This window comes from Saimiri boliviensis, chromosome 6, assembly GCF_048565385.1.
Source record: "Saimiri boliviensis isolate mSaiBol1 chromosome 6, mSaiBol1.pri, whole genome shotgun sequence".
Taxonomy (NCBI): domain Eukaryota; kingdom Metazoa; phylum Chordata; class Mammalia; order Primates; family Cebidae; genus Saimiri; species Saimiri boliviensis.
In genome coordinates this window covers 94,692,722-95,269,437 of record NC_133454.1, presented here as the reverse complement: position 1 = coordinate 95,269,437, position 576,716 = coordinate 94,692,722, and the positions used below count along the sequence as shown (strand labels likewise).

Here is a 576,716-nt window from a genome sequence, read left to right as displayed (position 1 = left end):
TAGCACCAGGAATGACTGTGCTTATACTATAAGAATTCTAGACTGCTTGCATTGAATGATGCATTTGGGGACTCAGTTTATTCAGGGGCTTGGAGTTGATGCAATACAAGGAAACCATTGTAGATAAATAGATAGCTATGGATAATCACATTTATAGGATAGTTTAACATAGGTAATGATGTTAAACAGAGAAAACAGCTAGAATATATTAATAAAAGTTATGTGTGAGATGACATAAATTAAGACTCTAGTAGTGGTGTGGACAGCATGTGGGGTGGGAAGGAAAATGAGAGCTATTTTAAAGAAACAGCTGACATCACTTGTGAATGGATAGATACAGAAAAGCTATTTTTCAACGGGACACTTCAGAGTGCCAAGATTTATGCCTTGGGTGTTAACCACAGAGCATGGGAGAGAGAGAGAGGAAGAAAGAGAGAGAGAGAGCACTGAGCTTACAGAAGTCCCTCACACCCACTTTAATGAGAGCAGCACCACTTATCTGTTTTATCTAATAAATTTATTGGATTTTTATGTAACTCAGATTTTTAAGTTGTCCTGTGTATTAATTTGGTTCTTCTAGTTGAAAAAAAAAAAAAAAAAAACAAAAATAAAAGCAAAAACCTTCAAGTTAATTTCAGCTCCCTCATCCTTCCTCATTCAACCTCTTCAAAAGGAGAAATTAATTGGAGAAATCCTGGGGCATTTCACAGAACTGAAAGAAGACCTGAAGAACTATTTTGAAGAAAAAACAAATTTCAGCAAGTTCAGCAAATTGAAATTCATAAATTTTCTCCTCCTTCAGTTGTTTCACTAAGGTGATTTCATCTAAGGAGTCTCATCTTGGCTCTGCTCTCTTACAACTTTACTGTCCTAGCACAGAGAATCAAGCCCAATTGATCCAGGTTACTATCAGTATACTCTTAGCATGCCTCGGTTTAAGTATACAACCTCTAGGCACTCCTGTCTCAAGGCTTACGAGTAGTGCTGGTGGGTTTCAGTTAAGCAATGAAGCATACAGACCACCAATAGCTTCTCAATTTTGACTCCCAAAACTGGAAAAGAAAAGCAGCCAGGCACAAAAATAAGAAGACAGGAGATGATGTCAACAGTGACAGTAGAGTAGGGAATTGATTTTAAATGTGTGGTTGGATTTGGGGTATGTGACTATATAGTAAAATATCCAACAGACAAACATGAAGAATATTAACTTCCAGGGAGGCCAGGATTGGACATAAAAATTTGAATCACTGGCACAGGGGCAATAACTAAAACTCTGAGAGTAAAATTCCTTCTGTGAAGGAGAGGGTAACATAGAGAAGAATGAAAGGGAAGCCTGAGATAAATTGCCTCATCACCTATGTGCAGAGAAAGTATCTATGGTCTCCCCTACACATCCAGCCATGAACACAGGCTCTTTTAACTGCAAGGCTATAAATCAGAGATGTGACTGAGTCAAATCGTGTGTTGCTGAAATATCCTAGTCACCCAGATGTTTTGTATCATGAGGACCCAGCGTGTAGCTTCTCCTTCATGCTCTCTCTCTGCATCCGAGCTAGTCCTTCCACATGAAGGCGTGCACTGTGATACTGACTCATGCACTCCTTTAAAGTTTGCCCAGCTACTTCTTTGTAAAGGCTCACTCCAGACAGGAGGTGATATAGGTATTACCATCTGACTTTTGGAAATAAAAAAAAGTTCCATTATTCCATGAAATAATGCTTATAGTTTTCCTCATTTACTACACAAATGTCTTTTCGTTTTTTGCCTCTGAGCCTTTCATGAGTGTCATGGGGAGTAGAAGATGAGAGAACCCTTTCAGTGAGAACTACCGCTGTCGTCAGTAGCTTACAGCAGTTTTACAGAATGCTAGCTCAGCAAAACACACATGCTTCAGAGACCACAGCGCACGACGTAATATTTGCAACCACAGTGAAATTCGCTCAAATAATTTATTTCAAAAAATTCCAGACCAGGGCCAAGATATAGAAAACTAGCTATATAATTTATAAGTCCCCTTTAAATCTTCTCTCTGTAAAATTAATTTCCACTCTTTTTCCTACTTCTTGCAACAGCAGTTTCCTGGCACTGCTGACAAGTATTGCTCTTGAGAGTTCTGCTCCTTAGAGCAACAGAAGGCTGTTTGCAAACTCTGGATTAACCTGCCAACTAACTGAATGTAAAGCCATCACTCAGGAAGATTCTAAACAATCTCCACTCTATTTTCCAAGTGGATTATTCCAAGGGCCACAGCACGACTGGCCTAAGAGAAATCTGCTGTGGTTTGCGAGAAGGAGAGTGAAGCATGGGATTTGGGATGATACAATTCTGAAATCTAATGCAAGCTTTTTACACTGCCTTGGCCTCTTTACATTGCTATCCACTGTGACTGTTCCTTTACCTTGCTGCATTGCTGACAACTTATCATTCTTCTCATCTCAGCTTAACTGTCACATCCCTAGAGAGACTTTCTCTGAACAGTCCAGTGAAAAATTAACCCACTTCCCCTTTTCCCTCTATTTACTATTGTCACAGTCCTGGGGTCATTTATTTCAAAGCATTTTCTCCAACAATACATATTTTGTTTATTTACTTTTTAGCTTCCCCTTTCCTCTAAAAATCAAGCTACTGAGGGAAAAACCATAACCACATTTGTTTTATGTTTGAGAAGCAGAATATCACCGTGATTCTCAAACATTTTTGGTCGTTTCATCCCCTTATGCTCTTAAAAGTTATTAAGGAGCCCAAAGAGCTTTTATCTATGTAATTTTTATCTATTGCCATTTACTATCTTAATAATAAAAAATGAGAAATTTAAAAAATATGTTGATTAAATAATTTTAAAATAAGAATACATTATTACATGTTAAAATAAATAACATTTTTAATGAAAATAACTGTTTTCAAAATAAAAAAACAATTAGTGTGAGCAGTGCCATTGTTTTACTTTTTATAAATCTGTTTAATAGCTGGCTTATTATATATGCTTCTGAATTCAGTTTGTTGCGATAGATTATTTTGGTTGAAGAACAGTAAGAAAAGTCAAAATATTGCATATATTCTTTTTTGATACAGTGCTGAAAATTTAACAAGTGGTAATTTCTTAAAAGTTAGTTGCAAAGTGGACTCTGAAACCATAATTATGAACCTCTTACACTTGCATTATAACCCAAAGGTTTAGCACTTTCAAAGGATCATTTACTTGTGAGCAATTTTGTAATATGCATTGATCATTTAAAGAAACATTGGTTAACTGAATTATCCATATCTTTCAAATGCTGATGCTTTCTATGCTATAATATCAAAAAGTTATATTTGTTAATGCCATCACTGATACTATGAGAAGAGTAAAAAATAAAAACTATTTTTTAGTTTTGTTTTGAGACAGAGTCTTGCTCTGTTGCCTAGGCTGGAGTGCAGTAGCGAAAACTTGGTTCACTGCAACCTCCACCTTCCAGGTTCAAGTGATTCTACTGCCTCAGCCTTCCAAGTAGCTAGGACTATAGACTATAGGTGTGTGCCACCACACTTGGCTAATTTTTGTATTTTTAGTAGAGATAGGGTTTCATTATATTGGCCAGGGTGGCCTCAAACTTCTGACCTCAAGTGATCCACCCACTTCGACCTCCCAAAGTGCTGGGATTACAGGTACAATCCACCATGCCTGGCTGAGAAGAGTCTTTATTAGGAATCTATCAAGTCCACAGTGCTAAATATAAGTTTTCAAAAATTCTAGTTTTCGCTTAAAAGCTCAAATTTTATGAATGGCCATAAATACCATAAATTTGTTTGACTTTGTAGTGACAGGCTCACTTCATTGATTTTTGAGAAATTATCTACAAAATAGTCAAATGTGAGTATACTTAATTTGGCTCTCATTCTTTCTAATAAAAATGGTGTTCCATTAAAAAAAAAAAAAAGGCTGGGCGTGGTGGCTCACGCCTGTAATCCTATTACTGTGGGAGGGCAAGATGGGTAAATTACTTGAGGTCAGGAGTTGGAGACCAGCCTGACTAACATGGTGAAGCTTCGTCTCTACCAAAAAATAAAAAAAATTATCTCGGCATGGTGGTGTGCACATGTAATCCTGATTACTTGGGAGGCTGAGGCAGGAGAATTTTTTGAACCCAGGAGGGTTCAAAACCCAGGAGGTTTCAGTGAGCCATGATCATGACAGTGCACTCCAGCCTGGTAACAAAGTGAGACCTTGTCTCAAAAAAACAAAAAAACAAAACAACAACAACAACAAAATGGCTAGTTCACCTCTAAATTCAAATAAGCACACCAATGTTTTTCCTTCAGGCAACAATAATACTTCACAACCAATATAAATGCCTTATGTATACTTTTTATTTCATCATACACAGAATACTGAAAAGACATATATGCAAGTGTTGAGATGTTAATACGATGAATAATTTTACTGCTTTATCAAGTATAACATTAATGTCCTTGGCATTAAGAGCGTTATTGTTTTCTGAGTATGTGAAGAACACAATGAATACCAGTACAGTTCGATGCCACTGCATTGATCTGTGCAATGGCACCAGCAGTTTACCCACAAATATTTTGCTTCATGAGTGCAAATGTTGCTATGAAAAAGGCAAATCATGCCTTAGTGTTTTTAGGAAAATAATGTTGGCCTCATGGATCTCATAGAAAGATCTCAAGAACACTCAGGAGTCTGCAGATGACACTTTGAAGACCGCTAAAGTAGTGGTTAGTAGAACATGACTATGGCTCCGAATGCTCTGGGTTTATACCTTTGCTCTATTCTTTGCTATTGTATTGACAGGCAGGTTGTTCTTATCTTTGCCTCAGCTTCCTCATCTCTACAAGTTTTAGCATGTTGGGTAAAATACTTCATGAATTGTGAGGATGAAACAAAGTCAAATACGTGGAAAAACTCTTAGATTTAGGTTCTCTAGAAATATTTTTTCCTAATAATAGAATTTTTTACTTATGAGCTTGCAGTCACTTTTTGGTACCTGCTTCAATCTGTCTCTTGCTTTTTCCTACTCTTCATGCAAAATGCTCCATCTTATGTCTCAACTTCATCAGGCATGAATCTGAATAGCTACTCAGATATGTAAATGACAAATTAACAACCAACACACAAGAGTTGGATTATGCCTCATCCAGTAAAATTTGCGGAGGAGAAAATGTGCAGCTTTGAACTAGAAAAGTACTCATAAAGGACAATGCAAACCCAAATATCAGTAAGTTTACTAATCAGTGACATCTCTGGTTTGAGTTATATGAACAGCAGCTGAATTAGGACTGTTGTTTACTAGTGATCAAACTCAGTTAAAACTGTTTAAGGACAAAAATCCTAATTAAGTAGGTAGACATCAGATCACACATCTGAAGACAGATATTCACATTTTATTATCATCAATCATCTGTTTCTCTCCACTCCTCAACTCTGCTCTTTTTGGTATTGATCCATTTCTTAGGTTGGCACCTGTAATCTTTAATGTCGTGTCAACTTGATTGAATTGAAGGTGGCAAAGTATTATTCCTGGATGTGTTTGTGAGGGTGTTGCCAAAGGAGACTGACATTTGAGTCAGTGGACTGGGAGAGGCAGATGCACCCTCAGTCTGGGTAGGCACCATGTAATCAGCTGCCAGCATGGCTAGAATAAAGCGTCAGAAGTTAGAAGGACTAGACTTGATGAGTCTTCTGGACTTCATCTTTCTCTCGTGCTGGATGCTTCCTGCCCTCAAACATCAGACTCCAAGGTCTTCAGTTTTTGGACTCTTGGACCTACACCAATGATCTGCCAGGGACTCCTAGGCCTTCAGCCACAGACTGAAGGCTGCACCGTGTATTGTTTCTAATTCTTTCATTTGAAATGCCTCAACTCTGTTTCATTATGCTGAACCTCCACCCTATTCCAACGTAATTGGTATTTCCAGTTCTAAGTATCCTTAAAGTCTGCTCAATCCCGAGTTTCAACATGTGTTCAGAAACAAAAAAAATCTAAGGCCAAATTTATATGTATAAGCAGAGCAGGTGACCATTTACAAGGCGGGCAGTGACTCGGAGAATAAAAATGAGAGATCCTCTTGTCCTAGGCTTTCCTCCTCACCCGCTTGTTAATTGTAAGAAATTTCCATTTAGAATAACTTTGCCATCAAATCAATAAATCTTCATTATTACATTGATTAGATGCAGATATTCATCTTGATAATGTAATTTATTGCAATTAGCAACCAAGAGCAGCAAGAATTTGTTAATCAGATGAACCTAGGAAGCAGAAGGATTTAAAATAAATAGAAGTGAAAATGGGACTAGAGCCTGTGGTACCACTCTCTAGAGATGGCAGGAGGTGGTAGCAATGGTAGGGTAATCGGGGGCTGAAGTATTTCTTCATTTACCTGTTTAGCCAGCATTCATGAAATACGTGTTTTGTACCTGGGAGAGTTCTAGTTAAAGTACACATTGGTTTAAAATGATAGGCAAATGCAGGGCTCTCATGAAGTTTACAGTATGAGGACTATTGATATTAAGTGAGTAGTTTCAACAAAGTCTGGTACGTTTTATAAGAAGCTTAATCCAGGTACTTTAGGGGAGCATAACTATTATACCTTACCTCCCTCACCCAAAAGATTCAGGTAAAGCTATATGAAAAATGTGCCTTTTAAGCTGAGACCTGCAGAAGGCCAAAATGTGCCCAAAAAAGAAAGGAGGGGAAAATCTTATAGCGAGAGGAAATACACAAGCCTGGAGACTAAAAACAAAAAATGAAAGAATGCATGACATAGCTAAGTAAATAAATAAAATTTTGTATCTTTGAAATATAAAATACATGAAAAAATAACTAGAGATAATACCAGGGAAATAGGCAAGGATCAAAATCCTGTGAAACTGGATGAGGAGTAGGAAAGGGAACATATAAGCCTGGCTGTGGAGCTTGTACTTTATCCTGAATTAATGCAGGGTTATTCCAAGATTTTAAGCAGAACAATGGTATAATTACATTTGCTTTTATCAAGGTCATTCTGGTTGTAGTACATTGGAAGGGAACATGAATGAAAGCAGATAGATGATTAAAGAAATTAATTACTGCAGTATTCCAGTGAGAGGAGATATTTGTAAGAGCTAATACATCAGTGATGATGATAATGATGATGATGGTGGTGATGATCATGATTATGATGATGCCTATACTGACAATGGTAGCAGTGGTAAAACTGGTGCTGTCTTTAGGCACTATCAAGCTTATGTGCCTCCATGTCTCTGTAGTTGCACTGTTGAATCTCGTAGCCAATAGCCAATGTGGCTAGAGCACTTCCAATGTGTATAGTGAAACTGTGTTCAACTTAAACAAATGAAATAAAACTAAACATTTTGTACCTCAGCTACTCTAATCACATTGCAAGTGCTCTTGAGCCACATGGACCTAGTGGCTCTCATATTAGATTGTGCAGGTACGAAACATTTCCATCGATGCAGAAAGTTCCGCCTTGCTCTATTATTTTTCTCTCATCACATCTACACAGCTGCTTAACTTCCAGCTATATTTGTACCCAACCCTAGATTTTAGGATTAGTCTTTTCTTTAGAAGGGGAATTAAAGGGTAATACAATACTTGAAATGCAGTAGGGATATTTTAATGACCTAATAATAGTCAAATTTAATTTACTGATGCTTGCTTTGACTTGCTCTTATGCGACTTCCAGATTTCCTCAAATTGTCTCTCAGTTATTTCAGGGATTCCCTAGGGGACTTTTCACAGGTATACATAAGTATACCATTGATAGTTAGTAAATAATTTATTCTACTTCTTTCCTCTCTTCTAATGTATTCTCTTATCAATTTTCTTGTCCATGTAAGTCCATCAAAGAATCTCACTGGCTTCTCTACCTCTGACCGTTACCACAAAATCCCTGCTATCTATTTGGTCTCCTAGTACTCCTAAAAATACCAACATTGGCTGGGAGCAGTGGCTCATGAGGTCAGGAGTTTGAGACAGTCTGGCCAATGTGGTGAAACCCTGTCTTTCCTAAAAATACAAAAAGCAGCTGGGTGTGGTGGCTTATGCCTGTAATCCCCACTACTTGGGAGGCTGAGGCAGGAGAATTGCTTGAACCTTGAAGGTGGAGGTTGCAGTAAGCCAAGATCACATCTCTGCACTCTAGCCTGGGCAACAGATTGAGACTCTGACTCAGGAAAAAAAAAATTGTCAACATCAAGGCACTAATGAAACACTGTTCCCTCTGTCATCCTCACCAGGTCCAAACTACCCTGTGTTCTGCCCAGAAGAGAGAGAGTGGGTGTACATTTTCTTCATTCAGTACTACATAATTTTATAAGAGCACAGAAGCAGCACTGCTTGGCCCTCATATTTTACAGGGTCAACCATATAAACAGTTCTTCAGGATGTGTGGGTAGAGGAAACTGGAGGGATTCGTTGATGTCTGGTTAAGGAGGGCACCAAGGTTATACAAAACAATGTCAAAGAGAGATTGAGGTTGAGTGGAGTTGGAAATCGCTTGTGACGGATTGTGTGGAATGAGTCAGTGTAAGTGGCTTGGGTTTGAGTCTGTGAAAAGCAAGAGAGCGGAGGGCTTACTTTAGTGAAGTTAAGTTTTTCTGCATTGGCTTCAGGAATACAGTGCTTTCTATTTTTTAATTAATGATGTTTCAGTAGGGTTATAATTCCAAAAATATTGGAACACACATTCATAGAGAACACACTGTACTCTTGGCACATGAAATGAGGAGAGATGTCACATGTAATTTGAAAAAAAATATTGAGTGTTGCTTTGTACTTTTCTCCCATTCATAGCAACACTTTATTAGTGTAGCCTACATGGTCCATTGGCTGGCATATGGTTAAAGCAACTGCATTGCTGAACATTAATGAAATTCAGTCACTAACTACTAGTCAGTTTCCAAAATGGCCTCCATGATATTTGCCTCCTGGTATTTATGTCCATGTATAGTCATCTCCCAAAATGAATGATAGCTGGTCTATGTGACTGTAGGGGACAAGGAAAAGCTTCCTCTTTGCCCTCTGAAGCTTCACTGAAAAATCAAATCACAAAAGGCAGAATAAATTGAGAAAATGCATATAAAATGTATTAATGTGTGCATGAGAGGAATCACAGAGTGATTACTCCATCCCTAATGGGGTGCAGAAGATTATATACCAACTTGAGGTTACAAATAGAATGGTGGCTTAAAGCATGGTCAAAATCAGCTTACGGTGGTAAATCAGGTTTTAGTGGCCAAACAGATTATGAGAGGTAGAGAAGAGGAGGCTTGGCTAGCAAAGGTGGTCTTGTTATGTAGATTAAACCTCACAAGTAGCAAACCTTAGAGAGAATAGATGATAAACCTCTCTTTCAGATGTATAAAAGTATCGGATTCACAGTGAATTTTTTTTTAGGTCTGGACAAGGGGAGGCTGCACCAATGCAGATTCTCATCAGATGCAAATCTCTTCAACAAAAAACAGCTTTGCATGTTACTTCTGTTTGCTGCAGTCATCTCAAAATATGTCAAAGAAATATATTTTGGGGTAAGGCATTTTTATTTTCTTTATTACCAATAAAGTATGATGGAGGTGACAATGTATGATTCACAGGACTAGGTCATAAAGGCATTGCAACTTCCTCTGTGCAATCATGGATCTGCTCTGGGAGAAGCCACTGCCATGCCATAAGGATGCTCAAGTAGTCCTGTGGAGAGGCCTTTTGGAAGCTACAGCTTCCCATCAAAATCAATTCTAACTTGAAAGCCCCTGAATGAGTAGCCTTGGAAGTAGATTCTCCAGCCTCAGTCAAGTCTTTAGGTAACTGCATCCCTGGCCAATAGATGATTGCAATTTCATGAGATACCTTATACAAGACTGTGGCAGGCCAGGTCTCTAACGCAGACATCCATACTGTTCCAGTTAATGACTGAGTGGTCAAGTTAAATATTAAAAGCTGAAAAAGCCAGTGCCTTACACAAAGGCTGAAATGTGACAAAAGCCCACCAAGGGTTTTGCCTAGGCCTTCCCTGGGCATTAAAGCATCACAAAATAATGAAGAAATTCTTAACAAGACCCATTTAGGATTAAACAAGTTTTATTGGGGGTCTGAAGAAGCTCCCCAGGCTTCCACAAACAAGTTTATTGGGGGTCTGAAGGAACTTCCCAAACCTCTGTGATTTAGCAGGAGAAAGGATAAGGGTAGTCACCCTTGTTTATATGCTAAACAAGAGATTTATTCATGAGATTTCCAGGAAAGGAGTGAGCAATTCCTGGAACTGACTGTTCCTCCCCCTTTCAGAGCATATAAGGTAACATCCTCACATTGCCATGTCATCCGTAAACTGCCATGACACTGGTGGGAGTGCCTTTTACCATGCTAATGCAAGTGAGTAAGGAGCAGTGAAGCTGACCACAAGTGACTTTCATTGCCATCTTGGTTTGGGTGGGTTTTGGCCTGCTTCTTTACCACATCTTTTTATCAGCAAGGTCTTTGTGACCTGTACCTTTTGCTGACCTCCTGTCCCATCCTGTGACTTAGAATGCCTAACCTCCTGGGAGTGCAGCCCAGTAGGTCTCAGCCTTGTTTTACCCAGCCCTTATTGAAGATGGAGTCACTCTGCTTCGAACAACTCTAACATATTTCCTCCCTCCGTTTTATAAGGGAATACTTAATCTTAAAAATTGTAGAGAGACAAAGATCCATGTCCTGTAAATTCTGACTAAATAGGGATGATGATATTCTTGCCTAACTCTTAGAGCTTCTTCTATTTGGGGTAGAGAGGAGCTCAGTCAGAAAGCACCAGTATGGTAAGGGTTCTTAGTAACTCTGAGTTCTCACAAAAGGTGACATCTGAAAGACTAGTAAGTGGTTCAATTTAAGAAAACATTCAGTAAGCTAATACTGCATTCCCACACAAAGAGTACAACAGCAATATATTCTATAACAGTAAAGCAAAATAAGTAAAACTATCCCAAGTAAACTAAATAAGAAAGCTTTCCATGCACAGGACAATTGCTGGAACCAAGCTGATGTGGGGTTGCTAACTAATTCCAATATGTGCCCAGAATTAGAATATTGATCCCTATTTTTACGTTACCCATCCCTCTTGTATCTTCTGAGCAGAGGTCACTGGTTGGTTCATCAGAAATAAGCAGGGTTAGTTTAAATTGCAGGGAAAAAAAACTAAAAAAGCAACTGAGGAAACTAGAATCTAATGACAGGTATACCACAGTTCTTAAAACATATTGTTTTCTCTTTCCCATCTTCCATTTTTACTAAAGACCAATGATGGTAAGAATGATTTTGCTTTAGTATACTTGGCCTGATCATGTATATGATGTACAGCAAGAATGATTATTTTTCACATAAGCTTTTTAAATTGGCTTTGATGGAACTGTTTCAGAGAAGAAATCTCAGATAATAATTTTTTAACGCTGAGCCCAGTTATGGGTTTTTATCCCCAAATCTCTATGAGTTGGGTAAATTTCTCTCCTATTGAGGTCCTAAGATAACTTGGGGCTCTTGGGCCTGTCAAAAAGTGACATTTTTTACTTACACATATTAGGAAACCTGCACAGGGACTGTGTAAACAAGGTGTGAAGCCCGTTTTCCCAAAAGGCTTTTATTGGCTCTATAAGTCAAGTTTGATTTCTTACAGGAAAGCACATCATTCTAGTCAAAGATTTGGCAAAATAACCAGTTTCTCCAATTGTGTCCTGTTACAAAAAAAACAAAAAAGATTATTCTTGCACTTATGCAAATAACTATATTCCCATAAGTTAAGAATAGTCACAAATAGTTTTTAAATTTTGGAGAAATTGGATAAATAAATACGCTCCAAATTTCATTCATAGGAGTATGCCTTACTCAATTGTTAAAAGCTGTCTATACCTCAAAAGAAAAGTTTTCTTGACTCCAAAAAACAAAAGATCAGCACCATTTTAAGCAAAGCATCAAAAAAGATTACTTCAGTCTTGTACTAGTTCAGTTCAAGCAGTTAACTCCTATTCTGCGTCGTATACATGAACATTTCAGCTCTTCATGAGAGTGCTGACAGTTTCCCCTCTATTCTAACGTCACAATCACCAAAGCTGTCAGTAACTTGCATTCCAGAGCACCTGTTGAAGTCCTATAGATGATTATCAAACACATTTTAAAGAGAATCCAAACAAGACAATTGTCTGTGAATGACAAAATGTCTTAGGGCAGCCACAGTCAAAAACACAATTGACAAGGAAAGTTGACCTCTATGTCATACAGTAATTTTACCTAACAATTATAGCTATTAGTAACATATGCTAAATCATACCAGAATTATACGAGTTTCCCATTAATTTGGAACACCTACCAATAACATATTTATACAAAGACAGTGCAAAGAAAGCCAAACATCATTTCATACTTGATGATGTTTTCTGTATGATTTTTATACCAAATAAGCCAAATTTCACCCTTTGCTTTAGTGTACTGTTAATGTCAACCTCAATTCTTCATAGAAACTTGTAGGCAAATCTACTCAATTTTAATCGTAGGTAAGATTCTTATAAGCCTTTTTATCACCATTATAACTTTTTTTTTTGTTAAAGAGTAGGTTAGTGCTCTAAGAAAAATGTATTGTTCTTTTATTCCAATGCTCAGTTTATGGAAAAACTGAATAATATTCCTTTAACTTTAGCCATTATGTTCACACACAGAATTTATTTTACAAGACAAATTTTTCATAAATCTTCTGCAACTTGTTCAAACCTTCAGCTTTTCCTTATCTAATTTAAAACAATCCTTTAACCCTCTAAACCAGGCCAAAAAATTCACATTTCCATGCCTTCTTAGACTCTTTTACCAAAAACACGTTTCACTATGCTTTACATACCTTGCATGTAAAACTGTTTGAGTTTCCCAAAGATTACTTAAGTCATATAAACTAAAAAGCATTCCCTTTTTTACTTTTCTCACAAAATATTTGAGTTAAGCACTTATTATTTTTAAGCCAATTAAGTGGAGCACTTTTATATATAAACATCACACACACAACGTATGTAAATACACAGACAGGCAGAAGATCCAGTAGTTGTAAGGTTTTTCAGTTGACAGCTTTTAAGGCTCTCTTTAAAGCATGTAGTTTCTATGGCTTAATTAGCAGGCACAACTGGAAGGCACAACAAATCCCCAAAAGTTAACGGTCCCATTTTCACACCAGATTTTAGATCCCCAAAAGAGAAACACTATGGAACAAGAAAGTGCAATGATTTTACTGTGCACTTTATTACAAAGCAACCCAAAGCCAATTAGCCAATTCCCCACAGGAGTCTTACCTCTCAGTGGGGCAGGGGGATGCTGGTGGTGGGGACATCTTCATACTTTGCAGGTGGCCAAGAGCATGCTTCTCTGATCCAAACATGCAAAAAGCCGAGTATCCTCCCATAACTGCCATTAGCTATCTCCAAAACTATATTTTCTACCTAATTATTACACACCAAATCTCTCTTATAATGCAAAGTAATTTCTAATACCTATAAAAGTCAAAACCATCAGATGTTGCAATGCAAAACAGAACAGAATCTTAGATTTTTAGATGGATCTATGCAGTTCCACTTCCTAGGGTTTCATGAGGAAAACAGAGGCTTTCTTCAAAATGGGTCTGTGGCATCTCCTCTGTTTTTCCCCAAAAGTCCCAGACTATTAATATTCACTTTTAACCAGACTCTAGCCAGACTAAACAGTCAATATTTCTGGCTTTTGAACTTTACTAAAGGTAACCTCTCAGGTGCTCAGTGAAAGGAAAGTTCAAGACAGTTCATGGAGGGGAAAGAATTAACAAATAGCAAAGATTATGCAGATATGAAATCAGGAAAGACTCATTCCCTAAGCCAGGAATTGAATTCGAAACCGAGGCCACAAAGTCTTAGCCACTAAGTGATGGCACAGGGCAGTTCCCATTGCTCTTCTCAGAAGGCGCCTAGAGCAGCCAATTTTGACCTTGCAAATGCTTTTAACTGTTCAAGATAATGTTAGAGACAACTATGACAGGAACTCCAAAATTCTTGTCCACTGGATGGTAAAAATCAAGAGAAAGTACTACCCCATGGTTATAAGGTCAAGTTCCCAAGGGCATAAAAGGAGGGAAATTTCATCCAGGTTTTTTGTTTCAGGGACCTGCAGCAAATTTGCAACTGACCAGTTTGCCAGGCTCTCTTGAACAATAGACTTATCAAGTCCTAGACCCACGTTCTATGCTAAGGTACCCCTCTCCATTGTAGAATAACACAGAAAGAGCTCAGGGAGGTCTGGGAAAGACCCGTCCATTGCAGTGATACTGAATCAAAATTTCAGGTGGCTGCTTTTTGGTAAGGAAGAAATCATTTCCCCACAGTCCCATCAGCTCCTGTGTCCCTCTCTTGGAAGGAAAAAGCTCTCCATGTCCCATGATCCTGTATATGCCTAACCCTGTAATTCACAGCCATCAGCAAAGAGTGCAAGGCATATTAGTCCAAAGAGAATAGCTGTGAAGGACTATTAACATCCCTTAGCTGTGAAAGACTTTACTGAGAGGGGCCTGTAATCCTCCTAAGTCTTAGGAAGAAGTCTAACCTTCCAAAGTTGGGCCTTGAATCCAAGTTCAATCAAAAGTCCTTGCGTTTTATTAAGAGGAGCCTTCAACTCTCTCTATTTGGTAACAATTGGACCAAATAGATGTTCTAAATTATTAGAGATCCATTAAGGAGGATATAAAACAAATACCATCAAGGAATGAGTTTGTGTAAAAAAAAATCATTCTTTTAAATTTTACATGAACTGTTTGCCCACATGAGGTCACAAAAAAAGTCTTTAAAAGAAAAAAGATATTCTTTACAAGTAGAAAAATATTTATCAGAGGTTTGATGACAATATTATTCATATTCACTATGTCTATACATACAAAGAAATGGAATTAGTTAAGGAATAAGTTATTTGATGGAAGTCACATAAAATATCTAGATAGTATAGTGAAATAGAAAACAAATAAATATATATATATTATATGTACATATGACAAAAGAATAAAGATTATTTATACACATTGAGGTTCAAATGTTTATCATTTAGGTATTCTTGGATTACAGGCTACAACATGTAGCCTTGGTGGTTCTTAAAAAAAATAACAATATTTTATTGGAAAGATAGGTGACTCCTTTCATAAAGTATGAGAAACTTGGAGAACCTGCCTCAAAAGAGACAGAAACAAGTCCAGTCTAGTAATCTAGATAACCAGAGAGTCTGACACTTCTAAAGGTCTGAAAGACACATTTACCATCTATTCTCTCTGAGGGCTGCTACCTGTGAGGTTTCATTCATACAGCAAGACCACCTTTGCTAGCCAAGCCTCTCCGTCCCTCCCATACCCGTTTTACCATGATCCAAGTCCCTATTCCTTCTGTACCTTCAAGGTGTTATAAAAGCATCATCTATTTTGCTTTTCTTTGAGTTTTTATATTTTATGTGACTCCTGTGCACACATGTACACATAATAAAATATGTATGCCTTTTTCCTGTTATTCTATTATTAATTTGTTTTATACATTCAAATTATCAAACCTTCACAGGAAAAAGTTAAATTTCCCTATACCCTGATTTATTTTAAGATGTAATTTTCCAAATAAAATTTAAGTTACTATTGTTACCAGTAAGAGGGAGAATATATGCTTGGCACTGTAACATAGCAACTATTACCCACCAAAAGCCAGTTGTGTGAGCACAAAATCGCAAATATATAGAGTATATGTGAGAAGAAGATTCAAGATTTTAGATAACATTAGGTACCAAAATGAGAAGAGTTTTATGTATATATATATATATATATATATTATATATATATAACACATATTTATATAGATAAAGAGATGTATATATATGTACACACACACACACACACACACACACACACACACTCCACAAACATTAATTGTATTAATCAGACCACATTAGGAAAATTGGTCTTCGTTTCTTGAAATTAGCATAGACAATTCCAGTATGTTTATAAACACACCTTCACTCATAAACACACACCCCCACACACATACCCATACATACTTCTAATTGATATGGTTCACTTCACCAGCTTGGAGCATATGTAAGTTTATAACATATACTATTTAAATAAATTGCTCAAGCCCTCATTTGTCTAACTTGGCAGCATGTTTTGTTTCTCTGCTTTCTACCTTTTAGTTTCTGAAAACCCTTAGAGCTCACTCAGCTCAAAGGGCCCCATTACATCTGGGTTCCAAACATGAGGCAAAGAGAAATCTAAGAACCAGAGTGATTTCTTGGCTAGTTTTAGAGTGCCATCACTTCCATCATTTCTAATTAAGTTGCTAATAAAAATTGACGTTTAAAGTTGTGGTACATGCTTGCCACTACTGTGGCTACCCTCTTGCTGTTCCAGATCTTTACAGAAGCTACATGTGCTGCTCCCAACCCTGCTGAATACTTACACATAAGTAAAGGGAGTATGGCCAGGACTGGGCAGATATTAAACAATATTTTTTTCTTCCTGGGTACGTATTACATCTACATTTCCTAGCTTTTTGGAGTTAGTTTGAGACTCTCTAAACAGATTCTGACCAATGCAAATGAGAGGAAGTAATGAGTGCAAATTTCAGGCCTGACTATAATATACTGACTAATTGCCTGTGTTATTTTTTTTCCTTTCCATGCAGATGTGGAGGTTATACATTAAAGATGATGACATCACAAGACGAAAGGAGCCTGGATCCCTGAGTGATAAATTGGAGGAGAGCTGCACAGGGGAGCTCTCTAGGAAAGCTGTCCATCAGGCTGGATATGATACATAAGCCTTTATCCTGTTAAGCCACAGAAGTTTGAGGTAATCGTTACTATAGCATAATCTATGACTAAAACAGAAATCTCCTGTGAGGATTACAACTCTCCAAGAATATATTCACACCCTTAGTCATTAATTCCAAAGCATGATCTTTTTAGTATACTGGCTTAGTTAGTCATGGACTATGTAAAAGTCAGTTTGTTTCTCCAGCCATTTAAGAGTCCAGGCCAATAATCCAGATGTCTATTAGTCTCATACTAGTTTTACTTTGCAGCCTTCAGCATGCTTTCCAGTTGTCACACCTCAGTTGGAAGTGTCTCAACTCATCAGGGAGGGTCTAATACATTTACACCTCAAAATGATAATATTTCATGTTTCTATTTCTTTCTTCCCAGGGGGTTCATTGATTGCTATGCAAATTAATCTAAGACATCTCCAGAGATGAGCTCTATATATCAAGGAGTTTTGTGGGGCTGCCTAGGTTAGTAACTGAAAAACTGTATTACCATTTTTAAAAACTTTTTAAGTTTGTAAATGAACAATGAGAAGAAAAAAGTGGAGGTGAAGGAGGAGCAGCAGCAACAAAGACCTCATGTGTCTCCCTAAGACTTAAACCTTTACTTCCTGGCACTTTACAGTAAAAATTTGCTGGCCTCTGCTTTAGAGTAATGGGTGAGAACAAACCTTAAATTGGCATAATTATGAGGATACAGTTAAGTGATAATTTGTAGAAAAAGAAAATTTACTCCAAGGTGATTTTTGGTGCCCATTTGCAGAAATAGGCATACATGGAATTGCTTTTTAAGCTTAGCCTCACTTAACTATCTTGCTCAAATTTAGCAGTGTATGTATGAAAGTGAATAATTTTGGAATGTTATATGCCAAAATATCAAAAGCATCCCTTTTTGCATAGAAATTCTTCATAGATCATTTAAAAATACTTACTGCTGACTGTGGTTTTCTAATTTTTCTCCAAAATACATATTACATGTATTATTTTTCAAAATAGTTTCAAAAAAGACTTGTGTGTAATTCTGGGTGAAATGAGAAATAGGAACATTAACACATGAAATATATGTAGAGGTTAAGTCTTATGAAAAATAATTTAATGAACCAGAGGAATATCTCCTTGAGAAAAGAAAATTCAAAGGAGCTCTGATCACATCTCTGAAATACCAGAAAGAGCCATCAAAGGAAAAAAGAATTTAACTTATTCTATGAGATAAGAAGGAGTAGGAATAGAAGAAATTAGGCAGCTCACAGGGACACCAGTTTTTGTTTACTGTAAGAAAGCTTTTTCCAAAAGTCAGAGCAGGCCAGTATTTGTGATTGTCATGAAAGGTGTTGAGAAGTACATTGGATAAATATTTGGCAGAAAAGTTGTAAAAGAGATTTGATCGCACACAACAGGACTAGATACGGGTCTCTGAATCTATTCATAATTCCGTGTACAAGCACACAACACCGATTCTCTGAAAATGTTGCTGCTATTAGTAACGCATTCTAGATCTACTCAGGTCACATATAGTCTACAGATTGACAATAATGCCTACTCATTATTAATCTTTTTTCTAGTCTTTAATATATAACATTTCTGGAACAAAATTCATAGGTGAAGAATCAAACAATCTGAATGTATTCTATCTTTGTACTGACAAGAAACCTTCAACAAAAACCTGGTACCTGACATGCCTCAGGTCCTACCCAGATAGCAGGAAGAAAGAGAAGCAGACAGTAAAAAAATAGGAAAGAAATCAGAGGAAGGGCACAGGAGGGGGTGTAATATAACCAGGGCTATTTTCCCAGAACTAAGACAAAATTACCAGGCAACTATATTTTCCCTCCAGGAAAATCAACCCTGTATTGCTTCTTTCCATTGTTTCTGGGCTTTGTGTGGGATTTTCTTTTCTTTTTTTTTTTGTTTTTGTCTTTCTGATCTTTTTATTATTTTAAAAATATTTTCCTTGTCCACGGTTATTTAAAAGTGATCTAAAGAAAAAAGCAATGTGTCCAGATGGCAGTGTTAAAGAAACCTGGAGAAATTAGCTAAGCAAGTTGTGTGATCAAAGACAGCTGCTCTTTAGTATAATTAAACACCTTTGGGGGAATAAAATCCCTGCAGACAAGAGTAGAGCTAAAGGTACAGCCATTGGCCTTCTACCGAGAAGTCAGAAGCCAGAACAGCATGTAATCAGCCTCACAGACTAGGGATACAAGAAACCACTGAAGCAAATTTTAAGATTGTTCTTTTTTTTTCTTGGCCTAAAAGCTGCTTAAGATTAAATTATAGGATGTTGATGATACTTATGTGTCCTTGAAAGTCTCTTTCCATCTCTGTGCCTCATTTTCATATGGAATAAGAGTAGAACTACTGTTCCTGGGATACTTAAGGATTTGGAAACATAGGATAATAACAAGAATTGTTAACTTGTTTTTAATTATCTCTAAAAGTTGAATGGAAAACATAAGTCATAAAAGTAATCAAACTATTGAATGTCTGCTTTTGTTTAAAATTTATCAATGCATCTAAATCATATTGGTTTATAAAGGTGATGAATAGTGCTACCTGGCTACTAAGCATTTAATTTATAATTTATAAGTTAATTTATTTATTGTACTTTATTGGATTTGCTGGGATATAAATGGTGAACAATGTTGGTAACCAAACACGGTCACCCTGGTCATGACCTGTGTGAAGCTCTCTATTAAGCGAAAAAAAAAAAAAAAAGAAAGAATTCTGTGCTGATAAAAGACAACTCCAGAGTAGGTAATTTCTAATTGTCCCTCAAGTCCTTATATTACTCAGTTTTAGGTCTTTAATTTTTGTAGTCCTACTTTGTCATGATTATATTCACATTGTTCATTCAAAGTTAGCTTCCTAACATAAACCTGGGGAATCCACTCTCCAGCAAAAGAGAAAATGGGTGACATTCATCATTACAGAAACAGTAAGATTGACAATCAGCCTTCCTTGACTATATTGTAGGTACCATTTAAAGGATAAAACAGCTTTTGAAAATGTAAACTCCAGTCCTTTACTTTGCCAAGGTTTTCCCTTTTTAGGAGGGCCAGACCTATTTCTTTAAGCACAGCAATAAGTATTTCTTTACGCATGTTTTCACAAAGCTCTTTTTAAAATAGAAACGCTTACTTTGGATAGTCCTTGTGAGCAATTACAAGAATGGAGCTGACAACTACATGGAGAATCTCAGTGCCCACCTTCTCAAACTCTAGATGTTTCAGTGGCCCAAGTGTAGTCTCTTTCTTTCCATAATATAGGATTTCAAGTCTTTTACATCTGTCATTGGTATTATTTTAATAATTTTTTTTGGCCTTCAATCTTACTTAGAAGATAACTCATTCTAAGGCATAATTATAAAAATACTTCCACTTAAAATCCTTTAAGGGCTTTTCACAGAATATAGAAAGAAGTGAAATCTTCTTAGCCTGGGATTCAGGGCACTCTATGTTCTGGTCTGGGAATTATTTTTAGACTCTCTTCCCATTACAATCTCCTCTATCTTTAATTCTAGCAAGAATCCTGTACTTATTGTCCTCCATTGTATCATGTGCTTTTCATGCCTCCAAGCCCTTGTTCATGGTGTTCCCGCCAACTAGATTTTTATTTATTTTCAATTTAAATTTTTTTTCGTTAAACCTTATGATATAAGAAATCTCAGCTCTTCTGCCTCTGTACTTCCTTGGTACTTCCAACATATTAGATTTGACCTTGCATTATATGGACTTGCCAGTTACATATATGAGTGGCCAGAGATCAAGAATTTAGTTTTAAATTTTGTATTTCTCCCAGGACTTAACAGAATCTCTAAAATAACTTAGTTGCTCCCAAAGTAGTCAACTGACAAATTATTTTCTGAAAATTATCCTGGAAAAATAGAGTACCCACATACAAAGACGTCTTCTTCCTGTTCCTTAAGTAAAAAAATAAGACTTGGTTAACTATTTTCATGTTTGAGGTAAGTCTCCACAATCTTCATTAAAAACTTCCTTTAGCTACTTTAATGGTACCAAGTTACTAATTGTCATGACCAGTACTCTGGTTGCTTTATTGTATTTTACTGTATCAGATTAGGAGCCTGCTCTCTAATGACTGCTACTGGAAAATCACCTTTACACCAGATACTTGCCAAGGGTCCTGAACACAGAGATTCTTCCTGACATCTGGAAAGAACATGTTCCCAATCAAGAAAAAACACATTTTATTTTACTTCAGAGTAGGGAATATCCTTTGCAGGTATCAAGGATGAGGAGCCTGAGGTTTTGAATAGATCTGACCAGAGCTCCTCAGAGGTATTAGGCACAGAAGAGGATCATAAGGCAGAGCTAGAGTGGCCAGTTACTAAGAAACAGAAAGAAAAAAAAAATGAAAAAACAACACACACACACACACACACACACACACACACACACACGCCAGAAGAGTAAAGAAAGAGTAGAGCTTAACAAATAGGCAGACTTAATGTTAAAGGTAGAGTAACATGAAATCAACCTAAGTGTCCATCAACAGACCAATGGGTTTTAAAAATGTGGCATACATATGCAATGGAATATTATTCACCCCTAAAAAAGAGAGAAATCCTATCATCTGCAACAACATGAATAAACCTGGCAGACATTATGTTAAGTGAAATAAGCCAGGCACAAAAAGACAAATGCCACACTATCTCATTCATAGTGGAATCTACAAACAGTCAAAGTAATGGAAGCAGAGAGTTGAATGGTGGTTATCAGAGGCTGAGGCTATGAAGTTGAGGAGTTGTTAGTCAAATGATATAAAATTTCAGGTATAGAGAAGAATGTGTTCAAAAGATCTATTGTACATTATTGTGACTATAGTTAATAATAATCTATTGCGTACTTGAAAACTGCTGAGATTTTAAATGGTCTCACCACCAAAAAATAATGTCTGAGGTAATGCATATACTAATTAGCCCCATTTAACCATTCTACAATGTATACGTGTATCAAAACATCATGTTTTATACCATAAACGTATAGAATTTTTATTTGTCAACTTAAAAAAAGGCAAGGTAAAGATTCCATTTCATAAGTGATTATTGTTTTCCCATTGTTATTAAAAACATACAAATTTCGCCGGGCGCGGTGGCTCAAGCCTGTAATCCCAGCACTTTGGGAGGCCGAGGCGGGTGGATCACGAGGTCAAGAGATCAAGACCGTCCTGGTCAACATGGCGAAACCCCGTCTCTACTAAAAATACAAAAAAATTAGCTGGGCATGGTGGCACGTGCCTGTAATCCCAGCTACTCAGGAGGCTGAAGCAGGAGAATTGCCTGAACCCAGGAGGCGGAGGTTGCGGTGAGCCGAGATCGCGCCATTGCACTCCATCCTGGGTAACAAGAGCGAAACTCCGTCTCAAAAAACAAAAAACAAAAAACAAAAAACAAACAAACAAAAAAATACAAATTTATATTTCAGAATTTAGCATGAGGTGTGAGCAGAGGTGCTTCCAAACAAGGGAAAACTCAATATTTAGCTAACTTACACAGCCTTACTATCGTAAAATATATGATTTTATTAAGCTTTAAGAAATATTCGTGATGGCTTGCATACCCCTATTATAATTTTTGCTTGCTCCCAGGAGCCAAAATTTAATATTTGAGGGCATCACTACAGTGGATCATTCTGAATTCAATCACATTTGTTTTTGGAACACCTTTATTTGAGGAACAATATTTCCTCTAGCTTTACTTTCTCATCCTACTCTACTTCCAGCAAAGAAGGTCTTCATCGTAAACTTCAGAGAATTTAAAATCCCTCTGAAGTCACTCTTATTTTAATCGTTCAAGTCTGCCAATCTACCCTCTTCCTTCATGAAACCTAATGCTACCATCTGCAACTATTTGAAGATAAGGAGGTCTAGATCCAAGGTTTACAAAGAATTTTCTTCAAGGGAGGCTTAAAATGCATCCTGTGGCAGGAGATTCACATGACACCAGCTGAGGATAAGGCCTTTTGAGGCTGTAGAGAAAGCGCTCAATGGAGTGAGACCAGAGAGGCTGTTCCCGTCAGCCACGATTTACACACTTGGAGGAATCATCCCCCTTCCCTCTGCTCATGAATGATTTGTGCTTAGTTAGCTGACATTTTCTCATTTTATTCATTTATTTTTATTAAAATTCAGTACATTCCTTACTATAAAAATTCTAAATAAAAAATATTGTGTAAAAAGCCAAATTATTCTTTTACCACGCCTTTAGATCCCAATTTTATAGTCAATCCAAAGTCACTATGTAGCCTTACACATCTTGTTGTCTGCATGTGCTAAAAAGTGAATACTCATGCATTTAGTTAACTACATAATATTTTATCACCTTAAATATAATATAGTTGTATTTCATGGACACCATTTCATATAAATTATCACATCCAGGCAGTGTGTTCTTTTCACAAGTTTATGAAGTGAACTAGAAATAGAAACATGTTTTTGTGTCTTTTTCCCTGGAGATTTGATCCTTTGCTTAATTCCAAATCATCAGTTTACATTCCTCTGTTCTGTAGCTGCAACTATAGAACAATTTAATATTAATATCTGCTCTTCGCATTTATTTACCATGTCCTTCAGTGAAAATGTACTATCCTTTCAGAGAAAGTACTACTGTAGAGTGGTTGTCAGCCACTTAGTATTTCAAAGCGCAAAGATAAAGGCTGATCATCTGAAACTTGTAACACAAATAAAAGTCAGTTTTTGCAGGATGGTTTACTGCAGATCATTTCTGGTTTCTTCTTTTCCTCTACCTTTACCCCTTTCTATCTTTCGTGTGTGCTTCACTTTTCCTCTGTTTTGACCTCTCCTTTCCTGGGTGGTTCTCTGCTGCCTGTCTGCATCGTCTCTTCTTTCCTCTCTTTGCTTATGTTTTTCAATTCTATTCCTTTCTAAGTCTCCTGCTTAACTATTGATTTTTTTAAATTATAGTATTTTTTAAAACATTTTTGTGGTAAAGTCCCAATTGAACATAATTATACACAGAGCACTATATAACCATTAAAATTTATGGCATGGAAATATATTTTAATATAGAAAAATGCATATGATACACTCAATTTTTTAAATCTACAAAACAGTATATATAGCAAAATCCTGTTTTGGTGATAATTCTATTTATAGAGACAAGAGATTTTTAGATGACAGTTTATGCGATTTATATTTCCGTGGTGATGAAATTATATTGTTTTACACTATTTGTTTTAACTTTTTATATTTAAAATTTTTTATTATGTAGTATACATGTGAACTAAAATGTGTTTAAAAAGTAACTTTAAACACATTGGCTGCATGTTTAAAGTGTTTTTAAAATGTGTTTAAAATGTTTTTAAAAAGTAACTTTAAACACATTTGTTGAATGAATTCATTTTGTCTTTTCTAAAATTTCAGCAAGAAAAATTATGAAGTTAAAAGTGCATAACAAAGGAAAAAATTACATTAAAATTAGAATTTGAAATAAATAAAAGATTATTTTTCAACCATGTAAAAGCCTAAGAAACAAGTACAAGACAACTTTTCTATATAGGGGTAATCAGGGACTTTTGAGTTGAGGCAGCTGCCATGACCAGAAAGAGGCATATTCTGCTTTTTTTCCAGTTCACATTGCCCCACAAGGCCTGAGGTCTACCAGGCTCAACACAGTCAGCCCAGATGGAATTTAGGGGCAGAGCCCTATAAACACATTTGTGATTTCAGCATCTTTCTGAATACAAAACAAAATAAATAAAAAATAAACTTAAAAAAGAAAATGCATTGCTTTTTAATCTCTCTGTGGCCCTTAACTGAATTCCTACTCCCAATCCTTTTCTCTACCCTGAGGTCCTGGGCCCTAAAACATAAACAAAATCCAGCAGGTCTAGGGGAAGCAACAGGAGTTAAACATGAAGAGGCTGCCATCTGGTGGCTCTTAGTTTATGCTTTCATTGTCAATTTTATGACGCAACACAGCTGGATCATATTAGACTAGTTTGAGACTATATATAGTCCGTAGATTATACATACAAATCCTATTCATGTGTTCGAGAAAAATTGGGTTCTTATACAGTCATTTTTTATAACTTTTTATGAAGAAAGGCTCATTTGAATTAGAGTGTGTGACCCATTTCTGGCAGCTTTGCCATTAACATGACTCTGAATGACTTACTGTCTTCAGTCTTTGGAGACTCTTAGAAATTCGCAGTGCGCCTTACTGTGTGTGTTTGTTGCATACTGAGGACATTTTCCAGACCCGGGTAGAGGCAACCACACAGAAGTTCTCTGTGTAATAAGCCAACAGAGACTATATTATAAAGATGTCTTAGAATTTCATCATGTGCAAAAAAATTGTCTCTGGAGGCTTTATTCAAACACACACATACACACACAATATTCATTTATTCATTGGCTTTTCCAATATTTGATGAAAAGGCATGGTGGGCTTCAAATTGCCTTGTGTCATTTTGTCTGATGGCAGATGGCTCCTTGGTCAAATAATCAATATTGAAATTATTAAAATTACTGAAAAAAACTACAAATCTCTTCCAATATAGGCTCCTGAGACATAGAAAGTACGGTGTGACCATCTGTCAACCAGTTCCTGAGGGCTGCAGTTTTTGGAAACAAAAAATTCAAAGAAGTGAGTTTATCTAACTTCCATTGCATCTCTGTAGCTGACTCATCCTTTCCTCCTTCTAATTCAATTCTGGGAATTTGTGTTCTTATCGACTCATCATACTCAGACATCATACTAAGTTCCCTCTAAATATCTCCTGATATTGTGCCTCTTCAGTCATCTTTCTTTTATATTCATAATTTTCTTCAGCAATTTCTTCCTAGTAGATAAATTAGCAAAAACTCCATTATCCCTAAAATGCAACAAAAGCAAAACAAAATAATAAAACTAGTTTTGCTATATCCAATATTTTTAAAGCCACTATTCCTCCCAGTTTTTCTTCTTCACTTTATACGCATCTCAAAGGTATAATTTCTGTCCTTTCTGTAACTTTGAGGATGTGGCTCAGACATGGAACTCAATTGTATACATAGATTAAGATGTCCTCAATAGTGACAGAATATCTTAAGTAATCGGAATAAAAAAGCCATCCAGAGAATAAGCATAGTTTGACAACAAAAGAGGGCGAGGGGCTAGCAGTTAAGAAACATCTACCTGTGAGAGGCAGACAAAGAAAGCAAAGTCAGCATAGGAGCCCCGCTGGAACTTTGGGACATAGCCCTGTAAATACACTTGTGTTTTTGGCAACTTTCTGAGGACAAAACAAAAGAAAGGATATAAAAAATTAGAAACTAATTGATGAAAAGGGCTGAAAGATGACAGAACAAAGTGGATAGAGCTGAGTACCAACAATGGTGGTAGAAGCAACAGTGGGAACAGCAACAATAATAAATGTGTTGATGGCTCTGTATATTGGTTACGCATTTAATACTAACCCTCTTTAGGGGTTTGTGTATTCTTTTTCATTTAATTCTCATGGCAATCATCAAGGTCAGTGTGATTTTTTTTTTTTTTCTGGTAGAGTTAGTTGAGGAGTCTGAAGCTCTGAGCACTTACATTATTACTTTTAATGGCAAAAACCGCAATTAACTTTGCACCAACTTAGTATTTCCCAGTTTTACAAAACTAAGATGACAGAAGCCGAACTAAAAATTAAGTCACCTTTTCAACATTTCACACATCCCAAAAGACACAATAGGTACACATACATCCACATATATGTGTGTGTGTATGCTTATATGGGTGTATATAGATATAAAATATGTGTATATAAAATATATATAAATGCAATATAATAACATAAATAAAATACATAATATATAAAATAAATATATGTATAATATTATATGTGTATAAATACATACATAAATATAAACTATCTCCTTTTCCCCTGTCCCTCTCTTGACAAATGCAAAAGAACACTCAGGCTAAAGCTTTATTCTCTCTCCCTGTCTCATTTCCTGTTGGTTCTATTTTATTTCTATTATGTGTTGATTTGCAGTCATACTACTCTGAGAATAGTTCTTCACCTTTGTGTTACAAATTAAGTTTCCAAAAATTACAAACCCTTTAGACAATTTTTTACCTCCCCAATTCAACACCCTGCCTTTAGAGCTATGGTTCTTAAAAAAACATTCTACACATACACTGCTTTTTTCAACTTTTAATTTTACAGAAAAAAAGGAGTGTATTATTTTTCTATTGCTGCTGTAAGAACTTCAAGAAACTTAGTGGCTTAGATAATAAATTGATTATCGTACAATTTGGTAGGTCAAAAGTCTGAAATTGGTCTCACTGAGCTAAAATCAACATGTCACAGGTCACATTCCTTCTAGAGGCTCCAGGGAATAATCTATTTCCTTGCCTTTTCCAAATCTACAGCCAATCTGTGTTCCTTCGCTAGTGGGCCCTTTCTCCATCTTTAAAGCCAATGATGTCAGTCTAAGTCCTTCCCACATCATCATCTCTCTTTTTCTCCCTATTCTGCTGACCTCTTCTGCTTATAAGGACTCTCGTGATTCCATAAAGCCCACTCGAATAATCTAGGATAATTTCCCTATCTTGAATTTACCATCTTAATTCCATCAGGAATCTTACTCCTTGCCATGTACCTTAACATAGTCACATAGAATGTGGACATCTTTAGGGGGCTACTATTTTGGTTACCACAATGCGTTAAGGAAGGCTCACAAGAATTATTACGATGAACCTCAAATTGTCTTTAATTATGACATCATGACATTTCTCCCCATATATTTATAGCTACGCATAGAATGCTATAATAATTATTTATGAAATTTTGAAACAAAGGGAAGACATTATGACCCTTCATACTTCAGAATGTAGCTCCTAAGAATAAGAATATTCATTTATAGTCACAGTGCAAGTAGTAAGTTTAGGAAACTAACAATGATACAATACCATCATCTAATATATGTATAGTTGTTCCCAAACTGTCCTTCATTGAAAAAAAAAAAAAAATCCTACCCAGGATCAGTCATTGGGTTTTTTTTTTTTTTCATTCTTTTTCAGTCTCCTTTCTCTGCTACGAAACTGACATTCTTGAAGAATAATTCTGTAGAGACAGTTTCTACAGAATATCCCTCAATATGGGATTTTCTGATTTCTTTTCTTCTTGATTAGATTAGGGTGGTGTTTTTAGCAGAAATACTATGTGAATGATGCTGGGTTATTTCAGTGCACTATACCGTGAAGCATGCATGTGATATCACACCGCCCTGTAGTGAATTGGTAATGTTAGCTTTGATTATGTGGTGTTTTCCAAGTTTTTACACTATATAGTTGTAATGTTTTTCCTTCATAAGTAATTAGTAATCTGTGGTGAGACATTTGGAAACCACAGAAATATTCTAATCCCGAATCCATGAAAATTTCACCCATTTCTTTTAGCATACATTGTTGATTCTTGCCTCAGTTATTAGTAATAGCAATTGCAGAATGGGAATTTAAAAACCCAAAGTCATTCTTTTTGGCAGTGTTTTATGGAGATTCTTTTTCATGAGCACATTGAGTTATAGTTTATAGTAACTGAACAAAGCCCATGAACATCTTCACCTGTATAGCGCGTTGGAGACTCTGATTGTATTACAAATTTGATTCAGTATTATCTTGAAATGCTTGTGTGGAAGTAAGGCCATTGAAGAGTTTCTGGGGTTTCTTAGGTCTTTCATTTTACTTATTCTAAAACACATGGCCTCTGGCTGAGTACTTGATTATGGTGTGAAGTGATTGGGGCTCACTAAGTTTCTACTAATTTTATACTAACTCTCAATGCTGGGCTTACTAATATGGTAGACCCAAGAGATGATGCAATATCATGCCTGTCATCAAGAAACACATAAAGAGAAAACGATTAAAAAAAAAAAAAAAAGAAGTAACACATTTAGTTGGGAACAATCTCTGCAATTCAGAACCCCAATGAAAGAACTGTAGATTAATTGAGTCATAAAAATTGAATAGGATTTTAATTGGAGGAGAAAATTAGGCTGGTGCTCAGGCTAATAGAAACTACACAAACTACATGTGGAAGCAGGAAGGAAGACAGCACTGCTGGAGAAAACATAGGACAGCTACTGAAGAGGAAGGTTCAAGTTGAAAATTAAAGAGAGGAATTATCTGTAGAAGTAAGAAGATTCTAGCTACTGAAAGTTGTTGAAGTTTAGACAGAGATATTTTATCTTGAAATGACAGATAAGGGTTCTTGAGCAAGAAGAAAATAGTATTTTAGGAAAATTACACTGAATAGGTGTTCAGGATGGATTAGAATGGATGGGCACCTGAGGAAGAGACTTTGCTTAATGGGCACTGTAAAATACATCGTAAATTAAAATGCATGCTACAAAGGCTTTAAATGTGAAAGAAAGCCAGAACCACAATGAATGCCTTTGGGTTGCAGAAGGTGGGATGAGTTTAAGAGATTTCAGAGGAAGAATCAAAGTAGGTTAGAAGAACCTCTCAGCCTAACAGCTGAGGTTCCCATCCAGTCTACTTCTGGCCCCTGGCAGACAATAAGCACACACCATAACTTGGTTGTGTCTATTTTTAAAAAGGATGAAATTGGTATATGCGGTATTACTCAGGATTTCAGGATCTTCACATTGACTGTCTATGTATTATATTCCACCTTGTTCCAGAACGAATGTCAGAAAGCTTATTAAGTGACTTGCACAGAACAATAAAATGTCATAAATTAGCCTAGGTTAAATAAGAAACAAAGAAAAACTGTAAAAGAGTGGATCTGAGATAGAAACATAAATAAAGGTAATTCTTCAAACTGTAATGAGCAACACATTTAATATGGGTGTGAGCCATAAATTTGGGTCTAAACTTTCTGGCAGTAATGTCAAAAGTGAACAACCTAGCAATTAGGCCACAGTTATCATGCGATAAAACCAGATGGATTACTAGATGAACTTTTAAGTAATCTTGAATTGCTTAATTGAGAGGATAACTTCTTAATTACATGTGTTTCAGGTGAAAATTATTTTTCTCTGCAACAAGATTCTCTCTTTCTTGACATCCTCCTCCCGCACCCTATTATACACAGATGCACACGCAAAGAGAAATACCAAAGCTAATAGTAATTGAAGAATAGCTAATGTCCACATTTTGCCATATCAGCTAGTTTTGACGGATAATTTAATATTCCTTCCTCCACCAAAAATAATTCCAGAAATATTCCCTTGATATACAAATATACAATTAATTATTTTGCATTTATTTTTATGATGGGCTTGATGAAATTAATAATTTATAGATAGGGTGAGTAGGAGAAAAGAGAGAGACGAAAAATGGAATTTTCCTGTAGATTTTTACTATGAAATGAAAACTTACGAGCCAGTGTTTGACCTTGATTGTAATAGAGCTATACTATGAAGCTTAACTGAATATGTTACAAGAAGTAACCTAAATTTTTCATGCAGATAATATTGTGTATCTAAGGAAATATTAGAAAACTCATGCAAGTTAAATGTGAAGATCAAGTACTAGTGAAATAACATTTAGAAGTAAGAACACAATGTCATTTGCAGTAAAGTATAATGAGCTGCTAAATTAGGTACTGCGGTCTTAAAAGAGCAAAGAATTTTTGAACAAATCCAAGCCAAAGTAAGTTCTCCAAATGAGGAAGGCTCGTTAAAGTAAGATGTTTGGGCTCTATATTTCTGTCAGAATGATAATCAGGTACTCCATAACAAGGCCTTGGTGGATTGCTGCTTTTATAGGCAAAGCCACTACAAAGTCTTGGCATGTTTCATTTTTGTTACATCCCAGCCATCAATCCCAACGGACTATGTACAGCTTGTAAAATAGAAAGAACATTTCATTTAGCAAGAGAGAATTTTTTGGAGCTTATTAAGTAATACTCTTGTGAGCAAACAGAGACAGAAAAAATGACCTTAATTACAGTTTGAAATTGAATGGAGAAGCAAAAACACATATTAGACAACATAAAAACACATTTGTAATATGACAATTGGGAGAAAGTTTGTGTCCAAGAAAAGAATAAGTCCTAGTGGAAAGGTCAAGAGCTTTAGAATTATACAAATCTGGATCTGATTTGTGTTAAGTGTAGGATCTTGGGAAAGTAAAACAACTTTCTCGATCTCAATTTTCTCATCTGTAAAATAGGAATAGTGATACCTATTTTTCAGAGTCGATAGAAGAAATAAGGAGATACACTGATTAACATATCTTGCATATGGCCAAGGCATATAGAGGAGTCAATACATGATGACAACTTTTTGATTTAAGGTATTTTTTTACTTTCTCCATAAAGGTGTAGTCCTTATTTTTAGAAATACAGAGTTTAACAGAAAGATGTGCAACACACAGTGATACATTTTTTATGAAGCTCTAGAGTCTGAGATGAAGATAAAGGGTGAATGAATTTAAATAGTTGTAATAATAACAATAATAGATTCTATTCATTGAGTACTTATTATGTGCCCAGTCACAATGCTAAAAGTTTTAATACATCATTTTATTTTATTCTGTGAGCATCTTGTTTTACATGAGGAACCTCAGAAAAGCTAAATAATTAGATAAGTAGAAAGTAAATTCCATTCCTAAGAGGGAAATTTTATAAGGTCACTTGAGAAGCTTTCAACTTCAAGTAACAGAAAGCTAAACTCAAATTCCGTAGTTTATTGATTCACATAATTGAAATGTCCCAAACTAGGGTAGATCTAGTTGATATTTGGCCCTGAAATAATTTTTTTTATTGCATTTTAGGTTTTGGGGTACATGTGATGAACATGCAAGATTGTTGCATAGGTACACACATGGCAGTGTGCTTTGCTGCCTTCTGTCCCCTCACCTGTATCTGTCATTTCTCCCCATGCTATCTCTTCCCACCTCCCCACCCCCCCCGGCCTCCCCCATTTCCCCCCCAACGGACCCCAGTGTGTAGTGCTCCCCTCCCTGTGTCCATGTGTTCTCATTGTTCAACACCCACCTATGAGTGAGAATATACGGTGTTTAATTTTCTGCTCTTGTGTCAGTTTGCTGAGAATGATGGTTTCCAGGTTCATCCATGTCCCTACAAAGGACGTGAACTCATCATTTTTGATGGCTGCGTAATATTCCATGGTGTATATGTACCACATTTTCTCTATCCAGTCTATCATCGTTGGGCATTTGGGTTGGTTCCAGGTCTTTGCTATTGTAAACGGTGCTGCAATGAACATTCGTGTGCACGTGTCCTTGTAGTAGAATGATTTATAATCCTTTGGATATATACCCAGTAATGGGATTGCTGGGTCAAATGGGATTTCTATTTTTAGGTCCTTGAGGAATCGCCACACTGTCTTCCACAATGGTTGAATTAATTTACATTCCCACCAACAGTGTAAAAGTGTTCCTATTTCTCCACATCCTCTCCAGCATCTGTTGTTTCCCAATTTTTTAATGATCGCCATTCTAATTGGTGTGAGATGGTATCTCAATGTGGTTTTGATTTGCATTTCTCTGATGACCAGGGATGATGAGCATTTTTTCATATGTTTGTTGGCCTCCTGTATGTCTTCTTTTGTAAAGTATCTGTTCATATCCTTCGCCCATTTTTGAATAGGCTTGTTTGTTTTTTTCTTGTAGATCTGCTTTAGTTCTTTGTAAATTCTGGATATCAGCCCCTTGTCAGATGGGTAGGCTGCAAAAATTTTTTCCCATTCTGTTGGTTGCTGATTCACTCTACTGACTGTTTCTTTTGCCGTGCAGAAGGTGTGGAGTTTGATTAGGTAATTCACCACATAAACAGAACCAAAGACAAAAACCACATGATTATCTCAATTGCTGCAGAGAAGGCTTTTGACAAAATTCAACAACACTTTATGCTAAAAACCCTCAATAAACTAGGTATTGACGGAACGTATCTCAAAACAATAAAAGCTATTTACGACAAACCAACAGCCAATATCATACTGAATGGGCAAAAACTGGAAGCATTCCCTTTGAAATCTGGCACTAGACAAGAGTGCCCTCTCTCACCACTCCTATTCAATATAGTACTGGAAGTTCTAGCCAGAGCAATCAGGCAAGAAAAAGAAATAAAGGGTATCCAAATTGGAAAGGAGGAAATCAAATTGTCTCTATTTGCAGATGACATGATTGTATATCTGGAAGACCCCATCATCTCAGCCCAAAATCTCCTGAAACTGATAAACAACTTCAGCAAAGTCTCAGGATACAAAATCAACGTGCAAAAATCACAAGCATTATTATACACCAGTAATAGACTTCAAGAGAGCCAAATCAAGAACGAACTGCCATTCACAATTGCTACAAAGAGAATAAAGTACCTAGGAATACAACTAACAAGGAACGTAAAGGATCTCTTCAAGGAGAACTACAAGCCATTGCTCAACGAAATAAGAGAGGATACAAACAGATGGAGAAACATTCCATGTTCATGGTTAGGAAGAATCAACATCATGAAAATGGCCATACTGCCCAAAGTAATTTACAGATTCAATGCTATTCCCATCAAGCTACCAATGACCTTCTTCACAGAACTGGAAAAAAACACCTTAAACTTCATATGGAACCAAAAGAGAGCCCGCATAGCCAAGTCAATTCTAAGCAAAAAAACAAAGCAGGAGGCATCACACTACCGGACTTCAAACTATACTACAAGGCTACAGTAATCAAAACAGCATGGTACTGGTACCAAAACAGAGATATAGACCAATGGAACAGAACAGAGGTCTCAGAGGAAATACAACATACCCACAACCATCTGATCTTCGACAAACCTGACAAAAACAAGCAATGGGGAAAGGACTCCCTGTTTAATAAATGGTGTTGGGAAAACTGGCTAGCCATGTGCAGAAAGCAGAAACAGGACCCCTTCCTGACACCTTACACCAAAATTAACTCCAGATGGATTAAAGACTTAAACATCAGACCTATTACCATAAAAACCTTAGATGAAAATCTAGGCAAAAGCATTCAGGACATAGGTGTAGGCAAGGATTTCATGACCAAAACGCCAAAAGCAATGGGAACAAAAGCCAAAATAAATTATTTTAAGAATGAGCTATCATTGAGCTCCTGCTGTATCTTCCAAAGATTTGCTGATTGAGCAGTTTAAATTGTGTGCTTATCCATTATCAATTATTTTGGCTTAAGGAATGTGATGTACCAACTCCTGTAAAGCTGACTTAATGTATGCCTTTGTTAACCAGTCACTATAGCCAGAAAGGAGGATGAAATTATGCTTATTGGTGAAGGCCTACAAGGGCCTATTGTTGCGTGGGAGAAGTGGGTATCAGTCCTATTCAAACTGTAGGATTGTAAAAAGTTGAGTTCTTTTGGGAAAGGGAAGGAAGGATAGGAAGAGAAAGAACAATATCCACTCAATAGAGTAAACATGAAAGAGGATCTAAGGTAAAATTCTGGGAAGGCACCACGCTTAGAAAACACACTTAAAAAGTGACCTTGCAAGAGAGTAAGAGTATTTGAATATGTAAGAGGAAAACAAGGATGTTACTCTCATTTGATCATAAAGCCTCACTTTATATTTTGCAATAATATTTCTCTTGAAATATTCTAAAATTCCCTTTTGCTTTTTAAAGAGAAGATATGGAGTATCTTATCTTGGGCATATTGTGTGGTGTTTGTTGCGGAGGGTCCTCTGACTTCCAACACTACTGAACAGGTCTCCGTGATCCCTTTGGACTGGGCATAATCCCCACTGCCACTCCCAAGGGCTTAGAAGGCAGAAATACTCATCCGATAGCTGAACTTCTTATGCAGAAGGTATTGTCTCAAATATTAAAGAGGCAGAATAAGCTCAAACTATATTCTACCAGATGAGATTACTCATCACAACTAAACATACACAGCATTGCTTTATGGAAACAACATAAGTTGAAAGGGTCCTACAGACCTGAATTGGAATCTGACTTCTGATAACAGCTGCATGACCTTGACCAAGTTACCTCATCCTTTTGAAGCTCAGCTTCCTGACAGTAAAATGGGAAAATTAATGCTACCTTGAAAAGTGTTTATAACATTGAATAAAACAATATGTACCTCTTGGTTAGCATGACACATCATAATTGTTCAATAAATGGCATCTGTTATATGTTTTAAAGTTTCACATGTGTGTCATGTATAAATTCCTATTATTACCTCTCCTCCCTTCAAAAAGAAAAGGGAGTATAAATAATAAATACTGTTCACTCACGTAAGAATTGAAGTAAAGTTTCATAGGTATGAATTTCAGTCACGTTTTAATAATTGTGGGTCTTTGGACAATTTATTCTCTCTGTACCCAGTCTCCCCATCTGTAAGCTAAAGATAATAGTACTTTCTCAAAGAGTTGTTAGGAAAATTAAAATACATGATAGATATGAAGTTCTTAGACCTGCCCAGATGCTCACAAAGTGAGCAGTAAACATTAGCTTGAATTTCCATTATATAGGATGATGATGAGAGGACTTACACTTTAATAGAGTATCTCAGAGATGCTCCACTTCTCAGGCCACTTTATAATTAACTGATCTAGTTTCATGATAGTACAGGTCATTTTCTTTTTTATTATCTTTAGGCACATAATCTAGTCAAAGACAGTGAACCCCTGGTGAACCCACACTCACCTTGCCCAGGGATTATTTGTGAAATGCAAATTTCCTTTCTTGCGTTAAGGAACATTAAAGGTCTTTCATCAAGTTATAACCTGTTGGATAATGAAGCAACTAACAACAAACTCCTTTTTGTAAAGTGTTATCAGGGGATGGATTTTCTATACTTCTTTGATGACTAATATCCTCATTCATTCTTAAGCTCCAGCAAAAACACAAGCCTGTTCATAATAGTCACATTTACTGCAAAAAGAGGGGGTCATCTTCTAAATAAATGTGATAGTGGATATAGACATACATATTTACATTCCCCAAATTTCACGGTAAATATTTGAAGTTACATGGAAACAGAAAAAAGAATAGTTCCTTGTGCTTTCTGAGAGAGATCTAGAAAGAAAGAGAGACTCGTAAAAAAATTTGAAAAATCCCTAGTGTAACAATTTATGAGCAGCAGAAATAAAGTAGCAATGATGGCAATTTCCTGGTTCACTCAGTTCTTATAACTCTCTCATACTAAATAATGACATGATAAAAATAACTTGTTTTGAGTCTAAATTATCAGGAAAATTTCACGAGTATTCCACTTCACATTGTATTTTAAGATTATACTAAAGTTCATATGTATATCTATGTCAATATATTTACATATGTTTATATATATACATCCATTTATTTCTTATATAGCATGTCTTGCCTATCTAGTACCTAGGGCAGGAGATGACAACATTTTCTGTAAAGAGACAGACCATAAATATTTTAGGTTTTGTGGGCCAAAGAGTCTCTGTTGCCATTGTAGCAGGAAAGCAACTAGAAACAATAGTATATGATTGGGTATGGCTGTGTTCCAATAAAATCTTATACGAATAGGAAAATCCTATGCGGGTCTTGGTTTGCTGTTTCCTCACATAGAACTATAGCTTCCAAAAAATCTTCACCATCAATAAATCTGAACATAGAAGCTATATGTACATATAATATGCACATATGCATATGTGTGTATAATCATATCTATGGTGATAGAAGTTCTATTCAAGTCTCATTTAATACACTGAAATCCTTCTAAATTATTTCTCATTTTTAAATCAATTCTATCATTTAAATATCATATCAACTTCATGAGACAGAAAATATACTGGCATTATTATTTATTCACTTTCATTTTGTAGAATATAAACCCAAGACACTAGCTCATTAGTGAAACTTGAACCAGTTCTCCCAAACCCCAACTATAGGCTTTTTTCTTTAACTGGGTGATTTTGAAATATACCTATTGTAGCAAATGTTGAATCTTCCTCAAACAAATTTATGCCTATATTTTACAGTGCTATCTTTTAGACAGTGTAGATATTAGGTACCTCTAAATCTGAAATCAGAGTAGTCAATAGTTAAATTTTATATTAGTGTATACATATCCTAAAAAAATGGCGTTCAAAGTTTTGTTTGCAGCAGCATCAATCTGAATTTTATAATATCTGTATCTCAAACACTCTTGCTCCCATACCAAACAAGAACTGGTGCTGTTACAGAATTAACTCAAAGCTTTCTCTACATTTTTTAGTAATCAAGGGAAGTCAAAGGGAGCCACGTAACTGAATTAGGCAGAAACTATACAGAGCTGATTTACCCTAAACACAAAAATGGAAGGATTTTTATTCAATCAAATGGTTGATGTATTTTTCTCCTAAGGAGAAAAAAGCTGGAGAAGAGGAAAGCAAAGAAAGGGGAGAGGATGACTAACCAAAATAGCAAAATATAAACAAACAAATAAATAAATAGGAAGAATGGGGATGGCTAGCCTTTGGTTTTAAATTGTTTGCTTTGCAGTGATGTAAACAGCTCCAATGTAAAGGCCCAAGGGCAATTTCTTATAGGTGTAAATCAGAAAAAGAAGGCAGTGTTGTTGTTGTTGTTTTTTGGCGGGGAGTGGAAGTTTCTGGCTGAAATTCTGTGGACAGGAAAGAAAAATCCACTGTTGGAGTAAATATCCATTTTACTTAGGACAAATCATTAGGCTAAATTGGAAGTGGCCCAAAATAATCAACTTGGCCATCAAGCGCCTTACTAATCTACTTACACTGATACACTGGAGGCCTCCCTGAGTGAGGTGGATTTATAATCGTTATCTGTTTTCATCTTTCGCTTACATACTAAGCTGATCTGTCCTTAAATCAAGTTTTGTCTTGCTTATGCTCAATACAGAATGAAAAATGTTCACCTTATAATGGATTCCTGCTGGAACTACTGCCTAACTGCAAGACTTGGTGGGTCCAACATGACCCAGTTTATAATGGGGAGTTCCAGGCTTATGATCACTTGGTATCAGTGCCCAAGCTTTCATCTCTACCAGAATCCAGAATCCAAAAGTCTACCCATTGAATCTCTCACTAGGGCCTGGCATAAATTCCTCAATGCATCTTTCTTCACCAGTGACATCATCACTGTAGATTTTTCCAGATCCTGTGGCCATAGTAGCAGTCCTGCTTGTACTGTAGCTTAGGTCTGCTGCAGAATGTTTTCTGCCTATGGCCCACCATGGAAGCTGACATTTTTTCATGTTGTCCAATATGTAGATCAGAGAAGTATTCCTAGGTGTGAAATGACTTGCCTCCAGAAAAAAAGAAACTTCCAGGAATTAGACTTCTCTGTGGAAGGGGATAAAACCTGCACAATTTAGCCTTCACTTTAAGAGAATAAACTGACATATCCCTGACTTCTGACCCCTTAAAATGTTTTACTAAAATGGTATATCTCTAAATATTTAGATTCCTAAATATTTACAGGGGTATCTTGCCTCCACAACACTTATGCCTCAGCAAGGGCTTTTGCATGCTAGCTGCTGTAGCTTATTCTGGCCAATCAGTATATATCAGTGATGTACTAGATCAATGCGATATTCTGCAGGATGTCAGCATAGTCCAGATCTCCTCACCATATTATGATAGAGAGATGGAGAGTTGACACAACCTTGGGGTAAAACTGTGAATATAGTGTCAAGTTTTGTAAATGTCAACTGTTTCTGGTCCACTATCCTGGTAGGATAGAAAGTAATACATTCACCAAATTAATGTTCATATACCACGTACCCAAAGCCATATTGTATCAGTCAGCTGGAGAAAAATTATCTTATTTGGCATGATAGTGTGATTGATGCTACTCCTTGAGTAAGCTTGTGACATCTTATATCATTCTCCAGCATCTATCTTGTTTTTAAAGGAATGCAGACAAGCAAATAAAATAGAAGTATGATGGGGACTTTCACTCATGTGCTCTTTAAATCTCTTAATGTTTTAGTCTCTGTATCATCTCCTCTAGGATGTGATTTTTTTATTTACTACCTTGGCCAGAGGAGTGGGAGGCAGTTTCAGAGGTTTCACTTGGATTTCCTCACTGTATTAGCAATTACATAATAAGTGAAGGACTTGCCGAGGGGGCTATTCCAACTGTCAAAAATACCAATCACAAGCATACATTTATTGACTGAGAAAATGATCACCAGTGAGTTCATGTACCCAGTGGATCCACTGTAATTTAGACTTTGAGAATGGTGGTGTTTCTTCGGATCTCCAGGTACCAATCCCCTTAGGGATACTGTGTTCTACTTACCATATCCCCAGTTCTCACTGGTCCAAGCCTCCTTGACAGCCTCCCTGATCTTGGCATTTGTTATGAGAACTGATGTAATTGAAGCATAGTATTTTTTGGTTAGGATTGCTTTGGCTTTTTGGGATCTTTTTTGTTTACAAATGAATTTTAGAATAGGTTTTTCTAATTTTATGAAAAATAAAATTGGTATTTTGATAGGAATAGTGTTGAATCAGTAAATTGCTTTGGGTGATATGGCCATTTTAACTATATTGATTCTTTTAATCCATGATCATGGAATTTTTTTCCATTTATTTGTGTTGTCTCTGATTTCTTTCAGTAGTTCTCTTTGTAGAGGTCTTCCACCTCTTTAGTTAGATGAATTCCTGGGTATTTAATTTTCTTTGTGGCTATCGTAAATGGAATGTGTTCATGATCTGGTTCTCAGTTAGAATGTTAATGTTGTATAAAAATGCTATTGATTTTTGTACATTAATTTTGTATCCTGAAACTTTACTGAATTGGTTTATCAGTTCCAGGAGTGTTTTGGTGGAGTTGCTAGGGTTTTCTATATATAGAATCATATCCTTAACAAGCAGAAATAGTTTGATGCCTTCTTTTTCTATTGCGGTGCCTTTTATTTCTGTCTCTTGAATATTTATTCTGGATAGGACCTCCAATACTACGTTGAATAGGAATGATGAGAGTGGGCAGCCTTATCTTGTTGCGATTCTGAAGGAATGGTTCTAGTTTTGGCCCATTCAGTGTAAGGTTGGCTGTGGGTTTGTCATAGATGCTTCTTATTATTTTGTGGTATGTTCCTTCAATGTCTAATCCATTAAAGGTATTGATCATGAAGTGATGTTGGATTTTATCTAAGGTTTTCTCTGCGTCTATTAAGATGACCATATGATTTTTGTTTTTGATTCTGTTTACCTGGTGAATCACATTTATTTGATTTGCATATGTTGCATCAACCTTGCATCCCAGAAATAAAGGCCACTTGGTCATGGTGAATTAACTTTTTGATGTGCTGCAGGATTCAGTTTGCTGGTATTTTCTTGAGCATTTCTATGTCTATGTTTGTCAGGGATATTGCCCTGAAGTTTTCTTTTCTTTTTTCATTGTGTCTCTGTCAGATTCAGGTATCAGGATTGGATTTTTTTTTTCTTAAGAATTGTGAAAATAGGTCACCAGTTTATTTTGGCTTATAGAATTTCTGCTAACAGGGGTGCTTCTAGCTTGACGGGGTTCCATTTGTAGGTGCTCTGGAGAATATATCATTGTTTTCTAGCAATTAATGCTATTTTTTTTTCTTCACACTCAATGGCTATTCCCTGGAATGAAACTTTGTCATTCATAAACTCATAGAAGTTCAGCTAAATGTATATCTCATGCTTTTGATCTATGATCATTGGTGCAGACTGGTAATGACATCTATAACTAGGTAAAACAATCATTAACAAAAGCCAAAGTCCAAAAATGAATCTTCATCTCAAGGAAAAATGGACTTGCTTTTATGCAAATTGCTACATAAACATTTGAAAATTTAACAAAGTGAGATAAATGGTGTATTTATAAACTTTATATCCTCAGTAGTGAGACCATTTATTGAGTTGTCATTTACTGAATTCCAACTATGCCTGCTACTGTATCAGCTAGATTATAAGCATTATCTTATTTAACCCTTAAAACGACACTACATAGTATGATTCTCATTTTACAGCTGAGTACGTTAGATCAAACGTTTTCATAACTTTGCTCAAACCTGTAGTGTGGAACAGAGCTTGGAAAGGAAACCAGATTTTTCGCAGACTATAGTCTGTCCACCATCACACCTTGTCTTCTTAATACTAAATATTTAGTTCTATCTTACAAAGTCACTTTTTGATTTTTAGCCCCTCTCCCCCATTTGTTGTATTTCATGCAAGATTTACAAATTTAGTTAGTTGCTTGAGGCCTGATACCTTTAATCAAGATATAATACCTCTCTTGGGGAAAATCATATATATGTCTTAATAGTAGATGAACAGACAGAGCCACGCTTCCTAAAAATTATATTATTACTTTTGAGAAGGATCATTATGAGTTGATCCTTACAAAGTAATTCCATGGAAATGCCTAAATTTAACACCACAGGGATAAAATAAAACAAAACTGTTTTTAGTACTATGTATTATTATTAGGTATTATGAGGTCTACTTACTCTTCTTTTTCATTTGTTTTTTGTTGTATTAGTCTGTTTTCACACTGCTAATAAAGACATACCAGAAACTGGGTAATTTATAAAAGAAAGAGGTTTAATTGACTTGCAGCTCCACATAGCTAGGGAGGCCTCATAATCATGGCAGAAGGAAAAGGAAGAGCAAAGTCACATCTTACACGGTGGAAGGCAAAAGAGCTTGTGCAGGGGAACTCCCACTTTTAAAACCATCAGATATCATGAGACTTAATTCCCTACCACAAGACCAGTATGAAGAAAACTACCCCCATGATTCAATTATCTTCATCTGGCTCTGCTCTTGACACATGGGGATTATTATAATTCAATATGAGATTTGGTGGGGACACATCCAAACCATATCATTCTGTTCCTGGCTCCTCCCAAATCTCATGTCTTTACATTTCAAAATGAATCATGCCTTCCCAACAGTTCCCCAAAATCTTAACTCATTTCAGCATTAATTCGAAAGTCCACAGTCTAAAGTCTCATCTGAGATAAGGCAAGTGCATTCCACCCAAGAGCCTGAAAAATCAAAACAAGTTAGTTACTTTCTAGATAAAAAGGAGGTACAGGCATTGGGTAAATATGGCCATTCCAAATGGGAGAAATTGGCCAAAACTGAGGGTCTACAGGCCCCATGCAAGTCCAAAATCCAGTGAGGCAATCAAGTCTTAAAGCTTCGAAATAATCTTCTTTTACTCCATGTCTCACATCTAGGTCATGCTGTTGCAAGAGGTAGGTTCCCATGGTCTTGAGAAGCTCTGCCCCTGTGGCTTTGCAGGGTACAGTCTCCCTCCTGGCTGCTTTCACAGGCTGGCATTGAGTGTCTGTGGCTTTTTCAGGTGCACAGTGCAAGCTGTCATTGGATCTATCATTCTGGTGTCAGAGGATGGTGGCCCTCTTCTCACAGCTCCATTAGGCAGTGCCTCAGTAGGGACTCTGTGTGAAGGCTCCAACCCCACATTTCTTTCCACACTGCCCTAGAAGAGGTTCTCCATGAGGGCCCTGTCCCGCAAAAAATTTTGGCTTGGACATCCATGCATTTCCTTACATCTTCTGAAATCTAGGTGGATTTCCCAAACCTCAGTTTTTGACTTCTCTTTACCTATAAGCTTAACACTCATAGGGGTCAAGGTAAAGCTCAGAAGTCATGGCCTGAGCTGTACCTTGGCCCCTTTTTGCCACAGCTGGGGTGGCTGGGATGCAGGACACAAAGTCCTTAGGCTGCACAGAGTAGGGGTGCCCCGGGCCAGGCCCACAAAACCACTTTTACCTCCTAGGCCTCCAGGTCTGTGATGGGAGGGGCTTCTGTGAAGACCTCGGACATGCCCTGAGACATTTTCCACATTGACTTGGTGATTAACATTTGGCTTCTCATTACTTATGCAAATTTCTGCAACCAACTTGAATTTATCTTCAGAAAATGGGTTTTTCTTTTTTATCACATTGTCAGGCTGTAAGTTTTCCAGACTTTCATGCTCTGCTTCCCTTTTAAACATAAGTTGTAATTCCAAACCATATCATTGTGAAACATAAAATTGAGTGCTTTTAACAGAGCCCAAGTCACCTATTGAATGCTTTGCTGCATAGAAATTTCTTCCACCAGATGCTTTAAATCAACTCTCTCAAGTTCAAATTTCCACAGATTTCTAGGACAGGGCAAAATGCTACCAGTCTCTTTGTTAAAGCATAAGGGTCACCTTTACTCCCATTTCCAAGAAGTTCCTCTTCTCCATCTGAAACCACATTTACCTGAACTTTATTGTTCATATCACTATCAGCATTTTGGTCAAAACCATTCAACAAGTCTCTAAGAAGTTCCAAACTTTCCTGCATTTTTCTGTCTTCCGCTGAGCCCTCCAAACTGTTCCACCTTCTGCCTGTTACCCAGTTCCAAAGTCATATCCACATTTTCAGGTATCTTTACAGCAGCACTCTACCCTACCAGCACCAATGTACTGTATTAGTCTGTTTTAATGCTGCCAACAAACATATACCAGAGACTGGGTAATTTATAAAGGAAAGGGGTTTAATTGAATCACAGTTGCATATGGCCTCACAATCATGATGGAAGGCGAAGGAAGAGCAAAGTCATATCTTACATGACGGTAGGTAAGAGAGCTTGTGCAGGGGAACTCCCAGGTATAAAACCATCAAATCTCATGAGACTTATTCACTACCACAAGAATAGTGTGGGAAAACTGCTCCAGTAGTTCAATTATCTCCACCTTGCCCCACCCTTGACAAGTGGAGATTATTACAATTCAAGGTGAGAGTTGGATGGGAACATAGCCAAACCATATGATTTGGTTGTGTGTGTGTGTGTGTGTGTGTGTGTGTGTGTGTGTGTGTTCTGTGTGTGTATGTGTATGTATGTGTTTGAGGTTGATTTTAATCCCATGGGCATTTGGGGCCTTCCCCTTCTTCGGTGACTAAAAGTAAGTGCGTCAATAAGTCAGGTTTACTGGCAGAAATTCGGGCAACCAAGCATATCAGCAACAGTGTGTGGGTTTTCCTCCACCTGGATGGGAATGCTTGTGTGAGTGGGAGGGTGCTTTTCTACAGGATGTCATAGGATGAGTTCCTTCTTGATCTCAAGCATTTCTCCAGTGGAAACTTTGCCAGAGAGTGGGGGCTGGAGTATCAGAACATTCTGGAAACTTCTATGATAATAAACAAAGTACCAATCACTGGTTTTAAAGTTAGCCCGAGGCAATTGCAGGATGTCAGCCAAATTTATTCTCTGAATTTATTCCAGTGTCTGATACATCTCCCTTTAAGAGAGAGTGACCATATGTCTTGGTTTTTGCTTAGGACAGTCTCAGTTTATGTCTTTGCTCAGTATTATAGCACAATCTTTTTTCACTGTCAGAGTGTCTCCAGTTAGGATGATGAATCATAAAAAATTACATCATACCACCATTTATAGATGACCCTCCTATCATTGCAGCTCCATACTCCTACTAGATTGTAGATATCTTGGGCATATACACTACTTTTCATTTACCTTTGCACATTTCCTCAGCATAGCTTTTAATCTTTTACATAGCTTGCATTCAACAAATGCTTGTTCTATTAAATCAACATCAATATTAATCTGTCCATAGTAAAAAAATAAAAGAAAAGAAATCAACTATTAATAGTAGCATGCATGGAGAAATTGTTGTGTGGTAGACACTATACTGAGCACTGATTTATATTATCTTTGTTGGTACTCATAACTACTGTGCAAGGTAATTCTATTTTATTAAAGATAAAGCTCAGAGAAATTAAGTAATCAGCCTAAATTTTACAGTTAGTAAATAATACAGCAGAAATGAAATTTACTTGCCTTTGATGTCCAAGCCCAAAATTCTATTATTCTTCCTGACTTGCCCTGACTACCTATGCCAAGTATCCTTATAGAATGCATTTACAGTTTATAATCCATCATAGTATGGAAGCCTCAAGACAGCCCCTTAAGGTAAATTGTACCATTTTTATTTTAAGGTAAGGATTGTGATGCTCAAGGGGTTTGTTTATTTGCTTGTTGGTTCTGCTCAAGGTCAAAGGATACTTTTGCTCAAGTTTACAGACTAATAGTAGAACTGGGCTTAAACTCAGTTTCTTTCTCTTCAAATTCCACATGCTTTTGATCTGATATTTTTAAAAAACACTGAAAGTGGGGAAAGACCTCACTCATTGATGTCCTTGGTCTCCTAAGATTGGATATCACCCAGTGATATCCTTGGCCCTCCTCACCCTATCTCAATCCTCCCTTCTCAGGAAAGGTAAGCTCAGAATACACAGCTTTTTAATTTGTATTGAAGCTGAATTCTTAAAAATAAAATAGTGCATGTATTTGGTTCAGAATATGTTTTCTTTAGATTGTTACCAAAAGTAATTATGATTAAAAATATTAGTTTGTCTCTTCTAATAAATAATTTTTGCTACTAAATCATGTTTTTCCCATTAGAAAATCCCAGCTATCCTAAACATCTCACAGACCTCAAGCAAAGTCTGATAATTTGAAAAGATACTTAGCAGAGGTAAGAAGTGGGATTCTGAACATGGAATGTAGTAGATAAACTTAATCTCACCCATATAGGCATTTCTACAAACAGTTGTATTTTAAAACAAGTAGAAAATAACTTCTCCAACCTCTGTTTGTCTCAAAGAGGTACTGGTATTGTACACTTTTCCCATTAATCTTTCTTTCTAATCCTTTAGAATTTTAAAACATACACAATGAGAACATTTGCAAATGTGCTTTCTTTACAGATTCTCCAAGTGCTAGTTTGTGATTTTCCATAACACTGTTGCTCCATAGGTGGACTGCAATAATGCTGACTTGGAAAAGCTTAAAATATTTGCAAAGTGGGCCATACTTTTGTTTCCACCATGTAAAAATAACTTGAAGTTAAACTTAGAATATACGATGGCTGCAAATACCTGCCAAGCTTGTCCAACTCGCCTTATTTTGTTGTTGTTGTTCTGTTTTGTTTTAGGCATTTAGCACACTGAAGCCATGGTTCTTATTTTCTGTCTCTAGTGATAAGTGGAAAAGAGGGATGAGGAAGGGGCTTTACTGGCCCAACCAGAAACAGAAGCTGAGAACCCATGACTGTATTCTCTCCTTTGGGCACCCCTGCATCACAAAACATAGATGAAAAAAGATTTTTTTTCACACTTTTGTAAAAGTATGTATAAGAATATTTCCACTCTAAGGTACAAGGAGCTCATCTAAGAAGATAGAAATAAATGACATAACAATTCACAAAACAAGGGACCCCATCAGAGCAATAAAATAGAGGTGATTTCCATCATCTAGACATTATATAGAATTTCTAGATATAGGGCAGAGCAAATATCAAGGGAAATCCAAATCAGAAATTTGACTTCTGTCCTCCTGGGTCAGGAAGTATTATAGGTGATAATATGGTAGCTTCTGTTTTACTTTCCTAGATTCTGTTCTTCCCAGAATAGTATTGGAAGTTACTGGGGCAAATGTTGAAATGTGATAGGTGTAATAACAATAGCATTTTTGAAATTCCTATGATGTGCTTGCTTATATGATATACTTGATACATATCTTTAATTCTCATAACAACCCAGTTAAAAAGGTCTCAGTTCCATTTTAAAGATGCTAAGTATCAATAAAAATAAATAAATAAAAATAAAAATAAAGACGCTAAGTACCCAAGAAACGAAGTAACTTGTTCAAGGTGATAAAGTTGGCAAATAGCTGAGCAAAACTTTGAGCCTGACTTTATCTTATTCATATGCTTCCTGTCTTTATTCTTAATAAGAGCTTCCACTTAATGAGCACCTAAGTCCATATTAGTCAGTTGACATGTATTATTTTATTTAAGTTTGTAAAACGTATCCTAAAACCATAAGCAGGGCCACCAAGAGTAAGCTTCACTTAAAAATAGAGCTATACATAAAATAAAATAAATCCAAGCCATCCAGAAAGGGAGCTAAAAACTTTACATAGGATTTGTGTAAGTATGCTTATAGCCAAAAAGGTAGACTGGAAATCTGTGCTAACTTATTCTGGCACTGCTCCCCCTACCATGCCTTGTCTATGAATTAGGTATAATCCTGAGTTCCATGAGGAAGAAACTTCAACTCAAAGAGTGTTAAAGCAACTTTTCCCAAAGTTGATAAGTAGCTGAGCTGAAACTTGAATTCAGACTTGTCTGATTTTAACGTGAGAAAAAGCATTTATCGTTAATTGAAGTAATTTCTAAATAGGCACCTGAAAAGCTAAATTCTAATGGTAATTCTGTTTATGAGTAATTTTCCATACATCATGACCCCAAATGAAAATCCTCCAGGGCCTGGCAACTTAGTGAAGAAATCATGCGTTTTCAGAATTTTCAGGTATGTGAACACACACAAATATTACTAAAAGATTCAGCACCTGAAGAAGATGAGTGACTTGTGGATGGACCTTCATTTTTATCACCTTGGTCACTTAGGAAGGAGGACAGCAATGTCTTTGATTTGCCACTAAACACTTGAGAACATAATTACTCATATCATGGTAGTATCAAAAGAAAGTCTTGGGAAAATGTGTTGAATAATAGCAACTATAGCATATAGTTTTTTAGCAGTGACTTAATTGGGTGATCATATAATGAGTGCATCATATAAAAGGGAAACATTTATTTGTGTATTTCCAATGATGACAAACATCATTGGTTTTCAGTTTAGAAAATATGCAAAAGTCATTTATTCAGAGTGCCTAGTGATGGACCAAGGTGGCATAAAGAATGTTGGACTTGCTAAGAAATGGAACTGAAGAGTTCCATTGGTAACTTATAGAATTGCCTCTGAGCTTGTGTGAAGGTTATTTCCAAAGAACGTGAGTAATAAAAATCACTCAATATTAAATCTTATTTGAAATTAATTGAAATTCTATTTGTGTATAAGGTACTTGAGAATTTCTTCCTTTTTTGAGGGCTACTCAAAAGTCCAGTTTAAGTGCCTACAAGCCTGTACCTAATAAAACATCTTTCCCTTCCTGCTTATTTAGCAAAGTTGAGCCCATAGCAGATCACGCTGGTTTTCCCCTTGCCATTGTACAATGGAGAGGTTGCTTGGGATCCATGAAACAGTTAGCCAAGGACCTTGAACCTCATGCTCAGTTGCCCTCCCACCTGACTATTCTGCTTGAATATTCTACTTGTTTACTGTGGAACTGTGCTTGCATTAGACTGTTTAAATATTAAATAATGTTCTCTGCTAAACTTTGTAAGTGGACTCTGAAATTTGCCTCCTAAAAGTTTGAGTCAACATCTCTTTTCACATTTAAGTGTCTGTAGAATGTGTGAATACATGTTTAGCCACAGTAACATTTAGTTACAATGAATTATAAGACTCTGATAGGGTGGAATCATTCAGTTTTTATTTGCATGGAAACATATTGTGAACAGATAAATATTTCAACCTTTAAAAAAAAGCTTGAAAAAAAGTCTTAGTTTTTCTTTTTCCAGCAAAACAGGAATTAAACATAAATTGTAAACATGGAAGAGACTTCTAGAATTCATGTAATTTAGTTTAATTTATTGTCTACTATGGGATAGGAACTTCTGGATACTGAGGGTACCTCAAGGAGTAAAATAGACAAAGTCCTTTAGGGGCTTACATTCTAGTGGAGGGATGCTAACATTTAAAATATATAGTATATCAGTAGAGAATACATTTCAAGGAGAAAAATTACAGCTGTGAAGGGAGATTTTGAGTGTGAGGGTTTGTAATTTAAATAGGTAGGTCAAGGAGGGTGACATTTGAGTAAAGACTTGAAAAGGTGATTTAGTTACTTACATTGATTTAATTAACTTGCTACTAATCTCTTAAACTCTCATTTTTACAAACAGGACCGCTAAGAACCAGAGAAATTAAGTGATATATCCAAAATCACAAGATACCTTAATAAGGGACTGTAAAAAGAAATTTGGTCTTTTGTTGTGGCTAAAGAATGTTTTTCATTTAACACAAATAGGCTTGGAGGGCAAATGCTTTTCTAATAAGGGTATTTAAATGGAAATGGAGTGTCAAATCTTCAACTCAAATTCTTCAACCTTCCAGCATTCTCAGATTACCCTTCTCTTTGAGAGAGAGAAAGAAAGAGAGAGAGAGAGAGAGAGGAAAGAAGAAGAGAAAAAGAAAAAGGAAAGAAAGCTCAACCTTCTGATAGAATTGAATACCAAGTGGTCTTTTTCTCTTCAACCTCAATGACCACAAAGATCTCAGAGGTCTTTCTCCAGTTTCTGTTTCTGCCGTATTCTCTATCTCCTCTGTGGGTTTTACCTCCTCCAACAGTTATCCATCTATACCACCATTTTGAGCCCAAAGCAGAATACAAATTTCTTTCCCTTTAGTTTAATGATAAAATAACAATACAATGTCAGTGATGTAGCAAGTTTTCTCTAAAGTTTGGGAGTAAAGAAGGAATTTATCTCCCAGCACAGCACAACAATGAAAAATATTTAAAATTAATTATTCCCATTATTAAAATCTCATCAGCTCTTCCTTATACTGGGACATTTTTTGAGAAATGTTCATGCCACCAACCAGATTTTTGTGCCACTTCTTTGTCTTCACTCCTACAACAAGTCTCTGATATCATTTCAATGGACTAAATAGAAAAAAAAATTAAAGGTCTGTTTATTTGCAAACAGAGTTCTTCTATCTTCCCCACCTTCTCATCAGATCGACTCTTTCTATATTCATAAAGATAGTAGCCAATCAAGAAGCCTCTGCTGTGGGCCATAGCTTTTATTGGTTACAGGAGGAGCAGAAGCTCTGGATTTGCAGTCTTTTCTCTTTTATGTTAAAATTCTTGGTCATGATTTTTTCCCTATCGATCTCTGTAAGCAGAAGTAAGCATTAGATAGAATTATCTTCTTCAGAATGGGAATTACTCAATTCCTCTTGGAAGACAGTAATGGCTACAATTGCTTTACAGTTAGTTTTTTAAAGCCATAATTTCTGTTAAAAGTATGGTTTGGCTTTACCAATTTGCCTCCTAGGAATTTGTTTGACAGGCATGCTTGTTGAGAGAACGCTCTGTGGAGAGGACTGCTTCCACTATCTCATTTAAGCAGCTTATTCACATTGTGAGGAATTCTTTGAGCCATTCTTGATGATATTCATTGGACTGAAATATGTAAAAATTATTAGAGTAGATTAATTTTTCTGAGACATAGCTTTAATCTTGCTACTTCCTAGTTTAAAATAAAAACAAAACAAAATAATAGCCACTTTATTCTGTTACACCACTCCTGCTCCCACTGGCTTAGAGAACAGATGAAGGAAGGTAGCAATTTAGTGAAAGTCTAGTCTCAAATAGCCAAGGCTTGTTCATGTGTGTTTTCTTTTTTATCCCAGGCCAAATAACCCCAGTGTGCAGAGTTCACTCTTAGCAACATTGCAGCAATGGTATTTTTTGTTTCGTTTTGATGCCCCATTTTTCCAGTTCTTTACCTTTTTCTCTCTTTGGTAGCATTTAATAGCATCAAACTCTTTCTTTCCCATTACAACTTACTCCATGCAAATTGCTGAACTATTTTACATTCCAGAGATTACTATTGTTAACAATTACAAATTTAACTTAGTAAGCATGTGGGTAATTGAATAGCAGGACCTTATTAAGGCCATGTGTATATAACAGATGATGGTACTTATATTCTGATAGGCGCTCAAGCCTTACACTAAATGATTCAAATACAAATGATGGTATGTGATGCACCTGAGAGAGGGTAGAGGCGCTACAGGAATTTCTTTTTCTTTTTCGTTTTTAGACAGAGTCTCGTTCTGTTGCCAGGCTGGAGGGCAGTGTCGCAACCTTGGCTCACTGCAACTTTCACCTCCCGTGTTCAAGTGATTCTCCTGCTTCAGCCTCTTGAGTAGCTGGGACTACAGGCATGTGCCACTATGCCCAGCTAATTTTTGTATTTTTAGTAGAGACGGGGTTTCATCACCTTGGCTAGGATGGTCTCAATCTTCTGACTTTGTGATCTGCCCGCCTTGGCCTCCCAAAGTGCTGGGATTACAGGAAAGAGCCACCATGTCCAGTCAATGATACAAGGATTTATTCAGGTAAAAAAATACATTTTCCCTCCTTCTTCTTCTCATACTAGAATTTATGATTTAGAAATGTGCTTCTAATTGATAAGGTCATTTAATGTACTGTTGTTGTTGTTGTTGTTGTTGTTTTATATACCTGAAAAGTTAAAAATACTTGCTGCTGTGCTTTACAATCAGCATGAACTTTGCATGGAGTGAGTCTTCATGGAATTAAGAGAATTTGAGGACAATGAATGCTACCAAAGGGAGAAAAGGGCAAATATGTAGAAAATATCTGAAAATTAAATTACCGAATTGACGCTGTGCCTTATAATCAACAAAATGTTGAAAGCAAGGAATACTTTCCTAAGAGGCATAAAGATTCCTTCACATCCCAGGTATTAACCACTCTGCTTCCTACTGCTTCAAAATTCAAGACTAATTGGAATCATGTAGGTAATGTTTCTACACAAAGTTTAATTAAAACCAGCGGTACTCATTGATTCTTCAGTTATATGCTTCTAGTATATAACCTTAGAACCTCATTGATGACAATGTTTGGAACCATTATTAACCTGACTTTTACAAGGGGGTTACATGTCTTGTAGATTGAATATTAACGATTAGGTAGTGTAAACATTAAACTATAAAGTAGTCAAGTCTCTGAAAGCAAAATAAAGTTCTGCTTTTCTGCTGAGATCACTGCAACAAAAACCTCACATATAACTGGAAAACCTCATGATATAAATAATTAAAAGCCCAGACTGAAGTAAATATATTAAAGACCAAGCTTTTCATTAACATTTATTATATCAGCTCTCCAAATCTAGCAGAGGAATTGAAACACAGGACACAGGCAGCTCTTGGGAGAGTCTTCATATTTTTAATGGCAACTCAAAGCATATTTTAGCTGTCTAATTAGAACTTTCTGTGGTATAATTCAAATTCAAGAAGCAAAGATTTATTCAGTTATCCAGATGTAAAAAACAAAATTAGAGCATTTTTTTGTTTGATTGTTTAGCTGGAAATATTACTGTCTTTGGGCATTAAGGATAATTTTAGTTTTCTTCTTTTTAAAAATTATTATTTTTTATTTTCTACGATGACTATACTTTGTTAGCTCATGGAGTAGATCTTTGCTTCTCTCTTCAAGGAAATGGTCATTGCAACAGCTGACAGACTCCTATAGCCAGTTACATAGAGATTCCCTAAAATAGGCAAGATGATGGCAGAGTACGAAGTGAGTATTAGGGAGGCTATGCTCTACAGGAGTTGGGGTGGAGAGGCAGCAAAATCTTCACAGAGTAGAGAAAACTCAAATTAGATCTTATAGAATAGACAGGTTTTGTAGAGGTAGGAATGGAGAAGGCCACTGAAGAAGGTGGAGAAGCATGAAGAAAGTTAGAAATTGTGCTGGTACTTTGGAATAATTGACAGAATCTAACGAGAGCAGAAACAGGAATTTATAACTGGATTGTTACCTCCCTTCTCTCATTTGTGCTGGTCCTACTTTTAACTTAGCCAGTGAGTACAGTTATAGTAACCTGGTGAAAATAAGACAAAGACAAGATAAAGTTGAGGGCTATAAACAACTTATTAATAAATGGCAAATCCATTTGTCTGTGTCCTAGAAGAAAGAAAAACTGTGATGTTCAGGAGTGCTCTGCTGTAAGTACAGATAACAGCCAATGAGATAGATATTACCTTTCATTTTACAGATCAGGACAAAGAGTGTCAGAAAGTTTGAGACTAAAAGACCTGGTAAGGTCTTATTATTCCTGTGTTTTAAGTGAAGTTCAGAAATGGTAAATGATTTATGAAAAGTACCACAGCTTTCTTGTGGTTGAGACAGGACTTGAGCAAAGATCTCTGGATTCCTAGTCCTTTGCTCCTTTCCTTTCACATCCACTGCCTCAGACCATTGCAGGCACACAGCCTCCACTCTCCCTTTCTCCAGAGGAAGATACTGCTGAGGGCTGTGTTTGCATTTTACAGATTCCATCTCACTAATTAAAAATGCTGAGGTGGTCAACTTTTATCAATTCTGTGCTTCCCAGTAATGTTTAACCTTAAGTTAAAAAAAAAAAAAAAAACTAGGAGATAAAACACCATGTTATCTGGCCAGTCAATTCCATCCCCAGTGATTATTAATTTCAGAACACATCTGAGTTCCTTCTCTGTGGCTTATGCTTTAGGAGAAGAACAGACAGCTATTAGCCAGGGTCAGATTTCAAATTCTCATCTCTTGGTGCCAGTACCACCACCAGATTCTTCTTCAAAGTCAACTTTTGAGATCTTTGCTAAGTACACCTTGGTGTCTGAAGATTCACACAAGTGCCTCTAGTTATCATATTCTTCAGGGAATCACAGTCTCTTCTCTTGGCAAAGCATCCACTGTACAGAACTTTGCTTTTGGAAACATCTTCCTGAGGCCTGGTTGAAAGAAATTCTTTGGTGCCATACTTTCCAGTATGGAGGTGAAGAACTTTGCAATTTGGGATTATGTCGTATTTGCAGCCCTCTTTTTCATTTCCGCTGGAATTGGGGTGTTCTTTGCCATCAAGGAGAGAAAAAAGGCAACTTCCCGGGAGTTCCTGGTTGGTGGAAGGCAAATGAACTTTGGCCCTGTTGCCTTGTCTCTGACAGCCAGCTTCATGTCAGCTGTCACCGTCCTGGGAACCCCTTCTGAAGTCTACCGCTTTGGGGCATCCTTCATAGTCTTCTTCATTTCTTACCTATTTGTCATTGTCTTAACATCAGAGCTCTTTCTCCCTGTGTTCTACAGATCTGGTATCACCAGCACGTATGAGGTAAGATAATTTCTCTATTCTTTTCTATTTCAGCAGAGTTGCTATGTTTTTCTTAACTTGAACTATTTTTGCTGTTCTTTTTTTTTTTTTTTTTTTTTTCTTCTCATTCTCTTGATGATAGCCCCTGGTAATTGAAGAGCACTCTCTGATTTACAGGACAATTATACATTATGAGAAAGACATTACAATGTTATTGTAAAAAAGCCTAAGCTTTGGAGACAGAGCTATCTATTTTCCCATCTGTAAAAGGAAAATCATGATGACAATCCCACAGGGCTATTTTAATGATTAAATGAGAACTGCTATGTCAGCACTTAATATATAGCCTCATTTGTAGGTTTGCAACAGAGGACTGATATTATTTTTTATTATTATGAGCATCATCATTCTCAAAAGCAAACAGAATATCTATCATGAGTATGGCAATTTTCCAGCTAAGAAAACTGAGATACAGATATATGACTTAGTTAAGATTTTTGAATAATAGACAGACCTGAGAAACTAATTTTTTCTCTATCTCTACTTAGTGGCCTTTCCCTCAGAGAGTAGAGGGCATTTTAACACAAATTATAATGAGACTCTAATTTTTAATGAGAAAAAGGTCATATTTTTGAAAAATACAAAAAGTATTTTAACAGGAAAGAACTGACAAATAATACAAATATGGGAATTATTTAATAAGAGGGAAATGAGGCAGTGGTGTTTTGACTTTCCAATGATTCTCAGTGAAGACACTGTTCAAAATTGAATTTGTATGCTCAATATAGAAGTGTAATCAAAAAGAAGTTTCTACTAATAAGGTGTTTATTTTCATTATACTATATCATTCCTAGTAAGTCACTGCATAAAACTCATAAGAGATCCAATTTTTAAAAAATCTGTAAGCTAAATGAGTATAAAACATTATTCTACCCTTCAAAAGCCACTCATGGAAATTAACACTTTTTAGGAAGTCTTGAAAAGTGTTATGATTCCATAGTTTTATGGAATGTAATTTTTATGACTATTTACTCAGTAAATATTCATTACACATCTACTCTTAAGATACTTAAAAAGGCACTCTTCTTTTTTTCCATTATTTATTTATTTACAAGATAGAGGTTTTCCTATGTTGCCCAGGCTTTTCTCAAACTGCTGGGTTCAAATGATTCTTTTAAATTAGACTCCCAGGTAGCTGGGACTATAGGAGCATGCCACGATGCCCAGCTTGTTTAGGAATTCTCATAGCCCTGGGTATAAAGCATAGCACTAAGTTCCTGCTGTCATGGAGCTTGCTTCATAGCAGAGAAGGGCAGTCAATACATATACAATGTGTAAGAAAAATCATAATACAAATGTATATGGTATTTAACTATGTGCTGAACACTTCTCTAAGTTCCTTATGTGTGTTAGTCATTTGTCCTTAAAGCAATCTTTTTTAGATAGATACTATCATCTCATTTTAACAGACTAGAAAACTGAGGTATATAGCATTAAGTAACTTGCTAAGTGACATACAGCTAGCAAGTAAAAGTTTGTCAAACCAGGTGGTCTAACTTTAGACATCATGTGCTAAGTAACTATGCTGTCCCATCCTACAAAAAAAAAAAATGGAGAAAAAGTAAAATAAATAGGATAAGATAGAGAAGAAAAGCTGGTATGAGTGGGGAATATCCATGTTCATAGAGGGTGATCATATGAAACTTCAAATATAATAGGATATCTAAATGGAGACTGGAAGAAAGCAAATAATTGCACCAGATAAGGGAAGTACATCTCAGGCTGAAGGAGGCACAGAAGCAAAGGCCCTAGAAAAGGAGTGTGACTGGCAAGTTGAAGGACAGCAAAGAAATCAGTGTGCTTGGAGGAGAAAGAGCAAAGGGGACAATGGTGAAAGATGAGATCAAAGAGATGGGTGTGCCCAGTTACATACAGCAGGGGTCTCAGTAGGGCTAGTGCCACACAGGGGGAGCACTTGAGATATTTGTGGAATATTTGTTTGTCAAAATGATTAGGGGCCACTACCAATATTTAGGGAGTTGAGGGCAGAGACACCAGATGTCTTGCAGTGTGTAAAGGCACATATACAATGAGTAATTTCACTCTGCACTGCATGATGTTTAATGCTGTTATGCTCAAAAACTACTGCAAATATTAGTATTACTTTAGCGCATAGTACCTTTACAATAAAAAGTTATACACACACTATAAATTAGTACATTTTCCAGAAATTAAATGAAATAAAAACAGTGTCTTAAAATTATTGAACAATTTACTTAGTTTCAGCAATCTGTCTGTTCCATATATGCTGCTCAAGACATGTGTAGCCATAACTGGTTTTAGTAAAATGGCCCAGTTACTGCAAAAACAACTAAACCAATTGCAATTATATAACTGAGGGGATTTGATTCTCTTTTTAAATTAATAAATTAGTACAAGTATTGAAGATATAAGGACTCGATTGAATTTAATTTACATTGTTTTTTAAAATATTTACTATTTTTGCTCCTAAATATTTTTAAATTTGTAGTGACCTAATAGTAAGTCATCTGAGTATATAAAGTATACATAAGGTTATTTTGGGATTACCTCTTGCTTTATAAAAATTGGCATTATGGCATGCAGGTTAAAAGTATGGACTCTAGGCTGGGCATGGTGGCTCACACCTATAATCTCAGCACTTTGGGAGGCTGAGTTGGACAGATCACCTGAGATCAGGAGTTCTAAACCAACCTGGCCAACGTGGCAAAACCCATCTCTACTAAAAAAAAAATACAAAAAAATTAGCCAGGCATGGTGGCACGCACTTGTAATCCCAGCTACTCAGGAGGCTGAGGCATGAGAATCACTTGAACCCAGGAGGTTGCTGCGAGCCTCCGAGATCCACTGCACTCCAATCTGGGCAACAGAGTGAGACTCTGTCTTTAAAAAAATGTGTGGACTCTGAACTCTGTTGACTTGGCTTTCAGTGTCAGCTCTGCTACTTGCTAGTTTCACGACTTTGGCAGAAACTACTTAACTTTTCACATGTGTAAAATAGGATTTCACATGTGTAAAATAGAGGTAATACAAAAATCTATCTATCTCAAAGGATGTCTGTGTGGAATAAATGATGTATTGTTTACAAATACATTTAACAGAGCCTGGCAAATGGTAAATACTATGTAAGAGTGTTGTATGATTATGATTACTGTTTATGCTGTCTCCAAATTTATACCACTTAGTCTGTCTATAGTATCTTGAGTTTCTTTCTTCAGCCTCCATTCTCCATTACTTATTGAAAGATATCCCTTCCAGGGTCTTTTTAAATACTAAAGAGTTAAAGGGGTAGAATCTCTTTATCCACCTTGTGAACCTTGGCTAGTTTTGTGACTTGCTTTGACCTTTAGAATGTAGCCAAAGTGATCTTCTGTGAGCTTGGAGCCTAGTCCTCATGAGCCTTGCAGCGTCTGCCTTTGTCCTCCTGGTACTGCCTTTGCCCTCCTTTGTCCTGCCCTGATACTGCTATGTAAGAAAGCTGGCATAGCTTCAGGAGCATGCGTGGACACATGGAGAACAGAGACATTCAGCCAACAGCCAACACCAGTTACCAGACCTGTGAGCGAGACAGTCTCAGACCTTTCTCCATTGATCTTCCAGGTTACTAGAGCTACATGAGAGTCCTAATGAAACCAGAGAGATCACCCAGCCTGTCTGTCCTCAGAGTTATGAGAAATAATAAATTTTTGGTTTTTGAGCCAATGAGTTTGGGGGTGGGTGTCACATAACAATAGCCTGCTGATTTAAATGCCTTGATATGTGTGGTAGGATTTCAACACTAAGATACGCCATCTGTGCTACTTTATCACTACCCTGTCGCAAGTCTAAGCATAAGGAATTCTTCTAACCCTCAAGTGATAAATTAGGCTTAGCTCATTTGCAATATCATATATTTTCATTATCTCAATTGCACAGATTATTATCAGTCTCATAATGCTATCTTCACTTTAATTAAAGCTATTTCCTTCCTTCTCTTATCATACACTAATAAATCCAGTTTATTTTTTACCTAACTTAATATTGGCTTATGGCCAATGCCTACCTGTTTTCTCATTTTTCTTGGACTTCATGGCATCTCAATTACTTCTCTTCAATTTCAAATTTTCTTTTTTCTTTTTTCTTTTTTTTTTTTTTTTTTGTTGAGACGGAGTTTCGCTCTTGTTACCCAGGCTGGAGTGCAATGGCACGATCTCGGCTCACCGCAACCTCTGCCTCCTGGGTTCAGGCAATTCTCCTGCCTCAGCCTCCTGAGTAGCTGGGATTACAGGCACGTGCCACCATGCCCAGCTAATTTTTTGTATTTTTCGTAGAGACGAGGTTTCACCATGTTGACCAGGATAGTCTTGCTCTCTTGACCTTGTGATCCACCCGCCTCGGCCTCCCAAAGTGCTGGGATTACAGGCTTGAGCCACCGCGCCCGGCCAATTTCAAATTTTCATTATGATAATGCCCAGGCTACTACTTCACTATGTCTTCTTGCACAGTGGTTTCTGAGCATTTATATGTTACATACATTTTTTTTTCATAAATGCTTTCCACCACTAAAAGGAAAGTGGTGGTATTCTTATTAATTATATTTTTATTTTGAGAAATTCAATATTTATCTATAAGATGTTATTGAATATTATTTCAGCAGAGTAAATGGTGCTATAAAATATTTGTTGTAAAAGAGATATTTAGGGTCTGAACCAAAATTATGAGGCCTTTTAGGTCATCATAGGGATTAGCTTTTACTCTAGAAATGATGGGTCATTACAGTGTTTGGGAAGATAAGTGACATGATGGGATTTGTATGTTAAGAGTAGATTACTCTAGCTATATAGTAAAAATAATTATAGGACTTTTACTGCTGAAGCAGGGAGGTAATTGGGAGTGTTCTTAACATAATTTGGGTAAGAGATGATAGCAATAGGGTCGTAAGAGAGGATGTATGCAGGTAAATATATTTTGAAAGTAGGGGGCAAGCACCCCGATTTCTTTTATGAATTAGATGTGGGGAACGTGGGAAAGAGGAGTAAAGGCTGGTTCTATGTCATTTGGGCTCGAACCTGAGAAGTAGAGTTTGGGCTCGAACCAACCTGAAAAGTAGAGTTGGTATTTCCTGAGATGGAAAACAGTATGGCTGGATCAAGTATGGGGTTCTGAAAACAATCCATCATAATGTTGGTAAATGTCACATCAGATATTTTTACAAGCAGGCATGAAGCATGCAACTTCTCTGTTGCATTTTTACTTTTGACAATAGGAATAGCTTATATATATATACCAAAGGTGACAAACTGAATGAGTAAATACATTGAAAGGAAAAGTGGATGGATTCTTTCAGATATAGAATTATGCAGTTGTAATAGTCTTTCTTCTTTCACATATGAGAATCTGAGGCATAGATCACAGAGTAAGATACCAGCAAATCTCAAACTGGAATTCAAGGATACTGCTTTCTAAATAGGCCTTTGTTCATATAGATTTTCCGCAGTACTGTCTTCGTAATTTTACCGGGTTGACTAAATTGAGTGGCACTTAACTGAGATGTGAAAATCATTGATTTTTTTCAAGTTCTCTATAGCAGCATCCTTGTGACTTTACCATTTTTCAGGATTCATTGCCCCTTAGGTTTTTCAGGCTTCCTTGTGCCACCCAGTACCAAAACTAATGCTATATATTTTTGGTTTTTGTTACATCTCCCCACTTCTAGTACCAATCCTTGTATTCATTGTAATCTATTACCATGTAGCATACTACCACAAGATAAATGTCTCAGAATAACTATTTTATTTTATCACAGTTCTGTAGATTAGTTATTTTGCCTGGCTCAGATGGGCCCCATAAAATTGTGCTGGTCTCATTTGGGGCCATGTATGTAACTTCCATAAGGTAGTAAGTTGGCTACCATCTTGCTGGCCTAGGGGAATGCAAATGAGACAGCTTGTCCTTGTTACCTTTGGTCTCATCCTCCAGTAGGCTATCCTGAGTTCTTTAAGTGATAGAAAAGAGTTCCTATCAGAAAGAGAACATACCTCATTACAGAAGCGTTTTCAAAATCTTTACTATAAATTTCCCTGTCTTAAGTTGCATTCTGCTGGAAGCAGATTCTGAAACAAGGATTTGAATGCAAGTTGATTTGGGGGAAGTGATTCCACTAAGCACTGAGACAAGTGGCAGCAAGAGACATAGAAGAAAAAGATGCCAACAAAAAATGTAATTTTGAGTAGGTTGCACTGTGAGCAATAGGGGTTCAATCCAACTGGGAGTCTCTAGGAGACAATATAAAATGTGTCTCAGGGTTGTCCTCACTGAAAGGCAAAAAGCCAGGATAGTTTGTTTCCAAGTCCATTTAGTCATTGGCTAAGTGCTGATGATAACACCCCCAAGCCTTTCTGATCTGCCCTGTGACCCAGTGCAAAGGCTCATAACAGTCTAAAGCAGATAACCTCAGGCACATTTAGATGCCATCAACATGTACGGGAACAGTGGGTGACCATAAACCATGGGTGTTGCCCCCTCAGTGACCAATGCAGTCATTAATCCCTAGCTCTGTACTTGGCATTGGCATACCTCCCACCGTTTGATCCATACAAGCATTCACTTTCAGAAGAGAAAACCATGGCTTAGTGGCAGAAACTACTCTTCCCAAGGGCATAAGATGTGAACCCAAGTTGTCTTTACCACAAACATTTTGCAGTGTTTTCTATCTAATGATATTTGAGACTGCTGACTCCTCACTGACTTCCCTTCCTCTGTAACAATAGTTAACTTATATATGGTGCCTTCATTCACGTATTCACTGGAATATACATTCTGGCTCACAGAATACATCAGCTGAAGAGAGGGCATAAAAATAAGTTTTTTTGTTTTGTTTTGTTTTTTGTTTTACCTCAGGTTTGGGAGAATCTAACAGGATAAGTTGAGAATGTAACTTAGCGTAAAATGGAGTCAAAGTTCTGCCAAGAGATGCCCTCTGTTTCAAAGAGGGGCCCATAGTAAGCCATGAAACATTTATCTAGTGTTTCTAGGGAAAGGATAAATCACTTATCAATCCTTGATTTAATCAAAATGATTTTTTTTAAAATTTGGAAAAGAAAGAACTACTATGAAGTAGAAACTACTAGCAAGCAAGAAATTTAATCCTCAAGCCATTTGATACTTTAAAAATTAATTTTGTTTATTCAAAACATGTTTATTATGCACTGAAAGACACATACTAATTTCTTCTAGAATATTTACTGAGAAAAACCGTTCCTTACCTCTAAAACAGTAAATCAGATCCTACTATTTAGCAAGTTCACAGCTACTTCTAGCTCTTATAGTACATACCACAATTGCAACTTTACTTTTATCAGTATAAATATTTTTTAATGGTCACTTCTTCTAATCTATAAGATTCTCTATGGTATGGACTCTATTATATTTGCTTACCATTTTGTGTCAGAATGCAATATGTAAAGCAGGCAACAAATATTTGTTGAATGAATGAATACGTAAATGACAAAGATAAAAATGAATAAAATAGAATGGTATTCATATGTATCAGGGATAGTAAATGTGGCAGGCTGAAAGCAACATACCTTCCCCAATTTATATTCAGATGTAATCCCTGAAAGCTGTGAATATTACTTAACACGGTTTTTTAAAAAAGGATTATTGCAAATGTGATTAAAGGATTTTGAGGTGAGAAAATTGTCTTGGATTATCCAGAGGGGCCCTATATAAATACAATCCACATGTATCCTTATATGAGGGAGGTAGTGGGAAATTTGAAAGGCAAAAGGAAAGGCAATGTAACTATAAAGGCAGAGATTGGAGTGATGGAACCAGAAGCTAAGGACTGTCAGCATCCACTAACAACAGGAAGGCAGGAAGCTGACTTTCCCTAGAGCTTCCTGTAGGAGCCTCCTGTTCACATGTTGATTTTGACCCAGTGAAATTGATTTTTAACTTTTGTTTTTCAGAATGGAGAGGTAATAAGTTTCTGTTGTTTTAAGCCAAGAAATTGGTGGCAATTAATTTGCACAGTATTAACAACAAACTAATAGAACGAGAATCAATTTCAACACCGAAATACAACATAGCAACTGAGAACCATGAAAATGTCTTAATATTAGTGCCATATGAGCTCAGAGGAGAAAGTATGAGCAGGGCTAGGAATAGCAATTGGGCTGATGTTTTCATCCAGGATCTAAGCCTTGAGTTTCTCATCTGTGAAAAAAGAAAGACCGTTTCAACTGCATAATTGGATATCTGAAACAATGTATTGACTTTTCCTTCCATCTGTTGACAGATGACTAAGACTTTGTGAAATTTGGGGAGAGTGTCTCTTATATTAAGAATTCTGCCTAAATGAAGGAAAGGTCTGAAAAAGCACACAACATATTAGCTGAATGACAAATAATAATTATATGCAGAGAATAAGTTATGTGAAGATTAGTGATATAAGAAAGGGAGGGTGGAGGTCTGACAATGGAAGATTTGGAATATCAAGCCTGGGATGTGCACTTTGTTTTGTCAACGACAGAGAATCATTGAAGAATTTGAGAAAAAGAGCAACATGATCAGAGCTCTGCTTTAAGGGAATCAATATGGCAGATATGTGGTTGATAGGATGAGTGGGCAAAGATTGGTATTAGGGAGATCAATTGGAGTCCTACAGCAGCAATCCAGAAAAGAGAAAATAAAGGATTGAGCTGAATTTGGAGCAGCAGAGATATAAAAGGAAATAATGGCTTCAGTAGGTCCACTAGGAGGACTCTTGGGGAGAAAGTCAATAGAGTTGAATTTTTATTCAAACAACTCACTTATCTTCTCTGATCATCAGGAGAAGCATGAACAAAAGTTGAGTTTTAATAGATCTTTTACTTTTAACAATCCATGCTTTTTCATTACTGTTGCTTCTAAAGCTACATATCACAAAATCAGATTACAAGTCTAAAGCACAACAGAGGATATGCCAAGATAAAAAGGACTTTCTTATCAGCTCTTATCTAAATCTCACTGACTCTGCATGTCTTTCTGTTTCCTTTAGTACTTACAACTACGATTCAACAAACCAGTTCGCTATGCTGCCACAGTCATCTACATTGTACAGACGGTAAGGGGTCATGGCTGCTGCAGATGTGGAAACTGTGAGGTTACAAGATATAGGTTTGTTTATTTTGGGGGCAATAGACTCAGCTAAAGGACACTTAATACTAAGAAGACACTACTTTCTTCCACAGATATCACTTTTAATCTGTGCTAAAAGTAAGAAACAAATGTATACTGTAAACCACAAAGCGAAAAGAAAAAAGCTTTGTGTGTGTGTGTGTGTGTGTGTGTGTGTGTGTGTGTGTGTGTGCATGTAAGCCACCTACATTTTCTTAACATTTATTTCACTGCTGTTTAACCTGTAAACGTTGCCCTAGATTAGATAGGAAATGATCAGGTAACTAGATTTGTCTGTGTCTTTGTTTTGTTTTTTAACCATTAACTGAGTTGAAGCAGAAATGCCTATTTTGCCGAAAGTCATTTTAAGACAGCATTTCCAGCTAATACTCCTACTTCCCTCCCTCTTATGAACTCTTTTCCCACCCTCCCAGCTTTGGGATGTCTTCATGCTGCTCCAAATTTGCCCATGGCACGGCTTTGGTACACTTCCTTCTACTCACCAAGTACTTTCTGCTAGAAGATAAGCTTCTTCCCTCTTAATAAAAACTCCTACTCACTAGCTGAAGAATTTAGGCAAGAAAATAGAGGAAAACAGTGCTCCTGGATCTGCCTATAGATACTTGCCTTTTAAAACCTTAACATGAATCTCTACATGGTGAAATTCCCAATAGAAACTGGAGAAATTGGACCTATTTTTAGCAGGGTAGTGGTTACAATTCTGGGAATTAGAAGATATATTCATTATGGAGATCACCCACCCATGTTGTTAGTCTTCCCAGCACAGTTCTTTCTCCTTGCAGATTCTTACCATCTCACCTCTAAATTCCATATTTCATCAAACTGCTAAAATATGCTTCTGTCCCATGAAGTCAGTAGAGAGTACATTTTGATGCATATATGAGAAAAATGGGTAGAAGGAAGGTGAATGAAAACTTAAGTCTATTTTTGTGTCCCTTAGAGATATACAAAATATAACCATAATATCTCAAAATTAGTAGCAATTTTGAAAATCCAGCCCTCTTCCACCACCTAATGATTATATCCCCTCTACAAACTACTGAAAGTGGTGAGCAATGTAAAATTTAGAGTGGACGGGAATGCAATGTTTGATGAACAAGTTGAAGAGAATACAACTCTAGTATCAATAAAGAACTTTCTAGGTAGTTTTCCTTTATATGTCACTTTCTCACTGCCCACCTGACTCTTGTTTCTCTACCAGATTCTCTACACAGGAGTGGTGGTGTATGCTCCTGCCCTGGCACTCAATCAAGGTGAGTTATCAACATTCTCTTGGCATATCTTACCATTTTTATGCCTGAATTCTCACCTTGGAGAATTATAAATAAAATACTTTGTTAGGGAGATATTCGTCTGGTAGTTCTGAATTACTATTAGAAGTCATTATGTGAAGCTCTAAACATTGATTGAACATTGAAAATAATACAAACAATTAGTTGGTTTTGATTCACATACTTCTTGATACCAATTTTGATTGCTTTTATTTGTTTGGGATTTGGTTTTTGTTTTTCAATCGCTAGAATTATGGCAGTTTTGGTATTGTATATGTCACTAAGTATGTTCATCTATAATATATGGCCTGTAGTGATATCATGAAGTAGATAATCCAGTGTAAGAGTAAAAGTTGCTTGTAATAGTTACACTAAAATTTATAGTTGATACCTTCAAAGCAATAGAATGCTAGAAACAAAAAGGAAAGAAGTGAAGGTAAACTTCACAATGGCACCTGTCATAATGAAAGTTCTCAGCATTCCATTTAATTGGGCTATGTGCTCATATTGAGAAATATTAACCTCAGAGTCAGTGAGGTTTAGGTAAGAGCTGCTAAGAAAGTCTTTTTTATCTTGATATTCTTCTGAGTTTTGTGCTTTGGACTTGTAATCTGATTTTATAATATGCATTCTTACAAGCTACAGGAATAAAAAGGCATGGATTGTTAAAAGTCAAAGATCACTAATCATTAGACAAATGCAAATCAAAACCTCAATGAGATACTATCTCATGCCAGTTAGAATGGCAGTCATTAAAAAGCCAGGAAACAACAGATACTGGAGAGGATGTGGAGAAACAGGAACACTTTTAGATGGTTGGTGGGAGTATAAATTAGTTCAACCATTGTGAAAAACAATGTGGCAATTCCTCAAGGATCTAGAACCAGAAATACCATTCGACTCAGCATCCCATTACTGGGTATATGCCCAAAGGATTATAATAATTGTACTATAAAAATACATGCACACATATGTTTATTACAGCACTGTTCACAATAGCAAAGACTTGGAAGCATCCCAAATGCCCATCAATGGTACACTGGATCAAGAAAATGTGGCACATATACACCATGGAATACTATGCAGCCATATACAAAGCGGTGGCTCACGCTTGTAATCCCAGCACTTTGGGAGGCCGAGGCGGGTAGATCACGAGGTCAAGAGATCAAGACCATCCTGGTCAACATGGTGAAACCCCGTCTCTACTAAAAATACAAAAAATCAGCTGGGCATGGTGGCGCATGCCTGTAATCCCAGCTACTCAGGAGGCTGAGGCAGGAGAATTGCCTGAACCCAGGAGGAGGCGGAGGTTGCGGTGAGCTGAGATTGCGCCATTGCACTCCAGCCTGGATGACAAGAGCAAAACTCCATCTCAAAAAAAAAAAAAAAAAAGCATGAGTTCATGTCCTTTGCAGGGAAATGGATGAAGCTGGAAACCATCATTGTCAGCAAACTAACATAGGAACAGAAAACAAAACACTACATGTTCTCACTCGTAAGTGGGAGTTGAACAATGAGAACACATGGACACAGGGAGAGGAACATCATACACTGGGGCCTATCTGGGGCTGGGGGACCAAAGGAGGGATAGCATTAGGAGAAATAACTAACATAGACGACAGGTTGATGGGTGCAGCAAACCACCATGGCACATGTATAACTATGTATACTAGGTACATTCAATAAAATGATTGTTTTCCTGGAAAAAAAATGTCAAAGAGGTATTAAAAATCAATTTTTGTTCAAATTTCTCATGATGGTTAGAGAAGAGAAGTGGGTTGTTTGAATAAAAATTCAAATGTACTGACTTTCTGTCCAAAAGTCTTCCCAGTGGACCCTCTAAAGCCACTATTTCCTTTTATATCCCTGCTGCATGAATGATGTTTAGGTGGTTTCAGAGTTCTCAGACAATTTTGTTGAGAAAAACACAAATTCAAAAACAAAGAAAACGTTTTGATTGAAGATTGGAGGCTATAAAATCTTAGGAGGAAAAATTTGACTGAACATTACATAAAATTTATTGACTAGCTAGAAGTATAAAAATATAATAATCTTTCTCAAAAGTGAGAAAATTTAATGAGGTAAAACTCATTTTATTTTTGCCTACAACGAACACTGATGAAAATATTTTTTGTCTTCTTTCCTCATAAAACTTGCTCTTTTAAGTTTTTCAAGGAAACTTCCTTTAATACTGTTTTTCTCCTTTCCTAGTGACTGGGTTTGATCTCTGGGGCTCTGTGTTTGCAACAGGAATTGTTTGCACATTCTACTGTACCTTGGTATGTATCTAGCTGTGAAGAAGTATTTAACACTACCTCCTAATATGGGGTAAGGGCAAATCTCCAGCAGCAGGCATCTAATTATAGCAGACTTTGCTATTCCAAAATTAAGCAGAAGTATGTCAACTTATCTGTCATAGTTTCCTGAGGAAGGTGCTGTTGTTTAACATTCTTTTCATAACCAGCCTTTAAGAAAATTTAATCTCTGTACTCATTCCAGAAAATTGTATCTAATAAGAAAAAATCTAATGAAAAAAAGTCTTATTGATTAGAGAATAGATGACCCTATGCTACTTCTGAGAAAAATAGTTTTTCATTCATAGCCCTCATAAACCATAGGTGGCCTTTATACTTTACACTTTATACTTCACTGTCTACTGGTTGAGAAATAACAAAATGTATATCCAAGTGAGCAATGATGGCTGGCATTTTATAAACTTTAGGGTTTCACAGCTTGTTTTTGTCTTGTATTTCTGGATAAGCCTGGATTACATTTACCATTTGGCTTTACAGATGCTCTGTTTTTAATTAAGCAGCCTGAGTGGTATTGGCAGCATATTTATGTAATTAATACAATTATATATAGTTTAGTTCAGCAGACATTCACTGGGCACCTATTGTTTGCCCACACCCTGCAACTGTAGTCTTTTTTCTTCTGAGTCATTGTACCATGTACAGGCCATAATTAACCAGTTAAGCATATGGCAGTGGTTCCCCAACAGTTGAATTCTCTTTCCTACTCTATAAATAAAAATTTAAAAAAAATTAATATGTTTTCATATAGCAGATGATTCATGTATTTTGGTGTTATGTGCTATCACTTACCCTTTGTAACATCTATTCTGATTATATACAATTTTAAAAGACCCTGATCTCTCTTTTTCATACTTGCAAATCCCATTATTTCTTTGCACTTAGTTTTATCTTCATTTTTAAAAATTGCATTCTTATTATCATATTTCTATTCCAGACACACAACTCTTCCCACCTATTCTAAAAAAATAAAATCTTGATCCTCTTACCTCTGACCTCATATAATAGATTAGTTGTTCTGAGGTACCTGTCCAGAGAAGGGCAACTAGATGCTGGATATCACCATTTTTAATGCATTGTTTGCCTTGAAAAAGATATCATAGCTACCTAAGTAAGTGTTATCCCCCAAAATAAAGTTAAAAAATATAAAATAATTTAAAATATATTAATTATCAGGGCTATTTGGAAGGAGTGTGGTGGGTAGACAGGATGGATGGGGCTGACTCGAAGGCAGGTGCTGATAACAGGATTACTATTAAGATATTGCACCTTGGGTCAGTGAGAATGTAGAGAAGCTAAGTTTGGGGCAGTAACATTAAGCTAGAATCCTTGAGGGGAGCTAACATGGCTTTACTTCAGTGATACACTTCAGCTTTTGCGAGGAAAAAGGTGCAAATCCTCTATGGAGGAATAATCCAACCTAAGAATATAAGATATTTACATCTAGATAAAGATCTAACAATAACTTTAATAAAATACCACTAAAAATACAAAATAGCAATGTACCATGAGTGAGGATCAGAAAAACAACAAACAAAATTTAGCCTTGCAAGAACAGAAAATTTTGGTATTAAAAGATACTGAATAAAAGAACAGATATGCATAAACAAATAAGTAAGGAATGTAATTTCTGGGATGAGTAAACATCAGGAATGACTGACCACACAATATAATTATTATGATAAAGAGCAAACATATCTGGAGAGACAATCAGTATGATGGAAACTTTATCCAAAGAAACAACCTAAAGAATAACAGAGAGACAAGAAGATGAAAAAAGTGAAATAGAAATGGAGACATATGGTGGACAAAATAAGAAGGTCTAATTCACGTCTAGTTGGAGTCTCAGAGGAGAATACAGAGAGAATAGAAGTGAGGCATGTTTCAAAAAATTATGGCTTGCAATTTTTCAGATATGATCAAAGATAGCAATACATAGATTTAGAAAATGTAACCTTAAAGCATAAAGAAGAAAAAATAAGTTTAAATGTAGATACACTAGTGAAACTGTAGAACAGCAGATACAAATGGAGAACCTGAAAAAGAGCCAGAAGGGAGAGAAAGAGATACTTAAAAAGGGACACTTAGCAACAACAATGGAAGCCAGAAAGAGTGGAATAACATATTCAAAGCATTGACTAAAAACAAGTCCAGACGCAGTCATAATTGTGTTTTTGACAAAACTATCTTTCAGGAGTTGAGTGCCAAGAACCGAAAAGAATCAACACTTGCAGAACTTCCCTAAAGAAAAATCTAGAGGTGGTGCTGTGGGAGAAAGGGAAAACATTACAATATGACAGTTTTAAACAGAGGAATTGATGAGAAAATAAAAGAGTAACCATTTAGCAAGTCTAGTTAAACTATTTTTGATACTAAATGATAATCATTATTTTATAATTTATATATTATTAAATGTTTTATATTACTGTACAATATAAAATATATCAATAATTATGATCATAATTATAATTATATATCATTTTGACATTAAAAAAGAATTACCCCGAAATTGTATAACAATAGCATGTAAATCAGGAAGAGCATACTCAGACTTAAATGTTTTATAATCCTTGAACTTTTTGGGATTATGGCATTGCTTAAACACTGACTCTACATTTAAAATGCATGGCAACATTTCAAGAGGACCCATTTAAATAAAATAGTCAAAGTTAAGAAAAATGGTGCTTGAAAAAGCAACCCTCAATTCATCAAAGCAAGAGAAGAAGAGAGGAAAACAAGCATAGCAAAAGTAGGACAAATAGAAACCAAAAAAGTACATCAGAAACACATCCAGATATTTTTTATAATCACAATAAACTAAAATAAACTAAATGTACTACCTTCTAACTGGTTTTGTGTTTCCAGTCTCTTCTTGCTCCCACATCCTATATACCTTTGTCAGATTAATTTTCCTAAAATATTCATTTCTTCATGCCACTTTACTGACCTGATTTGATTCTTACTTCCTATTTTCACAAGATAAATAATAAGCTCCTTAGCCTGCTGTTGGAAATCTTTCATTCTGCTATTCCAATCTACCCATAAAATCTCTGTAGCACACCTCTGTTCTCTCTAGCCAAATAAGAGGCTTCACCTTTGCTCATATTGCAGTTTCTTTACTCTGCTAAGCCTGTGATGTATAAAATATTTAAAATAACCAGTGAAAGAGAAAAGAGAAAGTGATTGTTGTCATCAGAGTTTTGTAGTTTAGTGGGGCAAACATTAAACCCCAAACAACACAGTCTGATTAAATATATAGGTGACATATAAGGTACCATCAGTATTATAAAAGATCTGTGTGTGTGTGTGTGTGTGTGTGTGTGTGTGTGTGTGTATGACAGAGGGAAAAAAGTGAGGAATCTTGCTGTATGAAGGAGTCAGACAAGTCTTCATGATAGCTATAATCTGCCTTTTGATTAATATCTGATGACGTGTTTTTTTCTCTTGCCTTATGCCAAGTTTATGCAGATTTCTGCACAACCAATGCCAAGTATCCTCTGAAAACAGAGGACTTTGTCATTTTGTCTTTAGACCACTAAAATCTGATGTTGAGATTTGGGTTTGGAAGGCTTAACAACTTTAAGAAAATTAAGCTAGTGCTACCTAGGAGGTAGGAGGTAAGAAATTTATTATTCCTCAATCCATGCTGTGAACAAAATATATAAATATGATGCTTTTGGCAGGTACTTTAATGTCTATTTTTACAATTGAATTTCAATTATAATTACAAAAGAAATGATGGGCAACCCTAGTATCTCATGCTAAAGATGAAGCCTGTCATCTTTTCACTGAAGTACTTGACACTCTGGGGGAGTAACCAGAGATGATAATTCTGTTTTTCAGTGTTAAAAATACCACATCATTTCATTTTCATGGGGCTCATTCACTTCCCAAGCACTTTTTGATAAATCACTGCATCTGTTCCTACTTGCTCATCCCACATATATCCTGGTCCTAAGGGCTTCTGTACCTGGAATACTGCAACAGCCTCTCTTTCCTTCCTTCTTCTTGCCCACATGTTCCCAACTGTAATTCTACACTGGAGTCACCTAGGGGGCTTTCAAAAGACACTGAGAACTGAATCCCAAATTCAGACTTTAATTAATTCACAACCCATGAGGATGGGGCTCAAATGTTGTTTATTTATTTATTCATTTTGCTTTTTACGTTCCTCAGGTGTCTCTAAAGGGGAACCAGTTCTAACCACTATTCTAACTTCTTGCCAAATTATTGTATCCTAAATTCTATTATTATATTCATCCTCCTGGAACTCTGTTCTGTTTACCCCATCATTTGACCATTCTGCAGCTCTTAAAACTCCTTTCCCCATTAATGTATGGAATATAATATTCCTACCTAGTTGTTTGTTTCTTGATGCTCTATCATCTCAGTTTCCCAAAATATATTCCCTGTCACTAATTTTGCAAAAAATGTCTCTCATTGTGTAAGCCAGACCTTATTGGTTATTCTTCATCCTCTTTTTCATCACCTGTATTCAATGAATCATAAGTTATGTTGATTTTACTTCCAAAATAACTTTTAGGTCCATCATTTATCTTCATCTCTACCTTCTATCTGCCAGTTATCTTGGGCATGGACTACTGAAATAAACTGAGATGGTCTCTCAATTCCTTTTCTTTTCCTGCAGTTGATTCTCCACACAATCACCAATGAAACTACTATGAAACAAAATCTCTCATCATATAACTCTCGTTAATGTTTTCTTATTGCTTTTGAGAAATCATTACAGTGCCCTCATTAAAGTCTGTATGGTCTGGCCTCTAGCAAATTCAGGCAAAGAGCAAATTCCTCTTTGGGTGTTTCACACCTTTGACCAACATCTTCCAGTTTTCTTGTGTTTCATCAGGAAGCTGTGCCTCCTCACACATGCTGCTTCCCTCTTCTCTTTGTGCTTTGTACTTAAGTAAATTCCTACTCATTCTTCAGAAATTAGCTGGAACATAATTTTCTCAAGACCAGGTCAGGACTGTCTGTTTTATGCTCCCATGATAACCTGTCTTTCTTAATTGCACTTTCCACATTTTCAAGTAAATCACTATTTTGTTGCCTAACATCTGCTTCTCCCACTAGATTATACACTTTATAAAGTTAAGGAAGGTGTCTGTCTCTTTCACTTACCATTTTATTCCCATGTTTATCATAGTACTTGGCACATGAAAGATGCTCAGTGATTGATGCTGACTAGGTGACTGAATGCATGCATGCATTAGCAGAGAGGCTTTGCAGAGCTGGAAGAGTTGCAGGGTTCGTTTTCAAGCACTCAAACATTCTCTCTATTTCAGGGAGGATTAAAAGCAGTGGTGTGGACAGATGCATTTCAGATGGTTGTCATGATTGTGGGCTTCTTAACGGTTCTCATTCAAGGATCAACTCATGCTGGGGGATTCCACAATGTATTAGAGCAATCAGCAAATGGATCCCGACTACATATATTTGAGTATGTCCAATGCAATTTTTTCATACTTTACAAAGATTTAGCCACATGACCTTATCACCTAAAATAATATCTGCATCAGGGAATACCTTTGTTCACTCATTTCTCTCTGTCTCATAGCTTTGATGTAGATCCTCTCAGGCGACACACTTTTTGGACTATCACAGTGGGAGGAACTTTTACATGGCTCGGAATCTATGGGGTCAATCAATCAACTATCCAGCGATGCATCTCTTGCAAAACAGAAAAGCATGCTAAGCTGTAAGTTCTCAATCAAGAAAAACTGTTGTGTTTTATCTTACCTTATGGGTACTTATTATATATTAATACTTCCTCTTGGGTGTGTGTGTGTGTGTGTGTGTGTGTGTGTGTGTAAGAGAGAGGCAGAGAGATTCACTTAACTCTTTCAACTTTTTGAGCCTAGCCTTACTACTCTTATCTCAGCAGGAAGTGGCAGAGCTAGGGTGTAAACTGAAGTCTGTTTGCCTTTTCTCTCAATTATTTGCTGCCTTCATTTATTGAGAAATTACCAGATTAAATTAGGTACTGTGGGTGGCAATGCAGAGATAAATAGCTCATATTTCCTTCTCGCTTGATTTAGCATGTGGTCTCTTCAACTATTATTTTTCTTTTCATGGGTTAAAAGGTAAACTGAGGCACAATTAAATTTTTTTAAAAGAGTTTATTTGAGTGAACAATGATCTATGAATTAGGCACCTACCAAATAGAAGTAGCTCAGGGCTTCCACTGAGGGAAGACAAGGGGAAAAATTATAGGATAAACGTGGAAGTAGAGCAAAGAGAATATTTGACTGGTTACGGCTGTACAGTTGTCTTACTTGGTATATCCTGTTGGAAATTTTTGAGTTACATATCTATAAGTTAGTTTGTGCCTTCTGATTAGTTAGCATTAAGTTTTTTTTTTTTTTCTTTGATAGGCATTTACCAGAATTAGCCCAAGTTAGGCTTCATTTATATTTGCAAAGGTTAAGGTCACTTAACAGATGTTTGTATTCTTAAAGTTTCCAAGGAGAGGTTATAAACTAAGAAAACCTTGGGTAATATGGTGAGCCACAGTGGGACTTCAGCTGCTCTGACTCTTTCCTGGTTTGCTTGCTCTGAAGAGACACAGGCAGGGTCACAAGCATCAAGCATTTTCCAAGCCCTGCAAACTACCTCATGATCCAAAATGGGGACCAAAGTTATACATACACTTTCACAAAACTAGCAGAAATAAGCCAGAACTGCATCCACAATGATTTGTCATCTTCAGTTCTACTTCCCAAGGTTTCAACCTCACCAGCCTAACTTTTCTTAGAGAAACCGTCACTATATTTCCCCAGATAATTTTTAAATAATTTCAATGCACAGTTTTTTTATGTTCACTGAATAAAATATAAAATTGCCTGGAAATGATTCAACTACTTTGTAAGTTGAATTCCAAAAGTAGAACTATCATGTTCTCCTTATATATTTTATAGCTCTCAGAATAAGGAAATAAAAGCATTTTCCGGTATTTCATCAGTTCACTGGTAAACATATTCAAATCTTATTATATAAATAATATTGTAACAAACCCTCAATACATGTGGTTATCTCTTTATCAAATAGCTGTGTTATTGAAAATGTATGTGACTTTGATCTGAAAATTCATTTAAAATTCTGCTCTAGAATAAATTATAGTTGGCTATACCTGTAAAGAGGAGAATTCTTTGGTAAAATAAATAATAATTATTTGTTATATCTAGTTTTTAAAAATCTTATGAGTTTATATTATTTTCTTTTATGAATATGCCTAACTTCTTTATGTTAATACCTGTAGTTAGGCAATATGTCTTTTTAACCATTTTCCCCCAACAAGACCAAGAATAATGCTTTGTGCTTATTAAATGTTTATTGTTTATTAAACAAAGTAATGCCTCAAGAAGGTCATGCTTGTGTGTATGTATATACATAGGGACACACACATGTATGGATAAGTATATATATGTGGATGTGGATGTGTATACACTCATATATACATATCGAAGAAAAAAATGAAACTTAAGGCTAACTATTCAGAAACTGCCAACTAACTTACAGTTATCTAACTAGGAAATTTCCAACAGGGTAGGCCAAGTAAGGCAACTGTATAGCTGTAATTAATCAATATGTGTATACACATACACACACATTTCTGTATATAAATGTTAAAACCCCATTTAGTGAAGTAGTTTAGTTCAAATAAAATAAATATAATCCCATTTCTACGGTTGCCTGGAACTTGGAATTTGTTGTATTAATATTTAGTGAGTATGAAAACAGACAGAAAAAGAGGCATACTCATGAAGAAAGAAATGTACATAATTTCCTAACAAATGTACATAATTTTCTCACCTTCAGGATTGCCATTGCTGATTCTACTCATCCCTACTCCCATGAAGGGATCAGGACTGTGATAGTAATTTTGTGACAATAATGAAAGATGAAACATAAAATTCTCTTTAGAAAAGAGTTCTCTGAGAGAATCTTAGGTTAATAAAATAAGGGTTAATAAAATTCAGGAGAGAGAAATCAGTTCAGATGTTCTATACAGTTGCAGTACACAGAGCTGGAGAGGAGATTGCTGTGGTGGAGAAATGGTGAGGGCTCCCATCTGTCACACGGCAGGAGCTTTGGGCACTCTGGGGACACTCAGAGTCAGCTGCTGACTGACGCTCACCTAGGCTCTGGAGATGCTGATTAGATGTTCTACTTCATTATCTGAGAGCCTAATGTAATTAAAACATTCCATGGGGATTAGAAAAAGTCTCTGGTACTTGAGGAAAGTACATCCTGCAAAATAGGTAGGTAAAAATAGATCCATAAAGTTTACACTGAAGGTGGGTTAGAATCAGGAGTGGCTCATATACATACATTTGGTTTCATGACTAGAAATGTGATTGCTCACCAAAGAAGATTTAATCTTAAGCCAAATCTTTCTGGCATCTAGAAATAGTATCACTTACCGAGACAATTACATGTGCTTCCTGGAAGCTGACTGTTTCTGTTTCTAAACCTTTGTTTATCTTTCAGGTCTACTGGTAGCAAATGGTGCTATGAGGGGAGAAGGAGTTGATACAGGATATCACATCCCGTCTCCCAGTTACAATGAGCACCTCTACATACAGTTGCTTTTCCATTTCCATTTCGTTAGTTTATTTTCCTCATATCTCTATCATATCTAAAATGATCTTATTTATTTATTTTATTTCAGTGTTCATTACCTGCTTCTAATCTCAAAATGTATTCTCCACGAGGTTGGCTTCTGCATTGCTTCCTGCTGTGGCCACAGTACCTAGAACAGGGCCTGCCTGGTACAGAGTTGTCCAATAAATATTTTTGAATGGATCAATGAAAAAGCCTACTTTACAAACAGAAGAATTAGCCCTATATAGAACCAAAGTCCACTTCAAATGAGAAACAATTCAAAATATAATGACTTTAATGTTCTATTGCCACTGGTTTCTCATTTCCCATAATTGATTGATGAAGTTATAAAATTATTTTGGATAATATATGACTGTCCTCTGTGTGGCCATATAACCTCCACATATTTTTACAGAGCGTAATTCATTAAACTCTCACATTCCTATAATAAAAAGTAAGGCAGTTATATTCTTTTTACAGATGATATAACTGACTCAGAGTGTTATATGACTTTTCTAAATGCACACAGTTGTTAAGGATAAAGACTTTTAACTCCAGGTCCAATAGTATTTTTAATTAAATAGTGTAAGAAATGCAATCATATAGTAATGATTTTCTACCATGAATTTCTTCAATCATTTCATTATTTCTTACCAAAAAAATTATATTTGCTATATGCTCGAACTGTTGAGTGCTCTGCAAACACAAGATGATAATACACGAATAAATATAGAATTTCAGATCATTAATACTATAGTGACATAAGTAATTATAGTAGAAACTGACAAGAGAGCAGGAAGTGACTAAGTAACTATTATGAAGAAGAATGAACAAGAAAGCCTCTCTAGCTGGCCAGAGCAAAGCCTTAAATAGAGTTGGCCTGAATGTTGGAGACAGCAAGAGTACAACTAATTCTATTATAGGTATTGCACATTTTATATAGCAATTGTATTCTCAAAGCCCACCAAGAAAAACAAATAAGCACATAAAAATCATAGATAAACATTGGCAAAATGCTTTCAAGGGAGTATCCTTTGAGATAAAACCTTGTTCCAAATTGTGAAGTGAAAACTCCTCTAAAAAAGATAATATCTGGCATTTTTGCCTTATAAATGTGGGTTTGATTTAAGGATCTTCTGAAAGTCAAGTATACCTGTACAGTATAGGTTTTAGGGGACTTTGAAATAAACGTGTGTCCTTCCATTTAAATTTGATTCCCTTCAAACAATTACTAGATCTTAGACAATGTTCCATGTTGCTTTCTTGGCCCCCTGCAGCTCTCTCCACAGTGAGGTTGTTCATTCTCTCAGACCAAGGTAAGTCCAGCCTACTTTCATGTCCTCTCTGGAATTGAGGAAATTAGTAAAATTTCAACTTTCAAAGGATAATAATGAATATAACATAACCATAGGATACTATAAAAGCACCCAGGCTGGAAATAGGTATATCTGTGTTTTAAAACAAAATGAATTGCACCAAATAATATGGGTAAGATGATCCTAAGTTTTTCATATTTTCTGTTGTCTTTTTAAAAAATTAACTTTTATCTGTATTAATCTCCAAAGTGAATATTTCCAACGCTTATCTATTTCCATATTAGCTCATTATCTCTCTGGAAAAAAGAGATTTAAAAATGCAAGTTGACTTTTTGACAGTTTTATGAATTGAGTAGGGGGAAAAATCACTTGAAGTTATATAATATGAGTGATTGGTATGTGAAATTTCATCGAAGAGAATAGATCTCATACCACACATATTGAAGCTTTGCAGAAAACTGATTTCAAAGGAAAATTCACTTAAAATCTTACTTTATTTAAATTTGGTAATGGGTCTAAAAATGTAATGTTTTCAAGCAAAAAAATATTGCAAAAGTACAATGTGTAATGATTCATAAAGGTGATAGAATGTTATTTTACTAGGGAAAAGGCCCAAAACCCTTTACCTTGAGTACTTGGTAATGACCTCATCACACTATGATATGGTATGCAGGCTACCAATAGGCCCATGTGCTCTTTTCTAGTGCCTTGTACTTTAACTTGTTGGGTCTCTGGATCATTCTGGTGTGTGCTGTCTTCTCTGGCCTAATCATGTACTCTCACTTCAAAGACTGTGACCCTTGGACTTCTGGCATCATCTCAGCACCCGACCAGGTATGGATTTTCTTGAGGACAGTGGGCAATGTCTGGAATGGGCATGCTTCTGGCCATTGGTGGGTAATGTTGGTCTTTCTCTTTTTCTGCCTGGACTTCTCCCTATTTCTCAAACCCCAAGAAGTTGGCTTCTTTCTTCTCTTGGGTGATATCAGCACCTACCATGTTCTAATACAGGGAAGTGAGCATGTTAAAAAGAGGGCTCCTCACCTTGTTCCTGAAGACAAGGTCTGGCAGCATAGCAAGGCTGGAGAGAATGGAATGCAGGCTTAAACCATGGCATGGATGTTGCTGTTCTCTTTGGACTTTTCCTACAGGTTTCACAGTTGATTAAGGAACCTCAGATTGAACAAAATGACCCTTATTTCCACAATGCCTGCCTCTTATCATGTCTTCTCAGCATAACTTAAACATCATGCTGATATACTACAGTAAACATGGCTTTACAAACTCCATTTATGGGGATTATGCCCAAGAGAAGCAATCATTTGCCTTCTCTCCATATATATATTTAACTGTCCTGCTCTGTCAAAGAGGGGCTCCTCTGCTGCAAACCTGGGTATAGAGCATCATACATAGATTCCCTGAAGACTTCTTTTATAGATTTGATTTTAGGGCTTAGTTGCTAACATTCAGGATAAACAGGAAAGAAAATGGCCTACACTGAAAAGAAGGAAAATAAACTTTCTATTTCCTTTGGCTAAAAAGCGATTTTCCCACATTTCAAACACTGCTGAGAAGACCACTAATGCTATTTTTTTTTTTGGCTCTCTCTTTTCTTTTCTTTCTTTCTTTCTTCTTTTTATTTTTTGCCTCCTTTTCAGCTGATGCCATACTTTGTCATGAAAATATTTGACACAATGCCAGGACTGCCAGGACTTTTTGTGGCTTGTGCCTTCAGTGGAACTCTGAGGTTAGTATATCAACAATCTGATGATGATGATGATGATGATGATGATGGTGGTGGGAAGGATGACAAGGATGATGGTGTAGTGATCAACAGTATTTAGCAAGCACTTACTGTGTGTAAACTGCCCTGCTGAATGTGTTATTTGTATTTGCTCATTAATTGTCACACAACATATGAGGCTAGAACTTTACTCATCATCAGCGTATAGATAAGGAAACAGATTTAGCAGGATCGAAAAATTACCCATGGTGAGTTAGTAAACTGAAGGGGCTGGATGTAAGCCTTGGTCTGTCCATATTCAAGACTTTTATGCTCATTATTTTACCTTGTCTGACGCTAACTGCCCCCACAATTTCACATCACCTTTATATAAAGCAGCTCACTCTGCTGGCTCTTCTCATTCATTCCGATAGAATATATATAATCATGTGCCACGTGACATTTCAGTCAATGAGGGACTGCATCTATGATGGTGGCCCCATATTTTAATACCGTATTTTTATCATACCTTTCCTATGTTTCAGTACATAAATGCTTTGCCATTGTGTTACAATTGCCTACAGTATTTAGGACAGTAACATTCTATACAGGTTTGTAACCTGGGAGCAATAGGCTATACTATATACCCTAGGTGTACAGCAGGCAATGCCATCTAGGTGTGTGTAAGTACATTAAGATATTTGCACAATGGTGAAATCACCTAACAATGCATTTTTTTCAGAGCATAGCCTGTCATTAAGCTATACATGATTATATATTCCACACATCTAGTCTTTGCATTCCATTCATCTCATCTTTAATAATACACCCAGACAGCTAATAACTTCCATTCCCCAAATAAGGGCATTATTCTAAACACAAAATCGTTCATGCATTTATTGTGACAAATATTTTAGAAGGCTTATATTATACTAGACACAGTTGGTGACATTAAGAATATTACAGTAAACAAGACTGATATAAGCAATAAGCATTGTCCTTATATAGAGTTAGCTTTCTAACAGACATGGCAGATGACCAATATGTAAGTAAAAACGATAAACAAGATTTTGTTTGAAAATAACAAATAGTATAAAGGAAATAGCAGCGTGTATCCTAAAGAGAGGTGAGTGTTCTAATTCTGACAGGGTCTTTAAGGAACTCCTTTCTGAGTATATGATATTTGTATTGAAATCTAAAGAATGCAGAAAAGCCAGCTATGTGAAGAGCACAAGCAGGAACATTTAGAGGCAGGAAGAAAAGCAAATACTAAAGCCCTGGAGAGACAAACTGTCTGCAGTGTTTGAGGAACAGAGGAAGCATTGGCACCGAAGGCCCTGGGAGAAGAGCAGGTAGGGATGAGTTAGAAGTGAGCAAGAATCAGATCATGATGAGCCTGCAATGGTAGAGTTTGCATTTCAAGTGGAATGGGAAATCATTAGAAGGTTTGAAACCAAGGGAGTGAGTGGCATACAAGCTGAAGACTTCGTGTGTCAGAAAGATTTGAGCTCTCCTTTGTATATATAAGAAAAATAGCCAATTGACCTAGGTTAAGGACTTTTTTTTCTTATTTGTTCATTGTCTATTTGCCTTATTAATACCATTTTGAGCACATAAAGATTTTAATTCATGTTAATGTTTCGCACTGTGATTTCAGGTTTAATATCATTCTCAGGGAAGTTTCTCCATTCTATGATTGTAAATAATCATCCAGACACCATTGTAGTATACTTATGGTTTTATTAAATATTAAAGTTATTAAATTATCTAGACTATACATGTGATATAAGAAATTAAATGAAGTTCCTGCTTTATTTTCCTTGTAAACTAGTAACCAAGTTGTCCTATTTATCTTTAATAAGTAGGCCATCTTTTTACCACTGACTTGAAATATTATTTTTATTATATTCTATATTTTTCTATGTATTTGAGACCTCTTCTTAATTTTCTTTTAACTTATTTTGATCTATTGGTCTTTAGCTATGCCAACACCAATAATTTTGATGACTGTGCTTTAAAATATAATTTATCTATTAGGCTGATACCTTCGTTAATTTTATTTTACAGAATTTTTCTGATATCTAGAGGTTTAAAAAATATTTTTAGTTGATACTTTGGGGTTTGATTGTAATCAAATATCTGCAAATACTCTTTACATTTTTCTTTCTTTTTCATAGACACACTTCTATGTTTATTCCCTTATATAACGGTGCTTTGAGAATATTGATAAATAATTAGGGTAATAGCAGAAATCCTTGTTTTATTATGTACTCTAAAGGGAATATTTCTTTGGTTTTACCATTTAATAAGATATTGACTTTTGATTTGAAAGGTATTTTTTATACTTGAGAATATTCACATAAATTACTTAAAAAGTAGAAGAATGAAATGTATATATTTATGCTAATTTTAGAAAATATGTTTTTCTGAGAGGTATTTGTGGTACAATTTTAGCATTTTTGAATGGCCATATATATTTGCTTTTTAAAAACTTTTAGCAGGTTAATGTGTTGACAGATTTCCAAAATAGCGATATCCTTGAATTTATATAATGACTTTACCTTGTGATTTAAATTGAGTGTACTGCTGAATTGTTTTTACTAATGTTGTTTTTAGAATTACGCATCAATAGCAAACAGTGACAGTGTCCTGTGGTATTAGGATCTCAAGGAAACTAAGGATAGAGATAGTTGGCACCAGAGAATCAAACACCAGTAAGGGTTACACTCTGTCTCTTCTTTTGTCCCTCTCTACATGCTTTATTGTTTATCTTACTCTGAGGCCGACTCTATCCAGACTGGAGAAATATGGCTGTTAACAGATTAAATCCCCATAAAAGAAAAGTTGACTCCTTAACTGAAAAGTCCAAAATTTTTAAGGAAGAAACACACTGGACAACATATGTTATAGGGATATTACTACTGCTATAACTACAAGGAGACTGTGGAGATAGAGACAGAAAAAGACAGGAGTGGGAATAGAATGGGGGAGATGGTGGTTGAGAGGCAGGGGAAAAAATAGATTTTTGCTATTTTGTAGCAGCTTTAGAATCTGAGAATTGACATATGGATACACCTGACTGCCAAAGCAAACCTGCAGAGATTCTTCAAACATCCTTCTGGGCCAAATTCAACTTTCTGCTCCCTCCCACTCAATGGATTCAAAGATTAACCTTGATGTTGGAAACTTTCACAAGATGTACATTGAGACAAAGATTTGGGGAGCATAAAAAGTCCTTTTATTTAATACCCTTCCTCCTTATTCAACTTTTATGGAGCTCCAGATAGAAGCGGAGTATGGCAGGGAACACATGTCATGCTTTGATTCTTAGATAATAGGAATAGTGCCCCCAAAGCACTTATTTCAGATATGGGTTTTGGACAGTTTTTACTTCATATATATATATATATATATATATATATATATATATATATATCTCACTTAGAGAAGTCATAGTTATAGCTTATTTTCAGGTGAGCACTAGAGGATAACAGAATAATTTTTTATGAACATCAATGGAAAACTTACAGATTGCTAGCCATGCTTTGTTCATTGGCCTGTTTGTTTTCCAGAATGTTTTTTCATAGTTGTGATTTTGCATCACTTGAATTGAATATATTATCTATTCCAATAGCTAAAATATTCCTGGTCTGTAGGAGGAATTAAAGGAATTCTGCAAAGAAAACCCCAACATTCAGGTGCCCTGTCACCTAAGCAAGTTTTAGGTCCAGTAAGATAGAGCTCTGATTGGAAAGTGAGAGAGGGAATATCAGAGGTTTTATGTAGTTTTGATTTGTGACTACTTCCCAGACTTACCTTTTGCCACTTTCTCTTTTACTATTGTAATATAATTCTAGAAACTCTGGTAGCTTCAGGTTGTTAAATATAACAGCTCCTTTTTGTGTTGAGATACCTATCTGTAATTTTTCCTTCATCCTAGAACATCTTTTTTTTTCCACCATGCAAGGACCCTCCCAGTGCCTGTCACTTCCTAAGGAAAGAATTTCCTATGTATCAGTTTAGGTTTCTGTATGCTCTTATAGCACCTTGATATTGCCCTTCACAAAATTTCACAACTATAAACAGGTATATACCAGTTAGAGTGCAAGATCTACATCTTTCTGGTTCACCATTGTATGACTGATACCCAGAATGAATAAAAGGATGTATAAATAAATGAATGAATAATTAATGAGTGGCAGGCTTCACTGATTCCTGGGTTGGCATAGTCACTACTTTGTGCCTCCACTCCAACCTGAACATACATATAGACACACATGAAAGAACAATAGCACAAAAAACATTTGAAAGATGAGTAAAGAGGCCATAGTTCCCATGGAGTCTCAAAAGATGGAGATATGTCTACATCTGTTTTTCCTAGAGCCCTGCCTTATCTATCTGCCCTGGACGAGAGGGCAGGCTGGTAGCTCTGCCTTATTTAGCTTAGACTGTGTTCTTACTTTTCTTTCCTTATAGCACCGTGGCTGCCAGCATCAATGCCTTGGCAACAGTGACCTTTGAGGATTTTGTCAAGAGCTGTTTTCCCCATCTCTCCGACAAGCTGAGCACCTGGATCAGTAAAGGCTTATGTAGGTACACCTGGTGGACCTCCTATTCCACATCATGAAATGTACATGTGGTACATGTCAAAATCCTGCATGTGCTATTTAGGACACACCTTATAAACACAAATGCACAGTGAGATATGTGAAGAATCCCACTTATAGATTCTTACACTCCTGAAAATCCAGCAGAGTGACCAGCTAGTTTAACTTAACTGACCTTATTTTCAGATCCTCTTCTATACTCACCCTACACTCTAGACCAGGCTTGTCCAACCAACAGTCCATGGGCCACATGCAGCCCAGAACAGCTTTGAATGTGGCCCAACACAAATTTGTAAACTTTCTTAAAACATTATTGATTTTTTTGGGTAATTTTTCAATCTTATTGGCTATCATTAGTGCTAGTGTATTTTATGTGTAGTCCAAGACAATACCTTCTTTCAATGTGGCCCAGGGAGGCCATAAGATCGGATGCTCCTGCAGACTTATTACATCAATATCTCTTGATTATGCTGTGTGATGGTCATATTAGTCTCTCTACATGGCAAGTTGTTCTGCTCACTATGGCCAGTCACTTTGACAAGAAAAATGAAATTCTTTTCTGAAGAATCATTCCTTATTACCAAACTCCCAGTAACCCCCTCAAAGAATAATTGTTCCTTTCATAATCATGCAATTGCATATTATGTTTATAATCACTTAAGCACTTATCAGAGTGAATTGCAGTTTCACACGGTTTACTTTTTAAAGTAAAAGCAAATTGTATGTTTAATTACTAATAGAAAAATGTAGGTAATTTGGGAAATTTTACATACCTTGTTAAATGAAATTATATCTATCTAACTTTGTTCCTAGTTGTTTTTCCCTGACATACTTGTGACATATGCAATAACATATTGTGTTATTTTGTATTTTTTTAAAACTTAGTATTTGAATGACTGAACAAGTATTAAACCTTTGACTATATCTGTATTGTTTTTCCTTAACACAAACTTCTAAAAGAAAATTACCAGGTTAAATAATACAAATTCACTGATATTTCTTGGTACATATTATGAAATCTGGTTCTAGCAGGATTGAATCAATAATGATATATGACAGCAGTGAGTGTTGATAAATTCTTTTTGTGTGCTTAATATTAGTATTTTTTAAAATTGTATTTGGGCTCTGGGGTACATGTGCACATCCTGTATCCTGCAGGATTGTTGTTTAGGTACATATATGCCATGGCGGTTTGCTGTCTTCATCCCCACCCCGGCCCCCCATGCCATCGCCTACATCAGGCATTTCTCCCGGAGTTATTCCCATCCTCCCCATGCCCCCTCTCTGTCCCTCCCCTCCCCTCTACTCCCCCACCTAGCACTGTGAGTGTTGTTCCTGTGCCCAAGTGTTATTGTTCATCACTCACCCGTGAGTGAAAACATGCGGTGTTTGATTTTCTGTTCTTGTGTCAGTTTGCTGAGAATGTGGTTTCTAGATTCATCCATGTCTCTACAAAGGACACGAACTAGTCATTTTTTTTATGGTTGCATACTATTCCATGGTGCATATGTAACACATTTTCCCTGTCCAGTCTATCATCAATGGGCATTGGGTTGGTTCCAGGTCTTTGCTATTGTAAACGGTGTCAAAATGAACATATGTGTGCATGTGTCTTTATAATAGAATGATTTATAATCCTTTTGGTATATACTCAGTAATGGGATTGCTGGACCAAATGGAATTTCTATTTCTAGATCCTTGAGGAATTGCCACACTGTCTTCCATAATGGTTGAACTAATTTACACTCCCACCAACAGTGTAAAAGTGTTCCCTTTTCTCCACATCCTCTCCAGCACCTGTTGTCTCCAGATTTTTTAATGATTGCCATTCTAACTGGCATGAGATGGTTTCTCAATGTGGTTTTGATTTGCATTTCCCTAATGACCAATGAAGATGAGCATTTTTTCATATGTTTGTTGGCTGCATATTTGTCTTCTTTTGAAAAGTGTCTGTTCATATCCTTTGCCCACTTTTGAATGGGTTTGTTTGTTCTTTTCTTGTAAATCTGCTTTAGTTCCTTGTAGATTCTAGATATTAGCCTTTGTCTGATGGGTAGATTGCAAAAATTTTTTTCCATTCTGTTGGTTGCTGGTTTACTCTAATGATTGTTCCTTTTGCTGTGCAGAAACTCTTAAGTTTAATTAGATCCCATTTGTGTATTTTGACTTTTGTTGCCATTGCTTTAGGTGTTTTAGTCATGAAGTCCTTGCCCATGCCTATGTCCTGAATGGTATTGCTTAGGTTTTCTTCTAGGGTTTTTATGGTATTAGTTTTTATGTTTAAATTTTTAATCCATCTGGGTTAATTTTTGTATAAGGTGTAAGGAAGGGGTCTAGTTTCTGCTTTCTCCACATGGCTAGCCAGTTTTCTCAACACCATTTATTAAGCAGGGAATCCTTTCCCCACTGGTTGTTTTTGTCAGGTTTTTCAAAGATTAGATGTTTGTAAATGTGTGGCATTGCCTCTGAGGCCTCTGTTCTGTTCCATTGGTCTATATCTCTGTTTTGGTACCAGTACCATGCTGTTTTGATTACTGTAGACTTGTAGGATAGTTTGAAGTCAGGTAGCATGATTCCTCCAGCTTTTTTCTTTTTGCTTAGGATTGTCTTGGCTATATGGTCTCTCCTTTGGTTCCATATGAAGTTTAAAGTATTTTTTCCAGTTCTGTGAAGAAGGTCTATGATAGCTTGATGGGGATAGCATTGAATCTATAAATTACTTTGGGCACTATGGCCATTTTCACAGTATTGATTCTTCCCAACCATGAGCGTGGAATGTTTTTTCATCTGTTTGTGTCCTCTTATTTCCTTGATCAGTGGTTTGTAGTTCTCCTTGAAGAGATCTTTTATATCCTTTATTAGTTTTATTCCTAGGTATTTTATTCACTTTGTAGCAATTGTAAATGGGAGTTCACTCATGATTTGGTTCTCTGTCTGTTTTGGTGTATAGGAATGTTTTTGATTCCTGCACATTTATTTTGTATCCTGAGTCTTTGCTGAAGTTGCTTATCAGCTTCAGGAGGTTTTGGGCTGAGGCGTGGGGTCTTCTAAATATACAATCCTGTCGTCGGCAAATAGGGACAATTTGACTTCCTCCTTTCCTAATTGAATAACCTTTGTTTTGTTTTCTTGCCTAATTGCTCTGGCCAGAACTTCTAATACTATATTGAATAGGAGTGGTGAGAGAGGGCATCTTTGTCTAGTGCAAATTGTTAACAGGAATGCTTCTAATTTTTGCCCATTCAGTATTATATTGGCTGTGGGTTTGTTGGAAATAGCTTTTATCATCTTGAGATACATTCCATTGATACCCAGTTTATTGACAGTTTTTAGCATAAAGGGCTGTTGAATTGTGTCAAAGGCCTTCTCTGCATTTACTGACATAATCATGTGGTTTTTGTCTTTGGTTCTGTTAATGTGGTGAATTACATTTATAGATTTGTGTATGTTGAACCAGCCTTGCATTCCCAGTATGAAACCTACTTGATTGTGGTGGATAGGCTTTCTGATGTGCTATTGGATTCAGTTTGCCACTATTTTACTGAAGATTTTTGCATCAATGTTGATCATGGATATTGGCCTGTAGTTTTCTTTTTTAGTTGTGTCTCTGCCAGATTTTGGTATCAGGATGCTGTTGCTCTCATAGAAAAAGTTAGGGAGGATTTCCTCTTTTTACATTGTTTGGAATAGTTTCAACAGGAATGGTACCAGCTTCTCTTTGTATGTCTGGTAGAATTTAGCTGTGAACCCATCTGGACCGACCTGGACTGTTTTTGGTTGGTAGGCTATTAATTGCTGCCTTGAATTCAGACCTTGTTATTGGTCTATTCAGGGTTTCAACTTCTTCTTGGCTTAGTCTTGGGAGTGTGCAAGTGTCCAGGAATTTATCAATTTCTTCCAGAGTTACTGGTTTATGTGCATAGAGTTGTTTGTAGTAATCTCTGATGGTAGTTTGTATTTCTGAGGAATCCGTGGTGATCTCCCCTTTATCGTTTTTTATTGCATCTATTTGATTATTCTCTCTTTTCTTTTTTATTAGTCTAACTAGTGGTCTGTCTATTTTGTTGATCTTTTCAAAAAACCAGATCCTGGATTTATTGATTTTTATGAAGTGTTCTTTGTGTCTATCTCCTTCAGTTCTGCTCTGATCTTAGTTATTTCTTGTCTTCTGCTAGGTTTTGAGTTTTTTTGGATCTTGCTCCTCTAGCTCTTTCAGTTTTGGCCAAAGGGTGTCAATTTTAGATCTTTCCTTGTTTCTCATGTTGGCATTTATTGCTGTAAATTTCCCTCTAGAAACTACTTTAAATGTGTCCCATAGTATCTGGTACATTGGGTCTTCATTCTTGTTGGTTTTGAAGAAAATTTTTATTTCTGCCTTCATTTCATTGTTTATCTCCCACTATTATTGTGCGGGAGTCTAACTCTCATTGTAGGTCATTAAAAACTGGTTTTATATATCTGGGTGCTCCTGCATTGGGTGGTTTGAATTTGATCCTGCCATTTTGTTACTGGCTGCTTGTTTTGCCCGTTAGTTGATGTGGCTTCTTCATTGAGTTGTTGTTCTTTACCCTCTGGTATGTTTTTGCAGTGGCTGGTACTGGTTGTTCCATTCCCTGTTTGGTACTTCCTTCAGTAGCTCTTGTAAGGCAGGTCTTGTAGTGATGAAATCTCTCAGCAATTGCTTGTCCATAAAGGATTTTATTTCTCCTTCACTTATGAAGCTTAGTTTGGCCGGATATGAAATTCTGGATTGAAAGTTCTTTTCTTTAAGAATGTTGAATATTGGCCCCCACTCCCTTCTAGCTTGTAGGGTTTCTTCCAAGAGATCTGCTGTGAGTCTGATGGTCTTTCTTTTGTGGGTGACTCGACCTTTCTCTCTGGCTGCCCTAAGGATTTTTTCTTCATTTCAACCCTGCTGAATCTGACAATTATGTGCCTTTGGGTTGCTCTTCTTGATGAATATCTTTGTGGTATTCTCTGTATTTTCTGGATTTGAATGTTGGCCTGCCTTGTTAGGTTGGGAAAGTTCTCTTGGATAATATCTTGAAGAGTGTTTTCCAACTTGGATTCATTCTCCCCGTCACATTCAGGTATGCCAATCAAGCATAGATTAGGTCTTTTCACATAACACCATAGTTCTTGGAGGCTTTGTTCATTTTTTTCACTCTGTTTTCTTTAATCTTGCCTTCTCGTTTTATTTCATTGATCTGATCTTCTATCTCTGACATCCTTTCTTCTGCTTGATTGATTCAGTTGTTGAAATTTGTGTATGCCTCATGAAGTTCTCGTGCTATGTTTTTCAGCTCCATCAAGTTGTTTATGTTCTTCTCTAAGCTGGTTATTCTAGTTAGCATTTTGTTCTAACCTTTTTTCAAGGTTCTTAGTTTCTTTGCATTGGTTTAGAACATGGTCTTTTAATTCAAAAGTTTGTTACCACCCACCTTCTGAAGCCTACTTCTGTCAATTCGTCTAATTCATTTTCTGTCTTTTTTTGTTCCCTTGATGGTGAGGAGTTGTGATCACCAGGAGAAGAGGTGTTCGTTCTTTGATGGTTTCATCCTTTTTGCACTGGCTTTTTCCCATCTTTGTGGATTTATCTCCCTTTGATCTTTAAAGTTGGTGATTTCAGAAGGAGTCTCAGTGGACTTTTTTTGTTGAGGTTGGAGCTATATCTTTTTTGGCCTGTAGAGGGCGTTGCTGGGCTCTCTCCGGTTCAGTCAGGTTATTGGGTGGGTGGGTAGTCCTTCCCCCGAGTTTGTTTGCAGCTCAGATTGGGCCTGCCTTTCCAGTGGCTGTCTCCCAGAGCTCAATCTTCCTGGTTGGGGTCAAACTGGTGTAGTTGCTTCCAAACTCTCTAGCGAGGGCTTCAGTTTGAGTTCTGTGGAGGTGGGGCCTGCTAGGCCTTATGGTTTGTTTCCCTGCTTTCAACTCTGCCTCCCTTTGTGGGATGGTCTGTCCCGCTGGCGTTAGTCCAAACTTCTACCCAGGTTCCTGGGACAGCTTACTGCAGCTGCTGGCGGGGGAGCCACTGCTCAGATCTGCCTTGACAACCCACAGCCCTCCACAGTCTGTCAGGGCTCTCGCGGACGGTGGGTTGTAGGAGGGATGGGGTAAGCACAGGATCCAAATCAGAGCACCGAGGGGATGAAGCCCCTGACCCTCGGAGCTGGCTGCACATTTCAGGTGGGGACGTGCCCCCCTACATCTTGATTTGTCCCCCAGGTGGCTATTGCCCTGCAGCTTCTTCCCTGGGCTATTTTCAGTGCTCTATCGGTCCCAGTGAAATGAACCCGGCACCTCGCGTGGAATCGTGAAGTTGTCTAGCCCTCTGTATCTTGTTCACTGGGAGCTGCATACCAGGGTTGCCTTCTCATGGCCATCTTGGCGCCACCCCCCCCCTTAATATTAGTATTTTTAAAAATTGCCTATGTTAGTGGACAAAATGGCATCACATTTTTGCTTTAATTTACATCTTTTGATATATACAGTATTTGACTATTTTTCAGATAGTAATGATTTATATATTTTTGTAAAAAATTATGCTTTCTGTATATTTGTTGATGGAACATTAGAAATTTTATTGTTTGCAAAATCTCTTTATATAGAGATGAAGTAAGTCCTTTGTCTATTAGTTATTTTGAAACATATTTTTCATGTATAGAAATTTCTAATTTTGTTTGATCAAATATATCATTTTATTATTTTATCATTTATGCTTATAAATTTCTTACATTAAAAACTTACATGTTTACTTATTTTTTCTTTTAGATTCTAAGTACTTTTATATTTTATGTTCAATACATCTAATTTATTTAGTATATGATTTAAGATAAACTATTTTTCTTTATAGTTCACTTTCCCAGCATTCGTTTTTTCAATATTCCTCAGTTTAAAAAATATTTTCTTTAATAAAGACATATAAAGATTTTTCATCTATAAGAGTATGTTTCATGTTATGTACTTTTCCTTAATAACAAGACAAAACCATTTTTTTATATTATAGCTTTGTAGCATTTTATTTAAACATCTGATAGAACAATTTCTCATTTTTCTTTCAGTTTAATGATTTAAAATGTTTCCATTGTAATTCTTACCAAAAAAATTTGGTGATTCATTACTATTTATTCTTTCAAATTAACTTTAAAGTTTATTGCATGGAACCTATCTGAACATCCCACTGCCACTTCCCATCCCATGAGATTACATTAAACCTGAAAATCTATTTGGGAACAACTGACATCTTTGTAAACCTTTTACCTAGCAATAGCATTTATTTTTTTAATATTTAATTCCAATTGTATTATAGTTTTTATTTTACATATTAACTATATTCATGTCTTCCTTTCAACTCTTCTTCCTTCCTCCCCTTGGCTCTCTTCTCTTCTTCCTCCTCTCTTCTCCTTCTCCTTCTTTCCTCCTCCTCCTCCTTCTCCTATCCTTGATATTTTGATTAAGATGCTTTCCCCATAATGTCTTCTAAACTATTTATTATCAGTGTGGAAAAGCTGTAATTTTTTTTTTGTTTTTGTTTCGAAAAGGATATATCTGATCATTTACTCAATTCTCATTGATTCTTAAAATGCAAATTGATTTTATAGACAGTGTGGGGTTGTTGCTTGCAAATATGAATAGTTTTATCATTCTTTTATTCTTAATTGGTTTTCTAATTCAGTTTGCTTTTTGCTTTTCATATCCTTCACTTTTTCTCTTATTTTCATAACTTTGTCCTTTTTCTTTGCATCCTTGAAGTTTTTCTCTATGTTACTTTGAATTCTACTTTTATAAACCTCTTAACAATAGTGATTTCAATTATGCTATTGTGTTATGTTCCTTACATTTTACTATAAAAATTAAATTATATGGCCAAGTTTAAAAACTTTATTGTGAACTCATATGTATACATTGCCTAGATTCTCCATAAATATTTTCCTAAACTTGCTTTTTCACATATCCATCCAGTTATCTATTCGTTCATTAATCCATCGTATTTTTTATACATTTAAAAGTAAATTGTGGACCTCTGCAGACTTCCCCCAAATTATTGTAACATGCACATTGTTAATCATAATTCACTATTTGTTTCAAGGTTTTTTTCAATGTAAAAAAATTCACCTACAATGAAATGGACAAATATTAAATAAACATTTCTTGAGTATTGACAAATGCATACACCTGTGTAACCCAACTACTTATCAAGATATATTACCTCCACCCTGGAAAGTTCTTCTATGTCTTCTCTAGTCATGCTCTTCTCCCAGTCACCCTCTAGAGGCAACTACTATTCTAATTTTTTCTACCATAGATTAGTTTTACCTCTTCTAGAATTTTATATAAATGGGATCACAAAATTGCATTTTTTGGTAACACCCTTCTTACAGCATAAAGTTTTTGAGATTACATGATGCTTTGTGTGTGTTCATAGTTTATTCTTTTGTATTGCTGAATAGTATGCTGTATATGCATATACCACAAACCTTTTATTTTTAACATTGATTTCTATTGATGAGCCCGTACTGTTTCTGTTTGAGGTCATTATGAAAAAAACTGCTATGAGTACTCTTGCATAAGTCTTTTTGTGTACATGTTTCCATTTCTCATTGATAAATAGCTAGATGTGGAATTGCTTAGTCAACTATCCTCATTTTAATTTCCTTATGAATTTTTCTTATCACACCTGGATCCATCTTCATCTAAACTTTTTGGTGTTGCATCCTCTCTTACTGTTCTTTTCATCTTATTTGTTTTCTCTTTACCTGTATGTTCTTGCTTCATTGAGTCTGTGTATTCTTGCAGCATATTAAGATTGTCAAAGTTTTAAATTATTTTTTCTGGTTCCTAAAGTGAATTACTTGCAGAAAGCATACTATTTATTTTTGTTTTTAGGTTAATATATTTGTTCCCTTTTTTTGTCAACATTTTGTCATGTATTCTATAATTATTTTCTTTTTTTACTTGCGCTTGAAGAAGAAAGGAATGTTGACCACATGTTTGCTAACTGGGTTGTTGAATTGCCTTGATTCTGCTCACTCTCAGTGAGTGCTGATAGCAAGTAGATGGGCATTGCTGCTGGTATAATTCCCAATTTCTAGCAGATATCCATGGATATGCTTGATTGAGGTAGATGTTTCACCTATGCCTGTGTTTTTTTTTTCTGATCATCTGACCTGATGCCACACCGGGAAAACCCATAGCGTTTTCTGCAACTGTGGGGCTTTCTCTCCCTCTACTGCTTTGTTTGTGGGAGATATTCCAGGTGTCATGGAATCCCCACAAATTTCCCATAAACTTCCTACCTGGCAGGTTGCTGTTGGTTGCAATCTAGTAGAAGTATGAAGATTTTGTGGGGATGATAGAATCAATTCTCTAGCCAGCACAAAGAAAAGAAGAACCTTTGAATTGAGGGATGGCTGCCTAGAACCTCATTTGAACAGGTAACCAATCAGAGAGCAGTCAGAAGGAGAAAAAAAATGTCTTTTGAACTGTTTTTCAGGCATATAGGACTCTCCTTTTTCATTTAGCAATACAAAGTCAGGGCAAACGTTGTTTTTTTGTAGCCTAATCTACCTACCTAATGTCTAATAGTAGTCTATCTATCTAATTGTAGTCTAATTTATCTATAGTAGATAGTGGGAACACTTTTAGAATTTTAACAAGTGCTTATTGATCAATCTTGACGTTTTCTTATATTTCTGTGTCTTATTGAGAAGCTCGAAAAGACAGCTTCAAAAGTTACTGGCCTGATTTCAAGAGTGAATTCATGATAAGAAATATCATGTACCAAACATCATATAAAATAATAAAAATGATAAATACATAGTACTTGCTGTTTACCAGGCACTGTTCTCGGTCATAGACATATACTTGTTGAATTAATTTGCAAGTTGTTCCTTCCTAGAATGAAAGCTGTTAGAGACAGGAATCAAGTTCTAAATTTATAGCACTGGCATCTGGTGCAATGTCTAATTTATGATCAGTATTCAAAAAGATTGAATTAATAGTCATTTTGGGAACTGTGCTGGATATATAGCTGATGGAATGTTTAAAAAGAATCAACATAATAGTTTTCTTTCCATTTCTGTCACTGTGGCTCTGTCTCTGTCTATCTGCTACTTTTTGTCTATCTTTCTATTGTTTAGTTTATGTGTTATTATTGGATTTCAGGGTACTTTTGAGATAATTTTTAAACATAGATTTATATAAAACAATGACTCTTTAAAAGATGGTTTAAAAGAAGACATTATTCCCAGCCCTTTGGGAAGCCGAGGCAGGAGGATCACAAGGTCAGGAGTTTGAGACCAGCCTGGCCAATATGGTGAAACCCTATCTCTACTAAAAATATCCAGGCATGGTGGTGCATGCCTGCAGTCCCAGCTACTTGGGAGGCTGAGGCAAGATAATCACTTGAACCTAGGAAGTGGGGGTTGTAGTGAGCCAAGATTGCACCACTGCCCTCCAGCCTGGGCCATAGAGGGAGACACTGTCTCAAAAAAAGAGAAGACATTATTTTTAAAAGATGACTAAAATGTATATGGTGATCATTTAGTGAGCTTTTGTGATACCAGAAGAACACCATACTCTGAAGGCCTTTATGGTGATATGGAAACAAATCATTATGTAATATATCTAAGGACCATAGGGATAATACAAATAAAGTACCAAAGGGAAGAATCAGAAAAACTTTCCAGATGCGCAAAACCTGTTAGGTAGAATGTGTACACATTATTTAACCATTGTTAAGATGGAAAACTATTGGAATCCTGGAATTAGTAGCTTGTTTTTCAGCTTCCTGCTGGAGGGTGGTTGCCCTGGAATTAGCTTCCACCAATTTAGTCTAGATTAGTCTGGATCTTTCCCACATTTTCATGTTGTTTCCATATAACAGATTTTTTTCTAGACGCTTAGAAGGAAAACCCTTGAGGCTGGATACAAGTGCATTTCACCTGAACCTGAGGAAGCAGGTCACTGAAACTTCTCCTTGGTAGGGAGACTTCCTAAATGCCACTCTTGGAGCTGATGATGGCTGAATGGGGAAGGCAATCCGTGCTGAGATCCCTTTGCAAAGGGCTGGCATCAGAGACAGTTCTGAGTGGGGACTCAAGGAATCCCTTGAAGTCAGGAATCCCTTAGGAAATTATAGTTGTAATTTTTCTTTCTTTTTTTTCAGGTCTCTTATTTGGCGTGATGTGTACATCTATGGCTGTGGCTGCATCTGTCATGGGAGGTGTTGTGCAGGTAACAAAAGAAGGAAAAGACACTTTTGATTTCTCAGCAACTTCCCCCCACTCTCTTCTAATGTCTCGCCTCTTCCTGCAAGATCCAAAGGCTGACATTTAATAATACCAACTCCAAATAAAAAATACATGTAAAATGTTAACCAAAATCACTTTCAGAAGGGGAAACTATTAAAACTAGTGATGGGATAGTGAAATAAAATTAGAAACTCCTAAAAATTCGCATCTGAGAATTTATTTTCTTGATATAAAAGTGGTGATAATAGTAAAAACAATAATAACAATTAACATTTATCTAACATTTATGTAACACTATGTTCTAGGCAGAGTCCTAAATGTATTATTTCATTTAATCTTTATCACTTCTCGTAAAGGTAGTATCATTAACGTACTAATTTTCCAGAAGAAGAAACTAGATGAAGAAACTAAGAAGTAACTGTCTCAAAGTTACATAATTAAAGAGTGGTAGGACTGGGATATCTACTCACCTCTACCTATCATCCAAGCTGAACTCACAATTCCTTGTTCCATAAAATATCAGTGCTAGAAGGAGCCTTATGGATAATCTGTTTCAACACCTTCATTTTGAAGAAATGTGAAAATAGAAAAAAAGTGAAAATATTCTGTTCAAGTTTTTACAATTAGAGGCAAAGCTAGGTTTATGACCCAAGTCTCTTGAGTCACCGATCCCCATTTCCCATGTTGCTCAGCTCACAAAGCAGCACCAGATAAGCACATCTTCAGATTCTACCCCGATTCTCTCAGTCCCCTTGTGTCTTTGTGGGGTTTTGTTTTTGCATTTTTTTTTTTTTTGAGACACAGTCTTGCTCTATAGTGCAATCTTGGCTCACTGCAACCTCTGCCTCCCAGGTTCAAATGATTCTCCTACCTCAGCCTCTCCAGTAGCTGGGATTACAGGTGCCAGCTGATTTTGTATTTTTAGTAGAGATGGAGTTTTGCCATCTTTGCCAGACTGGTCCTGAACTCCTGACTTCAACTGATCCACTGGCTTCAGCCTCTCAGTGTGCTGGGATTACAGATGTGAGGCACCACATCCAGCCTTGTGTAATCTGAACATCATTTAAGAGTTTCTCATTATGGCATATATTTTCAAAAATGTTTTTCAAGTGAAGATATGAGTTACAGTGAGTGAATAGTGATCATTAATGTTTATAGAATGTCTTCTATTTCCCAGAGCAGTGTAACTTACTTGATCCTTCCAATGACTACTTAGATAACTTTCATTATTTCCATTTTAGGATTTAGGGAACAAATCTGGGATAGTTAAGTGATAGAATAATTCACTTGTCTACATAAAAGAACTTGTGGCACTGGAAACATGGTGACCTTTTTAATAAACTATTAACATACTGTTTTTTCAGAGTTGCTTTGTAAACCCTTCATAATGTTTGAAGCACTCTGATATATACCCATCTATACAGTAGAAGTGGCAAGGTGGTGATGTTTGTCTAGTGATCTCAGGCACTTGTTTTAGGTTTATTTTTCTATTCATGGAACCTATATTTTCAAGTCACCTCTGATGACTTGTGCCCCACAATCAGTATTTACTCTTAAGAAAGTATCATTATGTCCAACTGGTCGTGATTTCAGTCACTAAATTGTTTTCTTCCAGAGATATTTGTATTGTAAGCTTCTCTGCAATTGAAGTATGAGGGGATCCAGATAGGCAAAGACTCCTCCAAAGACTGGTGGAAAATGATTCTTGTAGTGAGGAGAAAGTTGTGAGTGATGCATTCATCCACCTGCCTTAGATGAGTAGGCTGGACCCACCTTCTTGATTGGTTAAAATGTATGCCATGTAGTTTAAGAGATGCTGATAGGCAAGAAACAAACACCGTGACCCCTCGTTTCCTTGGAGAGGTATTTGTCTCTAAGGTGGTCCACTCATTTCTCTGAATACATCTAACTTTGATGAGCAAAAAAAGACAACTATATATAATTCCCTTATTTAATTTTCCAAACAGCCTTACTAAATTGAATTTAATGGCACAACATTCATAGTCAGATTTACATATTGGAAGAAGACAGGAACCCAAGTAAAGGGATGAGGTACAGAGCCAGGTTTAATTTCACTTCGTGTTTCTGAAAACCACCCAGTACCTATCGTATGTGTTTATGGATGGTGCTGGGAGTGAGGGTGAGGCAGCTTAAGTCCCTTAAACAAAGACCTTTTCAATGCTTTAGTTTAAGACTTTAGAAAGTATGTTCTGGAAAGCCTCATCCTGTGACATGCTCCAAGAAAGAAAATTTCCACAGTCAGAAGGTTTTGGAGTACAGGGCACCCTGTATTCCACTCTCCAAAATCCACATGATACAGGGGCATATTGAAGGCTACAAAAAATCCTGTAGTAAGGAAACCTGTTTCACTTGAAACATGTGACCACAGAACCACAATGGGGTGGAGAGTGGAGGGGCTGGAGGGGCTGGGGTCAAATAGCAGCAGGGAAGATCAGTTAATGATTTGCCAAGCTTCCTTTGAGAAAGGTTGTTCTATCCAATATGCTGCTTTCCTAATGATTATCAGCCAATTCTGCTAAGAGCTGTCAATGACTTCTAGGCACATTTTAATCTCAACTTGAGAAAAAACTTTCTAGATACCATAACAGTCTAGCAATCAAATGGCATGCCTCAGGGATCAGAGCTCCCTAATAGAGCAGGTAAGAGAAGTAATAAAAAGATAATTATAGTAGTAGTCAACATTTTGGGGCCTTTATGTGCTCCCTAGTCCTCAGACAATATTCTGTGTTTTTCTTGGATTCCACATTGGCCCCAAATGGGAAGCAAGTATTAGTGTACCCATGTGATATGTGAGGAAGCTAAGGCATAGCAAGGTAAAAGATCTTGCCCAAGCCTCAAAGGCCACCCTAACCCCAATGCACAAAGCTATCGTCCTGTATTTGCATGAGTAGCTTAGAAGGGATTTCAGCATTGATGAGAAGGCTGAATTAGATGTGCTACAAGTCTTCCTCTGATTAAACATGATTAATATTAGCAAAAAGAAAGGTAAAAATTAAAGTTAGTTTGCTTTTGTACACTACAGAAGTATACATAGTTTTAAATCCAGGAACTCTTGAATTCCCTTCCCCACCCCCCTCACTTTTTTTAAAATCATATGAAGGTATTTTTGTTCTGAGGCATGATGGCTAGTGACTGTAAGAGATTGTCAAATATTTTTCCCACAGGGGAAGATAAAATTACCTTTACTAACTTACTGACTCTCCTATGTAATCACTAGTAAATTAGCTTCCAAATTCAGCAACCCTAGAAACTGTGAATTAATGCTAACAGTCAGCAGAGAAAAAGCCAAGAATATTAACTTAAGTATCAATGCTTGGGGAAGAAGGAAGGCTTTACTCTCATCTGCCTCCATTTTGTTAAGAATATATGCGAGGAAACCAATCGTGCATTACAATCCATCTTTCTGGATAAAAGAGCTTGCATTACAGCTGGGGGTGATTTGACGTCCCCTTGGTTCTATGACCTTACTTTTTTTATAGAGAAAGAAGACTCTGAGGTTCAATGATTTTCGGCTTGAACTTGAAACTAAATTCAGGTTGCCTGCTTTTCTACTATGCAAACATAGTAGAAATGTTTGCATACAGACACACACACATACAGACACACACACACGTAAATACCGTGTTTATCATTGAGCCCAGAATTGAGAAATGACTTACAGAAAGCACATAATGAATAAATGGCAGTCAGAACTAGGGCCCAATTGCATTCCAGGTCTAAGAGAAGGATGATGTCAGGAAGTGACAGATATACTTGATTGAGGGGTTCATCTGGTCTGCTTTTGTTCCACAGGCTGCCCTCAGCATTCATGGCATGTGCGGGGGACCAATGCTGGGTTTATTCTCCCTGGGAATCTTGTTCCCTTTTGTGAACTGGAAGGTAAGGATCCCACAGCCTTCTTCACAATTCCCAGCCAAAACTGGGCCCAGCCATTTTCTTTCTTGTCTCACCCCTGTTTGGAAAACTATTTGTCCTTTCCAGGGAAGGAATCCACAGTAGAATTAAACAGAGCTTTTAGCCTACCTATCTCTGACTTCAGTGACGTCTTTCTGGGAATAGAAATGAAAAAAGGAAAGAGATAGTCATGAACTAGGATATATCCTGACATCAAAGCTTACTCTTTAAGGTTAAATTAAGTCTTCTCCAAATTAAGGTGCCACAACATTAACTGTAAAATAGATATGGAATTCAAGAATAGTTTTGTTGAAATGCAATTTTGAAAATTCATATTTATAAATGTGAAATTCATTGTTTTCTGTGTATAGCTACCTAGATTTATAACTAACTTTATTAAATCAATTAATTTATGTAAGGGAGGAGGGACAAACTTGGGTTCTGATGGCTGGATCTTCATTTTGCTGCTCTGGCAAACGACTTATTTGGAGAAACAGTATAACCATACTTTTTAAAATATTTCAAATAGCAGAATTTTCTCAATCTAGCAAAATTGCCATTTTTCACTTACTGCCATGTGCATGCACACTTACATACATGTATTTCAAGAAAGTTTTTAGATTCCAGAAAGCTTAACTTTACACTTATTTATGTATATGCTATAGGGTATTCCATAAAGTCTCTGTCATATAGTATACCTGATTAGGTCTCTGTGGCTACCTGACGCCTATTGACCTCTCTTCTAGATAAATCTTGTGGGGCCAGATGAAGAGATTGACTGACAGCAAACATTCTGGTATTTGCAGCACTTTGCAAGCAGTCTTAATCACTTGTCTGATATTGGGGTTGACAAGAATATTGTTTCTTTGGGGAAATAATGTGAGAAAAGACAATATCCTAGCCACAAAAAGTAGGAGCTAGCTATATAAGATCTTGGCGCACTGTAAACATTAATTTATTATCTATGTTAATAGTTTTTTCTATTTGATCAGGAAAATCACATTGACTTCTCTTATTGAAATCACCTTGTCATTTTTGGGCAATCACTGGGGACTTCGTTTACCCTCCATCAGCCTCTAAGACATATCCTCTGCCTAGATATGTACTAAAGTATAGTAAATATTATAAATTTTTGTTACCTCTCCCCTCATCAATGGTCATGGCTGATCCTACTAAGCAAGCATGGCTCTCCTTGCCACAGAATGTGGCTACAACCTCAGAATCTGTCTTAACATGGCTCTCCAGCTAGCTATTACAGGTCAACCAGGGTTAGCCCTCCAGTTGAAATCCATTTGCCCTTTACTGGTAGGCCAGGGGCAAGCAAAAGATATGCATCAAGCCAAATCTAGCTGCCCGCTTGTGTTTGGTATGGCTTTCAAGCTAAAAGTAGTTTTGACATTTTTAAATGGTTGGAAAAAATGTCAAAAGAATAATATTTCTGGCACATGAATATTATATCAAATACTAATTTCAGTGCCCATAAATAAAGTTTTACTAAAACACAGCCAGGCTCTTCTGTTTGGACATTGTCTATGGTTGCTTACATGCTATAAGATAAGACCCAATAGTTGTGACAGATACCACATGACTCAGAAAACCTAAAATATGTATTGTCTGGCTTTTATATTAGAAATGTGCAGACCACTAGTTTAGACCAAAGCACAAGTATTCAAATCACACACATTGATTTAGTTTCTTCAAACAATAATGGAGAAAGCATTCTGGAACTCTTACCGAGGTCTCTTTTGTTTTTTCTGAACAACTAGAGAAGCCAACAGGTGTGTTTTCTCTGATTGAGAAGGCTCAGCTACCTAGCAGTGACCAGAGCATCAGATGATATTTTCTAGTGGTCCTAATCTCTGCTAGATTGCTCTGCCTCCTCTACAAGAGAAACTGCTCTTTGACTTTTCACCATTTATTAAGAAATATAAACCTTAAATGACAAGACTATTAAATGCACTTGCTAGTATTCAGACTCAAACAAAAAAAAATATCCAAACTAGGGCGTCAGGGTACTCAATCAGAGTTCTTGGGAAGAAAGATAGGAGTAATAATTTCTGTATAAAAGCTGTCAATAACCAAAATGACTGCATCATCTCCAATATCTGAAGTTTTCCTTAACCTCTGAAAGTATTCCAATGAGAAATGAGGTTTCAGCAGCTTTTTAAGTAGTAAGAGAAAGAAACCCTAAGGAGAAAAAAATTATTACTAGAAATCTAATGATCACTATGAAATTATCTAGTGTCTTCAATTAAAGAACAAAATAGTCCTTAATAAACCTGCATTATGGGGGTTGAGGTGAAGGCAGTTTGAGTAGACTGTTTCCAAAACATGTAGCCAAGATTTGAGATGGACAGCCAGGATCTCTAAGGCATAGAACGCTTCATCTCATTATTCTTTTAAAAGACATCTTTGTCAAATTTCCCATTAACTTTTTTCTTTTTCATCCAGGGTGCACTAGGAGGTCTTCTTACTGGAATCACCCTGTCATTTTGGGTGGCCATTGGGGCTTTCATCTACCCTGCACCAGCCTCTAAGACATGGCCTTTGCCTCTATCAACAGACCAATGCATCAAATCAAATGTGACAGCAACAGGGCCTCCAGTACTATCCAGCAGGTATGCTGATTTTTAAGACGGCACTAAGTCCCAGAGAGTGCATCACCCAGTAAGAGGGAGGTGCACTCTTCAGAGATAAGTCTGATGATACATATGTTGCTCTCTTATGAGACTCACTCTGGGAAGTGCCCAGCATTGAAGAGTGCCATGCAGGGCTGCAGCTTTCTGCAGATGTCCATTCCTCTGTATTCAGACATACAAAAACGAATTTGGTGAAAGAGTTCATTGGAGATATGAGTACAAAACACAAAAAACACTGGAGGGTTGAAAGACAGGTGACTGAGTATGAGGAACATAATGTCCTCAAAAGAATAAAACTGAGATGAAGAAGTATTTGAGCAATGAGGATAATGCTTACGGTCTTGCTGAGTTAGGAGCACTGCTGTGAACCTATGGGTTCTAAACCATGCAATATGGACACAGGGTTTAACAAAAGATTTCCCTTTCTACTTCTGAGTGGGGTAGGTGACAAAAATATCAAAATACATCAAATAGTATGGTGTAGAGAGAAGACTGTGGACTTTGAAATCTGAAATACCTGGGTTTGGATTTTGGTTTTACCATTTATTCCCTCTGTATCTTTGGACAAGTTAGTAAGTTGTAACTTCTGAGCCCTTGACTGAAAGAATGAGGGTATTAGCACCTACTATGCTTCATTTTTGAATCAAATGAGATAAGATTACATATATTTAGCAAGTAGCACTATACATGACTTTAATAAATGTTCATTCTCACATTCTAATTGCATGTAAGAGCCAGTCTGGAAATATAGGATTTGTGGTTTTTGTGTATCCAGAGAAGTACCTCATTTTTATTAGTCCCTTTCTGATTATCACCAATACCTCCCTGTACTGGCTCATTCCCTCTGAGTCCAGCCTTCTCAAACTGGCCAGATAAAATGGTGAATTACATTTATGAAAATATCTCTCAGCCCGGCATATCTTCTCCTCTCCATTGTCTTTGTCAATTTTGAGACTAGTCTTGTCTTCACAAAGTCCAGAAAAGTGAAATGATCTTATATGTATTATTTAATTACTCCATTTTTCTATCTTCTCTTCTTTTCTAATACAATCCATTCTATCCAAGCAGTCACTAGATTTATTTTTTCTGAAGCACTTTCCTGAACTCATTACTACCACATGGTGATGACTTCAATGATTCGTGTGCTTGTGGAATAAAATATAGCCTTTTTATCCTGGTGCTAAATATCTGACAAAATTAAAACCTTCCTGTGGTTTTAATGTTTATTAATGTTATTAACTATTCTTTTCCTTCTACTCTGAATTCTGTTCCTTCTCTTCTACCTTATGCCGATCCCACTCTTTCCTACATTTGACTCCTTAATCAAGCTATTCTCTTTATAGGAATGTCCTTGTGTTCATTTCTACTCTCCTAAAATCTGTTTATCTTTCAAGAACCATAGTAGTGTCCCTCATTGTTCTATAAAATTCATTTTGACTTAGATTCCAAATGGGCACTCCGTTATCTTGCTTCCATTTGCCTTTGAGTTTTATTTTCTTTCCATAAATTTTATATCAAATAACTTAAACCTATCTATAGTTCCCCATAAACCATGTTGATTCTTCTCTCTTGCATATATTTACTGTATTCTCTTCTTGGAATGCTAATTACTGGCCCTGAGTACCCTCTTTGCTTGATTAACTAGTAATTATTCTCTCAAAATGAGATATCATCTCACACATTAGTCTGAATTTGATACTTTCTCTGAAGGCTACTAAAATCTTTAATACCTCTTCTACTCAGGCAAACCAATACATTTTGTGGTTGTCTGTTAGCTCCTATATGTAGACTGTAGCTTTCTCATCTTTATGTCACTAATGCTTGTCACAATTCCTGGCACTAAATCTGGGCTTAATAAATGTCTGAAGAGTAAATAATACAAATGGAATGAAAGACACAATCCTCATTGTAATACTATAACTCAGTAAATATATTGTTATATTTGTAATTCAAGGATGAATTGGATAGATTGGAATACAAAACATATCTTCTCTACATATAATTTTTTAAATGACAAAAAGTTATGCTTTAGGCTTTTGAGATGCCAGGCCCTAAAATGAATCCTGAGCAGTCCTCTACATTACTGTGGGTCTTTGGAATGCACGGAATTGGTGACATGTACTGTTCTCCACAGACCTGCAATAGCTGATACCTGGTACTCGATCTCCTACCTTTACTACAGTGCAGTGGGATGCCTAGGATGCATTGCTGCTGGAGTAATCATCAGCCTCATTACAGGTTGGTTATAATTCCTCACTTTGGGACTAAAGAAAACATGGGTTAGTGCATGCACTGTTGGACTGGCTGGCTGTCTTACTGGTTTGAATTCAAGTTTCCCGCAAAAACCCTTCTTCCCAGAGAGATATCTACTCTCTCCAAGTTGACATACAAAAGCAATTCCCTTCATTATTGTATATCTAATTATTAATATATAAAACATATATTCAAATATTTCCCGTATATTATTTTTTAAAAAAGATGTCTTGACACGTGCCCCTCAGAGGCTAGGGTATGAAAAATCCTCTGTAATGTAACAAACATCAAGTAAGTTTAAACATTCCAAGTGGTTCTTTTCCCTTTATCGCAGTAAGAGACAAAGATTTTGTCATCAACATCTTATTATCTCATGGAGTCTGCCTTTGCTAACGTACTGGAAAAGCAAAGGAAAGCCTTACTGTTGTTTTTGCCTATGTTGTCCCAAAGGAGGCTGCTCCTCTAGAGTCATGGAGTTCTCTGCAGTGAGCAGCTTTACTGTAAGCCATTTTTAGCAACTGTGTCTACCATCCATACTTGCCCTTTTAATGGATTAATGTCCTTTTTGTGTCAAAGCTCATGAGGGGTTGGTAGTGGTGGTGAGAGTGTGGGAGGGAATGGGGTGGAATAAGTTCATTGTACTCTTATCCCTCCACCTCCTTGGAGTATATATTCTAGCTAAAAAATTTTAAGGTATTCTACTTTTCCAGAACTATTATATACCAATGAGCAATCACCAACGTTCTTACTCAACACAAAACCTGAATGGCAACATTTTTGATGATTGTATATGAGAAATGTTATATGCAAGCTCCAATGACCTATTGTTCTGGGTATGATGTCACTAGCCATTCACTGAAATTTAAGAAGATCTTGGCTATGATAAAGAATAGACTATAAATCTTGTAAACCCAGTCTTTCACATAGTAACAACTCTCTAAATATCTTTATGTAAGTGGTTTCAGATGAAAGATTGTTTATTAATTTTGTTTAGATTTTGCCTTAGTATCCTGACATCTGTGGCTTCTTGATGCTTAGTGAGATATACCTAGACATTCAGTTTAGTGGTCAGTCACCACTCAGAAGACAGTCAAGGTTTCAGCTACCTGAACATTTCCTTCTAAAGCAGGAAATATGTACACGTGAAATCTGGTAGTTTGCCAGTCTATATTTTCCATGTGTGTACCATAATTAGCATGCTTTTAGGTTAGTGCAGCAGCACTTATATTAAATTTGATTGAAAACTCTTTGACATTTTCAGGATGAACAGTTCTTCTGATATCAATCCCTATGTTTTCTTTTTCTCCAAATTAGCCAGGTCTTAGTGAAATGCCCTCAACACCAGAGGGTACACTCTACCAAAGTCTAATTATACCTTCAAACATTTGGGAGAATTTTTGATGTTCTTGCCTCCTGATGCCAGTCTTCCAAATGAGGCCTTAGTACTAATCTGATACCCTCAGGTGTGCTCACTTAGGGGCTTTAACAAACCTTCTGTAATACCTACTGAATCTTTTGAAGTCTTACAGTGTTTAAATGTAGAATAGGGTCAGTAAGGAAGGACAAGGGCCTTTTGTGGGCCTGTTCTCCTTGTGTCATATTTTATCTTGGTCTCATTTGGTCTTAATAGGTGATGTCTTCAATTATGCTTCTTCCAGATAAAATACGGCACCTCAAAGATATGCTATGTATGTTACTCATACATGCTGACACATATAATTATGTCTATGTGGATTAGCAACTCCAGAAAGTTTACATCATTGATCATTTTTTGCCTCAGCTTCTGAAAGGAGTTCTTGGCCCAAGATAAACTTTAAATTCTTCATTTTTACTGATAAAATTCTGCTTGGTGGCTGAAAGTTATTTTTTTTTAAATTTTTCCTTTTTAGACATGTGGAATGAAAATACTATTTCCTAAATCAAATATACGTTGATTTATCAAATGACCAAAAGATCCCATTAGCAGGACAGTATGTATAGATTATTGCTACTCTGTTTTTCAGTGTATAGTAGTTCATAGTTATCTGAATCTTACTATATTTTTCTCATTTACCATAAAGCTGCATGTCTCAGATATAAAGTCTTTAGTTATCAGTCTATTATTTTATATTTTAGATTTCATACACTAAGGTTAAATCTGGCCTACTACCTGTTTATTTTATTTTATTTTATTTTATTTTGACTTTTCTATAAACAAAGCTTGCCCATTTATTTGCTCTTGACTATGGTTGTTTTCACTCTACAAAGGCAGAGTTGAATAGTGACAACAAAAATCTTTGGCCAGCAACACCTAAAATATTTACTATATATCTCTTAACATAAAAGAAATTTAGTGTTTGAATTAGACCATTCATGTCATCAGAGAAATTTACTGCACTACTTTACAAATTGTAAGGAATTGTGTAGCTCTATGTAATGATGTGATACAGTGCACTTGTATTCTAGCTTTCAGTTTGCTGTGGTGAAATCTGATACCATTCTAATTTCTGATTCTTGGATGTAATCTACCTTATTTCAGTCTCTCTCTCTTCTTTGTAACACATACACATACATACACAGTCATGCCATTCTTTCTGTTGAAACTTTATAGACCGTCTCTTTTTTCCTAGGTTTCTGAAATTTTATGTCCTTTCCATTCCTAATCTGGCTTTCCTGACTTTCAGCTTAAACCTATATCTTATACTCAGGACTTCTGCTGAGAGTTTTGGGGCTTGTGCCCAATAGAGGGACCATGTAGGAAATTGATTTTAGGTCGCACTCTGCTCATGGAGTCAGTACCCTGGCATAGAGTTGCTTCGGCCCAGAGGAAAGAGAACTTTTCTCCAACCCACCACAAGTTACTATATACCTAGTGACATTTCCTTTGCAAGCATGAACTTTCTTTTTCCTTAGGAAAAACCCACTTGTCCACAGGAAATGATCTCATCCCCTTTGACCTTCTCTTTTCTTACATAATATGTTCACAGTGCTGTAGTTTCTTGATGAACTTGGTTTCAACCAATTTTCTCAAAAGCTACTGATGCCCAATCCCCAAGGTCTTGCTATGAAAGAGATGATAAATCCACAATTAAAGGCAAATACAGAGATTCTGATTTGAGAATTTGAGTTTCATTTTCATTTTTAACTTTCCTACCTGTGAGAATTATAGCCCTATACTTTATTTTACCATCTACTATCTCCAAAAGGCAATATTATCTTTTCCTAGAAGGAAACAGATCTAAATCCAAATGAGAGTCCTGTCCTTCTTAGCAAATCTCAGGACCTGCTCTTAAGTGACAATAGATCTACATTATTTGTTGGAGTGTTTGATACAATTTTGGTTCATTCAGAGACAAAACTCTTCTCTGTTTGAAACCTTTGAAATGGCTTTGTCCCAAATTAAATTCTTCTGATTCAGAGTTGCCCTTGGATAGGACTCTGAGGTTTTTCAACTCCTCTGTCACTCACACATACACACGTTAAGGCAAATGGAGGGTTACAGACTCTCAGATCATGTATGTTTAACTAAACATCTGCTTCATCATTTATCAGCTAGCAGAAAAGTTTATCGTTTTCTCATCCATGAAATGAGAATAACAATGCCTACCTATTTATAGGGATTAGTGATAATTTGTGTAAAATGTGCTCAGTATGTATAATACACTCAGTAATTGATAAATATTATTATTGACACTAGTAAAATTCTATGTGGTCAAATGTCTTTTGATGGGGTGACGTAATCCTAGGGAATACATTATTTAAAACTCAAATTCAGAATTTAAAAAATCTGTAGTTTTGACCAGGCACAATGGCTCATGCCTGTAATCCCAGCACCTTGGGAGGTTGAGGCAGGCAGATCACCAGAGGTCAGGAGTTCTAGGCCAACCTGGCCAACACGGTAAAACCCATCTCTACTGAAAATACGAACAATTAGCCAGCTGTGGTAGCACATGCCTGTAGTTCCAGCTACTCCAGAGGCCGAGGCAGCAGAATCACTTGAACCCGGAAGGTGGAAGTTGCAGTGAGCCAAGATCATGCCACTGCATTCCAGCCTGGGCAACAGAGTGAGACTTTGTCTCAACCAACTAACCAACCAAACATCCCCTTTTGTGTGTGTGTGTGTGTCTCAAGAAAACAATTTGAGAAAAAGTTTGTGGATTGGCATAGTATCTGGCACTTAAAAGGAATTTTATCAATGGTATAACCACGAATCCACTCCCCCTCTAGGGATTTTTACACTACACTAACTATGGGACTAATAACTTTAATTGAATAAGATTGGGTATTAGTAAATAGTCTTAATGACTTACAAATTTGCTTAAGTTCTGGGAGAAGCAAAATCATTGGCCTTTACATGTTGGTTTGAATATCAATTAGATTCTTGTTCCACAGCAGGATTTGAAGAAATAGGACGTTGAACAAGTATGCTTCAAGGAAAAGAAACGGAGATGTGAGGCATGAGGAGGTGTGAGGAATGTTTAAAGTAGCTGGGAGGAACATGAGAGTATTGCTTATTCAGGAGGTTAGGGTGAAACAAAAGAAGGAACAATAAAAATACTCTTTCTAATTTTATAAATATGGACTTAGATGATCTTAAATATTAATATGTCTGGTTTGGCCAAAAGTCAAGAGCTTTTTTTAAAGGAAGAAATTGCGTAATTACTGATAACCACTCTGCTGGCCGAAGAAGGGTACTACTAGAGTTTTCCATGACAGATATTTAAAAATAAGTAGGTTGTCTCTGTTTAACGCTACAGTCATGAGCCTATCTGACCTGACAATTTGTTGATGTTTAAAAACAAACTCCTGCCCCTTTCAGCAGCTAACCAATTTCTGTAACTTAACCACTGAGTCCTGTTTTCACCCTTATTTTAAAAAGTAATCTACTTTTCAAGTTGATAATGTTTCGATCTGTAAAGAAAGACTGGTGGCCTGCAACCATCTAATCTATTTGTTCTTTTGTTAATAGGTTACCAAAGAGGTGAGGATATTCAACCACTGTTAATTAGACCAGTTGGTAATTTATTTTGCTTTTGGTCTAAGAAGTACAAAAGACTATGCTGGTGTGGAGTTCAGCATGATAGTGTGATAGAGCAGGTGAGCTGAAGTTTGAGCTTCTGAAAATGTATATGTACTCAGAGGGATTCCTGGTTTTGTCCATTTGAACCAGCTGCAAAGATGCACTGGAAGGGGAAGGCGGTGAATGTTAGAACTTGAAAGAATTTGGTTTTCAACTTCAGAATTACCTCAGCTAATCAGCTTTTAAGTACATAAATAGGTTGATAGGTAAAAATGTCTTGGAGCTGAATTACTGGCATTGCAAGTAGTCAGTTTTCAAAGTTTCTTTTAACCCCTGTGAAGGTAAATTCTAGGAAAGGTAAATTCTAGGAAAATATCAAAGTGAATACAAAAAGAACAAATTGAAGGCACATTCTCCTGTAACAGTTCATAGCATGGACTTAAGACAGTCCTGGGATTAATCCTGGTTCCATGTCCTACATTCCTTGGGTCAATCATTTAAATCCTCAATTTCAGCTTTTTTAAAATCTGTAAACTGGGCAGGTGGTGGGGGGAATTACACAGAGCAACATGGACACAAGCATTTCTAGTTCCATGGGATATAAAGGTAAAGCAAGGTCATGGTGGGAATGTACAAGCAAAGATGTACCTAAGCAAGATGCACCTAACTCTCTAACTCCCCAGCTCTCCTTATTCCAGGAAAAAGAAGTGTGTTTAGGTCAGGCAGAACTAGAGACACTGTCCAAGTACTATTAAGGCTTCATCAGCCAAAGACCACCAGAAAGAGCCTGTAGTTAGACAAAACTGGACTTATAGGGTACTCCAGAGGAAGTGGGGAATGCCACCCTCAACAAGGGGGAGGAAGAATATGTCTTTTATAAGGTTTGGGTTCCCACTGAGGGATTCTAAAAGGGGTCTATGGGAAGTAGAAAATCACTGCAAAGCTATCTGGGGCAGCATTGGTAAGAGTGCGGTGGTCACTCAAGGGGTTGTTTTGGCATTTGGTGACTGCCAGACCCTGGGAGCAGCTGGCCTTATCAGTGTCTGTCTTCCCAGCTTGATTAAGGGCAGGAGTGGTTTGCTGTTATTGTTGTTGTGTTTTTCTTTTTAGTTTAAATTTTTACTCACTTTTAGTCCCAGATATTTTATTCTTTTAGGACTTTAGGAGATGGACTCCTAACCCACATCATGGCAAATATTTCTGAAGTGTCCAGTGTTTCTCCTCTCTAGAAAACCGCAGAATAGCATGTATATCCCCTAAAGCCGAGTTTACTACTTATGGCAGGAGGGTAGGGCACCATGTTGACAGAGAGGCTCAGAATACGAAAATAAGGTGCAGACACTTAAAGGATTCTGAGCCTAAGTGACTGAAGGTAGATCTTTCAATTCAGGGTTCTTATTGGAACTGGGAAAAACTATGATGTGAGAATTTAAAATTGGAAAACATAGTCAGGTGAGGGTCCTAAAGTCAGTTTTGATAATTAAACAGTGGCTTGACAAGCAAGGAGTTTGCTTCATTGAACAATCTATACTTTTGAGAAAAGAGCTCTTTACCCAGATGGGCAATTTATTTTACTGAGAAGGTAGCTGGTTAAGCAGACTCTTTGTATAAATGAATTTTGAGGAAATTGTAGAAGCAATAGATCAAGTTACTCATTGGTTTGCAGGCTCAGGAAGACAGAATTTCCTGGAATAAATAATAAATTAATGCAGGCAGCTTCTGTTCTCAAGGCTAAGTTGAATGGAAGGGGACATTCCTCGTGTCAGTACTGGGCTCCTTTGCCAAAAAAATAATGTTGATTGGCATCCAGGGGAATTACGTATAGGGGTCCCTGTTATTATTAAGAGGGCCTCCTATTCCCAGACAGAAAGGGGGCCATCCCTATCTGAGACACAGTTATGTCTATCCTTATAAGGTAATACTACCACCTCACAGGATGGCTGTGTTAAATGAGAGATGTATAAATTTCTTCATGCAACACAAGACATACTATAAATCCTCAATAAATTGTTCTTTTTGCTGTTATTATCATTAGAAATAGTACCTTACATGGATTGTCAAAATTATCAGTTAGAGAATGTCTTAGGACAAAGTGGTTTATGTTTCTTTTGTACTTACATACAATTTTTTGATGTTAAGGCCTAAGCAAGATTCTCTCAGGTTAATTTGGAGTGCATCAAGGCTATCTTGCTAATATGTGTCTTTCTGTTTTCCTCAGGAAAATCTTGAGAATGGCAGTAACTGGAAACAAGAGGCTGAATCTGTCTTAAAGAATGGACTGAGGGGAGAAAGCCTGGTACATGTTCCAGGCTATGATCTCAAGGATAAAAGCTACAACAATATGGCTTTCGAGATTACCCATTTCTAAGGCAATACCTGTATGAATGCACACACCCACTCATACATGCACACACACACACACACACACACACACACACACACACACACATAGACTCCACATACTTCTTGCCTATTGGTTAGCAGACATGTGTAGTTGCCATTCCTAGGAGGTAGGGATGTCCAGTGCCTATTTGTACTTATTTATAACTACATGCAAAATGACTGTTTCCCAGGACATTCCTTGAAAGACTCCAACTTTCAGAAAAAAAACCAGCTTGCTCCTTATGTCCTTGACTATTTCCTTATTAAATAAATGAGAACTGGATTTCATCACCATTCAAGAAATCAAAATCTCTTTGTTTGGTGTCATATTAAATTTCAGATTTTTCATTTTAGTCATTTTTTGACCATCAAAATATCTTGGAGTTTACAGGCAGAATGAGAAATAGGAATATGTATGTTTAATGCTTTTCTACCATGATGGATAAAATAGGAATGACATCCACCCCCGAACTCATACCTCACATGCATGTAGACATATTTTGTGCCATCCATCTCCCATCCTGTAGCTGTAATTGGCACACAACTACTATTAACATCCCTTCACTGCCACTGTTAGGTCCTTTTCCAGTCATTCCAGTCATTAGCTGTCCTGACCAAACATTAAAAAAAAAATCAGCTAAGCACAGAAGAGAAGTATGTCTGGTTAGTGGGAGAAGCTATAACTAAAAACTCTGCTCTTTTTGTGATGACCATGCAGTATTTCTTCTTCCTTTCTATCACTTTACAATGAAAAATTGCCCCAGTGCTCAAGATGTCTGGAGTCTTTTTCCAGGTCTAGGTAAAAGGAAAAGGAATGTCCCATAGAAAGTTGTTAGGATAGAATTTGGTAAAAGAATCTTGGAAATAGTGTACCTGACCACAGGAGATTTCACTAGCCATAGAGTTCTTTGGACAAAATACATTGTCCACAAGACTTGTACTCTGCTTATTCAGCTCATATGAGCAAGCTCAACTCACTTCACCAGGGTGAGGTAACAGAAGTGGAGAACTTCATAGTTGGCTTCTAGAAAATAATGATTAAAGTTCTCATGAATGAGTATATTACCAATTAAAAGATGAGTTGACAAATGAAGGAGCAGTGAAAGATTTTTTTGAAGAAGCGAAGAATTGAAATTCTGAAAAGGCAAAAGAAAGAACCACTGCATCACAGGGGCTAAGTCAGAGGACAGATAATATGAAACAAAGCTGTATCTGAGAGTCACCTATATTAGGGCAGGTGTCAGATATTTATTTTGGTGGACAGATAAGAGCAAAAGGCCTAGAAACAGTGTGTTAGCAAAGTAAGAAGAAATGGTCCAAATAGACAAGAATAAGGAGCTCCAAAGGTTGCTTTAAATATTTCTCAAAAGAGAAAGCCTTCAAAGAAGCATGCAATACAAAAAAAATTACCAATATTTATTATTAGAGAAGATAGAAAAACAGACAAATCAGTGGAGGAATTCAAACAGACAAACTGAAGCTTATCAACCAGAGCCCAATCCTTGCCTTCTCTCCCGCCACTCAAGTAGAAAAGGAGAATGGAGAAAGAGAAAGCAGGTACTGAGCTGCAGTTAAGAAGAGAGACGAGAAAAAATACATTTGGAAAAAGAGGCTAAGGGTCAAAAAAGGACACATTTGGAAAAATATCTGAAAATGAGAAGGAACAGAATTTCTAGAAACATTTTTTGAAGTCTGGCAAGGCTAATTAAGCTGTTGATCTAAGAATTTGCAAATTGAGAGGTGCAATTATTTTCCAAATGATTTGTGACACTTATTAATTAGAATATATATATTTGGGAATATTGAAATCTGAGCCAAACTCAATTGGCTTTATAAATATCTTAGGGAAAGAAAAGAGAAAGAAAGAAGAGGAGAGAGAAAGAGAGACAGAGAGAGATGGGAAAGAAAAAAGGGAGAGAGAGAGAGAAAAAAAGAATAAAAGAAAAATATAGTAATTCTGAGGATGGGAATAAGTTAATGGTAGGCATTATATGTGTGCACATATATACATGTGTATACACATATATGTAAATATGATTTGGAATACATAAGGATTGTGAACTTCCACTTAGGATAGCATAAAATCAAAATATACCATACAATTTTTCATCTTACTCACAAATTTTCCTGAAGACATTTCACTAGATCAGTACTTTTTCTGAGAAAGTTTTAAGGATGTTTGTTCTTTTATTACAGTCCCTAATTCTCTTACCTGGAGTATTATCAAAATGCCACATATCTGGAAGATGCAACTATTATTATAAAAATATCTCTGCCTTCTCTTAAGTGACAAAATTTATAGCATTAGGAGATGACATTTCAAGAGATTTTAGAGGTCAATGTAAAGACTCTCCCCCATTCTTAATTGAACAAACATGCATAAATCTAGGGTTTCAGGTAAAGAGCAGATGGGAATCTATAGGAAACTGTCTTCACAGTGTATGAAAACCATGTTTGTTGTGTGGTGAAGCAGAAGGGAACTTTGAAGTTCAGTCAATAGATTGAGCTAGTGAATCTATTCCTCTCAGGCTCTTCCTAGGAACGGCAGCCCAGAGTCATGCCAAGGCCACTGGTGCAACACAAACACAGTCCAGTGACAAGTTCAATCCATACCATGGAAGAGGGTTAAACTTGACTGTTTTTGTCACACCAGAGATATTCTCAATAAATGGCACTGGGAATGATAAGGTTTAGATGGGCCTAAAATGTGCCAGACTTGATACCCACCACTGTACCTTTAAAGCACAACCACAGATACTGGTAAAAATGGAACAGAATTACCTCAATATTTCTTTCACTCATTCTGAATGAATTAATTCTGATGACTGACATTCTCTTTGTCATCACTTGGAATAATAACTACAACAGCTTATGATTGAGGTAAGGAACTGGAGTCAAATGACTTAGGTTGAAAAACAAGTTCTACAGAAATCTAGGTAATTTGGGGAAAGACTTTTAAAATCTTAGTTTATTCATCAGTTAATCTCCTGCATAAATCAATGGGGGTTTGCAAATACTTATGTGAATAACAAACATTTACAAGCCCAGTTTTCCAATATTATACTTTGGTGTTTCAAATATTAGCCATCTTCAGAAGACAGAGTTAAGCTCATAAGTATTTAACTTCTTTTTTTTTTTTTTTTGAGACGGAGTTTCGCTCTTGTTACCCAGGCTGGAGTGCAATGGCGCAATCTCGGCTCACCGCAACCTCCACCTCCTGGGTTCAGGCAATTCTCCTGCCTTAGCCTCCTGAGTAGCTGGGATTACAGGCACACACCACCATGCCCAGCTAATTTTTTGTATTTTTAGTAGAGACGGGGTTTCACCATGTTGACCAGGTTGGTCTCGATCTCTCGACCTTGTGATCCACCCGCCTCGGCCTCCCAAAGTGCTGGGATTACAGGCTTGAGCCACCGCGCCCGGCCTAAGTATTTAACTTCTTAATCACAACCTTACTTGAAGTGTCAGGCTGTCATCACAAATTAGAAAAATAATCTTACCCTGTGGAGTGATGTGTTCATCGATAATGATATTTCAGTACATCAGTTGGACAATTAATGTGATGTTTTTATATTTTCAAAATCTCATACAGCTTTTTTACAGTCCTAGAATACATCTAAACCTAGTGCTGTTTATACAACTAGTTAAAATTAGAAAAAAATACCCATAAACAATTATAGATAAGTAATTTGTTTATAATTACATAATCTTTTAAAATGAAGTTCTGATTTAAGTGTCCTGGACTTATCAATGTGAATATTTTCTACAGGATTAAGAGTAGAATGGAAGATAATCATCTATTCTAAAATATTTTTATAAACATTTTATAAAGATTTATAAAGGTTTTATAAGGCTAAAACCTGTCTACCATGTGACCAAGTAAGCATATGCCAAAAAAACGTTACTCGTATTATATAACACGACTTCCTTTTTGATGTTTTGGATAATGCCTGTAATATTTAGTTTACCCATGGGCTAGGACACACCCACACACATACACACGGAAATAAACATCAAAAGGGGTTTATAACTTAAAAAAGTAGTTTACTATACATCAATAAATAATGGTGATATCTTTTGTGGAACTTATTCTCAGGGATTTCCAGAAACTATTCATCTGTGTCCTAAGTTGCTAAAGCAAGTGTGTGCACAGGTGTTCAGAACACCTCATCCCTATTACAGAATCTGCTTTTGACACATTTAAAAGGCTAAGAGTAGTTTCACATAATTTTTATTTAATGTCCTAATGTAACTGCCATATAAAAAATAAGTGAGCAACCCTTAAATCATTTATTTGCAGCATAGTATAATATAAGCAGGCTGAATTTGTAAATAACATTATTGACTGATTTGGAATATACTTGATAAAGGTTTGTATACCTTTATGTTAACTACTCTCAAGAATGCTAATAGGTCACCTTCTTAAAAATTGATTCCGTCTATCTCAACAGAGCAAAGCTTCCTTAAACTGGCTTTAGAATTTAAGAATTTGGCAGGAATGTTTATTGATAGCAATACACAGTATGTAGTATATATATTTTTTAAGATTTGCAGGGGAACTGTAGAGAGTAAAAGGAAAAATAAAATCAATACTTATAATCATCTGGATAACTATATGATTGCAACATAATTTCCCCTATTGAGAATAATAAAGGTTGGAGAAATCCTCTCTGTCTCTTCTGGCCATTCCCAAATTCCCATTTCAATTATAGAATTCCAGTAGCTCTTTCTTACTTGAAAAGTAACAACATACAGGTCAATGGACATATATATAAGGAAGATAAAATCCTTTTAAGTGTATTTTCATCTTCAACACTGGAAATGAAAATGAGGATGTTTCTTGTTTAGTTAGGCTTTTCACCAAAATCTGAGCTTACTAGATTTAGCTTCATAAATCATAACATAGACAAGGGAACAAAAAACCTTAATTTTTTCTGAGTGTTAACAGATGAACTACATTGTGGTTTTTCAGCCGGAAAGAAGGCAGGGTGTGTGCACAGCAGATACTGAAGTAGAATCTATTAAGTAGATATTTTTGCATGGGCATAAAGTCTCTAAATTGCCTTTATCATCTTCAAAACATTGCTTCCACAATTATCTTTGCTATCCGTTTTTTCTGCCACTCAATTTCTCTTTCCTCACCAGAGAGAGAAAAATATGCTGGGTAAAGATCAGTAGAAAAGTCTGTTCATATTACTTGTTGGAAGGATATTTAATTTCATTTGAAGAGTTTTATGGGACGGGTTGAATTTCATGTATCAACATGCAATTCAAAATAATTATAATGGTACTGAGGCAGTTTGAGTAGCACATGGGGCTAGCCACCTACATGGCAATTGGTTTTTGGGGAGTATCTAAACAGATCTCATAAAGTTCTGTGTTTCAACTAATAATATAGGAAAATGTCTTTTCCCTTTTGAAAAACAAAAAGGGAAGAGACATTGCTTCTTCCACACAAAAAGAATTAAGATGAAAAAAAAAAAAAAACACTCTGAGGAAGTCAACATAGATCTATGCCAGAAAATCTCATTTCTTTCCTTCTTAGAGAAAGATGTAAAGCTGAGCCCACATAACTGACTATCTGGTATAATCAAGACTTCCACTTTGGACTGGCTGTATGTAAAAGAGGCTTTCTCTAGAGAGAATTTTCCAGAAGTACACACTGACACAATCATAGAGCAGTAGAAGTGGACTAACTTACAGGTTTCTCTTTGAGGGTGGACTTTGATGGTACCAGATATTGGAAGTGGTCCTGAATATGCAACGTTTTTCTTTCAATGTTTGTTTCATTTTACTTTCCTAAAAAAGATAACTTAATGTGGATACGGCTAGGATGCAGTGGCTAAAATATTTGTGTTCTCTAGAAAAAAGAAAGCCATCCAATGTGATCATGGGTGTGGTTTTTCAGATGAAGCCAGATGGCAAATTCAATTGAAGGTAACGTATCACCATTACAAAAATATCAATCCTGGCTAGCAGAAGCCTGGGTTGATCAATGATTCAAGCTAAAGCCCAGTTAATATTTCCTTTGGACTGTGTATTGTTATCATATTCCATTTGGAATAGGAATGCCTGTAGGGAAATGCTTGGCTTTTCATCAGTAACTGGGTTGTTCAGGCCACTCTTGAAAGGTTCTCTCTGAGCCACTAATAATAGCAGGAATGAGGTAAGATGTTAACTGATTTCCTGGATGAAACCTAGAACTATACCCAGAGTCCATTTTAATACCATGTTTTGGGGGGTAATGGGAGTGGAAATATTTGGTCACCATTGTAGGACTGAGTTGGGCATATTTCAAAGATAGTAAATGCTCACTGATTCTTATACAAAAAGATAAGATGCAGGTGTGTGTGTGCACACCCACACACAACACACAGAACCTGAGCTTATGTTAATGTGCCCCCAGTTGACAGGCTAGTCAGTCAAGCCATTATCAGTTAAGCAACTTTGCAGGCCACCTGGATTTTCCATTTTGACCATGAGGTCAAAAAAAGCAATGGGAAAATAGGTAGCCTCTTTCTGACAGTCAGCTATGGTGTTCCTGCATGTCCTCCTTCCTTAGTATGTACTGTATCTATGCTAAAATCTGATCCCAAAGAGATTTTGATGGTGATTTATAGAGTCAGCGTAAGTGTGAAGAAGAGAAAGGGCATATATGTGATGGCAGTATTATTAACCCTCACAAGTACTAATCAAGCTTCCTCTCTCATCTGTGTCTAGTACAAAGCATTAGATAGATGTGATTTTCTACAGACACTTTATAATGTGCAAATGTCTTGAAGATAACAATAATCTTATCAGAAGATAGTCAAGCCTTTTTAGGAGTAAGGCAATGGCCTGCAAGAATAATAAACTAGCCATGTAGCATTAAAGAATGCACAACATCCCCTACCCATACTCAACAAATTCCAATTTAATATTTTAAAAACAAGCAGAATTAAATTTAACATGCAAATTATAGGAAAAATAACATATTAAATGATAATTTATTGAGTGAAAAAGTTTTCTGTTCATTCCATCATACAATAGATTGTGCTAAGAATCATTTTGGAAGAATGTGCAGCATTCAGAAGTTGTATCTCATCATGCAGTCACTCAGCAGCATTTTATCTAAAAATACGTGCACAGATCCAGACAAATACAAACTATTTCAGCCATGATCTATGTTGATTTTCCACACATTGTACAGTGAAAGCTCTTCAGCTTGGAACAACTTGTCAAGGCAGACTGCATGCACATTTATATTAGTTATTTGCTTGAAAAGACAAGTTAGAATATGAAAATATATAAGCAGCATTCATGTAATACAGAATTCCTGAGAATAGTGTGTGCTATAAATCTTTGAGAAATAATTTGTATTCATATAAAAACCATGATATAAAACATTTCTCCCAACTAAAACAGAGTGATCTAAAACTAACACATTGCAAGGGGCTGTCAGTATTTTCTGTGAACAATGATGAAGGCATAGCTAGATTCTATTGCACTGTTTCACAAAGTAAATATTTAAGACAATTTTTCTTTTTCTATTTTTCACATCTGTTTCAAAAGTATCAGAAGGTATTTTACAAATCAGTGTATTACAATTTTTAAATGAAAATATCTTTCTGTTTTCATATTTTGTTTTCTAGTTGATCAATATGGTTTTAAACCCTAATGGGACTATGTAAAAACATGGAAAGGAAATACTTCTCAAGGACACAGGTATCATTATTTTTTATGCTACTATTAGACAAATGTTGCTGTCTTTTGGCCTTAATTTAGAAAAGATGTTGGTTCATGTTATCATTAGGTAGAGAGAGTATTTATACTCAGGCATGTGTGTACATTTACTTAACAAAGAAAAAAGAAATGCAGATGCTACAAAAATGGAGGAGTGTAAAATTCCTTTGTACTTAGTGGAATTAGTTGCTATGATTGCTATAAATAAGCAGGAAGAAGCATGAAAACCTCTCTGGAATCTGAATGGAAGAGTCTCACATAACAAGGGCATGTGAGGGAAGTTCAGAGTCGGAGGCCCTTCCTTTTGCTCAGAATTAGAGGGCAAGGAGGAAAGTGAATATGCTTGAGAAAAACAATTAAACAACTATCATCTATCCACTTTTCTTCTGGAGAGAAAGAAGGAAAAGCTAACAAAACATTTTCAGTGTTACTATTTAGAAAATAGTATCCTAGTAAGAGAAATATAATCTTACTAGAGAAACACTAGCATATATACGTAGTAGCTTTATTCCCATTGTGTTTGATCTGGTCTTTTAAATTTTAGAAATAATGGTGCTTTGCTTGATTGGAGAAAAAATAATAATCATAGTAACCATAAATATGTGTGTGTGCATATGTGTGATTTCCTTGTTTGGCAAGGAAACGTCTTAATTTCTACCATAGATTCCCCTACCTCAGCTCTTCTCTTTTTTCTTTTCTGACCTCCATAGCTTATGCCTCCTCTGAACCTTCTTGCGTGCCCCATCACTGCTGCCTCATCTGTCTGTGGGACAGACATACTCATATAGAGCTGACACTGAAATAGAAATTCCACAACAAAGCAAAATTATATCTTTTACAATGAATTTGACTTTGTTTCTACAGAGTTTTCAAAAATAAACCAGATCAAACTATCAAAGAAATAATAACATAAAACTACCTTCAGTGATGAAAAAAGAAACTAAAACCCAAATAAGCGTTTTTTTCTAACAAATAATGTAGATTTATATTCATGCATTATTTTCGTTAGTTCATGAGTAAGAGTGCACATTGTTGAAAAAGCATAAGTGTTGCAGAGCATCTGGCCTCAGTTTTTCTGAATAAACATATTACAATTGCAAAAACTGATGTCAGAGCTGCATAAACCACAACGGATACTACATACTGTCAAGGTGCAAAGGGACAAGGAAAACCAATGTATTTACAGCATTTCAAGTTAATATTTTGTGAGAGCTGTAATAAAGCATAGAGGAAAAAATGAAATATACTATAAAATGGCCTTCCACAGTAAAGTATGAATTAGTTGTGTTCTAAACTATATAAGAATAGCCATTCATATTTTATAAGTATGTGGCTTTACTGGCATTTAGTACAAAAACTGCAGTGCAACTGGCTCTGCCAGGGATAAAACAGACTTGAAGTAGCCAATGCAATGGAATATTATTTCAACGTATGCTCTTCTTTTTGGAATCTTAGATTTTTGGTTTGATTACTAAAGGTGATGTGCAACTCTTCAACTGCATAGTCAATGTAAAGCAGCATAAATCCCCTATAGCACAGATCCATAATCTCAGCAAGAGACAAGGGCAATTCCTACCAACCTGTAAACTGAAGGGATGTGGCATTCTGGCAGCCAAGGCAAGAATTTGTTTAAGTCATTTCTTACAAGTATCTGAACTCAACCATACTTTCCAAAGTCAGATTAATTTGTGAGTGAAGACAGCATGATACTTTAAGCCATGCCTGGCTTGTGAACATTTATATGGAAATCTGTCTTTCAAAACCTCACCACCCTCTTTCCCATTACTCTGCAGTTGATGGAAGGCAGAGAGGTCTCCAAACATACAACTCGCTGAGACTGGTTCTGAGAATTACATCCTTGCTTTCTGCAACATCAATGTAATCCTTTTTAAGGTCCCTACAGGCCTGGATATTTCAAATCCCAGAGAGGGCTGTGATACATTTCCAAGTAATATATTATACATGTGGTTTGCCAAGTATGCCTTCCTCCCAGATTGCATCTAGCATTCAAAGTTGCCATCATTTCTTCCCATTAAAGCTATCACCCTACTGGGTAACAGGTGTCAACTAAGGCCATTCATGGTGAACGGGCTGACCACTTTTTCTCCGTTGCTGTTGCAAGTGTTCCAGCTCAGCCTCATACATCATTTCTTGAACTAAGTACTTCTCCCGTCGTATTCGTTCATGTAGGCCCTTTGGTACATCTGGAATCAGGTACGCGATGAATGACTTAATCCCAAAAACAAGGTGCTGCAAATTTAAATGTGAAAAGTACAGTTTTCAAAGATTCTGAAATGCTAATCATAAAACGGTACGATGAACAATGTTGCATTTGCCTTGAGTCAAGCATAAGAACTTAGTATGTATCATGTAGAATATTAATATTTTCAAAATTATATTGAAAACACTACTGTTGCTTTCTTCACGTTACGACAAAACAAGGAATTACTTCCTCTTTTTGCTGCAATATGTTGTTATCACTTTATATCTACTGAGCAAATCTTAAATTCACACCTATAAAATCTTTACATATTATGAAATACTATTATGACATGAATTGTTATACATGGATGAGAAAGATCATTTCCAGGGAAAACCCATGTCCAATAGATCATAACAGATTTCATGCAAACCACAGAGAATGCAGTCTGCCTGTTATGCTACCATTAAACTCAAACTCGGAAAATGCATTATTCATGTCTATTAAGTTCATATATCATTATAAGTGCTTTAAATATTATACCCTTATTACATAATTATTCTATGATTAAAAAAATATTACTTTTATTTTATTATTACTTCTTTGAGACAGCATCTCATTCTTATGCCCAGGCTGGCGTGTAGTGGCATATACACAGCTCACTACAGCCTCCATCTCCTGGGTTTAAGCAATCCTCCTGCCTCAGACTCCCAAGTAACTGGAAGCACAGCTGCCTGCCACTACACCTGGATAGATAATTTAAAAAAAAGAATTTTGTAGATACAGGATCTTGCCACATTGCGTGAACTGAACTTGGACTCCTGGGCTTAAGAGATCCTGCCACTTCGGCTTCCTAAAATGCTGGGATTACAGGTGGGAGCACCTGGCATACATTTTGAAAAATGAATTGACAAGAGTATTGCATTTTTAAAAAACCAGAAATAAAACTCAAAGGCAGTATTTCTGTGGTTAAAAGTATACATGTTGAATGAGGCTGCTTGAGTTTGAATCTTACACTTACTATTTGTTTACCCTCAGTTGTTTATTCTCTGTCTTACCCCTAAAATGGTGATAATAATAGTACCTCTTAAAGGTTGTCATAAGTACACACACACACACAAATATGTGTGTGTGTGTGTGTGTGTATACTTATGACTTATATACACAATATGTGTGTGTGTGTGTGTGTGTGTGTATGTGTGTGTGTGTGTGTGTATGGCTCAATGATTGCTTGGTATAGTGTAAGCCCTGCTTAAATAATACCTCCTGTTATTATAAATGCATCCTGTTTTTCCTGTGAAAAAGAGATCTTTCAATTTCTCAGAAAGAAAAAAGAATGATACTAATAGAGTTAGCAAAATCTGGGGAAAATAACACATTCGTAATGGATTCTTAGTAGATAATAGTCTATGTGGAAAAGAAGAATTCAATGTACTTTAGCTAGGATAAATTATATGTGTCCCAAGAAATTTTACTGCAGAGTAGATCATAGTAAGGCAGGTCATGTTTTTCCATATAAAAGCAGATGATCAGAAGTTTCTTTTTTGATAAAATTATTTGATATTCACAGAAATATCCAGAAATGTGCCTCAATGGTATAGGAATAAAATTTAAACATTTGCTATAATTAAATTAGTAAGGAGGGATATGCTTCAAGTCCCTGAGGAAAAATAATTTCATATAATTTTTTTTTTTGAGATGGAGTTTCACTCTTGTTTCCCAGGCTAGAGCGCAATGGCATCATCTTGGTTTACCACAACCACAACCTCCGCCTGTATGTTCAAGCAATTCTCCTGCCTCTGCCTCTGGAGTAGGTGGGATTATAGGCATGCAACACCATGTCCAGCTAATCTTTTAGTAGAGACAGGGTTTTTCCGTGTTGGTCAGGCTGGTCTCAAACTCTTGACCTCAGGTGATCTGCCTGCTTTGGCCTCCCAAAGTGCTGGGATTACAGGTGTAAGCCACCATGCCCGGCCAATTTAGTATAAGTTTAGTAGCACTGATAATTAGAACTTAATGCAGAATTATTTTATAAGAAAGAAGTTTATTCAACTCATTCCAAATGGCACTCTAAGGGGAAATATTCAATGCAACAAAAGATATTGTCTCTTCAGTAAATGGTGCTGGGAAAATTGGATATCTATGTGTGAAAGAATGAAATGAGACCCCTATCTCTTACCATATTTAAAAATCAAATCAAAATGGATTAAAGACAAGTGTTAAACCTGAAACTATGAAACCACTAGAAGAAAAACACTGGGGAAATGCTTTAGGACATAGACCTGGGCAGAGATTTTTTTGGGTAAGACCTCAGAACCATGGACAACAAAAATAGACAAATGGGATCACATCAATCTAAAAAGCTCCTGCATGGCAAAGAAAATTCAGAGTGAATAGACAACTGATAGAATGGGAAAAATGTTTCCAAATTATCCACCTGACAAAGGATTAATAAATTTGATGAAATATCATACATAAGACAGAAAAAATGTCCTAAGCGTGGATCAATCTCATGGCTAGCTCTCTCTATATCTAAAACAGTAAAAAAGGGTAAGGGACAAAATAAGTTTCATTAAACAACACCATTGAAGTAATTTAGAAAAAAAAACACTCAAAATAATACTATATATATATATTTTTTTTGTAAATAAACACATACACAAGTAAACCCGTGGAAGAATTTATGCTGGCAAAAGGAGTGGATGCTTTTGGAATGAGTGGGTAATGGAATGAGCAATACTGAAAGAACAACAAAACAGTAGTGAGGAAATTACATGGATCCATGATGACAATTTGCTTTGAATCCAGACATTTTATTAACTTTGTTCATTTGAGTTCCAAAATAAGATTGGGGGGAAAAGTGTAAATAAAAACACAGTAAAAGTTTTTTAAATCACTGGATTGGAAATATGCTATAACTCTTACGTCAGACACTCTCATTTCATCAGGAGACATACATATAGGCTCAAAGTCATTAAATTATAGAATTTCAGTCTTGGATGATACCCTTAGGGGTAAGCATTTCATTTTAATGATGAAGGATATTTCACTACAAAATTTGAAGTACTTTTTGGAGATCAGTTGAGAGGTATATTACCTTTAAAAATATTTGTTTCAAAAGCCTTAGACATGGTTACTTTTTCTCTGAATAAATTGGTGCGGCCATATAAAACAGATTCATTTAAAGTTTTTTTTTATTGACCTTAGTGGTTACCTCAGAGAGTAAATACTCAATACATCCTAGTGCTAAATTATTTAATGTATTGAAATAACTATATTCTAAACAAGTCAATAATACAATAGCTTCTGCCAAATTTCTTCACAGGATTACAATCTGATACTATTGTATAGATCTGATTCAAAGTCTCTGTATTTTTAAATATTCTCAAGCACAATTTATTGAATCATCCAGTGTCCCTTACAAAAATATACGTGATAAACTATAATTAGAATTGATTGTTCAGTTTTTTCCACCCCAATGAATCAATATGTGTTATTTTATTAAGATGATAAAAATCATCCTTCCCTTTTTAAACTTGGTTACTATAAGGCTCAAAACCAGAAGGCTCAAAAATTTTCAACTCAACAGTGCAGTAGCTTTTCTTTTTAACCTGGATTTCCTGGTATTTAAATTAATATACATTCTTACAGTATTCAGCTCTTGCTTTTCTGTACTTGTTATAATGCTTTCATTGTATTTAAGCCTTTTATGGGATCTACTTAAGTATTTTTATGGAAGTCAACGAGAAACTGATTTCAAAGAGACAATTGATAAATCATTTAGAAAAGCATTTATCTAGAGTAATTTTCATCTCAGCTTGTGACTTACCTCAAACACAATAATGAAGGCCAATCTAGCAGCAAGGATATGCCAGTATTGTAAAGTAAACTCATAGGGTTTGGAACTCCAAGGGGGGCCTCTGTAGTCTCGGTACCTGAAATCCAAAAAACAAACAGAATGAGAAATAGAGATTAAAGAGTGGAAGCCTGAATTTTCTTGATTTGCCAAAATGACAAAATAAGAGTTTAAATGTGCTCATTAACATGCAGAGGGAAGTAGGTGAAATGGTGAAAGCAAGCAGGAAAGATAACTATTACAAGTACCTGCAATAACCAGATTTTCCCATACCAAGTTCACTCAGGTCAAAGAAGGATAGGCTATTGTTGACATATCCCTTTAAGCAACTGGGAGAAAAAAAAAATCATGTGACTCAAGAGATTCACACATTTCTAGTCTAATTATTTTATTACAAATGCCAGAATTTTATAAATGTAATTATTTTTTCCATTCTAATGATAAACTTTTAGCAATTCAGCTCTTTTATTCCATTCCCCAACTCTCATAATTGTACCTTCATGAGACAGATTCCTGCCATGCCAATTTCTTCCAGTAATTCGTATCTTCCTTTTCAACTGGTTTATGTTCATTAAGTAGTTATTACACACTCGACATTTTGCTAATTACTTTCTATGCATTAAAACACTATAAAATATGTTTTATAAATATGCATTCACACTACTATTCAATTATAATTAAGTAGTTAGCTAATAAACATTGCCTTTTTTTTTTTTTTTGAGGCAGAGTCTTGCTCTGTTGCCCAGGCTAGAGTGCAGTGGTATGGTCCCAGCTCACTGCAATCTCCACCTCCTGGGTTCAAGCAGTTCTCCTGCCTCAGCCTCCCGAGTATCTGGAATTACAGGTGCCTGCCACCATGCTCAGCTAATTTTTTGTATTTTTAGTAGAGACCGGGTTTCACCATGGTGGCCAGGCTGGTTTCCAACTCCTGACCTTGTGATCCATCCGCCTCAGCCTCCCAAAGCACTGGGATTACAGGCATGAGATGAGCCATCGCGCCAGGCCAACATTGCTTATTTTTTACTTACTCAACATATATATTCATTCAAGATCTATGATTCATTGGAAAAATTCTTAATGCTTGGTACTTAATAGTGAACAAAATAGGCAAAAACCTCTATCCTTGGGTAGCTTACATTCTAGCAGGGTAGGAGAAGAAAGACATAAGCACACAGTAAACCTAATAAGTAAATTGTACAGAATATTAAAATGCAATAAGTGCTACAGAAATAAAAATGAGGTAATTCTTCCAATAAGTCAGCATTCCTATGGTAACAAAAATCAAGTTTTTAAAGACATTGAAGATGTATGGAAATAAGAACTAGATGAACAAATGTTCCAGAGAGAGAAAAGTCCTTTCTAGAGAAATTGGCAATAACCAATTCTTTTTCTTTCCTGGAGGCATTCATTTGTCAAATCTGGGGGGAATACTAAGAATTAGGCTCAGCAAGGCAAAGGGGCTGTAACAAGGGCAACAGAAACCAATGAGTTTTGCCAATTGCACAGGGCTGGGGTGACAGATTGGAAGGTACAGAAGCCCCAAACGCCTGGATGCTTTTCTCATGGGATATTTGCTAAGTTTTTGGGCTGCCTGAAAAGATGGGGGTGGGAGTGAACTTGGTTTCCAAAAGGCAGAATGAAATCTTCCAGAGTGTCATAGCACTTAAGAGAAAAAGGCTTTCTGCAAGTCCTGCTGCAGGAGGGAGGAGGCCTGCCACTAACACAGAGCCTCTCAAAGTTTTGAGGCAGTGGGGACAGAATGAAGAAAGATAAGTTTAAATCTTCCATAGACCACAAATGAATCTCAAGACCAAGTGGAGCTAATTCTCGCAATGCAAGTTTTTTTTTTCCATCATACAAAAATTGCTCAGTGGAACTGACTACATTAACAGAACAAAAAGAAAATCTTAAGAACATATAAATAAATAAACATTTTATAAAACTGCAGATATAATAAACTATTCAACAAACCAAAAATCTGGTAGGATCTTAATCTGATGAAGAATATCTACATAAATACATATAGCTAATGTCATATTTTACAGTGAAATGCTAAATATGTTGAACACTTCCTCCTGAAGTCAGGGAGAAGACAAACATTTCTCTTCTCACTATTTCTATTCAACTTTGTCTACACAAGTAGAAGAAAAAGATAAAACTGGAATTAACATAAAGAAACAATGTATAAATATGACTTTATTCACACATGGCATAATTATGTATACAGGAAATGCAAAATAGTCTAAAAACTATTTGAACTAATGAGTGAATTTAGCAAAGTCACTAGATAGATACAAGGTCAATATAGAAAAAGTAACTTTCTATATACTAGCAGCAAATGAAAGAAAATAAAATTTAAACAAATACTATTTATAGTGACATTACAAATACCAAATATCTGGGCATAAATCTAAAAATGCCATATAGGACCTCTACACTGGAATCTAAAAACAAATCACATGTCTCAGACAATTCAATAAACAAATAAATTGAGTCAGCATATTTAAGGACTGGTTAAAATGTCAATTCTTTCAGATTTTTAAAAAATGGTAACTGATAAATTGAATCTGAAGTTTATATGTAAATGTAAAGAATCTATATTAACAAAGTCAATGTTGAAGAAGAAAATTTACAGATTACAGCACATAACACTGACTTACTGTAAAGCTACAGTAATTAAGACACTGATCTTCATACAAGGAAAGGCAATAGACCAATGGAAAGAAGAGATAGTTCAAAAACTGATCCACGAACATACATTCACCTGATTTACGACAAAAATGGTACTGCAATCCTGTGGTGAAATAATTGTGTCTTCAACTAATGGTGCGGGGAAAAATTGGATGTTCGTAAAGAAAGCAATGTAAACCTTTGACTACCTCACAACATAACAGATTAAGCTAAGGGAAATTGGGCTGAGGGGGTTAAAATTTCACGTAGAGTCCTTAGGGTAGACTTTGTTAAGAAGATAACAAAAGAAAAGGTTAGGAGTTGAGAGAGGCAGCCATAAGGGTATCTGGGGATGGTCAGTTTCAAGCAGAAAAAGCAGAGTCCTTGCCATGGACCAGGGACTTTGAGAGAGTAGCAGTGGTGGAAACAACGGGAGGGAGAGAAATAGTGTTGGAAAATGAGTTCAGAGAAAAATCTCACTTTGTATGAACTTAAGGAGGACCTTGGCTGTTAGTTAGAGTGAGGTAAGAAGACACTACTGTTTTTGGACCACATGAATTACATGAATGAACTTAAATTTTAAGAATCAAGGATCCAGGTGAGAGATGATAGCATCTTGAGCTAGGTGGTGGCAGTGGAAGTGGTATAAAAAGGGGACGTTTATAAAGCAGGGTCAACATGTTTTCCAGTGGATTGTGTGGGATGTGAAAAAAAAGTATTTAAGACTGATTCCAAGGATGTGGTGTGAGCTATCATAATTATGAAATTGCTATTAAATGAGATGGGGAAGGCTGAAGGTTAAGCAGGATTGGATGAAATTTGGAGTTTAAATTTGGGCATGGCAAGTTTTAGATGTTTATTAGACATGTAAGAGGAGATGCCAAGTAGACAGTGGAATATTCGAGTTTAGAATTCTGGTATGAGAGTAGATCAGTCCATGAAATTGAATTAGAGGACCAAGAAAATAAATAGAAATACAGAAGATAATATGTCCACAGACTGAGCCCATGGGGAACTCCAAAACTAAAACGGAGAGATGTGGAGAACTAGCAAACATCATTGGACAGGTGTGGCTGGTAGCAGGAAAACCAAAATTATGTGGCTTTCTGAAAGTTAAGTGAATAATATATATTAAAAAGGGAATGATCAATTGTCAAACGCTGCTTAGAGGCCGAATTATGTGAGAACTGGGAGTTGACAAGTGAGTTTGACAATGTGAAAGTCATGACATCTCAGGGGTGCCATGGAGCATATGTGTTATTAAAAAGAGTGTAAAAGGGAAGAGGAGGAGGGGAATTGGAGAACACAGGAACAGAAAATTCTTTGGATGTAGTTTTTGTTACAAATGGGAGCAAAGACATAAGGATGTAACTGGAAGGCAGCTGAGGCAAGGGAGAACTTTTATCTATTGACTAGAAGAATACAAGCATGTTAATGTGAAAAAGCAAATAGAGGTAAAACACATAATGTATGAGAAAAAGGGGTGAATTACTAGAATAATGGTCTCAGAGAAAGAGGAAGAGATTTAGGGCACAAGTAGAGGAATTTTGCCTTTAATACAGGAGCACAGATGGTTCTATTTCTAGGAACTTGGAGAAGGCAGGCTATCTGGGACACATACTGTAGGTAGGAAGATGTGGTATTAGACATCTGTGGAAGTTCTTTTCTAATTGATTCAATTTTTTTTAAGTACGAAGCAACATCAGTTCAGTGAGCATAAAAAAGAAGGTGCAGAAAGCCTGAGGAGCAAGGAGAAGGCATGATAAACTTCTCTAAAAAAGCAGACGGGCAAATGGACTAAAAACATAAAATACGTTTATCAGGTCCACACAAAGTATGTGATACCAATTTAAATGAAACTAGTCAGTGTGGTTGTTTATGTTCCATCATTCACACACAGCTGCATGAGTACAGTGCAGAGTAGACAAAGAGTTCGGCAAACCAGGGATGTGATTCTGCAATTCCATAACAAAGTGAATGGTGGCAGAGACCTGCATATCCAAGGAAGTGGTTACAGTGATTGGGCAACTGATGTGTAAGATGTTTAAATTTAAAAACATCTGACTGAACTTCTTACTCAAATTTTTTATGTTGGCCAAATTATGGTAAGTATTACAATCACTACTAATATTGTTTGGTGCCACTGCCTTTAGTTATGCAAAACTACCAGAAACTTTATTCACCAATATTTTTGGATCCCTAGGGCAAATGTAAATATATTAAAAGGGAAAATGATATCTTAATTTCATTATAAAAATTCTATTGACTTCATGGATCCCTGAAGGAGATCTGCAGACCACATGTTAAGAAGGACTGCCCTCAGACAAATAGTTGTTGGAACCTAGATTCAAATACACACCTATTTGATTCTAAATCTTGAATTCTTAATTACAGAGCTATGCTGGCTTCACTCCACTAGTTGTCCATCTAAGACTCAATAATTTGTCATTTCACCTACTCTCTTCCCAATATCCTTCTCTCCCACTGTCATCTTGTCCTTCTGCTACTTTGCTTCAAAAATTTCCAATCTGAATCAGTCTGTGCCAATTTAGCTGCTAAGCATACATGGAAAATAATCAAACAGGGTGTTTCTCTGAATGCGTGGTTTCAATGTAACATAAGCCCTTCACGTCTTTGCTTGAAATTAGTCTACATTCCTAACCATTGAATATGGAGATGAGATCGGGTGCTAGCTACATGAAAGGCAGGTTCTGGAATGTAGAGTACCTGTCAATCTCATTTTCGCCTGCCACTAGGTGGCAATGAAGACACTGGCAAATACATAATGCTTCTATGGACGAGGGCTCCTTAACAATCCTATATATTTTAAAACCTTAACATCTGCTTCTAGATTATCTTGAATTAAGAAAAAACAGGGTCTTTTAAACTACGAATACAAAATCCCACTTATATTGAAATAGTGCTTTATAGTTCATAAGATCTTATCTCAGACACCATTTTTTAATCCTAAGGGCTATGAACACTTTTTATCATGACAAACTAAGTCCAGATTAATGATGTGCCTTTTACTAAAAGGCAAAGTTAGAACTTGAACATCAAATATCTAGCATCAAGTTAAAATCCTTTGACAAGATCCCAGAATATGCAATATATAAAGGAAATATCTATCCCTTTATCACCTCTCTGAAAAATTGAGACATTTATATCCAGAAAGGTATTTCATTGATTCGAGAAAATGTCAGCTCCTCAGCAGAGTTAACAGTGGATTTCCTCTTGTTTCAGGGCTCATTCTGCTGTGGCACATGTCTTCCATCCAGATCAGCTGCATACTGCTGAAGGAAGCAGGAGAAGCTTCTCCTGTGGGCTTCTTCCACATCTAAGACTGATCTCCAACTACAGCTCTGTTTTATCTGTCTCCAACTCCTCCCTGTTCCTCAGATCCAATGCCCTCTTGCATTTTCCCCAAATACCTTATTTCAGTAAGGAAATAGCTGAAAAAAACCTATATGACCTAAAGCAGTGGTTCTAAAATGGGTGATTTTGTCTCCCAGAGGACAACCGGCAATGACCAGAGATAATTTTGGTTGTCACAACTTGGGAAATAGGGAGATTACTATTGGTATCTACTGGATGGTGATGAAGGATGTGGCTAAACATCCTACTATGTACAAGACAGCCCTCTGCCTCTATGAAAAGATAGAATTACTTGGTCTAAAACATCAATAGTGCAGAGGTTGAGAAACAGTGTTATAAACAGAGGGTTTAAATTTTAAAAGCAAATACATGGGAGACAGAATATTTTGCATTCTTAAAGCCCTTAGTTGTAAATTCCTTTTTGAAAATCTCTAGACATATAGCTGACAGTTCCTTCATGGTCTGCTTCTCCCGCAAATCAGCACGGTTCCATTCAGCCATTTGATTAGCCAGTATAGGTTGCAGTTTCCCCATCTATACAGTAAGAAGATTGCACTGCGTGACTTCTAAGATAACTTCTACTTACAAAATGTAACTTCTACAGATATTTTTAATATTTTGATATTTGTGATGGGTTTCCAAGTAAAAGCATTAGACTCTAAAATTATTTGCTATAATAACACTGTTGTCCTTTCTACCTTGCTTGATTTCATTATAAATGCTTAGAAACACCACCCTTAATGGTCACAGAAGAAAACTTCCCAATAAGTTCCCATTTTAATTACAAATGTAAAACATATCAGGAGAATATTTAAATTTTAACCTTACTTTTCACTTTGTTCTACATGATTTGCACAGGGGCCATATTTGTATTCATAGACAAAACGTGGGATGTAATCTGAAGTAATAGCAATTACAAATGCATTGGTGATCACAGCCAATATACCAATTCCTTCGAGAATTCCAAGCCAGATACCTGGTAAGATAAAGATTAATCATGGTGAACAAAAATAAAAAATATGAAAGCCCTGTGATTAATCTTATTTTGGAAATAATGTTTTGCTTATGTTGGGACCCCAGCTCTGTCCACGATGTGCTTTCTTAGTATAGTACTTCAATCCAGATATTATAGCTATTGAATATGCTTTTTCCACAAAGGGAAGATAGATCTCATCTAGAAATATTTAAAAATTGAAATGCCATTAGGACTGCATTCATGTCTGTAACAATGAGACATGGCACAGGTGCACAAGATATTTCAAAGTCTAATTTACAGAACTTGCTGAGGCAGTAAAAATAATATATAAGAAACTTCAAGTTCTACCTGGTTATGCACACTGTGAAATATCTGCAGTCACTCTGGAGTTTGTCTTTATTTTTGTCAAATATCTTTTTAAAGTAAAAATATAATACTCTGTATATAGGTATAAAGTGTATATTATATATATTATATATAATTACATATTTTATATATATTACATATTTTATACAGATATATAAGATATATATCTATATAAAAATATACACATAATTCCTTTGTGCTGCTATAACAAAATATTTGAGACTGGGTAATTTATAGTGAACAGAAGTTCCTTGCTGTTTGGAGGCTAGGAAGTCCTAAATCAAGGCACCAGCAGGTTCAATATCTGGAGATGGCCAAAAACATACCTAAAATATATGTATATTATATATAACAATATATATAGAGAGCATTATATTTTACTTTAAAAAGATATTTATATATATAAATACTATACGAAATACTAATCATACAAATATGATTAGTATTCTCAATATAGGTCCAGATTACCAAATCAGATACGATGGCCAAATGGCCAAAGAACATAAACACAATTAAGAAAGAAGAAATATGAACATATTACAAAATATATTACAAAAATGCTAGTAAATAGAACAATAAAAATTTCCCTCTTTTCTCAAGAACAATCTAAAAATCCTTATTACACTTGGAATTGTTGCAGAATAGAGAAATGTACTTATGATGAGGGTGTAAATTGGCGCAACATTTCTGTAGGACACGCTGCCAAATTATGTATCAAAAACTTGAATGTGCATGCTCTTTGAACAGGAGTTCCAGTGTATCCTGAGGAAATAATCTGGCAAAGTATATATGAATATGGTCACTTCAGTGTTGTTTATAATAGCAAAGTACTGAAGCATTTTGTAATGAAGCATTTTTAAAAATAAAAAATAATTTTTAAAATGCCATATACTTGTAATAGCAACCTGTGCAGCATTTTACAAAATGAGGCAGAGCTGTGTCTATTGACAAGGAAAAGTCTACATGAAATCCTTTTTAGTTATGAACAAGTTTATGAAATAGCATGTTAAATATAAACATAGTCTCAACTGAATTAATATTACTTTTTTCTTCTGATGACTAAAAGTGTTAAGTTTTGCTATGGTTGAAAGGGTGTCCTCATAGGAGAAAACCACATGGTGCTAGGTAGGACCAAGTTATGTTGTCTTCATCCCTTTGTGCTGCTATAACAAAATACCAGAGACTAAGTTCCTTGCTGTTTTGGAGGCTAGAAAGTCCTAGATTAAGGCACCAGAGGATTCAATATCTAGAGATGGCCTAGCTTCTAGCTTCCAAAATGGCACCTTGCTGCTGCATCCTCTGGAGGGGACAAACCCTGTGTCCTCACATAGCAGAAGGTGGGAAAGCAAAAAGGGAATGAATGATGTGTCCTCACACCTTGGGTACTGGAAGAGATTGAAGCCACTCCTTCAAGCTTTTTTCTAAGAGTCCTAATCTCATTCATGAGGAATCATGGCTAAATCACTTCTTAAAGGCTTCTTAATGCTATGACAATGACAATTAAATTTCAACATATGAATCTGGGGCACACTCAAACCATAGCACACTTGTTGGTGTTAGTAATGTAAAAACCATTTAACTTCTGAATCTTACCTATGTCAGTTGCTCGGGCTGGCAAAGGCCTCCGCCATTGGGTAACAAATTTGTATGCATCCAGCCTGATTTCAATGATATTGTTTAACAAAGCCAAAAGAGGGGCTAGAGGAAAAGCCGCAACAAATATGGTGGTAAAACCAAACTGCAAAACTGCAAAGGAAGAGCATCAGGAAATTAATAAGGAAAGTCACAAACTTCCTTTGTGACAAATTAGATGCTTTATATAAATTGCCTTTGATGCTTTCAACATCCCTACAAAGTAGATATGTTTATCTCATTTTACATCTCATTTTACAGTTAGGACAACTTTATCTCATATCTGTTAACAAACTTGCTGAAGGGCAGATAGGTAGAAAATGTTGAAACCTGTATTCAAATTAAGTTCTGAATGAACTGAAAGTCTACAGGCCTTCCACTCCTATATAATGCAGCATGAAGAAGAGAGAAAAAGAAGTAGAAATGGAGGGAAGACTGGAGACAAAGAAGAGGAGAAGGAGGAGGAACAAGAAGAAAGACGAAGAAGAAGGAAGAGGAGGAGGAGAAGAAGAGGAAGGAGGAGGAGAAAAAGAACAGGAAGGAAGAGAAAGAGGAGCAGGAGGAGGAGAAGAAAGAGAAAGAAGAGAAAGAAGGAGGAGGAGGAGAAGGAGGAGGAGGAGGAGGAGGAGGAGGAGGAGGAGGAGGAGGAGGAGGAGGAAGAAGAAGAGAAAGTGAAAACTAATCTTGTCCTCTTTTTTTATAGATAAGAAAACTGAAGGCCAGAGAGAAGCAAATATTAAGGCAACACTCAGTGATTCTAACAGTTGGAATGAGAATCTCATTTTCTTAACATAAATAATATTCTCAAGGAAATTAAGATTCAGAGTGAGTCTGTGCAAAGGTTTATTGTGAAAAATAATTATTGCTTTATGTGAGTAGAACAGTAGGTTCCTTAACTTAGAAACTGCTTCAGCATTGTTTTGTTTCTTCTATTTGCTCCTTAAGCAGGTGTTCCAATGTGAGAAAAACCTTCATTTTGGTCAATGCATGGCTCTCAGAGAACAAAATACGTGAGTCTGCCAAGGGTTAGTATCTCTAGCTCTTTGAGATAAAGGTGCAGATGTGTTTTATAATACTTTGGGTTGGAAAGGAGAGATATAATTTTCTCTGTTGAGCCAAAGCTTGTGTGAAGTAGAAAAATAATATCAAGAAGGCCAACTAGTCCTATAGATTTTTTTTTCTTACCCATTTCTAAGTACTCATCCATCAGTCCATGAAGGTTCATGGGCTGCAGATTCCAGTCATTTTCCCACTGAGGTATGGAAGCATCATGTATTCCCCGCTTGATTTTATGTCGTGACCACCAGTTCTGGATCAGCCTACATCACAGAGCAGACCAACAGCTTTTGACATCTGATTCAAGTACCCAGTTAGCAATTACAGTGAATCAAGAAATAAGTAAACCCAATTCTAGCTCCTTAGAATTGGAGGTATTTGATTTTACCTTTTATAAAAGTTTTTGGTTTTATCTTTTATAAAACACATTTTGAAAGCTTAAAAAATCTTAAAGAATTTTCAAAAAATCTTTTGCAAAACTTTAGCATAGGAGAATAGGTGCCAGCCTTCCATAATTCTCCTAGGTCCTATAAAATCTATAATATTTATCCAGGAATTAATCCTGTACACTAAAATGGTCCTTGACATTGATTAAACAAATACTATTTCTATGATTCCTTCCCCTCTTCCCACCCATATAAATACTTAAACTTCCATGTTGCCTGCTGTGCTTAGGTCTGACCCTTTCATTGCTCATAACATAAAATATTCTCTGAGCTATACGCTTTGAACAGGAATAAAATCATGTTTCACATAAACTAATTGACACTTGGGTAAGATTTAAAAGATTTAAGTTCTAGTTCTCATCCCACAATGCATTAACCATGTGATTTTTAGCAAGTTGTTTCACCTCCCTGAGCTTATAAACATGAGGAGTCTAAGCGTGATTATTACATTCTGCTATTGCAGTGAACAATAATTACTAGAAAATAAGTCTGTGTTCATGAGTCTGTATTTCAGACCTGGAAAGGAATTAACAACACTGTTTTCTTAGCCCAAGTACAATCTTGGAGTTATGTGACTCAGACATATTGTGACCTTCTGGGTAATGAATTATTTAAGAGCTCAGTGAAAATTATCTCCAGGACGAAGTGAATTTTACAGGACTCAGTAAACAGTATCCTTAATCATGGAACCTAAGTGGCAGTTGGAGGAGCAACCACAGAACAAATGTCAGGCAGTGCTTCACCCATGAGGTTGCTTCTGGAGCCTCACGAAGGCAATAAAGGGCTGGAGGTGACAGTTGAGGCAGATCTGCTTGTTTCTATTATATTTATTTTGGTTCTGTTTAAAGTTTTGCTTGAAGAAAGAAAACTGGTTTTCAAATGTTTTGCTTTAATGGCTGGTCTACTCCGCTAAATTTTCATTAACAAAGCCTTTGCTTAGGTATTGGGAAGATACCTAGGATGTGCCATGGCGTCCTTAGGATTTAATACACATGATCTAGACTGACCCCTAGGGCAAGGCCATAATGAAAATGTCCTGTCTAAAGTGGACAGCAAGTATGGCAGTCCATGAGTAGTGATAATAAAAAGAAACTTTTTTATACTGCAATGAGCCCCACACCATCTTGTTGATACTTATGATGTCCTCATAGCGCGTTACATTCTGTGCTAGCACCTGACACCTAATTTCCTGTTTCTTTCTATCAATGTTTCCTAAACCCCGTTTTAAAGAGGTGACCCAAGAATAGGAAGGAATACTACAAATGAACTGGGCTCCCCAATCCTCTATTCTCTCTTTGTTTAGGAGAGATTTGCATAAATTTGTTCTGAATATTAAGTCTGCATAAAACTCTCTTCACAAAAAGTTCTGTCATTTATGCTGAAGGTTTAAAAAGCATTGGGTCAAGACATCTCACTTAATCTTCATAAATCCCCTATATTATAAATGGACTAAAAAAGTCTTACAGAAGTCAAGGAAATTTTAAGCAAATTTAGCAAGGAAGAGAGAAGGAATTTAAACCAGGCCTGGGTAGTTCCACAGCGCATTCTCTCAGATTGCCTGTAAATTAACACACTACTTTATAGCAGATTTCAGGGTTAATATTACTTCTGGACTCTCCAGGTCTTTGTTCAGGTATGTTCTGATAAAATATGTACCTCTAAAAGAAAAAAAAGAGTATAATTTGATATATAAGCCCAAGCTACTTATATCATCAACCAACTAATCAGCTTTTTCCCAACAGTCAAGAAATTATTCAAATAGTCATGGTTTTAGTTGAGTAGGCTCCAAGCTTCAATATCATATTGTCTTAAATACCCAGTAGTTTGCTCTGTTTTAAAGGAAAGTATATTATTTAAAAATATGTGAAAGTGAGCGATCAGCATCTCTGTAAGCATTTTACAGGCAGCTAAAACATTTAAAATAATGAAAATAGAATGCTATTGTTTGATGTTGTTACAATCAGTCCTGTTCTAACATTTTTCTTAGTCGTAACAAAGAGTACAAAGCTTCCCATCCAGGAATTGATCTTTGCTTGATTCTTTTGGGAGGAATGAAGGCTGTCTTTCTTTTTTTTTTCTTTTTTTTTTTTTTTTGAGACGGAGTTTCACCCTTGTTACCCAGGCTGGAGTGCAATGGCGCGATCTCGGCTCACCGCAACCTCCGCCTCCCGGGTTCAGGCAATTCTCCTGCCTCAGCCTCCTGAGTAGCTGGGATTACAGGCACGCGCCACCATGCCCAGCTAGTTTTTTTGTATTTTTAGTAGAGACGGGGTTAAGGCTGTCTTTCTTAATCAACAAACTTGGTCTGCTGGTAGCCAAAGAAACACCCCAGAAAATTATTTTTATATTCAAGAACCTGCAGTGTCAATCATGTTTTCAAACTAGTAACAAGTGTCTTAATGCATTAAACAAGTTACTCTACATTCATTATCCTATTTAACCTTTATAGGTGTTCTTGAGGCAGATATATTGTTGATACATTCTTAGGTAAAATAGGCTCTGAAAGGTTTAATTTACACATGGTCAGACATTTAGCAAGAAGCAGAACAGGAACTGAGCCATCATCTCTCTGATTATCATGCCCAAATTCTTAAGCACTCACACCTCCTCTAGCTTTCTTCTTTGTAACTACACATTAGGCAAGTTTGAAAATAATGTGCTCACGGGTATCCCAGTTCCATGAAGTTGTTCCATATTTGCTTCAAAAACATAATGACACCCATCTGGAGGCAGAGGTCTATCAAACAGCCACTAGGATGACACTGAAATAGAACATAAGAGTAATAATGATATTAGTCTTCTTCCCAGTTGGCTCAGGCATGCCCACCTTTAAACTGTGCAGCAAATTTTAAAGTTGGTCACACCACCTCGTGCATAAAAAAAATAAAAACAGGAAAGAAACAGCATGTATGAGGATACTTGATGGGGGGATTCTTCAGTAATTATAATGAAATAATGATCAAAATTATAATAGCAATAGCAACAAATCTAACTTTTAGTGAACACTTACTGTCTGCCAAGCTCTTTGTTGGGCTTGATCACATTTAATAAATGCTATGGAATATTATATAACCATGAACAATCAAGGTGATAGAAAATAGTTAATTTTATGGCATAATGTTTATATTATTTTCAATAACCTCTTTATTTCAGAATAAGTTTACACTTATAGACAATTTGCAAAGATAGTAGAGTTCTCATACACTCCTTACCCAGTTCTAGTGGTTGCTCCATACATTACAATGGTATATTTGACAAAAGAAAATGATATTAGTACATTACAATTAGCTAAATGCAAAGCTCTCTTTGGATTTCATTGGTTTCCCTCTCTCTGCTCCAGGATCCAACCCCACATACCTGATTGCATTTATTTTTCACAACTCCCTAGTCTCCTCTGGTCTGAACAGCTTCTCAGTTTTTCATAACTTTAAATGTTTTGAAGATTGATGAATGTGTAACCTGAGGAGAGTCCCACAGTCTCTGATGTTTTTCTTATGTTTAGACCAGAGTTACGTGTTTTGGAGAGACCAATCAATCACAAAGGTGAAGTGGAATTTCTCTCACATCGTATCAGGGACACATGGGAAGCACACGACATCACTGATGATGTTAATTGGTTAATGTAGTGTTTTTCAATTTTTTCCACTGGAAAGTTGCTCATTTTTCTCTTTTTTGGTTCTATTCTTTAGAAGGGAGCCACTGAGTCTAGCCCATTCTCAAGACGGTGGGAGGTGTTGAACTTCTGGAGAGGAAATATCTACATATATTACAAGGTATTTTTAAGTGATAAATGCAACAGCACAAAAATAATTGGTCAGTATGATCCCATTCTTTCCTCTGTGCTTTTCTGCTTTTTATATTTACAGTAAGTATTAGAGACCCACACAAACGAAAATGTGATTTCAGTGGAAACTGCAACCAATGTATTTTACTTGAAAATTTTGCCGTATTGAAGACCTTTGGGTGGGAAGGCGTGGGTCTGTTTCTTTAGAAATGGGTCCATGTCCTGCTCATAAGGATGACTGTCTTGTCTATGGCTTTGATCCACAGTTTCTATTTCTATTAACTTGGTACTAGTGGAACTTCAAAGAGAACAAATAATTAAGATACAAAGAGCCTGCTTTTCCTGTTCCAGTTCAGTAATTTAAGACTCCCTAATCTGATCCTGAGAGATTTGCAAATGGTCATGCTTACTGAATGAAGAAGTCTAAATTCTCCCATCAAAGCAAACCTCTTTTTCCAGGGTGAATTTAGCATTTCCTAAACTTTGCCACATATATCTTATAAACAGGTACACTGGAATTACTGAGGCAGAATAATTATTAAGCTATGGGGGCAAACCACAGATCACAGCTGCAAGCCAAAGCTTTTCATTTTTGTACAGACTCAGAGGCAAACTGACTTGCCCAAGGCCATGCAGTGTTGACTGGAGCTGTGGAAATGAAAGCCTTACCCCTAGTTCCCTAATCCACTGCTCTTTTATATTACACTAAGGATGAATTCCATTTACCAATGTGTTTGCTGCCTTGAAGTGTGGGTTTAACACAAACATATTATTTTGTGGGATGAGAAAAGAAGATGATCATAGGATCATGTAATTTCACTCCCCACAAAAAATAGGCCCAAGTAGGGTATCTAGAAGACAATCCACTTATAATTTCCTTAAAATTGAGCCTTGATGACTTCATGATTTATAAGGAAGATAAGGGGGTCCAATAATTTTTGTGGGTTTGTCAATTCCCATAATGATGGCCTTGCACTAAAGCCAGTCTATCAAAACTCTAAATTTCATTTGGTAAAAAAAGCCCATACTTAGAATGTATAAAAGGGCTTGAGTAAGTGTGCAGAAGACATAGGCATTCACTCCAATTGCACCACCCAAAATCGTATGACCATGGGCAAGCCAAACTAAATGCTGTCATGTATTTTTCTCTTACTCCTTGTGAGAAACCCGGATGGTAGTTGGTATCTTCACTCTGTAGATGATAAAGCTAAGTGACAGAAAGAACTATCATATTCTAATATCCATGTTCCTTCACTTACTTTAGTATGCTTACTCTAAATCCAACATAGATGTGTAAGCCAGCAATCAGACAGCAATTTCTCAGCAAAAATAAATTTTTATTATGTCTTTGGTTATACCTATATGCCATCCTAATGGTGGCTGGTAAGCACAGTGTTCAGAGCACAGGATCTGAAGTTACATTGAAAAGATTTAAATAGCAACTCCATCAGTTTGTATGTTTGTATAATTGTAGAAAAATTACATTTGCAATTGCAGGCACTGCACATCTATGACTTTGTTTCCTGATCTGTAAAATGGATACAATAATAGAATTGTGAGGATTAAATGCATTAATACACAGCACTTAGAAACAATTGCTGGAGTATGGTAGCATGGAGTAAGCCCAAATTGGGTAGCTGATCAGTCTTTTAGAAGATACAGTCATAATTCTGGGCCATGAAAGGAAACTGCAAGTTTCGGGGACTTCCACGCAGCCCTGGATTATGAAATGCCTTAATTTGTGTTTGGCCAATAGAATAATACACAGGTAGCTGTGGAGACAGAGCACTGATAAATATCAGCAACAACTTACAGAGTCCCTACCACACTTCAGGGGGTGTGTTAACTGTGTTATGTAAATTACCTCTTATCTATAAGCAACTTTGCAATCTAAGTATTACTACTGTTGTTTAGGACAAAAACAAACAAACAAACAAAATCCCAGATAATCAGAGAGACTGAATTAAGGGTAAATAACTGGTAAGCAGCAATGTTAGTTTGCCTTTGCACATGGGCTTCTGATTATAAAGCAGATTTTCTTAAGAAACTTTAGGATCTATCCTTTTATTCTGATCAATTTCTAGAATGTTGTGGGGAGAAAACATAAAGGAGAACTCCCCTGAGTGCTCCCTTAAAAAAAAAAAAGCCGAGAAATAACTCTACTCAGTTTTCTTGGGTAATCTTTTCTTAGCCTCTCTCTGGATTATGATCTCTTACTAATACCACCATACATAAATTGAATTTTATATTTGAATAATTGAAACAATTTTGAACTAGAAAAGGAATAGATATTTTGACCAAGAAGAGAGAACAGATTCTAGGAATAGACACAATTATGAGATATACAGTATGGTAGATCTGGAATAACATTTTGCTGAGTGAAAAAAATATATTTTTATTAAACATGTGGCTTTCAACTGGGGGCAAAAAATTTGATTATACCTTATTCCAAAATAAACTTTTAATGGATCAAAGATATCAATATTTAAAATTAGCATTAGTAAAAATTATAAGTGATCTTTAAAAAAAATCTAGAAATGTGAAAACATTTTTTGGCATGATACTATTCCTCAAACCTTCTTAGGGTTTTTTCCATGAAACAGTGATATTTTGATTAGAAAATGCTCTATAGCTTTGTTAAAAAAAAGTATCAAAACAATTAAAAGATACATTAGCAAATGAGGACAAACTGTAGTAAATTTGAAAGAACAGAGCCTAATTTTATTTGTTTATGTATTAGTAAGACAGAAAAATAGTCTAATTAAAATGGACAGGAATAGTATATATACACACACAGAAATATACAATGTTCAAGAAACATATGAAAAATCCATCTCATTCATAATTACAGAAACTAAAATCATTGGCTACAAATACTGAAGCAGCAGGCTCATGCATTCTAGGTAGGGGTGGCATTTGGAGGTCTATTTCTCAGTCTCAGTGAAAATATACAATATGCCTATCTGGTAACCCAGCAATACCACTGCTGGGCAGTTTTTCCATATAACACACATATTGTACATCATAAAAAAATGTGAGCCTTACATTTTTATATGTTGGCGTTTCAAGTATGATATCTTTTGGACTAAAAGGAAACCTAATGTATTTAAAAGTGTGAAAATTTACCTGATACATAATTATATATATATATATATATATATATATATATATATATATATAAAATATATATATAAAGGAAAATTACTGGAGCTAAATTCCTGGGGTCTGTAAATGAAAGAAATTAATATGATTAAAAAAATAAAGAGAGCTGAGGTGAGAATCTTAGGGTCTAACTTTTCAGTTCATCCCCTTTTTTGAAGAGATGTAGTTGCTTCTTTTCTGAACAATGTGTCTTCAATATCCAAAGACTTTGCTGAACTTCTCCTCCTTTCTTTAGCTCCCTTCCTCCCACAGCAACTGGCCCATATCCATGCCCATTCCTGCACCCACACTCCCAAAATTACTTACTTCCTCCAGTCTCCACCGGTCAAAAAGTTTATTGTATTTTCCTGGGTGGCCAACGAATCTGTAAAAACGCATTTTAGTTCATTAGCGTTTCAGTGCAGTTCACTGAAGAACATCTACTAAGGCATCACAATGAGTGCATGTGTGGGTGGACATAAATGTTCACTGGTGCAATTTGTCTCCAGTTGACTTCTGCTATGTTAAACATCAAAGTATCTGACTTAAAAAGGAAAAAGTGATGCATGAACTAATGGGTCAAGAAAGTACAGACAAACCAACTGGATAACATTTCCAACCCCCACATAGAGAGTCTTAATGTTTTGTTGACCTGGTTAATGACTATTACAGTAATGTGCTGAATTGTTTGGTCCAAAATGTTTCTATCATCAATATATTTCCACTGCACTGGATGGAGTGCTAAGTGCATGACAAAGCACAATCATTAGGCTCATATGTGGCTTTTTCATATTTTGCATTAATGGTGGAAAAAATGTTAAGATAATAGGTAGAAGAGGTTTCCACACTAAGGAATTATAATCCAAGATCACACAATAATTCTTTTCTTCTTTAACAAAACTGTTACTGATGATAAAACAGACACAATTCAACTCAAATGCAGCTAATAGGTATTTCTGTGTGTGTGCCAACTTTAATTGCTGGTGGCTGTCGGAAGTTATAAAAAGTTGACTTACCTTCCCAAAAAGAAAGCGATGTAGAAGATGGAACTGTTTAAATTGACAAACTGGAAGAGGAACATCTTCAGGGCAAAGCTGTTTTCCCACTCGGATTCTGTTCGAGGATATTCTAAAAGGAGCACAGGGTGCGTTGACATAGATGAGATGAATGACAAGACTCTGGATATAGAGTCAGAAACCCAAAGTTCAAGGGTAGTTTATTTTATTTCATGTTTTAAATTTTTATTATTTTTTTGAGATGGAGCCTCTCTCTGTTGCCCAGGCTGGAGTACAGTGGCACAATCTTGGCTCACTGCAACCTTTGCCTCCCAGGTTCAAGCAATTCTCCTGGCTCAGCCTCCCAAATAGCTGGGATTATAGGCTCCTGCCACCATGCTGGGCTAATTTGCTGTATTTTTAGTAGAGGTAGGGTTTCACCATTTTGGCCAGGGTGGTCTCTAAATCCTGACCTCAGGCAATCCACCTGCCTTGGCCTCTCAAAGTGCTAGGATTACAGGTGTGAGCTACTGTGCCTGGCCAAGTTTTTTCAGTTCTATGAGGCACTTCGTGTTGCTGATTTCTAGCATCTGTATCTTTAAAATATGATAGTATCTGTTGTTCACAGTTGAAGAAAAGACTTCATAAGATAATCTTTAGACTTTCCCCACAGTAATAAAATTATGATCCTTGTTATTAATACACAAAGATTTATAGGAGTCTCTCTACTATCATCATTTAGCAGTAAGCATATATAATGTATTAATCCTTCACTCTAACTGGCTATACTCAATATAGGGGCCTAAACTGTCAACAGAGTTCTCTGAAGAATGAATATTTTGTGTACAGACAGCAGTGGAATGGTAAAGGGAAAAGAGGGCTACATCACTCAGGATCGCTGAGCTCTTATCTTAGCCTTTTACACCTGACTGGCAAGTAATCTCATGCAGTTCTCCTTTTTGCAGTCAGTTTTGTCATCCGTAGATTAAGGGATTTAGACAAGATGATTTATAAGAACGCTGTCAACTCTAACATCTTATGGTTTTATAACACTTAAAAGAAAAAAATTAAGGAGTGCATGTACTGCAGCCTCAGCTCCTATCTAGTATTCAAACAAGGAACAGAAAATAGATATGCCACATCTAACACATATTTTGATGTAATTGAAGAATTCAATAAAGATAGAAAGTGGATAGGATCTCATTTAAGGAAAACATAGGCTGAACATATGTATGAGCCCAATCACATGGAAGGACGAAGGAAAAGGTCCTGGGGAGTTCCAAGTCCAAAGGCAGTAGGTGCCCAAAGTAGGAAGCATCTGTGAGCCACCCAGAAGGGTGACTGGCAAGTGTGCCTCAGTAAGAACAGTCAGTAAGAACCTGTCCCCACAGGTTTTGACATGTCATGCTTTCACTGCTGTTTCTTTCTAGCTTGTAAATTTAGTTTATTAACACACAACTTATTTAGAAAAGAGAATGTAGACTTTTAGGTAACTTATTTTTGGTTCATTTCTAATTTTATTTCAGCATTGTCCACAAATGTGTCCTGCCTGATTTCTGTTTTGAGGAGAAAAGTTGCAATGTCATTTGTGGCTAAATTGTGTGGATAATTTTTGACAATGTATCAAGTGCCTGAAAATAATATTTGTTTTCCTGTTGGGCGCGTGTGTGTGTGTGTGTGTGTGTGTGTGCGTGTGTGTGTTTTCTTCAGATGGAGGCTCACTCTGTTCCCCAGGCTAGAGTGCAATGATGCCACAATCTCTGCTCACTGCAACCTCTGCCTTCCAGGTTCAAGTGATTCTTCTGCCTCAGCCTCCTTAGAAGCTCAGATTACAGGCACATGCCACCATGCCTGGCTAATTTTCATATTATTTGGTAGAGATGGGGTTTCAACATGTTGGCCAGGCTGGTCTTGGAACTCCTGACCTCGAGTGATACGGCTGCCTCAGCCTCCCAAAGTACTAGGATTACAGGAGTGAGCCATTGCACCCAGTCTGGTTTGTACATATCTTTAAAGAGGGTTATCAGATATAATAGTCAAACACTGTATATCTTTACTTATGTTTTGACTATGGACTTTTCAATTCTTTTTTATATCTCTATATTTTTTGCTGTCTACATTTTAAACCTTGTTAAAGATGCATAGAGATCATGATTATTATACTGATGTGGTAGTTCATTTATTAATATGAAGTATTCCTCTTTCCCTGTAGATTCCCTAATATTAACCTGTAGACATTTGATGTTTTTGTTACCATTTTCTTGATATATGTGCTCTTACTCCTCAAGAGTCAGTCATTTTTCACCTTTTTAAATTTAGTTGTGTTTCTTTTCATTATCATCTAGCTAGATTTTATTTTTTGAAGTTCAATCTGAATCCCAGTCTTCCAATGCCAATTATTCATACAGATAATTGATAGATGGATGGATGGATAGATCTGGAGATAAATATAAACCCACTTTTAAAATTTGTTTAATGATTGTTTTATCTTTTCTTCTGTATTTGTTTTATTTATCATGATTCTCATGATTTTACTTATTTTTAATGTATAAATATATATTACCTTATATATAGCAACAAATATTTTAGTTTTCCCTTCAAAGAAGCTACTAGAACATAAAATAAACAGAAATAAAGTCAAATAAAAGAATACATATAAATAATAACATGTTTTAAAATCTTTAACAAAATAGGATGTAATATTGACTAACATTTATCAAGTCTAGTTATGAGAAAAGAGAGAAGACTCCACCACTCCAGATAGAAAAAAAAATGTATAAACACTATACTAAAGACATGAACATTACCAAACATCCTATGAATAATTTTCTGTTCTCAAGTTAAAACATATATAATAAACAATACCTACGCAAATAGGAGTTTTCAAAAAATGGCTCAAAAATAAGTAGGCAATCTTTAAAGAACTAATAACCAGTGTAATAATTTAAAAAAAATGTAAAGATCTACCTCAAAATGACATAATGCCTGGATAGTCACACAGGTTGATTCTATGAAACACTAAAGAAATAATAAATTTGCATTTTGTATAAAATATTTCAGAAAATGTAAATTCATGATAGCAATTCAACTTGCTTAGTGAGATTAACATAATACTGACACAACACAGCATAGCATAATAAGGCCAATGCAAGGACACTATAACCCACTTTCATTTATAAATTTACCACAAAATTCCTTACTTGACAATGTAAAAAAAGAAAAGAAAAATATATCTCGACCAAGTCTAGTGGCCTAAGACTGAATGCCTTCAAAGCTCAAAAACAAACAAATGAGGGGCAGAGAGGTTTAGTAATACAGTATGGAGTGGTTAGCCCTCTAACAAACTAGAGAGTATGTAATTATCTAAATGCCTTATAAACTAGTTTACATAAAAGTGTGTGAGAATAAAGGCTACACGTACACAAGGAATGTATTTGGACAGTTTGGATATCCTAAAACAGGATTTAGTAACACAGTTGATCCCCCCAAAATAAGACTTTCTCTGGAAGTTCATGTTTTTCTGATCAATATCAAGTGATCATTAAAGAATCTATGTGGCCAACTAAAGTGACCCTTTCTGTGAGAAGTCAAACTGAAGATGTAAAGGGCTCCAAATTGTCCTGTGAGAAATGCCAGTGAAGACAAATAATAGTTTAAAACATTATCAAGAAAGTTAAAGTTTTTAAACTGTGTTTTTTACAATTCTTAATTATACAAGGAGAACCACATATCTCTAAATGTTATATTTAACACATTAATTTGTGAGCCATTCTTGATATATATATGATTATTAATTTTTCATCCACTTTTCTGACAAGTGTTTCCTGGGCTTCTATTGCATACTGAAACAGACTTGTATGTTATGATCTACACTATTATGATCTGTACTGAACCTATCTTCCTGTTATTTGTGAGATCTGCAAAATTTCTGACACTAAAACCCCACAAGGATAGGGCAAGTAAAAATCTACAAACTATTTTTACTTAAAATCTCATTGGCAATTCATAAACAAAATATTAGCAGGTTTAATTCAACAGTTTTTTTTTAAGGAATAATGTATCTTGATAGTCTAAGGTCTGTCTCCCTATCACCTTGCTTAAAATATTAGATACTCCATACATATTTCTTTTATAAATGAATGCATGCCAAACTTTGTACCTACGGATTGAAAGAATCAGAAGTAAGTATATTCAATTCCTGGCTGTAAGAATTTTTTAGTCTTATAAAGAAAGAAGATAGATAGATAGATAGATAGATAAGAATAACATAATAGATGCAGTAATGAAAGGAATCACAAACAGCCAGATGAACGTTGTAAAGGATTGAGGAGTCAACAAAGGTTTCACAGAGGTGAGCTCTGATGTGAGAAAAGATTACTAAGATTTTACTAGCAGAAATCATTCTAAATGGAAGTAAGGTTATATACCAAGCTGGAGACATGTTGAGTGCCATTCAGTTGCTTTACATATTCTGATGAAGATTACAATGTTTCAAGCAGAAAGGAACTTTGCTAGAAGTGGAAGATTGTTACATTGGTGGCAGTTAAACTGGTGTCCACAGTGAACCACTCCTCCAAGTATACATACCCTAGTGTAGTTGCCTCCAACCTTGACTCTGACTTGCCTTCAGTAAGAGAAGACTGGATATGCAAGTGAAATGCAGAGGCTGGATAAGCACTTGTATATAGGGGCTTGTCCTCTTAGAAGCCAGTTGACATGTAAGATGTCCTATTATACTGCTATAAGCAAGCTAGCTAGGAGAGGCACATGGAGAAGAAGGCTAAAGACACCTGCTGTTCCATGATATGAAGAAACAGACATGTGATTGAAGAGGCCCTCTTAGACACACCAGCCCCTGCAGCCGTTACCACATGGAGCAGAAGAAACAGAAATGTGATTAAAGAGGCCCTCTTAGATACACCAGCCCCAGCTGATACCACATGGAGCAGAAAAATCACATAGCAGAGCCTAACCTAAATTGCAGAATCATTAAAAATCATAAGTTGTTGCCCTGAGCTACTAAGTTTGGAGTAAATGTGGAAAGATATAACTGAAACAATGGAAGTTACTGCAATGATGATAACTGAGGGAGGTTTAACCTAGGTTCTATGCCACCAGAAAAAAACTTTTATTTTTCAACACCATGTCATTCATAAATATAGCACATTGTAGAACATTTTGAATTGGCTTTTAACTCAGAGGAGGAATCAAATCATGAACACAAAGGATATAGGTGCTTTTTTAACGTATTTCTGGCCAAAATATTTCTTACTTTTTCCCCTAATGAAGCAAGTTATGGATGAAAAGCTAGTTATGAGATGCAGTCACCCAGTCATGTAATTAGACCTTGCTTTTTACTGCTAATTTCTCTGTTCCTTGGAATTAATAGTATGTAGAGTAGGAAGTTACTATTTGTTAAGGTTGTAACACTGTGAGGCAGGTAGTTTTGACCTCTGTTTGACAAAGTCAAAACCCTTTTCATTAGCTGGTTTAATTTGTTCCTTCAAGTCCCAATTTATCTTTAACATAGACAGTTCATTTTGAGAACAACTAACAACCACCCTGATCTAATTCTCAACAACTACGAAACCAAAGTGCAAATAAAAATCACTTTTAAGTAAATGCTTTTAATTTTTTTTTCCATATTAAAAAAATTTTTAGTAGAATTTAAGCTTTATCTTTTTGGCTTTGTGGATTTTGAAAATATTTGGAAATGATAAATCCAGAAGCAAAAGTTAAAACAAATTATTTTAATAGCATATGACCTCTTCTAAGAAGTAAAACTTAATTTTTCATTTGTATTTTGAGGCACAAATTAGCACAGCCAAAAATTACAGAATATAATGTCAGGCAAACACACGCACACACACACACACACACACACACACACACACACACACACACAATTAGATTCTATTATATTAAACTATCAATATTTTTATTTATTTAAACTAATATAGTCCATTATTATGTCAACAGATGTAAATCATCACTGGGTTATAGAGGAAAGAATCAAATATCAAGTGAAAACTTTGACATTTCTTGGTACTTGGCACAAATAACTGTTCTGTTTCCTACTATTAATTATGATTAATTACTATTTATTATGCTTTCCCCAAATTATTATTCTTAGATTTGCTTCAGTCCTGGGCATAGCGTACTTTAAAAGCAAGTGAATATAAGAAACAGAGCTGTTGCTTCGTAACCCTACTGACGAAAATGTAGCTCAGAGGGTTTTAAGAACAATGAACTGGATCACTGCCATTTATTGAACGCTTGTTATGTGTTAGGCAGCCCACCTAGAGCGATGGTGAAATAGGAACTATTATTAATAGTCATTTTACCACTGAGGAAGTGAAGGCCCAAAAGTAAAGAAGGAAAAGCAAAGGGAAGAGAAGGAAGGGAAAGAGAAGGAGGGGAGGAGAAGAGAAAACAGGGAGAGGAAAAAGCTTGCCGATAGTCATACAGTCATGATGGGGCAATCCAAATGTTCATTGCTATACCCCGCTCCAAAGCCTGCTGTCTTCCCCTTTCACAACATTGTTTCTCCAAGTGACATAATCACTTAGCTCTAGAGCACAGACAGTATCTCCTTGTATTAGAACAAAAGGAATCTGGGAAGCCAAGAGAGTAAAAGAATCGATTATTACTGTGCAACTACTGATAACGTAGTAAGTGATGGTGGAAAGATTTCAACCCATGCATTCTTACTCTAGAGTCAACATTCTTAATAACTACATTATATTGCCTACTAAGACACTGCATCTGTGAAGCAGGAACTGGATGGCAGAAAAAGGACATTCAGAGAACGTGAAATAACTCTAGAAAATGTAAAATATGGCCGGGCGCGGTGGCTCACACCTGTAATCTCAGCACTTTGGAAGGCTGAGGCGAGTGGATCACAAGGTCAGCAGTTTGAGACCATCCTGCCCAACATGGTGAAACCCCCATCTCTACTAAAAATACAAAAATTAGCTGGGCATGGTGGTGTGCACCTGTAATCCCAGCTACTCAGGAGGCTGAGACAGAAGAATCACTTGAACCCAGGAGGCAGAGGTTGCAGTGAGCCGAGATCATGCCACTGTACTCGAGCCTGGGTGACTGAGTGAGACTCCATCTCAAAAAAAAAAAAATGTAAATTATGAGCCAATATAAAACATTCAGGAGAATACTTGGAAAATGAGGTTGAGGTTATCTTGAAGAAATCTGAACAAAAATCATAGAAAATGAAGAAAGAAAAAAATAACTATTGAATATGATAAGAAACATCTGAATGTAAAGAATTTCAGAGAGATTTTTTAAAGGAGGAAGTTATTGAACAAAGAATATACAAACATTTCGCAGCAGTGAAGTTCTGAGTTTTCAGATTATGGCAGCAGTGGGAGTTTGCCACTAGGATTTCCCCTCAGTAAGAACTTGCTGCTCAGCTGTAAGGAGTACAGTCAGCTGACAGCCTCCAGCTGTTTCCACACTCATCCTGTGCCTCAGCTTTCATGTCAAGGTCTTCTCTTCCCAGGCAACAATGAACCAGTGACTTATAATGACTGGGGTACAGGACTCGGCCAGTTATACTCAATTATACCCAATGCTGGATTCCTCTAAATCTTTATTTAAAATATTTGTTCTAGAGCTCTCCATTAGATTGGTTAAAACCATGAGATCTGCATTGACTGAGGCTCTCCTTATTCAGTCATGCTCCTTTAAATGCTTACCTTTCTCAGGGTTTACCCCTAAGAAATCTCTTGCATTACTAACTCCATCTCAGTGTCTGCTTCTCTCAGGACACAATGGATGTCAATATTCATGGAATGCACTAAATATCCAGCATAAAAAAAATGATAAAAGGTTCTCACCAAAGTACATCATTATCAAATCTCAAAATGAGAAAAGATCCAAAATTATTCTAGCATATAAACAAATAAAAAAATCAAAACAGGTTATGTGCAAAGGACTGCAAATCAGAATGGTAGCAGAGCTCTCAGTAACAACGGTGGAATCCAGAGAAAAAATGAAGTTCCTTCAAAAATCAAAGGAGTCAGTATTTCTAAAATAGAATTTCATACACAGGAAAACTGGATATCAAGTTTGACGCTAGAATACAGACATTTCAGATATACAAGTTTTAAGAAACTTACGAGTAGCAAAATAAGGAACTGAGCCAAGAAGGAATAAGACATTGGATTTAGTAAGTAGTGTCCAAATTATAGACAAATATAAAAGGAATTCCCAGAGTGCTGAGGAAACTAAGTCTAGATGCAGTTGGCTACAAGCCTAGAAAATAACCCATCTAGTTTGGAGACAGACAGCATGAGAAGTTAATGCTAAGAAGAAAATCAAGTTTGTATAACACTTGATGTGTTTGAATATATTCAGGGAAAATTTAGAGTCTTAGCAAAAACTTTTGGATAAACTAAGAAAAGTACCTTAAAAATAAGCAAAAAAGGAGCCATTATTGGCTTGAAAAACATAGAAGTGGCACAAAAAAGCATATACAATTATAGGATATGCCATGCCTTAGATATGAAAATAGTTACAGAAACATAATGATGTGAAGATTAATCATTAACTTGGCTAACATGCTGATATATCTCTACCATGGAAGGAGGAGAAATACTGTGTTTATCAGATAATGAATGACGGAGTATGGGGCGACAGGGCACTGCAGAGAACAGTAAGCACTAAGTCTTAATAATTCATAGTTTTATAAATGGGAAGGTAATAGCTATCAAAAGATAAAATCCAATAATGCCAACAGAAGGATATTATGTAGAAAAAGGGTGGGAAATAACAAAATAAACAGACAAAAATGTTTAAAAAGCAGTTCATTTGGTATAGAAAATAGGAATGGGTGATGTGGTAAAGGATTGGTTTTCACTGTAAATACTGTTTTGGTCTTTAAAATGTGTACCTGTAGTATAATACTTTGATTTAAAAAAATATTGAGGAAAAACCCAAAGAACTGAAAAGTTGCAGAAGCAAGCACTCCTGAGTAGGAAGAACCAGGTGTGTTAATTTCTAGTAAAAATATTTTGCAAGTACGTGCATTGTCTCTCTATTGTTATTAAATATAGACAAACTTCCGATACTTCCTTTCTCATTTTTATTGGTAAATACTTAAATAATTGAAATTATTAAAATGCTACATTACATAAAGTAATTACAGACTGACATACCCATATGTTATTTTCTGACTAAGGGGTGAAGTAAGAAAAATGGACTTACCTAAATTAGTGAGGAGGTAAGCAATTTTTTCATAAGCCTGTAATAGAAAGAGAATAAATACTGAACATTATTCTTCTCTTTTGGAAAAGGCTGGTATTTACACTTTTTGAAGAAACATCTATACTGTTTACAAAATGTCCCAGTTAAATTTTACATTAAATAGAAACACTGAAACTTAGCATGTAATGTTTTATATATACATACATAAATGAAATTATAATATAAATGTGTATGTAAATATGTGTGAATATATATGTGTGTGTAGATACACCTGTAATCTGTAATAATGAGTCTTTTGTGGTAGCTATTTTTATTTTCATTTTGTGAATCAAGAAATGAGAAAATGTCCCTAAGTCTTTCAGCTAATCAGTGGCTGAGCTGGGAATTGAGCTCAAAATTATAGAGTTTTTTTCATTAACTGGAAGGTGAAGTGAAAGTTTGAATTCCGTACTACTGATAAAGAAATTTCTAAACTATGACAAAAGACTACACATTTGTATTTGTAAAGAACAAAATTGTTTTTGTATTATTTAAAACACACTCAAAAGTCAAATCTATTGAATCCATAAGATTTTTCTGATAACATTTTTCCTCTTCTGTCATCTTTTCCCTTCTCCTATATATACTCTGACCAACTTTACATAGACTCAAGGAAAGGGCATATATTTCACAATATTCCAAGTAGATATTCCAATAAATATAGTTGGGAAAGCATATTCACTATAGACAGAAGTACTTGTGGGTATATGTATGTGCATGTGAATAGTACCTCATAACCACGTAATTCAATAAAATATTGTATAGATTATTATTTCCAATAACTTTGTCTGTTGGCACAAAAAATTAAAAGGTATGCACCTGGACATATTAAAAGTTGTTCACCTTCTCTGACAGTTCTTTCAATAAAACTATTGTGATTATCCCTCTTAGCTGTGATTCAAATCTGCTCCTTCCTAAGATTTAAAGTGTTAGCTAGAGACAGAAAGATTACACTGAATACAATACTCTCATTCTATTCCTAGTACAGGTTATTTTTGTCTCTGTTTTTGTTTTAGCTACACATAAACTATAATTTTCAAATTTTTGGATAAGATTACTGTGAATCATGAACACCAAGTTATTCCTACTATAATAGGTTCTTTCTTCACATCCTATTTATTAAGTGAAATAATCAGAGCAGTATCTCCAAGGAGTAAAATAAGATAGACTCAATCATCCAAACAATAGTACTTGAGCACCCAGTGTGCCTCTTGCACTGAGTTGAGGCCCTTTGTGGGACTTAAATGTCAGTTCTAGTTAAATAATTTTCATTTGGCTTGTGCCAAACAGTGCTTGACATATATTATTATTCCTTAACAACAATTTTGTTAAGTAGGTATAATGATCTCCAGTTTACAGAAGAGGAAACTAAGGCGTAGAATGTCAGGCATCTTAGTAGTGAAACAACACTACTAAGCAAGTAGCAAAGTCAGGATTGACTGCCACACCTGTCTTGCACCATCTATATAGTGCCTTGTCAGATAAACTATTCCATTTTAAACTATTTATTTTCCAGACAAGGTCTCACTCTAACACCCAGGCTGCAGTGCAATGGCATGATCACAACTCACTGCATCCTCAACTTTCTGGGCTGAGGTGATCCTCCCACCTCAGCTTCCCAAGTAGCTGTAACCACAGGCGCATACCACCATGCCTGGCTCATTTTTGTTTGTTTGTTTTTGAGGGCATTTGGGCATATTGCACAAGCTGGTCTTGAATTCCTGGACTCAAGTGATTCACCCACTCCAGCCTCCCAGAATGCCAAGATTACAGACATGAGTCACCACGCCCAGCCCCATTTCAAATTTTTGTGTTAATATCTAGCACATTGAGCTACTCTGCAAGCTTAGGATGGAAATATCTGCAACTGATGCACTAGGGGGTTACAATGACATTGGGAGGAAAGCCATACATCACAAAAGATGCCATAATACTGTTGGAAGACTTTCTGGTGTATTTGAAAACCTGAATCATCCAAGGCCCAAATGCTGTGGCTGACTGGCAACATTACTGATGAGCTACAAAATCAATTCAAGCAGAGTGAATTATTAAATCTCAAACTATAAACTACAAAAATAAATAATTATTTAATATATATCCAACTGTATGGTATATAGCAGTAATCACTTTGGCAGTACATAAAGCTGTGTGTGTGTGTGTGTGTGTGTGATTGTGTAAAGTGGAATGAGTATGGGCTTGTGGGGGAAGAGGATAAAGCGGTGCAGGGATAACTATTCCAGGCCCTACCTGATACACACACACATACACATATACGATAACATGTTGGAGAACCTGTACTTTAAAAAATCACTCATTAATGCATTTAGTAAGGTGAAATTCTCTTATTCATATACATTAATTAGGTTAATACATTCATTATAAATTTCTAGTGTATCAGTTAGTGTTTTAGAATCCAAAACTGAATCAAAAAGACACAGTCTCTACTTTCATGGAACTTAAACCTCAGTGAGTAGAGATAAATGGCAAATAAATATGTAATTGGTCAGGAGGTGAAAAGTGCTAAGAGGAAAAACAAAGAAGGCTGAGCAGACAGAGGACTTTGGTAGACACAGAGTATTATTTCATAGAGTGGTCAGGAAAGCTTCTTCAAGAGGGTACCATCTGAGGCAGAGAAGCACATGAAATGAGGGAGGGAACCAAGCTGAAATCTCAGATAAGTACCTTTGAGACACAGAAACAGGAATTCCAGTGCCCTGAGATGGCATGGACTTCATGTATTTCACGAAGGGCAAGGAAGTTAGAGAGAAAAGAGTGGCAGCAATAAGACAGTGAAGAAGTAAGAGATGAGTCATAGAGAGCTCAGAGGTAAACACTTTTTTCAGTGCACAGTGGGCCATGGTAAGGATTTGAAAATTCATTCTTAGCTAAGACATCATCTTCCCAGTAATGCTTTGCTTGGGGTGTTATGCAAAAACCAGTTTGGGGAAAAAAAGAACAGCAAAGACAGGAAAAGGACATGGATATTGTGTGAGGCCATACTGGGCAGTTCTACATGGGTTTTAGAACTTTTGCTCTTTTAATCAGAGCTCCACAATTCAGCCTTCACTGTGAAAATGAACTCCAATCTTTTGCAAAATTGAAAAGAGCCTGCCCCTTTCCAGTCATCTGCTTGTCTGAATTTCTAGAAACTATGAACATAGACATGAACAAGTTGAACAAATACATTTATTAAAAATCCAGTCCTGTGATGAGTTGAGTCATTTGACATTATCTCTTTTCTTGGTTCAACCCTTCGATCCATTCTATTCCATAATAGCCTATTTGCATTGTCATTGGTAACCAGTGGTATCCAGGTATTAAGGAAAGTTAGGTGTGGTTTGAGGCCTTCAGTGATCAGGCCGATGAAAGAAGTATAGGAATGTATGCTCTGCACTCTAGAGACGGAAATGGATCATCAGTGGAGAAAAGTCCAGAACCTACATGGAGTACTTACATTAGCCAAATGGAGTTAGAATTTTTTTCTTTTTTAATTATAGTGTGCTCTGTGAATAGTACATAGATTTTAAAACAAGAGGAGGAAAGCCAAAAGGCGTCCATTCCTTCATCAAAAATACTTTTAATAAGAATTAATTTAAATTTTAATTTTAGTTTAATTTTAATAAAATTTAATTTAATCTTTATAAAATTTTAATAACATTTTAACTTTTGTTAAAATAATTTCACCATGCTGAAATGATTTAATTAGCCTAATTCCAGATTTCTCAAAGTCTAGGAGTACTTCTTTTCTAATGTTTCTATGTATTTCTTAAAAGTTACCCTTTAATCATGAGGCCAGGCAGCTGTCATGCTGCTGTAACATGACAAAATTAGTTAAAGTTGGATTATCAAGCAATAAGAATATACATTTTGGGAATAATTTTGCATATTTAATTCTCATTAAAATATTTTTAGGAACATCTCCTGATATAATAGTAGCATGCTACAAAAGGCACCTTCAAGTAGCATATCACTTTCTGAGAGTAGCAAAATACAGAAGAAAAGTGGTGGGCTTAGGAAAGAGCAATTCTCCATTTCATATTCTATCCTTGTAGCTGTTTAGCTATATGCCTGATAAAGGGATGTTAAAAATAATATATTGACATTTTAATTATTATTAAATTGAACTATTCGTAATTTAATTTTGAAGGATGTGACTTCTGATCTTGGTTGTGCATCAAAATTACCTTAGATCTCTTAAATTAATGATTTTCTAATGCTATTTGAGGGGCTGGCTGGATCAGAATTACCAGAGTATTTCTGAATTTGTTTTAAATGTATATTTCTTAGCCCAACAAAAGAGATTCTGAACAGGACTCAAGAATCTGTAGTTTTTCCGCCAGGTGCAGTGGCTCACGCCTGTAATCCCAGCACTTTGGAAGGCCGAGGCGAATGGATCTCTTGAGGTCAGGCGTTTTAGACCAGCCTGGCCAACATGGTGAAATCCCCATCTCTACTAAAAATGCAAAAATTAGCTGGCTTTGGTGATGCACGCCCAGATACTTAGGAGGCTGAGACACGAGAATTGCGTGAACAAGGAGGGCAGAGGTTGCTGTGAGCTGAGAGTGCCTATCTACTCCAGCCTGAGGGACGGAGCCAGACTCCGTCTAAAAAAAAAAAAAACAAAAAAAAAATATAAATAAACAAATCTGTAATTTTTCGTAAGTACTCCAGGTGATTTGAATAGAAAATACTATTCTTTTCTGGGTACGATGGCTCATGCCTGTAATCCATGCCAACATAAAACACAAAAAAATATTAGCTGGACATGGTGGTGCATGTTAGATTAGAAGAATTAACATTGTTAAAATGTTCACACTAACCAAAGCATAATACAGATTTATGTAATTTCTATCAAAAGACCAACTACATTCTTCACAGAAATAGATAAAACAATCCCAAAATTTATACTGAACCAAAAACAACCCTGGATAGCCAAAGTAAAAAAGCATGGAGGTACTACACTACTTAATTTAAAAGGCTACAACAAAGCTATGGTAATCAAAACTGCATTATAATGGCATAAAAACAAATAGACCAGTGGAACAGAATAGATAACCCAGAAATAAATTCATACACCCACAGCCAACTGATTTTCCGCAAAGGTGTCAAGAATGCACATTGGAGAAAAGGCAATCTTTTTAATTAATAATGCTGGGAAATTTGAATACCTATATTCCTCCCCCCACCAGCCCCCACAAAAGAAAACCTCTGTATCTCATTACATACAAAAATCAACTCAATTGCAATTAAAGATTCATAGGTAAAACCTAAAACTATGAATCTACTAGAAGACAATGCAGGGGAAATGCTGTATGACATTAGGCTGGGCAAGGATGTTTTTTAAAAAGACTGCAAAAGCATAGGAAACAAAACCAAAAGTAGATAAATGAGACTACATCAAATTAAAAAGCTTTTACACAACAAAGAAAACAACAGCATAAACAGCCTACAAAACGGGAGGAAATATTTGCAACTATGCATCTGACCAGGGGTTTATATGCACAATACATAGGGACTTAAATAACAGCAAACAAACAAATAACCTGATTAGAAAATTAAGAAAATACTTTAATAGACATTTCTAAAAAAAAAAAAAGGATATTGAAATGGTCAATAGGTATATAAAAAAATGCTCAGCCTCTTTAGTCATCAGAAAAATAAAAATCAAATAAGATGATACCTCATTCCAGTTGGAATGGCTACAATAAAAAATACAAAGTAAATTAATGTTGACTAGGATACAAAGAAAAGGGAATACTTATACACTGTTGGCAGAATTGTAAATTAGTACAGCCACTGTGGAAAATTCTATGAAGATTTGTCAGAAAATTCAAAACAGAACTACCATATGATCCATCAGTTTCACTACTGGGGTATATATCTAAAGAAATGAAATCATTATGTTGAAGACATATCTGTATTCCCATGTTTATTGTAGTACCATTTATAATAGTAAAGATATGGAATCAACACATGTCCATCAATGGATGAATAGATAAAGAAAATGTGGTGGGGGGCAGGGCCAAGATGGCTGACTAGAAGCAGCAGGGATCACAGGCTCCCCTCCAAAAGAACCATAATAGCACGTGAATCCTGCATCAGCAACTAAGGTATCCAGGATCTCTCATCAGAATTGACTAGGCTATTGGCATGATCCATGGAGTGGAAGGAACAGCACTGTGATGTGGTGACCCACCTGAGAGCCACACAAGGCAGGGGAGCCTCCACCCCCCAGCCAAGGGAGGCAGTGAGTCAGTGTGCTAGCCAGCGTAGGAAAGGGTACTTTTTCCAAGGAACTGTGCAACCCACGGATTGGAAGATCCCACTTGTGAAACCATGCCCCCAGGGACTAGGGTTCCAACCGTGGGTCTGCACAGATTCTCAACAGCTTCTCAGCTAGAATCTGCTTAAGCCTGCTGAGTTCCTGAGGGGAGGGGCAACCAGCAGCACGGCTGCTGTCTAAGCCCTTTGATCTCCCTGAGGGAGGGATGGCAGCCAACACTGGGACTGACAGCTGCCTAACATGTTAAGCTCCCTGGGCAGGAGATGAACAGCAGCCATCTCTATAGCTCCAGGCTGTACTTTTCCCCTGCTGAACGGCTTGGTCACAAGAGGTGTCCCCCACAGCCCAACACACAGTCTGCTGTGGCAGACTGCAGCCATAGTACTTCTTCAGGCCTTATCCTGACCCCATCCCTCCCCACTGAATGGGGCCTCTCTTCAGGAACTCCAATAACTCTTGCCAGGGGATCAGGGACAGAACTCTGATCTACCTAGGCCAGAGCCCCTAGGGGCAGCGGTGGCTGCAGTTTCTGCAAACCAGCAGACTTAGCCTTTCCTCCAGCTATTTCTGAGAAATCCAGGCAGCCCAGAAGACTGGGTTTCCCCCAGCAAATCACATACCTTCTAACAATGGACAGTAAAAAGTGCTTCATGATATGGGTCCTGTACCCCTTGCCACCCAACAGTGTGAGATGCTCCAACAGGGTATGTCAGACACCCTATGCAGGAGAAATCCTACTGGCATCAGATTGGTGCTCCTCGAGGTCAGAGATCTCAGAGGAATGAGCAGGCACCCATCTTTTCTGTTCTCTAGCCTCCTTGAGTGACATTTACAGGTGTGGGAGTGAACCAAATAAATAAGGCCTGACGGGAACCCACAGTAAACTGTAGCTTCCCCATGGAAGAGAGACCTGACCATTGAAAGAAAAACTAACAGAAAGCAAGAACAACATCAACAACAACAAAAAGTCCCCACAAAAACCCCATTCAAGTGTCAGTAGCCTGAAAAATCAAACCTAGACAAATTCATGAAGATGGGAAAGAATCAATGAGAAATGCTGAAAACCTAAAAGGCCAGAGTGCCTCTTCTCCTCCAGATGATCACAATGCCTCTCTAGCAAGGGCACAGAACTGGACAAAGGATAAGAACAAATTGACAGAAGTAGGTTTCAGAAGATGGGTAATAAAAATTATGATGCACTAAAGGAGCATGTTCTAACCCAATGCAAAGAAGCTAAGAATATTTAAAAAAGGTTAGAGGAATTGCTAACTATAATAACCAATGTAGAGAGGAACATAACACCTGATGGAGCTGAAAAACACAGCATGAGAACTTCATGAAGCACACACAAGTATTAAGAGTTGAATCGACCAAGAGGAAGAAAGGATATCAGAGTCTGAAGACCACCTTGCTGAAATAAGACATTCAGACAAGAATAGAAAAAAAAAAAAAAAGAATGAAAAGGAATGAACAAAGCATACAAGAAATATGGAACTTCATAAAAAGACTGAATCTATGATTGATTGGAGTACCAGGCAACAGAAAGAAGGGAAACAAACTGAAAAACACACTTCAGCATATTATCCTGGAGAAATTCCTCAACCTAGCAAGACAGCCAACATTCAAATTCAGGAAATACAGAGAACACCAAAGATACTCTACGAGCAGATCAGCCCCAAGACACGCAGTCATCAGATTCTCCAAGGTCGAAATGAAGGGAAAAAATGTTAAGGGAAGTCAGAGAGAAAGGCTGGGTCACCTACAAAAGGAAGCCCATCAGAATATCAATGGACCTCTCAGCTGAAACACTACAAGCCAGAAGGGAATGGGGCCAATACTCGACATTTGTAAAAAAAAGAATTTTGAACTCAGAATTTCATATCCAGCCAAACTGAGCTTTGTAAGTGAAGGAGAAATAAAATCCTTTCCAGACAAGAAACTGTTGAGGACTTTTATCACTACCAGGCCTGCCTTGCAAGAGCTCCTGAAGGAAACACTAAATATGGAAAGGAAAACTGGTACTGCAAAGACACACCAAAATATAAAGACCAATGACACCATGAAGAAACTTCATCAACTACTGTGCAAAATAACCAGATACCAACATGATGACAGAATCAAACTCACACATAACAATATTGACCTTAAATATAAATGGGCCAAGTGCCCCCATTAAAAGACACAGACTGGCATATTGGATAGAGACAAGACCCATCAGTATGCTGTATTCAGGAGATCTATCTCATGGGCAAAGACACATATAGGGTCAAAATAAAGGGATGAAGGAAAATTTACCATGCAAATGGAAAGCAAAAAAATAAAAAATAAAAAAATAAAAAGGTAGGGGTTGCAATCCTAGTCTCCAATAAAACAGACTTTAAACCAACAAATATCAAAAAAGACAAAGAAGGGCATTACATAATGGTAAAGGGATCAATGCAAAAAGAAGAGCTAAATATCCTAAATATATATGCACACAATACAGAAGCACACAGATTCATGAAAGTTTTTGAAGACCTACAAAGAAACTTAAACTCCCACACAATAATAGTAGAAGACTTTAACATCCCACTGTCAGTATAAACAGATCAATGAGATGAACAACCTGCTTCTAAATGACTCCTGACTAATTAATGAAATTAAGGTGGAAATCAAGAAGTTCTTTCAAATCAATGAGAACAGAGAGACTATGTATCAGAATCTCTAAGGCACAGCTAAAGCAGTGATGATAGGGAAATTTATAGCACTAAATGCCCACATCAGAGAGACTATGTATCAGAATCTCTAAGGCACAGCTAAAGCAGTGATGATAGGGAAATTTATAGCACTAGATGCCCACTAAATGCCACTGATGCAAAATTCCTCAATAAAATACTGGCAAACCAAATCCAGCAAGACATCAAAAAACTTATCCACATCAAGTCGGCTTAATCCCTGGGATACAAGGCTGGTTCTATATATGCAGATCAATAAATGTAATCCATCACATACACAGAATCAATGACAAAAACCACATGATTATCTCAATACATGCAGAAAAGGCCTCGGATAAAATTCAACACTTCATGTTAAAAGCTCATAATAAACCAGGTACTGATGAAACACATCTCAAAATAGTAAGAGCTATTTATGACAAACTCACAAACTAAATCATATTGAATGGGCAAAAGCTGGAAGCATTCCCTTTGAAAATCAATACAAGACAGGATACCCTCTTTTACCACTACTATTCAACATAGTATTGGAAGTTCTGGCCAGGGCAATCAGGCAAGAGACAGAAACAAAGGGTATTCGGATAGGAAGAGAGGAAGTCAAATTGTCTGTGCTTGCAGATGATATGATTCTCTATTTAGAAAACCGCATTGTCTCAGTTCCAAAACTCCTTCAGCTGATAAGTGACTTTAGCAAAGTCTTAGGGTACAAAATCAGTGTGCAAAAATCACAATCATTCCTATATACCATCAATAGACAAGCAGAGAGCCAAATCACGTATGAACTCCCATTCACAATTGCTACAAAGAGGACAAACTTCCTAGGAATACAGATAACAAAGGATGTGAAAGACCTCTTCAAGGAGAACTACCAATCACTACTCAAGGAAAATGAGATGACACAATTAAATGGAAAAACACTCCATTTTCATGGATAGGAAGAATCAATATGGTGGAAATGGTCATACTGCCCAAAGTAATTTATAGATTAAATGCTATTCCCATCAAACTACCATTGACATTCTTCACAGAATTGGGAAAAACTACTTTAAGTTTCATATGGAACCAAAGAAGAAACTGTATAGCCAAGATAAACCTAAGCAAAAAGAACAAAGCTAGAGGCATCATGCTACCTGACTTCAAACTATACCACAAGGCTACAGTAACGAAAAGAGCATGCTACTAGTATCAAAACAGACATATAGATCTATGGAACAGTACAGAGACCTCAGAAATAACATCCACATCCACAACCATCTGATCTTCAACAAACCTGACAAAAGCTAGCAATGGGGAGAGGATTTCTTAAAATCAATAAATGAGTTGATATCATAGAGCAAGTGTTATCAGAGACTGGGGTGGGGAGGGGAGGATGGGGAGAGGCTGATCAATGGGTACAAAATTATAATTAGAAGAAATAAGTTCTAGTGTTCCATTGCACAGTAGGGTGACAATGTTTAACACTTAAGTATTTTACATTAAAAATAGCTAGAAAAGAGGCTTGGATGACCAACACAAAGAAATGATAGATGCAAGAGGTGACAGTCATACTAAATACCCTGAGTTGATCATTATACAACATACATATGTTCAAAACATCCAATTATACGCCTAAACCTGGTATGATTCTAATATGTGAATTAAAATAAATATAATAGATGAACAAATACAAATCCATATAAACAAAAGGTCATACTAAATCAAAAGGGTGTGTCACATTTTTCCTTACTACTGAGGGACCAATATTGTTAATAGTGTTTGATTGTAATTTCTTACACTTTCAGAATCCAGGAGCCTGTGTGTGCATGTGTGTATTCTAGAAAAATGGAATCAACTAAACTTTTATATCCTTATTTAACTATATGTCAAATTTTTAAATAATATTAAAATAGCATTTTACTGGTTTATACAATACTGCCTTATATAGAATTTGAATTAACATTCTTTTATTTTTGGTTATTTAAGAAGGTCTCTTTTATAATGTCTACTACTCTAAATAATACTACACTAATAATCCTATATGAATCTTGGATGGTATTATTGATGAATCCTTTAAAATAGAATATTGGAAATTAATTTTTAAAAAGTCCTTTAATAGATTTAAATAGAATGTAAGTTTATTGTAGTAAATCTAGAAAATTCAAAATATGTAATAAATATTAGACAATATGTAAAGAAATTAAAAATTACCTATATTCTTCAAGAGATAACTCTAGAAAATATTTTGATGTATACTTGCTATTATTATATATATAAGTGTAAATACCCTTTAGTTTGAGTTTTGATACTATTTTTGCCAGATATATTTTTAAAATCAGGTTTATGATTGCCCAGTAAGCATTATTTCTTTATCTAAGTGCTGGATTAATTTGCACAATAGGTAATTATCTTTTTATTTAAAATTAAAAAAATATGATACTGTGCTTTGATAAGACTGCATTATTAGTTTTGTAATTTTTTTTCAATTTCTTTCATGATTGACAATCTACTTAGAATATCTACTTTTATTTTAAGCAGTTGGGACTATTTATCTTTTCCCCAGAAAGGCTTACATTTCCTTGAGAGTATTCAAACTTACCAGCACAGTAATTACATAGGTTGAGGAGGGGAGGATGGGGAGAAGTTGATCAATGGGTACAAAATTATAATTAGATAGAAGAAATGAGTTCTAGTGTTTTATTACATAGTAATATCTTCTACTTGTTGTTGGTGGTTTTTTTTTGAGACTTGGTCTCGTGTTGTCATACAGGCTGGAATGCAGTGGGGTTATCACAGCTTACTGCAGCCTTGACCTCTGGTCTCAACTGATCGTCCCACCTCAGCCTCCTGAGTCGTTGGGACTATAGGTGTACACCACCACACCCGGCACAAAAAAAAAAAAAAGAACACTTTTGCAGCAGTGAGATCTCACTATGCTGCCCAGGCTGGTCTCAAACTGGTGGGCTCAAGCAATCCTGCCTCGACCTCCCAAAGTGTTGGGATTGCAGTTATGAGGCACCATGCCTGATCCCTCTTCTAACATTTTAATCTCCTTTACATCTATAAATGTATCTGATAAGATGATCTGTGGCTATTTATCTATCAAATACTTTCAAGTATGACTCCTACTGCCCACAGTGGACAAAAAAGTAACCTCATACCCATACTTATTACATGCCACTCATGCCTCCAAAGCTAGACACTGACTTGCTTTTCTAATATTATTTTTTAAATTCATTCATAAGATATATGCTTCACAGACACTTCTCATTATTTCCTTAGGGTAAAGAACATGCATTTCTGCACTTCTGTCCATTTGTGAGTTGAATTTCTTCAAACAGTAATCTCCTTTCTGTTCTTACTTGGCTGATCAGAGTAAGTACTCTCTCTTCTTCTGTGCAAGTCTTCTGATCCACTATCATAAAACTTACCATTCCATTTCACATGCAATTGATGACTTTTTCCTCACCTTACTCAGGGCCCTTTGTGCTTCAACTATTGTGCATTCTTCATTGAATTCTCCAAATCTTTTTCCCCATTAGACATCCTGGATAGCAGAACTATGACCAGTTACTATTAGTTTTTTTGTCAACCAACCTACTTACAGTAAGAAATGATTCAATTTAAGATCAAATTGGCCAACTGCTTGTGTGACCTAGAAATAAACACAACCACTTAGCTATCTTTTCCCACATAATAGGGCCAATTGCAATAACCTCTGTCTACTGAAAAGCTGTCATAGTTTGTACTGATTTTGTTACAAACAAGATCTTTTACTATATACCAGAAAATAACAATAAAAAATATAAAAATCTACGGTGTCTGTGCTGAGAATGGCTCTTCCTTCAATGTGGTGCTTGTGCAGTACACAACCTATATTATAGGGTTTCCTATTTCTAACACTGTATTTTTTCAGTGTTTAAACTATGAGTCAAGAGCATAAATTATTTTATGGCTCGTTTAGAGAGAATGTAAACAATATTCTCTTTCTACAAATTAAACTGGACCTGAGCAAAGTAGACTCCAGTAGAAGACATTAACTACTGTCCTAATAATAATTTGTACTTATTTATAACAGTGACTACTCACTTTTCTCTTAAGATCTTCTCTGATTATTATTTTAAAGTGAAATAGCAAATCACCTCAAATCCCTCCCGGCTAAATGGGTAACACTGGTATCAGTCACATTTGGAATCAAATTCATAATATCTATCTATAATACCAACCTTATTACTTATATATTGCTCAGTCATATCACATAAATTATCTCATGATGTAAATATACTAACATTACTACTTACTATATGCAAGTTATTTAAGCTCTTTGAATCTGTTTCTTTATTTACATGATTAAGAATACATTGACTTTGTGGAGCTGTTGGAAGAATTAAAGATAGTATCTTTAACATGCCAATAGGTGTCTTCTATTTTCAGAGGAAATTGGTTCCCACTGATAGATCTTGGTGAAGGGGTAGGTCTATGCATACTGTTGTCTTGTTAACAATGGACATTTGGTCCACAAGTCATCAAATGCACATGATGTTGAAACAAAAAGGTGCATTGTCCCATAATTGGCACATAAAAATACTGAATGATTTAAGTTAAATAAGCAATTGAAACTGAGGAACATGGTCATATAGAAAGTCAAAGAAGATAATAAAGGCATAGCAATTCTACAGCATGCCAGGCAATGACAAAATGGTATGTTAAGCAAAAACAGTTATCTTCCTGATAGAACAGAGTGGGTATGGAAAGAGAAACAATGGGAAAAGGAGAGAAAGGAAGAAAGGTAGAAAGAAAGCAAGGGAAGGAGGAAGAGGAAGGAAGGGAGGGAGGGAGGAAGGGAGACAGAGGAGAGGGGAGGGGAGGGGAGGGGAGGGGAGAGAAGGGAGGGGAGTTGAGGAGAGGAGAGGAGAGGAGAGGAGAGGAGGGACAAGGAGAGAGAAGAGAGAGAAATGTTAGTTCCAGAGAAAGAAAAGTGGAGTAACTGCCTCACTGTTTTCATTTCACATGAAGACTAGTAGATAACAATACTTCACTTTCAAAAAGATTTTCCCACATCTTTCCAACAAGTTTTCCTATACAATAGAGTTTATTAGAATGATTTTAAAGCCCAAACAATTCTGTGTTTGAGAAATGCATAGCACCATCTCTAGTACACACTAGACATTAAATGAATAGAAGCTATCACTAATCAGATTATAAGCTCAAAATTCAGGGAAGATAATACAATTAGTATTTATTTTAATTTCAAAAATCTATCTTCTAAACCACAAAGATGAAATCTTTTCTGTTAAACTGAGTAGTCATTGACAGAAATGTGGCTTGGTTTTATTTTGGCTGCCCTGTAAATACATTTCAAATATAAAGGAAACATAGAACTCTCCTCTATGCACCCTTTTTTTTAATCCACTGAAGAATAACATTATAGACACTTACGAGATTCAGCAACATAATGATTATGAAATTGATACAGACAGCAGCAGCAGATGTTGCAAACTGCCAGTATTGTTTGATGAAATTCCATTTGAATGATGCAAACTGTTCCATGACAACCAGGCGGTACACCACTACTCCAAACACTGCAGTGATTACCAAAGAAATCTACAATATGGGAGATAAGAAGAAAATCTGTATTTTACATTGTTAACAAATCAAAAGCAAACCCACAGATCAGATCTACTGTCCCCAAGAACTGAAGGTATTTATCTTTCCAAGAAAAGATACCTATATCTAATTTTCTACTTTAAGGAAGTTATATCAAAATAAGTAGGACAAAATTTGTTGTTTTAGTATAACAAAGTGATCACACTAACATGCAAATTCTGCCCAATGTCTTCCGTTTTAACAAAAGATATCTAACCCATCAGATCAACTCATATAATATCCATTTTATCTTAGATGATCTCTGTTTCTCCCAAAGAGTATTTTCTTTAAAAAGGTGCACAAACTCCCTTTGTAAAATCTCCATAACCTGTTGTGATTTCTGTGTTTGTTTAATGGTATGTATTACCAAGGTGTTGGAAAGAATATGGTTTCTGACAGTCTCAAGGTCACAAAATGAGCTGGTGTCATAGAACTTACTTCTAAATTTGGAATCTCCAAATATTTTGATATCGATGGCTATACTTTACCATGAAGAATATTCCTGAGACAGAAACAAGAAGACGAGTGACTTTGTCTGAGGAAGGTTGATGCGGCTCAGGTTTTCCTGTGATGGGGTTTACGATCTCCATCTTGTAATATTTGGCTTCAAACTGGGGACGAAGTGTTTCCTATGAGAGATACTAAAGTTATCGAAACATCAAAGGCATAAACTTTAAAAAAAATACCCCCAAGAGTTGATACAATACTCCTAAATTTGGCCTACTTTTGTATTAAGTATTCACAGTCAAGCAACCTTCTAAAAATAACATGAAATTACTTTCTAAATAAATCCTACTCAGTTTTGTAATTAACATATTTTCCACTAATGTAATTGAAAAAGCATCACAGAAATGGTGTGAAAAATACATACTTCACTGATCTCTATTATCTTCATAAAATAACAAATCTTGTTAGTAGGAAACATCAAGGGAAACTCTAATGGTGGTTAATTGCTTCCATCTGAATGCCAGAGCAGTAGATAATTTTTCATATCCTGTAATACCCCAGGTTCCCTATCTCCTAGTATCCTAACATCTTACCTCCTCTTCTTCCCATTCAATAAGGTCCCAAGTATATGTCAGTATACTCCTTCTCCTCTTCCAAAACTCCAGGAAGACTGTGGCTATAAAATACAATGATGATAGTTCTTTACCCAAATCATATCATATTGCTTTCCTTCTTTATGTTGATATATCTGATCTCATAATTAAAATTAATTAAATTATTATTAAAGTAATAAAATTAAATTTTATTTTTCCCTGGTTCTCTTCTTCCTGTGTTTATACATCACTATTAGTGTACACTGCTAAAGGGGTGTGCTTTCTTTTACTGGAACCAAGAAGGAGAGACCTTTTGTCAGCACAGCTCATCAAAATGATGCAGTCAATATTACTGGGATAAATATTGTCCCTTTTGACCTGCACATGCTTATTCAAAATTATCTAAAGACTCAAATAAAGCCTTCTCCAAGAATCACAATAAAGATCAGATGCTACTCATCCAGAAATTACAGAGAGGCAGTGTGGGAGAGAGAATAAAAGAACAAACTCCCATGGCGAAGGAGAAGAAAAGAAAGACCAGAGAAGAAATTCTCGAATTCATATTCTGGGTGGACTCTACATGGACTGAAAAGGACTCAGTGGAAAAAGTAAAGACATTCCTGAACTGTCAGTTTTTCTGTGTAAACAGCTAAGAGAATGACTGCTGTTTTATTTTTTGCTAGGTGAGCTCTGTCCTATACCATTCAAGACTTCGTGGACATAACTAAGAACTCACATATATGTTTAAAAAATTTTTGGTACTAAGGTTTTGTTCTCCTTTTTTCTTTATAACTAGAAGTCAGCACCAGTATTGGTTAGAAAAAAGTACAATGTTCATAATTATATTTTCTTACCTTCTTTGACATTTACAAAGCCCTCTTTCAGGTATGTTTTAAATTCATTGTCACTTTCATAACATTAACAAAGAGGTATGGCAGGTGTTTTCATTATGTGGGTTTTGGAAACAAAGATGTCCGTTGGCCATGACACAGACAGTGACTGACAGAGCCAGGACCAAAACTCTTGCTAGTTTCTCTCCACCCACAGTGCCTGGCTAGTGCATTCCTCAGGCTGGTTTTTGTTTGTTGGTTGGTTGGTGTTTGGTTTTGTTTTTTATCCCCAAAACTACCATAAGTAATTACTCTTTACTGATTTTCAGCAGTTTTAAAAGAGTATGACTGACTAAAAGAACTAAGACAGCCAAAAATTATTGTCAGCAAGACAAATTAGAATCTTCAAGCACTGGATCTGCTTTCAAGTAGAAGACCAGAATCACTGTTACCAAGTGGGAGATTTAGGATTTATGAGGAAAGTGGGATATAGAGGAAGTAAATAGAAGAAGAGATACAAAGAAAAGGAAAACTGGAAAAAAAAAGTAAAATATTAAGTAAGCAAGTAAAACATACAGTGGGTTCTAGCCTGAGGCTTAAGGTTTTTAATATAGTGCATGACATTTAGAATGCTCAATTAAATTCTAATTATCACTGGTCTCCATCAAGGCTTAAAGTTTAAATGTGTCTCATGCTTTCTTCTTAATTTCTATTTCCAGCATATACTTGAACAAGAAACATTGGTCACAAAATATAAAAAATAAAGGTAATCTTAAATTTGGTGTGATTTTAGCTTGAAGGTAATAGCATTACAGAGAACATATTGAATCTTTCTCAGAAAGATTCAATTTAAATTCAATTCACTTTAAATTTTAATATTGAGTTAACCTTTGATAAAAATCCATGCTCAGCTTAAGATATATGCATTTTATTCATGGTTTATTTATTTAAACTTTCAGGTAATTGATATTCTCACTTTTAAAAATTGTTAATTAGAAAAAGTATAAAGAATAATTGATGTGTATGCAAAACACTAATGAAATAAATTGGTATTTGCTAATCCTTACTAAACTTATTAGTAAAAACATAATTAATAATAACTTTGAAAGTTACAACAGTGTTTGCTTCTGGGGATGGATATGATTGTCAAGAGGCTCAAGGAACTATATGAGGCATTGAAATCTGTATTTTAACAGGGAGATAGTAGTTATACAAGTTCATGTATTTTTCAAAAGTGACCATACTATTCTTAGAATCTGTGGATTTCACTCTTATGCAAACTATACCTAAAAAAATTTAAAGATTATATGACTTGTTTCTTATGAAAATGCTCTTTGCTTTCCCAACCTTTGTTATCTTTTTTTTTTTTTTTTTTTTTTTTTGAGACAGTTTCATTTTGTCACCGAGGCTAGAGTGCAGTGGCATAATCCTGGCTCACTTCAACTTCTGTCTCCTGGGTTCAAGTGATTCTCCCGCCTCAGCCTCCTCAGCAGCTGAGGCTATAGGTGTACACCAGCATGCCCAGCTGATTTTTTGTATTTTAGTAGAGATGGGTTTTCACCATGTTGCACAGTCCGGTCTTGAAGTGCTGAGTTCATGCAATCCGCCCACCTTGCCCTCCCAAAGTGCTAGAATTGCAGGCGTGAGCCACCGTGCCTGGCTCCAACACTTTTAAGTCTTATGCTTAGCAATGGTAGGACCTGATCTTGCGGTGGGGGAGCTGAAGAGAAAGTGGGGAGATGGGATGACCATATCTCATTCCATAGTCGTTCAAGGGTAGTTGCAAACCTAAATTATGATCACAGAAAACCAGCTTGGATTTGAAGAGCAGGCTGAGCAATAATAATGTCTGCACAGTTCTCTAGAACAGTTGCATTAACCAACCTTGGAAAGGAGAAAGGGCTTCTATTTATGCCATGATCGAAGCAAACAGAAGCAGAAGCACGCAGCATAGGTGATCCCAAGGTTCTCTCAGGTACGTAAATACATGTGGCTTAGTATAAACATAGAAGGAAAGGTTGGGGCCAACTCTAAACAAAACAGTTCTTGGTTCATCTAGACACACCCAAATTTCAATAACATATGATAAAATAAAGCCCTACACTGCCCTAAGTTATCAACCAGTTTTGACCCACTGGCTCACATTTTGTCTACTCTGGCATAAACAGTGGGTTCCAAATGATGGAAATATGAGATGAAAGGCAAAAATTGTTAGGGTCTCAATTCAGGAACTGTTCTCTCAGAAGAGTTATATCAATTTAATCTGATCCTTGATAGCAGAGGGAAAGATGGTGAGAAAGGGTTTGAGCTGGCGTCTTAATCAAGATTGAGTATTGTACATGGGGATTTCAAGAGGAAACAGAAATCTGTAAAAAACTCTATAAAGCATAAAGGATACTTTATTCCTTCTTTGAATAAAGTATCTTATCATCCATTTTACTATCATTGCTGGTGAAAAGTTTGGCATGCAGGATCCTGGCTGGATCAGGTGGTCTCTGAAGCAAGCAGCAGATTAAAAGAATGCAGGAGCATTAATGGCAGGCCCAGATAAGATCAGGGGTGAGAACTGTGAGGTTGGAAGAACTGACAAACTGAATCAGGGGGATTTATATAGCTGAACATTTTAGAGCTTCAAAAAAATTTCAATGCTCAAGCTACCATTTAGACTAATTAAGTCAAAATCTTCAGGGACAATACCCCAGCATCAGTACATTTAAAGCTCCCGAAAACTTCCAATGTGCAGCCATGGTTGAACACTAGCCTAGAAAATAAGCAGTTATGCTGATGAAAGAGGCAGAAGAGCAGTCAAAGTCATGGTTACTGAGGTGGTAGAAACTCAGTACAAAAACCATAAGGTCAAGCCAGCAGAAATAACAGCTGTCATTTTGTTTTGACTTCCAACTATTTATAAAGCATTTTAATAATCTCTTTGGATATATTACTTCTAATATCTGGAATACCCATTTTCTTAAAAGTTAACAAAAATCTGAACGGCAACTCCATGTGCAAGGTATATATGAAATGTGCCATTAAATGGCTATTACTATTAACCTTAAGTTTAACATATGAGAAATCTGGAGTATTGAGACATTAAGTGACTTGCTGAAGCCACATGGATGATAGGAACCTAAGTCTTCCTAACTCCAATATTCATACTCTATCTACCATTCAGTGCTTCCCTGGATGTTACTGTACAGACATGAAAATAGGTTCTGATAGATGGGAATGAAAATCTGAGAACAAGCTGTGAGTATCAACAATAAAGAAGTGTCCTGGAGATAGGAAGATAAGGATATAGGAAAAATAGCAGAAATGAAATAGCATGGGGTTCAAAGCACAGAAATCTGATATGCAAGAGCAAAGGAACAATGGCTCAAAACAAAGATTCAATGGAAGGATGGTGAGGAGCGGAGCAAGTGTATTAAACTTGTTAAATGTTAAAATAAAGATACTTAAAAATGAAAGTGCATAAAACAAAAGTCATTACATTTATAAAGAATGAAATATCAAATCAGATATAGATGTAGAAAAGACATTTATATATAAAGATGCATATATAGATAGGCAGACTGAAAAACCTAGATATATACATAATGTCCCAAAAAATATATATCAAAGCATTAACACTCATTGTCTGTGGGAAGTGGATTAGGGAGCGCTTTGACTTTGTTCATAATACACATTTTAAATGTGTGCTTCCTATGTTCTTTTTAACCACTCTAGAGAGTTTATCAACTCCTTTCTTTGGTCCTGTAAAACTGGTTTGGGTATGGAGTCAGAGCATCAGAGGCCTCCATAGGAGAAGGACATTTTGTTAACAGGGGAAAGCCAGGTTTAACATGACTCATGGAGGTGGAAGGGATATTCCAGAAAAGCTGAAGATAATAAAGCATAACTCTGTTCCTCAGCAACTACACATTAGATTTACTTTTCACACCTGCCTCTCTGAAAACTATAAGACTCTCTTCTCAACTGAAAAAAATTTCAAAGATGCACAGGCTACACTTAGTTCTTAAACCTCCATTTCCTCAGTTTACAGTGCATAGCAGAGTATCAGAATCAGAGTCACAAATGTAAGGGAGGTTAGATAGTTAATGTGGTTTGTTCCAAATTATTTATTTTAAATTTAAAGAAAATAAGACCTAGAGTGGTTGAACTATATCACTGACCTTGTTTAGAAACTTTCCAAAGCATCTACAGCACTTTATTATCACTTACTACACTCGTTTTTATACACGATTTTTACTACACTTGACAAGTTTCTTGAGTATCTTTTTTTTCTCAACCTTTTTAGTGTTTTTTTTTTTCTTAACCATTTTGGTGTGCTGAAAATGCTCAATAAATGTTCATCAAATTGAACTGAATTATTGAATAGAATCCAGTCATAATATAATTCCTGATCTTGTCATCTTTCCATTATTCCAGGTTTTCAAAGTACGCTTCAAGTATCTCATTAGTGATATAGGAAGAAGGACAGAATCTCATCAGGGAAGCCCCTTCTGTATCTGATTTATATATTGGACAATCAAGATCAATTCTAGTTGAAAAAATAATTATTGATTAACAATTGTTAAAAACCACTGTACTATACTTCTAATGTAGTTGATTAGAAAAAGGCAGGGGGCTGGGTGCGGTGGCTCATGCCTGTAATCCCAGCACTTTGCGAGACCGAGGCGGGCAGATCACCTAAGGTCGGGAGTTTGAGATCAGCCTGACCAACATGGAGAAATCCTGCCTCTACTAAAAATACAAAAAATTAGCAGGTGTGGTGGCGCATGCCTGTGATCCCAGCTACTCTGGAGGCTGAGGCAGGAGAATTGCTTGAACCCAAGAGTCAGAGGTTGCAGTGAGCCGAGATCACGCCACTGCACTCCAGCCTGGGTAACAAGAGTGAAACTCCATCTCACACACACAAAAAATAATAAACAAAAGGAAAAAAGAAAGAAAGGGGCAGGGAAAGGGGTCAATTCAAACACAAATGAAGTTAAATATGTCTGAATATGGAGGAAAAAGGAACTCCAAGCATTGTTTTCATCAGAACAGTTAAAGACTTGAAGCCGTCTCAAAAGAAGGACCAGCTGAAACAACAGTTTATCAGAGCAACAACTCAGACTGCCAGTTTGGACAGTACCCAAGTACTACTAAAGACTCCTCCATTCCCCAGGTTTATTTTCAGTATCATCCTTAAGCATAATGTGCCTTCCCAAGGCATTATTGCAACAGTACTATAAATGAGGTAGAAATAGAAACCTTGCTAAACAGGTTCTTTATTTGGCAAAAGAGCCACGAATATGGGACATTTTACATCTCCATGCCTGGAGAAAATTACTCAGTCTTTTTGGTTATCATCTTACAGAAATGTAATGCATGGAGTTCTATGGAGTTCTCCACATGAGCACAAAGTAGATTAATTGATATGAAGAGCCTATAAATATGTATGAAGAGGCAGATTTTGAACATTTGGACTGACCTGTATTTGACATAGCACAATGTCTGGAACTGCTTAGTCAAAACCTGCGTGTCTCATTAAATTTCCTCTGTCCAAGGCATGGAAACTCTCTCTAATTTTACCTCAGATTTCCCTTTCCTTCATTTCTCTCTCTAAAAACATTAAATGAGAAAGAAGATGGTAATTCCAGCATTTGAAGCCTAAGCATTGCAAATCTTTACCCGTTTCTGAAATCAAACTTGACATATTCCCCTCTGTTGCAAATTTCATGAAGAAATAAGAAGCTATATAAAGCATCATCATGTGTATTAAATTACAATTAGAACTCTCACTCAATCTTGACCAGAGTAGACTCTTAACTTGGAAGTAGAGTCCCTCTAAAGCTAAGTCTTCTTGTCACTCAATATTGTATTGGCATTTGTATATTAAATAGACATTTCAGTAGCATTTATTCAGACTGAAATGGATACTCTGTTTAATTGCTTAAATACTGGAGATGTCCACACTTGACAAACTTGTTAGCTTTTAGCCATGTATTTTTCATAAATGCAATATAATCTTTCAAAGCACAATACTAATTTTTCTCAAGCCTTTTTCTCATCTTACCATTCAATGATTTGATATTCTTTCCAGTTGAACATTTTCTAACTAAAAATGTAACATCAGCAAAGATAACAGGAATAAACACTGTCTTATTTATTTCTGAAATATAGAGATAGAGGAGTATGTGTCATATAGTTGGTCTTTAATTAATATATGTTGAAAGAATTAATTAAAAGTATAAAGAAGAAAACAAAAGTCACTAACAATCCCACCATGAATAAACAGTTACTATGAGCATTTTGGTATATATCCAAGGCATTTTTCCTGAGCAGGATATTTGGGACTGACGCCTTGCTGATATTCAGTATGGCCATACTAGTTGTTAATTTACAAAGGAAAAACCAAAACTGAACCTGCAACTAAGCTCCCTAAAGACTTCCATCTCCTTACTGGCTACCCTATCTTTCCCAGGAAACTTTCAGTAGGACCATCGATACCTGTATAGTTAGTCCCTGGAACAACTTGTGATTCCAGAAAACTGCTCCAGAACTAAGTTCTTTGTCTATTCTAACTGGCCAGTACTACAGCCCTAAACATTATTCAGTATTTGTCATTTCAACCTGTAAGCATTTCTCTGAAACTGGATATAGTACCGCAGTTAAATTGTACTTGGCACTGTACTTTACCACTGTAAAATAAATTACTGACTTCACCTTTATAATAAATGCAATGAAAATGAACTTTTTTATTAAGTAATAATGCTTCTCGGAACATACAGGAACAACAGTGTGGTACTGAATAAAGAGCATGGGTTAGAGTAGGGATATTCTGAGTTTCAAAGGTGCATATATTTCTAATTGTCTGTCCTTGGACAAATTGCTAAATGATGATAAAATTCTGTTGTTACTACTTAAAATGAGAATAATAAAATTGTATTCATAAGAGTATTGTACAAATTAAGTGAGAGACAATTTGTAAGTAACTATGCTTAATCCACTGGAAGGCCATGATGAATTGTAATAACCAATTTTTTTTAACACTCTAGTTGTTATACATACCAAGAACTTTGTCTTGGTTTCCCTTGCATGTAGATAATTTTCTTCCAGGAAAAATGGAGGTGTTGTAAATTATTTATATTTCAATTGTTTCATTTTTATAAAAATTCAGTCATAACCAGTCAGTTTCCACATAATGCTTTCCATCTTTTGTTCCTAGGAAATGATATACTGTCTCTTTTCTTTTTCTTTCTTTCTTTCTTTCTTTCTTTCTTTCTCTTTCTTTCTCTCTCTCTCTCTTTCCTTCCTTCCTTCCTTCCTTCCTTCCTTCCTTCCTTCCTTCCTTCCTTCCTTCCTCCCTTCTTTCTTTCTTTCTTTTTTTGAGATGGAGTGCTGCTCTGTCTTCCAGGCTGGAGTGCAATGGCACAACCTTGGCTCACTGCACCTTCTTTCTACCTCCTGGCTTCAAGGTATTCTCCTGCCTCAGCCTCCCAAGTACCTGGGATTATAGGCAATGCACCACCATGCACAGCTAATTTTTGTATTTTTAGTAAAGATAGGCCAGGTTGGTCTCAAACTCCTAACCTCGGGTGATCCACCTGCCTCGGCATCCCAAAGTGCTGGGAATACAAGTGTGAGCCACTGTGCTCGGCCTTCTCCTTTTGTATTTAAGACTACAAAGCTGCCTCTAGAGTCAATAATTTAATCCCATACATTTTTTTGAGGCATAATGTATGTTCATCATTATAGTGAGCACACAAAAAAAGAAAAGGAATTGTACCGTATTTCCAAAGAAGAGAACTAGCATTTATTAAGCACTTATAAAATCCTCAAGCTTGTGCTAGATGTTTTTACATTAAGTCACATCATCTTCACAACAACTCAGATTAAGTAAGCATTATTAATTTCATTCATTATATAAACAAACCAAGATTCTTAAAGTTTAAGTTACATGGGGAAGTTATTTGCTGGAATTCAAATCTAGGTCCAAATGCTGAATTTCTTCCATTACTTATTTCAAACATAATTTGAAATATAACTTTCTTAGCTATATAATCGGTAACCACTTTTTTCTTTTTTTTTTTAATTTTAATTTTTTTTTTTTTTAGAGACGAGGTTTCTCCATGTTGGTCAGGCTGGTCTTGAACTCCTGACCTCAGGTAATCCGCCTGCCTCGGCCTCCCTAAGTGCTGGGATTACAGGAATGAGCCACTGCACCCAGCCTCTGTAACCACTTTCTAGGAAGAAATTAGCTTCACAGATAAAAGGTTTAAGCAAGTTTCTGATACAGCTAAATGAGACAAGGAACTTCTGGGAGGTGAGCTGCTCATCCTTCCAGTGGCCCATCAATCAGCAGTTCAAAGGCCTGTGACTTGATATGCTTTTCTTTCTATGGCTAAAAATATTTACTAACCAATCTTTTTTTTTTTTTCTTGTAAACCTTCCTACCAAGATACAGATCTTTGCATTGGTCTGTTACAGGACTTTTCCTTTATGGTAAAACTCATAAAATTGTGATCCATGCTTATAGCTTAATTGTCTGAAAATATTTTTTTCTTTTATAAAACCACTATGTCTGAATTTGTAGATATAGAGTAGTTAAATATGAAGTTAAATATGTCTGAATATAGAGGAAAAAGGAACTCCAAGCACTGTTTTCATCAGAAGACTTGAAGCTTTCTTCAAAGAAGGCCCAGCTGAAACAACAGTTTATTAGAGCCTTCTTTTGGCTCTGCTAAAGACAGCTCTCTATTCAGGAGTGGTATGTTGATTTGCATATGTTCTGCGGTATGCAACAGAGATAATGGAAAAGAAATATAATCTGAATACATAGAGCCAAAAACTATGGGAAATTGTAAAAATTTTAACTAACCTATGAAAGACACTTGAGATTTTGTCAAATTCACAACAATCTTAAAAATATACATACTATTGCCAATAACAAATTATGAAGCTGAAAGAAACTTTGAAACTATCAATAATTAAAACATGAATTAACCATGCTAGAGAAAGAGAAAAGACTTAATTACTCTTATATTCTCTTTATGAAATATTGTTAAACATCATATAAAGAGATAATTTAAAATCTCTAAATTTGCAGACAAATATAGCTCAAAAAGCATTACGGAGATGTGCTGAGCGGTTAGTTGATTAAAATATTTTTAATTTTCTGGATTTTGCTTTCAGTGTATATTATTTTGGAGTTTTAAAAAACGTATAAATTTGTGATTTTTCCATTTTTATTACTTTTGCATCTCATTGTATTGGTATTTTCCTATTCTTTTTCTTAAAAGGAGCTTCCAGAATTGTATATTCCTTCTCATGAATGGCTATAATGCATCAAAAACGTATGTGCCAGCCATGTTGTTACATGTTCTCCACATGTTGACTCATTACATCTCCATAACAGCTTCACGTGTAAGAAACTTTTCTATTGCTCTTTTACTGGTAATAATACTGCTTAAAAGTGAACTCGACTCTGCCCCAGGTTTCTCTTACTCCTCAGTGTTACTAGTTTAAAGCATTTATATTCAAAAGAGGGGATTCATAACAACTTTAATTGGATCTTTTTTAGGGAAAAAGATCAAAGTGACTTAATGCATTCTTTTGCTTTCTAAACAAACAAACAAAAAAACCAAAATGTGAGACCGATAATTGGAAAATCCTAGCATATCTAATTTGTTGCTTTCTCCTAGGATTCAGCACAAAATAGATTTCCTCTTCTGTAGCTTAAGAGCTTGTATGAACTGTCAGCTTAGTTAACCACATATCTTCAATATTCCCTGCAAATTGTTTGAGGTGCTTATAGTCCTTTCAACATATAAGCAGGTCATTTGTCATTATTATTTGTTGTCTGTGAACTTGATTTCAAAATCTTCTTCAGGTTATGAATAAATTTCCTTTTTCTTTTTTCCCTGCTTTTGAGCCAAGGAACAAATCAAGATTCTTCCTCAGAGTGTACATACCTTCTCAGACATCTCACTCTCTCCTCACTCTAACCACTTCAAGTCATGGTTCCTTGGTGAGAACACTCAGAAAATTAAACTCAGTGTATTGCTGCTGCTGAGGTTATTATTTAGCTATAATAACTTTTTCTAACTAGAAAGAAACAAATTAGATATGCAATGACTTTCTAATTATCTGCCTTTTTTTCAGGAAACATTAATAAATCCTGTGAATCTTTTCCTAACATTGCTAAGTTATAATATTAACAAACTGCCAGTTTTGCCACTTTATGATATTATGCCTGGTTGTAACCTCACTTAATGAGTTAAGCCCATATAAAAATAGTTGATAGTTAATAAATTAGGCAAGAGTGACTTAAACAGGTTAGACCATATAATAAAATTAGAGTTTTAAAAGAATAAAGCTGCTATAAACAGTATACTTCATCTCACAGGAATGAATCAGTTATGGTACCTCCACAAAACAGAATGTCATGTATTATTAAAGAGAGCAGTCTCATTTCACTGCAAGGCTGCCAGTTGTAGGTTGAAGAGTCACTTAAGTGCTGGAAATAAAAGACTCTATTTCAAAAATCTTCTAATAGCAGGAGTCTACAGGAAGCCTAGAACTCACCATTTTAGCAACAGGCTTCTATCCCCATATTCTATGCAAACCTTCCTGCCTGTGAACATCCACTACTGGTCCATCAGGACTAATATAATTGTACTCTTTCACCTTATTCATATCAGTCACTTCAAGAAGCTCACAAATTCCAGATCATCCTTCACTCACCAAGAGCTGATCCTCATGCCACCAGGAATAGGGACTGTCTTTGTGATGATTGCCCATTCCTCTGCAACTCCTGAAACTTGTTCACTATTCCCTTTTTTATGCAAAGTCAAGGGAGAGTCTTTTGAATCCCTTCACCTTCTTGCTCTAATTGAAACCTGGGACTCCCTTAAAACCCCACTTTCCATGAAGCACACTTAAGTGATGGCTCTTTGTCTCCTATGTCAATACGTACTGATAATGAGATAGTGAATTTCTTGCTCTTCATTGCTGCTTTGGGATCATTTCCCCTCCCTCCTCATTAACAATTCAACAATTCATGCTTCCTACTGCCACTCCTTGTGGTAGTCATATTCCAGTCTTCACTTACCCAACGTCTGTGAAGATTTTAAACTCATGTCTTAATATAACTATTATCAAGCAACATGACTCCCAAAATTTCTCTTAAAAGTTACAGTATATACAGATAATCTTTCTAGTACCATGGCTTCTCAGTTCCTTGATCTCTATCTTCAAAATTGTTTTCTCCTACTCAGTCTCACTCATGTATTCCCACAACACACTTTTGATCAATAGCAGGCCTTCCATAATATTCAATAATTACATCCATAGCTCCAGTTCACTCCCTATAAACTGCAAGTCCAACATTCTCTTGAGCCAGATTGTCAATTCATTAATCTGATCATATTTTTACTATCCTTTCCTCTTTTGTCTTTAGGTGTCCTAATGAGCAATCATTATACTCACTTGGGTGCAAATGCCCTCAGCTCTCCAGTTCTTGTTTCAGTTTGTTGTAACCCTAGTTAAACCCAACACTATCTATTACCTATTTGTACTCATGCACATTATAACACAGCTGGAGAAAAGCACAGCCATGCTGAGTGAATTGTTTTGATTACTAACTTTGGGTAGATCCTTGAGGCTGCCATGCTGTCATACTTTCTCTTTCTCATTTTTTGTTTTTGAGACAGACTCTTGCTCCTGTTGCTCAGGCTGGTGTGTAATGGCACAATCTTAGCTTCACTGCAACCTCTACCTCTAGGGTTCAAGCCATTCTCTGGACAGGCTCCCAAGTAGCTGGGATTACAGGTGTCGCCACCATGCCCAGCTAATTTTTTTTGTATTTTTACTAGAAATGTTGTTTCACCATGTTGACCAGGCTGGTCTTGGAACTCCTGCCTCAGATGATCCACTTGCCTCAGCCACCCAAAGTGCTGGGATTACAAGCGTGAGCCACTACACCTGGCCACTTACTCTCTTCTTTTAAAAAAATATCCAAAACCAATACTTCCATCACTCTCAGTTGACAATTTTCCTGTCTAAATGACAAACACCAAAACTGTATCTACCCACTTATCTATCCTTGAGCCCATATCCTCTAGTCTTACATGTTAGATTTCTGAATCTCTAGTTAAGGCCAACTCTTCTTGTGAAATAGCTCCTATCATTAATCACCTACCAAAGAAAACTGCTCAAGGATCTATATGCACAATCATAAATGTGGCCAAGGAATGTCCTTAAGTGAAAAAAAAAGTCAAGTTTCAGATCTGAATGGGCCAATAATGAAAAAAATATTCTAAGCAGAAGAAAAAGTAAACTTACAGATGTCTCATGAATAGTATAATTTTTGTTATGATTGACAAGTATATTGATATTTATTTACTCATTTATCAATTCACTCATTTATTCTTTTACTTATAAATTTATCAGCATTTGCTCTGTGCCAGGTATTAGTCTAATCCTGTGAATAAAGCAAAGAAGGAAACAGACAAAAATGCAAGCTGTCATGAGCTGACTTTTCTAGTTTCGGACTAGATGAGAAATACCAACATAAATAAGATATACAGTATGTTAGATGGCAATAAGTGCTATGAAGAAAATACAGCAGAGAGGAGTTCAGATAGGTCAGGAAAAAAGGGTCTCAGGGTTTTATTCTTTTCATTTTTTTTAAGTTGTGCTTTAGCTTCTGGGGTGCAGACCATGCTGGGTTGTTGCATAGGTACATACACAACAAGGTGGTTTGCTGCTTCCATTCCCCTTTCATGTATATCCGGCATTTTAAAAGTGTGATCAGAGAAAGCCTCTCTGGTGGGGAAAAATTCAGTTAAAAATAAAGAATTCACTCATTCATTTTTCACGAAAGTTGTATTTCTTGAGCAACTACAATGTGCTGAGAGATGCAAATTCAAAATAATTTAATCTGTGTTTGTACACTTAGTTGGATTCCTCTCAACATTTATTAATGCTCATACTGAAGCTTCAATTTTTATCATTTCCAAATAAAAATTATTATTTATAATTAACAAAGTCTGATTGAGTTTGACTACTAAGTGCCAAATAACACACAATTATTTTATCTGTTTTAACTTGACTCCCCACACACAACTAAGAGGTAGTGCCACTCTCTTTATTGCACAAATGAGAAAAAATTCCTGGAAATGTGATGGCAATTACCCAAGGTTATGAAACCATGAAGTGGCAAAACCAGGATTCAACAAGGAAACTGTGACTTGGTAGCCTGAGCTTGTTCTACTCTGCACACTGCTCCCTTGGTGATTATAAATCTGGAAAACCTAGCCAGAGACAGAGCCCCAGAATCCTGCTAACATGTGTGGCATATGACCATATCAGCAAAACAAACATTCGGCAGAAAGCAGTGTTTATTTTTTTAATGTTCCCATCATCTTGTAACAACACTACCCTCCCTCTATTTGTTTTTATTTGGATAGAACTGGAAGGGAAGATAAAAAGATATAGTGGACACTATGTGAGACCCTAAATAGTACAGAAAAATATGCAATGCAATATTTTAAACCTATGAACAGTTTAAAGTATTACTAGAAATTATTGAAAATTCAGAAATTATCAAAAATCTCTGATTTACTTCTCTGAATTTAATAGCTTGGAAAGTACTGAAAATGTCTGATTACTTAGAAATTATTGAAAATGTCTGATTTACTTCTCGGAATTTAATAGCTACATTATGTCGGCAGTTTTGAAAATGATTGTGTAATCACTAAAATAATTTTGTGAAAATTTTATCTCCTTGTTCAATATTCTTTTCCATTATACATTTAAATAGTTATAAAGTTATTCTTTTCCATTATACATTTAAATAGTTATAAAGGTTAAAATTTCCAGTGCTTTATTAAAGGAACATTTTAAATTTATACCAGTATTTTATACCTAATTATACCTCTTTAAAAATATGCTTTTAAAAAGCACTTATCTGTTGCAAAATTTAAATTGTTCCATTTTTATCTTTAAATCTATTTCCATTCAATTTCTACTCAAAATATTTCTAATATATATTTATGTTTGAAAGTGTTATCTTGTCATACTACTCTAAAATAATTTTTTAAATGGAGATAGAAATTTTTTAAATTTTTAAAATTATTTGTGACCATTAGGCTCTTATTTTTAAAAAAACTATTGGAATTGAGTAATTATCAGAAGTAATAAAATAATATAATCATTTCAAATTTTAAGGAATATTAAACTCAAAATCTAAGACTTTTTTAGAAACATATTCTTTTTTTTTTTTTTTTTTTTTTTTGAGACGGAGTTTCGCTCTTGTTACCCAGGCTGGAGTGCAATGGCGCGATCTCGGCTCACCGCAACCTCCGCCTCCTGGGCTCAGGCAATTCTCCTGCCTCAGCCTCCTAAGTAGCTGGGATTACAGGCACGCGCCACCACGCCCAGCTAGTTTTTTGTATTTTTAGTAGAGACGGGGTTTCACTATGTTGACCAGGATGGTCTCGATCTCTCGACCTCGTGATCCACCCGCCTCGGCCTCCCAAAGTGCTGGGATTACAGGCTTGAGCCACCGCGCCCGGCCTTAGAAACATATTCTTAAGGAGAGGGTTTGTGTTTGTTTTTCAATTGGTATTTTATATTGGCATAATATAGAATTTTCAATTATATAATTTATAATGTTTCAGAGTATTTACTAAGAAAACATGATCACTATTATAGATAGAAATGCAACATTTTATTGTGAGCCTGCTTTGCAATGACATTCTAAAAATTAGAAGTTAATTGAGGAGGCCTTCTTTATCGCCAGTAAGTTTCTTGGCCTAAGTGCTTCCCGTAAAATGTGCCCTGAAACCTTCTGGCAAGCAACAGATCACTGGAAAGATGGTAAAATGAAAGTCTCTCAAACCTTTTTCTTGATTCTGCAGGAAAACTAGATGTTTCTGCTCACTTCCAAACTGAAGTTATAGGTCTGAGTAAAGAACAAGGTATATCTAAGTGGAATCTGTCTTGAACATTAGAAGGTGAATTTTGCAAGTACTTGAACAACTTGGCTGTTGAAGTTTACATACTATCATTTTAGTCTTCAGCTCATATTTTAAGCCTTACTGTAAATCATGCTTTTGGGTGGGTCTACCTGGGCACAAGGAAGTCAGCCCTGAGAGTCTGCTGTTTTAACTGGGTTTTACCCAGCTTCATTAGGCAATCTGCCTAATACTGGATTTCCTAACCCAAGGCAGCATTCAAGGAGCTTAATTTATCAGCATACTTTAGGGACTTATTCCCTAGATGTACACCACTGAAGCAATCTTGAATGAAAAGCTTGCAGGGTTTGGGTGTCGTGGCCACACCATAATGTGAACAAGTTGCTTTGAGTTGCTATCAATTTCAATTTCTGTTACTATATTGGTTGTTGGTGAAAATAATAAAATACTTAGTCCTGACCAAAAAAAAAAAAAAAAAAAAAAAGAAATGCAACATTTTTCTATAGTCATATCATTCAACTTTTTGAACTATGGCCAAATTAAATGCCAAAAATCATACAGGAATCTATCCTTTAAAGTTATCTTTCGTTGATTGACCAGGTTTACAACTTTCTTTAGCTCACCATTTATGTGTGTATGCATGCAAGTATGTATACGTACATGTGTATATATAATATCATAACCTCTAAGTAACCAAGGGCATTGTCCTAGAATTTTCTTAACCCCAAAATGGAACATTTCAGCTTTCCAAAAAGTTATAGTTAACTGAAGAAGATCATATTATAATACCATATTACTTAACAAAAAAAGATAAACTTGAATGATAAACAACTATTAGCATTTATGAGAATAATCCTTTCATTTCTAGTCTAATAGAATACTGAAATAAACTAAATGGTATTATCCCCAAATACATTTCCCAGCCATTAAATTTTATTTTATTTTTCAAGAATATCATTAAAATACTCTCAAATAATACATTCTCAATGTAATTTATTTTTCTATTATTCAAATATTTCTTTTTTGCTTAAAGTGCCTATGTCCCTACGGGGAAATAAACATGAATTCCATTTGTAGCCTGTATCAGACTCAACGAGCTATCAGTGAATTTGATCAATGCAAATTCCCTAAATGTGACAGCATCACAGGGTGATGCTATAGGGCTTGTACAAAAAGATATTCTTTTTGATCCAAAACAATGTTTTCCTTTCATTTGAGATGTGGTCCCAAGCTATGTCTGGTTTTGTATTCAGATTCACTAGTGATATTAATGTGTATTCATGTTCTGGAAACTCCACTTGTGAGTGGTTCTACCATTTCAGACTAGGAAGAGGTTACAGACTGGGAAGAGGTTTCCTCCTAGTATGTATTGTGAAACTTAATGAGTGTAAAGCAGTTGGTGAGTGCCAGATGAAAGGCACTATAGTGGGTAAGTACCAAAAAAATTATACAAGCATTGCACAATGTGTCATCTCAGCTGTTTTTGCTGATGAAATTGCAGGTAATTATCCCTTATTGTGGAGTTCCTCTGGAGAAAGGTCTAAAGTAGGATTGGTCTTACTTAGAACCTGGAACTGTACCTCAGTGAAACTTGTTGGTTTGGTTAAAAATTACTTTTTAACTCCAACTCCAGTGAATAAATGAAAGTTTCTGATAACAACTAAACGAGCTAAGTAAGAATTGAGGCATTAAATATATGCACAGTTTACATTTTATAACATTATTTCCAGATGTGCTCAAGACAGTGAGGTAGATAACGTTTATCTATAGGGTGAGTTCTAATCAACTGATTATGTTGTAAGGAGGGCAATGATGAATAGGATTCTGAGCCCACAGCAAGAGTCTTCAGGGAAAAGCAAGATGAGAAATTCGCCTGACTTTTACGGCAGTGAAAACAGACAGCTATAGCAAAAGTGTGTCGCAAAGTTCATGCCTGGTGTAAGCCATAATTATTATCGTTAAGGCAGAAGAGAATAATGATATTCCCACACATATTGAGGAAAATGCCTAGGGAAAAGGGGCACCCCATCCTGCCCAATCAGGTTCAGTTCTGTAACTACAAACATAACATAGATTTAGTTGGATTGTTCCCTAAAAAGTGGCTTATCTGAAACTAAACTATTAAATTCTATTAAGCCACTGTTTGGTCACTAGCTGTTTGGTTAAATTTAAACTGCTTTTCTTCATAACACAGCAGAGACAGCTTAAATATCTTCTGGGAAAATATTTTTTAGGGGTTGGTTTAATTTCTAATCGAACTCTGAAGGCGCCTTTGGGCTTCAGAAAATTTAAAACTACAGAATTACCTTGTTCTTTCCTGGGGTCAATTAACTGGGCAGATTCTTTGCATTCCATCTGAAGCTTACTAGCTCTTGCATTTTAGCTAAAGTTTCATTTTCTCACTCAGTGTTGAAAACCTATCTCATTGTGCAACAGAAGCCAAGTAAGAACCTCAGGCACATTGAGCTGAACGGACCTTGGCGCCATCCCCAAATGCTGATGTGCAGAAGATCCCAGTTTCACTCTTCTCCCTTTCATAATCCCTGAAAGGAAGTGTAGGAAGTATGCCAAGTTGTTATTCAACTCTAGTAGTTAATCAAGCATTACCTGGGCACTTCTGAAACTCTCCAGCCTCTAAAATGAGAGTAAAAGCAGAGAGAACACAGGGTGGAAACTACTTAATCAAGAAGGCTCCCAGGAAAAGTGGGGATCACATGGCCATTCTCAGGCCCCAGTTCCTCTCCAAACTCCTGAAGGTCAGCAAAAAACCGAATCTCAGTCATGATCATTATTTTTAATGTAACACCTCACCACTTTCTCACGGACCCTGATATATACTAATTCACTTTTGTTAAGTAGGACTTTCTAAAAACCTAATTTCAGTGTACCTCAGAACAGATGACTCACTGCTGACCCCGCTACATTTTCTCTACTTAGGCTTTAAGTATACAAATAGGGCAACCTACTAGAGTACAGAAAAATTGTTTATGATTTAAGAGAATGTGGGGTTGGCATAGAGCAACAAGTGCAGGGAGTGACTCGTTTGCTTTCCTCACCTGCAAAAAGGAGGGGACTCAGCACATGTCATAGATGACTTTGCCAAAATCTTTCTCCTTTTTAAACTTAGGAGAGAAAAAAAAAAGGATGCCTCGTTTTTTGCTACCACTGATGAGAGTTCTCCCTTGCCCCAGAGTTAAAATGATCAACCTATGAAAATTGGAGGGTTGGGCTTTTGTTGTTGTTGTTAAAGGCCTGAATGAGGTGATACCTTAATGCTTACAGCTGAGAAGCAGGTCAGTCAGGTTCCTGGGCGCTCTGTTACACAAGCAAGATACAGCCAGCCCCACCTAATTTTGTTTCCCTGGCACTCTGTTGCTCAGTGCCACACTGTCACACTTAACCCATCTGTTTTCTCTAATGCACGACGGATTCATTTCAGACAGGACAGCTGTGATATTTCAGTTCCTGATTGTAAATACCTCCTAGACCTGAAGGTAAGTTTGTGCTGGGTTACTTAGGTCTCTCTCTCTTTCTTTCTCTTTCTACTTTCTCTTTTTCCATTATTTACCAAGAGAATCACAGTGGTCTCAACTTTCCACAGAACAGCCTGGCAAGTAGCTATGGCAATCCTTGTAAAGACAAGTAGTTGTTTTATTAAGTAATTACTTTCCAAATGAGTATTTGCACTTTTAAATGAGTCAGCTTTAAAAATTACTGCCAAATTTGCTAGGTTACAGAACCAGCAGAAGAGTTAAATAAAAGCCTTATTTAAAACATATGTGATTATGAAATAGAATTTCCTTAAGTCAGATCTTAGTACAGGTTTCAAAATGTTTAAAGTGAAGTGGCAGCATGAATATAAATTGAATCTTAGATTTAAATTATGCATTTGTGCTGAAAGGTTTTTAACTTTATGTATTAGAAGTTTTTGCTTTAAGTATTGTAATAGTTTTGGGGAAAAAATCTTCTAATAAAATAGATTAGAAGCTTTTATACATCTTTTTCAAAGGTTTTCTTAATTAAAAAGTTGGCAAACTGTTATACAGTACATATAATTATTTAGCATGATATGTGTACATGTCTTCCTCACATTGGAAATCTAAAAGGTTAACATGAGTTACTACAAAAAACATCCCATGAAACGAAAATGTGGTAAAGTTTCTTAAAATTATTTTCATTTTGTGGTTATATAAGACCCTTTTTTATTAAAGGAATGCTGATTTCCATTTATTCACTTTCTATTTAATCTGTAGAGGCTGTTCCTATAGACAGTGAAATAGGATATAGAAGGCTGGAAACCCTATGCTTGAAAATTTTGATCTAGAATATTTCTTTCAGAGACACATTTTCTTTGTAAGCTTGATGCTGTCACTAATTGTTTAAGTATTGAAGTTTATTCCTGAAAACTCCCAAGGTAGCAGGTAGTATGACAAACGGTGTATTTTTCATGTATCTCAGTAGCTTAAGTCTTTTAACCTCAATGATGTTCTCAGACTTCTGATTTTTTTTTTTCTTGGAAGAAAGCCATTCTTTTCTTTTTTGTTTCTTTTTATGACAAATAAAAGTAAGATGAGAGGACTAAGTTTCTCAGGTACAATCCTTTTTCTAGTTGGTTACCCTTCCAAATCCCCTCCTAAAAGAGGCATTTTTAGAAGCATGTCTTATGTTCTCACTTACTGTTGTGTTTAGAAAAATAAAAATATTGTATAAGATTGGAAAAAGACACTCAGAGTAACACTCAAGTTCTTCCTGAGATGTTAGCTATATGGCAGATAGAGTTTTCTTTGACAGACAAACAAAAACCATCTGTCTTAATTTGTAGCCTAAGATCTGTAAGAAATGATCAAATGTAACTTGGAGAAAAGGAAGCCCAATGTATATTCATTAGTGATTTTACTATAGAAACGTGCTTTTATACTATGCCTGCTGTGTACCTGAACTGATGATTCTATTTAGGATTTCTGATTTTGATTCTGTTTAGAATGAATAGCATTTCTTTGCCCTTACATGGGTTAATTACCTGACATAAACCAGGACATCTTCTTTCCAAAGCTTGGTATAAAAATAAGTATGACTTACTTTCAACAGAGAGGCTTGACAGAATAATGACTTTCTGCATTTATGAGGAAGCAAACATATGGACAGTGAATGCGGGTTTGCTTCCCTACTGATCAGAGGTGTTTTTTGTTTTTATTTTTTCTCATCACTTTCTGCAGCCCTTCATACAAAAGTAGTAATGTGAAACCACCTTCCAGTGTCAATAACAAAGAATGTGAAAGTCGTGTTCACTCTCCCTGTGTAGAGGAGTTCTTTAAAAACAGTGACACTATGATAGAATATTTTTAAACCAGCTACATTTTAGAAACAATAAAAATATTTTAATATATACAGGAAAATTTAGAATCTGTATTTAAAATATCACAAAGGAACTGGAAATCCTCTTTGCTTTCTCTGTTCACTTTATAGTAATTCTACCATTAGAAGTTTTTCAAGTTTATGATGATCCTAACCTTGTTTCTATTTTATATCATTAAAATTCCTCTTAGGAGCTACCACCCAGGTGCAAAAATAGGCAATGATCAGGAGGTGAAATCATGTTACCTGGTTCTTCTGATTTCTCTCCCTCTGCAATTCTACTTTTCTTTCATCCCACCTTCTTCTGTCTGCCCCCACAGTGCACCTGGTTGACAGATGAACTTGGGTACACTCAGGCATACCATACAGCTTTATAAAACAAGTATATAACATAGAGTTAGAAATTTGAACTCCAGGAAAGAGGCTAAAAGGAAACCACTGTATGTACGTGTGTGTGTGTGTGTGTGTGTGTGTATCTACATATCATTAGTCAATAAAGTGAATTCTGTTGTTTCTGTTCCACCTTTCCTGTAACATTGAACCATCAAGGGGATCTCTCCTTCCTTTACCCAGCTTTTGATTGTAACATATATATATATATATGTATACACACACACACACACACACACACACACACACACACACATACACACATATATTTGTTGCCCTCTGGAGTTGCTGTCCCACCTCTGTTAGGCTTTTGTTGCTTGCAGTGTGCTTTGTTCAATTTGGCATGAGGTAAAACTTAAGCTGAATCTCCTGGACCATGCTCCAGCAAAATTTCATGTCAGGGTTCTGAATAGTGAATAATTTCAATTCCTGGCTGCTTCTACAACTTTAAGATGAAAAGGAACTGAGTAAGTGGTATAACCTGGTTTTCCTAGAAGCCAGGTAGCAGAGGCAAACTTGTTCCCCACTACAATGTCAGGACAAACAGTCTTCACAAAAGCCTTATCTGTAGCTGTATTAATTTCTGAATAAGCTGTAAATATTTAATAGTATTCACAACATACTGAACTACCCCTCTCTTCCCTTTCTCTCCTTTTCCCAGGTGGTAAATTATAGACAGTAACAAACTGCTTGGCATTTTGGGGGTGTCGATACCCTAGGTTTTAAAGTTACAATCAAAAGCTGGGTAAAGGAAGGAGAGATCCCCTTGATGGTTAAATGTTACAGGAAAGGTGGAACAGAAACAACAGAATTCACTTTATTGACTAATGATATGTCGATTTTTATTACAGGTAGGGAATGAAAGCTCAATGCCATGTCTATCATGTAATATTATAAGAAAACTAGAACAGCTAAGGACATTCCCCCCACTCCACCCCCAAAAGAAGTGACCACTTTACTAGGCAGAGAAAATAGCAAAACACCTAGGTACAGAAAACAAATCAAATGACATAATAATATTAAAAGAGTGTCCAAGAACAATTAATGAATTAGATCACTTGCAATAGATAATGAAAAGGACTGTTAGGTTTGCTGTGACCTTTGCAGAGTACACAGGAGAGACATGTTTCTGAAAAGGTACATATAATTATTTTTAAACTAAATCGAATTATATTTTAAACGTGCTAGGTGAGGCATCAGTTTAAGTAAATGTTGGTGAACCACAGGTGCCAGAGATAATCATTCATGCTTTGTAAATGCTAATCTGTAAATTCCACAGTAAAATGTCAATCTAGAAACCGTATTTGTTATGATCTTCTTAAATTAAGAGCAAAACCATACTTAGTGTATTTAATGGATATTTTGAATATAAAAAGTCCTATATTTTCAGTGTTTTTAAAAAACGGAATTATAAACTGCTCTTCTTAAAATAATTAAATTTGGAAGGCTGTACTAAAAAAAAACGAATGATAGGAAGAAGTTCTAAAATGCAGTTGTGTACCAAATTCTATATTCCTTTGTAACTTATGTTACAAAGATGAGTACTTACTAACTTTATATCAGACATGTCAAGGTTTGAATCCCAACCCTATCTCTCTGTTACTAGCTGCATGTACTTGGACACACTGCTTATATTATTTATGCAACATTTCATCTGTAAAGTGGGATTACCAGGCCTTTCTTCATCATTTGTTTATTTTTGGTTAGCGTTAAATAGAAAACTTGTAAAGCAGCTGATGTCACAAATGCATATACAATCTAATTTTCTTGCTTGTAACAGAAAAGTGAATGAAATACAAATAAATAGAATGATCACAAATACAAACACCTATGTAATCACAATCAGGTTGAGAAATAAGGGTATCATCAGCACAAAAGGTCCTTCCATGCTCCACCCAATCAATTCTATCTGTTTACTTCCAGTAACAAAGCCCTTTCCTGACTTGTAGCATTGTAGTTTTTTGCCCGTTTTTGAACTTGATGTACATGAAATCACATAATACAACTGGTATTTTAAGCAGTGCATTATGTTTGTGATTATCATCCATGTTGTCGCATGAAGCACTAGCTTGTCAATTTTCACTATCTGAATATACCACAATTTATTATCCAATTTGTTACTAACGAACACTTATGTTTGAGGCTCTTATAAATAATGCCACTATGAATGTTCTCATATGTGTGCCTGCTTTTCAAGTAGACCTTTCTTAAGTGATAACCATAGGGCATGAAAGATTTTATGTATTATACGGAAGTATTATATGTATTATAGATATACTTAAGTTATATCATATGTGAGAAATCATTATGTAAAAGTGGACTTACAGCTTAAAACCAACACATAACTAGGGGGACTGTTTAGAAGCTCTTTAGATCCTAATGAAAATCAAAAAGAGAGCTGTTGAGAAATGACAGACAACACAGGAAGTAGGAAACAACAGTCGCACATCCTCCCTTTTCCTCTCTCAGTCAGCATGGAGGCTTTTAGTGAAAAATAAGATTCAATTCAAAGAACATGAAATCAGCACACAGATTTTATTGCCTGAGAAAAAATAGTCTAATTTTTTTTAAAAAAATAAATATTCTATTAAAAGCACTTCAAATTTTGGCCTTGAATGAGATTGGAGTACGTTGACTTGGCTTTGAATATTGCCTCTTCCGTTTACCAGCTTCTGTTACTAGCCACTCTGAGCTTCAGTTTTCTCATCTTTAAAATGGCCATAATACATTATATACATAATACAATCTATTCTTGCCGTATCAAGGGATTGTTGTAAGGATCAAGTAAGATGATACTGTAAACTTTGTAACTGAAAAGATGCTATAGAGATATTATTATATTTGACTATTAAACGGAGGTTAGCATCTATTAAGGTGTTTACTTTCAGTTACCTAAGTCAAACTATTCAGTCTTCAGAATGACACTCTGAAGTTAGGTTATTACAATGATGATAAAGCAACTGCTTATTATAATGGTTATTTTTCATGAGTTATTTGCGACAAAAGCTAGAATTTTAACATAAATCTGATTTCAAAACCTTTTCCCATATCATCCTATTTATATATTGTGTCACTTCCACACTTAAGAGGCAGAATGGTGTGCCTAGATTGGAGATCAGGACCCAATTTACAATTATCTAGCATATTTTTCCACATACACACCCAAACATATTCTTCTTTTATAAAATAAGAGAGTAAGATTAAAGAGTATCCTTAAAGCCAGAGGGCTTCTGAATCTCCCCAATTAAGGATTAAGTAGCAAGAAGGACATCATGAAGTGAGAAGTGTGAAAAAGGGATACATTCAAATTCAGATTCAAACTAGATATTAATAAAATCTATTCAAGGGCTTTCCTGACTAACTTTAAAAAACTAATATATGGTACATTTCATGTATAATCAGTAATGTCACATTCATAATAAATATTTCAAATATCATCTTTACAAAGAATGTATTTTCTTGAATAGATTGATATTCTATAGAATATCAGTAGAAATAGATATTCAGCCTGCTTTACACGGTCTATATTTACAATATTTTAAAAATTTTACTTAATAGTTTATATACATGTTTTAAATATACATGTGTGTGTGTGTGTTTATGGTTTTCTTCCAACTTTTCCCAAGCTAAACGATCTTTGAAATATATGTATGGCTTGAGATAGTTTTTGCATGGCATTTCCCTAGAAGGAAGGAAGGAAGGAAGGAAAGAAGGAAGGAAGGAAGGAAGGAAGGAAGGAAGGAAGGAAGGAAGATTACACAGAAAGCAGTATTCAGTGGCACTAGTTTAAGTACATAATCAAAAGTAAACAATTTTGGAATAAAAATATGATACTATTATCTCTATATTACATCTAGAATTTTATGACTTCAAAATATATAGATCCATTTAAAAACTCAGAATATTTTATTAAGTAATTCAAATGATGATTCTTTTCTTTCAGATTCCTTTAAAAAGAAACCCAGTATCAAAGAAGGCTACAATGTTCATCTTAGCCAAAATTCTGTTGATTTCAACTTTGTTTCATTCACTTCTACTGGGGAGCCATGGAGAAGAAAATCAAGATAAAAGCACAACACAAAGCATTGCAGAAGTTTTTAAAACCGTAGAAAATAAAACTATTTCTCTGGAAAGTAAAGCAAACTTAAACTCAGAAAAAGAAAATAGAACCACTTCAGATCTCAAGGCAAGTCATTCCCCTCCTTTGAATCTATCAAACAAAAGCCATGGAATCACAGATTTCTCCAGTAACTTGTCAGCAGAGCATTCTTCTGGCAGTGTAAAACCCACATCCAGCATTTCTACAAGTCCTCCTTTGATCCACAGCTTTGTTTCTAAATTGCCTTGGAATGCATCTATAGCAGATGAAGATCCTTTGCCCTTCTCAGCACATCCCAATGCTACACCTGCTCTATCTTCAGGAAAATTCATGTGGTCTTTGATCAGTGACACCACAAAAACTCCCGATAACAGTTCCATTACAGTAAGCATCCTCTCTTCAGAACCAGCTTCTACATCTGTGACCCCCTTGATAGTGGAACCAAGTGGATGGCTTACTACAAACAGTGATAGCTTTGCTGGGTTTACCCCCTATCAAGAAAAAACAACTCTACAGCCGACCTTAAAATTCACCAATAATTCAAAACTCTTTCCAAATACATCAGATCCCCAAAAAGGTAAATATAAATGGATTTAACTTTCCTTTTGTGTGAAATTGAAACTCCAAGTAAGTCAGGCAGATTAAGTCTAAGGAATACACTATGATAGAAAAACAGAAGAGGATACAATAGCACAGATGTTCTCACATTTGAGCGATGCTCATTATAGTCACTAGAAATAGTGAAGTGGTTTTAGGTCTTCAATGAACATATACTAGTCATTAGTCTATGGGAGTGTAAGGAGACAATGGGAAAAAATGTGAAGTTAGGTTAGGTCAAGAAAAGATGGCGAATGAAGCAATGGTATAGTTTTGAGATACTGGGTAACAATTTTCAATGAATCTTGAAAAGACTACCTGAAATTTCACATGTTCAAGTGAATACTGTATAACAGAACTTGAAAAATATATGTTTATGAGTTTAAAAAATTGAACAAAGTAAGTTAATTTGTAAATTATCTGTCACCATCACAAACAATTTATTATGTGGATATTTTTATGTTTCATTTAAGGATTATGTCAAGCTTTTCCAGTTTAAACATAAAAATGGTTTTATGCTTTTCCATAAAATGAAAAAAGATAACTAAGTTTTCTTTTTTCTGTTTTGTTCTTTTTAGATCAAATGTATTTCCCCCCTTTGAACTTCTTTTTTTAATAAACAGTTTGTTTTCTCCAAGAACTTACTTCCGGTGTGGCTTACTTAAGGATTACATTGATAATGTAAAAACCAAATCATATATACAAATTCCTATTTGAATGTTGTTGCCAGTGTGTAGGAAAAGTTTTAGATTCTGAAATCTAGGCTTTTTATAACACTATGATCAATATGTTGTATGTATAGACTCATTTCAGCTGTAATTTTAACATATCTCGACATTTATAAATGCTTTGATATGCCATTAGGAAGATTTTTTTAAAAATACTTCCTCTCTTTTGTCTATCTAAACCTAATATCCATCTTTAGAATACTGAGTACTTATTCCTACCATTGCTTTTTTATGCAAAGAAAACTTAGTTAACTTTTATTTTAGTAATTATTTTACTGTACCTCAAAATGAAAACGAATTTTTCTTAGAAATGAGATTTTATATAGAATTGGAGACCCTGCAAGACCCTTTGGCTACCTAATTAATGAGTATCTCAAGAAAAGAGAAGAAAAAAAGTAGAGAAAATATACTAAATTTTAGTTCAGAGAACATTTAGTTTATTGAAAACTTAGTCTTCAAATAAGATACTGACTGAGTGAAAAGAGTAATACAGTCAAATTTTGAACTCCCTTTAGCTCAGGTATAGACCACTTTTCTTGATGTGCAAGTAACTGAAGTTATCTTGCTTTGGTTTATTTGTTGTATTTGGAAATAACCTCTATTAGATACACTAATTTTTCCTTGTAGTGACTTCTTACAGTTTTTTTTTAAATTATTCATTTTCTATTACCCATTTACTCCTATTGGCTTTTAACCTTTGAATTATTTATAAAAACAAGTGCAAAGTTAATTTCATCATTAAAGTTATACACTGATACTAGATCTTAATGGAGTATATACACCCCATTTCAGTACTATTGATGTTAATAAGTAACTAGACACCATTAGTTATAAAGCTAAGACTTAGTAATATTTCAATGTAATTAAAAATCAGAAGTGTGGTTTTATCAACAAGTATGTTTGCTAATATATCCCAAATAGTACTTTATAAAACACACACACACACACACACACACACACACACACACACACACACGAACAGAGAGAGACAGAGAGAGAGAGAGAGAGCGAGAGAGCAAGAGAGCGAGAATGAAGCTCATCATTATCCAATTTAAAAATGTTAAACATTCTTTGGTATATGGAAAGTTCACATGTGTAGATTTTGGTTCTTTTAAGAATTATTTTATATTTCCTTATTTTATATTTTTTGTCCTGTAGAAAATAGAAATACAGGAATAGTATTCGGGGCCATTTTAGGTGCTATTCTGGGTGTCTCATTGCTTACTCTTGTTGGCTACTTGTTGTGTGGAAAAAGGAAAACGGATTCATTTTCTCATCGGCGACTTTATGACGACAGAAATGAACCAGGTAAAAGCTATTTTCAATTCTTCAGCTGGGCACAGTGTTTTTAATTAAATGAGGATGCCAATGTTTATTGTACTGCCTAGAAGGTAATTCCAAAAGAATTCATATGAATGAACAAACTAAAGACTTATTCTGATCCACTTTAACGTTTAACAAAGAACGAAACCAATGTAATTACAGACCTGTGAAATTTAAAAAAATTAGAACTGTTGCTCATTGCCTCAAAATTGATTTTAAATAATAATCAAAGAATCTAAAACGTGTATAAAATTGGAAGATAATGAATGTCATGACATTAGGAAAAAATGATCAGTTTTGTTAGCAAGTGACTGCAAAGCTATTCCTTGCCATTGTTAGATCACTAAGTAGCAGTAATTTGAACAAAGATTGATTCTAATTTGGAGCTCTTTTAAAGTTTAGAGATATAGCAGCCCTCCATTAATCATCTTAATGAGTCTCTAAAGTATCTAAAGTTTCACATTTAAATACATAAAGTCACGATATACCTTAATTCAGGAATTTTCCACTCATATGATGGAAAAGGCCAACCATAATATCTATGAATGAGAAATAGATATACTAAAAATAAATTTGTCAGTTTGTGCTTTATTAACATAATATCAACTTGATATTTAATCTAATGCCTGTTTGATCTGTAGTTTTATACTTCAGGGAAAAATAAAAACAAGAACTGTTTTCTGGTTTGCATAAAAGATGCTTGTCACCATAACAAATAGATAAGTGGTTTGGTGGGTCTCATTGATGAAGTCTTACTGAATTTAAGTTTTGATGACTTCAGATATGGCTGATATATTTCTTACATTCAGAATCAAATCTCTTAATTAGAAATGTAACTGAATTCTGATTATGGGCTTCTAGGAACTCATATAAAACAAAAAGTACCATTCCTCAAAATTAAAGAATAGGATTTATAACAGTGGTTTTCAAACAAACGTATTTTAACCTTATAATCTTGTCTTTACATGTAATCTCATGCAAAATCTCAATAAAAATTGATAAAATCTAAACTGCTGTGATAGAGGCATAAAGGAATAACTCAATCACAACAAATGTTTTACCCCTCAAAGACAGCCTTGAGATATCTCTCCCAAAGACCTAAGGTTCCTGGGAGCCCGATTTGTAAACAGATGGCTAAATGAATAAGTAGATAAGCAAATGATAGTAACTAAGTGAATAAATTACCATTTAATTAATAATTAGTCACTGCTTGTAGTTCCTTAAGATAGTAAGTCCAGTTTTTCTTTGAAACGTCAAGTTTTTCTTTGAAAGTGAATTCAAGATCGTTAGGAAATAACTCTTTGCTTAAAAACAAAACTAAACGTCCACATTAACAATCAGAAAACCTAAAGTACGTGGTAACTTGAATCAATTAGAAGAAAGCATAACCTCCCACAAATGTTTCTTTTTATCTCCTCCACCTTAAATGGGTTAGCCATCAAGATATTACGATATTTGGTAAAATATTAACATTAATTTAAAAATTACTGAATTCACTTAAAAATTTTATGCCAGAAGTGACAAATTATGAACATGTTGACAAGGCTCTGAAATCGCAAGATTCAAAAATCAATGAAGCATTGTCTACACTTATTTAGACAAGGTATTGATATACTAAACTGGTCTCTTCCTTCGTTCCTTTACTTTGAGTCCATCAACAATAAAATTTTGGAAGTAAAACTGTTCTCTTAGTCTTATAAAAAATGAAGCTTGAAAAACATCTACGTATTTAAAAATATTAAACTAAAATCTAAAAAGCCCTTTTAAAAATCCTTTTATTTCCTCACCTAGAATAATACCTGTAATTTAGTGAATGCCTGAACGTGAATCTTTCAGACTATCACTATGAAACAATATTATTTTGTTACTTTTTTAGTTCTGCGATTAGACAATGCACCGGAACCTTATGATGTGAGTTTTGGGAATTCTAGCTACTACAATCCAACTTTGAATGATTCAGCCATGCCAAAAAGTCAAGAAAATGCACATGATGGCATTCCTATGGATGACATACCTCCACTTCGTACTTCAGTATAAAACTAACAGGAAAAAGGCGTCAAACAGCAAGTGTCATCTACATCCTGGCCTTTTGACAAATTTATCTTCTAAAAAGTTACACAAGATTACCGTCATATGGATTTTGCCAAGGAGAATCATAATAGCAAGAGACCAGTAGCAAAGAAATGTAGACAGGATATATCATCCAAAAGTTTCCTTTCTTACCATTTTTGGCCATCCTGAAGCATTTTGTAGCCCTAGTTTGTATTTTAGTATTATTTTCCTATTAGAAAATATTTGTGAGATCAGGTAAAACTAAAAAATATTTCACCATGATAGCCCTGCCTGATAATTTAATAATAAAAATTATTCTACAAAAAATTTATAGAACTACATTTATTTTGGACATACACACACACGAAAATGAAGTTGACTCTTTACTGCTCTGCCTGAAGCCCTAGTGCCATAATTCAGGATTGGATTTTCTTAAAGGAAAATTGAAAGGGTGTTTTTTTTTGTTTTGTTTTGTTTTGTTTTGTTTTTAATTTTGACCTAAAGCTAAAAAGAGGACATGGCCCAGAGTTTCTATTACTGGGAAACTGAGGCAATAGAAATGAGAGACCTGTATTCTAGTACATTATGATTTTCTCGATCAGCATGCATATTTATGATCAGCCCCTTGAGCTGCCAAGCTGATAATGACAACAATCAATAGGGCAATGGCAAGAAAGCTGACCCAGGAAAGTAATAGTTTCTTTAAAAGTCTTCAAACGTCTGGGAATTTTAACTTAATACATCTTAGGCTTCAATTAATTGGGTGCCTTAAAAACTCAATGAGAATCACGGTAAAGAAAAAAAAAGTTAACCAAAGAATATACCTGTACATAATTTGTACAGTTTTAAGTTGTTAGATGGGAACAGGATTTTTTATGTATTATACATTATTATTCAATCATATATGGAATAGATTCTGCATCTCTAAGTGTACGAAGCATAGGCTAAAAAAAGATGAATGGAAATACCAAACATATAACTTTTTGCTGAGCATCACTTTCGTAAGCAATAATATAACCTTAATTTGGAGACTAGTATGTTTCAGTTTGTTTTTAATTAACACCTACCTTTGGTAGGAAAAATATGTTCCTTGATGTAGGAAAGTCTAGGTTTTAGAGATTAGAGGATGAGATCAAGAGTTAAATTCCCAAAGAAGCAGTGAATGTATGGAGAGGGCAAACAAAGCAAGGACCAACCTAGAGGCTTTATTGTTGAATTGATTCATGGTGTGTGTGTGTGTGTGTGTGTGTGTGTGTGTGTGTGTGTGTGTGTGCTTGCACGTGCACACGCATAGAAACACAGAAACAGCTTCAGAAAATAAGGGCTAGAAAGTAATGAAGAATGTACTTACCCCATATTGCCATAAAAATAGCAAAGAAGACTGTCCCACCATTATCAAACAAATATGTCACCTGAATAGAAAACAGAAATATCAGTTATGTAAACTGATAAAATAATCCAGTGAATACTATTTGTACTCGGGTACTATGTTTTTTTCCCACATAGGATCATATTATTTCATAGTATGGAAATATTATATATGAAATCCTTTCATGAGTCCTGCAACTATTTCAGGTGATTTTTCTCATGGGGAGGGGTGAAGAAACAACACTAGCCCTCTTTTCTCCTCTCTTGATTCCCTTTATAGCCCACCTTCATTTCCGATTATAAATGACTCTACCACCCTGTGGAAGTATTTGTGCATCATGGATTGTCAAACTGCAATGAAAGTTGTATGAAACTAGTTTTTCAGGTGAGGCATTCCTAGTTACAATTCCTGTTAGCAAAACTTCTAGAAGGAGGGAAGCTCAATAGCTTACCCTATTCTCGCATGTCTTTCAAAATGTAGGATGGGTCCAATAGTGGCTATAAGATGTAATCAATTCTATCTTAATTTGTTTTAAAAGTTTCATAAGTCACTGGACACTTATGAAACCAAGTGCTTTTTAATCAGATATTAACTGAAACTTCATAAAGAAGGATGCATAGTTTTTTAATGTTACTGAATAAAATTTTAAGGCTGGTAAGTATTGTTTGACTTTAATAAAGTATTAGTTCAATTTATCTTTGCTTGTTTGAATTGCATAATGCCCTCAGTATATGTTAGCGAGAGAAATTAAATTAATACACTGAAGGTAAAAAATGTTTGGCCAGCACAAAAATTCATAGAAACTACAGTGAAAATAGAGAACTGGTCCTCACAGGAGGGTGAGGACAATTATGGGCTAAAGAACAGTTATAAGGAAAGTTGTAATGGAATGGTGTCCTCCTTGCCCAATCTGAAGTCCAGAGGGTGCTCAATGGTAGCATTAAAACAACAGTAATATATATTTCAGTTGTTACATCTGGAACACACTGCAAAATATATGTAAAGCAAGTCATCATAAAATGCATTTTTCTATAATGTGGCATTATTGATAATATCATCATAGAAAGATGTGCTCCCTTTGAAGGCTGGTGGATAGGTGCGAAATATCCCATATGGCTTTGAAATTCTATGTTGGTTAAGGCTTAGTATTTCTAAAAAATAGCATAAAAATTTGGTTTTCAAAACATTCATCAGTGTACATATAGGAGAGAAAAGGATCATAAAGAAATTCTCCCACAAAGCTCATAAAATTATACCCAGCAGGGAATCAACAGTTTTTTTTTTCCCTCAAGATGTCCCACAGAGACACCTGAGGCTGCTGAACAGCTGAACAGCTGTCTGTTTTCCTTTGTAAACCAACATCATACAGGAAATAGCCTCTTAGAGTGTTAGAACAGAGACTTTACACATGGGGATTTAAAGGTCACCAGAAATAATGTCTCTACCCTGCTCTTTTAGAAAAGTGGTAAATAAAAAGCCACCCTTAAAAACAATTTGTTGCATGAAATTGTCATAGTTTGCGTAGTATTTTCCTTTAAAGTGTTTTTCTCTTTTTTTTCCTTGCTAAGTTTGCTTACAAATCTTTCAGGCATTTTAAGTCAATACATTTAAACATTAACATTTTAGAAACACCTTAATAAGATAAAGTTGGAATACATGTAATATTCTTGTAATATGGGATTACATACATCTAATGGGAGATAAACGTAGATGGAGCATTAGAGAAGAGTTCAAAACTTGCTGGAAGGAAGAGTACAACATTGTATAATCGTGTTAGATTTATCAAGCTATTACACATGGGATGTATTATGGAAAATCATAGAGACAACAAGAACAACTAGAGGTCTATGGTTATAGCTTGAGGTGTTAAGGGCTTTATTTAGGGTGCTAACATATAAGCTGCTGAATGAAAATGGGAAAAAGAGTGAAGGAAGAGACAAGCTTACTGTGAATGGCTCAAGGTTAGATCATGGGTGACTGACAGGAGAATTAAGTGAGAAGTGGCCCTCTGTCTAATAGGACAAGAACACTGAAGAAACTCCATTGAAATATTGAGAAAATATATTTATACTTTTAAGAAACTCCAGATGAAATATTGAGAAAATTCCATAAGCAGCATACCAGATTTTTCTAAAAGTAGAAAGAATCTTGTCCTACATATATAATTATACATATAATACATTAATTTTTTTATTAGAAAAACAGCTTATTTTTAAGTTTTTTTTTTTTTTTTTAGACGGAGTTTCGCTCTTGTTACCCAGGCTGGAGTGCAATGGTGCGATCTCGGCTCACCGCAACCTCCGCCTCCTGGGTTCAGGCAATTCTCCTTCCTCAGCCTCCTGAGTAGCTGGGATTACAGGCACGAGCCACCATGCCTAGCTAATTTTTTAATATTTTTAGTAGAGATGGGGTTTCACCATGTTGACCAGGATGGTTTCGATCTCTCGACCTCGTGATCCACCCACCTCGGCCTCCCAAAGTGCTGGGATTACAGGCTTGGGCCACCGTGCCCGGCCTATTTTTATGAATAGAGGAACTCATGGCAGGCATTTTGTTCAACATTGTTCATGTGACTAGGCATAATATATAAAGAAGGTAGCAAACAGAGCCTCAAAGCTTGATTTAACTACAAATTGTCCATTTTCTTTGACACCCGATTTCTCTTGAAGAGCTGAATCTTGCTACAAATCAAAAAATGTGGGTACTGTTTAAGGAGATCTATTTCTTATTAGGTTGGAAGCAGAAAGTCTACGATTTCTCCATGATAGCTGCTGGGTCTTGGTCTAAAATTGCCTGATATGTTCAGAAAAACATAAGGCTCTAAAAAATGCCACTTATATTCTACTAAAGTCCCTCCAGGATAGGAGAATAAGGTGCCACCTTGGTAGATTCAACCCTGCGTGCAAGGCTATTACTGGAGATTTGGAGGGCAGGGAGTCAGAATTGAGGCTGGAGGTCACTCCCTTTCACACCCTCATTCCTTAACTCTTGGCCATGGTAAAACCTGAATAACCATTTTATTTGCTGAATCTGGGCAGAAGCTGGATGAAAAAATGAAGTCTTGATTAGCCTATTCTCCACATATCTTTTTAAAATGCGGTCCTAGAAATCAGTCACTGGAAGAGCCTGTTATCATGGGGAGTTTTAGGCCTTATCCTTGACCAATAAATTCTAAATGTCAGGATGTGGGGCCCAGGAATCTGCTTTTTAACAAATTTTCTAGATGATCTGATGTACAGTCTTATGCAGACTCTTTGATGAAGCTTTTTTTGAAAGGAACAGCTTCTCTCCTACTTCTGTTGTAACCTCAAATCACTATACAGTCTGAGGTTCATACTGGGTATTCAGTAAATGTTTGTTAAACAAATTTTTTTAAATAAAATTATTATGAATAAGATTTAACTTCAAGGGGTTGAGTCATTTTTCAATTAGATGAAAACCAGTGTAGAACCTTCTATTTAATTATTTCACCTTAAATGAGAATTCCTAGCATCATAGGGTTTGAAAGTGTAGTGTCAGTGTATTTAAATGTGTGCAAATATCACTAAATTATTTAATTGCAAAAATTCCTAATTCCAATACTTTTAAGTACTAAGATAAAAATAGTCATGAAAGGAAACATTAATGTACTTAAATATTAATTTTTATCCTATGATAAGACCAGTTATTTTCCATACAAACACATCACTGAAACTATAAAGGGAATAATTACATGTACATACATGTCCTTTTCAATATAATATAGAAAATTTAATTTCCTCTTGTCATAAGCAGTGATGGATTCCATAAGAAACTGAATTGAATCACCTCTGTGCCTAGGTGATTTTGTTTCTAGATGATCCTATATCGGTTGGCTTGTTCCTTTGGCAAAAATCTGCTCCCTTATATCTGATTCTATCCATCAAAAAAGTACTACATTTTTAAATATGAAAATTTATATTAAAACAGAATGTTGAGTTCCAACCAAAAAGGAAGAGGAAATCTTATTTTTAAGGTATAAAACAAGTAGCTACATTTTGTCTTAGCCAGAGGAAAAACTAAAGGACATTTCATCCTAGTGGATTTTATTTCTTGTATTCTTCTATAAGGCAATAGTCTCCTTTGCAAGCTAACTTTTTCACCTTCCTTACATAAGCTATTAAGTGAATTCTTTGTGAGTCATCCCTGTCCTTAAATGTACCTTTCTCTGTTGAGAAAAGAAGAGATGTATTTACTGCATGATGACAAAAGCACCCTAGCTGTAGTGTTTCCTTGGATGGTTTCCTCACGTTATCACTCTGCCATATGTGATTATTTCTTGTCTTCAGTGTAAAAATAATGCCAATGTGTGTTATTAGATATGTCCAAGTGAAAGAAGAAGTAACATATGTCTGGATTTTTTGGCATTCCTAAGGCTGTTATATGTCTAAAACACATAGGCTAGGAGAAGGACATGTGCATATACATCTAATAACTCTTAAGATGCTTGGTTCTTGCAAAAAGTGATGAGAAAATGCTGCCTCCAAACAAGATAACCATGTTTCTAAGTCCCTATCATCTTTATGGAACATTTAAAAGAATTAAAACTAACATCTATTTTGAAATAAAATTATAAACAAAACAGACTTTTCAAATGCGCTTCATTCAAGATAAATAATTCAGAAACTAACTTTACTAAGTTATGTTCTTGCAGTAAGGACATTGAGTGGCTTTGCATTTTGCACCCAGCCTTGTCAAAATTAATTGTATTGAGACTTCCACTTTTGGAAAAAATGGAGTAAAAGACATTGATTTTATCCCTATTCTGGAAACACCCCAAAAATGCACAAAATGTATGAAACAACACATTGCAAGATGGTAAGTATCGGGCAACAATGGGCAATGATCCCTGAGAGACTGGAAACAAACAACGTATACATCATTACTGCTCAGATTACTACCTTAAAGAGTTCCCAGGGTGTAGAGAAGAACAACCTAGGCAGTACTCAGTGAGCATGTATGCAAGGAAACTATCTGTCAAGGAAAGCACCACTTAAGAGGACAGGAGTCAGGAATACTGCCTTTCCCTCCAGCCACTGGGAACCCTCATTTTTCACAGTGACTTGGGTACAGTACATAAAAAGAGGATTAGAATTGTTAAAATTTATAATAAAGATTGATCACACTGAGTCTCAGTGACTATATAGAAAACCGGAATTCTCATACATGATGGGTGGGTATGGAAATTGTATAAACATATCGAAAAAGTTTTGCTTAGCAGAGTTTTAAAAGGCTTACCACATACCTATCAGATGATCCAACCAGTCTACTCCTAGGTATTTACCCAAGAGAAATGATAGCATTTGTCCATATAAAAACTTGTACATGAATGTTAATAGCAAATTTCTTTAAAATCGGCAACAATTTGAAACAATCCAAAATTTTATTAATAGGTAAGAGAATAAACAAACAGGTTACAGATATTATGAAATAATATTCAGCAATAAAAAATTAATGATCTACTGATAAATGCTACAGCATGAATGAATTTCAAAATAAATAGGCTGTGTGAAAGAAGCCAGAAAAATATACATACATACATGATTCAATTTACACAAGAATCTAGAAAACACAAATTTAACTATAATGACACAAAGCAGTTGGCTGCTAGAGCACAGGGGAAGGTCAGGGAGGCAAGGATTTAAAAGGATGTGAGGAAACTTTTGGAGATGACATGTTCATTATTTTGATTATGCTAATGGTTTCACAGGTGCACATGTGTAACAATATGTATCAGTTCATACACTTCAAATAGGTACATTTCATTACATGTTAATTATACTTCATGACATATTTTTTACGAACTGTTTTATAAACAACAATAAAAATGTAGAATTGAGTGTTTCTTAAACTTGGATGGACATTGAAATTACCCAGAAAATTTTGAAATATACCAATATCTATGTTCCAATACTAAAGATTCTGATTTAGTTGTCCTAGGTTTGGCCTGAACTTCAGGGGTTTAAAAAACCCTTCAGGTAATTCTAATAGGCAGCAATTTGGGCATTTTTGGTATGTTATTTCATTTTCTCTTTACCAGTAGAAGTATTTTAACTTCATAAGTTTTCATGTAACATACAAACTTAGTAAGTAGCAATAGAAGTAACCGTTTGTTTCCTGAAAAGAATCTACATACAATTACAAGTGCAAGTTTATGTTTATCTATGGTGGCAAAAATCAGTTATGAAAACAAAGGATGACCAAAATGTTCAAATAAAAGTATACTTGCTTTGTAATTTCAATAGACTGACATTTTGTTCAGTAGTCAATGGCACTTACGATCATTGACACTCTTGAGAACACTTAACTTTGGTAAAAAGCTATTGGCTGAAGGACTTCTTACTGCCTGGTTCTTAGTACAGCTCAGGAAGGAGAATGCAAGGGTCCACACTCACCTTGGCATAAATACAGCTGTCGTTGAGTCTCTGCAGGGAGCAGTTCTTGTCACAGAGAGGGCACATAAAGACTTCAGTGGCTTTACAAATTTCTTGGCTTGAGAAAAGAAGAAAAGAAAAACATAGCATGAAACTATGACTAGGAATTCACTTAGTCCCTACAGCAAATCCTGTTGGAAGCGGCAAGGCAGAGAGGAAAAGAAGAAATGACAAGAGTGGGGAGTAGTGGGCAAGTAAGGAAGAACTTTTAGACTGTGGCGTGACTCCAACACTTGAGAATATTTGTGATGCAAAAGTTTTGGTTTGCTTCTTTCATTTTAGAAAATGCTGTCAAGATATTATAATGATAACAGGCCACATTTTATATTTGTGTGATACTGGTGAAACTTTGTCTACAATGACACTTTTATACATGATTTTATGGCCTCAGGATAATTTTGTGAGGTGTACCGATGAAGTTTTAGCCAAACTCACAGGCTTGGAAGTGGCTGAGCTGGAATCAAACCTATTTGGATTTCTCAAGTCTAGTGACCACACAATTTATAACACCCACTGCAATACATATTGTTGGTGCAGAATGTTCACTGCAGATTAAAATAATTGTTTTTTATGTTTGTTTGTTTTGGAGGGCCTTTTGCAGTGCCTTGACATACACTGTCACAATGACATGCTGTAGTTTATATTTATGTAAATATGTTCTTTATTAGAATGTAACTCTATGACACGTCTCTTCAGTTTTACATCCACTGCCTTTAGAAAACCTCTCAGCATACATTCTAGATGACTTTGTGACAGCACTAACACATCAATAACAATTTCCGAAAAGCCTCATAGACTCACAGGTCTCAGCAACTTATTTTAAGAATGTTTTGAGCCCTTTCCTCTCATAAATGGCCCTTTCTCATTTAGTATCCCCTAAGTTAACTGTCTTTAACTAAATCAACTCTGGAAATGTTGAAAGGAATTTAAAGGCTTTAGAAAATGTGTCTGGAAATTCAACTCTTAACAAAAATTTAACTGGCAATGTTTAGAACAAGATTTGTTGTTTTTACATGTCTGTCTTTGAACCAAAAAAAAAAAAAAGAACCACAAATAATGCATGTGCGTTTCAATGTGTATTTCAAGTGTAAGATGTATATAATCTCAAGCCAAAGAGGGGATCAAGATGATGTCCCATAGTAACATAATGCTTTACAGTGGGGAAAGATAAATCCATGTCTGTGAAATTGTTTAGTCTTTACTCCAATCTCAGGTAATGGTAATTATCTCCAGTAAAAAGAGAGTAACAATCTTAAATTTAAGGAACTTGCTCAAGATTACAGAGCTAGCAAGAGACACTTCAGGAATCCCCAGCTTAGGTTTTTCTGATTGTACATCCAGTTCTTCAACAATTATATCTAAAAGAGAGATAAAGTTTGTTTCATATTTTATATGGAACATCAATTATATCTAAAAGAGAGCTAAGTTTTTTTCATAAGGGAACTTTTCTATCAAATAATAATTTATTACTGATCATGATGATGGAATGGGTCTATACTTCTACTTTCATACTTATCTTACTAGTAAACAGGATGTCTATATAAAGTGGGAGAAAGCAGATAAAATATACATTTTAAAAAGCAACAAGAAAGAGAAGATTATATCTTCTCTTATATCAATACTATTAATTTGTAGGAATAAGAACTATTAACATATTTCTTAAAAAATTAATTGAAATGAGCTTTTTAAAAAATTTATTGTTTCACAAATGATACAATTCGTCCTGCACTAGAATCTTACACTAAAAGGGTACTGAAGTTGGCTTATGTGACATAATCTTTCTCAATTTCCAAATGTGATCAATCGAAAGCCCAGATTATTCAAGCACCAAGTCTAGAATTCCCATCATTAGACTGGGTCCTAATTTTACTGCCGGAATCATTATATTAATTTTCTGAAGGTTACACAAAGCTCAACTCAATACATGATTCACAAAAAACATCAAACAATTTTTGACAATTTTTAGTCTAAAATAAGGCATTTAAGAGTATCACAAGTTTCTTTGACTTTACTTAACCACTAGAGGGAGGGAGAGTGCCCAACATGAGAGTTTCTTCATTTCTTTTGCAGTGTTATCTAAACAATCACTCAAATTGTAGCTTTCTTTTGTTTTGTATTTATTTATTGCTAAATATACAAATCAAGTGTGATTTCAAAGAAACAATCATTACTACCAATTAAGGATAAAAGTAGCTAGAAAGTTTTCGATATGGGGGTGGATGTCTGGACCCACTCATTTGAGGGTCCTGATGCTTCCTTATAATCCAGCGAAAATGACAAAGAATGGAAGATAACATACGTGCTTTGTAGTACACATTTTTTGGGGAAAGTGTGAAACTAGGTGTAAGGAAAAGCAGTAGGGCATTATCGATAAATCATTGCTTTTAAAATCAGAAATAATCATTAGAGAAATGCAAATCAACACTACAATAAAAGATCACCTTACACCTGTTAGGACTGCTACTATACCTAAAAAAGAAAAGTGAGTATTGGTGAGAATGTGGGGAAATTGCAATCCTGTATACTGCTGGTAGAAATCTAAAATGGTCCACTGTTATGAAAAACAGTAGGGAGGTTTCTCAAAAATCAAAAATAGAATTACCACATGATTCAGCAATCCCACTTCTGAATACATAACCAAAAGAAATGAAATCATGATCTGGAAGAGCTGTCTGCACTCCCACATTTATTTCAGAACTATTAAAGATATCCAAGATACGGAAACAACCCAAATGTTTACTGATTGATGAATGAAGAAAGAAAATGTGGTATATATGTACAATGGAATGTTATTTGGTCTCAGAAAAGAAGGAAATCCTGCCATATGTGATAACATGGATAAACCTGGAAGAAATTACGCTGACTGGATTAATCCAGTCACAGAAGAACTCATACTGAATGATTCAACTTATATGAGGTATATAAAATAGTCAACCTCATAAAAACCAGAGTAAAATGGTGGTTGCCATTGGTTAGGAGGAGGAAGGAATGGAGGGTGAAATGGATCAAAAATTTTAGTTATATAAGAATAATAAATTCCAGAGAACTGCTGTACGACATTGTGCTTGTGGTCAATAATACTGTCTTGTGCACTTAAAAATTTATTAAGGAAGTAGATCTCACACTGTGTTCTCATCACTAATAAATATTTATTAATAATACATTGATAATTAAATCTAAATTAATAAAACAATGATTGACTTAGTTCTCTAATTAATTATATATTATAAAATTGTTAATATTATTGATAATTAAAAAAACAGAAATAGGTTTGAAACTTAGCTGAACACTTACTAGATATAGTCTCCTGAACAAATCACTTTTTTTTCAAAGGATCAATTTCTTCATCTTTAAATGGTGATATCTAACTGGGATATTAGATTTACCATTTTTACAATATACTTTACACATTCAGGTACTTCATAAATGGAAGAAACTCTTATTACTAAGGATAGTGTCAAGAAAGGGCTTGGAAATCCTCCAAGAAGCAATGACTTTTAAAAATCTGGTCAATATTGAGAACCACATTAATTTATTGGTGAGTTCTGATGCTGAAGAGGCAAGAATAGGCCAGGGAGTTGTGGTTTCAGCTGTTTCCTGGCTCCTGAAACCCAGGGAAAAACAGGCCACATGTGCCTGTCTGTTCATTTTCAAATTCCTGTATCTTTTCCCAGGCACAGACATGACCATATTTCACTATGTAAGACCAGTGTATACATGTAAATTTATACATACATGTATATACAGTCACCTAAAACTTGATTGCTAGTTACTTCTATGATGAACTGCAGGGCAATTAAGAAACATGACCTTAAGTTAACGTAGCTGGTAGAAACATAACTGATAGAGCCACATCTGCAGCTTTGGAACATTTCTCTGCCCGGCAACAAGCAAAAAAGAGCTTAATAAAATTGTACTAACATAAGTCAATACAAAATAAGAGCTTGCTTTCCTTCCCTCACCCACCATGATAACACCTACAACTCAACCATGTCTGACACCTTGAATGGAAAATTTCAGTCCCCAAATTTTGAGTCAAGATATTCAGGGCTGCTTATCTTGGTTTAGAATAGAAAGTCTGACAGGATCTTAATTATAGTGTGACGGAAGTGGGAGTAATATAATACCATAGAGCACTGAAGAAAAGAGTTCGGTAATGCCTTTTAAAACATTCCTTGTACTAAAGGTTAAAGAATAATGATCTCATACAAAAAAAAGCCTAATTTACTCCACTGGTATATAAATCAATAGAAACAGTGAATCTACTCCCTTCATTCCTCTTTGTTCATTTTCAGCTTTGTGGTGGTGGAGGGGGGAAGTCTACATCATATGCTGAAATGTTGTTGATATGTTCTCCACAGAACCAGCTTGAACAGTAGCTGTTGAAGAATCATTTTACATATTTTAAAATTTATTTTAAAAGGGTGTTTACTTTTTCCAATTAATTGTAACTCTAAACCACAACCTTTCTTCTGAGCTCCAGATGTTACTGATAGAACAGAGTACAGGGAAATGCCCAAAAGAACAATGGATGTTTCCGGTGGGCAGAATTTTGTTCAGGAAGATGCTGCCTTGCAAGATGGTAGTGAGTTTGCAAAACTCTGAAATAAACCCATGACTAGATCAAATGAGTTTGAGCAGTAGGTGTTTCTTTGTTTTTATGATATTTATCATTTAACATTCATGAAGAATAAGGGGAGCTTGAGATATCAAATCAAGCAACTTGGTTATTGAATAGGATTTAATTCTAGGACAATAAAGCTGTTTTGTTTTAAAGCAAAATTGCTATAGACATACATACATATACATATTTGTTAACAAAAATTCAGTGAAATTAGTTTCTATGATCTCATGAAGAATATAACTTTAGCATTAACTGTCATGTTTAGCATCAAGTAGCAAGGCCATGGTTAAAAGATGGACCAAAAGAGAAGAAAGTGCTCAGTTTTGAAAGAAAGAGGAGAGATATTTTTCACATTTTGAATTTGATCATACAAAATTAAAGTTGATGATATGCTTGTGATCTATTAAATAGAACTTGATGTTAAGATTATTTAATGCTAGGGTGACTCTTGCCCTTGCTAAATGATAATGTATTATTCCTATTTCCAAATCTTAAGTCACTTCAACTTTAACAGAGGCATCACCATTTTGATATGTTTACCTTTGTTAAATCCAATTTCACTGGCATCTTTATATCTTAAGTGGATGCTAAATACAATTTATAAATCTTTATTTCTCCAGAGAGTAATAATAAAGTAGAAAATATGTTCTGTCATGAACTCAGGAGAGCAGAGGAGGCTGCTGAGAGCAAGATTTATGTGGTATAATTGTTTTGTTTAGACATCTTAAAGTATATTAGGTTCCCACATGTGCAAAAAGGGCTGTGCATCTCTAAGGGTGGTAGTGAAGGTTACAGCAGATGAAACAATGTATTTGGAAGGCCTTGGTAAATTAAAAATTGAAATTGTTATAGCTATTATAATGATTTGGATGAATATATTGAGAGGGCATTCTAGATTAACAAATCTATGCAAATGTAAATTGCACAAAACTATGACACTTTTGAATTATTATGTGGTATATACTAGAAAGAGAAATTCGACATAAACATCTTGGAACTTACCCAAGAGAGTCTGCACAAAAAATTATTAAAATAACCTTTTATAATAGTGTTCCCTTCCTACAAAAAACAAAAACAAAAACAAAAACAGAAACAAAAATAAAAAACAGAAACAGCAAATAAATTAAATTACAGTATCATCAACCATTTGTTTTTTTATAGTCAGCATTATCATTAAAATTTGGCGACTCAGAAGACAGGCCAAATATTTTTAATAGATCTCTTAATAGCTTACCTCACTTGACTTTTGTTCATTGTAAATAATCCATAGAAGAAAACACACAAGCCAACAATTGCTGCAGGAATCAGCATTCCGGTATACCATCCCAGCCAAGCAAAGTATAGTCCAATCTTCTCACCAAAGTATAGCCTGCATGAGAAAGCAAATCCTTAGACTGAGTTAAGGCAACAAGCAATATTACAAACATGAATGCCACACCTAGTCAGAATTTCAGATGGAAACTTGAGGCTACACTTAGAGTATCTCCTAAGTGTTCCTCCTCACCTCCACCTAGAGTATCTAATACTCCTGCTTGTTAATGAATCCAAGAACGGTAACTGTGTTTATTTTTAAACATTTTCATTATAGGGGCAATTCTGTCACATGTATTTATGTGTATGTCATACTTCTTAATATGGCTCAGAAGCCTTAATATAACCCAATTCTTGCTTTTTTCCACCTTCCTACTGGCAACCCTTCTCATTCTTCACATCACAGAGCTGCTCTAAACAATATAGCGTTCATGCAAATTAGAAAAAACTCTTCCCTCTGGGTGGGTGCTGAGAGCAGTTTAGATTTTCATCTCCATCTGCACCTTAACCACACATCCTTATGCTAGACACAATGTGCACCATTATGTCACACCTTCCTCAACAAAGTTCAACTCTGCAGTTTCCAAAGCACACAATATTAACCCTGGTTAATGCTGTCCCTAAACTTACAAAAATGTATGACAATTACCGGCCATGCTTCCATTCATTTTCCTTCCTATACGATCGTAAGCCGCTAAAGGTTGACCTGTGTGTTGCTTCACTAATACCTGTCACAGGAAGTACTGAAGGACGCTAAGAGAGTTAATGAATTTTACTCCCCTCTAGCTGATGAATATTATTTAAATTGAAATGGCAGAGGAATAAGGCATCTCTAATAACTACTCCATAGCTCTTTCTTCACTTAACCTACTGGTGATATTAAAGGCCTGGTAAAAAATGACAATTTCCTCACTTCTTTACTACCATTTGGTCTCCATCTTCTAAAGATTGTTAATTAACACAGACAGTTTTGTTCCTTCAATAAAGATTGGCACTTTAAAGTTCATTTGGAAATACTGCATTGAGCAGTGATTCTTGCTAAGAAAATTCTCTTGTCATATTTCCTTAACAAGGCTTCTCTTTCTGTAAACTAATCTCTTTCCGCTTCATTCTCTGTATTGTGCCGATTAAATCTTTTGCACATTCTACTGGGTGTAGACCTGGAATAATCCTACATTAAGCATCATTTCTCCATCTTTTTTCATTTTATTTATCTCTCCTAGGAAACACAGATCAATAGAACATTCATTTCTTATATAATAATAATATTCTACTTTGAAATGGAAACTTATTACATTAACAGGTATTAAAAAACCATTTTGTTCTCTTGAACAAATGTTCCTCTGTGGGGTGGAGCAAAGTTTTTAGCACATGTTACTAACACAATAGAGTACCTTTATAATTATGATGACAGAAGGCTGCAGAGACAATTGAGCTTATATAGACAGTATTATCTATATCATACTGATATCAATAACGGTATTTTAAATTACACATTGTTGAAGGTGAAGAGAAACAACAATATTATTTGGTGAAGTATAGTCACCTAAGTAAAAATAGTTTTCAGATCTGTGTCAGGAGAAGAAGGAGCTGGTGACAAGTAAAAGAGGCTAAAGAAAAATGTCCTTGCCTTGGACCACTGGTACTCACAACCTTCTATGATTCCTGTGTTCCAAAGAGAGCAAGGAGGAAGAGAGAGGAAGAGGGGGCTGCTGTTGCTGTAACTCCTCATCACACTTCAACCATAGCTACTCTCTTTTTATCTGTTTTTTTTTTTTTTTATATATTTGTGCCCTGTGTCATATTTCTCTAATGATAGAATTCTGCTGCTGAAATAATTTCTATCGTAAAACAAAACAATGTGGAAATCTATGCTTTTAGAATTGTTTCCTTTGGTAATACTGTTTTTAAATACAAATGCCTCCAATGCCAATTGTGAAATATTTTTTAAAATTGCCATACAATAATTTTGCTAAGCAAGTTTTGTAGCTGATGATTTTGAATATGTGCTCTTTTTAGCTTCAAATATTTTTCATAGAAAAACAGACTGAAACTAAAGTAGGCCTTAGCTACAAATGTTTAAATTTATTTTTAAAATAGGAAAAACCATAGACACATGTCCAGAAATGGTTATTTATATTAAAAAAAAAAAAAGAAATTGCCTGTATCTGACTTTTCATCTACTACTAAAAAACAACTTTATTCAGCATGAGACAATACAGGTTGTGCCTATGGTTCTCCATCATCCATAACCAAAGAATATAAAGAAATCCAACTCTAAAAACCCTCTTTCTCTCACTACAGATAGGAAGCAACACAATAAGAGAAACATGTCCTCAAAAATGGGTGGTTTTAAGAACAACTTACTCAAAATAAGTAGTCACAAATCTGAAGACAATCTGCTTGATGTAGAAAAGTGGGCCTTGTAGAAGATTCTACACATAAATAGTTTAATATCCATATTTGCCTCATCACCATCTCAATTTTGGTAACACAAGTATTTATTTTTTGTCAACAGAAAATTGTATATATTTATTGCATGCATGATGTTTTGAAATATGTATATATTTTGGAATGACTAAATGAAGCTAATAAACATATGTATTACCTCACATATTTATCCTTATTTTATAGTAAGAACATTTAAAATATACTCAGTAATTTTCAATAATACAATACATTATTATTAACTATAGTCACCATGTTGTACAATGGGTCTGTTGAATGCATTTCTCCTAATCAAATTTCATATCCTTTGACCAACACCTCCCCAGTCTCTGCCTCCTCCCTACCCCCAGCCTTTGGTAGGTACTTATCTACTCTCTGCTTCTAGGAGTTCAACTTTTTTAGATTCTACCCATACATGAGATTATGAAGTATTTGTTTTTCTCCGCCTCATAGATAAAGAAAATATGGTATATATACACAATGAAATACTACTTAACCTTAAAAAAGAATACGATCCTGTCATTTGCAATAATATGGATAAGACTGGAGGACATTATCTTAAGTGAAATAAGCTAAGTAAGTGTAATTATTTACACTAAAATGCATGCTTGTAAATCCTAACTTCATTTTCATTCCTAATAGATATGCTTTGTGAACCTACACATTTCACTCCGTTATTCTCTCTCTAAAATAATTCTTCCATCTGTATAAAATAAAATCTGAGAATTTTTTGTAATCACCTGACTAAGAAATAAAACATCTTGGTTCTGAATATACCCAAGTACTTAATGTTTGAAACTAAAAGGGTTTGGTGGTGGATGTTTACCCTCTGTATTTCCAGATCCACACTCTACTTTTTTCCTTTCATTATAGGTACTAGGCAGCTACCTCCATGGACTCTATAAGCTTCGTTCCTTCTTATTTTCTTCTGGCTTCCTGATGGACTTGTTGACCAACTGAATGTGCCAGCAGGAGATCAGAGGGCAAGATAAAAGAGATGGGGTATTTATTAACCTGGCTTCCTCCCTATTGGGCCATGTTTCGCCATGGCTGCTTTCTTTCTAAGGTCATAGCTTGTTTCAGATGACCCATCATTTTTATAGTTTTAGATTTCGACAGGTTCTGCCAAATGCTTTCTCCCCCTGCCCCTTCAAGATCTAGGTTTGATAGCAACTTCCAGCTGTGCTAGTTTCTGGGAGCTTCCTCATCCATCACTGCCTCCCTTGACCCTGGCTTATGCTTCTGTATATAGTTTTTTTATTAAATCTCTACAAGTACCCCTCTCAGTGTCCATCTGTTTTATGTTGGGGCACTGATGGATTCAGCTATGATTTATTCTTGATATTTATACTTTATAAACAGCTTAAAATATTAACATATATAATATAAATGGTCCTTTTCTTTCATTCTATAAATATTTCTAGTTAACCACAGACTTGATTAAGTCCTTGTTAATACAGATTTCATGATTTCCAAAAATAAAGAACAAATTCTCTTCCATCAAAATAAATAATATAAATCATGAATACAATAATATTTCAAGACTAGTTCAAGTTGAAGGCAGTTACTTACTAGAATATGCATCCTGGAATAGAGTAGATCTTTGATGAACAATAAATATATACAAACATGTGCTAGTCATTTTCCTCTTTGCTCTTAGATCCATTTTTTTTTGGGGAGGGGGTTAGAAATTTTAGTCAGGTTTTACTCTAAATTACTTCTGGTTAAGTTGAGCCAGAAGGTACTAAACCACTCAAAGGTAGAAGAAAGAGATAAGCCAGGACCTTTTTCCCTCTCTATGACCCCTCCATGGCTCCACCCTCCTCCTTACTTTCGTCTCTCTGATGGCAGCCCTAGTAATGGTATACAGGTATTGGGTTACGGTAATACATTTTTATTCCAATTTCTCTCCAGCCTTAAGGAGTGTTAGTAATTTTTTGCTGTTGCTAATCCCCTGGACACCTTGCAAAGCCTGTTTGATTTCTCAGTGCTCCCATCCCCTGGATAGGTAATTACCTGCACTGAGTTTCTTTTACTGAAAAATCTTATAGTGTTTGCTTTTTTGAAGCTTGCATCCTCACTGATAAGTACAATAAATAATTCCAAGTCTAACAATGACAACAAACAGCATATTTTGCTTTTCATGATTGTTCCATTTGTAGTACCTGATTAAATCCAGAGGCTGATGTTTATACCACATTCCCCAGCGTGCCCAGCGCTCATATAATAGATGCCTGTTATTCTGAGGTCCATGGGTTTTAATGGGCTGGCTACTCTTGTAGGCTCCCTGCAGCAGATAAAGTAAGATACATTGGGGTCTATTCTTTTGTGAAATTTGAACTGAATAAGAACTCTATTTTCCCTTGCAGAATAATTTAACAACTTACTGAAAACTTCAGAAATGGTAAACTTAAGCCCATCACTGGAATGATGTGATACATACCTTTACATATCTTTCATTAAAAATAGTCTAATAATTACTTTAAAATCTTTTGTTAAATTACTTAAAAAATACAATGGGACCCATTTAGCTTAAAGTAAACTAGACTCAAGGTTTTACTGTCTAGAATGTAAGATCTTTTAATAAACACATTATCTTAATCATCAGAGAAAAATTTTGATAATCTTTAGTTCAGAAAATTCAGAAAAATATATTTTGCTTTAAGAAGTGATGCAGTCCCAGGAAGAGAGTAAGTGCTCATTCAAAAAAATGTAAGAGGCCTCAGCCACTAGTGCTAGTCAGATTTTATTTCTCTCTCCTCTCTCTCTCTCTCTCTCTCTCTCTCTCTCTCTCTCTTCTTTATCATACTTTAAGCTCTGGGATACATGTGCAGAACATGCAGGCTTGGGACATAGGTACACATGAGTCATGGTGGTTTGCTGCACCCATCAACCGTCATCTACATTAAGTATTTCTCCTAATGCTATCCCTCCCCTGGCCCTCAAACCCTTGACAGGCCCTAGTGTGTGGTGTTTCCCTCCCTGTGTCCATGTGTTCTCATTGTTCAACTCCTATTTATGAGTGAAAACCTGCGGTGTTTGGCTTTCTGTTCCTGTGCTAGTTTGCTGAGAATTATGGTTTCCAGCTTCATCCATGTCCCTGCAAAGACATGAACTCATCCTTTTTTATGGCCGCATAGTATTCCATGGTGTATATGTGCCACATTTTATTGATCTATTCAATCATTGATGGGCATCTGGGTTTGTTCCAAGTATTTGCTATTGTGAGTGGTGCTGCTGTAAACATATGTATGCATGTGTCTTTACAGTAGAATGATGTATAATCCTTTGGATATATACCCAGTAATGGGATTGCTGGGTCAAGTGGTATTTCTGGTTCCAGATCCTTGAGGAATTGCCACACAGTCTTCCACAATGGTGTTCATCTTTCTCCACATCCTTTCCAGCATCTGTTGTTTCCTGGCTTTTAAATGATTGCCATTCTAACTGGCATGAGATGGTATCTCACTGTGGTTTTAATTTGAATTTCTCTAACAACCAGTGATGATAAGCTTTTTTTCATATGATTGTTGGCTGCATAAATGTCTTCTTGTGGGCAGTGTCTGTTCATATCCTTCATCTACTTTGATGGGGTTGTTTGCTTTTTTCTTGTAAATTTGTTTAAGTTCCTTATAGATGCTGGGTATTAGCCCTTTGTCAGATAGGTAGTTTGCAAAAATTTTCTCCTATTCTGTAGGTTGCCTGTTCAGTCTGATATAATTATAAATTCTTGGACAAATCATATGTGAGTGTGTGTGTATTTCTTTTTCCCTTTATTTTTCCTTTTCATACTAAACTCCACAAGACACTTCTTCTCCTTCCCTCTAGCCATTGTCCTTTTTGTAAGTAAACACAAACTTCAACTACAGCTAAAAATATGAGACTGGCACTTGCCTCCTTCACTAAGGAAAAAACGGAAGCATAAAATTTTGAACTATCCTTAATCAAGTTACAGTCAATGCCAATGACTCCATTTTCCTCCTAATAAGCCTTATTTTTCTTACCTCAAACAGTAGCATTTAAAATCAACAGAAAATTAATGAGCTCACTTTATTGACCTTCTAATTTACTTTCTTGTATTTCAACATTGTTTTCTATTCTTTTCATGTATTTATTCCATATATTAATATTTCAACCAAATTACAAATACAAGTGGGCAGATGATAATTACTTATAACTTATTTATAGTAAGTCCCAAATTTTACATTAAAAAACTGTCAAATGAACTTTCCCACACAGAGAAAAAGTTAAACCTTCCTTTGCTACAGAGGTTTTGCTTGGGCCTTAAGTTTGCCATTCTGAACACTTTACCGTTTATTATGTGCTATTTGATATGGTGTTTAATTTCTCTAAGCTTTGTTTCTTCATCTGCAAAATGAAAATATTAAGATTTACTCCTCCAGGTTATTTTCAGAATAATGGGAAAATACATGCACAAGGCCTGGCACATGAAATATGCAAACAGATTTCCTGTTATTATGTCTATTCTTACTATAAGTAGTTATACCATAATGAACATAAACATTGGAGATTGGCTTCCTGTGCTCAGAACTGTGCCTTTGATATTTAACCTTTCTGTACCTCAATTACCTATATACAAAACAGAGTTAATAGTATTGTATATCTCAAAGAGTTGTTGCAAGGATTAAATGAGATAATCCACATAAAATATTTAGGTAACTACCAAATAGCAAGTATTCAATATATTTTATCAACTATTAGTCATACCAGACTGCAAATTTCTCAGCCTTGTATTATATACTGTAAGTCCTCAGTCATAGATTTACAAATAGACGTGTGATAGTCTTTGAAAGTTCAGAAGTGAAACCTGTAAAGACTCCAGTCTTATCTTAAAATGTGAAATTGACTTAAAGAAAGAGGTCAGGAAATAAAAGTTGGCTCAAATATCATTTAGAATGGACAGGGTACACTGCAGCTTAGAGCAGGCATTTCTATTTAAAACGTGTTTATAACAATCCTGCAACATCTGCACCTGTACCCCAGAACTTAAAGTAAAATTGAAAAAAAATTGTAGGTGGGTAATAATCTGGCAAATAATAAGCAATAGGTAGGTAGCTGGCTATAGGTTTTTGTGGTGGGCTTGTTTTAGATTTTCGGACATTTCAAAGTAGTAGGCACAAACCAGGAATCTGCTCTGTTTGGAATCGTGTGGATCTCAAGTTGGATCAAGCTTGGAGCTCTGTATTGGAGCAGAGGGCAGCAGCTGTAGTGTCTAGGAAGGAATGTCCCCGATAAGGCTAGGAATCCTAGTATGGGGCAAATTGCAGATGGGCTTTGAGGCAGAGGAGACAGTGTTCAGCCACAAAATTACAATGGGGAGACAGAAGGCCTATGGCCACCTACAGACTGAATTCTCCTGGGAGTGGGCAGTCAGATTCAAATGAAATCAACAGGACCAAGCAATGAGCATGAAAACTTTGTTTATAAAATGGAAACTACATTTCCAAATTACCTCATGTGGTGGAAATGCTGCTATATATGAGCCATTGTTTATAAGTTTACGGATACCTGCAAAGTGAAGAAAAGGACAGTTCTTGAGTTAGTTTCAATGAAAAATTTCCTCTGAAGCAACACAAATATATGGGGAACAATGAATTAATTTAAAATTTTAAGATAACCTCAAAGACTTCCATAGCCACATCACCTAGGGGGACATTGAGATTGTGAAAGAGATTGATACCGGTTCTACTTATGTCCTTATGATATTAGTAAATGAAGATTTGCAACTTGTTACATTGATTTGTTTTATCATATCATAAAATATTGAGCATTTAACCCACCTATTTAGGATCATGTGACCCAGAGGCAACTTTTTGTTTTTCTCCAAATAACGAAGTTTGGTCAAGAAAGAAGACAAATTCTATATCCCACCCCCTCCCCATCCCCTACCAAAAAAAAAAAAAGAAAAAAAAAGAAAAACCTCAAAAATACATTGGTATTGAGAAATACTTAATTGTATAATACCAAACCAAAAAAACCTCAATAGAAATATGAGACACTTATTAAAATTTCCTCCCTCTCGATAAGTGTGGAGCAAAATGGACACCCTCATAGACTCCTGGTAAGAACAGATACTAAATGAGCAACTGTTGTTGCAGTATTATTTATATCAGTAAAGAATTAGAAACAATTACATATCTAAAATGGATAAATAATTTAATATTAATAGTACAATAAATTACAATAGGTACTATTGTAGTAAATCATAGTAATTTGATAAATTTTATTATAGAATATTGTACAGCTATTCATAATAATGTTTTCAAAGAGTGAGGCCTTGAGAAAATATTCATAATGGAATTTTTAAAAAACAGAAAATTATAGGTGCTAAAAAGTCTAATTTATGTGTATGTGTATATTTATATATGTGTATATATTTATATGTATATACACATATAAACAGTTTAAATGTATAAGTGAAAATTATATTTAGGAATAATTTTAATTTTAATTATTCTGTATTTACTGTATTTTCTACAAAGGGAATGATACCCTTATCATTATTTATAATGCCATATTTATTTCAAAAGACTACAAAAGCATATAGTACTAACATTTAGACACATTTTCAATTTATATTCTGGATTTCATTATTTTTAGTTCCTTTGGTTTTTTTGAGACAGGATCTTACTCTGTTGCCCAGGCTGGAATGCTGTGGCACAATCTCACCTCACTGCAACCTCCATCTCCCAGGTTCAAGCAATTGTCTTGCCTCAGCCTTCTTAGTAGCTGGGATTATGGGCACCTGCTACCGTGTCTGGCTAATTTTTTTATTTCTAGTAAAGATGGGGTTTCAGTGTGTTGGTCAGGCTGGTCTTAAAAACTCCTGACCTCAGGTGACATCTGCCTCGGCATCCAAAAGTGCGGGAATTACAGACTTGAGCCATTGCACACTGGCCTACTTTTACTTACTTAAAAATTACTTACTAAATTTATTTCTTTATTTTTGGTAAGGTTTAGGCATATGAGTTAACTGCTTTGAATGCTCAGTAATAAATAAATTATTAATCAAAAGAAGAACAGAGTCTCATGGTTTTTCTTTAAAAAGTGGCTGTCTTGAAACATAGTATATTTTACTTACATAACACTCAATTTCAATAAAATCAGTAGAGATTGGTGCAAGTTTTTGCTGGCTGTCAACTTTTTATTTTCAAGGCTTTTAGGATGTGACTAACATTTGATCCCTTCAAGCATCTTTTATTTGTCACCCTTATATTAAAAGTATATCTTATTTGTTACCTGTTGCTTTCTGCTCAACTCTATATAAATTTTACATTTTATTTACCTTTTCTAGGTGAAACATTCTCAAGTTTCTTTTGTATTATACATGTTGTAGCATACGGCTAAACATTTAAACACAAAAAAATTTAGAAGATTAAAACTAGCTTTTATTTCACCTTCCAGAGGTAACTTCTAAAAAGATATCTTCTAGAGTTTTTGTGTTTTTATGTATGTGAGTTTAGGAATGAAATTACATGAGACATATAGTTTGTGGCTAAATAAACTATATGTCTTTTGAAGTTGATAAATAAGGAGCTCATAAACAATTTACAATCTCCCTGCATATAGGACTTATGTCATGTACTTTGTATAATAGATGCTTGAAATTTTTATGTTAAAAATAAGAGTGAATAAATGTCACATAATTTTTAGTGAATGAATTTTAATTCATTAAAAATTCATTCATTTTTTAATGAATAAATTTTAATTTTTACATGGAGACAGCCTAACTTATTTTTCAGTCCCCAAGCATGGACATGTAAGGTATTTCCAGATAAATCCATTACAAATAAGCCCATGATGAACAAATTTCTGTATATTTTGTCATTCAAAAGTCTGATTATTTGAGGGGGATAAATTTCAAGAAATAATATTTCTGTTTCAAAGAATCTGCACATTCCACATTTTGATACTTATGGTCAAATACCTTCAAAAGAGTGTTTTTATTTTATTAAAAGGCTGAAAATTGAATATTTATAGAGTTTGTGTTCAATATGTTATACACATCTATTTAATGAATTAAAGCAAAGCTTCAGTTGTTAAACACTAATTCTGGGAATAAATAGCATCAGCAAATTCTACTCTGTTATTAATTAATGTTCTTACCCACTTTTGATATTCCATTTTCATATTTGGTGCGCTCCAGCATGTGATAGACTATTCTGCTTCGAGTAGCATTGCTGAAGAAGGTGTCCTTATTATTTATTATGAAGCTGTTAAGATGAGGGGATTGGTTTTAATATTCAAAGCAGAACACAGAATCTAGCAATAGTTACAAGTTCCATTAAAGCTAATGCATATGAAGTATAGTAAATCAGAAGGGAAATAATCCTGTTTAAATAAATTAATTAACAGTAAAAGAAATCACTCATAAATAATATAAGGCATCATCAAATATTCATTTTGTTATCTTCTTTCAGTGTATAAGGAACTCTAGGTGTCTTCCTATGTCTTGTTTCCAATGGAATGGGGTAGAATAGATGGCCAATTGGCTCCTATACAATTTATACTACCTTAAGCAATGTATTTCCAAATAAAACATGTCAAAAATTGATGTTATACCTCAAACCATGCTTTCCAATGTAGTTTATCTGAATTTCATAGCCTTAACAATGAACAATCGTCCTACCTTTCCCCTGATGCTCTATTACTGTCACCATGGTAAGAGTTGCAAGGAGGAACCATTTGTGAGCCAATGATGTAAGAGCAAAAGCATGACCCCAAGAGGAATGAAGGGTCTGTTTCAGTATGCTGGGAACCTTGACAAAATGGGAATGTTCTGGGTCTTGCTTCACCTCTAACACTTCGTGTTTCTAGTTAGGTTATCTATGTGAGTGCTAAATCACCATTGTGTCAAACACGTGGTCCTGAATTAGCTATCTTCTATGATAGTTGCTTCCTCTTCACTCTCCATATTCAAACAAATGCCAAACTGTGTAACTTTTCTGACTAAACTCTCTCTCTCTCCATCTGTTGTTCTGGGTCTCAATGCCTCTTCTCTAGATTATGAGTAGAACATCCTCTGAACTTGCGATGCATTTTCCCACCTGACTTTTAATGCACAGCTCTGATTCTTAGAGCACTCCCTTACCTTGAGTGTGCCAACAGCTTTCCTCTACAAGCATCATTAAATTTCTTATTTTCCTCCAAGGCTCTTGGTACTTGCATTCTAACTTGCTCTTCAGTCTTATGTCTAACAGCTCTGGCTTCTTTTACCCAATCATCTGTCAACTTATTTAATTATTAGGTTCGTGCAAATGCGATTACATTGTGCCAACATAATATCATCACCTTAAAATCCCATGCTTCTTTTCCTTTCGGTTTTGCTCTGTTCCTTCTTCTCTCCTTATGCCACCCCATATTTTTACCTGGCAAAAGGAGCTATTTCCTTTGAAAAAGCATCCCAGATCCTCTCCTTTGGATGTGGTACTCTCTCTCTCTTACAAAATGTGCATTTTATTTCTGTCTTCTTAATACATTGACTTTACTCTGCCTTTTTTTTAAGTAAATATGCACATGTGTCTACTTGATTAGACTCTGAGTTCCTCCAGTATTCTTATCTCTGTACTTAGATGTACAAAATTCAGGGTCCTGTGAATTGCATGTAGCAGAAGCAATGTCCACCTGGCTCTTTCACCAGTAAATTGACTCAGCATTCCCTCAACAAATAATTTTTAAGTAGATAAATTCCATTTTTCATGGAGTTACATTATAGAGAGATGAAATAGCTGATGCATAAGTAAAAAATAAATAACAATTTCAGATAATTTCTATGAAGAAAAATGACATAGTGTACTGGCATAGAGAATGACTGGGTCAAGAGCACTTTAGGTCATGTTTTCACAGTCGGTCTCTCAAAAGTGGTGAGGTTTGAGTGGGAGCTGAATGATGGGAAGGACTATGCCATATCCAGATTGGGGCAGAGCATGGCAAACAATGAGAACAGCAAGAACAAAGACTCTGAGTTAGGACTAAGCTTGAGCTTTCAACGGATAGAACCAAGGCTTGTATGGCTGGAGAGACCAAATGATGGGAAAAAATGCAGAAGATGGAGTGACTCTGCTGGCCAGCAACTACAGCATCTATGCTCATATAGTACATAATAAGAAGTTTGAAATGTATTGTAAGTACAAATGGAAAGCTATTTCAGAGTCTTAAGCAAGGCGATTGCATGATCCGGCTGCTATTTTCCAAAGATTACTCTGGTTTCTTGGGTTTGAAAAGAAAGAGTAGAATGTTTTTCATCTGGTGTATCACAGATCCTGAAAGGTCCTGAAAAAGCACAGCAAAAAGCTGAAAAAGCTTCCATGAAACTGCGACCTCTCTCTAAACCCAACAGTCATTTGGAATTTTATTCCTTCTGCCATTCCAATATCACTGGAATTAGAAAGCAAGCTTCTAGTTACACCTCCAAGAATAAGTAATAAAATAAATAGACTACTGGGAAAAGGAGGGTTTCCCATTGATTGCTGGCTGTGTTACATGTTTGGTGGTCTGGAATTCTGTTTCATCCATCCTTTCAACTTTCATCTCAGAATATAGGTCAATTCAGAATGGTCTATAGCAAAGTAGGCCCTATAGCTATAGTCCTTTAATACATCATGACTTTGCCTATCTTTATGTTTACCCCAGTTCATTATTAATTTGCATTTTTGTCTGCCCCATTAGACTGGGAGTACCCTGAAGATAGAAACTGTGTCATAAGTTCCTTTATATATACAACTTGTATGATATGGAAACATACCAAATGCTAGTTGAATGAATATATGAATAAATAAACAGGTATGTATGTAGGTAGGCAGTTAGGTGGAGAGAGAGTCATACAACAAATCTCTTTTATAATTCTCATTCATTTTAGTTAGATAAGATTGAACTAAAATCGTTTAATTAATAAATATACATTTATTGAAAGCAATTATAATTATAATTTATTTATTACAACAACCTATTACTCAAACATGCTAATTAATAGTAATCCTATTATTATTAACATTATTGTTATTTTAACGGAGTCACCACCACAGTAATTATTTTGAAAGTGTTAGAAACTAGACTACTAGTACATGAGTTTACAATTAATTATTCACTACTGAATGTCTCTAAATAATCAAATTGATAACAAATTAATAACATTCACTTAGTGTTGTTTATAAGTGTTTATTTTAATACAATAGTAAGTTATCTGATGCATTTGGTAAACAATGAAAATGGTCTCAGGTATTTTTATTCTATAAATAAGCCCCATATCATAAAGGTATAAAGGCAGGCAGTATGAAAAAAGAAAGAAACTCACTGGTGAATTCGTGCTCGGCTGAAGGGGCCAGTATAGCAGTCTGAATCCTCTAGGTCTGGAAAAGCTGACTTGTCAAGAACCATTGGGTTATGGGCCATCCAGTTTTTGATTCTTCTAAAATAAGTTTGCATCCTGGAATAAAGTCACATTTTAGAACTAGATTAGGTTGTATTCCAAAGCTGTGACTACCTTCCACTACAATTCTAAGTACTAAAGAAACTTCTCTGAAAAGAGATACACACACCTACACACACCACACATAACAAGCATTGCTTCTGTTCCCACATGAAAGGAGAAAATAGCAAAACAAATCAAATCTTGCATTTGTTTAAACTTTCAGGACAACTATGTTATCTTCATGAAAAAATAAAATAATTGTGGAAAAGGTTTCAGAAACAAGATACATAAAGATGGTGGTAAGAAAGAGTACTTTTTTAAAGCAGCAAAATATATTTATTAAAACAGTGTGTATATACATGTATGTAGCTATACAGATATAGAAACAGATCACTCCCTAAATTTTTAAAACAAACAGAATTGTAGTTCTAGAAAAGTGGAAACTGAAAATAAATAAATTTCTGTGACATATTCAGTGGCACGGGAGTCATAAGTGTGGTAGATAGCAAAATTTAAAGTCAACCAAAACTGAGTTATAATTTATTGCACTGTAGTAGCCCTATAAACTTGTACAAGTTATTTAACTTCTTGCCTCAGTTTCCTCACTCATAAAATAAAAGTAATGCTGATATTACTGGAGCGTTCCAAATTGGTGTTTTATTCTAGACTTGATAATTTACAATAAGAAACATTGGGACAAAGAGCCTTTGCTGGACTTTTAAGATTCCCATGAACGCAGGAATAACCTGATTATCTTGTTAACATGCAGACACTAATTTCATGGGCCTGGAATGGGGACTGAGATTCCACATTTCTACATAGCTCTTAAGGGACACTTTCATTGCTAACCACTGACTATACTTTGAGTAATGGGTTTAGCATGGACACCTGGCATATACCATTTGGACAATGTTTTGGGAAATCTGACATCAGGATACTTTGGCTCCAGCTTTAGATTATACTAATAACCTAGTTCTATTATAATATATATGGTGATTAAAATCAGATTTATTTTACAGAGAAAAATAGAAACAGAAGAAACATTGACTGCAGGGATTGACTCTGAAAGTCTAAATTCAGAGTTACTACAATAATTGCTGTGTTTAATAACACAATTGCAATATTTACACACTATGAGTTTCTATCTGGGGAAATTTTTGGCTTCTGCAATAGCAAGTCAAAGTAGCAGGAGAGAATATTTTTGTAGAGAAGTATTAAATATAACACACCTCAATATTTCTTTGGCCAATTCTGCTTAAATTTCAGAAAAAAATTAGTATAGCAATGGGTAGGCAGTGAATATTGTATCTCAGGAATTATTTCATTAAAGCCTATCATGGTAAAATTACCACGTGTAATCTGAAATAAAAATAATATCCTAATGCAAAGATTAGTATGTGAAAGCCTGGGTTTTTCCTTTGCCAAGTAAGGTTATCATTTACTTATCAAGTAATTTTTGGTTTTGGAGGAAACAAAACTTTTTTTCTAGCTTAAAATAATAAATATGTAGTATTTGAGGTGTTCATGTTGCTTCTTCTCATTATAAAGACAGCCTTTAAAATAATAGTGTCACCTCATTGGAGAGCCTCATGCATTGATGTGTAGAAAACATTGAATAGATTGCATCACAATTACTCAAGCTTTTTAAAATTAGCATAGTTGAAAAAAGCAATGGGGTAGGAGTTGGAAGATAGTGTTCTAGTGCTGGTCACTAAAATTGGGCTAAATATTTCCAATCTTTGAGCTTCAGTTTCCTCATTTCTAAAGAGAGGGAGTAATTCCATCTGTTCTTCATTAGGAGGCTAGGAAGATCAAATAAAAGGAGGCATTCTAATTACACTTAGAAAATGCTGATGGGTGGATGGGCGCAGTGGCTTATGCTTGTAACCCTGCACTTTGGGAGGCTGAGGCAGGCGGATCATGAGGTCAGGAGTTTGAGACCAGCCTGGTCAAAATAGTGAAACCCCATCTCTACTATAAATACAAAAAATTAGCCGGGCGTGGTGGCGGGTGCCTGTAATCCCAGCTGCTTGCGAGGCTGAGGCAGGAGAATTGCTTGAATCAGGGAGGCAGAGGTTGCAGTGAGCCGAGATCACGCAATTGCACTCCAGCCCAGGCAACATTTTTTTTTTTAATCTCAAAAAAAAAAAAAAAAAAAAAAAGAAAGAAAAAAGAAGCTGACAGGCTACAGTACCCAACACTCTAGTAGCTCTGACAATATAATAAACAAAGTAGGTATAAATGTGAATTTTAAATATTTTTAAAAGAAATGGAATAAAAGTGGTTTCAGACCATCATTTGTAATGTTAACAGAAAATAAACAATATTATCACTTTAGGCTTTTCACATACACTTCCTGTGAAGGAAGGGGTAAACAGAGTCTAATGGTGAAATACAGTTGGCCTGAATCTGAAAACTAGGATGCAAGAATCCGGTTATTAATTTCTTTAAGCCTCACTCAGTTTTTCTTCTCTTAATTGAAAAGGAATACCTTGAGAATTAAATGAATAATGTCTGATACCACAGTGCACAGAACATAGTAAGCACTCAATAAATGTTTATAATAATAATGATACATAATTTGTACTACTAAAGGTAGCATCATCATGCCACCAATGTAACATAATATATTATCTACACTCTACTAAACCTTTATTGTGTTAGACATTTTGCAAACTCAAGATAGCATGGCATAATGTAAAAATAGAGCTTTAGGTTTCTTTGTTGTAATCAGAGAAAAGCTAAGAGAATTCTATGAAAATGGAAAACAAGTCAGGATTAAAGGGTCAAAAGAACTTGACTGAAGCACAAACTGCCAAACCAGCTGTGAAACCTGGGCACAAGGTGTGTGGGTGGGGATGGTACAGGAGACTTTTTCTGTTTTCTGGCCTGTAAAACTGGCTATTCTCTGTTCTGCTTCCCTTGCAGAGTCATTTTTAAGATGTTTTAATAATTGAATGTGAAAATGCTTTGTGAATAAAAAATAAATTGCAGTGATAATAATACTAACAATTTCCTCTCAACCTGCTGGAGAAGTGATGATCTTCAAAAGCTGAACAATTGCCTGTACATTAATTATCCCCTAATGTGTACTGCTCAAGACTAAGCATGTGAGTAAAATCCTTCCCCACTTCAGGAAAAGAAAAGCAGAAGTGAAACTAAATGGCCATGTTTGATTTCAATTTTTCACTTTCTAAAATGTCTACAGATTGAGTTTACAAATTTTGTAATTTTTTTCAGTTTAGTGTTATATAATTTTACAGACTACTTTTCTATTTATTCCTTGTCCCTCCCACATGATCCACAAAGAAACAGAAGAAAGAGAATTACTTATTATAAGTAAAATGAAAAGAGGTGGGCTATAGTAAAGTTCAAGATATTTTAATAATCATTTCGGATACCTGATAACTGAATTTTCATTTTATGAACTTACACAGAAAATGAGAAACATAAAAGATAAAACAAATGTTGACATATAATAGTGTTTGTTTTTCTAGTTTACTTTTAAATTTGACCAAAACAGAGAAAAGAACATTTTTTTACCGTATTAAAAATGTTTCTCTAGGATTTACTACATGCATTTGTCATAACTTTACATGAACAGACATTTGTTCCAGTTTCAATATACAGAATTTTATACTTCCAAAAGGAAGATTCACGTTTAACAGAAAACCTACTAATCATGCAGTAACGAAGTCTCACTAATTCTATAGTAGCAAACTGAAGCAAAACTAGAGAGTCTATCAGCCATCCAACAATAAGCAGGCATATGCAGAGCAAAGAGAAGAAAACCTGCAGTTGCAAGCTTGCATAATATAATATTCCAGTGACTAATTTCATTAGCAAAATGACTGGAAATTTGCTACATAGACCAGGACCGAATACCAACATGGGAAATGAGAGCTCATTCTAAATGAGAATGTTAACCTGACAGAAAAATGTAACTTGGCTGAAGAGCATCATTAGTTTAAAAAGGAAAAGCAATTTCAGTAGTAATTTCTTTAATATTCATTCTGATTTCAAGGTTTTTTCTCCATAATTTACCTTTCTTGTCACTCAGTACTGCCACATCTAAAATTAATGCTTGAAAGAGACCAATATTTTCCCATTCTGATTTATAAAGTTTGAAATTATATTCAATTTTCTTTAGTAAAGAAACTAGATTTATTGAATCATTTCCTCAAATGGCCTGTTATTCACACTATGCAGTTCTTCTAGCTTTTATGTGATTCTGATTTGTAACATACATCTGCAACATTATTCAATGGAGCATACTCTACCACATTCACATGCTTTATCTTTGTTAACTGATTCTTTTGCAAGGTGCAGAAAACTGCCAAGGGTAAGAAGTTTTTTATTTGAGCATTCATTAAATGGAAGCTGATTTCTTCCAGTTAAATAGTGTTCAGAAGATTCAGGAGGAAGAGTTCCTTCCATCTCAGGGTTGTGGTTTGATTAATTTTTTTTTCCACAGTTACTCTTATCACAATAGGTAAAGAGCTAATATTTTGAAGTAAAGCTACTCAAAAGTTCACATTCAATACTAGGGTAAGAGACATACCTTTGAGTGTTAGAATAACAATGGGTCTGTGATTCAAAAGATGCTACATGGCTTTGGTAAAGTACCTCAACTCTCTGAACACTAGTCTTTACCACTTCTTTCAAATGAGAGAACTGGACTGAATGATACAGAAGGTTTTTGCTGGGTTTATTGTTCTGATCATTTAACCATCAATTCTCATCTTATAAATATTTTTAAAATTAAAATATTGTAAGATGCTAAATTGCAATTAAAATCCTCCTTCCATAACATTATAACATGGGAAGAAGCGAAGAATGGCAATGATAAATTGTAACAAAAAGACTATTGGATTTTAAATGTTATTCAATTTGGCGTAAGTCATTTTGGAAATCTCTTCAACAAATTAATAGAATTATTCTTCCTACAATTTACAACTGCTGATATGGGAAATAAAATATCTTCTTCTATTTTTTCCAATTGACAAATTGGTTATAAAGAAATGATTCATCACCCACCAACCTGCCCATTGATTTGCTCCTCCCGTCAGTGTAATAGCACTTTTTCCTGAAAAATACAATAGAAATCAGCTGAGGAAAGTAACAAGAACAATAAAGTGACACAAGTGAGTTACAACATTCAATCATATTGAGCATTTCCATACCCCAAGTTCCATATGTTTAAGAAACTTAAGATGTTTGAAGCAACCCAGCATAGTATGAGAAACATCAACTTTACATTGTTTTAATTTCAGAATTTAAGGTACTAATAACAAAGACACTCTAATAAATCTGCAGACCAATTTTGAAAAAAATGAAATTATTTTTAATTCTATTTTCGGAAAGCCTGTCTTCTGCCACTCAACTTATACTAAATGAATTATTTTCTTACATTTTATATAAAGTCATCCATCTATCTATACATCCATTTAATACAAATGTAATAAATACTTCTGATTTGCTAAGGAGGGGTAAGTCAGAATCACCAAAAATTTAGAGAAAAAAGAGAGAGGGTCAGTTTGTGTCCTCAAGAAGCTTCCTTGATAGTTCAGGTGAGAAGTCATTAGTTAAAATTAAATGTGAAAATGCAAGAAAACAGAGAGGCTATGGAAATACTGAGGAAGGGGAGCTCAGTTAGTTTTTGTAGATGGAGGATGAAGGACACAGGGAAGTTCTCCCAGAGGATATGTTACCTGCACTGAATCTCAGAGCATGAATGGGAGTAATCTTTTGAGTTAAGTGGTTACATATGACATCCTAGATAAAGGTAGCAGCAGCATATGAGGTGGTTTTGGGACAAAACCAAGTATATAAGATTTAGAGAACTGCAACCAATTTGGTAATAGCTACAGTATATACCAAAAGTTGAGGATTGTGATAAAAGAGGGGAGGATGGTAAACAAGGCACAGATGATAACGGGCCTTAACAACTAATGCCAAGGTTTTTAGATGAAAAGTAATGGGAAGATATTGAATGTTTTAGTAGAGGTATAACATTTCTTAGAGAAACTAAAACTTAAGGTGACAGAATTCATCTACTAAATAATTTTCTCCACATGCTCATGTTGGAGCATAGAAATCGCTATTAGAAATAGTGATATTCTTACTCTCTAAAATACCTCTTTATCTTCATCATTAAAATTCATTTCAGAGGATCAGTAAACTCCATCATGCTGTGGTATCTAGAAAGCAGCACATCCAATATCTAGCCCTTAAGTATGTTATTAGCTGCTTAGAAAACTTGAAAACTTTTGGAGATACCGTATTTCATTGCAATCCCTTTCATTGCTAACTTTTGGAGATACCACATTTCACTGCAATTATATTGCCAGAAAATAACTTCAAAGTTGTCCCCACCATATTCCAACACTAACTTCAAATATGAAACATTGAAGCTTGTTATATCTATCCTAAACTAACACTTTAATATTTTCTCCCTTTTTTTCAAACATACACAAAAGCTTGGGTGCATACTTCACTCAATTCTTACTGGACTGTAAACTCCTTTTTTCAGCATCACCTCTATATAGATTGTCTTGCACTATTTTCCCTGATGTAACATAGCCCTTCACTAACAGTCTTTTTTTAAAAGAAGCATTTCTTAAAGACAGTAGTTAGTTTTGTTTCTCCGACTTTGTGTGCGTAGTGCATACTTGGCACATTGCTTGAAAAATAGAAAGCACCGAGACGACCGATGAATAAATGCATGAGCCTTTGTTTAATTCACAGTTGCATTTATCTCTTTCAGTGCCAGAAAGCATTTCTCATTTAATAAACACTTACTGAATACAGTATCATTAAAAAAAAAAAAAACCTATAAATGTGGAAATTGGTATAAAATAATTCCCAGCATCAAACAATCCAGGGACATTATTAAAAGGAGATAAAGTTCACAACTGTAATTATCAGGAGTAGATATGGTTAGAAATATTATAAAAGAATATGGAGAGGGTTGGCATTTGAACTAAACACCACTTTCTACTTTTATTGATGGTTGTTTGAATACTTCTCTTAAACAATTAAGAAACTATTGAGAAAATGCATTAGGAGAAATAAAGAAAATTGAGAAAGAAAGTCATACAAGATAAATATAAATAGTTTTTAGGCCATCTATATGGTAAGAGCAAATAAAAATGAAAAATAATAGACTTAATTTTCCCTGTTGAAAAGGAAAGACACTTCTCCTCCCTCTCTCTTCTGAGAGCATTAACTTAAGAAAACTTGCCATTATAAGTACTTTCTCCTCTCTTTGAAATGTATATTATTCTTTAGAAAATGAAATGGGTCTTTTGTCAGGACTTAGAGGCCATCTTTTTACAATGCAAATATCAAGACAGCAGCCCCGTCCCAGTTTCTGTGAGAGATAGGAACTTAACCTTGGTGGATGCCTTGCACCAAGTTGCAGAACTACCTCCTGTCATAAAGATATGAGAAGTTTTATTTCTCTTCGTATGAAGCTAATTAACAGCCCAATTACCAGGTGAATCTATGATGAACTATGAGTGAGGAATGGTGCTGTTAAGTCCTCTTACTTAAAGGATTGATACTGCTTGTTTTTGAGTTTCCACCCAAATCTCATCTCAAAGGGTAATCCCCGGGTGTTGAGCCTGGAAGGTGATTAGATCATGGGAGTGGTTTCTCCCATGCTGTTCTTGTGATAGTGAGTGAGTTCTCAGGAAATCTGAGGGTTTTATAATTGTCTGGAAGTACCTCCATTTCTTCTCTCTCCTGCCACCTTGTGAAGCAGGAGCTTCTTCCTCTTCTGCCAGGATTGCTAAGTTTCCCCAGGCCATACAGAATTGTGAGTCAATTAAACCTCTTTTTCCTTTATAAATTGTCCAGTCTCAGGGAAGTTCTTTATAGCAGTATGAAAGTGGACTAATACAGGGCTAGTTATTGTTTATTTTGAGAATATGCATGCAATAGGTTGTATTTGTTTGGCTACATTAAAAAATGAGATTTCCCTTTGTCTTTACAACTTTTTAGTGAATTGACTACGATAAGAATCACATTCTGGTTTAATGTTTATTCAATAATGAAATGGTTTTCTTCCTTTTCTATCTTTGTGGAGAGGTTTTCTGGGAGGGGGCAGATTTTGTTTTTAATTATATTTTCAATATACCATATATCTTTGATCCAGGAAGCAAAAAGCAACCAGTAATTCTCCTTAATTCTTCTGTATAAATGAATGTGCAGGGCCAAATCTTCTTCTACCTATAATCACCCATCCTGTAATTTAGTAACTGTATACTGTTCATGTACACTGCTTTCTTTATTTTTCCCTTAATTTTCACTTGAAAGGTTCTGCTATTTTATACCTTGCAGGAAGACTGTAGTCATCTATCTACCTATTATAACAACCACTCCAAATTATAAGTAAATGATTGCCTCAACCACTGAGGCAGCCAGAGCTCAACAAACTCAATGGGCACCTGTAGAGATGCCTGTGGGGCTAAGTGAGGGAGACAATCAAATGGGTGAAACCCTGACCCCCATGCTGCTATCTATTTTATAGATTGGGTTCCCATTAGATTTTTTATTTCATTTTATTTTTGCATAAAAAGTGATCTAAGTTTTATCCCAATTATGATAAAAAATAATTGCTCTTAATGTTTTAAAAATATAGCCCCAAACTTGCTTTGTTTAAAATATTTGTGGGATGATAGGCTTGACAAAAAAATGTGAGGTTGACCCTATCTGGGTACTCCATCTGAGAAGCCACAGGATGACTGAATCTTTTTTTTTTTTGATATGGAGTCTCGCTCTGTTACCCAGGCTGGAGTGCAATGGCTCCCATCTAGGCTCACTGCAACCTCCGCTTCCTGGGTTCAAGCAATTCTCTTACCTCTGCCACCTGAGTAGCTGGGACTACAGGCACGTGCCACCACGCCCAGATAATTTTTGGTATTTTTTAGTAGAGACAGGGTTTCACCATATTGGCCAGGCTGGTCTTGAACCCCTGACCTCGTGATCCACCACCTCGGCCTCCCAAAGTGCTGGGATTACAGGTGTGAGCCATCACACCCGTCCAGACTGAATTATTTTAAGATGTACTGAACTCTCTTAATGTGTGAGAGGTAAGAATGAATAGGAATCAGCTTTGACTCACAAGAAAAATGCTAAAAGGATTTGACATTTCTGGAATGCAGAAGACCCAGGCCAAGTCCTTCCTGATATGACAAAAACTAGAAAACATAGCCTATTATAAACCTTTGAAATTGTCCTGGTTAGATTTGAAACATCAAGTCAAACACGTATGTCATATTGACTTTGAAAGAAAAGAAAGAAGTGGCTAGAAAAATGTAGACACGTTAAAATTTTACACATATATCCAAGCAGAAAATTTAGAAAAAATGTTCACGATTCATGTTTATAACACAAGGAGGAAGAAAAACACTCCAGAAAAGTTATAGCTAACAAGTCTTGCAACTTTTCCTCGTTGAATCTGACAGGTAGGTTTCAAAGATAAATAAATATGGAACAACTCAGTATGGGTAAAATTTTTGATGCGTAAATTTAAAAAAATTATTCTAAAAAGATGTGTATGTTTCCTCTTTAGGTCATTATTTTGTATAATTTAATTTTAAAGCAATATATGTTCTTGAATATGCTAACAGTTTTCAACTGGAGACTAGATTGGCCATCATGAAATCCCTTTGCCACTTAGTTAATGCTTGAATTGCATTCTCTTCTTATGAGTTGGCTGCTATCCCAAATTTCTAGTGTGCCTTGTAAATAAATGACAAGTTAGTTACTAAGGAGTTAATGTTACATCTATTATTTACACTGATCAGGAAAGATGTTCCAAAAGAACTCTGTGTTCTAGTGTTTCTCAAACTGTTTTCTCAAGAATGCCAGTTATCACATGGAAATTAGGAAAAGGCTATACAGTTTTTAACTGTCTCTTTAAATTTATAAAAAATATAAAGATCATTAAAATATTAAAATCTCTAAGACAAGATTTCCTTACCATGAGCATCACAAACATTTGGAATGCTTGCTAAAATTTACATACCCAACCCCATTCCAAGGCTAATATGCCAAGATCTCTGGGAGCAGGTTCCAGAAACCTTCATTTTAATTATTTTCCAGGTAATTTTAATGTGCTCTAAAGATTGAGAGCCACTTCTCTAAAAATAGTTTTAGTAAATATGCTTATTTATTAACTCAGAAATTCAGAAATAAATTTGGTCACAGTATATTCTTCCTTTAAGATGCTGTTGAACTAGTTTTACTTTGACACACTTTGGAAAATGCTGCATATTTTAAAATATTTATATTAGAAAATCATGAGAATTTCCACAGTATTTTCTCAGAGTTTCCACAATCACAATGCAATAAAAGAACATTATAAAGAAGAAACTTCAGGCAAAATATCAATTAAAAGGGATAGAGTACATATGTTCCATGTTTTTCCACCCTTTTTCATTTTTTTCTTGGATAGAGTAGAACTCTTCTTTTACATGAATTCCTACCAGGTAATTAAAAAATGACTAAGAAGATGAGGATCAATATCTCACATTTTATTTTGAATACTATAGAGGCTTGTCATAATATTTGAGAATATCAGCACTTCTGCCAGAGTTGGACTCTTTCATGCTAACCAGGTCTGACAAATTTCTCCACAGTTTTGAATTGCACTTAGTTTTCACTTACATTCATTATCTAGAGGCTCTTACTTGGCATTCTGTTGGTGCTAAACCTTTTAAAACTTTCACAACTGAGGAAGCATATTAAGATGCACATCAGTGTACATGTTCATGTCTTCAATGTGAGTAAATACTTCCATAGTAAGAGCATTGTTGAATGTTACTGTGAGAAATCATGGAGGAAAGTGACAAATTCTGTATAAAACATAAGATACTCAATATAGGGAAACTAATGTCTATTCAATCTTTACCTGCCTAAAGAAGGACTGAAAAATCTTTGAAAGAAGCAGTCCTCCTATTACCATTTATTTCTTGTTATTGAGGACAGAATTAAGAAACCATCCTGGTTGCATTAACCTGAGAAACGATTTTTGCTAATGACTATACAGAGAAGGAAAATTTATATACACAGAAAATGCTGTACGCTCATATATCCAGCCTTCTGCGAAAATAAAAAGAGTTCTGCCCACACATGTGAAATAAGAAGTGAGACTGATCTTGGGTACTGTTGTAAGTCAAAATTGAAAATAACTGTTTTACTCTCCCTAGGCAGGTCCACCTTGAAATGATATAGTGTTTAGGGAATCAGAGAGTTTGCTAAATTAGACAAACACATTAGGAATTTAAAAAAGTAACTGTCCGGAATAACTGAAATTTTGAAAGAAAGAGCATTTTCTCTGCAGAAGTGGTTGCATTTGTTGCTCTAAGGTGACACAAAAGATAGACTCGTTTTAATACATATTGAGATAAAATAAAGTAAAATTTGAAAGTACCTGAAGGGCATCCTGATATTCAGCCTTTCTGCATACTTGCACAGCGTGTCCCATGGAATGTGAATTTTGATAAACATGATATCAGGGCTTGCAATAGCTGGCTGCAAATGATAACAAGATCGGCAACATTATTTAGAATTAGAGCTGATGATATCATTCCAGGGTTTTATTTGGGAATGACAAACATTGTCCCCTTGACTATGAATGGTCACTGCCACTGATTTAAAAGAAATTCATATGGTTAAAAATTTCTTAGTGAAGAAAAACCTTGATAAAAATGTAATAATGACATTGTGTTTAAGAAATAACCACCTAGGTGAATTGGTGCATTTTCTTACATTGATCATTATCAACACGCAGATTCCCCAATCAGAATAATCAATCATAAACCAATTAAGAATGTGAAGTTATTTTTGAAGGGCTTTTTATCATGACCTCATTCCTGTTCGGAGGGGAAAAAAACACTGCCAGTTACCATCAGTCATTTATTAACGAATTGACTAATTTTTCTACCACATTTTTATTGAGTAACTACTAGGTCCTTAAACTATGTGCTTGGTCCTGTGACAATACTGGGAAAAAAATGGAATATAAATCATACAAGTCTGTTATCTCATAGAGTTGTCATATTTGCTTTCTTTCTTTCATCTTTGCATCTATTTTTACTTGTATCAAACAAATAAGATTAAAGTGTCTTTGATTAGACAAAAGGTTTTTAAGCAGAGTCAAGTATGCATAAGAATTATCTAAAGAGCTTTTACAAAATGGGGTACTCTGGTTTAATTCTTGGAAATTCTGGGATTGTTTGCATATTTTGATCATACTGCTATACTCAGAGAATCTGATTCCCTTCTAAATAAGAGAATCATCACAGTTCTTAGATTTGGTTCAGTAGTCTAAAACAAATAAATAAATGACTACGTAGGCATCATATATCACTCATATTCATATTCAACCCTATTTTAAAAGGAAGCCAACATACTTATTTCCTGAAGTTCCTACAATATCTGAGGTTCATAGAGCATGGGACAAGTATATATCCATTCTAACATTGAATTCCACAGAGCTTATCCTTCACATGATTATAGGAGCTGAACATTTGAAATATAAGAACTGTTGTTTGCTTCCTTTTAGATGTACCCACCAGGTTACAGTACACAGCTCAGCTCCATTTGATTAACAATGTTCATTGTATTTCCATTAGATGTAATTTATCAAGAAATACATGAATCTTAAAAGCTCAAGAATAGGGTAGAAATTATTCGATTTAATTTAAAATCATATATGTTTTAAAATTAAACGATAAAGTTTTCACATGCATATATTACCATAGCCTCATATTCTAAGCAGGGCTAGTTTCATGGATTTGCCAGATGATATTTTATTTTTGTGTTACCAACATTTTATTTTTTTAATTTTTTGAGATGGAGTCTTGCTCTTGTTGCCCAGGCTGGAATGCAATGGCGCGATCCCAGGTTCAAGTGATTCTCCTGCCTCAGCCTCCTGAGTAGCTAGGATTACAGGCATACACCACCATGTTGGCTAATTTTGTATTTTTAGTAGAGACAGGGTTTCGCCATGTTGGTAGGCTGGTCTCAAACTCCAGACTTCAGGTGATCCGCCCGTCTCAGTCTCCCAAAGTGCTGGAATTACAGGTGTGAGCCACCTTGCCCAGCTGTATTAGCAAAATTTCTAAACGGTATTTACAGAACCAATGTCACTGGACTAATACTCAAACCTAGAAGACAGCCTGGCTACCCTTTCCATTGGGCAGGCATCTTCATAGACCAGAAGTTGCCAGTTTGTTCCATAGAGTATTAGAAACACAGAAGTGGGGACTCATTCCATGATCAAGTAAATTTACGGTTTCTCATTAGAGGACTTCTGAGACACTTTAATATGGATGCATTTGCTAAAAATATCCAGGCAGGTGATAAAGTATGCTGAATTTCCAAACTTCTGGATCAAGGATTGTTTTTATCCCTGTAGCTTAATGAGGTACTAGTATTTTGCAAATCACCATGGGAAAACCAGCATAAGATGCTTTCGTGTCAGTGCAAATTCCAAAGGACTTTTCCTATTTAAGTATATTTGTTTCAAATTAAAGACAAAGGATTATTAAAATGAAAACTGACAATGCCAGAATAAACATACTATGTTTCAAATATCTATGGGTTTTTGAATTCAGACCAAGGTTAAACATATTATCTATGCTTGAGAAAAATGTATACAATTTTAAGTGACCATTGATTCATTCAAATAACCATTTGTTTAAAAATGTATCACCCAGCTGGAAATCTGTCACTGATTACAGAAAAGAGAAGATTGTCATGTTATTTCCAGTCTCTTTTAGTCAACATTCCAGATTTGGTGGAAAGGTTTTTGGGCAGGATACCAATGAGAAAATCTTTTTAGAACGTGAAGAAACATAAAGTATAAGCATTCATCTATTTGAATGACTCCTTCATCCAGGGTAAGTGAAAGACGTGTTAAGTTTTATTATAAATCTTCCTTCTTTATCCTTACAAAAGTTCTTAGGTAAGATGATGACCAAGATCCTTTGTTTGAAATTACAATGTTGGCTACCAGTGTTATACCACACCACCTCGCCTCTCACCAAGCACAGTTTAAATTTCCTCAATCTTTACTGCCTACTTGGAAGAAATCATATGGTATAAACGAAAAACCATGGTATTTGGAATCACAAAGAGTTAGGTACAGATTCCATCTCTATCATTTACCAGCTCTATGGCCTTAGAAAAATTACTGAACCATTCTTATCTTCAGTTTTCTCATCTGAAAAATGAAGGAACTTATCTCTACCTCACAGAGTATGAATGTTATAAAAGATTGGGCATATCATAAAGCCCTCATGCCTAATAAATTTTCCAGAAATTTTTTTTTCTCAGTTGACAGCAAGCCTCTCAAATCAGAAACTACACAAAATGACGATTAATTTCAAAGCTTGAATCTTTCTGTCTACTCCATTCATCTTTGGTAGAGCCTCTTCCTTGGCTCTGTAAACCTTCTTGAGTTTCATAAGGATAAAGCCAGTATTCATCTATGATTTGGGAAGAACTCTGAAGTACAGTGACCTGAATCAAGATTTAACTTGATGAGTTAAACGTTTTTCTCTGAGCATAAATTTTATTTAAAAACAAACTATTTCTGTAGACTTTATAGTTTCTTTGGAAGATTTGTCTTTTTCATCTTTATGTATTAAATTGTTCTATGCCTGTACTTTACGTTTTTGTTTCTGAGTAGATTTAAGTTCTTATTCAGAGGTTATTCAAGGAGAGAAAAACAGACCCTGAAGATTACAGAAAATCTATCTAGTCCTCATTTTCCCCAGAAGCTGGAGGAGTGACCTTCATGAAGATTAATGACTTAAACGAAAACCAATCTATAACCAGACTGAGATGTTTAACATGCAGGGCCAAGACCTTGAGAAGACACTGATCATTTGCATTCTCCTAATGGTTCCATGCGGGGTTTGAAAGAAAAATTTCTGTTGTGGAATAGATAGATCTTGGGACAAGAAATAATTTTTCAGGAGCTAGGCCTTATCTGGTATAAATGGAGGTCTCATTCTCCTTTAGGGCATCATGGTTTCTGAAGTCTAGGCATGTTGGTTGCCAGAGTACAGTAGTAGAATGAAAGAGAGACTGATAATGTGACCAATGCTGAGAGAGATCTGAGAAGGTATAAGCTCCATGGCAGGAAAACCTGTGTCTCCTACTACTGGGGTTATTCCCAATTTGTTTTAATTTACAGTACATATAGCCAGATTCTGACCCTCCCTACCTCCTTCACAGCTATCACTTTGGTTTATATCATCATCTTTGGTCGGCACTCCTGCAGTACTTTCAAGCAGCACCTCTGCTCACACTCTTGTCCCCAGTGGTCTATTCTTTGCACGAGGGTCAGGATACCCTATTAAAATGTATCTTGGGTCATGCCATTTCTTAAAACCTCATTTTATTCAGAGTGAAAGCCAAAGCTTCTTCAATGACTTACATAGCCTTTTACAATCTTACCCTCGATATCTCTATAACCTCTACTACTATCTTTTGTCTCACTCATTCCACTTCCACCATTTGGTCACTTGTTAATTCTTGTCTGTGCTTGCCTTATCTTTCTTACACACTCTCTTTTCTGTAGTATTTTTACCTTCATTTTCTCTGTAAATGTCAGGAGAGAAGATACCTTGTTTTGCTTATGTATTCCTAGCACCTAGTTCTGTGCTGGACATATAGTAGACATGCACTAGCATTTATTAAATGATTGACTATGTTAACCTATTTTGAGAACACATTTTATGTATTATATCTAAGCCAGTGTGATGGAGACAAGAAAGCAAGTAAGCCTGAACTATTCTGGAAGAGGGTACTGTGTCAGGATTCAAATTAGCGTCATGAGCAGTATTGCTTACTAATTCATTACTGTCAATTTCTAGGAGGTAAAATAATCTAATATACTTAAATAAGGGGATGCTTTAGAAGGATGTTTCTGCATTACAATAACTACGATCAATAACTGAAATGCCAAGCTAAGTGCACACACATAACATTTCTCGTTTTGCATGTCTTAAAATTTTATCAGCCAACATAACCTTCTTTTATAACTTATTCAACTTAATTTCTCTTTTTCTATACCTCTTCTTAAAAAACAAAACAGAAGAAAAGAAAAGCAGTTTCATTTTCTTGCAACTACTGGGCAGGGGGCTGGTGTGGGAAGGATGCTGTCAGGGAGAAAGATGAACTTTTCCCCAGGAATCAAAAGCTGCCAATCTGGCACTATTCTGTTAGGCTCTGATGAAGGCAGGCTCCTCAGAGAACAAAACACCCACTACCTTCACACTTCACATTATTATTTAATTATTCCACCCCAAATTCCCGAGAGGCAGGAGATTCACTCTTGAGAGAAGAGAAAAAAATTACGTTTTTACAAAGTCACTCTGCAAATTGTTAGCACAGCATGGAAAGAACATAGGATATGATAGCTCATAGCTTTCAATCTAAGAGAAAGACAAATTGCTGATAGAAGCTGTATCTCTAGTGCCACCCATGATCTCTGTGCATCCAGTCTTGCTCTTCAAATCTATGTTATTTTCAGTTATCCAAATTTATCTTTTTTGAAAAGAAATGTGATCACGATACTAGCTTGCTTAAAATTAATCAATAACTTCCCATTTTTCTTAAGACTTTTCAAAAGTCTTAAACTACAAAAAAGAATAACTTAACTGTAGTCATTCTTTCCAACCTCTTTCAGTAACCTGCTTTTTCTGGTATTTAAAAATATCCATGTCCTTCCTCTTACCACCATCTTGTTCTTTAATTGATCTATGCTGTGGTGGGATCTGGCATTAATAATTTAAAAGATCACTATGTGACTCTCATATACAGTTCAGTATTGACAACCCCATCCAGCCCCTTTATTCGCCTATATTAGCTACTATTCATTTTTAAAATCTTAATTCAAAGTTTGTTTTTTAAATTTCTTTCTTTTTGTCTTCCCTCACGCTCCAGACCATACCATGGCCCTTGTTAGAAGCCATTTTAGCACCATTTACTTTCTTTTTAGGCCACTTGCCATAGTTTCTAATAATAAAGGTTATCCTAGTAAAGAATTTTAAACATTGTATTAGTAAGTGTAGATTGAAAGCTACCTTGGGTCAGATCATCTTTCTTGCGCAGCCTCTGAAGTACTCTCTTACTTATGCAAGTATTAGTCAAGTGGAAAGACTGTAACAAGATTTTTTTTGTTTTCTTAATTTGCAGAACTTTCCCTCACTTGGATAGGCACAGTTTTTACAGAGGTTTGGGTAAAATTACGTAAGTCTTCTATGGTCTTTTCAGAGGGAAGATATAAAAATCTCCCAACTCGGCTTCAAAACAAATAATATATATTCTGGAAAACCAGAGTAGCTTTAACCTTTTCACTGTTAGGAAAGTAAGTCAGAGGTACACAGTTGAGAGGACAGAGAAAGTCAAGACTGGTAAATTCTGTTCAACACAATGGCAGCAATTTGCAGGGATGGCTGTTCCAACAATATGCAATTGAGGTTGAACATACCTGATCATGCTGTCCTGGCAATTTATTTAACAGTAGGAAACAAATCCTAAGAATCTGAATGTAGACTAAAAGAGCTGTAATTGTGTAGCCCAGAATGAGAAATCTCTCTGTTCAGGAATAACAGTAGATAAATAGACACTGTCCTCTTGAGAGTCAATCTAAACAAAGACATCATTTGGGAGTGACTTAAGAGGGTGAGCTCAAGATTGAATAGATTTCCCTTGAAACTCGGAACAGGACCTTTTTGGATGAGTAACATCCTGTATTATTCATGGGAAAAGTTTGGAGGAACAAGGAAAAGGAAGACTCAGAACTGAGAATCTGGGCTTTCTGGCAAGAAAAGCAGGTAGAAGCTGGGAGCAATACCTATTACAAACACACAATTTTCATGTCTGACTCCTTATACTGGCTGTAAACTGAGTCTAGGCAGAGATTTTGTCTAAGCTAACCCTATTTCTCAGCAGTTTACTCAGTGCTTGCCAAAAAAAATTTGCTAATGAATAAATAGTAGGAGATACATGAGAAAAATACCAATATCATAATAAGACCTATGTATAAACTGCTCTGGGAGCAGATGAAGAGTGATTAATTCTATTTGAATGGAGGAGGAGTCACAGGATATCAAAAGAATAAAAGTCTATTGCAAGACTGAGTTCATAAGTTTTTCTTTCAATAAATACTTCTTTATTTAATTAGCCACCAGAGATGAGGGGGGACATTCCAGGTTAAATTTCCTGGAAGAGGAATAATAAACAACTAAAGGAGTCAACAGAAAACTGAAGTCAGGATTATATTTGCCAGGCTCTATAACCCTAGGGTGTGTGTGAGTAATTCTTTCCTTGTAAAGAGTCAAATCATGGTGTGTTTGTTATTTTATACGTAATAAAGGGTTTCAATAACTATAAATGGATTAGTTTTTCCAGGGCTATCCCAAACTACAGTTTATTACTTCCTAATGTATGTTCCTAAGAAAACTAATTCCAGGAGATGTTCTGTAGGAGGAAAGGGATTTCAGTGTTATATCTAAGTGCCTACTAACACTCTGATAAAGCTTATTCACAAACTGTCTAGATATTTCATCAAAACAGTTTTTTTTTTTTCATTTTACTTTGTTGCTCCTATTTTTTACAAAACTAGTTAAAAGCCAAATGGTTTGGATGTGGTGGCTCACACTTGTAATCTCAGCATGTTGGGAGGCTGAGACAGAGACAGGCAGATCACTTAAGGTCAGGGGTTCAAGACCAGCATGGCCAACATGGTGAAACCACGTCTCTACTACAAATACAAATATTAGCAGGGCATGGCGATTGGTGCCTGTAATCCCAGCTACTTGGGAGGCTGAGGCAGCAGAATTGCTTGAGGCTGAGAGGCAGAGGAGGTGCATTGAGTTGAGATAGCACCACTGTACTCTAACCTGGGCGACAGAGTGAGATTCAGTCTCAAACAAAAAGAAAAGAAAAAATACAAACAGAAAAAAATAATCGTAGTAATTTAGGTGTCTCTGTAATAGTTAATTTTCTTTTTCTCAGAGAGGAACAGCTGACTAAATCCCTAACTTGTAACAACAGTTATCTAGTAAAAAGCTGAGTTGGTTCTAAATGTAATGGCAGTTTAAGATAACTGTAATATATTGCTAAATGACAGGAATGAATAGCAGAATAATATGTAGAGAGAGATATGTGTATATATATGTATATATACATATATAAGTATACATACACATATATCATAAATGTTTGTATGTGTATGTACACATATATCATCTATATCATCCATATATATGTGTGTATACACAGATATATGTCGTATATATCATGGCCAATTTTGTATAACATTTTATATATTTGTATATACATAGAAAATAGATTGAGGGGCACCTAGCAAGATAAAATCAAGTCACTAACAAGACCACCAAAGGAGAGAAGGATATGATTTGAGAGACTGTAGATATGAACTTTGAGTTTTTATTTGGTACATATCTATACTTCTAATTTTCTACCTTAAAGTTTCTTCTTTCTGTAATGTGATTAATATGTGTTTTCTACAACCACACAAGATATAACTAAAATAGTGAGATTGTTTTTTAAAAAATTTTCTCTGATACTAGGACCATGGGGATTATGTTTTCCTTCTATTTTTTTTCATAATGAGTTTTGATACTGTTATTGTTTAACTAGAAAAAATAAATTCTTCTGAGAACACTTTTTTTTAACTCACAAAAAAAAAGATTTGGGAAGAAAATCATTTACAGTTCTAGCACTAAAAAATAGACATTAATAGTTGGCAAATTCTTCTCTTTCAAAATTTTATTTTTCTTCACAAAAGGTTTTCTACTTTATATAACTATAATCATTCCTTATTCAGTTTTTAAAATTGCAAAAATAGTCATGCCCTTTGAAAATATTTAAATTGTACAGAATTTGTAAAGACTAAAAAATGAATACATATTTAACGGGGCTATGTAAATGTATTTATTTAACATTTGGTAGAAAAGAACTATGTATTTTATAAAGTCATGTGATGCATATTTTCCTTTCTACACCATAAGTGATGATATCTGTTCCAACACATTTTATCACATAGCTAACAATAGTAAAGCACCTACCTCCTTCTCCAACATCAAGCCTTCTGCTCTGAGGTTCTTTTCAAATGTGTTTCTTTTGTCATATTGTATATTTGTCTTTCTATAAACCAAGATGTAATCGATTCTTTTTTTGCCATCTTTGAATAGAGGTCCACTGGATGCTATGTAATTCATGTCATTCTGCAAATAAAGCAATGATTGTTAATGGTGTGGGTTAGACAAGTGCATACATTTTTCATTATAGTTACTTTCATTTAAACACTAGAAATCAATATCAAAAATTTACTTTTAATATTGCTACTACTACTACTGTGAGATATGGAAATACAATTAAAGAAAGTTTACATCTACTATAGGAGCCACATTAGCAAATGATGTTCCAGGAAATAAAATTAGGTGATCTGATACCTGAACGTGGGTACTGTGGTGCTGGCATAAAAATGCATATGTTTTATTCAGTAAGACCCATGAAAATAATATCATATAACAACAAATAATAAAATAATTATTTGCTATTTTATTTAATCATAAAATAATGCTAACATACATTGAGTATTTAGTAAGCATCATGACCAGATATAAATGCTTTCAATATTTTATCCTATATACTACTCACTATGTGCATTTCAAAGATAAAGACACTAAGGCTTAGAGAACATAAATACTAAGAGCTGAAACAAACTTTATTTCCTGTGTTGAATAACATTCAGTCCAGGCATTATTTTCCTAAATCCATATTTAGTAATACTGAAACCAAAAAATAATCCCTAAGCTATTTGCTTTGGGAAATACTTTTTCTTAGAATATATGACTGCAAACCGACTAAAATAGCTTACTTTTCAAAACAAATTGCTTGCTCAGCAAGACTGCTCTAGGGCCTTCATTCTGTTGTACCCACCAACTTAAGCTATTTTTAATGGACTCTGCCCAACTTTCAACCAAATTCTTGCCTTGTAAGACCTACCTTAAAATTACCCAGTCTGGGCTGTGAGAATCCTTTGAAAACCCTTCCCTAACTTCATTCTTCTGAAACACTACTAAGACTATGCATGTGGTATTCTTATTTGCTGTAAGTAACTTCAATAAATCAGGTTTATTGATCAACACATTTTCCTCATGGTCCTCTTAGTGGGGGTTTTCCAGTATATTGCCCAAGATCAACGAGGAACCAAGACTTGAACCTAATTTCTTCTGACTCCAAGTTCATGTTCATAACTATTATCTACCTTATCCTTCTTTCTCTTCTCTCCTTCAAAGTATTTGGACATCTGTATCAACTCTCTATTTAATGTTTCCCATACAGGCATTCTTCAGATTCAAAACACTTTCCAACATCTGGGGAGATATTAGATAATGTCAGACAAAGGCATTTCAGACTGCTTTGGAGGACCCTGACTAGGGCATATATGCAGCTCCAGGTGAAAGAAGTGAAGACCAGAGCAACCTGATGTTCAAGGAGATAAAGGCCAACAAGTCATTCAGGTGAAGAAACAGAAATAATATCCAAGAAATACTCGTCCTACAGTGACAGGTTAGGTTATCTGAGGAGCCTCTAGTGGAATCTGGCTCTTCAGAGAGATTAAGTTCAAGTGTGTAAACTTAGTAATAGAAACTTCCAAGTTCAAGAACAAGAAAGCTTTACACAGTCTTTTTTTCAATGAATGAAAAAGTGTTGAGATTTCCAGGATGAATATGGAATCCTCGAAGATTCCACAGGATCTGGAAAGGACTATAAAGTGACTAAGTAACTAATATCAGTGGAACAGGGCCTTGTAATTCCATAACAGAGCAATAATGACAGTAGTAGCTATCACTGATCAAATACTTACTATGTGCCATGCATTGTGCCAAATGCTTCAAAAGGTTATTTAATTCAGTTGCCATAACCCATGAAGGTAGATATTGATATAAACACATAGAAGCCAAAGAGGTCAAGAGACATACAGCTATCACAGAAAAGAAAATAATAAAGCCACCATCTACAAATTTGGTATCTTACCTGGTGGTCATGACCACTATATTTAAAAAGATAAAGGCCATATACAAATAAACATTCCTAGGACTAAGTCTTGAGTATTTTAAAAAGACTAACGAAAAAGGCCATTTCCAGCTGTTACATAAGAGAAGTACTTTTAGCTGAGGGAATTTTTTGCCACAGAAGGCACAAATTCAGATTTTAGAGGGCTTTTGCCTCTAACACTTCAGACACTTTTTTCATCAAGGTCACTAAAGACATAGTCATTGCTGCATCCAGTTATCAATTTGCTGTCTTTTTAAAATTTACCTTCCTGCAGTGGAATCACTCTCACCTACTTGATACACTTTTTTCCTTTGACTCTCAGGATATCTAATGTATCTGGATTTACTCCTAGTTAAGTGGTCACATGTTCTCTTCCTCTGATTTGTTAATGAACCATTCATTGGTTCTCTTGCCTTTTTTACCCTATATACTCCCACCTTGTGATTTCATCCAAGCTCATGGCTTTAAATAACCATCTGTATGTTGACTACTACATGAGTATTCACCGACTTATATATCTAACTGCCTTCTGGATGTCTAATGAATATCTCAGAGTTAACTGTCCAAGATGAAATTGCTATCTTCTTCAAACAGGTACTTCCTGCAATCTTCTTTAATCTGGTTGGTTGCAGTTCTGTCTTCTCAATTACTAACATCCAACATCTTGAGTCGTCTTTTGTTTTCTTTCTTGCCCATCTAACATTCAAATCATCAAGAAAATCTTTCAAAATATATTTAAATCTCACCACTTTCTAACACCTTCATTACTACTACCATTACTATCACTCTGGTATAAACCATGGTAATATCTTTATTGGATTATTGCAACAGCCTGGCTTGTTGCTTTGCTTCTCTTTTCTCCTGCATAGTTTGTTCTCAACATGACAGTTGAGTTACCTCAGTGATTCTTGATATTATAGATGAGATCATGTAACTCCTCTAATTGAAGAGATCGTGATCCTCCAATTGCTCTCCATGTTACTCATCACTCTTGATCCCACTTCCCCTAATATATTTTTTTCTTAGCATCTGCTAACTTCTAACTAATATATATATATATATATATATATATATATATATATATATATGTATGTATAGTGCTAACTAATTTATTAATTATCTTTTGTTTGCTGACAGTCTTATTCTGCAAGGATATAAATTTTATGAAGGTAAGCACTTTTTAGCTTTTTGGTTTACATACTATCTTACATATCTGGTTCACAGCCAGACACATTGTAGGCATCAGTAAATATTTAAAGAAAGAAGGAAAGAAGAAAGAAGAGAAGGAAGTAAAGGAGAGAACACCCATAGTTCCATGTATTCAGTATACAGGGTTAATCTCAAGAATACAGGCCTAAGAAATCATGTGGTCATTTGTCATCCTCTCCCTTCCGATATTTATAATAGAAAAAATTATAATAGGCTAAAATGAAGAATCTCAAAATCATAGTAGCACTGAAATTAGTTACAATTTGGCTTGCTTTTTAACTTTTTATCTGTGACCCACTGTTTACCGGCATCTCCATGCTGATCTAAGAAAGGATTAGGTGAAAATAAAATAATACACACATTTTTCTCCATGTTTTCTTAAAGTATATTACCCTCCCAGTGTAGCAAACAGAATCAACTGAATCTCATAGCACTGGAACCATATTTAATCCCAGGTAAAGGCAAATGGCCTTCAATGAGAAGACCTAGAAATCAAGAGACTGGTTGGTAGAAAAAAAAAAAACATTAGACAGACAAAAAGGTTTTAAAATATTTTATACACTTTTCATTTTAAAAGCAGTATGGACTGAAATGGAACCATGATACTTATTTTCTATTACTCTAATTCTAAGCTACGTAAATGCTAAACTCCCAGAAAGACAGCTGTTTTAAAAATCTACATCGTTATAAAAAGAAGTAACCTCTTATACCCAAATTTTGTCTCTCAGAGAGTAAATAACTTCACAAACTTATTAACTGGAATTTTAATTTAATTATTATATAAATTACAAATGTTGAATGGTGAGTTTTTACCAGTTTTAACAGACAATAATAAAAAGTAGATCTCAAAATGACAATAGAGAAGCATAGCAAAATTTGGAAACCTCTTCTGAATTATGTAGAAAGAACTCAGTAGAGGTTCTATACCATTTTAAGGTTAATAGTGGTATACTTTATTTTAATATATATGACAGCCATTAACAAATATGTTAATTAACCCCTGTTCAAACCTGTTGTTTAAAAACAGTATTCACTGAAAACTGATTACATATGTCATTACATCTAGATAAAAGGAATACAGATTCTTTAATTGTTTGGTATAATAACAGACCAAACATAAAATCACCATTAATTTCATGAGTTGTTGGAAATAGCGAAATACTTTCCAATTACAATAGGAATGCATTTGATTTAGAGTTTTTTCATGTTTATTGTCTCTAGAGGACAGAATAAAATTCGCTTTTTTCAGAGAAGCTGGGATGCAGAACATTCATCAGGTACCTACCTAATATTTAAACAATTTTAAAAATAATCATGAACGTGTTTGCAAACCATGAAGTTCAGATACTTTCAGAAAAGCTGATCTTTCTAAAAAATATTCCAAGAACATGCAAGTTATGGCTCATGTTGAGTAGGAACCCTTTGCAAATATTTTAGCCCATCTGCAAAACAGTAGTAGAGATTTGTGCATTCACACAAGAACCTGTTTTACGGTATACTTCGAATAAAATTATGGCGCTAACTGCTTGTCTTGGTGAGGGTGAGAGGCTTTTTATTTTCTGAATGTTTCTTCTCAATCTATCATTTAACACCTATGTGCTAACCTGTAGGGTTAAGGAAAATAAGACATTGAACATTTAAAGAAATTTTATCATATACTTGCAATTATAGGCATGTAAACATTTCATTACAATGCTCTATTATGCACCCTAATTGAGTTATGAGCTATAAACACATGAAGAATGTCAGAGTGTATCCAGAAGAAGCCTAATAGGTACCAACAGACACTGAAGGTTATACATTTTTGTGAATTTACCACAGCCAGTCTTTACCAAGCACATACAAAATTAGATCATATCATCAATCAGTAGGTGATTGCTGGTTATCTGTACTTCATACCTGTGAGTTAGTAAAATGTAGTATGACACATTGGTTAAGGTGTTGAGAACTGAGTTCAGACGTACTTGGAATCTAATTTATTGTCTTCTTAGGCATTTAACTTCACTGCCTAGCCCAAATTCTACAGCTTTTAAATGAAGATAACAATGTTACCAACATTGTAGAATTATTATTATATCTAAATGAGATAGTGCATGCAAGAACACTCCCCACGCTGTCTGATTCATCTCAGGAGATCAGAAAAATGTTGGCTATTTTAACAAAAAAATCAGGTCAAACTATATAATGTATTCATTTACACTGGGGTTTTACTTGTTTTCCAATAATCCAAATGAACCCTTTTACTTTCTGAAAAATTATCTTTCTCAGGACAAAGACAGTTAGAAACATAGATAAGTAATGCAAATAACATTGATATGAGTATGGAATCATAGCAAAGGAAAGTAGAAGTCCTTTATGTATAATTTTGAAACATAATTCACTACAAAACACAAAGTGTAGTAACAGAAATTCATAGCTTAATGGGTTATTGCAAGATAAACACCTACATAACCATTACCCAAGTTAAAAAATAGAAGCTCAGCAACTCCTAAATAAGCCTTATTTATACCACTCTCTCATATGGTTATCCAATTGTTCCAGCACCCTATAGTAAAAAGATCTCTTTCCTCATTGCTTTGTGGTCCTGTTTTTTGTCCAAAATCTAGTCTCTATATGTGTGAACACTGCGTATTATAAAGATGTTTTCCATTCAACTTACATTTGTGAAATGGTCATAGGTCATTCACCAACCCTTTGATTGTTGACAGATTCTACCTCATCTTGCCAATCTTGACCTGACGTGGAGCTTGTGTGTTAAGGCCCAGATACAATTTATGGTATCTTGCAAGCCTTCATGTAGCATGCATGGCTCTGTACAGGTGGAATCTCCTTGATTACTGATTCATGACCTATGCTTAAAATGTTGTTTTGCCATGCTATGTAACATGGCAAAACAAGGATGTAACAAGGATGACACTCTTCAGTGTGCACAGCTCTCAGGTGCTGCCAGTATCTGCTCCCACCCACTGTATTCTTTTTCTCCACATTTTTATACTCAGAACCAATGTAATCAAATATTGCTATTCCCATTTAGTAGGTATTTTTATTTTTTATTGGATTTAAAGGGTAGTAGGCCCAGATGGGGCAGGACAAAGGAAGCAGGGCATGATTCTGGCCTGCTCAGAAGACTGCTCAAGGGCTGTAGGTGGTTAATTTCCTTGGTTGTGCTGCCTTTGCAGTCCAGTGTTAAAGGCAGACAATGAATAAGGTTAGTCCAACTCTTCTCCACAATTTGGGTGGCCATCAGGTGGGTTTCAGCTCATAAAGCCAAGTATCTGTATTCTAGGTTCATTATTTTTACTCCTATCCTATTGAGTCTGTTAATAATAGAATTTTTCATTAGTTTCTAGCAGTGGAATTTATTTTTGACTTTCTGTATCCTTTTATGGTAATTATTATGTTAAAAGATGGTAGTCTAGACACTGGTAGTCTGATGCTATGGTTTACTTAGTAGTTCTAGTTTACACTCCTAAATTAGAGAAAAATCCAACACTCTTGGTATGTAACTAAAACTTATTTTAGAGTTACAACTATTTCCTCTTAATAGCTCTTGTTACAGACGTTACTTAACATAGAGAGCAAAACCAGGTGTTTGTATTTATTTATTTATTTATTGCTGTAAAATATACCATAAAGTGAAAGTGTAAACCACAGAATAGAAAAAGTATTTAAAAACCATATATCTGATAAGGAACTTGTTTCCTTAATATGTAAACAACTCTTATAACTCAGCAAATAAACAAATTAACACAAATAAACCAATTAAAAATGGATACATGATATGAATAGATATTTCTCCAAAGAAGATACAGATATGAGCAACAAGCACATTAAAAAATTATTTTTTTTAATTGCAATTTAGGTTTCGGGGTACATGTGAAGGACATGCAAGATTGTTGCATAGATACACACATGGCAGTGGGGTTTGCTGCCTTCCTTCCCCTCACCTGTATCTGTCATTTCTCCCCATGCTATCTCTTCCCACCTCCCCACCCCCCGTCCCTCCCCCATTTCCCCCCAATGGACCCCAGTGTGTAGTGCTCCCCTCCCTGTGTCCATGTGTTCTCATTGTTCAACACCCATCTATGAGTGAGAACATGTGGTGTTTGATTTTCTGCTCTTGTGTCAGTTTGCTGAGAATGATGGTTTCCAGGTTCATCCATGTCCCTACAAAGGACACGAACTCACTGTTTTTGATGGCTGCATAATATTCCATGGTGTATATGTACCACATTTTCCCTACCCAGTCTATCATTGATGGGCATTTGGGTTGCTTCCAGGTCTTTGCTATTGTAAACATAAAAAATTCTTAACATATAGTTATTAGTTGTTAACAAAGTTGTAGTTATTTAGATTAGAAATCAAAATCACTGTGAGATACCATTTTCCCCCCATTTGTGAAGGTCATAATGAAAAAGACCAAAACTAAAGTACTGGCAAGGATATGGAGAAACTCAAACCCTTGTTTATCATTGATGGAGATGCAAAGCAGTGCTGAATCTTTGGGAAAACAATTTGGCAATTTCTCATATAATTAAACATAAATTTGCAACATGATAAGTTTCACTCCTAAGTATATATCCCAGAGAAACAAAAAAAAATGCATCCACACAAAAACTTGCCCACAAATTTTCATAGAAGCATTATTCACAATAGTAAAAAAAATGGAAGAAAATCAAAAAGCCCATCATCTTACTACATAAATAATGTGGCACATCTATTTATCCTGTAAAATATTTGGCAGTAGAAAGAAATGAAAAGTTGATACATGCCACAACATAGGTCTACCTTGAAAATGTTATACTAAATGAAAGAAGGCAGTCACACACACGCACACGCACACGCATACATGTGCGCACACACACACACAGTCGTATGATTCCATCCATATAAAATTCAATAGTAGGTAAATACGTAGAGATGGAAAATAAATTAATCATTTCATAGGGCTAAGGGAGGAGTGGGTAGTAAGGAAAATAACTCCTAACAGGTACAAGGTTTCTTTCTAGGGAATCAAAATGTTTTAAAATTAGAATGTGGGGATGGTTGTACAATTCTATGAATATACTAAAAATACTGAATCTAATACTTTAGATGGGTGATTCATTGTATACCATGTAAATTTTACATCAATAAAGCTGCTAAACTCAATTAAAGATGCATTTTTGATTTTAAAATGCATGAGAATCCAGCTTATAGAAACTAACTTAAAAATTTACAGTTTATAAATATTTCTTAAACAGGGCATATGGTATTCATGCAGGAATAGGCAAATAAAATAAAATAGGCAAATAAAAATCAAAATAAAATAATATAGAAATAAAAATAGAATAGAAATATAGCAGTATGTATATGATTGAGATGGAATTACAAATCCATAAACTCTTCATGGATATAGTGGACTACTCAATTAGAGACACTAAAGAAATAAATTACTTTAATGGAAATAAACAGACCCTTAACTTTCTATTTACAATAAGAAAACAAAACGAGAGGATTAAAGATTTAAGTAAGAAAAGCAAAATTAAAAAATAACTTTTAGAATTAAAAATGAGAGCATTTTATAATAATTTTGGTAGGAAATTTGTGTTTGCTTTTAATAAGAAAAAAGCACCAGCACCAGCTACGAAAAAAAGAAGGTAGATGCAATTACATTCAAATAAAAGCTTTGTAAATTTAAAAGATATCATAAAGACTGTGAAAAAATCAGTTATAACTAGAATATATTTTTATGAATACAACCACTAAAGTATTAATCTTTAGATTGTGTAAATAACTGTGATATTAATAAGAAAAGGCAAATAATCCAATGGAAAGATGTCATAAGATATAAACATGTATTTAATAAAAGAAGAAATACTATATTAACTGAAATAGCAGAAGGCTGAAAACAAAACAGTCCATCAGCTGGAATGTGAAAAATAAATTGTGGTCAAACAGTTAATGCCACTTGTTTTGTAGTCATTCAGTGGAATATGACAGCATGAATGTATCTGCTTGTATATCCATCAAAGTGATGCTGTTGATCTTTTGTAAAAGCAATGTCTAATGTTACATTTTTTCAAAGCTTAAAAACATAAAAATGATTTTCAATATTGTTAAAGTACAAAAATATTCTTAGGAAAGCTAATCACCAAATGCAAAATAGTAGTTCTGTTGAGACAAATTGAGGAAAAAACATCAGGGAGTATTATATACAAGTCTCAATTTTGGCTGTAATAATTTATTCTAAAACAAATATGGCAAGAAGTAGAGATCCTGTAAAGCTCAATGTTGGATGTAACTTGTTACAGCTCGAAATGATCTAATAATATGGTTTTTGATATGCATAATACCAATTGTATTGTTTATTATAAATATTAACTACTGACTTGATAAAAATAACAAATATATTACTATACTCATAATAACAATTAAAAAAATCAGGATAACCTATGAATTTGGGAATAAATAATCTGGGTTTATATATTAGTTTTAAAATCTTACTTATAAATTAAGTCTCAGTTTCCTAACTTGTATAACATAATAGGAATAACAACAGCCTTACATGACTATTTTAAGAATTATGTGAGTTAAACACTCTGTGAAATATAAAATGGTATACATCCTATAGTTATTATTGCAACTAAAGACCTTCAAATGGTAAAGTCCAATTTTAATCATAATCCCTAAACCATACATTATCTTCAGTCAACTACACTTGTATCTACATAATCATTTACAAAATTAAAATATTATTAACAAACACTTATTAGAGATATTTAATTGAATATTTGGTCACTGGTGATTCCGAAGGGAATCCATGAGGTCTAAAGGACATCATTAGGAATAAGTAATCACCTCAGAGCACACATGTTGAGATGTGAACACATTCAAGCCCCATAAAGTCAGCTGGCAAAGACAACTGTCTACACAAATTCTACTTAAACCCAGTCTGTAGTTATTCTGCACTTCTGTCAATGATCACATGGAAGTACAAAAGAAAAGAATTTAGAATTTACTGGTAGCTTGAGAATGAAAATAATGAGAATAAGATTTGATCTTTTATGCTGAAAGATTAAGTTTTAAATGCAGAATAAAATCAAATACAATTTTATTGTAAAGGAATTTGGGCAGTAAAATTTTACAGGAGGTTTGAAAATTCAGGAGCATGATTTCAATGCATAACTTGCTATCATAAATGCTACATTTTCCCTTGAGGAGCTCCCAAAGCAAAATAAACAAGAATTTTTATTGCAAAGAGACACTTGATGATTTCTAACATGTATTTAGGAAACTCATGTAAAACATGGCTAACCTTACAGATCCAATGGAAATATTCCTAAGACACTAGTGCATTTTTATTTCTGGTTATTTGGATCAATCTTTCCCATGAAAACAAATAAAAATTACACAAAGCAAAACTTTTTAAAACATTGGTCTGGTATAAGATTATATCTCATTGTAGTTTGTGAAAATGTAAATTAGTACAACCTCTATCAAAGACAGTATGAAATTTTTTTAAAGAGCTAAAACTAGAACTGCCATTTGACCTAGCAATGCCTCTACTGGGTATCTACCCAATAGAAAAGAGATCATTATATCAAAAAAATACCTACACTTGTATGTTTATTACAGCAGTATTTACAACAGCAAAGATAGGAAATCAACCTATATAATTTTCTCTGTGTGTGTTTGTCTATATACATATGTTTCTGTATATATATATATATATATATTCTATATGTATATATGTTTTTGTGTATATATACACATACATATATATGTATGTATGTTTCTATATAGACATATATGGACATACACATAAATTATATATGATAAACAGAAACACACACACACATACACACACACACACACACACACACACACTACATTTTCTTTATACAGTCATCTGTGATGAACACTTAGGTTGATTTTATATATAAATATATGGACACATACACATACATACCATGGAATACTACTCAGCCAGAAAAAGCAATAAAAACATGTTTTTTTGCAGCAACATGGATGGAACTGGAGTCCATTATCTTAAGAAAAAACTCAGAAAGTCAAATGCTGCATGTTCTCACTTATAAATGAGAACTAAATTACAGGTACACATGCATATAGAGAGTAGAATAACTGATATTTGAAGCTTGAAGAGTGAGGGGAGTGGGGGATGAGAACTTAACCAATAGATACAATGTACACTATTTGGGTGATGGTTACAACTAAAAGCCCAGACTTCACTGCTATATAATATATCCCTGTAACAAATCTGCATTTGTACTCCTAAACCCATAAAAACAAACAAACATTGAAGTGTTCATAAGACAGTGGTGAATCAATAAAGTTCAAGACAAAGTAGAAATCAGAAATCAAGAGCAAAGCTGCATCCCTGAGCACGTGAGTCGCTATTACCTCCAAGGACATTTGCAATCCTGCAAATGTGGGCTTTTTTATTAGCACTTTTCTGTGTGCTAGGTGCCAGGGATACACTGGTGAGTGAGTCAGACAGCCCAGTCTGCATCAGATATTTTTAGGACACCTCAGTAGTAAGTGTTCTTGAAATATTAAGATACTCCCTTCATTTGGCTCTGGATTTGTAGCAGATGAAAGGCAGGCAGGTGCCTGAAAAGAAGGAAAAGCTCAACACAGAGAGGTCAAATTATGCAAGGGCAGGCTAAATTTATTTGCATGCTTGCAAATGCAAAAATAAAAATGTCAAGTCAAAACATAGAATGGGAACAAAAATCTCAGAGGAAAGAGCCCCGTTAAGAACCTTCATTATCTTGGTCAAAGGCTACTATTTTCACTTGAATAAATTTAACTTGAAATGTCAGACCTCTATATCAGAGTATCAGAATATCTGCCACTGAGTAACTGCTTAGTATCATTATCAGTGTCCTTGACCATACACATGGAAATTAGGAAAATTTGCATATGTCCCAAAGCAGACTATTCTTAAACTATTAATTGTTTTCCATTAGTCATATATATGAAGGAGGCAAAGAATACAACCTCCCATAACTTTCACAGCAAGATGGATTTGATCCGATGAGAAATGTATTGGCTTCCACAGAAGATGAGCCCTAGGCTGTGTTCCTTACATTTGCAGGAAATTACTTTCCATGACCCAGCAGTCCTATATTCTCCTTTCCTTTCCTCTAAAACCTCTATCAATAAGACAAGAATCTCCTGAGTCTTAGGAAGAGGAAGAAGGATTATCAAACTATATAATCATGTCATAAGGCAGTTGACCCTATCATGGTGGCTACAAATCATCTACTCAGAGTACAAATGAATAAAGTCACGTTAGAATCTTTGGAAAGCTGGCGTGGAAAACATATCATAAACTAGTCATGCCTATTTTTCTACAAGCTCAGCTCTTTCCAGTATCAGAGTTACTCTTGCTGTTAAAAGTTAGATACTGGCCAGGTGTGGTGGCTCATGCCTGTAATATCAGCAATTGCGGGGGCTGAGGCAGGAGGATCTCATGAGCCCAAGAATTCAAGACAAGCCTGGGCAATGTAGAGAGACCCTATCTCTACAGAAAAAGAAAAAAATTAGCCAGGCGTGATGGCACATGTCTGTATTTCCAGCTACTCAGGAGGCGGTGGTGGGAGGATCACTTCAGCCCAGGAGTTTGAGGCTGCAATGAGCTGTGTTTATGCCACTGTACTCCAGCCTGGATGACAAAGCAAGACCCTATCTCAAAAGAAAGGTAGGTATTTATAATGAGATAAACTCTTGAAGCCTATGGGTATCATTTAAGATTATTTATGGCTCCAGCAATTTCTATTTGTATAGGCTTTTTCAAAGTTGGTGGCTTAATTTCTGATACTGTTGAAGAACAGGTCAGGAAGGATTGTAACCCTTCTTTGGTATTAGGCAATATCTGGAAAACATCACACAGACTTAAATATTCAAGTCATGCATAAAATTTCAGAGACCTCATAGATCTCCTGGAGCTAATGTGTGCCCTCCCTTAGCAGTCCATGGGTACCATGCTAGGAACCTCTGGGTCTGGCAGTCATTTAAAAACCTTCAGTTCTAGGAGCCCCTGTCTTTGCAAACAAAGCTCCCCTTGACAATCTACTTCGGTATCTACAGTTTATAATAATGTGCATGTTTGCAAAAAAAATGTATTAGTCCATTTTCACACTGCTGATAAAGGCATACTGAATCTGGGAACAAAAAGAGGTTTAATTGGACTTACAGTTCTACATGGCTGCAGAGACCTCAGAATCATGGCAGGAGGCTAAAGGCACTTCTTACATGGCGGTGGCAAGAGAAAAACAAGGAGGAAGCAAAAGCGGAAACCCCTGATAAACCCATCAGATATCCTTAGACTTATTCATTATCACAAGAATAGTGCAGGAAAGACCCACCCCCATGATTCAATTACCTCCCCCTGGATCCCTCCCACAACACATGGGAATGCTGGGAGGTACAATTCAAGTTGAGATTTGGGTTGGGACACAGGCAAACTATATCATTTTGCCCCTGGACCCTCCAAATCTCATGTCCTCATATTTCAAAACCAACTCATGCCTTCCCAACAGTCCCCCAAAGTCTTAACACATTTCAGCATTAACTCAAAAAGTCCACAGTCAAAAGTCTCATTTGAGGCAAGTCCCCTGTGCCTATGAGGCAGTAAAATCAAAAGCAGGCTAGTTTCTTCCTAGATACAATGGGAGTACATGTGTTGACTCAAGACAGCCTTTCCATGCAGGAGAAATTGGCCAAAACAAAGGGGTTACAGGACCCAGGCAAGTCCAAGATTCAGTGGGGCAGTCAAATTTTAAAGCTTCAAAATGATATCTATTGACTCCAGGTCTCACACGCATGTCACACTGATGCAAGGTGGGTCCCTATGATCTTGGGCAGCTCTGCCCCTGTGGCTTTGCAGGGTATGGCCTCCCTCTTGGTTGCTTTCATGGGCTGATGTTGAGTGCCTTTGGCTTTTCCAGGCACATGGTACAAGCTATTGGTGGATCTACCATCCCAAGGTCTGGAGGATGGTGGAGCCTCTTCTCACAGCTCCACTAGGCAGTGCCCCAGGAGAAACTCTGTGTGGGGGCTCTAACCCCATATTTCCCTTCTGTACTGCCCTAGCAGAGGTTCTCCATGAGGGCCCCACCCTGCAGCAAATGTTTGCCTGGGGATCCAGGCATTTCCATACATCTTCTGACATCTAGACAGAGGTTCCCAAACCTCAGTTCTTCTGTGCACTCTCAGACTCAACACCATGTGAGCTTTACATTGGCCCCTTTCAGTCATGGCTGGAGTGGCTGGGACACAGGGCATCAAGTCCCTAGTCTGCACACAGCACAGGCCCCTGGACCCAGCCCATGAAACCACTTTTTCCTCCAGGGCCTCCAAGTCTGTGATGGTAGATGCGGAGGGGCTGCCATGAAGGTCTCTGATATGGCCTGGAGACATTTTCCCCATGGTCTTGGGGATTAACATTAGGTTCCTTGCTACTTATGCAGATTTCTGCAGCTGGCTTAAATTTCTCCTAAAAAAATGGTTTTTTCCCTACTGTATCATCAGGCTGCAAATTTTCTGAACTTTTATGCTGTTTCCCTTTTAAAACAGGGTGCTTTTAAGTCACCTTTTTAATGCTTTGCTGCTTAGAAGTTTCTTCCACCAGATATCCTAAATCATCTCTCTCAAATTTAAAGTTTCACAAATCTCTAGTACAGGGGCAACATAACACCAGTCTCTTTGCTAAAACATAACAGGAGTCGCCTTTGCTCCGGTTCCCAACAAGCCCCTCATCTCCATCTGAGACCACCTCAGCCTGGACATTGTTGTTTGTATCACTATCAGCATTTTTGTTAAAGCCATTTAACAAGTCTCTAGGAGGTTCTAAACTTTCCCACATTTTCCTGTCTTTTTCTGAGTTATCCAAACTGTTCCAACCTCTACCTGTTACCCAGTTCCAAAGTTGCTTCCACATTTTTGGGTGTTTTTCAGCAACACCCCACTCTACAGGTATAAATTTACTGTATTACTCCATTTTCAAACCGAAGATAAAGACACAATGAAACAAGAAGCAAAAAGAGGTTTAATTGGACTTACAGTTCCAAATGGCTAGGGAGGCCTCAGAATCATGGCAGGAGGCAAAAGGCATTTCTTACATGGTGGCAGCAAGAGAAAAAACGAGGAAGAAGCAAAAGCAGAAACCCCTGATAAGCCCATCATATCTCATGAGACTCATTCACTATCATGAGAATAGCATGAAAAAGACTGGCCCCTGTGATTTAATTACTTCCCCTGCGTCCCTCCTATAACACGCGAGAATTCTGGGAGACACAATTCAAGTTGGGTGTTGAGTGGGGACACAGCCAAACCATATCAAATGGAGTTTGGGTTAAAAGACTGTTGTGACTGATTTCTTGGAGACTTTGGAAGCCAATCAATTGTAAGTCACCAAAGGCTCCTTGCAAATTAGGTTAGTGTCTGTAGGGCAGTGGTAATTGCATTATGTAATGGTGACTAGGAGCACACAACATCAGAGATGATTCTTAAAAACAGTACTCAGCAAATGTTCGGTTAATGCAACATTTTTCTACTAAAAGCCTCCATTCCTAACAGCCTGCTTTGACCCAGTACCGCTTTAAGACCTTATCAAATGAAGATGACAGATTCAAATGTTCAGGCTCCACAAGAGTGGTAGTTACTCCAATCTTTTTCCCTGCCTCAGGGTCCTTTTTTTTTTTTCTTTTACGGCTTTTCATTCATTAATGAAAACATACCAATTTAGTGTAAAAGATGCCAGTAGTTTCTGCTGGACTAAGATCTCATGTCAGGACAAGAAATCCCTTGAAGGCAGTATCTTGTATAGCTTCTTGTTACCAAAGGAAGAAGAACTAATATAAAAATTTGCATCTAGAAACATATAAATGTTTTGATCACTCCAAAGAGCACTTACAGTTTTTGAAAATACTGCTTTCCAATGTAGTCCCAAACAAATAAAACGCAAACATAGCTATAGCCAAAATAAAAACTGTATATTTTTAGAATAAAAAAGTATATTTTGGCTATATAATCTTTCATGTGTTTTTTTAAAATAAATTTCCTAAAGAATATTTGCTTTACTGATGTACACATTTCTTTTAAAAAGGCGATGTTATTTTTTGTGGAGTTTTTTGAGTTCCTTTTACGTTATGGATATGAGTCCTGTTGGATGCATAGTTCACAAATATTTTCTCCTATCGCGCAGGTTGTCTGTTCACTCTGTTGATTCTTTTGCTGTGCAGAAGCTTTTTAGTTTGTCTCATTTGTTTATTTTTGCTTCTGTTGCATGGTCTTTTGAAGTCTTAGTCATAAATTACTTGCCTACCCCAATATCAAGAAGATTTTTCCCTAGGTTTTTTTTCTAGTACATTTATAGTTTCAGGTCTCATTTAAGTCTTGGATCCATCTTGAGTTGATTTAAAAAGTGGACAAAGTATACGAACGGTCATTTTTCAAAAGAAGTCATACAAAATACCAACAAGCATATGAAAAAATGCTCAACATCCCTTATCATCAGATGTATTTTTCCGTTATCACATTGCTATGAAGAACTACTTAAGACTGGGTACTTTATATTAAAAAAGAGGTTTAATTGGCCCACAGTTCTTCAGGATATACAGGAAGCAAGGCTGGGAAGGCCTCAGGAAACTTAGAGTCATGGAGAATGGAGAGGAAGGAGTCATGTCTTACATGGCCAGAGCAGGAAGAAGAGAGCATAGAGGAAGGTGTCCCACACTTTTTTACAACTACAGTAAGTTCTGTGAACTTACTTATTAACAGGAGAACAGCAAGTAGGAAGTCTGTCCCATTATCCAATCACATTCATTCCACCAGGCCTGTCCTCCAACACTGGAGATTATGATTCAACATGAGATTTAGGCAGGGACACACACCCAACCATATCATTCTGCCCCAGGCCCCTGACAAATCTCATGTCCTTCTCACATTGCAAGTTTATCTGTTCCTTCTGAAGAGTCCCCCAAAGTCTTAACTAATTTCAGCATTAACTCAAAAGTCTGCAGTACAAAGTCTCATCTGAGAAAAGACAAGTTCCTTCCACCTATGATTCTGTAAAATCAAATTAAAGTCTGTTGATTCCAATATATAGTGGGAATGCACGCATTAGGTAAACACACCTATTCCAAAAGGGAGAAATTTTCCAAAACAAAGGGGCCACAGGCCCCATGGAAGCCCAAAATCCAGGAGGACAGTCATTAAATCATAAAGCTCCAAAATATCTCCTTTGACTCCATGTCACATCTTGGCCACACTGATGAAAAGGCTTAGGTTTCATCAGTGCTCCCAAGGGCTTGGGCATCTTTGCCCCTGTGGCTCTGCAGGGTACAATCCTCTTGGCTGCTTTTATGTGATAGTATTGAGTGCCTGAAGCTTTTCCAGGTATATGGTGCAGTCTGTCAGTGGATTTAACATTCTGGGGTATAGAGGACAGTGACTCTCTTCTCACAGCTCCACTAGGCAATACCACAGTGGGGACTCTGTGTAGGGGTTCCAACCCCACATTTCCCCTCTCCAATACCCTAGCAGAAAGCTACACCCCTGCTCTAGACTTCTGCCTGGACATCCTGGCATTTCCATATATCCTCTGAAATCTAGGTGGAGGTTCCCAAGCATCAACTCTTGCTCTCTGTGAACCTGCAGGCTTAACACCACATGGTAGCTTCCAGGGCTTATGGCTTCCACCTGCTGGAGCAGTGGCCTGATTCATATTTTGGGCCCTTTTAGCCACTGCTGGAGCTGTGGTGGCTGGGATGCAGGGAGCAATGTCCCAAGGTTGCACAGGGCTTTGGGGTTTGGATCCAACCCAAAAAATCATTCTTCCCTCTTAGAACTCCAGGCATTTAATGGGAGAGGATGCTGAAAAGTTCTCTGAAATGCCTTCAAGGCATTTTACCCATTGTCTTGGCAATAATACTGGGCTCCTATCTACTTAGGCAAATTTCTGCCACCAGCATGAATTCCTCCCAAGAAAATGGGTTTCCGTTTCTACCATAGTCAGGCTGCAAGTTTTCCAAACTTTTTGCTCTGCTTTTCTTTTAAATATATGTTTTAGCTCCATGTGATTTCTTTGCTCTTGAGTATAAGAATAGCTGCTAGAACCAGCCAGGCAACATCTTGAATGTTTTGCTAATTAGAAATTTCTTTCATCAGATACCAAACATCATCACTGTCAAGTTCAAAGTAACACAGATCTCTAGAGCAGGGACATAATTACTCCAAACTCTTTGCTAATGCATCACAGAAGTGACATTTACTCAAGTTCCCAGTAAGTTCCTCATTTTCATCTGAGACCTCCTCAGTCTGGACTTCATTGATGATATCAGTATCAGCATTTTGGTCACAACAACTTAACAAGCTATAGGAAGTTCCAAACTCTCCCTCATCTTTCTGTCCTCTTCTGAGCCCTCCACACTCTTCCAACCTCTCCCCATTAACCCCAAAGTTGCTTGCACATTTTCATATATATTTATAGCAATGCCTTGCCTCCCAGTACCAACTTTCTGTATTAGTCCATTCTTTTTTTTTTTGAGACGGAGTTTCGCTCTTGTTACCCAGGCTGGAGTGCAATGGCGCGATCTCGGCTCACCGCAACCTCCGCCTCCTGGGTTCAGGCAATTCTCCTGCGTCAGCCTCCTGAGTAGCTGGGATTACAGGCACGCGCCACCATGCCCAGCTAATTTTTTGTATTTTTGGTAGAGACGGGGTTTCACCATGTTGACCAGGATGGTCTCGATCTCTTGACCTCGTGATCCACCCGCCTCGGCCTCCCAAAGTGCTGGGATTACAGGCTTCAGCCACTGCGCCCGGCCAGTCCATTCTTATATTGCTATAAAGAACAATCTGAGACTGGGTAATTTATAAAGAACAGAGATTTAATTGGCTCATGGTTCTGTAGGCTGTATAGGAAGAAAGGCTGGGGTTGGGGGCACTCAGAAAACTTATAATCATGGTAGATGGCAAAGAGGAAGGCAGCATGTCTTACAGGGCCAGAGCAGGAGGAAGGGGAAGGTGCCACACACATTTCTGCAACCAGATCTCAGGAGAACTCCCTATCATGAGAACAGCAAGGGGAAGTCCACCCCCATGATCCAATCACAGCCTATCAGGCCCCTCCTCCAAAACTGGAGATTACATTTCAAGAGGACATTTGGGTGGGGACACAAATCCAAAGGATTTCAACAGAAAAATTCAAATTAAGACCACAAAAAGATGTCATCTTACAAAAGTCATAATGACAAATATTAAGATTCAGATGTCCAAAAACAACAGATGTTGGTGAGAATGAAAAGGGAATGCTTATAGGCTCTTGGTGGGAATGTAAATTAATACAATCTCTATGGAAAACAGTATAGAGATTTCTTAAAGAAATAAAAACAAAACTACCATTTGATCCAGCATTCCCATTACTAGGTATATATCCAAAGAAAAGAAATCATTATATCAAAAAACTACCTGCACTAGTATATTTATTGCAGTACTATTCATGATAGCAAAGACAGACAATCAACCTAAGTGAAGTGTCCACCAATGGATGACTGAAAATAAGAAAATGTGATATTCAGCCATAAAAAGAAGTGAAGTCATGTGTTTTGCAGCAACGTGGATAGAACTAGGGGCCATTCTCTTAAGGGAAACAACTCAGGCAAAGAAAGTCAAATATCTCCTGTTCTCATAAGTGCAAGTTAAATAACTCATACACATGACATACAGTATGAAATAATATTGGATACACAGAAGGTTAGGAGGGGCGTGAAAAACTAGCAATTTTTAAATGAGTACAATGTATACTATTCAGGTGATTGATAAACTAATAGCCCAGACTTCACCACTAGCAATATACCCATGTAGCAAAACTGCTCTTGTATCCTTTAAATTTATACAAATAAACAAAGATAATGTTAAATATACTTTTAAACAACATAATAAAATAAATACAAATGAAACTCAATTACACATCATTAATTTCCCTTATACAGATATGAAAACATCTTAAGTCAGATAATTTCTAAGTAGGACTTTTTAAAATATATATATACAGACACACACACACACACACACACACATATATATATATATGAATCTCTGTTCAAATTACTTCAAAATGGAAAAAATAAAAGGCTAGATTTGTAAGAGTTCTACAAAATCAGTCCTAAATCACAAACCTAATCTCCATGATATTCCACATGATTCAAGAAACACTAAAGGCTGGGAGGAGTATCTCACACCTGTGATTCCAGAACTTTGGAAAGCTGCAGTGGGAAAGTCACTTAAGCACAGAAGTTTGAGGCCAGTCCGGGGAACATAGTGAGACTCTGTTTTTAAAAGAATTAAAAAAAAAATGAGCAAAGCATGGTAGCATGGGTCTGTGCTCCCACCTACTTGGGAAGCTGAGGTAAGTGGAACGCTTAAGCCCAGGAGTTCGAGTCTTCACCATGGCACTCCAGCCTAGGTGACAGAGTGAGACACAGTCTCCAAAAACAACAAACAAAAACAAAAACAAGAAAAAAAGAAAGAACAAAAAGAAGCACCCTATAGACAGAATTAAGCACATAGGAAATAGATCACATTGGGGCGTGGTCAATATTATTTATACATTGCTTAGGTTTTCATTGGCTTTTAAAAATTTCTCAGAGCAACAATTGATCCCTAATTTGTTTATAGACATTCTTTCCTACTGTTTTCTGTTTCATTTTGTCCATTTTTATCAGGTGCTTTATTTCATTCTTCACCTTCCATCTCCATGCAATACTTGGAGATAAATTTTATTGACAGGGTCCATCCTAGACATGATCAAGCTCCTTGAAACACATATCACTATTTATTTAACTGTGCAAGGAGAAATGATAGTATTCAACATTTTAGGTCTTTTTGTTTTAGGTTACAAACATATCACATACACCATTTATGAACCTCCCTTCATCATGTTTCTAATTTCATTCCCAAGAATCCCACCTGTGGAAACTAGTGAATGAAGTAGAGTTTTCCATCTATACTGTAAAGGAAAATGAGGACAAATCACACAGTCTATTAGACAAACTTATTCTCCTGAATCTCTTGCTCTCTGTCTTTCCTTCTCGAATTTCTGAGCACCTGTGTTCTTCTTATCATCTCTCCTTTCCCTAAGCTCAACCTCACTTTCTTTTCCACACAAAATCAGCCTGTGATGAGGGTAAAGGCTAGCTTTGCCACTCACTATGGGGTGTGTGCTTGGACCTAAATTTCTTAATTTTTTTCATCTGTAGTAATATGAATACATTTTCTTTATGGTGCAATTACTATGTGCTGGCACTCTTCTAAGTTTTCCAGTGTATACTCATTCACTGATTCCTCACAAATACCCACTGAAGTATGTACTGTTTTCTGTCACCACTCCGCCACATTTTATAAATAGAGAATCAGAGGCAGTGAGAACTTAAACAATTTTCCAATGTTACATAGCATGTAAGTAGCAAGGCCAGGATTCAAATCCATGTGTCTTAATTCCAGCGGCCAAGTCCTAAAAAATGCCAACTTATTTGCTTATTTATTTATTTATTTATTTATATTGTTTTTGGGACAGGGTCTCACTCTGTTGCTCAGGCTGGAGTGCAGTGGAGAGAACTCAGATTACTGCAACTTCCATCTCCTGGGTTCAAGTAATTCTCCTGCCTCAACCTCCCGAGTAGCTGGGTCTATAGGTGCGTGCCACCATGCCCAGCTAATTTTTATATTTTTAGTAGAGACAAGGTTTGACCATGTTGGGCAGGATATTCTCAAACTCCTTACCTCAAACAATCCACCCACCTCGGCCTCCCAAAGTGCTCGATTACAGGCATGAGCCACAGCCTGCTCAATTAATTTCAGAATTTCTTTTCATTTTTCATTTTTATTTTTAACTTACTACTATGAAATACATAAAATGCCACAGCCTAACATGTTGTTTCATAAACAACAACAAAAAAAACCTGGCACATTTGCTCTTAAGAATCAAATAGGTATTTATAACATAAACCGACAGATTTTGTTTGTTTGTTTTTTGTTTGTTTTTGGTAAGGAATTACACTTGGAAGCTGAGTGAACTGGCCAGGTGCTTTTAATTTGTATTAATGCTCTTACAGCACCCCCCAACAGAGGCTCAGGTGGGTGATTCTTTAACCCAGCTCAGTGTGGAAAGTGTTTTGTAAGTTCCAGGAACATCACAGAAGTTTGCGTTTATGGGTATGAGGCATTAGAAGTTTCAGATGAGACTGTTCTATAAATCCTTATTGTCCTCATACTTGTACCCCTTCTATAGCCTATTTCTCCTATGCTGTGCTGTAGCCTGGTATATCTCTTGCTTTGGCCCCTGCACATGCACAATCTAGTCCAAACTCTGTATCTTTGCTCACACTGTTCCTTTAATTGTCCAAAATCCTTTCCTCTGCTCCTAGCAAATGACATTTGCAACTCTTAATTTTTCCCTGCAGGGCTTTTATTTTCCCAGTGATGCATGATTGACACAAAATAAAGAGAAACTAAAAGCACTGCTAAAGATAACAGTTCAGGAATAATTTGCTATTGTAAGTTTACCGTTCTCTTTCAAAAATGTAGACTTAACTGTATGTGTGAGTGCATACAAATTATAGATTATACATGACATGCAATGTATATTATAGACCCTGATATGGTTGGCTGTGTCCTCACCTGAATCTCATCTTGAATTGTAATAATCCCCAGGTGTCACGGGCAGGCCGGGTGGAGATAACTGAATCATGGGGGCAGTTTTCCCCATGCTGTTCTCGTGGTAGTGAGTAAGCTTCACGAGATCAGATGGTTTTATAAACGGGAGTTCCCCTGCATATGCTCTCTTGCCTGCCACCATGTAAGATGACTTTCCTCCTCATTTGCCTTCTGCCATGATGAGGCCTCCCCAGCCATGTGGAACTGTGTGTCCATTACACCTCCTTCCTTTATAAATTACCCAGTCTTGGGTGTCTTTATTAGCAGCATGAGAACAGAATAACACAGACATACATGGAATTTTGTACATACTGTTATAAAATCTATTCTTATTCAACAATATACTGTAGTTATATTAATCAGGACTCTTTCAGTTCGAAATGACAAAATTCTAATTTGAACCAGACAACCATAGCCTCTCCTAACAACAAGAACATTTTAAGCCATGTGGCAAAAATTATTCAGCTCTTGACCTCTGAAAAGTCCAGAGCTCATTAGCTTTAATAACAGCTGGTTCTGAAAATCCAAATGAAGCTCTCAGCATTCTTACTCTACTATTATACTTCTTCTTTATCTCTTAATTCTGTTGCTTCTTTTTGCTTTTCTCTCTCTCTCAATCTTTCCTACTCTTAAAAAACTTTTAGACAAAATAAACTTGACAGAATTTATTTAGGCAAAGACCCATTTATGAATTGGGCAGCATATAAAACTGGAAGAAATTCAGAGAGCCCTGCTCCAGCCACACAAGCAGTGAGCTTTTATACCCTGAAAACAGAAGCAAAGTAATTACCTCATGACTACAGCTAGTCATTTGTCCCATTTATGTGTGGTGTGAGGAGAGACCCCTAGTTATATAACCAGTCAGCTAGTTGCCTGATTGTGACTGAGGCTAGGTTTTTTTTTTTTTTTTTTTTCAAGACAGAAAAAATTGTCTCCAAGTTAAGTTTTGTTTTGCTTGCATAAAGGTTTTGGGTAAAGAAACAACCCTAGCCTGATGACTTCCTGAATATTTTGCTGTAATACTACTAACAATAATTTTCTTTCTGTAGTTGAGAAAGGAGCATCTTTTCCTATATAAGTTCTAAGAGAACATCTCAGAGTGGAATTCAGCTTGGGAAACTTGTACATTACTACTTCTATCATTCTATCCAAGAAGAGGGAGGATTCTGATTGGCTATCTTAAAGCAGGGATAGAGGGCCAACAAAGGACGTGATGCTTCCATAAAACAACAGGAAAAGTCCACCATATATATCTACATCAATACATAAAGTCTTTTATCTGTTTTACCTAAGGTAGGTCAGAAAACAAAGGCTGTTCTTTGCGACTGATTGTTTTCATCTTGTTTTAGTGCAAAGAATAGACAAGAGATCAAGGGGCTCTCCAAACATTTTCTTGCTTTTAAGAAAAGAGATTCTGAGGCTTGGTGGTCTCCAGAGCACATAAAATAGATCTGCTGGGCCAGGGAATCCCAGAACCAGATCTTATTACTCTTAACATAGTGTTTCCCTGGGGCGGGAAATACCGCAATTTTATATTCCCCTATTTTATTCTTGTGTGATGGCACACTTGAGAACTAGTGGTAGCGGTTGGCCTTGTTTCACTGCACTTTTAAATAGTTAAACAATATTCAGTTTATGATTGTATCATTATTTACCTCCAACTGAATGATATTTTGGCTTGTTTCACCAAATTATTCTTTGTTATGATTCAATGATGCAATGAGTATCCCTGTTCATGTATCTCTTTTTAATGTCTCAATTGTTTTGTTAATACAAGTCATTATAAGTAAAATTACTCAGAAAATTTTGCCCATTTTTAAAGACAACATTGTTTTCCTTCCCTTCCATGAATTGTGCTGTTACTCTTGAAGGCCACACTAATAACTCTATTCCACGTAAAGTTGCAAAGTTTTCCTAATATTCTCTTCCACTAGTTCACTTATTTGACAAGTTTATCCTGAGTTCCTGTTATGAGTCAGCTTCTATGCACAGTGAAGAGGTAATTACAAAGAAAAAATTAATTCATTGTCCCCCTCCATTAAGAGAGAGTAATTTAGTCAAGGAGACAGACAGATAGGAGGACATGTAATTGCAATTTGTGTGATTTATGCTGTGAGGGGGCGGAGGTGCAAGTGCTGTGAGAGCAAAGATGAAGTAACTGTCCTTAGAAAGAGAAAAAGCCTTCATTCAGAACTGATATGTGATTTAAATTCTAAAAAAAGAAATGAATGGATAAGGGTGGTGAGCCTTCCCAGGTCAAGGAAACTCCATATACAAACACATCTGTACATGGAAAAGGGTGAGTATATTCAAGACCTGTTAGAGTATTATAGGAGTCACTGGTATCTGGAAGGCCTGTCAAATGATATAAAGCATAATTCTTATGCATTCAAAAATTTGAGGAACATTCTTCTGAAGCTCCTATTTTTAGTGTCCCCAGTAAACTGCAAACTTTTTGTGAATGGGAACTGTATCTTCTTCATTCATATCCACTGTATCTTATATGGTAACTGGCATGCATGTATCTGTGCACACACACACAAATGTGTAAATCAATCAACTGATAAGTCAACTTGTGATTGAATAAAGCCAGTTTTACTCAATAAAATATTTGAATTTGGAAATCTTCTAATAACATGTATTTTTTTTTGCAGGAAACAAAACAAATAATATTTAAAAATTACCTATATCCCAAGTAGTATTAAACGTCTCTCTCTCACTCTCTCTTTCAAACATACACATGCGTGCGCGCACACACACACACACACACACACACACACACACACACACAGAATTATAACTGCCTTCTAGCTGCTTTTTTCACTTTCTTGACTTGGGTCCATGTTATCAAGTAATCAATTCCAAAGTAATTTTTCTAACTTCCACATCTGTAGTTAGCTATCTAAGTGGTCTCCCTATTCTGATGTGGGAAACTGATGTATTCACCTGATCTTTAACCACTCTTGGCCAACCACCTTCACTTTGTTGAGTGGATTATTCTAATGTCATCCCCACCTCTGACATTGTTTCCCCACCCTCAGGGGCAGAGTGATCTTATACAAACAGAGATCTGTTCGAAAACCTTTAAATTTATAATAAAATTCAAACTCCTCATCATCGGCCCCTGCAGCATTGTGTCTGCTTACCTCCCTCTCACCTCTCCTGTTGCCCATCCTTGTGTTCAGTTTCTGTGTTTCTGCCACCTGACCACTTAGCTTCTCAAACACATCTGGATATTTTCCACCCCAGGGCCCTCACATAGATCACTCTTCTGCCTTGAATGCCACATTCTCCCACTTTTCCCTCTGTTGACTTCTGATCTTTCATTTCTTGCTCTTAATAGCTTTTGAGAAGCCACTTTCCTGATCACTCAAGTAGCTCCCCTTCCTCTACCCTGCACCCACTCATGACAAATTTAAACAGATATTTACATGTAGGCTTATTTATTTTCTTACTCCTCCACTACTAGTCTACAAGCTTTGCACACTTAGGGAATTTGCCTGTTTTATTCATCAATGCATAGATTAGTATAGAGTCTGGTACATGGTGAATTTTCAAAATACAGAGTACACTGAAGATATTAAGGGGAGAATTAAGACAGTGGTTCTCAAATGTACTATCTGCACCAATATCATAAGAATCACCTGGAAACTTGTTAAGATTGCAAATTATCCAGCCTCAACTGGAGCTACTGTTATCAGAAGCTCTGGGGGGTGGAGTCCAGTCATGTATTTTTTTTTAACCACCCCTAGAGGTAATTCTGACATTCAGTAGTTGTACAACCACTGTTGTAAGGTATATTTTGTTTAAAGTTGATGAAGCCAGAATTTCTTAGAATGTGAGATTTGAACCTTAAATATCACTGATTTTAGTCTCTCATTTACTGAAAGAAAAGTCCAAGGTTAATTTTATTTTATATTTTAATTTAATAATCAGTGAATTATCTTATAAATTTACTTTTATAAAAGTGAAACATACTTATTTCTTATATTAAGTATAACTATGCAGCACATACTTTTCCCTTGAAAAGTTTTCAAATATGAAGCAACTTTTATAGTGATAGCTGAGTATGTATTAATTTAGCTAAAATTAGATAGAAGTATGGAAAAATTCCATTTTGTATTTCTCTCAAGATGGTTCAAACAATGAATAGGTTTAGATAACTTATCAGACACTATTTCTCTGTGATAAATTTTGCCCATATTGATTTTAGTTATGCTATTAAGGGGGAAGCAATAGTTTCCTATGACGTGTTCTAGGAAATAAAGCTGGTTCACCAAGCAATGTAGTATCATAGAGTTACAGAAAAAGCTAGACTAATTTTCTTCAAATTGGACTTCAGATTGGATCCAAAACACCTGAGCTATCGGACCTTGGTTAACTGGATAAAGAGTGACGCTGAATACCATGTGATAAGACACGTATCCACAGGAAGAATAAAAATCATGAAGCAAATGTAAATACTTCACAAAACTAAAAAAAAATAAAAGTAAGAAGGAAACAAAATATTGATTGAGTTTCCATATGGAATGATATTGTACTAGGTACTGTTTCTTAGACTATCTTATATTATTCTCTCTCCACCAATTTTTATTTACTTTTATTTTTTATTTAAATCATAGGTTCTCTAGTTTATCTAATGAAGACACAAAGTCCAGCCCTTCTCAATAGAATAGTCTGTGATGAAGCAAAAACCATGGTTTTCTATGACATTGGGTTCTCAATATAATAAACATTTTAAAATATTATATGTGAGCTTTAAATACCCCCTTAGTGAAAGTAAGTTACAGAGAATTACTCTGTAATTTACAGTAATTTACAGGGAATATATTTGAGTAGATCTTTCCTCATCATTGCTCTTTATATTTTAAATATTAAATAAGAAATCATTTAAGTACTTAATTTTTGTAAAGAAAAGAATACTTATTTCCGTATCAGTGATTATCTGTGCTACATGATCTACTCTTTAATGTAGATGTAGAAATGGAAATTCTCCAAATGGAAACATTTGACATTTTTAAACAAAGAAACAAAAACAAGAACTGAGTCAAAATTAACTTTCTTATTACCTTTAAAACTGAGAAAATAAAGACAACAGGTTGAAAACATTTTGTTCCCTAGCTTATATCACAGTGAATTTTGTAACTGATGTGATTTATTTATTTTAACATTTAACACTATGAGATATGCTCCTTTAAATTCAGATGTTTTTCTCAGACTTTCTATTTTGATAAAAATCAGTTAAAAATCTTGTATAAAATTATTCTTAAGAAAAATTAAAAATATGTTAAAGGTAAATATATTTTATATATTTTTGAATAAAAATTATTTTAGAGTAGATATGAATATTTCAGTGAAATCAATACATACATATAAAAGCAGACAAAACTTCAGAGAGGTGACATTTGGTTTACATGCAAGATAAACACAGATATTTTAAAAATAACACATTTAGATCATACTTTTTTTACTTTAAAATATATATCTAGTATTTTGAAATAACAGAGACATTCATTTCCAATTCTGAAATCAATATTAATTTTTCTCTACTGGCTTCTCTATATGTTTAAGAAAACAGAAAAATAGTATAGAATTCCTAGATTGATGCACTTTTGAACATACCACAGTCAGAATTCTGAGTTCAGCTGCATTTGGAATCCCTCATTGCTGACAAGAGAGTCTCAAATGACAATCTTCTTTAAAGCACTCTTCAGTGTGACAACTGAAAGTTCTCCCTTCCACTGACTGCTTTTTCCATTAGGTAGAATGTTACATCCTTACTGCTACACAAAGCATTTGACTGGAGGGTTTTCAGCCTACTCTTAAATGTCTGAGTTTGAATAATCATTTTTTTAAAGATAACTCATCTCTTTATAAGAACATCCGTATTGCTTTTTTAAATTAATTTCATTTTAGGAGTTGGTTATAGGGTGCAGTAGGGGGCTGCCTTCATATGTCATTGGTTAATGTCTATGCATGAGTCACCTAAGTGGCATTTAGTCATATAATGTCAGTGACATTTTTATTTTACTGTCAATTATTAATAATCTATTGTATGTGTCATTTGAACGAGCTGGGCAGATTACCACGAAAGGTGGGAGGTGTGTTTCACTCTGAATAATATTGGTCTGGAAAATACAACTAACTTTTTTATTGGTGAAGTAAGTAACACATTCTGATAGCTGAATGGAGTTCACCAGGATTTCCTATAATTTTTTTCTGCTTTTAAAGGAAATTGCTTCATTTTCTTATTCACTGGAGAAAGGTACAATAGAAAGCTTCCTGGTTTCTGAAAAATCCTGTATGTGTTAAACTTGACATTGCATTACATTGGCTCTGAGCTGCACATAATGATATGATTGTAATCTGAGAGCACAGGAATTAACTGTCACCTAAAAGTAAACAAGCAAATACAATTGAATGCTTTTGTCTCCATTTAGTTTACATCCACATAAGAGATGCAACAGAGGACTACATTTATTTCTGTTAAGAAAGCCTCTGCAGGGCAGCTTGTAATTGGGACTGACAAGACACTGAACCTAAGATGTAGCCACTTAATGTATATGGTCTTGAGTTAATAAGCATGCTTTAAAATTGATTTTCCAGCAGGCTTGAGAAATACAAAAAATAACTTCACACAATGTTTGCCATCCTTACATAACAAATGGCATATTACTCTAATTTGTAGGTTTAAATTGTCTATGGCATAAAGGGGTTAATGAAATCCAATGGGTTTCCGTGACTGAAACAGTCCTCTGGAATCCTGGTTTGCATCATGCAAGAAGTCAACTACCACAAAACCATAATAATTAGTTTTTTTTTAAACAGAAACGTTGGAAATTATTAAATAAACACAACAGTGCTTTATTCTGTGGGTATTTTCTTCTCCACAGTGATAACTGCTCAAAATATTCATATTTTGATTGACTCTTTGGTGCGATTAAGAAGGCTGTGTGCCAAAATAAATGGAGAAGATGACATGGAGAGATGGCGGGCTATAAGCCGCAAGGAAGAGACAAGTGTTTTAAAATTTATCAGGATCTAACTAAGTGCAGGGACCTCAATTTTATTATATTTTCTTAAGTATAAAACATTGAAGAAAAAAGCACAATATTCATGCCCCCTAATAAACATGATAATTTTCCAATAATGTGAACATGATCCCTAACTACCCAATTCACTTGTCTCGTGGCTTCTATAGTCCCTTGTGCACACCTACATTATGTGCAGTGTAGTACAGTGCTTGACAGGGTTGTCCCTGTGTATAATTCCTGCCTCCTTCTTACCAGCTATGTGATAATAGGAAAGTTATTTCATCATCTAAGCCTCATTTCCTTACCTATAAAGTAGGGTTAAAAATAGACCTTACCTTTTAGTGTTGTTGTGGTGATAGAAAAGTAGAAGTTATCATCAAAATCCCTGTAAGATCCCTAATGTTAGCTGTTGTAATCATTTAATATTATTATTATTATTGAAACTTCCAATCCAGTGTTCAAAGCCTGGAGGGCTTGGAATGTGAGAGATTAAGGACGTATATTTCAGTGTGCTCAAATAACATGGTTTCTGATCTGTCTTCTCTGGCTGCTTTTATGTCTGAACAACTAGAGAACTGTTTTGATTTGAGGCTGTCATTGATTGAATGTTTAAATATCAAATAGAATAATCATCTGCACCATTTAACTGGTATGCCCATATATTAATTTATTGAATTTACTTTCACATTCCATCTACATATGTATACTTTTTTTGCAGAGAAGTTATTGCAGCTCTCATTTTAGAGCTAATATCCTCCAGGGAGGCTTATGAAATATACTTCCCAAAATGAATTCTTAAGTACTCATGGGAAAAACCAATAAATTGGTGATTTGAGAAACCTCTATGTGTTTAATTGCTGAGACATTAGTGTCAGGAGAGGGAAAACATCTTTGATATCTTGTTTGTTTCTTTGTATTGCATATAAAATAAGACTTCCTAAATAGACAGGCACATTTTTTTCCCCTTATAGTCTTTCAGGGAACTAAAGGCATCTACCCCACAAATCCATCCCTCACCCAATTGCATTCTCTCAGGTTAACGTCTCATGTCATGATTTCCTAGCCCTCTGCTGTAGGCATATTTCGGCTCTACACACAAATGTTGGCAACTGTAGGAACTTTTGTGGAGGGTTTTATTTTTTATTTTGTGGTGGTGGTATTGTTGTTATTGTTGCTTATTTCCTATTTTGAGTGGTAAGGGGAATTCCCATACTGTAACAGATTGAGTTGAAAATATTTAGTCTACTTATTATGTGATCCCCATAAATAAAAACCTAATTTTTTTTACTACTTTTGCGGAGGTTTAATGATATTATATTTATAACAAATTATCTATTTTTACTTAGGGGTTTGTTGATACAAGAATAAATTGCAAACAGGTCTATCTAGTTACAGGAGGTTGTGAGTTACCCACACAATTATTACAATTTAGAGCTGCCTTACTTCAGAGTAATGTTTTAGGCTTTTAGAAAGAGATAAATAATCTCTACAAGTATATCTCCTATAATTAACTATTGAACTGGAGACAGAGAAGCCAAGAGTCTATAGTTAAAGAGAAATGCCACAATGCACCTCTGGTTCCACCTAGCTCAGAGACTTGGACAAGAAACATTTCCCTTTAATCCTTATTTTCTTGTTTGTCAAAATGAGAATATTGCTACCTACTGTCATAAAATTATTGTGAGACTTAAATTAGATAATAAATATAAAGTACTTACCACAGCTTCTTGTGCATGAGTGATCAGTGCATATGAGGGCAGAGAAACTGAAATGCTACTTACAATGGTTATTGGGCTAAAAAAGGTGAAATCCTGAATTGCTATTGTCATGCTAGTGTAACAAAATGGAAAAACTGTTTGTGAAACAAGACTATCTTATTTTAAATCCTGTCTGTTCTTTACTAGCTGTGTGAGACTGTAAAAAGGTAATGACATTATAATACTTATGGCTTAAATATACAAATACTTAAGTTTTATGTCCTTTGAATTTTGCTAAACAGTGATAAAAACTATAAACATTTCTTGCATATCATTCTAAATATTATCCCCATGAAAATCAGCTAGGTATTTTTATAGAATTGGCATCATACTGCACATATTGCTTTTTAACAGCCACTTTCATATTTTATTGTTATACACTGTGATCATGTCCTATCCTTAAATAGTTTGGAGATTTTCAGCATTGTACTGCCTTGTTGGGGGGCATTAGTATTTTAAATGTTATTTACTCTTAAATATGGAAGCACTCCTCCCCCACCACAAATTACAATGTGAGAAACATTCTTAAACAGAATTATTTGGGATAACTTCTTGGCATTTTTTTTCTGTTTTTTGAGTAGAGTCTCCCTCTCTCAGGTTGGAGTGTAGTGGTGCAACCATGGCTCAATGTAGCCTCCACCTCTCAACTGATCCTTCTGACTCAGCCTCCACGAGTGGTTGGGACTACAGGTGGGTGCCACCATACTTGGATGCTTTTTTTATTTATATTTTTTTGTAGAAACAGGGTTTCACTGTGTATCTCAGGCTGGTCTCAAACTCCTGGGCTTAAGTAATCTGCCCTCCTCAGCCTCCCAAAGTGCTGGGATTACAGGCATGAGCTATCACACTCAAAAACTTGGCCAACTTCTAACTGCATTCTTTGCATAAATTCCTAGAACTAGGTCAAAGGGCAAAATTACTTTTAGGTACTGAACCCTTGTTGTGACATTGTTTTCCAGAAAATTTGGCTCAATGTATGTATCAACCAGCAAGGAATAAAAATGGTAGCTTATAGTTTATATCAGATTAGGTTTTGTTGTATTTTTAAACATTTTTTAATTTGGTTGAAAAAACATTGCTTAAATTTGTATTTCTGTAATTAGTAGTACAGCTGATTGTTATATATGTTAAAATTAAATTGCTTTTTAATTTATTTCATTCTTAACATTTGTAAATTATAATTTCTTTGTGAATTAAAAATATTAGCCATTCTTGTGGCATGTATATGTATTCCAGTATGTGAGCTGATCACCACATCTTAAACTTATCTCTTCTTAATTTTATCAGAATTTTGACACTGATATATTTAGTATCTAAATAGTAAGTCTATCCATGTTTAATTTTATCATTGATTTGAAAAGGTCATTTGAAAAGACCATTTTTCTATTCTGTTATTAGAAAAAACGTTTATATTTTTGTTTTACTTTGGTTTAATATATTCAATGGGTATACCTCTTTAGCTCTTCAATAATACATTTGTTATAAGATGTGAGGTGTCATCTAAGAATATTTTAACCCTTTATAAATAATTGACTACTTACTGTGAGAATATTTGCACATTTTTGAATGATTAATATTTGTTTCCTGATGTGAAATGCTTCCTTTATCATAACATATATGCCACTATCTCACATGTAAACACACACACACACACACACACACACACACACACACACACACACACACTTGAGTTTAAGCAATCTGCAGAAAATTTGAAGCAACTCTGAAAACTCTTGTACTAAATCTTTCGTAAAATGTACACTACCAATTAGCTAATGTAGAACAAGTCCTCGCCATTTACTAAGAAAGGTTTCTGAGGGTCAAACTAAGTACTTAAATGGCACAAAAAAAGGGAGATTCCTCTTAGGATTGCAGGAAGGATAATGCCCTCTTCAGTATTTCAGAGAATACAAAGACTCTGAAAATAGGACCAGACATCCTTTGGGCTAATAAAAAAGTAGACTTCTTAATGTTAGGCAAGGAGATAAATTTAAAAACATGGACAAATAGATGAATAAACCAAGATGATTTTCTGTGTGACCCACGTTCTACACGAAAATTAAATTTTTGTGATACTTAATTATATTATTAAATACAAATAAAAGGTTGCTTCAGGTACTAAAGTTAAAGAAATATTAATATTTTCTATAGAAACTGACTATCCCAACAAAGAAGCAAATCTATTCTCTTAGTGTTTCATTTCATGTGTAACCTTGTCCATTAAAGTAGCCACATAGAGCCAAGTTAGTCATTCATCTTGTCGTTTGTCATCACTATCACACAATATCTGGACAAAAGTAAGAAGTAGCACATTCAGAATACTAAGTCCTATACACAGTTTGGAGGTAAAAAGCCATTTAGACAAATGAAATAGTTCCCAACATCCACATAAAAGGTATACTGTTAAAGACTACAAAGGCTATCTCCTTCTCACCTTCTCCATCATATGACCTGTGTCTCCAGTACCACAGAAAATTATTTCTAATACCCATTGAGATAAAGATGAGCACCATCTGCCAATGCCAGTTGACACAGTCAAAGTGAATGGTCTTGTGATCTAATTTTAATGAACTGCTAAAATATTCATGTCCAGATTTTCCTTGTCCATAACCTCCTTCCTGTTTGATTTGGTACCTAATACCCTTTCCAAGATGAAGTCACTGTAACTGAAAAACAAATTCATATTCCCAGACTCATTATTGGCAATATCTGTAGACAATTTGGGCATCCTAAGTGACAGTGTTGGATCCCTGAAAAATCCCAGCTGAGTCCAAAAGAGCTACCCAGCTGAGCTTCACTAATGCCCACTACAGACGCCATGGATTCTTTACCATAGGCTTATTCCTGCTAGCATAGATTAACTATAGATGATCCCACATCTAGAAGCCTCGGCTGGTATGTAGGATGTGGTTCCTTGGTGAAGAGAGGGATTCTAGTTCTCAGGATCATATGGTTTGGCTGTAGGACCTCATTATCTTCAAATGTTATTCCCAGTGTTCTTCACATTCATGAAACAGAAAAAGGCAATATTTACCTAAACCATCTTAAAAAAGAATCCCCCTCATTTGCTCTAGAATTTTGTTTGCAGTCAGGCGAGGTGCTTTAGTCTATGGATTTTTGGGAATGTTCCTTTTCTTTTATTACAAAATGCTTCCTTAAATTGCTTAGCCACGTAGGGATGAAAAAGCCCTTTGTCAAGAGGTAAGAGAGAAAGTAAACTGGTCTTAAAGAAAACTTTTATTTTATTATTATTATTATTATTATCATCACTTTTTTGGAAATGGAATCTTGCTCTGTCACCAGGCTGGAGTGCAGTGGCACGATCTCCTGTCACTGCAACCTCCGCCCCCCAGGTTCAAGTGAGTCTCCTGCCTCAGCCTCCTGAGTAGCTGGGATTATAGATGCATGCCACCTCACCAGGCTAATTTTTGTATTTTTAGTAGAGATGGGGTTTCACCATCTTGGCTAGGCTGGTCTCGAACTCCTGACCTCGTGATCCACCTGCCTCAGCCTCCCAAAGTGCTGGGATTACAGGCATGAGCCACTGCATATACACAATGAAGTACTATTCAGCCATAAAAGAATGAGGCCCTGTTTCATTCAACACTACAAACGGAACTGGAGGTCATCATGCTAAGTGACATCAGTCCGGCACAAAAAGACAAACTTTTCATGTTCTTATTTGTGAGAGCTAAAAATGAAAACAACCGAACTCATAGAAATATAGAATAGAATGATGATTAACAGAGGCTGGGAAACGTAGGGCAAGGGGAGAGGGGATGATTAATGGACACAAAAAGTATTTTGAAAGAAGGAATATGATCTAGTATCTGACAGAACAATAGGGTGACTAGAGTCAATAGTAATTTAACTGTACATCTTTAAAAAGCATAATTGGATTGCATATAACACAAAGAATAAATGCTTGAGGTGACAGATACCTCATTTACTCCAGTATAATTATTATATCGTATACCTGTATCAAAATATCACAATACCTCGTAAATATATACACTTACTCTGTACCCAGAAAAATTAAACATTTTAAAAAAATGTATGTTTGTGACTGCTGTTAACTATAAACACATTTTGACTAATAGTTATCCTGGAATTTCACCCTGATTTAATGTTTTCACAAAGAAATCCCTTTCAAAATAGAGTTAAAAAAACAATTTTAGAAAGTTTTAGATAGGTTGCTTAAATACATGTAATTTCAGTGATGCCATTTAAAATACACTTGGGCTCCATAAAATTAAATTCCTGCTATGAATATGCTGTGAAAAACTCTGAGACAATTTTGCAAATCTTCCTAGACATTGAGGAAGAATTAACTGTATATTAGCAATCACTGGTATCAGCTAATGTGCTATCCTTTAACATTTATGTTTGTCTCAATTATCTCTTGCTGAGAAACAAATCATGCCCAAACAACTCTTTGGTTCATGATTCTGTGCACAGGCTGGGCTAGCTCTTCTGGTCTCAGTTGAGATTTTTCATAGGTCCGACTTTCCTGGCCTTTGCTGCTGGATTCTCTCATATCCCTCTCTCCCTCATTTCGGGCAACTGTGTTTACTAGCCTCTGGTCCATGTGGTCTTTTCTCCTCCTCAAGACTAACTCTCACTTATTCACATGGTAAGAGGCAGAATCCCAAGATAAAGAATGGGAGTTCAAGATCTTTTGAGTTTAAGGCTCAGTGCTGGCATAATGTCACTTCTGCAACAGTTTACTAACAAACACAAGGACCAAGACCTGTTCAATAGATTCTATCTCTTGACGGGAGGAACTGCAAAATCTCACTGAAAATAGAATATATATAGGAGAGAAAAGATTGTGGCCAATTTTATGTCTACCAAAATGCCTTTGAAATATTTAAATATGACTTCTATTATAAATCTTGAGGCTAGCTAAATACAGATTTAAGTCACTTTTAGTATTGCCTCTAATTTCAAGAATCTCATGTATTTCCCAATTGATATGCATGTCTGAATTCCTAAACTGTATCCCAGTCAGTACTTGGATAACAAAAGCTACTTTTGGTACCATACCAAGCTTTGTGCATTATAGTTTCATAATAAACAAAATATGTCTGATGAATTTATGAATGTCTGTTCATATTAGAGATCAAAATTACAGATGCTTTTGATGTGTAAATGTTGAATAACTGATGTATAAATCACATGCTAAAAATGTATGATTTGAAGCAAGATATTCTAAAGATACAATGCATTGTACTGAAGAATTCTAAAGCAAACTACAGTTACTTATAAATACATTATCTTACATGATCATTACAAGCAGTGCATATGTACCTGACAAAAATTAAAATTTACTACCCCAACTCAACATCATTCAGAAAATATTTGCACAATAATTGAGAAGCCAAATGTTTAAACAGGTATAAGGTCTATTTACACAATTCCCAGTAAACTAGTCAGATGTTTTTCTGGATTTCTTTCTTTGTTTTTTACATTTCACAACTCAACAGTGCTTCCTCATAAATTCAATATAAGACATCATCTTCAAGGACTTGGGGTTATTTACTATTATTCTAGTGTATAGCTGATGGCAAACTTGTTAGAAAGCTTTATTTGTTTTCTGTAATTTAATGCTTGCCATTACTCACTGTGTAGTTTATATTAGAGTTATTATCCCCCTTTGAGTTGGTGCCCCCTTTCTGTTGACTCCTCATAAATTTGCTTTGTTATCTCTAAGATGATCTCTTTGCAAATGAGTAACTTTTGTGTAGAAGTAAAATATTATTTACATTGCATAATATGCACAGTGCAGATTACAACCAGTACAATTGTCACCTTTGAATGATGCTAAAAGGCACAAATCTTCAGCCATACAATTATCTCTCTGTCTATCTTTATTCTATCTAAATAGGTTCATTTGAACCACAGAATTTCTATTTCGTAGGATACAAATGAGTAAAGATTATCAATTTTATAAGATCTAACTCAAAAATATGTGACTTAATTCTCTCTCTCTCGCTCACTCTCTATCACACACACACACACACACACACACACACACACAATTTAGTGGTAGGGTATAATAAGAGAGACAAATTTATAAAGCACAGGGTATACAGACACCCAAACAATAAAAATTTAGGTTATTGCTCTTTTGAGGTTTCCTGTGACTAAGAACATTGTCTAAGTAGATAATTTTGCTCTTCACTTGTAAATAAACTTTGCAAGTAGACTACCTAAATGGCATTTAAACATCTTGGATATTGCTCAAATGGACTTTGTGCTGCACTCTAAACTATAATATCGATAAAAACAGACACATTTTAATAGAAACTAGAAGAACAAGTCACCCCGGTGTCTCATGATGTTCTACAGTTTGAATGGAAGTATAATAGGAGAAGGATATGTAATCAGGTAGATTTAGTAGGGCATTAGGATAGGATATCTGACCTACTTTGGTCTGTTACCATCATCACACATCATTCTCTTATCATTAATGTTACAAAAAACATAATATTGATACACATTCAACTTTTTAAAACTTTGATACTCTAAAGTTCAAGTCTAGTCAAAGTGGAACTTGGGAAATTGCTACTGTTGAGAAGAAATACAATGGTGGATATCACTGATGGCATATAGTAATTGTAGAAAAGCAGATAATACAAACTTTATTTAATCTTAGTTCATTTTCTAATTATTTGAGCATACTGTTTGTCTTCCAATTAGTGCTATAAGCACATTAAGAAACAACATCTTAATTTCTCTTGCAACTCCTCCTCTCAGTTGATTTGAAACAGTGCTTTACAGATAGTAGAGATTCTAAACATCCATTGTATTGATAAGACAGACACAGGGGGGCAGATTTAGTAACCACAGAGAGATAAACGCCTGATTTGCAAAGATAACTTAAGAATTATTGTGCCAGGCCAGGCATGGTGGCTCACGCCTGTAATCTCAGCACTTTGGGAGGCCGAGGCGGGCGGATCACAAGGTCAGGAGTTTGAAACCAGCCTGGCCAAGATGGTGAGACCCCATCTCTACTAAAAATACAAAAATTAGTTAGGCGAGGTGGCATGCTTCTATAATTCCAGCTACTCAGGAGGTTGAGGGGGGAGAATCGCTTGAATAGAGTAAGACTCTGTCTCAAAAAAAAAAAAAAAAAAAAAAAATTTGGGCCAGAATAGTGATCCCATTTAATAAAGCAAAGAAACAGAAATAAAGAAATTTGGCACTATTATCCTTGCATCTATGTATTAGTTTGGTCTCACTTATGATAGTAATATTTAGTCTCTGCCATATTTATTTACTAACACATTGGTAGGTGACTAATAAGGAGATTTGCAAAATTAATCCAAGAAATACAAAATCAAGAAATACAAAATATCACAGAGAACATTGTATTAAAGAATGTGATTATTAGTCATGCAGTGAAAACTGAAACCTAAGTCATTCCTTGTGTTAAACTGCACTTAATATCCAACTTTCTTTTTTACAAAGGCATTTCCTTTTTCACCAACACAAAAAATGAAAAAAAAAATAGGGTGAGTTTAGCCTGAGCCAGGATTTGTCCTGGAAATCATCAAAAGGGAAATATGGATCAGTTACATCTGCAGTGATGAAAAGCAGCAACATCCATTTAGTATTTGGCATCTGATGGGAACACTGACATGCTTTGAAGAGTTCATGAAAGCAATTGTTTGAGGGATGGCAGGACTGCTGGAGGTAAAAGTTTTTAAAATTGAACTCTACCTCATTTTTTTAATTGGTGAACTATAATTACAATAAGGTATTTTTGATCTTTATCATGCACCAGACACTTATATGGTTATCTCATTTTGTCTTCAAATAATTGTTTCAAACAGACAACCAGGAGCATATTTCAAGATGAGAAAACAATTCTCAGCGAGTTTAATTAGCCTTATCAAGTTATTACAACTGGGTAGTGGAAATGGAATTTAAATCTTGGTTGATTCAATACTAAAATCCATGTTCTCATTAATTCATGCTGACTAAGAAAGATGAAGAAATAAAGTCTTAAAGAGACTATTAATGAATCATTTTACATTTCAGATTAACTGTTTTAAACTTTCTGTTTGAGAAATATGATGAATAAATATAAATATGAATGAATATGATCTCTATTTACTACTTTTACTTCCGAGCTCTTAATGGTACTATTATAAAATGTATGTTCTTTTATATTCTCCAGCAGAACACCAAACATGTAGACAAATATTGAAAGGTTTTAAAAATTATGCTCTAAAAATGACTTATCGATAGTTCAGTTCTCATTACCTTTGATAATTTTGTCTTGAATTCAGACTTATCTTTGGTGACAAAGTCGTGAATGAGACGAGATCGGTCATAAGTAGCATGTTCTGATTCGTCCGTGTAACCCTTATCTTTTCCCAGGGCTATAAAAGAGAAAGAGAAAATTACATCGATTTTTAAAATTTTTCTTTTCTCTTTTTTCATTAAATGTACTAATCTCTCCTCTTTTATGTTTTCCCAAAGTATAGCCTATATATATGTATATATATATGCATATATATGCATATATATGAAAATATATAAAATTTATGTGGCATAATTTTGAGAATCCATACATTGAATAAATGTATTAAATAAATTTACTGAATCCATACATTCAATAAATAAGCAGATACAAGTAATCACATGAAAGCATGCCTGTTATTTACTAATGCTGACACTGACAGTGACTTTCAGAAAAATTAAATGCATCTGTGCTATTGAATGTACTTCAAATTTTTGAAGATAAAAATAGAATTGTGAAAAAAACGTATCATTAGTTTTGAACTTGAAGACAGAGACATCTGTAAGAACTGTACAAGTATTTATTTGCTTAATTAAAAACTGCATTGATTTTTGAGAGTTTGTTTTCTTAAAAGGTGGAAAAATTTGAAGTGTAAAAAGTCTGAGGAATCATAGAAAATATGTTAATAAACATAACAAGAAATATAGAAGAAATCAGGGGATTGAAACAACTGCCAGGAAAGAAGAGAGAACACTGAAAAATGATGGTTACTAGTAGAATAGCAAAAAGATAAAATGCTGTAATATCAGTTACATATAAGGATGTATGTGAACAATGAATAAGCTGTAATCAATGTAAAATAGTATAAAATAGGAAATCTCTATAGTATCTGTATGACCAAGAACTGCTGACACACTTTCCAATTCTCTCTCTTTCTCTCTCTCTCCCTCTGTCTCTTTTCCTCTCTCCCTCTCCCCCTCCGCCATTGGTTATTAGAGATGTAAGAAATCCTTATTTGGTTAAACAGCAATAGGGAAATGATTCCTGCTGTTGGGAAGCAGGCACTGGCCTGTGGATCACAAGATGTAATTTCTCTTTCTAAATCTGCCACTTCCTCAACGTGCAATTTCCTTTTTCCCAGGTCTCTAAGGGTCTCTAAAATTATTTAATTATGAATTTAATGCTTATAAAAGATAAAATGACAACTTAATTAATGTATTTTATTTTCCATGGAACACAGAAATTAAACCTATAGAAGTTCATTACTTATTTCCTGCTCCTATTCCATTCAAAATTTAATTTTTTAGGCAGAGATATTTTGTTTACATTTTTTTTTAATTCCTATAACTCATCTATTCCTGGAACAGAAATATGCAACATTATCTTGCTGGAAAGAAGCTAACTCAATTTTGAACATTTGCCAAATACCACCATATTTATGAAGTTTTTTCAGATCTCTTTTCCTCTGCTCTACAGCATTGACTAGAGCTAATCATTTTCTCTTCTAAATTCCTTCACATTTGTGTTTTTCTTTTCTTTATTCTGCTATTCTTCCTTCCCTCCTTCCCCCCTCCCCTTTCTTTCTTGGTGTATTAGAGAAGTCAGCATAATATCTGGATGACAAAACTATCTGTACACCAAATCCCATGACATGCAATTTATTCATGTAACAAATCTGCACATGTACTCCTTGAACCTAAAAGTTAGAAAGCCAAGAAAAATTTTCAATAAATGAGTATTCACAGAATAAAAATGAAAAAAATATATAACATAAGTAGGAAAATTCAAGTAAAGAGACTAAGAGAACCAATAATATTAGAGTATGCAGATAGTTTTAATTATTGTCCTGATGAATAATATACAAAGATATTGCTAGGGCTTGGAAATGGTTTGTTTGGTCCAGGTCTCATGCTGAAATTTGATCTTTAATGTTGAAAGTAAAGTCTGGTGGGAAGTGTTTGGGTCATAAAGGCGTATCCTTCAATATGTTTTAGGAACAAAACAGAGCACAACCAGAGACGCATTCTAAAATTATAATCTAAAAGAAAGAAAATCTGTGTTCACAGGAATGTTTCTCTAAGCCTATGAATAATAAAACATATAAACTATTACCATCTTAATAAACAACAACTTTATTCTAGTTACTTAGGCTAAAACCCTGGGAGTGATTTTGACTCTTTACTTTCTCTTGTACTCTACATCAGATCCTTCACCAAATTCTGTTGACTTAGCATGAAGCATTAACTCATTAGCACATATCACTAGCACATACCACTAACATGCAATGTGTTTTTACTTATTTGTCTTCACTTATTATTTGTTTCCTTTACTAAGGTATTTTTAGTGACCCTGGCATATATATGTGTGTTATGTATGTGTGTGTGTGTGTATGCATACACACACAAACACTTTTTTCCTTCACTTTTGTTGTCTTGTTTGTCGACTGCTTTACCCTTAACATCTAGAATAGGGTCTGACACATAGTTGTCATTCAATAAATGTTTACTGAATGACTAACTTTATTTGAATGCCCAAATCCTATCTAAACTATATTTAAATTTTATCTCAAAGCTGATCATTTATCAACATCTGATTACAGTTAATCAAAGCCATCACATCTCTTGAAAAGAAGTTTGTTAGGCTGGGCCTGGTGGCTCACGCCTGTAATCCCAGCACTTTGGGAGGCCGAGGTGGGAGGATCATGAGGTCAAGAGATCGAGACCATCCTGGCACACATGATAAAACCCCACCTCTACTAAAAATACAAAAAAATTAGCTGGGCATGGTGGCGTGCACTTGTAAGTCCCAGCTACTGGGGAGGCTGAGGCAGGAGAATTGCTTGAACCCGGGAGGCGGAGGTTGCAGTGAGTCGAGGTTGCGCCACTGCACTCCAGCCTGGCGGCTGGTGATGGAGTGAGACACTGTCTCAAAAAAAAAAAAAAAAAAAAAAAAAAAGAAGTCTGTTAGATTCTCCAAAACGATCTTCCTGTATCCATCTTTTGCTCCTACCACATGGCAGCCAGAGTGACTCTTTTAAAAACCTAAGACAATTCATATTACATCTCTGTTCAAACCCTCTCATAGTTCTGTGGCTCCAGGTAAGGCCACGGTTCATAAAACAGCCCACTGGGCACGCATCATCCAGCTCCTACAGCTCTACCCTCATGCCCCCCAATCCAGTTGCACCAGGTTATTTGATGTAAAGTATGTTCTCAGTGCAAGATTTTTGCACTTGTTTGTCTTTCTGCTGATAGTGCTCAATCTCTGTTTAGCCAGAGTTCTGTTAACTTGTCACCTCATTAGAGAATCATTATTTGTAAAATACAGTCCCCATAGTTCTCTCTCTGCTCACAAGGCTTTATTATTTTTTATTATTTTTATCAGCACCTGTAATCAAATGATACAGACACATATAAACATATATGCTATATATGTACATACACATCAGCATCTGGCATTGAATGTACACATTTATACATATAAATGTTATCTCCTCCTAACTATAAGTGTTATTAGTGCAGTGACTGTTTTGTTCATTGTTATATCCCAATATTTAGTTCATTGTTAATTGCACTGTAATCTTTTAGTAAATTGTTAAATTAAGTGATAAATGAATGCTATGTTTATATGTGGGAATTATTTTGCATCCATTAAATTGCTAATTTTAGAGACTGACAATCTACAGAAATGATTAAAATATAATCTTAAGTTAAAAAAGCCATTTTAGGCTATTCTCACACATTTCACTTTAAATATAATTTTCCTTCTGAATGTAACTTTGTAAAACCATATAAATATAAGGATAAACAGTGAAAAACTATAGTATGAACGAAATGTAAAATGTGTTACCTATTTTAACTTGGTATTGGTAGTCCTCTCTCCCTCACAGATTTTTTTTTCTGTTATTCTTGCCAGGAGTTATTTGTATCATAAAGGTAGAATTTGAAAAGCTTTTTAGAGTTAGTGTTAGTGTTAGTCAACATCTGAGAGCAACAATGTAGAGAACCATATTGCATTTTGGTTAATGAAGCTAATTATTCTCCCATCAGTGAGATCTTCTGAAACACAAATGAAACTTACTAATGTGTTTTGGTTCTTCTCATCAAGAGCATAGATCGTTATTTTTATGAAATTTTCCACATGTGATGATGAAACATTTATTTCACATATGCCCAGAACATCAATTAAGTTTCAATTTTAAAAAATGTTTAAGCAATAGCACTAAATTACAATATCAAATATTATATCATGTTTTTTCTTTTTAAGATGACTTTCTCCCACATTTTAGCATTTCTGAAATCATGCTAGTAACTTATTTTTCCTGAAAGCTTTTAATAATTTGATGATGCTTCTTATAATTGATAGTGTCTTAAAATCTAAGAAGATCAGAGATTAAGAAAAACAGATTTTCAAAAAATGAAAAAACAGCTTCTGGAACAGGTGGTAACAGGGTAATTCTGATTATGACAAATAGAACTCTTGCTCTTCTCTAGTAGCAAAATTGCAGGAAGGCATGCATTCGTTAAAAAAATGGGGTCTCAAAGCTCAAGAAAATTGCTTCATATGTTGAAGCACAAACGTTTATATGCAGAAAGAGAATCATTTTGGTTTCAACAAATCCAAGTTAAAATCCTAGTGTTACCATTTGTTAGCTGGGTGGCGGTGGGTCAGTTACAGTTTTTTAACCTTAGACTTTAGGATAATAAAATATTCCCATAGAATAGATACAAGGATTAAATTTAAGAATCTATGCACAGTTACTCAAACACATAGGGTATTAGATAAACATGTATTTTCTTTCTTTTGTTAGCTTCCTTTTGTTAGCTCAATTTTAGTATTGAGACAACTTAAAAAAAAAAAAAGAGTAATTTAGGGCTACCAAAAAAGTCTTACCTTTCATTTTAAAGACTACCTTTCATTTTTCAGCATCTGAAAATAGATACTGTACTTCCTTGAGAATTTTAAATGTGTGAGTAGCTTATTAGTTGGCCTTCACTTACTTGCAACTGTACAAACTTTCCATATCATGCTAATAATGGCTTGCTCCAGGATTATCAGAATAGGTGATAATACAGAGTACATGATAATAATGACCTAAGGTTATTTTCATAATTTATTATTTATATATCATCTCTGATAAATATTCTCTAACTTGAGTCTCACAAAAGCTTTCACAACAATTCTGCTCAATCTCTGTTTATAGTATAAGAAGAAATTAATATTTATATCCCCATTTCACAAATCAGAAAACTGAGGCAAAGAGGGTGTGTACCCAAGTAGTAAGTAACAGAGTTGATACCTGAAGCTGGACCTTTTGACCATCGACAAATTTCATTATTTTTGAAATTACTAACTTACTGAAGATTTCTGTGAAGAATAAATTCCAATATGTTCCATACACAGCTTGCTGTTTGGTGATGACACAATAATAACGAGGACACTGACTTATTCTTTGGAGTTCCTTTGTTGCCTACTTCTCCCTAGCCCTATTGTTGTTCTAAAGTACTACCGTTCGATGGTAGCAATAAGGGTACTGACAGAGCTGTGCTCAGTGAACATCACAGGGAAGCAAATCCTGCAGATAAACTGCTTTCCATTTTGTCAGTATGCTAGTGTTTTGCACTCATCATCTTTCCCTGCACTCTTCTAGTCCTCACCCATCCACCCATGTCATTGAGTAGATAGCTGGTACCAAGCAGTATGAATAAGACAGACATAAATCACAATTATTATCTAGTGTACAGTCATCCAAAGTGCTATAATAGAATGGAAGTAGCATCTAAATAACTATTGGGGAGGACTTCAGTTAAGAGTGATGTTAGAAAGGCAATTCTACAGCCAGGTGTGGTGGCTCATGCCTGTAATCCCAGCACTTTGGGAGGCTGAGGCAGGTGGACCACCTGAGGTCAGTCAGGAGTTTGAGACCAGCCTGCCCAACATGGCAAAACCTGTCTCTACTAAAAATACAAAAAATTAGCAGGTGTGGTGGTGCATGCCTGTGATCCCAGCACTTTGGGAGGCTGAGACAGGTGGATCACCTGAGGTCAGTCAGGAGTTTGAGACAAGCCTGCCCAACATGGTGAAACTTTGTCTCTACTGAAAATACAAAAAATTAGCCAGGTGTGGTGTTGCATGCCTGTAGTCCCAGCTACTTGGGAGCCTGAGATAGGAAAATCACTTAAACTGGAAGGTGGAGGCTGCAGTGGGCTGAGATTGTGCCACTGCAATCCAGCCTGGATGACAAGAGCAAAACTCTGTCTCAAAAATTTAAACACTTTGCATTAAAGTCTATCAACTCAATTTAAATACAAAATAGGATAATATTTGGATTAGCTCCTCAGTGAGAAAATTAGAAAGCAATAATTCATAACAAGTGAGAAAACTCACAGTAATAAACGACATCACAGAGAATTAAAAAAAAAAATGGGTGGATTCTACAGCCGACTCTCCAAAGAGGTAGGGGTGTGTGTGTGTGCATGCGTGTGTGTGTGTGCATGTGTGTGTGACAGAGAGAGAGAGACAGAGAGAGAGAGAGAGAGAATGCTCTTTCATCCATTTGTCTGTCCTAATCCTAAAATTATTCTTTATGCACCTACTGTGGGTCAGGTATTATTCTTGATTCTGGGGCTAAAGGTGGCAGTAAGATTGACGAAGTTTCTGTCTTATGGAAACACAAAATTGGGGTGAATAACCTAAGTAAATAACTTCAGGTAATAAGTATTATGAAGAAAAATCCATCCAGGTTAGGAGACAGAAAGTAAGTCTGATGTGAACCTGGCTCATTTCAGTGTAGGGCCCTAGGATAAGCATATATTTATTGTGAACAAGGAACACAAGACAGCTGAGCTATATGCAGCTCGTGAGAAGAGGGAAGCATTAGGAAATGCCCTAGAGAGACCAGACCCAGATTCTGTAAGGTCTTCGAATACCAGAGTACATTTATATTTTAAACGTAATGGGAAACCCTGGAGAGACAGGAGCACAGAAATGATGGGATTTAATCTTCCTTTCATTAAAGCCTTTCTGTGACTCCTGTGTGGAAAATTGTCTTATAAGGAGGCAAAATTTTGCACAGGGAGATCTGTTAGGAAGTTATTATACCAGTTTACCAAGAGAAAGCAGCAGACAGACCCAGGCATAGCAGTGAATGTGGTGAGAAGCAGTCAGATTTTGAATATATTTTGAAAATTGAAGTCTGACGACCTTATGTGTTCAATAAACAATTGACAAGATTTACAGTGACTGTGAGGCTGTCACAACTGACAAACATATTCTTTCAGTGTAATTCCCTCATTTCTGTAATTTTAATTAGGTTAGGAACATTAGAAGAAAGTTATTTCATATGCCGTCTTCATATAAAATGCTACTAGGAAAAAATAATGGGAATTAGTGGATATTACCTATTGTTATAGAATGAAAGCAAAATCACGATGAACTCCTTTGACCATAACTATTTAAATAAATAGACCAATAAGTATTCCACTGAGCTAAACTATTATGCTTGTAGAAAGCAAATAGATGCTTCAAAACTAATATGAACCCATTCCTGAGGAAGTCATTTTATAACATTAGCAAAATGTTGATTTCATAACAAGATTAGATAGATGTGTGTTTGGGTTGGTTGAACTGAAATTATGCTGGTCTTAATGAGCCCTAAATATTTCAGTTCTAAGTTACTTGGGTTTATAGCAGTATGGGCATGGAAAGAATCAAGCATCAGGCACTTGTTAATGGGGATTGGTCTGTCGTTGTGATTTTCTAGCATACTGAGAAGAAAGAAACATAGGCAATGGTAGGGGGGCTTCCAAGATTAGCAAATAAGATTATTGCCACACGAGGACTTCAGATTCACTGCTACATGGATCAGCACTTTCTAGAATTATTTTGTGAGCATGTTGGGGTATATGGAATGCTGCTCTGGCTTTGTGAGCTGCTTTATGAAAAGTAGAATTCAAGGCTATGAGATGTCAATTAAAAAATAAACAAAACAAGAAAAAATCAAAACTTTCCAACCAAATTAGCTTTTTAATCATTGCCCAAATATATTCTAACCTGCAACTTTATCCTCAGCATGTACTTTCTGCCTAAAACTTATTACCATCTTACAGAACTAGTGTCTTTGGAAAGCACTAACCACTTTTTACCTTAAGGCCTTTGTGCCTACTGTGGTGACTGGAAGAGAAGGCTAGGGATCAAGCCTTCCTGGGTTAAAAGCTCATTTCTCTATTGACCAGCTATGTGACATTTGGCAAATTATTTTCTCTTGATGAGTAAGTTTCCTCATCTGCAAAAAAGGGCTGGTAATAGTACCTAACTCGAAGGGTTGTTATGAGAATTAAATGAGGTAAGGCAGGTAGGTGTTGTATAATAAGAAAGAGTTCAGTAAATTATTGTTTATCCATTATGCCGTAAGAATCCTCCCCACTTTTTTTTTTTTTTAAGGTAGAGTCTCACTCTGTTGCCCAGGCTGGAGGGCAAACGTGTGATTATAGGTCACTGTAACCTCGAACTCCTGTGCTCAAGTGATACTCCCATCTCAGCCCCAGAGTAGCTGAGACTACAGTCGTGTACTACCATGCCTGGATTACTTTTTTTCTTTTTGTAGAAACAGGGTATCACCACTTTGCTCATGCTGGGCTTAAACTCCTGGGCTCAAGCAGTCCTCCTGCCTCAGCCTCCCAAAGCACTGGTATTACAGGTGGCAGCCACTACACCCAGCCTAAAATCACTTTTGATGATCACAGAAACAGCTGTTCAGTGCAGATATCTCTGGGCCCAGCAGAATTTGGTATGAAAGATAAGCTTAGTGAGTGACTGAAGAAAGCAATGAACAAATTTTTGTTGAACCCCCATGATGTGCTAGGAGATATGATGAAGTTGTTCCTTATGATTTACTTCAAGTCCTAGAAAGAATGGATCATTGATCCCGATTTACTAGTGAAATCACTAAAGCTCAGAGAGGTTAAGTAATATACTACAGCTGGATACGAGAATAAAGATTTGACCAATAGCTGGCTGGAAAAATAACATTTCTTTCATGATATATACCTATCCTGTTATGGAACCTTAGTATAAATGTCCTTCTCTGAATCAAGAGAGCCATTAATATTTTTTTTCCTTCATGGTTCTCATTTGGAACAATGAGAAATATCAATTCGCAGTGAAACACTGACCACATGCAGTTAAGTCCGCCTCAGCATTAATATTCTCATGGGGCAGCTCAAAGTGGCTAACTGTAAAAATGAAAAGCTATTACTAAGATGCATTAGTCAGGTATCAAAACCTGTTGTTACTTTGAAATTCCCATGCAATAATCAGCCCAATGCCAGAAGCTGGTACTCTGCACGCTAAAGGCAAACTTAAAGAATTTAACTGCTTTGCATTTAAAAGAGAACATGTATTGCCAAAATGCTTACTTATGCTTTATTTGATTGTATTCTTGGTATATCTGACACCATTTTGCTTGATTTCTTTTCAAAGGCATTTAAAACACTCATATTAGGCAGAGTGCAGTGGCTCACACCTGTAATCCCAGCACTCTGGGAGGCCAAGGAGGCAAATTGCCTGAGATGAGGAGTTTAAGACTAGCCTAGCCAGCCTAGTGAAACCCCGACTCTACTAAAAATACAAAAATTAGCTGGATGTGGTGACACATGCCTGTAGTCCCAGCTACTCAGGAGGCTGAGGCAGGAGAATCACTTGAACCCAACAGGTGGAGGTTGCAGTGAGCTGAGATCACATCACTGTACTCCAGCCTGGGTGACAGAGCAAGACTCTGTCTCAAAAATAATAATAATAAAAAAAAACACTCATATTATAGACATGCATCTAACTCTAAAAGAGCATCTCCCAGCCAGGTGTTACATCCAGATGGATTCCTGAAATGCTTGGTTATACTACACAGTTAACTGGAGATTGTACCTCACCTTTGTTATAAAGGCGAATACCTCATCATGTATATGTATTTTGGCTGTGATGTTTTTCTAACTTGAATAAATGATAGATTGATGCTGGGGGATGCTAAAATAGTGAATATGAGATACAATGCCTAGAGAGATATAAATATAGGTCAGCTGGAACTAATAACTGAGACACACAAAAGTGATAAGAAAAGAATTATAAAGTTAAGAGCATACAATTATGTTAAGCATTCAGAGAAGTGCTTTGTAATATTTGGAATGGTAAGCTGTCAAAAATAAAATGCATGGAATTAAATGGAAGATTTTTCATGACTAGAGTGATTGTTAAACTATACATTGGTGCTCATTTGGAGGACGGGTTAGTGAAGGGTGCTTTGCAAACTTTCCCTCCTGTATGGATATTTTGGACAAGAAAAACTTCAGGTTTGTTTTTATCTTTATTTTTTTAATTAGAAAACAACTGATAATATAGGTTGATCATCCCAAATCTTAAATGCTCCAGAATCTGAAACTTTTTGAGTGTTGAAATGACACTTAACGGAAATGCTCGCTGGAGCACTTCAGATTTCAGATTTTCAGATTTGGGATGTTCAGAGAGTTAAGTGCATAATACAAATATTCTAAAATTCAAAAAAATTCTGAAATCTGAAATACTTCTGGTCTCAAGAATTTTGGATAAAAATACTCAATTTGTAGTAATCTTCAGAATTAATTACTACAGGAAAGACTTTTGTATCTGAGTGATTTTTTTCTGATGAGATACTCTTTTTCATTCTGTATATGAAATGAACCTGCTGGTCGCTGGCTTTCCTTAATAAAAAAAAAAAATAAGCCAACACTGTTTCTGTGCCACACATATAACAAAAATATAATAAATATAAGAAATGTGGCTAATTTGCAGTCATTCAGAATGTTATACTACAAATTGCAGAATTCATAGTTTTAAAAGTTATGAAAGTGACTTAATGCCTGCAGAGAAAAATCAAGATATAGTTTTTAGGCCAGAAATTCTTTATCCTGGCCACACTAAATACTTACTGGCAGGTTATTAAAACTATGTATACTAATTTCACTCCCCAAACTAATTAAAACTGATTTTTTCTGGAACTGTGGTGAAGGAAATATTAAAAAGCCCTCTGGAGATTTGAATGTGTAACTAGAGTTGAGAACTCCTTATGTAGGCACTGTAGCCTGGCCACCGATATATCCACTACTGAAAACTCAGGGCTTCATTTCTTCAGGTTATGCATCAAGTCACTGACATTGCAAAATAAGTGTTGGCACATCAGTATCACTTTTTGATTAATTTGGCTTTATTTTATTTCTCTTTAATTTATGAAAATGAGAACCCAATTCAAAATAATTGTTTATGGTCAAGGTAGAGATTTGAATGTAAAGCTTGCTCAACTGAAGTATATCTTACGTGATAACATCAAAAGACAAAAAAGGAGGTTGAGAAAATTTGTCACTGTTATAAGAAAAATAAATAAAATTTATATTATCCACTAATTATGAGTCAGGATAGAATCTGAGTGTTACTAACATTATAAATTCTGAGTGTCAAAAGTTTACAGATCTTGAAATAGTAGTCTGTAAGTACTTATTCATAAAAAATTTGCATTTTTTCAGAATGGCAAAAATTGTTATTTTTTATTATGTGATTGTTGCTCATTATAAATCCTCCTGTAGTATTTGCATTCCCATTTCTTAATAATTTCTTAACCTCAGAATATTATACTCACCCATTAAGTTGAAAACCAAACATTATTTTTTTTTCTTAAAAAAATGCTAGGTTTTTTTTTTAGAATAACACAGCTTACTTTTGCAGAGAGGGAAAGGAGTAAATAAATACTGAATATTAACTTACCCAAACAAAAATCACTGAGGTCAGCAAAAGAACATTTGAGTACAGAGTCGTTCTGATTTTCCTCAGTGTTAACTGAAATACAATAAGACACTTTATAGTTTTGGGAAATAAAAGCATAACAATAGAAAAATAACCGTAGTGATGGATGGTCAAGTGATGGCCGAACATAATGAAATTTTTAACTTAATGAGTTAAAATTAGTTATTTAAAATTTTACTTTTCTTTTCTTTCTTTCTTTCTTTCTTTTTTTTTTTTTTTTTTCTGAGACAGAGTCTTGCTCCATTGCCCAGGCAAGAGTGCTGTGGCATGACTTCCGCTCACTGCAACCTTTGCCTCCTGGGTTCAAGTGCTTCTTGTGTCTCAGCCTCCTGAGTAGCTGAGACTACAGGCATGCACCATCGTGCCTGGCTAACTTTTGTATTTTTAGTAGAGACAAGATTTCATCATCTTGGCCAGGCTGGTCTTGAACTCCTGACCTCAAGTGATCTGCCCACCTTGGCCTCCCAAAGTGTTGGGATTACAGCCATGAGTCATCGTGGCCCAGCCTAAAAATTTCACTTCCAATAAGAGAAATAAACATCTATATTATGTTTTAATACTCTCATCTTCTTGAACAATTAGCCACTTTCCTTACTGGACATATTTGTAAGCTAACTACAATATGTAGTGATTTCACAATAGTATTGAAACAATAATTTTGGTATTTTCTAGTTATCCAGAGAAAGAAGCAACTCTATGGAATCATAAGGGAATGCGTTCTTATAAGAAAAAGCAACAAAAGGTTGAAAAAATAAACGCACACCCCATCCACTTCACAACAGGGAGCTTGGTTGTATTTAAATTCTTAACTGTTTAAGGAGTTTTCCAAAGGGATAGTATATGTCTTAGTGGGCAAATGTGTGCAGAAGAGAGCCTAAGGGTAGCCACAAAGTTTCTTTGTGTGGCATCTAGCTGGTATGTCTCTAAATTTCAGCCCTTGCATGCCAGCCTTGGGTTGCCAACACTTGTCCAACTACATCTTCATGCAACCAAATCTTCACTGTTTTATTGTCAGTAGTAAAGTCTTCAGCCTTTATTTTCAGAAAACTGAGTTTATTATTGCTGACATTTTCTATTAGAATACTGGTTATAAGTTCTCACCAGGAATGCTACTCATCAACAAAAGGGATGCAAATAGTGGCCAAATGCACCAGTGATTCATGTAACCGGGACTTCCACTGCAAATATTAGGTCCAGACTCCATGGGATTGGCCATTTTCAAGTCAAAGAAGGGATAAAATATATCTGGCCAACAAATGGCATGGTATACTGGTCTCCTTTCTATGCCAGCCTCCTTCCTAAAGAGCTCTATAAAACTGGTTAAATGGAAAAAGGAAGGAAAGGAGTGTTTTGAAAACATGTCGTTTTTATAACTTGAACAAGAAAATAGGAATTGCTGCTCACCTTGCTCTGCTTTGTCACTGGAGATTAAGGTGATAGATGTGGGAGCCTGAGATTCACTCTCCGTTGACTGGAAGAGTGAGGTAGACTGGCTCAAGCTCTTTGAGTAAGCGTAGCTCTGGGCAAGGCAAGGCAGGGATCTCCGAGACGGTTTTAACGAAGTTTCTTTTGTTATCTCACTCTTGCTTATATTCATACCTGCAAATCCAAAATGTTGAGTTTTAGCAATAAAGAAAACAATCAGCAGAGGTCAACAAAAAATTTTAATTCTCGTGATGGCTGTTTCAGGAATGAACTATTGAAAAGCACCACCTAGATGTTAGAAATAATTGAGTTAGTTTTGTTTATATTTTGTCAGGGAGAGTGTTAGAGATTTTTGTTAAATAGTTCTAAACATCTCTGTTTCCTGTTTGAGCTTTCACCACTCTTTTAAAAGTTCTGTGAAAAAATAAACTGATGTTTAAGTTTAATTTGGGGAATTAGGACAACAATTATTTAAATACTCTTCGAATAAACCTTAACTTTTCTGCTTTCAAGTAGAAAGATAAATAAAACCTAACATATAAACATTCAAATTACTAAATAGGGCCTTTCTTTCTAGACCCTCCCCTCCCTTAAACACATAGGTAATGTCCTAACAGTGACCCGGAGGCTGGAAAGAGAGAGCATAATATAGTACAAAAACTGGGCAGCAAGCAGGGATCAAGACAACAACCCTGTGCTTACGGTTAGAGCTACTTCCCTCATATACAGAGTCTCATCTTCCAGAAGTCAAAATGCCCTTCAACAAAACAAGGCTTCCAAAAGCAGAATTCCCCCTCCACTGTGTGATCCAGCAAAAAACAGCCCCACTTCCCATCTCCATTCCTCTTCGTCCCATTATGTCAATCCCAGGCCAATCCTCCCCCTTGGCACTCTAAACCCCAATGTCTCTGGACACTATTATTTCCAACATCTCCCACGCAGACTCTTTCAGTATGTCCCTGGGAACTCACATAAAACTTCAGAAAATCCACTTAATATCCTCCTTAGATTTTTCTGTGGATCACTTATTTTCCTCCATAATTTCACCCAAACCTGACATTGCTCCATATTCCCCCAGTGACATGGATTCTCTTGCAGCCACCTCCAATGGAGGCACTTTTCTCTTCTACAACCTCATATCAACTTTACTTGAGGTGGGGTAGATATCCTTCTTGCCCCTAATTGCCTATCTCAGTTTATCCTTCATGCTTCCTCTTTAAAAATCAGTATTCAAATTCCTGTCATTAAACTATTCTTCTAGTCTTCTTTATCACTGTCATTTTCATTTACCACTTCTAGGTTGTTTCCCATCATTTAAAAATAATTTAGCTGTTAAGTCACTACTCTTTTGCTTATTTTCTGCTTAACACCCACTGTCATTCATATTATATATTTTGTTTTATTTCTGTATACCTCCCTGGAATGCAAGCTCTATCATGACACGTGAGTCCAATAAACCACTTTTCTTTATAAATTATCCAGTCTCAGGTAGTTTGTTATTACCTCAGACTGGATAGTTTATAATGAGATACATTATCAATGTGAAAATAGACTAATATATATGTTAAATTGTACAAAGCTGCCTGATCATGAATCACCCCCTAAAAACTTTCTTATTGACACCTGAGTTGAAAAGTTGGATATGTATGCTGTCTACATAATGTGAATAAAACCACAACACCCCCCCCCGCCACCACCCACTGCTGGATTTGGAATTTACACTACATTAAGACAAAGGGACTTTTTATTGTGGAGTGCTTATTACATGTCAGGCTTTGTGGGTGGTGCCTTTATTTATTCACCATGGGGATATTTATGTATTTTGCACAAGCAAATTACATAAAGTGTTCTCATTTTAAAATGTTTTAAATCGTAGAGGTAAATAGAATAAAAAATAAAAATTTGTTTTACTCTGATTCGTAAATTCCAATCTCTTCTCTAAATGAAGTGAATGTTATCAGTTTATAGGTCTTTGTCTATGTATTCATGTATGTGACTATGTATAAAAATAGTTTTCTCACAAAAATGAAAATGAAATTATAGTTAGTCATATTACATATTATATCTTAGGTATTTTTTCTATCTCAGTACATACAGACCTGTCCCAGACTTTTTTGAGTTAAACATTTTTTAAAAGCTCTTTTGAGATATAACTCACATATCATAAAATTGACTCCTTTGAGTATACAATTTAGCTGCTTTTAGTATATGCACAGAGTTGTGTAAGCATCACTCAATGTGACTTTAAAATGTTTTGATTACTTCTCCAAAAAGAAACTTCATACCTATTAGCAGCCAGTCCTCATTCCCCCTTCAGCTCAGTCTCCGGAAACTAACCTAATTTCTTGCCTCCATGCCTTTGCCTATTTTCTCCCATTGTATGGGTTGTATTTTCACTTTCATGATTGTGTTCTTGGAAACCCAATGCTTTAAATTTTGATGAAATCCAATTTATCTGTTTTTTTCTTTAGTTGTTTGTGCTTTAGGTGCTGTATCTATGAAACCATTATCTAATTCAAGGTCATAAAGATTTACTCACATTTTCTTCTAAGAGTTTTATACTTTTAGCTCTTACATTTAGGTTATAATCCGCTTGTAGCTAATTTTGCACATGGTGTGGAGGTAGGTTCCAACTTTATTCTTTTCCATGTAGATATTCAGTTGTTCCTGTACCAGTTGTTGAAAATGGCATCGAACTGTCTTGGCACCTCTGTCTAAAATCAACCCAAATAAATTTATGGGTTCATTTATGAACTCTCAATTCTAACCCACCTATCTATATGTCTATTCCTATATCAAAACCACAATGTCTTCAGTATTGTAGCTTTGTAGTAAGTTTTAAAATCAGAAAATATGAGTTATTTACTTTTGTTCTCTCAAGATTGCTTTGACTATTCTTAGTCTTTTGTATTTCTACATAAATTTAACGATCAACTTGCCAATTTTTGCAAAAAAAGGCAGCTATGATTATTATTATTATTATTTTTTGAGACGGAGTTTTGCTCTTGTTGGCCAGGCTGAAGTGCAGTGGTGCAATTTTGGCTTACTGCAACTTCTGCCCCTCAGGTTGAAGCCATTCTCCTGCCTTGGCCTCTCAAGTAGCAGGGGTTATAGGTGCCCACCACCATGCCCAGCTAATTTTTATTTTTTTATTTTTATTTTTATTTTTTTTTTAGATGGAGTCTCACTCTGTCACCAGGCTAGAATGCAGTGGTGTGATCTCGGCTGACTGCAATTTCTGCCTCCTGGGTTCAAGTGATTGCCCTGCCGAAGTCTCCTGAGTAGCTGGGACTACAGGTGCACCCCACACCAGGCTAATTTTGTATATTTGGTAGAGATGGTGTTGCTCCATGTTGATCAGGCTGGTCCTGAACTCCTGAAACCTCAGGTGATCTGCCTGCCTCGGCCTCCCAAAGTGCTGGAATTACAGGTGTGAGCTACCGTGCCTGGCCCCGGCTAATTTGTGTGTGTGTGTGTGTGTGTGTGTGTGTGTGTGTGTTTAGTAGAGATGGGGTTTCACCATGATGGCCAGGCTGGTCTTCAACTCCTGACCTCGGGTGATGCACCCGCCTTGGCTTCCCAAAGTGCTGAGATTACAGGCATGAGCCACTGTACCCAGCCAGGCAGCTATGATTTTTATAGGGATTGCAAGGAATCTATAATCACTTTGGGAAGTAGTGACCTGCAAATATATTCTGTCTGTAGTCTATATTTTGATTCTCTTACTAGTGTCTTTTAAAAAGCAGAAGGTCCTAATTTTGACAAAATCTATTCTATGATTGTTTTATGGTTTATGCTTTGGGTCAGGTGTTTAAAACTTTTCTTTATATAAGTTTTGCATATTGGTTAGCTCCTCCTCTTTTCTGGTTATTGTAAATGTGAGTTTCTTTCCCATTGTATTGAAATTACTAATAATCAATTAGATTATTTTAAACAATTGAGTAAAACGCTTGCTTTAGCACTAAGGCACAAATATTTTTTTCAAGTTAAAGATGTACTATTCAATTCCCAGTTTATTATTTTTTTGTTCAGTAGTGTGTTGAATTTTTTCAAATTTATATAATTTTACTCCTTAGCTATCCTAATATGTTGAATTCCATTCATGAATTTTCTAAAGTTAAATCCTCTTTTCATTCCCAGAAAACAAAAACAAAACACACTTTGTCTTGATTGTTTTAATATGCTAAATTCTAATTTCCAATATTTCATTTGGATTTTTATAATAATATTCATACATGAGTTACTTGCATGTATGTGTTTAAATCAGACTTATGCATGTTCTCATTTGTAAGCGGGAGCTAAACATTGAGCATACATGAACATAAACATGGGAAGAATAGACATGGCAGACTACTAGAGGGGTGGGGGAAGATGCGGGTTGAAAAACTACCTATGGAGGGGCTGGCAAATACAGCCGATTAAAATCAGCTACTGTGCCCTGCTCTCATGGAAAGAAATAGAAGGGGTAAGTAAATACAGCACCTACAACTGAAATACTCAGGTATACACACATTGGGACTCATCAAGAAAAGAAGTCCACCAATGGAGAATGGAGAAAATCAAGGCAGGATGACCGACTCATTACCCACCCACGAATGACACAGAGCCAGGGGAGCCTCACACTCTTAGGAAAGCAGTGAGGGAGTGCATGACCCTGGGGACCCATTCTTCTCTCACAGACCTTTGCAACCCACAAGTCAGGAAATCCCCCTGTGAACCCTCTCCAAGAGAGTCTTCATTCTGACAGGCAAAGCTATATGGAGTCTTCACAGAGAAGCCACTTAGGTACATGTGGAGCCCCAGGAACTTTTGATACCCAGGCTTCCTGACACAAGTGGCTGCAACTCCAGCAAAGTGAGAAGTTTGACCCTTGTACATACCCTAGGAAAGAAGCTGAGTCCAGGGGGCTAAGCAGCAACCGTCTTCAGACCCCTCTTTCACAGCACCTCGTAGGATAAGACCCACTGGCTTGCAACTCCAGCCTGCCACAGCTAGCAGTGTCACATCTCCCTGAGATGAAGCTCCCAGAGGGAGGGTCCCACCTTTGCTGTTTGGCAGACTTAGCTGTGGATGCCTTCTGGCTCTGGGGAATCCAGAGCTGTGCCCTGGAATAGTACAAGCAATTCTATAAAGAAGTGTCCAGACTGCTTTTTTATACAGGTCCCGGATCCCGTTTCTCTTCACTGGGTGGAATCTTCCACCCATGCCAGTGTTTTCCAGCCAGCAACTGTTCCTAAGCTCTCTGAGACAGAACTCCCAGAGAGAGGGGAGGACTGCTATCTTCATTCTTTCACAGTTTTAGCCATTGTTGCCTTCAAGCTTTGGAGAGTGCAAGGCAACTGGAGGCTAGAGTGGACCCCAACCCTGCTCTATGAAAAAGTGGCCAGGCTACTTTTTTATGCAGGTTGCCAATTCTATTCCTCCTCACTGGGTGGGACCTCCTGACCAAGGTCTCCAGCCATCTCCTCCAGTGTGTTAAGGCTGGCAGCAGGTCCATACCTCCCTAGGATGGAGTTTCCAGAGGGAGGGGCAGGCTACTATCTTACCATTTCACAGCCTTCACTGTTCATACCTTCAGGTACTGGAAGATTGGAGGTGATTAGGAGCTGGAGCAGACCCCAAACATATTGCAGCAGCCCTAAGGAAAATTCGCTACACTGTTGTTATGTGGGTCCCTGATCCAGTATCTCCTTACTGGGTCCACCCATTGTTGAGACTATCAAGCCAGTGGCTGCTCTGCAACTCCCTGAGAAAGAGCTCCCAGTGCAAGGGGAAGGTTGCCATCATCTTGGCTCTCCCACAGCCCTAGCCCTTGCTATCTCCAGGCTCTGGAGAATCCAAGTGAGCAGTGGCTGGTCTGGTCCCTCAGCACAGAGCCCCCTTCTAATGGAAAAGTGATCAGACTGTTCTCCACGCAGATCTCAGTCCTCACTTCTCCTCACTGAGCAGGACGGCCTCACCTGGGACTTCGGCACAACCTCCTTCCACTGACCTGATCACTTCAATCAGAGGCAGCCTAGCAGTTAAAGGAGCAACCACACACAGAGATGAGGAAGAACCAATGCAAGAACTTCAGCAACTCAAATGGCCAGGGCGTTTGATGTTCTCCAAATAATCACACTAGTTCTCCAACAAGGGTTCTTAACCAGGTTGAGTTGACTGAAATGACGGAAATAGAAATCAGAATATGAACAGGAATAAAGATAATCAGGATTCAGGATTCAGGAGAATGGCAAAACTGAATCCAGGAAACTAAGAATCACAATAAAATGATACAGGAGTTGACAGGTGAAATAGCTAGTGTAAAAAAGAACCTAAATAATCTGGTAAAGGCGAAAAACATACTACAAGAATTTCACAATGCAGCTGCTAGTATTAACAGCAGAATAGACCAAGCTGAGAAAGAATGTCAGAACATGAAGATTTAAATAAGACAGAGAATAGAACGAAGAATAAAAAGAGTGAACAAAACCTCTGATAAACATGGGATTAGTCAAGAGGTCAAATCTATGAATCATCGACATCCATGAAAGGGATGAGGACAAAACAACTTGGAAAACATATTTCAGGATATTGTCCATGAAATTTTCCCCAACTTTGCTAGAGAGATCCATACTCAAATGCAGGAAATACTAGGAACATCTGAAAGATTCTACACAAGACCATCTCCAAGAAATATAATCATTAGATTTTTCCAATGTTGAAATGAAAGAATGTTAAAGGCAGCTAGAGAGAAAGGGTAGGTCACTTGCAAAGGGAACTCCATCAGGCCAACAGTGAACCTTTCAGCAGACACCCTACAAGCTAGAAGAGATTGGGGCCTGTATTCAACATTCTAAAAAAAAAAAAAAAAACGACTTCAACCAAGAATTTCATATCCAGATCAAAAAAGACAAAGAACAGCATTACATAATAGTGAAGAATTCAATTCAACAAGTCCTAAATATCCTAAATATTTATGCACCCAAAATAGGAGCACTAGATTTATAAAGTAAGTTCTTAGAGACCTACAAAAAGACTTCAACTCCCACACAATAATAGTGGGAGACTTTAACAGTACACTGACAGTATTAGATAGATCATCAAGGCAGAAAATAAACAAAGATATTCAGGACCAGAACTCAACATTGGCCCAAATGGATCTGACAGATTTCTACATAACTCTCTACCCCAAAACAATAGAATATGCATTCTTCTCATCACTACATGGCACATACTTTAAAACTGACCACCTGACTGATCATAAAACAAGCCTCAGCAAATGCAAAATAGCCAAAATCATACCAAACACAGTCTTGGATCACAGCACAATAAAAATAAAAATCAAGACTAAAAAAATTTCTCAGAATCATGCAAGTACATGAAATGAAACAACCATTTTCCTGAATGACTTTTGGGTAAATGAAATGAAGGCAGAAATCAAGAAGTTCTTTGAAACTGTTCAGAACAAAGATACAACATATGAGAATATCTGGGACACAGCTAAGGCAGCGTTAGAAGAGAAATTTATAGCACTAAATGCCCATATCAATAATGCCCAAATTAGCCGGGTGCGGTGGCTCAAGCCTGTAATCCCAGCACTTTGGGAGGCCGAGGCGGGTGGATCACGAGATCGAGACCATCCTGGTCAACATAGTGAAACCCCGCCTCTACTAAAAGTGCAAAAAATTAGCTGGGCATGGTGGCACATGCCTGTAATCCCTGCTACTCAGGAGGCTGAGGCAGGAGAATTGCCTGAGCCCAGGAGGCGGAGGTTGCGGTGAGCCGAGATCGCGCCATTGCACTCCAGCCTGGGTAACAAGGGCGAAACTCTGTCTCAAAAAAAAAAAAAAAAAAGCCCAAATTAACAACCTAACATCGCAACTAGAAGAACTACAGAAGCAAGAGTTAACCAACCCCAGAGCTAGCAGAAGACAGGAAATAAAATTGGAAGTAAACTGAAGATCAAGACATACCATTCAAAACATCAACAAATCCAGGAGTTTGTTTTTTTGAAAAAAAAAAAAAAAAATATATATATATATATATATATATATATATATATATATATACATACACATAGGCCAATGGCTAGACTAATAAAGAAGAAAAGAGAGACGTTTCATATAAACACAATCAGAAACGAGAGAGGGAATGTTACACAGAAATACTAACTGCAAAGAAATGCAAGTAATCATCAGAGACTAATGAACCCCTCTAGGAACACAAACTAGAAAACCTAGAAGAGATGAACAAGAGGGGACACATACACCCTCCCAAGACTGAACCAAGAAGGAATTGATTCCCTGAACAGACCTGCATCAACAGACCAATTGATTCCTTGAATAGACCAATACTATAAATTGAGTCAATAATAAATAACCTAACAACCAAAAAAACCCCACAGAATCAGATGGATTCACAACCACATTATACCAGATGTATAAAGAAGAGCTAATAGTATTCCTACTGACACCATCAAAAAATTGAGGAGGAAGGACTTGCCCCCAACTCATTCTGTGAGGTCAGCATCATCCTAACACCAAAACCTGCTAGAGGCATAACAAAAAAGATAATTTCAGGCCAATATCCTTGATGAACATTGATGCAAAAATCCTCAGCAAAATCTCTGCAAACTGAATCTAGTAGCACATCAGAAAGCTAATCTACAATGATTAAGTAGGTTTTATCTCTGGGATGCAAGTTCGGTTGAACATGCAAATCAATAAATAACATTCATTATATAAACAGAACTAAAGACAAAAGTTGAATGTTTTTTTTTTTACTATCTTAATAAATGTAGAAAAGGCTTTTAATATAATTCAGTATTCCTTCATGTTAAAAACTTTCAACAAACTACGCACTGAAGGAATATACTTCAAAATAAGAAGAGTCATCTATGACAAACCCACAGCCAACGCCATCCTGAATTGGCAAAAGCTGAAAGTATTCCCCTTGAAAACAGGCACAAGACAAGGATGTATTGGAAGTCCTGGCCAAAACAATCATGCTAGAGAAAGAAATGAAGAGAAATGAAACAGGAAGAGAGGTAGTTGAACTATCCTTGTTTGCTGATAACATGATTCGATGTCTAGAAAATTCCATAGTCTCAGCCCAAAAGTTCCTAGAGCTGATAAACAATTTTAGCCAAGTTTCAGGATATAAAATCTACATACTAACATTCCTATACACCAACACCAGCCAAGCTGAGAGCTATCTAGAAAAATATAATCCCTTTCACGATTGCCACACAAAAAATATCTATGTATACAGCTAACCAGTGAGGTGAAAGATCTCTACATCAAGAATTACAGGTGGGGCGCGATGGCTCATGCCTATAATCCCAGCACTTTGGGAGGCCGAGGCAGGCAGATCATGAGGTCAGGAGATCAAGAATATCCTGGCCATGGTGAAACTCCATCTCTACTAAAACACAAAAAATTAGCCAGGCTGATGGAGTGCACCTGTAGTCCCAGCTACACAGGAGGCTGAGGCAGGGGAATCACTTAAATCCTGGAGACGGAGGTTGCAGTGAGCCGAGATCATGCCACTGCACTCCAGCCTGGAGAAAGAGCAAGACTCCATGTCAAAAAAAAAAAAAAAGTAATTACAAAACACTGCTTAAAATAAGAAACAACACAAACAAATGTAAAAACATTCCATGCTCAGGGATAGAGAGAATAAATATCATTAAAATGGCCATCGTTCACAAAGCAATTTACAAACTCAGTGCTATTTTTATCAAACTACCAATGACATTCTTCACAGAATTAGAAAAAACTATTTTAAAATTCATATGGAACCAAAACAGAGACCAAATAGCCAAGGCAATCCTAAGCAAGAAGAATAAAGCTGGAGGCATCATGTTACCTGACTTCAAACTATACTACAGGACTACAGTAACCAAAATAGCATGGTATTAGTACAAAAGCAAACATAGAGACCAAAGGAACAGTGTAGAGAACCTGAAATTAGGGCACAAACCTACAGCCATCTGATCTTCAACAAAGCTGACAAAAACACGCAATGGGGAAAGGACTTCTTGTTCAATAGGTGCTGGGATAAATGGCTAGCCATAAGTGGAAAATTGAAACTGGACGCCTTCATTATACCATATAAAAATCATTTCAAGATGGATTAAAAATTTAAACATAAAACCCAAAACTATAAAAACCCTGAAAGACAACCTAGCCAATATCATTATGTACATAGGAACTGGCAAAGTTTTCATGATGAAGATGCCAAAAGCAATCACACCAAAAGCAAAAAACTGGCAAAAGGGATCTAATTAAACTTAAGAGCATCTTCACATGGAAAGAAATGATCAAAAAAGTAAACAGACAACCTACATAATGGAAGAAAATATTTACAAACTATGCATCTCACAGAGATCTAATATCCAGCATCTACAGTGATCTTAAACCACTTTACACGAAAAGCCCAAACACCCCCATTAAAAGGTGGGCAAAGAGCATGAACAGACACTCTTGAAAAGAAGATATACATGTGGCCACTAAGCATATGAAAAAAAATCTCAGTATCACTGATCATTAGAGTAATGCAAATCAAAACCACAATGAGATACCATCTCACGTCAGTCAGAATAGTTACTATTAAAAGGTCAAAAAATAACAGATGCTGGCAAGGTTGTGGAGAAAAAGGAACAATTATCCACTGTTGGTGGGAGTGCAAATTAGTTTAATCACGGTGAAAAGCAGTTTGGTGATTCTTCAAAGAGGTTAAAAAATTACTATTCAAACCAGCAATCCCAATACTGGGTATTTACCCCCCCAAAAATCATTCTATCATAAAGACACATGCATGTGAACGTTCTTTGGGGCACATTCACAATAGCAAAGACAAGGAATCAAACTAAATGCCCATCAATGCTAGACTGGATAAATAAAATGTAGTACATATACACTATGGAATAGTACACAGCCATAAAAAAGGACTAGATCATGTCCTTTGCAGGAACATGGATGGAGCTGAAGGCTCTCATCCTTAGCAGTCTAACACAGGAACAGAAAACCAAATATTGCATGTTCTTACTTATAAGTGGGAGCTGAACAATGAGAACACGTGGACACATAGAGGGGAGCAATAGACCTTGGGGTCTACCTGAGGGTGGAGGTGGGAGAAGGGAGAGGAACAGAAAAAATAGCTATTGGGTACTAGGCTTACCTAGATGACAAAATAATCTGTATAACAAACCCCTGTGACACGAGTTTACTTCTATAACAAACCTATACATGTACCCCTGTACCTAAAATAAAAGTAAAAAAAGATAAGAAAAACTACCTATTGAGTATTGTTCACTATCTAAATAAGGCAGGCCATACTCCAAACCTCAGCATCATGCAATATATCCATGTAACAAACCTGCACATGTACCCCTATTATCCAAAATAGAAGTTGAAATTAAGTAAATAAATCTGATTTAGGCTTCACAATTCTACATGGTAGATAAAAATAATTTAGATATTTTGTTACATTTTTAGGAGCTAGAACTATACTGTCCAGTACAATAACCATCTGCCATGTAAGGTCTTTTAACTTTATATTACAATAAAATGAAATTAAAAATTCATTTCCTTAGTCATCATAGCCACACTTCAAGTGCTAATTCAATAGCCATAAGTGGCTGATGACAGCTATACTGAACATCACAGATGTAAAATATTTCTACTGCCACAGAGGGTTCTAGATATCACTGACCTACAAGTCAATTAGCATTCAAACTCTCTGATCCTTAAAGTTTATTGGATTCCCCTACGAAAAAATCTGCATATGCTGTTGGTTATAGGAGCAATTCCTTGAAAATTTCTGTTTTCTATACATCTGTTTAAACATTGTAATGCCACTGGAGTCAGTTTTGACAAAAAGTACTTCCCTATTTTAGCTAACTTTTCAAATTGATTTGCATAGAGTTATTTCTCCTTTTTCATTTCTTATTTTGCATATCTGTGCTTACTACTTTTATATTATGCTAAATAATGGTTTATCCAGAGTTCACTGATATTTTTCCCCCAAAGGAGCAGTACTTTACGTATTGCTTTTCTGTATTCTATCTCACTAACTTCTATCTTTTTTTTTTCTTTGTATTGTTTTATAATTCTTTCTCTAACTTTTTGAGTTAGGAATTTAAATTTCTAATTGTCATCCTTTCATTTTTATTGATGTCAAATATTTAAAGCTATAAATAATCTTCCTGACGGAACTTGAATTGTATGTCAAAATTCTGATGTGATATTTTTATCATTAAGTTTTAGAATTATGTAACTTTAGTTTATGTTTGAATTATTTAACTTTAGTTTATGTTTTTCTTTTTTAAAAAAGTGTTGTTTAGGTTTTTAAATTTCAAGGTAGAAGATTATTTGTAAGGATGTAAGATTTGATATGTATACACACAAAAACACATATGTAGACACATACACATATATAATCCACCTTATCCATTAAAGCCTTCAAGACATTTACTTTTTGTTTTGTTTTGTTTGTTTGTTTTAAACAGAGTCTCACTCTGTTGCTTGGGCTGGAGCACAGTGGTGCAATCTTGGTTCAACGCAAATTCTGCTTCCTGAGTTCAAGTGACTCTCCTGCCTCAGCCTCTCGAGAAGCTGGTATTACAGTTGTGCATCATCACACCTGGCTATTTTTTTTTTTTTAACTTTTGGTAGAGATTGCGTTTTGCCATGTTGGCCAGGTTGGTGTCCAACTCCTGGCCTCAAGAGATCTACCTGCTTTGGTCTTCCAAAGTGCTGAGATTATAGGTGCGAGCCTCCATGTCTGGCCAATACTTTTACTTTTTGCCCTCTTGTTATGTCTTGTCTTGAGAGAAGTGTGTGTTAACTTTGTATTAGTGTTTTGGTATCTATCTCTTTGCATTTCCTATAATTCTGTTTTATGAAGACAGGCACTTTGTAATAGATACTGATTTTTTGGTAACTATTACATTTTCATTGTGAATTTTAAGCATTGTCATCCTTAAGCATCAGGTGGCTTCTTTGTCTTGTTTAATGAATCTTAGCCTGAATTTTACCTTGCCCAGTATCAGAATTGCAATCTTTCTTTCTGATTCACTTTTTAATGTATGTCTTCTGTATATAGCACACAGTGGATTTTACTTTGAATACCAATCTTAATGTTTTATTATTTTGATAGGTGGGTTAAATCTATCTACATTTATTAATATAAATTACACATTTGGTCTGAAATCTGTCACATTAAGTTTTATTTCCTGAGTTTTCTGTATTTACTTCATCTCTACGTGATATGTTTCTTGATTTTTTTGTACTTCTGGCATTTCAGAAATTTTGGATTTTTGTTTCAGTGGTTACCGTTATACAAATAGATTTTATAATGTCCTTGTCTCCTACTTTCCTTACTTAGAATTCTGCTGTTTGGTTTATTAGCTTAAGTGATATCCTTTGAACTCACCTAAAGACACTATAGGAAGAAAGGGGTTTGCTTTCTGGTTCCAGTGTGCTTGCTGGACAGGTTCCTGCAGCATTCTCATCTTCTCCATTGTTGGTTTCCTGCAGTGCATGGCAGCCAGGAGTATCAGTGGTCAGCAGCAATAGCACCCCTGCCCCGACCTAGGGTAGTTATATAGTAGAGTTCCTCTAGAAAAACACTTCTCAATGAATTGCTTTTACCAGCACCAGAGGGGAAATGTTTCTAGCAAGTCTCACCAATATGGCATTATCGTGACTTCTCAGTGACCCAGTGAGCCATGGCTGTGTCCTTCCAGCAAGGTCTATGATTCAACTCTAAGGATGGGGGAGGGGATGTCCTTCCTAAGGCAATCTGTCTGAGCTCCAATGCAGTGGTTTCTCTTTATGTCTGCTGTTCCTATATTCTGTAGAATTCTCAATCATTTTTACTAGCCAGTGGCTCATTATTCCTATCCTTTTTTATAGTTAATGATTATATTAAACTTTCTGTTTTAAAATATTGTGTTGTTTCTCTCTTTTCATTGAACCCAGACTGATACACACACACATGTGCACACACACACACACACACACACACACACACACACAAATTCTACCCTTATTTCTTCATCTGTTTTTGTCTTAGATCATCTCTTGGTTAGATGATGCTGTTTCACTGACTGACTTCTCAGGAAGGGCTTAAGGTTACAGTATCCTCTGAGTTTTAGCATGATCAAGAACAGTTTGATGAGACATAAAATCCTTGTTCCCATTTTCTTTCCTTGAATTTCCTGAAAATATTGTTCTACTTTTTCTTGTTTTGTACTTTGCTATTGAGAAATTGCATGCAAACTTGATTTTCTTTCATTTGTAAATGATTGCTTTATTGTCAGAAGCTTAGAGGATTTTTTTTCCCTTAGAGTTTAATAGATTTATTACAATATGATTTGGTGTTGACCAATCTAAACCAATTTCCCTGAAAATAATTTAGACTCTTTTCAATATATAGGTTTCTCTTTTCTTTAATTTTTGGAAAGTTTTTTAGTTAAGTGTTAATTCTGTTATATTGTTTTTATTCTTCAGGGCCTCCAATTATGAATGCAGACACATATATACATATACATGTTGAATTCTTGTTGACTATGTTCAATATCTAAGAGTTACTTTCTGATATTTTCTAACCTTTTATATCTTTCAAGAAACTTTTTTTCATATCTGCCACTATGATATGGTTTGTCTGTGACCCCATCCAAATCTCATCTTGAATTGTAGCTCACATAATTGAATCATGGGAGAGGTTACCTCCATGCTTTTCTCATGATAGTCAGTGAGTTCTCAGGAGATTTTTATGATTTTGTAAGGGGCTTTCCTACCTGCTTTACTCTGCATTTCTCCTTGCTACCACCATGTGAAGAAGGGCATGTTTGCTTCTCCTTCTGCCACTATTTAGAGTTTTCTGAGGCCTTCCCTGTGATGCAGAACTGAGTCAATTAAACCTCTTTTCCTCATAGATTACCTAGTCTTGGGTATGTCTTTATTAGCAGCATGAGAATGGTCTAATACATACCAGTTAACTAGAGTTGTTGTGCAATAGCTGTTTACTGATTAGTCACTGATTTTGGCAGTATAATTTTCAGTGGTAAAAATGGTTTTATACTCATCTGTTTTTCTTCATATGGAAGATTTTTGTGGATACCGACCACTATTTCCTGTTGATTTTGAAATAGCTTATATTTTTCTAGACCGGCAAAAGCAAGAGGCTCCATTTTGGCAGGAAACTTGGGTGATGAGTTGGCATGATGAAATGTAGTCTCTTTAAAATGGGCCCAGAGGTGTCTGTAGCATATCCCCAATCTTCTCACAGTTCCCAATAGATTATATTTCAGCTGATTCAGACAGCTACCAGAATCATTCTTGTTAGTACTGCCATCAAGGTGCAGGTAGTGGGAGGCTCCTGTAAATGCAGGTGCATTAGATGTTCCTAGGGTCCTGGATTTCCAATTTCATGCTGATCTTGAACTTGTTCCTTGGAAGCGTACAGGACTGCTTGCAGCAATGGACAGGCACTGGGACCAAAAATGTTTGTTTAAGGTATTTGTCCTCAGTAAAATGACATAGAGGTGACTCCCATGATGAAACAGGGAAGGTTCCAGAGACTCTCACAAGCTAAAACACTGGTAGCAAAGTCAGCACAAGGCTCCTTTGGGCCATACAAAAAGCACTAAATGCTGCATTATTTCACTTCAATTATTTCTTCAGTTCACATATACAGACTGCTTTACTTCAAGGAATGTTAGATGATTTGACTTAAAGTGTGAGTATAGCCACTGAACAGAATGAAAATCACAATAATCTTCAAATGCTGAAAAGTGAGTTTTTAAGATGTTTCCACATCTAATAGTTCATGAAATCTTTACAACTATTATGGCAGAATGTTAGCAGCTTCTTCATATTGGGCTGCAGACTCTGAGACGCAACCGTATTTGTGTTTTCTAACATCATTCTAGTCTATCACTGCACCTGTGGTGGCAGTGTTGACACAGGCAGCTCACTCTTTTCCCACCACCATATTTCACTAGTTCAAAGAGACAGAGCTATTCCAGATTTTCCAAAATACTCCAAAGTATTCCACAGTTTGGGCAAACCATAATTTATTGGATCATTTGCCTGTCAGTGGATATTTAGGTATTTTTCAATAATTATCTTTAAAATAATACTGCTATACTGCTATAAACATTCATATATATGCTTCCTTTTTTTCTTCAAATTTTGAGTGTTTCTCTACAAGGAAATGCTTACATATACAAGTACTGAGTTAGAGGACAGAAATATTTATCATTTGGACTAATAATGCCAAACTACCCTTCCTAAAGTTTTATCTTTTCACACTTGCATGAATAGCACAAGATGGATCCATTTCCTTATGCCTTGGCCAACTCTAGATATTACAACTGTATTAACTGCAGACAAAATAAAAATCCAACAACAAAAGCTTCACCATCTTAAATTTCATTTTACAGTATGTGAGCATGTTTTCATGTATTTCCTAGCTAGTTATAATGTTTAAGTGACTAAGTTATGTTATAGCTGTGTTTGTTAGACTTTTCTTATTGATTTATGGGAACTGAGTACACTCATGCACAGACAGATAGACACATAGTATTTTATTTACTATGTATCATATGTAATAAGTGTATGATTCATTTAGTTTTAAATCAATATTAAAAGGCAGATTTTGGAACTTCTAATAGTTGTGGGGAAACTAAGACTACATAGGAAAGGTAATGTATCACAGAGATAAAGAGGCAGAGAGGGAATTTATATTCCAAGCTTTTTCTACTTCTAAAGCCACCAAATTATGTATCCATTAAATAGTCTGAAAACTCCTAAAACACCATCCATTTACTCCAAAGTTCAGACACTGAATAAATAAAACACTTAGCAAAGACCATAGTAACTGAGGATAAAACACAGTGAATGTAACTGCAGATAAGTTCACTTCTACCACCCTCCTTTTACGCCAATTCTCTATATTAAAGCAAATTCTGAATGAAATAGTTGAAAGGTGAAAAAGATACTGCAAATGCATTTAATTAATGAAACTTTTGTTTTGCAGTTACTTAATTTCACTTTTGAGACAATATTGACAATATTATCAGGGTCATCATAAGTGTAAGCAGGAATAAAAATGAAATGGTATACAATTTCAGTAATTATATTTATCATAAAATTAAAAAAACTATATTTCACTCATATTTACTTCAATTATTTTTAGCTATATAATTTTGTGGTTACGTTATGAGTAAACTGACATGCCTAAAAACTCTTCAAACTCATAAATTAAAACAAAAATCAAGCAGAGATACCAAAGTGCATGACCTTTGAGGGAAATGGGAATCCTGAAAAGGAAGTAACAGAGGAATGTTTGAAATTAAGTTCTACTGAAATAAGACATGGTTGAACAGATGAAAATCAGATAAACCTAGGAGTTGGGATTTTATCTTTTGCTTTATACAAATATGTATTTATTTATTTTTACATTAATTATCAGTGTGCAGATAAAATGTGAACTATAAAGGGGGGGAAAGAAGAATTGACTGGAAGAAAAGTACTCAGTCTCTTAGTTTTCTTGAACTGTTAATGACAAGTAAAGAAAATACTATTTTGAAGAGTAATTCCCCAGGGTTCACTGAAATACTACTGAAACACCATACAGTTCCCCTTGGTCAAAGACTGACTGATGTTTTCTACAGTAGTTCCAAGAAATAGCAGAGGATCTACCTCTCCTAGCAAGTTTATATGCCAATGAATCATTTGTAATGTGGTCTAATACTTTCTTTTATTTAAGAAACACTGATGTAGAATATTAAGTGATCAGTTTTCTGTTTTTTGTTTGTTCATTTTTTTTTTTGCTGCTTTTTTGAGATGGAATTTTGCTCTTCTTGCCCAGGCTGGAGTGCAATGGTGCGATCTTGGCTCACCGCCACCTTCGCCTTCTAGGTTTAAGCGATTCTCCTGCCTGAGCCTCCTGAGTAGCTGGGACTACAGATGCATGCCACCATGCCTGGCTAATCTTTTTAATTTTTAGTAGAGACAGGGTTTCTCCATGTCAGCTTTCTGTTTCTGAGCCCTGGTTGAGAATAGCCTGCTACTCTAGCAGAATATACAAGTAAAAATATATGTATTTTTTTTTGTGGGGTGAGGGAGGAAAGGGGAGGTACACAGATAGAAAATGGTAATAGCTGATGGTAAAGATGTTGGACTGAGAGAAAAATGCTCTTAGCATGCCCTGGGCCCTAGGTTCAAGGCCACTGAAAAACAGAGTCAGATATTTGCCAAACAGATAAATACGTGTATACACATAAACTGTCTGAAATGCTATGGAAATACAGGCAGTGTTATATAGCAGAGATTAATAAAGGGAACCTACTTTGAGAAATTGTTAGGAATATTTTCTCTGAATAAATAACATGTTAAGCCAAAAAGATGAAAAAGAATCTGACATACAGAAAGGGGTGTGTGTGTGTGTGTGTGTGTGTGTGTCTGTGTGTGTGTGTGTGTGTTTGTGGGGGAGCTTTTAGTCAAAGATGAAAACATGCATAAAAACTGTAATGTAGGATAGACTGCAATGTATTTATAGGAGTAAAAAAATATCTATTGCAGTGTAGTAAGTGAGAGAAAGAGGTAGTTATTGCTGCAATCTGAGTTGGAGATAAATATTCTGTTGGTCTTTTGGAGGTTATTTAATTAATTCATCTATTTACCATTTAATTTCCACATGTCTTATGCACTCTTCCTAAATAATTGCATTTGCCAAAATTCAGAAAACATTTGTAAACAATGCCCACTTCATAGATGGGAAATGAAACTAGGAGAGGTTAAGAAATTTACTTAAAGTGCAGTCATAAATCTAGCAACTGGTAGAAATGAATTTAAAGTTATAGCTATTGGATCCCAAAGCTTATAACCTTTTCAATATGCTCCACAGTTCCTTATGTACCCTATCCTGGATGGTGCATTACCATGACTTCCCGTGGTATAAATACCACACAAATTTTAAGCAGGAAGCTCTGAATATAGAAACCATAGAGCTAAAGCAAAGCTCAGAAAGTATAATAATTCTATATCCATGATCTTAGCCAACTGGAAAATATATTTCAATAAAAAATGAACATGTTGTGTTTGGCACACATGAATAGGAAATGTCTAACCTACCATCACCGAACTGTGTTTCTTATGTTGATCTTTTTTTTTTTTTTTAAAAAAAAAGATACGAATAATCAAATTTGCTGTGGATTAACAATGTGTGTAAGCAAGTTACACAAAATAAGTATCTATTATTTTTTTCAAGACCATTTTTTTTTTTAGACAATTTCACTCTTTTTGCCCAGCCTGGAGTGCAGCGCTGCAATCTTGGCTTACTGCCAACTGTGCCTCCTGTGTTCAAACGATTCTCCTGCCTCAGCATCCCAAGTACTTGGGATTACAGGAGTGGGCCATCACAACCGGCTAATTTTGTATTTTTATAGAGACAAAGGTTCACCATGTTAGTCAGGCTGGTCTGGAACTCCTGACCTCCAATGATCCACCCACCTCAGCCTCCCAAAGTGCTGGGTGTGAGCCACCATGCCCAGCCTACTAATTTTTACTCATTTAGTTATTCAATCACACTTATTTGATAATTATAAATAATTATTGAGTTCTTTCCCTGTCCCAGGTGTTAACTCAGTATTGATTGTAAAATAGTACTCATTCACAGGGCAAGTACATACACAAGTTGTTAAAAATCAATATAAAGGTATATACAGGGTATTATAAAACCACTTACAAGGAACCCCAGAATCTAGATAGTAGTATCCATGAATACATCAAAAAACCTGATTCTTTTTTTCACATATTCCTCCTCCTATGTTTCTATTTATTTGTAGTTCTTGGGTTTAACATATATTCTTCATAGGATTAGGCACATAAGAAAGTCTAGAGAAAACTCTCCATACATACATTACTGCTGAAAATAGTTGTCAAATGTAATGCTTAAAGAAATAGAGAAAATAACATTAAAGATGAAACAAACAGCCTTCCTACTCCTCCCCATTTTCCGGCCCATATATCTTTAATGCAGTGCTTTTTCATTTTCTGTACTATCAAGTGTTTCCAAAGCTATTATAAGGATTATATTTGCTAGAAACTGATACAATCTAAACTGAAAATCTGATATCCTAATGTTCTCAAGAGTATAAAGTTTATTTTCAACATTTCTCATCAAATGCCATCTCATCCTTGCTTGCTTGGCATTACTAGCAGTATGTGTTCTTTGCTTGACATGACTAAAATTACCCCCACAGCATATTGAGTGTTTTCCCTTCTCTGTTCCAAAGTTACATTTCTTTCTTATATGGTTTAACCTGATATTCTTGACTAATATCAGATTGCAACCCATCTAAAACTAGTAATAGAGGACAGATCAGTTTTGGTAAGTACATGTATCTCTGAAGTTCAAGGATGACCTGTAAAACCATAGGTAATGTGTCTTTTCTTACATGCAGAACAAATTTTTTCTAAAGTAACATTTAATGCAACTTTCAACTATTCTAAGCACACTTCATAAATGTTCCCATATTTAGAAGTATCTCATGAAATAACAGCTTTACTTGGGTACACACGAAGGTCCAAGACATATAATTACAGGTATCTTTTAAAAGGGCATTCATATAATTCATAACTGACAATGCTTTAAGAAGGAAAAGTTGCTATTCAGATATCATTTAACTCAATGGGCTTTGTGCTGATATAGAGTTCTTTTTTTTATTATTATACTTTAAGTTCTGGGATACATGTGCAGATTGTGCAGGATTATTACATAGGTATACACATGACATGGTGGTTTGCTGCATCTATCCCCCATCATCTACATTAGGTATTTCTCCTAATGTTATCCCTCCCTGGTCACCCTACCCCCTACTATCTCTCCCCTAGTCCCCTCATCCCCCAACAGGCCCTGGTGTGTGATGTTCCCCTCCCTGGGTCCATGTGTTCTTATTGTTCGACACCCACTTATGAGTGAGAATATGCAGTGTTTGGTTTTCTGTTCTTGTGTCAGTTTGCTGAGAATGATGGTTTCCAGATTCATCCACGTCCCTGCAAAGGCCATGAACTCATCCTTTTTGATGGCTACATAGTATTCCATGGAGTATATGTGCCACATTTTCTTTATCCAGTCTATCATTGATGGGCATTTGAGATGATTCCAAGTCTTTCCTATTGTAAGCAGTGCTGTAATGAACATAATGTGTGCATGTGTCTTTATAATAGAATGATTTATAATCCTTTCGGTTTATACCCAGTAATGGGAATTCTGAGTCAAATGGAATTTCTATTTCTAGGTACTTGAGAAATTGCCACACTGTCTTCCAACAGATCTTTAGAAAACTTCAAAGAGAAAATTGAAAAGTAGATAAAAACTAGTTGATTGTTCTCAGTGTAAAGTACGAATTTTCAAAAGACGTACACTCTTGGTAAAATTTCTTATCAAGAAAATTAACTCATCCTAAGAAAATGTGAAAGAACAGTTCATATGTTATTTTACATAACAATAGTTTTTCTTTCTTTCGACTTTTATTTTAAGTTCAGAGGGATCAAGTGCAGGTTTGTTACACAGGTATACTTGTGTCATGGGGGTTTGTTGAACAGATTACTTCAGCACCCAGCTTTAAGCCTAGTACCCATTAGTTACTTTTCCTAATACTCTCCCTCCTCCAATCTTCCACCCTCTGAAATACCCCATTGTGTGTTGTTCCCCTCTATGTGTCCATGTGTTCTCATCATTTGGCTCCCACTTATAAGTGAGAGTATATGGTATTTGGTTTTCTGTTCCTGTGTTAGTTTGCTAAGGATAATGGCCTCAGGGTCCATCAATTTCTCTGCAAAGGACATGATCTCATTCTTTTTTATGGTTGCATGGTATTCCATGGTATAATATGTACCACATTCTCTTTATCCAGTCTATCACTGATGGGCATTTAGATTGTTTCTATGTCTTTGCAATTGTGAATAATGCTGCAGTGAACAAACATGTGCTTGATGAATTTGAAAAGCCTACCAAGTAAACTGTTAGAATAACTTTAGAATAAAGCAAGATAATTTTGTATTATTACCTAACAGATATTTATATCATGTCCAAGTATATTTGTCTGCCTATAGGGTTTAGTAGGTCATCATATCTATATTAAAACTGAAGGCCTAAGAGTGGGTGGTGTCTTGGGGATGCTATGTAATTTTATAAAATCTGAATATACTTTTCTATACTATTGGCTATAGTCAAAGCATATTTATTTATATAATAATCATTGAAGAAAAAAGAATAAATGGACAAAGAATTTTCTAATTTGTCTTCCTTGTTAAAATCACTGTAGCTCTGTCCTCTTCAAAAGAGTATTTCTGACTGATTACTTGAGTGTAGCCATTTTAGTGGACATTATTGCTAGTGATGAAATCATTATGTATTGAGTGTCTATAAATTACCAAGTTTATACTGTAAATTATCAGTAATTTCTATAATATGCTCTGTCCACTGACCATAGGGAAAAAAATTTATTTTTAGGATATGTCATCCCGATTTTATGTGTGAAAATCCTGAGACACAAAGGACTTACTAACTTGTGTGGAGTCCCACATCCAGGAAGCGTTAGAGCCTGAAACAAACCAGGTCCATCTGATTTCAAAGCCTCTGCTCTCTGCAATGTAACACACTACTTATTTGTTTACTCAGAAACTTCCTTTATAATACTTTGCTCTTCACTTATTTTTCAGATCTACTCTCATTTTCAAAAAGAAAAAATATATATGCCTATTTTTTTTCTGGTAGAATATAGATGGTTAATTCAGAGTATTTGAAATGAATTTAATAAGGGGAATATTTATAAGAGAAAGGCCAGGACTAAAAGAAACCAATAAAGGTTGATGAAGCTTCCTACAACTAACAAGGGCCAGAAACCTTTATCATTCTGAGGCCTGAAGGAACAAAATACAAGAACCTGGAGACAACTATAGCTAGGGAAGAGAAAATCTGGAAGAATAAGTGTGCAGAGATAGAGGATAACAGCCACTGTCAAACCATAGACTGGCACAGGCAGAGCCACAGGAACAAATATCCCAACCTCTCTCTTGTCTACATCTAATCTGGTGCTGGTGTCTCCTACTGGTCAAACCTAAACAGTAGCTGGAGATCATGAGAACACTGGGTCATTGCAGTGCTTAGATATCTGCTTCCTGGGGCACATGGAAAAGTGGAAAGAGGTGCAGGATGAATCTGGAAGCACAAATGGAGATTACCCACTACAAATGTACAGATGTGTAACTTCAGAGAAACTTTTAGCATAACTTTTGGAAGCAGAAAGCAACATATGCACTTTTACCACAAGAGACTAAAATTTAAAGTTTTTTTTTTTTTTTCATATACTGTGAGTACTATAAGATGAATAGAAGTAAATATGGAGACAGTAACTATAGACTCTGATTTACTTTTGAGTTTACTTGCTACCTGCAAGACTATGCAGGACACAAAGGTGAACAATACACACTCAGCCCTTAAGAGTAACTAGCAAAATCAAAATGTATCTAATTCAATTACAGTATGTCAAGATGCATAAGGAAAGCTCTCTGTAAATTTTAATACAAGACAAAATACCAAAAGAAAGAAAGTCATGAAGAGCTGTGTAAACTAATGAAATTATGTTTTAAGACTCCTGAAGGTACAATGAGTATCCTCATTTTTACCTTCATCTTTGTGCAGTGTTCTCTAATTTGCCACCATTAGAAAGAATTTTCTACACCCTAACCTTTTTGCTTTGAATGTTTTATTTTTTGCCTCTTCAACTAAATCACATATAAATATTGTTTCATAGTTAAAAACCTTCCTTACCATAAAAAACATTCCATTCAAAGTCACATGCCTCACCCAGATATGCTAATTTGCCTTGCTATATGTTATCTTAACAACATGTACTTTTCTCTAATAGAACTTACTATGTTTTCATTCATTTATTAGCTTATTATTTCACATATGGCCTCTCCAGTTTATAAGTCCACTCCATGAGTGCAAGATTCACGTTTGCCTTGTTCACACATACAGCTTCAGTCCTTTGCACTGACTGGGTCTGCATACACAGATAGTATCCAAATGAGTAATTACTAAATGAAAGACTGAAAAAATATCCCATTAATTTACTAATTCATTCAGAAATTTGACAAGTATTTATTGTAATACATGATAGGTATTCTTTTTAGACAACAGAGAAATAGCATTGAACAAAACAGATAAAACTCTCTGACTTGACAGGAAAATCTGAAAGACTTCGAGTCATTTACTCTTCATAGTCCACTGTTCTGACCTGAATGTTCCTACAGTCCATCTCTTGTGATGTTGCTTGAATTGTAAAGGCGTTTTGGTTTAAATTCAATATTTATTTGACAATGTCATAAATAAAATGTAAATGTTATCATTACAAGAATGTGAATCCACTTGTTGATTGGAGCTATTCCAAATGCCCTCCCCAACCATTAATTTCCTTGCTTCTCTCCTAGGACTCTTACAGATTTGTTAGGCAAGAATTGAACTTAACAATCATAGAGATTCCCTTTGTTTTTGAAAGATGTTGTGATGTAAAGGGCTTTCTTTAGACTGCACAGTAAAAAAATATATCTACAGTGGATTTTTTTCCATAAAATTTTAACTCAGATTAACAAGCTTATCAGATGTAGTCCATGTACAGTCTTTTTATGCTTTGGAAATGCCAAGTAATTCAGCCATCTACATATTCCCCATGTGTTTCCTTCTCTTTGTCTTGCAAACTTATTTTATGCTTCAAAGTAGGGCTGCTACCACTAAAAGCCTTCTTAATTCCCTTAGACAATATTACCTACATCTCCTGGACTTCTGTAACGCATCCAGAGTACATTCCATACTAACATTTATCTTTCGGCAGGAACCAATTCTCATTCATTTTTGAGCTTCTAGAATCCTGTATGTGGTTGGCTCATAGAGAGAAATGAATTTGTAGATGAATAAAACTAATGGTTTCACTAGTTAAAGTACCTGGAAGTTTCCTCATGTTTGAAATGTCAATACTGATACTTAAATTACAGAATTCTGAGTGTGAAGATTAAATAAAAAAATAAATGTAAGGGGCTAAAATGATGCCTAGCATATAATATATGTAAGATTAAATGTAAAATGATGCCTAGCACATAATATATGAAGATTAAATAACAAAATAAATGTAAGGTGCTAAAATGATACCTAGCACATAATATATCTTTTATGCAGTTGCTATTATTATAACTGAATCAGTGATGTGATGCATACATAAGATGTAATAAGATCTCAAGTCAGAACCATAAATATGTAATATATAGGAAAAAAAGGTTCTAGAGCTTTTATACCAATAATATAATGAGTAGCTTAACTTTCCTAAAATACTGATATTTTATCTGGCAGAGATACACTCTAAAAATGAGTTGTACCTTAATTAGTACTAAATGTTGCCATGAAGAGGTTAGCATAAATTATGTAGATATGTTTTTGATATAACTTATCACCCATTTTCGACATATAATTAGGATTAAATAACTTGTACCTTTACTTTTTCAGCATTATTAAATTTTCTGTTGATAAAAGTGGCTTATCTGAGAGCATAATTCCACACATGGTGTGGTTTGTATCTGCATCCCTACCCAAATTTCCACCTGTTGAGATGTTATTAGATCATGGGGGCAATTTCTCATGATTTAACACCATCCCCCTAGTGCTGTTCTCATGATAGAGTTCTCATGAGATCTGGTTGCTTAAAAGTGTGCAGCACCTCCCCGCTCCAATCTCTCTCCTCCTCCTGCTCTGGACATGTGAAGTTCTGGCTTCCCCTTTGCCTTCAGCCATGATTGTAAGTTTTCTGAGGCTTCCCCAGAAGACAAGCAGATGCCAGCACCAAGCTTTCTGTACAGCCTGCAGAACTATAAGCCAATTACACATCTTTTCTTCATAAAGTACCCAGTTTCAGGTATTTCTTTACAGTAGTGTGAGAACAGACAAAAGCAGAAAATTTTGTATCCCTATGGGTTAGAGCCCCACTCCTTGGTACCAGTTTTCTGTATTAGGCCAAGTATAGATCATTGGAGGAATTCTGGCAGTTGATACTTCTTAATATCATCACATGTGCCTGTAATCTGTGCCCCTTCACTTACTCCTGCTTTGTGAAGGAACTCCCAAATACTTTGTATATAAGCTTGAAGGACACAATGTGCTCTGTGCGTGCATGCGTGTGTGTGTGTGTGTGTGTGTGTGTGTGTGTGTGTGTGTGTGTACAGCAGTAAAATGGTACTCCTGATGATCCTTACCTGCCTCATGGAAGGAGATTCCCAGTGAGAACAAATGTGGTTTAGATTAGGAAATAACATGTAAAGTCTTACAGTATTTCTGGCAAGCAGCAAAGTTTTATAATGTTTACACTATTCCTACGGGAAATGGGGAAGAGCGGTACAGGCTGCTCCACGGTAATGATCTCAAAATGGCATTTAGATTTTGGTGAGATTACATGGACCCAGGAATAATACCCAGATTATACCGTTTCAGAGTGAGGAGGTTCTGAAGTCTCCCATGATATCTCACAGGTTTATGATGGCATTTTTAAAAAAACTAAAAATACGTTCCAATCTCTTCCAACCATACACTGTTAATGGTAAAATCAATAACTCAACTAAAACAATTTTGTTGATGTGTAGAATGTGAACCCAAACACACCCTGACTAGTCTAAGTGGTGCTGCATCAGGGCGCAACCTGTTCTATATTTTTAGCCTATTGTTAACATTTGTAACCATAGAGCTTCCCACTTCTTGCCACCTGTTGCTGTTCTTACTTGTGGGTTTCTCCAACTGTGCCAAAGGCTGAAAATTTATACATTTGTTTTTGAACATGGTTTGATATTTTATAATTGGAAACTAACTTGAAAAGCCTAAGAATGAGAAAATTTATTTTCCTAATTAATGCTAGATGAAAACAGAAAATAGTATAGATTCTCCATACTTTTTTCAATCATTTCAGGGTGAGAAAATTGTAGTTGTTACTACAGTATTTTAAAAAGCCACTTTTTAAAGACTAAAAATATGTAGTAAAGATAGAATATAATATTGTCATTAACTGTTTAATAATTATGTCTGTATTATTAATAGTTAACTTACCACCTATTATTAGCCACTTACTCTTTTCAGTAGTATTTATTTTATAGAAAGTCAGAACTTGAGTTTTAATTACATATTGTTTAGGCCTTCATTTAAAAAAATCATAGTTTAAACATTATTGTTTACTTTCATCAGGCAGATTATAATATTAGATTATATTTTTAAAAATACATATATTTTTTAAATAACATTCTTTATAATAGCTAGCCAGCAACCCACAGGTGCCATTCTGCCTATGGTATAGCTCTGTCTATGGAACAGTCATTTTTCTGTACCTTGTTGCTCTGATAAACTTGCTTTGCTTTCCCTTTGCTTTGTTGGCTCAGTCTTGAATTCTTTCCTCTGAAAAGCTTAGAATATTCCCAGGCCAAGTCCCAGTTTTACAGCTTGCCTATGTCACTTTTATTTAACAACAAAATGTATTTGAGAATTATCCATGTTTTTTGCGAGTATCAGGAATTTGTTCCTTTTTATTTAGGTAGTAATTCCATTCTGTAGATGTCTCACAGTTTATCCATTCACCCCCTGAATAATATTTGGGTTGTGTCCAGTTTTTTTGTGATTATGAATAATGTTATGAAAACACAAATATAGAGGTAATATATGTAGTACCATTTCCTTATTTTTGCTTTGGTTGTCTAAGCTTTTGCTGTAATCTCTTTAGTTAACATACCATTGGACTCATTTTCTAAAACCAGAACAAGAGTCTGGAACAAAAGCATCCTTACACTCTTGCTCTTGTGCCATGGTTCTAGAGAATGAATCCAATAGTATGCTAACTAAAGAGATTATAAACTCTAGCATGTATATTTTTTCTTGGGCTTGCCTCTTTTTGCTACATTTGTTTCTTATGTATTGGGACTTGTGAAGTTGAAGCTGAAAACAGTAAAACTATTAGAGGACAGTTTAGCCAGTTTAGATCACACCTTACAGATAAATAATTTTCCTTCGACATTTCCTTGTGCTTACCCAGGCTTTAAAAGTAGGTAATACTGGCCGGGCAAGGTGGCTCATGCCTGTAATCCCAGCACTTTGGGAGGCTGAGGCAGGTGAATCACAAGGTCAGGTATTCAAGACCAGCCTGGCCAACATGGTGAAAACCTATCTCTATTAAAAATACAAAAATTAGCTGGGTGTGGTGGCACATGCCTGTAATCCCAGCTACCCAGGAGGCTGAGGCAGGAGAATTGCTTTAATCCGGGAGGCGGAGATTGCAGTGAGCTGAGATCACACCACTGCATTCCAGCCTGGGTGACAGAGTAAGACTCCATCATCAAAAAATAAATAAATAAATAAATAAAGTACGTGATAACAAGATTCAAAGGTCCAGTTTTAGCAGAGCCACAAATTTCACTGAAAATTTTGAGGCTAAGTCCTAGCTAGAAAATCTAAAACAAACAGAAAACACTGAAGCTTTTCCTGAGTGTATCTTGTGGCTTCTCTGTATATCTTTCTCATGAATCCATGTTAAGCCTTGAAAATAATTACCCTGACTCACAACAAAATCTTTTCTTAACCAACAAATACAAATCCTCAGGAATTCTATGCTAGCATTATTTGTCCATTATTCAAATTTATCAGAAATACCAACTTTCATGTAAGTCTGAGGGACAACAAAAACTGCCTTAAAATATATACTATTTTATTTAGGTTAAAGAAGGAGAATAAAGTTTAGATGCTCCTATGGAGAATAAGTTTGGGTTTTCTAGAGCAAGGCCTCTTGTTATATAAAATGGAAGCAAATAAGAAAACAATTGCTAATGACTAAAAAAGTCAATGCAGAGAATTATAGTCATCATATCAAAATGAAAACAATAAGAAATTTAAGAACAATCTATTTAATTCAGTGAAAATCTAATGTCAAAAACCTCAAGGGACTCCATCACCTCCTAATTTTCTTTTAAAAGCTGTCTGAATACAATTGTTCCAATTTTGTCACTATAGAATAATAATGTATTTAATACTGACAGACTGACATTATATTACATTATTTGAAAGAAAATAATGCTTTCAAAATCATTCACATTGTGCAGAGATTTAATACCCAGTTCAATGACAGAGGAAAGAGAACATGTGCCTGGCTTTATTTCTCTTGCTTTTCAAGAAACACTACTTCTTGATGGGTTTTCCTTCAATGTGCTACATAAAACGACAGAGTTGTTTTGGAATTTTTATTTCCCATTATTTAAAAAGGAAAGTGGGAGAATAAATAACAAAATGTAGCCTATTTTTGCAATAGGAAAGATGAAACAACAAAAAAATGAAGCATAGATTCAAAAGACTGTCCTACTAGCTGTTTTGTCTCTATTAGCAGAAACTGCAACCATAATTTATAATTCAGATATGCATTTTCATTGACGTTACTTTTTTCTTTTTACTTACTGTATAAATTATAGGCCCTTTGCAGTTAAAAAGAATGGCACTATAATCAGTACAGATCAGGGTATAGGATGTAAATTCTGAATGTTAGCATTCTCAGTGAGGCTTGACAAGACCTTTCTGAATACACTATTAGGTGAATGGATAGGTTTCAATAGCACTCCTATTTTAGAAGAACACACTGTCTTCTGAAATTCCTAGCAGGTCTAACACATGGCATTTTTTTTCATATGCCAAAAACACACTGCCCTGAGGACATATCTAGGAATACTGAGGAGCTTCTATTCTAGGTAGGCCTACTAATACCAAGATATTGAACTATCTCACACTCACTCCCAAACACACACACACACACACACACACACACCCCAAATAACTTTTATACAATCTGGCTCTATTATGGTACACATGGCTACTTCTTCATTGCCGTAAGTATAGTGATAGGTAAGGAGAGAGATGGGTGGCTCAAGATGAAAGAAGTCATCCTCTAAATCATCAACAGTTTTTCTGAACCAAAACAAATAATTTGGTGAGATTACAATAATCATTAACAATTCTGATTAAAAAAATAATTCATGTCATTAAAAACAAAAAAATCCCAAATCAATGGACTGCTACTCTATCACTGGATATGATTTAACTTTCTTTTTTTTCCTTAAATTTTACTTTAAGTTACCGGATACATGTGCAGGTTTGTTACATAGGTATATATGTGCCATGGTGGTCTGCTGCACCTATCAATCCATCTTCTAGGTTTAAGCCCTGCATACATTATGTATTTGTCCTAATGCTGTCCCTCCCCTTACCCCCCAACTCCAGACAGGCCCCAGTGTTTGTTGTTCCCCTCCCTGTGTCCATGTGTTCTCATTGTTCAACTCCCACTATGAGTGAGAACATGCAGTGTTTGGTTTTCTGTTCCTGTGTTAGTTTGCTGAGGGTGATGGCTTCTGGGTTCATACACATCCCTGCAAAGGACACAATTTCATTCTTTTTTATGGCTTCATAGTATTTCACATGTACATGTACCACATTTTCTTTATACTTCCTATCATTGATGGTTATTTGGGTTGGTTCCATGTCTTCACTACTGTAAATAGTGCTGCAATAAACATACGTGTGCATGTGTCTTTACAGAGTGATTTATATTCCTTTGGTATATATCCAGTAATGGGATTCCTGGGTCAAATGGCATTTCTGGTTCTAGATCCTTGAGAAATTGCCACATTGTTAAATTAGTTCACAATGGTTGAACCTAATTTACATTCCCACCAACAGTGTAAAAGCATTCCTATTTCTCCACAACTTCACCAGCATCTATTGTTTCTTGAATTTTTAATAATTGCCATTCTGACTAGCATGAGATGGTATCTCACAAAGTTATAGGTGATTCCAATTCCAAGATTGTAATATTTTATGGTTTTCAGTGATTGAATTTTGTCACTCTGTGTTTAAGAAAACTTTCAGTCTTTCAGAATTTATTACAGTTATCATGTTGAATGTACCTAATTTAATCTTCATTCTATTTCTTTATGTCTGCCACTGTAAAGCTGCCAATAAATGCAAGAAGGTTATAAAACTCAGTTGACATATTCTTATAGACCTGAACAGTGGCCATTGTGCATAAATTCTCTCAAACAAATCTCTTTGTTCTGTTTTTAATAGAAATGATAAGAAAACTTAAAGATTAATGTTTTTAAAGGATTACACAAATAAATTTTATGACATTAGTGCCTTGGGCATGCAACATTCCTCCTAAATTAAGGAGTTAGTTTCACATTAAATTTATTTTTAGAAAATTTAAAATTAGATTTTCAGCATATTAAAACAGATAAAAATTTTATTTCTATATACGGGTTGAAATAATGAGATTTCTCTAAAAAATAGAGAGTAATTACACTGCAGTTGAAAAATTAGACAATTCTAAGGAAATGCATTTAAGTTATCTTCATGTAAGAGTTTGTCCAAAAAATGCATGGCATCCTTATCCTCAAAAATTCTTATGTGGGAACTAAAATACATCATATAAGCACTCTAATTATTATCTGTAGTAAGGGAAGCACCAATATGAAAAGCACTTAGGGACAATGGAATAGCAATTTGCCAAAGTGTGTGATTGAACCAGGCAGAGTTTCCTTCATTTCTTCTGCCTGATTTTACAGTTACCATGGGCAACATAGTGCCAAACCAAAACGTAGTCCTGCTGGTAAATACAGTACATGGCTGCCATGGGATTACAGGTGATGTAAGAATATTCTTGCCATTCCCATTCTGAGGCACAAACTATATGTTCCAGCTTTTGTGAGTCTCTTTAACAGACCTCTGGCTTCTGGAACAACAGTTATCCTCTAAAAATTCATTTACAGAAACACCTGGAGATTTCCCTGGCTACATTTATGACTTTAGAGATTAATGGCAGCAAAATGAAACCAGGTATTCAATTGACAGTGAAAAGAAATATGAGAAATATGGTTCTGAGTCACTACATTTACTGTAATTCAATGTACCCAATAACACATCCACAAATGTGCTCTCTCTCTCTCTCTTTCTTTTCTCTGCCCTTAAAAGTAAAGTGTCTTTCTTTTGAACCTGAATAGTACCTAATTTGCTTAACTAACATTGGTAATTTTATTTGCCTTACAATTAGGGTGTGTAGACTGTATCTTTACCACTGAACTTAGCCCTTTGAGGTCAGGAAACACAGATGATTTTTCATTTCCTACACAGTGGTCTGGTAAGTGCTTTACATTCATGGGGGCAACTTGAAGCATCAGGTCGATTTGACTAAACCAGTTGCCAGCCATGCTCCTCGAAATATGCCTTCACAAACTAAAAATCCTAATACTGTTTCATTACTACAGTCATGGTAAGTTATTTGAACATATTATCTTTAAAATGTATATACACTGAAATATTACTCAGATCTCATTTTTATTATTTTGATTATTTATTTCTTAAATACTTTACTTAACCTTCCTATTTTTGTCTAGTCAAATATTATTACAATGACAAATACATTCATTAAGGGCTTCTTTAATGCCACACACTGTGCTCAACCATTTACATATATACTACTGATTCCATAAAATGCATTTTTATCCTCATCCAATGGGTGGCTGAAAACACAGGTTCAGATAGCCTAATTAAATTGCCTGAATTCATAGAAATAGTTGAATTGACATTAAAAGTTGGATTTTTATTTCTCCAAATCCTATAGAATTTTCACAAAAACTCTCATATTTCTCTCTCTTTTTTTTTTTTTTTGAGATGGAGTCTCACTCTGTACCCCATACTGAAGTGCAGTGGCTTTATCTCAGCTCACTGAGACCTCCACCTCCCTGGTCCTGGTCCAAGCAATTCTCCGACCTCAGCCTCCCACGTAGCTGGGATTACAGGCAGAAGCCACCACGCCCAGCTAATTTTTGTATTTTTTAGTAGAGACGGGGTTTCACCATGTTGGCCAGTCTGGTCTTGAACTCCTGACCTTGTGATCCACCCACCTCAGCCTCCCAAAGTGCTGGGATTACAGGCATAAGCCACTCTGCCTGGCTTCTCTTATTTCTCTATAAATCTTTTGAAATTTAAAATTATCAGTTTTTTAAAGAAATGATTAGTATGTTGGAGATCATATTAAAATTAACATATAGAATGATTGATTTGATGTCTAACATAGACTCCAGCTCCTTCAGTTTTCGGAATCAACCATGTACATTGGGAGGTGCCGACTTCACTGGCCCTGTCTTGAAACATTACAAGGAGAATGGAAGATATGGGGTTTTAACATTTAGAGCCTGTGGGGAAGGGGGAGGGATGGTAAGTCAAATTGCAATCTTCAAATACAAAGTAGCAGTCATGCAACTCATTAATTGTACCTTTAACTTTACAGAATGCATAAAGTTATAAATAATGATGAACACAAGACAAAAATAATGGATGGTTTCTGCATGCATTCATCGAATATTACCATAATTATTTCAAATAAAGTGTAGGGAGTATGGCAGTACTATATAAGAAAAATATACTAGCATGTCACTTGGAGATGATACTGGCTAAAATTTGTGAGGATATTCCTGAGTGTTTTGACTTGAATAATTAAAAGACAAGACTTGTTAGACTGCAAAGTTTTCTTAGCATAATAAATTTGTTTAATAACATAAACTAACTTCCTTTCTATAAGGTCTACTTCTATACTATCTAATATTTACATGATGACTGGCATGCCTCCAGAAATTAATTCTGGTAATTACTGAAAACAGTGAAAACAGCAAACACTTTCCCATGTTGGCGAAACGTTTGATCTTATTTTTTTAAATTATACTTTAAGTTCTGGGGTACATGTGCAGAACATGCAGGTTTGTTAATATAGGTATACATATGCAATGGTGGTTTGCTGTATCCATCACCCTGTAATCTACATTGGTATTTCTCCTAATGTTATCCCCTCCCCTATCCTCCTACCCCTGCTATCCCTCCCCTAGCCCCTCCACCCCCCGACAGGCCCCTGGTGTGTGATGTTCCATTCCCTGTGCAATTGTGTTCTCATTGTTCAATACCCACTTATGAATGAGAACATGTGGTGTTTGGTTTTCTGTTCTTGTGTCAAATAATCTAATAATTCTTAACACTTTTGTTATAATAAATGTCTCCTCTTGACTATAGCTTTATATTTTTATCCATCTTCTCTGTTAGACTATAAGCTATGTGCAGTTAAGAGGCACAACTAATTCAGATTTATATCTTTCAAACCATGAAATGCCATACTCTGCAAATTTTGCAGAGTGATCAAATGATTAAATGAAATAATGAAACATTTCAATCCTCAGCTACATCTGAGTTGGTTTTCTATGTGCCATGATACAAATGGATGCCTCTTTTCCATTGAAATTAGGAAATGTTTCTCTTTTTTCTACTCTAGTAAATCATGGCAATTTTAGCCAATAGATTTATCCTAGAACCAGATAACACCCGCTGTTAGAAATCCAGAAATCTCATAGCCCTGAGCAGAAAGACAAAAATGCTTCTGATATCTGGTAATATCCCGAGTGACAGGCAGCCCATCCTCCCAACAATGGAAATTATGACTGATACTGCTTTAATACTAGGCTTGGAAGTTTTGCCTGGCATGTCATTCCTCTGCTTCAAAACTGCCAATGGCTCCCTCTGGGTAGCCTGTTCTACATTCAGACAGTTCCAGATGTTAAAATCTTCTTTTTGTATAGCAGAAATCTGCCTTCCTAAGGTTCCCCACATTGGTCTTTGTTCTGCCTTCCAGTAAACTGTAAAGTAAGTGGTCTTTCTTCCATGTGACAGCTCTTCAAATATCTGCAGACAATTCTCATTTCTCCTTCAAATCCTTTCCTCATTAAAGATTTTGTTTCTAAAACTGTTTTGGGGGATGATGCCAAACTACATCATCTCCCTTCAATTCCTCTAAAGGTGATGATTTGGAATTCACTTTAGAATCAACTTGTGGTCAATTTCATTATGTTACAGTCTGCTCATTACACTAGTTCTTTATATTACAAAGGAAGTAGATTACTTTCAACTGTTTAGTATATACTTTCTGATATAACCTCAGTTAAATTAGACTTCCCTGCTTACGTCCTCTTCACATACAGGCATATATCCCAATTGTAATTAAGTAATTCTCTCTGTAATCTTTTTATTTTTGTCTACATAGCTGCTATATTGTAAGGCTTCAAAAGGCAGGAAATATGGCTTGTTCACAAGTATGTTGTGAAACTACCACAGAAGCCCCTACAATGCTTGGAACCTAGTAGGTACTCAATGTATTTATATATTGAATAGATACTGAATGCTTATTTATTAAGTGACTATTGAGAAATACCTGAATACTGAATACTATCTTTTCACTCTATTTACATTTATGAATGTCAAAAGCATTTTATCTATAATTTATCTCAGATATTCATGAAAGTATTGAAGTAGCAGGGTTGAGAAAAATAATTCTGGATCAGGCTTGCAATCAGCTTACAATCATTTAGAAAATCACTACTGCATTGATCACTATCAATGAGATACAGTCATTTAATTACTCAGTCACATTAACAGTCAGCCATATGGCTGCCATGTATCTTGTAAAGGGTATCTTAGCATCATCTCCATTACTATATCACTTGCTAGAAGCAAAAGGAGGATGTCACATCACTTAAATTTCCATCCTATTCACACACAATTTAATATTTCTGCCAAGGCACAAACAGAAACAAGACAATTAGATGGAAATAATCTGATACAAAATAATAGATGATACTCGTTTCTTTCATGGTAGTTTCTATTTTGATGAATATGAGAGATGTCCACATTATTTCATCACATGTATCTCCATACTTAAGATCCCACTTTACAAAGTAAATTTAATATACTGGCATAATGCATGTAATTGTTTTCCTTCAATGTCAGGTCATGAAACTGTATAAGGCAGATGTGAGGCATCAAGGTCCAGTGTTACATACTGGGGGTAGAAAAAACAATTTCATGTGTATTCTTCAGGCCATGTCAGATGATACCAGCCCTAAATCATCTTTTTTAAATTTACCAAGAAAAACATGAACATACTTCATTTATTCTATGTCTATGCTTGTTGAGCTCTTACTATGTGTCAGTTATAGTGTCAGCTCTAGGGATAAACGACAACTTTGGTAAAAAGGGGAACCCTGGAGTGTGTTAAGTATACTTACTTGAGTGCAAAAAGTATTCATGGGGTGAGTTTTGGGTTGGGGAGGCAGAAAAAGCATCCAGAGGAAGTTATATCTAAGCTGGTTCTTAAATAATAAGCAGGAATTAACCAGATAAAATGAGACGATGAGTCTTCCAGTGATAAATTATATCATGTAGTAACGTCTGCATGTGAGAGAAAAGTTTGATATTCCCGGAGAGTAGAGCAGAAAGAAAAGGGGAGTGGGACAGGGGATAAAGATTGGATTACAGAAGAAAGCAGGGAACAGCTATTGAATGGCCTGGTATGTTATATTGAGGAATTTAATCTTTATCTTAAAAGAAATGGAGAGCCATTGCAAGATTTTAAGCTACAGAGTGACATGGTTTACTTTGTATATAAGGGTATCACTCTGCTCTCAGTGTTGAGAATATATATATACATATATATAAAAGATATGAGTAAAATCATGGTGACAAGTAAATAGAATGCTTCAGTAATCTATGGGAGGGCAGATGATGGCCTGAAACTGTGATTGTGGATATGGGACTAGAAAAAAGAAGACAGATTCAATAAACGTTTATAAAGTTAGAATTCACAGGCCATGAGATTGACTGAAAATATTCATTTAATACTAAATATAGAAGAACATTCTGTCAGTACTATAATATGTTCCAATGACATGGAAGCAGGGAGACAGTACACGTTTGTTCCAAGTGGGGATAGCAGGAATAGTAGAAGGAACCGAAAGTTATTTGAGTTTGCTCTTTAACAATGCATATGATTTTCAAAGGGTAGAGCTGACCACTCAAAACAATGAAGAAAGGCACAGAGATAAACAGTTTCATTACATATTCAGAGAACTAAATGGAACACTTGATTTTGAAAATGATTGTTTTGTGTTTTCCAATCAATGAGCAATGTTGGATTTTGGACTCTGTGACATAAGTGTTTTCTAATTCTAGCATATATATATATACATATACATATATACACACACACATATATATACATATATATATATACACACACACACATATATATATACATATATATACACACACACACATATACATACTCACATATATATACATATACACATATATACATATATGTGTATATATATATATATATATATATTTCAGTTTTCTACTTCCCAGCATTTAAGAAAATTAAACAAAGTCTTGATTTCATTAACATATAAATAATCATCACAAACATGACAGGAAAGAGTAAGATATTTTATGTGAATCAGAACAACAAAGAACTTGGCAATACAGATCATCATGTTAGAAATCATTGGTAATGCCACCAGTACACACACATGCACTGCCATAGATTATTGGACTCTTTGCACTGGGCTGGCTTAATGGTTTATCTCCTGCAAAAATTACTACTTGAAAGTTAATGATATGTTGAATGTTCAGTCTTATTTTGCCTATGTGAGAGGTAGGCCCATATGAACTGCAAACCTTCTAACTATGCCAAGCCAGTTTTCCAAGGACCTTGTGATTGACCAATAAAAATTCTATAGAAATATAAAATGGAATTCCCAGTGAAAATGTTAAAAGTTGAATTCAGTCATTGCTATGGTTTGAATGATGGTGTCCCCTCCAAAATTCATGTTGAAACTTAATCTCCAGTTCATCAGTGTAAGAAGTGTGACCTGTGGAAGTTGATTCAGTCAGGACGGCTATGTATCATGAATGGGAATAGCACCTTTGGTGGATGAGAGCACCCTCTTGCTCTCTGCTCTTCTGCCAAGTGAGACAGAGGACATAGCAAAGAGGCCTGTAGCAGACACACAACCTGTCAAAAACTTTCTCTTAGACTTCTAAGCTACCAAGCCCACAAGAAATACATTTCTATTGTTTACAAAATTAATCACTTTGTGATATTCTGAACCAAAAACGGACTATGACAATAGTCTTTTAGCAGCAGTTCTGAGTGATGAAACATGGTGTCTGACAGCATTCTCAGTTTGATCCACTTTAGTGATTGTGCTATCAGGGCTTAAAATGTAAAAATACCACTGGAAACACAATGCTTAGAACATAGAAAAAAAACCTTTCAGAAATTGTGGAGCTAGAAGAGACCTTATGAAATTTCACAGTGAGATCCAAGGTCAACTGTAGTATGTATTACAATGCAGATTCCTCCTCAGCCTTTCTCAGGAAAACTACTTCTCTCAGGGAGGGTTCTAAGAATCCGAATTTGTAATACACACACTCATGCTCTCTATTGAAAACTACTGATTTAATTAACCTGCACATTTCATTCATGAAGAAACTGATAGTAAGAGATGGTAAATTATTTCTCAAAGATGCATATGTAATTTTGCCAGTGTTAGGTCTTGTCTTACAACATTTGGGTCACAGTGATTTTTTCTTTATAATCAGTTATGCATGACATTTACAGAAGGTAGTCATGAACTATCTCAATCACCTAATAAGTTAGCCTATACAGAATAATGGCAGACTTGGCTATTAGTATCCTGAGATTCAATGTCTTCTCAATGGTTTTAAGTTATGTCCCGTTACTGGGTTTTGTCAGGAAAAGTAACAGTATCTAATAACTAAAGAACTAAAGAAATAATTAAAGCATATACATTTAGGACATATCTTTTTTCTAATTTCTTTAAGAGAACTTTTTAGAAAATAACTAGGCAAAACCATTCAGGACATAGGCATAGGCAAGGACTTCATGACCAAAACACCAAAAGCATTGGCAACAAAAGCCAAAATAGACAAATGGGACCTACTCAAACTTCACAGCTTCTGCACGACAAAAAAAAAAAAAAAAAAAAAAAAAAAAAAAAAAAAAAAAAAAACAGTCATTAGAGTGAATCAGCAACCAACAGAATGGGAAAAAATTTTTGCAGTCTACCCATCTGACAAAGGGCTGATATCCAGAATTTACAAAGAACTAAAACAGATTTACAAGAAAATAACAAACAAGCCCATTCAAAAGTGGGCAAAGGTTATGAACAGACACTTTACAAAAGAAGACATCTATAAGGCCAACAAACATATGAAAAAATGCTCATCATCACTGGTCATTAGAGAAATGCAAATCAAAACTGCATTGAGATACCACCTCACGCCAGTTAGAATGGCGATCATTAAAAAATCTGGAGACAACAGATGCTGGAGAGGATGTGGAGACATAGGAACACTTTTACACTGTTGGTGGGAGTGTAAATTAGTTCAACCATTGTGGAAGACAGTGTGGTGATTCCTCAAGGTCCTAGAAATAGAAATTCCATTTGACCCAGCAATCCCATTACTGGGTATATATCCAAAGGATTATAAATCATTCTACTATAAGGACACATGCACACGAATGTTCATGGCAGCACTATTTACAATAGCAAAGATCTGGAACCAATCCAAATGCCCATCGATGATGGACTGGACAGGGAAAATGTGGCACATATACACCATGGAATACTATGCAGCCATAAAAAACGATGAGTTTGTGTCCTTTGTAGGGACATGGATGAACCTGGAAACCATCATTCTCAGCAAACTGACACAAGAACAGAAAATCAAACACCGCATGTTTTCACTCATGGGCAGGTGTTGAACAATGAGAACACATGGACACAGGGAGGGGAACATCGCACTCTGGGGTCTGTTGGGGAAATAGGGAAGGGACAGCAGGGGGTGGGGAGTTGGGGAGAGATAGCATGGGGAGAAATGCCAGATATAGGTTAAGGGGAGGAAGGCAGCAAATCACACTGCCACGTGTGTACCTATGCAACAATCTTGCATGTTCTTCACATGTACCCCAAAACCTAAAATTCAATTAAATAAAAAAACTCCAAGAATGAAACTTGTGAAAATAAGAATGAAAAGTCAGAAGAAATTTCGGAAATAATACTATGATATCCAAAAACGACTGAGGAGAATTCTATAAATGGATTATTTCAAGCATCAGAACTTGATAATATCACTTAAAGCAAATTATATTTTACTGAAAATTTAGGAAATACTATGATATCCAAAAGTGAGTGAAGAGAATACTAGAAATGTGTTATATCAAGCATCAGGGATTTGATGATATCACTTAAAGTAAATTCTATTTTACCTAATGAAATTATTCTTCTATTTTTGATGCTGAAGATTTATTATTCTTTCAGAGAAGAACTGCAGGAGATAGAGACACACACACACACACAAAATCCTTCAAAAAAATCAATAAATCCAGGAGCTGGTTTTTTGAAAAGATCAACAAAATAGATAGACCACTAGCCAGATTAATATAAAAGAAAAGAGAGAATAACCAAATGGATGCAATAAAAAATGGTAAAGAGAATATCACCACAGATTCCACAGAAATCCTAAACATCATCAGAGATTATTACAAACAACTCTATGCACATAAACTAGTAAACCTGGAAGAAATGGATAAATTCCTGGACACTTACCTCCTCCCAAGCCTAAACCAGGAAGAAGTCAAAACCCTGAATAGACCAATAACAAGGTCTGAAGTTGAGGCAGCAATTAAGAGCCTACCACCCAAAAAAAGCCCAGGTCCAGATGGGTTTACAGCCGAATTCTAAGAGACATACAAAGAGGAGCTGGTACTATTTCTTCTGAAACTATTGCAAATAATCCAAAAATAGGGAATCCTTCCCAAATCATTTTATGAGACCAACATCATCCTGATACCAAAACCCGGCAGAGACTCTACAAGAAAAGAAAACTTCAGGCCAATATCCATGATGAACATAGATGCAAAAATCTTCAATAAAATACTGGCAAGCCGATTGCAACAGCACATCAAAAAGCTTATCCACCATGATCAAGTAGGATTCATCCCTGGGATGCAAGGCTAGTTCAACATATGCAAGTCTATAAACATAATTTGCCACATAAACAGAACCAAAGACAAAAACCACATGATTATCTCAATTGATGCAGAGAAGGCCTTTGACAAAATTCAACAGCCCTTTATGCTAAAAACCCTCAATAAACTAGGTATTGACAGAACATATCTCAAAATAACAAAAGTTATTTATTCTTTCCCATGAAAAGGATAAAAATCCATAGAGTGTGAGGAGAAGAAAAAAGTAACATTTAAAAAATGCCTATTATGGGGCAAACACTGTATTTATGAGGCACTACCATATAATTACTTCCTTAAATAACAATATAAATATAGAACTATAAATATATAGACACACATATATAAAGACCTTATTGAAATTAGCCACTGGTTATTAGGAAATCTTCCAAGATTTAGTAATATAATCATTAAAACTTAATTCGACTGTACAAGCCATGGATTTTATGGTTTTCCTTTAAGTAGTTCATATTTTATGAAGCCTTTCTGTAAAATCACTATTATATTTCTCCATGTAGACTTTTAATCTCAAGATTAATAATGTTTATGTAACTATAAATATTTTCATAAGTGACCCTCCCTTCGACTTCTTACTAAACTATGAGTATCTTATGGAAACACAAACAAAACAAACACAATGTAGTTGAATAATAATAGCAACTGCTCCTGTGATTACTGATACAGCTAGTGCTCGACTTACGACCACGGTTGGTTCCGACAGACCGTTGTAACACGATTTGGTCGTAAATTGAGTAGGCTATATGTACAGTACTGTGAAATGATGTTATGAAAATCTTTAAGTCATATTTTATCATAATTCTCTTTCATTATTGTTATATATCATAATTTTCTTTGTTCATTTTATGCCATTTGTATCATCTCTATGCCATTTTGTTTCTTATTTTTACATTCGTCAGGTTTAAGTAAAACACTGCATTACCAGTACAACTGGTTTAATATTTGCAAAACATACAAAATTACAAAATACAGGTGCATACAAAAATACAAAATACAGGTGTAAAAAATACCATAGGAAACATTTTCCTAATTGCAAAACATATCGAAATTTATAAACATGTACGAAACATTTTATTGGCTGCTGGTGCTTGGCTGCGGATCGTTGATGTCATCATCTGAGGCAGCAGTTGGGATTACCGGCATTGGTTTTTTCATAAACATGGTGAGCTTTGTCTGAATTGTATGTTTCTTTTTTTTCTTCATAAATTTCACGATATGGATGAAACACATCGTGCGCCATCCATTCAATTCTTGCAAATCGTTCGATGTTTGGGTCCATTGTTTCGAAATGTATAAGAAGTTTATTCAGTAAAGATAAACCGTCTGATAATCCCTCAGTGGTGAACTTTTTTTCTGGCTCCTCCTCTTCTTTCTCTGCTTCTCTTCTTTCCTCTTCCGTCACTCTTTCTTCTTCCAGTTTGATTAGCTCTTCATTTGTAAGTTCATCAACATTGAAAATCTGTTCTGCTAGATATCCCTCATCTGTAATTAATTCATCCAGACTATCAACAAACTTATGTGCTTCTTCCTTATCCGCACTCGCTGCTTCTCCAGTCACTCGAACACTATGCATTTGGAATCTTTTTTTGAATCTCTGGAACCAGCCAGTGCTTGCTACAAATTCTTGACTGTAATCTTCTCCAGCATGCTCCTTCAGAGTCTGAAATAGACTTCTCGCCTTCATCTGCACAGTAAAAAGACTTAATGGTGTCCGTTTATGAATTTCATCTTCCATCCAAATATATAGCAATTTCTCCATTTCGTGGATGGACCTGCTTCGTTGCTTTGTTATAACTGTTGATTGCATGGGTGCAGAACCTGTCACAGCTTCACGAATTCTTTCTTTATCGTTCAAAATCGTTGACATAGTCGAGTGTGATAACTTCATATCATGTGCAATCACATTCACTTTCTTTCCTCCTTCGTACTGTTTAATTACCTTCATTTTCGTGTCGAGATCAATGGCCTTTCTTTCCTTCTTGGCAGGCCGAGGCGTAGACAAAGACAATTTCCTCTTGGTAGACATCTTGGGAGGGGTTTGATGAAAAATATCCAAGTCACAAAACACAAATTGCTGTACCGAGTCTGGGATAACAGTTGAAATGGTGCACACAGAGATGGTAGTGCTGCCGGAAGCTGGTCCGCACTGTCGTGTGCCCAGCTGGGCAACGTTTGCGCTGCCAGATGTGGAGCAGTCGTGGCTAGCGATTGTGGTCGTAAAGTCGAATGGTCGTAAGTTGCATAGGTCGTAAGTCGATCAATACCTGTACTAGCATTGTTAGCTTTTTTTGAGTATCAACAACATTTCAGGAACTTTGCATGCATTAATTCTAATCTTCTCAATACTGTTACTCACTAGAATATTTTTTTCCTCTTTAAATGGAATCAAATATAAAGAAAGGAGGCAGAGGTTTTCTATGAAGCAGACAGGGAGTAAATTTGTCTCAGGAAGCAGTAGTTTTCCAAAGTGATTAGGCAATAGAACATTAAATGGGTCTCATAAAATATGTAAGCCCAGAATTCTTAGATCAACATGGAGTCTAATAAAATAGAACATAAAACTTATCACGCTGTGTGACCTACATAGAGTTTTATGAAGACTTAAGAGTTATTTAATGTAGTTCCTTGTTCTGATTCAATCATTCTTTCTTTCATTAAAACATTTGCATTAATGAGCACTTACTATGTGATAGACACTGTCCTCGTCCTATCATATCAAGAGGATGAGCAACAAAAACACAATCCCTCCTTCATGTAGTTCACATACAAGTGGGAAAAACTGTCAATAAATGCATGCAATGTCAGGTATTTAAAAGTATTCAGAAAAAAAAAATCAGGGCACAGGAACAAAGAGTAATAAATGGAATGACTTTGAAAGGTTAGATCACAAAATTTCATTCCGAGGAGGTGAAGGATGAGCAAAATTCTGAATGAAATGGGAAGCAAAGCACACAAACATCTGGGAAATGATCATCCCAGGCAGAATGCCTAACAAATATAAAGGTCTTAAATTTTAAAATGCTTGAAATGTTCAAGGAAGAATAAGGAGGGGTCTGTGTTCACAGAATAGTGAGCAGGAGGAGAGTGGTAGAAAATAAAGTAAAAGAGAAAGCTAAGAGCCACATAATGTAGAAGTTTGTAGACCCTGATAAGAAATTTGTCAAATTCCATTTGACCCAGCAATCCCATTACTGGGTATATATCCAAAGGATTATAAATTGTTCTACTATAAGGACACGTGTACATGAATGTTCACTGCAGCACTGTTTACAATAGCAAAGATCTGGAACCAACCCAAATGCCCATCGATGATAGACTGGACAAGGAAAATGTGGCACATATACACCATGGAATACTATGCAGCCATAAAAAACGATGAGTTCGTGTCCTTTGTAGGGACATGGATGAACCTGGAAACCATCATTCTCAGCAAACTGATACAAGAACAGAAAATCAAACACCGCATGTTCTCACTCATAGGTGGGTGTTGAACAATGAGAACACATGGACACAGGGAGGGGAGCACTACACACTGGGGTCTGTTGGGGGGAAATAGAGGAGGGACAGCGGGGGGTGGGGGGCATGGGGAGAACTGCCAGATATAGGTGATGGGGAGGAAGGCAACACATCACACTGCCACGTGTGTACCTATGCAACATTCTTCCATGTTCTTCACATGTACCCCAAAACCTAAAATGCAATAAAATAAAAAAAAAATAAAATAAATAAAAATGAAAAAAAAGAAATTTGTCTTTAATTTTTTTGTGAGATGGGAAGTCATTAGAATGTTAAAAAAAAAAGAGATCTGGTCAAATGGTAGTTTCTGAAGACTCATTCTGCTACTATGAAAAACAGGCTACAGGAAGTAAAGTGGGGATAACTAAGGTGTTACTGAAGTTGTCTGAGCAAGAGAAAAACAGACGAACTAACATGATCGTGAAGGAGGAGCAGCAAAATGGTCCTATTCAAGCTACAATTTGAAATTAGATTTGCTGATAATTTTTGACACATATTTTCTTTGACTTTCTATATGTAACTGAACCTAAATGAGCCTCAATTTCTCTGTCTTTAGAGGTCCTATCCTAGTGAAATAAAGAATTATCCTAATGAAATAATAAATCCATACAATTATCATCAAAGACTGCTATTATTGCAAAAAAAAAAGAGAGAGAGAGAACTAGGCATTATATCCTGCCTTAGGGAAATACTCACTAAGAGATACTGTTGATAAAAATTGAATCTGGATCTGATCATGTTTTCAAAACTGACTTTAAAGTTACAGAAAATACACGGAAACAAGGAACAGGATAAACCACACAAAGGAATGCAATCAGAAATGTCTAGAATTTAGGTAAGTATACAAAAACAAGACAAAAAAACAAAATACATTTAAGCTGTCCATCAAATAAGTTGCAAGAGACAAAATGTGAGAAAAACCGGTACATAAAAATGATATGAGAGACGTGAAAAATTATGATGGGTGAGCTGGCAAACTGATGCATTAAATAATTCTGAAGAAGCCCTAATTCAGAGTTGCAAGAAAAGAAATGTTCCTCACTTTTTTTTTAACTTTTATTTTGAATTTAGCTGTACAAGTGCAGGTTTGTTACATAGGTAAACTTGTGTCATGGGAGTTTGTTATACTGATTATTTCATCACTAAGGTATTAAGCCTAGCACCCATTAGTTTTTTTCCCCCTGATTCTCTCCCTTCTCCCAACCTCTACCTTCCAAAAGTCCCCAGTGTGGTTGTTTCCCTCTATATGGCCATGTGTTCTGACCATTTAGCCCCTACTTATAAGTGAGAACATGCGGTATTTGTTTTCCTGTTTCTGTGTTAGTTTGTTAAGGATAATAGCAATCTACAGAATGGGAGAAAAATTTTGCAATCTATGCATCCAACAAAGGTCCAGTATACTATATCTATAAAGAACATAAACAAATGTACAATAAAAATTTTTTTAAGTGTGCAAAAGAGCTGAACAGATACTTTTCAAAAGCAGATATACATGGGGCTAACAATGATATATAAAAATAGCTGAACATCACTAATCATTAGAGAAATGCAAATCAAAACCACAATGAAATAACATCTCACACCAACCAGAATGGCTATTATTAAAAAGTTCAAAAATAACAGATGCTGAAGAAGTTGTGGAGAAAAAAAAATGCGTATAGACTGTTGGTCAGGGTATAAATTAGTTCAGCCACTGTAGAAGACAGTGTGATGATTCCTCAAAGAAAAGACAAATCCTATTTTACTCAGCAATCCCATTACTGAGTATATACCCAAAGGAATAAAATGCATTCTATTGTAAAGACACATGCATGCATATGTTCACTGCAGCACTCTTCACAACAGCAAAGATGTGGAATCATCCTAAATACTCATCTATAAAAGACTAGATAAAGAAAATGGGTTACATATACACCATGGGATATTATGCATAAAAGAATAAGATCATGTTCCTCACTGTTTAAACTGTTTTGGATTAGATTTTCTGTTACTGTCAGATCAGAATTTATTTCAGAACAGCAAGAAATTGAAAGCACCAGATTCTAAAATGTGGAATTGTCTGAGGTAACAAAGTAGACTACGGCGTGATCTTGGCTCACTGAAACCTCCGTCTCCTGGGTTAAGTGATTCTCCTGCCTCAGCCACCTAAGTGGCTGGAATTTTAAGTGTCTGTCACCACACCTGGCTAATTTTTGTATTTTTATAGAGCTGGAGTTTTACCATTTTGGCCAGGCTGGTCTCGAACTCCTGACCTCAAGTGATTCACCCGCTTCAGCCTCTCTCAAAGTCCTGGGATTACGGGCATGAGCTACCGGGTCTGGTCAGGACATAGTTTTCATTGCAAGGCAGCCACATCCATTTGTTTACATATTGTCTACCTGTATGTCATGCTACAAAATGTCCAAGTGAGAAGTTGCAACAGAAACCATAGAGCTGTAAAAGCAAAAGTATTTATTACCAGATCTTTTACACAAGTGTGCCAAACTCCAAGGTGGAACATAGGGCAGTGACAACTCAATTATTTTAATCCTCAAAAATGCCAAATCTAACTGGGTTTGTGAAATAGTTACTTAACTTTTACCTGTTCCTCAAGTGTGTAATATTAGAGGAAATAATTTTTAAAAAGAACTGAAGCCTGGTGACAAAGTTGTGCTTTTTTTTCAGTGAAGTCTTATAAGAAAAGATAAATTCTAGATAAAGTTGGCTTACGAAAGACATGAGGGAAGGAGGGTTTTCTAAAGAAATTCTGTGGCACACATTAGATATTGACTAATGATTTAGACTATTATTGCATTAGAAATCTTAATTTTCCATTTCATACTAGAGATGGTAGGAGAAGAGACAGATAAGCAGGAAATAGCAAGAGAACTGGTAAAAGAGATGGCTGGTTAAGAGGGGAAGTCTCATGTTATATAAGATCGTGGAGTATCTGGCTATTGCTATTAGTTCATGGGATTGGCAAGAAGCAAATTAAATTAGAACAAAACATTAAATTAGAATGAAACTATACTAAAGAAGCCTAAAACTTATTTCAAAAAAGCCTCCAATTTTTCAGCTATTAAGATCCATGATCTTAGACTACCAAGAAGGGGGAAGCTAATGGTGTGCTTCCTCTAGAAGGATAATTCTCACAGTTGCTCATCTCATGTAAGGTCATGACAGAGAATGAGGTAGAACCAAGACAATGAAGGATAATAAATAAAGGGAATTCTTTTAGAGAACAGAATCAGGGGATGTCCAATGATTGGCTGATCTCCCAATTCACTCCACTTCCATGACTGAGAATCCAAACTATTCCTGTTCATGCGGTACGCTATATGTCAAGTTCCAGTGACTACCGCATTTTAAATTTTTCAATCTCCCTTTTAGAATGAACGTTTTATACTGATGTCCTGATCCTTCTATGTCATCATATGATGCATATCCTAAGGTAGACAATTTGGTTTTTAGTCTCAGAGAGAAAGGGTAGAGAACGCACCCCATCTTCATTTATGTTAAAAAGAGGAGTCATTAGGAAACAAAATGGAGAGCTGTGTTTTCTGACACTTTTTGGATACAACAGAAAGGGGTGTGACTTATGTCTGAGACATCAAAATGGTGAGTGACTGACTGGCTTTAACAATGGAGTAAAATGGAAATCTATTAGAATCAGCCTGTGATCCTGAGATGCTCAGGATAAAGAATGTGTGAGTGTTTCCACTGGGTTAGATGTTGGCTACACATAAAAGTTATCATGAGTGTCTTAAATAGAGATGGGACCTCTCAAAGATGGACCACAAATAACCAGCAGACAAAAAAATAGTTCTAAGCAACCAACAAGAGTATATTATCACCTGCAAATAAGAGATCCACAGAGATTGCAGAAGAGAAGTGTTTCTCAAAAAGCAATAAAAACACTTCCCACAGAGAAAGGATTGGCATCAAACCACTGTCAAAACTAGAAATTGTGATGCCATCACATAAAACAAATAGTGAACTAATAAAATATGTCCTACCCCTTCACTTGACGCTACTCTTAAAGCATCAGAAATCAATGTTTCTGCTACTATTTAAATCCCCTGGGAAAGTCATGTTGAAACTTAATCCCCAATGTAACAGTATTAAGAAGTAGGGACTTAGCCAAGTGCAGTGGCTCACACCTGTAATCTCAACACTTTGGGAGGTCGAGGCGGGTAGATCACGAGATCAGGAGGTTGAGACCAGCCTGACCAACATGGTGAAACCCCGTCTCTACTAAAAATACAAAAATTAGCTGGGCATGGTGGCACATGCCTGTAATCTCAGCTACTCAGGAGGTTGAAGCAGGACAATCGCTTGAACCTGGGAGGCAGAGGTTGCAGTGAGCTGAGATCACAAAACTGCACTTAAGGCTGGGCAACCGAGTGAGACTCTGTCTCAGAAACAAACAAACAAAAAAATCCCTTAAGAACTTTATGAGGTGATGGGGTCAGGAGGGCTCTGCCCTCATAAATGGATTAATTCATATATGGATTAGTGGGTTAATTAGTTATCCAGAGAATAGGTTAATCATCATAAGAGTGAGTCTGTTATAAAAGCCGGGTTGGCTGTCTCTCAGGAGCCCCTTCGTCCTTTGATGTCCTGTATCACCTTAAGCCTCTGCAAAGTTCCCACAAGAAGGCACTCAGAGGATACAGCTTCTTGACCTTGAACTTCCTAGTCTCCAGAATTGTAGGAAATAATTTTTTTAATTTGTAAATTTCGCAGTCTCTGGTATTGTTTTAGAAAGTGAAAATGAACTAAAACAGTTTGTAAACTTGTGGAGGAAGAGAAAAAGGACATATCTTGCTCTTAACTGGCTATCCTAACATGGTCCAAAATGAGAAGGATTTAATATTTTTGTCACTACCTTAAAGCGGACGTATTAGCTCTTGGCCAACAAACTTGGAGGAGGCCATAAAGATGTTCATGGAAGTTGCCCTAAATTTTATCTAGGGGTAAGGAAAGAACTAGTCACTTGAAATGAATTTATACATGTCACAGACAAAAATAATGTTGCCTTTACTGTAACTCCATGCTTGTTCGATATCATCAATTTCAGTGACTATGTAATGATTCATTATATATTTATGTAATATAATTTATTCAGCCAGTGCCCTATAAAAATACATTTATTTCCTTTTTTTCTTTTTTCTTTTTTTTTTTGAGACGGAGTTTCGCTCTTGTTACCCAGGCTGGAGTGCAATGGCGCGATCTCAGCTCACTGCAACCTCCGCCTCTTGGGTTCAAGCAATTCTCCTGCCTCAGCCTCCCGAGCTGGGATTACAGGCAGGCGCCACCATGCCCAGCTAATTTTTGTATTTTTAGTAGAGACGGGGTTTCACCATGTTGACCAGGATGGTCTCGATCTCTTGACCTCGTGATCCACCCTCCTCGGCCTCCCAAAGTGCTGGGATTACAGGCTTGAGCCACCGTGCCTGGCCTCCTTTTTTTTTTTTTTTTCTATTTAAGCTATGTAACTGTGAGCATTCTTGTGCTTACATTATAAAGTTCATATCCTTATTAACGATTATGAATGTCTTCCTTTCATCTCTCAGATAAACTGGGATGGTAATCTGATGCCCTCGTGTTCCATGCATATAAGATTTATCCATAAATGCTAACTTCTTTATCCTATCAAATACATTGGTGAATATTGATGATGTTATTTTAAAAAGTGATGGTGAAATTTTCTGGCCACATCAAGGTTATGGGGAAGGGGTCAGATACAGGAGAAGAGAAGGGCACAGGTACTTGGACCAATAAAAGAGAATAAATTAACATTAAAGAGTAAACCAGGATCCATTTTCTCTCTAAAATGAGGAGGTGGAAAATCTCTTTTCAATAACTTACAGCTTAATATCTATCCAATACAAAATAAATATTTGAAGCATAATTTGAATGTATAGTTCTGTCAAGCTTCACTAAAAGGAGCTTGAAAGACATCTTTGGTAATACTCCAAGAGCTTCACACACTATTCTCTTCTAGCAACAAAATCACTTTCTATAAACTCTAACAGTTTGAATACACTTAATAAAAGAGGGAACCATGTTGTCAGGAAATGGTGAATGGATTATTGATGATTTATTGCCTTCTTTTTTCCCTTCTTATTTAACTTTTACATCTGCTATCAAGCGTTACCTAGCAATTCAGACCATTATACACATGCTTAACTTCCTAAGGGAGCTCAGTACATGCTTTTGGAGGTATGTAGCAGAGGTGTACAGGGGCCTTTTAATTATAATACTTCAAAAATACATCAAGTTTATTGTAAACTTCTTTTAAATTCTAGAATTCTAGAGAGTATGTATGAAATTAAAATTTCAATAGAGTATGTATGAAATTAAAATTGCAATATTCCTTAGAATCCTTTATTCAAAAAGAAAATAATACCTTTTCAAAAGCTGCACAATGTAAAAATGAAGCACCATAAAATGTAACTTGAGATATTCAACTTTTAGACAAAATTAGCAAACATGTGGTACTTAATACATATTCATGATTACAATGTAAGATTTTTCATAGGAATCAGAAAATTCTTTTCAAATGTTAATCAAAGTTCATAAAGTCTCTAAAGAATGGTATCTATAGTCATCCACTTGAAAAGAGATATTTATTTGAAAATGAGCGGATCACATTGACTAAAATGACATACATATATTTATATTGTGCCAAATATGTGCAACATCTTGGAATTGTTTATTCACTCATTCATTCATTCATTCATTCATTCAGTTACTTAGTTATATTCACTCAGCCTTAACATTTACAAAATCCTTGTAAGGTAGGTACCTACTATTAATATCCGCATTGTATTGATGAAGAAAATGAGACACTAAGAGATTACGTCAGTCCAAGATCACAGAGAGAGCAGTGGGGCTGAAATTTGACCCTAGACACTATCAGTAAATGTTCTTAAGTTCCTTGCTATACTGTTTTGTTTCCACATTTTTTTCCTAATAAAGAGAGAAAAATATTTCTCTGACAAAATTGGCTTTATCTTGTTGCTACGGAGATAGAAAAAAAAAATGAGAGTTTATAGGTTAATTTAACACATCAAACAAAATTATCCTAAGGACACATTGCCTGAAAAGAAACTCGGTGTGCTTTGCTTCTAAACATTGAATCTGGCATATTAAAGACAAGAACACTTCCAGGTTTGCCTTGAGTATTTGCCTTTTCTCAGATATAAAATGTTCCCCAATATTTTTTCAAAGTGCTAACATAATACATAATCTGGGGACTCTATTTAAGTCATAGTAGACTCCTACTAGAAAAAGGTAAGAAAGAAGGCTGTATAGTAAACATGGGTGTACAGGGATTTAGGTTGTGTGTCTACGTGTGTGTTAGTATACACAACTAAACATGTATATACCTATAGATGCTTAAATCCTCCTTCCAAAGATGCTACCATTCCCACAACAAGGGCACATTGAGCCATCAATAGTGCCTTCAAGTAGCTCTGTGACCAGGGAATATAAAAAAATCAGTCATTATGGGATCGCTTATAAGGCTTAATTTTAAACAATTCATTTACTTCTCTCTGCCTCGGTTTCCTTATGTGTAGAATAAGAAAACAACAGGAAGGCTTAAATTAGACATTTCATACAATATAGTTAGAATATTGCCTGTTATATTTGAATGCTTACTACATTTTAGCTATTATTAGATATTTAAGGGATATTATAAAGATAAAAGATTTCTAATAAAGTTTTATTAATTCATTTGTTGTGTATTGGATACCAACTAACTATTTTGTGTGGAGCTTATCTAAAGCCACGACAGCAAGCATACACAATATTGTTGATATCCATAAAGGACTTTAGGAAGAATAACAAAGTATTAAATATAAAATATTTCTTTTTGCATAATAAAACACTAGATATTTTAAAGGGCTTATCTACTAAAGTACTACTAGATTCTGGATAAAATGTATTTTAATATATTTCTGGGTTTATAGGATATAATAGACCATAAATATAATTTGGGGGCAAAAATATAAAATATCTAGTTTATAAAAAATAAAAATTTTAAAGAATATAAAAGTTTAAAAATATAAAATGTAAAAAATATAAAAATATAAAAATAATAAAAATAATAAAAGTACAATTTGAGGGTTAAAAATATAAATATAGCCTAAAAAATTAAAGAATAAAATAAATGAACATGATATGGAACTAGAACAGAGATAGTGAGTGGTAAACACATGAAAGCCTGTCCCAGGATAATAGACCTTTGGTCTTTTCCCAAGTAAGGAGCTGAAATCAGAATTTCAACACTCAGCTTGGACAATTAAAGCTGCGGAGAGGGTGAAGTGGGAGTGGTTCCAGAAATATTGACCCCTGGCTCCCATCAAAAGAAAATGCAAACAAACTCTCTCTGGAGAAAAACATCCCCTGATTTAAGTACTCAGCATTCTCATAGACCACACTGACCAAAATATATGTACATAAAGAAGATAACCCTAAGATACAATGAAAGAGATCTCTACTAATGAGAATCAAGGGGGAAAAAACTCATAGGTTTAGATCTTCATGGATTTTAGATACTGGAAAAAATAACATACAGGACATAAAGCAACAAAGAATACAAGTTTTAAAAAATAAAATATAGAATCAGAAAGATGAACAGGCAACAAAAATTCATTAAAAATTGTATTTGAGAAATTCACAATGTAACTTTAGAAATTAAAAATATAATTATTAAAATATAAGACTTAAAAGTCATATAGTAGATTATATACAGCTATAGAGATAAGTAGGGTACTGGATTTCTGGATTTAGACAAATTACATGGAAAGCAAGACAGAAGGAAAGGTGATATAATAAATGAGAGAAAAATTACAGGACATGGAATTAGAAAGTCTAAGATCCAACTTTTATCATCTTCATCAATACTGTACTTGAAAGGCCAGGCACAGTGGTTCATGCCTGTAATCCCAGCACTCCAAAGTGCTGGGAGGCTGAAGTGGGCAGATCACAAGGTCAGGAGTTCCAGACCAGCCTGGTGAAACCCCGTCTTTACGTCTTTACTAAAAAAGATATTACACTTGCACCAAATAACTATATTCATTCATTCATTCATTCATTCTCTCTCTCTCTCTCTCTCCCTCTCCCCCACTCATTCTGTCTCTCACACGCTTCATTCTAATTATTAGGCGACTTTGAGTCTTTTCAGAGCTGCTAACATGGTACCCCATCACCTCTAAATACTTGTGTGTCTCCCTCTCCCCCAAAACGAAACAAAATACAAACAAACAAAAATAAAAACTTCTACTACTTACCTACGTAAACACATTCAAAATTCCAGGTCAAAAAATCAACATGTTATATATAATTTACATATATGATTAAAATTTTACTAATTATCTTAACAGTGTTCATTTTTAACAAAATTTTGGTTCAGGATACTATCCAGAAATATGTATGTAGTTGTTTTCTCTTAAGCATTGCAATCTGGAATGCTTCTCAAGTCTTTGCAATTTTAAAGATTATATAGTCTATAGTCCAGACATTCTATAGGATAAAGCTCAACCTGAATTAGTATGATGTTTTCTCCTACTTTCCTGGCACAAATACTACAGAAATAGTGTGCTCTTCTCAGTACATTGGATAAGTGGGCTCAGGATGTCAACCCATTGCAACATGGTGATGCCACTATATATATCACTTGGTCATGTTGGTATTTGAAAGGGCTCACGTGTATAATACCAGCACTTCAGCAGGCTGAAGTGGGAGGATCACATGAGGCCAGGAGTTTAGACCAGCTTGGCCAAGATAGTGAGGCCCCAACTCTAAAAAAAAAATTGAAGAGAAAAATACTTTGGCCGGGCGCGGTGTCTCACGACTGTAATCCTAGCACTTTGGGAGGCCAAGGTGGGTGGATCACCTGAGGTCAGGAGTTCAAACCAGCCTGGCCATCATGGTGAAACCCCATCTTTAAAAAAAAAAAAAGATTTCTTCACAAACCACCATCTTTTCATTTGTAATTGACTAGTCTTTTGTCAAGAGATAATATGAATTATGAAAATTCTATTCCTCATTAAACTTCCGCCCTCCAGCCTTAACTTCCTTTGAAACTTCCACTTTAACTAATGAGCACTATGATGGTTGCCAACAGGTGCTCTTTTATCACCATTTGGCATTGTAATGCAAGGAAGAACTCACACTTCCTCCATTTATTTATATGCTTATTCATATTTATTTCTACAAATATGGAGTCATATTATCGATTCCTACTTTAATCACTAGGTTATGTTCCATTATTATCATTATTATTTTTTTTTTTGCTAAAATTCCTCTGGATTTGGCCTGGGTGCATTTACATGCCACCACATTTTCCGAATACATTCTTACTTCCTAGCACAAAGAGTTATCCCAAACTCACCATATATTTTTCCTACCTCATTAATCGTTTTTAAAGAAGTCTCAGTTCTTCTTACCGGAAGATATTTAAAACTAATATCTGGGCACTTGGTGTGTTTGTTGCTACTGGGTGATCTTGCTTCTAGGCTCTTTCAGCAAAAAAGTAAATTGCACACACAGGCATACATATGCTTATACATGTAAATATGTAAATATACATAAAAACAACTTCACACAAATCTGTAATCACATATATATGTGTATGTACGAATGTGTGTAAAACATTGACATCACATTCAAATTGATGTTTCCAGTTCCTGTCTATAGCAGGCAGAGTAATATTCCCTCTTCCCAAAGATGTCCACATCCTAATCCCTGAAACCTGTGATAAGGATCTTGAGGTGGGAAGAGGAATATGGATTATCTAGATAGGCCCAGTGTAATCACAGGGGTCCCATTAATAGGGAGAAAGGAGAGTCACGGTCATTGTCACCTGAGATGTTGTAAGGGAGCAGAGGTTAGACATGTAAAGAGATTTGTGAATGCTACACTGCATTGAAAGAGAAATGGGACAGGAGCCAGGAATGCAAGCAACCTCAAGAAGCTAGAAAATGCATTAAAAGAGATTTTTCCCCCCTACAGCCTGCAGAAGAAATCAGCCATTCTGACAGCTTGACTTTAGTCCAGTGAGTCTAATTTTGGATTCTTGACCTCCAGAACTGTAAGATAATTTATATCATTTTAATTGACTATATTTGTGGTAATTTGTTGTAGCAGCAATATAAAACTAACACATCAATACCTACCGAAGGATCTCAGGGTTATTTGTAGTTTTCCTCTTTTATATGTTTGTAAACACTTTTTCCAAAAATGAGAAACTTTGCTCCTAATATGCTCATTTTACCTATTTACTTATCTAATCTATTTTTCCATCTGCTCAATCAATTCATTTATTCATTCATTATGAATCTTAACTGATCTTTTCATATAATTTCCAAGTATCAAATGTTACATAACTTTATGTTAAAAATATTAATGCCGGCTGGGCGCTGTTGCTCACGCCTGTAATCTCAGCACTTTGGGAGACACAGGAGGGAGGATCATGAGATCAGGAGATTGAGACCACCATGGCCAATGGTGAAAACTTGTCTCTACTAAAATAAAATTAAAAAAAATTAGCCAGTCATGGTGGTACCCACCTATAGTCCCAGCTACTCAGGAAGCTGAGGCAGGGGAATCACTAAAATCTAGGAGGCAGAGGTTGCAGTGAGTCAAGATCGTACCACTGCACCACTCCAGCCTGGCTACAGAGCAAGACTCCATCTCAGAAAAAAAGAAAAAAGAATATTGATACCATGTGAGAAAAATTTTGAAGAACAAATAGGATTTAGCAAAGCTACATAAAATAACTCAAGAAAATGAGTAAGCATAGAGGGTAGAGGATTTTTGAAGCCCAGAGAGGAAGAGCCTGCTTAGGCAAAATCAAATTCTTAAGAGAACAAAGTCAGACAAGGTAGAAATGCGAGGGTAAATGTTCACAGAAAGACTGAGATATCAAATCAAAGAGAGATGTTCGCAGAATTAGGCTTGTCGTGTTTTACCGTTTTGGTACATTTGTGAAAAGAATTCTAAATGCTACTAAATTTGGAAATGATAGTGTCTAGGGAGTAAGAATATAATCACAAAGGCCAGTGAGAAGGCTACTGCATTAATCTAGGTGAAAATTGTGGTGGCTTGCCCTACAATATCATTATATTATAGGAATGATGGGGAAAACTGGAAAGATTTAGCATATGTTTGGAATAGAACTAAAAGGACTAGGTGATGAATGAGTTTTAGAAATAAGGAAAAAGCAGGAATCAAGGAAACATGAGAATTGGGCCTTGAGCACTTAGATGCATTGGAGGATTCTTTTTACTTTAAAAGATTTTCATTTAATCCTCTTTAAGCCCTACCTCATATAGTGCATTCTAACAAGTGATTGCTGAACCATAGCATCAAATGTGGAAAAAAGTCAAAATTCTCACAACTAAACGCACAGCTAAACATGACAGAAAATGGAGTTTTACTGACCTGCTCTGGTTGACATTTCTCAAATTAGTCTTTGGGAATACTTTTACAGGATATTCATAGATATTGGTCAAAAAAATAGGCTTAATTATTTAAAAAAAAATTTTGGCCAGAGCTTGTAAAATGAATTTGAGTGTTTAATGTGCTAATTTTTACTGTTAATATATATCTCAGAAGTGATTATGGGATGGCAAATATTATTTTAAACACTTCTACCTCATTTGATCACTAAAATCCTTTATTTCTTTGCGTAATTTAATAGGATACTTCATTTTGGAAAATATGGATACAGACTTAACTTCATTTAGTAGCACTGCAATACAAACATGAATGGATACCTCTTTCTTATTCTGTACTGAAGACCACAATGTTAATAGAATTTACACAAATCTCAAGTCAAGTATATTCCACTGAGAGTCAGAGCTACCACGGAATAGAATAAATGCGATTGCCCTATAATGATTTGTAACTGTAGGAAAATAATTATGACTCAAAAATAGTTATGCGCAGGGGCTACAACTCTTTGACATCTCTCCAATTAATGTCAGTGTTTTCACAACTGCAGAAGGCACTCTCCCAGCTTGGGTAACACATACTTCTAATTATATAAGCAGTACAATTTTTTTCATAGCCTTAGAACATCCTAAAGGAGGAAGAAGCCAGAGTTTACAAGGCAAGTTCATCACTGTTGCAAGCCTGCTAACAGATAGAAGTGGGCTTTGAAAGAATATTTATGTAATTTGTGAGACATGATGACTAACTTCACAGTAGAGGAACATTTGGGGACAACAGCCTGCTTCTATAACTTATGCTTCTTAGGTACCAAGCTTTAAAAAAATAAGACTAATTTGTATAAAATTTTCTTAAGGTATAAGTTCTATAATTCTTTTTATCCGATATATTATCAGAGGGGGTGGATGAGGGTGGAGGAGTAAGAGCAGATGAGCCAAGTATAATGTGTTAGAAAATGTTCTTGCTGATTAAATTTTAATTTCCAGAAACTCCAGCACACTGGGAAGTACATTCGGCTAGCCACCATTTCTGAAGCTAGCACTGCTTTAAAAACTATCAGGTTGCATATTCATTGTATGGCTACTGCTATTTTTATTATAATATCAGCAGAGCCAAAGCTACTATCTTGGAATTCTAATTTGGGAAATCCTAACTGATATGCTTCATGGTTTTACCATTGCTTAAGCAACCCATTTCACTTTTGATGAAACTAGCAAGCCCAGAAAGCTCTTTGCACAAATTAAAATATATCTCTACATTAATAGATTTCATATATATATATATACACACAGATACACATAATAAATTATTAATCCAAAATTTGCTAGAATGTAGGGAGATTATGAAATACAGAGTGAATATATTAATAAAAATTCAGAATAATCCTATATTCAAAATACAGTTTGAGAAGGAATATAACTGTGGCATTTTTGACATCAAGGTTATATTTTTAAGAAATTAAAAAATTGTTTAGCCATAAATCCATTTCATGTTTACTTCTAAAAATAAAATCATGTTTACTTCTAAAAGTAAAATACCAATTATTTGCTCTATTGGGAAGTCATCTGACAATCATTGCCCTTGGAAAATGGCCCGGCCCACAGTCCCCTGATGAGGAAAGCTCTGGACAAGTCATTCTCTGGACACTGTTGGCAATATTTTACATTAGACACAAAAGAATGTAGAGTTTGGGTAAGAGATGTGGCAAGAATGAGGATTTACCAGCTGTGTATATGACAGCCAATGAAATCATTTTTTCAGTCAACAAACATTATATCCCTTTTATGAGACAAGTATTGTCCTATGTGCTAGTGAAAAAGACTGGTATTTACATTCAAATGAGATGAGACAGTTCAGACAAAGTCGATAACTACATGAATAATTCTGCATAAATAAAACTTGATAAGGGGATGGATATAATGCATATGCTGTTTAGAAAGCATGGTCAGAGTAGGAAAAAGCCTATTGAAAGTGTTGATATTGAATTCAGGCCTAACTGATGATTAGTAGCTAGCTCTGGGAGAACAGTCTAGGAAAAGGAAATAGCAAGTGCTACAGTAAAACAAAACTAAAAAACAAACAAAAAACTGTAGCTCTTGTGTGGCACTTCATGGATCTTCTACGATGACATGCTAAAAAGCTCTTGATAATTAAACTGAAGTTAGAGTGATAGGTTGACTGTCAGAAAATGACAACAATTTACCTAAGAGGTTACCCGATTCTAAATGAATTTTAACTATTATATTCTGATCTGTAACACATTAGGTTTTAGTTTTCACAATAATCTCAGGTTACTTTAAAAGAAAAAGTACTTTGAAAAGGGAAGATGATCCTAAATCAGTTGCCTCAATTCAGCCTGAACTAGAAGGAACATAGGATACAGAATTTAGATTATTTATTATTATTATTATTATTTTAGATGGAGTCTCTGCCACCCAGGTTGGAGTCCAACAGTGCGATCTTGGCTCACTGCAACCTCCACCTCTTGGGTTTAAGCAATTCTCCTGTCTCAGCCTCCCGAGTAGCTGGGATTACAGGCGTGCACCACCACGCCCAGCTAATTTTTGTATTTTGAGTAGAAACGGGGTTTCACCATGTTGGTCAGGCTGGTCTCACACTCCTGACCTCAGGTGATCCGCCTGCTTCAGCCTCCCAAAGTGCTGAGATTACAGGCATGAGACTTCTTATTAAATATGTGCTCCTATAGTATGAATGCTTGTGTCCCTTTGAACATTCATAGGTTAAAAGCTAATTCCAAAGGCAATTGTATTAAGAGGTAGGGCATTTGGAAGATGATTCATTAATGTAAATCATCTTGTGCCATGTAAAAGAGGTTTGAGGGAGCCTATTTATCCCTTCCACCATGTGAGAACATATAGAAGGTGTCATCTCTGAGAAATGAGTGCTCACCAGACACCTAATTTTCTGATGCCTTGATCTTGGACTTCCCAGCCTCCGTAACTGTGAGAAATAAATTTCTGTTGTTTGTAAATTACCCAGTCAAAGGTATTTTGTTACAGCAGCCAGAATAGATCTAGGCCTGTACATTGACTCATGCTTTCTTATTTCTAATCCCTTTAAAACTGGCAAAGAAATGACAGTAAGGAATTTGAAAAGATAATCCACAAGAACAAGTAATAAAAAATATAAAAATAACAATAATAACTAGCACTTATATGGTGCATACTTTGTTCCAGGCATTATTTTCAGTGTTTTACGTATAATAACAACCAATAATAGATGTCCCCACAATTCTGGCATCCTAAAATGGCAGATAAACAACCGGTACCTGACTAGAACTGAGACAAGAGAAAAGCTGAGGATGCATAAAGAACCCAACAAGAATGATGCTTATCAGTCCACAGAACCAAGAACAGCTCAGAAACTGCAGACACTAAAAACCCCTAAGTAAACTGCATGGGTTGGGACATAAACAGAATTAACTGAAAAACTTTTAAAGTAATGGGAACTCTCCAATGCATTTAAATGCTCAAGTTATTTCCACTTTTCCATGGTTCCTTTTCTTCCCTCACTCTTAAAAGCAATTCATCACCTAGTTCTTTCAACTTTAATCCCAACAAATGCAAAATCTTTCTAATGTTCAGGGTGGCACGATCTCAGCTCAGTGAAACCTCCACCTCCCAGGCTCAAGTGATCCTCCCCTCTCAGCTTCCTGAGTGGCTGGTACCAGAGGTATATGCCATGATACCCAGCTAATATTTTTTTTGGACTTTTGGTAGAGACAGAGTTTCATCATGTTGCCCAAGCTGGTCTCGAACACCTGTGCTCAAGCAATCCACCCACCTCAGCCTCCCAAAGTGCTAGGATTACAGGAATGAGCCACCATGTCCAGCCCTTCACCATTCTTATTCCAATGTTACACCAAGCCACAGTCATCTCTCACATAGATCATAGCCATGACTCCTAACTGGCCTATCTTCTTCTTTTACTACCTTATACTCCATCCTCCACAGAGCAGGATAAGTGATTTACAAATAGAAACTGGATCACATCACACTACTGTTACAACAATCTGATGACTTCTATCAAACTCAGAAAAAAAATTGAAACTTTAAAACCAGGTTTGTGAGGTTCTGTATGGTCCACCTACATCTTTGATCTTTACTCTTTCCACTGTCAACCAGGCCACCTTCTCATTCTAAAATCCTGATAGTCTCATCTTGCATTAGAATCTTTGTAGCAGTTCTTTCCCTATGTCTTTCCAGGGGTGGCTCCAATTGTCTGATATGTAGTTATTTGCTGACATGTTACTTCTTCAGGGATGCTTTCTTTATGGACATTCTAAAGCTGCCTACTCACTCCGTTTCATAATACTGTTTCCTTCTCTGCATTGCCTATCATTATGTCTTGAGGCTTTTTTTATTTTGGAGAAGTTGTTTTTTGTTTTGTACAAAGTATATCAAGTGAGACTTTTCTTTAAATCTCAGAATCTTAAAAAAAAATCTTAGCTTCCTAAAGGCGTAGAAAAATACCAACTTTGCCAAGCACCTTACATCATATATTGCATGATGGAAAATGAGGGAGACTTATCTTGGACCAGAGCTGCTTCTGAATTATTTGTCTGTGTCCTTCTGGGTATAGTTAACAGACTCATTGACTCTTATCCTAAACTACTCATATTATCAGCCTTGGTAATGCAGGTAATGGTTTGCCTCAATTTTCCCCTCTGTTGACAGTCATCATTTTATTTTAATTGAAACCCCTCAGAGATAACAACAATGCATTTTTTTATACATTTGGGTTTATTTCTATTACATTTACCATTTTATGCTTTCTCATTTTCTTTTTCTTTTTTTAATTTTCTCCATTTACTTCTTAATTTTTAAAAGTGTGTTTCCCATATCAACTGCTGTGGAAGTTACCCACTGCAGTATTTTAGTGGCAACTAGTCAATTTATACAAACACACACACACACACACACACACACACACACACACACACACACACACACGTATGCATATAAAATGTATACTTCATAAGAGTCTAAAGTTAACCAGGAACTTTACCCACTTCCTCGGTATTTTCAGGCCCCTAAAACATCAATTCTCATATTTTATGTTATTATTGCCCATTAGTGGAGATTTATATTTATTTACCAAACCAAGATATTATACATTATGGTTTGTATTTACTCACATTTTGTTTTCTTATTCTGCATTCTGTTTTACATATCAGGACTTAAGTCTAAGTATTTTCCATATTTATACACTGTATAAGTATGGAAATACAATGCCTTATACTGTCCTCAATTTTTTTTTATAATGTCATCTAGTTAGTGTTTCTTGGTACATAAAAACACTCAGTTTATTTTTCTGCAAATGTCTTCCTTTCACATTAAAGATGTCTTTTCACAAGGTATGCAATTCTGCATGGAGAGTGATTTATTCTCTATAATTTGGGGATATTTGTACCACTGTCTGATGGCTTCCGTTGTTATTCTTGAGAAGTCAGCGCTCTGTCTAATTACTACTTGTAGGTAATCATTTATCTTCCTGAATGCTTTTCAGAGTTTTTCTTGTCTTAAATTCTGGATTTTTACTACATTGAATCTAGATATGTATTTGTTTTTATTTATGTGTTTGATATTCATTGAGCTTCCTGAAATTGAAGATGTATGTCTTTCAACAGTTCAGTAAGCTTCCACCATTATCTCTATTCTTTTTCTTTTTCCAGATTTCCAATTAGACATAATAAAATTTCTCATTATATCCTTTATATGTTAGCTTAGTCTTCAGAGTTTTTAATTTATTGTTTTCTGCTATGTTTTATATTTTTCTTCAGATTTATATTCCAGCTCATTAGTCTCTGAATCTATGTTGATTCTTTAGTTTAACAGTGAAGTTTTTATGCCAATTATTACATTATTATATATGAATGTGCTCATGTGGTTCCTTTTCAAATTTCCTTGTTCTTTTTTATTTATTATCTTTATGCTCATATTTTCAAACACATTTCTTGACATAAATCACATTACAATATTCTACATTTGATAACTCAATATCTGAATTCTTTTGGCAACTTGTAATTTTGCCAATGCATATTTATTGTTGTTTGTTCCATACATTGTCTGTATTGGGATTTGTGGAAATGTGTAACTTTTGACATACTCAAGTTATTTTATTAACGGAAATTCAACAAGGCCTATATTGAGTGCGTTTTTCTCCAGAACATTTTTGTTTCCTTCCAAGTGTATAGAGTAGTACCAACTAATGGCTACTATAAATGCATTCTTTCTTTTAAGCCTTTCTGGGATGAATTTATCAATTTTTAGTGTAGACTTTTCCTCCTCTCACTGAGCCACAGGCAAGACAGACAAATTTTCTTGCCTTCATTGCAGAACGTATTTCTTCTAGCCTATTCTCTCAGTGATAAGACAAATAATCCTGCTTTGCATGGCTCCAATAAGGACAATTATCAGTTATCCCAAATGTAATTAAATAACACCAATTCCCCAACAACACAATTGAAAATTACTTACCACTATCTATTAGCTATTTAGAGTTAAATAAAGTACAAAATTCACTGCTAGCTCTTTATTCCACAAATTACTACCAAAATAACAGTTGCACGTCAGGATCCATGACAAATCACATGACATCTTTCAAAATCTGTTGTTTTTTCTTTAACTCAACCTTTAGCAGTAGATTCTTTCCCTAAAGAGAGACCTATATTTTTAGAGGAGTGGGGAAGCAAATAAGATTTGAGACACATCTTTGGGTGAAGACAGTGATACCTTCAAATGACATGTTTTGGGCCGGGCACGGTGGCTCAAGCCTGTAATCCCAGTACTTTGGGAGGCCGAGGCGGGTGGATCACGAGGTCAAGAGATCGAGACCACCCTGGTCAACATGGTGAAACCCCATCTCTACTAAAAATACAAAAAATTAGCTGGGCATGGTGGTGCATGCCTGTAATCCCAGCTACTCAGGAGGCTGAGGCAGGAGAATTGCCTGAACCCAGGAGGCGGAGGTTGCGGTGAGCCGAGATCGCGCCATTGCACTCCAGCCTGGGTAACAAGAGCGAAACTCCGTCTCAAAAAAAAAAAAAAAAAAAATGACATGTTTCAAGAAAATGCCTAACCTCCCTTTACCAAACTATGAGTTTTATTTTTATGAACTGAGGTAAACAAATTTTTCAGAACAAGAGTAGAAAATTAAAGAGATGTTTGAATAGAAAGAACAGAGATATATAATGTGAAATGTAAAGTTCCTTTATTTATTTACCTGTGATGTATTTTCCCTGTTTTTTTTTTTTTTAGTGTTTAATCAATTTTGTATTAATGGGTTTCAAAGTTAGGTCTGTTTGGGCGACTGTTACTAAACACTAAAAGTTACTTCATAAACGTTGAAGTGGGGAGTGAGTGAAGGTTGTTGTTGAAAGGTTCATGAGTGTGTATAATTATTTCACTCTTTTTCACCTGTCTACAATGACTTCTTATCATTTGGTAATCAAATACATGCTCCTTAGCATTCAAGGTGGAGTTTGAAATGAATGTATCTTAAAGTCCAGTGTCATTTAAAATGCCTTTCCTTCCAGGCTGTAATTTTATTCTCTTTACCATTTTTAACTTCATGCTATTCTTTGAGTTGTGGGAATATGAGCATGAATATTTTGGAATGCACACTTTTTTTCTCTAAAGAGAAACTTCATTCTCTTGTCATCCTCACAGAGCAAAAGCAATTCAAAAATTAACCTCTGAATATCTAAATCTATACTCATTGTTTTGTTGCTGCTGCTGCTGCTGCTGCTGCTGCTTGTTTCTTTTCATTGGGTCTTGGGAATGATACTTATTCTCTAGCCCAAAATAATCTATGCATCTGCTAGTCCGTGACAGCTTTGCTATTATATTGCCATTGGATTTTTCTCTCATTGCCTCATGCATATATATCTTGTCTCTCCTTTTCTCCATCCAAAAGCTAAGCTGTAAACCAGTTGAGCATAAAAACATGCCATGTTTTTTACCCTCTAAAATGTCCATCAGCCTATGAGTTTACAGAAAAGACTGCTGAATCTCCCATTGTTTGTGGATTTTAAGTGTTGTAGTCAGCAATAACTCTCTCATTCATTTGGGCTTGTAAACATTCCATTTCACCACCAAATGCCAAATGTTGATTAAGAACTTATTTGTAGATGAATAAATTTCTAGACTATATCTTGTATCAGTGGAAAGAGCTCCTTATACCAGGGTCCCTAACTCTGGGGTGACAGAGTGGTACTGGCCCATGGTCTATTAGGAACCGGGCAGCAGAGCAGGAGGTGAATGGCAGGCAAACGAGCAAAACTGAGCTCCACCTCCTGTCAGATCAGTAGAGGCATTGAATTCTCATAGGGTCACAAACCCGATTGTGAACTGCACATGCGAGTGATCTAGGTTGGGTACTCCTTATGAGAATCTAATGCCTGATGATCTGTCACTGTCACCTATCATCCTCAGATGGAACTGTTTAGTTGTAGGAAAATAAAATCAAGGTTCTCACTGATTCTACATTATGATGAGCATGTAATAATAATAGTAATAAAGTGTACACGGCCAGGCACAGTGGTTCACGCCTGTAATCCCACCAGTGTGGAAAGCTGAGGCAAGCAGATCACTTGAGCTCAGGAGTTTAAGACCAGCCTGGTCAACATGGTGAAGCCCCATCTCTACTAAAAATACAAAAATTAGCAAGGCATGGTCGCCTGTACCCATAATCCCAGTTACTCAGGAGGCTGAGTCAGGAGAATTACTTGAGCCAGGGAGGCAGAGGCTGTAATGAGCCGAGATCATGCCACTGTAGTCCAACCTTGGTGACAGAGCAAGAGTCTCAAGGAAGGAAGGAAGGAAGGAAAGAAGGGAGGGAGAGATGGAGAGAGGGAGGAGGGAGAGAGGGGGTGAGGGAGGAAGAAAGAGAGGGAGGGAGGGAAATAAAGTGCAGAATAAATGTAATACACTTGAATCATCCTGAAACCATCCGCACTTCCCCTGTCTTGGGAAAAATTGTCAAAAAGGCTGGAGATTCAGCTTTTTATCATGGCCAAAATGTCAATTTCAAAAGCCACACTGAAAAAATTATATAATTAAAATGGCAAATGATTATTATTCACTTTTGCCTCCCTTTAACAGAAACTTATTTGTTACTTCCTAATGTCCAGGTTCTGTGATCTTTAAGATATCAATATTAAAAAATGATTCCAGTAGTAGATAAGAGCCTTAAAAGAAAACAGGTCTTCAGTAATTCTAGTTGTGGGTCACTTCACTTCTAAGACTTATACAGGACTAGGAACCACCTCTCTTTCGCCTGACCATATCAAATCCTGGATTAGAACCAGAACAATTTATCCTAGAATATAATTCTTATCTGATGTATGTATCTGTTTTCACACTAATATAAATAAATACCTGAGGCAGGGTAATTTATAAAGAAAAGAGGTTTAAGCCATGGGCGGTGGCTCATGCCTGTAATCCCAGCACTTTGGGAGGCCAAGGTGGGTGGATCATGAGCTCAGGAGTTCAAGACCAGCCTGGTCAACATGGTGAAACCCCATGTCTACTAATAATACAAAAATTAGCCAGGCATGGTGGCACATGCCTATAGTCCCAGCTACTCAGGAGGTTGGGGCAGGAGAATAGCTTGAACCCAGGTGGCAGAGGTTACAGTAAGCTGAGATTGTGCCACTGCACTACAGCCTAGGTGACAGAGCAAGACTCTGTCTCAAAAATAAAAGAGGTTTAATTGATTCATAGTTTCACATAATGGGGAGGCATCATGAAACTTACAATCATGGCAGAAGGTGAAAGGGAAGCAGCCACCTTCTTCGCAGGATGGCAGGAGAGAGAAGTGTGAAGAGCAAAGAAGGAAGAGCCCCTTATAAAACCATCAGATCTCATAAGAACTCATTTGCTATTATGAAAATAGCATGGGGGAACCTTCTCTATGATCCGATAACCTTTCAGAGGGTTCCTCCCTCTACATGTGGGGATTATAAGGATTACAATTTGAGATGAAATTTAGGTGGAGACACATAGCCAAACCACATCGCCTGATACTACTCAATAACCACCAATGGTAAATAGTCGTGATTGTTTAAAAAACATCATTTACATTCATGTGTGTGTGTCTGTCTGCCTGTATGTACATAATTGCCATGCATTTTATGTATAAATCTCTTTACTTACAATAATGAACAGAATGGCCAGGTTTGGTGGCTCACTCCTGTAATCCTGACACTTTGGGAGGCCAAGGTGGGCAGATAACAAGGTCAAGGGATCAAGACCATCCTGACCAACATGGTGAAACCCTATCTCTACTATAAATTTAAAAATTAGCTGGGTGTGATGGCATGCACCCATAATTCCAGCTAGGAGAATCACTTGATCTTGGGAAGCAGAGGTAGCCATGAGACGAGACTGCACCACTGCACTCCAGCCTGAATAATGAACAGAATAAACCAATGTGATAAAAGTTCTAATTTCTAGGTAGTAAAAGTTAATTTATGATATATTTTTGTTATATTCTATATTTTTGGGATTTTTTTTCCAAATAATCCATAAGGAACATACTGTTTTTACTTCCACACAACAACATGTTTAAAAATCGGATGTTTATAATGTGAATATAAATGTTCAAAGTGAAATGGCCAATCTATCTAAGATTTCTACTATTCACTCTGCCACTTTATGACCCCTTTCCTTCTTTAATGTTATCTCTTTGGCACCAATCACCACTTGTTCAATATGTTATGCATATTCTTAAGTCTTTCTCTGCCACTAGAATACTAACTTCCTGAGAATAAAAATTTTTGTATGTTTGGACTACTGCTTTACTTAAAAAAGCACCTGGTGCAACTTGGAAAATCAATAAATATTTGTTTGATAAAGAAAATAACTGAGATAGTGTAAAAAAGCATTGTTACTTAATTATTCAAGCATAAATTAATAGGAAAATGTCTCCAGTGAAGATGTTTTACCAAAGAACAGTATCCTCTCCTATAAAAGAACAATTCTTCATTTAGGTTCATGTACATAGGTATGATTTTTCATCTTGAAATGGACAGAAAAGCTATTGTATTAGTTGTTCTCATGCTGGTGATAAAGACCTATCTGAGACTGGATATTTTGTAAGAAAGAGTTATAACTGACTCACAGTTCAGCATGGCTGGGGAGGCCTCAGGAAACTTACACTCATGGCAGAAGGGGAAGCAAATCTGTCCTTCTTCACATGGCAGGAGGAAGGAGAATAAGGAGAGCTGAGCAAAGGGGGAAGCTCCTTATAAAACCATCAGATCCCATGAGAACTTACTATCACAAGAATAGCATGGGGAAAACCACCCCCATGATTCAATTACCTCCCACCAGGTCCCTCTCAAAACATGTGGGGATTATAGGAACTAAAATTCAAGGTGAGATTTGGGTGGGGACATAGCCAAACTGTATCATTCCATCCCTGCCCCCTCCCACATCTTATTTTCTCACATTTCAAAACATAATAATAATAATGCCCTCCTAACTGTCCCCCAAAGTATGAACTTATTCCACCATTAACTGAAAAGTTTAAGTCCAAAGCCTTATCTGATACAAGGCAAGTTCCTTCTATCTATGAGCCTGCAAAATCAAAAGCAAGTTAGTTACTTCCTAGATATAATGGGGGTAGAGGCATTGGGCAAATACACCTGCTTCTAATGAGATCAACTGGCCAAAACAAAAAGGCCACAGGCCCCAATGCAAGTCTGAAATCAAATAGGGCAGTCATTTAACCTTAAATTTCCAAAATAATCTCCTTTGACTCCATGTCTCATATCCAGGTCACGCTGATGCAAGGAGTGGGCTCCCATGGCCTTGGACAGCCAATCCCCTGTGCTTTTGAAGGGTACAGACCCCCTCCTGGCTGCTTTCGTGGGCTGGCATTGAGTGCCTGCAGCACTTCCAGGTGCACAGTGCAAGCTGTCAGTGAATCTATCATTCTGAGTCTGCAGGATTATGACCCTCTTCTTACAGCTACTCTTGGCTGTGCCCCAGTGGGGACTGTGTATGGGGGTTCCAAGCCCATACTTCCTTTCCACACTGCAGAGATTCTCCATGAGGACTCCACCGTTGTAGCAAACTTTTGCCTGGACATGCAGGCATTTCTAATCAACTTCTGAAATCTACAAAGAGGTTTCCAAAATGCAGTTCTTGTCTTCTGTGCACACATGGGACCAACACCATGTGAAAGCTGCCAAGATTTGGGGTTTGCACATGCTGAAGCAATGGTCCAAGGTGTACTCTGGCCCCTTTTGCCCATGGCTGGAGCTGGGAGACAGGGCACCTTATCCTGAGGCTGCACAGAGCTGGGTGCCCCTGGGCCTGGTCCATTAAGGGATTTTTCCTATCTAGGCCTCCAGGCCTGTGATGGGAAGGGCTGCTGTGAAGGTCTCTGGCATGCCCTGGAGACATTTTCTCTATTATCTTGGGGACTCACATTTGACTCCTCATTACTGATGCAAATCCTTGCAGCAGGCTTGAATTTCTCCCCAGAAAATGGATTTTTCTTTTCTACTGCATCATCAGCCTGCAAGTTACCCAAATTTTTATACTCTGCTTCTTCTTGAATGCTTTGCTCCTTAGAAATTTTTTTTGCCAGACATCCTAAATCATGTCTCTCAAGTTCAAAGTTTCACAGATCTCTAGGGCAGGGGCAAAATGCTGCCAGTCTCTTTGCATAACAAGAGTGACCTCTACTCCAGTTTCTAACAACTTCCTCATGTCCCTCTTAGACCACCTCGGCCTGGACTTTATTGTCCATATTACTATCAGGATTTTGGCCAAAGCCATTCAAAAAGTCTCTAGGAAGTTCCAAATTTTCCCACATCTTCCTGTCTTCTGAGCCTTCCACGCTTTAGCAAGTTTCAAACTTTCTCACATTTTCCTGTTTTCTTCTGAGCCCTCTAAACTGTTTTCAAGTTCTATGTGTTACCCATTTCCAAAGTCACTTCCACATTTTTGGGAATTTTTACAGTAATGCCCCACTCTCTGTGGCACCAATTTACTGTATTAGTCCATTCTCATGCTGCTAATGGAGACATACCTGAGACTGGGTGATTTATGAAAAAAGGTTTAATTGACTCAGTGTGGCCGTGGAGGCCTCATGAAACTTATAATCATTGTGGAAGGGGAAGCAAACACATCCAAACACATGGTGGCAGGAAAAAGAATAATCAGAAATGAGTGAAGGCAAAAGCCCCTTATAAAACCATCAAATATCATGAAAACTTACCATCACAAGAATAGCAAGGGGAAAACCACCCCATGATTCAATTACCTCCCACTGGGTCCCTCCCACAACATGTGGGGATTATGAGAACTACAATTCAAGACTAAATATGGGTGAGAACGCAGCCAAATCGTATCAGCTCTCAATTGATTTTTAAGGTTTTTAGCCATTCCTAGTACATATGTTGTTCTAAATAGGGTAATTTAATTATCATCCAAGAACAAAGTTTAATCCTCACATCAAGAGTTGTCTGACTATAAACAGTAAAAGAAGAGAATGTTCACCTGCTTGATTTCCTTTCCTTTTTTTACACTCAGCAGGGTTCAAAAAATGGAACCATTGATGTTAACAAATTGGACATCTTTGAGTATCTGAAAATAACTCCCACATGATGATTCAGTGTTACACCAAACTGAGAAGATTCCAATTTAGAAAATAACAGTAAACAATGGCGTATTCAATATTGTTTGAAGAAAAAAATATTAGGAGATACTTTCTTTACACAGGGATAGAACAGATAAAATAAGGATAAGGTTAAAGAGATTAATTGGGTTGAGTAATTTGTAGGTATTATTAACAAAAATCAGACCCTATTTTAAAAAATGCTCAAATTGGAGAAGTATCAAGGGCATCGAATGAAGGTAAAGAAAAAGGCAAAAACATAATAATTGATAGAAATATTTTATATTTTAAAAATCAGAAAATATTTTTAAAAATTAATTTTATATAATACCTTTTAGCCTCAGATCTGTTATATTAAAACAAATTTTTAAAAGGAGAAATGGTAGAAAAAGGATGGGGAGAATGAGTAGGGGAAGGAGGAGAAGGAGGAGGTGAGAAACAGGAGGAAGAGAACACTGAAAATTAGAAAACACCAAAGATAAATGGTAGTTCCTTTGACATTTTAATGTTTCCAGATGGCACCGATTTTGAAAGAGTTCCTAAATACCCTTTTGAAATCTGATAAGAATTTCAGAAATGCAGTGTCTGTTTTTTTTCTTTTTGCCACTTTTACTCTCACGACTGACCTCCACACACATAGGCGCAAACGTGCACGCACGCGCGCGCGCACACACACACACACACACACACTTACATGGATTGAAAAGATTATATTGCTTTAGAGTTAAGTTTAACTGATTTATAATTTTTAAAAATGAAACCTTATTTCTTCCTGTGAATATAGACCTTGTCAATTGGTTTGGGGGAATGAAATTGCCTATGCTGTGACTGTAGATCTTTATGCTTTTTTGAACCATAAAATATAATGAATAGTTGATATTTTATATGGGTTAACCAGTTCACCTTGAACATTTATATTCATACCATAATGATTATATTTTTAAATATGTTGTTTCATGGAAGTAAAAGCAGTGCATTCTTATGATAGAATACTTGGAAAATATTATAAAATACGTGGAATAAAAAATGTATAAAGGATAATATCAGAAACCACTATACAGAAATTACAACATTCAGCACATTGGTATATTTCTTCCTAGCTATTTTTCTAGAGCTAAAGATTTATACATACCAATGAATGCATGCACACACACACACACACACACACAGACACACACATCACACACACACGTACACACAAAGATACATATAACAGATGCAAAAGTTTGTTAAAATAAGTCAATTTCCCTTCCCTCCTCTTTGTCTCTCTTCTTCTGTCTCTGTCTCCCTCTTTCTCTCTCTCTCAATCTGTTTCTCTCTATCCCTTCTTCTCCCCCACCCTTTCTTTTTTCTTTTATCTTCCTTTCTTTCCTTACACATACGGCATGGTCAAAGACATTATTATTCCACACAAAATTAGGTAAAAGTCAAAAACTAACTTTGCCAATTCTATTATTTTCAGGTAATATACAATTTTATTTTTGAAATTAGTTACATTCATATTGAGGTCATTGACATAAACTTTGATACAAATATAATTTATGAACTTATAGTTAATTTATAATTACTATAGGAACTCTACAGCTCATAGTTTCTTCAAGCAGAGCTATCTATCATTATGTATTTGTATTCACAGTAATGAAGCAGAGAGAGCTCTCAAGAGCTCTCTCAGCATATTTGGACAATAATTGTCTGTCACCAGGATTTGTTGCTCACTCAGGTGGAATTTAATACTTATAAATTTCAGGATTTGATCTTGAGAGAGATATATAGATACTATGCTATCTTTTAGAAACATCACATGGCCTTTCAGGTATGCACAGGAGAATGATACAGTTTGAATGTTTGTCCACATCCATATCTCATGTTGAATTCTAATTCCAAGTACGGGAGGTGGAGCCTGGTGGGAGAAAATGTGGATCATGGGGGTGGATTTCTCATGAATGGTTTAGCACCATCCCCTTATCCCTTTGGTGCTGTCCTCATGATTGTAATTTCTTATGAGATCTGGTTGTTGTAAAGTGTGGCACTTCCCCCTGCCCTGCTTTCTCCCTATGGCATATCTGTAATTTCTCATGAATCTGGTTGTTGTAAAGTGTGGCCACTTTCTTTTGCTCCTGCTTTCTCCCTATGGCATATCTGTTTTCCTTTCACTTCTGCCATGACTGAAGACTCCCTGATGCTTCACTAGAAGCCAAACAGATGTCAGTACCATGCTTTCTTTACTGCATGCTTCCATGCAGTAAAACCTACAGAACCAAAAGCCAGTTAAACCCCTTTTCCTTAAAAAGTATCCAGTCTCAAGTATTTCTATGTAGAAATACAAGAGCAACCTGACACAGAAACTTGTTACTAAGGAGTTGGGCATTCGTAAAAAGATACCTGAAAATGTAGAATAGGCTTTTGGACTGGGTAACAAGCAGATGTTAGAAAAGCGTGGAGGGCTCAGAAGAAGGCACAAAGATGAGGAAAAGTTTGGAACTTCTTAGAGGGTGATTAAATAGCTGTGATCAAAATGCTGACAGAAATATGGAAAGTGAAGGCTGGGCTGATGAGGTCTCAGATGGAAAGAGAAACTTATTGAATACTGGAGCAATTGTCACATGTGTTGTCCTAGCAAAAAGCTTGGTGCATTCTGTTCATGCCCTAGGGGTTTGTGGATGTTTGAACTTCAGAGTGACAACCTAGGGTATCTGGTGGAATAAAAGCCCATAAAAGATTGGAAAATTTGGCTATGTGGCAAAGAAAGAAAAAGTGGTTTTGGAAGAGGAATTCAAGCAGGCTATGGAGTAAGCACTCACTAGAGATATTTATTATATAACTTAAAAAGGAGGCAAGCACTAATACCCAAACAATGAGGAAAAGGCCTCCAAGTTACTGCAGAGATCTTCATAGCAACCTCTAGCATCATAGGCCCAGAGGCTTAGTAAAAAAAAAAAAAAATGGATTTAGGAGTCAGCTCCAGGCCCACCGACCTGTACAGCCTTGGGACACTGCATCCCCGCTGCTCTGGCTTCAGCCTCAGCTCAGAGGCACTTAGGTACAGCTCTAGTCAATACACTAGGAGGTACAAACCATTAGCTGTGATGGCTTCTTCAAAGTGTTAAGTCTGTAGGCATGCAGAGTGTAAGATTGAAGGAGGCTTAGCATCTTCCACTTGTGTTTTAGATGATTTATATAGGCAGAAGTCTGCTGCAGGGGTGGAGTCCTCACAGAGGACCCATAATAGGGAAGAGTAAAGAAGAAATGTTGGATCAGAAGACCCAGAGTCCCCTCTAGGGCACTTTCCAGGGAAGCTATGGAAAGGTGGCCAGTGTCCCTCAGACCTCAGAATGGTATATGCACTGGCAGGCTTGCAACCTATACCTGGAAAAGCTTCAGGCTTTCAGTAACCTAAGAGAGCGGTCTTATAAGCTAACTCCAAAAAGCTGCAGGAGTGGAGCTGCTCATGTTCTTTGAGGCCTACCCCTTGCATTAGCATTCCCTGGATGTGAGACATGGAGTCAAAGGATATTCTTTTGGAGCTTTAAGATTTAATGATTACCCTACTGTATTTCAAATTTGTGTGGGGCCTGCAGCTCCTTTGTTTTGTTTGATATTTCCCTTTTGGAATGGGAATGTTTACCAATGCCGAACTCCCATTCTATCTTGTGAAATAACTTTCCTTTGAATTTACATGTTCATGGGTGAAAGAAAGTCATTTCCATATGAAACTTTGGACTTGGGACTTTTGAGTTAATGCTGCAATAAATTAAGACTTTGGGTGATGATTGTGAAGGCATGATTGTATTTTGCAATGTGAGAAGGATATGAGATTTGGGGTGGGGCAGGTGGAGAATGATACAGTTTGAATACTTGTCCCCACCCAAATCTCATGTGGAATTGCAATCCCTAGCATTGAAGGTGAGAACTGATAGGAGGTCATTTGATCATGAGGGTGGATTTCACATGAATGATTTAATCCATCCCCTTGGTGCTATCCTCATGATGTGAGTGACTTTTAATAAGATCAGGTTGTTGTAAAGTGTAGCACCTCTACCCCAACTCTCTCTTAATCTTGCTTTCACCATGTAATGTGACTATTCCCCCTTTGTCTTCTGTCATGATTGAAAGCTCCCTTAGGCCTCACCAGAAGTGAGCAGATGCCAGTGCCATGCTTCCTGTAAGGCCTGCAGAATGGTGAGACAATTAAATCCCTTTTCTTTGTAAATTACCTTGTCCCAAGTATTCTTTTATATCAACACAAGAATGGCCTAGCCCAGGAAGATTTAGAGGGATGGCCCTTTTTGGATTAATGGAAATGAAATTTTAGAATTACTACCAAAATTTCCAAAAATCCTGGTTGAACCAATGAAGTTATCAAACCCAAGGAGTAGGTCTGATCTCCATGTTTCTGGATGATCTTCAAAGAAAACACAGACCAGACATGCAGAGATGGGGCTAAATTTGTCAATAGGCCCATTCTATGTAGAACTAAAAAATAATTTTTTTCTTACTTGATTTGGAACAATACCCTGGACTTTAGAGTTACATGGACCCACATAAGTCAGTAGCATCTACTATGATATAGAAACTGTAAATGCTGAGGTTAAAACATCTTTGATACAAATATTAATTATAGTGTCTGCCAGTCCACCTATTCTAATTAGTATCACAAATTAAGGTACCCTCACCCCTACTACAAAAGCAGTCCTATAAGGACTGTCCTGGTCATGGCTTAATGGACTAAGTAGGCACTTGAACTTTGAAAAACTTTAAAAAGACCATCTTTTATGTTCTCAAAAATCTATGGCTCCTTCTTCTTTTGATAGACGAGTTCGATCAGTTGGTTTTATCTGCCTCTTTTTTTTTTTTTTTTTTTTTGCAGTGTGTATTAGGGAATATGAAGAAAATCAGCAGTTATCACTAACAACTGAAGCTGACAGTAGGCTTGAATAAAAGAGAAATGTCATAGGAAGCAGTGCAATTTGCCTCAACAATATAAAAACAAACCAAGAATATATCCTCATAAAGTGTAGACTTGGACTCTGTTACTGAGTTGTGTTCTCCCCAAATTTCATACGTTGAAGCCTAACTCCCAATGTGACCGTACTTGGAGATATGCCCTTTAAAGAGGTAACTGTGGTTAAGTGAGGTTGCATAGGTGAGGCTCTAATCCAGTATGACTGATGTCCTGAAAAGAAGAGGAACAGAGACTAAGGATGTGCATACACAGAGGAAAGGCCATGTGAAGACATGACAAGCAAGACAAGAGGTGTCTGCATGCTAAGGAGAGAGGTCTCCAGAGAAACCACATCTGTCAACACCATCCTGAACTTAAACTTCAGAACTGTGAGAAATACATTTCTGATGCTTAAGCCACCAAATACGTAGTATTTCGTTATGGCATCTTTAAATGGAACCCTGGCTAATGCAGACCCTAATAATGGGCATCAATGAATTAAGATTTGTATATGAATTATATGATGAGTTTTTGTTACACCAGTAACTACCAGAGTGATTTATGAGAAGTTATTTAATCTTTATGGGTCATATTTTCCTGACCTTGATAAAGGAAGAAAGAAAAACTAAAAAGTATCTGCAAAATAGACACAGTTTAAATGCAATGGTAATAAAGATACTCCCAATTATGCCAACCAACTAAAGTTTTCTACTTTCTTGATAAATGCATTTGACAGATCTTATCACTCAATATGGAATAAATATCCAGTTATACAGTTTGTTCTTGATTGACCATGTATATTAGGATTTCACTCAAATGACCTATAAGTGTCTTAGGGAAAGATTCCAATTTATGCATTTAGCAAGTCATTTAAGAAATATTTATTAAACATTTACTATATGAGGTACTGTTCATGTTGAGAATAAAATTATAAAGAGGGTGTATATGACATCTTCCCTCATGGAATACACTAACCAGCAAAATTATGCAAGTTAATTAAAAAATATAGCAACTAAATAATATAAAACATAATCTACTAGTATTTGTTTAGTGAATATTTGAAAAAAGCAGTGCATTTTATGCTAGAGTCCACAGAAAGGTCTTTCCTTCCTTCAAAGATCAAACTAATTTAGAAAATGAACTGACAATCTGAGGCATGTACCAGGAGCACAATTTGTTCATGTATTGAAAGTCAGTGGTGAAATTCCTTTGGTTGGGGTCAGTCCTATCCAGCATGATTTAATAATTGCCATAAGGCCATCTGCTAAAAAATCTGCAACCTTTACTTGCCATCGGTCATCCTTTAAGATAAATTGGCTTGCTCAGTGGAACAAAAGGGATTTCAGGGTCATGTTTTACAGTCCATGAAGAACAATGTGAACTATTTAAGCTACTTAAAATTTCAGAGCTTCAGTTTCCAATCTACCTTATGCAGTTATTATGAGAATTACAGATAATATACACAAAAACTCCAAGCAAACTAACATACAATAGACACACAACGTTTTTATTATTATAATTGTTTCTAAGCAAAATTGACAAACTATTTTTAATGATTAATTGTGGCTTCCTGGTGTAGTATCTTGAGAACAATTAGGAGTGTGTGTTTTCATTCATCAAGAACCATCACCACAGTAAACGAGGAATTTATGGCATAGGCATCAGGGAAAGAAACTGCAACCTGAGTCCTATTTAACTGTCATCCTGATATTTAAAACTCCTAATCAAATGAGGAAACTGGAAATGGAGGGAGTAATGTACAAATCCATTAACTCCCCTGAATCCATGAATCAAGGCACTGAGTAAGTCTCAAGAACTGGAAACTGTGCAGTCACTACGACATAAATATCAGAAATCTATAAAGGAGAGCAAAAAACACAAAAAGCATTTTTAGAAGTCTAGAACAGGGTTTACCACCCACAGGCAGAGGAAGAATATAATTAATTGTAGAGAATAAAGGTGACAATCTTAAATAAATAGGAGGTTGTTGCAAAAAGAAACCAGAGTGTCAAAAAACTAAAGATGAAAATTTGTTGGTGGTTTTGTAAAGGGCACCTACTCTCTTCCTTGGGACAGTTTCATAGTAATTGGAATAATATTTTCAGAAATATTAGCTTCTAAATCATAATGGCAATAAGCACCAAAGTTGGCAGCTGACAGCAGAAGCCTAATTACATCTTTTTGCTTCTTCTTCACAATGAGTATATTTACTGCACATGTTCTCTACTCTTTTTGCCTGACACTCATAAGAGGAAAGCATAAACAGAAATTCAACTAAATTCTTACAATAACACCATCAATCCTTATATTACAGAGGCAATTAAATCACATTTCTGTATTGAATGCAATTATGTTTTATTAAAAATACTACAATAAAGAATAGATCTCTTCCAAATGCTATTTCCTTTTGTTCTGTACTGTATAGGAGAAACCCTAGAACAATAAAATGCCATCAGATATTTGAAAAATTAACCTTACATTCCCCAAATTTCTGTAAACATAGAACTCTTTCTTTCCTTAAGGCACTGGAACTCTTAACAAATACTCATTAAGAATCTGTGTACCTTTCATTTCCAAATCCAGGCTTTAAGCACTAACCTCTGATATGGTTAAATTAGTTTTGAAATTAAGTTATACTGGCTTTTCCTGACTCCTGGAAAACAAGTATAAAATGTTGTCACATGCTGAGTATAAAGTTAAAACAGGATGAAATTTAGGTGTGAAGTTGGACTTACACACCCAATGCAGGAACTTCTCTGAATATGCAGCTAGAACCAATTCAAAATGTTCATTTCTACAAAGATGTCACATTATCCATATAAGAACAGTAGGTATGCCATGAACATACTTATCACTTGTCCATGTATCCTCAAAACTCCACTAAAATGAGAAAGTATACAAATAGTTATTAATCAGTAAAGTTAAAGAAAACATGATTTGATAACGTTGAAATATGTGAACAAACTTTTAGAACACTGAAATACGGTAAGAAAGCTAATTGACAAACTAGAGTAGAAAAAGTTTCAAATAAAAACATGCAGAGAGAATTCTGTGAGATCTTTACTAAGAGGTTCAGCATATGGATGATATAATAATTCACCATGGAAAGGTGTGTGACATCTAGGCCAAAAAGTAAACAGGCATTCTGTCTACAGAGAGGTTGATCCATAAGGTCCCTCTCCTGCCGCAAAGGGATGATGTGAGGCACAGGAGTAAACTAAGTGGGATTGAATGAGACCCTATCTAATAAAAATTATAGTCACAGTTTTTTCTCACTGTTCTCAGTAGAATGCCAACACCCCTTTGTATTTCCTACTTCCCCCACCAGCTTAGCCAGGGAATTTTTTTAAAAAAACCTCTACTATCTGATCACGCTGCAGCGAAGTACATCAGGAACCAGACCCAGCCCACAGACATTCTGGGTAGCTTTTTAGAACCTCAGTTCAGCCAGGGATCCATGAATATTTAAGAAAGACTGCAAAGTGAAAGACAAAGGGAAAACCATATACAGTTAAGAAGAATCAGGAGGCAACAAAAGCAATGTAGTAAGTAGAAAAAAAGGGTGGGGGGAGCAGTGAAGAAAAAAAAATCTTATAAAAAGGAAAAAATGTCAATGAAAATTCTTACAGAAATTTAAAAAAATCTAAAAGATTTTATATCCATAATTCAAAATAGGATTACGGAAATAACAAATAGAGAATAGTAGATATTAGAACTTGTATTATTCATATATTTAACTCATATAATTTAACTTTATATATAAATATAAAATTTATATATGTTGATTTATATAACTTATATGTAAGTTTCAATATATGTATACATTTGTATGTAAATAAAAATTTACCAACATGCACACACATCTGATAAAGTTCCACTCTGACCAAGATGTAGAAATGGGAACTAGATATACCTTCCCATCTGAAGTAATGGTTTGCAAGACAACAGAGATTACTCACTAACAGATAATAACCTCTGAGAGATGGGTAACAAATGAGGTCATCCCTATGATTCTGTCAGGTTTTGCTTTAAAGAGTTTCCAGGGCATGTTGCACTGAGAGAAAATCCAATCAAGGTTCAGCAGACTCCCTGGGTAGAGGAGACAGAGAAGAGACTCTAAGGAGACCATGGTGCACAGTGTTTGCAGGAGAGAGTACTAGAGAAGAGAAAGTTGCAGAGAGGGAGAACTCTAGAGATCTGCAAGGTCCCCTTCAGTTGTCAGGATAGTGTTGATCAGTACATATATGTGAAACTTCTTGAGCCCAGAGAAAGAACCATTCCAAAAAAAATTAAGAGATTGCAGTACAATACATGGTGCTCACACTTCAGGGAATACTGCCTTTTTCAATTAATCAAACTAGAAGCCCTCAAGATTCATGGTATCCCAAAAAAGCCTTGCCTCCAAAGTGAGAAATAACCAGATTGAGCACTGTCCTGGTCCCACCTCACAGAACTTAAAAGCAAGACATAAAAGCATCATCTGTTGCCAAGCTAATTTGACTTTCTTCTAGAACAGTGCTTGAGGCTATTCATAGTATTATAAAAATTTCCAGCATTCAACAAGGTATAAAACTGCTGGTGTCTGCTTTCTAATAAAACATTTTTAGACATTCAAAGCACCAGAAAAATTCGAAATCTAATGACAAGATAATTCAATTAATCAAAGTTGAGCCAGAACTAACACATATGGTAAAATGAACACATAAAGACATTAAAATAGTTATAACTGTACTCCATATGTTCAAGAAGTTAAGAAGAAAAATGGGATACATTTTTTAAGAGACCCAAATTTTTACTTCTAGAAGTGAAAAAAAAATTTTATGTGAAAAACATACACTGGATAGGATTAATGACAATTACGGAAGAAAAAAATATTAGTGAATTTGAACACAAAGCAAGAAAAACAATCCACAATTAAAGAAGAAAATTTTAAAATAAAAAGAACATGAGTGGACTCTAGTACAACTTCATGTAACTCAATGTATATTTAACAAGAGACCACAAAAAGAAAAGGGGATATTCATAAAACTAGTGGCTGAAAGCATTTCAAATTTAATGAAAACTGTACACCCACATATTTAAGAAAGCTAACAAACCTCAAACATAATATGCATAAAAATTATAAAAAATAAAAAGCATACTATAATTGTAAGTAAAAAAATATTGTTATGATGCTCAATTCTCCCAAATTAATCTGTAAAGGCAATAAAATTCCAATACAATCCCAATAGTATTTTAAGAGTTGGAATTGTGGCCAGGCCCAGTGGCTCATGCCTGTAATCCCAGCACTTTGGGAGGCCGAGGCGGGCAGATCACAAGTTCAAGAGATTGAGACAATCCTGGCCAACATGGTGAAACTCCATCTCTACTAAAAACACAAAATTTAGCTGGGTGTGGTGGTACACATCTGTAGTCCCAGCTCCTCTGGAAGCTGAGGCAGGAGAATCGCTTGAACCTGGGAGGCTGAGATTGCAATGAGCTGAGATCATACCACTGCACTACAGTCTGGTGACAGAGTGAGACTATTCTCAAAAAAAAAAAAAAAAAAAAAAAAAAAAAAAAAAAAAAAAAAAAAAAAGTTGAAATTATATTCTAAGCTTCATGTGAAAATTAAACACAGAATAGCTACAAAGGCATTAAAATAAAAAAAAAATTTGAAGGAGTATTGCTAAATGATTTCAATATTTTCTGTAAAGCTACAGTAATCAAGACAGCAAAAAGTTGTTGTAAAGATTGACAAGTAAAGTAATGAAATAGAAATAACCCAGTAACAGATCCACATACACAGGGACAATTGATTTTTGACAAATTGCAAAGGCAATTTAGGGGAAAAAGGACATTCTTTTCAAACCATGATGTCAAAACATTTGGACAGTCATATAACAAAAAAACACTGATCCATATATTATTTAAGACATTTCTGCAAAATTAGTAACAGATATGAATGCAATACCTACATAAAATGATGGAAAAACTTTTAGAAAGAAACATAAAGGGAAGCATTTGTGACACTCAGTTATACAAATATATTTTAATATAAAACTGTGATCCATAAGAGAAAAAAATAATAAATTCTACTTCATCAAAATTAAAAACATTTTCTCTATAAAATATCCTGTTAATAGAATGAAAAGACAAGCTACAGACTGGGAGAAAAGATTTACATATCTTATTTCTAGTAAACAACCTGCAGCCACAATATATAATGAACATTCAAAACTCAGTAACACAATGACCTAATTTTTAAAGAAATGAACACAAAATTTGAAAAGATACTTTATTAAGGACGACATATGGATGTCAAATAAGTACATGAAAAGATGTTCAACCTAATGAATCCTTAAGAAAATGCAAATAAAAACCACAATAAGATACCATCAGTGTGCACTTATTAGAATACTAATATTTGTATTAGTGAGTTTATGAAGAAACTAGAAGTTTCATATTTACTGCTGGTGAGAATAAAAAATTACAAAACCACGTTGAAAATAAGTTTGACAGTTTCTTAAAAAGTTAATTGAGTAAAAGAAGCTAGACACAAAAGCATACATATTATATGAGTACATTATTGTATGATTCCATTTATATGAAATTTTTTAAAATACAAAACTAACATAGTGTGATAAAATTCAGACCCATGGTTGCCTGGAGTGGAGGCATTTGACTAAAGAGAGGTATGAGGAAACATTCTGGAGTGATGGAAATACGTATCATGGCGAGGGGCTACATAAATGCCCCAGTTCAACAGGTTGTGTAATTAAAATGTATGCCTTTAACTGAATATAAACCATACATCAATAAAGTTTATATTAGAGAAAAAAGTTAATTATACACCTAGAATATAACCAGTCATTCCATGCCCAATTATTTAACCAAGATAAAGAAAATCATATGTCCTTACTAAGATTTGTGCTAATTGTTCATAGCAGCTTTACTTATAATAGCTGCCAAACTGCAAACAACTAAAATAACCATAAAAAGTGAATGGATAAGCAATGTTTTGTATATCCATATTGAGAGGCTGAATAATCCAAGTCCTAATTCCCAAAACCTGTGAGTTAACCTTATATAGCAAAAGGGACTTTGTAGGAGTGATTAAGTTAAGGCTCTTGAAGTGGGGAGATTGTCCTAGATATATGAGTAGGCCATAAATATAATCTCAAATGTCCTTATAAGCCAGAGGAGAAGGGACATTTGACTACAAAAAAGAAGCCATTTGGTAACAGAAGCAGGAAATGCAGTGATACACCTTGAAAATATAAGGAAGGGCCACAAGGCAAAAATACAAGCAGTCATTAGAAGTTGAAAAAGGTACTGAAATGGATTCCCCCCTTAGATCCTCCAGAAAGAACCAGCTATACCAATAATTTCACTTTAACAAGTAAAATTCATTTTGGACTTCAATCTCCAGAAATGTAAGAGAATAAATTTGTATTGTTTAATTCACTAATTTGTGATAATTTGTTGCAGCAGCAAAAGAAACTGAATACACGATATAATGGAATAATAATCAACAATGAAAAAGTATGCATAATTTATATATGCAACACAAATAAATGTAAACATAATTATATTGAGTGAAATAAAAGGATAAAACAATATATACCGTATTATTCACGTATGTAAAATTCTAGAAAATGTAAAGCAATCTATAGTGACAGAAGCATACTAGTGGACACCTGGCAAATATAAGAGAAAGGGGCAGGATAGAGGCATAAAGGCACATGAAGAAACTTGTAGGGATGAGCTATAGTTTCATTATCTTGATTGTGATTATGGTTTCATGGATGCATACATATGTTAACTCTTACTAAATTATATAATTTAAGTATGTGCAGTTTACAATATGTCTATAAGTCCTCAATAAAGCTATCTAAATTATTTACACATGTGTCTAGGAGGTTGTGTATAGAGAGCACACACACATATGTGTGTATATACACATATATTTGTTTATTTCATTTGGTATACATTGATGAGTGACACAAAAAGAAAAAAGACAAATAGGACAAAATAAGAGAGAATACAAAAAAAAATCAAGACACAAATCATTAATTCTTACATTTACTGTATAGCAGTGTGAAAAAAGAAAATAGATAAAATTAAAAATGTAAGAACTGGTATAAAAAGAATACAAGAAAACCTCCTACAACTAAAGGATATTCATTTATAGATTGGAAAGAAGTTGCTCACAAAGTAGCCAACATAATAAACAACTGGAAGAACCATGCCAAAAATCAGCATTATGAACTTTTGAGATACGAAATTAAAGAGAAGACCCCAATAGCTTAGAAGAGTCATGGATGAATGAGTGTTTTCAAAGAAAAAATAAAACAAAAGAAAATGAAACAAAATAAACAGTTACAAAAGAAAGTATGATCCAGAATTATTAGACTCCTTAAACATACATTTTTTCTGCTGAAAGTCAGCAGCAGAATAATGCTATAAAAATTTTGAAAGGAACAAGTTTCCATCTTTGAATTCTTTATCCAGTCAAATAATCAATCAATTTTACGGAAATAAAAAAAGACATTTCATGATATACAAAGGCTCAAAAAATTAACTCTTCATTCTTTTTCAGTAAGCTGATGGAGAATATGTCTCAGTAAAGCAAGATATCAAAGAAACTGAAGGACACAGAATCAAGAAAGAGCTTTAATATAAGAAAATCAGACAGAGAAGTCCCAATATGACAGATTGGCATTAATTCAGAAAGCTAAAAACTCTTCACTGGAGCAAAAGGAGATAGATAAGACGAAGGGGCATCTTCAGAAGGAGAAACAAAAGAGTTAAAATTTCATGAGTTTGAATGTAAGAAAACGTTATTGCTAGGCCTTTGGTAAATTATTTTTGAATATTAAAACAAATTATGGAAGAATTACAAGGAATATAAAGTAAATAATAAAGACTGTTTTTTTTAATTTTTTTTTAAATTTTTTAAATTTTTTATTGCATTTTAGGTTTTGGGGTACATGTGATGAACATGCAAGATTGTTGCATAGGTACACACATGGCAGTGTGGTTTGCTGCCTTCCGTCCCCTCACCTGTATCTGTCATTTCTCCCCATGCTATCTCTTCCCACCTCCCCACCCCCCGCCCCTCCCCCATTTCCCCCCAACGGACCTCAGTGTGTAGTGCTCCCCTCCCTGTGTCCATGTGTTCTCATTGTTCAACACCCGCCTATGAGTGAGAATATACGGTGTTTGATTTTCTGCTCTTGTGTCAGTTTGCTGAGAATGATGGTTTCCAGGTTCATCCATGTCCCTACAAAGGACGTGAACTCATCGTTTTTGATGGCTGCGTAATATTCCATGGTGTATATGTACCACATTTTCCCTATCCAGTCTATCATCGTTGGGCTTTTGGGTTGGTTCCAGGTCTTTGCTATTGTAAACAGTGCTGCAATGAACATTCGTGTGCACGTGTCCTTGTAGTAGAATGATTTATAATCCTTTGGATATATACCCAGTAATGGGATTGCTGGGTCAAATGGGATTTCTATTTTTAGGTCCTTGAGGAATCGCCACACTGTCTTCCACAATGGTTGAATTAATTTACATTCCCACCAACAGTGTAAAAGTGTTCCTATTTGTCCACATCCTCTCCAGCATCTGTTGTTTCCCGATTTTTTAATGATCGCCATTCTAATTGGTGTGAGATGGTATCTCAATGTGGTTTTGATTTGCATTTCTCTGATGACCAGTGATGATGAGCATTTTTTCATATGTTTGTTGGCCTCCTGTATGTCTTCTTTTGTAAAGTATCTGTTCATATCCTTCACCCATTTTTGAATGGGCTTGTTTGTTTTTTTCTTGTAGATCTGCTTTAGTTCTTTGTAAATTCTAGATATCAGCCCCTTGTCAGATGGGTAGGCTGCAAAAATCTTTTCCCATTCTGTTGGTTGCCGATTCACTCTACTGACTGTTTCTTTTGCCGTGCAGAAGCTGTGGAGTTTGATTAGGTCCCATTTGTCTATTTTGGCTTTTGTTGCCATTGCTTTTGGCGTTTTGGTCATGAAGTCCTTGCCTACACCTATGTCCTGAATGGTTTTGCCTAGATTTTCTTCTACGGTTTTAATGGTGTTAGGTCTGATATTTAAGTCTTTAATCCATCTGGAGTTAATTTTGGTGTAAGGTGTCAGGAAGGGGTCCTGTTTCTGCTTTCTGCACATGGCTAGCCAGTTTTCCCAACACGATTTATTAAACAGGGAGTCCTTTCCCCATTGCTTGTTTTTGTCAGGTTTGTCGATGATCAGATGGTCGTGGGTATGTTGTATTTCCTCTGAGGCCTCTGTTCTGTTCCATTGGTCTATATCTCTGTTTTGGTACCAGTACCATGCTGTTTTGATTACTGTAGGCTTGTAGTATAGTTTGAAGTCTGGTAGTGTGATGCCTCCTGCTTTGTTCTTTTTGCTTAGAATTGACTGGGCTATGCGGTCTCTCTTTTGGTTCCATATGAAGTTTAAGGTGTTTTTTTCCAGTTCTGTGAAGAAGGTCATTGGTAGATTGATGGGAATAGCATTGAATCTGTAAATTACTTTGGGCAGTATGGCCATTTTCACGATGTTGATTCTTCCTAACCATGAACATGGAATGTTTCTCCATCTGTTTGTATCCTCTCTTATTTCGTTGAGCAATGGCTTGTAGTTCTCCTTGAAGAGGTCCTTTACGTTCCTTGTTAGTTGTATTCCTAGGTACTTTATTCTCTTTGTAGCAATTGTGAATGGCAGTTCGTTCTTGATTTGGCTCTCTTGAAGTCCATTACTGGTGTATAGGAATGCTTGTGATTTTTGCACATTGATTTTGTATCCTGAGACTTTGCTGAAGTTGTTTATCAGTTTCAGGAGATTTTGGGCTGAGATGATGGGGTCTTCCAGATATACAATCATGTCATCTGCAAATAGAGACAATTTGATTTCCTCCTTTCCAATTTGGATACCCTTTATTTCTTTTTCTTGCCTGATTGCTCTGCCTAGAACTTCCAGTACTATATTGAATAGGAGTGGTGAGAGAGGGCATCCTTGTCTAGTGCCAGATTTCAAAGGGAATGCTTCCAGTTTTTGCCCATTCAGTATGATATTGGCTGTTGGTTTGTCATAAATAGCTTTTATTGTTTTGAGATACGTTCCGTCAATACCTAGTTTATTGAGGGTTTTTAGCATAAAGGGTTGTTGAATTTTGTCAAAAGCCTTCTCTGCATCAATCGAGATAATCATGTGGTTTTTGTCTTTGGTTCTGTTTATGTGGTGAATTACGTTTATGGACTTGCGTATGTTGAACCAGCCTTGCATCCCCAGGATGAATCCTACTTGATCATGGTGGATGAGCTTTTTGATATGCTATTGCAATCGGTTTGCCAGTATTTTATTGAAGATTTTTGCATCTATGTTCATCATGGATATTGGCCTGAAATTTTCTTTTCTTGTTGAGTCTCTGCCGGGTTTTGGTATCAGGATGATGTTTGTCTAGTAAAATGATTTGGGAAGGATTCCCTCTTTTTGGATTGTCTGGAATCGTTTCAGAAGGAATGGTATCAGCTCCTCTTTGTATGTCTGGTAGAATTCGGCTGTGAACCAATCTGGACCTGGGCTTTTTTTGGGTGGTAGGCTCTTTATTGCTGCCTAGACTTCAGACCATGTTATTGGTCTATTCAGGGTTTCGGCTTCTTCCAGGTTTAGGCTTGGGAGGATGCAGGTGTCCAGGAATTTATCCATTTCTTCCAGGTTTACTAGTTTATGTGCATAGAGTTGTTTGTAATAATCTCTGATGATGGTTTGGATTTCTGTGGAATCTGTGGTGATATCCCCTTTATCGTTTTTTATTGCATCAATTTGGTTATTCTCTCTTTTCTTTTTTATTAATCTGGCTAGTGGTCTGTCTATTTTGTTGATCTTTTCAAAAAACCAGCTCTTGGACTTATTGATTTTTTGAAGAGTTTTTTGTGTCTCTATTTCCTTCAGTTCTGCTCTGATCTTAGTTATTTCCTGTCTTCTGCTAGGTTTCGAGTTTTTTTGATCTTGCTCCTCTAGCTCTTTCAATTTTGATGATAGGGTGTCAATTTTAGATCTCTCCTTTCTTCTCATGTGGGCACTCATTGCTATATATTTTCCTCTAGAGACTGCTTTAAATGTGTCCCAGAGATTCTGGTATGTTGTGTCTTCATTCTCATTGGTTTCGAAGAACATCTTTATTTCTGCCTTCATTTCATTGTTTATCCAGTCAACATTCAAGAGCAAGTTATTCAGTTTCTATGAAGCTGTGCGGTTCTGAGTTAGTTTCTGCATTCTGAGTTCTAACTCGATTGCACTATGGTCTGAGAGACTGTTTGTTATGATTTCTGTTCTTTTGCATTTGCTGAGGAGTGATTTATTGCCAACTATGTGGTCAATTTTAGAGTAGGTGTGATGTGGTGCTGAGAAGAATGTATATTCTGTGGATTTGGGGTGGAGAGTTCTGTAAATGTCTATTAGGTTTGCTTGTTCCAGGTCTGTATTCAGGTCCTGGATATCCTTGTTGATTTTCTGTCTGGTTGATCTGTCTAATATTGACGATGGGGTGTTAAAGTCTCCCACTATTATTGTGTGGGAGTCTCAGTCTCTTTGTAAGTCATTAAGAACTTGCCTTATGTATCTGGGTGCTCCTGTATTGGGTGCGTATATATTTAGGATCGTTAGCTCTTCTTGTTGCAGTGATCCTTTTACCATTATGTAATGTCCTTCTTTGTCCTTCTTTTGATCTTTGTTGCTTTAAAGTCTATTTTATCAGAGATGGGAATTGCAACTCCTGCCTTTTTTTGCTCTCCATTTGCTTGGTAGATCTTCCTCCATCCCTTTATTTTGAGCCTTTGTGTATCCTTGCATGTAAGATGGGTTTCCTGGATACAGCACACTGATGGGTTTTGGCTTTTTATCCAATTTGCCAGTCTGTGTCTTTTGATTGGGGGCATTTAGTCCATTGACATTTAGAGATAGTATTGTTATGTGTGAATTTGATACTGTCATTTTGATGCTACCTGGCTGTTTTGTTGGTTAGTTGATGCAGATTCTTGATTGTGTTGATGCTCTTTTACCATTTGGTGTGTTTTTGGAGTGGCTGGTACTAGTTGTTCCTTTATATGTGTAGAGCCTCTTTCAGGAGTTCTTGTAGGGCAGGTTTGGTGGTGATGAAATCTCTGAGTGCTTGCTTGTTCGCAAAGGATTTTATTTTTCCTTCACTTATGAAGCTGAGTTTGGCTGGATAGGAGATTCTGGGTTGAAAGTTCTTTTCTTTAAGGATGTTGAATATTGGCCCCCAATCTCTTCTGGCTTGTAGGGTTTCTGCTGAGAGATCTACTGTGAGTCTAATGGGCTTCCCTTTGTGGGTAACCCAACCTTTCTCTCTGGCTGCCCTTAGCATTTTCTCTTTCATTTCAACCCTGGTGAATCTGACGATTATGTGCCTTGGGGTTGCTCTTCTTGAGGAATATCTTTGTGGTGTTCTCTGTATTTCCTGGATTTGAATATTGGTCTGCCTTGCTAGGTTGGGGAAGTTTTCCTGGATAATATCCTGAAGAGTGTTTTCCAGCTTGGGTTCATTCTCTTCATCACATTCAGGTACACCTATCAGACGTAGATTAGGTCTTTTCACATAGTCCCACATTTCTTGAAGATTTTGTTCATTCCTTTTTGTGCTTTTTTCTCTGTTCTTGCCTTCTCTTTTTATTTCATTGAGTTGATCTTCGACCTCTGATATCCTTTCTTCTGCTTGGTCAATTCAGCTGTTGAAGCTTGTGCATGCTTCACGAAGTTCTCGTGTTGCGTTTTTCAGCTCCATCAATTCACTTATACTCCTCTCTATGCTGTCCATTCTCGTCAGCAATTTGTCCAATCTTTTTTCAAGGTTCCTCTTTTCTTTGCGTTCGTTTAGAACATGTTCTTTTAGCTCACTGTAGTTTCTTACTACCCACCTTCTGAAGTCTGATTCTGTCATTTCATCACCCTCCTTCTCCATCCGGTCTGGTTCCCTTGCTGGTGAGGAGTTGTGATCCCTTTTAGGAGGAGAGGTGTTCTGGTTTTGGGAGTTTTCATCCTTTTTGCGCTGGTTTCTTCCCATTTTTGTGGGTTTATCCACCTGTTGTCTGTCTCTGTCCCAGGGAGTTGGAGCTTTATGAGTTTCCGTTGCACTACTGCCTTTTTTGATTTTTCTTTCAGGTCTGACCCGCCCAGCTAGCAGCAGGCCTAGCCACTGCCTGCCCGCAGGGGCTTTGCTGAGCTGCTGTGGGCTCCGCCCAGCTGCCCTGAGCTCTTCCCTGTAGTTCTTTTTATATGGGCGTAGTTAGAACTGTCTCGGCAATGGTGGCCCTGCCTCTGTTATGGTGGACTCTCTCTGTTGTGGCAGGTTGCCTCGGCAATGGCGGCTTGCCTAGGCAATGGCAGCCTGCCTCCATAGCGGTGGAGAGTCTCAGTAATGGCGGAAGCCCCTCCCCCACCGAGCCGGACCCTCCTGGTTCAGCTGTGCTTGGTTTGAAGGGCTCAACCCAGAGGGTTTCCAATTACTGTTTTTGTTTTCGTTGTTGTTGGGGGTGGAGGGGTGGGACCAACCGAGCCTGATCACCTGGCTCCCTGCCTCAGAGTCTTTTCTTTTAAGTTGAACGACCCCGAGTTCCGGTCGCTTGTTGAAAAGGTGCCGGGATCTCCCGTGCTGCGACTCACGGAGTCTGCTTGAACTGCAGCGCTGGCTCCTGGCAGATTTTTTGCCTAGGAATCTCCTGGCCTGGCTCGCTATTTCAGATGAATGGGCAACTCTGCCGTCTCAGGGCTCTGCTCGCCAGCTAAGAGGGCTCCCAGACCAGTGGCTTTTGTAAGGAGAACCACAGCAACAGGGAGTGGTCACAGCAGCTGCGCGGGCGGAATCAGCCCCACGGGGGCCAAACAGCTGCACCGGCTGGGGCTGCGACACTGGCGACCCCTCTGCCTGGGTATCTCCTGGTCTGTGGGCAATAAGAGTTCGTCTGGAAATGCGGCGTCCACTCACCCTCTGCACTTTCACTGGAAGCTGAAGTCCTGAGCTGTTCTTAGGCGGCCATCTTCCCAGCATTCCGACTGTTTTTTTTTTTAAAAAGAACTTACCTGAAGAGAAATCAATCTTAAGATACCATTTGACTTCTATTTGACTATGCCGTAAACAATTTTAATATGAAAATAATATAGACATTGACTAAACAAAGCTGCTACTTCTTTACTGAGAAAAGGAAAGAGCAGGGACCAGGCGTGGTGGCTTATGCCTACAATCCTAGCACTTTGGGAGGCCAAGGCAGGCAGATAACCTGACGTCAGCCGTTCAAGACCAGCCTGGCCCCATCTCTTCTAAAAATACAAAAATTAGCTGGGCATAGTGGTGCATGCCTGTAATCCCAGCTACTTGAAGCAGGAGAACTGCTTGAACCTGGGAGGCAGAGGTGGCAGTGAGCTGAGATTGTGAGATTGCACCATTGCCCTCCAGCCTGGGGGATTAGAGTGAAATTCCTTCTCAAATAAAAGAAAGAAAACCAGGAAAGAAGAACTGTGGAGCTAATAAAAAAAAAGTTAAATTTCAATTAATTCAACAGGAAATTAATCAATGATAACTTAATTTAACAAATAAATTGCAACATAAGTATACAATTTAGAAATACAGAAGAAAGTACCAGAAAAAAAAAAAAAAAAAAAGAGCTAAAGAGGCTGCTTCTGGGGACAGGGCCTGAGAAGTGCAAAGTGGTGGAACAGATATACTGGAAGGTTTTGGTTTATTTGTTTGTTTTTTGGTCATTTTCTCATTATTTTGTGATGGCTTTATTGATGTATGATTGACACTTAAGAAGATATATTTAATGCATACAAATTAATATGCATGGAGAAAAGTATGCAGCTGTGGAACTATCCAGCCATCATCACTATCCAATGCCCTGAACTTATTCATCACCTCCAAAGGTTTTCTTCTTTACCTTGTTTTCACTTTTATGGAACAAATAGCAATTTTTTAAGTCTACAATATAGTATTGTTAATCATAGGCTCTATATTTCATAGTAGATATCCAGATATTTTTCAGTCCTGCATATACATTATTTTTAAGTGTTTAATAGGACATCAGCAACTGCTGTCTTAGCAATATCTCCTATTAGTACTGCTCTGCATAAGCCTCTAATCACCTGCTGAATCATTTACTTTCAGCAAAATATTTTTTATGGCCAAAAAGAAAAGGAACTAAATAAAATATTTTAACAGAGGTCTAGATTTCATCACCCTTGCATTGCAATTTTTCAAAAATAATATAAAAATTAAATGTCAACTGTGTGTCAAGCAATGATTTCAACTTTGATGATATAAACATAAATAAGAATGTTTTCTTCAACTTGCTAAAATTGGTAGTGACAAGTAAAAAGAAATTGAGCTGGGCACGGTGGCTGATGCCTGTAATCTCAGCACTCAGAAAGGCCAAGGCAGGTGAATCATGAGGTCAGGAGATCAAGACCATCCTGGTCAACATAGTGAAACCCTGTCTTTACCAAAAAATACAAAAATTATCTGGGCGTGGTGGTGCATGCCTATAATCTCAGCTACTTGGGAGGGTGAGGTAGGAGAATTTGCTTGAGTCAGGGGTTGCAGTGAGCAGAGATTGAGCCACTGCACTCTAGCCTAGCAACAGAGCAAGACTCCATAAAAAAAATAAAATAAAAAAGAAAGAAAGAAATTGAAGTGAGCAAGGTGGTTGAAATTAGTCTTGAAGATTTGATAAATTGGTTAGATTCCAAGTAAGACAGAAATAATAAACTGTGGTCACAGGATAATTAAAAAATCCAGGGAGCAGTTACACATGACTAACAAAAACAAAACTATTGAAATAGGTGCATAAGGTAGGGGCTAATAAGACCCTGAAAAACAGTGCTAATCTGGCTAAGACCAACTGGACCAAACATGTCACTTGATTTGTCCTAGGTTTCACCTAGGATCTCATTATACACTCAACAACATACCAAATCCCACAAAAACTGGTGCCATTACAGTCCAGGAACACATATATTTGGTGTAAAAAATAGGTGGCATCACCATTTTTGAGTTCCTTCTTGTGATGGCATCAAGAGGGCGTCAAGTTCATATCATCGTTTGGTGCCCACTGATAACATAAGCTTATAGAAAACTTCTTGGACTGACAAATGTAATCAAGGTAATAATAAAGAAAGGTGTAAATGATCTAATATGCATTGAATCAGAAGGCATAGGCAAGGCCATTAGTAGAATTACAACCAGAATACATATGTACAAAATAACTGAAGAAGTTGAAAATCAACAAACTAGTGTTCGTAGGGCAAAGAAAGAAAGTAAAGAGAATGGTAAAGAAATATACAATCTAGGTAGCATAAACACAAAATGAAAGAAGAAAAAGGCAAATTCATTTTGATAAATATTTATATATTGGCAAAGATCTTCAATCTATATGAAGATTCTAGGAAAATGGCCTCTTAAGGACAAGCATCTAATTCCTTCTATATGAAATTTTGAATGAAATTGTCAAAAAGATCAGGGGAAGAAGACAGGGAGTAAACAAGGGAATCTCAATTCCTACCTCCGTGCTAGAAACTAGGAAAGAGTTATATAATAGGCAAATCCAGAATCTAGACACTAAGCAGTCTGGGAGAATTATCTCAGTCACTGCCTTCGGTTCCCAGCCTTCAGCTAGATTGCGACGTATATGACTATTTGCCTTAAGTTTACCTGCCTGTTCAGTGACACAGTCTTGAGGTAACTTGAGGAAGAAATGAGTCCTTGGGTAGTAAAGACTTTTTTTATTTCTAAGTCAGTCCTTTTTATCTTTATTTTACTTTAGGTTCTGGGGTACATGTGCAGATCATGCAGAATTGTTGCATAGGTACATACAAAGTGGTTTGCTGTCTCCATTCCCCTGTCACCTATATCTGGCATTTCTCCCCATGTTATCCCTCCTCAACCTTCCCACCCCTGCTGTCCCTCCCCTAGCCCCTGCCAACAGACTTCAGTGTGTGATGTTCCCCTCCCTGTGTCCATGTGTTCTCATTATTCGACACCCGCCTATGGGTGAGAATATGCGGTGTTTTGATTTTTTGTTCTTGTGTCAGTTTGCTGACAATGATGGTTTCCAGATTCATCCATGTCCCTATAAGGACACGAATTCATCATTTTTTATGACTGCATAGTATTCTATGGTGTATATGTGCCACATTTTCCTTGTCCAGTCTATCGATGGCTGGAACCAATACAACCATATTTGTTGTATTGGTTCCAAGTCTTTGCTATTGTAAACAGTGCTGTAATGAACATATGTGTACATGTGTCTTTATAATAGAATGATGTATAATCCTTTGGGTATATACTCAGTAATGAGATTGCTGGGTTAAACAGAATTTCTATTTCTAGATCCTTGAGGAATTGCCACACTGTCTTCCACAGTGGCTGAACTAATTTACACTTGAACCAACAGTGTAAAAGTGTTTTTTTTTAAGTGTTTGTTTAGTCTGCTATGTCTCTAGACTCAATTACTAATGAAAGTTTCTTTTTGTCTACCTTCCACTTTACACGTATTGTATGTTTTTATCTATTTCATTCCTGTTTCTCTTTCCTAAGGCATCATGGTAAGCCCAGAAGGATCAATGAAAAATTCCAACTCAGGATGCATTTCTATTTCATATGGACACACTTGCCCTGCGATATTGCTTCTTGGCTGCTAATACATAGACATCAAAGGATGCCAAACAGTCCCTTAGTCAGCCCTCTCCACCTGACCTTGCATTTTTAATCAAGGAATATTAGCGTGATCAAACTAGAATCCTATTAAATTAAGTTTAGCCTAACACTGTTTCCTTGTAAGTTCAGCCTAAACATTCCTCCATACATAGTGAACTGTAACCTAACTGGACATGTAAACAGACTGTAACCTACTGTTTTACTAATTACCAAGTTTCAACCAATGAAAGGTGGCAAACTGTTCAAACTGTGTTTAAATAAGGCAAACACCAAACTATAACCAACGCAGCTGCTTCTATACCTCACTTCTGTTTTCTGTAAGTCATTTTCCTTTTTCTCCATAAATTCTCTATAACCATGAGGCAAAGAATCTTTCCCTCCAGGATGATAATCAGAAATTAAGTTATAGGAGCAATGAAAATTCTTTTTTTTTCTATAAACTTAAGACAAATAGTATGTCTTGAAGGTTGCAGAAGAGTAAAATTTTTAGCAAAACACATTACAATTAAAAAATAAAATATATTTTTAAAATAAAAAATAAAATATAGACAGGATCTTCAATGTTCTCTTAAATAAAATCAACATCCTCAAAAAATTAAGTAATGCCACATTAAAATAAAAAACAGAGCAGGGTAAGTTAAAAACGTGATTTAGGGTCACTTATAACTTGGTAGACATTTAAACTGTTGAAGAAAAATACACCCATGGAAAAACTGAAGTATTGATATAGATAACTGTCTTAAGCGGCATTGCCAGAATATAGAGAAAAAAGGCAAAAATTAAGACAAAAAATAAACATTATTGATTTGGAATGTATATATCCCTGAATTTATACAATTGTGATGGCTGAACAAAGAGGTAAGACTGAGGGTATCAGAAATAATAATTAAATCGTTACTAGAATAAATTGGCTGAACTGAAGACACTCTACAGCTCAAAAGTTCTCCCTACATATCAGGCAAAAATGATAGAGATTCAGTACTCATACATAATTGTTGGAAATTAGATTTCATTGCTAATGAGAAAACCTACAAGAATTTGGGCAGAAAAGAACAGCTTACCTCAAATAAAGAAATTTAAGACTGAATTTAGTCTTACCTTTCACAGTATTTATCACAGTATTTAATTTCAGAAGATTATGGAAAAGTTATGTCGAGAAAAAATTATTCCTAACTCTAGTAGAGTTAAAATTTTTCATTCACATATGAAGGTAACGAAAATGTATTTGATTGCATATGTTTGTGTATTTTCTGAAAAAAAATTACAAAGTTAACGTCTTTTCAACTGAACTATTATATCAAAATATATATAATTAAAAAGTGGAAACTTGTATAAAAGATTGAACACTGATTCACTTAAACACAGAATTAAGCCTGAGTAAGCTGGAAATAGATTAAAGTCAGAATCTAAATACATACAAATTGTGGAAGGTTTTGCAGGTCGAGTTTTAAAAAAGAATTTCAAAGCTTTTCAACTTTTCTACAATAATCGTGGTGTTTGAAAAGGAGAAAACAAAAAAATTAGATTATGTGCAAATATTATTGCAGAAATATATTTCCCTCTAAGCAGGCTATTGAGACTTGGTGAATACCTAGCGCTGGTAACAGGTCTCAGCCCAGCAAGTCCATACTTGTGCAAGACCCACCCCACGACTCATGCTGATGGGTGGTTCCTGACTATTTTACTCATGCCTCCCAAAGGAGAATGGACATGACTTTTACTCTTACCCACAGTCCTCCTAAAGAAGTTTGAAAATTGGGTTCCTAGTATCAATAGTTGAACTGGCATCTAAACTTTGGTTTTCATTTGTAGGTTTTTCCACATAGATCTCTCTGTTTGTTTCTTCTCCTGCTTCCCCCTTCCTGTCTCCTTCCCAACTCTCTCTTTCCCCATCTCTTTCAGATTAATGATTTCTAATGGGAAAGGGGAATTGTCAAGAGACATCTGCTCTTTCATGCAGGGAGGTCACTGTACTTAGTCTTCAGTTTCTGCTACTGTCAAGGCTCTTCCTAGCACTATGGAAGATTCCTTCTTTGCTGGCTCGTTAGTTCCTTTAAAACAATTCTCATTTCTCAAGTGATTTATAATATTGAGTAGTAGTTTCTGCCAAATAGTATTATTTATTAGGACACATTTGAAAATGCTGATTAAAATGATAATAATTTCATATATTGGAGACATGTGTGAATGATTTTTATATAATATTATTGATGTTATGCATTATAAACAGTAGCACAAGTTAAAGGCATTATTAGAACAACTTTACTCATTTTTACTTTAATTTCAATAGAAAGTTTCAGAAGGAATATCTAGACTTGGATTTTACATTTTAATGTTATTTTAAAGCTCAGCCTTAAAGGTCAAACTCTAAGCTATGTAAGGAATAAGGTGCCTGTTACAGATCTTAAAAAATTATTTTAACTGAGTTGGGATCAATTACTAGTGTGTCTAAGTCAATCAGTAAACAATATTTTTCATTAACACAAAAATCTATGTAGTAATAAGAAGCCCATGACATTTTCTTTCAAAAAGTCTCATATATCTCTGTGCTTTCAGTAGCAATCATAAGTCCTCCCTGGTACCAAGTTTGGAAATGAAGCCAAATAGGCAAAATCTCAACAATTTCACAAAATCAACCATAAACTTTTCCTGAAAAACCATTAAGGGTTTTTTTTTTGAGGTTCTTTCCCCACATGACTATGTCACCTGGTGTACACCCCAACAGTGTTCTTATCACACTCCACTGTTACCTATGTTTCCCCAGCAGTTTCACCATAAGAAGGTGAGATCTTGGGAGAGCAAATAACTCTTCTCGTGTTTCTCTTCACATCCCTTGTACCTTCCACAGTGCCTTCTAATATTTGTTGAACGAGCAAATAAAATAGGAGTAAATGAGTGCTTTTGTTATGTTTCAAGATTCATCCAAAAACTGATCTTCAAGAAGTTTGAGGGATTAACTGTAAATATGTGATAAATATAAGTTAGGTTAAAAGGTTTATTTAATATCTGTTATAACCATTTATGCGATCCTCTTAAGGACAGGTATTTATTGTCCATCTTTACAATACTAAGCTTAACTTAGCTTATAAACCCTAAATTTTAAAATGTAAATAAAACATCGTAAGAGTTCCATCAATATTTTGCAAAAATAAGTCCATTATCGATTACTCCATGAGCATGGCATGAATGTCTCAGAGATTCTTGAAGGAAGGTCATAAGCCTTTCATTGTATTAGAGGTTTAATGTATATAACATGAACTTTAAATACACATGAGAACATTTCTATTTGACAAAAAGTAGCAGTAGTGTTATGGTTACAAGTTACGGTTAATTATTTGTCCAAAACATATCTGACTCCATAAAGAATTTAAGGAATAATATATTTAAGTGGTGATAATTTCAGATTCATGCTTGTTTTAAGATCAGGATCAAGAATAAAATGAGAAGAGGAGAAAAGAAAAGAGGACAAGTATCACAGAAAAATAAGCCATATATTAAATGAAATAGGGAATACATAAGATTAAAGACAAAATGATTGAAATATTTTGAGGATATTTTTGAGCTGGAAGAACATTTACATCATTTTATCTTCACCTTTGCAAAGAGTACCCAATGAGAAGGCCAAGGGGGATTGTTGATCAATCATAATCAGGGCCTCTTGGGCCAGGACCTTCTTCTTGCTCTCTGCAAAACACATGATGTTGTGCAAGGTTTTCAAGTAAAGCAAAAATACCTAGAGTTTTAAAATACAAAGTAAGCAATACCTGGATTGTTGATTAGTTTTGCAACTACATCATAAGATGGAATTCCAAATTTTTGCCTTCCTCTAATTCCCCTTTTGTTTTCTTTTGTCTACTCCTTCCTTCTCTCTCAAGTACTAATAAAAAGCAGAAAAAATTTACCACCTTGTCCTTAGGAAATTAATAAAGACGGGCCATGTGCCCAAACAAGAGTATAAAGGAAGAAGTGAGGTTGACTAATTTTCATCATGGGAACCATCAGAGATATATTCCTGATTCTACAATAAATTTGACAGAACTATTTCATTTTCACATGAACTCTGTCCTGAGATTACCATGTGAAGTATTTTAAAGTCTAGTCTTATCTCAAAATAAACAAAAAAAAACCAACCAAAAAACAAGGCATGATCAATTGGAAAACAGATATTCACCTTCCCTGCTTTATCTCATCAATACTACTTGCTAGTTGTTATCCATAAATATCTGTTGTTTATCATAAATAGATTAATATTTTTGATAATCAGGAAATGTTAACCTCAACATTGTTAAATAGTTATTAGCTACCAACTCTGTGGCAGGCAGTTTACTGGTCCTAGGAATTATTCCAGTTGATTCACATATATCACCATATTTAGTACTCACAGCAGCCATATGAAGCATGAGCTATTTTACACATGTAAGAGTCCAGTTTTAGGTAATGTTTGAAGCAGTCAGAATGACATAGCTATTAAGTGATGGAGCAAAGATCTGAAGCTTCTGTATGTAACTACCATCTTACTTTACCTCCTTACAAGAATTAGATACTCTGAAATTTTATTAAAATACTTCCAAAACATAAATATGGGCAGCACATTTTGCATTTCAGTGCTGGATCAGCTCCTAGGAATTTATTCCAAGGACAAGAATGACAGTGGCTGTTTATAAAACTGTTTTGCTTGCTTTCAAATTTTTAAGTGTTTCCTTGACCACAAGAACACTTTTTTTTTTACTAAAGCTGGTGTCTAAAATGATGACAGCCAGTTATTTCTTCAATAAAAATGATTGGCAGACAGAGAGTTGTATTTTGGAGCACCATGCGCATTGACGGAAATATAAGTGAATCTTCCTCAGCAGATGTCAAATTTTAACTGTTAGATTAGTATTTGCAGAAATACAAAAGCACTGGGCTTAGAGTAAGTCACTTCGTGATCTCTGGTTCCCTGTTATTTTCAATCCCAATATACACAGACATAACATTCAAGTCTATGCACATCTAGGTGAAATAACGTAAATATTAAGGCCAGATTTAAAAGTGATATTACATGTCACTAAAGAGTAGGTATTTCAAAGGAAGAATGAAATAGCATACAATGAGAGTCTTTATGAGATGGTAAAACAATTATTCAGAGATTGTGTACATCCTGAAAGGTAAGATATAGCCTGAAACAGAAATTCTCAGATTCTCTTGTCAATATCCCTATTGCACCCTGTAAATTACTAAAATTCATAAGAGCCCGTAATCTCCCCACTTTGCTGAAATTATTTCTTATTTAGCTATTTTTTCTGTATCCATTTTTTCAGGGTAACTTAAGGCAGATACCAGCTTAAACATAATATATATCAGTGTACTAGCATGTACATGGGATTTTATCCCAAGTTTTCCATGTATTAGCTATGTGGCCATGTGCAACTTACTGAACATCTCAGGGTATGTTTCCTTATTTATAAAATAGAGATCTGCCTCAAAGTGTAAATATAAGAGCTATGTAACATCACATATGCACAACAGCCAGCACACTGACATACACACAGTAGGCCCTGAACTATTATCAGTTCCTTTCCTCCACGCTGGTAAAACTTTTATAGTGTTTATAAAAACAAGTTATACAGCCATATTGCTCATTCAAATTCCAGCTTTGCTATATACTTATATTACTGAGTAACTATTTATCACTCTGTGACTTTGTTTCCTTATCTGCAAAACAGAGCTGATAGTACCTATTTTGGCATAGTTTTGAAACAATTACATATGTTAATGCACACCAAGTACACAGTGGTGATTAGCACATAGTAACTTAAATTAAAAATTTTCCCATGGCTTTAAGACAAGTATTTTTTTCAAGTGTTCAATAAACTCAATAACATATTTCCATTTACTGAGAAGTTAAGGAATATATTTAAATCTGACAAAATATTCTTGATAGAAATATATTTCAAATATATTAAGCTTTTTTTTCTGCTAAGTACAAGGATTTTCTTTTCTTGGTTAAAGGAAGGGATATCTGATCATTTCAAAGGGAGCTTTAGTGCCTTGATTGTCATGATTCTATTTTTATTTTTATTTTTTTGACAAGACTAGGTCTGAGTAAGAGAGAGATTGCCCTACCTACTTTTACTTTTTATTATAACATCATTTCACTTTACAGACAATATGGTAATTTACATGCCAATTTCAGAGTACATGAAGAAAATTTTAGGAATGATATCTTAAACATTATATTTAACAGAATATCCTTGTATATGTATTCATTGTTTAGTTGTATTATATTATACAGTGTTTCTTTAGAGCATGTAAAAGTAAGTTTTACAAAACATGAATTAATATGGAATATCTATACAAAAGTAATTTCTATCCATGATTTAAATTCTACAGTAATGCTGTCTAAATAGGCATAACTACGTCTGAGTGGGTGATTTATTCACATCTGGTAACACTTATGACTAATTGCAAGCTGTTCACTGTGGTGCTTACCACCAACTTACTTATCTTGGAGTACTGTGGGAGACACAGAAAATCATCATTCAAAATATTAGTGCCCAAAGGAGAAATAACACCAAAGATAGTCTTTAAAAATACAGTATTTTTCTCAGTAAGGAAATTTGAATGTACCGTGTCACTCCCATTCGTTGTCTATTCTTAGTGATTGACATTATAAATTTTCTTTTTGTTTGATATTATAAGATGCATAAAACATGGTGAAAAGAAAGATGTAATTCAACCCTATCTGAATACAATTCATTCTAGATGCCATTTTCCATACTTTCACTTCATGGAGAATATTGCTATTACTTATCAGCATAAAAGGTCATAATCAGAAATTACTACTATTACATTATAAATAAATGCCAATCAGAGATAATTTTGATTTCTGAATTTAAATCCTATTATACTGAAACTTAAAGATATATTATAATTTTTTAAATCAGCCTAAAACTGAACAATGAGAATAATGTGTTAAATTTGAATTTTACTTGATTCAGTTTTTGTAGGGATCATGTAAGAATGTCTTAAGATGATTTAAGATCAGAAAAAATATCAGGGAGGTAGATTGGTAAATGTCTTATCGTTTTCATATGTACTATTACAAACCATTCTCAAACAACCTTATCAGTCCCAGTTTATGTAGGAGAAGAAGTGAAACTTGGACCAGAAAAATGATGGCAAAGGTCATACACTCATATACAGAAATTTTGCAGAAGCAATATTTGAATCTAAGTTATATGAACTCTACACTGCAGTTATCAACTACAATCTATCTCCTATTATAAGTCTGAGGCCATCTTGTGTTGATATGCTCAGTCTGTACTAAAAGTAACTTTAGGCAAGTAGAATGTAAATGCACGACCAGCTGCAAGTGTACCACGGAGTCGTGAGTGGCACAAATGTGAAGAAATGGGAACCCTTATATACTTTTGGTGGAAATATAAATTGGCACAGCCATTATAAGAAACATTATGGAGGGTCCCACAAAAATTAAAAATAGAACTGCCATGTGATCCAGCAATCCAATTTCTGCATATACATTCAAAAGAGAAAATGAAATCTGAATCTTGAAAAGATATCAGCACTCCGATGTTCACTGCGGCATTATTTAGAATAGCCAAGATATGGAATAAACATGTGTGTTCATTGAAAGATGAATGCATATAGAAAATGAGATGTATATATATACATATATATGTCTCATTATACATATGTATGAAACATCTTTCAATTATTTTAGGATGTTTTCTATATAATGATATATATATATATATCTCAATAATTTTCTTTATGTTCATTGAAAGATAAATGCATAAAGAAAAAAACATATATATATATTACACCCTAACTATATACAATCCTTGTCTGGCAATTATGCCTCTATAAAATGGGACGAAAAAAGAAAAAAAAAAAAGATTGTGAAATGGTAAAACCAAGCAGTTAGTGGCTATTATTCAGATAAACAGCAAAAGCCTTGTTCCATGGAATGGATCATCTTTAATCTCATTTATTTGGAGTAGGTATGGAAACCACTGGAATTTTATAAATACATTAGTTACACAGTCAGTCTAGTTGTCCTGCTATAGCAAAATAGCACAAACTGGGCAATGTATAAGTTATAGAAATATATTTCTCAAGTTTCTGAAGGCTGAGAAATAAGATAAAGGGGCCAGTAGGTTCAGAGTCTAATAAGGGCTGGTCTGCTTCCAAGATGGCACCTTGAATTCTACATTCTTTGGAAGCAACAAATGCTATGTCCTTGCATAGGAAAAGGGCAGATGAGCAAAAAGGAGCCAAACTAGTTCTCTTTGGCCCCTTCACATGGCATTCACCCTATATTAATCTGTTCTCCTGGGTTAATCACCTCCTAAAGGTCTCATCTTAAAATTAAACAATTTAATGTAACATTAAATTGTTACATTTTTTTCGTTAAGTTTCAACATGAATTCTGAAGGGGACACAAAGGTGAAACCATAGCACATGTATTTAGCCTACTATATACCAGTCCCTATAGGAGGTACTATCCCTGCAGAATTTCTAATCCTCATAACACTTCTGCATACGAGGTAGGTATCTTAACTCCACCACTCCTAGTTCTGTGATCCTGAACTCTGACTTAACTTCTCTGTCCTTCAATTTCCTCATCTGTTTTGATGGTTAATATTGAGTACCAACTTGACTGGATTAACAGATGCAAAAAGTATTGTTCCTGGGTGTGTCTGTGAGGGTGTTGCCAAAGGAGAGTAACATTTGAATCAGTTGACAGGGAGAGGCAGACCCACCCTTAACCTGGATGGGCACCATTTAATCAGCTACCAGCTAAGCTGGAACAGAGCAGAAGATGGAAGAGCAGACTTGCTGAGTCTTCCTGCCTCCATCATTCTCCCATGCTGAATGCTTCCTGTCCTTCTTCAGCTTTGTACTCTTGGACTTACACCAGTGGTTTGCCAGGGATTCCTGTGCCTTTAGCCACAGACTGAAGGCTGCAATGTTGGCTTCCCTACTTTTGAGGTATTGGGACTTGGACTGATCCACCACTGGCTTCCCTGCTCCACAACTTGCGGACAACCTATCTGGGACTTTACCTTGTGATCCTGTGAGTCAATTCTCCTTAATAAATTCCTGTTCATATACACATATATCCTATTAGTTCTATCCCTCTAAGGAACCCTAATACATCTGAGAAATTAAGTGATAGAAATTTCTCCTTTTTATTAAGTGGATTATAAGCAAAACACTTTTTAAATGTCTGGCAAAGAGTAAGAATTTAATAATGGCATTGATTTTTGTTTTCATAGCCAAAGAAACTGAAACCTACTGAACGTAATTAGCTTGCCCATGATCCTACTTGCTGTGTAACAATCTTAAGATTTCAACACAATTTTTATGACATAATATTTCTTACTTTACACATTGCCTTTTCTACAATGACTTTACATTATTACAGTAAATTTATATGGAAACACAAACCTAACACACATTTTTCCTATATATAAATCAAGGAGAATTATAAACCTTTCACTACATATTTTTTCAAGTCATTCTCAGATATTTCATGATGTGAGGCTATACACCAAAACCTGCTCTTTTGCAAAATGTTATATAGAAAAATACAAATTTACAGGAAGAAAACAACCCCATCAAAAAGTGGGTGAAGGATATGAATGGACACTTTTCAAAGGAAGACATATATGAAGCCAACAAACATATGAAAAAAGCTCATCATCACTAGTCATTAGAGAAATGCAAATCAAAACCACATTGAGATACTATCTTATGCCCGTTAGAATAGTGATCATTTAAAAAACATGGAGACAACAAACGCTGGAGAGGATGTAGAGAAATAGGAAGGCTTTTACACTGTTGGTGGGAGTGTAAATTAGTTCAACCATTGTGGAAGACGGTGTGGCAATTCCCCAAGGATCTAGAAATAGAAATACCATTTGACCCAGCAATCCCATTACTGGGTATATACCCAAAGGATTATTATAAAGGTATATGCACAGGTATGCTCGTTGTGGCACTGTTTACAATAGCAAAGACTTGGAACCAACCCAAATGCCCATCAATGATAGACTGGATAAAGAAAATTTGGAACATATATACCATGGAATACTTTGTAGCCATAAAAAAGGATGAGTTCATGTTCTTTGCAGGGACATGGATGAAGCTGGAAACCTATTATTCTCAGCAAACTGACACAAGAAAAGAAAACCAAACACTGCATGTTCTCACTCACAAGTGGGTGCTGAACAATGAAAACACATGGACACAGGGAGGGGAACACCACACAGGGGACCGTAGAGGGGTATGGGGCTAGGTGAGAGATAGCAGGAGATGGGGGAATTGGGGAGGGATAACATTAAGAGAAATACTTAACGTAGATGATGGGGATGGATGAAGCAAACCACAATGGCATGTGTATACCTATGTAACAATCCTGCACAATGTGCACGTGTACCCCAGAACTTAAAGTATAATTAAAAAAAAAAGAAAGAAACAAAGAGAGAAAGGGAAGGAAGGAAGGAGGGAGGGAGACAGGGAGGGAAGGAGAGACCAGGCATGGTGGCTCAGGACCGTAATCCCAGCACTTTGGGAGGCCAAGGCAGGGGAATCACTAGGTCAAGAAATCGAGACCATCCTGGCCAACATGGTGAAACCATGTTTCTACTAAAAACACAAAAATTAGCTGGGCATGGTTGTGCATTACCTGTATTTCCAGCTACTTGGGAGGCTGAAGCAGGAGAGTTGCTTGAACCCAGGAGGCAGAGGTTGCAGTGAGCTGGATTGTGCCACTGCACTCCTGGGCAAAAGAGGGAAGGAAGGAAGGAAGGAAGGAAGGGAGGGAGGGAGGGAGGGAGGGAGGAGGGAGGAGGGGAGGGAGCGGAAAGTAACTTTGTTCAGGGCTTAGAACAAAGAAAAAGAATTGACCATATTTGGGGTATTTACAAGGGTCATGATTGAACAACTGAAAACAAGGTCTAAGAATTCCTCCCTACAAGTCTAATAACTCATTAATTGAAGTGTCCAGTTTGACATGAATCAGCTGAGAAGTTAAAGAGCATAGAATAAATAAGACAGCCAATGCCATTTAGGAACGTTAACAAAACTTTTAAAAGGAAGATAGTTAACATCAGGAAAACACTAAAGTTACATTTTCATTGTATGAAATGCATGCATATAACTAACTACATCTAGAATCTATATAGCTTGTTTTTACTAGTAAATACAGCATCAATTGGCAATTTACTATAGTTCATGATTTTAAATTCATTCTCTAATTTAATGTGCACATAGTTATAGTATTATATTATCAAACTGTTTTTGAAATTGACTCAATTGCCAGACTCTCCTAGGATGCATCTTTGTAAAAAATACAGATTTCTAGTCTCCTCCCCTGGAGTTTAGATTCAGTAGGTCCAGAGTGACTGAAGAATTTGCATTTTAACAAGAATGTTGGGTGATTCTTTGCATCTTGCAAACTGGGGAACCTAGATCATATAGATGTAGGAGCTAAAGTAAATGAAATAAATTGCTGCAGATACCAGGGAGTGATGGAGTGTGTGTTTAAAGCCAGATGTTGTGCATACATTTACAAAGTATCCACCACTACCCTCCCAAATTGCTGTTATTAGTGTTCCAAAGCCAAATATAAAATATTATTAGGTTCGTGCAAAAGTTATTGAGGATTTGCCATTGAAAGTAATGGCATTTGACATTTTACTTGTGCACCAACAAAATACACAACTTTAGGAGTTAATTTTAGGAGATGCCTTTTGGTCAGCCTGGTATCTATTTAAGAGTACGATGATAAGAAATGTACTACAACCAATACAATGCATTTGCAAAATGCTTTCAGTAATGTACTTTCAGGCAAGCCAATTTTACCCACAAGGAACCCCTCTCCTCAGCAGGCCAACTGCATCTCAGTTTTAGTGAAGAGGTGAATATGGGAGATGTATGCTTTGGTGAACCTGTATCCTGCAGCTGCTGCAGGCTTCCTACATAGCTGTTGCATTGAAACCAATTGGAATTTAAAGTAACTGCTACTTGCAGTGCAATTTAAGAGGAAAGACAACTGAAGGGACAGTCAGGATGGTTGTACTAATCCACTAGAGCAGGCGTCCCCAAACTTTTTACACAGGGGGCCAGTTCCCTGTCCCTCAGACCGTTGGAGGGCCGCCACATACTGTGCTCCTCTCACTGACTACCAATGAAAGAGGTGCCCCTTCCTGAAGTGCTGCGGGGGGCCGCATGTGGCCCGTGGGCCGCAGTTTGGGGACACCTGCACTAGAGGTTAAGAATATGACTTCACACTTCCATAACTTCTGAGGAACTGCTGAGTCAGAAGGGAACATGGAGGTCATTCTGCCAGATGTTGTCATTTCAGATATATGGTGACTGAAGTCACAGAAGGGGCAGGGAGCTACTCATGGCAAGTTCAGAAATAATACAAATCTGTCCTGAACTCTGATATTATTTTGGAGGAAAAGATGTACAGGGAGGAAGCTAGCTACAGACAGCTGTGGTAAAAATTTGACAGACGTGAAATGCTTTTCAGCTGTTTAAGTGTTTCATCCTCCAAAGAACCTGCAACAATTAGACTTCTTTATGGAACACAGTGGTTAGAAATGTGGACTTTGGTGTCAGGGAGGGCTGTGTTCAAAGCCTAGCTCTTTTGCTCATTAAGAGTTAATTTGGAATGCATGTAAGTTATCTCAATCTCAAACCCCTTATCTTGAAAATAAGAACAATAATATAATTATTAAAGCCTTCGTGAGTATGAAATAATGCAGTGAGTGTATCTTTGAGCCTTGGGAACAATGGGTATAGTTGCCACACAATGTTAGTTTCTGCTGCAGTTTTTCTTGTTATTTTTATTATTATCATTTACTACAGTCCTGAGAGGTGGATGTTACTGTCCTGAAATTTTGGATAAGAAAACTATTGCTCAGAAAGGGTAAATGTGCAAAGGCACAGAGGTAGTGACAGCGGTCAGTCAGTCTCAGGGAACTTTGAGCCACTGCTGTTTTCATCAAGGTACAAATATTACATTAAGCCTTTTTTTTTTTTTTTTTGGAGACAGAGTCTTGCTCTATCACCAGGCCGGAGTATAGTGGTGCAATTTCAGCTCACTGCAGCATACGCCTTCCAGGTTCCAGTGATTCTCCTGCCTCAGCTTCCCAAGTAGCTGGAATTATAGGCACCCGCCACCACACCAGGCTAATTTTTGTATTTTTAGTAGAGATGGGGTTTTATCACGTTGGCCAGGCTGGTCTTGAACGTCTAACCTCAAGTGATCTGCCCACTTTGGCCTCCCAAAGCAAGCTGTACTTTTTACACTAACATTTAATAAACATCTGCAGATGTATAAAATGTTAAAATAACGAAGAGAAGGTTGAATTTTTCTTTGATATTTTAAAGGGTTGAGTTTAAATTGTCTTTTAATAAATAGGTTTATATAATCAATTCCAAATATATTTTCAGAAACATCCATATACAGAATATAATGTAAATCCTAGATTCAAATGAAAACTTCAGCTCTCTAGAATCATCAAGGAATGTGCTATTTTATATAATTAAAATTCTAGATAGCTTTGAAACACTCACATTTTAAAATTATAATTACTTTAGATATAATTCATTTTAAACTCCACCACTTCTCTCCATTACTAAGTAGAGGATATATATTTATCACATAACATATACTACTATCCTGGCTAATTCAAAGCCATCCTTTTAAACAGCAATGTTCTTACTTTGAATTAACACAGTAATTCCTCTGAGCCATCTGAGGTATGCAAGATTTTTTAAGATATAGTCTCAGACACTTATGTTTTTTTTGGGTTGAAATATCTCTATATTCTTTTTATAGTTTGGCTCACTTGTACTCGGAGATTGTTAATGGAGAACTAGAGTTCTAAATGTCTAGGAAACTTTCTGTGTAAGGAAAGAAAGAGAAGGGTGAAAACTGAAGGACAGAGTAGAAGACCAGATGGGCTCTAAATTATATTAGATTCCCAATTCTTTCTAATGATCCAGGTTGATATTCACTACCAGCCTAAGAAAAGTATAACTCTTTACCTTAAAATATCTCCCCCAGTGATTTTTCCTTTACAACTTATACTTATTTTAACAAGAGACAATGCGTTCTTTTAATCATAAATAAAATAATAGACTATGCAAATACCAGGAAGAGTTAGCACAATGACTGTATGAAATTTTGTCACTGTATAAATGGCTCCAGATTTTTTTTTCTTATTTCTCTAAGGTAAGGGTATAGGAAACTTCTAGATTGTAAGAACATCAGTGAGTGGCAAAGGAGATGTAAACAGTGGATATCAGAGATTCTGAAGATAGACATTTTCCCCAGGAATGTCCTTCTAAGTAATCTGAAGTTGCAACTGGACACAAAGCAGAATAGTTGTGCCAAGTGGCTTTACAGGTGTGCACTTGGAATAGCAACTCATTTAGAGTAAAAGAGAAGGAAAATACTTTAGTCTGCAAGTCTCCATACAAGTGTAAAATACTATTATTATTAAATGAGTTATGTGAGTGGTAAATGCTTATTGATGTGGAATTACTAAAAACACTCTGTGTTTAACCAAATGTCCTTTAGGAAAATGATGAATAACTTAACAGCCTTAACTGATCCTATTAAGCCCAAGTCTTTTGGGACAGGCTGTGTTTAATTTGATCAATGGTTCTATGAAAAGTCTTGGTAGCTATATTGGTAAAGAGCAGCTACCAGAAGCCAGAATTATCATTGTCCTTTTCTTGCCCATCCTTGAATGACACATGAGTTCATCATAAATTAAGCAAAACAGAGAAAGCCAGGCTAGGAAGCAGAGTTGAACTTTCCCCAGAAATCACTGCTGATGTGTCAGCTAATGTGTTCTTACAAGATGTGCTAAGACAAAAGAAAACATATGCTCCCAGTTGTCTATAACCATAATACACTCCAATTTACCCTTAGGAAATCAAAAATAAGCAAACTGCCTCCCCTTCCTCACTACTGCCCAGGAGTCTCACTTTTTACTTCCTAATCTTTTAAGCCTCTTAATAAGACAATATAAAATTTAAAGTGGATTAAAATTTAAAAATGTATGTGGATATCTTCTTCATAAACACAACTGGCACTGCCAAAAACAAAATGTCAACATTTTCCTAGAGAAGTGCAAAGTTGTCTGCAATTCTCATAAAGGTGTTTGGCAAATCTCTCAGACTTCCTACTATACTAAGTCCTTTAAGGAGGAGGGTTTTGCAGTAAGAGATTCAGCAACAAAAAAGCACCGAATAATGCTATCACTAAGCACAGTCCCTGGCATACATGCAGCAAAAGCAAGGTAAATATTTTAAAGATGGTCTGGAGTCCACTGTTTTCCTTAAGATTAATCCCAAAGCAATAAAGCTGAATGAGGCAAAAGAAAAAACAAAAGGCAAGAAATTATAAGGGAACTGCTAAGCGCCCAATTTATACTACTAAAGAGTCAACCAAAGGTGGATAGGGCTGGATCAATTTTAGTGAGAAAATAACTAAAATTTTTGAGCCCCAACTGTGTGTCAGACGACCTGCTAAACACCTTATAACTGTGCAAGATAGATATTATCTTCATTTCACATAGGCAGTAACTGTGGCTTAGGGACATTAAATGACATAACCTGTAAGTAGAATGCATTGGATGAATATCCAGGGCTCAAAATAAAGATCAGAGATTAAATTAATGATTAAATTTGTGTTTACATACAGTATTTCATTTCACAGTCAACCAGTCTATGCTATATTTACACTTACCTATCAAAACCAATTTTGATCAGAGATTGGTTATTACATAGTTCACAAATATAAAGGAGGATTCCCATGCCTTATGTAGGGTTTAAATACGGAGTGTGTCTGTTTTCAAGTAAGGGTAGAATTTTTTAAGTAATATGTAACAAGGGTGATTTCTGTATATATCAGGCTATTTCTAGGTATTTTAAAGTTGAAATCAAAATGTTTAAGAGACATTGAGCTCACTTGATTAAAACAAAAGAACATTCCATCAACTGGATTTTTCAGCTAAATTAATTTGTAAAAGTAAATTAAAAACAAGGCTCTCCTCTTTGTCTGGTCCTGAAGAAATCATCTCTGCCTTCCCATGCCAACTGTCCCTCCCACTAAATAAGGGGGACAGACAGAAAAGGCCAAAGGGATTAGGAATGGATTCCCGTTCATGTTATAGATGAAGCAAGGTCCAAATAAACTAATCACTGTGTTGAAGATTTCTCAGTAGTAACAAAGGCAAGCTTAGAACCTAGGAGTACAGAGTTCCACTAGAGAATGTTCTCCACTTTAATGTGCAATTTTCAGGTTAATGTTATGGTGAAAAGGACATCTGAAAGTTTTTTGTTGCATACCTCCTGGGACAGACAACATCTAGAGAATTATTTTGCTTCTTCCTATTCGAAGAATAAAAATAGCTGATCCTCAATTTGGTCTGTTTTTTCCTAATGCCCATGCAGGATTAAGAAGCCATTAACCAGAAGCACTTAGCTAAAATGAATCTTGCTTCCTTCATGCTGGAGTACTCCTCCTCTAGATTTGTATCCTTTTGCTAAAGTTGCCTTTTATGCCAAAAAGTAAAGGAAGACTTGAAACTAAATGGCTCATAATGCATCATAAAGGAAACAATATGAAATGCCAGCAATTGCACAATTTCTTATCACTCACTTTGAGCAATGATAATTGGTCCTAAGCTGGCAATTATTTCCTTCTTAAAAACACAACATGTATCCATACATAATACATTGTTGTGGTGCAATTTGAAGCTTCCAGATCCCAGAAATGAGTCACTCATAGCCAAAGCATCAGAAGAGGTATTAACTGTATGAGGCTGTTGTAAAGTTCCTATCATCTTTGTCTTCATTCTGAAAGTTTATACATGTTTAAAACCATGACTAAAGAGAACACAACTTCTTGAAGCAGTTTAACTTTCTCTGAAACCTTGAGTTGAAGTGGAAGTGGATACTACCTGAAATTTTTGCATGCCCCCCACCCCCAGTCTCTCACATCACTCCCAATTTCAACATATATTTGAAACATCCTAGAGAACTTGAGCTTGAACTGAGTACAGAATTATGGAACTGGAAACTCAGTCAGTCTCAGATTCTGTCTTATACAGGAATCCCTTCGAAATTATTCCTGGTGTGTTAACGTAGTTTTGTTTAAAAAAAAAAAAAAGTCAACGATGTACATAGAAACAACTTGTTGACAAAAGAAATACAAATAATATCTGGAGGGAGGGAGATGAGAATATTTACTTTGAATGAGCAAAATTAGCATTCCAGAATTCATATATCTTAGGCACTCTATGATTAACTGTATCATAATTACCATTATTAATTCAGCAAAGTGACAATTGTGTCATTTAATTAATGCTTCTGGACAGTATAACTCCAAAAACTGTGAATGTGCCTCAAAATAAAAATGCTCTGTAAGAAGCCTTTTAAATCAAATAAGAAACAAAGATTAAAGAGTGAGGATAACTTGGAATAATTATGGATTTGACTACGAACACACAGACTCTTGTCTCTATGCCCAGCAAGAAACTCGAGGGAGAAGCTAAAAGATATAATATGAAGCCCCTAAAAAAGAAACTTAACATCAACAAGAACTTGAAGCCCAGAATCAAGCATGAGACGTGGGCAAACAATACATCTTCCCAAGGAAGTGACAGAGCCCCTTTAACTGCAACAGGCCAACTCTGGAACTCTCCCAAGAATTCATTTATCTTATGATTGTGTAAATGCGTCTCAAGTAGACACACTTCTGTGAAGATTACTCAATATTTGAACCACAGAGGACGGCAAATATTGTTCAACATTTCTGTCCTCATGTTTCAGAGCTCTACTGAGCTATTCGGACTATCCCTACTAAGCGTGTTTACTGCAGTGCATTGAAACAATCTTCACAGAGATATACATTAAGTCAAGTCCTGAAATGACGAATTCTGCTACTCCCAGGCACCGTGCGGAGGCTCAGAAAATCACTCATCTAGGATGCAGAGTGAAGAGGCATTTAATTTTTTTTTTTTTTTTTTAACTTCACAGAGTTCTCCACCTCTGTGTCGCATAAGCCTGCAAAGGATGCTCCTACACAACTGCAAGGGCATGCAGGGGGGACGTGACGCCCACAGGGAGAGGGGAGTAGGATTCCAACTGACCTTTTTGCTGTTTAAAAGACTGAATGGAGCCTGAATGATGGACCATTTTCACTCTGCACGTCCCCGCCGGCTTAGGGAGCTGCCCGAGAGGGAGGCGGAGGAACAGTAGCCAGGCTCTCACAGGCTCCAAGGTCCAGAGCCTCCGCGAGCGCACTGCAATTCGACACCTGCCTTAGGCGGCACTTCGCTCCCCAGGCTGCGCGCTCGCCGGTGTCGTTGTCATGGCAACGCGGAAGGGCTGTCGGGCGTCCGGCTCCCCTTAGCGGCTACTCCGGGAATAACCCCGCATCCCCCGCGCGTCCAGTGCCGCAGTGAGGGTGGGCGTTGAGCGGGGTTGGCTAGGAGTGGGAGCAGCAGACTTTACTGGAGAGCTAGATATAAATCGGAGCAAACCTCTACAGCTGCTACTGATGCCCTCTTTGCCAGGCTTTGAGGCTGGTTATTTATTTCCTAAAAGTTGGTTGGTAAACCCTAGGACTTTTTTAAGGAAAGGCAAAGTTGATCTGTGCTCTGAGAGGTATGCAGTGGCAGATGCAGAGACAGTTCTGTTTTTCTTTCTTAAACTTAAGTGGGGGACAGAAAGCCACGCCAGCTTAGCCAGTAACATATTTTATTAGATAAGCTGTGTTATATGTCTAGCACTTTTCACTTGAGTTTTCCTCTTCTGCTTCTGCTATTCAGACCTTGAATCATTTATGATGATGATTGCAGACCATTTATTACCTACTTAGTGATGGAGGCTGAAAAAACACTACCCACGATGCTCTATTTAATCCTCATAAAAGCCCTATAACGTAGATAAAATATTACTCTGGTATTATAAAAGAAACTGAAGATAAGAGCATCAAAGAGTTCTCAAGGTCACATAAATCAACACCTTATTTGAAAGAGATGGCACCTGATACCCAAAGAAGTGAAGTAAATATTTTTGTTTAGTTTGAGAAGTTATATTGTATTATTCATTTATTTTCTTCACAGCCTATTTTAAGTTCTAGGGTACATGTGCAGGATGTGCAGGTTTGTTACATAGGTAAACTCCTGCCATGGTGGTTTGCTGCACAGTTCACTGCATCACCCAGGTATTAAGCTCAGCATCCATTCGCTAATCTTCCTAATGCTCCCCCTCCCCAGCCAACAGGCCTCTGTGTGTGTTGTTCCCCCATGGGGTCCATGTGTTCTCATCATTCAGCTCCCACTTACAAGTGAAGTAACTTTTGAAAAGCAAAACTGCAGTGGCCAAAATAGGACCAGGAGCTAGCTGAACATGTTTTTCAGTAGGATCTCCTTTCCTCCATCTATCACTGCTCCCGGATTCAAAGGCCCTAAGTTCTTCCTGGAAGATGTAAGACGCTATTGAACAGACACATCGAAAGAGTCTATTGCTTCCTGAGTTTTGAAGTTTTATAAAATCCACTCAGAATCAGGTGAGTAATCCAAATCAAATCAGATGAAAAAGATGCAGAAATTTCCAAACTTCCAAAACCTCAAAAATATTGAGCTATTATTGTATGCTCTTTGACCTCCCCTGTGGTGCATGATACAAAAGGAGTGAGGATAATATAGCTAATTATGTACAGATGCATAACAAACCACCCTGAAACTAAGCTGTAAACTACAATTTATTATTATCGCTTATGGTTTTTACAGGTTTGCTAGGTTCAGTCAGGTGGTTATCACTCAGAGTTTCTCTTGATTGTTCAGTAACTGGGCCTAAAGTCATCTGAAGCAAAAAGAGAGAAATTGGATTCTACTCTCAGTGGGAGGGATAGCAAACAATGTGTTACCTTTCTTTAACGTATCATAATAGTCTTTCCAGAAAGAAATGCTGAGCATTCAGTAAGAGCTCAGTGTGCAGGCATTAAAGAAATACGTGGTCACAGACAATGAACTCAGTGTGAGTTAATCTCCAAATGAAGATCTAAAACAGAGCTCAGAGACTGTCTCCTCGAGGGCTTTGAATACAGATATTGTATAGATGAGGGCACTGAAACCGAAAAAAACAAATGATTTGCTTGAGGATTTTTTTTTTTTTAAATTGTCTTCATCTAGAGTTAAAATTTTGATAGGATTCAACTTACAGGTCATTCTCATGTGAACCTACTCACTGATTCTAATGCAACCCAATTCTCCTAGGTAAGGATTAGACAATGAATTTAAGAACTAGTTCATGGCAGAAAACTAACACCCAATATGTATTAGCCGCTGTTATAATTATGACCCCTGTAGATCTCATTTAAATTTTTAAAACACTTTTAAATACTGGTTTTAAAATCAGAAATGTTTGAAATTTAAACTTTAATTCAATCCCTGATCAGTAGGACTAATTAAAAGAATTAAAGTCCCCCTATCCATACTTCCAGGCACAGGTATCACCTTATCTTCCTAAGATCTCTTTATTCTGTTGATCTCTGATTTTCTCCAAACTACTCCCTGATCTAAAACCCAGCAGGAGGTAAATATGTATCTTTCAGAACTAGAAATGAGTTGAGATTTTGAAACTCATTGGATTTATTTTCCCAAGAAAAGAATGTTTGTTATTATTTCTAACATCCTTGCACCCTAACCTCCTTGATGGAGCTATGATTAAACTATCTTGTCATAAAGTTAATTACTTTTCTTAAAATTAGAAACATTTTAGGTTGGACTGCCAGATTGACTAGCAGGGGATTCAAAGAACATCTTTGCTTGTTTTAAAATCGGTCTTTTAGGGGAGGTTGCTAGAGGAACAGCTTTGTGAGGGGCCGAGGAAATTTGAAGCACCATCTGCTTTATAGGAAGGCAGTGCAAAGAGAAGAAAAAAAATTTTCTCTCTCTGTGTGTGTGTGTGTGCACACGCATGTGTGTATGTGTGTGTGTAAAGAAAGCATGTTTTGGAAGTACAGAAAGAGGAGTTTGGCAAAAGACCTCTTTTTTAACTAAAAATAAAAATTATGTGATTTGGTAAAAGGAAGCATTTTGATAAGACTGACATCTCCATTTTGGAAAGTTTAGGAATGGATATTAAGTAGTCTCATTACAGAAAGCTAAACTATGAACTAAGTTGAGTTGCTTTTTCTTAATATTTTTAGTTTCAAACATTTTTCTCCAAATTTTAATGACATGTAAAAATGTTTATTTTATATAATGTTTAGTGAGGGGCATGATTCATATATAATACACAGTACAGTCTTGACTATGTTTTCTAAAGTGGAAAAAACTAAAAGACTAAAAATAAACATGTGAAAATGTCTGGAGTAATCATGCTTGCAAATTGAGTTAAGGGTAATATTTTTAATACTTTAATATGTTTTTATCATGTTCATACTTTTTACCATGATATACGTTGATTTTATCCTTATTACGTACATACATCTTCAATCCCCATATTCATATACTTGTCTTGCAACAACTTCAATTTTTATCTGTCTAGTTTCTCCCTGTATGTTAAAGACATAAACCAGCTCTGCAAAAAAGTCATATACTATCATAAAATGAGAAATGGGGTGAAATTTAACAATTTTCTCCCTAAAAACCTATGGTTTCTGGCCACATGTGATAGTGTAACAACAGAATTAAGTAGATTCATCCTGCTGATACCTAGGCTACATGCTCAGAGTAGCATTCAGAAATGGTACTACTGATGGATTTGTCTAAGATAAAGTCATGGAGGAAAATCAGCAGCCTCAACCTTCTCTGAGTCTAGCCTTAAGAAGTCTCACAAAAATAATTTGAAAAAAAATAAATTCTCAAGTGCTTGAAGCACATGGCATTTTGAAGAGACAGGAACACAAAATGACTTGTGTGAGAAGACAGCATCAAGGGAAGGTAGATACGTGAGACAAAGGAGGTGATGATGGGTTAAACAATTCATATCTTAGGCCCCTGCTCAAAATCTTAATAATTATTTCAAGTTGCTTGTAGGATTAAGTCCATGTTGTTTAATGTGTCACCAGCTACTTTGTCCCATACATCCTTTGGATATGTCAGTTGTCTTGATTGTAGTGATTGCATCACATGTGTTTGCACATGTTCAAATTCATCAAATATTAAATATGTGCATTTCTTTGTATATCAATTATACCCCAATAATGTTGTTAAAAATAAACATAATTTAACCTATTTAAACAAAAATCATCAAGTCCATGTTCACTGCTTTACCATTCAGGGAGCTCCATATTTTCTCACAGCACTTTCCAATATTGTTTCAAAGACTATTTTACAAACTCTTTTAATCCTCTATTACTTTCTTCCTTATTGATCTTTTTGCTTTTGCTGCTGCTGCTGTTTTCTCCACTGGGAACCACTGTCCTAAAGCTCCTATCCTGCTTGCAAGTTTTCTCTACACCTATTTATCCTTCAGGGAACCATGCCATTTCTTGCATGAAGACATGCTTTATCTACATCTACTAACTACAAAGCCAGTTAGATGTAAATTTAGCCTTCTCTGATTTCCATAGAGTATGAATAACATCATTTTGTGGCATTTTTTATAATGTTTCTACCAAGTATTATACATGTATGCTTTTGAAAGTAGGCACATACTTTTCTACCAGTCAAATAGAAATTCTTTAAAATAGACTTCAGCTTGGCTCACTTTTCTATTTGTCACAGTGCCTAAAAGATGGTTGACACATAAAAGCTGACCAAGTAAGTGTTTGCTGAATAAATGACTTTCCATAATCCTCAACTACTCTTTCTTATTTGTGAAAGTAATCTAGTATTAGGACATTCAAACAAATTTCAGTGTGCTAATTGTTCTTTGAAATTTACATACAAGTCTGTGGATTTGCACTGCTTCATGATTTTACTTCTTTTAGGCAGATAATTTAATAAAGACTCATGCTGTTCTGGTTTGAAAACCTAAGAATGTAATAATCATTGATTCATTTGCCAGGCTCTGCCTAACTTTGTAAGTTCTTAAACGGATACTCTGGTCATATAAACAACTTTTACCTCATTTTGCTGAATTGCCATGCTTTTGAGCAAAGCTGATACTCAGCTAGTATCCTGGGTGTGACTGTACTTAGTTATTTGTTGCTGATGTCTCTTCTGATAGCTTGGCCTCTGCCTGACAGGTCTAGGCCTGTGTCTTTTTGGTTGTTGAGGTGTTTGTTTGTAGAAAGAGGGAAATGGAGGTAACCTTTGTAGTTATAGATTTACTTTCCAGAGATAATACATGCTAGGGTGACTAACTGAGCGAACAGCATGGTCTCTATTTGAACATGACTAGGCCAGTTATAAAAGTAACTACATAATGCTAAGCAATCATTCAAAAATTCATTGTGCATGAATATTTAATTACTGAGAAAAATGATTAATACATTGTTTATCGATAAAAGCAGACTGCAAAAGAATATTGATCCATTTTGGCAAAAAAAGTATGTGCATAGATACATCCCTAATGGTAAAATTCAAAATATAGCTAAGTCTAGATGGAGGAGATGGGGTGAATAGATTTATTTTTCCATTTTGCTTATTGATATCTTAATTTTGTTGTCCATTCACTCATTCATAGAGTAACTTTATGTTCTCAGTTGCCTTTTATCTTAGTGTAATTATTAATAGCTTCAAACTTTTAAAAAGTGTGCTGGTTTGGACAGTAAGTTATATGGTTATTTTAACCATCAACTATGCATTATTTATGCTATAAAAATAAATGTAAAAAGGGAAAAATGATAACTACATTTAAATTACTTAATAGAAAATGGTTTTATATGCCATTTTAATCCAATAATAACACAGATTTGAAATGGAAAAAAAATCAGCACTTGGCCATGGAGGGTCTCTTCTTGACTTAGCAGAGATATGTGGAAAGGGTGCATTGCTTTGGGATTCTAGATCATAAACTCTGTGTCCTAGCACACTGTCGAACTGTGGGAAAACAAGTTTGTCTCCTTGGACCTAGTCTTTAATCTGTAATAAGACTGATGACTTAGATGTTTACTAAAGGTCATTCCATCTCCTCATATTCTAGTCTTTGCTGAAAGAGAATTTTATGCACTCTGGCTTCAGAAATATAATCTCTATGGTCGGTTTTACCAGGGATTATTCCTTTTTCCCCTCTAAAGGAAAATAGTGAAAATAGTAAAGGAAATCCTCATTGATCTAAATATACAAACAGAAGCTTTGTAGCAATCCTAACTTGAGTGAGGTCTGAAATTAAACATCATGATATTATGAAGAGACAAATAGTTCAACAAAACAAAAGTCTTAGGATGAAAAGATTTTTGAAGTATTTAATTTACTTATGAAAATAAATATTGGTGACTTGAAACTATGTATCAATAATTAATCTGCCAACTATAGTCTTTAGATTCATTAAAGTAAATCTAAATAATCCATATTTAACATCACTGAATAGTCAATCATATAATGTTGCCTTGAGAATTATTCAGTAAAACATATTTTATATCAAATAAAATTCTTCTTACTTTCTTACTGTAATTCCTCTAAGTAATAGGAGAAATCTGTGTACTTTCTTTTCAGTATAGTTAACAAATACACTCTGGAATCTATGTGCAAAATTCAGCTAGGATATATATTTTTAGTCATTGCAAGCTTTATACCAAAAAAAACAAAATACCCTGCACATCTTTGTAATTACATTAGGAATACATAGCAAATGGTTACATAAGCCCTAAGTGTTTGAAACTTCAAGTCTTCCAAATTTGTGGTGTTTTATTGTAAAACAATGGTAGAATATTTGGTAGAAATTTTATAGCATTACATTTTGCACAATAAAAACAAGGGTTTGCATATGATCCCTCTTAGGGAGGTTTGCATGTTAGCGCTAATGACTACATTTTCCAGTTTTCAAATCAGATTTTTCATCAGGAAATTGAACCCCTGAGCTCATCCTTTTCCTTTCCCACTTATTCGGTGCAATCAGGAGCAACCAACCAATTTCATTGTACCTGTAAGTTTCCCTAAAATATTTTTAAGGTATTTAATATATTATCACCCAGAACCTTGCCACATATAAATATTTGATTGGGAGTACCTAATTTTGTGTATTTTTGTTGTTACATCTGTCTCCAGACTGCCTTTGGACTCAAGATTGAAACATCAGCACTTTCTTGGGTTCCCAGCCTACTGGCTGGTAATGCAAAATTTTGGCTTAGCAGCCCCCATGTGAGCCAATCCCTTAAAATAAAGTGTTCTCTATATATACATCTAATTGGTTCAGTTTCTCTAGAGAACACTGGCTAGTACAGATTTTGGTTGTTGCCTTTGTCAATGAATGTTTATTTAGTAACTAATTTTGTTTCGGGCTCATTTTTAAAGTGTATATTCTTTGTGTTGTCCGGTCATTGGCGTGTCTTTCAATTTCTCAGTAGTCAGCTAATTTGATGGAGATTTCCTTAAATGTTGTGGTATGATTAAATCTTCCACTCCTTGCTGAGGGCCTCGTTGTGTATTTTGGGCTACACCTGGCAAGCAATGTACAACTTTGCCTACACCTTCACTTATGGCTTGCATAGTCTTAAGGTTAGCTAACATGAGATAAGGTCTTTTCTCAGCATATGTGCAGCTCCACAAACATATGTGGTCATTTAGATATCCAAAAATATGTCAAAACTTTCCAGAGTTCCCTATGAACAGCTCATTGCCAGATTTTTCTTTTACATTTTTCAGTCAGCCTCTTATTTACCTCAATTGCTATTGCTACCTCTGTCAGCTGTGATGTTAAATATTGCCTCTGATTGTTTTTGACAAACACTCTGAAGGTAGGGTTTTTCTTATCTGCCAAGCTCTGAGTCAGATCAGATAAACAGAAACCTGGTGAATGCGGCTTTTACAAATAGGTCAAATAATGATATTTCTCTGGAGATGGAGCATGTGCTTTAGGCAGCTGATTTTCACAGCTTCTGTGTTTGTAAGTCTACTGGTTTTCAAGAGTATCATAGAGCTGGTAAGAGTGAGGTGGGAGTATGGGAAATTAAAATGCCACAAAGCTTACTATTCTTACCACGATTCAGCTTTTTTTTTTTTTTTTTTCTAAATAAACACATTGAATTGTTGAAAGCTTTGGATTAATTTCCAGAATTCTAATAATTAATTTGTCAATTTTTGCCAGTATTTTCTTTGCTTTAATGGAAGAGAAATTGTTTTAGGTTCTTAGCCCATAATCCTAGAAGTTATTTTCTTCTGTTCTTGATTTTCTCATGTTCAAACACTGGTTCTGCAGGCACGTTGAATCCGTACTTCCTCTGAGGCTAGGAGAGTACAGGAAGCCCGCATGTTTTGAAATGGCTAATACAGGTTCTTAAATAAGGACCAATGTCTCCTGAATCACAGATCCATAAGAAAAAAAGGCTCCTTTATATTCACCCACCCCAAGCAGTTTTTCTAGCCATTTAATATTCAACAACAGTAAGACCACAACCCCAGTAAGTCCAGGGGGAAATTCATCCAAAGGATTCCAGTGGTCAGAAATAGGGAAATCTGACAAATCAAAGCTCAGACATAGTAAAATAAAACTGCCAAAGCAGATATTAATCTTTAAATAGTTTTAAAAAATCTTCTCAAGAGAACCTTAAAGAAACAAGACCCTAATAGCATCTAGCACCCCATATTTGGTTTTTGACACCTTTCTCTAGTAAAAGAACCCAGGATTCTTTGAAGAAATAGTGGATTTCGAGACTGGGGCAGGGGATAAACCAGTTGAGCTTGGAGCACCTTGAAGTGCCAGAAAGTAAGAAAGTGATTAAAAGAAACACACACACACACATTGATGAAGGCAGTCAATGGGGTCACAGAAACCAATGGAAAGAGGTCCTAGTGGTCACAGTTGAGAAAATTGGGCATTAAGATCAATGAGGTAATATTGGATTATAACAACGTATAAAATGTATATCCATGAGTCCATACTGATATAAGTAATTAACTGAATAAATGGGGAAGAAAAGACAAATGTCCCATACAGAACAATTCCAAATAAATGATGTAACCACTCTACCCTAAAAGACAAGGAGCAAATTCTCTATTTCTAAGTGTGAGCTGAGTACAGTGACTTCCTTCCAATGAGTACAGTATGGAAAAGGGGAAGAACACTACCTTTACAGTAGAGAAACCTGCTAAACATTACTTCAGTCAGGTGACTAAGGTCAACATCAACAGCCATAAATCTAATTGATAATTTGTATCTTTCATATGATGTAATGAAAATGGCACATTCTTTCTGTGTACCTCCCCAAAACTGATCATTCCTTTCTAACCATAAGAAATACTATTAGAGGATTATGCTGTAATATACCTGACCAATAAGGCTTAAAATTATCAGTGCCATCAAAACCCAGGAAAATCTGAGAAACAGTCAAGTCAAGAGGAACCTAAAGAGACATGACAATGGCATGTAATGGACTAACCAAGATGAGATCCTAGAACAGAAAAGAGATGAGGTGATAATGAAGAACATATGAATAAACCATAGGTTTTAGTTGATAATAATGTATGAATATTGGTTCATAAACTGTAATAAAAATACTAATATTAAGATGTTAATAATAAAGGAAATTATGCAGGGGGAGGGGTATATGGGAATTCTCTGTATTATCCACTCAATATTTTTATAAATGTAAAACTGTTTTTGAAATAAGTATATTAATAAAAAATGGATCTTCAGTTATATTCAAATGCAAGTAATAAGAAGACTTTCTGGAGCCAAATACCTTGTTTATTCAACTAAAATACGCGCACATAAACTGAAAGAAAGCTTCATAGTTAGAACCAAATTGGTGATCTAGAGGATCAAAGGTAAGAATCATCACACAGCCAAATAACATTATAAGAAGAAATTATAGAATAAAATTAAAAAAAAAACTTAAGGAATGGAACTACGATTACTTTTGTAGGAGTAATAAAAATGTTATGAGAAGCAAGATGGATAAATTCCTGCAATGTAGCAATAATTAAACAATGATGGAAGAAAATTTCACAGAAATAAAGATAAAGCTTTTTTGGATATAGACGAGAATGTTAAGCAAAGATACTTATCCTGACATATCTTTTACAATTCCTGACCACTAAGGAATTTTATAGGGCTGCAAGTGAAACTAATAAAATATTGATGAAGGGAAACAGAAAAGAGATTGATATCAGACTTCTTATTTGCCATGCTGGAAGCTAGAATAGCTTCTTTAGATTGATGATAAAATATGACTACATACCAGAATCACATGGCTAGATGAGACATAATTTATTCTTGAGTGTAGGAAGACATTTTGAGGATTTGTAATATTTCAGGAATATAGAGAACATAGAACTTGTTTTATTAAAATATATGAGAAAAAATCTAGTCAAAAAACAAATCAGAAGATAGATTCCAAGATTTATAAGTAAAATATACTAATATCAAAACTGTATCTATTTATTTATCTAAGTACAAGGGAATAATAGTACACTTTCCAGGGAAACTTAATATAAGAGCCAGAAAAGATATTGAAAAGGAAGGGAACACTTAAATAAATTCCAATTTGTTATCAATTCTCTCAGCAAATCCAGGTGATTGGGAGTAGGAGGTATAAAAATGTTACAGAAGTCTATCAAGGAGATGGTGGATAAGAAAGAAAAAGTAACAAGTGAAATACTCTTAAGAATTCCTTTTACTGGGAAGGGATCCAGACAGACACAAATAGAAGCATGTGTCTTGATGATAAAATAGTTTTATTTAAATCATTTGATTATGAGAACAAAAAAATAAATAAAAGTAATAAGCAATGAATGAGAAAAGAATAGTACATTGTCCAAGGAGAAAACAAAGTACATTGCATCTTGAATCAAACCAGGAACTATAAGGAAAAGGAAAACATGTGCTCATCAATGAGAAAGAAGTGAAAAGTGAAAAGGAAGATGGAATGTATCAAATCAAGCATATTAGCCAGTACTAACAATATAAATGGATGCATTTATTCTACTAAAATACAGAGAGTTATGTTAGATTAAATCAAGATATATGTACACTGATGAAAGTAGAAATATTTAAGGCAAGGTAAAAAGGCAGTGGGCAAAGTAGGTAAATGCAAACAAAATAGTAATTAGGACTGGTAATATTAATATCAATCAAGGTAGAATTTCAGATTAGAAGGACTAAAATGTTAAACAGAAATATTATGTGAAGGTGTGAGTATAATTTATAAATAAGATATAATAGCATATATTTTATGTGTCAAATCATACAGCATTTAATGTAAAATTAAACTATTAGACAACCAAGAAAATAATAAATTACAAATAAAATGGGAAACAATATATAAAGCTAAATTTTAAAAAAGTATAGTAAAAAGTAAACAAAAATCTAGATTATTTTCTACATTCTGTTAACTTCATTTAACAGAATTTTTTAAGAGAGTACAACATCTTTGTAGTTTGTGGACATTTATAAAAATTGGTTGTGTGTCTCTTCTGTTCTGTATCAACTTTGCTAAACTACAATTATGTTCTCCAGAATCTCATTCCCTTTGTGGTTTCAACTAATCAAAAGAATATTTGTGGAGATGTAGGAAACTGAGGGATGTAGCAGACATTATATTCTGTAGGTCATTTTGTTTAGGAGTGATTAGAGAATAACACCAATAACATGAGACAGGAAGGTAGATTCTAGCTAGAACTTGTTTTTTCCAGCACTGCGTCCAGCTCTTTTTCTCTACAGTAACTCCAGCCCAGCAGGAGGTACAGAGGCAGTAGCTTGTCCATAGGCTGCCCAATTAGCACTGCATCATGATCTCACTCCAGATTTCCTATAAGCTCTGATTCTTCCGCTATACCAGTGTTTTAAGAAGGGCTGGTTCATGACTTTTTCTCTAATCCTTCTACTTTCTCTTTTGGATTCTGATTGTCTCACAAATCTTAAAACTGGGTAAGTTCTTAGTCCTAAAATAAAGCCCTTCTCCTGCAATACTTAAAATAGTTCTCATTATGTTCCCTTGATTGTACTCTGATTGATAAAAATAAAATAAATATTTCTTTAAAAAATAAGGTGTTAAAAAAACATCGTCAAGTCCTAATAAAGATAAATAAATAATTTAAGGTGGTAAAATTTTTTTCTCTGGAAGTCATAGAAATATAAGTTGAAATAACAAAGTACCTTTAAAAACTTTTCTCATTAGCAAAAATGAAAAGGAGCCACACTACCTACTTTTATAGGATATGTTAACAAAGGTATTTCATCATACATTAATTTGGAGCTATAAAGTGTTAGAGACAATTTTAACCAATAATCCATCTCCTGGATGTCTATGCCATACAAGCAAAGCAGCCATTAGTAATGATCCATATGTCAAGGTGTTTATTGCATCATTTTTCTTGGCAGCAAAACAATGGAAACAAAATTAATACCCAACAATATGGTTAATGATGGTTTATCCTACCATAAAGTCTATCCAATTATTTGACTAGGTAGAAAACATATAGCAGTTACATACTAGGTTATTAACATGGGTGGGCAGGTTAAGATGGCAGGATGGAAGAAGAGAGGAAAAAAGGGAGTAAAAAAGGGAAAAGGGCAGGTGCAGTGGCTCATGCCTATAATCCTAGCACTGTGGGAGGCTGAGGTGGGAGGATCACTTGAGTCCAGGAGTTTCCGACTGGCGTCATAGAATGACCTTGTGTCTACAACAACAACAACAACATAATAATAATAATAATAATAATAATAATAATAATAGCTGGAAGTAGTGGCACACACCTGTTGTTCCAGCTACTTGGGAAGCTGAAGTGGGAGGGTCATGTGAGCCTGGTTGTTTGAGGCTACAGTGAGCCTTAGTCCTGCCATTGTGCTGTAGCCTGGGCGACAGAGTGAGACCCTGTCTCAGAAAAAAAATACAAAGGGCTAAGGGAAGAAAACAACTATACATTCAAAGGAAGATGTATTGCCACATGTATGCATTTATGTAAAATTACGTATATGTAGGGGTAAAATAAAACTAAACATTAAAACAAATTCTTATACATTTAGCCCAACATAATTTATGCACCAGATTTATTCATGTTCCTCATTATGAACCCTCAACTTAGTCCAAAATATACTCCTAGATGTGCCTCATAAAAATAACCCCAAATACCTCATTTTGTTTCCTCTTTTTGGAATGTTCTCCACCTGATGCTCATCATACAAGTTCTCCAAGGACCAGTTGATATGCCATCTTTCCTCTGAATACACCAGCCCACACAAAGTGTCTTCTGAACTTCTTCATTCTTACTAAATAATTTAGCACTTAATTATATAGAACCATGAATTGTTCTCTGATTCTTTTATGCTGTCAGTCGTGTCGCCCTACCAATTAGTCCTATTCTAAGTTTCTATTTCTTTTAACAGATGCATCATCAGATTGTACCTTTCGGGTTGTGATTGTTATATATGACATAATGCTTTGTCTTTGGTTTTCAAACAGGGATGCAGCTGGGAAAGTATGCAGCCATGACCTCAGAAGATCTTAGTTAAAACTCCATTCTGTTCATTGCTGTGGAACGTGCCCGAGTACACTGTATTTCTCCTAGCCTTGGTTCTAATATCTGTAAAATAGTTGTCTGAGGCTTAAAATACATTTTAAAACAGTCTGAATTGTGGAAAGAGTTCTGAATCAGGGAACCTGACCTTGAGCCTAAACTCTCTAACAGTTTATCTCATATAGCACCTAGCATTTTTTTACCTGTCCTTCTGCATCCACATTATTTCTCACTGAGACTAGCTATGACAGTTGTGCTACCAAGTACTAGTGTTGCCTTATAATTTATTTTCTGACAGGTATACCTTTGAACATTAAAGGGATTGCTATTAATCATTACACTGAATGGGACCGCAGGCATAAAGAGGGATTGTCTCTGGTCAACTAGGAACTATGCGGGCCACATCTAGAGTAAATATGCAGCCACAGTTGCCCCATTTGTGTGTAGCAGGAGATAATTCTATTTTCTATTTACCCCTTCTGTTCTCACCCTTAACCCCAGTGGAGAGGAAAGGTCTTTAGTAAAAGAATAGACACACTCTTTGTTGGCATTATTAATCAATTACTCTATGAGGTAGAGTCAATATTAACAGGGTGATGTTTTGTTTATTTTGCCCTCTATCAAACATTTTAAGGTTATAAGGTAGTGGTTTTAAGTTGATGAACATGAGACAAATCTGGTTCTGGGTTGTCTTATTTGGTCTATGGAGTATTTCTTTAAAGGATGCGAAAATGTCTCCAATATTCTAAAGTGAGATAGATAGACAGATAGATAGATACATAGATAGATAGAGATCCAGATTTGCAATTTCTCTCGAAAAAAAGAAAATAGAACATCTCTTAAAAGTGAAACTTTAGGACTCCACGTTTGGATCCCCTTCCGTGAACACTCCCTTCGTGGAAGCCATCTTTCTGTCTCCTGGATTTCCCCTCCGGGATCCCCTTCCACACTCTCTCATGGAAGCCTGTCTTCCCCTCCTAAACTCCATCTCTCTCTATTCCTTTCCATTCAGTGTGGAAGCTGCTTTCCTCTCCTGTAGTCCATCTTTCTGGATTCTCTCAGTCAGTGTGAGAGTTAGCTGTTTCTTTCTCTTTCCTCCTCCTGTTCCTCTGTCTCTAAATAAATCACTTTCTACAAACAAACAAACAAACAAACAAACAAAAAATAAGTGAAACTTTATTCCCACTTGTCAAGGTTAAAGTGGAACTGAACAGTCAATTATTTCTAATTTTATCTCTAGTTCATTATACCTCTCCTGAAGTTGATTGTTAATTATATTTATTCTTCCCCAAGAGATAGGATGGACTGTCTGCCTAATTCACCCACATGTTCTGCCTAGACCCTGAAAGCATTAGATATTCTGAGCTTCAGATACATCTCCCTCCAGCAACTTGCAGCAGAAACTTTCAGAGTGCTGAGGAAACAAGGTGGAGAGCAGAAGATTGGAAAAACTGAGGAGAATTGGGGGAAATCACTGGAGTGTAAAAAAGAGGATGTACTCTGAACTGCTTATCTAAAGTGGAGTTTTATGGACTGATAATTAGAAAGGAAATAATAGATAATACATAGATATTTTTGGACTGTTTAGAAAACAAGATGAGTTGCTCTTCTTCTGAATGCCATACATAGATGTGATCATCTACATAATAGAGACCTACCTAGGATTTATGGAAAGAAACAAATATTACATGTAAAATAAAAACAATAATATTTACTCAAAAAATATTGAGATTAAACATAGCAATGACAGAATTTAACTTATAAACTACACATAACTATACAATATTGAATGGCTTGATGATGATGGAGAAGGGTCTATGTTAATGGAGCATGATTTTCAGTTTGGGAGGTTGATTAGATTACCCAGATAAAGTCTTTATATCTTGCTTCTTTGACTCACATTTACAGAACACCTCTTGTTGAAAATAGAAGAGAAAACCCATTAAGTCATTACTAATATGAGTTGGATTAATTTATAATTTATTTCACATATTTATTATGTTTCCTGAGCCCTGAGACCCTGGAGTCTCAAAAAGAGTAAGAACCAACATGTTTGCCCACCACAGTGGGATGACAGCAAGATGCTCCAGACAGACTGAGTTCTGGAAACTGAAGAAACTAATATGTAGAAGAAGACAAAGAAAGAAAAAGAAGGAGGGCTAACTTGCCTTTTTCACTGATAATACTAAAGCACTGCCTCACATTTCTCTACAGCATCCTTGCCAAATTACTTTTAGCCACAGGAATTTTGCTTGCTCCCCCATTTACAATGAAAAAGCAGTAATAAGTAGAATAATGGCAACTAATATTTAATGAGATTTTTAGAATACTAAGCATTTATCTCAATCCTAATATTATCTTTATAAGATCAATAATGTTATCACAAATTTATAAATAAGGAAATTGGGAAACAGAGGAATTAAGTAACATACATAAAATCATGCAGCTGGAAAATGCATAACCAAGATTTCAACACAGATAATCTGACTTAAAAGTCCAAGAAAATGACTGCAATAAATGAACGAATGAATGGACACACGTCCTAATAAAAGAAGACACTCTACTGAACATGTTTTGTACCAATATGCTAGGTACTCACCTTTTATCCAAGGAATAAAATGCCTGTGTGAAAATTGGAACTTTCTAGATTGTCATGTAAGAACAAAACAGTAATAGGAACACCAACTGATTTGAAACAATGAAGATTAAAGTACACTTCCTCTGAAGAATTTGGAATTAATTTAAACAGAATTGCCAAAGCAAATGATAGAAAGTATATTTATTTGATATTTAATTATTTACCATTTTCAAGAAAATAAGATTTGTGCTAAAAAAAAGAGAAGGGTTTTAATCAATTAAGAGATAAATATGAACCAATTCCCTAGAAAATTCCCTCTCCCCACAGTTAAAAATCTGGCTTAAATTAAGACAGAAAGACACATCAGAGTACAGGAGATAATCAGTGCTGTGCTGTAAACAGAAGTCTGGTCTTTCAACAAAACTAAGAACCTGTGTAAAACTGTGATTTGTTTTTGAAGAAATCAACTTAGAGCTGCTTATTAACTTATCCTTCTCCTCTTTAGTAATTTCTTCACCTACACACAGAAGCTGGGTAACCTATCATGTTAGTATACATTCTCTTGGACAAGTCTGGAGACAATCTAAAAATACTCCTTTCAAACAATTCTAATTCTAAATTTCTTAGTCAGTAGGAATTTTGTATTTTACCACTTTCAAGGCTTATGCCAATATCAGTGAATGATGAAGGGCTCTGTTTCTTCAGGAGACAGATGTGGGTTCAAGTCTTGTTCAGGTCATCTTCATGAGGACAGAAGTAGCTAGAACACTAGTTACTAGTGATTTCACATGACTAGTCCTCATTCATCTATCTTAGTAGTAGTACTGGCCTCAAGAGTTGTTTGGAAAAGTCAATAAATCCACACAATAGACTTAGTCAATCAACCAAACACAGTGCCTGACACATAAGAATAATTTCATAAATACCAATTTCTTTGAATATTCTTATTATCCTTAATGTTATCCCAGAATCTGCTTTTACTCACTTCATTGATTTCCCATTTCTGCTTTCTAATTTCAGTCCCATAATCCACCTTTCTTTGGGTATGAAGAAACTTCTGATAATTAACTCCACATATTATTTAATACAAGAAATCCATTTAGAGGCAAAGCAATGAGGGATAAAATAGTTAAAAAAAAAAAAGGTAATAGCAGTTTATTCCAGAGAAAGCTTATTAATTGCTATTGATTGCTTAAAGGCATCCCAAGGTGGCTTTCACCCTGTGAATAGTGAGAGATTGATCTTCAGTTACCATCTCAGAAATCTGACTTTGGCAGAAGGAAGCAGAAAGTTTTCCTAAGGTGAAGTCATGGTAACCAAGTTCACAGAATATACCATAATACCAACATAAGACTAATAAAATGATTCTTATGTCATGAAAAATAGAACTTCTGTGGGGACTGGCAGTTATAGTATCTATATAGCACATACATTTACAAAACACACATATTCACACTACACACACACGCTCACAGGCTAGAAAACAAGTTAAACCAAACATTTCTGCTGACTCCAGAATCAAGTCAAGTCAGTAATCTGACTTAAAAAGATAATAGCATTAGGCTATGCTAGTCGAATGTACTTATGTCAATTTGGTGTTCAGACGGAAGAAACTCTTTGACTAAAGTAAATTCTTTCATGAAAACTTCTCCAGCAAGTGTGGCCGATGTTTAACTCCGTTTTATGTGTTGTTGTGTGAATATCTACCTTCTGAGTGATCTATTCCCTGTCTAACCCTGATAATGTAATTGATTAACTCATTTTCCAATAACCAATCAATTGGTTAACAATAGAATTGCTCTCCCTCAATAATTAGTCCTCAAAAAGAAGTTGACTGCTAAGTACATTCTGTATTTATCAGATTTCATCTATTATAGGTTGGTTTATTGCTAAATTTTCAAGGATTTTAGCGTTGTTTGCTATTTTATATGTGTAGCTATGTGTGCATACATATAAAGATTATCATATAAAATCTACATTAAATATCTTCTTTAAGAGTATAAGTATGTATATATCAAATGATTTATGTAGTTTTTTGCTGATTAATTTATTAATGCTTACTGAGATTGCAAAGTCGTTTTGGAATGTAAATACTTTCTTAAATGGTGCAAATGTTTTTGTATGTGAGCTCTTGTATGACACATTTATAAGTAAATGCATTTTTATTAGAAGCTTAGGATAGGAATTAATTACATATGTGAATATACTTTGCAAAGTGCATGATGAGTTAAATGTCACATATTGTAATTAATAACATGAGACTAAAATTGTGTTAAATTTTCACACCCCATAAAGGCTCTAGAGTTGCTACCACATTATACTGAAGAACAGAGTTGGTGGGAGCTCTTGAAACACCATCCTCAAGACTCACCTTCATTATATTTGCCTTTGGCAGCCCACACACTCTTCTCAAGCCCACGACAAGATAGGCACAACTTTTGCAGGCCTGTGAGAGAGAACAAAAGAGCAAAATAAAAATTGCTCAGAAACTCAGTAGACCAAAAAGAGAGTAGAAAATTATCATGGAAAAGAAGAGCTTTTCATGTTGACTATAGCTGCAGTAGAACTACTATCTGGTATAGGTCAAATCAGTTCTGAAGAAGTGTGTAGGAAGATACAATTTTCAGTAAATTGCATTAGAAACTAAGCAGGTGGGTAGGTTCTTTTCACTGTTATGCAAGCTGATTTAGCTGTCATCTTTGAAACAGCTCAGAATGGACAGATTTTCCAATTACATTTTCCTAGGGTGAGTAACACACTCTTCTAATATTCTGCCCACCCAAACTCGAAAGCTATACCGTTTCCTTGGCTCGCTCTGATCTTTTTTGTAGGCATACTAAATCGTCAGAATTCTTTAGCATAACTTGTCCTATCTAACCTCTGCTCAGCCTGTTGTCTGTGTCTAGAATGCCCTCTTTACCTAACAAGTCAATGGAAAATCTACTTTCATGATTCAGCTCTTAGAAAGACAACTTGTGACGCTTCCATTTAGGAACAATCAATCCTCTTAAAAAAGCCTCTCTCCAGAAAATATATGCAAGCCTGAAATGATACCTCGTAAGACATAGTGGAGACTACATTCCCATCACTCTAACTATAAAAACTTGGGAGATTGTAAACTCTGACCTCAGTTTTTTTCCTGCAAAATAGTAATAAGAATTACCTTGGAATGTTATAAAATTTGCACAGGTTATTTAGCTTTTGTGTGTGTTAAATCCATGGCATAGATCCTGGCTCATTCAGCAAGTGGTAGCAATCAACAACTTCTTCTGCCCATAAATATAGTAATTCCTTTATTTGTATGCCTCTATCATGAGACAATCAGTTCCTCAACGGTAGATACCATATATTTGAATCCAATTCTGTATCCTTTTCCCTGTTCCCAAATGTTTAACTGCCTTGTATTTAGCAGGAGTTTGTTTTCATTTTAATAAAAGTTGCCTAAGCTTATTCAATTGATATGTGATATAGTTAACTTCATCTTTTATGTAGCATGTCAATTGAATAAAATTAGTTTTATGTAATAACAGAAAAAGTTATTCTGTAAAATATTTGTTTAAATACTTTTATAAGAGTATGGACTTGTTTGCCAGATAAATGAATAATGATGTATAAGTCCACTTCATTGATAATAGTAGACTGCTTTTAAATTAGTGGAGTGCATTTTATACTAAGTTGTGTGAAATGCCTTTAAATATCAGTTTATGGACTGTAAAGTGAAATGAACCTCAAGGACTATCTAATCCAATCCTTATTTCACAGATAAGGAAACTGAGACCCAGTTATGTCAAAGGGGCTTATTAGGAGATGTGCAGCTTAGAAGTCACAGAAACGAACTTGAATCCAAGTGTCTTCATTGTTTTTTTCTTGCATAACACTTTTGTGTCTTCGCAGAAAAATATTTAGAGTTGCCAATTGTGCTATCAACATGATAAAACAGATAAAATGATTTTGAGGAGACTAAGACCAGATGTTCAGAAAACCATAATAATTTTGAACTAAATATCTTCAGTAAAGATGGAAAGCAAGCTGAACTCCAAAAGTAGAAAGATTTGGATAGACCAAAGAAATTACAAGGCAACTTCAGGTGTGAGAAATAATGAGTGAAAGTGTAAAATCAGAATAGGCAAAGACTTTGTGAGAGAAAGGAGAGGAAAATGGAGTTAGAGAAGCCTGTTTACAGAAACCTAGACAAACAAATGCAGGAAAGGCGTAATAATAAGAAAGCTGAAAACGCAGTACAATTCAATTATGTGATGGTGAAAAAAACTAAATCATGTTGCCTTTTTCATTAAATTATTATTATCATTATTATTTTGTGAGATAGAGTTTCACTCTTGTCACCTAGGCTGAAGTGCAGTGATGTGGTCTTGGCTCATTGCAACCTCTGCCTCTTGGATTCAAGCAATTCTCCTGCCTCAGCCTCCTGTGTAGCTGAGACTGCAGGTGTATGTCACCATGCCTGGCTAATTTTTGTAGTTTTCATAGAGATGGGGTTTTACCATGTTGGCCAGGCTGGTCTCAAACACCTGACCTCAGGTGATCCACCTGCCTCAACCTCCCAAAGTGCTGAGATTACAGGTGTAAGCCATGGCACCAGGCCCTTCATTAAATTATTAACTACGTCTGGAGGACATTGAAAAAGAGACCCTTTTTATTAAAGGTACATTTTGGGAAGATTAATCTGACATTTATGTCTAGAAGTTTGTAAAAAAGTCATCATTTAAGGCCCCATAGATTATCCGGGAATTTTAAAAAGTAGACTGAAGCTTCAATAAAGGTTGTGGCAGGGTAAATAGAATATATGAGTAACATTACAAAAGACACCTCAAAATTACACAATTGGCTAGAAAGAAGACAGAGATAGAAGGAGATCATACTTCATGATAATATTTCATACTTAAAAGACCTGACACATGTTTTCCATAGACAAAGTTAGGAATGCAGGGAGGAAGGTCATGCTGGTATGAGCTGTGATAGCCCCATTTCAGACATAGATTTTGGGGGCAATTCTGTTTTTAGAAAATATGTGTTATTTAGAGAGGGGTCTCACCCTGTCATTCAGGCTGGAGTTTGGTGGCACAATCAGGGCTCACTGTGGCCTCAACCCCCAAGGCTCCAGTGATCCTCCCACCTCAGCCTCCCAGGTAGCTTGGTCCACAGGCACACACCACTGAACCTGGCTAATTTTTTATTTTTTGTAGAGATGAGGTCTCCCTACATTGCCCAGACTAGTCAGCCTCCCGAAGTGCTAAGATTATAGGTATGAGCCACCACACCTGGCCTTGAGTTTGGGACAATTCAATCCATGCATTCAGGAGCCTTGGAGAGAGGTAAGGTTAGGAGATACAGACTAGGATATTATGCAAAGTTGAAAGCTGAATCCATATAAGGATTAAGTTCTTGAAAGATAAGAATAGGAAGAATAAAGTGCCGGGAGCAAGACAGATTCTTAGCCCACACCTACAGCTGGTTGGCAGAAGAAAAAAGAGGAACCAATGAACAAATGAAGAGCTATCAATGGAATATTTGAAACAAAATAGATTTTCAACTCCATAATGAGAGAGCCCTACATACGAAATGCAGTTGAGGAGCTTGTTTACTAGATACACCTAAATCAATTTCAAAATGCTAGTTTCTATATAAGGATTTATATCTGGCCAAATAATTCAAACCTTGTATGAAAAATAAAGATAATTTAATAAAGAACCCTGAAAGTGGTTACATAAGATGAGTTCATCCTTAGAAACATAAAAGTGAATTAAATATTTCATTAAAGTATTGGTTTCTAAGAAAAAGTCTCTCCAGACTATTTGTTGAATGACAATTATTAAATTTGCTACTCCTGTGAAAACACTCTTTTATCAGGATTTATGAGTAAGACCAACGTTAGGTCTCTATTACGTCTCAGTGGAGAAAACCCTAGGCTACTCTGATTAAAGTTCCTTAAGTAAGTTAACGGATCTGGGTGCCCATATCATCAAAGGAGCTACAGCTCATCTTGAATGAGTTTTGGGAAGGAAGGCCAGCCAGTGTCAGAAGTTGTACGAATAAAAAGCTGAGACTTTTCAATGTTGCCTGAAATCATACACTGGCTCAATGAATAATGACATCTAAATCAGATTGTATCATATATTATCAATGCTAAAAGACAACTTAATTTACAATAAATTGTCTTGATTAGGACCAAAGTATTTTACGCAGAATATTAGGGTGTTTCGAATTTTTTTTTTTTTTTTTGCTTTGCTTTTTGCCTTGTAGAGAGCTAATGAATCAGTTCAGAATAAAAGTGAATCATAGCCATCTAATTGGATAACTGTGAACGGTGTTCACTTTTTCTTCTTCTTCTTCTTCTTATTTTTTTGGAAATGGAGTCTCGTTCTGTCACCAGGCTGGAATGCAGTGGTGCGATCTTGGCTCACTGCAACCTCTGCCGCCCGGGTTCCAGCGATTCTCTTGCTTCAGCCCCTTGAGTAGCTGGGACTAGAGGCGCACACCACCATGCCCGGCTAATTTTTTGTATTTTTAGTAGAGATGGGGTTTCACTATCTTGGCCAGGCTGGTCTCAAACTCTTGACTTCGTAATTTGCCCCCCTCGGTCTCCCAAACTGCTGGGATTACAGGCGTGTGCTACTGCCGCCAGCTGAGTTCACTTTTTCTTAATTTCTATCTCTGTAAAATAAGAATATTGAACTGGATAATCTAAGGACCCTTCTCTTAAAATAAATAAATAAATAAAAAGCAGTTTTTGGCCAGGTGTGGGGGTTCACTCCTGTAAACTCAGCACTTTGGGACGCCAAGGAGAGCAGATCTCGAGGTCAAGATAAAGACCATCTTGGCCAAAGTGGTGAAACTCCATCTCTACTAAAAATTCAAAACTTAGCTGGGCATGGTGGCATGTGCCTGTAGTCCCAGCTGCACAGGAGGCTGAGACAGGAGAATCACTTGAACCCGAGAGGTAGAGATTGCAGAGAACTGAGATCATACCACTGCACTCCAGCCTGGTGACAGAGTGAGAATCTGTCTCAAAAAACAAACAAAAAAACAAACAAACAAAAAAATACAACATCAACAACAACAAAAAAAACCCCACGTTTTCAAGTCCTTTAACTGGGATGATGATAGGTTTATTATCAAATCTTCTGCAACCTGACTTTTCACAAAGTCATAATGCAGATAACATGAGTGTGGGATACATAATGTAGATATGGAAAGCATTAAATGAAAACATTGGATTTAAGTGAAATAGATTTTCTTTAAAAAGTAAATTTGTTTAAAGACAAATATAGGCCAGGTATGGTGACTCATGCCTGTAATCAAAACACTTTGTAAGGCTGAGTCACGACGATTGCTTGAGCCCAGGTGTGTGATACCAGCCTGGGCAGCAGAGTGAGATCCTATCTCTACAAAAACTAAACTAGAAAAAGTAGCCAGGCCTAGTGTGGCAGGTGCTTGTCGCAGCTAGTTGGGAGGCTGAGGTTGGAAGACTGTACAAGCCCAGGAGATTAAGACCTCAGAGGGCTGTCACCATGCTGCTGCACTTCGGCCTGGGTGACTGGGTGAGACTTTGTCTCAAAATAATAATAATAATAATAATAATAATAATAATAGCAATAAAAAGAAATATAAATGTAGTCTGTGCAAAAATAAATAGAAAACTTTATGAAACATTAGAAGGTAAAAGTTCTGCTCCTAAGCAGGAACGCTTTTACAAGACAGGGAGAGAAGATTAACTGGTGCTTTGGCTCAAAGACATTAGTATGTACACATGTTTATGTGTGTGTGTTGTGTGTGTGCCCTCATTAGATAGAAATTTGAATGTCACATATAGAAAATGAGGTTTTTTGCAGCATTTATGAAACGACCACACAAACATAGTATTTGTTGTTCTTGTTTGGTTAGTTCCAACAGTGCAGTACTCTAACCCCAGCAACTCTAGGTCTCATCATAATATCTGACTATAGGTCTCAGTATGTTATCTGACTATAATCCAATGATTTAATTAAAAGCTGTTTTTTAAAAAATCTAATCTTAACAATTAAATACAAGAACTGAATACAATTAGATTGACATAATTTTTGACCTAAAGAGATCGTTCTAGTAAAAGAGTGTGAAATCTTGTTAACAATTAGAAAGTGAAAATGAAAATGTGATTTACTTACCCGTCAGATTGCCAATATTTTTTAAACACTGTTAATAGCCAGGATTGACAATATGTGGAGAAATAGGTCTTGTTATACACTGTTGATAGGACTTTAAAACTGACCAGTCTTGGTTGGAGAGCAATTCTCGGTTGGTATAAATTTAAAAACTTAAAATACATATTTACTCCAACTCAGTAATCTCACTTCTGGGAATCTCTCTCATCAGTATATATCCACAAAGCCAAAAAGATGGATTAACTAATGTTTGTTGCCATACTATGTGTAACATTGAAAAATTGAACACGAATTCTAATAAAACATGTATAACACAATTTTATAATCTTATGGAGCTTTTTAAAAAATGAGGTGGCTCTATATGTACTGATATGGTGAGATATTATTATATATTCTTAAGTGAAAAAATGAGTTTTAAAATGGCTATACTATAACTCATTTGCAATCTCCCCTATTGTATTTATTTATATAAATTAGATAAATGGGAAAGAATAAGGGTAAGTTACATAAACTGTAACTGTGGTTACCTGCGTAGAGTGGCTTTAGGAGGTAATTTTTAAAAAATGTTAAGTAAGCGTTTGCAATTTGAGAAAATAATCTTTAAATAATAAATACTTTAACATGACTTTAATGGGTAAAAAGGCAATTAGTACTCTTCACTAGGGCCTAATTATATTACATATGTAAGTCCTCAATGCTAAAGCATTATGTAGAGGACAGTCTACATTTGTCATTGCTGTACGTACTTGACATACTATTTAGAGTGATAAGTAGAAGTCACTGAAAAAAACTAAAAATAAGCTTGATCTATTTCAAAAGATAATTGTAAATATGAAAATATTAAATTATGTACATATGAAAAATATTAATCCTTACTAGTAATCAAAGAAAATGAATCAAAACAAGAATACCATTCAATCAACATATTATAAAGCCAAAAAGAATATTATTTGATATGAATGAGGATTTGATCACAAGAACTTTACAAAAATAATTTCAACGTTTATTTTAGAGTCAAGTGGTACATTTGTATGTTTGTTACATGAGTATATTGCATGATGCTGAGATTTGGGATATAGATGATCTCATTACCCAGGTAGTGAGCATAGTACTGAACAGGAAGTTTTTTCAGCCCACATCTTCCTCCCTCCCTCTTCCTTCTAATAGTTCCCAGTGCCTATTGTTTCCATGTTTATGTCCATATGTACTTGATACTTAGCTCTTACTTTTAAATGAGAACACACAGTACTTGGTTTTCTGTTTCTGCATTAGGTTTTCTCAGGATAATGAAATCCAGCTGCATCTTTGTTGCCTCAAAGGACATGATTTCATTCCTTTTATTGCTGGGTAGTATTGTATGGTGTACATATACCACAGTTTTTTTAACCAGTCCACCATTGAGGGGTACCTAGTTTGATCTCATGTCATTTCTATTGTGAATAGAGCTGTGAAGAACATACAAGTGCATATATCTTTTTGGCAGAACAATTTATTTTCCTCTGGCTATGTGCCCAGTAATGGGATAGCTGTGTCAAATGGTGGTTCTGTTTTAAGTCCTTTGAGAAATCTCCAAACTGCTTTCCACAGTGACTGAACTAATTTACATTTCCACCAACAGTGTGTAAGTGTTCCCTTTTCTCTGAAGCCTCACTAGCATTTGTTACTGTTTTATTTTTTAATTATAATCATCCTGACTTGTGCAAGATGATACTTCATTGTGGTTTTGACTTGCATTTCCCTGACTGTCAGTGATATTGAGGATTTTTTCGTATGTTTGTTGGCTTCTTTTGAAAAATGTCTGTTCATTTCCTTTGCCCATTTTTAATTGGGTTATTTGTTTTTTGCTTAATGGTTTAAGTTACTAGGAAATTTTATATATTGCCAGTGGTAATAGTTTTTGCATGATGGTATCATAATTTCTAAATACATATATATGTCCAGACAAAAGCTGAAAGTATATTACAGACTATTAAAAGTGCTAATTTTCAAATAATAAGGTACAAGACTTATTTTCTTCTCTGTGTACTTTCAACACATACCAGTATTTGTGCATTTGTACTTTGTTACTTATATGTTTTCTATAATGATAAATATATAAATAATTTGAAAGTAGTACTTGTTTAAGGCCTTTAGTTTCTTCATTGAAATAATCAGAGGTATTCTGACTTTTGTAATTTTTCTTAAATAAACTCTCATGTACTAACCACTTTTTATGAATGAGTTATTCTCCTTACTTCTCCAAAGAAACAGATAAAATTCAGTTTATATATAAAAAATTATATGATACAGATACCACATGATGACTAGAAGACTGGCTGAATCTTGGCAGGTACCCTCAGAGTCTCTGCCCAGTACCTGGAGCTTGGGAGGGCTGAATCACCAGTATTTCCCCTACTTTGCAATTTGTGATATTAATAACTTTCTATCTTTTTTTTTTTTTTTACCATGAATACTCTTCTAAAACATGCAGGCTTATCTACATGATAGGGCTTAGAAATGAAGATGTAAAGGTCTGTCTCACTCTCACTTTGAGCCTACTTGTCTTTTGAGATTACATCAGTGGGGGTGGGGATTAAACAGTCTGTTCTATAAGATAATTAAAGGTTTTTGTAACAATAGGGATGAAAGAAATAAGACAGTTTGTCATATAAGGCATTTAGGAGTTTTTACAACTGTAGGTATATAAGAATCTTTTACCTGAACTTATTATTCATTTTTCTTTCTCTGTCTCTCTTTTTCCTTCTCATCTCTCAATTCCTCCACTCCCCTACATAACATAAAATGTTCATAGAATAGCAAAGCTGGAATACATATTAGACCCTCCATGCTACTTTTAAGAATTGTAATCCTTGGAGTACTTGAGTCCTGTGCAGCTGTATCAAGGAAACCTAAAACAGTAGAAAGGTGTTTTGTGAGTGGCCAACTGGATGCATCAGCTCTTGTTTAAATAAAAGTACTTCACTTTCATTTATGCTGCTATTTTAAAATTACTTTAACTGTGTATCTGTCCCATTTTTCTTATTTAACAAGCTGAGAAACTAGAGACTCAGAAAGCTGAATTACCTAACCAAGGCTACAAGGCAATGTCAGAGTTAGGACAACAACTCAGGTATTTGGTTTTTAAATTCCAAAAGGAAATTAGAAAATGAATGATAGTGGTAACAATCTGTCATTCTGGGGTTGCCATTGTTTATGGAATACATTATGAAGGGGCAATTAATAAAGTAAAGAAGTAACCAGGCAACAGTAGTGACATTATCCTAACAAGAATGTGACAGATATTATGCAGTGTTATGTTATTTTGCTTCAACTGAGTTATTGAATATATAAGATAATTTAGGTTGAGCATCTGCTACAAATTAGCATATAATTTTTCTATATACCTGTTGCACAAATGCATATCTATAAGAAAAGCTCCTAGCAGTTTTTTCCTATGTGACTGCCAAATGTGGGCCAATCCCTTTCATCTGGTCTTTAGTCTCCCCATCTGAAATGAGGGGAATCAGACTGATCTCTAAAATAATTTTCAATTCTTACATACTTGGTTATTTAGTTGGTGTGTGCTATTAAATAGGGGCCAATTGTCGAGAGAGGAGAGAAAGAGAGAGAGCAAGCGAGAGTGAGAGAGCATGGGAGAGAGAGAGGAAGCTAAAAGGAAAACAAAAATAGCAATTGCCTTAGAGGCATAGTATCAAGTCTCTCTATTATTTTAAAAATATAATCTCAGATATAGCTGTAACATGCACCTATGTGTTATTTAAAAGATGTTTTTGAATAGCATAAAAAAGGTATAAAACAACTTCTTTTTAAAAGTTAGGGGTGTGTGTGTGTGTGTGTGTGCATGCACACACACACCCCTTACTTTTAAAAAGAAGTTGTTTTATACCTTTTTTTATGCTATTCAAAAACATCTTTTAAATAATACACATGTGTGTGCACCTGCATGAGCATCACACTTCCCCTATACTCATACCTGGTCAATTAAAACACAAATGAATGAAAAAAAAAAAAAAAAAAAAGGCCAGCATCTAGACTGGTCTTCCTCAAATTCCTGATAATAACCTCACATGAGGGCTTAATGGTGCCCAACAGTCAAAATATGTTTCCCAGCTGCAGTGATTCTCCCACTCTCCTAGAAGACTCTTCATATTTTATTCCCTCATTTAAAACCCTGTCTTCTAACACCTCCTCCCTAAATCTCACTCTCAGATGATAATTTTGCTTCCTATTTCACTGAGAAGATTGAAGCAATGTGAAGAAAACTTCAACAGCTCCCACTCACTTATTGGCAACTGTATGATTATATATTCTGCCTTCCCGACTGATAGTCTAGATAAACTAACTGTAGTCCAACAAAAGCCATCTCTTCCACTTACAGAATAGTTTCTATCCCTCACCTCTACTTTGGGACAACAGCCCAATAATTCCCTATACATGCTCTCTCTCTACAGAATCAAGTACAGTCCTTGTGCCCCCTGCCATTCTAGTTGATAATTATCGGCACCATCTAAGCATGCCAGCCTCTGCCTCCTCACTCTAGTTGACAATAATCATCACTATACACATAGGTATTCTAATCCCTAAAAAAATAGGGAAAAAGGCAATCTCTCTTGACTCCGGTTTTCCTAGTGGCTTTTTTTTTCTCAACTTATTTGTTACCTTTTCTCCACTAGTCCACAAAAGCAGATAAAGTTAGAACCAAAATCTTTTGTTTCTAATTCCTTTTTCTAAAAACCTCTACAGTATTTATTTTCTTCTTATCACTTCACTAAGATGGTCAAAGTTATCAATGATCTCTTCTTCACCAAAGTCCATGATGAATTTGTAACCTTCAGCTTATTTTATATAACAGGGGCATGGTACATAATTATTCATACTTTGCTCCTTGATACACTGCCCCTACTTAGCTTTAAGAATACCACACTCTCTTGATTCTTCGCCAGCCTCACTAACTGCTCCTTTTCATCCTCCTTTGTCATTCCTCTCTTTCTTAATCTTTCAACTTTGGAAAAGCCCAGGGGACTCAAACGTTGGACTCTTCTCTTTCTTTCTTATGCTTGATGCTTATGCTGTTTCACAGTTTTATATATCATCTGTAGAATGACACTTCCTGAATGTACATCTCCAGTCCAGATCTCACTTTCTAACTCCAGGTATTTAGACCACATGTAAGTCTTCTTCACATTTCCATTGCTCTGAAAGAATAAAGTACAAACTTGACATTCCCAAATGATCTCTCTGACCTTGGCTGCCAGACCAAATTCAGTCATTATTTTGTCATTTCAACTGATAGAGAAGAGCTTGGAGCCAAAAATCTTGGCTCCTTGTATATCATAACCCACATTCAATCCACTTTCAAATATGTCTGAAATCTAACCATGACTTCTCACCATCTCCACTGCCACCACCTATTGTTTATTTCTTAAATAGGCTTGGTCTTGCTACTGTCTCCATTGTCCAAAATGATGGTAGGTTTGGGTTTGGAAATGGATAGACATGAATCAGGTGATATTAAAATGAAATTCAGCTAATACAACTCCTTTGTTTAAAACTTTTCATTCAATGAAGTCCCACTTTACTCAGTGTAAAAAATTAATTACTAAAAATAATGATATAAAAACAAGCCCTATGAGGCCTGAAATAACCTTGCTTGGCATTGCAAATATTAAAAACACAATTCTTTCAGTGAACAGTTATTCCATACCCCTCATATTTCCATGTGTACGGGCTTCTGTTGGGGAAAAATCTAGTTTATCTGGATTATAGGAATTGTTAGCTTAAAAAGATCTTGGAAAGATTGGTTCAGAAATTTCTCATTTCCTCTTCATTTTGGCCTGTTTTCTTTCTCCTGTCACTTGGTATGTGGTCCACCCCTGTGTGGGTGGCCTGGCACCCCCTAGTTGTGCCAGTTACCGGGTGGGTAGGTATTAGATTGACAATAAGGAGAGAAATTTGGGCAAGGTCCTTTGGCCACATATCTAAGTCCTATTTTCCAGCTTACATCAATTTACAATTGACATTTTAATCTTTGTCTCAGTCTCTAGTATTATATTTCTCAAACATTTTCTGAGAATCCAGGCAGAGAAGAGAAAAAATGTTATCTGTTGATTCTGTTGAAATTCCAACATGTTCAAGGATTAAAATACTAGTTTCTAAGTTCCTCGTTTTTGCAGGTACACCTGCAGATAGGAGGGTGTAGTGGAAAGAATGGGGCTGTGGTATCAGATGGTCTTGGCTTCTAATGCCAGATTTGTTACTTACTGATTATGTCACCCTGAGTCAAGTCACTCAACTTCCTCAGTCTCCTTTCCCTGATCTATACAACAGCATGGATAATGACTCCCTCACTGCATTGTTGTGGAGTTAAAAGAAATACACATCGAGTTCTTAGAAGGAAACTTGGTACAGGTGGACACTCAAAGAATTATTGTCTTTCCCTTTGTAATAATAACTCACTGACTGAATGACTGAAATCAAGAAGAAAAAGTTGTTTACAGATTATACAAGTTGAGTTGTAGGAAGAGCATTTTAGGGAAAATGACCAGTCTTTTATTTTGAAGAGAGAACAAAATGAATTATCATCTTGCAAAACTAGACTAGTGACAATAAAAAGGCACCCATAAATCTGTCTGAAATGTCTACATTAGCTAATGTGGGTGGATTAAGAGGACCCTTGATTCATTCAGCCTACTGCCTGTGTTCTGCATAATTACAAGTGCTTATTTATGGCTTATGCAAGAATGTTGTTGATCATTATATGACAAGCCCACAAGTGTTTGTCTGTGTTAGAACAGCGACGCTCACTGGTTATTTGTGATACTGATAGAAATGCTCACTACTAAAAAACATCCCATTATAAAGCAAAATTGAAAATGGTCCTCATAGATATCAATAAGACAAAAAAGGGATAAAAAAAGAAACACGGATATACTGGAGGGTAAAAAGAATTTCACACACACATGCATACATACACACACACACACACACACACACACACACATGAAATGGTTGATACAACTTCGGATGTTCAGTCAGGAGAAGAAAGAACATGGTCGGTGATTACTATTTTAAAATTATAGTTAGCAATCTAAAAAATTAAATCCTAAAGTATATCATATAAATATCTAGATCAATATAGAAATGATTGAGGCTCCCTGTCTCTAGACTAGAGACTCAAGTATATTTTGAAAAACCATAGATTAGAGTACACTAAAGAAGATTCATATATAACATTAGGAATTCTGGATGATCTCTAGAAGTGTTTCAGCTTCAAATTCCTGATAATCAAGGGCTCAGAGCAAACCCACATTTACGTGGATTGAAAGCTAATCATATTTTTTCATAGTAAAAGCTGTCTCCCTATAAATAAATATACATATATAAATACATACATATATATATATATATATATATATATATATATATACACACGTGTATAAGTGAAGGATCGATCTATCTATCTATCTATCTATCTATCTATCTATCTATCTATCTTATGAAAACATTTTCTTAATTGTTAAGGCCTTACTGGCTGTTTAAAGGTGAGTGCTTTTCAAATCAGTGTCTGTTATCATTCATCAATGATAACTGCAGTGATATAATAGAAGAGTCTCCCGTGTCTCACCTGTTGGATGATTTTCTGTCACCCAACACAAGATGGTAAGAATAATTGACCCCCTTTTTTCCTAACCCCTAACCTCAGTAAAATACTCAAGTCTCATGGTAAAACTAATCTCACATGCAAGGAGGAAATCAATCTGTGTGAGTAACTAGTAGTACATTACCCTGAGGTCATATTAATTTTTTTTCCCTCATAGGCTGGTAAAAGAGAGACATGATCTAGTGTCAACAACTTAAATATGGTGCTTAATATTTGTAATCCCCCAAAGCATTGAAGGGAGAGTCAGTTAATCTGGGGCCAGGATAAGCTGGGGCATCTCTTGTAGATGTTTTGTCATTTCTTATTTTAGAGATGTTTAAATTTGGAGATTCATAAAAAACTGCCAAGGCAGTAGGGTTTTAATAAACCTATTTATATAATGAGAACTCATTTTCCTTAGGTAGCAAGAACATTTTCATATATAAATCAGTATACATAGATCAATTGCCAACACAAGAGAAAATACAACGTTACTGTCCACTGCCAATTTACCACCAAGAATAATAAACTACTTTGTTTTATTTTAATAGAGAAAGAAACACATATTTAGGCAATATACAGCAGTGGCAGCAGTTATGTTTAAGTTGGCTATTTCAAACATCTCCCTCTTCAGTTAGCATTACAGCATTCAGATCACAAGAGAATTTTCAGGTCTATGAATTAAAACAGAAACATCTAGAGAGTCAGCTCTGTAATTTGAGAGCAGAAAGGAGACAGTTCCATGAAGAATATAAAAAGTGTTGATACATGGGTGGGAATGGAGCAATGGGAGGAATCTGGCTTAAAGTGTTAGGCTCTGTTTTCTTAGCTTTATTTCCAAACAATATAGCATCTGTAAGAACAAAACCCAGAAATATATTTAGAAATATCTTTAATGGATTCCTGTAATCCCATCTACTCGGGAGGCTGAGGCAGAGAATTGCTTGAACCCGGGAGATGAAGGTTGCAAAGAGCCCAGATCACACCCCTGCACTCCAGCACTCCACGCTGGAGACAGAGCTAGACTCAGTCTCAAAAAAAAAAAAAATCTAATTTAAAGTTTTCAATCTATTAGTTCAGTCATTGTTGGAGACAATGTGGGCGATTCTTCAAGGATGTAGAAATAGAAATTCCATTTGACCCAGCAATCCCATTACTGGATATATACCCAAAGGATTATAAATGATTCCTTTTATAAAGACAAATGCGCAGCAATGCTCATCGTGGCACAGTTTACAATAGCAAAGACCTGGAATCAACCCAAATGCCCATCAGTGATAGACTAGACAAAGAAAATGTGGCACATATACACCATGGAATACTATGCGGCCATAAAAAACAATGACTTAATGTCCTTTGTAGAGATGTGGATGAACCTGGAAACCATCATTCTCAGCAAACTGACACAAGAACAGAAAATCAAACACTGCATGTTCTCACTCATAGACGGGTGTTGAACAATGAGAACACATGGGCAAAGGGAGGGGAGCATCACACACTGGGGCCAATTGGGAGGCTAGGAGAGGGATGGGTGTGGGAAGGGATAACGTGGGGGGAAATGCCAGATATAGATGATGAGGGGATGGAGACAGCAAGCCACTTTGCCATGTATGTACCTATGCAACAACCATGCATGATTTGCATGTGTACCCGAGAACCTAAAGTATAATGAAAAAAAAAAAATTCAATCTAATCTGACATCTAATGGAGACATGAAGTGATGTACTTCACACCTGAACTTTTCTAGATACATGATTTTTAAATCACTTTAAAAAGAAATACTAATAACTTTTTTAGCTAGATGATAGCTTTAAGTATTACAAAATATAATTTAATGTCTTAAATTAGGCTTACTGCTACCCATTAATGTCCAATGATTTTGGTTGTTGCTAAAGGAAAAACAAAGACCTTATTATCATAAGAGGGTTATAAAATAATGTGTTAGAAAGTGACCAAGCTGAGGCTGGGCATCATGGGTCATGCCTATAATCCCAGCACTCTGGGAGGCCGTGGCAGGCGGATCACGAGGTCAGGAGATTGAGATCATCCTGGTCAACATGGTGAAACCCCATCTCTACTAAAATAAATGAATCAATAAAAAAAAAATACCCAGGTGTGGTGGCACATGCCTGTAGTCCCAGCTACTAGGGAGGTTGAGGCAGAAGAATTGCTGGAACCCAGGAGGCAGAGGTTGCAGTGAGCCGAGATTGCACCACTGCACTCCAGCCTGGTGACAGAGCGAGACTCTGTCTCAAAAACAAAAAAAAGAAAATGACCAGGCTGAAAGCCTGTCAATTGGTGACATCTGCATTCATTGCCTCAGATATGTTGACGTCTCTTAAAGATATGTCAAAAAATAAAAGGCATAAGATTTCTTTCAATTTGTTTTTAAAGTTTGAAGAAGAATGATAAATCAATGATAGTAAGTCACAGGCAGTTTTTCTGAGTGAGGGGCAAAGTCATTGTTAGGTGAAGGAGTCAGAGAACATGATCTGAGTCTTCCTTCTGTCAGTTTTGTTGCATGAACCTACAAAAGTTGCTTAATCCTACTGATATTTTGTTTCTTCACTTGGAGAGTAGTAATGATAATTATAATAATAACAGCAATCATGATATCTAGAATAGTGCTATTGTTCCATTTAGTCATTGCACAATGAATATATATTTCAAAACAACATGTAATACATGATAAACATATACAATTTTTATTTTTCAATTAAAATTAAATTTAAAAAATACAGTTAAACAAAACAACTGTTTCGAAGATCTAGTGATATCATATTATATAAAGCAGCACAGTGACTGGTGCAGATAAACACTAAAATATGTAGAGGTGCCAGAATAGCTTTTGTATTCTTGTTTAGTTCAGGACAAAGCTGCTTAAATTAAGTTTTTAGTCAAGAGGACCTCACAAGTTTGTTAAAGGTAAAGCAGAGACTTCCTGAAAATAAGACACTGAGGAATCATTGAGTTCACAGAGTTCATAGTGGAGAGCTGGAAGCTCTGTGGATGTAAGAGACAGGACATCTGATGCCCTGTCAAGAACCAGGCATCAAAGCTGGGGCTGCCATGATAGCAGCTCAGTGACACTTGTGTTGAGGGCATTTGGGAATTTAAAGCTAAATTCAAAATTTAAAAACAATTCCCTAAAGATAGGCAAGACAACTTGGGGTATGGTAGTTTGCTAAACCATGGTTAACAAATGTTTTTAAATTTTATCTTCCTAGCAGCATCTCATAGGTTTTTCAAGCTAAAAGTGGGAAAGGGATTCAGTATTCTTTCAGTACATAATTAGTATGTCATTGATATTATACAAATATATTCACAAAAGTAAAAATCAGTAACCACATTTCAGAATATGATTAATAATGCTGATATGAATACAACATAAGTGCAGCTATTTGTCAAGATAATCATTGAGGAATTATTAACCTACTTCCTCCACAATGAAAGGGAAGCATAGTATAGCAAAGATCGTATGCTTGAAAGTTAGATTTGGGTTCAAGTATTCATTATGTGATATAATAGCTCTACAACTTGAGAAATGTCATTCAACTTCTAAGCCAAAGTTTGGAATCTATATGTGATCAATAAAGTAGGATACTTAACACACAGAGTTGCTATGAAGATAAAATGTTACCCATACTGGGAAAAATCTGCCATGTATACATGTTAAGTAATCAAGGCATGCTCACAATTCAAGACTGCTCTTTTGAATTTTTGTCTTGTGCCCTGATGCTAACAGAAATAAAAGCAAGTGAATATTTTAATTGTATTGGAAAGGGGCAAGCTCACTGAAAAAGATTGAGAGAATAGGGGCTAAAACTCTATCGTATACAGAGGGTATGACTTCAAATAATTCATTTCAGCTCCTTGAACTGCAATTCTTTGTCATTCTGTGCACACTGGGGTTATAGTAGAATCAAAGGTAATAATGCATATGAAAATTCTTGGCAAAATAGGCAGTGCTATATAAATATTAAGGATTATCATTATTAGAATGATATACTATTTAGTGCCAAATGTATTTTAGGTTTCGTGCCAAATTGTTTATATTCATAATCACCAAAGTTCACAATGAATATTATTATCCCACTTTTACTACTGAGTATGCTCAGTTGAAAAAATGAAGTTAATTACTTAATAAAATACAGAACAAATGTGTGGTATTCTCAGGACCTAAATCGAAGTCTGCTGACTTCAAGACTTACCAGTTTCCTGCTACTTTCGTTTTGCTTGTCATTATAAATCCCACAAAAATAAATCTCTATTGATGCCAATTTATATTAGGAGATAAAATGTGCAAGATAGTAAAAAAATTGATTAAAAAAGTTTAAAAGTAACTATTCTAGTCTACCTTGTACCATAATTAAAAAGAGGAGAATAATAAAAAAACAAACTTGGTAATACTCTTACTGAATCACTCAAGGAGTTTTGGGCTGCAAGTAATAAAATGTTTTATTAAATATGAATTAAATGAGATTTTAGTAAATTATGTCAATTTATAATAATTCCAGATGCAGGTGGTTTTAGAATTGATTCATCAGCTTGACTTTATTAGCTGGGACTCAAGCTCTACTCCGTTTTTCTCCTCTGCCATTATCAGTGATGGTACAAGTCCCCCTCATGATCACAAGTAGATGCTAGCAATCATATTCACAAATAATAAAGTCTAGAAGCAAGAAAGGGAAAAAATGTCTATGTTTCTGCAAATGAGAAATACTTCCTAGATGCCACAAATGTCCTTTGAGGTCACACTGGCCAAAACTGGGTCACATGCCCCTTCCTAAACCAATTACAACAAAAGCACAGAGATTATCATCAATTCTAAAACCAATCATGCTTCATATTTAGGGTTCTGAGAGACAGCCCCACATTCTCTGGGTACTTTGCCTCCTCATACTTGAAGGAAAGAGTCCTGTGAGCATCTAAGAAAGAATGAATGGCTCTTGAAAAGGCAGTCAATGGGTTCTGCCCTATGTAGTTACTGATAATTTCTGCCACAACTAATAAACGTGAACCACAGAAGACATTGTTTTAAAACTGCTTACATAATATAGTATGCAATATCCTTAAGGTAAGAAATACAGTCTACTATGTGACATTTGAAATGATAAATTTTTCTCTGGTGAAGTCCCATTTTAATAAAACAGTACAAACTTTCACCTGGTTTGTCATGCTTATGTAAAGGAAGAAATATGCTACTAAATAATTCTACACTCAATTTATAGTCACTGTAAAATATTAAAAACCTTCTGAACTGAATATCTGATGAAAAAAAGAGCTAAAAGAAACATTAAAAAAAACTAAAGATACCTATTCTTAAAACTGGAAAAGAAGTCATGATGACATTTATCTGTGATTTTTTTTTTTTTTTTTGGTAAATTTGAATTAATGTCCATGTTACTTGTTTTCACCCTGAGGAACTTCCTTTAACATTTCTTATAAGGCTGCTCTGCTAGCAAGGATTTCCCTCATTTATTGTTTATCTTGGCATGCCTTTATCTCACAGAAGATAAAGGCATTATCTCTCACATTGAGAGAACCCATTAAAAGGGTCATTTCAGCTCCTTGAACTGCAATTCAATTGTCATTCTACACACATTGGGGTTTTATTAGCATCAAAGGTAATAATATATATGAAAATTCTTGGCAAAATAGGCAGTATCATATAAATATTAAGGATGATTATTATTACTATTAGAATGATACTTTATTTAGTGCCAAATATGTTTTAGGTTTGGTGCCAAATTATTTATATTCATAATCACCAAAGTTCACAATGAGTATTATTATCCCACCTTTATTACTGAGTATGCTTTTCTCATATTGAGAGAACACATTGTGGGAGGGATAGCAGGGGTGTGGGGGTCTATGGGAGGGATAGCATTAGGAGAAATACATAATGTAGATGACCGGGTGATGGATGCAGCAAACCACCACAGCACGTGTATACCTATGTAACAAAACTGCACGTTCTGCACATGTACCCAGAACTTAAATATATTAATTAATTAATTAAATGGGTTCTCTCAATATGATAAAAGATATTATCTACTATATGTTGACTTGTTATACCTGGGCCCATATTCTCTATGCCACCTCAGAAACTCAAGGTGTACAGAACTTAATATTTGTAGTAATAATTTCTTCTATGTGAACAGCTCATGCCTAAATTACTTCATAGTCTCTGTTAATGACATGGACATGTCTTAAATTGCTTACCAGTGATGTACAAGATACTTTGGAGGATTTATCTGTTCATGGCTCTGCCAGTTTAAAAATGACTATAAAGTCACTGACTCTTCTCAGTAAGAGATGTAGGTCTATATCACTTTCTTTTGTGTCTGGGAGGGCTCTGTGACTGAGGTGACAGTGAAAGCGCGACTGCAATAATCTATTGGCCCAGGAATTAAGAGATAGGTAGAGGCAGGCAATTCCTTTATCTTATAATATTCACTCATGCAAACCAGTGCCACATAAAAAGCTTGATTTCTGTGAGACCACCATGCTGTAAGAAGCCCAAGCCAAGTAGATAGGCTCTAAAGAATTGGCTGGGAGAGGTGGCTCACATCTATAATCCCAGCACTTTGGAAGGCAGAGACGGGTAGATTGCTTGAGTACAGGAGTTTGAGACCAGCCTGGGCAACATGATGAAGCTCTGTCTCTACTAAAAACACAAAAATTAGCTGGGTGTTGTGGTGCATGCCTGTAATTCCAGCTACTCGAGAGCCTGAGGCAGGAGAATGGGAAGGCAAAGGTTGCAGTGAGCCAAGATCAGGCCACTGCACTCCAACCTGGGTGACAGAGTTAGACTCGGCCTCAAAAAAAAAAAAAAAAAAAAAAAAAGCATTTTGTGAAAAGAGAAAGTGAGAAGCAGAAATGCCATTTTGAAGACCTTCCAGCACCAGATATCACAGATGGAGCCTCATGATCAGAGATAAAATCACTTTTCCTGAATTCCTGACCTACAAACCCTCTGGCTTTCACTATTGGGGTAGTTTTTTGTAATGCAGTAAGAGATAACAGAAATATTCCCCATATCCAAGCCGATAATTAGCTCTGCTAGTGAAACAGGAATGGTTCCTTTTTCCCCCTCGCGACAAGGAGAGTGGCTTGCTTTTTGGTTCCCCCCTGCTCAAATCTCTAGGGGAGTCCACAGACGGACAGGCTCTGGGGCTCCGACCTCACGGCAGTGTCTAGTGGTGAGTGTTCACAGCTCCTGAAACCCCAGTGGGCCCGTGTTACAGCGTGCTCTTTTAGTTTTGCCATCTATAGGCTTGTGATAATCAGCTCAGTTTGACCCCCTGCCTTGTCACGAGGATAGACGCTTTCTGTATTCCAGGTTCTTGCCTTGGTGTACCAGAATCACTGGATCACACCTGGGCTTGAAGAATGAATGTAACGTGTTATTGAGCGGAAGTAGCTCTCAGCAGATGGGGAGCCAGAAAGGAGGTGGTTTTCCCCTGGAGTCGGGCCGCTCAGCAGCCCGGGGTCTCCTCCCACTGCCCTGGTCATCATTCCGCCGGTCAAAGGCCTGCCAGCATGCCGGTGCCTGTTGGTGTGCTCCCGAAGTCCTCTCGATGTCCAGCCACTTGTATATTCTTCCACTGATGCGTTTTCTCTTGGCGTCCAGCTGCTTGTATCTTCTTTTGCCAATCCGCTCCTCTCAACATCCAGCTGCTTCTGTGCCTGCCCGCTCGGGTCTCGGGTTTTCATAGGCCGGGGATGGGGTGTGGCAGGCCAGGTTGGTCTTGGGAAATGCAACATTTGAGCAACATCTGTCCTCACCTAGGTCCATGGGGGTGGAGCCCTAGCCAGGGACCCATCTTTCTCTACCCAGCACTTCCCTGCACCCCTCCTGTATCATTAGCTTTACCTCAAAATGTGTCTTGATCCTGTGTATCTCTCATTCATACCTCCACTGCTCTCCTAGTCCCAAGCAGCATCATATGTTATGAGACGAGTACAAGAAGCTTTTAATTATTTTCTCCTTTTACCTTACCATACAGTCCCTGCACAAAAGTCATTATTTTTTTTTTTAAAGTTAAATCAGAAAATGATATTGACTTAAATTATCCATTGACTTCCTATTGTAATTTGAGTAAATCAGTGTATGGTGTCCTACAAAGCCTGACATTAATCACCTCTCTTTACCTCTTTGATCTATCTCCTGCCAATTCTCCTCTTGCTTACTGTGTTCTACCCTGCAATGTCTTCTTGATGTCTCTGGAACACACTAAGCTCATACCTGTCCAGAGTTATTGTTCTTGTTTTCACCTTTACCTGAAATACTCTTCTCAAGTCCATCACTGAGCCACTCTTTGTTACTGTTCATCTCTGCTGATTCTCTCCTAAGAAAACCTTTTTCTTGACAACAGTAGATAAAATTCCTTCCTCCTAGTTAGTAGTTATATGCCCTTAACCTGTTTTACTTTTTTGTAGCAATTATCAGAGTCTAAAACAATTTTATTTAGATGTTGTTTATTGTTTATCTCCCCCCTATTAAAATGTATAAAAGGAGACCTGATATGTATGGTTCACCACTATGTTCCTAAGGCCTTGACCAATGCTTGACGGTAGGTGCTCTATAGTGGTTGAATGAATGTAATATTAAAGAGATTAAAGTAATACCCAAATCCATTATCTAGAAACTTTTTATTATTAAGCAACTGAAATCTACCAGAAAACCAAAGATTGTGCGAAGTTGTAATAAATTTGAAGTCTGAATATTGTAATTTACCCACCTATTGTAGCTTTCCAAAGGACATTTGCAGGCAAATAGATATGGCATATTAGATCCATGGAACCATTTAATTTCTTCAATTTAAAAATGCCGCTATTGACTAATTTAGTGTATTCAGGTAGCAAGGTAATTTCCCTCTCACCCTACCCCACCCCATGCTTTCTCGGGCATGGAACAGAGCAAAAGAAGAAAATGGTTTGTTTAGATGTTTTTTTCCCTTTTTGCTCCAGACACTTAATGGCAAGTGAAGTGGGTCTGAAATTGGAAGTGGGGTAGAAACCAAGGGAAGTAATATCTATTTATTCACTCTAGTTTGTGTTCATTATCATTGAAGCTAAAATGGCAAGCTTTTCTGGGAAGGTCAGAAAAACAAAATAAAGCTAGGAATCCCTTTCCTATCCACTCACAGAAAGGTGACAGTTTAAGAGTCCAGATTTATAATTTGTCCTATATGTAGTTTTTAGAACTTAAAACAACAGCAACAATGAAAGGGAAAAATCCCACTTTTACTGCCAGCTGGCACAGACTCTTTCTGAACAACCAGTCTCTCAAATGTCAGTTGTAATTGATACCTCCATCATAAGCTTCCACTTCTTTATCTTAAAAGCAAGTAATTAAAAGCAGGCTGATGATTCCACCTCCAAATTCACCGGCCTGTCACAGGTGAAGTCAGTGTTGCCAGCCACCCTTCTCTTAGGCCTCTTCCCTCTACCCTGCTTCCTCACTTAGCCTCCTGGCACAGCAAACATTCTGATTTTTCATAGGAAGGAGTGTTATTATTGTCTTTCAGAATCATTTGATTAATTTTTTTACATTAGTCTACACTCTGCAAGGTAAACGACCCATAATTTACCTGGAGAACAATGTAAAAGAGAAATTAAATTCACAGAAGATCCTCATTACGCTCTTTGGAGGTAAGCATTTTCTTATTATTTGACAAAATTCTCTATTGGTTTCAAGAGAAGAGCAACTTAGACTTTAAAGAAAATAAATTTGAGTTTCAATTCATCCTCTGCCATGAATTCTAGTTTGATATTTGACTGAGGCACTTACATTTTTTTCAGGACTCTTTTCTCACCTAGTAAGTGGTTTCTGACAGGCTAATTGAGAAACTATAAAGTAGTAGTTAAGAGCAAAGCTCCGGATTTATAAACTGGATTTAAATGTGCCTGAGTTTAAATCCTGGTTTCACCAATTATTAACTATGTGATTTCGGGTAAGTAGCTTAGAGTTTCTGTGCCTTCCTTTCCTCATCTGTAAATGAGTGATGTTATAATTGTACTTATCATATGTTTTTGTTATGAACATTAACAAGATACTGGTGAAGATAATAGATTCTGGGACCAGAGTGCCTGGATTTAATGACTGTTTCTATTGCTAATGACTGTGTGACCTTGGAGAAATCACTTGACCGCTCTGTGCTTCACTTCCTCTATCTCTAAAATGGAGATGCTCATCTGCTTACTGGGTTGTTATAAATAGTAAATGAATCAATAAACATATGGAAGATACTTAGACCACTGCTTGGCACATAGAAAGCATTCAATACATGTTAGCTATCATTATTTGGAGGACTAAATTAAATACACTATTCAAATCTCATAGCATATTTATTAATTGTGTATTATATATTGTGCTAGGAACATGCAATAAGGTTCAGGACATACTGGGCCCTGCTCTGGTAGTCCAGATAGTCTAGTCTAACAGATTAGTCACTCTATCCGTTCTGTTTTCTCCTGCCCTACAGTTTCTGACTGGGTAGAAAAGCATGTCAAATATCCACAAACCTAATTTTACCTATGATAACTAGTGACACAATAATTTGTCAGGTAATGTAAAGGCAAAATCTTGTGCTTCCATTTATTTATAACACTTTGTTAGTTTATAAACTCCTTCCTGCAAAAATCTCAATGTCTGCTGGCCCAGAGTTCAGTAAAGAAAACAGATTAAGCAGAGAGTCTTTAGAAGGTTCTGGTGCAAAGCTAACAACTCTAAAAAGATAGTTTGTAGCTAAGCCCTGTTTACTTTAACATTCCAAGAGTTTCTGTACCATCCACCAACAACAAATATTACCAAATGAACAGAAAGAGCCCCTGCATTTGAGGAGCTTTGTGCCTATTTTGTATGGAGAGCAAAACCCACCTGCAATGCCAGTTACTGAGTAGTACGTCAACAGCCATATCGCCATCTTCTGGTAACTTGTTAGAAATGCAGACTCACCAGCTTTGCCCCAGAACTACTGAATCGTAACTTGTATTTAACAAGATGCGAAGGCAATTGCTATCACATGCAAGTTTGGTAAATGTATTATACAATCACTATACAATTGGTCACACCTTAGAATCAGCACACATTAGAATCACCTGGGAAACTTAAAAAACGATGAATACCGGCCGGGCGCGGTGGCTCACACCTGTAATCCCAGCACTTTGGGAGGCTGAGGCGGGCGGATCATGAGGTCAAGAGATCAAGACCATCCTGGCCAACATGGTGAAACCCGGTCTCTACTAAAAATACAAAAATTAGCTGGGCGTGGTGGCGCACACCTGTAGTCCCAGCTACTCAGGAGGCTGAGGCAGGAGAATTGCTTGAACCCGGGAGGCGGAGGTTGCAATGAGCCGAGACCGTGCCACTGCACTCCAGCCTGGTGCCTGGCCACAGAGCAAGATTCTGTCTCAAAAAAAAAAAAAAAAAAAAAAAAAAAAAAAAAAAAAAAAAAAAAAAAAGGAAAGTTCCTCCCTACCCCTGGATTATTTCACATGGTGTATTCAGAGCGCTATAAACTATTTCTCCCGTTGTAATTTCAGGATTTAGAGTACTGACCTGATTATTTTCATATGGAAAACAGTAAGTTGATTTTCTATAGGTTGAGCTAATGGACATCTGTCAGGATGAGACAATGCTGATTCAAAAAGTGTGTTTTGCCACTTTATCTGATGTCAGGAGGCAACAAATAAAACCGGAGAATCTTTAATAACTCACAACACCTTGTTTGTAAGATCCCCAGGGGAAAGGCAACCCCAAATTAGATTTCAATGGAAGGGCACTCACTTACTGACAGCTTAGGGACTCCACTTTGACAGATGCTTTGTCATTCATACCTTTCCGTGGCATGAACGGAAAACTGCTGCAATACTGCTTGTGTCCTAATGCATTTCATGAGTCAGCACATGACGAAGTGAAAGGACACCCTAGATCACCCGCATCATCATATCTGAAGCCAACACTTTGAATATAATTGGAATGATTACATACAACTCTGTATGTTAAGTGATTAGCACAGCAACAGGTGCCCAATTGACTGCTATTATTATTGTTGTTGTTATTATTATGTTTATGCTCATTTTATGTTATCTATTAAATGAAGATACTTATCCCATATGACTCCAAGTGCTCTAACTTCCCAATGGGTGAAAGATGTTGTCTCCCATAATGTATGACCTTATAAGAATCTAGGGATTTATGGACCATGTTTATAAGGTAATCTTTAATTGTTCTTAAATATTTATTTATTTATTTATTTGTTTTATTTTATTTTATATTTTGAGACGGAGTTTCGCTCTTGTTACCCAGGCTGGAGTGCAATGGCGCGATCTCGGCTCACCGCAACCTCCGCCTCCTGGGTTCAGGCAATTCTCCTGCCTCAGCCTCCTGAGTAGCTGGGATTACAGGCACGAGCCACCATGCCCAGCTAATTTTTTGTATTTTTAGTAGAGACGGGGTTTCACCATGTTGACCAGGATGGTCTCGATCTCTCGACCTCGTGATCCACCCGCCTCGGCCTCCCAAAGTGCTGGGATTACAGGCTTGAGCCATCGCGCCCGGCCTAAATATTTATTAAATATTCATTTAAAATAAAGAATATAAGAATGTACAACAAATAAGGCAGAACCAAAATAAATTTTATAAATCTTAAAGTAATAACAATGGCATCTATCAAATTTTATACATCTTGCTTTATTTTTAGAATCTTTTTCCGTCACAATTTAATTTAGATGCTTTGTTTAATGTCATTATGCAAATTATGAGTTTCGTTTTCTTCCTATATTTTCTTCCTCCTAAAGTTTTGGTTAAGACGTCTGGCTCTTGTACAAAATATGCATTACTATTTTCTAAAAGATAACAAAGTGTATTTTATTAGGACTAAGTTTGTGGGCGACCAGTAAATACTAACTTCACCATAATTATTTTTAAAAAATAAAATTGAACACCGTCGAGTAAATAAACCACATAGTGGTAGCTCCCCCTAGTGGAAATTCTGAAATCAAGGCGGCTCTAACAAAATAGTTCTACATTTGCAGGCTTGATTCAAGTATATTTAGAGATCAACTATGTGAAACATCCACAAACTTAAAGGAAGAAAGACTAGTATTCAAAATGTGCGTTTCTTAAAGCAATAAATTCAGGAAGAAGTTGATTTAGATTCTTCCACTTCTGAATTGAGAGACCTGTGGGAAATTAATAAAGCTCTCTCATTCTCTGCTTTCATACACATATAATGAGTACAAAAACACCTCACAGAGTTGCTGTAAAGATTAAACAAAATCTATTCCCTACTTCCAGTTTATCTTCACATCAGTAAAAGTGTGCAGCTCGCAGGAATCAAATTTGAATACTCTTTCTCCCTTACTTTGCCTCCCGTTTAACCCATCAGGAATTCATGTTGTATTCCATGCCACTCCACTCCATATCTGTACCTAATCATCTGGTCCAAACCACCATCACCTCTTGCTTATATTATTAGAATAGACTCAAGATGCCCTCTCCGCTTCCTTCTCTTGTTTTCATAAGCTTCTTATTGCATGCAGTGGACAGAATGAAAGGTGTATCATGTCAGCCTCGGGTCCAGCCCTTCAATTGTTTCCCACTGTGCTTCGAGTATGCCTGGCCCTGTCCTCCACAGCCTGCAGTTATCTTGGAGCTGCCTGTGTGTAACCTCCTCACGCCATACCACCCATCTACACACCCACCTCAGCACAGTTCCCCGACGTGGGTCAAATACTGCAAGTTTCAGGACTCCTAACTGCTTTTCTCATTTTTCATGTGTCTAGTTCTAGTGCATCTTGCAGGTGTCAGCTTAAATAACCCTTACAGATTTCTCTATCTAAATTTGGTCTCCTATCTCTCAGTTTTCCATCTCACAGCATCCCATTTGTTTCCATCAGGGCACTCGTTACAACCGGCAGTTATATGTTTGGTGGTTTATTATCTGTTTCCACCATTAGAATTTAAGACATCAAGTCTGTCTTGTTAACCATTAGATTTCTAGTACACTGAAAAGTTGGTGTTTTAAAGTTTCTTTTGAATAGATAAATACATTGATTCATTTTTTATAAAATTACTTGGCACATATTGGCCTGAGCACGCAATTGCTAAGTGACAATCCTTTTCTCCTTCCAGCAAAGTATGTGGTATCTTAGGTCTCAGTTCTGGTCATGATGATGAGCTACTCTTCATGTTGTACTGATTGTTAAATGTTTTATGTAATTAACTAAGAATGTGGTTTGTCTTCTCAGGCCTGCAGGGCAGATTTACAGTAAAGCAACTAAACCATAAGCTTCAGAGTCACTTGTTTCCCCTGGATCTTCTAAGACCAAGAAAAAAAATGCTCACATTAGCATATGTGTGCGTGTGTGTGTGTGTGTGTGTGTGTGTAAGATATGGTTATGCTAATAGACTGGTGAATGTGACATTAATCCAAAGAGGATTAGAGAGTAGCTCCTACACAAGAAAATGTGACATGCAATGATACCATATAGCTCAAGTAAGAAAGGAAAATTGAAAGAAGACTTTCCAAATTTGACAGTAACCTGAAAAATTTACATGGCCGTACTAGTAAGTTATGAAACAAAACAAAAAATTTAAAAATAAGGAAAATAATTATAGAATTGTAATAGGCAGTTACTTAAGACACGTATCTCATGTTACCTTTCTGGATTTTGTGATGTTTGTGAGTTTTATGGCCATTGAAAAATATATAATTTGTTTTATTTCCTCATTCACTTTCTAATTCTATATTTATAATTTTTTATTCTTTTGATTCAAAAATTTCCCCAAATTTAAGATTCCTGAGGCTTCATGAAACTTGAATCTTCCCTGATACTTGGCTAAGATGATATAGGCTAAGTATTGTTTTCAACTGGATACACTGGAGATATATTCTTGTGTATATATCTCCAAGCTTTTTAAAATGTCAATGAGCTTTTAAAAAATGACACAAAGTGGTCTACACAATTCTAACAATAGTGGATTAAATTTCAATTTCTTAATTTTTTAAAAAATATATCTTATCTTTTACAGAAAGGAATAAAATGCATATAGTAAGATTTTTAAGTCGAGAAGAAATGGAAGAAAATATTGGAAAATGATCAATCTAAAAGTTAAATTAATATGCAGAATGTAGGCTATGACTTCATCTAATTTCATTAGAAGTTCACAAGTTTGTCTCTGAGTTTCCTAACAACCAACAATAAGAAATAAATTCAGACACATGAATCAGATTATTACAAAAAAAGGAACAAAAATGTGAAAACCTGTTTGTTTATGAAAAGCTCAGTTCAGATTTATTTCTGGACTCCAAATATATGCTTTTCTTTGTTAGCTGATGCGGAAAACACTCCATAATAATATGAACAGCATCATCAACCACATTTTCATGTGAAAGCAATGAGTACCAGAAATTTTTGTCTAGCACCCTCTGAAGCAGGCAAATGGTATAACTTCAAAGTGAAATTCAGGAAAAATGAGCTCTGTTGACAGCCAAAATAGTGTAACCCTAAGCCCTGCTTCGTAGGTTCCCCTCTGTTAGTATTCCAAGAATAGACAGTGTGTTGGTATAAAGTAATGGTTTTCATGATTCTGTTTTGGCCTGGGAGGATATAAATTGTGACTAATCCACATGGTTGTATAGAAAAACTACATGTCTTTATATGCACATGTGCTGGTTTGGGACAAAAATATTACACAAGAGACGAGGAGCTTCATGAAGACATTGAATGTCTTTAAACTTCCTATAGTTGTAGAAGGACAACAGGCAAAGATATGCCTCTTCAGGTAGTACTTTCAGGAACTCATCGGCATATAACCAAGATATTAGGCTTTAGGATTTTATGTAATCTTTCAATAAGCATAAATATTTCATGCTTTCCTGACAAAATATTTTTATTTAATTGTACTTGTACCCATTAGATTGTACAAATAAGAATTAAAAAGTTTTGCTGGATTCCTACTTCCCCAAGTGAAAATTTCTAGGGTGGGATCAAAATTTATTTTGCATAATCAACTCAGATGAGAATATTTTTTTGTTTGTTTGCTAATTTTAGTTTAAGAGTGAAGAGGAACCTCTCTCTCAAGTCATTTAAGGTAGAGTTGGGATAGGTTCTTAGCTAGTAAAAATTTAGGAGTAGGGTCCCTCTAGGCCTGTCTCATTAATTTAATCATAATTTTTCTGTTCTCACAAGGAGTTCAGAGTGGTTCAGAAATGCTCTTTCAAACATGAATATGATCAGGAAATGGTTATTTCGTCTTCATTCATTCAGTCATTCGTTTCTTGAACAGAAATTGAGTGCCAACTATAGGATTATATCTATTAATACCATGGATTCTGAAGCCAATATACCTATCATTTATGATCTGTATGACCCTGGACAAATTATTTAGCCTTTCTATATCTTTACCTATTTCTCTGCAAAGTAAAGATATTAATGCTAATTATTTCACAGGGTTATAATAAGAATAAAGTGAGACACTATGTGAAAAGCATTTTTAATGGTGTTTGGTATCTAGTAAGGTATGATTACTACTATGTGCCAATGCTGGGGATAAAACAATGAGACAGACATTATTCATGTTCTTACTGATTTTGGTAGCCATGAGAATGAGCTTTGTCAGATTTCTGGCCCAAAGGAGCATGCATGACCAGCTTCCCAATTGCTGTGTTGTAAAATCTATTACTGTTTTTGTGAAGAGGCCTTATGGCTGCTTCCTGTCAACAACCAAGCATACCAGGAATACTAAGGCAGCACCATTCCTGGGAGACCGAGAACTCTTCTAACAGGTGACTGATTTTAGAATAAATTTGTGCTTACTAGATGTGATGGTAAATATTGAGTGTCATCTTGATTGGACTGAAGGATGCAAAGTGTTGTTCCTGGGTGTGTCTGTAAGGGAGTTGCCAAAGGAGATTAATATTTGAGTCAGTGGACTGGGAAAGTCAGACCACGCCTCCTGCCCCCTGCCTGTGTCCCCTGTCACCTCAGTCTGGATGGGCACCATCGAATCAGCTGCCAGTGTGGCCAGAATAAAAGCAGGCAGAAGAACATGAGAAGACTAGACTTGTTTAGTGTTCCTGCCTACATCTTTCTCCAGTGCTGGATGCTTCCTGCCCTCCAACATCAGACTCCAAGTTCTTCAGTTTTAAAACTCAAACTGGCTTCCTTGCTCCTCAGCTTGCAGACAGCCTATTGTGGAACCTCACTTTGTAATCGTGGAGTCAATACACCTTAATAAACTCCCCTTTATATAAATATCTATCCTTTAGTCTGTCCCTCTAGAGAACCCTGACTAATGCAGTAGGATTTAGGGATGGTGAAGTCTACGGGGGTATGTGATAATAACAAGAGGTGACACAAGAAAATCTTTATGGTGATGTAATAGTGTGTTATCTTGAATTAAGTAGTAGCACAACTCTGCACGTGTGGTAAAATGACATGAACTATATACATGTATTGTACCAATGCCATTGTCCTGGTTTTTATATTACACTATGGTTGTGTAAGAGTTAACAACTGGAGAAGAATGAGGTAGGGCCCCTTTAAAGCCTCATTCCCAGTTGTTTCTATTTACCCACTTTTCTGGTTCCCTGGGAGACCCTACTGGCAGGTCCCTGAAAACCTTATTTGCAAGGCTATCTGGATTTGACTTGGGCCAGAAGGCACACAAATTTGGAAAAAGACAAATGATGTTAGATATCTTTCTATGTGCTTCTTGACTATTTGTACACTTCTTTGGAGAAATATCTATTCAAGTCCTTTGCCAATTTTTAATAGGGTTGTCTTTTTGTTGTTGAATTGTAGGCATTCTTTATTCTGTATATGAACTCTTTTTTATATACATGATTTGCAAAGTTCCTTACAATTACGTATCCATAGGAAAATCTTTTATTTCATGTACTTGAAAACAATAATAATAGCAAAGCAATTCAAAGAGGCACAATCTGTTAAGGGATTTATTTGTATGCACTATTTGTGTCAGAATATTATTTCTAGTATTATAAAATAATAAATCTTAGGTAAAATTGTGAAGAATGTTCAGTTTCTCTGTTTCCAGACTTGATCTCTTAAAACTTGAAGGAAACTAGTTGAGATAGGGACCTATAAGAAGAAATGTTCATAGACTCTAGGGAAGAAACACTCATTTTCTCTCTCCTGGATTATTGGGAGGGTCACCAGTCTTTCTTGCCTCTAGTACCTCTCACATGCAGTCTATCCTACATACAAAATTGCCTCTTTTCAGGACACTAGAACTTCCCTGACCTTGTCAATGAAGGCCATGCAGATCTGTTAATACTGGAGCATAAAGGTAGGAAGGTAAAGATGTCTACATAGCAACTTCTATTATAAAACAATCATAGCATACAAATCCCAAGATACAACACATATACCCACGCGCCCCCCGCCCCCAAAACACACACATACAGACATTAAGTGTAGTTTAGGTTCCCTCAGAAGAAGACTTAGACAAAATTTCAAATACAAATAATGTCTTAATGTGCACAGAACATCAATAGAGAAGTGGGAAGGTGATACAGGAAACACAGATACTAGAGTATATTAACCTGAAAGTTATGAAATTTAGTACTGTGTGTATTTGAAGTTTTATCCACTGTACAATTTTGAAACATCAGTGCAAAATGTAGTGTCTCAAAATTAGTTCATCTGAGGTTCAAATTGGTCATAGTATATCTGTGCCAACTCTAGAGGGTCATCTATGGGTGGCTGCCTGGTTGTTCCCAGCTTGAGCCCAGGTAAGTGAGAATAAATAGGACACAGTGAGGCCTGAGGGATACAAATGACTTGTTGCGTTCCATAAAAAATTTTTTTAAATCCAGTCTTAACTGGATCACATTCCAAAATATTCTGTATTGAGTCATTACTTTATATTCTCAACACCACTAAAACCCCAATTTCTCCGCCTCTCTGACCCATTATCATAATACTGGTTTCCTATGGTAGCAAGAGAATGGTAGTAGTCCCATTACTCACAATTTTCAAGATTAACAGGTGAGTGGGAAAGTGTGAGTCTCTTTTGAAAGAAAATGAGCAAGGGCCTTAATGTTGTTCATCCTAGAGTTAATTGCCAATGCCAGAAGAATGTGTTGCTCTGATTAGCCAGATCTAAACAACGCATCAGTAATGACAGCAGAATTGAGTGAAGTCAATAGCATCAGAAGCACATGGTGCACACAGAAGCAGAGAAAGAATGTGGGAGCTGGTGCTAGACTGATAGGACCAACAGTCATTACTAAATTAATGGACAGTGGATGCTGGGCTGGGAAAATGACAGACACCACCAAAATCTCTTAGAAGGAAAACCGTCCATTGAATTAAGCTCAGGGTATGTTCACCGCTTTATGCTTAGAAACACAACACATCTTCTTTATGTATTAACCCCATCTTTTATTCATAAAAATGTTTTTACTGGGTATTTTTTTAGATCATACACAAACTAATATACTTTAAGAAGATCGTCCAAAACTCACAGTCCAGAGATGATGTAGTATGAAGTTCAAGATACAAGTAGGAAAAAGAAATAATCTGGAAAGTTTTACAGAAAAGATATTAAGCCAAGAAAAAATTATCATCTGTTTGGACAAGTCTCCTAAAGAGAAAAAGAAAGGAAAAGGAAAAAAGGCATTTCAAGTAGACAGAAAAGCCTATGTGAAAGCACTAAGTATGAAAAGATATGACTTCTCTAGGTTAGTGCATGTAGATTTGGCTAGAATCTCAGGATTCAAAATGAAGGAATAACAAAAAATTAAAAAGATTTTGTCTGAACATAGTGGCTCATGCCTGTAATCACAGCACTTTGGGAGGCCAAGGCGGGTGGATCATGAGGTCAAGAGATGGAGATCATCCTGGCTAACATAGTGAAACCCCATCGCTACTAAAAATACAAAAAAATAGCTGGGTGTGGCAGTGTGCACCTGTAGTCCCAGCTACTTGGGAGGCCAAGGCAGGAGAATCGCTTGAACCAGGTAGGCAGAGGTTGCAGTGAGCTGAGATTGCACCACTGCACTCCACTCCAGCCTTGGTGACAGAGCAAGACTCTGTCTCCAAAAAAAAAAAAAAAAGAAAAGAAAAATGATTTTAGGAGCCAAACTTTGTTTACATTGTGTTAAGGATTTATACATTAACTTACTGGTGTTAGATCCACCTAAGGACTCTTAATAGGGAGGTTAGATGACAAAATGAGAATTTAGACATCCTGAAAAATAAAAATAAAATTTTAAATATATATCATGATCCATCTATGCTAAAGTTTGGATGTAGCATGGACAATTCTATCTTTTCCTTCCAAATTATTTTCTACTCTATTTATATAATGATAAATATAATGTTTAGCCTTTTACAAAACACAGTTTTTACTGCATTACTTACAACTGCTTATTTTTATTAAAGTGTTACTCATTTAAGTTCATCAAAAATAGTTAATAAGAAATCACAGGAAGGACAATGTTATTTGGTGAAATGGAGAGATATCTACTTTTTATGTGAATGGGTTTATTTCTGACTTAAATCACCCTTGCCTCCAAGTAAGTGAAGGTAGAAACAAATTCCTGCAGTGTAATATGAATGGCAGCCATTAGAGGGCAAGCTTACCGCGTGCGATGATTAGACACCACACAGCTGCTTTAATTCAGACCATATTTGAGCAACAAAGGTGACCTCAGTGGAGGTTACAAAGAGACCATTACTGTAAAAGGAGAGGTCAGCCTCTCAATTGACAGAGACAAAATATCATTTGAGTCGCCTTGAAGTCACGCTAACCAATAATACCCATCATTAAATCCCAAAGGTAATGAAAACCAGAGAGGTGAAGGATATCATTTTGATGGAGATGACCTTTAGAAGGAGATGGGATAGGGTTAAACAATTTTACTTCTACGTGTGAGAGATGGGAGCATATTTCAAACATATTAAACTGGCTTTTGAAAGCATGGTCTAACCCAGTGTATTCCTAACAGAAATAGAACAAAGTGGGTGATCCTGTTTTAACTGAAAATCACAGCTAATCTTCTGCTGAAGTATTAACTCCTTAGGGAATATCCATTTTATGGAAGTTTATTTGTTTAGAAACTGATCCCTATTTGAACACAAACATGACCATCCTAAGACAGCCTGTATGCAGTTAGCCTCATTTCATTTAAACTATTGGTGTGTTTTGGAAAGAGCAAATAGTTATACAAATATCAAATTTGCCTATAAAAGTGAAGCCAGAGTTCCTTGAAGGGGGTCTGATGGGCCACCTGCTTCAGACTCACCTGGGGATAGTTGCTAACATTTTAATTCCTGAATTCTTTCCCAGATCTTCCTAATCAGAATTTTAAAGGTAGAGTTTAGGCATCTGTATTTTTCACAAGAGCCTTAGGTGATTCTTTTCACATGCAATGATATTTGAGGACAAATAAGTGTGGTATATTTTGGGATACCTATATAAAAAATGGGTTAGACACTTGAGCCAGGCTCCAAAGTGCAGGCAAGGGTCATCTGTTTTCTCATACGCAAATATATTTTCTTTCATCAAGCAGGCAAGGCCTCTCTGGTGCAGAACACCCATATTTGGCGGCAAACTCGAGTATACATTGTGTGTATGTTACTGTATTTTAATCTTCACAAAACCAATGAAGAAGATATTGTTATTCCCTTGAACAAATGACAGTGAATACAGCTTAAGAGAGGTTAAGTGACTCATCCAAGGTCACATATTTAGAAAGCAACCAAATGAGAATTAGAAGCAAGATTATTTAATTAAAGTTCTTTAGCTAAAAAGAAGACAAGGAAGGAACATACATCTTCAGACATTTATGTGGTTTTTCTTGGTATTAATTTTCTCACTGCGTATCAGTCCTCAGTTATTGGACTAGATGCCAGAAAGCACTTTAACACCACTTTGAAATCTGCTGCACTAGAACATTCACCCTATGTCCTGAGATCTGACCTCCAGAATTACGCAGGGTTAAGTTAACCTTTGACCTACAGTATGACTTTAGAAAACAACCTTAACTCCTGCCTCCATCCTGAAAGGAGGGATGAGGACTTCCAAGGGGTTTTTCCCTTGGGGGAAAAATCCATTTTAATGCATTGCTTTGAATTACAGATGTGTTTGTAAGATTTTATAAACTATGGGCTTCAGCATTTAGTCAAAAGAAGGTCAGGCACTTCATAGCTACCAAAAATAAAGTGAATAAAAATCCTGGAAACATCACCGTGGATTTTTCTAGGTTTCTCTAAAGAATCGTATTTTACTCTAGTGAGAGTGTAGCCATGAAATACTGCAGCATAAAAATGAATTATGCCTTTATTTTCTCTTCTTTTTAGTGGATTTGGCCATTCCTATTACGTAAGGAAACATTTATCAGTAAATTGTCTTTCATTTTAGCAGCATGAATCTAAATATGTCAGCTTAAGATCAAATTCAGATTTCTATTTATTTTATATATAATGCTGGTCATTCCCACAAATATGTGAATAAAGCAATAAACACACAAAAACTAACCCTTAAATAATTTACAGAAAATACCTCTGAAATCAATGACAATATTGACAGGAGTAAAGATAAATTATAGCATTTCCAGGTAACCTTTTAAATTTTTTAAATAATGAAATTAGTATTTTATAAATAATAAATACATACTTGTTTAAGGTAAAAATTACATTTCCTTCTTTCTCTTCCCCTATGTCCCTCCTTTCTAACCATGCTCATGGTTTGCTGTGTTTCCTTTCATATCTATACAGATAAATTAATAGTTGAAGAAGGGTAGGTAAATTTAAAAATCTTTTAAAAAATTAAAAATGGTATATCACCGAAGTACCTCTGATTATTTTAATTTACACAGTTCCAAAGTGCAAAAGGACATCCTAACCTAAAGCAAAAGTATGACAAAGTAACAGATGGCATTATATGTCATTTGTATGTAGCTGTTTTGGATTTATGAATTAATTGCTTTATGTTCAGAGGTTGGGCAAGTAGCATGTTCATAATATCACCATGTCAGTACCAAGGATTTACTTTCTCAGTGTCACATGAGGCAAAGTTACGCTGTGGTAATAACACGACTCTAAAGTTCCAGTAGCTTTCAACAACAAAGGGTTTTTTTTTTGTCCTCATTCATGTTATATAGCCAACAGGAGTGAGTAGCCACTATGTTCTAGAATTATTTGAATTTCTCAAAAATTAAGGACAACATAAGCATACACAAATAAGTTATGATGCATTCATATGATGAAATATGAAAAATTCACAAGGAGGTGATACATAGAGCAGACTGTATTATTGTTAACGTTGTATATTGTAACTTCGTATATTGTTAAAATTTGTATTATTTGTATATTGGTAAATATGTTTGTATATTGCTTGTATATTTTATATATACACACATATGTTTATATATTATTGTGTATATTTTATATATACACACATATGTTTATATATTATTGTGTATATTTGTATATTGTTTGTATAAGTGTTAAAAATATTCACTTATCCTCCTTACACACCTCAGATCTATTGATGTCACTTGACCAAAGAACTTAAACAGAGCAATAAAATGTGAGCAGAAGAGATTTTCTCCCTTTGCTGCTTTTCAACTGAAGCATCCACTGTCTATTTTTTTCTTCCCCTCATGCCATGTCCCAGATAGTTTCTGTTCATCAGTCTGTTCTCATGATGGCTAATCCTTTTGCTATTTGTGATATGGAGAAAACTGAAAATAGTATTACCACAGCTCATGTGAAGCTCAACATCAGGAATTAGTAGGTTTTACATAGTATATGATTTTCTTTCCTTTAGTCTACATCCTTCTAGATGTCAATTTGTTTTCTGCCACTGCTTCCTCTATGTCTTCTTCCTCATGATCTGGCACTGGTTTGGAAGCAGTCATCTCCATCAAGTCACCTTCCGTTAACTCCTCTGGTGTGATATCTATTCATTTTTGAATTACTCCAAGATTCACGTCTTGAAATCCTTCACCTCCCCACAACACTGTGTGTGTGTGTGTGTGTGTGTGTGTGTGTGTGTGTGTGTGTATGTGTGCCATATCCACAATCTCTCTTTCGTGATTTCTTTGAGTGGCTCTGTCATAAATATGGTGAAGTGATGCACAACATCTGGAATCAGTTTTCTCTAGCAGAAATTTATTGTTTGGGGCTTGATGGCTTTCATAGCTTGTTCAGTAACAATGACAGCTTTGATAGTGTAATACTTCCAGACTTTCATGATGTTTTCTCTCTCAATTCTCTTTCATAGCACTGACAATTCTTTCCATTACAATAACATGTGTAATGAGCCTTAAAGATACTTATGATTCCCTGATCTAGAGACTGAATCAGAGACATTGTGTTTGGGGGCAAATAGACCACTTTGATGCCTTCCGTGCTGAACTCATGGGGTAATGGCTAGTCAGGGCATTGCCCAAACTCAAAAAGTCTTTAAAAGGCAATCCCTTACTGACAAGGTACTTCCCAATTTCAAGAACAAAGCATTGATGGAACTAATCCAGAGAAAGGGTTCTTATTGTCCAGGCTTTCTTGCTGTGCAATCAAAAGACTGGCAGCTGGTGCTTATTACATTTTTCCCTTCAGACACTGGAGTTAGCAGCTTTATAAATAAGGGCAGTCCTGATCACAAACCAGACTACATTTATACAAAGCAGAGTTATGCTATCCTTTCCTGCTTTACATCCTGTTGCTTGTTTATCTTCCTTAATAATAAATGCCCTTTGTGGCATCTTAATAGGACATTTTTATCTGCAGTAAGAACCTGTGCAGGCAGATAGGTATCTTTCTCCTTGATTATTTTCTTAATGACATCTGGGATCCTATCTGTGCCTTAGTTGGCAGAAACTGCTTCTCCTGATCTAAATATTCTAAAATTATCACACCATCCTTTGCTGGTATTACATGCATCAGCTTCAGATGGTTCACCTTCCTTTTACTTTAAATAGTCATAAAATGACTTCAATTTTTTTCTGGAATCACATTAGAGTTTATAGTTATATCTTTCTTTCTTTCTTCTTTTGGAGACAGAGTCTTGCTCTGTCGCCCAGGCTGGAATGTAGTGGCGCAACCTCAGCTCACTGCAACTTCTGCCTCTCAGGTTCAAGCAATTCTCCTGCCTCCGCCTCCTCAGTGGCTGAGATAACAGGTGCCTGCCACTACACCTGGCTGTTTATTTTTTTATTATTATTTTTTTTTACTTTTAGTAGAGTCAAAGTTTCACCATGTTGGTCAGGCTGGTCTCAAATTCCTCACTTCTTCATCCACCCACCTCAGCCACCCAAAGTGTTGGGATTACAGGCGTGAGCCAACATACCCAGCCGGGTGTGTCTTTCTTATACCATGTCTGCAGCCACATAAAGGCTGCACTTACAAGTTAAAAAGGTATTTCACAAAAAATCCAAAGTTTTCATGTCTGCTGGGGACAACTTCACAAATTTCCTTTTCATTATTTTAAAACAATGGTCCTTATGCTGGATTCATTTATTTTGAAATGGCAGGCAGCTGCAGCTGCAGACATCAATCAATTCAACTCATCAAGCAATTCAACTTTTTCTTGTAATATCATGGCTTTTCTCTGCTTCTTGGAGCCCTTCTAGCGTCACTGTGGCACTTCCCATGGATCCCATGTGTTATTCAAGGTTTATGGTATTGCACCAAACATATCGAAAACTATGCAAGAACTGCGAGAGATCACTTTTTACTGAAACACAATTTACCAGAGAGAGGAACTGCTCACTGGGAGATAATTAGCATCACATGACATTTTCAATGGTTACTCACAACACTTGAACTCACCACAATAGCAGCAGGAAGTAGCTATGAGTTTTGTAAGCATCAAAAGATGTAAATATCTCTTTGCATATGCCCCTTATGTGCACAAAGCATCCTTTTCATATGTCAAGCAGAATATTCAGCAGATTGTAATATAGCTGCCTACCCCAATAAATCAGAAACCCCTGGAGAAAAGGTCTGTATTTTTCTCATTTTCTGCATTCAGATATAGTTTATTATTGGCCAATAGAGAATTCCCAATGATCATTGAATGAATAAATGGGATTTTTAATATACTTTTAAAGGAACTAATTTTTGAGCTCCTATTTCTTGGCTGCTTTGATCGATGGGATTGAGATTGTTAAGAAAATACCTCCTCAATGTAAGCACTAAAGAATGAGGAAGCATTTGAATTTAGACATAGAGAGATTTTGAGCATAGAATAAAGGTATGCACACAGACAAAATGTGAAAATATAGATTCCAGGAGAAGAGAGTATATCACTGTAACTGAAGTGGAAGATTTGTCTGGCTAATAGATGGTGATACTAAATAGAGTAATTTTGGTAGATTATTTTCACTGCCTTCCCACATCCCCGATCAGGAAGTATAAATATTATCCTCAGGACATTTAGGAGTTGTTAAATCATTTGGCAAAAGTGAATGATCTGATAAAAGATTAATATTACAGTGTATGTAGTGGAGAGGGTCTAGAACAGTCACTAATCATGGAAGAGAAGTAGGTAATATATTTCCGAACTCAAAAGAAAAACAAAGCTGAACAGTTTTTGAGTATCTACAATATACTTGAACTATCATTTTTTAGCAAGATCAGTGTGCTGATAGTTTGGGTTCTTCTGAGGCCCCTCTCCTTAGTTTCTAGATGGCTGTCTTCTTCCTGTATTTTCACATGATCTGTTCTCCATGTGTATTTGTGTCCTGATATCTTCTTGAAAGGAATTAAGTCACGTTTAATTAGGACCCATGCAAATTACCTGTTAAAGACCCTATATTCAAATCCGGTCACATTGAGAGGTCCTGGGGATTGGAATTTCAATATGTGAATTTTTTTTGGCGGGGTGGGTGTGGGGCATAATTTAGCTTATACCTGTCAAACAGGAAAAGGTAGCAGAGTGTGAATGTGAATCCAGATCTGACTCCAGACTCCATGAGTGCTCAGGATCACACCTCCTGCCTCCACGCAGTGTGGCACCGGATAATGACTGTGAGGAGCTGGAGCACTGAGGTGGAGGTGAGCTGGAGAGAACTGAGCTGCCACGTGCTAGAGAAGCCAATTAAGACAGCAGGTCAAAATGAAGAAATCAGTCAAGCCTTTAATTACTTACTGCCAAACAGTAAGCAACAGACTGAACTAGAGGAAGCACTGGCTCCCCCATTCCATATTTTCCCCCATTGAAGAACACTGGTCTAGGACTAGCTGGATTGGCACAGATTTGGGCATTACTTCACTGCTGAGAGAGCCCCAAGAGAGATGGGAAAAGTAAGAGGGGGAGGGACTAGTGGCTGAAAACTACTAGGTACTTAGAGTGAAGAAAAAGTGCCTTCAAACGTCTCCCCCTCCCACCCTTTCCAATAAGGAGACCTCAACCGAGGTGCCTGAGGAAGTCCTGCTTGAGAGGTGAGTGCCGAAGGATAAAGAAGCCACTGAGGCCGGGCGCGGTGGCTCAAGCCTGTAATCCCAGCACTTTGGGAGGCCGAGGCGGGTGGATCACGAGGTCGAGAGATCAAGACCATCCTGGTTAACATGGTGAAACCCCGTCTCTACTAATAGTGCAAAAAATTAGCTGGGCATGGTGGCATGTGCCTGTAATCCCAGCTACTCAGGAGGCTGAGGCAGGAGAATTGCCTGAGCCCAGGAGGCGGAGGTTGCGGTGAGCCGAGATCGCGCCATTGCACTCCAGCCTGGGTAACAAGGGCGAAACTCAGTCTCAAAAAAAAAAAAAAAAAAAAAAAAAAAAAAGAAGCCACTGAGTAGAGCTGCCTGTTCTGGAAATGCAGACTACGAGTAAAAGTTTGGCTAGAATGGAGGGTAGAGGGTGCTGGGTCCTGAAGTGTATTATTGGCTGTGCACTGAGTTTTGTTTGTGGAGAGCAGTTTCCTCTGGTGAGTCTTGTCAGGTATAGCCTTCAGTAATTGCCTCTGGTTAGGCTTGGGAGATCACAATTAGGTTATGGGCAGAAACCAGATTGCTCAATAACCACGTTTTTGATTTGAGGGAACCTCCCCTAAGACTCTGCGTCTGTGAGTTGTAGGGAATGTTTTATCTGTACATGTGGAGATTTTTTTTCCTTGAGGTGCTTTCAGCAGGTCACGATATCTATTTAGTCCTCATCACATTCTTCGGGTGGTTATTTCTTACTGCCTTCTAGGTCTTTTAAGCCTGTACTGTGTTGCATGGGGCAATTAAGAAAGCTATATTGTCAGTGAAATCATTTAGGCTAGAAACCTGCTCAGCTGAATGCAGCTCAGCATTTGTGGTGGCACTGATCTAGAACTAGGAGAGTTGCACCTTCTTCAGCAGATGTGAGAGATAGCAACCATGGTCTTCAGATCAGTTCTAGCAATCTTCTCTTAATTTAGATGATGTTTTGGAAAACCAATAAGTAAGAGTTACATAAATATGCAAGAGCTGATACCTTTGGCTTAACCCTTTGAAAGATACTTTTTTTTTTTTTTTTTTTTTTTTCAAGGAAAAGAGGCCTTTGACATTCCCATATCCTACATTTCTGCCTTTGCCTAACAAAAACTATGCCAGAGGGCTCTGGAGGGATCAAACACCTGAGTGAGTGTATTCTTTGGCACCATCATCAGGGTTTTCATTACACACATTCATTACACTCATTCGTACAATGCTCTCAACAGTCACATTGAGAGATATTGTCATCTCCGTTTTGTAGGTATTGAAAATGCCAGGGACTGGATATTGATACTATCAATCTCATTAGCATAGAAATGGAATAAACTTAGACTTTCTTTGAAAAAAGATCTACCTCGCTTCAAGTAACAGTTTTGAGACTATCCATTGCTTTACGACCTTGAAACGAATACTTGAAATGACCATCTACTTATATATTAATGCATTTATATTTGGGGCTGCTTCAGGCAGTGCTGGACATGTAATAAATACTCAGTAAATGCTGATTGTCTTACAGTTCTTTACCGACCAGTATATGTAACATAGTATGTAGGTATTTTCTTGACTCTGCACTGATTCCTCTTTATCTTATTAGTGCCACGTTTTTAAATTTTGCTCTTACTCACAGATTACTTTTAGAATTTTAAAATAGCTTCTTTGCTAAATTTTTATTTTAGCATGATTCAACATTTACATGCCAAGATATCAGAAGAAAAAAAATGAGACAAAACAAAGTCATAAAATTTTGTAGAGATAATTAGGGCAAGCAGAAGTTTTTAATCTCTGAACTTTTCCCCAGCGGACACAGAAAAGGGAATATTGTGTAAGTAAGTGCATAAGATTATTTTGAGGATCATAAAGAAATGCAAGAAAATTGGCAAATTAACAGCACTGCAAAATAAATCTAACTTAGCTAATGCTGAATTTGAAAAGAGATGTTGAGTCTCTACTTTTAAAAGAGGAAAACATTATGGGAATAATTGTAATTGTCCTCAATAAATGTTTCACACTCTTTTAGCTGAGGGTGATATTTTTAAAGTCACTGATAAAAATAAGAGCAAAGGAATTTTTGGTTACCCGCTGAACCAAAAATGAAATACAGCAATTGGATAAAGCAGATAATATTTTAAAAATATATTTTCCTTATTATCCATATAAAAATAAAATGATCTCTTAATAGGAATCATCTATAGAAGGAAATGCTTGACATATAATATAAAGTATTAGTGATGAATTGCTACAAAAGACTTTAGGTAACATCAAGCATTTAGGATTTTAGGGTATCACTGCAAACACTCTGAATACATGTTTTCAAAGAGAACATTCATAATGTCTTTGGACAGTGATGAGATTTTCTATCACTGCCAGGTTAATTTAGTTTGAACTGTTTTGGACCTTTGTGTATGTATATGTGTGTGTGCATGTATGTGTGTGTGTGTGTGTGTGTGTGTGTGTGTGTGTGTGTGTGTGTGTAGGTCCTTCTCATACATGTCCATGTTTGACTTTATATATAAAGTCTTTTTCAAATACTTGCCACTGACCACTCTGCATGTGCACTTAGAAAGATATATTTACATTTGTTGTTTGAATTAACTTTTGATTGCTTGGGTTTAACCTCTGTGAGAGCTGGAATTACATGTATATTTGTCATGTAACAGGTGCTCAATAAATAGTGTTAAAGTCAATTACTGAATATATTCTAGGTAATAAACCTTTAAAGTTTGAGTCATAGGGAAAGGAAAAGTGATGAATGAGAGAGGTAAGAAATCTCTGACAAACTGAATCCTGGGTATGAGCAAGTTTTAAATTACTTTATTTCTAAGGAAAGCGACTTTGTAAAGGTAGATTTTTAAAAATGCTCTTAGATAATTCATGGAGGCATTTGATAGGTTCCAGTATAAATATCTAGTTAGAAAACTGTATTGGGTGATGAATTTCATTTTAAAGATGAGAGACAGAAGATTTATTTGAAATATCTTTTCCTTATTCCCCAGAATATTTCCAGGAAAGATGGAATGACACTGACGGGATTTTCCCCTTCATTGTGTAGCTTGTGAAGTAGGCTACTAAGTCAGAATTAATAATATTTATTCCATTCATCATTGACAGCTTTTGATTTGTAACCAAGTCACTTCTAGGATTTTTAAATTTATACTTTGTCATGCATTTTGCTAAGATTAAAAGCCACCATATAAACATCTGCTTCTCACCTGAGCTTTGAGAAATAGACTCAGGTTTCAGAGTTATTTCACTACTACCTAGCTCAAGTCTTGGGCCACCATTGCTTGTGCTAGAAAGGGTTACTAATCTCTGCCCAAGGGCTATAATGCTTATTGTAGAATTCTACTTGTCTATAGAATAAAGCATGATAATGGATTGTGGTATTGATCACAATGATATGGTGTGTGAGTAACGTTTATTTCTTATGGGTTTCTTTCACTAGATTGTTTCACTAATGCTGAGACTGTGTCTTATTGTTTTTATTGCTTTATCCTTTATGTGTGACACAGGCTACAGAACAAATATTTGTTGAATCAAGAAATTATGTTAATGTAGAACCTATTAGGTTAGGTTCCCAAACTTAATCTTATCAAAGCTAAGCGTTGATAATATGGAGAAGACATAGCTAGTCCTTGTCCTCAAGGATCTCTGAGGTTAATGGAGGAAATAGGTGTATATGATTATTGTACTATATGATAACTCTACCAGTTCTGATATATATCCAGGTGCTAAAGAAGGACAAATAAAAACCATTGAACCCAAATCAGTGAAAGTGGGCAAGATGAAAGGTTTTGTATAGAAGATGATGCTAAACTTAATTCTTGAAGAATCTCTGAGAATTAGCCATGAAAAAATAATGACCATTTTTGACAGAAAACTATATACAAAAGCAGAAAAAAATGTCAGGTTAGCAGATATCTGAGTATAGCTTGTTGAGAAGCAATTCTCCTTTTCATTTTTGTTAATTTTTTTTCTTTTTTTTTAAATTGTCTTTGGGCCCTGGGGTACATGTGCACATCCTGCATCCTGCAGGATTTTTGCACAGATACATATATGCCATGGTGGTTTGCTGTCTCCATTCCCCCCGCCGCCCCGCCACCTACATTAGGCAATTCTCTTGGTGTTATCTCTTCCCATCCTCCCCGACCCTCATCACTGTCCCTCCCCTTCCCTCCCCTCCATCCCCCAACCTAGCCCTGTGATTGTTGTTCCCTTCCCTGTGCCCAGGTGATCTTGTTGTTCCTTATCCACCTATGAGTGAAAACTTGTGGTGTTTGGTTTTCTGTTCTTGTGTCAGTTTGCTGAGAATGGTTTCTAGATTCATCTGTATCTCTACAAAGGACATGAACTCATCATTTTATATGGCTGCATAGTATTCCATGGTGTATATGCACCACATTTTTTTTGTCCAGTCTATTAGTGATGGGAATTTGGGTTGGTTCCAGGTCTTTGCTATTGTAAACAGTGCCACAGTGAACACACGTGTGCATGTGTCTTTATAATAGAATGATTTATAATCCTTTGGGTATATACTCAGTAATGGGATTGCTGGGTCAAATGGATTCTACTTCTAGATCCTTGAGGAATCACCACACTGTCTTCCATAATGGTTGAACTAATTTACACTCCCACCAATAGTGTAAAAGTGATCCTTTTTCTCCACATCCTCTCCAGCATCTCGATTTTTTAATGATCACCATTCTAACTGGCGTGAGATGGTATCTCAATGTGGTTTTGATTTGCATTTCTCTAATGACCAATGATGATGAGCATTTTTTCATGTTTGTTGGCTGCATATATATCTCCTTTGGAAAAGTGTCTGTTCATATCCTTCACCCACTTTTGAATGGGCTTGTTTCTTTTTTTCTTGTAAATCTGTTTTAGTTCTTTGTTGATTCTGGATATTGGCCCTTTGTCTGATGGGTAGATTACAAATTTTTTTTTTCCCATTCTGTTGGTTGCTGGTTTACTCTAATGATTGTTTCTTTTGCTGTGTAGAAAATCTTGTTTAATTGGATCCCATTTGTCTATTTTGGTTTTTGTTGCCATTGCTTTTGGTGTTTTTGTCATGAAGTCCTTGCCTGTGTCTATGTCCTGAATGGTGTTGCCTGGGTTTTCTTCTAGGGTTTTTATGGTGTTAGTCCTTATGTTTAAATCTTTAATCCATCTGGAGTTAATTTCTGTATAAGGTGTAGGGAAGGGGTCCAGTTTCAGTTTCCTGCATATTGCTAGCCAGTTTTTCCAACACCATTTATTAAACACGGTATCCTTTCCCCATTGCTTGTTTTTGTCTAGTTTGTCAAAGATCAGATGGTTGTAGACGTGTGGTGTTTATTCCGAGGCCTCTGTTCTGTTCCATTGGTCTACATGTCTGTTTTGGTGCCAGTACCATGCTGTTTTGATTACTGTAGCCTTGTAATATTGTTTAAAGTCAGGTAGTGTGATGCCTCCAGCTTTGTTCTTTTTGCTTAGGATTGTCTTGGCTATTTGGGCTTTCTTTTGGTTCTATATGAAGTTTAAAGTGTTTTTTTTTCCTGCTCTGTGAAGAAGGTCTGTGGTAGCTTGATGGGGATAGCATTGAACCTATAAATTACTTTTAAATGACAGTATGGCCATTTTCACAATATTGATTCTTCCTAACCATGAGCATGGAATGTTTTTCCATCTTCTTGTGTCCTCTTTTATTTCCTTGATCAATGTTGTAGTTCTCCTTGAAGCGATCTTTTACATCCTTTGTTAGTTGTATTTCTAGGTATTTTATTCTCTTTGTGGCAATTGTAAATGGGAGTTCCCTCATGATTTGGCTCTCTGTTATTGGTGTATAGGAATGCTTGTGATTTCTGCACTTTGATTTTGTATCTTGAGACTTTGCCGAAGTTGCTTACCAGCTTAAGGAGGTTTTGGGCTGAGAGGATGGGATCTTCTAAGTATACGATCATGTCATCTGCAAATAGGGACAATTTGACTTCTTTTCCTAACTGAATGCCCTTTATTCCTTTTTCTTGCCTAACTGTTCTGGCTAGAACTTCCAATACTATATTGAATAGGAGTGGTGAGAGAGGGCATCCTTGTCTCACCACTTTGTATTATGAAAAATAAATCAGAGCAGTTGGCACATTAACTTCCTCTGGGTCTTGATATTCTCTTTGCTGAATTATTTGTCTGTTTCCCTAACTTCTTTCAGGAATTATCTGGTGCCAAACTGTTTACCTAAGTGTGTGGTTTGATAGTATTAGTGCTAGTTTTTCTATGAAAGCATACTTCATAAAGCTTCATAATCATTTGACTCATTTAATTAAAATTATGTAATAAATTGATTTCCTGGTTAAACTGAAGCTACATGTTCTAGTTTTATTTCTTGGAAGTATTTCAAAATCTACTGAGATATATTTCCTCAAACATCATGCAGAATCTTCCAGGAAATCTATTCTTACCACTTCAGCCCACATGAACCTTACCCCTCTATGGGTTGAAGAAAATATATTTTGCAGGATTTCACAGGACAGAATGAAGAATAATTTTAGTCTTTAAATGATGATGAAATATGCAACTTAATGTGATTATATGGAACTAAATGTGATGGCTTTACTTGTAGCAAAAGAAATCTAATAATCTGAAATCATAAAGTAATATTTGTTATGGCTGAGTTTAAGTTTTTGATAGAATAATAAGCTATATTATTATTTACAGGAATCAAATGATACTAATGTGTTCATTCATTACTTTCATTTGCATTTGATATTATTTCAATTTCTATAGTTTCCAGTAAACATTGAAACCAATATGATGTGAATGAATTATGCAGTCACTGAAGTCATTCAGAAAACATGAGATTTTCATGGTAATTTTAAAAAACTAAGAAAAAATTTAGCTGCTTCTTGCCCATATGCCTAAATTCTTCTCTTAAGTCTTTAGTCAAGTTCCAACCAGAAAAAGCGATTCTTCTTAGTATTAAAAACGAAGTCAGTGTACTGAATACTGAAGCTGTGAAAAAGCAGAGAGGTTAGACAGGAGATGGTGAAGTTATTTGGAGACGAACATTGGGAAGGAGCAGCTTTCTTGGAATGGAGTGACAAGAGGAAGAGTCAGTGTCACTGAAAATCAGGGCATGGGATAACCTGGTAGAATGTGAAAGTATGACAGGCTTGTCAGGTAGGAACTGGAACTGAGGGAAAGATACAGTCCCTACAGAGAAAGACAAAGGTATATCTTCTGGTTTCTTTCTCTTTTGCCCTCTAGGCTTCAACCAGTTCCTGCAGAGGCCTGAAGGCAAGAAAGACTGGTTAATTTGACTCATTTGTTTGCACATAACTACATACTTGATCAGAATTAAGAAAATACCCTGATTTATTTTCATGTGACTACAATTTAGAGCCTGAAAGTTGGAAAGTAAAATAGAAATCTAAAGAAAGAAGTAACAATGGAGGAAAGAAGAGGAAGGACTGGCAGGGAGAAAGCTTGGTCTTGGAATGAAGAATATAGGCAACAAAATAGAAATAAATCACATTGCAGATGAAAATAAGAACACCGGCATCACACACCCACCTATTCATTCGGTTACTCATGTATTCAGTAAACATTTGATGAGTATGTCTCAGTATTTAAGGTTATTACAACAAAGTACCTTCGACTGGGCGATTTAAACAACACTTTAGTTATCACAGTTCTGGAAGCCCAAGATCAACATGCAGCTCTTGTCTAGTGTTTATGGATACTTCCTGGTGCACAGGCAGCCATCTTATCATTGTATCCTCACCTGGTTGAAAGAGAAATCATCTCGAGTATGTGTGTGTGTGTGTGTGTGTGTGTGTGTATGTGTGTGTTTCCTATAAGGATACTAATCCTATTTTATGAACTAATGCCTTCTCAAAGATCCTGATAGTGTCTCCCAATACTACTACATTAAGTGTTAGGATTTCAACATATGAAGTTTGGGGTAAGGCAGACACAAATATTCAGTAGTGAACAGAATACCTATTGTATTTCATGTCCTGTGCCCATCAAGGAAAGCAAATATAATATAAATGATTGTCATCCCACAGTATAGCCTTATAAGAGAAGCTGAACGTATCATATCAAATTTAATGCGTGCTCCTAAAGGCTGATAAAGACAAGTATACTGGGCTACTGGGCCTCAGAGAAATAGCAGCAAGACAGAACAAAAAATTAAAATGTGCCACTTGATTTTTGTTTTTGTAAAATTTAGCTAGATAAAGAAGAGTATTGAGAGGATGGTAGGTTACCTTAATCAGAGAGAAGAGTACATACATAAAAATAATGCTCTCACCTCCTTTTATAAAGCTAAAAATAAAAGTACGAGAAAATAGAGCATTTTCATGGAAGTATAAGCTTGAAATTAATACAGAAAAATATTCTTGTAGTTTTAGATAATGTTCTAAAGGTAAGCCAGGCAATGTCGTAAGGATCTTGTGGGCTAAATTTTCTTCATTCTACTATTTCAAGCAAGCATAGACTATGAGAAGCTTTTCTCATCTAGAGAGCTTCAGAGATTTGTAGCACCTGCTATTACAGACAATGATACTAGCCCTCACATTTAATCATTGCACTCAAAGTTACACGACCTCAAAAACCTCTTATGACTGACCAGCCTTTTACAGCTGGTGCTAGTGGTCAGCTTACATTATAAGAGAAAGCATATGGTGCACATTGTTCTTGGATCCACACTCATTTGTTGAATCATAATCTAAACATTTCAGAATACAACTATATGCCAAACTTATTTGATAAAATGCTCTCACCTCCTTTTATAAAGCTAAGCCATTATTCTTAAATTTTCAGAAACAAATTCACTCTTTGTACTTCAAATTGGCAAAATCTCAGAGATTCTGACAAAGTAAAGGTCCAGACCCATCTAAAATGGAATAGTTTGTCTTGGTGTGCCCTTTTGGCTGTTGGTCATGGAACAAAGTGAGATGCAGGAATCATTACAGCCAGTCGTAGGTCAAGTCATGAGAGAAGGCTGCCAGCTCTGGTGGGTAGTTGAACCTGAGTCATGCAAGCCTCGAAAAAAGAGGAAATTTATACAAATGGGAAGAACAAGGAAAGGTAAGATAAACAGGGCATTGATCAAAGCAATCAGGAAATGATTTTTAAAATGAGGTAAAATGGTTTTTAGCTTCTCCCAATATGTTTCTTGTCATGGACAGAAACCTTTCAGAGTGTTTTAGTAGTAAGGATCAGAAACTAGTACATCTTGATAGAGGGTACAATAAAAAGGGAAGAAAGAAAATCTGTTTTCTAAATATCTGTGCAATAATAAAACGTGTAGATTGAAAATGAAGTCATATAATTTTTTTCATGGACAAGTAACAAAATACTAAAAAGCCATCCCGAAGTGACCTGTTAAAAAATAAACCGATAGTTCTAATTTAATATGTTCTTTAAAAGCTATTTCAGGCCCCTTATAAGAACCAGAAAGTTAAATTTTCTCATCTTATTGATGTTTGTTCTCTGTGGAAGATTATCTTCTGATACAGAGAACCTTAGAAAGGCTGTTGACAAATAATGTTATATGTATGGCTAGTTGTTTTGTTGCCATATTATTCTACAAAATGTTAATTTTCTAGAAAGACACATGCTCTTTTTGGGATCATGTGCCTCAGTAAGTTTCTTAGGAGTCATTTTGAAGAGCGTTCCCAGAATCACAGATCTACCAACCAAGGGAAGTCTCCACCAAGAACCTTCAAGCTTAACAAAAGGGAAAATTACCCAGGAAAATCTGTACATTGTGTGTACATTAAAGTGATCTGAAGCTGTGAAGCAAAAATAGCCCACACAAGGTTGTATGGATTTAGTTTTGTATGGTGCCTTATCCTTACTTCCTTGGCAGTGGGGATGTTTATATTGGGGTTAAGAGTCAGTGTTTGAGTGAGTAAATATAGAAAGAGGGTCTGGAATCACACACCTGAATTAAGATCGGGATCTCCTTTCCTGTTCCAGTTTCTGGTTGTTTTTACTGTTCCTCTCTGAAGTGTCATTCTGCTTTTCCAACAATCTCAGGCCCCCTTAAGAACTGTTCCATGGTGGGATTTCTCTTTGTTGAGATTCTCTGTTCAATTACTGTTTCTTTTCAGGTACTACTTTGGCAGTACTCAAGTGATTTAATACTTCTAGCATAGGATAAATCACAAAACTTCTTTAAAATTCCAATGTCCTCACTTATAAAAAATAATAATTATTATATTTATACTTCATAGGCATGCTGTGAAGATTAGGTAATATTTATGTGAAAGTGGTTTGTAAACTGCAGAGATGTAATACAAAAATATTATTCTGGTATTTGTTGGGAAGAGCAGTCTTATGTGCCCAGTCTTTCAATCCTGGTTATAATCCAGCTTCTAGTTAGACCTCAGGATTCTTACTCAAATTTCATTTCAGAAAGTGCACTTTTTTTATTTCTAAGTATTCTCGCTCATAGCTGCACAGTGATACTTAGCACAATGATGAACAGACAGTAGACATTTCATAAATTTGTGTTGAATGGTTGGCTAATATAACTGCTTAGTAAATGTGTTGTGAATACCATTATAATACTTTTTTTAAATTAATAAGAATGTTAAGTGAGGTGTCTTTTTGAAATTTAATTGTCCAGATCCATACAAGAGAGTTAAATAGTATTATACCATGAGAACATTAATCAATAAAATCGTCATAAAATGTTAGTTGACACATACTTATTCTTGTAAAAACCAGAATACCCAAATTTGACTCTGGTAAAATCCAACATCAGTATGGAAGTTTTTCTTGAAAGTATTGTGTCATTAACAGTCTTAAATCTTATTAGAAATGAATACTCTTTTATTAAAGACACTCACATATGTTGTATTCATCTGTGCCCTGATATTTTTTGATAATTCTTGGATGTATTTCTCATAGGAAATATGAAATAATGCTGTGTGGTCAAAGCTGTGTAAATAGACTACCCAACTTTTTCTGTAGTATAAATTATTTCTGTCCAATTAACCTTAATTTCATTAGTATACACAATAATTTTTACTTCTGAAGGGAACGCTAGATTTTTAGAGATTTTTCTCTCCTTATTCATGATTTGTCAAAAATGTCACTTAACAAAACAAGAGTTTGCTCTCCATGAGACAGGATTTTTATTTTTATTTATGTCATTCTATGTGGAGTCCTGACAGGACCACTGTTTTAGTAATATAAAGTTAAAATTCTTGAGGTATAAGTGATGAGAGGTATCTATCAATCAGTGTGCATAGAAACTTGCATTTTATGCTACTTTAAGATTTTAAAGTGCTTTTATTGATTTCATAATTTTGATGTTCACACTGACTCCATAACATGAATGAAAATGTGAAATATTTTTAAAAATTCCTTTATTCACTAAGTAAAAACTAACTCAAGAAGATTCTATTCTTAGTGAAAGAAATGAATCACTAAGTGGCAGGGCCAGGATTTAACCATTGGGAGACAACATTGCTTAGTGATTTAAAGCAAAGGTTTTGGAGTCAAAACACCTGAATTTAACTTATATTTCCATCAGTTGTTAGTTACATGTCCTTGGGTCAGATTACATGACATCATCAAACCTCCTATTAAAAACGAATATAAAGTAAACATCATTGAATGGTGTAAAACAAAATTAGATAAGTCCAGTAATAATATACTTTTGAGATTGTATGTTTTTATATGCATGTTTAGATACATACATATATGTGCATACATGTATACATACATGCATATTCAGCATAGTTTAGTCAACGAATATTAATATTTATTGATTTAATGATCTTGCTTTTGATTTTGATGATCCCTTCAATTCTATAATCCTTTTAAGTAAAATATGTATCTAATCAATAATCATCAGACAATTTTGATCTGCACTGTTCACATTTTGGGCTGGATAATTTTTTGTTGTTAGAGGTTGTCCTATGAGTTGTAGGATGTTTAGCAGCATTTCTAGCTTCTACTTACTAGGTACTGGCAGCATCTGCCTTTCCTGTTGTAACAACCAAAAATCACAACAGATATTGGTAAATATTCCCTGCAGATCAAAAATCCTCCAAATTGTGAGCCATTTATTTAGATAATGTCTAATAAAGAAATAACAACTTTACTCTGTAAAACTGGAAGTTCAGGAAAAGAGGGCAGAAAAATAAAATAGTTTAATTGTGTAAATTGTCACAGGGATGGTGGTGTTAGTTGCTTTCACATACATTATTTTCTGTGACCCATTAAACAACTATATGAGCTATTTTTCTTATTTCAAGTTTATATTATAAAAAACTCAATAGGGTAGGAGTAATAAGTATATTGTTTATAGAATAAGTATTCAGGCTCTTGGGATTAAGGTGACCTGGTCGAACTCATATAGTTAGTAAGTGGTAAAATTTTAAAAATTCTTTTTTTAAAACTGCATCTATAAATTACCAAAACTACCAAATTTTTATTAATCTAATATTTTATGTCTGGAAGACAAATATTATTACATATTTAAACAAAACCATAATGAATAATTTGAAAAGCCAGAGGAAGAAAATATGCAAGCATCTGAATGAATCTCTAGTATTCACTGGGGTTTTATCGATCCATTCAGAAATTGAAAGTAGGAATCTCCAGTTTCAATCCAAACTCCATCATAACCTTTTTGAGTTTGAATATATGATACAGTTTCATATGTTATAATCTTGAAATGCTAAGACATTTTCTAAACATCAAGTAGTGATTTAATCCAAAGAGGTCAGCCTTTCTTCCCTATCTTGTTAACTTACAGAGTACAGGGAATGTAGCCAATGATTTGTCTCCAGGCTTAACAGCTTTTTCCTTTGTTGACCCTGTTTCCTGTTAGTGTCCAGCCTTTCATTCACTTCTCCCCATGTTGACCAATTTTCTAATTCTTCTTTTATAATTTACCATCCAATCAAATGAATATCATTCCAGAGACCTACTGGCAGATGGTCGAGGTCTGTAGTCTGTGACTGGCCTTGTCTAGTCAAGTCTCTAGGGTGTTAAACAGGGTCCTGAGGATGCTTCCCTCTAGCATCTGCCATGATTTCACTAAGAATTGAGAGCATTTTTTTCATTATGGCTTAAATAAGACTGTAGAGCATCATGACTTAGTTGTTAGTTCCAGGAACCCTTTGTCTGAGAAACATAAAGCTATAAACAAATAAATAATTGTTGGCTCTAGTAAGTTCCTAGTTATCAATTAATCAGAGTCACTAGTCTACTCAGCTAATAGCGGATACACATAGGAGACCAAAACCCCCTCCCATCTTTTATATTTCACCTGTATTCTCAAACTCTTTTTCTTGGGCTCTTACCTAACTATGGTTCCTATTAATATGGCTCAAGGTAAAGTAAAGGTAAGTACTATCTGGAAATGTATGGAAAACATTGTAGATTACTAAGATTTCTCATGGAAAGCAGTAAATAGGGCATTATTAATATGTGCTATCAGTGTTCCATACACAGTGCATATTTAATCCCCACAAGGATCCAAAAAAGTATCTATCTGAGTTGGAGTAGGCTACCAAGTAACAGTGCTAGAAATGGTGATATTTAGATTCAAATCTATCTAAACCTTTCTTCCAATCACACAACACTAGTGTTGATCAGGGAAATAATGTCAGATGGAGAAATACAAAGTGAAATTAGAAGGAAAAAACGCCTTCATTGACTGAGGATAACATTAAAAGATGTTCACTCTAATTGTACCACAAATACTCCAGAGGGTTTCCTAATTAATCTTTCTAAGATACATAGAAAGAGATGCCAAACTCCAACCTAGTTGTCAGATCACTTCCTAATGGAGCTTAACAAACAACAAGGCTGAACACATGGGTTACAGAGAAGTAGCTTAATGGAATGAACACAGTGTGGGACTGGATTTGAATTCTGGATCTGTGAGTCAATTTCAGCAAATTCTTAGTCTTGAAGAAGTTGTTTTTCCAATAGAATTGGAATATTGAGGAAAATCTCAAATGGTTGTGCTGAGGACTAAATGAGATAATGCACTGTAACAGTATTGTACAGTAATGCCTGGAATATGATAACCTTTTCCTTCTAAGTATTTACAAACACTCACTGAGCTTCACATAATTTTTAACCCCATATTATTCAATTGAATATAGAAACTCTGCTATTTAGACATGATTTTTATTACAATTTATTAATGTTTGCTTAATATGTGTTCTTTCACAAGAGTTATTCTGTGCTAAACCATATAATGTCTCAAGTTGATATTTAAAGAATAGACTGAGTATCATTTAAAATAGGATAACTAAATGCATAATGGTAATGGAATTCTGAGCTGAGTTCTTTCTGCTAACAATGAGTAAGACATATCTCAAGTTTCAGAAAGAAACAAATGCATTTTTCAGCATATGTTAAATAATACATTCCTTAAATAATAGAAATATTGAGAATACTTTTAAATAATTTAGAAAAGGATTGTAATTTTATTTGTGATAATAGTCATTTCAAAAATAGGTTATCTGGCCCACACAGTTGATTTCTGTGGCCCTAATTTTTTAAATTGAATTTTAGGTTTTAGGGTACATGTGAAGAACATGCAAGATTGTTGCACAGCTACACATGTGGCAGTGTGATTTGCTGCCTTCCTCCCCTTCACCTGTATCTGGCATTTCTCCCCATGCTCTCTCTCCCTAACTCCTCACCCCCCATTGTCCCTCCCATATTTCCCCCCAACAGACCCCAGTGTGTAGTGCTCCCCTCCCTGGGTCCATGTGTTCTCATTGTTCAACACCCACCTATGAGTGAGAACATGCAGTGTTTGATTTTCGCTCTTGTGTCAGTTTGCTGAGAATGATGGTTTCCAGGTTCATCCATGTCCCTACGAAGGATACGAACTCATCATTTTTGATGGCTGCATAATATTCCATGGTGTATATGTGCCACATTTTCCCTGTCCAGTCTATCATCAATGGGCATTTGGGTTGGTTCCAGGTCTTTGCTATTGTAAACAGTGCTGCAATGAACATTCGTGTGCATGTGTCCTTATAGTAGAATGATTTATAATCCTTTGGATATATACCCAGTAATGGGGTTGCTGGGTCAAATGGAATTCCTATTTCTAGGTCCTTGAGGAATCACCACACTGTCTTCCACAATGGTTGAACTAATTTACACTCCCACCAACAGTGTAGAAGTCTTCCTATTTCTCCACATCCTCTCCAGCATATGTTGTCTCCAGATTTTTTAATGATTGCCATTCTAACTGGCATGAGATGGTACCTCAGTGTAGTTTTGATTTGCATTTCTCTAATGACCAATGATGATGAGCATTTTTTCATGTGTTTGTTGGCCACATATTTGTCTTCTTTTGTAAAGTGTCTGTTCATATCCTTTGCCCACTTTTGAATGGGCTTGTTTTTTTCTTGTAAATCTGTTTTAGTTTTTTGTAAATTCTGGATATCAGCGCTGATTTTTTTTTTAATGTTTGTTTACCTTTTCTCGATTTGAGGTCATTCTAGTTAAACAGAAAGTGCTTCAACATATTAGTTCCTAAACTATTTAGGCTCTCTGACCCAAAGAAATGGGTTGAATTGGGGGAGCTATAATCTTTACTTTAGTGCACAATTTGACCTGGTAATACCTTTCCAGTAAATGCTGCAAGTACTCATAAGTCACCAGTCTAAAAGGAAACACTTCAGCTTTGTGTATATCAAAAGCTGAGACTGTTAAATTTGTTCTGCATGGCTGAATTCATAGTGTAAAGCAGAATTAATGTGTTGGTAATTCCATCTAGAATGAAACTGCAGCTTGCAGGGGGCTTGGTTAGTATTACATGTTAATGTTGAGTATGCCTTCTTGTTTTTTCCTAAACTAAAATCTTGGACCCTGTAAAATTTGCTCATCATTCAGTAGCACAGATAGAACCAGCCAATAGACAGTTTGTACCAGAGGCCTTGTCCTTGAGACCCCGTACAAATTAAGGAGTAGCATGGAAACATCTCTTATACAGAGATTTGCCTTCTAGCTTGGTAACATGAGGTGGAGTAGCACAGTGAATTATCAGTTGTGTCTTCTGGCCTCAGATCCCAGCTTTACCATTTACTGACTGTTGGCCATGAATAAGACTATCATTGCATCTTAAGTTCAATCTCTTCATTTACAAAAAAACAAACATATGACTCCTAGATTTCTTAAGCTTATTTCAAATCAAAGCATTTACTCATTGCAAATTGTCAAAATGTATCCAATGAGGTTTTTAAAAAACATTTATTTTAAGTTCACGGGATACAAGTGCAGGTTTGTTACATGTGTTCTCATCATTTAGCTCCCACTTATAAGAATATGTGGTATTTGGTTTTCTATTCCTGTGCTAGTGTGCTAAGGATACTGGCCTCCATCTCCATCCATGTCCCTGCAAAAGACATGATCTCATTCTTTTCATATTTTAGCATACTTTTGTCATGTAAAGCATCAGTGCAACAGCCTGTTGTGTTTTTTTGTGTGCAGAGAAGTGCTTCTTTTGTCTCCATGTCTGATAGAATGGCTGTGATTCCAGGATCATTTTCCTGTGTGATTTTGCTTCCAATTACCTAAAACTTAACAAGGGAAGCTCTTGTTCACACTCTCTGAGTGTTTCTTTTAGAGACAGTGACTCATAAGAACATCTCAGATAGATGGTTCGAATAGTTTATCAGGCCAATAAATAGTACACTAACATTACACCTTAAATGTGAATTTTGTTTGTACTTTAGACATAGCATGAGAAAAAAGTTTTAACTTTCATGAAATGTGGTTCACTGAGTAGTGAAGAAAGAAAAATAAGAAAAAAATGAGTGTAAATACATATACACTCATGTCTGTCCAGTTCATACTCATATGTATAAATAGGAGTTTATGTTGGGAAAGAGGGGTGTTCAAATGTCTGCTTAAGTCTGTATGAGAAAAACCCTTAGATAAAATAAATGAAGGGGAAAATATAAATTAATATCAAGTGGTCAATATCATTCACTAGAGTGACTTACTTTTCTACAGGGGATGATGAAAATAGCTTTCCAGGGAAGAGTCTAAAAACTGTTCCACTGATTTAATATTAGAAAACCAAAGAATACTGTTCATATGCCTGTTCTTAGGGTACTCACTGGTCTAACTGCATAACAGGCTCTGAACTTCCAGAAACCAAAGGGAACACTATCTGGAGAGCAAAAAAGATTTCCTGTAAGGATTACAATAAGTCATGGCTTTGCTAGCATGCCAGTATCACTAGGATTGCTTTTCTTATGACGTGTTTGTGTATTTTATACTCCGGAATCAGATTAAGTCAGTTACAAAACAAGTATGTCATTTAAAAAATTGTATTAAATAATATGACTTTTTCAATCTCCTTTGGAGTCAAGGCTAAAGTTGAATTTGAACTTTATGAAAATAAAACATTTTATATGTTGCATAAGATAATTCTACTGATTATGTATTTAAGTTATTGATATAAAATATTAGGACACATGCTTTTCTCTAGAAAAAAAATTAATTAAAAAACACTTGAAATCATTTTATACATTGTATATACATGATGTAATCTCACTGATACGATTTTTCTCAGTGTTACTACCCAAATCTTATCTCCAATTGTAATCCCCACATGTGGAGGGTGGTATCTGGTATGAGGTGATTGGATCATGGGGGCAGTTTCCCCCATGCTGTCTTCAGGATAGTGAGGGAGTTCTCCTAAGAACTGATGGTTTTAAATGCGGCACTTCTTCACTCTTTCTCACACACTCTCTGCCACCATGTAAGATGAGCCTTGTTTCTCCTTTACCTTTTGTCATTATTGTAAGTTCCCTGAGGTCTCCCCAGCCATGCAGAACTGTGAGTCAATTAACCCTCTTTCCTTTATAAATTACTCAGTCTTGGGTATTTCTTTATAGCAGTGTGAGAATGAACTGATACACTCATTAAATTAAAATGTGATCATTTGCTGCCTTTTATTTTAAATGTTAAATGCATAGGAACAGATGATCTCATTGAAGAGAAATTCAATTCATTTGCTTAATGTTTGTGGTGAATTACTAATTTTGATCTATAGCAAAAAGGCACAACCAATCTCATTCTTCCTTTTGGATTGTAAAATAATAGAGATTTTGATTTGAAAAATTTCTGAAAACATCTGTTTCACTGGATTTCAAATCCTGTTTCTTAAAGACCTAGAATTAGATAGCTGTGCCTTAGCTTTGATCCAGATTCTAGGGGAACCTCCTGTTTGCTTCTTGTGCCTCCTTTTCAGTTAGAAAGCTTTCATTTTCTTGTACATACTTAGGGGTTGTAAGACAAATTTCATGGAAAAAAAAACAATGTTTTGTGTGTTTTATATATACAGCCCCCAATTTACAATTGCTTGACTTAACAATTTTCCAACTTTGCAATGGTGTGAAAACAATATGAACTCAACAGAAATCATGCTTTAAATTTGATTTTTTCCTGGGGTAGCAATATGCAGTATGATACTCTTTCGTGATGCTCAGCAGTGTAAGAGAACCACGGTTTCCAATCAGTAACAGAATCACAAGGGTAAACAGCTGATATGCTACAGTGTACTGTGTTGCCAGATGATTTAGCCCAATCATAGGTTAATGTATGCATTCTGAGCACTTTTAAGACAGGCTAGGCTTAGCCATGTTATTTAGCAGGTAGAGGTACTAAATGTATTTTTGACTTATGATGTTTTCAACTTACCATGGGTTTATTGGGATGTAACCCCACTGCAAGTTGATGTATACAAATGTACGTATACACAAACTTTGGCAAGAGATTCATGTTCTAGTACATTTATTTAACAGATTAAGTAATGAATGTGTAGAGAAGTTAGTGAAATGGCCAAAAAGGAAAGCAATTAGCTAGTAATAAAACAAGAAAGATAATTTAGTTCTCCTGATTACCAACTCAGTGCCTTAACCCTATCCTTCAGCTGGTAAAGTGCTTCAACATAGAAATAGGGCAGTAATGAATCCAACACAAATTTTTGCATAAAATCAGCTCACTGACTGTATACGTAAGCCTCATGTAATAGAAATACTATAAAATAGTAGAAGTTTAATCATTCAACAGTGGTCTATACATTGAAAATAAATAGATCTAGATGCCAGAGAGTGTGTGGTTTTCTTCAGCTCAGAATGTAATAAAAGTGTTACTTTTTTTTCTCCAGAGAGCAAATTCTACCCTTTCTCTATTATTAATGCATATTCCTAAATGCAAGTGGGTGAAACAAAGAGACAGCCAACCAGAAAACATAAAATACTCATAGCTGCCACAGGAGAAATAAAATTTCAAACAGATGTGAAAAGGAAAGGTTTTCCTAGATTAATGAGCAGGCTTTTTGCAAAGCAAGTGGTAGAGATAGTTATTCTTCACCAAATATTTGTATGCTAGCTTAAATTTCCCATCCTCCCTCATAATTAGGTTCTGGTTATGTTGGGCTATGAGAATAGTTTTGGCCAGTGCCCTTTGCAAGCAACAGTGACAGTGATGTGGATCACTTCCAATTAGAAATAACAACAGATGTTGGTTCTTCATACTCTTTATTCCTTCTATTGCAATGAGAGTGGAGGTCATATTAGAGAGTAAAGCCCTAATCCTTAAATCTAAATACCAGAGACAGTGTGTGGAAGAGAACTACAGAATACTTTGCATAGGAAAAACTACATCATTGGTGTAAAGCTACTGAGGTGTTTTTTTGTTTTGTTTTAGATTATTTGTTGTTTTTGCTTCTTTTTTTTTCAACAGAGTTTAGCTTAAACAAAATCTCTGGAGAGAAATTTTTAATCAGAGGCAATTAGTATAGATTATTGAATGTTAATTTGTACAAATTCATAAACAGAGCTAATAATATTAAATGAGGTAATATAAAATATATTTAAAAACATAACAATGCTCCAAATATTTATATTTTCTTTTCAATTAGTTCTTTTTTTATTAAAAAAAGGATGAATTAATTTAACACAACCACTAGGTGCACGAGAAGAGGCACAGAACTATATAATTAAAGAAATATTAGAGAACGGAACACTATACAATTCATTCCCTTAGCCAAAGCTGGTTAACGACTTTCATCAGTTCCTTTGTGCAGCAGATGGGAATTAAAATATCACTTTATCCCTTTCAATGTGTTGTATATTGTATCTTTTATGTTAGCTTCATAGTAGAATGTGTTTAATTTTCATTTCATATAATAGGTTCATTTTAAAAATAAATAACCCTCTGTTGCTTTCACAAAGTCAATTATAAACAAAACACTGCTGGTATACACTGTTATTGAAGGATGTCAACATTAAGTTTTTCTTGTTTAAATATGGAAATCAATATCCATATACCCCAATGGCAAACCCAGGCAATCAGTCTCCATCACAAGAGCTATGCAAATATAAGTTATGGTCAGTATTTTATCTTTGCTTAAGTTATAGTTAAAATAATAAAGAAATGAAGAAATCTTAAGCAATAGTCTCCAACCTTTTTGACACCAGGGAACAGTTTTGTGGAAGACAATATTTCAGCAGAGACAGGGGATGGTTTCCGAGGCATTAGATTATCGTAAGGAGCGCACAACGTAGATCCCTCATGTATGCAGTTCACAATAGGGTTCGAGCTCCTATGTAATCTAATGCTGCCACTGATCTGACAGGAAGCAGAGCTCAGGTGGTAATGCTCGCTCACCTGCTGCTCACCTGTTCACCTCCTGCTGTGTGGTAGAGTTCCTATTTGGTACTGGTCCCTTCCCAGGGGTTGGGGACCATGATCTTAATCTAAAGGTTAAAAAAGAAAAGAAAAGAAAAGAAAAGAAAAAAAGGACAGTGCATTCCATAGAAAAAGAACATAAGAAAAACTTTGAACATTCAGTAGAATCATTGTGTCTGAATAAATATCTGCATATATAATCCAATTTGGTTCTGCTAATTGATTTTAAAAAGATAAAGTTGAAAAGATTCCTTGAAAGGAAATATTTTTGTCTTTTGTTGTAATGAATACCATTTGACAAATTTTAAATTCAGTTTCTCTATATTTTTCTGTCATTCATCCAAGTAAACGAAAATCAAAGTAAATATCAGAGGCATATATGATAACCTTCTCATTTGGGAAAGAACTAACTTGAAAGAGAACATCTTGGAAGAAATAAAATTTTAAGTCCTTCCTCTTAAAAGTGACTGGAGCCACAACTAAATAAAACATCTGGGTTTTTCAATAATACTCTCATCTCTTCAAAATAAATAACCACATGACACAGAGACAGTAATTGAAAAAAGACTCTAACACTAATTAAATTGAGTTAAAACAACTGTTTCTGAAAATGCCATTTCCTTCCACTCCCAGTGGCCTGCCTTCTGGTTTCACTGACTTACAAAACCAAAATTACTCATAATTCTAATAGTCACTGTGTGAATGATGAAAGTATGTTCCCTTTTTGGTATTGGAATATGGATATACAGATAGCTTGGTGAAATAAAAAAAGAAAAACTAGAAATAGATTCATGTACACACAGGAGTTTAGCATCTGATGAAAGTGGCATTGGAATCTCTGGGGAAAGATGAAATTTCATAGCACATTGTGAGACAACTGGGTCACCATTGGAAAAGCAATAGTATTGGATTCATATCTCACATAATACAGTACATGAAAAGTAAACTTTAAGTGAATTAGAAATCTACATGTAAAAATTAAACTACACAGCACTCAATAAAAATGTAATTGGCCTTGCATCTCACCGTGAAGAAAGACATTTTCAATGGAGTCAAAAATTCTGATTCATTAGAAAAAATTATTTTTAAGTTTGAATATATTAAAAATATAAGTAAAGTCAAAAAATTAAAACTGGGAGAAGATATTTTCAATATGTCACAAAAAGTGGATAATATAGTAATATTTTATATATTATTGTTTTAGTCATTCTCATGCTGCTGTAAGAAATATCTGAGACTGCGTAATTTATAAAGAAAAAGGTTTAATAGACTCACATTTCCACATGACTGAGGAGGCCTCACATTCATGGCAGAAGGTGAAAGAGGAGCAAAGGTACATCTTACATGGAGGCAGTAAGAGAACTTGTGCAGGGTAACTTTCCTTTATAAAACCATCAGATCTTGTGACACTTAATCATTATCATGAGAACAAAACAGGAAAATCCCACCCCCACGACTCAATTATCTCCCACCAGGTCTCTCCCACACACATGGGGATTATGGGAGCCACACTTGAAGATAAGGTTTGGGTGGGGACACAGCCAAACAGTATCAATTATAATACAATAACAATATATAAAGAATTCTTAAAACTAAGGTGAATTATTACCAAAAGTTCAAAAGAAAAATAAGCAAAAGACGTGGACACTACATAAAAATTTACAAATAGTCCTGAAGCATATAAGATGTTCAGTTTATACTCATAAAAAAGAAATGAATATTAAGGCTACACTTAGATTCCATTTCTTATTTATCAGATTGATGGAAAGTATGACATAGTCTATTGATGAGGCTGTGCATTAACAGATCCTTTCTGACACAGCTGATTGGAGTACAGCATACAAAATGTTACCATTCCTGGTTTGGAATTTGGTGATAAAAATAATAACTGAAAAAATATTTTCCATAATAAATACTGGTTAACCCAAAAATACTACTTCTAAAAATTAACCCTAAAGATTCACCTTCAGAAATAACAAATATGTTACTGTTAGGGCTCATAAACCGATACTTGCAAATATGGTGCTTTGTCATGCTGAACTGAAGAAGATGCCTCAAGAAGATGCCTCCCCCCTCTCCTATCTCTCCTCCTCTGTTTCTCCCAGATCACAGAATGCAGTTGTTCTTTGAATTTTCCTTATCTACCCAAAGTCTGGACTCACCAAAGAGGAAAACAATTACCTCTCTTTCCTTCTTGGATTTTTCATTAAGTGAACTCATGCTGCAGGAAGAAAGATCTAAAGTCTGTCAACCCATCTCAGCAGATATATTGTCACAAACCATTGTCTTCTCTGCAGGACTAACAGATTTTGCCTCAGGCAATCGTTATGCTCTTCAAGCCCATTGAATTCCCCTATAATCATCCACATTTCCCCATCATCCTTTCCCCAAAGAAGTAGGGTATATAAACATCTGTACCCAATTGGGATATTGGGTAATCACTCTATGATATTCCCCATGAATGCTAATAAATTCATATGCCATTTCTCCTATTAATCTGCTATTTACAGTTTTTTAGCAAACTATCAGAAAGAAAAAGAAATGTTTTCCTTTGGCTCCTACACAACCATATGCAATATAACTATGTATATTAACTTTAATTAAAAAGTAGAAGGAAAAAAATCCATTAGTTCTTCATGATAATAACAAAAACAGGGAAGGGGAAGAAGAAAAAGCTATGCCTTATATAAGAAAGTTATCTAAGAAACAAGAAGGAATGATAGAATTAAAAGGTAGCATTATCCAATCATTATTGTAATAATTGATTCAGGCTAAAGTCATCAAAGGATACTGAAGTTTTGGTTAAAATTTTGTTATGGAAGAGAATATTCACACAAACTTTACAAATCATCCCAGAGATTAGTTATTAATTGCAAAAGGAAAAGAATACCTTTACAACAAAGAATGTAGACGTCACTCTCAAATACTGACTAAAGTTTACATCATCAAAAGTAGGACCAATTGACATCATGTGCCTCCTGATAAAATGTCCTGGGAAGGGCACTTTACCCATGCATTTTTCTTGGCAATTATATTTACCTTCTTTTCTAATAAAGAGGACATAATAGGGAAAATTCTATTTGAATAATTTTCTGCAAGACAAATGAGTTGGAATTACTTTTTAAAAATTAAATGCTATGAAAGACACAGACATATGCATGAGTGTGTGCATATTCGTGCATGCACATGCGCGCGCATGCACACACACACACACACACACACACACACACACACACACACCAGGAGACCAGAAGACTCTCCTCTATTAAATAAAACTAAGCAAATCTGACAAAAAATGCAACGTATGATCCTTGAGTGTGTCTGGAATTAATAAATAGTTATAAAAATTATCAGGACAATTGGGGAAATTTAGATGAAGGAAATATTTGATAATAATAATGTTAAATTTCTTGTGTGTGGTATTTGTATTTCAGTTACCTAAGTGAATGACTTTTTTTTTTCCTACAGATGATGTAGGACGCAGTATCTAGTACTAAAATTATTGCCATTTGCAGTTAAATTTTCAGCAAACTAAAGAGAAATATGGCAAAGATGTTAACTAGTGATGCATTTTGGTGATATATACAGCTGTCCCCTGTGCTATTTGCTCACCTATTTTTGATACCTGTAATTTTTCAGAATAAAATAATGCACAATAGCTTCTGGTATAGTTCTCAGGTTTCTTTCCTCTAAGATTCTTTTCTTTCCCGTGTACAGGACTATTGGAGGCAAATTTGATAGTTTCATTTGTGGTGGTTCTCACAGACTTAATTTGTATAAAAATAATCCAAAGATTTTGTAACATATTATGCAATTGTAGCTAGTAAACAAGTAAACAGCAGAATTAACATTCCCACCCAGCTGTGTTAGCTACAAAGCCCAAGATCCTGTTACTATGTTATGGTATATTGCTGAAGCCACTCAAAGATTTCTGATTTAGTAAGTCCAGGATAGGAATCAGTTATTTATATTTTTAGCAAGCATCTTAAATGGAATTGAAGCTAAAAGCTACACTTTTGGGAGACAGTAGCTCCCAAGCATCAGTGATCACACTCATTTTTTTTTTCTTTTCTTTTTTTTTTTTTTTTTGTGACGGAGTCTCGCTTTGTCGCCAGGCTGGAGTGTAGAGTGCAGTAGCATGGTCTCAGCTCACTGCAACCTCCGCCACCCAGGTTCAAGTGATTATCCTGCTTTTCTTTCCTTTTTTTTTTTTTTTTTTTTTTTTTGTGACGGAGTCTCGCTTTGTCGCCAGGGTGGAGTGTAGAATGCAGTGGCATGGTCTCAGCTCACTGCAACCTCCGCCACCCAGGTTCAAGTGATTATCCTGCTGAGCCTTCCCGAGTAGCTAGGACTATAGGCACATGCTACCACACCTGGCTAATTTTTGTGTTTTTAGCAGAAACGGGGTTTCACCATGTTGGCCAGACTGGTCTGGAACTCCTGGCCTCTTGTTCCACTCTCCTTGGCCTTCCAAAATGCTGCGATTACAGGAATGAACCACCACATTTGGCCTCATGTTTTCAAAAACAGCACATACCAGGGCTTCATTTAAGATTTTTCTGATGATCTCTGGAATGTGGTCAGATATTTTAATTATTAAAAAACCAAAAGAAGCAGATAGAATCAAAGAAATTGATTTCTCCATAAGGTCTTGAATTGATATTCACTGATAAGTGGTGTTATTCTATCCCCATGAAAATTTTTAGTGGCTATTTATCAAAGTGTGCTTTGTTTCTGAGAATAGTTAAAATCATAATGGGGAACTTTCAATTGCATTTCCAGGAACAAAGCCAACCTTAGTCAACCAAATAAAAGTGAATCTTTTATCTAAGCAAATAGTTTTCTTCATAAATCTCTGTGATTGTGTAGATTCCTCTTTTTTTTCTTTTATTGCAATTCTCCTTTGCTCTTTGTAAATCAGAGAATTGTATGGGAGAGCTTACATGTACACATCAAAGCTTCTATTCTTGCAAAGAACATATAATCTGGGAAGTCCTGGAAAAAGAAAAAGCTTTTACTCTTCTAAGAGAAAGAGAAGACAGTGAGAGAGAAAGAGTGAAAGTGAGAAAGATAATTGATTCGGAAAGAAATTGATTATATTCAGCCTGACAACAACCTTCTGAATATGTGTATTTTTTTTTTTTTTTTTTTTTTTTTTTTTTTTTTTTTTTTAGCTAAGAGTTTTCACTAGCCATGTCTCTGCTTTGGCATTTCTTTATTCTTTAAAAGACGGTCCTGGCCCATATTTAGTAGTCATTTGGGTTGCTTGTTAGGCAAGAGATTCCTGCTCCTTGCCAAGACCTGGAAAATCAGAGTATTAGGGGACAAACCCATGGAGTCTGTATTTTACCAATCTCCTTGAGTGATCATTATATACAATAAACATAAACACTAAAATTGAGAAATGATACTTAATTCTTCATGCATTATTCCTAAATGTCTGCTATTGGAACTTTCTGTTTATCTCAACAATAATAGTAACATTGATGCTCACACCGAGCTAAGGGCTTTATATTTACTACTCAACTTAATATTCACAATAGTGATCTGAGGGAGGTATTTAATGCACACTTTTGGGATGAGAAAATTTAACTTCAGATTGTGTAACTAACATGCCAAATGGTAAGCTAGCAAATAGCAGAATTAGTATTCCCATTGAATTGTGTTAGACTATGAAGCCCAGTATCTTTACTGGTATTATGAAACTTTTCCATCCAATAAAACTTTCTGGTAAAAATTTGTCTAGATAGAAAATTATTAATGGATGTAAGGAATGATAAATAATGTACAAACTATATGGTACCACAGAGATGAACAGAGAAAGTAAGGACTATAGAACCGGAAAAAAGGGGATATGGAAAATTCTTTCCTTGAGGGAAATGTTTAACAAAGGGAAAGGCATTTCTAAACTCAGCCTTGAAGATTAAGTGAATACTTTATCTTAAAATGGACAGGTGCAAATCTACAGAGTAGATTTCATATGAATGGAATAGTAAAATGAAACAACAGAAATAGGAAAGCATGAAGACAGTTGAGGGAAGTGCATATTACATTATGTTAATTACATAATAGAAGACAAGAGTGAAAGAACTGGACATTTAGGTTAAGGGAAGAAAATATTGGGCTTTAAATGCTAGTTTAATTAATTTGAACATTGTTAATGAGACAAAGAAACATTTCCAACAATTTCAACTATCATCAGTCCCTCTTTCTTTGGTTTTGTTCAGACTATTCTCCTTGCACAAAACGTCCTTTCTTTGATCATCTGTCCAGAATACTATACATCCATTGAAACTCATTTCAAATGTTGTATCTTCTCTGTTATTTTCCTTGAAAGCTCTCTATTTTGCATCTCCCCTAAAAGCTTCAGTCCTCTTAGAAGGATATTCATATCTTGATTTTAGCAGAGTAATTGTAAGTTTGGACCCTGGATTCAGATACTGCCTGGGTAGGAAACCCAGCTCCATTACTTGCTTTCTGAATAACCCCATTATGTGATTCAAACTCTCTATGCCTCAATTGCCTTGTCTGTGAAATGGAGATTTTATTAGCACTACATGATATAATTATAGCAATTACCTAAAATAAGCTTTAAAATTATTAGATTTTATAATGTAATAAATGCTGTCAAGACTAGCTATTAATGTTATTATGATGACACTTTTTATTCTGTACCGAAGTTATTAGTCTATACCTTTATTACTAAGAAGTAATTTCCTTAAAGGCAGAAATGTGTCAGATCATAAATGGGCAAAGCACCTAGTGAATTACTTTGTATACAGTTGGTATAAAGCATATATTGCTAGGTGTTAGGAGTATGAGAGTAAGAAAGTAAGAATTTTATGATGTAACTTAAGACTCCAGACAAAAGGGGAGGCAATATTGGGGAAATAAATGTTTTTAGGTCCTATGTCTCTTGAACTACCTTTCTGTCTATATCCAGAGCTGCCAAATCTCATATGTCAGCAATGTCCATTACTAGCGATTGTATTAGTTCATTTTCATGCTTCTGATAAAGATGTATACAAGACTGAAAAAAGAAAGCAGTTTAATGGACTTACAGTCCCACATGGCTGGGGCAGTCTCACAATCATGGCACAAAGCAAGGAAGAGCAAGTCTTGTCTTACATGGATGTGACAGGAAAAGAGAGAGATTGTGCAGGGAAATTCCCATTTTAAAAACCATCAGATTTCATGAGACTTATTCACTATCACAAGAACATCACAGGAAAGACTCCCCCAATATTCAATTACCTCCCACCGGGTTTCTCCCACAACACGTGGGAATTGTGGAAGTTACAATTCAAGATGAAATTTGAGTGGGGACACAACCAAACCATATCGAGGATGAAGCAATAATTTTAACACAGGCTGTCATTAGCAAGGAATTTGATTTATACATATTGTGGAATTTAAAAATGTTAAGAGTCTGAGGAATATCATACAGAACATTCAGTTGTAATAAGTGTATTTTTCCATAACATGGTAATAGTTTAAGTGTGAGTGAATTCCTGGGTCGAGGGGTTAGTTAAGTCACTATGATGTGTTATGTTTAGGTGAAATTTAACTCGTGCTATTTATCCAGGTAGTCAAAGTTTTTTTTTTTTTTTTTAATGAAATGGGAAGGAACAGAACAGTATATTTAAAGAACTTATTTCAACAAAGCTTGATACTGATATTTTATATATCTAAAAAAGTCAATGAAAATATTTCACAGATATATCACAAAACTGAGGAACATAGGGATGAAGCACATTGCTGATGCTGTATATAATTTCCACTTAATACAGTTTTCAGCTTTCACATACTCAGCATCTTTGAAATAGCCCATATTTACTTAATGTTTTGTCTTTGTGTAACAGAACTTATCAAATGAATCTCTGAAAACAGCTATACCATCAGGGGAAACACTGGTGTGATGAAAGATGCAAATAGTACTCCAATTGCAATTTTATGCATAAATTTCTGGTTATGTAGAGACTATATGTTCTTTTTATCATATGCACAGGGGCCATCACAAGGATGAAAACTATAGTCACAGAATAATATTAATAACCATTATTGTCTTATATTTACTATGTTCTATCACAAATATTGAAAAAATATAAACTCATTTAGCTCTTTCAATGACTGTTTGAGGTGAATATTATTTTGAGTCTATAGATGAAAAAATTATGAGGAAACCTGGGCATGCTAAGGTAGGAGGACAAGGTGTTAATAAGGATTCAAAATAAACAATTTTGCTTCGGTGCTGTGGATTATATAAGGAAATGTGATCAAAAGTGAAGGCTACTATGGTAGCATGAAAGGAAAAATCTCTTTGTTGAAATGATGTTTGTGTTGAGACCTGTGTTGATGGAAGGGACTCCTCTGCTTGATCTGGGGAAAGATCCTTCCTGGCAGAGGGACAAGCAAATAGACAGCCATGAAGGCAGGGGACTGCTTGGCATTTACAATAAATAGTAGAGAACTCTGAGCTGCAAATATGACCCATTTTCAAAGTGTGACTATAAATGAAGATGAAAATTAGGCCTGCTTCCTGCTACAGTGCTATGAAGCAGAGCTCTAATTAGCATAGATGGGAGGTCAACAACTTGCTGTCCCACATGAATATGGAAGTCCTTTATTTTAATGATAATGTATTTGGAGTATTGTTTTTCTGCCTAAAGAAGCAATGTATTATTATGTAAATAGTTTAATAATGTGTCTGCATTTATAAATATGTAATATAATTTATTAGACAAATAATTTCAAACTCAGAAAAATGAACTTCAAACCATAAATGCCATTTATAGCTAATCCAAATTACAATGAATATAAACAATAAATTATGTTAATTTATATTTAGATTACACTATTCAAATTTTGATTAATATTAATATTTAAAAATTAACATAAATTAACACAATTCCATAAAATGCAAAAAGAAATTATCTCTAGCTAGCAAAATTTTTGATTTACATTTTCCAAATTTTGAATAATGATTTAAAACAGTTTATCCAAAATAGAGGGGAAATTAAATATGTTATGAACCCCATATGTAATGAATTATTAGGCAACAAGTAAGATGATGTTTGCAATAATTTTCACAAGTTCTCCCAATCCGCTTTCTTCTGCTCTACATTTTATTTTACACACATCAGTCACCTCCTAATAAACTGTGTAATTTCTACATTTGTTATGTTCATTATTTATTAATTTTCTATTTTAGAATATAATCTACTCAAGGACAGAAATTATTGCCTGATTGGCTTAATTATGTAGAACTTAGAACCTCTTCTGACAATAGTAGGCATTTAATCCACACCAAATAAACAGATAAATTAAAGAAATGTACATGCAATCATTTTTAATATTTTAAATTTAATACTCTAAAATTTAGACCCTCAAGATATAAATATATTGAGGGTCTAAATTTTAGAGTATTAATGTTGAAAAACATTAACTCCTCACCTTTTCAATCTTAACCTATGATGATTCAAAAGAAAACTATTGAATTCAATAGCAAATTTTGAACATATTGAAAAATAAGTATATGTCACACTAAGTAAAATACTAGTTGTCCAGTTTTGGCTCTACATTTAAGGCTTTCCTACAGAAATTGTTCCTAAGAAAGTTATGCTAAGAAAATAAATAGGCAAGTGTTCTTTTGTGATTATGATAAGCTGCATTGAAAAGTGGTCTAATTTAGTTTACTATGGCTTGAATTCTAAGGAATTCTTTGTTCAAGTTCAATTCTGTATTGCAGTCATTCACATGTGCATGCACAATTTTATGCACAGGACACATAGTGTAATAGCAAGGGTGAAGATAAAAAAATCTGTGAACTGTTTAAACGTAGAAACTTTGGTTTATAAAATAAGTACACAGTTTACCTAATTGTCTACATAAACTATGTAATTTTTATTTACAGACCCAGATACAATATAAAGACTCTTTATTTTATAATCAACATAGCTCTTGAATTTTACACTAACATATGACGGTCATAAACACTTTCATTTAAGCATAGCAGAATGTCTATGTAAAGATTTAAAACTCATGATATGCAAATTTTAAATTATAGAATACGTGTTAGAAACTGCCACTTAAATTTTGATACATACAATTTGGCATATATAACTTTTCTACTATTAATTATTTTTACTTTATAAAGAAAATAAATATCTATTTTAGAAACATTTACCTACACTGAAAGATACAAAGAATAATGTCCCTCATTTCCATTATAAAATCATGGAAAAACATAATATTGTTATTTTTTTCTATGTTTAATGCTTATTTGGAAGAATAAAATAATCTTCATATACATTTTAGAATCATTTTTTAAAATAATAATTTCCTAAGATTTATGTGTTATGAGTGTCAGTTGTATTTTCTATTTAAATATTGAAGTAACATTATAGAAACTATGTTGCAATAGGAAATATGTTTTTGACAAAAAGTATAATTAGAATAACATAATAAATAAATTTTTATGATACTAATTGATTTAAAAAAGGAAAACAAAACTTAAAAATAGAAATGTAATCAAACCTCAATTACTGAAAAGCTTTGTGGGGGGAGAAAAAAACTGAGGCTTACTCTATTTCAGATGTGGAGATTTTATAGGTTACAAAAGATTTTGTAGGTTGTAAAAATTTAGTAGGATACTCTATTTAATCATAACAGTGCACAGCAAATTAAATAGTTAGAAGCAATTCTATAGATCGAACAAATATCGATTTGAGATGATAAAATTGACAATATTCCAGGAGTTGGATTGTGTAATTCACACTCAAGTTTGTCAGAATCACAAATCTCAATCTTACTGCTTTACTCTACTTGGAATTTTAGGGGGAGGAGGGGCAGAGGAGTCACTAAAGGATAATCTTCAATAGTTGAAACTTATATAGATAACTGGGTTTTGAACCCAAATATATATTTTCCCCAAATTTAAAAATCTTTCATAACTGTATATATCCCCATTTCCAATTTGATATGGAACACTACATAAATATTTTTCCTTAATGTTTGGGGATTTCTAGATTCTTGAGTTAATATTCCATACCATCAAATCTCACAGGGTATGAGGAATACACACATATTTCTTTTTAAAAATGTTTTTATTCTTTTATTTCAAACTGTTTGGAGGCCAAAAAGGCAAACAAAACACTTTTAAGAGATTGCTTGAACTGTAGTATAATATATTGATGAGAATATCAATTGGTATAATCCTTTTTGAGAGGAATTTGGCAATAACCAACAAAACTACCTATGTTAGTATTTTAATTTTGATCCAACAACTTCAGTTCTAGGAATTTATCTCTAACAATAGTAAAGTACACATGTATAAGTTTATTAAATTATTTTTACAGATATGAAATATGGAAAGCAACTTGAATGTTCATATACAGAAAGCTGGTTTAATAAACTACAGTGCACCTTTAGAATGGAATAATGTGGACCTATAAAAACAGAATGAGAGTTCTGCCAGTCAATATACTGGTATATAGAAAATAATTTATAGTTTGCTATCTATAATAAGCTCATGTAGGACAATAAGAATATACACATGTATTTGCTCATTTGTGCAAAAAGAAACACAAGAAATATTAACTACATAATATGGAGACTGGCTACTTTCAAGAGATGTGTGAAATCAGGATAAAAACTATAGAATGGATGGAGAGGAGTGATACTCTCTGAGTATATACCTTCATTTGTACAATTGACTTTTAGCATCATGATAATGTTTCACATTTGTAACCAAACAAATGATTACATAGCATCAATAAGAGTGGTAGTTGTGGGGGACACAAAATGGTCTGAAACAGAAACAATAGAGCCTACTGTATTTCATATGAATAATTTAACCACAATGATGGGGAAAAATAAACAGAACAAAATAAGCACATATAATTAATGTAAAAAACTGTTGAAACTTTAGACTCACTAATACCCCTAAAGACCAAAAAAAAAAAAAAAAAAGTGTACAATGTTAAACTTTAGCTAATAGGTTTTTCATTCTTACTTTTTTCACAATAACATTTGTTAACAGATTCAGTAAATAAGTAAACATATGACATATAAATACACTATGGATAATGAGAGCAAAAGTTCTCAATATTAGAAAAAGCATTAGATTAGACTGAATCCTGTGGTATCAGTTTTGGAGACAGAGAAAACACACATACACACACACATACACACACACACACACGCACACACACACACACATATTTAATAATGGAATTTTATCAACATTAACTTACTGATTTTTGATTATTGTACTGTGGTTATACAGAAGAATATCCTTTTAAAAAGTATACTCAATCTTTTATATAGGAACATTATAGTTAATTTTATTCATGAACTCAACTGGGCTTTGGGATATGCAGATACCTTGTTAAACATTATTACTGGATTTGTCTGTGAGGGTACTTCCAGAAAAGATGAGCATTTGAATTGGTGGACTGAGTAAAGTAGATGGACCTCTCCAATATGGGTGCATCAAGCAATCCACTGATGGCTCCAACAGGAAGGCTATCTTTCTTTTTTGCTCTCCCCCATCTCTCTCTTGTTCCACCCCTTTCTCTCTTTCTCACTCTCTTTCTCTCTCTGCCTGATTGCTTGAACTAAGACATCATCTTTCTCTTCCTTGCATTGGTACTTAACACTACTGGCACTTCTGGCTCTCAGGCCTAAAGATTTGGACTGGAATTTATTCTCCAGTCTGTGGCAGACTCTGGAACTTAGACTCCATAAGCATGTCAGACAATTCCTTATAATAAATCTCACTCTCTATATATCCTATTGGCTCTGTTTCTCTGAAGAACCCAGCGTAATATAAGGGGCAAGGAGGCATAATATGTGCAATTTACTTCAATACTTTCTAAGACATAGGGGAAACTCAAAGGATATGGTAAGTATAGATAGAGCATATGTGACAAATCACCTGTGAGTCATGTTGGCTATTGACAATATAAGTTGAATATTATGTATACTCACTATTTTAGCATGTACCTTCTCTTGTGCATTAACTCTGGCTGTGTACTTAAACTGGTTTTTAAAATTATAAAAATCAAGCATCTTAATTTGGTCTCAAAAGTTTTTCTTTTACATGAGTTCTTGAATAGTGGTCTTGATAGTTTATTTGGAGGCTGTCACTATATCAAAGTAATTTTTTATGTGGCAATTTGTACCTAAATGTTCAGATTGAGTGAAAATAGAAAATAAAACATATGGCATAGCTAAGTATTTAATAAAAGTAATAGGGATACCATATACAATGCTAAATCTTTTTAATGCTTTAAGAATGTGAAAAAATAACATGCAATAATGACCATAATATATCTTAAAGTAGAAGGTAAGTATTCATCTCTGAAAGAAACTACAATGGTTAGCAAACTATTATCAGATTTGTTATTGCTCAGAACCTCTACCTGTAAAGGCGGAAACCAAGATTAAACTCTTTTGTTTTGTTTTGTTTTTATTTTACTTTAAGTTCTGGGATACATGTGCAGAATACACAGGTTTGTTACATAGGTATACAGGTGCCATGGTAGTTTGCTGCACCTATCAACCTGCCATCTAGGTTTTAAGCCCTGCATTCATTAGGTATTTATCTTAACGGTCTCCACACCCTTGCCTCCAATCCACTGACAGGCTCTGGAGTGTGATGTTCCCCTCTCTGTGTACATGTGTTCTCATTGTTCAACTTCCACTTATGAGTGAGAACATGTGGTGTTTAGTTTTCCATAAGTGTGTTAGTTTGCCAAGAATGATGGCTTCCAGCTTCATCCATGTTCCTGCAAAGTCCTGAACCTATTCTTTTACATGGCTGCATAGTGTTCCTTGGTGTGTATGTACTACATTTTCTTTATCCAGTCTATCATTGATGGACATTTCGGTTGGTTCCAAGTCTTTGCTGTTATAAATAGTGCTTCAGTAAACATGTGTATGCATCTGTCTTTATAGTAGAATGACATATAATCCTTTGGATATATACTCAGTAATGGGATTGCGGGGTCAACTGGTATTTCTGGTTCTAGCTCCTTGAGGAATCGCCACACTGTCTTCCACAATGGTTGAACTAATTTACACTCCCATCAACAGTGTAAAAGTATTCCTGTTTCTCAAATTCCGTGACAGCATCTGTCTCCTGACTTTTTAATGATTGCCATTCTAACTGGTGTGAGATGGTATCTCATTGGGGTTTTGATTTGCATTTTTCTAATGACCAGTGATGATGAACTTTTTTTCGTATGTTTGATGACCATATAAATGTTTTATTTTGAGAAGTGTCTGTTCATATCCTTTGCCAACATTTTGATGTTTTTATTTCTTGTTAATTTGTTTATGTTCCTTGCACATTCTGGAAATAGATCTTTGTCAGGTAGGTAGTTTGCAATATTTTTCTCCCATTCTTTAGGTTGCCTGTTCACTCTAATGATAGCTTCTTTTGCTGTGTAGAAGCTCTTTAGTTTGATTAGATCCCATTTGTCAATTTTGGCTTTTGTTGCAACTGCTTTCAATGTTTTAATAATGAAGTCTTAGCCCATGCTACGTCCTGAATGGTACTGCCTAGGTTTTCTTCTAGGGTTTTTATAATTTTGGGTTTTACATTTAAGTCATTAATCCATCTTGAGTTAATTTTTATATAAGGTGTAAGGTAGGGGTCCAGTTTCAGTTTTCTTCAAATGGCTAGCCAGTTTTCCAAACACCATTTATTAAATAGGGAATCTTTTTCTCATTGCTTGTTTTTGTCCATTAAAGTGTTTTAAGAAAGAAATGAAATTATTGACTCATGTAATAAGGAAGTCCAGAGCTATGTATTTTTTTCAAGAACCTCTGAGTCAAGGGCCTACAATGATGTAATCAGCACACTCTTTGTCCTCTTGACTCTGCTTTTTTGTCTTTTAGCTTTAATATCAGGTAATCTCATCCCATACAATGGCCAATGAGGGATGCCCTGTGCAGGTCTTGGTGTTCTTACCACCAGCTTTTTACCCTTTCCTTCTCCACTTTTTGGAAGGACCTCTAGATTTACCTCTCATTATTTCATATTGTAACCCCTGCATCCCTGGGCCAACCATAGTGACAAATCTTGGGCTAAATATAACCAGATCCAACCAGACCACATAGACCTTCAATAGGTAAGGTTCCTTAAAAAGAAAACTGGGGCACATTTATTAGAAGGGTTGATTCCTGAAGAGCAAGGACAAAAAAGACTTGTTTCCTCTTCAAAGCAGGTTTAATTGGCATGCCATCTTGAAAGGGAAGAAGCAAATACTATACAATATTTCATTACATGCCGTTTCCCATGTCAGGTGTTTTATGAAAAATGAGATCCATGATTTACAAGCTGCCTGAACTTATATATATTGAAAGTGGCAGAAATGCACTTTGAACCAAAGAAAAACTGTTTGGCTCCAAATAATAGTCACAATTACATAATAATAAATAACACTTATTGACCACTATATTACATGAACTACACCAAGCATTTTACATTTGTAGATTCCTTTGTTGCTCCATATAAGTCTATGACACAGGGCCTATGATTCCCAGGTGGAAACTGAGGCACAGAGAAGTTAGGTAAATTTCCAAAAGAAATGAGGCTTATGATAGGAAGAATTTGGGTCCAAAGCCCCAGAGGTTGAATTCTGATTCATAACACTCTCTCATCTTACTTTGACATATGTACCCTATTACACATCTAGGTATGAGCATTAATACTGCTAATTGATGATGACTGATTCACTGCTGTTATTCAGATGTCAGAGACAAAGTTGGACAAGTCACCTTTCCAGAGACACCAAGCTATGATTCTTCTACTTAATCTCCATCCAAATCTTCATGAACAAAAAAATGCATGGCTGTGGTGAGTCACTGGTGACTCATGTGCCTCTGCTTCATTTAAGTATAGTTTTTATAGAGCTTGGCCACTCTCAGCAGACTAGAACACATTCTCCAAAGGAAGCATGGTCCTGACCATAGGCTAAGGCTCCTGGGGTCAGACCTCACATTTAACCTGAGATAGTCCTGTCCATGAGAGTCATCTGTTTGGTGGAACACAGAAAGAAAACTTCTGGTCAGGCGTGGTGGCTTGTGCCTGTAATCCCAGTACTTTGGGAGTCTGAGGTGGGCAGATCACAAGGTCAGGAGTTCAAGACCAGCCTGACCAACATGGTAAAACCCTGTCTCTACTAAAAATACAAAAATTAGCTGGCATGATGGTGTGTGACTGTAATCCCAGCTATTCAGGAGGCTGAGGCAGGAAAATAATTTGAACCTGGGAGGCAGAGATTGCAGTAAGCTGAGATGATGCCATTGAACTCCACCCAGGTGAGAGAGGGAGACTGCATCTTAAAAAAGCAAAAGAAACTTCTGAAAAGAACCAGAAAACTTTCTGTAAAAAGGTGAATCTTTTTTTTTTTTTTTTTTTAAGACTGAGTTATGCTCCATCATCCAGGCTGGAGTGCAGTGGTGTGATCTTGGCTTACTGCAACCTCCACCTCCCAGGTTCAAGCCATTCTCCTGCCTTGGCCTCCTGAGTGTTGGGATTCACTTGGGGTGGCTGGCAAAATATTGAAGGAAATATAGGGAAGTTATAGATTATAGTCTCAAACCTTTTGGAAGGCAGAAAGGTGTCAATGAGACTGGCTGAAGGCAGCCAGTTCTTACATTAGAGCATTAAGTCATAGGGTAGATTAGGATAATAAAAGCTTCCCCAGTTAAGTCTATTTACCCCACATTCCTTTGTCCCTACTCTAGTTTGGTTTACTCATGTAAACTTTGTGCTGGATTGTCTTCTCAGGGGGAGGTCAAAAGGGAACTACCTGTTAATGGCGTTTATTCTGGGCCCTGGAACCAAGACTTTTCATCATTTAATGGCATTTATTCTGGGCCCTGGAACCAAGACTTTTCATCATTTAATGGCGTTTATTCTGGGCCCTGGAACCACTCTTTTAATCATGTCAATTATCCACAAGCATGTTGACTTAGTACCTCTGTTATTAAATCTACACTGAATAAATGTGAGGAGGAACAGGGAGTCATGGTCGGTTAGCTGCAATTGTCCTCTGAAAGCAATTGATGACCATTCCTAGCTCACTCAAATCACCGTACTGAGGATGAGAATGTATTCATTCATCCATTGCTGAGTTAGGGTCTACAGGACAGAGCTCTGAAGATGGTGATCAACGTCTCAGGTGGTGACCCTAACATGACACTTATCACACCTGAGTAGCTGGGATCACAGGTGTATGTCACTGCATTTGGCTAATTTTTGTATTTTTAGTAGAGATCATGTTTCACCATGTTTGCCAGGATGGTCTTGAACTCCTGACCTCAGGCGATTTGCCTGCCTTGGCCTCTCAAAGTGTCCGGACTACAGGTGTAAGCCACCGTGCCTGGCCAAATGATAAATCTTTAATCAGAATAGCATTAAAGCATCATCTTTTTTCAAAATTAACCAATGAATTATAAAATCCAAAGAATCTCAGTCCAATGATGAGGGATAGAAATTGTGTTAGGTTCCTCTACTCCTTTCTTATCCCTGTTTCTATTCAAAGCATTTTATGGACTCTTGGAAGTGCTGACTTGTTCTTGTTGACAAGTGCTCTCCATTAAAGTTCCTTCACCCCTAGTCCTTCATACTGTTCCTGCCACTTCTCACTATTAAAACTTTCTTATTTCATGTCCATTTCCTCATCTCTGCTCTTTGCTCCAGGATAGTGACTCATAAAAAAATAATCTATTTTGTTGAACTCTCTAATTCCATGATTTTTCTCATTTAAAATACATGTATCTAGAAACGGCAGCTCTTTTAGAATACTGAAGTTTTTTAGGCAACTAGCCTATCTGTGCCAGTCTATTCTCATCTCAGGATGGCCTACCTTGCTTTTCATAGCACGGATCTCAGGAAAAAAAAAAAAAGGAGGCTCTGATCCTGACACAGAATGAGGCTAGTAATAAAGGATCAGAGGGTGACAATGATTTTTACTATATAAAAGTAAATGGTTGAAAAAGAACAGGGAATTGCTAGTAACTGTTATTATTTTATTCATGTTCAAATTCTGGCTTTATATATAAATAATATTTCAGATACATATATTATATAACAATTTGAATAGTGAATAGTTGTCTGTGTATACAATTTTAAAATTTCACCCCTTTTCTGCTTCTTGTTGAGGTAGAGGATGATAAATTTAAATAACAATTAAAAACACATGCTATGGACCCAGAAAATGTTTCTGATGAGGAAGCAATGATTCATAAAATAAAGAAAAAAAAAAGGCAAGAGTTGATTAGCATATAGAAAGAACAATATGTTTCTAAAGAAAATCTAACTAGGATATGAATGGGGGTTGCCTGCCCAGAACTAAGAAGCTACTCATGGTATTTATGTCACACTTTATTATTGGCAAAGTTCCGTCACATCTATTTTCCCATATTATGTTCTCAAAGGAACGAGGAAATACTAAGATACTGAGTTAGCAACACAGAGTTTGCTGAAGTAAATGACTTAAAGTTTTGAATGACTTAAGGTCATAGAATAAGTAAATGGCAGATCTGAGTATTATATCATGCTTATGACTCAAAGTTTTATATGCTTTCAATGATTATTATTATATTGGAGAACTGTATTGCATATCATGTTTTGGAAACACTTAAAAATATTATCTGTTTTGAATCTGACTAACATAAAGAATTCTTGGCAGAGGGAAGTTAATGATGGTTGACGTGACTGATCAAAATGTTAAAAGAAATTTCTACATGAAACCAATATGGTGGAGCTTGAATCTATGCAGAAAAAAAAAAGTCCTCCTTATTTAAGACAAAAGAGCCTGAAAAGATTGCTGTGGGCTGTAGCACAACATAAATATTTTTATTTTCTGTACGCCCAGATTACTTAGAACTGGAAATGGCAGTTTTAGCCACAGTTTAGCATTGTTAATTTTTTTTCTTACATGGTAAAAATTTTTCAGTAACTAATAAAATTTTTGAACATATACAACCAAGTAAGTTTGACAATTTATCTATTGCTTTGGCAAATGATTCACGACCCTATCTCTCACTAATTGCTATCTATCTATTGTCATTGAGTCTTCAGCTTTTCATCTTTCTAGGATTGCCTGAGCTGCAGAGAGCCAGTACTCCATCAAAGAGTAAGCCTTTCCCCGTATGGCCCACATCTAATCACCAACATATGCATGGGTATAAAGGTCTAGTAATTTTGCCCTGCAATAGAAAACTCTGATAGTGACAGACCATTATGTTTCAGAACTTTCTGTAGTGCTAACTTTGGGGCTAATCAAACCTTCATTGTAGCAGCTCAACTTTTTAATCTCAATTCCTTCCCCTCTGTTTTATGATGCTGAGGGCATTAATAAATACTAATAAATATCCTACACCTATCTGTGTCGCAGGAATTGCCTACCATAAAACTTAACTTGTGTTTATTGATGCCAGGAATAGACTGAGAAAGTGGAAAATATTATTGTATTTTAGTGCTATACTACTTGTTATTCAGCAGTTTGTTCTTATAGTAAAAGGAGCACAGACAGAACCCTGGTACCATATGGCAGTCCAATTTTAAAACTTTCAGTGAGGATAAATTGTGATATATACTGGTAGAACAGATAGTACTAGCTCATGTGTTTGATTCAGGAATTTGAAAATTATGTAGGTAACAGAAACCATAAAAACAGAGTATTACATTTGACATCTTGACAGCTTCCACCAAAACGAAACACAAACTTTATTTAAATAAGAATCATGCCCTCTTGGCTAAGCCAAGACACAAACCACCAAGTTTTAAGCTTATAATCAGGTCCAAACACCTGGAGATGCAGTAGGTTAGGATCCACTGTCTCTGACTTATTGAAATGACAACTTGTTTACTCAACAGGGAAGTTCTTACCTGTATTGAAGCCAAGTAAATAATTAGATTTTAATAGGCAGGCTTAAGTTTTTAAACTTTATGCTAACTTTTTCTTTTACTTTGGGCTGACTTTCTAATCATACTAACCACAACATTACTTGCATAATAAGGCTTAAAAATTTAAATTATGTTAAAAGGATTTATTCATGTATATACCAATAGTGAAACATTTTCAACTCATTGGTTTCACACAATTGGAAATGGATACTGAATTGCTATGCTGAAAAGAAGTATAAGGCTTCAGAGAAAGCATTTGACATGATTGAAGAGAAATGTCTGCCAGAAGTACATAGGCAGTACAAGTGGAATCATGCAGATAAAAATTCTGTTACTCTTGATCATGTAGCTCGGGTGAATAAATGAAAGCTGAGAGCTTCTTATAAGACACAAGGGGAAGAGATTTCCCAATATCAACTGTAGAGATGAATCACTGATTACTTCATCTTTGTTTTCTAAACATGGATTTGGTTTCACAACATTTATTAATACCTTGATCATTTCCTGAGAAAGAACAGAAAATATATACACATGCATACTCAACCATGACCAAGAGATGGTGGTATTACATAGACAATCAAGCCATTACTTTCACATTATAAAGCAGTTGCTCAAACGAAGAGGTTTCTAAATGGAGGCAGATGTCTGATGCAAATCATCAGAGTCATAAAACAAATTCTAGCAAATGCATGAGACAGTAGTACAAATTTTCAATAATGTATATTTTTTCATGATTTTAACAACTTTTTTCACAATAGCCAAAAATAGAAGCGACTCAATTATTTATCTGTTGGTGAAAGAATAAACAAAATGTGGTAGATATATACATCAGAGTATTATTTGGTCTTAAAATGAAAATTTTGACACATGTAATAACATGGTTGAATCCTAAAGAAATTATGCCAAGTGAAAACAGCCAGTCACAAAAGGACAAGTAATGTATGAGTCCTAGGGTTTCTTTTATAAGAATCAGAGTTTCTTAGCATAGGTACATTCATAGAGACAGAAAGTAGAATGGTAGTTATGAGGGGTTGAAAGAAGGGGAAATGAGGATATTATCCAACGAGTACTGAATTTCAGTTTGGGAAGATGAAAAAGTTCTGGAAATGCATGATGGTGATGGTTGTACAACAATGTGAATGTATTTAATGCCACTGAACTGTACACTTAAAAATAGTTAAACTGGAAAATGTTATGCATATTTTAAGACAATAAAAATTTAGAGAAAAAGCAAGTTAGAAATAATGAATAAATGGGTTCTCAAAAAATTAGACCAAAATAAAATGTCTAATAATTGAAAAACAGGAGTTATTAAATAAATTAACATCACCCAGTCAATGGAATATTTGTGTAGCCATTGATGGTAGCAACAAGGAAAATGCCCATGATACAGTATTAAGTGTGGGAGAAGGGAAGATAAAATTGTCATATATTATGATTTCAACTACAAATAAGTCGGGCTCCAGGAAAAACCAATGGGAAATAATAATATGCTTTACAAATTGACACTAGATTAGTTAGATTGGTAAAATCTTTTTCTTGATTGTTTTGGAAAGTGGATGAAATAATCTTTAACAGAAAATATCTTCATAATTAAAACTGAAGAAAATAACTAGGGAAAATTTTTTAAATAATTTAATTGTTTATGATTTTTTTTCCAGAATTTAGTGTAGGTGTCTATAAATCAAGATTTAATAATCACATATTTAATTTAAATAGCACAGAATGTATTTAACTAAAACAAAATATGCCACACAATCTATCTTGCCTTCTGTTGAAATGTAATCTGCTATTCTTGCCTATATGACTTAAAGAAATCTTAATTCTAGTCAATAAATTTTTAATGTTCATAAAGGAAAGTGTTGTAGGGTAACTTTCATATCATTTTATTAAAAGACTGAATATGGGTATAAGGAATACAAGAGGCTTGTAGGAGGTGAACATAATATAGTAACACCCCAATAACTACTCCTTGGGCTACTTAACAGGTGAGCACATTAAGTTAGATCTGTCATTCCTCTACTTAAAACCATCCAGTGGCTTCTACAAATGTATGAGTACTAATGTGTAAGTAAAGATGGTTCTAAGAATATTTCTACCATCTGTTGTGTGAACTCACTGAGAACTGTAACATGAAAGTACAAACAGAGAGATTGTGATTGTAAAATTAACATTTTCTATGTTGCTTCACTCCAGAAGTTTGCACTTAGAGAAAAAACAATGTTTGAAAAGTATTAGACCAAAAAGAAGTCTGAGAAATTAGTCCAAATCTTATCGGTCATACAAAACAAAAGACATTTTTCTAAATTTGACATTAATCCTAAAAATTACGTGATATTAAAAATGATCGTGTCACTGAAAATAACTATTTTAATGAATAGACAAAACTCCAACCAAGCATGATAGAGAAAATAATAAATTATCTTTTTATTGTTGCTATATGAAAAGTTATTGCAAAATCAGTGTTATATGAAGAGGCTAGTAAAGAGCGTGAAGCTAAAAGTTACAGGGAAAAATGCATGAAAGAGGGTGTCAGCTAATTAACAAAAGTAACGTTATTTTTCTGCAGTTTGTGTTTTTGTGCAAATTGTCAGCTTTCAAAATAAAGTAATTGTAGTAATTTACTTGTCTCGCTCTAAATAGATGTTCCCTTTTATACCTAATATTGTATTTACAACCTTGTATTATTGTTTCTTGAAAAGGGTCTCACAAATCATATGAGCTTCAAGCTCCACAAATCTTCAAGCATTCCTTGTTCTCAAGACGGAAATAATTTCTTATTTAAATTTGCTGAGACTCTTGTGCTCTCTATTTTTTCTGCCACTTACTGGTTCCTGACTAAAGCCACATTATTTTAGTTCAGTGCCTACAATACACAGAAGATTATGCAGATTTAAGAGGGCTTTCTAAAAAGAGAATCTTTTCTTGACATGACCTCAGCAGTGAGAATTTAATAAATGAATATTTTAAATTTTTTACTATACAGAGTACATGCCATTATATATTTATAATAAAACTGCAATAAACCAGCAAAAAGGCTTCACCCTACATGCAAAAGAAGCTGGATATTAGTGCAGGAGGACAGATCCCCAGATGGCCTCTTGTTTGCACTTTGGTTGCCCTGATGCCATCCAAATGGATCAAGGCCCAGCATTCATTGCTGAAGCCCAAGCAATGAGGTTCCATATGTTTGGAAATGGTTGGAGCTTCTACTTGCCTTACCATCCACAAGCAACAATTATAGTAGATAATTTTAATGAAGAGTTGAAGAAAGCTTTGACAAAAGGATGCTTGGCAGGGACATTTCAACCATAGATTCTGAATGTTAGGGATGCTCTGAATCCTACATACTTCATTACAACATAGTAAAAATGTGACCCTTGGTTGCAGCATGCACACAGGACATGGGGAGTACCATTGGTGGAGCCCCTGAGGATGCACGTATAGGTGGTGCACAGAGAGGCACAAAAGGGAGTGGTCAACAGCGAATGGAAGGCAAATAGGGAAAGTACAGCAACACAGACCATTCTCATGTCCTTGACAAAACTACCAATCCTTATTCCCTGCTACAGCTGCCTACATGCTTCCTGGGATGGTGGAAGATGTGGACTGCCTGGCAGACAAACACATTGGAAGACTGTAAACATGTAGGATTAACCCAATGGGGTGCTGTGGCCTAATGTACAGGGCCCATTGGCCTTATGCATCCAGTCACTGACCTGACAACCTGTGGGTAAACTGGGTGTGTGTCCCAGTGCCTCTGGAGCATATCCTTGGTTACCTGAGAGGAGTAATGGTGGTTCTGCTCATGGAACCCTCTGACCATACTGGAAGGAGGGTGTGAGTCAGGAAGACCTCAAGATGGCAGCCAGGGGAAGTAGTGGCAAAAGAACAGGAATAGAGATAATGTCTTTAGGATTCAACCATGTTACACCAACTTAGCCAAAACCTTATCCAATGGTGATATAGTTTAGATGTGTGTCCCCTTAAATCTCATGTTGAATTGTGACCTCCAATGTTGGAGGTGAGCCTAGTGAGAGGTGTTTGGGTTATGTAGGAAAATCTCTTATGAATGGCTTGGTGCTGACCTTGAAATAATGAGTCAGTTCTCACTCTACTTTGAGATCTGTTTTTTTAAAAGAGTGTGGCACTTCTCCAATCTCTCTCTTGCTCCTACTCTAGCTATGGTTATGCCTGCTCCTACTCGACTTTGTACTATGAGTAAAAACCACCTGAGGTCTCACCAGAAGCTAAGCAGATGCCAGTGCCATGCTTCATGTACAGCTTGCAGAACTGGGAGCCAATTAAAACACTTTTCTTCATAAATTACCCAATCTCAGGGCTTTTTTGTTGGTTGATTCGTTGTTTTTATAACAACCCTAGAATGGACTAGCACAGAAAATTGGTACTGAGGAGTGAGGCACTGCTAAGAAAATCCAGAAATGTGGAAGTGGCTTTGGTGGCTTTGGAACTGAGTAACAGGTAGAATTTGGAGAACTCAGAAGAAGACAGGAAGATGAGGGAAAGTGTAGAGCTTCCTATAGACTTGTTAAGTGGTTGTGACCAAAATGCTGATAGAAATATGGACACTGAAAGCCAGGCTTATGAGGGTCTCAGATAAAAATTAGGAATTTATTGGGAACTAGAGTAAAAATCACCCATGTTATGCCTCAGCAAAAAGCTTGGCTACATTCTGTCCATATTCATGTCCTTAAGTTCAAACTTACCCTGCCAATTCAGGGTATATGGTAGAAAAAAAATTTAAGCAGCAAAGCATTCAAGATTTTGCCTGGCTGCTTCTAACAACCTATGATCAGATATAGAACCAAGGAAACAACTTAAAATGGAAACATATTTAAAAGAGAAGCAGAGCAGAAAAGTTTGGAAAATTTGTAGCCTAGCCATGTGATAGAAAGAAAAATAGCATCTTCAGAAGAGTCCAAACAGGCTGTAGAGTAATCACTTGCTAGAAAGATTAGCATGGCTAAAAGGGAGCTGAAAGCTAATATCAAAGACAGTGAGAAAGGCCTGAAGGCAATTCAGAGATCTTCCAGGCAGCTCCTCCCACCACAGGTCCAGAGGCCTAGGAGGAAAGAATGGTTTCAAGAGCCAGGCCCAGATCTCCACTGCCCTGCACCACCCCGAGAGGCTTATTCCAATATCCAGGATGTTCCAGCTCTAGCCTCAGTTCAAGGGAGCCCAGATAAAGCCTACATCACAGTTCTGAGGATGCAAGTCATAAGCCTTGGTAGCTTCTATGTGGCATTAAGCCTGTAGGTGTGCAGAATGCAAGACTGAAAGAAGATTGGCAGCTTTCACCTAATTTCCAGAGAATATATGGAAAGCCTGGTTATTCTGGCAGAAGCCTGCTGCAGAGATGGAGTCCCCACAGACATACTCTACTAGGGCAGTGAGGAGAGGAAAAATGTGAGGTTGGGACCACCACACAGAATGTTCAGTGGGACACTGCCTAGTAAAGCTGTGGAAAGGAAGCTGTCATTCTCCAGATCTGAGAATGGTAGATCCACTGGCAGCTTGCAACCTCAATGTGGAAAAACCACAGGCACTCAACTCAGTATGTGAGAGCATCCATGGGAGCTGCACAGGGGTGGAGCTTCCCAAGGCCTTGGGAGCCCATTCCCTGCACCAGTGTTCACTGGATGTGGTACATGGAGAGGGGAAATTATTTTGGAGTTTTACGATTTAATGACTGTCCTTCTGTTTCAGACTTGTGTGGGGCCTATAGCCCCTTTCTTTTGGCCCACTTCTTCATTTTGGAATGGTAAGATTTTCCCAATCCCTGTACCACCATTTTATCTTGGAAATAAATAAGTTATTTTGATTTTACAGATTCATAGGTGGAAATAATGAGTTTTAGATGAGACTTAGGACTTTAGACTTGATGCTGGAACAAATTAAGACTTAGTGGGGACTATTGGGAAAAGATGATTGTATTTTGAAATGTGAGAAGGACATACAATTTGGGAGGCCAGAGGTAGTATGATATGGTTTACATGTGTGTCTTCTCCAAATTTCAGGTCGAAGTGTGACCTCTAATTTGCAGGTGGGCCTTGTGGGAGGTATTTAGGTCATGGAGGTGGACAGCTTGGTGCTGTCCTTGAAACAGTGAGTGAATGAGTGAGTTCTTACTCTTTTAGTTCATGTGAGATTAGTTGTTTAAAGTGTGTGGGACCTACTGCTTTGCTCTCTTGCACCCACTCTATGTGATGTACCTGCTTCTGCTTCACCTTCTGCCATGATTGAAAGCTTCTTGAGCCTTCACCAAAAGCTGAGTAGATGCTAATGCCATACTTCTTACAGAACCTGCAGAATCATGAGTGAATTAAGCCTTTTGTCTTATAAATTATCCAGTCTTAGGTATTTCTTTGTATCAATGAAAAAACAGACCAACACAAATTGGTAAGGAAAACGTGAGATTCCATGAATCTGCTCCTTCTGCAGTGATGTAGTAGCAGAGGTCTGGAAGCACAAAGCCTTTGTTAGATAATCCCACACTGTAGCCACTGTGAGTAACCTGATGATCTGTTGGATTTATAACCCTGGATCTCATTCTGTAACAGGCTGTAGTGGCCCTTTCTTGCCAATGGTCAATTAAACCAGCTTTCCTTATGCTACAGTATATGCAAGCAGAACCCAAGCCCCAAATTACTGAGTGAAGATCTGGCCTTTGCCCCATAGAAGACAGCCAGAAATGCCCTGTTTTAATTTTATTGGCCTATGATAGCAAAACATCACAGATAAATATAAGAAAATCTTAGTGGGTCAGTCATTTTCCACACCACCTTCTTTTGATTACCTAAAAAGAAAGGTGTTCGTGTCGCAATGAGCACAACAAGAGCTGTACTATTGCTAACTTTCTGTGTGGAGGATTACTATATGGGGGAAACTGAAATCACACAACTGTAATAAATGAGACTTGGATAGAAAATGCCAGTGGCTCTATACTCTTGAATGAGCCACTGACCATCAACAGAAGAAGGGATGACATATACACCCAAGGTCCACATCTTTATCTGTAGGCAGTCCAGGGTAACCTAAATATGAAATGCACAATGTTATGCCTGGAAAGCTGATGGATAGCAGGTTCCTATCCAATGGGTGTACCTGGGTGCCCTAAGAATGGGATGCTCCATTAGGCCAGAAGCCTTAAACTGTGTACCAGGCTTGCTAGGGACCTGTCAGAAGGTGTAATTGACACTGAGTGTTACATCAGTTTTGATATGTTTGATCCATAAATAGGAGTCACTGCTCATGAGGAAATGATAAGAAACCTGTCCCTGGCTGTGGAAGATATTGTCTTCTCCAATGCCAATGCCTTCACAGTCCACAAGATATTCCTCAATTCCTGTGGGAAGGTGGTTTTAGACAACAGATTGCTCTAAACTTTCTTTTAGCCCAACTGAGAGAAGTGCAAATGATTGCCAACAACTCCTGCTGCAACTGGATGAAAATTGTAGGTATTGTAGAGATACAAGTACAGTAGATTTAAAAGCAGGCCCATTGGCTGGAGACAGTAAGGTTACCTGAATGATCCTTCTTCAATCCATTAGCAACTTTTCGTGTGGATCACTGGGATCCTGAGCTAGCTTGCTGTTTCAGGCACAGCTGATCATATATCTATCTATCTATCTATCTATCTATCTATCTATCTATCTATCTATATCTATATCTATATCAATATCTCTCTCTCTCTCTCTCTCTCTCTCTCTCTCTCTCTCTATATATATATATATATATATATATATATATATATATATATATCTCACATAAGAGGAGGGACCTGGCTGAGGGAGTGAACTGTAGGAGGAGAGGACCATAGATTACCTTGGCTGATCTACCTCTTCTCCCTATTGTTTGTAATTATTTGGCAGAATGGATTGAGAATGCAATATCCTTAGATAAGGAGGAAATGTCGGAAACAACCAATGCTATGTGCTTATTTGTCCTAGAACAAGAAATTCTGTAATGCCTGAGTTCAGCATGCCAAGTGGCACCCATGGTGTAAAATCCAAAATGGAGTACTGGGTTCCTCAGCTGGGTTATGGCACATGCATTCAAGATTCCATCCACCCTGGGCAGCATTCCTTAGACTTGATGGACCAGCTTGTTACATATCCTAGAATTCTGTTTATTCTTTTTCTCTATCTGTGAGTAATAAATTTACTTTGCCTGAATTCCTGTGCAAGTGTTCTGTCACAGCAGACTCATGCAAATGTATTCTGAGTTTCTGTTGGATTTAAGAACCTTTGTGGTTATCACTCCAGGCTTCCTCTTGGATTTTGGTTAACTGATTAGGTGCCTTTGATGAGGTGCTATCTTTTGCATGTCTCAGCTTCCCCAGCCAAAAAAACTGGTATAATATTCAACATTACATTGTCTTGAAGAAAAGGTTAACAACAACAACAACAACAACAACAACAACAACAACAACAAACCAGTAGATCCTAAGGGAAAGCTTTGTTTACTTTACCATAATGAAAACAAGATATGACTTCCTTTTGTACTGCTCGTTATTAAAGATTTCTACTTCAATAAAACAAACACCATGTACAAGACAGAAAAATTTAGTAGTCTCAGATAACAGATAAACTTTAATATAACTCTTTGAAGTTATTCCCAAGTTTCTAACTCTTATTTACTTTAAAATTCTCTATCTCACCATATCCTTTTCTCATGGGTTTAAACATCTCTTGAAAAAGAATTTTTAAAATATCTAGCACAGCAGTTCTCAACCGGGGGCAATTCTGTCCACTACAGGATATCTGGCAATGCCTAGATCCATTTTTTTTTGGGAGGGGGGTGTTACAACTCCTGGTGGGTGTGGGGGAAGCTACTAGCATCTAATGCATTGGTTCCAGGGTGTTACTAAATATCTTACAATGCACAAGACAGCACCCTGCAACACAGAATCATCTCACCGAAAATGGCAGCAGTGCCAAGGTTAAGAAACCTGGATATGATGGTAAACACTCAAGAATTAAAATTTCTCAACAGAGATTAGGAGATGATTGTCTGGCCTGTGGCAGTTTAACAGAACAACTTAGAAACAAGTTTTCAAATGATGACTGAAACTGTCATTTTGCAGGACATTATCTCTCTTGCTTCCTTTAAATTTTGTGTTCACACAAAAAATACATATGTACCATGTTATGGGCTACAGGTTTTTATATTTTTTCCATTAAGAAATTAAAATAAAAAACCTTAATAGTCTGGAGCTCCATTTGCTTCTATTTCTTTTAAAAGATCTACACATCATTTACCTTGTATAAAATTCCTGATTAAATATTGTCCCTTCATATTAGTACCTGTTTATAGAGTTTATATCAATACAGCTCTTTGGCAAATGCTGATTTGCAGTAAGATGAACATTGGTATGAGGCAGTCACTTGGGACATAAAGGGTCAGAGAGTAAAATTCAACACAGATAAGATGTAGGAAAGAAGTGAAGAATCAGAGAAGAACCCTGGGAGGGTAAGTGTTAACAACTGAAATAAAAATGTTATTAGTCCAACAAAAGTAAGAATATACAGATAAAAAAAATTCAAGAGATTTAAAAAAAAAAAAAAGGAGAGGAAAAAAACAGCCAAGGGTTCTGGATGGCTCCAGGAAAACTATATGTTATTATTAACACTACTATGCACAGCTACCATGTCACTTCTCTAGTCATTATTTCTTCCAGGATCAGAACTCAGAACTGGGTGCAACAGGCAGCAGTGATCTAATCTGTTTGGCATATAGCAAAACCAGGATTGCTCTAACTTCATAAACTGTATTTCTATTAAGTAATTACATACACTAAATATTGTGCACTAAAAGAATGCTACCTCATTTATTGAAAATAAATGAATTAATACATAAATTTTAGAATTATGATTTTCCAGATGGGAGTTCTTTATAATGTTGGAGACCTGAGGGATTCAGCCATGGCTGTGACCACGTTCTCTGGCCCATAGTTCAATGTCAATCATAATCACAATATCCACAAAGCAGATGACATTTTTCACGTAATATTTTGGCTCATGTATTAACACAGGTATCTCTTCACCAACTCTAATAATTCACAAAGGAATGCATAAAAAAACACAAAATACAAAAACAACTTGTTTTTGAGCACTTAAAATGTTTAAATGTTAAAAGAATCACAGTCACAAATATCTAATTTGAGTTTAAATCTGCATTTATATCTCAAATACTTTTAGAACATGTACTATTTGTCAACTTTTGTCAAAAACAGATAACAAATATTAACTAATTTGACTTTACATCATCTCTCTATATATTCATTATTATTATCCTCATGTAGGTAGAGAAAATGAGACACAAAAAGCTATGTAAACATGTCCAAGATCAGAATGCCTGAGTCCAGAGTTTATGATCTCTCTCTAGGACTCTCTAATCTTTATTTGTGGTATACCTAACTCCCAGCTAAAAAGCACATTACATGGCAAAGGCCATTTTTACCTCAATCAGTTGCCAAGACACACAGATATTCAGACCCCTTGAAGTTCAAGCTGAGAGAGAAAAAACAATAGAGAGGGATAGAGATTGATATATGGGGGGATGATTTTTTTAAATTTCCTCTCTTGCATCCAGTTCCTGCTGGAAGGTTTTTACTACCTGTTTGTAATCTAGACATAGACCTTATCTTTGTTACAAAAGTTAATTCAAAATGGATCATAGGCCTAAATTGAAAACAAAACTATAAACCTTCTAGAAAATAATATAGGTAAAAATCCATTTGATCTTGTATTTGGTGATGGATTTTTAGGTACAACATCCAATGTGCCATCCATGAAAAGAAAAAAATTGATTAGTTCTACTATTAAAACTAAAAATTCTTTGTTGAAAAGCACTTTTAAGAGAATGAAAGCAAGGCTGGGTGCGGTGGCTCAAGCCTGAAATCCCAGCACTTCGGGAGGCCGAGGTGGGTGGATCACGAGGTCGGTGGATCACGAGGTCAAGAGATTGAGACCATCTCGGTCAACATAGTGAAACCCTGTCTCTACTAAAAATACAAAAAATTAGCTGGGCATGGTAGCTCGTGCCTGTAATCCCAGCTACTCCGGAGGCTGAGGCAGGAGAATTGCCTGAACCCAGGAGGCGGAGGTTACCGTGAGCCGAGATCGCGCCATTGCACTCCAGCCTGGGTAACAAGAGCGAAACTCTGTCTCAAAAAAAAAAAAAAAAAAAAAAAAAAAAAAAAGAGAATGAAAGCATAAGCTACAGATAGGGAGAAAAGATTTACAAAACAGGTATCTAACAAAGGACTTCATACAAACCATAGAAAAAACTCTCAAAACTCTACAATAAGAAAACACATGATTAAAAACCGGAAAAAAAGATCTGAACAGACAGCTCACCAAACACGAAGATCAGATGGCAAATAAACACAAAATATTTCCAAAGTCTAGTTGTTAAGCTGTTGTGAATTACCCAACAATGAAATACAAATTGTTGGACAGGATGCAAAGCAACAGGAACTCTTTCATTCATTGTTGGTTGAAATGTAGACCGGAAAAACCACTTTGAAATATAGTGTGGCTGTTTCTTTCAAAGCTAAGCATAATTTTACCACACAATCTCACAATCAAGATTTCAGGAATTTCTCACACTGATTTTAAACCTATGTTCATACAAAAGCTTACACATAAAAGTTAACTAGCTTTATTCATAATTGTCCCAAACAGGAAGGATTCAAGATATTTTTAACAAACAGATGGATAAATGAAGGGTGATATAGTCATACAACAGAATATTATTCAACAATAAAATGTAATGAGCTATCCAGCCACAAATAAGACATGGATAAACCTTAAATGCATAGTACGATTCCAAATTATATGAGATTCTCTAAATGGAAAAACTATAGAGATGGTGAAAAAGATCAGTGGTTGTGTTCAATTCTGGGAGATGGAGGTTAATTAATGAAGCCGGTAGATATTTAAAGTTATTGCCTATGATATTGTAATGAGAAATACATGTCATTATGCATTTGTTAAAACCCTTAGAAATTTGTGACACAAAGAGGTAACCCTAATACATGCAAATTTTACAAAATTCCTTTAGAAGTCAGAGTATTCTAAGGTAAGAAGAATAATATGTTATATCAAAGGCTTTTATCTGTATCGCAAATACATGAAACAACCTAACTGCAGGGGTTTGGGGCAATATGTGGCTGACCTAAGCAAATTTGGAAATGAATGGCATCTGTAATACTAAAGGCAAAACAGTATAAAAAATAGCATAAATAATTTTACTCTAGTTGATAAAGTAGTTTTGAATGGAGTATGGGTTAATAATCCTGATAACTTTACACATGTATATTAAAACTGAAAATGAGGAAATAATTGGATGGTAGATTGCAGACCTGTGGGAAGTTACAGAAAAACAGGGGAGGAGGCTATAATGATCTATGTGGTAATGGATTAGAGTACATCAGTATCAACTCCCATTTAGCTTAATATAAATAGAGATAGCTACTCATAGAAATAGTTACAGTTAGAAGTATATGTACAGATTATTATTCATATATATATATATATATATATTCTTTTCTTTCAGGTGAGAGAGTCTGAAATTAGTAGCAATGTTGCATTACTAATAAGCATACTTAAACATTTTGGTTTCTAATAATATTTTTCAATTAAAAAAAACCAGAGTGTTTAGAGAAATTGCTCATTGTAAGATCAGGGAAGGAAATATACAAGTTAAGCCTCCAATGTTTTGTTTTAACTAAAAGTAAGAAATGTCAATAGTGAAAAAAATCTTCACAATGATAGTAGCAGTTCAAAGGGACAATGGAGACAACTGAAACGGCTCCCAGTGGCCAAAGCTGGAACAATTGGAGGAATTAAATAAAGCAGTATTGTCCAAAGCAGGTGTCCCCAAACTACGGCCCGCAGGCTGCATGCGGCCCCCTGAGGCCATTTATCCGGCCCCAGGCCGCACTTCAGAAAGGGGCACCTCTTTCATTGGTGGTCAGTGAGAGGAGCACAGTATATGGCGGCCCTCCAACGGTCTGAGGGACAGTGAACTGGCCCCCTGTGTAAAACGTTTGGGGACGCCTGGTCCAAAGTATAAAATAAGTATACTTTATGACCATACCAATAGAAATAAGTGGATATATAACAAATGAGGTAAAATAGACAAGAAGAATTTCAAAAGTTTCTCTTGATACTACTAGCTCAAGAAGGTGGAACATAACCCCTATTTTTTAGATGTGAGCTATGCACAGTGAGCTCCTTCTATAGAGTATGATATAATAATGGGACAAAAAATATAGTGGAGAAACCTGACAAACACCACATCATCCAGGTAATCAAGATTAATTACAGTAGTCATGAGTCATGTTGATAGAATGTATCTCTGACTTGATGTGATCATAATGGCACTTTATTTCTGTGGTCTTTCCAAAAATATGTAATCCTGGTCTAAACATAAAATGGGTGTAAAACAAATATGAATTAAGAGACATTCTACAAAATACTTGACCAGTACTCAAAACTGTTAAGGTAGTCAAAAACTGAGAAAGTTTGTGAAACTGTTACGGCCAAGAGAAATCTAAGGAAACATAATTACAAAAAGTAATGGGGTGCATTGGATGGATCCTGAAACAACAAAATAACTAAATAAATCTGAATAAAGTGTGGAATTAAATTAATAGCAATATATCAATATTGGTTCATTGAATGTAAAAATGCCTTATACTAATGCAATATGTTAATAATATGGAAAATGGAGTGTGGTTTATGTGAGTATTCTTTGCACAGGTTCCCGAAATTTTCTGTAAACCTAAATGTGTTATAAAACTAAAAGTTTAGTTTAAAATATGTTGATATAGAGAAGGAAAAAATAATTTGAGTAGAGGATAGACTATGAAAGGAAGTCAAACTATTTTTGAGATTGAGGATTTGAATTTAGCTGTACATGTCCAAATACTGTTGGGTAATAGTGATGCACTGCCATTTATTTTGTAATTGTTGTTATAATATGGACAATTTTTGGTAGAATCCAATTCTAGTTCTTTATTTGACAGTTCTCCAGTTCTCCACTGAAAAATAGACAATGTATGACAGTTGTAAATTCACAGAAACGAAAAGGTTCCAGCCTACCTTACACTAATAACACTGCCAAGTCTTAACCCCCAAAAGTTAAGACAGAAAATAATTATTTTGTTACTTATATTTATCAATACACATACATCCTGATATGGTTTAGACATTAGTGACATTTGTAAATTGGTTTGCTTCATTTTGCCAATTCAGAAGAGTGACCCTATATTGTATTCAAATTACATTTATCTCTTGGGAAAAATATTTTTTCAGAAATCAGTATGCTGGTATAATATGAAAGCTCATATACATAGAAATTATCTTTCAAAAGTGTCTTTTATTACTACATACAAATAGATTCTAGATTCTGAAACCTAACTAAACCTACAGTAGTCCAAATAGAAATTACATCAATAAATATTCAAATATAAGCACTTTGGAGAGAGATAAATGCAAATTTGAATCACTAAATTTCAATTATTTGCAATAATTCTTTTAAATATATATCAGGTATATAAACATTTTCATCTCACCTTTACTAATTTGCACACCAATCAAAATTTATCATTTAACTATTTATTAAAAAGAAGAAAACTTAGAGTAGTTTTTCTAATTCTGTGGAAAAAGTCAATGGTAGCTTGATGGGGATAGCATTGAACTTTTAAGTTACTTTGGACAGTATGGCCATTTTTATGATACTGATTCTTCCTATCCATGAGGATGGAATGTTTTTCCATTTGTTGTGCCCTCTCTTATTTCCTTGAGCAGTGGTTTGTAGTTCCCCTTGAAGAGACCATTCACATCCCTTGTAAGTTGTATTCCTAGGTATTTTATTCTCTTTGTAGCAGTTGTAAATGGGAGTTCACTCATGATTTGACTCTCTGTTTGTCTATTGTTGATGTATAGGAATGCTTGTGATTTTTGCACATTGGCCTCTGAAATAATGCCACACAGCTATAACCATCTGATCTTTGACAAACCTGACCAAAAAAAAAAAAAAAAAAACCAATGGGGAAAGGATTCCCTATTTAATAAATGGTGTTGGGAAAACTGGCTAGCCATATGTAGAAAACTGAAACTGGACCCCCTCCTTGCACCTTATACAAAAATTAACTCAAGATGGACTAAAGACTTAAACGTAAGACCTAAAACCATAAAAACCCTAGAAGAAAACCTATGCAATACCATTCAGTACATAGGCATGGGCAAAGACTTCATAACTAAAACACCGAAAGCAATTGCAGCAAAAGCCAACATTGACAAATGGGATCTAATTAAAGTAAAGAGCTCCTGCACAGCAAAAGAAACTATCATCAGAGTGAACAGGCAACCTACAGAATGGGAGAACATTTTTGCAATCTATCCATCTGACAAAATGCTAATACCCAGAATCTACAAAGAATGTAAACAAATTTACAAGAAAAATACAACCCCATCAAAAAGCAGGTGACGGATACGAACAGACACTTCTCAAAAAAGACATTTATCCGGCCAAAAAACATTTGGAAAAAAGCTCATCATCACTGGTCATTAGAGAAATGCAAATCAAAACCATAATGAGATACCATCTCATACCAGTTCGAATGGCAATCATTAAAATGTCAGGAGACAAAAAATGCTGGAGAGGATGTGGAGAAATAGGAAGGCTTTTACACTGTTGGTGGGAGTGTAAATTAGTTCAACCATTGTGGAAGACAGCATGGCAATTCCTTAAGGATCTAGAAATAGAAATACCATTTGAGCCAGCAATTCCATTACTGGGTATATACCCAGAGGATTATAAATCATTCTACTATAAAGACACATGCATACATATATGTTTATTACAGCACTGTTCACAATAGCGAAGACTTGGAACCAACCCAAATGCCCATCAATGATAGACTGGATAAAGAAAATGTGGCACATATACACCATGGAAAACTATGCAGCCATAAAAAGTGAATGAGGTCATGTCTTTTGCAGGGACATAGATGAAGCTGGAAACCACCATTCTCAGCAAACCAACACAAGAACGGAAAACCAAACACTGCATGTTCTCACTCATAAGTGAGAGTTGAAAAATTAGAACACAAGGACACAGGGTGGGAAACATTACACACCAGGTCCTATTGTGGGGTGAGGTGATAGAAGAGAAATAGCATTAGGAGAAATATCTAATATAAATGATGGGTTGATGAGTGCAACAAACCACCATGGTATGTGTATACCTATGTACCAAACCTATACATTCTGCACATGCATCCCAGAACTTAAAGTATAATATAAAAATAGAAGAGAATGTGACTTTTTCTTAAGTTCACCTTGAAGTGAGCTTTATCTTTATAAAGGAAGAGTATTCTTAAGACCATTTCCCACAGAATAGCATCTTACATTTCCAGGCTCATAGGATCCATAGTACTTAGAGTTTCAGAATTAATCTCTTTCCTTATAGTTCCTGCACAACCCAACACAAGATTTGCATTGGCCCATTTTGGCCACATGCTCATCTAAAAAAGGATAATTACTTTCAAGCGCATGATAGGTTATAAGTAGATAGACTTATATCTTCTAAAAGGAAAATTTTTAGGATGGTAGTAGAAAGTTACCTATCAGAATCAGCGATCTATGATTTGAGCTACTGGAGGTTTTCATTTTTTATTTTATAAGAAAACTTCTGATTGCTTGGAAATAGTCATGATTAGGTCTAGGTAGGACACATATTTGTCCTACATTTTTCCTAACATTTAATTTGCTTTCCTCCACTTTTCTTTCACTTATATAAACTTTAACTTTTGTTTAAAATACTATTATTTTCAATTTCTTCCACAGATTTTTATAAACCGCAGAGATAGAAGTGATCTTTGCCTTTGGATCATAAATATATATTAGCCATCATAATTTGTATTTAGACTGAGAAGGTATTTTTGATACATTATAAATTGAATTGAATAAATTAAGGAGGAAAGAAAAACATGTTGCTGTCATCAGAAGTTGAATGAAGATGCAAAATTTGCTTGCATAAACAGTTTTCCCCAAAAATATCCAATCGCAGCTATTGAAGAATTGGGTTACTTATAAGCTTAAAAACTCAGTTACATGAGAGAAAAAAGGTAACATTGTATATTTCATATACAAGGTACCAATACTGATTAATATATAGTTTCTTGCTGTATATTTTCAATATTCTCAAAAATATTGTAAAATGAATCTTCATGAGTACATCTAGAGAGAATGACATCAAAATACTGGTTTGTTGAGCACAGAGTTATTAATGATAAGGTGAGCACTGGGTTAATTCCCTGTTAGAATAGTATACTGTTATTACTGGAAATTCAGTGGTTGGGAAATATGAACACAATAGTTTCCTTTAAAAGGCATTTTAATACCTGAGGATTGATACTTTTCCTTCAAAAATGTGGACATCTCTGAAAATTACTAATGAGAATGTAAAATAGGTGTTAGGTGTCTATGGTATGAGAATCTCCTCAGCTGGCTAGTCCAATTGATAAAGGCTTTTTATCTTAGACTTCTAAATAATATTTTCAGCCCATCTCACTCCTTCTTAGGCCCATTGAAAGCATTATCTATTTATTTATATCATGGTCCTTTGACAACTGAATTTCAAAGTTAGTTCATGATCTTGTCAAGAATATAACAACTTGTCTATAAAATATTTAAAAATCCATTGATCCATTGATACTACTAAAATTAAATTTTCTCTCCACTATGATACAGTAATACCAAAAGTCTTTGCACAGAGTAAGATGCTTTTAGACCACATTATTATTTGTTTATTATGTATTAATATTTATGTACAAACAGATTTCTTTTTCCAGCTTACCCAGAATGTTTACATCAGCTAGCTCACCTGATGCTCATAGCTGCCTTGTGAGATTAAAGCTATTCTCATTGTACAACTAAAGCTATACTGGCCCCAGTGATTAATTGTCTTGTCTCAGATTAGACAGCTACTAAGTGAATGGGCCAGTATTGGAACCTAGTTATTCCAACTCCCAATTTCCTCATCTTTTCTGCCATCACATTGATTTTTCCCTACCCTAACCTCTTACAATATTCTAATCTCTGAGGCAAATTCCAGTTGAGATGAAGAACAAGCTAAAGTCATATCATATTTCCTCACCTCCATAATGGGAACAATAGCACAAGTCACCCCACTGTAGACAGAACTGACAAAAAAATTGGAAAAAGAGATCCTTTGAAGAGAAAGGTCAGAGTACAACTTAAAGGTCTCATGTGTTCTTTTGCTGCTATAAAATGAATCAAATTTAATGAATCAGAAAACTGAAATACAGTGGAAAAAAAAACAGGTAAGATCAGATTGGTATCCTTCTTTTCTGGCCACTATGGCTTTACCCAACTAAGGCTGCTGCTTCATCCAGATCCAATACAAAGAAATACTATTTGCCTTCAGATTAAAAAATATATTTATGTGTTCAAAACCCAACAAACATTGGTACAAAACTTTAAAAATTATTAATCAACATCATAATTAAAAAGTTTCTATGAGTACCTTGGGATACTTTTTTTCTTTTTCTGTCAATGAGGGCTAAGAATATTTTCAGAATATATGGACATATTTTGTTTTGATATTTATTTTAGTATTTCATGTATCATTCAATTCCCTGAGGTTAAATGATCCACAGAGTGTGGCTATCTGTGGAGAGCCTCCATTCTCAAGGTTCAACAAACAAAATGTAAGAAGCGCGGCATTTGCTATGGTCTGAATGTTTGTGTCCACCTCCAATTTTTATGTTGAAATCCTAACCTCCAAGGTGATAGCATCAAGGATGGGGGCTTTAGCATTTATAGATGAGATTCAAGAAAGAAGTGTCCTCACTTCTTCTATTATGTGAGGACATAGCAAGAAGAGTCATCTCTGAAGAAAGTAGGCCCTGACTAGATACTGAATCTCTTGGTACCATGATTTTGAACTTCCCAGCCTCCAGAACTGAGAATTTCTGTTGTTATAAGCCGCAGAGTTTATGGTATTTTCTTATAGCAGTCTTAAATAACTAAGACAGTATTTATTATATAAATCCTTCTCTTTTGTTAAATAGTATTACAGAAAGTATGTCTTAAATCCTACATGCCATTTTAAAGAAGTTTAGCATCATTCATTCATAGAAATTTCATTGTTGACCTAATATAAAATGTATTAAAAAAGAAAGTGTACTATGGTCAGTTTTACTAGTTCTACACTTTATGACCTTATAGTAATCTAGTTAGGTCTTAAGAGCATTATCCATTTTTAAAAATCCCATTTTGCTCTATCATTTACAAATTGTGTGATCTTGTTAACCTCTCTTGTATCAGGAGTGGGGGGAACAAACCTCTCAAACACTGAACTGAGGAAGGAATTGGCTTTTTATTTGGCTAGGAGCTGCTGTGGGCAACAGCCTCATTCACCAAGCTCTTTGAGCTTCAGCTTCTCTCTCCTTTTATAGGCTTACAATGCTAAAGCAGAAACTGAGGTGGAACCATGTCATTGTCCATTTGCTGGACGTCCGATCTTACAGTCGTTTGGCTTCATTGATTTGCTAATTCATATGCAGCATGAGCCTGGGCCAGCAAGGGAGAGGGGCTTACAGAGACAAGACAAAAGCAACGAGCTATTTTTTGGCAGAGGTTTTCCCCAGGAGGGAGCCTGGCCCATGGAGACATGGGGGCGTGAACCAGTGCTGGGCTTCAGCCGGCAGGGATAACATTCATTTGCAGCTCTTTCAAGGTTAACAGATAGCAGAGATGCTGGGAACTAAAGAGGGAGTTATTTCCCCAGCTTTTTGGTATTTTATATTATTATTTTCCTTCTTCACTCTCCTTCCCGTCTGGAAGTGGGGGTGGGGAAGAGGTGAAATTGAAGGAAGCAAGGCAGTCTCCCCTCTCACAGAGGATTATCCAATTTTAAAAATCCCACTTTGCTCTACCATTTACAAACTGTGTAATCTTGTTAACATCTCTGTGCCTCAGTTTCTTTTTTAAACTAGAATACCTTTCTCATTGGGTTGTTATGAAGAGTAAATAAATTATGGAAGCATGTAGAAAAGTACCTAGTACTAAGTACTTAATGAGTAATTATTATTAATTATCATTATTAAAGGTGGAGGTTATTTGAAAGGGTAAAGAAGTTGAAGGTATTGTTCATAGTTGGTAGACTATGTGAATTTAAACCCATATCTTAACATGTAATGAGGCAATTGCTCCGTAGGAACAGAAAAGAGTTATAGCTGAGTTTTCGCTTTCAAATTTCCAAAAAGCAAACACACAAGCACCTAGGATATTAAGTATGCATTTAGAAACTGATTTTTTGTAAGCCATTTATACTTCTACTTATTAACTTTTTATCTTACCTTCTTTATTTATTATCATCATTTATTACAAGAACACTTAACGTAAGGGACACCCTATTAGCGAATTTTTAAATATACAATATAGCATTATTAGCTAGAGACACTGTGCAATACAGTATATCTTTAGGACTGACTTATCTGACACAACTGACATTTTGTATCCTTTGACTAATCCCTCCTCATCTCCTACTGCCCCAAGATCTTCGAAACCACCACTCTACTCTGACTGTTTTAGTTCTCTCATACAAATGGTATCATGTAATATATGTCCTTTATACTTCTAAAATCAGCTTCACTTTTTAGAAACCCTTAATCCCTGCTAGATGATTTCTCTGTGTACATTTCCTATTAACTTGACTTTATTTTAGAAATTACCTATAATTAGCTGAAACAGTACAGTTTTTAAACTAGGGAAGCAAAATTGCAGTGTCACGCTAAAATGCTCTTTGCCTAAATGTTCATTCATCTGCTCAACAACCAGCTTAATGTTTCTGTGCACTTAATGCATGCCAAAACTTCGGTAATATTCCCGAAATGAGAATAAATAACTTACTAACTTTGAGCTATACCATTTTGATTGAGAATAGTCAGATTAATTTGTCCTTGTGCGCATTTTTCTCTGCAGTTTCTGAACTAGCTTTGTACTAGAGCCTTAAAATCATTTTCATTTGTGAAGTAATAATTATATTGATGTCCTCCCTATACCACCTTGTCTTTTCCTTGATATTAGTTTATATTAAAATATAAGCTAATTTTTTTCACATTATCCCATAATAATATAAATGCTATTTAATGTAAGTTATGAAGAGATAAATAAGAGTTTACTCAGAAACACGTATGAAGTTTATTAACACATGCCAGATTTCTGAGTTTTTTAGAAGTGTAATTATGTAGTTCTTCAAATAATATAATATTTGCATTTGAAGATGGATGGGTTGAATCATGTTAAGAGATCAAGAAAGGTAAAATTTTGAGTACAAACTGGATGCTACGCACATATATAAAATTTAAATGATGTAAACTAAATGCTCAAATTAGCAATTTAGAAATTCAACAAGTAATTCATCCACATAAACCTGTATTTAAATAGTTACAAATCATTAATTAAAACAAATTTCCAAATCTGCAATAAAATTATGTTTGATAATTTCTTTACTGCAATCAGAAATAGCCTATGATTAAGCTTCTGTAATATATTCAATAAAAACCTAAAGCATAAAATTTGAATTATAATTGAGAAACTATAACAATACACTGTTGTTGGCTGCCAATGTTTCTTGCTATCTCTACCCTTTGCATGTTAGAGGTATCTCAGTTTTTCTTAAAAGGCTTTTGTATTTTCCTTTAACATGTGCAGGTATAAAAAGACCATCAGAGGACACTCATGAAACTTAAGCTTTAGCTTGGGCTGTAAACAATGACTTCTTGGGCATGGATTAGTAGCTTTCATTCAACTGCCATTTTACATGGAAATATGATGATACCATGTATTGTTTGTGAGGATGATTGGGTCCTATGCTTAAAAACCAGGTATATTCGAAACAGTTTGATAGTGAAGGCCTTATGTTCCCCAGGTTTTCAGAGCTACCTTCTGGAATAAGGTGACTGCTAGAATAGAGTGACTGCTCTGGCCAAAGCTGAGCATACATTAAAATATCCATTGTTCAGAAAATAATCTTTTAATCCCAAATTATCTACTTTGTCAGTAGGCTTCTTGTTCAAACATTTCAGAACTGAGCAGAATTGTGTTGGGCTTTTTAATCAGACATACTCAGGTTTATGGTTGAATTCTGCTACTAGGATAGATTATAGGCTCGGCATCAATTTCCACATCTGTAAAATGAGAATAATGATACCTAACTCTTAGGACCAATGTGAGTATTAAATAAGCTGTACAGTGTCTAAAAGGATGCAGAAGGAGAATTTTCCCTGTTTTTCCAGTTTAGAAAGATACCCAAAGTTGCAAACAGTATGGTTCTGCTGTGTCCCCACTCAAATCTTACCTTGAATTGTAATAATCCCCACTTGTCAAGGGCAGGAAAGGTAGAGATAACTGAATCATGGGGGTGGTTTTTCTCATGCTGTTCTCGTGATAGTGAGTGAGTTCTCATGAGGTATGATTGTTTTCTAAGGAGCTTCCCCCTTTGGTTGGTACTTTTGTCTTCTGCCACCTTTTGAGGAAGAACTTGTTTGCTTCCTTTTGCTGTGATTGTAAGTTACCTGAGGCCTTTCCAGCCATGCAGAACTGTAAGTCAATTAAAACTCTTTCCTTTGTAAACTATGCAGTCTCAGGTATTTCTTCCTAACAGCATCAGAAAAGACTAATACAAAGTACAAATTATTCCCACATTCTATGGAAAGATGCTAGGCAGATTTATAGAACATAAAGAACATAGCTGATTCCCTTAGCACATCTCACAGCGTCATTGTAACTATCAGATAATATGGGAGATAATAGGAAAGAATAAGGACTGCTATAAGGAACAAAAGTGTTGGCTTGCCATATATGCCATACATACACCTCTCTCAGTGTGCTTCTCCCCTATCTCAAACCAGGTAAGAGCAGCTTCAAGAAAACTACTCCAGAGAGTAAGTATGACTGCAAGGAGGAGGATGGGATTCTCACCCATGTGCACATGAACTACAGCAGTGAAAGGTTCATAGGACTTCCAAAGAACCAGAGTGATAAATGAATAAAGTATCCTCAGGGAAAATTGACCTATGTTTCCTGGAGTTCCCATAGCATAGAAATCCATGTCTACCTTTTCCTTGAAAGTTTGGAAGGACAGAGTTGTTGGAGGTGTCCTCATGACGAAACAAAGAGAGAACTAAAGAGTAGCTATGCAGCTGCTTGCCCTTCTAGAATGTGCTGCAGATATTATTACTGTGTTGTCCTTGGGGATAAGTGGTTACTTAGAAAGATAAATGAACTCCAGACACATTGAAAGGGGTTTACTGAAGAAGAATGCCTGCTAAGGTAACAAAAACAAAAAACAAAAACCTCTATAATAAAGGGTGTATGTGAGCTGCAAATTCTAAGTGTAAGTGGCCTCCCAGGGAATGTGGTGTAGGAACTCCCCAAGCTCCCCAGAGGGGTGTGGAGGTTCTGATCAGAGGATCTCCAGAATACACTAAAACAATTCCACATTCTAACTGGCGTGAGATGGTATCTCAGTGTGGTTTTGATTTGCATTTCTCTAATGACCAGTGATGATGAGCATTTTTTCTCAGCAAACTGACACAAGAACAGAAAGCCAAAAACTGTATGTTCTCACTTGTAGGTGGGTGTTGAACAACGAGAACATGTGGACTCAGGGGGAGGAGCATCACACACTGGGGGCAGTAGGGGAGGAAGGGGAGAGACAGCGGGGGGTGGTGAGGGAGGGGAGGAATAACATGAGGAGAAATGCCAGATATAGTATGCACCTAAAGTAAAATAAATAAATTTTTAAAAAATTCTACAAGAAAAGAAAGCTGGCATTTGGGCACTCAAAGATCAGATTACAATAGTACAAGTCATATAATACCTTTATGCTCCTCCTCTCATCTTCTACCAACTCTGGAAGAACCCACATGTTATAAAGACTGAGAGAAAGAGTGGAAAAGCAAGTGAAGGAATGGTAAACAAATAGTTCACATTACACCCATCCCTTCTTGTCCACTGCTGTTGTTCTGCTGTTTCCAGTCCCAAGAAGAGGAGAGAAGCTTTTGTAGGAGTTAAGATTGTTCCACTCCAAAACATGCCACTCTGGCATATTGACTATTTTTAGTTATAGGCAAACAGTAGATGCAAGATTATCACTATGATCTTCAGTTTCCTAAAAGCAGCAGATAAAACTCACATGTGAATGATGCACTTCCTATATTAGAAGAAAAGTGTCATCAAAGACAGGAAGTTGAGGCCAACAGAAATCTGTACAAGCAGCTACTGTTAGATGAACACTTATCCTTCTAGCCACCTCTCCACTCAAGCAATGACTATAGCCCAAGCCCCTTTGCCTTGTCACATTTTTATAATTTATTGCTCTTTGTGTAATTCAGTATATAGGTGTTCAACTCCAACTGAGTCTTTATTTCTTTATAAAGGCTCCTGTGCCATGTAAAGCTTGTATTAAATGAATTTTATGCCTTTTTTTGTTGCTCTACTTTATGTCAATTTAATTCTTGGACCCACTTTGGATTTAATTCTTAGACCCACTTTGGAAAAATCACTAAAAAGGTACAGGTAAAATTTTGCCTTTCCTAAATTTTGAATTGCATGAAAGTTTAAGTTTTAAAATTATATTATTTCTGGACTTTCTAATCTGAAATGTGACTTTTAGAAACTTGAATGTGATTGGCAAAAGAAGCAGAATTGAGCTGTATTACATTTTGAAGGCAGGGAAGGAAGATTTCCTCTTTTGAAACTAACAATAGCACAGCTTGAACCATGTCACTATCTTAATTAAACACCCTTGGTGGCACATCTTCACCAAAAGAATAAAGGCTAAACTACTTGTCTTATGTTTAAATCCTATTACAAATTGGTTCCGCTTAACCTTCTTATTTTCCATCTCTGTCTCATAAAACCCAAGGTCCAGCTCCATTAGCAGTCATTTAACAACTGTCTATTGAACAGCTACTATGGCCAGATGTTGTGCTTTGTGAATCAGAAATGATCCCTGCTTTGAAGACTATAGTGTATTGAAGGGAGTTAGCCTAAGAGACTCATATGTAAACTTTTCTCCTAAATATATAAATTCTAGACATCTAGAGGAATGACTGACTATTTCTGATGGTTTCTGGGTTGGCATTACACTGATTTCTTTTCCCCTCAACTATGTGTTGCTTTCTCATGCCTTTGTGTGGTTGATCATGACAGTCCCTTTACCTGGACTTCATTTTTCTCTCTATATTTTAACTTCATTCAGAAATTTCATTCGTAAGGTTTTGGATTAAATGTTCCCTCCACTGTATATTTTCTCTACAGCTTCTTTCCTATACATCTTGCAGAATTTAATTCCCTCCCCTTTGTTTCCACAACACATGATTCACAAATTTACTATGCCACAAACAACGTTGCCTTTAAAACAAAAGATTAAAGTGGCTGTTTTCCCACTAGACCATGCCTAATTTGTTTCATTGAACAAGATCCATCATGTAGGATTCTTAACATATACATATATAATTAATTAATGACATTCTAGAAATAAATTATTATGTGAGGTCAGTTAGAAATTTTATATAAAATATTTTAAAAAATTTTAGTTTGATTGTTGTACCCTAAACTTAAATAATTATTGAATAGGTTAAAGGTTAATACTAAGGAAGCTAATATCTTGAACCCAGTCTCCAGGGGATCGATTTGCTTCATTCTCTTCCAACACCAGCTGTATCCAAAATTTAAACTGTTATTCACTTGTTATTTATTAAGTCACAAAGAAGAGGGGATAAATAAATTTCACTTTTGACAAATGAATAAATAAGTAACAGATGTCATAAGTATAAATGTAAATGTTCTGCCTAAAATCATTACAACTTCAATAGGTTTTTGCTGGCAATCAAGCTTTCATTTGATAGCTGTATGTTCAGAACTGGCAGGTTCTCAGGGATAGTAATAAAAATAGAAAATCTTATAACTATTAAATAGATTGAAAAATGAGACCCAGAAAGAGTCAATGCTTTATTCATACAGCTTGAATGTAAAAAAAAAATCCTTCAAATAACTTATAGTCTATTGAATAAAATGCATTACTACTCTACCATCAAGACACCGATGAACTTGCTATTCAGGGTTTCTATATTCCTAAACACACTGAAAATCCATATATCATTCACTTGTTATTTATTAAGTCACAAAGTTAAGTAGTATGAGTCACTTAGCTTTTGATCAAAGGCAGAGTCAACTTTTCATATATTTGTCTTTTCATCTTTTCTCTATTTGTAATTTGAGTAAATGGTAACTCTTGTAAAGTCACATACGCAAACATTTCTTTGGAAAAAATGCCCCTGGCATAAGGCTGAGTAAAATCTACCGGAAGAAACTGGGTTAGAAGAAAAGAAAAAGTCAACAAATATGATAAAATGAATTCTTGGTTCTTAGCTTGGACATGAAAGTTTTAGATATTTTCAAGAGTGAATTGCTAAATTCAGTGTTGACCTACCATTTGAACAAAAGCCTTAATATGGGGTGTATAAAAATAAGAAAAGGTATTTACTTTTTTTACTGAGTGCTCTAGTCAAGTTTTAATTTTATAGCATAGAAGATAAAATGTTGATGAATATTGAAAAGATGACAATCGTGTGCTGTGGACACATAGCGGTTATATATGTGACTTTTGGTGAAATCGTGATTCAAGGAGAATATACCTGGCTTTGGTAAAATTTCTGCATTTGTGATTTTGGACATCTTTGAAGATCTTAGATATAAGGCTTACTAATGCCAAGCATCAACTCTCAAAATGTAAATAAATAAAATAAAGGCCATGTGGATATTCAATAAAAATAAAGCTTTGAGAATTAGAGCAGGAAAGATTTTTGTGGAGGTCTGTTAGTCAAGGAAGGTTCAGAGGTAAATACATTTTGAATCACGTACAAATTCGGTAACGTTTTTAAAGTTTATGTTGCATACAAGTAATTAAAACAGCTCCCAGTGGTTAAAAGAAAACAAATGAAACACCATTATCAAGAGGCCTTTTCTTTCCAGGAATGATCAGATTTAGCATTGTGCAACTTTCTTTTCCTATCCCCAAGATATACCATACATGTAATCTTTTGTTTAATATCCTCTTGCATGGCTTCCCTGGTTCTCTGTATCTCCCTTTTGCTAAAACACATCACATCTCTAATTATCAGTAACCTATCAGTTCAGTAGTACACACAGGGCATAAACCATGTTGGCCTTGTTCAGCATCAAATCTCTAAAGCTTAACCCAATGTGGCACTGAAGAGGGGCTAAATAAATATATTACAACAAATTGTAATTTCCAACACAAGATACAGATAAGCAAATACAGCATATGATAAAGATTATGATAGAGAGAGCAACTATACACCTGTGCCAAAGAAAGCCTCACAGATGAGACAATATTTGAGATAAATTTTGAAGAAAAGGAAAGAGTTTTCTAAGAGAAGAGGCAAAAGGAGAAAATATTTCTTATTTTACCAAACTACAAATAGCTACATGTCTTGATTTAGATTGGTTTAAGCAAATAAAATGAACTAAATTTTACTGAGCTCCTAGTTCAGGGTAGCTTCAGGCAGAGACTGACTTATACTCCAATATTACAGTAAGAGCAATCTCTTGACTTTTTTTCCTTTGGATTTTGTTCAATTTCAGGCTCCCCAGATCATTTTTGACAATACCAGGCTCTCTCTTCATGACTCAATTTGAAGCCTCATATTCTTTCCAAACCCAGAAAGTAAACCCTGAATTACCAGCTAAAGCCTTAAAGTTCACACTGATTGGATAAGCTGAGGTTCCCTTCTAAATCAGTAAGATACTGTGTGGTCATAAATTAGTCAGTCTAACTCCCAGACACTGTGGTATAAACTACCAACATTACAATTAAGAATGAGACAAAGGAAGGTTTCTTAAAACAAAACGAAACAAAACAAAACAAAACAAAACAAAACAAAACAAAACAAAACAAAACAAAACAAATGGCCACTGTTGCCATAAAGATTATGTATTTTATTCTAAAACCATCTACTGAAGAAAAAAAGTTTCCTTATACTAAGGAATATAAAAATCCATGGGCATTTGTCCCTACAGTAACCTGAAAATACAGAAGAAAAGGGTAGTCATTAATAACAACAACTTCCATAGCCAGTTTCTCAGAGTGAAAAAGAATCTATGGCCCAGTTCCTAACCAGATGGTTAAATATGACATAGCTCAGTGGTGATACAAGTATAAATTTATGCCTGTGTCCCATCCCTGCATGAAATCACAAACAGGAACATAAAAGAACCACATGGATTCTGCCCTGAAATAGAACTGAATCAGACAGGCTTGGCCTATCTGAGACCCCTGGAGGAGATTCTGTAAACAGCCCAAGATTAAGCAGCTCCTCCTCCCCCTACAAATTAAATAAGATTTATCTTTAGTGGGAGGAAGAGAATAGTAAAATGTTGCCTTAGGGACCCGTTAAATTTCTATATGAGGCTGTTTCCATCTATTTTAGCTACAAAAGGATACGGAGTCAGGAACTTTGAGAGCAAAGGTCAAGGCCACAGTTTGTTAGATTTCCATAAATGATAAATGATTGCTTGGCTGTGGGCACAGATTAATGTTACCAGGACTTGAAGAGGAAAAAAATAAAGGAAAGCTAAAATTGATCTCCAGCAAATAGTAAGATAACTATCAAGGTTACTGGCCAATGCCATTAATTAGCATTTGAAGTCTACTTTTCTATTCATATTTGACTTAACCTCCCACTACTCCAGAACATGCATCTTTTGTATGAGCCAGGTAGATCTTGCTGCCATTGACCAAAACTGGAAATTCATTATCACATCTATCACTGGGAACTCATACTATTGCCAGTGACAGAAGTGTTAAATTAAGCATAAACAATAAGAAATTTATTGGCTCAACAATAAGCCAATAAGTTGGAAGTCTGTGTTGAAAGGCAGAATGGCTTCAGGTATAGCTTAAATATGGGGCACAAACTATGTCAATAACTTCCACAGGATATCCCTTGGAAAAGGGCTAACTTTCCAAGAGAACATTAGACTATTCATACTGGAAGAAAGGGTATGTATATTGGGATGGCAAAAAATAAACTAGCAAACACATGCATACACAGACACATGAATGAATGCTTTGTGATGACATGCTCTTTGTTCTTGTCATTTCATTCCCCAGGAATGCCCTTCTCCTTTCTTTTAGAAAGTTTTTCTTTCCTTTTTTTCTATCTTCTTTACACCATATTTATCTATTATCCTAAAAGGCCAGAACACTTCTACTTTATCATTTATTTTTCCTTCAGCAGACACTATAATAAATAGCTATCTTATATACTATAATGAATAGCTACATCATGTGTCTACTAAACAATCATTCCTGAGTTACAAACGGCTCATGGATGCTGCAAGAGGTAAATTCTAAAGTCTGTAGCATGGAATACAGAAAAAATATTCCACTTAGAAACAGGATAATACAAGGCCGGGCATGGTGGCTCATGCCTGTAACCCCAGCACTTTGGGACTCCGAGGTGGGCGGATCACCAGGTCAGGAGATCGACCTGACCATCCTGGCCAACATAGTGAAACCCCGTCTCTACTAAAAATTCAAAAAAAATTAGCTGGGTGTGGTGGTGCATGCCTGTAGTCCCAAAATACTAGGGAGGCTGAGGCAGGAGAATTGCCTGAACCCGGAAAACGGAAGTTGCAATGAGCAGGGATCGCGCCACTGCACTCCAGCCTGGCTATAGAGCAAGACTCTGTCTCAAAAAAAGAAAAAAAAAAGAAAAGAAAAATAAGATAATACAGAATGACAGTTTCTAGGATGTAAATTTAATTCATTGACTGAAGATTAATTTAATCCAAATTCCAGGAAATGAACTTAATTAATTCACTGTATGACTCAGGTACAATATTAACATTTTAATTTGACTTCCAGAATCATTCTAAATCCCCTAGTCCTCCCTAACACATGTCTCTTATGGTAGAGAGGGAATACTGCTTCTACTACTTGCCTTGCTGGAACTGAGTGATGGAAGGAGATCCTCATTCACAACAATTTTTGATGGCTCCCATAACCCGAGGACGATCTTTAGTATTAAAGAGACTGGAGTCATAGAGAGGGCACAGGGGCTCCATAGGTGGCCTTGAGTGAGATGCCATGGGGGGCAGAGGATGCAAAAGAAAAATGTTATATTCATTAGGGAAAAGAAGCCTAAAGTGGATGAGGATTAGGCAGTGGCCAAGGCAGGACTCAGGACAGTGTTCGTTAGAAAGAAGCAGTAGGGGAAACCTGACAAGAATAAATAGGTAGTATGACTTAGGACCACAGGATGTAAACCCTGGAAGGGATTTCTCTAAAGCTTACATTTTAGGAGACTAAAGTCTGAAATTAAACTATATTAAACTACCCATACAGTTTAATTTCTTTTAACAAAGACAGTGTTGTCTGTATTGCGAACTTTCCTTATGCAGGATCTTTTTTTATTCTCTGTTGCCTTTTCCTTCTTTGTAACCATCTACCGTATAAGATCCTCATACTGATTTCTACAGGGTGAGATGAATGTATGACGATAAGGTTGAAAGAATGACTCTTAATTACTGCTGGACAATCATGGATGAGGAGGAGCCAGGGTAGGCCAGTGATTCCTGGAATAATAGTGTTGTTACCAGTTTAGGCAGTGTGCTTACACACACACACATAGTAATAGTGTTACCAACAGTTTAGGTTCTGTGTGTGTGTGTGTGTGTGTGTGTGTAAGCACATAGCATATGTGGCTACTGTGTAAGTACTAATGTAATGAGTGAATATCTTCTCTAATATTAACTAAAAGCAGGGGCTATGTTTTATTCTTCTTTTAATGAATTTTTATGCTTGTACAATGTCTTGTGTTTTTGTAGGTCCTACATTATACTGTTGACTCACAAATAGTGAACACTTTATACACTAGAACTTTCACTAATTTTTCTGCTCACCTTTTTGGGTGGTAAAATTTCCAATTTCAATTCAAATCTATGTTTCTGTATATATATTTTAGAAGTTAACAAAGCTCTACTTTTATTTAATGAATCTTATGAAGAATACCTATAAAAGGATATAAGGGAATTTTTGAGAATAGTTTTATTTGATTTTCAAAGCAAAATAAGATGAAAAAATGTCCAAGCTCTCTGTGGTCGTCCTGTGTTCACCAGAAATTGTAAAATATGTAGCATTTGTTTGTGGAAGCCATGACTTCCAAAACCCACTAACTGGCTCTACTGTAGAATTAACTACTTCTGTAAATGCTTTTGCTTTGATACATGTCTTCACGTTGGCTTTGAAAATGGAGCATGAATTCTGAAATTTCACTAGCTAGAGTTAATATTCAGTGGAAAAGAACTATAAAATGCTGAGTTGTGCTTATCTACTGTGGAATCAGATGAGAATTTTGAAGAAAATATCTGCAGGACAAGTAAACTAAATGATAAATTATTTAATGTTACAGGAAAATAAATGATGAGGTGGGGATTCTTATATTATTAAAGATGGTTAGACTGATACTCCCAGATCTTTGTATTTTTTGCAATTAACATAATTCACTCTCAAGAGCATTTGTTTGGTCTAAAGGTCATGTAGTTGCAAGAATTAACTAGAAAACTCAGAGTAATATGAGTATTTGTTGTACTTTTTTGGTTTTCAGTTTCAAGATATATCTCTTGTCCTTATAACAACTCATGAATGGCCCAGGAATCTGGGGGTTGAGAAGTCACAAAACAGTAAGATAATGCAGAACAATAAGAAAAAATGGGGCAACATCTCACCCATTAAATATATATTCTAGGCCCCTTCCCTGCACAAGGTATTTTTCACACAATTTTCTTTCTTCTTTTTTTTTTTTTAGATGGAGTTTTTCACTTGTTACCCAGGCTGGAGTGCAATGGCGCGATCTCGGCTCGTCGCAACCTCCGCCTCCTGGGTTCAGGTAATTCTCCTGCCTCAGCCTCCTGAGTAGCTGGGATTACAGGCACACACCACCATGCCCAGCTAATTTTTTGTATTTTTAGTAGAGACGGAGTTTCACCATGTTGACCAGGATGGTCTCTATCTCTTGACCTCGTGATCCACCCACCTCGGCCTCCCAGAGTGCTGGGATTACAGGCATGAGCCACCCTGCCTGGCCCTTTCACACAATTTTCAATCCAGCAGTCAACTCTACAAAGTAGGTATCTCACTGAGAATAGGCAGAGAAGTTTTAAATAACTTGCACAAGTTCTAATCTTTCCTGTGTCTCAGTTACAGTTATAGTTGTTCTATGTCAAAGTCCAAGTCATATCTTACATTATGTAATTATGACCCTTGGGAGTAAGAAGACACATAATGGTATAACAATTCAGCATATAGAGAATTACAGGCTGACCTTTATATCTAATTATCTGAGTGACCTGAGACAAGCCACTCATGCTCTTTTGGCCCCACTTTCATATTCTCACATAAAAGAAGCTTATAAATCTAGCTTTGCCCATCTACAGCTTAGTCACTTTGGTCTAGATAATGCATGATTATTACTCTCTCTATTTCCTCCTTTAATGCATAATTCATAATTCAAAGAAGGTATCTCATTTCTAAAGGCTACATTAACTCTTAATGATGAAAGCAGGAAGTCTTTTTTTCTGGCTCCTTTTTGTCCAGAGTGGAAACAAAATAGCAAAATTTAATTTCTGGTACATACATTAGCTCATTTTCCTTTTCCAATTTCCGCTGAAGTAAAGTAAAATTTCTGGCAGCTTTACAAAGACCGCTGATATGCTGAGAACACCGTATCATGGTGCTAATACTTAAAACTAACACAGCCACACTGGATTCAAGACATTAAGACCATGGAGATGCCACTGTCATCATCAGTCATCAACACCCAAGCAGCCAACAGATACCAAGGTCCTTGTGCAGCCAACACCTTTGTGTTTTCTTTCCAGTGCCTCACATACATTCTTTTAGAAATACTTCTATTGGTAGAAAAACAGGAATGCCCATAGACATCTGTAAGTCAAAAGGAGTTTTACGTTGTAGTCTAACATTTTATCAGAATGTAATTAGAATATTTGTAACACAAAGAAAGGATTAAAGCTTGAGGTGAGAGATACTCTATTTACTATGATATAATTAAACATTGTATGCCTGTATCAAAATATCAAAATATGTTATGTACCCCCATAAATATATACACCTGGCCAGACACAGTGGCTCATATCTGTAATCCCAGCACTTTGGAGACTGAAGTGGTGGATCATCTGAGGTCAGGAGTTCAAGACCAGCTTAGCCAACATAGTGAAAATCTGTCTCTACTAAAAAGACAAAAAATTAGTTGGGCATGGTGACATGTTCCTCTAATCTCAGCTTCTTGGGAGGCTGAGGCAAGAGAATCGTTTAGACCCAAAAGGTGAAGGTTGCAGAGAGCTGAGATAGCACCATTCCACTCCAGCCTAGTCAACGAGGGCAAAACTCCATCTCAAAATGTGTGTGTGTGTGTGTATGTACTATATACCCACAAAAATGAAAAAAATTAGAAAAAGAATCATGACATTTGTTTCATTTCCTGCCAAGTCCTTCTTTAATGTTAAAAAGAATAAAAGTTTTCATCAAGTAAGATAAATGCTCCTGCATTGTGTGATACATATTCTATACACACTGTCAGACATTCCTGAGGATAATTGTGTGTCAGTTTGAGAAGCTCAGTTTGCACTAGATAGGATTTTGCAATCTGCCTCATATAAATTGTGAGACCTAGTGCATATTTAATCATCACCTTCTGGAATACCACTATAATAACTAATCTCATTATAGTATAAAATAACTATAGTATATTTATTATAGCATAGTATAGTATAAAATAACTATAGTATATTTTTAATAATAGCACATGCTAGATATTAGTTACAGGCATTGTGCTAAATGGTTTTTGACATTATATCATGTAATGTTCTTAACTACTCTGTGAGGTAGTGATTTTTACACCCTTAATATATATGAGGAATCAAAAACACAAAGAGTGATTCATTTAACTTTCTTCAGTCATTCAATGAGTAACAGTGCAAACTCTGAATACTAGTCGGACTCTAGTGTCCAAGTAATTACTTCTCTGCTACAAACTATACACAATAACAATATTAATTTAGATGGGAATCCTGAATTACCTGATTACATTCTTAGGTAGGCAACTTCTACTTCTGTCCCAACAAGTATTTAATTATTGTATGTAGCTCAGAAAAGTAGAACAATAAATGACATAGATTTTTGCATTTATGAATTGTAAAAAATGAGAATATCAAATACCATATTATCATTAAAGCTTATATTTTCTACTCATACTGAAGCACGAACCTTCTACATAGAATTTCCAGAGACTATAAACAAGTATATTTAGCTTTTGAGATCTCAAATTATAGACTAGGAAAAAGCAAAGGACAAGCAAAATTAAAGCTGAAACATGAGATGTGGAAATAAGATACAAATATGAACAATACTGATAATTTATTGGTCATCTATAGATATGGAAAATACTACTATCAATAATAGCAACTACCATGACAGAGACAACGGACAAGCAATGGTTTCACCAGCATTCTTTAGGAAATGAAAAAAAGGCCCAGGTTATACAACACAATGACCTTTGAAAAGGCTCAGAAGTGATAGGTGAGACCATAGACATAGGAAGTTGAAGAATCAGAAGCTGATGACTAGATTTCACAGAGTGCAAATTTATATTAAGCAGTAAGCCAGGCGTCCCCGAACTTTTTACACAGGGGGCCAGTTCATTGTCCCTCAGACCGTTGGAAGGCCGCCACATACTGTGCTCCTCTCAATGAGCGCCAATGAAAGAGATGCCCCTTCCTGAAGTGCGGTGGGGGGCCGGATAAATGGCCTCAGGGGGCTGCATGCGGCCTGCGGGCCCGTAGTTTGGGGATGCCTGCAGTAAGCAGTTAGAAAGTATGGTGACTTGTAGGATTTCACAGAATCTCCCAGTATAGAGTTTTATCACTTTTTAATCAAATACCTATGAAAAAATTAAGGCAGAGTCTTTGAAATAAGTTCTTGAGAGTATCTTATCCAAGTACTTTGCTTTTGAAATGAAGACACAGATCTAGAATGATGTCCTTTTGAGGGATTCTCCCATTGCCTACTCTCAGTCCATGTATCTTATTGGGGTTATTCATACTTCAGCTAAAGGAGTTCAGCAAGTACCAATCAGTGCATAGGATTGGGTTGAAGAGGTGTCACGGTGTCCTTTCCTATTGAATCAGAGTGATTTTTTAAAAAATTATACTTTAAGTTCTGGGATACATGTGCAGAATGTGCAGGTTTGTTACATAGGTATACACGTGCCATGGTGGTTTGTCACACCCATACACCTGTCATCTACATTAGGTATTTCTCCTAATGCTATCCCACCCCTAGCATCCACCCATCAACAGTCCCTGGTGTGTGATGTTCCCCTCCCTGTGTCCATGTGTTCTCATTGTTCAACTCCCACTAATGAGTGAGAACATGCAGTGTTTGGTTTTCTGTTCCTGTGTTAGTTTGCTGGTTCTGAAGAGAGCAGCAGATCTCCCAGCACAGCGCTCAAGCTCTGCTAAGGGACAGACTGCCTCCTCAAATGGGTCCTTGATCCTGTGCGTCTTGAGTGGGAGACACTGCCTAGCAGGGGTCAAGAGACACCTCATATGGGAGAGCTCTGGCTGGCATCTGGTGGGTGCCCCTCTGGGATGAAGCTTCCAGAGTAAGGAACAGGCAGCAGTCTTTGCTGTTCTGTAACCTCTGCTTGTGATACCCAGGCAAACAGGGCCTGGAGTGGACCTCCAGCCAACTCCAGCAGACCTACAGCATAGGGGCTTGGCTATTCAAAGGAAAACTAACAAACAAAAGGAATAGTATCAACATCAACAAAAATGCTGTCCACACGGAAAACCTATCTGAAGGTCACCAACATCAAAGACCAAAAGTAGATAAATCCATGCAGATGAGGAAAAACTGCACGAAAAGGCTGAAAATTCCAAAAACCAGAATCCCTCTTATCCTCCAAAGGATCACAACTCCTCATCAGCAAAGGAACAAAACTGGATGGAGAATGAGTTTGACTAACTGACAGAAGTTGGCTTCAGAAGGTGGGTAATAACAAACTCATCCGAGCTAAAGGAGCATGTTCTAATCCAATGCAAGGAAGCTAAAAACCTTGAAAAAAGGTTAAAGGAATTGCTAACTAGAATAGCCAGTTTCGAGAAGAACATAAATGACCTGATGGAGCCAAAAACCACAGCACACGAACTTTGTGAAGCATACACAAGTATCAATAGCTGAATCGATGAAGCAGAAGAAAGGATATCAGAGATTAAAGATCAACTTAAGGAACTAAAGCATGAAGACAAGATTAGAGAAAAAATAAAAGGAACAAACAGTGCCTTCAAAAAATATGGGATTATGTGGAAAGATTAAACCTACATTTGATTGGTGTACCTGAAAGGGACAGGAAGAATGAAACCAAGTTGGAAAACATTCTTTAGGATATGATACAGGAGAACATCACCAACCTAGCAAGACAGGCCAACATTCAAATTCAGGAAATAAAGAAAACCCCACAAACATACTCTGAGAAGAGAAACCCCAAAACACATAATCGTCAGATTCACCAAGGTTGAAATTAAGGAAAAAATGGTAAGGGCAGACAGAGAGAAACGTCAGGTCACCCCCAAAGGGAAGCCCATCAGACTAACAGCAGATCTTTCTGCAGAAACCCTACAAGCCAGAAGAGAGTGGAGGCCAATATTCATCATTCTTAAAGAAAAAAATTTTCAACTCAGAATTTCATATTAGGCCAAACTAAGCTTCATATGTGCCTTTCTGTGAGAGGCCCAACCAAACTGGGGAGATTGGAATAGATAGTGTCATCAAGATGCTTTGATAGACAACTAGAGAACTGAAAATTCTTCAGATGCCAACTTACAAGGGCCATGCAGGACCTCTTCAAGGAAACTACAAACTACTGCTTAAGGACACAAACAAATGGAAAAACATTCCATGTTCATGGATAAGAATTAATATCATGAAAATGGTCATACTGCCCAAAGTAATTTATAAATTCAGTGTAATTCTCATTAAGCTATTATTGACTTTCTTCACAGAACTAGAAAAAACTGGTTTAAGTTTCATGTGGAACCAAAAAGGAGCCCATATAGCCAAGACAAACCTAAGTCAAAAGAACAAAGCTGGAGGCATCATGCTACCTGAGTTCAAAATATACTTCAAATCTACAGTAACCAAAACAGCATAGTACTGTTACCAAAACATATACATATACGTATATATATGGACCAATAGAACAGAACAGAGGCCTCAGAAATAATGTCACACATCTACAACCATATGATTTTTCACAAACCTGACACAAACAACCAATAGGGAAAGAACTCCCTATTTAATAAATGGTGTTGGGAAAACTGGTTAGCCATATGCAGAAAACTGAAACTGGACCCCCTCCTTATACATTATACAAAAATTAACTCAAGATGGATTAATGGCTTAAATGTAAAACCTAAAACCATTTCTAAGTGTACTTGTTTGAATTAATTGTATTGTAATATTATTTGTTGAATGTAGTAATTAGGTATTTATGAATATATTGCTGTAATTTCTGACAACATACAAAAAATCTTCCTAAATAAAAAAAAAAAAAACCAAAAAAACCTAAAACCATAAAAACTCTAGTAGAAAACCTAGACAATACCATTCAGTACATAGGCATGGGCAAAGATTTCATAACTAAAACACCAAAAGCTATTGAAACAAAATCCAAAATTGACAAATGGGATCTAATTAAACTAAAGGGCTTCTGCACAGCAAAATAAACTATCATCAGAGTGAACAGGCAACCTACAGAATGGGAGAACATTTTTGCGATCTATCCATCGACAAAGGGCTAATATCCAGCATCTACAAAGAACTTAAACAAATTTACAATTGGAAAACAACCCCACCAAAAAGTGGGTGAAGGATATTAACATACAATTCTCAAAAACCACATTTATCCAGCCAACGAACATATGAAAAAAAGCTCATCATCACTGGTCATTAGAGAAATGCAAATCAAAACCACCATGAGATACTATCTCATGCCAGTTCTAATGGAGATCATTAAAATGACAGGAAACAACAGATGCTGGAGAGGATGTGAAGAAATAGGAAGACGTTTACACTGTTAGTGGGAGTATAAATTAGTTCAAACCATTGTGGAAGACAGTGGGACTATTCCTTAAAGATTTAGAGCCAGAAATATCATTTCACCCAGCAATCCCCTTACCTGGTATATACCCAAAGGATTATAAATCATTCTACTATAAAGACACATGTACATGTATATTTATTGCAGCACTGTTCAAAATAGCAAAGACTTGGAAGCAACCGATATACCCAAGAATGATAGACTGGATAAAGAAAATGTGACCCGGCCGGGCGCGGTGGCTCAAGCCTGTAATCCCAGCACTTTGGGAGGCCGAGGCGGGTGGATCACGAGGTCAAGAGATCGAGACCATCCTGGTCAACATGGTGAAACCCCGTCTCTACTAAAAATACAAAAAAAAATTAGCTGGGCATGGTGGCACGTGCCTGTAATCCCAGCTACTCAGGAGGCTGAGGCAGGAGAATTACCTGAACCCAGGAGGCGGAGGTTGCGGTGAGCCGAGATCGCGCCATTGCACTCCAGCCTGGGTAACAAGAGCAAAACTCCGTCTCAAAAAAAAAAAAAAAGAAAAAAAAAAAAAGAAAATGTGACACATATACACCATGGAAAACTATGCATCCATAAAAAGAGAATGAGATCATGTTGTTGAATCTAATAGAATGGATGTGCTAACTCTGACAGAAATGAAAAGAAGAAAAAAAAATGGTGAGAAAAACATGACTATTTAAACTATTAATTCTTTGTTTATGAACCTCTTTTTCTAACCAAGTCTACTGTAAAAAGCTATGTACATCTGTAAAAATTTGATTTCCCTACTTGTATGAAATCGTAGGTTCAATATTTAGTAAGTCTCTTAGTTTTAGAAGACAAACAAACAGCATGGAGATTTTTTTCTTATAGTTAAAGTTTACAAAAGAATGTTTATCTCCTGTTTAGAGAATTCTTATACTGTAAAACAACTCACATAATACATAATCTATAAGCAATAAATCAGGGATTGACTTTTGGTCATATAATAAGTAAGTATGCCAAAATTCTTAGACGAATCCTCTTGTTGTTAAATGGAATATATTATTTCTACAAGATTTTTCATGGGACAAAGATCAGTGTACAGTGAGTGATATCCAGTTATAATAGCTTTGTTTAACTTTTACATTCCCATTGCAATGTCTTCTTTTATAAGGAAAGATAAATGGATTATAGCAGTTTTACATTAGTACAACATTTAAAATATCTACTTATTATGCAAATATTTTCTACAAAGCACAATTAATTCACTATTACAATACAAGAGCTGTTCATTATAAATCAAATCCTTAGACTTTTTTGATGAATGCAAACTATAAGTGCACAGTATTGCTCCCTCAGACCTGCAGAGCAAGCACAAAAACTGTGAGATTCTAAGTATCACTCAGAGGTCTAAAAAAAAATTAAAATTTAATTATATTAACACTGTCAGCTCATATAGAATCTAAGTCAGATCATAAAATAACTAAAAAAGAATATTCTTTTAATGAGAACATAAATAATATATTATCCTTTGTATAATTGTGCAAAAGAATGAGAGATAAAAGAGATGAATTAAAATGGCAAGTGTTTTCTTTGCAGTTTATGGTTAAGATTCCTGATTTTATCAGTCTTGCCAAACAAAACTAAGCCTTGATAGGCCTAAGCATTCAGAGAAACAAAATCTATTTCATCACTAACACTTTTCTGAGTTTACCAACTGTTTTCTGACATTTAATTCTATGCACAAAAACTTCAGCCCTCTATTGCTTTTTTTTTTTTTTTTTTTTTTTTGCAAAAGTCTATTTATACATTTTGGGAAAAAAATAACTGAAGAAACTAAAATTGGCATCAGCTATACCACCACAAAGTGGATGTCATCAACATTTATTTTTCACACATCAGACATTAAAGAAGTACAGATGTAAGTTAAGACAGTCAAACATATCAATCTAAAGTTTAGCTTACCACTCGGGACAGAACTGGAGTGCTGAAGTTCCAACTGACTAGAATCGCCAGAGGGTTCAGTCAAACAGGTTAAAGCAAAACCTGAGTTGGAAGCATGCTCATGTCTGAAGCCTTCAGGAGAAAAATTATCCAGTTCAAATTTTAAAACTGACATTGCAAAATTCCCAAATAACTATGTAAAGCGAAGTTCACACTACTGAATTCTTTAAAATCATGGGCTAGGAAAAAAAAAATCACAGTATTCTCATCAGTCACAACTATAGGCTTTCCTGTAATTCTTTTCGCTTGGAAATCCAAAGGAAATAAAACACGGCAGAGCTGACTCTAGGTAGTTTTCTGTGTTCATGCCTTTCCTAGACAATTAACTTCAGTAGGACGGATGAATTTTAGAGTTGTTTTTCTTGAGGGTATATTTTGCTTTTAAACCACAGCAGCACTCACCCCATCTCAGTGAGGCTGCAATGAAAAGCAAAATGGGCTAAGTGAAGACATAGGCAAGGCTGCAGAGAGATGCTTTCAGTAAGTTGGTACTAGAAGTTCTCACTCACATTTCTGTATGCAAGAGATCAGCTGGGTGGGACTAAAGACTGTCAGGGAATGCAACTTTATTCCACTGGGCAGCTCATCTGAGGAATGTTTTAATTGGAAGGAAGTTAATATTAAAAGATATTTCCTGGATGCAGATTGTGAGACTGTAGTCTGGCTGCTTACTGAAACATGACTGTGATTGTGGAAATTAAAAGATTTCTTTTTAAGCTGTGGTCAAATGAAATGTACAGCCTGAGAAACACAAAATGCTAGATTTCACAATTCAAGCTGGTGATCTACAGAAGAGCAAATTGCTAAAAAGTTGGCAACTGACGGGGCTGGTATTTTTGTATTAACTGAGAGGTAAAACAGCTGTACTGGTTGCCTTAGAAATTTAATATAAGATTTCACCTTTATTCATGCACTGGTTCATGAATCCTCTGTAGACTGCCAGAAGTGCATACTGATATTTTGTCAGAGACTAATTTAGCTAAAGCTATGCTTTAGTTTAGGGGTCCAAACTAGATGAGGTCCAGAATTTCCCTTATGGTTTGTTTTAATCTATTAGTTATTCATTAATTTGTTGAATGGCATATTTAAAGTATTTTTACTTTCTTGGCTCAGCACTCTTTGAAAAAGACACACACACACACATACATGTACATATACCTATATAGGTATTTGTGTATATATACATATATACTATGAAATATACGTATTTTATACATATATATATATATTTATATATATAGTTTGCAAGTCAGTTGTTATAATACAAAAATGTATTCTGGACAAAAGCTGACATGTATTACTCATAGTTACAATAATTGAAAGAAAAACAAGTAAAGAAAACTGACTCTCTGCTCCATGTGCCTTCTACAGTGTGCCTCAGCCAGGCAAATGATTGTCATTCCAACAGCATGAACAGCAAACAAAGTATGTTGTGCAAGCCTAGGCCAACACTGTTTCGAAACAGGCATGAAAATCTCTGACTAAAAAAGGGTAACATGGCCACTTTCTACTGGTAATTATATGACATTTTGCTTAGATAAGAAGTTGAAAGCAGAATCAACCTTATAAATGATAATTAGGCTTAAGGAAAAGATGGGTGATAATAAAAAGGAAAACAAATATAGGGAAATGAGTAAATGGTGAAAAGTACAAACAAAGTTTAGAGAAACAGATTATAGAATCATGAAAGCTGGACTTTTAAATTCTCAATTGAAGTATTAGTCATGGAATATTGTCAAGGGCACTTTTCGAAAGATGGAACCTAAATGGTTTGGTTTGAGAGTTGGTCAATGAGGTTTAACTACCAGGAAACGTCTAACTTCTATACCTCTGGTACATTTGCTCAAATCCTGAAGTGTTTTTTTTTTCTTTCAAATTATGCTTTATAGAATATGATTACATAGAAATATGTTTTGGCATGAGAAGTGGCATTACAATCATCTGATAAATGATTTCCCTGGAGGATTGATAGCTGAGGTCATAAGATAGTCTCATTCTCTCTAGCAGCAGCTCTTAAATGTTTTAAGAATGAGAACATATTGGAGAAAAAAAGAACATTTTATCTGTTTACATATGATACTATCATATTTTGAATATCAATATACAAAAATTAATAATCATGTAAAACTTCTTCAGAAATTTACTATCTTTTTTATTCACATATATACATTTGAAAATTTGCTCATGTGTGAGAAACGCTACTGATTTTGCTGTACGTCAATTGATAATACATAGGTCAATTTTTCAGCTCTACGCAGTTACTTGATATGTCTTATGTAATAAGGAAAATTACTATTCCATAATACATAAGAAAAATAACGTAATATATAAAGATTGACATTTCACTGATAGATATAATATAGATGAGCTAATTCTTTCTACAAATTCACCTAATTTTCTTTTCTGCTAATTACCTAAGTAAAAACATTCCCTGGCCAGGCGCGGTGGCTCATGCCTCTAATCCCAGCACTTTGGGATGCCAAGGCGGGCAGATCATGAGATCAAGAGATGGAGACCATCCTGGCCAACATGGTGAAACCCCGTCTCTACTAAAAATACAAAAATTTAGCCGGGAGTGATGGCACGTGCCTGTGGTCCCAGCTACTCGGGAGGCTGAGGCGTAAGAATCCCTTGAAACCAGGACGGGGAGGTTGCAGTGAGCCGAGATTGCACCACTACACTACAGCCTGGTGACAAAGCAAGGCTCCGTCTCAAAAAAAAAATTCCCCGAGGTCTCTGGAATGTTGGTATCAAAGAACTGATAGTTAATGTGGACACTCTAGAACGGGAACTCTCAGCACCTCTATATTCCTGAGTCTTTGGTGAGACCGTTTTAACTTATATCCAGCCTTAAGTGGATATTAAGTCTTCAATGACATTTTCCCTAACCTCTTAGCTGGCACTTTTATTTAGAACAGTTGTCTGAAAATCTTAGGAAATACCTGTGTAAACTTGTAACTCATGTTATTTTCATATATACAGAATTCTTCGAACAGAACATGGTAGGAAATACTGTACATGAACATCTCTCCTTTGATATTTGACCAAACATATGTTGACATAGTCTAGATACAAATATACATGTTTAAAAATCTGGATCTATCTGTCTCTGTTACTATGGTAACCACTTGCTGGCAATTATAGTAAAGTCAGGTCTCTGGTCTTCCATTCATTTCAAAGCATAAACTGCATTTATAAATTCGTCTCTTTTTCAGGCATACTTAATTTTGATATAACTTATTTTGTTTTTTTTTAACAGGCCAAACTAACTTTTTGTTTTGAAAATGGTTGAACTTATTGTGAATAACTGCAATTTTGATTTAACCATAACAATACATTTTTAGAGAGGAAAAATAAGCCTGTTCTGTACAGTTTTCCATATACTGTATTTACAGGACACGGGCATCTAAGTCAGGCAATATATTTTCATTATCACAGATCCTTTGCTCTCCTAAACATTGTGTAAGACAATTAATTACACTTATGGTTATTATTTTTCTGGTTTCAGAATGATTCTTTGAACCTGTAAGTTTAACCCCATCACCTCCTCCAGAATGCCATGAACTAAAGAAAAAAAAAATTTTAATGAAGAGTGTTGAGCAGTAAAGTCTCAGAAAACTTGAGAAAACTCTGGAATATGTAGTGGAGATGAGTGCTGAACAAAGTGAATAATAGGCACAAATCATGCATTGAGTAAAATGCAGGCAATTGCCTACAAACCAGAGTATCTCCACTTCATTTGAACTGGGTGTTCTGATAGTCTGATTTCCAGCTTAGGCATTCTGAAGGGAATCCTACATTTGATCCCATTCTGATTTATTTGCCACTCCTTGTGTGAAACTGGCTCAGAGATCTGAGTAAGAGTAATGACAACAGTGGGTGATAAAACTCACACCTCACACTGTACAAGTATTAACCAGATCAGATCTACTGATGAATGGGACAGAGAGGAAGAAAGAGAGATGCAGACACACATACACACACACACACACACACACACACACACACACACACACACACGGGGGGGGGAGAGAGAGAGAGAGAGAGAGAAAGAGAGAGAGAAAGAGAATAGTTTAAAAATTAAACAATTAGATCACATAAACTTTACCATCTCACATTAAATGCTTAAAAGATAATTGTACTTCCAGGCTTCAATCAGATTTGAGAGAATGTTATATGCATATGTTAGTAAAGGTATGCTGCTAGGAAAAGACAGCAATCGGAGCAAAATAAAATTGTTGAAAATAAGGAAAAAGCATGCCTTTAATAGCTAACTCAATAAAGGCATAGGATCACAGGTGAATCACTGCTAGAAAACATAGCAAATGATTAGAAAATCAATCTGAATAATTTATTTTAAATATAGAGTAAAAATTTTAAAGTTGGAAATTATGATAGAGAGGATCGAAAATGCAATAGGCATAAAATAGAAACTAAAAAAAGAATGGAAACTATGATGAAAACATAAGAAAATGAAAACAAAAGTTTGTTGTGAGAAAATAAGTGCTGATTTTCAAATTGAAATGACTATGTTAATGTCAGGCAAAGGTAGCAATTGATAGAAGATCCATCCCTTGGAACCAAACATATCTTGATATGATGTGAATTCCAAGTTTTAAAGCAAAATCTAACAAGTTTTAAGATTATGTTGAGAGTCATAAGAGGGATGTTGTGCAAATCTGACGGAATGAAAAATTTCTTCTCTACAACATTAAGTGATGGAAGAATATAAAGAAAATATTACATGTATCTGATTTAGAAAGATCAGGTCTCCATAATTAAAAAACATGGCAACAATGAAAACCTTATGAAACAAGCAAGACTAAAATATACACAACCCATGTTATCGCTAAAAACATTATTTGAGGAAGTACCCCAGTCAAAGGGGAAAACAAACAATATGATTCAGAATAAGGGATTCAAAAATAAAAAGAATTATAGCAAATAGTAAGCCAAAAAGGTTAATAAGAAAGGCTCATAAACTACTCATTTATGAGTAATTAATGCTAAAAGTTCAATTCTGTAACAATGGAAATAATTAGATTTCATAATTTTAAAATGCACATTATTTTAACAAAATTTAGTGTAAAGAAAACGTTATCACTCAAGAAGACATAAGGCTGATTAATTAATTAAAAGGAAACAATCAAAGGGGTAAACATGTAAAAATTGCAACAAATAAGTAAACACTCAGTGAAAGTGGGTTAGATGATCACACAAAACAGAAAGGGACTCAGAATTTCTCTACCCCTTCTTTTTCTTCTCTCACTCTCATACACATTCCAAATCATATTCCAAATTCCAAGTGGAAATATTATTTATGATAAATAAATTGCTTCATATTGAAAAAAGGTACAAATCACAAAATTTAATATAATTTAATGATTAAGGACATACAGATATATGTATATAGACGTGTGTGTGTGTGTGTGTGTATATATATATATAAAACAGGATGTTAAATTATATATATATATGTGTTTTCTTTCTATATATATATATAGAATGTTAAAAATGATATGCCTCCTACATCAGCTTTGACTATGGGGCAATACAATGATAACAAGTATCTATTTGAAAATATTCTAATATGTCTTTCTTTTTTATTTTATTTTATTGGTGTTTCTTAACTGGCTAGTAAATAGAGTACAATGCTGAAATGTAATAGTGGATATTATTTTATTTTGAATGCAGAAATGTTTCAATATTTCATTAAGTATGTAGTTTTTGTATGTTTTCTGTAGATATCTTTTATCAGATTAAGGACATTCCTTTTTATTCATAATTGGATAAGTACTTATTACTTTATAAACAAATATGAGTTGATTTTTTCATCTTTTTTCCTTTTACTGTAATAAGTTATCAAATTTAAAACTAATCTTTATTCATATAAAGTAACCAACTTGGCCTTGATGTGATGATTTTTTATATATCATTGGATTCATATACAAATATTGTATCTATTTTTATGAGATAGATCAACATATAATTTTTTGTAGTCCTGGTAAGATGTGGTGTTGAAAATTATGCTATCCTCATATAAAATAGGAACTATTGATTTTTCTATTTTCTGAAATAATTTAAAAAATACTAGTGTTATTTCTTTCTTAAATGTTTGCTAAAATTAACCAACTGAGAAACTGGTGGGTTTACAGTTCTCTTAATTTGAAAATTCTTAATTACAGGTTTTATTTAACTGTTAGAAAGCTTTTTATTTTTGAGTCAGTTGTGTAATGTTGTCTTCTTTTTCAAGAAATTTTTCCTATCTACTTTTTTTTTTTTTTTTTTTTGAGTAAGAGTCTAGCTCTATTGCAAAGGCTAGACTGCAGTGAGTGGTGTGATCTAGGCTCACTTCAACCTCTGCCTCTTGGATTGAAGAGATTCTCATGTCTTAGCCTCCCAAGTAGCTGGGATTATAGGCACACCCAGCTAATTTTTGTATTTTTTGTAGAGACAAGGTTTCACCATGTTATCCAGGCTGGTCTAAAACTCCTGACCCTGGGCAATCTGCCCACCTTGGCCTCCCAAAATCCAGGGATTATAGTCATAAGCCAATGTACCCGGCTTCTATCTACTTTTTAAATTTTTCTAAATAACAGTCTATTAATTGTTTTCATCATTTCCTCTCAATATCGTTACAATTTGTAAGATCTGAGGTTATGTCTATTTTTCATCTTATTTATGAACATTTAAGATATCATACATAAAAGTATCTCACACACAGTCTGGTAGAGGGACTGATTAATGTTTATAACATCAGAATATATTTCTTTTTTTTATTGCATTTTAGGTTTTGGGGTACATGTGAAGAACATGCAAGATTGTTGCATAGGTACACACATGGCAGTGTGGTTTGCTGCCTTCCGTCCCCTCACCTGTATCTGTCATTTCTCCCCATGCTATCTCTTCCCACCTCCCCACCCCCCTGCCCCTCCTCCATTTCCCCCCAACGGACCCCAGTGTGTAGTGCTCCCCTCCCTGTGTCCATGTGTTCTCATTGTTCAACACCCGCCTATGAGTGAGAATATACGGTGTTTGATTTTCTGCTCTTGTGTCAGTTTGCTGAGAATGATGGTTTCCAGGTTCATCCATGTCCCTACAAAGGACACAAACTCATCGTTTTTGACGGCTGCGTAATATTCCACGGTGTATATGTACCACATTTTCCCTACCCAGTCTATCATCGTTGGGCATTTGGGTTGGTTCCAGGTCTTTTGCTATTGTAAACAGTGCTGCAATGAACATTCGTGTGCATGTGTCCTTGTAGTAGAATGATTTATAATCCTTTGGATATATTTCTTAAACATAGCTCCCACAATTCAGGCTTTCCTGTCTTTCAGTCTTATATGCCCTGTATTTATATCACCTGATTTTGTTTATTCTATAGCAGAAGTCCATAAAAATGAGCTGATTTGCCTAAACTTCCAGAATGAATTCTGAAAAAGAACCAAGGCAAACTCCAGCTCCAATCAAAAGGCTTTTAGTATACTTACAGCCAGAAAAAAAAAAAAATTCAATATAAACATTGAAAACAATTTATTTTACTTGGTATCCAGCTTTAGCTTTATTGAATGTTATTTTATCTTAACATGGCTTTTGGTCCTAAATCTATTGATCGATCATTTTAATCCACCTAAGCTATTTTCCAGATCTCATTTTATATAATATCTCACATATTACAGATTCACACATTAAATCTGAATTTCTCAAAGCCCTACAATCAGTCCAATTGACCGCACACCCAAATGCATTTTTTTGCAACTCCACCAGAGGCTAATAGAGGAAAAAGTATTCTCATAACCCTGCATTTTCTGTTCACATAAGTAATGCATGTTTCCAAAGCCCTGGGAATTTGCTTTCTAAGTTTCTCAATTAAGCTTTCAAAAATTAACTTTTGGGAATCAGTCCCACAAGCAAAATTATGTTTAAAGACTCCATTTACAGTTAGAAATATTCAACTTAGCACAACTTTCATTGGGAATAATGGAAAAGTTATTTATTTGAATGCATTAGCTGACCATTCCATCTGCAATGAATGATAACCACAAAACTTTTTGTCAGACCACCTCTGCACTTGTATCATTATTTAACTCTTATTTTAAACCAAAGGTGCATTCTAGAACAGGAAATATAATTAAATGTATGTTCCTAAAAATGAGCTTTAGTGCCAAGCAATCACAGACTTATCAGAAAGCCATAGGACATACCATGATTGTATACTGAAACAATATTGAGGCCTTATAAAATAAATTTAAACAACGAAAGTAAAGGAAACACTGATATTTGTATGATATTGTACAGATATAACTGTGGTAAGTTGTGGAACAGAGTTTTAATTCTATTATACAATGCTTTACAATTCTGACTTAGCTCTGGGGGATCATATGGTTAAGGATAAATGTGTCTCCAAAGTCCCCACATTCAAGAAATTGAACATTATATATTAAAAAAGAACTGAAAGAACTGATTGCATATCTCAATACATTTACCATGGTAGATTAAAGTATATTGGGAAAAAATTAACATTCTTGTAAAACCACAAACTTAGTTTAATTGATATCTTACACTAAAACCATGTTGTTTTGCTATAAAATGGTGGCTTGTAACAGAGATTTAAAAAAATCTCAATTTTTCTAACTTTTCAGCCAAAATGACTAAGTAGGCAGCCCAATGCAGTGGAAAAAGTGAGAAATCTAAAACCATGTGGACCTGGATTCAAATTCTGTTTTATGTATTTAGAACTTATGTGCCTCTGTTAAATTTATTTTACTTATTTGAATTTGTTTCCCCATGTATAAGAAGTCGAATATTGATACTCAAGCCTGTCAGGATTAAGAGTAAATGAGACAGTATGATCAAAACTGCTAACATAATTTCTGAATCATGACTACCTATTCATTCTACACACATATATTGAATATCTGCAATATGTTAATTTGCTACAAAAATAATTGTGGTTTTTACTATTCATAGTGGCAGAAAACACAATTATTTTTGCATCAACCTGACACTAGTCATTGGTTTAAGTATTGTTTAGCGAAACACTGGAAAATATAGAATGAAGCCAATAAATCTATAATGTAACATAAAAAAACTGTAAGCATCACTAAAACACACACACACACATACAAATATACACAAAGCAGGTAAGAAGACAACATGTGAAAGGTGGTCAAGAAAGGATTCTGTAGCGTCTTCATGGAAACTAGAAGGAAAGGTGGAGACGGGGGGCATGCTTTGTGGATATCTGGAGGAAGAGACTTCCAGGCAAAGGGAGAAGTCCATGGATAGGATGTGTGATTCACATGTTCTGGGAGGGTTTAGAAAGGGTCTAATATGACCCTAGAATGTGAAAAAAGGAGATAGTATCACAAATATATACCAAACTGTATAGCTAAGAGCAAAAACAATGAGGTCAGGGGGTCTGGATCCATGTCCTGGTTCCATCTTCGGCAAGTCTACTTAAACTTATGGACTTAGGTTTCCTCATCTGTAAAGGTGGAAAGACTAATCTTCTAGTGTTATTGTAAGAACTAAGTGTGTTAAATATTAAGAAGCTATAACATTGTAAATACCAGTGAAATTTTATTTTTAAAATTAATAACAAGCACAGAATAGGATCCTATGGTTCTCTTACTGAAAAATCAATTTTCCCTTCCCAGGAATATAATTCAGTCATAATTCTTGAATTTAACATTTTAAAATACATGTTTTTTGCAAGAAACATGTGGGCATTCTCTGTTTCAGAAATACGTATTTCCTGTTCTTCCCTTGTTTTGTTTTTTAAAGGGTTTTTTTTGGGGGGGATAAAATTAGAATTTTGTTTCTTTCCAAAACTCCAGAAATGTTATTTAAGAGTTCTGGTATCTCTTGAACATCAGTGAACTATAAAAAACATTCTGAAGATTGATGAATCATAAAATTCTAAGAAGGATTTTTAAATTGAAAAACAAATATTTTTGATGTTTTCTTTTTGAAAACTTTTGACAGCTCGATTAACAATTTTATCTACTTTAAACATGACTGGAATTTAGCATTCTAATAAAATGCAGATTTCATTGCCTATAATGCCTTTTGCATTTCAACTTAGAATTTGCTATTTGCTTTTCCATGTGTTTCCTATCTAATTCTGACAACAATGTAGTGAAGTTTTATTTTCTCCATTTTGAAAACATATGAACTAAGATTAATACAGAGTAACTTAAAATAATTCTGAGGTTAAGTGTTAGAAATCAAACTTAATCTTAGGGATCTTAAGTCCAGCACTTACTCACCATTTTAAAATATCTGCCATTTTCAGTTAGTTTTGAATGAACTAAATATATGACAAATCTCATACTAATGGCACCAGCTCATGATGAATATTTATTTTATTTACTGGTCATGAGATGCACAATTGGGTTTACATTTTATAAATTGTTGTATGTAATATCAATTGTCTTTTTCAGTTTGAAAGAAGGCATGAGGATATATAGTTTTTTCATTAAAACATCTTTTGTTTATGGTATAAGAAAGTGGTCCAGTTTTAACCTTCTTCGTATAGCTAGCCAGTTATCGCAGCACCATTTATTGAATAGGAAATCCTTTCCCCATTGCTTGTTTTAGCCAGATTTATTAAAGATCAGATAGTTGTAGGTACGCAGTCTTACTTCCGGATTCTCTACTCTGTTCCATTGGTCTATGTGTTTGTTTTTGTATCAGTACCATGCTGTTTTGGTTACTGGAGTCCTGTAATAGTTTGAAGTCAGATAGTGTGATGCCTCCAGCTTTGTTCTTCTTTGTTTAGGATTGCCTTGGCTATTTGGGCTTTATTTTTTGGTTCCCTCTCTTTTGCTTAGGATTGCCTTAACTATTTGGGCTTTTTTTGCGGGGAGGGTTCCTTCTGAATTTTAAAATAGTATTCTCTAGTTCTGTGAAGAATGTCAATGGTAGTTTAATAGGAATAGCATTAAATCTATAAAATGCTTTGGGCAGTATGCCCATTTTAACAATAATGATAATGATTCTTCCTATCCATGATCATGAATGACAGAAATACCATTCAACCCAGCAATTTCATTATTAAATATATATAGTATATATCCAAGGGAATATAAATCATTCTATTATAAAGATATTCATATGTGTGCTCATTGCAGCAATATACACAATACCAAAGACATGAAATCAGCCTAAATGCCCATCAATGATAGACTGGATAAAGAAAATGTGGTACATATATACCATGGAATACTATGCAGCCATAAAAAAGAATGAGAACATGTCCTTTGGATGGACACAGAACAGAAAACCAAATACCATATGTTCACATAAGTAGGAGCTAAATGATGAGAACACACGGACACATAGAAGCAACACACACTTTGGGGCCTTTTGGAGGGTGGAGTTTGGGAGGAAGAATAATATTAGGACAAATAATTAATGTGTACTAGGCTTAATACATGGGTGATGAAATAATCTGTACAACAAACCCCCATTACAGAAGTTCACAAACTCTATGTAACAAACTTGCACTTGTACCCCTGAACTTAAAAGTCTAAAATAAATAAATACATACATACATAACAATCTCTCATAGCCAATATAATGGATCTGAATATATAGGAGTTACTTGGAACATCTTTGATACACAAATTAAAATATCTTGCTTGGAAAGATTACAGGATTTAAAGTCACACATAATTAGATTGATATCTACTCTTCACCATTTCCTCACTCTTTTATTCTGGGTAGTGGTACTGAGCTCTATTCTTTTTATTCATTAATTAGAACAAATAATTACTTTCTACTATAGTGGTTCTATGAATTGAATGCAAATCATTTACCAGGATCTTGGACACACAGAGGCCATTGCAAAAGTGTCATTCTTCCTTTTTTCATGATCCTCAACATCTGTTAGAATATATTGAAGAAATATTAGATGTTATCTTTTGAAACAAGTTTATTTTGAAGTCAGTATTCCAAAGACTCACTAATACTCTTGTTTGATTTTTCAAGTCATTTCATTTTGGGAAGCAAAATACCCTTTTCATCCTTTGTAGTAGCTTGTACCGTTAGTCTCCATTTCACTTGTAAATTGAATTTAGATTTTCAAATCTTCTTTTTACTTAAATAATCTTTAAAATGGGTTTCCCATAAACCTCAGCCAATTACATAAATAATATTGGAGAGGTATGAGATGTATTTATAAATAATGCCATCTAGTTATCATAGAACTTAATGTATAAGGTAGATGGCGTCTGGCAATTTTCAAAGTTTTTGTAAACCATTGTAAGTCACCTGTTGCAGCTGTGACAATGCCTCGCTGATCTTCAGCTATAGAGAGACTCATTGTCTTAGCGCCCCAACTTTGAACACTGCAATCCATTTTTGCCAAGATTTCCATTTCCACAGTCTGCTCCCAGCCAACTACAGTTCAGTTCTATAAGGCAGATCCATTCCTGGAAGGCTTGAACTCTGAACTTGCCCAAACTTTCTGGGACTGTACAGAATTCTCTGACAATTCTACCCAACATTTCCTCCCTCTGTTCTCCACATAGGGCTTGATTTGTATCACAATCTACTCATTCTCCCAGTCTTTCCTACTTCTTCCCTGTTTTCTGTAGAACAAGAATACCGCTAATAAAATTATTGCAAATTTAAACCTTTTTATTGGCTATTTCTCAGAAAAAAATGGACTAATCCATCAGTTTATCATCAAGCTTAAATATAAACAAAAAAGACCAACTAGGTATCCAAAGAGCTGAATGCAAAACACATAAAAGAATTGAGAATATTTAGCTAGAAGAATAGGTCCATTACATACCCCCTTTCAGTACATTATGCCAAAGTGATCCTTCCAAAAAGCAAACCTGAATATATTTTTAAATGCTTTAAAAAGTAAAACAAAACAAAACAAAACAAAACAAAAACTCAAGGTCAATATGGCATAGGCAAAATTTGTGGACTTCAAAGTTAGAAAGACTTCATTTGAAATAACAACCCCTCTATTATGGGCATATGTATGTAAAATTACTTAAGATACTTGAAACTTCCGGTCTAATTTTGGCTTTTTAATAAATTAAGAACAATAATAACTACTCATAAAGATGAGTTTTTACCACTTATTAAAAATGGTCTTAGAGTACCATTGCTTTGTTCATAAACTATATCATGAATTCAGCGACTCTATCCTGATTTATTGCTTTTCATTCTCACTTTATATGAATCTCCTTAACTCCTGATCCACTGTTTATCAACTTTGTATCTATACTCTTGGGTCTGATGCTTGATGCCATTTATTTTTATTATGTAAACTAATATTTGTACTTAGTCCATGTATTTCTATCTGCTTCTGAGGGATTTAGGTAGAAAATTTTAAAATTTGTCCTCTTCTGGTACAAAGAATCTGTCTCAGAAGATTTAATTTGTAAATGGACAAAATTAACAATCTTTAAGGTTGACCTCAGCTCTCAAAATGTGGGAGAGTGAAGAGAAGGCTGTATGGCAAGAATAGAATCATAGCTAGGTTCCACCCCTTGAAATGATGTGATACAGTGGAAGATTCACTCTGTGAAGTTTTAGAAAATTCATTGATTCAAGAGTTACAGAAATTGTTTTGTTCATATCTGCATTCATACCCATATTGCTGGAATAAGTTGTCCTGGAGTTTGATGTTCTCAATCTTTTTGCCTTTTTTTTTCCCTCTTAGACAATTAATGCCAACAATACCTTTACATTATATGCTAAAAAGTGGCTTGTTCATGTCCTTTGTCCATTTTTTAATGAGGTTGTTTCTTCTTGTTGTTATGCTGTTTGAGTTTCTTATATAATCTAGATATTAATATATCTTTTTGTTGGGGGCCTAAATTGCAAATAGTTTCTCCTATTCTGTAGTTTTTCTGTTTATTCTGTTGAATTTTTTTTTTCTGCTGAGAACAAGCTTTTCAGTTTAAATGAGTTCCATTTGTCTAGCTTCGGTTTTGTTTCGTTTGCTTTTGGGGTCTTGTTACAATTTTTTTGCCTGGGCCAGTGTCCAGGAAAGATTTTCTTAGGCTTTTGTTATCAAGAATTATTTTCATCAGTGTTTAGTAGATCTCTTTGTAGAGATCTTTCACCTCCATGGTTACTAAATGAATTCCTAGGTATCTTTATGTTTGTTGTTGCTATTTGTAAATAAGATTAAGCTATTGATTCAGTTCTTATCTTGAACATTATTGGTGTATAGAAATGCTACTGACTTATGTACATTGGCCAAAGGAGATGAGCAGACATTTCTCAAAAGAAGAAATGCAAGAAGCTAACACTGAAAAAATACTCTATGTCCCTAGTCATCAGAGAAATGAAAATTAAAACCACACTGAGATATCACCTTATACCAGTCAGAATGGCGGTTATTGAAAAGTTAAAAAAAAAAAGCAGATGCTAGCATGTATATGAAAATAATGAGATGCTTGCACACTATTGGAGGGAATATAAAATAGTTTAACCTGTATGAAAAACAGTATGGAGATTTCTAAAATAACCAAAACTAGAACCCCCTGTTCAATCCAGAAATCCCACTACTGGAAGGTAAGAATATGGACATTCAAACATTTTCTGGAAGGTAAGAATATGGACATTTAAACATTTTCTTCCTTGAACTTTTAAAAACATCTTGTATATCGTCTAAAAATAGAAATTTGTCCTTGTCCAAAGATAAATTATGTGATTAGAAATTTGAATGACAGATTAATGAAATTACAAATAAGGGTACTGATTGATACCAAGTAGGAGATGAAAACAATCCTAATATGAAAGGATGCATTTCTGAATGAAAGCTGTGGAGTGAAAGGAGATTAAGCTTACAAACTCACTGTTGTGTCATACAAGCGAAGCATATTGCACCATGCAATATGAAAAAGAAATCATTATATAAAAAAGACACTTGCACTCCTATGTTCATTGCACTCCTATATTCACAATAGCAAAGTCATGGAACCAATCTAGTGTCCATTGGTAGTTGACTAGTTAATTGTGGTATATATACACCACGGAATACTTCACAGTCATAAAAAATGAAATCAAATATTTTACAACAACATGGATGGAGGCTGAGGCCATTATCCTAAGTGAACTAACTCAAAAACAGAAAATCAAATACCGTTATTTTCTCATAAGTGGGAGCTAAACAATAGGTACCTGTGTACATAAAGATGGAAATTAATAAACACTGGGAACTCCAAAAGTGGGAAGTGGGAGAGGTTGAAAGAAAATTACCTGTTGGGTACAATGTCCCCTATCTGAGTAATGGGAACACTAGAAGCTCAATCCCCATTAGTATGCATCATACCCATGTTAAGATGCACATATACTCCCTGAAGCTAAAATAAAATATTTTTTTTAAAATGTGGCCTGATTCCTTTTAGTTTTTGGCTTTATGCCTTCCACATATAAACTTTTCTTTAAACATGTAGACTGGCTCCTGTGAAAATCCAGGAATTAATTTAAAATTGTCACATATGACTCATGGTTATTACATAGTATTGTCTTAATTTAGACACTATAAAATTTTAACTACAAATCTTAATATAAAAATAGGTGTTGTTATATGAAGGGAGACCTTCCAAGGCATAGTAATAGAAGAAATTGCATGGTGTAATATGCTCTCTTGTATTACACACAGTGAGTTTGTAAGCTTAATCTCCTTCCACTCCACTGTTTTCATTCTGAAATGCATCCTTTCATACTAGGATTGTTTTTATCTCCTGCTTGGTATCAATCACTGCCCTTATTCATAATTTCATTAATCTGTCATTCAAATTTCTAATTACATAATTTATCTTTGGGCATGAGCAATTTTGTATTGTTAGAAGATACACAAGATATTTTTAAAAGTTCAAGTAAATGTTTAAATGTACTTATTCTTACCTTCCAGAATCAACCAGCTTTAATATTTTGACCTCATTGTTTTTAGAGATTTTTTTCCAAATTTATAATTTTGAAAAAAATCAAAGTAATGGTTAATGATTTATTTCTATTGGTAATAATAAAGGTTACATACATACACACACACAGACACACACACACATATATATATATATATCTTGGACCATTCATAACTCATTTTCATTTCTTTGCCCAGAAATTTCTAGGTAAAAAGTAGTAGGAAGAAGATCATTCAAACTCCATTGCCAGAATAAAGTTCTTATACCCATCCAGGATCCATAGCCTTAAATCCTACATAGAGTTTAAAAACTTGTTGCATTTTTCCATTCCAGAGTATACTTTTATCTAAACAATCCTCTCACTTCTTTGTTCATAAAAATTTGGCTCCATTAAAGGCCCTTTAAAAAATAATACATCTGATGCCCTCCTCTACTCATCAAGCACAGCTGATCCTCTCTCTGTCATACTTGTCCTATGATTACACCTCCATTGCAGAACTTATAACACTTCTCTCTGTGATTTTGTGTAGTCTCTGCTGTAGGTCTATGAAGAACTTGAGAACTGAGGTTGTTTCTTCATCTTTGTAGCTTCTGAATGCAGAATGATAGCAGTTCTTAACCTGGGTTCAATAAATTTGTGTTTTAGAGGAAAAGCAGAGAAAATGGTGATTATAGGTATGGAGGGATGACAGGAAGGACAGAAAGAGGCTCTAACTTGATATGTGTTATATGCAAATTTGATAAAATATCTTAGGTGAATAGTTAAAATAGTATATATACTGCAAAATGAAAACGTCATACTCACAGGTGACACCTAATTAAAGCCACAATTGAATAGCTTTCCTGTCATAAATCATTTGTTTAATAAATCAAGCTGTGTTTTCAGCACTAGAAAAATGTTCTGCCTTACTGAATGAGAATTCTTTTCACAGAACATTTTAGATTATAAAAATATCAAATGAAGATGCAGAGGCAAGTCTTAAAATTTAAAATTTCCCTTAAGAAGAAAAAAGATAGTAAACTTTGCAAATAACTTTCTGTTTGAAATTTCTGAAATGAAACCTTATAGCACTGAAAATGAAATGAAGCCTTATAATACTAAAATTACACAAAAAGTATTTTTGTTTATTTGTTCAAAGTTTCATATGACTCCAGCAAGATCTTTCAATTTCTGGATTCTAAAATTCAGGTAAATACGATTGATTAGTAAAAAATAAATTTTGATTAATTTGTTAAACTGGCAAATTTCAAAGCATTAATATTTTTGAGATTGCTTTAATCTCAAAATGGGAAAATTTTACAGTTACTAGTAATTATTTCCAAAATTTATAAAATCTAGTTGTTTAAATGATTGTATGTCAATGTATCCAAATAACACTGCTATTAATTATTTAAAAGTGATAGCTCTGTGTGATTTATTAGGTAATATTTATCAGCCAATGATATTAAATAGTAAAAGAAATAATTGAGTGAATTTCAAACTAATAATTTAGTGAAAATATAATTTGTGTTTATATTTATACATTTGTATGAGGTTGCTGGCTGATTCTGGATTTATGGAGATCAACTCACCAACAATTAATTTGCCCTTGTCTTGTAGGATATCAGTTGATCAATCATATGTGTCTTAAATCTTTTTTTTTTTTTTTTAGACAGAGTCTCACTCTGCAGCTCAGGCTGGAGTGTGTTGCGTGATCTCGGCTCATGGCAACCTCTACCTCTTGGGGTAAAGTGATTCTCCTGCCTCAGCCTCCTGCCCACCTTGGCCTCCCAAAGCACTGGCACTGCAGGTGTGAGCCACTGCGCTCGGCCTGTATGTGTCTTAAATCTTAATCAAACCAGAAATTGCTTTCCAGAGTTGCTAAGACTGTACCACTTCTTAGAACTATAGCAGATAAAATGAGAAGAGAACTCTCACTAAATTATCCTTGTCGGCTCTTTTCGATGTGTTTTTTTTTTTTTTTTTTTTTTTTTACATTTCAAAATGAGTTTCAGTCTTGCCAGTTACAATATCACTGGTTATAGATTGAGTATAGGTACCAACAGAAAGGACTAATCCAGGTAGGAAACTTAGATAAAATGTGCCTCAGAAATGGAACTATTTGGTGACTTTAAGATGACAGAATTAATCAGAGTATATTAAATTGAAGGAAAGGAAAGTAGCAGAATGTATTAACTAGGTTTGTTGTGTATCAAACAATTTTAAAATTCTATTTATTTATTACTTGCATGTCTTGTGTGTCACACAAAAATACAAATTAATTTTGAGCAACAACTGGATTTTTTTTAAGTAGTAGCAGTTTAAAAATCATCTAATCTTCATGAAGATCTTAAAATGTCTTAAAATATAACAAACACATCACAAGAAGAAACGTTCAAAGATAGAATGCTTTATATGCAGATGCAATTTTTCATATTTGCTACCAATTTAATAAAGAATCAGTTTATGACCTAAATCATATTGAGCCAAATAATGGGAAAAACATGTTTTCAGTATTACATTTAGCATATTTTCTACTTAATTATTTAAATATGATAACAGAGAAATATACTTCAAAAGTTTGCCCATGCCTTAACCATTTTAGATCCTTTATTTTTCTTCTATAGGATTGTGACAGTGGTTGTTAATGTCATTAAATGAAGTTTGATAATTCTAAAAAGTGGAAAATGTATTGCAGTAATTCGATGGCCTCTTCAGGCAGGGATCTAAAACTCTAATAAAATTGGGAGGCATTTATTTCATATCTGAACTCAATCCATTGAGGAGTAATGATAAGTGCTAATATTTGAGTGCATAAATGTAACATGTTTTAAATGAGCATTTGAAGTGCACTATCTTTTATAATCTCACAGTGATCCCAAAGGGAGTGGGGTTTTTTCCTTGTCTACTCTGGATAGAGGGATAGGTTGAGAGAGAAGTTACACTCCAAGTTTACTTATGTAGTAAAGAAGGAGTTAGGCTGTGAGACTATCTCCAGCCATAACATCAGCATCCCACTTAACAATTAAGAAAAAAGTAAATGCAAGTATTTATTTTCTCCAGCAAAAGGACTGTAAGTTTCTCTTAGCAATTTAATTTCCCTTTTATTTACCAAGACTCTGTTATATGGCCACAGAAGCCTAAAGGGGATGACTTACATACATCATTCAGTTGATTTCAGTTACTGAGGAAGATAAAGTTGATATTAGAAGGCTTTGTGCCCAAATGGGAGTCTGTGTTTTTTTTTTTCTACTTTGTCTTACCTCATAACATTAAAGTCTTTTAGCATATTAACACATCACTATTACGCAAAGTATGAAACACAATCAATATCAACAAAACATATTTGTATGTTCCTTGTATATGTTCCACTCTGAGTAATATTAGCAAGCGCTAAAGGAACAATTATGAGAAAACACAAAACATCCTGGTGTGAAAAAAGTGAGGAAAAAAGTGCATGTGGGGCAATGTAGGATGAGAGGACTTGAAATAACCACAAGCGGTTGTCAAACTCCAGTGGACAGATAACATTAAGTGAATGGAAAGCAAAAGCTCTCTCTACTCTTTGGACTCTCAAGTTGCCATGAAGAAGAACCAATTCTTCCTGTGAATACTGAATCTGTGTGTGTTCTCAGCTATTTTAAGGTAATTAATTTCAGAGTTATAAGTAAATAAAAGGATAAATTAATGGTTGAATAGCTTATTGAGTTATATTTGTCTGTAGCCTCACAGTACTACAAGAACCAGTTGCTTCATTAACCCAAGAGTTTAAAATCAAATTCTTTGAGGATCTCTTAGACAAAAACGTTTTGACTATTTCCACTTTTTCAAATGGTTGTATCTTAAATTTTTTTTTAGTAAGAGACATGGAATGTTCATTATTTCTCCTTTAAGTATTTGGTTGAAGGGCTCTTCTGAGATCTCTAGCTCACACTCTTAGACATGCCAAAAATTACATAATCTACTAGCACTTTGGTAATATACAATCTCAAACAATGTCCATGTCATTTTTTGTTTCTATTCAAAGACTTTGTTTTCATTGGTCATGTCTAAACTGCCTTAACATTTCTATATGACTTAGAAATATGCTGGAATTCATACTAGGGAGTTTTCTTACTTGTGATCAAAGGTATACGTAACACCAAAATCATTCAGGATGTTGTTCAGTTAAAGGAATCAAGGTGCTTGTTTTGGTCAAATAAGCCAGGACTGCAACTAGTTCCAAAATTTATCCATGCCTTAAAAGAAATTAGAGCTTATATGCTATATCATGAATTTTGTGTCCCTCTAATCTTCAGGGCATTCAACAAATAGTCAATGATGCTCTTAACCATGTGAAGGCTCTGGGTTCAATATGGGAGGAAAGATACTTTTAAAGAGCTTTTGCTAAGAAGGTCTCCCATATTGATAGGGGCAAGTGTAGCAAATGAGATTTTCTGAATAGCTGTCAATGTATTAAATTTACAACCATAGCTTGTTCATGTAAAAACAGAGACAGGGAAAGAGGAAATGGGAGATGGAGAAAGACAGAGAGTGATCCTCAAATTTACAAATGAACTGGTTAAAAATAAAATGATAAAAATGTCCACGAATGGTTGATCTATCACCGTTCTTTAAAAAGCACATATTAGTAGATTCCAAACTGTGCTCCTTAAAATACTGTTATCTTTAAATGTCAAATTTTTTTAATACATTTGTAATGTAAGTCCCTTGAGGATATTAAAAAGCCCACACAAATGTTAAAATTTCTGAAAAGCTTTGTAGGAAAGACTTAGATTAATTTAGTGTTTCTCTACTTCACGTATTCAAAAACAGATCCAGATCCACTGTAGTTTTCCCTTCTTTTGGATGAGCAGTTACAAGCATTTTGGGAACAGTTCATGTGGAACACTGTGTGGGAAAAGCTGAATTCATTAAACCAGACTGTCATCAATATTACAAGTAACAAGTGGGAGAAAATTATATAACAAACTGCCATTTTAGCATAATAATTTTTAAAAGTTCAGACTAAATATTAATATAAATTATCAAAATAATATTCAGCTTTCATGGAAAGGTAGATTCTAGGATCAAAATATAATTATTTTCTGGGCCAGTCCATGACTTTTGTTTATGAAAGAATTTAATAGCATAAAAATGTCTTCATCTTTACTATGTATTTGTCAATTCTGTGAGTACAAATATAATGCTATTACTAACTCTCATACTACATAGTCCTGAGTGGAAATTTATTTTTTTTCTCATTGTCCTCTGCACATATTATTTTCCTTAGTGTTTTATGTTTCACGTTGCTTTAACTTGTATCATCTTAACTTTTGTCGTGTTTTCATGAGAATAAATCATCCTTCCCTTTTTCTCCCTAAAATTACTACATATTAACTTGTTTGAATTTCAGAAAGAATCCAAGCCCTGGAGAAAGCTGGTTTGGCATTTATTTCCCATTAATATCTATTGTGATGCTTTTTTTGCATATGCTCCCTTAAAAATGCACATTGTATCTATTTATGCATTTGTTTCACTTTCCTCTCATTTCTATAGTTTTCAAGTTTTTCTATTTTAGCATATGACATTTATTTTTCAAAAGCCAGATTAATTTATATTTATCTTGGAAATTCCAGTCTCCTTTCTCATAAAACCAAGAGGTCAATTTAGCCTGTGATGACTATCATACTTCAAAGATAGCAAAATCGTTTACAACTGAAGTTCCTTGAAACAAACTAAAAATACATAGAAGTAAAAAGAAAAGTTTAAAAGCAACTTCACTAAAAATCCAGCTAATGATCTGACCTCCCAATGAGTCCTTAAATGCTTAAAAAAGTTATAGCCTTGACAATAAATACAGGTGAATCATTCTTTATTCATTTTAAAAATAACTGACATGCACAGTTATATTAAGTAACAGTGGAGGTAGTCATGATGAAGAGCTATTTTTGCTAATTAAACAGACATATGATGTAAACATGTATTAGCTAAGTTGCTTTTTATTGCAGATAATAAAAGTACCAATGATTTTAATGCCAGAAGGTTAAAAATTTAACTCAGAAGACAGAGGTAGGGTGGTACAATTTTGCTAGTTATAATGAGGTTCAAAGTCTTCAGCTTTTACCTGTGAGATAATGAATATATTAATTTCTTGCTTTAATCACTTAACAACGTATAAATATATCAAAACATCACATTGTAGAAGTAATATCTGTAAATATGATTTCAATTTATCAATTATACTTCAATAAAGCTGAGAAAATAACATTGGGTAAATAAATAGATATGATTAAATGTAAAAAATAAAACAAAACTACAACAACTTTTAAAAATATCCTAGGTTTGCCAAGATTTCTGGAGTTAAAGCTATCTTCTTGCAATGGCAAGTGGATAAGATGATCCTTATAAGGATCACCTCTTGGGTTCAGAATGTTTGTGAAACCAAATGAGAAAAGTTGTAATTGGTATTCTTTCCTCTTTCATTTACCCATTCATTTATGCATACGGGAAATATTTATTAGAAATTTGTTATGTGTCTGACAAGATCTATGAAGATAACTTTAGCAGTGACCAGAAATAGAAAGACACAAGTGTGCTCTTCTTACTACAAAATTAAGTAGGACATTTCTGAAATGACTTTCATGTAAAATGGTGAAAATCATGGAAAAAGCATTCTGGGCAGAATAAAATGGTCTGAGGCAAGGGTGACCATTGATTGGTTTGAATTTCAGCAGGACCAGTGTAGTCCTGCTGAAACAAACTAAAGACACATGCAAGCAAAAAGGGATATTTATTTTGCATGGTAAAAAGACCTACTTGAAGTATGTTTACTGGTCCCACACACAAAGAAGTTGTCCCTGTTCTGCCTCTTTCTTCTCCAGAAAATGGGTATACTTCACCTGGTAGGAGTAGGAAAATTACTTTAGGACCTTGAACATGTCAAAAGTGGTAGTTACTGGTTTTAATCTATTATAGAAGGTGCAATGAAATGGAACCTGAAGGAGATGACTGCTAAAAGTAGAGTTCAGGAAAGAAACAATCCATTACCCCTGTTGGAATCAGAGAAATTTGGTGATTGGAGCTGCAGATACAATTAAGTATAGAGCTCTATAAGTGAATGGAAGACAACAGTGAAATAAAGCAATTTGGCTAAAGCCAAATCGCCGAGATTATCAATATCATTCTAGAAGAGTATGACTATTTCATGGCCAGTAGGCAGCCACAAAAGGTTTCTATGAATCAGGAATAGAAATCAAAGTTACTCAATTCAGAATGGGAGATACTAGAGAGAAGGAGAGGAAACAGAAAGACTTAAGAGACAGTTGTCAAAGTGAATTCAGGTTCAACTGAGAGCAACTCAAGAGGCAATATTGCATGCCTGTATCAAAACATCTCATGTACCTCACAAATATATACACTTACTATGTACCCACAAAAGAATAAATTATAAACAAAATGTAAGATCCTCTTGTATATGTTTTGTCCACCACCACCTTCTCATGTACTTCAGGGAGATTTTTCCTTCTTCCAATGTGAATGTCTCTGAACACATGTCCGGACTCAGAATGCGGGCCCTGGTAACTGGGCAATACCTTAACCTCATAATCATTATCCTGACCTGCATTTTCACCACCTCCAGCACTGTATTTCAGCCAATAACTGAAGGAGACTGCTAAAAGTAGAGTTCAGGGACGAAACAATCCATATATCCATATTGGAATCAGAAAAATATAACTACCTTCACTATTACCCGTATATGACTGTACATGTGAGTTATTTAAAAAATGAATAAAGAATGATGAACCTGTATTTTTGTCAAGGCTATCATCTCTTAAAGCATTTATGGACTTGCTGGGACACCAAATTATTAGTGAGATTTTTGTAGAAGCTGTTTTTATATGTATTTTTTCTGTTTGCTTACACGTATTTTTAGTTTATTTCAAGTGTAGCCACATAGTAAGGGGCAGGAAGAAGGGTAAGGAATGAGGTGAGGGAAGGAGCCAGAATCAAATCAAAGTTTATCTGGACATTTTTAAAGGATTTTGAGAAGAGTATGACATGATTTTATTTGTATTTTTAAAATATTGCTCTTACTGATTTGGGGTAATTGAATACAGACGGCCAAGACTGAAAATTAGGAAGACATCTAGGATACATGTGCAGGGGTAGAGGCCAAAGATAGTGGTTTAAATGAGCATTCCATTAATGAAATATCTGTGAAATGACAGGAATACTGGTGAAAGTATGATATATTCAATATACTTTGAGAATGCCATATAGTTATTATACTACAATGGAGAGATTATCCTGAATAGCACCATGATGTTTCAATTACTTTTTTAGAGTAGGCTAAAGAACAGACATATCAAAGTCTCTTTTTCTATACTAGTGTTTAACACTAAAAATTCCTTAGTATAAGGTGTTCAATAAATATTGATTTCCAAACTATGATATTACAGAGGCATTCATGCTATATAATCCAACTGAAACAAATCCAAATCTTTGCCCCACTTAGAAGCTTCATAACTTTGGGCAAATTTCATTAACTTCTGTGATTCAATTCCCTCATGTATGGAATCAGGATGGTAATATGTAACTCAATGGACTTTCTCAAGCATTAAGTGAGATTATAAATATGAATCATTGAGCACACTCCCTAGCATGCATTAGCAACTCAACAGTTATTAATTTATTCTCTCCTACATTCTGAATAATTATTTTCAGGTTTTAGATATCATGAGAAATTTCACTCTGCAGGCACTTTCACAGCTTTGATGTACAATTCTTTTTAAGGGTGAAGATGGTCCTAATGACATAGCCAGTAGTCCAATAATTTTCTAACTGCCAGAGGCTCTTGGACTAAGACGTGACTATGCCATGGAGATGAAGAAAAAAAATCTTCATGATCTGGGAATTTCTCCATTCTAGTCATAGATAATTTTCTTTTGGCAGAAGGCCTGACTGTTTACTGGCTTTGCTTTCTATTCTCTGAAAGAGAGAAAATAATTTTCCCATGAAATTTCTAAGTTCCCAGAGCTATCAAGCAAAAAGGATTTTGAGTAGACAAACGATTATAATTCAACTGAAACAAGCTTCAGTTATCACTGAACAAAATCACTAATCTCTATGACTCTCGAAGTTGGACATTTCATTCAGATTCATGTATGATACAATGTATGTTCATTTGAAAAAAAAGTTGACTGCCCTTTTATTTATGATGGCCGACTGAACCAAATTTACCTCCTGTAACATCCCTTAATGCCCGTTCTTGTATCTGTTGACTGTACTATAGTTAAAATGCAAAGACAAGCCAATTCCTCTGCCCTCAAATTATTAGGTAAACAGAAATATAAGTATAGCTAGATTTTTGTACTGATGATACCTATACACTAAAAGAAGTTCATATGAACATGAGAGTGAATTGTTTTTTACTCTAATAACTTTAGCACTTAGTTTTACTATTAAGTACCTACGTTATTGATACTTTTCTGGTGAAAGTCAACCGAAAGTCTCTGGTATCTAGTCTCTTCCCATATTCCTCTTTGCTGTTGACTCTTTTTCAAAACATTATTTTCTTTTTGTTAATTTTAATTTTGTGGGAACATAATAGGTGTATATATTTGTGGGGTACATG

General features: G+C 35.7%; 3 protein-coding genes across 7 annotated transcripts; 2 read left to right on the top strand and 1 right to left on the bottom strand.

Annotated features, from left to right (window-relative positions):
- Positions 1–50,216: 50,216 nt before the first annotated feature.
- On the top strand, positions 50,217–110,094 carry SLC5A12 (solute carrier family 5 member 12). 3 transcript variants are annotated; one of them, XM_074401254.1, is made up of 16 exons: positions 50,217–50,813; positions 62,628–62,693; positions 63,969–64,020; positions 66,250–66,317; positions 71,654–71,808; positions 71,926–72,066; positions 76,250–76,288; positions 76,993–77,122; positions 77,947–78,035; positions 82,488–82,600; positions 93,783–93,850; positions 97,681–97,767; positions 100,234–100,400; positions 102,556–102,659; positions 107,623–107,750; positions 109,892–110,094. In XM_074401254.1, the coding sequence occupies exons 1-16, from the start codon at positions 50,793–50,795 to the stop codon at positions 110,039–110,041; spliced, it is 1,578 nt and encodes a 525-aa protein (XP_074257355.1). In that variant the 5' UTR covers positions 50,217–50,792; the 3' UTR covers positions 110,042–110,094. The 3 variants fall into 3 exon arrangements, with proteins under 3 accessions (XP_074257355.1, XP_074257354.1, XP_003919979.1); XM_074401253.1 differs by lacking the exon at positions 50,217–50,813 and adding an exon at positions 51,720–53,590; XM_003919930.4 differs by lacking the exons at positions 50,217–50,813; positions 76,250–76,288 and adding an exon at positions 51,721–53,590.
- Positions 110,095–117,498: 7,404 nt separating this feature from the next.
- ANO3 (anoctamin 3) lies at positions 117,499–551,735 on the bottom strand. 3 transcript variants are annotated; one of them, XM_039471298.2, is made up of 28 exons: positions 551,177–551,735; positions 429,427–429,501; positions 298,489–298,683; positions 297,046–297,117; positions 285,279–285,397; positions 245,284–245,442; positions 236,604–236,704; positions 230,205–230,249; positions 225,047–225,178; positions 221,860–221,966; positions 219,206–219,261; positions 215,898–216,019; positions 211,208–211,342; positions 205,311–205,407; positions 198,880–198,940; positions 167,195–167,277; positions 166,643–166,783; positions 165,948–166,112; positions 151,497–151,533; positions 142,296–142,407; positions 141,607–141,664; positions 137,019–137,116; positions 134,038–134,171; positions 132,814–132,966; positions 130,707–130,854; positions 124,082–124,162; positions 123,807–123,912; positions 117,499–120,027 (listed from the first exon to the last, which is right to left on the bottom strand). In XM_039471298.2, the coding sequence occupies exons 1-28, from the start codon at positions 551,328–551,330 to the stop codon at positions 119,845–119,847; spliced, it is 3,129 nt and encodes a 1,042-aa protein (XP_039327232.1). In that variant the 5' UTR covers positions 551,331–551,735; the 3' UTR covers positions 117,499–119,844. The 3 variants fall into 3 exon arrangements, with proteins under 3 accessions (XP_039327232.1, XP_074257353.1, XP_003919977.1); XM_074401252.1 differs by lacking the exon at positions 429,427–429,501; XM_003919928.4 differs by lacking the exons at positions 429,427–429,501; positions 551,177–551,735 and adding an exon at positions 411,053–413,272.
- Positions 186,395–198,392, top strand: MUC15 (mucin 15, cell surface associated). Its single transcript, XM_010330441.2, has 4 exons — positions 186,395–186,478; positions 192,673–193,405; positions 195,312–195,461; positions 197,353–198,392. The coding sequence occupies exons 2-4, from the start codon at positions 192,712–192,714 to the stop codon at positions 197,511–197,513; spliced, it is 1,005 nt and encodes a 334-aa protein (XP_010328743.1). The 5' UTR covers positions 186,395–186,478; positions 192,673–192,711; the 3' UTR covers positions 197,514–198,392.
- Positions 551,736–576,716: the final 24,981 nt, after the last annotated feature.

Bases quoted from the DNA above. Each gene is read 5' to 3' on its own strand.
- SLC5A12 (XM_074401253.1), top strand. From the start codon at position 53,252: ATGGAGGTGAAGAACTTTGCAATTTGGGATTATGTCGTATTTGCAGCC. The intron at 53,591-62,627 runs GTAAGATAATTT...TGTTTCCTTTAG, and splicing joins GTATCACCAGCACGTATGAG to TACTTACAACTACGATTCAA. The intron at 64,021-66,249 runs GTGAGTTATCAA...CTCCTTTCCTAG, and splicing joins TGCCCTGGCACTCAATCAAG to TGACTGGGTTTGATCTCTGG.
- MUC15 (XM_010330441.2), top strand. From the start codon at position 192,712: ATGTTCATCTTAGCCAAAATTCTGTTGATTTCAACTTTGTTTCATTCA. The intron at 193,406-195,311 runs GTAAATATAAAT...TTTGTCCTGTAG, and splicing joins TACATCAGATCCCCAAAAAG to AAAATAGAAATACAGGAATA. The intron at 195,462-197,352 runs GTAAAAGCTATT...TTACTTTTTTAG, and splicing joins TGACGACAGAAATGAACCAG to TTCTGCGATTAGACAATGCA.
- ANO3 (XM_039471298.2), bottom strand. From the start codon at position 551,330: ATGTCAGTTTTAAAATTTGAACTGGATAATTTTTCTCCTGAAGGCTTC. The intron at 211,343-215,897 runs GTACTACAAATG...TTTCTCATGCAG, and splicing joins CAGCCTCTGGATTTAATCAG to GCTATACTTTGGTGAGAAGA. The intron at 124,163-130,706 runs GTAAGGTTAAAA...TTTTTCTCCCAG, and splicing joins CATGTAGAACAAAGTGAAAA to TTGCTTAAAGGGATATGTCA.